Source organism: Musca autumnalis, unplaced genomic scaffold (genome assembly GCF_047663935.1).
Source record: "Musca autumnalis isolate F117 unplaced genomic scaffold, ASM4766393v1 scaffold_3, whole genome shotgun sequence".
NCBI classification, from domain to species: Eukaryota; Metazoa; Arthropoda; class Insecta; order Diptera; family Muscidae; genus Musca; species Musca autumnalis.
The window spans coordinates 31,197,394-31,774,109 of NW_027411866.1; the positions used below are offsets into that span (position 1 = coordinate 31,197,394).

Here is a 576,716-nt window from a genome sequence, read left to right on the forward strand (position 1 = left end):
AGACAGACAGACGGACGGACATTGCTAAATCGACTCCAAATTGTCGGAAACGGATTTCGTCCAAACATACTTGGGGTCTAAAACCATTACTTCGAGAGGCACATTTTGCCCGTATAAAAGTGTATATACCTTCGTTAGCATTAATGCTGAGGGCATAACAAGCTAAAATGGCATTAAGCTTGGCCGAGCTGAAGTATTTATGTTGCTTTAATTTATGAATATATTAATCTTCACCACCACGTCAAGGTTTATTCGTAGGTGGATGCCATATCCATATACGTTTAAAGATGAATAGCACTTTATTTTAAGCAATGCTTAATATCAATAAGACCCCGATATTTTCTACCCAATCAGAACCCGGAATATCAAATTACAGTCATTCCTGCATAAGTAAGTACCGTCGCATGGGGCATATACCAAAACATGTACCAAATGAGTCGTTTTTCATTCTATGCATGGGAACTAACTAACTAAAAAAACTAACATGTAACACCCACTTCAGTAAGAAAATATAGCAGAAAATATACGCGCCTCCACAGCTGACTGTATCGCTATACGATGTACCAACTAAAACTTAACTAGTAAAAGAGCGTTAAGTTCGGCCGGGCCGAACTTTTCATACCCTCTACCTCCACTGAACTAAAATGGAATAATTAGTTTTCATTCCTGTCCCCAACTTTACGTGGGTACGTTAAAATGTCAGATAAGGTACATAAAATGCTTCATTCGGGAGGCCCCTTTTTATGGTGCCTATATCTAACTATGTATGTTGACAATTTTTGGTGGGCTAAAAATTGGGAGGTACCGTTTTATAGGGGATATAATAAAACATGGACCTATGTTGACAGTTTTTGATGGGAGTCTTTAATGTCAAATAACTCCTAATTCGGTTAAAAATTGTAGCTAAAATCCTCAAAATACCGAAAATCGGTACATAACGTGGAAACTTCAAAATGCCATTAACAGCTAGTTTGGAGGTACCCTTATATGTGGGCAGCATTTTTGTTGGCTCTTACATTTCAAATTACAGAAAGTTCGTCCAAAAAATAAAGCTAAGGTACGGAAAATCGGGAGGTTTGTTTTGGGCCTATACCAAAACTACCTTCGGTTAAACATTTTAAGTAAAATCCCCAAAGTACCGAAAATCTGGAGGTATCGTTATTTTGGGGCTATGTTGAAAATTGTTGATGCAAATGTGTGGTGACCACTACAACCTTCAAATGTCAAATTACAGTTAGTTCGGTTAAAACTTGTAGCTAAAATTGCCAAATTACTGAAAATCGGAAGGTGCCGTTATATGGGAGCTATATCCAAACATGGACCTATGTTGACAATTTTTGATGGAGAGGTATTGTGACCACTATGAACTTCAAATGTCAAAATACTGCTAGTTCGGTTTAATATTGTAGCTAAAATCATCAAATTACTGAAAATCGGGAGGTACCGTTATAAGAGGCTTTATCCATACATGGACCTTTCTTGACAATTTTTGGTGGAGAGGTGTGGTGACCACTAAGAACTTCAAATGTCAAATCTTCAAATTACAGCTAATTCGGTTAGAACTTGCAGGTAAAATTCTCAAAATATCGAAAATCGGGAAGGTACCGTTATATGGGGCTATACCAAAACATGGACCTATGTTCATTATTTTTTCGAATATAAGTTTTTTGGTCGCTAAGAACCCTAAATATCAAATTATAGCTAATTCGGTCTAGAAATGTGACTTAAAACGTCAAAATACCTGAAATCGGGCGTTAACGTTATATGGGGGCAATACATGGACCCATGTCCACTAGTTTTGTTATAAAAGTTTATTGACACTTAAGAATCCTAAATGTCAATTTATAGTTAAATCGGTCTGAAAATGTAGCTAAAAATGTCAAAATACCGTAAATCGGGGGTACCGTTATATGGGGGCTATATCAAAACGTGGACCTATGTCCACAAGTTTTGTTATATAAGTTTATTGACACTTAAGAACCCAAAATGTCAAATTATAGCTAAATCGATCTGAAAATGTAGCTAAATGCGTCAAAATACCGTAAATCGGGGGGTACCGTTATATGGGGGCTATACCAAAACGTGGACCTATGTTCACAAGTTTTTGTTATATTAGTTTATTGACACTTAAGAACCCTAAATGTCAAATTATAGCTAAATCGGTCTGAAAATGTAGCTTAAAACGTCAAAATACCGTAAATCGGGGGGTACCGTTATATGGGGGCTATACCAAAACGTGGACCTATGTCCACAAGTTTTGTTATATAAGTTTACTGATACTTAAGAACCCTAAATGTCAAATTATAGCTAAATCGGTGTGAAAATGTAGCTTAAAACGTCAAAATACCGTAAATCGGGGGGTACCGTTATATGGGGGCTATACCAAAACGTGGACTGATATAGCCCATCATCGAACTTGACCTGCCTGCAAACAAAAGACGCATTTTCCCAAAATTTCAGCGTCCTATCTCCATTTTTGTGGATGCTAGAGTGATTACCACAGACGGACGGACGGACGTGTACAGATCGACTCAGAATTTAACCCTTATCAAGAATATATATACTTTATAGGGTCGCAAATGAGTATTTCAATGCGTTACAAACGGAAAAACAAACTTAATATACCCTCCATACTATGGTGGAGGGTATAAAAATATACATAATTATTATATTGCGAATTGAACTTTTGTACCCCATAACACCTGCAATACTAATTTAATTGTTTACAAACATCCCAGATGGGATAAGGGAGACTTCTCTTATATCAATGAGTGCACCACGATTCATATTAACTCAATGATATGGAACCTACTGTTTATCGTCAAGTCCGAACGGCGTGTCTTAAGATACCACTTGTAGAGAAGTTTTACATGGCTGAAATACTCAAGAAAATGTCGCCAACATTACTGAGGAGTATTTTGCCACCGTTGAATATTGAACCCGTCGACCTTCAGAGTGCATACCATAGCACCACGGTGACACCCCGCAATACTAAATAAACGCAATTTCGGCGCTTCTATTAGAAACCACTGTAACTCCTTTCGTCTTATTTTTGATTTTGTTTCTCAAAACAATTTCCACAACGTTTTTTAATTAATTTTCAACATAAACAAAATCCATACATAAAAAACAAAGTTCTTCACTTCCACTTTAATACTGTGAGAGTTTTAGTGTTGGTGGTGATTTGAATGTTGTCTGAATGTTCTCTTTACGTTCATGGGTTTATATAAAAATATTTGTGTCAAGCATGTGGCCCTGTCTGGTAATAAAGAAAAAAACTGTGTTTTCCTTTTCTGGTCTCCTTCTAGTTCATGTTTAGAGAACTGTGAACAAATAGGCTAAGAAGTTGTTGTACGTGCTTCGTAGATGAAGTGGTATTTGCCAGGCCACAACAATCTTTTATGAGTCTATTGTACTTCCCTAGTTCTGGCTTCTCTCCCTCAATTAGTAAAATAACTGTGTGTGTGTTACTCAGACAAAACAATGTGGCTGTAATGTTTCCCTATCCCCTTTGTCACTTGTTTTCAAACCCAAACCCCTAAACTTGTATTTGGTCTACTTATTTCCTCTCTGTCTACATGCCATTCCTTTGTTCTTGTAAAGAAATTTCTTGTAGTTACAAAATATCACCTTCTTCAGTTTCCAACTTAGGTAGAACTTGCCAAGAAAAAACAAAGTAAGAAACCACTTAGAAATCACTTGTTTGGTACAAGAAAAACCAGCAATCAAACTGGGTGAAGAAGATTAAGGACAGCGATAAAGTGCTAGTACAGAAAGAGATCTTTCAAGGATGCCTAATGATGGAAGGTATCACAAATGGTGTTAAAAGGTTGGTCGTGCTTCAATTAAACAATACCTTGTCTATGTGCCTGATAAGAGGAACATCTTATAGCTAATTATATCAATTTGTCTATAGATTAAAGGTGTGATGTATGTATGATGAAATAAAACAAACATTATAGTTCAAATAGTGGCATACTATCGATAAAATCATCCGATATCTGTATTTAATAACATGTTTCCTTAAATATTGTCAAGACGTGTATGTACATTGTAGTGTCCGTTTTGTTTGCAAAAAGGACTACACAATGTTGGCAATTAGACATCATTGATGGCAATGATGTGGAATTGCAGGCAAGTTGTGGCATAGAAAAGAAAACGAAGTGTTGTTATAATTTTTACGCTTAATTTTGTCAATCATTTTATGGCTCATTACACCAATCATTCTATAGAGAAGAGAATAGACGAGATTGAGGCATGATGAAATAATACAAACATCAATAGTTTCGTTAAACTTCTTTATATCATTCTCGTAGTTGTTGCCTTCTTCCTTTAATAGCTCATAAAGTGATATCATTCCGATACTATAATCTGATATAATAAACTTCCTGACATGTATATTGATAGTTTCATGGCTAAAATGTTCTTCACTGTTAGTTTAGTTGTGCAAATAAATAAGGTCACAGTCGACAACACTGAAGACAATGAAGTCTAAATTCTGGTGAATGATGGTATGGCAAGGAATATAAATGTTTAAGCCTCTATACAAAAGATAATGGCATTTTGGTTTAAGTCATTTATGATAAAATAATAAAGAACGGAAGAGCCATATTCAAAACATCTTGCCCTTTACTTTTATTCCTTTTCTAAAATCAAATTTAATTTTTGTCAATCCATCAAATACTTTCCACAATCTGACTACAACAGCCAATTGAAACGTTGTCAATGTAAATAGGACCACAGGGAGTATCTACATTAGAAAGTTCAAAACCATCCCCTAACTGTCCCTAAACTTCACCTAAGCGCATGTATTGAATTTTATGAGGGAGGTACCTCTAGATATGTTTGTTTCAGTCAAATCGGACACTCAAATCGTAAGTAATTGTCCTCATCAGTTGTACCTAATTTATTTTCACTAATTTACTGTATCTTACATCTGCAGCACTGACAATTCTATTTAGCCCATCAGATCTTCAGTTTATGCCAAGATATGTAAAAGTTCAATACTTATGATCTTTTTGGCCACTATGAACCTCTTTCGACAGCCCCGTACGTCCAACGGTGTTCTATGTCAAGCCTGAATTTGGTTTGACATTAACTGATACGAGTTTTTCAATTAAAATGGAAATTTTCCTCTCTTTCAAACAGAGTTTGTGAATTCAACATCCAGTAGCAGAATTTCAAACGAGAAGCATATTTGATTGAATGTCTTACCTATACATGAATCAACATATAAAAAATTAGTTAAAAGTAGTTGCGGTAACAGCCCCTATAAATAGCCAGATAGCACATCCTTGCTTAACTGTTAACAATTACTTGACAAATTGGCTTAAAAACTGTTTATGCACTTTTACACAACAACACACCGATTAAAAAAACATGATCACGTGCGTGAATCGTGTCCTGCATGATAAATACTTACGAAAGATAAAATCTTACACGGACATTGATTTCATGCACAAAATACAACTCATATCTCGACTTGAAATTTTCAATACAAATTCTTGTTAAATTACTTATTTGTTTTTTTTTTTTTAATTTAGTGGTAATCCTTTAAACGGGGCCTACCCCGGTCCCGTTATTAATAAATATAATTTCCTCGACAGCTGAACCTAATTTACTACCAGTTGCTTTATAATCGAAATCGCTGTATACCAGATATGTTGACAATGACATCGTTCGCCAACTAAGGTAATTTTGTCAGAATGGTTTAGGTTGCTCAAGGTTCTTGCAGAAAGGGAAAACAACCAAAGAATATTCATTTATTTTTTTCAAAATTTTTTTTTCAAGGAACATGTGTTTAATCAATTTGATAATAATGGTCTTTTATCTTTTTTAAGTAAATTAAGCAGAAATATTAAAATACATACTAACCAATCCGTTGCTTCAAATGCATTTACCCCTCATTTTGTCGACGTTTCCCCATAAAGTGTTAAAAAAATGGAAAAACAAAAAAAAAGAAGAAACCTTTTCCAAATATGGGGGAGACTGAGAATATGGTATGTTTATTCAATTTTATATTATTATACTGTAACATTGATATTTTCATAACAATTTAGTGACGTTTTTTTCCATTTTTATACCCTCGACCATATGGAGGGTATCATTAAATTTGTCATGCCGTTTGTAACGCATCGAAATATTCGTCGGAGACCCTATAAAATATATGGGGATTTCTGAGTGAAATCCTTACACTTTTTCAAGATGAGGTTTTTGATTTGCTTTATTTTTTGCTGCGGTGATGCTGCTCATTAGCAAAACATTTTCGTATATTTTCAGATTTTTTTGGACTAACAGTTCCAGAGATATTGCGCCTTGAAAAAGTCAAATTCTGTAAAAACTACATGCAAAGAAATACTCATAACTTCTTTAATATTGGTCCAATTTGAAAAAATCTTTTTTTGTATGTTTTGCTGTTTTATTAGCTATTTAATAAAAAATAGCAAAAAAATTTGCACAGTGGGCTTGGATGCTATTTTCGCGATTTAATATTTAAAATCAATTTTTAAAGATGTTCGACCCCTTCGATCTTCTTTAATTTTTTTTGTATTAAACTACGTTCAATTACAAAAATTTTAAGTCCTATGTGGTAATGGGATTCGGACGATTACTATTTTTTCTGAATTTTTTTAAGTTTTTCAATACAATTTTTTCTTTATATCCGAGTGAAACATTTGTTATTTTATCAAAACAATACGAAATAAAATTTTTTTACATTGGTTTTGTTGTTTTATTTAGGATTTTATCTTAAACATCTTAAAAAGTGCGTAACTTTTCTATTTTGAAAATGTATTAGCAATTAGTGTACCAGCCGGACAATAAGCTAAATAAATTGATAATAAAATAACTTCGGTTTGGGAATTACATGAATGGGCATCTGAGCCAAATAATCTACCAATTATTAAAGAGAGATTTTCTCAAGAAGATGATTATTTATATTCGAAAGAGGAGTTGAATTTGAGATATGAAGTGGCTAAACTTATCGCGGGCACAAAAAACGCCATTCAGTCATACAATAATTGTTAAATACAATAATTGCTAAACCATCTTCAAAATCGAAAAATGTCGCGGTTTTTAAGACTTTTAAGATAAATTCGTAAATAAAGCAACAAAACAAATGTTAAACAAATTTAATTTTGTATTTTTTGTTTAAAATAACAAATGTTTCACACTGGTATATAGGAAAAATTGTATTTTAAAAAATTCAGAAAAAATAGTAATCGTCCGAATCCCATTACCACATAGGACATAAAAGTTTTGTAATTGAACGTAGTTTAATACAAACAAATTTAAAGAAAATCGTAGGGGTCGAACATCTTTAAAAATTGATTTTAAATATTAAATCGCGAAAATAGCATCCAAGCCCACTGTGCAAATTATTTTGCTATTTTTTAGTTAATAGCTGATAAAATAACAAAACATACAAAAAAAGATTTTTTCAAATTGGACCGATATTAAAGAAGTTATGAGTATTTCTTTGCATGTAGTTTTTACAGAATTTGACTTTTTCAAGGCGCGATATCTCTGGAACCGTTAGTCCAAAAAAATCTGAAAATATACTAAAATGTTTTGCTAATGAACAGCTTCACCGCAGCAAAAAATAAAGGAAATCAAAAACCTCATCTTGAAAAAGTGTCCGATTTCACTCAGAAATCCCCATATATATTATTGATCAGCATAAAATTCTATGTCGATTTGACCATGTCCGTCTGTCCGTCCGTCTGTCCGTCCGTCTGTCCGTCCGTCCGTCTGTCTGTCTGTTGAAATCAAGATACAGCTCGCAATTTTAAAGATAGAGAGTCAAAATTTGGTACAGAAGTTTTTATTACTTGCAGGATAGTTGGTATTTAAAAGTGGTATATATCGGTCCACGTTTTGATATAGCCCCCATAGAACGGTACCTCCCGATTTTCGGTATTTTTAAGGTTTTAGTTTCATTATCCTACCAAAATGGCTGAAATTTAGTACGTAGTCTTCTTTAGGGGTACAAAACTTTCCCCCAGAATTTTGTCGGTATCGGTCCACACCTTCATATAGCCCCCATAGAACGGTACCTCCCGATTTTCGGTATTTTTAAGGTTTTAGCTTCATTATCCTACCAAAATGGCTGAAATTTGGTACGTAGTCTTCTTTAGGGGTACAAAACTTTCCCCCAGAATTTTGTCGGTATCGGTCCACACGTTCATATAGCCCCCATAGAACGGTACCGCCCGATTTTCGGTATTTTTAAGGTTTTAGCTTCATTATCCTACCAAAATGGCTGAAATTTGGTACGTAGTCTTCTTTAGGGGTATAAAATTTTCCCCCAGAATTTTGTCGGTATCGGTCCACACCTTCATATAGCCCCCATAGAAAGGTACCGCCTGAGTTTCGGTATTTTTAAGTTTTTAGCTTCATTATCTTACCAAAATGGCTGAAATTTGGTACGTAGTCTTCTTTAGGGGTACAAAACTTTCCCCCAGAATTTTGTCGGTATCGGTCCACACGTTCATATAGCCCCCATAGAACGGTACCGCCCGATTTTCGGTATTTTTAAGGTTTTAGCTTCATTATCCTACCAAAATGGCTGAAATTTGGTACGTAGTCTTCTTTAGGGGTGTACAACTTTTCCCCAGAATTTTGTCGGTATCGGTCCCCACCTTCATATAGCCCCCATAGAACGATACCTCCCGATTTTCGGTATTTTGAAGGTTTTAGCTTCATTATCACACCGAAATGTCGGAAATTTGGTACTTAGTCCAGGTTCGTGGTATAAAACTTTCCCCCAGAACTTTGTCGGTATCGGTCCATGCCTTCATATAGCCCCCATAGAGCGGTACCTCCCGATTTTCGGTATTTTGAAGGTTGTGGCCTCAATATTCCACCGAAATGGCTGAAATTTGGTATTTAGACTTCGTTAGGGGTACTCAAACTTCCCCCATGGAAAGGTACCTCCCGATTCTTCGTATTTTGAAGGTTGTGTCTTCAATATTCCACCAAAATGGCTGAAATTTGGTATTTAGTCTTCAATGTGATATAAAACTGTTCGCCAGAAATATGTCTGTACAGGTCCACGCTTTCATATTGCCCCATTTCTGACTAAAATTCGTCGGTATAGGTCCACGTTTCAATATAGCCCCCATCCGGATTTTCGTAATACTGAAGATTGTGACGTCAATATCCAACCGAAATGGCTGAAATTCGTTATTTCGTCTTGCAAGAGTTATAAAATATTCCAGAAGAGTATTATCAGTATAGGTACACGTTTTCCTATATCCTCAGAGAAGCTTACTTCTTGATTTTCGGTATTTTTTTGTTTTAGCCACATTCTCTTACCGAAATATAGGAAATTTGGTATTTAGTCTTCTTTGAGCCTAAAAACTTTTAGTCAGAAATTTGTCGGTATAGATCGACGTTTTGAAATAGCCCCAAATAATGGTGCCTCACATTGTTTTGCCGAAATTGCTGAAATTTAGTATTAAGTCTTCTTCATACACGAAAGGAAACTAATTATTCCATTTCACTTCAATACAACTTGTGGTGGAGGGTATAACAAATTCGGCCCGGCCGAACTTAATGCCGTTCTTATTTGTTTTTGGTGATATTTGAATTAATTCTCTTTCGAGTTGAACTATTTTGACCTAATACCCTAGACAGACGGCAGAGTTAATTTGCATTAACTGCATTAATTCAAATTAATTCGTGCATTATCCACATTCCTACTGCACAAAATCAAAGGGAACTTAAACTGAATTTAGGTATATCAATATGGCAATGCTATAAAAGAGAGCCTATATTCATGTAGGAGAGAGAGCGTATTTATTCTCTGAGCCACAATTTGCATTGCAAACAACAACAAAACAGTAGTTTACCAGCAATCAGCTGTTTCGTAAATGCAGAAACTGTCGTCTGCCAGGCAAAAATTAAATGCAGATCTTAATGCAAGTTAACGCTGCCGACTGTCTAGGGTATAAGAGGTACATTGAAAAATTAGAAATCCACCGAAGTTCCACACATTCAACCATTATGCTACGTTTCACGGGTGGTTAAGTCCGATCATCAGGCATATTAGAATGTTGTTTTAGTGGGTGCACGAAGGCTAAACTTGGAAACTAGCATTTATACCACAAATCATTCGAAAATTGTATTTTCGAATTATTTATTTATTTTAGTGTTAGTTATTTAATTCCTAACCTTTGCTATAGCCCGACTTGGCTGGTAACTAGAGTTGTGTAGTTCCAGAACGAACTAGTTCCAAGGAACTATTGGAACTATATTCGACTCTTGCATTTATATAATTCCTTTAGTTCATATAGTTCCAGCCGTGCATATAATCCCTTTCATTTGTATAATTAATTTTCTTCATATAGTTCCACACTCACTTCGATCTTTCACTATTTGAGACTATGGAACTATATTAAGGAACTAATCCTTTTGGGAAAAGGAACTAGAAAGATCGATCCTCCCCAGGAACTGGATTGCCCAACTCTACTGGTAACCCTATTTTTCAATGGTTTATTACAAATACAGCTTTTCTCCACCATTATTTGTATTTGTCATTCTGAATTAGAAGATTTGATCATCAATATTTGTCATCCGAAGCTTTGACATGTTGATGGTGTCTTAGAACGCTAAGAGAAAATACCAAAAAAATGTTAATTTTTCTGGATATTATATACAGTATAGTCTCGATAGTCCGGACAATGCGGTAATCCGGGCACAATAATATTTTACATTGTAGACTCTGTAATCCAGACACATATTTTTCTTAACTCGATAATCCGGACACCAATACTTCTTTCCTATCTTGGGCATTAGATTCTTATTTATTTCATTGGCGTTTTCGTTCTTAGCAATAGCAAATAAGTTTTTTTAAGTTTTCGACCTCTATACATACATCAAATTAACTATCTGAATCTGTCGAATGATTTTCCCATCGTTCAACCATTGATGCCTGGCAATGATAAGCAACAGTATATAAAAGCTAGTGGTGGGTAGCCTAGTTCCCTGAAAATTTGATGTTGACTATTCCTTTCCTGTAAAGGAATTAGTTCATTAGCCCTCAGATAAGTCCCTTGGAGGTGTAACGTGACAATATGATCACGTACATAACACAACAACCCCAGACACCATTTACAGTCATGTGTAAACAGCGCTTTGACAACACTCCACCATACATTGTCTCTACCTGACACTAGTGGTATAACAGGTTGCTAATGGGGAGCTGGCTACTGCAGGGAGTTAGCTACACGGGTTGGAACTAAAGACTGTTCTAAATCCGCCAACGTACACCTTGGTGTTACCGAGTTGGGAATACTTTTTGGAAGCTACCCATTAAATTGTGGTAGCTAATAAATTGCACTGGACCTTCGGGTTTTTCAGTTCTACTGGGCCTTCAGGTCATCTGTTCCATTCGGCACTGGACCTTCGGGTTTTTCAGTTCTACAGGGCCTTCGGGGCATATGTTCCATTCGGCACTGGACCTTCGGGTTTTTCAGTTCTACAGGACCTTCGGGTCATCTGTTCCATTCGGCACTGGTCCTTCGGGGTTTTCAGTTCTACAGGGCCTTCCGGTCATCTGTTCCACTGTTTGAGTAGTAGTACACTGTAGAAACTAGACCGTAGTCCTAGACTAGCACCCGAGCGACGAATTTATCGCGTCATTATCCGAACGCCGTACATATCGAACACAAACAACACCTTTTTCCCCGAAGAATAACCCGCTAATTCAACTTGAGCTCCTCAGCTGCCAAACCCCAGCGAGACTGCATAATACTTACGCAAATTATTAATCCAAATATATACCCATTGAATTCATTACTATCGCATTTAAACACAAGTAGATTGTAAATTAGTATTTAATCAATAAATCCCCGATTAAGCCCCCAGGAAAGGGAGAATACTAGTCTTTTCATTTCGTAAGGTTTAGTTGGTCCTTATGGAGACCCTGGACTGAAGTTACCCCAGCCGACTAGAAAACCACGTCACAGAGGCATGTAATGTATTCCTAGAACATTTTACCTAAAAATATTAAAATCATAAAGCGTTGGGATTAATAGCTTAGTTTTTCTTAGGATCTATACCTAAACGAGGAAAAGAGTAGAGGCCTAATATAGGAATTTCAATAAATTAAAAAAATCGTATGACCCCTTTTATTTTCTTTTTTCGACATTCAAAATCACCGGTAACTACGGCTTGTAATGTAATAATGAGATTAGTGCATTTGAATTCTGACGTTATATCTTAAGTTGTAAGAGGCTCATGCACATGGGCTACGAAGTTTATATCCTTAAAAAAAACTATGAATAAATTTACACCAATTGTAGAGAAGTTTGCACTACAAAAATACATAGGAAATTTCACCTAAATTACACTGGAAGAATAAAATTAAAAAGCAAATTTGGTAGCCAGGAAATCTGCTTAAAATGGTCGCAACCCGTAATACTTTCTTAATATGAATAAGTTGACTTTAGATGTCAGGTAATTATCTAGTAAACGTCCAATATATATGATTTTATTTAGTTGAGTTAATGGAGATATCATAACCTAAGGGGTTTCGTATTGAAAAATGATATCTAGCGAAGTCCACACATATCCGACCAATATACTACGATCGTTTCGCTGGTGGTTTAATTCAGCTCTTCAGGCATATTGATTGGATGTGTGCGGACGTCGCTAGATATCACTTTTTCAATACAAAACTCATTAGGTCGTGATAGCTCAATTAAATCAATTAAATAACTCTCACAAATAAATAACCTTCGTCCTAATAAGACAACTATTTAAGTTAGAATTGATTATTTCATTTAAATTGGCCTTATGAATTGCATAGGTGTATTCCTTGAAGTCTCCTCATACCCATTTATTACACACCTGTAACAGTATGAGAGACTTCAACGAATATTGATTTGACAACCGCCACCTTTAAACATCCATGCAGATGAAAACATAAACAAACAAACCAAGAACATCAGCTTGACTTGAAAACAACGCCCGCGCTCTATCGTAAATTTTTGTTACATATCGTTGTAATAATTCGAATGGTAATATTGTTTACCAATAATAAACACAAGGCAATTGAGCCAAACCTATTTACTAGGCGTTTATACACAGCAAAGTTACAAACCATTTTCACCAATACATTCATACTTTTCTCTATACATATTTAAAAATTTATATATTTATTTGTGAAAAAGGTTTGTACTTTTGCTATTGTCTTGCCAATACTGGCATTTATAAACGCAGGGTTACTAAAACTTTCATGTTTTATTTATTCTATTTATTAACATTGTAATACCGACGGCCACCCGCAGGGACGTACGCAGGATTTCATTTCGGGGGGGGGGGGGGGGGGGGGGGGGCCCAACTTGGCCAAAAATCTTGAAAAATTCAAATGTTGTGTAGCGTTACGTTAAGCTATTTTAAGGGGTTATGGCCACTTATAAGTATCAGAAAAGCCATCTTCATGAATTTTTTATAAGAAATCTATTAAACCTTGAGTTATCTTCTAACTTTTTTTTGTATAATCTTTCTGACAAATGCCCGCCTATAAAGCACTGTTTTTACTAAAGCAGTTTGCGGTACCCACTGTAGTTCGAAAAAGAATAAACCGATCAGCATATATTTTTGTGCGATCATTACGAACCTAATAATCGTGTCCATTATCGAAAAGGAATTAAAAAAATCAATTTTTGAAAAATTTGAACAGCTAAAATCAAAATTTCGATTGAAAAAAGGACTCCGTCAGCAGTTTTTTAAAGACTCTCTCGGCTAAGCACATGGTTTATGTGTATAATAGTCCCAAAAACATATAAAGACCGGAGCATCCGTTTTCGAGCTACAGTGGACACCGCTTTCAAAAGTGCCACTTCGAGGAAAACACGCTTTTAGATTCTATGCTACAAACAGAACACAATAAATGTTTCCCTTCGAAAGCTAATATCTCCGTAAATTTTTGTCCGATGGACAGGAACACTTTGACACATATTCCATTCTACATGTTCGATTTTTCGAATTTTATATGAAATATTGGTACAAAGTATATAAATTCAATAGAAAGAATTCATAATATTTAGGATCTTAGCCTAATTTTTAAGAATATCGGCTGCCGTTGTCGTTGCTATGTTTCCAAATGAAAACATTAAGAAAAAGTTAACAGTTTTGGAGATATGGTGCGAAATCTATACAAATTATATAATTTTTAGAAATATTATAAAATTTGAGGTAATAATTGTAGTTTTTCCAGTTCAATATTTGTCCAAGTATTTTATTCTGACTCTTATCTACAAATTTGCGTCAGAGGTCAGAAGAAGATTTGCATTGGTTTCAGGGACATATCCCCGTGTTGCTTTAAAAAGTCGATAATTAACAATGTTTATAGGGGGCCATAAAATCCAAGCTAGATCTGACTCAACAAAACGCAACTAGGGCTTTTGTACTTTGGGTCTGTACTTTCAAAAAACCCTCACTTCAAATTGTTTGCACAAGATTACCTTAAAAATGCTGCATAGTGTTATTTACCGGAAGAGACAGAGTCTGATACCCCGGTTACACTTAACCGGATTAACCAAGTGGGTTTGGATTTCAAATGTCAATTCCATTACGCAAACTTTTTAAAGAAGCATTATATTTTTTTTCTTAATTGTACGATTAGAAGTTTTTGGACTCGATGACAAACACTTTGATGGACTTATTTCTATATAGTTTTGACAAATAACAATCGATCCTTATTGAACCCCACTTAATTATTCGCTAATAATAAGCTAATTCATTTTAGAAATGTATCTTATTTTGAGAGACACTCCTCTCGATAGTTACCGCGCCCATAAGCTATTTTAGTTGGTCACCGTAGCATTGAGAGCTTTGTCAGGAAGCATGAACTTGTCCACGAAAAATAGGATATCGCTGTAAACAAGACTGCAGTCTTTAAACTGCAGTTATGTTGGACTTGTATGAGTGACCTGAAGATGTTGTCCAAACATATTCTCTTGGAACTTGATGTACTTTTGGAAGTAATATTGCAACTGGACCGAGATAGTCCATATTAGGTTCGATTTTAGACCGAATCGGTTAGTCCCTTTGACCATTTTATTGAAAATTGTTGAACTTTTATGGCGGAGGTACCGATATGACTTAAATTTAATTGGGACAAAACATTACGAGATCCATAACTTAGACTAAATCGGCTGATCCGTTCGAAGGTTATCATGAGTTCCAACCTGCCAGACAAACAAAGATACAGACATCCGGACGGTGGTAAGTGCTTCCATCATCTCCAAACATATTTATGTGGAGTCTAAAATCATTATTTTGATGAGACCTATTTGCTTCGTATTCTAGTGTATATAATCTCGTAACCTTAAAGTCTGAGGCTACAATTAAACAAGTCGCGCACAAAAATTCATTTGTCTTCATTATTTTCTCATACTGTTAGCAGCAAATTTGTCTAAAATACAATAACAAAATGTTGGCGATGGCAGTAAAACAAATTTCTTTCAAGATGTAGTTCATGAAGGCCCGACCCTTAGTGTTTCCAATAGACATTTTTTCATATACTTCCATTCCACAGTGGTCCCACTTGTATGGGAAGGTGCGACAAAAGTATTTATAATCGTCGGATCAATCTGATTTTTTTTAGTATATGCTAAAAATAAGTAAAAAAATACTTTAGCCAAAACATCATCAATATGGGTCCAGTTTTTCCTATAGCCCCCATGTTGCGGTATCACCCGATTTTCGGTATTTTGAAGCTTTTATCTACATTTTCGGCCCTAATTGGCTGTACTTTGGTATTTGGGGCTCCCAATGCTCAAAAACCTTCTGCGCCAAAAATTGTGGTCTTAGGTCCAGATTTCGGTATATTTCATATCACGATACCTCCCGTTTTTAGGTATCTTGAAGATATTATCAAAATTTTCGGCCCGAATTGGTTGTAATTTGCCATTTGGAGTTCTCAATGATCAAAAACCTTTTTTAGGACTTGGAAAAAAACCACAAGAAAGTATTATAAAAATGTGATTTCTAGCACATTTTATGCGAATAATGTGTACAATTTTTTATGTAAAAGTAATTAGAAAACCTTGTACTAAAACTTCCAATTCGAAAAAAATAATTTTATCCTTTCAATTTTGAGTTATTTCCCTTGTGAGAAGTCACAACCTTACTGATGTTTTTAAAGTTTCTAAGAGATTATACGCAAATGTCAACTTCTTCTGTATTGTTTTTGTTAAAAACAGTGCTGGAATACTAAAATATAATATGTTTAGAGAAAACTTGCTAAATTGTCGCAGATATTTGCTGATATCGATTTTTGTGGCAGGTTGGGACCAGTGTGCATTCCCACAAAACTGAACTCGTTATTTTTGTTGTTACAGGATGAGTTTTAAGCTTCGAGAGCTCTATATAGTTCGAATATGACATATACTTGGAGTATATTCATTAAGGAATTCGCATTTGATAGTGGATTTCATTGGAAGTTTCTCTCAAAAACAGCATACAAACAAATTTTTTTTAATATTTTCTTACAAAACTTGTTAATGATGTACATTTTCTGTTCAGAAACTTAAGAAAATATAAGTTTTAATTTGAAATCTTCAAATATACAAACATTTTTATGAGAAAAATATATAATAACTAGTTACAGTAGCTTAAAAAATTTTGTTCGACCAAACCATTTCGGGGGGGGGGGGGGGGCGGCCCCCCGTGCCCCCCCCCCTGCGTACGTCCCTGGCCACCCGTGCGTATTGGACGTACTGGCTCCATTGGGGACTCTTCATACACTTATTCCCTCCAAGTCCCTATAGCACGGAATAAACAACAACAATTAAATAATTAATGATTTTAACTTACAGTATTATGTATTCTTGTACCTACTCGGTAATTCGGACAACTCGATAATCTGGACATCGCCGAAACATGTGGTGTCCTGATTATCGAGACTATACCGTATAGTAATTAATTTAATTAATCGAGCCAAAATTCAGCGTTTTGTTGGAGATGGATCTTTTTATACATATTAATTAAGCAATTGCATTACATTACAATGTGACGGTTCGATAAATGACAAATTCCACTTTGAAAAATTTTCCCTAGCATTTAAAATTTTTTTCTTTAAAGCAATATTTCTGGTTGGCGAAACGTTAACCAATGTTCCACAATAAAAGGAACAATGTATGCTATCAATTCTGCCTTAACGAGCCATATGAAAAACTTATAACGAAAATAAGGACAAACAAGCCTGGAAGTATGAAACAATGATGTAAATAATAATAAAAGACAAAAAACCATGCTATAAAGCTTTAAAACGCAATTGAGGACATGTCGTTGCGGGCGTAAAATCATGGTTTTTTGGGTTAAATTATGACCCATATTGAAATATTAATAAGGATTGTTTGGGTAAAATGAAATAAATAATATTTTTTTTCAACCAAGTCATGAAAAAGAATCCTTTTTTGGAAACCCAAAAGAACAAGCAATGATTTCGGTAAACAGATGAGCTCAGGTGTAACTTTATTTTGTGGAATCTTTTCACTGGTTATTTAATTATTCATCATCTGCAAAAGTATGCCATAAATTAAATTAAAACAAAACCAGAAACACTCAAAAGATCTGAAATGTAATAATGGAAGGAGGTTCTTTTATAGTTATTTCCCAAAGCAATCTACTTGTAGAATGTGGCGGCGGAATTGTTCAGCAATTCAGCGGAGTTTTTTATGCTGGTTAGCGACGTCATCTCCCCCAAAAACTAGCAAACAATAGAAACCTTCAGTTTGGCCACAAATTTAAGTACTGAAACAAATTCTTTGTTTAAACGAAAAAGGATTTTTTTGTTTGCAAACATTTTTGCTTGGTTCTGCTACGCAGCAAAGTTTGTTGAGTTTGTAGCTTTAAAATCTTTTTGTTTTAGTCAGACAGAGTATAAATTAATTTGCTATGGTTTTGAAAGAACAATAAACGCCACACACAATAGAAGTATAATTTGTTTTAAATAGCAATAGAAATAAGTTTTCATCAAAGAGTTATAATTGTTTAAAACCAAAATAGAGGGAAACTTTGGTAGAAAATAACAGAATAATGCTATTTTCTCTCAAAAACCCATAAAGAGTTGCCTATATTAGTCGGAGAGGTTATCATTATTAATTGGAATAAAGCCGAAAAAACAAAATTTGTACATCTACAGAATTAGAATTCCTAAAGGATTAAGGAATTAAATAGATTTTACTGTTAATTTAAACGTTGCATTCCGTTTCCTTAGAAGTAGAACCTGGAATCCCATGCCTTCTTTTGCCATAAACACAATTTCTATTCTCCTTTATTAACCTTCTTTATGAGGATTTATCTGACGTTTGTGCTATGGAATTGGCATTTGAAACCCATTGGTTTTATTAAATCCGGTAAAGTGCTACAGGGGTATATTTATACCACACTAGCGAACCGGCGAACTTCGTCTCGCTATTAAGGAATAAAATTTCATACAAAAACTCAATTTTCCATTTTTCCAACTTTTCCAGAGAGATTTTCCAAAGTTTTCTTCCGTAAAGACCTTCTCCTCGAAAATACGAATAACTGACAAAAAATTTTACAGAAATCGGCCTAGCCGTTCTCATTTTATGAATTACTATACATTTTTTACACCATTTTTATATATATAAGAAGATACATAACAAGAACAAACATTGAGGTTTTGCTGCAAATTTTATGGAAATCCCTTCAGTAGTATTGGAGTTATGACATATTACAAAAACAGGCGTGGTCAGTAGGGCTATAACCAACAAAATACCATCACATAGCCGTGTAGAGCATGGAAAACTATTATGAAATACGGCGTCAATTTTTCTCTATCGCGAAAAAAGTTTCCGCACCAAATGCATTGAAGTTCAGTAATGCATTTTGCAATTTTAGCTGTTATGACAACATATTTGCTTCTAATTTAAATTTTTATTTTTTTGTAGTCTAATTTAAAATCATTATCAAAGCTTTCTGGACCAATTTGTTCTCAAATCGCGCCATTTGGAGCATATTAGGAAATTTTGATACTATTGCAATTTTTGCTTTTTCTTTATAAACTCGTGAATTTTAGGTTTCTATTTTTTGTACCTACCGGACAAAAGAATGTGGGGTCATTTGCAACGAAGTCGCGAAAGTTACAGGCTGTTTTTGTTGACTTTGCCTGTGAGAATCGTATATGTTTTTTACAAAAATACAACACCAGAGCACGTGGGGAATTTTGTTCTAATAATGAAAACGCGTTTCTAAGATCGATTCGGTGAAAAAAGTTTCCGCGCCGACTGTAATTACTAAAACCCTTTTGATATTTTTTCTACTTGTAATTTTAAATTTGCTTTGTTTGAATAAATATTCATAGAAAAAAATAAATTTCTCACAGGCATAGTCATTAAAAACTGTCTGTAACTTTCGCGAATTTGTTGCAAATGACACCATATTCTCTTGTCCAATAGGTACAATAAATATAAACATAAAATTCACGAATTTATAAAGAAAAACCAAAAATTGCAATAGTGTCAAAAACTCCTAAAATGCTCCGAAATGGCGCGATTTGAGAACAAATTGGTCCAGAACGCTTTGGTAATGATTTTGAATTAGATTACAAAAAAATAAAAAATTTAGTTAAAAGCAAATATGTTGTCATAACAGCTAAAATTAAAAAATGCATTACTGAACTTCAATGCATTTGGTGCGCAAACTTTTTTCGCGATAGAGAAAAATTGACGCCGTATTTCATAATAGTTTTCCATGCTCTACACGGCTATGTGGTGGTATTTTTGATATTTGCAAAAAAGTGCAAAAAGTTATATCCCTAGTGGTCAGGCCTATAGGTCCCAAAGAAGTACCTAGATTGTAGATTAATCCGTAAATTTTTAATCCGATACATATGTACATAATTTTTGCAAATATAGCGTTTTTTTTTAAATATCGCATTGGGAGGTACCCCGCCCCCTCTGGAATTCAATAAAATATGTAACGTGTTTTCGGGGGCGTGGTAAACTTTTCTTTCCAAAAAACCTAAGTTGGGTTTATTCATAAAGGTAAGGCGTTTTTTTCAATATGCCCCCTTAAAAATTCAAGAAAATATGATCGTACATTCCCTGACATTTTCAGGAAAATCGGTTCAGTAGTCAAGTATTTGGTTCCTAAAAAGTAGGTAAGGTCGGAGACACAACCACAATTGTCTAGCAAATTAACTTCCAAATAGATACATTCGTAAGTATTGTACATATAAAATTTTTAAAAAAGTAGGGTATAAGGGAAGTACCCCGCCCTTTCCGAATTTGTAGCCTATTTTAAGCGGGGCCATCCCTGTACATTCCCTGGCAATTTCAGGAAAATCAGTTCAGTAGTTTTGGTAGAAATGATAAAAATTTAAAAAAGTGGACGTAAAAGTGGGCATGGTAAATTTTCTTTGCATAAAGACCCAAGTCGGGTATGGTGCACATTTAACAGAAAAAATTATCGAAAGTTTCAGGAAAATCGATTCAGTAGTTTCGTAGATATAACATATTTAAAAAAGTGGGCGTTGTCCAGTCTTAATGCCTCAAATAAGCACGTAAGGTCGGAGACACAATTGCCATTGACTAGGAAATAAATTTTCAAAGCGATACATTTGTAATTGATGAAAATATTGCATTTTTACAAAAATAGGGCATAGGGGAGGTACCCCGCCCGATCCGAAATTCAACCAAATATGTAGCCTATTTCAACCGGGGGCCATCACTCTGCGTTCCCTGAAAATTTCAGGAAAATCTGTTGAGTAGTTTCGTAGATATAACATATTAGAAAAGTGGGCGGAAAAGTGGGCGTGGCCAATTTTTCTTTGCATAAAAACCTAAACTGGACTATGACTAAGATTTCCACAAAAAATTATCCAAATCGCTCCAGCCGTTTTCAACTGATTCAATTACCAACAAACGACAATTGAGTTTTATATATAAAGACTAGCAGACCCGGGTCCGCGTTGCTGGTCCATCGTTTTGTTTTTAATTACAACTTTGTATGGGCTTTGTTCTTAACAATTCAAAAAATATGAATATTCCTTCTCATTTTCCGATCCATTGTCAAACTGAGTTATTCATTGAGGATTTTATAATTATTAACCCATTTTATCTATCTTTCTCTAACGGACTTTATTGGATTTTCCCCCTAACGATGCTGTTTAGAATTTATAATCATCCATATGTTCATCCCAACGCGATCTCTTCAAAAAATAAAGTCGTATTCTTTCGCTTATTGAGGCCGTATAAGTTATTTAGTTTTTCGTTGCTAATATATAAATCTACGCTTTTTGTACCGTTGAATTTCACCATTTAATGTAGTTTCTAAATATATCGTATATAAGGGGATGTTCCGTGCAACCTTCGAAATTCATACCACTACGCCACATCTCAGAAAATTTTATAAAAATAGTTTCGTTACTTAAAAGTGGCTCGAACTAAGAACATTTGTTACGTTCATAGGTTTTGCAAGTATATCGACTCCACGGGAAACTTCATAATTATGTTCAGTAGGTTTGGAAGCATAATTATTGAAAAGTGGACGTGTTCATTACATTTCAAAATATACCTTATTGGAACATGTTTGGCGTGGTCGGGTTTTTTGCCCCAAATAAGTAACATTTTTCGGAAACACAACCCCAATTGTCTCCCAAAATTAATGCTCAAACTGGTATGGTCATAACTTTTACACATATAGCGTTTAAATGTATCTCTACCCCCTGTAACTCTACCCCCTCAGAAATTCATAAAAATATATATTACATTCGTATAAATATAAATTGCCCCGGCTAAAGGAAAATGTTCAACATTGTCTACAAATATCATAAAAATCCAGTATTTTTGTATATACTATTATATGTACATATATACTATTACATGTTAAGAAGTGGGCGTAGTTTGGTCTTTAGGCCCTTAAAGGAGTACGTAAGTAGTTCACACAACCATCATTGTCCCGCAAATTAATTTTCAAATCGATACACTCATATTTTTTGCAAATACTGCGTTTCGTATAAAATAGGCCTAGGGGAGGTACCACGCCCTCCGAAATTCAAAAAGTATGTAGCCTATTTTCCCGAGGCCCGACATTGTACATTCCCTGAAAATTTCAAGAAAATCGGTTTATCACATTTAAAAAATTAACGTGGTCGGGTCTTTGGGCTTCAAATAAGTAGACAAATTAATGTTGAAAGCAATACATTTGTATTTTTTGCAAATATTGCGTCTTTACAAAAATGGTGCAAAGGGGAGGTACCCCGACCCCTGCAAAATTCAAAAAAATATGTTGCCTATTTTCACCGGGGGCCCATCCCTGTACGTTCTCTGAAAATATGAGGAAAATATGTCAGTAGATTCGTAGATATCACATATTTTAAAAAGTGGGCGTGGTCAAATTTTCTTCGCATATAAACCTAGCTTAAGATTAACAAAATTAAATACTGTGATTGTATTGAATTTACCTTGAAAGTAGGCATAAAATTATCCTGAACAACATTTGTTGTGCCAAATGAAGTCATTTGGAAATAATTGTTGTACTTTTGGATTTGTGTCAGGAAATGTTTGGACTGTGCTCCTGTTCCAGTAAGCAATGAGCGCAATGGCTCTGGTGGTGGCATCAACGGTGCCTATTTCACCTTGCCACTTGCGTAACACATACCAGGAGTTTCATTCCTATATTTTAATGCGTTAAAATGTGGACATACAACGCTCATCGAACCAATAGCAACTAATTGGTCAGCTATGTAATCAATTGTCCTATTGTAATGGAATGCAGCTCGATGAGTATTGAACGCAACATTTGTTTGTCTTCTTGCACGAACATTTGAATTAATTAGCACTCGGATCGATTCTACTGAACTATCGTGGTTCATTTATTTCGCTCTTGGAGTTGCTCCGTATGAGTAGATCGAAAATATTGTTGGTTTAAAGCATTGCGAGTTCTGCGACCTAAATTGCTCCTTCTTATTGGTGTCATTACAACGCGAGTGAATTTATTCACTTTGTTCTTACCTTGCAACCGTTAATAAGTTCAAAACCCACAGGTTAATCTACATATTTTGTTGATATGAAACCATGTAACTTATTTCAATTCACGAAACGGTTGCAATGTATTGTAAGGAATTCTAATTACAAAAAACTTATCACCGTTAAAAAAATATTTTATTTTATTTTTTTGAAATTCACAATTGCATTCAATTTAAAATTAATCTTATTTTGCTTTTCGTCGCACGATTAAGTTAATCCACAATTTGATAGTTGAACAGTTTATGACTTTGTGTAATTGGTACAGGATCGTATCATTTGTTTGTGTTCATTGATAAAAAGTGCAAACAAAAATTAACAGTTTTGAAAACTGTCAAAATTCAAAACTTCTTTAAAACAATAAACATTTTTCTTTTAAACTCGAAAATGAATTTACCCAACAGTACAATAAAAGTGGATGTTGTTGTTGTAGCAGCATATAAAAGTGGATGTGGACAATTTTTCTGTATGTTAAACAGCTTTTGTATACTATTAAAACATTTAAAACTTTAGACAAATCGCGATTTTCTTAAAAAACCCTTCAGTAGTTTTGTAGATATAACCTAATTAGAAAGTGAGCTTCGGCGGATTTTAAGTCCCAAAATAAGTACGTAAGGTTGGAGACATAATCGCCATTAACTCGCAAATAAATTCTCAAACCGATACATTCGTATTTGTTGCAAATATTGCATTTTTACAAAAATAGGACAGGTCAAAAAATATGTAGCCTATTTTTATCTAGGACCAACCCTGTACATTTGCTGACAGTTTCAGCAAACCGATACATTCGTATTTGTTGCAAATATTGCATTTTTACAAAAATAGGGCAAGTCAAAAAATATGTAGCCTATTTTTATCTAGGACCAACCCTGTACATTTGCTGACAGTTTCAGGAAAATCGATTAAGTAGTTTCGTAGATATAACATATTTAAAAAAGTGGGCGTTGTCCAGTCTTAATGCCCCAAATACGCACGTAAGGTCAGAGACACAATCGCCATTGACTCGGAAATTAATTTTCAAAGCGATACATTTGTTATTATTGCAAATATTGCATTTTTACAAAAATGGGGCATAGGAGAGGTACCCCGCCCGATCCGAAACTCAACCAAATATCTAGCCTATTTCAACCGGGGGCCATCACTCTACGTTCCCTGAAAATTTCAGGAAAATCTGTTGAGTAGTTTCGTAGATATAACATATTTATAAAAGTGGGCGGAAAAGTAGGCGTGGCCAATTTTTCTTTGCATAAAAACCTAACCTGGACTATAACTAACATTTCCACAAAAAATTATCCAAATCGCTCCAGCCGTTTTCAACTGATTCAATTACCAACAAACGACAATTGAGTTTTATATATAAAGATTAATTGTTCAGTTATAGAAAAGTAAAACCCAAAAATAAGTCGTCAAATGGTGACATAAACATGGAGAAAACATTTATGGAAATAAAAGGAAAAGTGGACCATAGGATATGGTATGGTCTTAATATAGTTTTTTCCGTTAATTAAATACTACAAAAATGAATTTGCTGGAGTTTTTTTGTTTAATGAATGGTTGAATGTTGTTGTTTTAGTAAATATGGTAATGAAATAAATTGCTGTTTGTGGTGCGAACATCATTTTTGAAAAAAAAAAATAATGTTCCAAATCAATGTCTGGGTAACTGCCATTGTTAAAGTTTTTTTTTGTGTATTTTAGGGCATTTGAAGATATCCATAAGAGATCAATTGTAATTGGGTGGAAAATTGATGATTTTCTAGATTAATGAGTTATTATAATAATAGAAATCCAAGATTGTCAATTACTTTACTGGATAGACTGGAAGAACATTACTGCGACCAACGACTGACAAACCAACAACTACCTACATGTTAGAAATAAAAATAATTATTCAATGTCAGTTACATTCTTTACATTGTATGTAGTGAAATTTTTAGGTCACACGATAGCCTACCACCTTGTCTAAAACCTCGTTTGATATTACAAGGCTCATAGAGGATCTCAGATATTGCTGGGGACACTTTTTAATGTATTGGGCTGTCGAACCGACCTAATAGGCGACGAACAGGTGAAATTTGTCGATCTGTTGAATTGGCGTAGAGTGAAAATTTGGGTTGTAGTTTTCCCAGTTTTGAAAATGCATTGGTAAGACACGATTACTCCATTGGTCATAAATTTTAGCCATTCATTTGGGATTTGTTCTAGTGTATATTCATCGTCGCCTATATTTGATACCAAAAGTTTGATAAAATGATCCTTCCAGATCCTCAGTATACTATATGTATAAGTTACCAGGTTCCCTTCAGTATCATTACAGGAGAATGTGCCTGCACCACACCACTCAGTCGTTTTCGGACTTCCGTTTTCCCCACTCTTCCTTATGAAAATTCACTTCGCCTCTTCGCCTTTTCCTACATACACTCTTATTCAAAAATAATTTGTAACAACTGTCTGCAAACTTATCACGGAGCGCCTGAACTAAGTTTAAATGAAAGTTGGATGTAGAAGATGCTGAGAAAGAATTATGTAGGACAAAAATAGCAAATAGAATTAACAATTTCAAAAGGAACACAAAATATAATCAAAAGGAGCGCTTTATTTCAACAGTTTACGAAAAAACAAAGAGATTTCTCAATAACCATAAAGACGTAATAATACTGCAAGCAGATAAGGGCAACAAAACAGTTGCGATGTATAAAAAAGACTACAATGATAAAATGGAAGCACTTTTACAAGACAAAACCACATACAAAATACAAAGAAATGATCCAACAACAAGACTACAAAGAATGAACAACAGCCTAGTCTCAGAATTGTACAAAAGTGAACATATCACATATTTTGAAAAAATTAAACTACAGTGTTCCGCAGCTAATGCACCTCGTATTTATGGACTCCCGAAAATACACAAACCTGACATGCCACTAAGACCGATTGTTTCTTCGACCAGTGTTCCATGCTACCATTTATCGAAATATATAGGAAATATACTCAAGAATATCATATCTAAGGATTTCAACATTAAGAATTCTACACAACTCAAGCATAATTTAAAGAATATAAAACTAGATGACGATAACATTTTAGTCTCATTTGATGTAGTGTCACTATTCACCAACATACCAGTCCACACTGCAATCAATATAATAATGACAAAATGGGAGCAAGTTAATAAATACACTAACATTTCGAAAAAACTCTTTCTCAAAATGCTGCAATTCTGCTTAAAGGACAACAACTATTTCAATTTCGACGGGAAAATTTATACTCAAGTTTTTGGTATGCCTATGGGGAACCCATTGTCGCCCACCATAGCTGATATAGTTTTGGATCACCTACTTGACGACGCCATAGCTGAACTTCGACAAAAGGACATAAATATCAAATACATCAAAAAGTATGTAGATGATATTTTAGCTATTATTAAGAAGGACGATACAGATGAAATCTTAAATACCATGAATAAGTACCATAACAAGATCAAATTCACAATAGAAGTAGAAAAGGAGAACACAATAACATATCTAGATACAAAGTTACAAAGAGAAGGAGAAAAAATAGTCTTTGATTGGCACTCCAAAGAAACCTCATCTGGAAGATTAATCAATTTCAACGCAACACAACCAAAAATCCAAATACTCAACACTGCCAAGAATCTAATTTATCGCGTTTTATCTATTAGTGACAAACAATTTCACAGTAAGAATATCACAATAGTAGAAAACATCCTAAAAAACAACAGTTTTCCTATAAAAACTATAAATAATTTAATAGAAGATGCAAAAATAAAAATAAAAATTCAAGAAGAAGACAGTTTAGTGACGACAAAGAAAATCATATCACCTCAAAAAACTGATGAACGAAAACATTTTTACAGTGTTCCATTTATCCCCGGCCTGTTTGACAGCTATCACCTACGACAAATAATAAATAACAACAATGCTAGTTTTGCATATAAACCTAACGCCACATTACGCACATTATTTTCAAATACAAAAACACCTATTGACAAACAACAACAAAGTAATGTGGTTTACCAAATCGAATGCAAGGGAAAAGCAGAAGAGAATTGTAATAGGATATACATCGGTACAACAAAAAGAACGCTGAGTACGCGAATGACAGAACATAAGCTAGGCATAGAAAAACAAAAGGAAACAACAGCGCTAGCACAACATGTTCTCAACACAGGTCACTCTCCAGATTTTGCCAATGTAAAAATTATTGACAAAGAGAGAAATGAAAAGAAGAGACTGATGATAGAGAGCTTACATATTCAAAATAACATTGACAGAACTATAAACATGAAAGAAGATACAGACAACATTAGTTCCAGTTATGGGATAGCAATAAAGTAACCCGCTGTGATATTAGTTCCAAGTCGTGTGAATTGTCTATTATGTTTTAAACATTAGATTTAATGTAAACACGATTTAAATAATATTGTAAGTTAAAAAACTTATTGTAATTCCAAAAAAAATCTTGTACTGATGAAATTGTAAACATTTTATTTTATTTAATAGACGATTTCCCCTGAAGACGTCACCAAAAAAGTGACGAAACGTTGGGAATAAAAAGTAATAAATCTCATTGTTTTATTGCTAAAGTACGAAAGGTCAACAAGCTAATAAAAATATACAAAGTTGCTTATACCTGTGAAGCTTTTACGGATTCTGAAACTACAATGTTCATAGATGAGAAAAATCAAAAAACAAACAAAAATCTCCGGATCGCTTTTTAAATAAATCGCGGTCAAAGTTCACATTTTTAGGGTGTTTTTAGGTTTTCACGATTTTGCTTAAAAATCACAAGTGCCTATTGAAATAGAACTAAAGAAAATGTTGTAGCAGTGAAAATTCTTTACAAGATTGACATTTATTATATTTTCGTAGGTTTTACCAATTTTGAGATATAGAAGTTCAAATTGGGACAATACACTGGCTGTATTGCCTCCTTATAAAACAGTGCCATGCACGGTGCGCCTTAACTAACTTTAAATGAAAACCGCCTACACCTGGGAAGTTTTTGAGGATTCTGAAACAGCAATGTTCGTAGATGAGAAAAATCCAAAAAACAAGAAAAAAAGAAAGCAAATGCTATAGTCGGACGGGGCCGACCATGTTATACCCTACACCACTACCCCTGCAATTAGCTACTAGCACACAAAATTCCTTTATTTAACAAATAAAGTTATTATTAGAAATAACTTTGTGGATTCTGCCGTGTCCTAAGACTCCACTTGTTAAGAAGTTGTTCATGGCTAAAATACTCAATGTCACCAACATTACTGAGGGGTATTTTGCCACCATTAAAAATTCTATGTTTCCTGGCCGGAAAAATTCATATTCAATTCTACGCCAGGAGGCTGTGGGTGCCTTCGCCTTTACCAAAATCAATATTAAAAAAACTTTAACGACAGCTACACCAAGTACATTTTGAAAAAGTTGCTAAGCGACCCCATGCTGCAATATATGTATAAAATCCAATTGAACAATTTATACGCTGAGGCTCCACGTAATTTGCTATAATGCCAGAACTGGGAATAACTCTGTCATGTTAGAGATAATTTGTAGCACTGGAGGAAACTGTGGATCTCTATAAAAACCCCACTATATATTCGGGAGTAGACCCGTTGTCTAGTAGGCACATTATCGCAACTTGCATCAGTGGAAGAGTCAGTAGATCTTTTTTCATATGTTGGCTACTTTGCCGGTACTGGCCTAGGCAACACGCAGTGTCGCCAGGCGTAATTTGACATTTTTTGGAAAGTTTGACAGTTTTTAGCCTAAGCGTGCTCAGGACAGTTTGACATTCGACCTTGAAAAAATCACTTTGCAAAAAATGGAATTTACTTGTGAATGTTTTCATTTTATAATTTTTCACAAATTTCGAAAAAAAAAAAATTGATATTTCTGTTTACAATTTATAATGGACGGACGGACACACATCTGTTGATCGAGATAAAGCGATCGATATATGAAGATTTTTATACAAAAAGGTGGGGCCTAGGACGAATATTTCGCAGTGTTGCATGAATTTTTACCAAAACAAACTTATAAGACCCTTTTCACATTATAGTGTAGGGTATAAAAATCCAAAAACTGGGAATGATAGAGAAAATTTGTAGCATGGGAGGAAAATGTGGTTCTCTACACAGAACCCATTATATATTAGGCAGCAGGCCCGTTACGTAGTAGATACTTTATTGCAATTTGCATCAGGAAAAAGGTCAGTAGTTCTTTTCCCATATGCAGGCTACTTTGCCGATATATGACCAAAAATAAAATTTTTATATTTTTCATACAAAAGTAATGGTTCTTTTACCCGCTAAATAATGTCAGATGATCATCCAAAATTGTGGGCATCTTCTTCGACCTAAACTTATACCCGGTGGAAATTCTCGTGACTATTGATGTATAGTTGTGACCTCTCCAAACAAATAACTGAATATATTAGGCTGTAACTCAAATATCTGATCATGCACACCAACACAATTGGCATCAATAGCAAGGTCAAGAGTTCCTTTTTCCAGTATAGCTTACATGCCCGGAATGTGTCTTCCAGAAATAAAGATATAAGCTGTTACAAATTGTCACATTCTTCACACAAAATTTGGGTTCCATTTAACGCTCCAAATATTATCTGCTCACCATCTCAAATTGCAAGTTTCTTCTTTGCCATATACCCTTACCTTATATAAAATTTCGAGGCGATCGCACTATTTCTACGACCTACAGAGCAGCTACAAAATTGGGTAAAAATTATGTTTTTGGTCCATTTCACCAGCAAAATATTTCACGATCATCTGGTCTGAACCCGACCTCAATGCAAAATTTTGTGACGATCGGTACATAATTGCGGCCTAGAATTTGATTACAATTTATAATGGACAGACGGACGGACAAACATCTTAAACTCGCTTTATCTCGTCGAGATATGAAGATTGGTATACCACATTGGGGGTCTCCGAAGAATATTTCGCGGTGTTACATGAATTTTTACCAAAACAAACTTATAATACCCTTTCCACATAGTGGTGTAGGGTATAATGAAAAACATGGTAAACGAAAGCAAAGTTTTTCACTTCCACTGCAATACTGTGTGGATTTAAGTGTTGGTGTTTATTTGAACGTTCTCTTTTCTTTCATGAGCTTATATAAAATACTAGCAAAGTGCCCCCTACATCGTATGCGTTAAATATACAAAACAAATAAGCTATATATAATATAGAATAGTGGAAACATTTCGTGTACTAATACGTACCACTTTAGGTCGATTTTCGTCACGCCTACACATCAAGAGCAATTCACATTTTTTGAGATATTTTAATTGAGGTTCTCAGCGCAAATACGGCCTAACCCAACAACCGCCATCCTCATTTCCAGCTCTATCTCTTCCCCCAAAACCAATTATAGAACTACTAGCAAAGTGCCCGCTACTTCGTATGCGTTAAATATACAAAACAAATAAACAATATATAATATAGAATAGTGGAAACATTTTGTGTACTAATACGTACCACTATAGTTCGATTTTCGTCACGCCTACACATCAAGAGCAATTCACATTTTTTTAGATATTTTCATACGGCCTAACACAACAACCGCCATCCTCACTTCCAGCTCTATCTCTTCCCCCAAAACCAATTATAGAACTATTTAGTACTTTACATGTAAATACAAAAATACGAACCTCCTCCTATTATTTCAAAATTCCTTTTACACAATAACAAATTGTACCAAATCCTGTGCCATTTACAACTTTCCGTATAATTATGCACATATTTCTTAAATCGGACGTTATAAGCAAATGATAACTGTAATCTTAATTCCAAATCTCACGAATCCAGATCTATCCGTTCATCCAATACGAAATTGTACCATACATGGAACCATTTCGTACCCCTAAGTGTACCTAATTCCACATTTTAGGATTCGAGCTTACAAAAAGTACTACATTTTGTAAGCATAAGTACGCATTTCTAAAACTAAGTACGCATTTCCAAAACTAACCCCAACAGTAATATTAACTCCAAAATTCAAGATTCCAGCTCTAACCGATCGCTCAAATCCAAGTTGTACCAAATATAGTACCGTTTAGTACTTTTCGTACATATAAGTACGAATTTCCAAAACTTCCTCAATCCTACACCCCAACAGTAATCTTAATTCCAAACTTCAAGATTCCAGCTCTACCCGTTCGCTCAAATCCAAATTGAACCAAATTTAGTACTTTTCGTACTCATAATTACGAATTTCCAAAACTACTTCCATATCTCAATCCTACACTCCAACAGTATTATTAATTCCAAATTTCTTGATTCCAGCTCTACCCGTTTGCTCAAATCCAAGTTGTACCAAATTTAGTACCGTTTAGTAGTTTTCGTACATATAAGTACAAATTTTCAAAACTTCCTCAATCCTACACCCTAACAGTAATCTTAATTCCAAACTTCAAGATTCCAGCTCTAGCCGTTCGCTCAAATACAAACTGTACCAAATTTAGTACTTTTCGTGCTAATAAGTACGAATTTCAAAAACTACTTCCATATCTCAATCCTACACTCCAACAGTAATCTTAATTCCAAATTTCTTGATTCCAACTCTATCCGTTCGCTCAAATCCAAATTGTACCAAATTTAGTAGTATTTAGTACTTTTCATACCTATAACTAAAAATTTCCAAAATTGTATCAATCCTACAACTCAACAGGTATTTTAATTCCAAACTTGAGGATTTTTCGTACCCATAAGTGAACATTTTCAAAACTACCTCAGTGCTATGTTCAAACAATAAGATTAATTCCGAATGTCAGAATTCCAGATATATCCGATAACTCAAATCCAAATTTGGTACCATTTAGTACTATTCGTATCCATAGTACGAATTTCTAAACCTACCTCTATCAACACTCCAACATCAATTTTAATTCCGAATTTCACGATTCCAAATGTATCCTATCACTGAAATCCAATTTGTACCAAATTTAGTACTATTTAGTAATTTTCCTACCCATAACTACAATTTTCCAAAACTTTATCAATCCTACACTCCAATGAGTACGAATTCCTACAACTACCTCAATCCTACACGCCAACAGTAATCTTAATTCCAAATTTGAGGATTACAGCTGCATCCGATCACCGTAATCCAAATTGTACCAAATTTGATACCATTTAGTACTTTTCGTATCCAAAGTACGAATTTCCAAACCTACCTCTATCAAGCACTCCAAACCTACCTCTAAAAGTCCTCCAAAAATCATGGGTTTTGTAAGGGATTTTTGGCAGCCGTAACTACTCGCAAACCACCTTTCTTCCCCATTATTTTCACAAGGGAATGTCGCACTCAGTTTGTAGTTATTTTATGACCACTAGAATAACTAGTTATTCTGTGGCCACTAGAAGTTGAAAAGTAAGTTGAAAAAAATTCTATTTTTAGAACAGTTGATGTGGAGATTTTTTTTTATTTCAACACACTTCTTACTTTCATTTTACTTTATTTTAATTCGCTGTCTGCCCGAATTGAACCCACGTATCCTCTGATTTCTGGCCGAAGACACTACACACTGTGCCACGCACACGAACATTAAGGGTTGCTTAAGAACTTAAATGTGCATTGCACATGTGCACCACGAACTGTTATTTTTTAATTAAAAAAACTCGCGTGCCGACAGTGAGCATTGAACACACAACCCTAGGATTTATAGTCGGACACACACTCACTGTGCCCCCGTCCTCATTACTTAGTGAGGAGCAAAGTAAGTAGGTTTGCCTTGTAATTTTTTTAAGAAGTATCCCATTACTTTTCAGATTACTTGTAATGGGAAAAGAAGCTTGTTTACATTACTTTGTAATGGGTTACGTAATGACTACCGGATCCAAATTTTTCTGGGTGGTACCATTTAGTACTTTTCGTTGCCATAAGTACGAATTTCCAAGAGTATCCCAATCACACACTCCAATAGTAATCTTAATTCCAAATTTCACTATTCCAGCTCTATCCGATCACTTAAATTCATATTGTACCAAATTTTGTACCATTTAGTACTTTTCGTACCCAAAAGGACGAATTTCAAAAATACCTCTATCCTACACCCCGACTGTAATCCTAATTCGAAATTTCAGGATTCCAGCTCCATCGGTTCCACCAAATCAAAATTGTACCTTATTTGGTACTATTTAGTACCTTTCGTACCCATATGTACGAATTTCGAAAACTACCTCCATATCTCAAACCTACGTTCCAACAGTAATAGTAATTCGAAATTTCAGAATTCCAACTTCATCGGTTCGCCCAAATTCAAATTGTACCAAATTTAGTACCATTTAGTACTATTCGTACACATGAGTACACATTTTCAAAACCACTTCCTTATATCAACTCATCTTCTAAACCTTGATTTTCATCCAAAATTTCAAGATTTTAGCTCTATCCGTTCACGTAATACCAAATAGTACTAAATTTAGTAAATTTTAGTACTTTTCGTACACTTATAGTTCGAATTTCCAAAAATCATTTGGTGGTATACCTTTCTAACTCTCCATCAGTGAACCTCATTCTCAATTTCAGAATTCTAGCTCTTCGCGTTTGCCTAATACAAAGGGTACCATATTAAGTACCTCTTAGTACTTTTCGTACTGTTATAGTTCGAATTTCCAAAAATCCAGCCTTGGCGTTGATTATCAGTCAGTCAGTGAGTCAGTCAGTCATCATTACTGAACTCTTTTATAATATTAGATTTGTGTCAAGCATGTGGCCCTATCTTGTAATAAAGGACATTTCCTGTTCTTTGCTATTGTAACCAAAAACAAATGGGGTTTCCTTTCTTACTTCCTGCTAGTTCATGTCTTGAGACCTTTGAAAAAATAGGCTAACAAGTTGCTGTACGTGTTTCGTAGAAGAAGTGGTATTTGCCAGGCCACAACTATCTTTTATGAGTATATTGTTTTGAACCTCGTCCACATTTGTAAAAAATTATGTGTAACTCAACAAAACAATGTGGACATAACGTTATTCTTTTTCCTTTCCACAATTTTCACACAAAAGTTGTGATCCTTTTAACCCTCTAAATATTATCTGATCATCATCTCAATTTGCAGGCTTCTTCTTTGTCATATACCCTTACCTTATTTAAAATTTCGAGGCGATCGGACTATTATTGTGACCTACAGGGCCGCTATAAAATCACCTCAAAATCGCTTTATCTCGTCGAGATATGAAGATTGGTATACCACATTTGGGGTCTCCGATGAATATTTCGCGGTGTTACATGAATTTCTGCCAAAACAAACTTATAATACCCTTTCCACATAAAACAAGTAAGAACGGTGTTAAGTTCGGCCCGGCCGAACTTGTTATACCCTCCACCACAAGTTGTATTGAAGTAAAATGGAATAATTAGTTTCCTTTCGTGTATGAAGAAGACTTAATACTAAATTTCAGCAATTTCGGTAAAACAATGTGAGGCACCGTTCTATGGGGGTTATTTCAAAATGTCGATCTATACCGACAAATTTCTGACGGAAAGACTCAAAGAAGGCTAAATACCAAATTTCCTATATTTCGGTAAGAGAATGTGGCCAAAACTTAAAAAGTACCAAAAATCAAGAAGTACGCTTCTATGGGAATATATGACGACGTGGGCATATACTGATAATACTCTTCTGGAATAACTCTTGGAAGACTAAATAACGAATTTCAGCCATTTCGTGGGGATATGGACGTCATAATCTTCAGTATTACGAAAATCGGGAGGTACCGTTCTAATATCGAAGACTAAATACCGACGAATTTTAGACGGAAATCAGGAAATGGCGAACAGTTTTGTATCACATTGAAGACTAAATACCAAAGTTCAGCCATTTTGTGGAATATTGAAGTCAAAATACGGAAAATCGGAAGGTACCGCTCTATGGAGGCTATATGAAGGAGTGGACCTATACCGACAAATTTAAAGGGGAAGCTTGAGTACCCCCAACGAAGTCTAAATACAAAGTTTCAGCCATTTCGGTGAAATATTGAGGCCACAACTTTCAAGGAAGTACCGTTCTATGGGGGCTATATGAAGGCATGGACCGATACCGGCAAAGTTCTGGGGGGAAATTATATACCACCAACGTTGACTAAGTACCAAATTTCAGCCATTTCGGTGTGATAATGAAATTAAAACCTTAAAATTACCGATCGGGAGGTACCGTTCTATGGGGGCTATATCAAAACGTGGACCGATAATAAAAATATCGACTCTCTATCTTTAAAATTCCAAGCTGTATCTTGATTTTAGCAGACAGACAGACGGACGGACGGACAGACGAACATGGTTAAATCGACATAGAATTTTATGCTGATCAATAATATATACTTTATAGGGTCTCCGACGAATATTTCGATGTGTTACAAACGACAAATTTAATTATACCCTTATGGAGGGTATGAAGATGACAAATTCTGGAAAAATCTCATGAGAAACAGGTTCATACCTATCACCTTTTCGACTAGTACAGGGTCTCTCTTGGTAACAGCTGTATTCTTAAATAAACGTTTGTATCAGATAGTTGCAACTTACCGTTTTACTTTCAGTAAAACTTTCTTCTAGACGAAAACGAAAGCAATTACTTAGAGTCACATCACAAACCGTAAAATCTAAAAGTGAAATTGCGCTCATTATAGACATCAATAAATTCAATTAACTGTAATAAATACAAATTTTGTTTTTCTCTGTTGAGGCGGTTTATGCTGCTATAAAAGATAATTTTGATGACAGAAAGTTCAACAGTAAAACATGGTAATAAAGGACAAAGCAATTTAAGTGATACCAATTGGCAATATGATGAAATTAATTTTAATTACAAAATAAATCAAATAATGAAATTCTCTCGTTTCTTTGAACTTATTTCATTTAATATATTCTTCAATAATGATGTTAACCTGTACCTCAAATCATGTTTTCACTAGAGATTTCATTTCACCTAAAATAGACATCAACTAAATCCGCCTAACTATGGCAACATGATTTTCTGCTATGTGTATGTACATACATATGTACCTTCCTGCCTTCTTTCGCCAATTTGTGGCAAACCCGTAAGTAAACAAACATAAATGACTGGGAGAACCTGTTGTAATCACTGACTGCAACGCAATGCAACTTGTCGTGAAAAAACTAGGTGAACTATATTTATTATTGAAAATAAAAAGAAACCCCAACTTATACTGCGACCACTAAACAATTTATGGTAGGCCTTTCAGTAGGTTCACATGTGAATACAGTTATGAGACAAAAAATTTTGCATGTTCACAACAAATCTAGTTATTGGTCCATTCGTATGGATTTAAAAGTAAAGCAACACATAATTCGCACGTTTATGTTAAGTGTTGTGTAATGTAAATGTGTGAAATCTGAATGAGCCTTAAACATTTTAGCCTATGTATGTTTGAATTGCGGCGAAAATAGTAAATAACCTGTTTATGAGCAATTATTTACATATACAGAAGTTTCCTTCTATAAACATAAGGAAGGGGCAGTACCAAATATGTGGATCTGCAACGTGCTGACCTTCCACCACTGAGATTTTCTATTATCTGTGAGCCGCAAATGATCTGAAATTCAACGAAAAAAAACATTCATTTAAAAATCGATATTCATTATTTGCAAGCCATTGAGTATTATATTTAAAACAAGTAAGAGGGGGCTATAGTCGGGACGGGGCCGACTATATGATACCCTACACCTGGGCAATAATTTTCCAAGGAATTTATTTTATACGATTGCCTCATATTTTAACCGCTACTCTACACGTAAGTAGCTCTTTTTTCATATGTAGGCTACTTTGCTGGTATGCGAGGGGCACTAAAAAACCGCATTGTTGCCAGCCGTTATTTGAAATTTTTTTAAAAAGTTTGACAGTTGTTAGCCTAACCGTACTCAGGACAGTTAGACATACGACCATGTGTTGTGTTGCTTACAGTGACTTGAAAAAATCACTTTGTTATACCCTACACCACTATGTGGGGAGGGTATTATAAGTTGGTTTTGGCCAAAAAGTTTGTAACGCATCGAAATAAAGGTCGTAGACCCATACTTATATATACCAAAATGAATGTCTCGACGAGCTGAGTCGATCTGGCTATGTGTGTCCGTCCGTCAGTCCGTCCGTCCGTCCGTCTGTCCGTCTGTCCGTCTGTCCATCTAAACCTTGTAATCACGCTACAGGTCGCAATTTTGATCGGATCGTCACGAAATTTTGGATGTTAATGGGGGTCCCCGAGGGGAAGAAGCCTATTGATTTTGGTGATGTTCGGATAATATTTAGGGGTCGGAAAGGGCAAAAAACTTAGGTGGATAAAAAGACAACGTTTTTTCCAAAGCGAATATCTCAGCATCTACATGGGGTACACCAAAAGCAAAACCTGACAATGAAAGTAGAAAATATCACCTTTCTACTGATGTAAAGTAGGTGCTCGTAGGTGATCAAACAACGAAGATATCACATTAGTAGCAAATAAAACCCCAATTTTAATTTTTGCGATTTTAATTATATTGACGAATATCACAGCTTTGGTTGGAAACTTTCCAAAAGCAAAGCCTCACTATGAAAGTAGAAGATACCGTCTTTACAATGACGTAAACTAGGTCGGCGTAGGTAACCTAATAAGGGAGATATCGCAATAGTCGGTAATACATCCCATTTATCCATTTTTTGGAAATCACGCTACAGGTCCCAATTTTGATCGAATCGTCACGAAATTTTGAGGGTTAATGGGGGTCTCACAGAGGAAGAAGCCTATTGATTTTGGCGATGGTCGGATAATATTTTGCGGTCGGAATGGGCAAAAAACTTATTTGGAGAAAAGTCAACATTTTATTTCAAAGCCAATATCTCTGTTTCTTTAAGAGGTATATCAAAAGCAAAACCTGGCAAGGAAAGTAGAAAATATCACCTTTACAACGATGTAAAGTAGGTTGTCGTAGGTGGTCAAACAGCAGAGATATGGCAATAGTCGGTAATGCATCCCATTTTCCGATATTTTTGTAATCACGCTACAGGTCGCAATTTTGATCGGATCGTCACGAAATTTTAAGGTTTAATGGGGGTCCCAAAGAGAAAGAAGCCAATTGATTTTGATGATGGTCGGAAAATGTTCAGGGGTCAGAATGGGCAAACACTTATTTGGAGAAAGGTCAACGTTTTATTTCAAAGCCAATATCTCTGCTTCTTTAAGAGGTATATCAAAAGCAAAACCTGGCAAGGAAAGTAGAAAATATTACCTTTACAATGATGTAAAGTAGGTTGTCGTAGCTGCTCAAACAACAGATATATCGCAATAGTCGTTGATGCATCCCATTTTCCGATTTTTTGTAATCACGCCACAGGTCGCAATTTTGATCGGATCGTCACGAAGTTTTTGGAATTTTATGCGGGTCCCACAGAGGAAGAAGCCTATTTATTTTGGTGATGGTCGGATAATAGTCAGGAGTCGGAATAAGCGAAAAGCTTATGTGGAGAAAAGTCAACGTTTTTTTTATGAGAATATTTCCGCTTCTAGTAGGAGTATTCCAAAAGGAAAGCCCGCCAATGGAAGAGGAATATATGTCCTTTACATTGACGTAAAGTATGTTGGAGTAAGTGGGCAAACAACCGAGATATCGCGAAATATATTTTAAAATATAATATATCCAATTTTTCCATTTTTTGTAATCACGCTACAGTTTGGAATTTTGATTGTAGAGTCACGAATTTTTGGGGGTTGATGGGGGCCCCACAGAAGATGCCCTTGGTGATAGTCGGATAATATTTGAGGATCGGAATGGGGAAAACTCATGTGAAGACAAATTCAAATTTGTATTCTTTGTGAATATATCGATTTCTGGTAGGGTTATTTCAACGGAAGAAGAAGAAAATATTACCTGTACATTGGTGTAAAGTAGGTTGGCGAAGGTAGTCAAACAAGGGATATACCACAATAGTCGGTAATGCATCCAATTTTTCCATTCTACAGGTCGAAATTTTGATCGGATGGTCACAAAATTTTGGTTGCTTATGTGGGTCCCAGAGAGAAAGAGGCATATTTTTTTGATTAAAAACCAAAATATGTTTGGTGGTAGTCGGATTATGTTCCCTAAAATAAATGTTTACCAGTAAAAAGCTTATGCACAGGGGTAGTGGTGTAGGGTATCACATGGTCGGCCCCGTCCCGACTATAGCCTTTGCTCACTTGTTAAAAATGGAATTTACTTGTGAACATTTTCGCCCTATACTAAATCTGTATATATCGATAAAGGGCCATAGTTAATGAATTCAGTCGTGTCCCCACTTGCAAAAAAAAGGTCGTTAGGGTCGGCCAAAATCGGCCGTTGTGCCAAAAAAAAAAGCCGTGCGTGAACGGATAATGCAATATCGGCATGTTATATACCGTGAGAGAGAGAGAGGCACATTTGGGCATTTCTTCCACCAACTAACATTTGATATTGCATGAACACCTGGCCGCAAACGACATTTATAAGATCGTCACAGACGACTATTCTTGGTTCTATGCTTAGGGGCCCGACTAGACTAGAATTTGTTTGCCTGAAGTCTCCTGAGAAATTCGAAAAACGAACAAGAGAAATTGAATCGTTCTGCATCATAACAATGCGAGCTCCCACCCATGAATTCAATTTTCGTCGCTAGAAGATGCTGTAAAAGCGTTCCAAACCATGTTTTTGGGGTAGTTAAAATAAATAAAAGTAAATCAATTTTAACTACCCCACTTTAAAAACTTGTTGTTTTTAAAATTTGAAAACAACAAATCTGTGATTAAGCTGGGTCTTACTTTAAAAATAAAAAGTAAACACACATCACAACAAAACTGCCAAAGTGAATCTAAAATAGACACACAGCACGGTGGACGATTTGTTTGTTGTTATTTTCGACAAACTATCAACATAGTTATGATGATTCTCTGCATTGTGGAGACGCATAACAGTGGGAGTAGTTAATTTGGTTGGCATATGCGGCTACGAGAGTTTTTGAATGTTTCTGTTGAATTCGCATTTAAACGAATTCATCTGTCACATTTATTCTTGAGCTCGAGTAGTCATAAAATTGGGGAAGAGTTCTTTCCTTCAATCGAAAGAACTAAGAGAAGTGATGAGTCCAAGTGGCGTTGGACGAAACTAGTATTCTCTGCACTTCCCTAAAGTAAATCAATTTTAACTACCCCACTTTAAAAACTTCTTGTTTTTAAAATTTTAAAACAACAAATCTGTGATTAAGCTGGGTCTTACTTTAAAAATAAACAACTAATACTTTTGGGAATACTTTTTGAACTTTATGTCTATTAATCATAAATTCTGTAAATGCGGTTGAAAAAATATTCTTCAAAAAAAATTTAGCTTATTTGTCCCGTATCTTTACAAATTCCAAGATGTCGAAAAATATTAGCATTACTAGCATCTTGTGTGCCATTTGACATCTTCCACCAGCAACATTTCAATTTGTTGACAACATAAATGACAATATCAATACCCCATGCACGCACGCAAGCAACAACCACCTAGAGTAATCAGTAGCATGAGACTCAAAGATGTTTCAAAAGAAAAGAAAACTAACTTATCATGATTGCTTGAGTACATATTAGCTTTAGATGCTAGGAACGTTACAAAAAGCCAGACAGATTTAGCAAGCAATAGAACAAAACGAAGAAGATGAAAACGAAAATCAAATATAAGACTTACAACCACCGTAGTGGCAAAAAATCCAAACGCCCATGACACAAAAAGCCGGTTGGTTAGTTTGTTTTGCTAACATCTTTCGGATTTCATTACAAAACATGATAACACAGTAGTTGACGAAACTCAACAACCTCCCTCCCACACACTATTTATCGAAAATGCTCGTTGGGATGGGGTTGCAACATTTCTTATGCGTACATTCGACTTATCTGAACAAAAACTTTTCATGGAAGTGCTTGAATTTTATTGTTTTGAAAATAAAAGGAGAAGAGTAAATACTATCATTTAGCTTTGCCATTATGTGGATTTTTTACAAACAAATGACTGACATTTATGAGGATGCTAATTTTTAATTTCTAACCTATGTATGTTTCAATGGATATCGCATTGTACTCCGTCCACATTCCTTAAAAGATATTGTTATTAACGATTATTTAGTTTCTAATTTCTAAAAACTATATACATTTTTAAAATTGTATGGTTTGTAATTTTCAAAAGTGGCAACCCTTTCAGTTAAATTTAATTTCATACTATTTTTTCTATGATACCTCAATTCTTTACTATTGTCACAATACATGCCAAGTTGAGGTAGGACAAGTGTGTAAACTTTTGGCATGAAATCCGGCTGAGTGCAAGGGGAACATTCACAGTTCGGTGCTTTATTTAATGCATACATGCATATATACATACACATAAACCAATACTCATACTGTAGGGCACACTAATTCTTCGAGTTGTTGGTATGTCAAAAAATTTGTCGCGTTTCCACTTTGTAACAGCAACAATTTAGTAGCAAAAACAAAATTAACAACAAAGTCCTCTGCTTGAAAGGATAACGAAAGACAGAAAGAGGTAAAACGGCAACAAAAGGAAATAAACGAAAAATAGTTTGTTTGCTGACAGCTGTGTTAAAATATGTTGACACTGTAAAAAAAACAAACGGGAGAATGACAAAAGCAACTTGAATCCAGTAGGAAGTTTCGCTAATGCGCATGTCCCTATTATTGTTTATGTCTTTCTCAAAACACATTCATTCTGTTAAAAGTGAATCGACTGTTAAGTTATAGAAGCTGACATAGCAGACGTGAATAGTTAAGACACTGTAAAGATAGTCATTCACCTAAACCCTATGCTAAACCTCGTAAATATCGCATTTAGTTAAGCCTCTCGTAAACAAAGGCATAGCATTTGGTTAAGATTGAAAAAAAATCTGGGGTCAAGATTTACTAAAAAATTCTAAACTGATTGGCAAACTATGCAAGTTCACGACGACTACAACTGTCATCAAGTCGTCTGTATCAAGCAACAGAACAAAATGTAAAAGAAAAACAACAAGTAAAAAAGCGTTAAGTTCGGCCGGGCCGAACTTTTCATACCCTCCACCATAAAATATTATGATCCAAAATGGTTTAGTTTTCATTCCTGTCCCCAACTTTAAGTGGGTACGTTAAAATGTCAGACAATGTACATAAAATGCTTCATTCGGGAGGCCCTTTTTATGGTGCCTATATCTAACTATGTATGTTGACAATTTTTGGTGGACTAGAAATTGGGAGGTACCGTTATATAGGGGTTATAATAAAAAAACATGGACCTATGTTGACAGTTTTGATGGGAGCCTTTAATGTCAAATAACTCCTAATTCGGTTAAAAATTGCAGCTAGAATCCTCAAAATACCGAAAATCGGTTAATAACGTGGGAACTTCAAATGTCATTAACAGCTAGTGCGGAGGTATGTGGGCTATACGAAAATATGAACTTGAACAATTTTTGTTGCAGAATTTTTGTTGGCTTTTAAATTTCAAATTACAGAAAGTTCGTCCAAAAAATAAAGCTAAATGTCAAATGTGGTGACCACTAGGAATTTAAAATGTCAAATGTTCAAATTAGAGATAATTCGGTTAAAACTTGTAGGTGAAATTCTCAAAATACCGAAAATCGGGAGGTACTGTTATATGGGGCTATACCAAAACATGGACCTATGTTCATAATTTTTCGAATATAAGTTTTTTGGTCACTAAGAACCCTAAATATCAAATTATAGCTAATTCGGTCTAGAAATGTGACTTAAACCGTCAAAATACCTGAAATCGGGCGGTAACGTTATATGGGGGCTATTCCAAAAAATGGACCTATGTCCACTAGTTATATAAGTTTATTGACATTTAAGAACTCTAAATGTCAATTTATAGCTAAATCGGTCTGAAACACTTAAGAACCCTAAATGTCAAATTATAGGTAAATCGGTTTGAAAATGTGGCTAAAAACGTCAAAATACCGTAAATCGGGGGTACCGTTATATGGGCGCTATACCAAAACGTGGACCTATGTCCACAAGTCTTCTTATATAAGTTTATTGATACTTAAGCACCCTAAATGTCAAATTATAGCTAAATCGGTCTGAAAATGTAGTTAAAAACGTCAAAATACCGCAAATCGGGGGGTACCGTTATATGGGGGCTATACCAAAACGTGGAACTATGTCCACAACTTTTGTTATATAAGTTTATTGGCACTTAAGAACCCTAAATGTCAAATTATAACTAAATCGGTCTGAAAATGTAGCTAAAAACTTCAAAATACCGTAAATCGGGGGGTACCGTTATATGGGGGCTATACCAAAACGTGGACCTATATCCACAAGTTTTCTTATATAAGTTTATTGGCACTTAAGAACCCTAAATGTCAAATTATAGCTAAATCGGTCTGAAAATGTAGCTAAAAACGTCAAAATACCGTAAATCGGGGGGTACCGTTATATGGGGGCTATACCAAAACGTGGACCTATGTCCACAACTTTTGTTATATAAGTTTATTGACACTTAAGAACCTTAAATGTCATATTATAGCTACATCGGTCTGAAAATGTAGCTAAAAACGTCAAAATACCGTAAATCGGGGGGTACCGTTATATGGGGGCTATACCAAAACGTGGACCTATGTCCACAAGTTTTGTTATATAAGTTTATTTACACTTAAGAACCCTAAATGTCAAATTATAGCTAAATCGGTCTGAAAATGTAGCTAAAAACGTCAAAATACCGTAAATCGGGGGGTACCGTTATATGGGGGCTATACCAAAACGTGGACCGATATAGCCCATCATCGAACTTGACCTGCCTGCAAACAAAAGACACATTTTCCCAAATCCATTTTTGTGGATGCTAGAGTGATTACCACAGACGGACGGACGGACGGACGTGCACAGATCGACTCAGAATTTTACCCTGATCAAGAATATATATACTTTATAGGGTCGCAAATGAGTATTTCAATGCGTTACAAACGGAAAAACAAACTTAATATACCCTCCATACTATGGTGGAGGGTATAAAAAAAGTCATGCAATAGCAGTAGTAGCAAAAAATCTCAACGACCATGGCTGGCACAAAAAGCCGGTAGCTTAGTTTGTTTTGCTAACATTATTCGAATGCCTTTACAAAACATGATAACATAGTAACAAACAAACCTCAAAACCTTCCCACAAACCTATTTTTTTCACAAAAGCTAATTTGGGACGGGGTAACAACATTGCCTACGCGTTTCGTATGAACTCTCTGCAGAAAAACTATCTTCAGCAATCACATTTTTATGGAAGAGTTTAAATTTAATTTTTTACAAAAAAGCAGTAGGAGAGATAGTATATACCTATATTTGGCTTCGCTTTTATGTGGATTTCCTACGATAGCAGACTGGAAGCTGTGGGGGGATAAGTTGTGGCTTCTATCCTATGCTCCAAGAGATCTTCAACTGTTCTGTGTCCACGTTCCTTAAAAATCGTATAGAAAAGGTTTATTACTTTCAAATTTCTAAAAAATATATACAGGTTCGACTCTTTTCAACTCTTTAAATTATGTACATAGTTGGGATTTTTCACTAGTGGCAACCATTCATGTTAATACCATTTTCTTCTGTGAGATTATTATTTTTGACTATTGTCACAATACATGCCAAGTTAAGGTAGGACAAGTGTGTACACATTTGTACGAAACCGACTGGATGCTAGGACAACATTTACGGTTCGGTTCATATACCCAGCATTCTCCACAGGACACACAAATTCAACGGCTTTTAAATATATCAAACAATGTGTCGCGTAAAGAAACTTGGGGGTGTAACTGAATCCAGTAGGAATTTTCGCTAATGAGCAAATAACATCTTTAAAATTCATTTTTACAGCCTTTGATACATCTTTAGTCGAATATGTGGCAATCATTAGGATCCCAACAGTGTTTGTAGCGTGGTATGGTCTTTATCGATTTATTTAATTTTGGGACTACAAACACTTGACTATCTAAGGAAAATTCAATTCTCTCAGCTATTTATGAATTAGTTAACAATGAAATAGATTCGGATGAACTTTTAACACTCTACTTTGTTTGAACTATTTTTGCAGTCCATTAACGAGATTTTTTGTATCATCTGGTTTATACACTAGAGTTAGTCTGACCTGTGCTTTCTAACAACTGTCAAGATGGACGCATGACAATGGTTTTGTGTAATATTCCGACAATGACGGATTTCTTGCTAAAGGTATTGTATGGTGTTTTATTGAAGCTCCCGTTGAAATCTAAATACCAAGGTTGGGCTAAAAAACTGAGAAGCGGGAGGCCTATCCTTGTAAGAACTCCATTGGTAAAGTTGAAGGCTTAGACCGCATAGCATACACTGGTTGTATGTATATGTGGTACGTCTAGTGACAGACACTTTAAAAACTATTATGTACGCAAGCGGCTACAACAATACTGATCTACGGAGCAAGTTGCAAGTTGTTCTGAACTTGATTCTGTATCTCCTGGTTCAGTTTTAAGTAACTAACATCCAGTTTTTCTGAACTGTTTATACCCTACACCAATCTGTGAATGTCTTAGTGCAGTTGTATGTAACATGCCTAAGGGAACGATATAGAATCATAATTACATAATATACATAGAATCATTTTCTGAGTCGATTTAGAAGAAATAATTTGGCCAAATTATATTGAAAGCAGTCGAGATTTGGATATAGCTGCCATATATATTTTCGTCCATTTGACGAAATTTAAAAAAAATATGGAATTTTGAAAACGGATCAGATTTGGATATAGATAGCTCCCATGAAATTTGTTTTCCAAAAATCCATTTAACACCGCGAAGCATTCCACGTAGAACCCACATGTGGTATACCAAAATTCATATCTCGACGAAATTAAACGATTTTGAGATGTGGGTCCATTAAGAATTGTAATCAAACTCCAGGCCGCAATTATGGACCAATTGTCACGTAATGTTGTACGGAAGTCCGGTTCTCACCATAATTAAATCGATTTGTAGTTTGTGGTGATCGTGAAATAATTATTGTAGCGGTTCTGTAGGTCGCAATGATGGTCTGATAGACACAACATTGTAAGTAAGGTTTGGGTTTACGACAAAGAAGAAGCTTGCAATTTAACATGATGAACAGATAATATTTAGCGGGTGAAACGGACCATAATTTTTGTGGAAAAATAATCAAATTTAATTCTAGTTCCATATTCTGAATTCTGGGGGCATATTCGAAAAAATTTGGAATGCGAAACTTGAGAACTTTACCCCTGCATTTAGCCTTACGGGGGTTTATACACTTTGATACGACCAAATATGTGCCTAATCGAAATAACGGTGTTAGACCCCAAGTATGTTTGGAGGAAAGTTGTTTCAGACAACTTGGAGTCTATTTAGCCCGGTTCGTCCGCTTGGTAGGCCGATTTGAACCAAATTTTGAACTTCTTAATATTTTGCCCAAACATAGTCCCAGTTCGAAGATGGCTTACATCCTTCACTTATCTCCCCCACAAAAGATCAAAACTATGGTATCAAATAATATGGTATGAAGGATAACTCTCGAAGGGAGCAACAGATTTGGTCCCAAATTAGCACATCAAATTATTTCTTCTGGTTACAGATTGGGTTAGAATACCTGCTACGCAAAATTTGGAGAAAGTGAAGTTTAAGACCTTTCTTGGCAATTTTTGGTGGAGAGGTGTGGTGACAACTAAGTATTTCAAATGTCAAATGTTCAAATTACAGATAATTCGGTTAAAACTTGTAGGTAAAATTTTCAAAATACCGAAAATCGGGAGGTACCGTTATGTGGGGCTATACCTAAACATGGACCTATGTTCATAATTTTTTCGAATGTAAGTTTTTTTGGTCACTAAGAACCCTAAATATCAAATTATAGCTAATTCGGTCTAGAAATGTGACTTAAAACGTCAAAATACCTGAAATCGGGCGGTAACGTTATATGGGGCTATTCCAAAACATGGACCTATGTCCACTAGTTTTGTTATATAAGTTTATTGACACTTAAGAACCCTAAATGTCAATTTATAGCTAAATCGGTCTGAAATACCGTAAGTCGGGGGGTACCGTTATATGGGGCCTATACCAAAACGTGAACCTATGTCCACAAGTTTTGTTATATAAGTTTATTGACACTTAAGAACCCTAAATGTCAAATTATATCTACATCGGTCTGAAAATGTAGCTAAAGACGTCAAAATACCGTAAATCGGGGGGGGGGGGGGGGGCCGTTATATGGGGGCTACACCAAAACGTGGACCTATGTCCACAAGTTCTGTTGTATAAGTTTATTGACACTTAAGAACCCTAAATGTCAAAGTATAGCTAAATCGGTCTAAATGTAGCTAAAAACGTCAAAATACTGTAAATCGGGGTGTACCGTTATATGGGGGCTATACCCACACGTGGACCTATGTCCACAAGTTTTGTTATATAAGTTTATTGACACTTAAGAACCCTAAATGTCAAATTATAGCTAAATCGGTCAGAAAATGTAGCTAAAAACGTCAAAATACTGTAAATCGGGGGTACCGTTATATGGGGGCTATACCAAAACGTGGACCGATATAGCCCATCATCGAACTTGACCTGCCTGCAAACAAAAGACGCATTTTCCCAATTTCAGCGTCCTATCTCCATTTTTGTCGATGCTAGAGTGATTACCGCAGACGGGCGGACGGACATGCACAGATCGACTCAGAATTTTACCCTGATCAAGAATATATGTATATACTTTATAGGGTCGCAAATGAGTATTTCAATGCGTTACAAACGGAAAAACAAACTTAATATACCCTCCATACTATGGTCAAGGGTATAAAAATTCAGTTGAGCCCGGTTGGGATGTGGACCAGGGTCTAAGCATTCTGAACCTGAAAATTTATATTTTGGAATCTTAGTTTGTTTAGAAAATATAGATTTTTGACACAAAAAAACCTTTAGTGGACACACTGTGTACTGAGATGAAATAAGCATCTTAGAGCTTCAAGGTTATTCTGAAGAACTGATGAGAACATTATTTGGAAGATTTTTTCGAAAGTTTACTTGGTTCAACTCCCAGTAGTTTAGCTGAAATTTTCAATATTTGATAGATTTTGATGTCATTTCTTATGTGGTCTATCCAACAGATTTGTGCTACTAGCTTAGGGATACAAGGCTAAATTCCTATTCGTTGACGAGATAAAAGCCCGATTAATGCAAAAAAAAATAGTTTTAGCCAGGTTTAGATGAGGCCATAAAATTCGAACTGGATCTGCCTTTGTCCTATCAGATCCAGATCCCAACTTTCAGTGTTGAATAGTGTTATATTGAAATATTCGTTATAATATTCAATTACAATAAGATTCTTCTCAAAATAACGGCTTTAATAAAAAGAAAATTCACCACATAATTTGTATCAAATGTTAGCAATCGACAGTAAATGTTAGCAAACACAGCTCTGTTATTTGCGAACATTTGGCATTGCATAAAGCAAGCGAGGCGGATGCATGAGTTTTATGCAAACTTCATTGGTTTTACCCATAGACAAATTATCTTATAGACCAAGGAATTATCTCACTGAGTACGGTTAACTCACTTTAAAATGCCAATAATTATAAATTTATTAACTAATGATGCTGGTAAAAGATTATATCTGAATAGTCTATGTCGGAATAAACATTCTCAGCAAAATCTTGTAATATCTTCAAAAGCTGTTTCGAAACATTTTGAGTTTTTTGGTGTGAGTGAAACTGCTGCGCATAACATGAGTTTTTCCTCGTCTATACGATAATTTGTCTACTGTTACATTTCGAGTTTTCGTTCGATTTTACCAACAGCTAAAACAAATAGAGGCTCTGTTGGTAACAGACGACTAGGCGTAGCATAAAACAACAGAGTCTGGTGCATGGGTTTTATGTGAACTTCGATGTGGAAAATGGAAAATGTTACAACGAAAATTGCTTTAACAACATTAAAGGCAGCAGTATGAGAAAATGTTATGGCATGCAATCGTAGTTATGTTTTGTTGAGGCATCTCCTGCAACAACGTTAGTCAATGTTCGTTTGCTGAATATGTCCGTTGTGTTGTATCAAACGTTGCAATGTTGGCTCCAACACCAAAGAATTTAGAGTCTGTAAAACCGTTAATTTTTACAATTTAGTTGCAATTTGGCGCTTGATGTGTAAATAAGTTTGAAGCGGTTAAATAAGTTTTGTGCTTTTTGAACGTTTTACGGGAGTGAAGTGAAATAGATTTACGTTAGTACAAAAAAATTAAGTGTTGCAATATAAAACATCTTAGTGATGTCAAGAAAAAGATGGAAAATTTAAATAAAAAAAAACAGTAAATAAATAAAATTATTTGGTGGAGATTATGGAAGAAATAATTTGAAAATATATTTAACTAAACTAAAATAATAAAATAAAATAAAAAATTAAAGAAAAAATTTAATGAAATAAAAAATAAATTAAATTAACATAAAATAACACGTTGCGAGTTTAATAGTGATTTTTAAGCATAAGAAGATATACAGAATATTCAGAAATAAATAACCAATAAAACAATTTTTATAATGTGAAAAGAAATATTTTTAATTTGTCACTGTATCATATATGTATCTCTTGGGATAATTCCTTCTCATCGTTTAATCAGCCAATAAAAGTATTTTTGATGCCTCCAGCTACGAATGATTGACTAAAGCCTCTTGTTAAAAACGATCATATTTTTTACTGAATTTTAACAACGAAACTTATACGTGATCGCATGCATTTCTATATTTCTTGATTTTTCTTAAACGAAAGAAAATTAACAACAACATCAAAATAGTCTTAAAACAACAACAAATGCACATGTAATTGAACAACATCCTAAGCAATTAACCAACCAAATATAAACGGAATCAAAGTGTTGTGTTAAAATCAAGTCAAACCAAACGAAGAAAAAAAAACAACTAAAGCTCTACAAAACACGCACACCCAATATTACTACGATAGATTGTGTTAAGCGTTGGAAAAATTGTTTGAAAGCAGAAAGAAAAAAAATAGTGTAAGCATTTGGCCAAAAAGGAAAACAATCATCAGTGTTCATCATTGTTATCGTCAACATCATCATTGCCATAACCATCTCTTTCGCCTGCTTTTACTGCTGCTGCTCTAATATGGCTGGTATTTTTTTAAGTTATGGTCATAAACTTTACTGGATGGATGGCTAGTTGTCTGTGTTGTTTGTTTCTTTGTTAGTTTTCGCATTTTTCAGCAGAATAGAAAAAATTAAAACTGATTGATAAAAAATTTAATGGAAAGTTTGAAGTTGTTGTTTGCGTGTTATGAATTAAAATTTAGACAACATAGACGTTTCCCGGAGAAGTATGGTCTGGACGGATGTAGTGGAATTAAAAGAGATGGAATAAATATGTGAAAAAATTTGGGACGTTAATATAAGAATCGTATAGTGAATAACATCAATTGATAACCCAATCTCTGTGGAAGATTGTAGTAAAAAATTAAATTTTCGCTTTATCGCGTTTTTAGGGCACGAAGTGGAACAAATCGATATTAAACAAGTAAGCAAAGGCTATAGTCGGACAGGGCCGACCATACGATACCCTACACCACTACCCTGCGAGTTAGCTTTCAGCAAATCAAAGTTTCTTTTGGACAAATAAGCTAATTTTAAGAAATATGTTTTTGGAGTCTGCAGCCTTATCACATTAAGTTTAAATAACAATATAATAATTGTTCCACAAAGATCACAGAAGGGACAGGGCGTGCACCACGATTCATATTACAGCAATAGTATGGGGCCTACTGTTTATCGCCGAGTCCGAAAGGCATGTCTTAAAACACCACCTGTAGAGAAGTTGTACATGGTTGAAATACTCAGAAAATGTCGCCAAATTTACTGAGGGGTATTTTTCCATCGTTGGAAATTTGATGTTTGCTGGCCGGGAATCGAACGCCCGACCTTCAGCCTGCAAGGCGGGTGTGCAAACAATTGTACCATGGTGGCACCAATAAGTAATTTAAGAACGGACATTTAGTCTGGACCTAATTTTTGCCTATTTTGACATATTTGCTAAACCATATGCAAGACTTTGTGCCCTAAATATCCCATCGAATTGGCTGAAAGTTTGTATTAAGTATTCGTTCATCACAATTTTCGACCTGGAATTTATCGGTATAGGTCCAGGTCTTCATATAGCTCCCATAGAACCGTACCTCCCGATACCCGGTATTTTGAAGGATGTGGCCTCAATATCAAACTGAAGTGGCTGACATTTTGTATTCAGTCTTCGTTGGAGGTAAAAAAACTTTCCACCTGAAATTTGTCGTTATATGTCCACATCTTCATATACATAGCTCCTATAACCAGAACCTACCGATTTTCTGTACTTTGAAGGTTATGGTATTAAGTCTTCATTGTAGGTATTAAACTTTCCATCTGAAATTTGTCGGCATAGTTCTAGGCGTTCATATAGCTCCCATACAACGAAAGCTCCCCATTTTCGACATTTTGAAGATTGTGGCTCTGGTTACAGATTTCTCTATTTTATTGACTTGTCTGAAGTGAATTTCAAACAGAAAAATGTACACAAAACATTTTAGAAGATGTTATTGAAATATATGTAGCATACGAAAATATGTGAAATACAGAAATTTTCCATATGCAAAAATAATATTTGCATATGCATAATTTATACATTTCGCATATTTTTGCATATGTGATATATTTCGATTGGAATTTAATTAGAAGCCAAAAATATGCAAATTTTTCAAAAAATAGGTGTTGCATAAAATTCCGCTGTCTACATATCACTGAGCTGATATTAATCGGGGTGCTCTCATTGATATGAGAGAAGGCTCCATTGTCCCTACTGGAATGTTTGTGGAACAATTATATACAGTACATTTTAAGAATTATTCTTAAATTTGAAAATTGGCGTTGTTTAGCAATTTCTGCTACATCTTTAAATTTTGAACAATTGGACAAGTAATATGATAGGGTTCCACGCAATTTGTAAGAACTGGTAATTTGTCTGTCATGATAGAGAAAATTTGTAGCATGGGAGGAAGATATGGTTCTCTTCACAAAACTCATTATATCTTAGGTAGTAGGCCCGTTACCAAGCACACATATTATTGCAACTTTCATCAGAGGAAAGATCGGTAGTTAATTTTTCATATATAGGCGACTTTGACGGTATATGGCCTCCAGGGATTCAAATATGGACCAAAAATAAAATGTTTTTATTTAGCATACAAAAGTAATGGTCCATTGCACCCGCTAAATAATATCAGATCATCATCAAAACTTGTAGGCATCTTCTTCGACCTAAACCCTTCCTCGTTCAAAATTTCGTGACTATTGATCTATAATTGCGACCTCAAGTATGCTTTTGATTACATTACAAGCAAAACTCTCGATATATTAGGCTGTAACTCTGTTATCTGACCACGTAAATCAACATAATTGGCATTAATTGAAAGGTCAAGAGCTGTCCTTCCAAATATTATTTATGTGGACGGAATGTGTTGTCCAGGAATAAAGGTATTACCGGTATATTAAAAATTTTCACAATTTTCACACAAAAGTTGTGGTCCATTTAACCCTCTAAACATCATCCGATCACCATCACAAATTGCAAGCTTCTTCTTTGTCATATAATCTTACATTATTTAAAATTTCGAGGCGATCGATACAAAATCGAATAAAAATTTTGTTTTTGGTCTATTTCACCCGCTTAATATTTGTCGATCATCACCAATAAGAATAGGGATCTATTCTGATCTGAACCCGACCTCCATACAAAATTTCGTGGCGATCGGTCCATAATTGCAGCCTGGAGCGTGTTTACAATTTATAATGGACAGACGGACGGACGGACGGACGGACAGACACACATCTCAAAATCGCTTTATCTCGTCGAGATATGAAGATTGGTATACCACATTGGGGGTCTCCGACGAATATTTCGCGGTGTTACATGAATGTTTACCAAAACAAACTTATAATACCCTTTACCACATTGTGGTATAGGGTATAAATAGGAAAGTAAACTTTTTTGTGCTAATGGCAAAAGGTTTTTATACCCTACACCAGGAGGGTATTATAAGTTGGTTTTGGCCAAAAAGTTTGTAACGCATCGAAATAATGGTCGTAGACCATACATATATATATATATATATCAGGAACAATGTCTAAAATTGTCCTTTCCATTTCAAAAAAATCAACAAAAAAAATTTTGATATTACATCAATGATTTTTGGTACATAGATTAAGAAAAAAATCCGCATTCCAAATCTGTTTTCGTTACTAACATTGATCGTTGCGCGCCAAAGATATGACCGTTTTAATTATGATAATTAGAAAAAATTCTAAAAAAATCGCGGCTTAATATAGTTCGCTGTTATATCCTATTATCGTTAACTGAATTCGTAACGTTTGCGATGATGCAAAAAATAATCGCAAAGTCTCAATCGATTCGCGAAAAATCAAATTTGTTAAATAATTTCACGTATTTACAAACATATTTTTGAAACAATAGCGCTCATACTTACGAAAAATATATAAAAAAAATTATAACAGCATCCAGACATTTTGAGGAATAAAATGAAACCTAATTTGTGAAGGTTGGAGCTATAGTATTCGTGTTATTTGCAAAAATACGAAGAAAATATTACGAAAAAATTAAAATCATATTATTCTAATTTTATTTTTTTATGGTTTTATAGGAAAGGTTAGAGAAAAATGTTTGAGTTCTTCGGCATTTTCGTCAAAATTTCACGTAATATTGATGATATTCCGTTGTAACAAATTTGTCGCTTATAATTTTCCTATTGGATAATATTATTAGAACCTTATATTAAATCACAAGGAATTCCAATTGTGGCATAACGTTAAAATAACGTTGTATTGAATAATACAACATCCGATTTTACAACACAGCGAATCAATCCCTTTTATTTGATGTACAGTTTGTCAAATTCTATTTGGCGGCCACGATGTAGTATCTGCTGCATATTAGGGTGCAAAATACAGTAAAATGGTCATAATTTCCGCGAAGTTCATTTACATTTTATGCGCATCCGATTTCTATAATCACCATTAAAAAATACATCGTTCTATGCCGTTTCAATGTGATCCATCAAGAACCGTGGATGTAGCATCGAACTCAATTTTTAGAAAATATCTATTATATCTCTGGATTTACGAGAGTTTTTAAATATCTGTTTTCGCGCAGTTTAAACACGCGTATCGATCAATTTATTTAAGTAGAACTGACACATCCAAAACGCGTTTTAATATGCGATATTTTCAAAATAATTTTTTGCAAATTTTCGAAATTTGAGGGGTATCATATCCGCCGATCTAGTGGGTGGATTTGTACGCGTCGTGGCTTGTTAGATTCAGAACGTAAAAAACTAAATTTACGCTGGTTTCCACGATAATCGAATGACGTTTGTAAATTTTAAACCAAAAATATAGGTTTTTGAGAAAAATTTACGCACAAAAATTTCGTGTTTGGGCGCAGATTACTGTGATCCTGTGAGGGCTACACCTTCATGTTATACATTAAAAAATGCGAAATCGCGAGTACTACAATCAAATAATAAGCTTTTAAAAAAATTAAAATTCAAAAAACCCCATTTTTCAGGTTTCAAAATGTCAGCATCCGTTTGAGGTAGATACAGTGGATATATTAAAAAATCATACATTTGAAACTTCAACTCTGAAGTGTACTCTTTAACTTCTACTTTGAGCATTAAGCTCTTCATTGTGTTGTAAAATCACTAATTGGAAAATAACATAATGAAACTCGTTTATTTCAACGATTTTTTCCGATTTTTTTACATTAGTACGACCACAGCTTCCACTCAAATTATTATTTTAAGAAACCCCTCGGTGAATCGGGCTAAAACAGTTTATTTTACCGAAATGCGGTCAAAAGTTATGATATAGTAAAACTGATCGCGAGTTACAATACCGTTTCAACATAAGTTAATTTTCTACAAAAAGCTGGATATACCAAAATGAATGTCTCGACGAGCTGAGTCAATCTGGCTATGCGTGTCCGTTCGTCCTTCCGTCCGTCTGTCCATCTAAACCTTGTAGTCACGCTACAGGTCGCAATTTTCGTCCGATCGTCACCAAATTTTGTGTGTTGGTGAAGGTCCCCGAGGGGAAGAAGCCTATTGAGTTTGGTGATGGTCGGATAATATCCAGGTGTCGTAATGGGCAAAAAACTTATTTGGAGAAAAAGTCAACATTTTATTTCAAAGCAAATATCTCCACTTCTATAAGAGGTATATCAAAAGCAAAACCTGCAGCGCAGGTTGCCGTAGGTCGTCAAGCAACGAAGATATCGCAATAGCCGCTAATAGAACCCAAGTTTTTATTTTTGCGATTTTACCCAGCAAAATTTGAAGGAGTGTGTTCCATGTGATGACGTGATTTCATGGCATCTTTTGCATTGGTTCAAACGAAGTCGTGAAAGATCCGATCTTTGCATTAGCATTTGAACCAATGCAAAGGAAGTCGTGAAAGATCCGACCTTTTCATCAGCACTTGAATCCATTCCATCGATCCAATAGAGATGAATTTTGTGTTTTTATTTATACACATTTCTCTAAATATATAAGATTAATTATTTACAATAGGCTTGATGTTGTCGGTGTCTCGAAATCACAACCGACGTTGCTAAAACTCTCGTCGTAATGATAATGTCATTGCATAGGGTTGGTGGAAATGACATGCCAAAGCATTGGTGGAAATGACACGCTTTGGATCAAAAAATGAATAGCATCTTTTGGGGTCCACGCTCATATAAAATTCATCGATGAAGATGCTAAAAAGATGACATGCCAGATCACATTCTCCCATGATTGAATGGCATCTTTCGCATCGAACATTTTGCTGGGAAGTCATAACTCTATTATATACACTTTGATACGATCTAAAATGTGTTTCATCGAAATAATGGTTTTAGTCCCCAAATATATTTGGACGAAATTAGTTTCAGACAATTTCCGTTCGTCTGTGTGTGTGAAGCGCACGATAAATCTTGAACGGATTAGCCGACTTCGGTACCGTTACAAAAATCGACTCCGGAGTCGGACTTGTTTTATACTTTGATTGTTTTAATAACCAGAGTCTACCTCTATTGATATTTATTAATGACTGATGTTGTATTAGTGGGGTGACGTAGGGGATGGAAGATACCAAGGAACTGTCCTGACCGGTTTTAACATGGCAAAGCGCAGGATTTATCTTGGTCCCTCTTTCATCTCAAGTGGACCTCCCCGTGGTGTCACCTGGGGAACTGCCTTTAACACCCGCTAAAGGTAGTGAGCTAACATGTGCCGCGCGTTCACCCATAAGAACGTTAAAAACTTGGGTTTGGGCGTCGGGTTAGTAACCCTCCCCTAGAAAAAACATCCTACTATGAAAAAACGAAAGAAAAGAAAAACAAACCCCTCTAAAGTTGACGAACCCCGCAAACGTTTTAAGGACCATGATCTGCGAATCTGCACCTGGAATGTTCGCACTCTTTATAGAGAAGGTGCAGTCTTCGCATTGCCAGACGTACTTGAAAAGTACAAGGCCGATATTACTGCCATACAGGAAATACGATGGATTGGGAAAGGCGTCACAACAACACCTAAAGGTGACGCACTGTATTATAGCTGCCATGACGTAAAGCATGAGTTTGGTTGTGGATTCGTAGTTAGTCGGAGACTAAAACATCTGGTATCCAGCTTCATCCCAGTGAATGAAAGACTTGCTGCAATTCGAATAAAAGCTAAATTATTCAACATCAGCTTTATTTGTGTATTGTTCGGGAAATTCAGTCTCCACAGTGAAACATCTGACAATGGTATGAGGCTGATAGACTTTGCAGCTGCAAAAAACATGGTAGTTAGCAGTACCAGATTTAATCACCTCGATAATCATAAGGGCACCTGGCTGTCTCCAGATTAAAGAACAAGTAATCAAATTGATCATGTTGTGATAGATGGAAGACATTCATCCAGCGTGTTGGATGTACGATCGTTCCGAGGCGCAAACATTGATTCGGACCACTACCTTGTTGCAGCAAAGATACGTACCCGTCTAAACGTTGCAAATAAAGCACGAACAGACACAACGTGGAAGTTGGACATCGATAGGCTGCAAACACAACAGAAGCCACAGCATATTCCACTCAACTAGCAAAATTGCTAAACACGAGCACTCCTTGTCCCGATAACATAACAACACAATGGCAAAATATTGCCCACTCCATGCAAACAGCTGCAAAATCCATACTTGGATTCCAGAGACCTCCACAAAGGAATTCATGGTATGACCAGGAGTGTCGTGCTGCTACCGAAGAGAAAAATGCGGCTATAGAGCTACTTTACAATCAGTAGCAACGCGTAGCGCACGAGAGAGATATCGGGAGAAAAGGAGAGAAGAGAAACGACTTTTTCGCAAGAAAAAGAGAGAAGTGGAAAAGCGGTAGTGCGAAAAAATCGAGATGTACAGGAGCCAGAATCAAGTCCGAAAATTCTACCAAAGAGTGAAACATCAAACAGATGGCTTTGGTACAGGCACATCTTCCTGTACAGACCAGCAAGGTAATTTGGTAACAGATACAGATAGCGTGCTCAAGATATGGAAGGATCATTTCTCCAATCTGCTGGTATCCAATAGTAGCGAAGACGATGATACCACCGATCCAATCCCAGAAGATGGTATAGAATGTATACCGCCCGGCAAAGATGAGGTAAAAACAGCAATCAACCGGCTGAAGAATAATAATGCAGCAGGGGCAGATGGCTTACCAGCCGAGCTGTTTAAAACCGGAGGCGACGCGCTGATAAGGTGTATGCATTAGCTAGTTAGCACCATCTGGCAGGATGAACGCGTACCCGACGATTGGAACCTGAGCATCCTATGTCCCGTCCACAAGAAAGGAGATAAGACTGTATGCTCCAACTGTAGGGACATAAGTCTTCTCCCTATTGCCTATAAGATAGTGTCAGGGATATTGTGCGAACGACTAAAGCCAATGGTCAACGAAATAAGTGGACCATAGCAATGTGACTTTAGACCTGGCAAGTCCACCATTGACCAGATATTTACCCTGCGGCAAATCCTAGAGAAGACCCAAGAGATACAGATCGACACATATCACCTTTTTGTCGATTATAAAGCAGCATTCGACAGTCCCCTCCGATCAAAGGTATTCCATGCAATGTCTGAATTTGGTATCCCCGCAAAGCTCATCCGGCTTTGTAAGATGACTTTAACTGATACTAGGTCCTCAGTTAAAATTGGAAAGAACCTCTCCGAAGAATTTTGTACCAAAAGAGGTTTCAGACAAGGAGACAGCCTTTCGTGTGACCTATTCAACATTTTGTTGGAAAAGGTAATACGAGATGCAAATGTCAAAAGGAATGGCACAATTTACACCAATAGCCACATGTTGCTTGCTTATGCTGATGACATAGACATCATGGGACGATCAGTAAAGGAAGTAACTGATACCTTTAGGAAGGTCGAAGCAGAATCTGCAAAAGTGGGTCTGGCGGTAAACGTCGAAAAGACCAAATTGATGGTGTCGACGCGCAAAGCGTCCATAGAGCTCGAACCAACTGTGGAAGTTGGTACCTAAAATTTTGAGGTAGTTAAAGACTTCATCTACCTCGGCACTGCCATAAACACAACAAACAACATCAGTTGTGAAATAAGAAGAAGAATTGTATTGGCCAACAGATGCTACTATGGTTTAAGTAAGCAATTTTAAAACAAAGCCACATCTCGTCAAACAAAAATAACACTATATAAAACGCTGATACTACCCATGCTAATGAATGGCTCCAAAGCATGGGTACTTGCGCAAGCAGGTAATGCAGTGCTTGGTGTGTTTGAGAGGAAAATTCTTCGAAAGATCTACGGGCCGATTTGCGTTGACGGTGAATATCGACGTCGTATGAAGCACGAGCTATATAAGCTATACAAAGACATGCATATAGTTAAACGTATCGAGATGCAACGATTGCGTTGGCTAGGCCATATCATGAGAATGAGCGATGATGAACCCGCTAAAAAGGCGAAATCTGCAACAATCCTTCGAATATTCTCAACTCGAATATTTATTTGTATGGTTTCGCAATCAATTGACAAATAAAAACTTCTTATTGACTAACATATTTTCGAAGAAAATTTCTCGCTCAATTTTCATCATTTGCTTTCATTTTGTAGAAACTTTCAATTTATGATTTCAGTAATTGGACAATGTTTTTTATTAATGTAATTGCTGTTACACCAACTCTTATAATTTTTCCTACTACGATATTTTTACTTCTGTTGTATATTGCAGACGACACTTCTTCTTGTTTGCGTGTCTGTGTGTTTGTTATTGTTGTCAGTGGTCTTTGGCCTCTTTCCTTTTGCCTTAGGTGTTCCTGTCTATGTCTGTGCTATGAATTTCCGGTTGGTTGCATTTTATTTGATTTTCATAACTCTCTCCCAAATGCTAAGGGTTATACACAGTTTTTTCCTAGTTTCGTTGTGGGAGTTATGAATGATTTATGAGTTCTTAACCATTTGTCAAGATTCGTTTGGAGGAAATAAATGATGACATATGTTGGTATTAGTTTTGGGTTGTAAAGAAAGTCTGTCTCTCGGTCTCGCATCTTGTGTGGCCTACAAATAAAAACTGCATTTTGCCCAAAAGAAATGTAAGAAATTGAGGACAAAGTTGAATAACATTTCATGTCGAATCTTGAATGTTGGATAATTGAGTGTAGATTATGTCTGATAACAGTTCTGAGTGAGAAATGCAAATTGAAAACGAAAATAAGAATTTGACCAATGTCGGCTGATTGTGGTTTCTTTCTTTACAATTCACTTGTTTCATATTAGTTTGACTGCTGTGTGATATTAGGTAAAATCCTTTAGATGACAAGGAGATACTTCTCTCATATCAATGGCTGCATTCTGTATTTAGATCAATGATATGGAACACTCTTGTTTTACAAGACTAAAGAGTGCGAGTGTCCGTATTATCGAGACTATACTGTACTTATAAAATGCAAACCAACATGTTTTTTTATTTGTCTGAATCCATATTAATTTTATGAGGAAATGAAAACCTATATTATATAAAAAATTCAGTTAAATGAACATTTTCACATAAAACACCCACTTTTGACAGATGAAACCAAAAATCGTCTTATATTATTTGACAAATTCAATAAGGAGTTTTCAGTGAAATGTAATATAAGCTTTTATTGAAAAAAAAACCGGTATAAACATACACATTTACATACACATACTCGTACAACATCTAAGCAAAATTACGTTTTTGTTGCCATAAAAAAGTGAAGACGGAAGCAGAAGATGATACAAAAACTCATAGTTATTCTATTGAATTTCCGTTTCCATTTTTATTACAATCCTGGTTGGCAAGCACAGCAATTCATGGCAATATCCAAATGCTTCAATGTAAGGGTGGTGTACATGTGTATGTAGAAGTGTGTGTGTGTGTGTGTTTTTGGTACTAGTAACTGACCATATTTTCCACGTCGTTAAAAACGCCATAGACGTTAATTTTTTATAACGTAAAATTGAAGCATCTCAGTTTTTCGGAACTTTGACTTGATGTTTATACCCTACACCACCATGTGGAAAGGGTATTATAAGTTTGTTTTTCGAAAAATTAATTTAACACCGCGAAATATTCGTCGTAGACCTCCATTTCGAGATATGTGTCTGTCTGTCCATTAAAAATTATATGCACGCTACAGACCACAATTATGGACCAATTTTCACGAAATTTTGTATGGAGGTCGGGTTCAGACCAGAATAGACCCCTAGAGTATATGGCGATGATAGTGAAATATTTAGGGATTGAAATGGACCACTACAATTTTTTTTATCCAATTTTATAGCGGCTCTGTAGGTCACAATTGTAGACTGAAAGATCCGAAATTTTATGTAAGGTTTGGGTTTACGACAGAGAAGTAGCTTGCAATTTAATGTGATTATCACAAAATATTTAGCGGGTTAAATGGACCAGAACTTTTGTGTGAAAATGTGTAAAGTTTTTAGTGAAATAACTATATCTCTATTCCTGGAAACTATGTTAAACCCATGTAAGTTATATTTAGAAGAGGAACGCTTGACCTTTCCATTTATGCTATGTTGATGTACGTGGTCAGATAACAGAGTTACAGCCTAGTATATACATGGATCCCTCAGTTTAAATTGTGGGTAGTGTAACCTTAATTACGCTAGAGGTCGCTGTTACATTTCAACACTGACAAATATTTGCACGAGGTATTAGTTTTGGTCAAGGATAAGGCCAATAGTTGTTTATAATGATCGGATAGTAATTAGAGTGTAAAATTGACCATAACTTTTGTGGGAAAAATACTCAAATTTAATTTTTAATCAGTAATTTAAATTCTGGCGATCCTGAACCAACTTTAAATGGAAAGTGCTTACACCTAGGAAGTTTTTGCGGATTTTGAAACTACAATGTTCATAAATGAGAAAAATAATAAAAAAAAAAAAACAAAAAACCACCGGACCCAATTTTATTATCTTTCTTATTACTTTTTTTTAATTTTTTTCAAGAAATGTGTATGCATATGTAACCAAAATGGTCCATCTGTCCCTTACGAAATAACCAAAATAATATAAAACGTGTCGCAATCATACATACATATATTTCTACAACATCACCGAAGAAACATCATATAAATAAATTCCGCGGAATCATATAAATAAATTCCGGAATCATATAAATAAATTCCGCGGAAAAATAGTGTCCAGGGGAAGTGGTGTAGGGTATCACATTGTCGGCCCCGTCCGACTATAGCCCTCTGTTACTTGTTTCTTTGTAAAAATGTTAGCCTGTAAATCTTGAAAAAATATTGTTACAGTGTTATTTAATTTGCTTTGGTGTCCGTTTAGTTCAAATCTAGTAACTAATTTTTAACACAGTTGCAGTTTACCAATCGAAGTGAAAATTTGCACACTTTTCAGATTTGGATGACAATACATGAATGTGAAACCAAAACTAATATGAATCCATTTTTTCCTATAGCCCCCATATAGCGGTACCACCCGATTTCAGGTATTTGAAGTTACCAGTTGTGCAGAAACTCCCCCACCAAAAATTGTGGACATGGGTCGGATTTTGGTGTAGCCCCCATGTAACTCGATTTCAGGCAATTTAAATTTTTATCTACATTTTCGCCTAAGTTGACTGTAATTTGGTTATGGACTTCTCAGTGGTCAAAAATTTTATTTACTAAAATGTTAATAATAAAAAATAATTAAAAAATTAAATTCCAGTGTTTTACTTTTAAATTTACTTAAATCTAGAAAATAATTTATCGCTTAGCCTCAATAAGTTTATTCTTCCTCATGATGGAATCTCTCAAATAAAACGCTTGCATTTAAATTAAAAGAGGTGGCAAAATTAAAAGGCAAGCGTTTTATTTGAGAGATTCCATCATAAGGCAGAATAACTTATTGAGGCTAAGCGACGAATTATTTTTTAATTTTAAGTGCATTTAAAAATAAAATACTGAAAGTTATTTCTTTAATTATTTTTTAATTGAATTAATTACACTGTGCAACAAAATTAAATTTTTTTCAAAATGATGGGAAAAATCGATTAGATTATGAAAGTAGAGCTAAAAATATGAGACATGTGTATCGGCGTTTTAAAAGTTTACGTCGGAAAGTAACCAAAATAGGCGGGGCAAGTTCCGCACATTTTTAATTTTTTCGAAATATTCGAGTTAATATATCTTTGAATCCTTGCATTTCAGGTATATAGTGTCTTTAGCAACTATACGGAGGAGTATGTGGGCAATATTTTTGTTAAAAATTTTAACCCTCATGCGGTTCATCAAAGGGGTCTTTTTTGTCCTTTTTTTAAAAATCTTTCAAAAACTCCTTAAAAATGTGATCGCATCAAATCCAAATATTCTACAAAATTGTTCGCCATAAAATTTTACTATCAGGTCTCAGAATACACCAAATCTGTAACTCTTGTCTAATCGCCAGGAATCCTTAAAAATGAAAAACACGTTTTATGGTTAAAGTCGGACTTCATCTGAGAATTGTCCCACAAAACATAATTTTAGAGAGATGATGTCAGAAACAAAAATATTCTTCATCAAATTTCACTATGGGTCACCAAAGAAATCAAATGTCTATTTACATTTTATAGCATGAAAATATCAGTATTTTGCTGAATTTTGCTGAAAAAACATGAAAATATTTCCCAATTTTTTTGATGAAAATTTTTTCCTTCTTTTTTCTAGTTTATACATGGAAGTAATATAAAACTTGGTTATAGGTGAAAAGTGTCAAAGAATGAAAAATTCAACACAAAATTTCACTGTGAGTTTCAAAATAAACTATAAATCTATGTGCACTATTTCCTTAAAAAATTATATTAAAAATTTATATATATATTAGGATGAAATTATACGTTTTAATTTTGGGTTGTTAATTTTACATAATTCCATACTGGATCAAAATCTAGCAAAATCCTTTACTTTTTGGGAATATTGTTAAAGAAAGAAATGTTCCAAATGAAATTTCATTATGAGTATCTGAATAAAAGAAATCTGTAACCATAACATATAACATTCTTAGCAGCACTTGTTTTTGATATATAGGTTTTAGGGCCATATTTTCCAATTTTCATACAGATTGTCGTTGTGATTGAAAAATATAAATATCTTATTGATGGTTTTTCATTACAAATTCATACTGAAGATGTTGTGCGTTCAATTTAGACAGCTTTAAAAACATTTGTGGTAAATATATATTTGAAAAATATAAAAAACCCAGATCGGACCTGCCAAAATTGCGTATTTTTAATACTTTCAACTTAAATTCCGTAGTTAGGATAAGCCATTGGTTACTTATATTGCATGCGAAAATACATTAGGGGTCTACGGCTATGGTCCAGTGAAAATATAGGTGTCATATGGGCTCTCACATGCACAATTTGGTGTGGTCCAAAAAAACTACAATGATGTGACTTACTCCTACATTTACGGAATTAACCCTAGCAATTGACCTGAGACCTATTTTATGGCGAACAATTTTGTAGAATATTTGGATTTGATACGATCACATTTTTAAGGAGTTTTTGAAAGATTTTTGAAACAAGGACAAAAAAGACACCTTTGATGAACCGCATGAGGGTTAAAATTTTTAACAAAAATATTGCCCACATACTCCTCCGTGTAGTTGCCAAAGACACTATATACCTGAAATGCAAGGATTCAAAGATATCTTAACTCGAATATTTCGAAAAAATTAAAAATGTGCGGAACTTGCCCCGCCTATTTTGGTTACTTTCCGACGTAAACTTTTAAAACGCCGATACACGTGTCTCATATTTTTAGCTCTACTTTCATAATTTACTCGATTTTCCTCGTCATTTTTTTTTTGTTGTCGCACAGTGTTAATTGAATTTTTCCTATCATTAACAAAGTTGTAGCCGAGTCGTAAACGAAATTAACGCTATAACATTCCTTATATGGTGTTAAAATCTGCTGTAAATTGTATTTAAAATGTACCTCTCATCGAAATAATGATTTTAGACTTTTCATATGGTTTGAAGAAATCCGCTACAAACAATTTGTTGTCGATTTAGCTCGAACGGATCAACCGATTTGGTCCAAATTTTGGATCTCGCAATATTTTGTGCAACCTTTAAGTCATATCGGGCCACTCCTTCGGCACTTCCCACACATAACTTCAAAATGTTTCGCTAAAATAGTGCCCACAATAACTCTCGAAGTTCCAAATCTATTCCTTCGAGACTCTTTCAGGTACCTCCAACACAAAATTTCAAATATCCCATTTCACCGAAACTTTGAGCATCCTAAAATTACTTGCAGACGTACACATACCAAATACCATGAGGGTCTATATGGGACAACATCTTCAGATACCTCCCTCACAAAAGTTCAACATAAGTGCAATTCAAAAGATTTTCGAGGATTCATTGGGCATTTTAACCAATGGTACTCGTTGTGGTCTTGTTTACAGCGATATTATATTTTTCGTGGGTAAGTCCATGTTCCTGATATCCTGGTCCAAAAGTTTTAAATTTTACGGTGACCAACTAAAATGACGGCTTGCCACGATAACTATCAAAAGGAATGACTTCCAAAAGTGGTCTATATCGGTCCATTCTTTCAGGTATCGTCTTCACAAAAGTGCAAAACTTTTGCACTTTTATCGAAATTAAATTTATGAGCACAATAAAGCAACAATCGTGAAGTTGTACACCCCAAATGCTACGATATTTTTGTCGGAAAGTTTATTCGTCCAAAGAAATGCAATGAAATTCTAAACATTTTCAAGAAAAAGATTTTGGTTATGTTTCCCGATAAAAGTCTCAACTCTGATACAAAAAATACTAATGCTCTTTTACCTGTGTCGACAGAAGTGATTAATATTTGGGCATGGTCCTTGGAATGTTTTTAGTGTCATCGAGTCCATAAACATCTACTAGTACAATTAAGATAGAAATAAGCCGGAACAACAACCATTGGGTATCAGATGGAGTTTTTTCGACTTAACCTATTTTGCCAGGACTTAGCTAAAATTTTGCGAGCTTTTTTCAGAGATATTTTTCGACCATATTTTCTCAAGTCCCAAATATGGGTTTCGTACTGCTAGTTAGATTCGGAGACTATGAGTCGTGGTTTGTATAGCCCAACTCAAGATAACAATGATTGTTTTTCTTAATGTAATTTTCTGAATTTTGTAGTTGGCTTGCACGGACTCTTTCACTTCTGGTAAAATAGTTAAGTTCTGGTGTTTTTATGAGATAAAATAATATTATTTTCTTTCAATAACTGGATATAAAACTGGTTGTGAAAAAAGGAGCCGAAGACAATTTTTGATTGGAAATATTCGATACAAATATAATCTGCACTCGCGGATTCGAATTATTCTTCTTTTTCGAGGTATTTATTCCAATTAATTAGTTAATTAATTAATTACACTGGGAACCGAAATTTTGGGGGGTGGAAAATTCCTATTGAAGATGAAAGCCCTTGGTGAGTATATACAGAACCCCGAAGGACAGATTCGCCGTGAGTCGAACTTTCGCGATATTGCGTGATGAATATTTTGCTGGAGACCCTTTAAGCCATCTGGAATCAGCGTTATATCTTTGTTCGCTGTTGTTTAAGCTTATATTTAAGATGACATGTCTCCATTCAAATCGAATGAGGATTTTTTTCGTAGAACATTTCGACCTTCTAACTCGCTTCCTTCAATGTCCTTTTCGTCCTTTATTTCAAGAACCGTAATAAAAGTGGCACAAGATGACATTTTTCATCTTCGGAATATTCTACAAAAATGTCGCTCTGAAGATTTTAGGTACGGTTCCCAAAGACATAAAATCGATAAAATCTTGTTTAAGCGGTCGTTTTTTACTTATACCCGAATCTTGCTCAGACAGCCCTATATCTATTTATTTCAATACATTATTTTTTAACCTATTGATGACCTAGAATTCTCGGAGTCATTAAAACAGTTGGATCTCGTTTTGGAGCACGTTAGTTTCAATATTTTTTGGAATAAAGATCCGGATATCCGAATTATGGAACCGGTTATTCTGATATTATAACCGAATTTTTATCCGGTTTTTATGAACCGATTAACCGTATATGTATATCATTAGGAAGCTATTAAAATTGTCAATCAGATATGATTACTATGCATTAGACATTTTAAGCGGCTTTGTCGCTGGAACAAAAAACCGTATTTTTGAACCGTTTCTTAACGTTTGTGAGGATACATTTCTGTGAGTGAAAAAAAATATGATCATGACCTGGGGGGTGGAAAATTCTTTTTGGAGGTGAAAGCCCTTGGTGAGGACATACAGAACCCTGAAAGGCAGATCCGCCGTGAGTCGAACCTTTGAGTTATGGCGGGTTGAATTCTAGGATGGTGACCCATTATTGCAAGTGTAAAAAGTTACGTAACTGAATTTTAAGTGGGTTTAGGGTTCTACTGGGGCAATATGTGCTATGTCGGCGTAAGATTATTTTCGTGATTTGCCCTAGCCAAATCGGATGATTTTTTTTTTTTAATATTTTAACCCCGAAATTGCATCTTCCCTTTTCTTTAAAGTATATTTTATATATATATAAAAATTTTTATACCTTTATCAACAACAAGGCAGGACAAGAGTAAGACACTATATGTTCTACAGAAATCGTCTTAAATCGATTTGACTAAGCACATACTGTCCCAGTAGACCCCTAAACCCACTTAAAATTCAGTTACGTTACTTTTTACACTTGCAATAATGGGTCACCATGATAGAATTCAACCCGCCATAACTCAAAGATTCGACTCACGGCGGATTTGCCTTTCAGGGTTCTGTATGTCCTCACCAAGGGCTTTCACCTCAAAAAGAATTTTCCACCCCCCAGGTCATGATCATAATTTTTTTTAACTCAAAGAAATGTATCCTCACAAACGTTAAGAAACGGTTCAAAAACACGGTTTTTTTGTTCCAGCGACAAAGCCGCTTAAAATGTCTAATGCTTAGTAATCATATCTGATTGACAATTTTAATAGCTTTCTAATGATATACATATACGGTTAATCGGTTCATAAAAACCGAATAAAAATTCGGTTATAATATCAGAATAACCGGTTCCATAATTCGGATATCCGGATCTTTATTCCAAAAAATATTGAAATTAACGTGCTCCAAAACGAGATCCAACTGTTTTAATGACTCCGAGAATTCTAGGTCATCAATAGGTTAAAAAATAATGTATTGAAATAAATAGATATAGGGCTGTCTGAGCAAGATTCGGGTAAAAGTGAAAAACGACCGCTTAAACAAGATTTTATCGATTTTATGTCTTTGGGAACCGTACCTATAATCTTCCGAGCGACATTTTTGTAGAATATTCCGAAGCTGAAAAATGTCATCTTGTGCCACTTTTATTACGGTTCTTGAAATAAAGGACGAAAAGGACATTGAAGGAAGCGAGTTAGAAGGTCGAAATGTTCTACGAAAAAAATCCTCATTCGATTTGACTGAAGACATGTCATCTTAAATATAAGCTTAAACAACAGCGAACAAAGATATAACGCTGATTCCAGATGGCTTTAAGGGTCTCCAGCAAAATATTCATCACGCCATATCGCGAAAGTTCGACTCACGGCGAATCTGTCCTTCGGTGTTCTGTATATACTCACCAAGGGCTTTCATCTTCAATAGGAATTTTCCACCCCCCAGACTTTGAGCTCCATTTTGTTGCACAGTGTTATTGTTATACAAATAATATTAAAAGGTTTTTTAGATCTTCGATGTGTTCAATTGAAAACTTAATAAGGCAAAAATAATTCAAAACTTTTTTAATGGGCTGAATTTAGTATGTGTGATCTGGATATGTACTTTAAAGAAGAAGAAAAGGCGTGATGTTCGGCCAGAACATAACAGATTAATACACTGTATAACTCTATTCGACATATTCGAGAATGCAATCCCTGTATTCAAACCTAAAGGATTTCCGAATTCCATATTACAGACGATATTTTTAAAAATTAGGATAATAACTTCGAAATACTGAAAATCTTTCTACAGAGAAAACGTGGACCTATATTAGCAATTCTCTGCGGAAATTAGATTTCAAAATGCTAGATAAGAGCTATTGTGGTTGAAAATTCTGAGATACACCAAAACATAAACATTTGTGTGTAATATTCATTTGAAAGATTTTTTAGTTATTGAGTCAATTTTGTTGGAGAATTTGGTAAAAATCTTCAAAATACCGGGCGGATCTTTTGTATGGGTACTGCACCGAACGTGGTTTGATATTATGAACTCTCTCTATTGAATTAATATAATTTATGTCAATATTGTATATAAAATTAACTAAAAACCCTTTAAAATAGCTTTACGTAATGTTACACAACATTTTTAACTTTCATGATTTTTGGTCAACTTAAATTAAAAACAAATTCATAGAATATATTACAAGCGCCTACGATGTAGTGGTGGTTAATATTTACCACAGTTGTTGTTCTAAATTTGCGTACAAGATATTATAAAATTACCGATCCTGATCATGCTTGATCTTCCCTGAAGATTAAATTTAATAATTGCGAACTATTGGAATGATGAAAAAATAAATATAAACAACTTATGACCTTAAGATCAAATAACAACTTTATTTATCATTTCGTTTAAAAGGCCGAATAACTTCAAAACTTAATCATTTTTTAAGGATATGCAGACCAAAGCCCTTACGACAAATATTATTAAAAATCCATGTTTAGGTACTTGAAATTGTTAAAAAATATGTTTTTACATTTGTACATTTCTGAAAAATATTATTAAATGAACCAAATTAATTGAATTGTTAAGGATTTACGTTTATGGTCCTTAATAAAATGCTGGTAAAAAATCTACCATCATTGATATGTATGTCCTTGTAAAAATTTTAAAAAATAAAAAACATTCTTCGATCTTTAGGCCCATGTGAAAATATTGCTACAAGTTCACTAAGCAAATACTCTTAAAAAATCTACGGTTATTGTTGATATACACATGATTATTGGCCTGTAGTTCCCAGGTTTTTGATCTTTAGGCCCTTGAAGTAAATATAGTCTAAAGAACCAACTCTTATTTTATTGGTTGTTAAATCCACATTTATCGTCCCGTAGGCCTATAAAAAAATATTGCTTATAGGTCTAAAGTTCGTTAAAAAATATTGTAAACAAATCCACATTTATTCGTTGTTTGAAACTCTACAGTCTCACAAAAATTTATCAAAAACATATTTATTGGTTTGTTGTTTAAAAAATCCACATCATTTGGGTTTGTTGAGGTACTGTTGGTCTGCTATCATAGGAACTGCAAACATTAGCCACGAGTCTGGCCTCCTTTACTATTTGCTATACACTAAGAATATGTACATATGTATGTGTGGGTGTATATTCTTATCTTGTGTTCCATGAGTGATGCTTCTGTACGAAATATGAAAAACTGTGCATCTGCTATCCAAGTTACTTGTTGTTTAGTTTTTTATTTTTCTTGTACCAAGTTTAGCTTGTTCGTTGTTTTATCTAAACGCCTCCCTTGTATTTTCTGTTGGCTGTTGTGGCCTCTGCGTTTTCCAGAAAAAGAAAAACTAAACGAAATATAAAAACCCACGCTAGCTGTTGACGACGATGCTGCTGATGATATGTGCGGTGGTCCAACCCGTTAAGGCTAGAACAAAAATACTTTACGAGATTGCAATACATTGGAGAATTATGTCCCAAATTCCTGAAAAGGAGTGAGTTGCGTTAGTGTGCGCCATCCAAGCACTAGTAGTAGTTAGTACCTCAAAGTTCTCTGCCCAATTCTAAAACCATAATTTGAAGCTCAGTTTGGCATAAATTTTATTCATTCTTTATACTTGTATATATTTTTTCATTCAACTACAATTTCTTCGTCAGCATGAAGTTCTTTAAATTGCAATATTTTTCAATTATATGTAATATTTTTGCCTTGCTTTCATCCATTTAAAATAACAAAACCTTATGAAAAATTGGCATATGAAAGAAAATGATGGTAAGGTTTTAGAAAGATCAATTTAGTATGTTATGCTTAGGAGCATGACATTAACGAGGTTTGTTTTACAAAATCTGTAATGTGAACCGAATACACAGGCATTGCTTATAGGGGTGACCGAATTTATATAATATTTTTCCACCATTGAGATTACTCAGAAACAGATGCTTCCATGTTTATCTGGTTATTGAGATGTGTTGTTTTCTTATTGTATTTGGGATTTTGTTGAAATGTAGTCAACTAAATCCTTTACAAGAAATTACTGGATTTGTAGAAATTATTGAATAAACAACGAACAGACGTATCTTTCATACTTGGTGGTAATTAATTTAATAAGTGTGTCTGTGTATTCGATAATTTGTAATAAGTATGCCTGTCCGTGTACTCGATAATCTAGAAAGAAAATTTGACCACGTCCACTTTTACACACACTTTTTTCAATATTAATATATTCTACAAAACTACTGAACTGATTTTCCTGAAATTGTCATGGAATGTACAGCGACGGCCCACTGGTGAAAATAGGCTACATATTTTGTTGAATTTGGGAAGGGGCGGGTTACTTCCCCTATACCTAATTTCTTTAAAAACGCTATATCTTTATAAATAAAAATCAAATGTGGTTATATATTTGCTGACGAATTTTGGGGGCCTATTATTTTATAACGTAGGGGTGACGTAGGGGATGGAAGATACCAAGGAACGGTCCTGACCGGTTTTAACATGGCAAAGCCCAGGATTTATCTTGATCCCTCTTTCATCTCAAGTGGGCAATGACCTCCCCGTGGCGTCACCTGGGGAGCTGCCTTTAACAGCCGTTAAAGGTAGTGAGCAAACCCAAACTTGGGTTTGGGCGTCGGGTTAGTAACCCTCCCCTAGAAAAAAACAGCCTACTATGAAAAAACGAAAGAAAAGAAAAACAAACCCCTCTAAAGTTGACGAACCCCGCAAACGTTTTAAGGACCATGATCTGCGAATCTGCACCTGGAATGTTCGCACTCTTTATAGAGAAGGTGCAGTCTTCGCATTGGCAGACGTACTTAAAAAGTACAAGGCCAATATTACAGCCATACAGGAAATACGATGGATTGGGAAAGGCGTCACAACAACACCTAAGGTGACGCACTGTATTACAGCTGCCATGACGTAAAGCATGAGCTTGGTTGCGGATTCGTAGTTAGTCGGAGGCTAAAACATCTGGTATCAAGCTTCACCCAAGTGAATGAAAGACTTGCTGCAATTCGAATAAAACCTAAATTCTTCAACATCAGCTTTATTTGCGCTCATGCTCCCACTGAAGAAAAGGACGAACAGACCAAAGATATATTTTACGAGCGCTTAGAAGAATCATATGACCGTTGCCCTGCCCATGACATTAAAATCATTCTAGGCGATTTTAATGCCAAAATTGGAAAGGAGATTATCTTTGGCCCAACAGTCGGGACATTCAGTCTCCACAGTGAAACATCTGACAATGGTATGAGGCTGTCTGAATTTGGCATCCCGCAAAGCTCATCCGGCTTTGTAAAATGACTTTAACTGACACGAGGTCCTCAGTTAAAATAGGAAAGAACCTCAACGAAGAGTTTGGTACCAAAAGAGGTTTCAGACAAAGAGACAGCCTTTCGTGTGATCTCTTCAACATCCTGCTGGAGGCAAACGTCAAAAGAAATGTCACAATCTACACCAATAGTCACATGTTATTTGCTTATGCTGATGATATAGACATCATGGGCCGATCAGTAAAAGAAGTAACTGATACCTTTATGAAGGTCGAAGGAGAATCTGCTAAAGTGGGTCTGGCGGTAAACTGTGAGAAGACCAAGTTGATGGTGTCGACGCGCAATGCCTCCATTGAGCTCGGACCGACTGTGGAAGTTGGTTCCTATAATATTGAGGTAGTAGAAGACTTCGTCTACCTCGGCACCTCCGTAAACACAACAAACGACATCAGTTGTGAAATAAAAAGAAGATTTGTATTAGTCAACAGATGCTACTTTGGTTTAAGTAAGCAGTTTAAAAACAAAGCCACATCTCTTCAAACAAAAATAACGCTCTACAAAACACTGATACTACCCGTGCTGATGTATAGCTCCGAAGCCTGGGTACTTGCGCAAGCAGACATGGCAGTGCATGGAGTGTTTGAGAGAAAAATTCTTCGAAAGATCTACGGCCCAATCTGCTTTGACGGTGAATATCGACTTCGCATGAACCACGAGCTGTATCTGCTATACAACGACATCAATATTGTTAAACGTATCGAGATGCAGCGATTGCGTTGGCTAGGCCATATCATAAGAATGAGCGATGATGAACCCGCTAAAAAGGCGTATAAATACGGACCGCTTGGCGGTGCACGCAGAATTTGCAGGCCAAGGAATAGATGGCGCAAACATGTGGATGATGAGATAAAAAGGCGCGGTATTCCAGAGTGCGAAACAACAAATAGAGAGAAATGGAAATCTTTTCTTAGTTCGGCCTATGGAACAAATGTTCTGTAATGGGCCAGAATAATCGCTGTATTTGCTAAATAATCGCTCCACCATAATATGGAGGGTATAATTAAATTTGTCATTCCGTTTGTAACACATCGAAATATTCATCAGAGACCCTATTAAGTATATGGTAAATAACAAAAATGTTTTGCAATCGATGAATCCGAGTTTCACCCTTTCAGAATTCGCGAACTGTTAACATATTCTATAAAGTATGACTACAATTCTTTAAAATGAAGTGTTTTAGGAGGGATCCCATAATGTCGACCATTAAAATTAATTTTCGTGGAAGCTGTGTTGGCATCAATGTAGGAAAATGGGTAAAAATGGGTTGAAGCCAACAAGTTTTTTTATGTTCCCATGCGATTTCTGGCTTAACCTTACATTTTATAGACCTATTAACAAAGAATTAATCACAGAATACTCCATTGGCAATAAGATAGCAGTGTATGATTTTTCGATATATCCACTGCATCCACCTAAAATTGATGCTGACATTTTGAAGCCGGAATTTCGGGGTTTTTTGAATTTTTTTAATAATCCAGACACGCAAGAAGATAATATTCCAGACTCATAACACGATTATAGAACTCGTGATTTTACGTCGTTTGGTGCATATCTCTTGAGTGTGCTCCTTACAGCATCCTAGTAATTGGAATCGAAAGGCCAAAATTTCATGCGTGAATTTTCTTACAAAACATATTTTTTGCGTGTAAAATTTACAACTGTCATTCAATTTCCTTTGAAACCCCCGTGAATTTAGTTTTTTTACGCGACGGTTCTAATGACGCCTTCCGCGATCGAATTCATCTACTAAAACCGCGGATATAGATACCTTGAAAATCGGAAATTCACCAAAAATATATTTTGACAAATCCGAGTACTAAACCGCGATTTTCTTTAAATGTTGTTACATAAATATAATCTTTTACTCGCGATTATAATATTTGCGAAAACACGTGACATAAAAAAAACAGAGATACGCGAGTAATATGGGTATTTCGCCAAAAATTGAATGTGGAGGCACATCCGCGGTTTTTGAAGAATCTATTTGAAATAGGTGTATATTGACGTATTTTTGATGGAAACCGGAAATTCGCGAGTTACAGGCTTTTTAATTTTCATATGTTTTAAATGATAGTAATTTCAATATTACTCTTAATTTCCTATCCTTATAAGTTATCACAGTAAGCAGTTAGGCTTTCACGATGGTAAACCATATATTTTGATAAAGTTTTAGCAGAATACTTTAATTTATGTATTAGATTTTAGCGAAATACTTGGATAACTCTCAAATATTTTTTTCTAATTTTTCGAAACAAACCAAAAAATATATTTGTAACAATATTTTCCAACAATGAGTTGTTTCTCTTTTGTTGTTGTTATAATATGCAATTTATAAAGCCAATAATTTTGGTTTCACATTTTTTTACGCGTTGTCTAGTTTCTGTACGTATTTTTAATTTAGTTTTTAGAGGTTTATACGGACTCTGAGTTAGTATAATTTAAATTTATTGCCAGAATTTTTTAATTTTTTTGATTTTCCGCGAAAATAAAAATATATTTTGGAAATTTTGGTGCATCTACGGATGGATATCAAATGCTGTTACTGATATATGCTTACATTTTCTCAATACAAAAAATAAGAAATTTTAAAATATTTTTTTCTTTATAAGAGGATAAAAACCGCTATAACTTTTGCGCGCATCGGTCAATTTCGTGAACGCGAGCAGATTTGAAACCAGATTTTTTTCCTTTAACTCTATTCCAAAAATCGTAGATGTGCTCGGGAAAAATTTTTTTAATTTTTTTCAAATGGAATTGCAAAGGAATTTTGTTATTTGCCATATATTCTTGATCAGGGTAAATTTCCAAGTCGATATAACGATGTCCGTCTGTCCGTCCTGTTGAAATCAAGATCAGAGCTCCGAATACTCGCTCGAATTCCACTCTCGAATTCGAGCAACACCAAACAAAAACTTATCCCACCCCAAATAAACTAGCCCCACAACCACCAAAACTATTGGACCCCAAAAAATGACCACCTCCCCCCAATTTTCACTCGCGAGTGAATCGGAGCTCTGATCAAGATACAGTTTGCAATTTTTAAGATAGAGCTTTGTAATTTGGTATAGTAGTTTCTATTATTCCTAGGATGTTTGGTATTGGAAATGGACTACATCCGTCCACGTTTTGATATAGCCCTCATAAAACGGACCTACCCGATTTTCGGTTTTTTGAAGATTTAGCCTCATTACCACACAGAAATTGCTGAAATTTGGTACTTTGTCTTAGTTAGGGATATAAAACTTTCCCCATAGCCCCCATAGAACGTACCTCCCGATTGTCGGTGTTTTGAAGGTTGTGGCCTCAATATTCCTCAGAAATGACTGAAATTTGTATTTAGTCCTTATTGGGGTTATTAAACTTTCCTCCAGAAGTTGTCGGCACAGGTCCACGCCTCCATATAGCCCCCATAAAACGGACCTACCCGATTTTGTGTTTTTTTGAAGATTTTAGCCTCATTACCACACAGAAATTGCTGAAATTTGGTATTTGGTCTTCATTTGGGGTATTAAAAGTTCCAAATGAAATTTGTCGGTATAGGCCCACGCCTTCCTATAGCCCCCCTAGGACGGTACCACCCGATTTTCGGTATTTTTAAGGTTATAGCCTCATTATCACACCGAGACTACTTAGTCTTCGTTGGGGATATAAAATATTCCAGGAGAGAATTATCAGTATAGGCCCGCGGGTTATTACAAATGTTTCGGATTTTGGTAGTTGTGTAACTGAAAAGTTGTTAAAGAAAAGTGTTAAAGCAACATTAAGTAAAAATTAGGTCTGTTCTATAAATTCGCAAGAAAAAAGTACTTGCAAGTTCGGAACAACTCTAGTTTAGTAAAAACTCTCCGGTTTTTAAATGGTTTTATATAGCTCACCCCGTTTGTTTAAATGGTTTTATTTAGCTCACCCCGTTTGTTTTTTTTATTTATTATTTATTCTTGGGTCAAATTTAGTAATTCAAATTTCACCCTCTTCCTGTCAACCGATTAATCTGAAATTTTGTATACACTTTGGATTTTGGTGACAATACAATTATATTTATTCATTATAATTATAAATTCAAGATGGCGGCCGCTACAAAATGGCGGATAACGTGGGTTTTATCAATCTCATCAATATGGGTATCAAGCTCAACAACAATATACTATAAAAAATTGAAATTTAAGATGGCGGCCGCTACAAAATGGCGGATAACGTAGGTTTTATCAATCCCATCAATATGGGTGTCAAATGAAAGTGCTCAAGCAGTAGAATACAATGTACTATATAAAATTAAAATCTAAGATGGCGGCCTCTACAAAATGGCGGATAACTTAGGTTTTATCAATCCCCTCAAAATGGGTATCAAATGAAAGGTCTCAACAAGTAGAATACAATTTACTATGCAAAATTGAAATCTAAGATGGCCGCCGCTACCAAATGGCTGATAACAATTTTTTATCAATCCCACCAATATGGGTATCAAATAAAAGGGCTTGACAAGAAGAATACAGTGCACTATACAGTACATCTTATACACCCGAAAGCCATACAGTCTCCAGCTAAGTACAATTACGTGACGGCTGAAAGAAGAATGTTGCCTTTAATACTATTATGGGCTTCTACTATACATAAAATGCAGTGCAGCACTGTGGATAACGCAGTCGTATACTTAGGTGAGAAACTGTTTGAAGAAGGTCAAGCCTATGTGGCTCTTAGTAGAGTAAGATCTTTGCAGGGTCTACGTATAGAGGAGTTGGACTGCAATAAACTAACGGGCAAGAAACCTTGCAATAATGAAGCACTAAACGAATTAAACAGAATGCGAAATAAAAACTAAAAACTAGAAAATAAAAATAGGTAAAAAAACTTTTTAAGTTAAACGGTTTTATGTTAAACATACATTGCAATGTTTAAGATAAATGTACTAAAAACCAAAAAATAATAAAATAGATACAGTCGTGGGAATTATAAACATATGCATAGACTAGACTAAAATAAAACCGTGGGGCACGTCAATTGTCTACAAATTATCGACTTAATGTGCGATAGAAGAATCGTTTAATTCGTCGTTAGGCAGTTGGCCCGCAGACGGTTAGGAAATTACTTACAATTTCTTGCTCATGGAAATTCCAATAGTTATACACTCCATGTAAATAAAAGAGATGTTTCAACTAGTTTATCGTTGGTCATTCACACTGCTGCCTGGCGAGGAAGCGTTTCACTGCTCGTAGTTTGTCTTTAATCGACAAAGTACTACTCGCTCACCACTATGAAACCCTAAAACTCGCTTATAATCGAGCTTGCTAGCTTGTTTCCACATTCTAGCCCTACTTATCACACGTCCATCGTTGTCGGTTGAACAACTGCCTAATTATAGTGTAACATTACAAAACAAACATTTTAATCAACGATTGTAGACAACTGACGTGCCCCACGGTTTTATTTTAGTCTAGTCTATGCATATGTTTATAATTCCCACGACTGTATCTATTTTATTATTTTTTGGTTTTTAGTACATTTATCTTAAACATTGCAATGTATGTTTAACATAAAACCGTTTAACTTAAAAAGTTTTTTACCTATTTTTATTTTATTTATTATTTGTACTTGGGTCAAATTTAGTATTTCAAAGTTCACCCTCTTCCTGTCAACCGATTAATCTGAAATTTTGTATACACTTTGGATTTTGGTGACAATACAATTATATTTATTCATTATCATTATAAATTCAAGATGGCGGCCGCTACAAAATGGCGGATAACGTAGGTTTTATCAATCCCATCAATATGGGTATCAAATGAAAGGGCTCAACAAGCAGAATACAATATACTATAAAAAATTGAAATCCAAGATGGCGGCCGCTACAAAATGGCGGATAACGTAGGTTTTATCAATCCCATCAATATGGGTATCAAATGAAAGGGCTCAACAAGCAGAACACAATATACTATAAAAAATTGAAGTCCAAGATGGCGGATAACGTAGGTTTTATCAATTCCATCAATATGGGTATTAAATGAAAGGGCTCAACAAGCAGAACACAATATACTATAAAAAATTTAAATCCAAGATGGCGGATAACGTAGGTTTTATCAATCCCATCAATATGGGTATGAAAGGGCTCAACAAGCAGAATACAATATGCTATAAAAATTGAAATCCAAGATGGCGGCCGCTACAAAATGGCGGATAACGTAGGTTTTATCAATCCCATCAATATGGGTATCAAATGAAAGGGCTCAACAAGCAGAATACAATATACTATAAAAAATTGAAATCTAAGATGGCCGCCGCTACCAAATGGCTGATAACAATTTTTTATCAATCCCACCAATATGAGTATCAAATAAAAGGGCTTGACAAGAAGAATGCAGTGCACTATACAGTACATCTTATACACCCGAAAGCCATACAGTTTCCAGCTAAGTACAATTACGGGACGGCTGAAAGAAGAATGTTGCCTTTAATACTATCATGGGCTTCAACTATACATAAAATGCAGGGCAGCACTGTGGATCACGCAGTCGTATACTTAGGTGCGAAACTGTTTGAAGAAGGTCAAGCCTACGTGGCTCTTAGTAGAGTAAGATCTTTGCAGGGTCTACGTATAGAGGAGTTGGACTGCAATAAACTAACGGGCAAGAAAGCTTGCAATAATGAAGCACTAAACGAATTAAACAGAATGCGAAATAAAAACTAAGAACTAGAAAATAAAAATAGGTAAAAAAAACTTTTTAAGTTAAACGGTTTTATGTTAAACATACATTGCAATGTTTAAGATAAATGTACTAAAAACCAAAAAATAATAAAATAGATACAGTCGTGGGAATTATAAACATATGCATAGACTAGACTAAAATAAAACCGTGGGGCACGTCAATTGTCTACAAATTATCGACTTAACGTGCGATAGAAGAATCGTTTAATTCGTCGTTAGGCAGTTGGCCCGCAGACGTTGAGGAAATTACTTACTATTTCTTGCTCATGGAAATTCCAATAGTTATACACTCCATGGAAATAAAAGAGTTTATCGTTGGACATTCACACTGCTGCCTGGCGAGGAAGCGTTTCACTGCTCGTAGTTTGTCTTTAATCGACAAAGTACAACTCGCTCACCACTATGAAACCCTAAAACTCGCTTATAACCGAGTTTGCTAGCTTGTTTCCACATTCCAGCCCTACTTATCACACGTCCATCGTTGTCGGTTGAACAACTGCTTAATTATAGTGTAACATTACAAAACAAACATTTTAATCAACGATTGTAGACAATTGACGTGCCCCACGGTTTTATTTTAGTCTAGTCTATGCATATGTTTATAATTCCCACGACTGTATCTATTTTACTATTTTTTGGTTTTTAGTACATTTATCTTAAACATTGCAATGTATGTTTAACATAAAACCGTTTAACTTAAAAAGTTTTTTTTACCTATTTTTATTTTAAAATTTTTTTCCAGAGGTGGATAATGTGGCGCTGGTCACGGGAATGTATACTTTTCTTGGGGGAAGGACCCGGTTACCCGGTTATTGGACCCGAAAGTCCGGGTACAAAACCCCAGTTAGACCCGGCTCTACTGAACCGAATGCTAAATGGGTATCATTGGGAAGCATATGGAAATACCTATCCAACAGGATCATATGATGGTGTTATTTTCAGGTGTTCCGGATGGTATAGCCCAAAAACCGATTTTTGGACACGGGTTTTTCCAAAAAACCCTCAAAAAGTAAAAAAAGGGTCCATTATACATAGGTGACCGCTTAATGTATTCCAGATTATTGTTCACCCTTTAAACTTTCCAAAATGGTGATATATTTTGTAATACCTTCTATGGATCCAGAGGCATGGCCCTTAGCATCTTGACAACCCGGTTCTGTAGGGCTACGGAAAGTTTTAAAGTTCTAAATTGACCAAAATTATCTTTTAAATTATAAGTTTTTCCGTGTGCACATCTTGGGAACGGCAACAAAATTTTATTTTAAATCATAAATTTCTCTCTAAATAGAATATTTATACACTACATCACAATGTGGAAAGGGTATTATAAGTTTGTTTTGAGCAAAATGCATGTAAAACCGCGAAATATTCGTCGTAGACCCCCTATGTGGTATACCAAAATTCATATCTCGACGAGATAAAGCGATTTTGAAATGTGTGTCCGTCCGTCCATTAAAAATTGTGTGTACGTTACAGGCTGCAATTGTAGACCAATCTTTACGAAATTTTGTATGGAGGTCGGGTTCACACCAGAAAAAAACCCTTTCGTTTTTGACGATGATGGTGAAATATTTAAGGGATGAAATTGACCAAAAAAATGTTATCCAATTTTGTAGCGGCTGTGTGGGCAGCAGTAGTAGTCTGATCGACGCAAATTTTATATAAGGTTTGGGTTTACGACAAAGAAGTAGCTTGCAATTTAGCGTGATGATCAGATAATATTTAGCGTTTAAAATTTACCAAAACTTGTGTGTGGAAATTGGTAACATTTTACTATAATGACTGTAGCTTTACTCCTGGAAAATATGTTTCACATACGTAAATTATATTCAGAAGAGGAACTCTTGATATTTCCATAGAAGCTAATTATATTGATCTACATGGTCAGATAACTGAGTTACAGCCTAACATATACAGAGATCCCAAAGTCTTAATTGTGGGAAGTGTGAACATAATAAAGCAAGATGTCGCAGTTATAGTTCAATACTGACATATTTTTGCACGAGGTTAGAGGTATGGTCAGCGGAAATGCCAATAACTTTGTGTAATGATCGGATAGTATTTAGCGGGTGAAATTTACCAAAATTTATTGTCGGAAAAATATCTAAATATAATTTTTGGTGCATATTTTAAATACTGTGGGGCATATTCCGAAAAATTAGGAACGTGTTACTTGAAAACCAACTCTTGACCTCTCCATTGATGAAAATTATATCAATATAACGGTTAGATAACGGAAATACTGCCTAACATATACATAAGTAGGTTCGTTTATCGTGTTGGTTTGTGTGTGAAGAACTAGATAGAAGTTTTTGCTACAATGTGCATAGATGAGACAAATAAAAAAACAACAAGTAAGAACGGCATTAAGTTCGGCCGGGCCGAACTTGTTATACCCTCCACCATAAGTTGTATTGAAGTAAAATGGAATAATTAGTTTCCTTTCGTGTATGAAAATTTCAGCAATTTCGGTAAAACAATGTGAGGCACCATTCTATGGGGGCTATTTCAAAACGTCGATATATACCGACAAATTTCTGACGGACAGTTTTTAGGCTCAAAGAAGACTAAATACCAAATTTCCTATATTTGGGTAAGAGAATGTGGCTAATTGAAACGTGGACCTATACCGACGAATTTTAGTCAGAAATGGGGCAATATTAAAGCGTGGACCTGTACAGACATATTTCTGGCGAACAGTTTTATATCATATTGAAGACTAAATACCAAATTTCAGCCATTTTGGTGGAATATTGAAGACACAACCTTCAAAATACGAAAAATCGGGAGGTGCCTTTCCATGGGGGCTATATGAAGGCGTGGACCTATACCGACAAATTTAAAGGGGAAGTTTGAGTACCCCAACGAAGTCTAAATACCAAATTTCAGCCATTTCGGTTGAATATTGAGGCCACAACGTTCAAAATACCGAAAATCGAGAGGCACCGTTCTATGGGGGCTATATGAAGGCATGGACCGATACCGACAAAATTCTGGGGGAAAGTTTTATACCACCAACGTAGACTAAGTACCAAATTTCAGCCATTTCGGTGTGATAATGGATCTGAAACCTTCAAAATACCGAAAATCGGGAGGTACCGTTCTATGGGGGCTATATGAAGGTGTGGACCGATACCGACAAAATTCTGGGGGAAAGTTTTATACCCCTAAAGAAGACTACGTACCAAATTTCAGCCATTTTGGTAGGATAATGAGGCTAAAACCTTAAAAATACCGAAAATCGGGAGGTACCGTTCTATGGGGGCTATATGAAGGTGTGGACCGATACCGACAAAATTCTGGGGCAAAGTTTTATACCCCTAGTGAAGACTACGTACCAAATTTCAGCCATTTTGATAGGATAAAGAAGCTAAAACCTTCAAAATACCGAACATCGGGAGGTACCGTTCTATGGGTGCTATATGAAGGTGTGAACCGATACCGACAAAATGCTGGGAGAAAGTTTTATACCCCTAAAGAAGACTACGTACCAAATTTCAGACATTTTGGTAGGATAATGAGGCTAAAACCTTAATAATACCGAAAATCGGGAGGTATCGTTCTATGGGGGCTATATGAAGGTGTGGACCGATACCGACAAAATTCTGGAGGAAAGTTTTATACCCCTAAAGAAGACTACGTACCAAATTTCAGCCATTTTGGTAGGATAATGAAGCTAAAACCTTAAAAATACCGAAAATCGGGAGGTACCGTTCTATGGGGGCTATATCAAAACGTGGACCGATATATCCCATTTTCAATACCAACCATCCTGCAAGTAATAAAAACTTCTGTACCAAATTTTGACTCTCTATCTTTAAAATTGCGAGCTGTATCTTGATTTCAACAGACAGACGGACGGACTGACGGACGGACGAACGGACGGACAGACGGACATGGTCAAATCGACATAGAATTTTATGCTGATCAATAATATATATATACTTTATAGGGTCTCCGACGAATATTTCGATGTCTTACAAACGGAATGACAAATTTAATTATACCCTCCATATGGTGGAGGGTATAATAAATAGCGTTTTTATAAGAATTTTGTCTTAAAAGCAGAAGTAAAGTATGTAGGTACAACTAACTACTACTCGTGAGCAGATTTGTACTGGGGAATTTTTTCTTAATTATACCCTCAGCATTTATGATAACGAAGGTACTCGTATATACACTTTCATACGGGCAAAATGTGCCTCATCGAAATAATGGTTTTAGACCCCAAGTATGTTTGGACGAAATGTGTTTCAGACAATTTGGAGTTGATTTAGCCATGTCCGTCCGTCTGTCTGTCTGGCTGGCTGGAACGCACGATAACTCTCGAACGGATCAACCGCTTCGGTCCAAAATTTGGCTTTCGTAATATTTTGTCCAAACTTAGTTTAAGTTCGAAGATGGGTTATATCGGTCCACCTCCCCCACAAAAGTTCGGATATGTTCGGAAATTTTGTGCGCACTCTTAAAGGAAGTAATCGATTTCGTCCATACTTTGCACATCGTGAAATATAAAGGGGAAGTTTGAGTACCCCAACGAAGTCTAAATACCAAATTTCAGCCATTTCGGTTGAATATTGAGGCCACAACGTTCAAAATACCGAAAATCGAGAGGCACCGTTCTATGGGGGCTATATGAAGGCATGGACCGATACCGACAAAATTCTGGGGGAAAGTTTTATACCACCAACGTAGACTAAGTACCAAATTTCAGCCATTTCGGTGTGATAATGGATCTGAAACCTTCAAAATACCGAAAATCGGGAGGTACCGTTCTATGGGGGCTATATGAAGGTGTGGACCGATACCGACAAAATTCTGGGGGAAAGTTTTATACCCCTAAAGAAGACTACGTACCAAATTTCAGCCATTTTGGTAGGATAATGAGGCTAAAACCTTAAAAATACCGAAAATCGGGAGGTACCGTTCTATGGGGGCTATATGAAGGTGTGGACCGATACCGACAAAATTCTGGGGCAAAGTTTTATACCCCTAGTGAAGACTACGTACCAAATTTCAGCCATTTTGATAGGATAATAATAATAATAATTGTTCCACAAACATCCCAGGCGGGACAGGGGAGACTTCTCTCATATCAATGAGTGCACCCCGATTCATATTAGCTCAATGATATGGGACCTACTGTTTATCGCCGAGTCCGAACGGCGTGTCTAAGACACCACTTGTAGAGAAGTTTTACAAGGCTGAAATACTCAGGAAATGTCGCCAACATTACTGAGGGGTATTTTGCCACCGTTGAAAAGTGTTTGATGTTGACTGGCCGGGGAATCGAACCCACGACCTTTAGCGTGCAAGGCGGGTGTGCATACCATTGCACCACGGTGGCACCCTTTTTGATAGGATAAAGAAGCTAAAACCTTCAAAATACCGAACATCGGGAGGTACCGTTCTATGGGGGCTATATGAAGGTGTGAACCGATACCGACAAAATGCTGGGGGAAAGTTTTATACCCCTAAAGAAGACTACGTACCAAATTTCAGCCATTTTGGTAGGATAATGAGGCTAAAACCTTAATAATACCGAAAATCGGGAGGTACCGTTCTATGGGGGCTATATGAAGGTGTGGACCGATACCGACAAAATTCTGGAGGAAAGTTTTATACCCCTAAAGAAGACTACGTACCAAATTTCAGCCATTTTGGTAGGATAATGAAGCTAAAACCTTAAAAATACCGAAAATCGGGAGGTACCGTTCTATGGGGGCTATATCAAAACGTGGACCGATATATCCCATTTTCAATACCAACCATCCTGCAAGTAATAAAAACTTCTGTACCAAATTTTGACTCTCTATCTTTAAAATTGCGAGCTGTATCTTGATTTCAACAGACAGACAGACGGACGGACTGACGGACGGACGGACGGACAGACGGACATGGTCAAATCGACATAGAATTTTATGCTGATCAATAATATATATACTTTATAGGGTCTCCGACGAATATTTCGATGTGTTACAAACGGAATGACAAATTTAATTATACCCTTTATATGGTGGAGGGTATAAAAACATGATAAATCGCGGTCAAAGTTCACATTTCTGCGTTTTTTAGGGTTTCAGGATTTTGCTTGGAAATAGCAAGTCCTATCACAATGGAAATCTTGAGTCCCATGTTGAAGCAGTACCATTTCGAAAGGACTTGAACTTTGACCGCGATGTATTTAAAAAGCCCTCCGGCGATTGTTTTTTGTTTTTTTATACCCTCCACCATAGTATGGAGGGTATATTAAGTTTGTTTTTCCGTTTGTAACGCATTGAAATACTCATTTGCGACCCTATAAAGTATATATATTCTTGATCAGGGTAAAATTCTAAGTCGATCTGAGCACGTCCGTCCGTCCGTCCGTCCGTCCGTCCGTCCGTCCGTCTGTGGTAATCACTCTAGCATCCACAAAAATGGAGATAGGACGCTGAAATTTTGGGAAAATGCGTCTTTTGTTTGCAGGCAGGTCAAGTTCGATGATGGGCTATATCGGTCCACGTTTTGGTATAGCCCCCATATAACGGTACCCCCCGATTTACGGTATTTTGACGTTTTTAGCTACATTTTCAGACCGATTTGGCTATAATTTGACATTTAGGGTTCTTAAGTGTCAACAAACATATATAACAAAACTTGTGGACATAGGTCCACGTTTTGGTATAGCCCCCATATAACGGTACCCCCCGATTTGCGGTATTTTGACGTTTTTAGCTACATTTTCAGACCGATGTAGCTATAATTTGACATTTAGGGTTCTTAAGTGTTAATAAACTTATAAATTAGAAGTTGTGGACATAGGTCCACGTTTTGGTATAGCCCCCATATAACGGTACCCCCCGATTTGCGGTATTTTGACGTTTTTAGCTACATTTTCAGACCGATGTAGCTATTATTTGACATTTAGGGTTCTTAAAAGTCAATAAACTTATATATTAGAAGTTGTGGACATAGGTCCACGTTTTGGTATAGCCCCCATATAACGGTACCCCCCGATTTGCGGTATTTTGACGTTTTTAGCTACATTTTCAGACCGATGTAGCTATAATTTGACATTTAGGGTTCTTAAGTGTTAATAAACTTATAAATTAGAAGTTGTGGACATAGGTCCACGTTTTGGTATAGCCCCCATATAACGGTACCCCCCGATTTGCGGTATTTTGACTTTTTTAGCTACATTTTCAGACCGATTTAGCTATTATTTGACATTTAGGGTTCTTAAAAGTCAATAAACTTATATAACAAAAGTTGTGGACATAGGTCCACGTTTTGGTATAGCCCCCATATAACGGTACCCCCGATTTACGGCATTTTGACGTTTTTATCTACATTTTCATACCGATTTAGCTATCAATTGACATTTAGGGTTCTTAAATGTCGATAAACTTATATAACTAGTGGACATAGGTCCATGTTTTGGAATAGCCCCTATATAAAGTTACCGCTCGATTTCAGGTATTTTGAGAATTTTACCAACAAGTTTTAACCGAATTATCTGTAATTGGAACATTTGACATTTGAAATTCTTAGTGGTCACCACACCTCTCCACCAAAAATTGTCAAGAACGGTACCTCCCGATTTTCAGCAATTTGATGATTTTAGCTACAATATTAAACCGAACAAGCAGTAATTTGACATTTGAAGTTCTTAGTGGCCACAACACCTCTCCATCAAAAATTGTCAACATAGGTCCATGTTCGGATATAGCTCCCATGTAACGGTACCTCCCAATTTTCAGTAATTTGGCAATTTTAGCTACAATTTTTAACAGAACTAACTGTAATTTGACATTTGAAGGTTGTAGTGGTCACCACACATCTGCATCAACAATTTTCAACATAGCCCCAATATAACGATACTTCCCTATTTTCGACACTTTGAGGATTTTACTTAAAATGTTTAACCGAACGTAGGTCCATGTTTTTGTATAGCCCCAAAACAAACCTCCCGATTTTCCGTACCTTAGCTTTATTTTTTGGACGAACTTTCTGTAATTTGAAATTTAAAAGTCAACAAAAATTCTGCAACAAAAAATGTTTATTTAAGTTCATATTTTCGTATAGACCAGATACTTCCGAACTAGCTGTTAATGACATTTGAAGTTCCCACGTTATGTACCGATTTTCGATATTTTGAGGATTCTAGCTAAATTTTTTAACCGAATTAGGAGTTATTTGACATTAAAGGCTCCCATCAAAAACTGTCAACATAGGCCCATGTTTTATTATAACCCCTATATAACAGTACCTCCCAATTTCTAGCCCACCAAAAATTGTCAACAGTTAGATATAGGCACCATAAAAAAGGGCCTCCCGAATGAAGCATTTTATGTACATTATCTGACATTTTAACGTACTCACTTAAAGTTGGGGACAGGAATGAATATTTTATGGTGGAGGGTATGAAAAGTTCGGCCCGGCCGAACTTAATGCTTTTTTACTTGTTTATTTTTCTCATCCTTCATCTCAACTTCCTAGACACCGTGTTCGATAAAAATCACCGAAAGCAAGTTATAATGCATTTGGTAATGTTTTTTCTAATACAAATTTTTAATTTTTTAGGGAAACAGTCCGACTATCCATTTTAAAATAAAGAAAATAACACATAACGTGTCGTAATCACATAAAATAATCACATGGAAAAAAAGTGCCCAGAGGAAGTGTTGTAGGATACTACATAGTAGGCCCCGCCTGAAAATAGCCTTCTCTTACTTGTTATACCCTACACCACTATGTAGAAAGGGTATTATAAGTTTGTTTTGGTAAAAAATCATGTAACACCGCGAAATATTCGTCGGAGACCCCCAATGTGATATACCAATCTTCATATCTCGACGAGATAAAGCGATTTTGAGATGCGTGTCCGTCCGTCCCACCGCCCGTCTGTCCATTATAAATTGTAATCAAACTCCAGGCCGCAATTATGGACCGATCGTCACGAAATTTTGTATGGAGGTCGGGTTCAGACCAGAATAGATCCCTATTTCTGTTGGAGATGATCGTGAAATATTTAGCGGGTGAATGGACCAAAAACATAATTTTTATCCAATTTTGTAGCGGCTCTGTAGGTCGTAATAATAGTCCAATCAACGCGAAATTTAAATATGGTAAGAGTATATCTCAGAGAAGTAGCTTGCTATTTGAGATGCCGATCATAGAATATTTAGAGGGTCAAGAGATCGTCTTCCAAATATAACTCACGAGGGAAGAATGTGTCTTTCAGGTAGAAAGATATAAGCTGTATATTAAAATTTTTCACAATTTTCACATAAAAGTTCTGGTCTATACTTCTGGTCTATACTTTTATGTGAAAATTGTGAAAAATTTTAATATACAGCTTATATCTTTCTTCCTGAAAGACACATTCTTCCCTCGTGAGTTATACTTGGAAGAAGATCTCTTGACCTTTGCACTGATGTCGATTACGTTGATGTAGGTATTCAGATAACAGAGCTACAGCCTAATATATCCAGTTTTTTGTTTGTAGTGTAGTAATTAACACTCTAGTGGTCGCAATTATAGCTCAAATTTTCCACGATGTAAGAGTGTAGGTAGAAGAAAATGTCTATAATTTTGCATGATGATCTGATATTATTTAGCGGGTGACATAGACCATTACTTTTGTATGAAAAATATACAAATTTTATTTATGTTCCATATTTTAATTCCTGGAGGGCATGTACCGGCAAAGTAGTCTACATTTGGAATAATAACTACTGATCTTTCCCCTGATTTAAATTGCAATAATGTGTCTGCTAGAGGCAGTAGGCCCGCCTAATATATAATGGGTTTTGTGTAGAAAACCACAATTTCCTCCCATGCTACAAATTGTCTCTATCATGACAGAGAAATTTCAGTTCAGCTGTCAAATTGGTTTTTTTATACAAATGTTGCAACATGGGTTCGCCTCGCCACCTATTTTATACCTCAGGATTTAGGGTAAATGGGATACAAACAAAATACAACCAAATATGTGTCTCATCGAAATATTGGTTGTTTGGACGAAATTCGTTTCAAACAATTTGGAGTCGATTTAGCCCTGTCCGTTCATCTGTCTCTCTAAATGTCTAGCTGGCTGGTGCGCACGATAACTCTCGAACGGATCTACCGATTAGAACCAAATTTTATACTTCGTAATATTTTGCCCAAACTTAAGTTCGAATGTAAGCTGTCGGTCCACACCTCCCCCAAAAATATTCAAAATTTTTTCGAAAAATTGTGTGAACGAATACTGTCGAAGTGAGCAATCGATTTGCTCCAAACTTTCCATATATTATTATTCCTTTCAGATATAGATCGGATAAGACTATATCGGTCCACACCTTAGGGTACTTCCCACACAATATTCGGAAAAGAGAAATTTAAAAGTCCTCTCGAATCGTTTTGAATTTTTTCAGCAGATTGTACTTACGATGCAAATCCGCAAGATTACTCTCAAGGGGATTTTCTGATTGGCCGAAACTTTACACATCGTATTATTTCATCCAGTCATGTATCAGGTTGGAATATGGACTATATCAGTCCGTCCTTCGAGTAACTGAAACACAAAAACAGTTGTGATCTATTTGATTATTATTATTTTTTTCTTTGAAGAAGGTTCTTTTCACGGTCCCTATTATGGTCCTTTTTTCGGGGTTAGTCATACTTCCTGAGATAAAAGTCCAGAAGTTCTAAAAACCCCTGCCGGCTCCAACTAAAATTACAAATCTGAAAAAATAATTCTCAATCTTTTCCAAAACACAGAAGTTAGCTTACTAAAATTGATTTGATATAGCCCCATATTACGATACCTACAGATTCCACGTATTTTAAAGCAAACTCGTGTTACAAAATAAATATATTTTTATAGAGCAGAGCCTGAGGGTATATCAACGTTAGCGCATCTGACTTATACTATTTTCTTTGATGTGTAATTGAATATGAATAATTTTGGGATTTATAAATTTGTTTGCATGCAAAATTTTTGAATTTCTGTTCATTGTTAGTTATTTCTACCGGTATAAAATATATTTTAGATATCACAATATATGCTCACAATGAACTATTTTCGAAGCATATGTGAGGTACTGGTGCACAATTTTTGGACGATAGATCTTCAATAAACTTGCAATTTTCCTAATTATCAAATATACCAAATTGCATGGTGTATTCCAAAAAGGAACCTGATATTCAAAGACAATTTGAAGATGTAGCAGGAGGGGCTAATCAATTTGAATTTTCCAATTTTCGATTATTTTTTAGAAATGTATAATTTATAAATTTTCCACAAACATCCCAGTAAAGACAAGGGAGGCTTCTCTTATATCAATGAATTCATATTAAGTTATTATACCCTCCACCATAGTATGGAGGGTATATTAAGTTTGTCATTACGTTTGTAACACATCGAACTAATCATTTGCGACCCTATAAAGTATATATATTCTTGATCAGGATAAAATTCTAAGACGATCTAGCCATGTCCGTCTGTTGTAATCACTCTAGCGTCCGCAATAATTGAGATAGAGTGCTGAAATTTTGCACCCGTGGGTCTTTTTTCCATAGGCAGGTCAAGTTCGAAGATGGGCTAAATCGGTCCACTCTTTGGTATAGCCCCCATATAACGGTACCTCCGGATTTGAGGTATTTTGACGTTATTCGCCACATTTGCAGACCGAACTAGCTATAATTTGGCACTTGGGGTTCCTAGTGATCAACAAACTTATATCCCAAAGGATGGTCCATGTTTTGGTATAGTCCCCATATAACGGTACCTCCCGATTTTCGGTATTTTGAGAATTTTAGCCACAATTTTTAACCGAACTATCTGCAATTTGACATTTGAGGTTCTCAGTGGTAATGAAATATCTCCACCAAACATAGTGAACATAGGTCCATGTTTTGGTATAGCCCCCATATATCGGTACCTCCCGATTTTCGGTATTTTGAGAATTTTAGCTACAATTTTTAACCGAGCTAGCTGTAATTTGCCATTTGAGGTTCTCAGTGGTCATGAAATATCTCCACTGAACATCGTCAACATAGGTCCATGTTTTGGTATAGCCCCCATAGAACGGTACCTCCCGATTTTCGGTATTTTGAGAATTATAGCCACAATTTGAAACCGAACTATCTGCAAGTTGACATTTGAGGTTCTCAGTGGTCATGAAATATCTCTATGAAACATCGTCAACATAGGTCCATGTTTTGGTATGGCCCCCTTATAACCGTACCTCCCGATTTTCGGTATTTTGAGCATTTTAGTTACAATTTTTAACCGAACTAGCTGTAATTTGACATTTGAGGTTCTCAGTGGTCATGAAACATCTCCACGAAACATCGTCAACATAGGTCCATGTTTTGGTATAGCCCCCATATAGCGGTATCTCCCGATTTTCGGTATTTTGAGAATTTTAGCTGCAATTTTTAACCGAACTAGCTGTAATTTGACATTTGAAGTTCTCAGTGGTCATAAAACATCTCCAACGAAACATCGTCAATATAGGTCCATGTTTTGGTATAGCCCCCATATAACGGTATCTCCCGATTTTCGGTATTTTGAGAATTTTAGCTGCAATTTTTAACCGAACTAGCTGTAATGATCGGTATTTTGAGAATTTTAGCTACAATTTTGTCTATTCAAAAATAATCGTCAATATAGGTCCATGTTTTGGTATATCCCCCCATATAACTGTACCTCCCGATTTTCGGGAATTTTCAGTGGTCACGAAATTTCTTCACTAAAATTCGTCAACATGGGTCCATTTTTGATGGTCTACATTGTTTTGATGAAACTACCCTCAATGTGACTCTATAAGTTCCCTGCAGATATAAAACTTTTCCGCCTAAAAATTTAAAAATAGGTTGACTCTTTGATATAGCCCCGTAGGTGGTACCTTTCACCTAGCTGAACACATTTTTTTAGATTCGATTAGATAACACTGTGCAACAAAATGGAGGTGAAAGTCTGAGGCACGGAAAATTCCTCTTGGGGAAGAGAGGCCTTGGTGAGTATATTATGAACCTCGAAGGACAAATTTTTGTTAGAGACCCTGTGGGCCATCAGGAATTAGCGTTGTATATTTGTTCACTGTTGCTTAAGTGCTCTACAAAAACAACAAACAAAGATATAATGCTAATTAATGATGGCTTACAGGGTCTCTTGCAAAAAACTTCATCACGCCATAACGCGAAAGTTCGACTCACGGCGCATCTGTCCTTCGGGGTTTTTAATATACTCACCATTGTCGAAAAGTTGTTACACCTAAAATTGTGAAAGGACCCTAATTATTCCATTTTAATTAAGACTTTTTTATGGTGGAGGGTATAAAAAGTTCGGCCCGGTCGAACTTAACGACTTTTTACTTGTTTTTAATTTTTATCATTATACGGAGAAACCCCTTTCCGATAATGATTATCCATACACTGTTATTGTTAAAAATAATAATATAATCTAAATGAACTGCAGATATTTTCCTGACTCCACAACACAATAATGTGAAATGAAAAATCGACTTAAATATTGTTAAACCACGTAAATGAAGACAAACAAACAAGCGCGCATGAATACATAATATGCGGAAAATGTTTTGTTGCAATTTATTTTTATAGTTTTTAGTATGGAGGAAAAATAAATGAAGTGGAAAATGTAATTATTTTCATTACAACAATATTGTAACTTAAGGAGCTACGAAGGTGTTAGGGTCTTAAAAATTCATATCGATCTTCTGAACTTAATAAAAAATCCAAATTTTTTCAATGCATACAAAACAAGTAGTAATGGACTTAATAGTTTGCCTTTGAGCTAATACACTTTCATATCTAATTGTATGAAATTGCCAATGAAGATAATAACGAGTGTATACATTATTCATATATCCAAAAATATTAACACTTAGTACATTTTAAACATCTATACAAAATTTTTGTTGAAATTAATCACCATCAAACAGGCTTCTTGGCAATATGTCTTTGAATCTAATCTAGACTTCCACTGATACATAAGTTAATTCATTAAAAAAATTATTTACTTGTTCATAATTCCTCATTATAAATCATTTTCCTCTTATAGTTATAGCTAAGTAGATGCCTTGTGATTGCATACTTACGTCTGAACATATTAAATATACATACATATGTACATGGTTAAGTTGTGAACAACCACAATCTCTTGTTGCTTTTTATTTTCATCCAAATATAGTATTTCTATTCAATTTTTCCCATTACTGGTTGCATTTATAATTCGAATGTGCCCAGACGTCTCAACTCTTGCTAAACTAAAGCGTTGTTTATGTTGCTTCACATTCACCATAGACACTGAACAAGTGGTGCAGCAAGTAATTCTTTTATGTTGCATCTGACTGAGGGGCTAAATGGTAGAACAGTGGGACAAAATATTGTCTTCGCTTTAATTATACTACACGCATAACATTCCTTTGATTTTGAAGCACTTTCTGCAAGATTACGTTACGTTTCCCGGACCTAAACTAACGTATTAAAACGTTAGCCAAATGACGTTTTCTACAAGAAAACATCAATATTACTGGCGTCTCTAGAAGAATATATTCGAGGATTTCCCTATAGAAAATATTATCTAGATATCATATTCCAACAGAAAATATTATATAGTAGCATTTTCCTATAGAACATATTATTTAGATAACATTTTCCTTTAGAAAATATTATTCAGATAACATTTTTCTATAGGAAGTATTATTATTTATTAATATTTCTTAAAAATATTATACATATAACAACTTCCCATAGAACATATTACTCATATATAATTTTCTATAGAAAATATTTTCAGATAATATATTCCTATAAAGAATATTATCCAGATAATATTATCCTATAAAGATTATTATCCTGATCTCATTTTCCTATAGAAAATATTATCCAGATAACATTTTCCTATAGAAAATATTGTCAAGAAAAATTTTTCCTATAGAAAATATTATCCCGATAAAATTTTCCTATAGAAAAAATTGTCCAGATAACATTTTTCTATAGAAAATATTATCTAGATAACATTTTCCTATAGGCATTATGTAGATAACATTTTACTATAGAAAATATTAACCAGAAAACATTTTCCTATAGAAAATACCATCCAGATGAGATTTTCCTGAAGAAAATATTAACCTGATAACATTTTCCTATAGAAAAAATTATCCAGATAACATTTTTCTATAGAAAGTATTATCCAGATAACATTTTCCTATTAAAAATATTATCAAGAATACAATTTCCTGTAGAAAATAGTATCCAGATTACATTTTCATATAGAAAATATTATTCAGATAACAATTTTCTGAAGAAATATTATCCAGATAACATTTTTCTGTAGAACAAATTATCTAGATAACATGTTCCCATAGAAAAAATTATCCAGATAACATTTTCCTATAGGAAATAATATCAAGATAACATTTTCCTATAGAAAATATTATCAAGATAACATTTTTCTATAGGCAATATAAACATAACATTTTCCTATAGAAAAAATTATCCAGAAAACATTTTTCTATAGAAAGAATTATCCAGATAACATTTTCCTATGGAAAATAGAAAATATTATCTAGATAATGTTTGCCTATAGAAAATATTACCTAGATAATATTTGTCTACAGAAAATATTATCCTGATAAAATTTTCCTATTGAAAATATTATCAAGAATACAATTTCCTGTAGAAAATAGTATCCAGATAATATTTTATATAGAACATATTATCCAAATAACATCTTCCTATGGAAAATATTTTCCAGATAACATTTTCCTATAGAAAACATTATCCAGATAAAATTGTCCTATAAATAATATTATCCAAATAACATTTACCTATAGAATATATTATCCAGATAACATTTTCCTATAGAAAATATTATCACGGTTACATTTTCCTATAGAAAATATTATCACGGTTACATTTTCCTATAGAAAATATTATCACGGTTACATTTTCCTATAGAAAATATTATCACGGTTACATTTTCCTATAACAATATAGCAATTGCAGCAATTTCCCATAGAAAATATTATCCAGATAACATTTTCCTATAGAAAATATTATCCAGATAACATTTTCCTATAGAAAATATTATCCAGATAACATTTTCCTATAGAAAATATTATCCAGATAACATTTTCCTATAGAAAATATTATCCAGATAACATTTTCCTATAGAAAATATTATCCAGATAACATTTTCCTATAGAAAATATTATCCAGATAACATTTTCCTATAGAGAATATTATCCAGATAACATTTTCCTATAGAAAATATTATCCAGATAACATTTTCCTATAGAAAATATTATCCTGATAACATTTTCCTACAGAAAATATTATCCTGATAACATTTTTCTATACAAAATATTACCCTGATAACATTTTCCTATAGAAAATATTATCCTGATAACATTTTCCTATAGAAGACATATCCTGATAACATTTTCCTATAGAAAATATTATCCTGATAACATTTTCCTATAGAAAATATTATCCTGATAACATTTTTCTATAGAAAATATTATCCTGATAACATTTTTCTATTGAAAATATTATCGTGATAACATTTTCCTATAGAAAATATTATCCTGATAACATGTTCCTATAGAAAATATTATCCTGATAACATTTTCCTATAGAAAACATTATCCTGATAACATTTTCCTACAGAAAAAAATATCCTGATAACATTTTTTATAAAAAATATTGTCCAGTTAACATTTTCCTATAGAAAATATTATCCAGATAACATTTTCCTATAGAAAATATTATCCAGATAACATTTTCCTATAGAAAATATTATCCAGATAACATTTTCCTATAGAAAATATTATCCAGATAACATTTTCCTATAGAAAATATTATCCAGATAACATTTTCCTATAGAAAATATTATCCAGATAACAATTTCCTATAGAAAATATTATCCAGATAACAATTTCCTATAGAAAATATTATCCAGATAACATTTTCCTATAGAAAATATTATCCAGATAACATTTTCCTATAGAAAATATTGTCCTGATAAAATTTTCCTATAGAAAATATTATCCTGATAACATTTTCCTATAGACAATATTATCCGGATAACATTTTCCTTCAGAAAACATTATCCTGATAACATTTTCCTACAGACAAAAATATCCTGATAACATTTTTCTATAAAAAATATTGTCCAGTTAACATTTTCCTATAAAAAATATTATTCAGATTAGAATTGTCTATAGAAAATATTATCCAGATAACTTTTTCCAATAGAAAATATTATCCGGATAACATTTGTCTATAGAAAATATTGTCCGGATAACCTTTTGTGGATATTATATTTTCTTCTTGATTTGTTAGTTTGGCTTAAAGATAAATTATAAATTCCAGTGAGAAGATAAATTCCGAAGGACAACTATAATATAAAATAAAAAAAAAATATTGTATTTCCTATTAAAACATTTTTCCAAAGAAAATATTATTCAGGTATCATTTTCCTATAGATAATGTTATCCAGATTAAGTTTTCATATAAAAAATATTATAATGATAACGCTTTCCTATATATTAGATTATCCAGTTAACATTTTCCTATAGAAAATATTATACAGATAAGATTTTTCTATTGAAAATATTATCCAGATAACATTTTCCGATACAAAATATTATCCAGATAAGATTTTCCTATAGAAAATATACATTACCAATAGAAAATTATATCGTGATAACATTTTCCTATAGAAATATTATCCAGATAATAGTTTTCTGAAAAAATTTAATAAAATTTTCCTATAGAAAATATTATACAGACAACATTAATCTATAGAAATAATATCCAGGTATTATTTTCTTAAAGAAAATATTATACAGATAACATTTTCCTATAGAAAATATTATGCAGATAACATTTGCTTATAGAAAATATTATCCAGATAACATTTTCCTATAAAAAATATTATCTAAGTAACATTTTTTTGTAGAAAATATTATCCACATAATATTTTCATATAGAAAGAATTTTTCAGATAACATTTTCTTATAGAAACAAGTAAGAAAAGTCTATAGTCGGACGGAGCCGACCATGGGATACCCTATACCACTATCCCTGGACAATCGCTCTCCACGGAACTTCTTTTCAATGATTATGAAAATTTAATTATCAAATATCAGATATGTAATGTATAATACTTATGACCAAAACCAAAAAGTTATCTAGCATGGCAAAGACATTTTTGTAGCAGGAAAGGAAAATTTAGTTCACACAAACTAAAATGTAATGAAACCCACTTATGTAGTACTACTACTTCCGTTGTTTAACCGCTACGTTATTGAATTTTTTACCAATTTCACACAAAAATTTTAGTCCATTTAACCCGCTAAGTATTATCTGATCTTCACGTTGGTTTGTACGCTTCTTCTTCATCATAAACTCAAACTTTGTTTAAAATTTTGCGGGTTATTATTTTGACCTACAGAGCCGCTACAAAATTGGTTAACATGTTGTTTTTGGTCCATTTCATCCTCTGTACATTTCACGATCATCACCAAAAACTAATCACTTCTATTCTGGCCCGAACCCAACCACCTTAAAAAATTCGTTAGTATAGGTCCATAATTGCGGCCTTAAGCTTGTTTACAATTTTTAATTGTACGGACACACATTGCTAAATCGCTTTATCTCGTCGAGATATGAATTTCGGCATACCAAATAAGGGGTCTAGGACGAATATTTCGTGGTGTTACATTAACTTTTGGAGAGTAAATAAGTAGCATGGGATAAAAATGTGGTTCTCTACACAGAACCCATTATATATTAGGTAGTAGTCCCGTTATCTAGCAAACACTTTATTGCAATTTACATCAGAGGAAAGGTCAGTAGTTTTTTTCATATGTAGGCTACTTTGCGAAATATATATGTCCTCAAGGAATTAAAATATCGACCAAAAATAAAATTTATATATTTTTCATACAAAAGTAATGGTCCATTTCACCCGCTAAAGAATATCAGATCATCATTCAAAATTGTAGGCATCTTTTTTGACCTATACTATTACCCGGTGCAAAATTTCGTGACTATTGATGTATAATTGCGACTTCTAGCGAGTTTATTATTACACTACAAACACATAACGGAATATATTAGGCTGTCACTCTGTTATCTGATCATGCACACCAACATAATTGGCATCACTTGAAAGGTCAAGCGTTCCACTTTCAAGTATATCTCACTTGTCCGGAATGTCACTTCCAGGAATTAAGATATATGCTGTATATTAAAAATTTTCACAATTTTCACACAAAAGTTTTGGTCCATTTAACCCTCTAAATATTATCCGATCGCCATCTCAAATTGCAAGCATCTCCTTTGTGATATACTCTTACCTTATTTAAAATTACTCGTTGATCGGACTATTATTGAGACCTACAGAGCCGCTAGAAAATTGTATTAATATTATGTTTTTGGTCCATTTCACCCGCTACATGTATCATGATCATCACCAATAAGAATAGGGATCTATTCTGATCTGAACCCGACCTCCATACAAAATTTCGTGACGATCGGTCCATAATTGCGGCCTGGAGCGTGTTTACAATTTATAATGGACAGACGGACGGACTGACGGACGGACACACATCTCAAAATCGCTTTATCTCGTCGAGATGTGAAGATTGGTATACCACATTGGGGGTCTCCGACGAATATTTCGCGGTGTTACATGAATTTTTACCAAAATAAACTTATAATACCCTTTCCACATTGTGGTATAGGGTATAAATATTATCTTGCTAATGTATTTCTATAGAAAATATTGTCCGTATAACCTTTTCTGTGGGAATATTTTTCGATATTATATTTTCTATATGAGCATTTTATCCGTATAGGACATTTTATCCAGCTAATAGTTTGTACAGTATATATTTAATGTATGTATATCTGTAGAAATAAGTAACGGGCTAATTGTTCCGTGTCGACTTTTTTTCCATTTTCAAATTTTATCCGACCCACTGTGTATTCCGCTGCACCAAAATGAAAGAAATAAAACAATTTTAGCCTTCATTTGAAATTGAAGCTAGAGCTTGTTTGACTGATGTTTCATCATTCATTTTGCTCGCGTCTTTAACAAACACTGCCACCTCCAGACACACGCAATGACACTCGGTTTGCAAAAGTGAAATTTTGAATACGTTTTAAACGTTTCATGTTTATCTGCGCAGCATTGCTTAACAGTTTTACAGTGAATGTTTAATCATGATGGGTGTGTGTGGTGTGAGTCGTATATGTGATTGGTGGGTATTTGAGTTTTATCGTGTAATGCTCATAAAAGTGCAGCAAACAAATGGAAATCATACCATTGCCAATGTTTGCTGAAATATGAATGCTACGATGTATTGGGTTCTGTTTGGATTTGGCTTCTCACAGCGACACTGGAATTGACGGAATGTAGGCGAACATTTGTTCCTTTTCCTTGCCATATTTTCCGTATTAGTGTTTGTTTTGGCCATTTTTCTTGTCACTTCCCTCCGCCACAAACAGTGAACGTGAAGCAAAGGAATTGCTCTTTGTAAATGTTCAAAAAATCATTTTGAATTTTACATTACCATGTGGTTTTGTGCTCATTTACTGAATGTTGCTGGATGGTGGGAAGGCTGGATATTAAGATGTTATTGACAGTGAAAAATATTTTACACAGGGAAACAATGTAAAAATGATGGAAAACATGTAATGTTGAAGTAGATGACTTCAAACTATATGATATGTTGATGTTGGTATGCTTGAAATACGCTCAGTGTTTAATAATTTTTGGAGTCTTTGTTATAATTACACTATGCAACACCAACATTATTAACGATATTCTGACACCGCAGCGTGTTAGAAGACCAAAAATAGGAAGACATGTGTCATGTCTTAAAGAATAATAGTTGTGCACACATAAAATTAATTTAACCTCATCTTCAAGGTCAAAATCGTCAAGGTAAAATTTTCGCCTATGATTTTTTCTTGGATTTTAGGGTACAGATATCACACCGAGCGGAATTGAAGCAAACCTCCGTCTGCAAAAATGTACCGTAGGTCCCAATAAACAACTTTCTAAAACATATGAACTCTGTAGAAACGGTTCTTAATGGCCAAAATAGCAATACAATTGCGATTTCTCAAGAAAAGAATTAACAACATTAGTGTGGCAAAAATACCAGTAAACAACTTTCTGGAACATACCAACTGTCTATGAACGCTCCTTAATGGTGAAAATAGCGAAAAACTTCTAAAAATATTCGATTTTTGTACTTTTTTCCCCGATTCTGGTGCACAGATAGCGAACCGCCCAAAAATTAAGAGTACAATCAACTACAAAAATCAATCTCAATCAACAACTTACTGGAGCATATAAATATTCTAGGAACGATCCTTCCTTATTTGAAATTATTTCTAAACAAGTAAAGAAATATCAGTCGGCTTTGCCTACAGAGATATACCCTCAGGCTATCTGAATTGAAACTGTCATCTACGGATAGATCGAATCTATTTAGTGTCCTTTCAGAATTTTGTTGCCGTTTTGGACATTTGAATTTGCCGACAAAATGAGGATTAGGATTCCATTCCATATCTTAACGATAGACATTTGGACCAGTATGTCAGAAAAACAGGACCACAAGGAACAGCATCGGTATACATTTCTAAAGATCAGACCCTCAACTGCACTTAGACACAAAAGTTGGATTTTTGTGGGGGAGGTTTCCTAAGGAGATAGACTAAATTTGGACAAAATATTAGAAGATCCAAGATTGGAGATTGGGACCAAATGAACGGGTCCAAGGGACATCGTGCATAGCATGTTAGTGACATTTTTTAAATAGTGAGGGAAGTACCGAACTGAAATTAAGTTTGCAGAGAATATGACGAAGGCTAACATTTGGACCAAATCGGTTGATCAGTTCGAGAGCTAACGTGCTCTCCAACCACTACATATGGTGCCATAGCGGGACGGACCAATGGACGGACATTGTTAAAGCAACTCCAAAATGTCTGAAAGGGATTCTGCTCAAAAATACTTGGGTCCTAAAAGCATTATTTCGATGAGGCAAATTTTGGCCGTATGAAAGTGTATATACCCTCGTTAGCATAAATGCTGAGGGTATAAAAAGAAAGTTTATCTCCAGCAGACTCTGGATTACTGAAATATTGGTGTATAGTAGGTATTGAAAGAACTAATTTCGACGTTTTTAAATCCTTCATATCTCGAACGTAATACTTTTCTATTTATTATAGTGGTTTCTATTTACTTTCTTTATACCCTCCACCATATGGAGGGTATAATTAAATTTGTCATTCCGTTTGTAACACATCGAAATATTCGTCGGAGACCCTATAAAGTATATATATTATTGATCAGCATAAAATTCTATGTCGATTTGACCATGTCCGTCTGTCCGTCCGTCCGTCCGTCAGTCCGTCCGTCTGTCTGTTGAAATCAAGATACAGCTCGCAATTTTAAAGATAGAGAGTCAATATTTGGTACAGACGTTTTTATTACTTGCAGGATGGTTGGTATTGCAAATGGGATATATCGGTCCACGTTTTGATATAGCCCCCATAGAACGGTACCTCCCGATTTTCGGTATTTTTAAGATTTTAGCTTCATTATCCTACCAAAATGGCTGAAATTTGGTACGTAGTCTTCTTTAAGGGTATAAAACCTTCGCCCAGAATTTTGTCGGTATCGGTCCACACCTTCATATAGCCCCCATAGAACGGTACCTCCCGATTTTCGGTATTTTTAGGGCATTAGCTTCATTATCCTACCAAAATGGCTGAAATTTGGTACATAGTCTTCTTTAGGGGTATAAAACTTTCCCCCAGAATTTTGTCGGTATCGGTCCACACCTTCATATAGCCCCCATAGAACGGTACCTCCCGATTTTCGGTATTTTTAAGGTTTTAGCTTCATTATCCTACCAAAATGGCAGAACTTTGGTACGTAGTCTTCTTTAGGGGTATGAAACTTTCCCCCAGAATTTTGCCGGTATCGGTCTACACCTTCATATAGCCCCCATAGAACGGTACCTCCCGATTTTCGGTATTTTGAAGGTTTTAGATTCATTATCCTACCAAAATGGCTGAAATTTGGTACGTAGTCTTCTTTATGGGTATAAAACTTTCCCCCAGAATTTTGTCGGTATCGGTCCACACCTTCATATAGCTCCCATAGAACGGTACCTCCAGATTTTCGGTATTTTTAAGGTTTTAGCTTCATTATCGTACCAAAATGGCTGAAATTTGGTACGTAGTCTTCTTTAGGGGTATAAAACTTTCCCCTAGAATTTTGTCGGTATCTGTCAATACCTTCATATAGCCCCCATAGAACGGTACCTCCGATTTTCGGTATTTTGAATGTTTTAGATTCATTATCACACCGAAATGGCTGAAATTTGGTGCTTAGTCTACGTTGGTGGTATAAAACTTTCTCCAAGAACTTTGTCGGTATCGGTCCATGCCTCATATAGCCCCCATAGAACGGTACCTCCCGATTTTTGGTATTTTGAACGTTGTGGCCTCAATATTCCACCGAAATGGCTGAAATTTGGTGTTAAGACTTCGTTGGGCGTACTCAAACTTCCCCTTTAAATTTGTCGGTATAGTCTACGCCTTCATATAGCCCCCAAGGAAAGGTACCTCCCGGTTTTTCGTATTTTGAAGGTTGAGTCTTCAATATTCCACCAAAATGGCTGAAATTTGGTATTTAGTCTTCAATGTGATATAGAACTGTTCGCCAGAAATATGTCTGTACAGGTCCACGCTTTCATATTGCCCCATTTCTGACTAAAATTCGTCGGTATAGGTCCACGTTTCGATATAGCCCCCATCGAACGGTACCTCCGGATTTTCGTAATACTGAAGATTGTGACGTCAATATCCAACCGAAATGGCTGAAATTCGTTATTTCGTCTTCCAAGAGTTATAAAATATTCCAGAAGAGTATTATCAGTATAGGTCCACGTCTTCCTATATCCCCATAGAAGCTTACTTCTTGATTTTCGGTATTTTTTTAGTTTTAGCCACATTCTCTTACCGAAATATAGGAATTTTGGTATTTAGTCTTCTTTGAGCCTAAAAACTTTTCGTCAGAAATTTGTCGGTATAGATCGACGTTTTGAAATAGCCCCCATAGAATGGTTCCTCACATTGTTTTACCGAAATTGCTGAAATTTAGTATTAAGTCTTCTTCATACACGAAAGGAAACTAATTATTCCTTTTTACTTCAATACAACTTGTGGTGGAGGGTATAACAAGTTCGGCCCGGCCGAACTTAACGACTTTCTTACTTGTTTTCAATTATATCATTCCCTAGTAGTACCACCCTATTGTCTCAATGTGTGGTTCTTTTTAAAACTCATTTAAACATTAATCATTTTCAAGTTTAAAGTGTACTTTTGTTAACACACATTCTCACCAAATAACATCTTTATCCAACACAGTCCATGTATGTGACCAACAAACCCAGTGAACGACAACGCTCCACTTCTGCCAACCGGCATGCAAATACTCGTACACACACAAACATTGACACAATTATAGAAATGATACATATCGTACACACAAATACATCCTTAAATATTCATTCATTTATTATTTAACGTCAATTTACTACTACAATGAACTTCGTAGAGGATAAGATGTATTGTACACTTACAGTCTGTGAGTTTGTGGTGGCTTGTGCGCTAAAAATACATCATTAAGAATGTTATAAAGATGTATGAATATAAGTTTTCCAAAAGTTTTATAATTTGGTTGAAATGTTTTTTGTTTTTAATTTTCTGTATTCGTATGCCACAGGAATAAGGATTTTTTGTGTTGGGAATATGGCGAAATATTAATCTACAAAATAATATTCATGAGGAATTAAAAAAAAATTCCCAAGACTACTACAGGCTAGGTACATGTTTCTTTCGTAGGTATCATATACAGTCGGCCTAATTATTCCACTTACAGATCAAGTGAACACGATCATGAATGAACACGAATAAAATCCTTCATATTTTACACGACCGCCATTGAGCAGGCTTTTTGGACCCTTCGGGACATTATCGATGGAAGTATGAAGAATAAAATTAAAACGTTGAAATAGAGACCACAAAGACTTACTTACTTATCTGGCCCATTACAGAACATTTGTTCCATAGCCCGAACTAGGCGAGATGTGGCTTTGTTTTTTTAACTGCTTACTTAAACCAAAGTAGCATCTGTAGGCCAATACAATTCTTCTTTTTATTTTACAACTGATGTCGTTTGTTGTGTTTACGGAGGTGCCGAGGTAGACGAAGTCTTTTACTACCTCAAAATTATAGGAACCAACTTCCGCAATTGGTCCGAGCTCAATGGACGCATTGCACATCGACACCATCAACTTAGTCTTCTCACCGTTTACCGCCAGACCCACCTTAGCAGATTCTCCTTCGACCTTAATAAAGGTATCATTTATTTTTTTACTGATCATCCCATGATATCTATATCATCAGCATAAGCAAGTAACATGTGGCTATTGGTGTAGATTGGCCCACTTCATTTGACGTTTGCCTCTCGTATAACCTTTGTCTCCTTGCCTGAATCCTCTTTTGGTACAAAACTTTTCGGAGAGGTTCTTTCCTATTTTAACTGAGGATCTCGTGTCAGTTAAAGTGATTTTACAAAGCCGAATGAGCTTTACGTGGTACCAAATTCAGACATGGCTTGGAGTACCTTTGAACGCAAGTGTCGACCTGCATCTCTTGGGTCTTCTCCAGGATTTGCCGCAGAGTAAATATTTGGTCAATGGTGGACTTGTCAGGTCTAAAGCCGCACTGGAATGGCCCTATTATCTCGTTGACCGCAGGCTTTAGTCGTTTAGTCGTTCGCACAATATCCCTGACACGATCGTGTAGGGAATAGTGAGTAGACTTATGCCCCTATAGTTAGAGCATACAGTCTTATCTCCTGTCTTGTGGAGGGGGCAGAGACAACTCAGGTTCCAATCGTCGGGTACTCGTTCTTCCTGCCAGATGATGCTAACTAGCTGATGAATACACCTTATCAGCTTGCCGCCTCCGGTCTTGAACACTTCGGCTGGTAAGTCATCGGCTCCTGCTGCCTTATTATTCTTCAGCCGATTTATTACTGTCTTTACCTCATCTTGGCTGGGCGGTATACATTCAATACCATCTTCTTGGATTGGCTCTGTGGTATCTTCGTCGTCTTCGCTGCTATTGAATACCAACAGTTTTGAAAAATGTTGGTTCCATATCCTGAGCACACTATCTGTATCAGTTACCAAATTACCAGACCAGCAAATTATAGACCAGCAACTATACAGGAGGATGTGCCTGTACCAAAGCCATCAGTTTGATGCTTGACTCTTTGGTAGAATTTTCGGACTTCATTCTGGTTCCTGTACATCTCGATTTTTTCACACTCCCGCTTTTCCATCTCTCTCTTTTTCCTGCGGAAAAGACGTTTCTCCTCTCTCCTTTTCTCCCGATATCTCTCTCGTGCGCTACGCGCTGCTACGGATTGTAAGGTAGCTCTATATGCCGCATTTTTCCCTTCGGTATCAGCTCGACACTCCTGATCATGCCATAAATTCCTTGATGGAGGCCTCTGGTATCCAAGTATGGATTTTGCGGCTGTTTGCATGGAGTGGGCAATACTATGCCGTTGCTCTGATGTGTTATCGGGATGATGAGTGCTTTGATTAAGCAATTGGGCTAGTTGAGTGGAATATGCTATGGCTATGTATTGTGATTGCAGCTTACCGATGTCTAACTTTCGTCTTGTGTCTGTTCGTACTTTATATGCTACGTTTAACCGGGTGCGTACCTTTGCTGCAAGAAGGTAGTGGTCCGAGTCTATGTTTGCTCCTCGGAACGAACACACATCCAACACGCTCGATGAATGTCTTCCATCTATCACAACGTGATCAATTTGATTTCTTGTTTTCTGATTTGGAGACAGCGAGGTGCCCTTATGGATGTCGAGATGTTGAAATCTGGTGCTGCTAACTACCATATTTTTTGTCGCTGCGAAGTCTATCAGCCTCATACCATTGTCAGATGTTTCACTGTAGAGACTGAATTTCCCGACTGTTGGGCCAAAGATATTCTCCTGTCTAATTTTGGCATTAAAATCGCCTAGAATAATTTTAATGTCATGGGCAGGACAACGGCCATATGCTTCTTCTAAGCGCTCATAAAATATATCTTTGGTCAGTTCGTCCTTGTCTTAAGTGGGAGCATGAGCGCAATTAAGCTGATGTTCAAGAATGTTGCTATTATTGTTGCAAGTCTTTCATTCACCTGTGTGAAGCTAGAGACCAGGTGTTTTAACTTCCGACCAAGTACAAATCCGCACCCAAATACCATAGAACCGTACCTCCCGATTTTCGGTATTTTGAAGGTTGTGGCCACAATAATCCACCGAAGTGGCTGAAATTTGGTATTTGGTTTTCATTTGGGGTACTAAATGTTCCATATGGAACTTGTCGGTATAGATCCACGCCTTCGCATGGCTCCATAGAACGGTACCTCCCGATTTTCGGTATTTTGAAGGTTGTGGTCACAATAATCCACCGAAATGGCTGAAATTTGGTATTTGGTTTTCATTTGGGGTACTAAATGTTCCATATGGAACTTGTCGGTATAGGCCTACGCCCTCATATAGCCCCCATAGAACGTACCTCCCGATTTTCAGTATTTTGAAGGTTTTAGCCTCATTATCTCACCGACATGGCTGAAATTTGGTACTTCGTCTTCATTTGGGGTATTAAATTTTACGTATGAAATTTTTCAGTATAGGCCCAAGCCTTCATATAGCCACCATAGAACGGTACCACCCGATTTTTGGAGTTTTAAAGGTTGTGGCTTCAATATTCCTCAGAAATGGCTGAAATTTGGTATTTGGACTTCATTTGGGGTATTTATTAATCGTTTCACTTGAAATTTGTCGGTATAGGTCCACGCCTTCATATAGCCTCATAGAACGGTACCACCCGATTTTCACACCGAAATGGCTGAAATTTGGTACTTAGTCTTCATTGGAGGTGTAAGACTTTCTCCTAGAAATTTGTCGGTATAGGTCCACGCCTTCATATAGCCCTAAGAGAACGGTACCTCCCGATTTTCGGTATTTTGAAGGTTGTGGCCACAATAATCCATCGAAATGGCTGAAATTTTGTATTTGGTTTTCATTTGGGGTACTAAATGTTCCATATGGAACTTGTCGGTATAGGCCCACGCCCTCATATAGCCCCCATAGAACGTACCTCCCGATTTTCGGTATTTTGAAGGTTTTAGCCTCATTATCTCACCGACATGGGTGAAATTTGGTGCTTCGTCTCCATTTGGGGTATTAAATTTTCCGTATGAAATTTTTCAGTATAGGCCCAAGCCTTCATATAGCCACCATAGAACGGTAACACCCGATTTTTGGTGTTTTGAAGGTTGTGGCTTCAATATTCCTCAGAAATGGCTGAAATTTGGTATTTGGACTTCATTTGGGGTATTTATTAATCGTTCCACATGAAATTTGTCGGTATAGGTCCACGCCTTCATATAGCCTCATAGAACGGTACCAGCCGATTTTCGGTATTTTGAAGATTTTAGCCTCATTATTAGACCGAAATGCCTGAAATTTGCACTTAGTCTTAGTTTGGGGTATACAACTTTCTCCCAGAAATTTGTCGGTATAGGTCCACGCCTTTATATAGTCCCCATATAACGGTACCACCTGATTTTCGGTATTGTGAAGGTTTTAGCCTTATTATCACACCGAAATGCCTGAAATTTGGTACTTAGTCTTCGTTGGAGGTGTAAGACTTTCTCCTAGAAATTTGTCGGTATAGGTCCACGCCTTCATATAGCCCTCAGAGAACGGTACCTCCCGATTTTCGATATTTTGAAGTTTGTGGCCACAGCAACCCACCGAAATGACTGAATTTTGGTATATAGTCTTTGTTGGAGGTAAAAGCCTTTCTGACTGAAATTCGTCGGAATAGGTCCACGTTTCGATACAACCCCCATAGAACGGTACCTCCCGATTTTCGTTATTCTAAAGGTAGTGACGTCACTTGGTCTTCTTTGAGCCTAAAAATTTTCCGCCAGAAAAACGATACCTCCCGTTCGATTTTATTCGTGTGACCAATGTTTCATTACTTCTGATATTGTTTTTTTAGTAATAGGCTGAGGGTGTACATCCGTCTAAGTTCTTTACGAGTTCGCCTGTGCTTGTACCATTGTCCCCATATCATTGAATTGTATCTTTTAGTCTACATGCACTTATTCTCATGAGAGAAGCCTCCGTAGGAGTCTTATAAGAAACATAAGATCAATGTATGGATCTTCTCCAGAATAAAATACCACTGTAAGGAGTTTTCTTCAAACAGCTGTCTACCAAAGGGGTCTTTTATGAAATAAATGACAACCATAACCAAACAATTTTTCTTCTGACATGAATATTCTAGTAATAACATGAAAAATACGTTTGAAAAAGGACATTCGTCCATTCCAGATATTGGCAGATTTAAGTCTCTTATATAATTGAATATTCATTCACGATAAAATGTTTTCTTATGAAAAGTCTTTTAATTATTTTTTATTTACACTAAATTTAATACCATCTGAAACTTTATCAACCATTATTGCAAATTATAATTGATTTTGCTCAAAAGATTATAATAATTTCTGTGGTCTATTTCCTGATAAGTGATAAACTAGCAAAACAATTTCATTTTCCATAACTAACTTCCCAGCCAGAGGTACAACAATTAAAAAATAAGCACAAACTGCCAACAACAACATGTATGCTACAAATCTTCCGAGATATGCCACCGAATGTAATTAAACTTGGTACACTTCAACGATTATGATGGCACACGCTTTGTTTTTAGTTTCCCCCCTCCACTTTGTTGTTTTAATGCTCTTTGCAAACAATGGGTATCTGCTGCAACAACTTCTTCCTCTCCTTGAGTTCTGCTATTTCATGTGAAACAACTTCTTATTGTGAAATCAAGTTTTGCCAGAACTGAAGGCAAAGCACACACTAATTGAGATGAAGGCAGCAAAGTAACTAAAGATGTGGATGGTGATGGCGATGATAATGGTGATGAAAACTTTATAAGTCTTTAGACATGCAAAGACTCTACCGTAAAACCAACTTTCAGTTTTTATTAATTTTTTGCCCACAAATTTGCCAAGTTTGGTAATTTTTTCACTCATTTTCTTAGGCTAGCAGTTAACAGTAATTATGTTTTGCAACTCTTTTTAAGAAACTTATGTGAAAAAACAAGTAAACCAAGAAAAGAAACATTAGCTATCAAATAGACACTTGGTGCCAATGAGAAACAAAAATTTGGAACAAAATAAACATTAAAAACGCATAAAATAAAATTTCAAAACATATCTGCGAAAAATTCTTTAAAAACCTGTTTTGCCCAACTTTGTTGTCACCGCACAACACAACCTGCCACAATGATGACAACGAAAATCTACTTGATTCTGGTCATTGGCTTTTGTTGGCTGGCCATTGGTACTGTTGCAGTACATCTTACTAAACAACAACAACAGCTGCAATTACAAATGCAACAACAACACCAACAATCGCCTCAGCACAACAATTATAAACACCAATTACAATATCAAATGCAACAAAAGGATAAATTTGAATATCAACAACATATGAAACAACAACAGCAATACTATCATCAACATTACCAGCAGCAACAAAAATTGCATTTACAACAGCAGCAACAATCTCAGCTGTTGCATGAGATACCATCGCCAACGGCATTGGATTTATTGGCAACATCAACAGGAACAAGAACAACTGGAACAGCGACAACAGCAGACTTATTTATCCGTTGAACCCACACAGGTGAGTAAGAGCGTGTTTCAATAGATCTATTGAATAATATTCATATTAACAGCCTGTTTCACTATGTCGAACGAAAATGAAAACGAAAGAAAAACTACTAAACTCGTGTATGATTTTCAAATTTTGTAGCTGTTTCGAAGCAAAAAAGTCAATATTACCAAGAAAATCAAAGTTTAGGTGTTTTTCGTTCTCATTCGTTTTCTTTCGAAACAGTGAAACAGGCCCTAAGTTAACATACAAACATACATACACGCAGAGAAGAGATATTTTAGGAACAATTAAATTTTATGAACATAACAGTGTTTTTTTAAAAATCTCAAACTATGTATTGTTTTTTCAGGAAACATAATGGCACAAAATATATTGTTGCTACAACAATATATATTTTGTTTTTATTATACTCTCCACCATATGGAGGGTATAATTAAATTTGTCATTCCGTTTGTAACACATCGAAATATTCGTCGGAGACCCTATAAAGTATATATATTATTGATCAGCATAAAATTCTATGTCGATTTGACCATGTCCGTCTGTCCGTCCGTCCGTCTGTCTGTTGAAATCAAGATACAGCTCGCAATTTTAAAGATAGAGAGTCAAAATTTGGTACAGAAGTTTTTAATACTTGCAGAATGGTTGGTACTGAAAATGGGATATATCGGTCCACGTTTTGATATAGCCCCCATAGAACGGTACCTCCCGATTTTCGGTATTTTTAAGATTTTTGCTTCATTATCCTACCAAAATGCCTGAAATTTGGTATGTAGTCTTCTTTAGGGGTATAAAACTTTCCGCCAGAATTTTGTCGGCATCGGTCCACACCTTTATATAGCCCCCTATAGAACGGTACCTCCCGATTTTCGGTATTTTGAAGGTTTTAGCTTTATTCTCCTACCAACATGGCTGAAATTTGGTACGTAGTCTTCTTTAGGGATATAAAACTTTCCCCCAGAATTTTGTCGGTATCGGTCCACACCTTCATATAGCCCCCATAGAACGGTACCTCCCGATTTTCGGTATTTTGAAGGTTTAAGCTTCATTACCACACCGAAATGGCTGAAATTTGGTATGTAGTCTTCTTTAGGGGTATAAAACTTTTCCCCAGAATTTTGTCGGTATCGATCCACACCTTCATATAGCCCCCATAGAACGGTACCTCCCGATTTTCGGTATTTTGAAGGTTTTAGCTTTATTCTCCTACCAAATTGGCTGAAATTTGGTACGTAGTCTTCTTTATGGATATAAAACTTTCCCCCAGAATTTTGTCGGTATCGGTCCACACCTTCGTATAGCCCCCATAGAACGGTACCTCCCGATTTTCCGTATTTTGAAGGTTTAAGCTTCATTATCACACCGAAATGGCTGAAATTTGGTACTTAGTCTACGTTGGTGGAATAAAACTTTCCCCCAGACCTTTGTCGGTATCGGTCCATGCCTTCATATAGCCCCCATAGAACGGTACCTTCCGATTTTCGGTATTTCGAACGTTGTGGCCTCAATATTCCACCGAAATGGCTGAAATTGGGTATTTAGACTTCTTTGGGGGTACTCAAACTTCCCCTTTGAATTTGTCGGTATAGGTCCACGCCTTCATATAGCCCCCATGGAAAGGTACCTCCCGATTTTTCGTAGTTTGAAGGTTGTGTCTTCAATATTCCACCAAAATGGCTGAAATTTGGTATTTAGTCTTCAATGTGATATAAAACTGTTCGCCAGAAATATGTCTGCAAAGGTGCACGCTTTCATATTGCCCCATTTCTGACTAAAATTCGTCGGTATAGGTCCACGTTTCGATATAGCCCCCATAGAACGGTACCTCCCGATTTTCGTAATACTGAAGATTGTGACGTCAATATCCAACCGAAATGGCTGAAATTCGTTATGTGGTCTTCTAAGAGTTATAAGATATTCCAGAAGGGTATTTTCAGTATGTCCACGTCTTCCTAAATCCCCATAGAAGCGTACTTCTTGATTTTCGGTATTTTTAAGTTTTAGCCACATTCTCTTACCGAAATATAGGAAATTTGGTATTTAGTCTTCTATGAGCCTAAAGACTTTCCGTCAGAAATTTTTCGGTATAGATCAAAGTTTTGAAATAACCCCCATTGAATGGTGTCTCACATTGGTTTACCGAAATCGCTGAAATTTAGTGTATTAAGTCTTCTTGATATACGAAAGGAAACTAATTATTCCATTTTACTTCAACTTGTGGTGGAGGGTATAACAAGTTCGGCCAGGCCGAACTTAACACCGTTGTTACTTGTTATTAATTAGGATTCCAAGTGGTCTGTGGTCACCACAAATTTTGGACGTCGATCCTTTAGTTCAGAAGTATTAAATAGGGTGAGTGTAAAAAATCAACCCGGCCGAACTTAACGCTGTTTAGTATAGTTTAGTTTAAGGGCACAGTTTCTTCTTGAAACAACCACTATCTGGACAAAATTTGAATGTTTGCAATTGAAATGTAAGAAAAACGTATAAAAAACAAGTGAGCAAAGGCTATAGTCGGGATGGGGCCGACCATGTGATACCCTACACCACTACCCCTTTGCATAAGCTTTTCACTGCTAAACATTTCTTTTAGGGAATATAATCCGACTACCACCAAAAATAATATGCCTCTTTCTCTCGTGACCATCCGATCAAAATTACGACCTGTAGTTTGATTGCAAAAAATTTAAGAATTCGATGCATTATCGACTATTGTTGTATCTCCCTTGTTTGACCACCTTCGCCAACCTACTTTACACCAATGTAAACGTAATATTTTCTTCTTCCACTTTGCCGTTGGAATACCACTACTAGAAGCTGATATATTCACAAAGAATCCTTTAGTTCAGAATAAAACATTGAATTTGTCTCCAAATGAGTTTTTCCCCATTCCGACCCCTAAATATTATCCGACTATCGCCAAAATCAATAGGCTTCTTCCTCTGTGGGGCCCCCATCTACCCCCAAAATTTCGTCACCATCCGATCAAAATTCCAACTTGTAGCGTGATTACAAAAAATGGAAAAATTGGGTTTATTACTGAATTTTGCAATATCTCGGTTTGCTCACTTACGCCAACATACTTTGCATCAATATAAACGAGATCTTTTCTTCTTCCATTGACGGGTATTCCAACCAGAAGCGGAGATATTCGCATAAGAAAAAAACGTTGACTTTCCTCCACATAAACTTTTCGCTTATTCCGGCTCCTGAATATTATCCGACCATCACCAAACTAAATAGGCTTCTTCCTCTGTGGGACCCGCATCCACTCCCAAAAAACTCGTGACGATCCGATCAAAATTGCGACCTGTAGCGTGACTACAAGCAAATCAGAAAATGGGATGCATTACCGACTATTGCGATATCTCTGTTGTTTGAGCAGCTATGACAACCTACTTAAATCGTTGTAAAGGTGATATTTTCTACTTTCCTTGCCAGGTTTTGCTTTTGATATACCTCTTAAAAAACAGAGATATTGGATTTGAAATAAAACGTAGACCTTTTCTCTAAATAAGTTTTTGCCCATTCCGACCCCTGAATATTATCCGACCATCATTAAATTCAGTAGGCTTCTTTCTCTTTGGGACCTCCATTAACCCAAAAAATTTCGTGACGATCCGATCAAAATTGCGACCTGTAGCGTGATTACAAAAAAATCGGAAAATGGGATGCAATATCGGCTATTGCGATATCTCCGTCATTTGGTTACCTACGACGACCTAGTTTGCATCATTGTAAAGACGGGGTCTTCTACTTTCATAGTCAGGCTTTGCTTTTGGAAATTTTACAACTAAAGGTGTGATATTCGTCAATATAATTAAAATCGCAAAAATGAAAATTGGGGTTTTATTTGCTACTATTGTGATATCTTCGTTATTTGATCACCTACGAGCATCTACTTTACATCATTAGAAAGATGATATTTTCTGCTTTCATTGTCAGGTTTTGCTTTTGGTATACCTCATATAGAAGCTGAGATATTCGCTTTGGAAAAAAACGTTGTCTTTTTATCCACCTAAGTTTTTTGCCCTTTCCGACCCCTAAATATTATCCGACCATCACCAAAATCAATAGGCTTCTTCCCCTCCGGGACCCCCATCAACATGCAAAATTTCGTGAAGATCCGATCAAAATTGCGACCTGTAGCGTGATTACAAGGTTTAGATGGACAGACGGACAGACGGACGGACGGACTGACGGACGGACACACATAGCCAGATCGACTCAGCTCGTCGAGACATTCATTTTGGTATATATAAGTATGGGTCTACGACCATTATTTCGATGCGTTACAAACTTTTTGGCCAAAACCAACTTATAATACCCTCCCCACATAGTGGTGTAGGGTATAATTACCAGATCGGGGGTGATACGTCGCTGATATAAAACGAACGTAGAATATAATTCCAAGAGCATGTCTCTCAAATTTTGCAACACAACTACACATATCATCTTCAATTTGCTTTTTCTCACGTAATCCTTTATTTCCTAATTACGGAAACCGCCATTAGGTCCATAATATGAAAAAGTCAAGATAATCATGGTAAGTCGGTACCTCTTCCTTCTATAGTCGTGTTGGAAATAAACACCACAATTTTTAATAGATTTTACCGTCGTCATCCAAAATTTGTATTCATTTGAAACACGAATACTGTCAAAAGATCTCTTCATTTCCACTTCAAATATTCCGATAAAAGCAAAAAAAAAAAAAAAAAAAAAACAATAAACAAAATATCGCTTGAAATTTCAATCAATAAGGTTATCATCGTTATTGGTGTTGAGTGTCACATGTCAAAATGACACCGTAGAATTTGTTCACACACTCATACCTCTCAATTATTTTTTTCCAAAAGGCACCACAAAGGAAAATGTTTTTGGCAAACTTTTTTATGTTTTAATTTTTGTGGTATGTTGTTGGTTGTGTGTGTGCTGACTTTTCAGGCCATAACCCAAATAAAGCCCACATCAAAAGGCTCTTTCTTTTATTTCTTATTTTGTTGTTTGGTTTTTTATGCTAAGCAAACATTTCTCATGGGTTGCTGTTACACTTTGTGTTTCAATTGAATTCTTGGCATGACTGATTGGCAGGATAAAAAGTAGTGAAGCATTTTTCAAAAGATATTCAAATATATTGCCTGTGGTATTTACGACCTTGAACAGTATATTTGTACTCATGTACAAATCTGCGATTATCTTCAAATATAGGAATAAGCCACCCAAACTGTTCTTCTTGATATAATCTGTCTTTATTAGAGCCACTTGTATTAGATCTTTTAAGAAGCAATAAATCTAAAGGCTTAGGGAAAACAAAACAAAAGCTCTCATAAAGGATAACATTAGGGATAAAAGTATACAAGTGATAATTAGAAGATTCGGCTTCCCCATACAATTCCCTACAAGCTCTCACCTCCTTGTCAACCCCACTGTTTATCGATAGCAATTTTTGGCAAGCAAACTATGCCACGCCGCCATGAAGAGTGCAACAAGGAAATATGCCTTGTCAATATATTGTGACAACATCAAGAGAATTGCCAACAGAACCCTTGGAGTGTTTACATAGAGCCTTGTGCCGGGTAAATATCAAGAAATATGATGGCAAAATTTGCTAATCGACACAGCAATAATGGATGACATCAGCGGCATAAAACATTTTTCATTTTACCAAATAAATTAAATATTGTCCTTACTCTCTTCGCACGTTATACCTATTTTATGCGTGTGCCTACCAAACAATTGTACTGGTTGCCGAAGATAAGGACGCCATAATAAATAAAAGTCAAAGAATAAAATAAAAATTCTAATTAGAGAAATAAATTATGAATTTTCACTTTTAAAGAAAAACCACAAATTTGTGGGGGAGTGGTAATTAACTAAAGACTCCGGTTTATGAAGATTGTTTAAATAAGTGACAAAGTAGTAAATTAAAAAATTATGTTAATTAAATTTGGGGTAACTTGTTTAAAATTGTGTTGTAAATATTTTAAAGAAGAATGTTACGGCAAGTGACTTTCTTAGCTCATAAGTCAATTGCAGTCGATCAGACAATCCTACTGTTTATACCTAAAAAAACGTAGATTAAACATTAACAGATTGTTTCTGTATGTCGAAACGGAAATGTGCGAATGAAACACGCCCAAACTCATTCGAAATACAGAAACACAGGTTAGCGCTTGGCCTCATCCTCTAACTGAGTATAAAATAGTTGTTGTCTTCATGATTCCATAGTTTTCTAATAATATGAACAGAGAGGCCAAACATTTTTTGTTCATATATTTTCATATAAGTATAAAATAAACCGTGTATTAATAAATGTAGAAAAAATTTGGTTTCGGAGTCTGAGCAGGAATCGGAGTCTATGAGTCGGAATCGAGTAATTTTGCTGGAGTCGGAGTCTGAGTCGAAAAATATAACTCACTCCGAGTGGTCACAAAACTCCATCAGAATTTGTCAATATATGTTGGTTAATGTTTTGATATAGCCCCATATAAAGAACCCGATTTTCGGTATTTTTAGGGGTTTAGCTATATTTTCTTACAAACTAGACATTAGAAGTTCCCTGCAGTCATAAAACTTCTTCACCAAAAAGTTCCAACATATGTCCATGTTTTCGTATAGCCCCTTTATAACGGAACCTCCCGATTTTTGGTATTTATGTTTTAGCTACTTTTCCAGACTGAACTGAAATTCCCTGCAATCATGAAACTTCTCCACCAAAATGTGTAAATATAAGTTCATGTTTTGATTTAACTCCCATATAACGGTAGTGGTCACAAAACTTCTCCACGATAAATTGTCAGCATAAGACCATGCTTTAATATAACCTCATATTTTGAATACTTTAACTACATTTGTTGACCGATCTGTCTGTATTTTGACATTTGAGCTTCGCAGTGGTCACAACACTTCTACGCTAAAACGATCCACACTTTGATAAAGGCATTCGTGGCCGAAAACCCTTTAAACTACTTTAAATTGTGAACAGAAAAGGAAACTAAAATTATTCTATTTTAGTTCAGAATATTTTATTTGCTAAACTTAATTTTCCACAAATTAATATTTTGGATTTAGAGTAGATCCATCACCTCTGTTCAAAAAGTTTTGACATCGGCAAACCTAATGACATAGCCCCCATACAGCGGTGTCCTCCAATTTTATTTTTTGACATTTATTTTGCATCAGATGTGGAACACAGAAATGCAAATATATTTAGCTGAAACTAAATTTTTCAGAAGCTACAGATTTCCTTCTGGACTTCGAAAAAAAGAATGGCTACTTTAGTAGAAAACAATGTTTTGTAAACTTAAACTGCACAAAAGGCCAATGATAACACTGCTCAACAAAATTGAAAAAGTTGAATGTTTCAGACGAAGTTGTAGTTGTTTCTAGATGAAATCGGCGAGTTATTTTCAAATTCGGTCTCGGTTTTTCTCCATCAGCTCTTGTTTTTGAGATATAGCTCAAAATCGGTTTTTACGAGTTTAACCTAGACTTTCGTTATTTTCGGATACAAACAAATATTTTTTTGTGGGTTTTTCGACATTAAAATATTAAGGAGATGTTGTACGCTCGATACAAATCGTATTTGAAGTAGTTATGGTGAGTATATATCAAAAAAATATAGAAAATATACGACGGACCTTGTAAAAATTGCAAATTTTGAGTACTTTAAGCTGTAATTACGTCATCGGGGGAAGTCATAGGATCTCCATATGGCAATGCGGATATGCTTAGGGTGTCTACTATATAGTCCAGTATTCATATATATAATATAAAGTTCATAACGCCCATGATTCGACCATAACCTAAAAATCATCATGAAGACTGCCATTGAAAAGTAAATGGGTTATGTGGTAATGATATCACTGGTAAATTATTTCCCTTTAGCAGACTTCATGGCGATTTTTAGTTTATGGCCGAATCATGGGGGCTATGAACTTTATATTATACATTTGAATACTGGATTATATAGTAGACACCCTAAGCATATCCGGAGTACCATATGGAGATCCTATGACTTCCCCCGATGACGTAATTACAGCTTAAAGTACTCAAAATATGCAATTTTTACAAGGTCCGTCGTATATTTTCTATATATTTTTTTGATATATACTCACCATAACTATTTCAAATACGATTTGTATCGAGCGTACAACATCTCCTTAATAATTTAATGTCGAAAAAACCACAAAAAATATTTATTTGTATCCGTAAGTAACGAAAGTCTGGGTTAAACTCGTAAAAACCGATTTTGAGCTATATCTCAAAAACAAGAGCTGATGGAGAAAAACCGGGACCGGATTTGAAACTAACTCGCCGATTTCATCTAGAAACAACCGCAACTTCGGTTGAAACAAAAGTCCTGTTGACCAGTGTAATTGGAAAGAAGTGATTTTTACAGCAGCTGGTCTCAATAGACCAGGGAAATATCAAAAAAGATATTTCTTTACCTTAATTATTATCGGTGGTTAGCGCGACTAAAACCTTAGTTCCAACTGAAATATATGTGTTTGAAATAATATACCCAATGACTTCACAAAATAACAAGTAAAAAAGAGCCAGTCGGCTTTGCTGACAGATACATACCCTCAGCCAATGTGAAGTGAAACTTTCACCTACGAACAGATCGAATGTATTTAAGGTCTCTTTAGAATTTTGTGGCCCTTTTGCGACATTTGAACTTGCCGACAAAACTGTGGATTAGTAGTTAACTGCACTAAGACAGAAATGTTGAACCTTTGTGGGGGAGGTACGTTTAGGGAGAACCGATATGGGCCATTTTAGAAGTTAAATTAAATTTTGACAATATATTAGGAGATCCAAATTTTAGACCAAATTGGTTGCCCCATTCAAGTGATATCGTCCTAGAAGTTGTGGACCGGTATTGCCCCATGAAACTAAGTTTGGATATAATATGACGAAGACCAAATGTTGGACCAAATCGGTTGAACAGTTCGAGAGTTATAGGGATTTTTGTAACCTTTCGGGCTGTTTCCCTAAGAAATATGGACATGCCCCTGAAAAAAACTTTTACCGTCGTAATGGAGAAAGCGAATGCAAATCGCTTCAACAAAAATGAAAGTGAACTTATCCGAAATTGTGTGTGAGAGGTACCAGAAGGAATAGACAAATATAGTCCATATTCGAACCTTATCTATATCTGGTAGATACATTAAGATGTGCAAAGTATGGATTACATCGGTCACTCCCTTTAAGAGTTATCGTGCGCACAATTTTTCCGAACATTTTTGAACTTTTGTGGGGGAGGTACCTAAAGGAGTGGACCGATATGGCATATCTTCGAACTTAAACTATGATTGGACACAATATTAAGGAGGCCAAAATTTGGACCGAATCGGCACATCCGCTCGAGAGTTATCTTTCGCTCCATCCACTACACACGGTGTTATAGGTTTTTTTTGCATCTTTCAGGCTATTTTCTCAGAAAGAATGGACTTGCCCCTGATGAAACTTGTACCACCGTATGATGGACAACGAATACAAGTTGTTGCAACAAAAATCAAAGCGATTCGAGAGCAGGTCCTAATCTGAACTTATCTGAAATTTTGTGTGGGAGGTACCCGATGGAGTGGACCGATTGAGTCCATTTTGGAATTTCATCTAAGTTTAGTAGAAATTTCATGATGTGCAAAGTATGGATCAAATCGGTTACTTCCTTCTAGAGTTATCGTGCGCTCAAATTTTCCAAACATTTTTGAACTTTTGTGGGGGAGGTACCCGAAGGAGTGGACCGATATACCCCATCTTCGAACATAAAGTAAGTTTGGACAAAATATTACGAAAGCCAAATTTTTGACCGAATCGGCAGATCCGTTCGAGAGTTATCTTGCGCTCCAACCACTACACACGCTGAAATAGAATTTTTTTGTAACTTTCAGGCTATTTTCTTAGGAAGTATGGACTTGCCCCTAATGAAACTTACAGCGTCGTATAGAGGACAGCGAATACAACTTGCGTAAACAAAAATCAAAGCGATTAGAGACCAGGTCCTAAACTAAACTTTTCCGAAAATTTGTGTGGGAGGTACCCGAAGGAGTGGACCGATTGAGTCCATATTGGAACCTCATCTAAGTTTAATAGAAATTACACGATGTGTAAAGTATGGACCAAATCGGTTATTCCCTACAAGAGTTATCGTGCGCACAAGTTTTGCGACAATTTTTGAACATTTGTGGGGGAGGAACCTGAAGGAGTGGACCTATATGGCCCATCTTCGAACTTAAATCGAATGTGCACAAAATATTTCGATACCCAAAATTTGAAGCGAATCGATTGATCCGTTCGAGAGTTATCGTGCGCACCAGCCAGACAGACAGACGGACGGACATTGCTAGATATACTCAAAATTGTCTGAAACGGATATCGTACAAACATACTTGGGGTCTAAAACCATTATTTCGATGAGGCACATTTTTGGTCGTATCAAAGTGTAAATACCCTCTTTAGCCTAAAGGCTGAGGGTATAAAAACAATAAACAAAATATCGCTTGAAATTTCAATCAATAAGGTTATCATCGTTATTGGTGTTGAGTGTCACATGTCAAAATGACACCGTAGAATTTGTACACACACTCATGCCTCTCAATTATTTTATTTTTCCAAAAGGCACCACAAAGGAAAATGCTTTTGGCAAACTTTTTTTATGTTTTAATTTTTGAGGTATGTTGTTGGTTGTGTGTGCTGACTTTTCAGGCCATAGCCAAAATAAATCCCACCCAAAAGGCTTTTTCTTTTATTTCCTATTTTGCTGATTGTTTTTTATGCGAAGTAAACATTTCTCATGGGTTGCTGTTACACTTTGTGCTTCAATGGAATTCTTGGAATGTCTGATTGGCAGGATAAAAAGTAGCAACCAATTTTTCAAAAGATATTTAAATAATATATATTTGTACATATGTACAAATGTGCGATTATATTTATACAAGGTAAGCCACCCATAATGTTCTTCTTGATATTATCTGTCTTCATTAGTGTCACTTTTATTAGATCCTTTAAGTAGCAATAAATTTAAAGTATTAAGGAAAACAAAACTAAAGCGTTAATAAAGGACGACATTACGGATAAATGTAAACAATTGCAAATCGGGAGGTTAGCTTTTCTACACCATTCACTGTCGCCAATGAAATCCTTGCTTACGATTTTGTTTACCGCTAGCAATTTTTGGCAAGCAACCTATGTGTTGTGTGTCATGATGAGTGCAATACGAAAATAGACCTTGTAAAACTATTGTGACAACATCAAGAGAATTGCCAACAGAACTCTTAGAGTGTGTACAAAAAGTCTTGTGCGGGGTAAATATGAAGAAATATGGTGGCAAAATTTGTTAAACGTCGCAACAATGATGGCTGGCATCCGCAACATAAAGCATTTTTCATTTACCAGATAAATAAAATACTGTCCTTACTCTCTTCGTAAGCTCTTTCTATTCTATATGTGGCTATCAAACGATTTCCTTGGTAGCCGAATATAAGGGCACCAAAATAAATGAAAGCCAAATGAATTAAATTAAAATTCTAATTAAGGAAATAAATTGTGATTTTTCACTTGTAAAAGAAACCACAAATTTATGGGGGAGTGTTAATTAAATTAAGACTTCTTTGCAAGCTCTTTCTATTCTATATGCGGCTATCAACGATTTCCTTGGTAGCCGAATATAATGGAACAAAATAAATTAAAGTCAAATGAATTAAATTAAAATTCTAATTAAGGAAATAAATTGTAATTTTCACTTGTAAAAGAAACCACAAATTTATGGGGGAGTGTTAATTAAATTAAGACTTCTGTTTGTTAAGATTATTTAAAGAAGTGTAAGAGTAATAAATTAAGGAAAATTATGTTAAATTTGGGGTAATTTGTTTAAAATTGTGTTGTAAATACTTTAAAGAAGAATGTTACGGCAGATCACTTTATTAGCTCGTAAGTGAATTGCAGTCGATCAAACAATAATACTGTTTATACCTAAACAATAAATTGACCCCACAGGCACGGGCCTTGGCTTTGTTAGTGTCTTAAGGCTGGCTTCAGAATCACGAGTACTTGAGAACATCGACTGGATATCTGTCACATTCAGACTCTACTGTCAGTGGCTTATAAGATGGGCTCGATTCCCCGGCCAGTCAACATAAAAACTTTCAACGGTGGAAAACTACCCCTCAGTAATGTTGGCGGCATTTCATGAGTATTTCAGCCATGTAAAACTTCTCTACAAAGTGAGTCGAAAAAAATAACTCGACTCCGGGCAAATATTGTCCACGTTATAAAAATATAACGTTAAATTTGGAACAAGAACATTTTTTTAAAAATCATTATTTATTTTAAAAGAGGGGTATAAGAAAATATATATGCAAATTATATATTATACTAAGCTAAAGGACAATTAACAGGATATTTACTATTCTCTGAAGGGTAGTCTATTCATCCCATTTTGTTGATCCAATTGATTCTTTACATTTTTGCAAACAAAAGTTAAGTGCTATGACAATCGAATTAAGATTGGACCTTTAAGCTCTTTCGTCAGAAGTCTTACTGGTCTTCTCACAAAGGTCTATTGGTATTCTCATCCTGTTTTTATGAGAATTCATCCTTGTCTTCTATTAAAGACATTGTGGTCTCTATGGGAAATCTTACTGAATACCCTGTGACACAAAATGGAAGTTAAGATCTGGGGGAGGACAATTCCTTTAGGGAATGAAAGCCCCAATTGAGAATCCCAAAGGATCCCATAGCTGAAATTTCTAAGTCATGACATAATGATTTTTTTGATTGACCCCCATCAATCATTGATGTTTCCCATTTCCAAGAAATCGATATTGTCACGTTTTCATTGTCCTTTATCAGTTTTACCCGTTACTTTCTCAAAAAACCGTATGTTTATGTATTTCCGTAAATTTCGCATAATCTATTAACTATATATCAAATTCAGATGGTTACGCCTCTGAATTAGACACCATAAATTCGTTGTTGGTCAACGACAGATTCATCCCGCCATAACTCAGAAGTCTGACGGCGAATCTTTCTTCTAGAATTCATTATATACTCAATGAGGGCTTTAGATGTAGACATTCAAATAAACCATGTGTCCGCCAGGAGCAGATATAGTTCATATGTATCCGAGTTTTCTACACAATTAATTGCATATACGAAATTCAATGAAATACATAATCATAGACTTTTCATGAGAAAGGTTCGGATAAAAGGGAAAAAGGACCGACCCTACATAAAATTTTTCTAGCAACATTTTTGTAGAATATTTTCATGCCCGAAATCTCATCGTTTGCTAATTTTTCAGCCTATGTGCTGAGTGGTGTACACAATATATCTCAAAAATTTTAATAAAATATCTACTCCACACCAAAGTTCAAAATGTGATCGCTGAATTTTAGTTTAAGGGGTGATCCCTATTTATGAACTTCAGAAAAAAGTAGAAAGTATAAATGTGTGGTCAAATTTTTAAGTCGATCGGAACAATAATGCCTCCGAATGAGCGTTGGATGGGAAGAATTTATTTTATTTTGTGTTTTTTTTAAAAATCGGCCACAAAAATTTATGACAATTGGTTTATTAGTTTTCGAGATAGAGTTGGCACCGCAAAATGCTTTATTAAAAACAGGGTTTCGTAGACGGCCTCAAAACTTCGTAATAGTTTTCTCTTTTAGAAGAAGAAAAAAAATCTGCCATAAAGTTACGTAGTTTTCTCGAAAAAAAAAATTATGAAAAATGGCTTTTATTGAGCTTTACAACTGTTGGCTTACATCCAGTTTGAAACTTGGTAGTGAATTGCTTATAGTTTTTATTGCATCTAGTCCTTACGATTTGTATTGCCCAATCATTTTCACATATTTTCAAAGCTTAAATATTTTCTCACGCGGAAGAATTCCGCCCAGAATATACTAGTGCGAAAAAAGGAAAACCGACAAAAACTTTCTAACTTTGCTATTTTTCAATGTAAGATTAGGCAGAAACAGTACTGATATGTTCGAATGTATTCGAACGAATGCCCTTTCTAATGAATATGTAAGGAAAAACTAACACATTAGCCTATATAGGCCAATATATAGGAAAAAGTTAAAAATTTGTGCACATTTTATTCATTTTTAGTGGTGTAGGAATTCACTCTCGGAGTCGGAGCCGGAGTCGTGAAAAAAACTCGCCTGGAGTCGGTGTCGGAGTCGAGCCAAAAATACCTCGATTCCGAAACCCTGGTCTTAAGACACGCCGTTCGGACTCGGCGATAAATAGTAGGTCCCATATCATTGAGCTAATTTGAATCGGGGTGCACTCATTGATATGAGAGAAGTCTCCCTTGTCCCGTATGGGATGTTTGTGGAACAATTATTAAGGTCCTTTTTCTGATGTTTCTCTTTTGATCTAAACTGAATTTTATTATTTTAGTTGGTTTACTTACATATATAAAAAAGTCTATCACTCCGATTGGAGTTTTAGAAACAACAGTAAAATAGAAATTTTGCAATTTGAGTGGTCGCAGTTATTTATACGACTGCCACATTTAGAAAACTGATGGGTTAATAGTGATACATTTCGAATTCGATTTCGTCTCTTCTTTTACGGGTAAGAAGCTTAGATTCTTACTTCATAACTAAACAAGTAAGAACGGCTGGGCCGAACTTGTTATACCCCCCACCACAAGTTGTATTAAAGTAAAATGGATTAATTAGTTTCCTTTCGGGTATGAAGAAGACTTAATACTAAATTTCAGCAATTTCGGTAAAACAATGTGAGGCACCATTCTATGGGGGCTACTTCAAAACGTCGATCTATACCGACAAATTTCTGACGGAAAGTTTTTAGGCTCAAAGAAGGCTAAATACCAAATTTCCTATATTTCGGTAAGAGAATTTGGCTAAAACTTAAAAAATACCGAAAATCAAAAAGTATGCTTCTATGGGGTTATAGGAAGACGTGGATCTATACTTATAATACTCTTATATATTCAGTATTACGAAAATCGGGAGGTACCGTTCTATGGGGGCTATATCAAAACGTGGACCTATACCGATTTTAGTCAGAAAAGGGGCAATATGAAAGCGTGGACCTGTACAGACATATTTCTGGCGAACAGTTTTATATCACATTGAAGTTTAAATACCAAATTTCACCCATTTCGGTGGAATATTGCGGCCACAACTTTCAAAATACAGAAAATCGGGAGGTACCGTTCTGTGTGGGCTATATCAAAAGGTGGACCGATATCCCATTTTCAATATCAACCATCCTGCAAGTAATAAAAACTTCTGTACCAAATGTTGACTCTCTATCTTTAAAATTGCGAGCTATATCTTGATTTCAACAGACAGACGGACGGACGGACAGACGGACATGGTCAAATCGACATAGAATTTTATGCTGGTCAATAATATATATACTTTATAGGGTCTCCGACGAATATTTCGATGTGTTACAAACGGAATGACAAATTTAATTATACCCTCCATATTGTGGAGGGTACAAAAAATAGCAGAAAAAGTCATTTATAAAGAAATTATTTTTAATGAAGATAGAAAACGAATTATGAATTTGTTTTTCGTTAAAATATTGTCAATACCATAACCTATAAGTTGCATTTTGAAAATTGCGCATTTACCTCTCCGATTTCTTATAATTTTACTCATAACCTACTAATGCTTTGCAGATGTATTTTTCGTTTTTAAGGTCTCACATACAAATGCAATATCTTCGGCCTAGCTTCCCAGCAAAAATCCTCATTACAAACCTCCTTTCCCACCCATTATTTTAACAAGGGCATGTCGAGCGAAATATCTGGTTATATTGTAACCACTGAAATAGATAGATTGTAACCACTGAAATAAGTAGATTCTGAGTAGATTCTGACTACTTATTTCAGTGGTTACAAAATAACCAGATATTTCGCGCGACATGCCCTTGTTAAAATAATGGTTGGGAAACGAGGTTTGTAATGAGGATTTTTGCTTTTTTTCGATTTTTGTCCACTGGTGGAATCACCGTGCCGTGTGGCGACTGTAAAACTTGAGAACACTACAATTTGTTTGTCTGAAGTCTTCTGAGTAATTCGGAAAACGAACAAGAAAAGACGAATCATTCTCATGACAATGTGGGCTCTCACACATCGATTCATCGATTGACCGGACCAAACGTGGAATCGATGGGTCATCCGCCGTACAGTTCTGACTGGGGATCCAATGACTTCGTTTGATTCCAACAAATCAAGAAAAAAGTCTTGGTCAACGATTTTTGTCGCCTGAATAATATTCAGTGAATATGATGTAAACGCGTTCAAAAACATGTCAGTTTTGAGATTTGATAAAAAAATTAAGGAATTGAAATTTTCTTGATTTCCAATGTTTTTACCCGATCGATGTTTTAGAAATAATTAAAAGTGTTGTATTTATTTCTACACATACAATCAGATATTTACTTTTAGAATCATTGCAGCATACAATCATATATTTATTTGTTACAATTAGTATGTCAATCTGTAACATTGTTACCGAATCCCTTTACCTTATTGAATTCATGACTGGGATGGTGATGAAACACAGTGGGAGAATAAGCTAAAAAAATAATTATATAAGGTATGAAGGAAATGACATATTTCGGAAGTGTGCCATCCAATCCCATAAATTGATTTTGAGCTGATTTCATAATAATGCATAAAGATTTGTATCATCATTTAACCAGAAATTGATGCCATTGTTTATTATGTATTTATGTTTTGCAATTTCTTTTACTCTCTCTCTCTCTCCCTCTCTATTTTTCTCTCACTCTATCTTTGTATGTGCCTCCAACTCTATGGCTTTTTCAATTTTAAATTGTATGCAAATGAAGTAAAGTGCCACAGATTTACGATATTGAGTTCGTTATTGTTTTTCTTTTGTGTACAGTTACAAGGTTATTTCATTTCCTTAATGCAGGTGTGTCTGTTAATGTACGAGTATATGTATGTGTTTGTATGGATATTGGCAAAGATTTCACATAAAAGTATGTTTCTGTTGCAAAATGTCAGGATATTAATTGACATTTGTGCTACTTTTTTTAAGTTGATATGTGTACTTTTCTGTGGAGTTTCTCCGATATAAATTTTAGTTGACAGAAAAGACACAACGTTTTTTGTGTGGCATGAAGGCTTCAGAGTAAAGTGAGAGGTAAATCCCAACAGGGAAAGGAACAAATAGTAACAACATTCGTAGAAAATAAATACAACAACTTTCTGATGATAATGTCTCTATAACATGTCGAGATGTGTTATAATGCCTGCCAGTTTTACAAATTTCTTGGGTAACAATGTCAAACTTACGCTAATATACATACATATTGTTACGAAAATAACTGATAGATTTAAGTTAATTCAGACGAATTTCTATTAATTTAAGAATTTAAGATGTAACGTAATTTTTATTAAGCATTTAGTTCATTTAAATCAAATTTACAACAACAATTACTCTCTAAGAATTCCAATCACTACTTTTCTATGGTGCTTTGATCTTGTTGTACACTTTCAGTTCTCTCTCTCTCTCTCTCTCTCTCTCTTATTTATTCCTGCAACAACAATTATACTGTAATGATGAAATCGCTTAGTCTAAATTTACACTGTATACTTACCTATTGTTGTTGTACTCTTTCTTCCTATTTACTTTGACTATTCGATTATGCTTCTGCATTGTAACCCCTTCTCCTCTCCCTTATTTACTAAAACCACCCCTTCGTAACAAACACTCACCGACCAGTTTGTATGAGCGTACATGTGTGTATTTGCCAATTGGTTAGCGTTTCGTCTGAACATTGTAGAAACTCCCAGATCAAGGGGACTAGAACAGTCTATGTAGCAGCGGGCACATATAAATAGGGAAAAGAAGCTGATTGGGAGTTAGTTGTGAATTGAACGCGATCTTAATCCATAAGTGTAAGTAAAGAAGTAAAGTGAAAACCAACTGAAGTGAAGTCTTGTGTTAATAACTGATGTAAAGTCAAAAAAGCATTGTAGACTCGTAATCTAAAACGAACCCTGTTTTATTTGGTGCAAATCGTATCGGGGAATAAAACAACATCTACACAGGATTAAATTCAAACCCTAATTCCGTAACAATATATATTTTCCTCGAACTTCCTAGTAGGAGCAACGGTAAAACTGCTTTATATGACATTTTTCTTACATAATATTACCATCGACTTAAATTTTTGACAATTAATCTTTATATATAAAACTCAATTGTCCTTTGTTGGTAACACTGTGCAGCAGCATTTTTGGGGAGTGGAAAATTTCATTTGGAGATGAAAGCCCTTGATGAGTATACTAAGAACCCAAAAGGAAATTTTCGCCATAGGTCAAGTTTCTGAGATATCGCGCGATGAAGTTTTTGATTTTTTCCCTATAATATTTGGGAAAATAGCTCCATATCTCTGTTTGGCGTTGCTTTAACATCGTTTTTAGGTGACATGTCTTCAGTCAAATCGATTGGCGAATCTTTTTGTAGAACATTTCATTCTTCTAACTCGATGCCTTTAATGTCCTTTTCGGCCTTTATTTCTTGAACCGTAGTGACAGTACCACAAGATGAGATTTTTCAGCATCCAAATATTCTACAAAAATGTTGCTCAGAAGATTTTAGGTACGGTTCTCTTTGACAACTAATCGATTTTGTCCCGTTTTTATTGTCATTTTTGACATTTATTCGGACTTGGTTCAGAATTAAACTATGTTTTGTTTTTCTGTATATTCGTTATTGGTTATGCATAGGTATGTAGACATTACCAATGGGTATTGCTTATGTAGACATCTGGGGTTCTTCTGAAATATTTACCACAAATAGCTCTTGTATTGATAAACATGTTAATAAGAAATTTTCTTGGAGGCTAGATCCGGTTATCTCAGTTTTTGAACCGGATATTCCGACACTAAAACCGATCTTTGAACCGGTTTTAAGTAACCGATAAAACTTATATGTATACCTTTAAAAAGCTTATAGAGTTGTCAATCAAATTAAATTAATCCGCTTATGGAAACTTTGCTAGTTGCAGTTCTAGAACAAAAAAAAACGCTTTTTTAAACTGTTTTTAAGGAAAAATATCAGTACGCGCATATATCGAGATCAAAGGCTGGGGGGTAAAAAATTCTTTTTGGCGATGAATGTCGATGAAGGTAATATTATGAACCCGGAAGGACAGTTTTGCCATAGGTCAAACTTCTGAGTTATGGCATGATAAAATGTCGCAATGTTTTCTGTCATGTAGGTCTGTATAGTTTGTCAAGAAATAATTCATTTCGCTATAACTCAGAAGTTTGACCTATGGCAAAGCTGTCCTTCCGGGTTCATCATATTACCTTCATCGCCAAAAAGAATTTTTTACCCCCCCAGCCTTTGATCGAACTGATATTTTTCTTGAAAAAACAGTTTAAACAAGTAAAAAAGCATTAAGTTCGGCCGGGCCGCACTTTTCATACCCTCCACCATAAAATATTCATTCCTGTCCCCAACTTTAAGTGAGTACGTAAAAATGTCAGATAATGTACATAAAATGCTTCATTCGGGAGGCCCTTTTTTATGGTGCGTATATCTAACTGTTGACAATTTTTGGTGGGTTATATAGGGGTTATAATAAAACATGGGCCTATGTTGACAGTTTTTGATGGGAGGCTTTAATGTCAAATAACTCCTAATTCGGTTAAAACATTTAGCTAGAATCCTCAAAATATCGAAAATCGGTACATAACGTGGGAACTTCAAATGTCATTAACAGATAGTTCGGAGGTATCTGGGCTATACGAAAATATGAACTTAACTGAACCATTTTTGTTGACTTTTAAATTTCAAACTACAGAAAGTTCGTCCAAAAAATAAAGCTAAGGTACGGAAAATCGGGAGGTTTGTTTTGGGGCAATACAAAAACATGGACCTACGTTCGGTTAAACATTTTAAGTAAAATCCTCAAAGTACCGAAAATCGGGAAGTATCGTTATATTGGGGCTATGTTGAAAATTGTTGATGCAGATGTGTTGCTGACCACTACAACCTTCAAATGTCAAATTACAGTTAGTTCTGTTAAAAATTGTAGCTAAAATTGTTAAATTACTGAAAATTGGGAGGTACCGTTACATGGGAGCTATATCCGAACATGGACCTATGTTGACAATTTTTGATGGAGAGGTGTTGTGACCACTAAGAACTTCAAATGTCAAATTACTGCTAGTTCGGTTTAATATTGCAGCTAAAATAATCAAATTACTGAAAATCGGGAGGTACCGTTATATGGGGACTATACCAAAACGTGGACCTATGTCCACAACTTTCGATATATAAGTTTATTGAGATTTAAGAACCCTAAATGTCAAATTATAGCTACATCGGTCTGAAAATGTAGCTAAAAACGTCAAAATACCGTAAATCGGGGGCTACCGTTATATGGGGGCTATACCAAAACGTGGACCTATGTCCACAAATTTTGTTATATAAGTTTCTTGACGCTTAAGAACCCTAAATGTCAAATTATAGCTAATTCGGTCTGAAAATGTAGCTACAAACGTCAAAATACCGCAAATCGGGGGGTACCATTATATGGGGGCTATACCAAAACGTGGACCTATGTCCACAACTTTTGTTAAATAAGTTTAGTGACACGTAAGAACCCTAAATGTGAAATTATAGCTACATCGGTCTGAAAATGTAGCTAAAAACGTCAAAATACCGCAAATCGGGGGGTTCCGTTATGTGGGGGCTATACAAAAACGTGGACCTATGTCCACAACTTTTGTTATATAAGTTTATTGATACTTAAGAACCCTAAATATCAAATTATAGCTAAATCGGTGTAAAAATGTAGCTAAAAACGTCAAAATACCGCAAATCGGGGGTACCGTTATATGGGGGCTATACCAAAACGTGGACCTATGTCCACAAGTTTTGTTAGATATGTTTATTGACACTTAAGAACCCTAAATGTCAAATTATAGCCAAATCGGTCTGAAAATGTAGCTAAAAACGTCAAAATACCGTAAATCGGGGGTACCGTTATATGGGGGCTATACCAAAACGTGTACCGATATAGCCCATCATCGAACTTGACCTGCCTGCAAACAAAAGACGCAAAATTTCAGCGTCCTATCTCCATTTTTGTGGATGCTAGAGTGATTACCACAGACGGACGGACGGACGGACGGACGGACGTGCTCAGATCGACTTAGAATTTTACCCTGATCAAGAATATATATACTTTATAGGGTCGCAAATGAGTATTTCAATGCGTTACAAACGGAAAAACAAACTTAATATACCCTCCATACTATGGTGGAGGGTATAAAAAACGGTTTTTTTTTGTTCTAGAACTAGTTGCAGTTCTAGAACAAAAAAAGTTTTCATAAGCGAATTAATTTAATTTGATTGACAACCCTATAAGCTTTTTAATGGTATACATATAAGTTTTATCGGTTACTTAAAACCGGTTCAAAGATCGGTTTTAGTGTCGGAATATCCGGTTCAAAAACTGAGATAACGGGATCTATCCTCCAAGAAAATTTGTTATTAACATGTTTATCAATACAAGAGCTATTTGTAGTAAATATTTAAGAAGCACCCCAGATGTCTACATAAGCAATACCCATTGGTAATGTCTACATTAGGGTGGGGCGATTTGTGTGGAAGGAAAAAAACCTTAATGAGCCCTTCGCGTTTCTGATTCCTGGGATTGAACTGAGCAAAAAAAGTCCACTGGACCATATATCTACCGTGAAAATCGAGCCCCCGATTTTGACTTTAAGTTTTTTATTGACGTTTTTTGGATATTTTGGCATATAACAGCCAAACCATTGAGATTTTCGATTCAACACAAAGGCAAAAATTGTAGGCAAGACAGTAATTGAAAACTTTCTAATACATCGCAAAAACATTGGAAGAAGATATGTCCGTTTAAATTTGAAAATGTAAGAATCCCAGATTTTCACTACTTTTACCGTTATAAAAAAATAAAACGAAGTGAGCCCAACGAACTAAAGGCACTGTCGTTGTCCATGGATCCCAACACGATATAATTTTGCATCAGAACACTTGAATATTTTTCTGGTCAACTTTTGTAGCACAGTGTCATTTATCGACATTTTTCGAAAAGTTTGCACCTTCTCAAGGCCAAAACTGCCTGAAGGAGCGTTCCAATGCTTTCGCCATGTATTAGAAAGTTTTCAATTACTGTCTTGGCTACAATTTATGCCATTGTGTTGAATCGAAAATCTCAATGGTTTGGCTGTTATATGCCAAAATATCCAAACAACGTTAATAAAAAACTTAAAGTCAAAATCGGGAGGCTCGAATTTCACGGTAGATATATGTCCAGTGGACTTTTTTTTCTCAGTTCAATCCCAGGAATCAGAAACGCGAAGGGCTCATTAAGGTTTTCAAATCGCCCCGGCCTAGTCTACATACCTATGCATAACCAATAACGAATATAGAGAAAAACAAAACATAGTTTAATTCTTAACCAAGTCCGAATAAATGTCAAAAATGACAATGAAAACGGGACAAAATCGATTAGTTGTCAAAGAGAACCGTACCTAAAATCTTCTGAGCAACATTTTTGTAGAATATTTGGATGCTGAAAAATCTCATCTTGTGGTACTTTCACTACGGTTCAAGAAATAAAGGACGAAAAGGACATTAAAGACATCGAGTTAGAAGAATGAAATGTTCAACAAAAAGATTCGACAATCGATTTGACTGAAGACATGTCACCTCAAAACGATGCTACAGCAACGCCAAACAGAGATTTGAAGCTATTTTCCCAAGTATTATAGGGAAAAAATCAAAACTTCATTGCGCGATATCTCAGAAACTTGACCTATGGCGAAAATTTCCTTTTGGGTTCTTAGTATACTCATCAAGGGCTTTCATCTCCAAATGAAATTTTCCACCCCCCAGAATTTGAGTTCCATTTTGTGTCACAGTGTAATTGAAACAGTGGAAAACGGCTAGAGCGATTTGGATAATTTTTTGTGGAAATGTTAGTCATAGTCCAGTTTAGGTTTTTATATAAAGAGAAATTGGCCACGCCCACTTTTCCGCCCACTTTTATAAATATGTTATATCTACGGAACTACTCAATAGATTTTCCTGAAATTTTCAGGGAACGTAGAGTGATGGCCCCCGGTTGAAATAGGCTACATATCTGGTTGAATTTCGGATCGGGCGGGGTACCTCCCCTATGCCCTATTTTTGTAAAAATGCAATATTTGCAACAATTACAAATGTATCGCCTTGAAAATTAATTTCCGAGTCAATGGCGATTGTGTCTCCGACCTTACGTGCTTATTTGGGGCATTAAAACTGGACAGCGCCCACTTTTTTAAATATGTTATATCTACGAAACTACTAAATCGATTTTCCTGAAACTTTCAGCGAATGTACAGGGTTGGTCTCCGATCAAAATAGGCTGCTATTTTTTGACTTTCTGATGGGGCGGGTACCTCCCCTATGCCCTATTTTTGTAAAAATGCAATATTTGCAACAAATACAAATGTATCGGTTTGGGAATTTATTTGCGAGTCAATGGCGATTGTGTCTCTAACCTTACGTACTTATTTTGTGACTTAAGATCCGACCACGCTCACTTTCTAATTAGGTTATATCTACAGGGGATTTTCAATCGCGATTTGTCTAAACTCTTAAATCTTTATAAATAAAAATCAAATATCGTTCGTTGGTAATGGCATCAGTTAAGAATGACTTGACCGATTTTCGACTTAGGTTTTTATGCAAAGAAAATTTGACCATGCCCACTTTTACGCCCACTCTTTTCAATTTTTTATTTTTATCATTTCTACAAAAACTACTGAACCAATTTTCCTGAAATTGCCAGGGAATGTACAGAGATGGTCCCCGCTTAAAATAGGCTACAAATTCAGTTGAATTTTGGAAAGGGCGGGGAACTTCCCCTATACCCTACTTTTTTAAAAATGTTATATTTACAATAATTACGAATGTATCTATTTGAAAGTTAATTTGTGAGACAATTGTTAAAATATGTTACAATTAGAAAACTGAATCGATATTCGTGAAAATGTCAGGGAATGTACAGGCATATTTTCTTAAATTTTGAAGAGGACATATTTAAAAAAACGCCTTACCTTTATGAATAAAAATAAAATGCTGTCATAACCCAACTTAGGTTTTTCGGAAAGAAAAGTTTACCACGCCCCCGAAAACAGGTTACATATTTTATTGAATTCCAGAGGGGGCGGGGTACCTCCCCTATGCGTAATTTAAAAAAAAACGTTATATTTGCAACAATTATGTATGGATCGAAATAAAAATTTACGGATTAATCTACAATCTAGGTACTTCTTTGGGGCCTACCAAACCTGTTTTTTAGTATGTCATAACTCCAATACTACTGAAGGGATTTCCATAAAATTTGCAGTAAAAGTTCAATGTTTGCCGTTGTTATGTGGGGTACCTTCCCCATGCCTTTCTCTTAAACGCTATATGTATAAGCCAAACTTATGATTATATCGGTTTCAGCATACATTTTGGAAGGCAATGACGATGTGTGTACCCTAGGACCGGATAATATGTTATATCTTGAAAACTGATGACCACGCCCACTCTTTTCACAACATTATTTTTCCAAAACTACTGAACCTAATTTTCAGAAAATATTCGGGAATGTCCCGTGGTCCAAAATGCTATATATTTTTATACGAATTTCGGGGCCTATTATTTTATAATCGGTGTATTTGTTAAACTTATGAGTGCATCAGGTTGCAAATTAGTTTTCGATACAACGGTGGTTGTCCCCCGATCAAGAAAAACTATATATTTACAAATGTACTTAAATGGAGAGGTTCAACGGTCCATCAGCCATGAAAAGCTCAAACATATAGGTCTAAATAGCGGGAGAATTCGATTTAATCATTTTTTTTTTAACTTTTATTATTAGATCGCCAAAGCCCGTAAGAGAAAGGAAAGGTTATAGACAAAATCTGTTGATAAATTCAACATCCTTCTCGGTTTGACAATGGACCGAAGAAGTGAGGTAAAAAATACCTACTTTTGAATTAAAACTTATTACGACGGACCAGAAACGCGGACCGGGGTCTGCTAGTATTTTATAATTTTCAATTATCTAAAAAAATCCTTCGATTTGTTTACTTTGTCTACATATTAATCGTAACTCAATAAATAGAAATTGCACTACTTTTCCAATTTCTCTGATTGCTTGTCACTGCCGTTGTGTTCATTCATACTTCAAGGCATATCCATATGTTAATTACGTTGATAGTTTCATTTCAAACATATTATTATTTCATCATTCAAGTTTGCATTTCTTTTCAAAAACTGTCAGTTGCAACATCCCAGTGAGACTTAATTCATTAGCAATACACATTCTGCAAACCACAAATATGCCTTTAATGAAAACAAATAAAATGCATTAGATGAAATTAGTTAGCTAGCAATTGAATGTTCAGGGAATTGTTGGACGCAGAGGATATGGTGAAAATTTGTATGTATGTATGTGTATTTTTAAATGGCTTTGTTATTTATTGATGATACTTTTTTGGTCTCCCAATAAGTATGCAATATTTACGTTTGCATTATAATCTAGTATCCCTAAAATATGCTTTAATTAAGTATTTATTTATTTCAGCGTCAGGCAAGAGAGCGCACACGTGCTCTCAGTAAACGGTTCTCTCTCCACACACACAATTCAACTAATTGAAAAAGCATGCACGCACACAATGACACCCCCAGAAGTATGCAATAAAAATAGATGGTGCCTATCGCTGATTTATTTTATAAAATCCATAAAACTATCCAACATTTATGTGCCTTAGTGTTAGTTCAAATAACATCATTGTTCGAAGTCACAATAAAGCATTACCGAAGTATTAATAAGTATTAGGTCAGTAAATACCGAATATGTATAGATAATATTTGTTATATAACAGAAAAATAGGCGAGGGTAATGTTTTGAAAATATGTAATGTTTTAAATGCCTTGGTTTTCATTCTCCAAAAAGGTATGTCTTATTTTTGTATCCCTTAAGATATGCATTACCTATGTATATACATATGTATAAATACCTTAAAATTATGTAACATTTGAATGATTTACTATTAATTTAAATAACAATATTGCTTGAGGTCATTTTAAGAATTTCATTAGTATTATAGCATGTAATTACTTACACATTTCTTGGCATACATTCATACAAATAACCATGTACGTTATTGAGGATACTACAAACATCCTATCCATTCCTAGTTTACCACTAAATATTAAATTAATCTTTGAATATTATGGAGAATACATATTCTGTAATATACATACATATGCAACGTATTGATGAAATGCCCTGAAGGTATCCTATATGTAATTATAGTAATGACTTATATGTAAGGAAGCATATGGTTATATCATCAATTTAATAATAACCCACAAATGTATATCAATGTTCAAACATTAATTATATTGTATTCCTTTTGTAGTATGTATTACATCATTTCTCTATATATTCAACATTACTAAAATATTTATTCTGAAACTCATTGAAATAATCATTTGCGACCCTATAGAGTATATACATATATTCTTGATCACGATAAATTTGTAAGACTAGTTATGTCCGTCTGTCGGTCTTTAGCAATCACTATAGCGTCCCATAGGCAGGTCAAATTCGAAGATGGGTTATATCGGTCCACGTTTTGATTTTAAATATTTAGAGTGGACTTTTAACCGAACTAGCCGTAATTTGACATTTGAAGTTCTCAGTGGCCATGAAAAATCTCCACCAAAAATCGTCAACAAATCGTCTAGGTTTTGGTACAGCCCCATATTTTCGTTATTTTAAGAATTTTAGGTAAAATTGTTTACCGAACTAGCTGTAATTTGACATTTGAGCGGTCACGAAATTTCTCCATCAAAAATAGTCAACATAGGTCAATATATTGGTATAACCCCCACATGACGGTACCCCAGATTTTCGGTTTTTGGAGGAGCTTGGCTAACGTTCCTATTGGTCACAACACTTCTCCGCCAAAAGTTGTAAATATAGGTCCATGTTTTAGTATAGGCCATATATAACGATACCTACCGTTTTTCAGTATTTTGGGGATTTTAGCAACAATTTTGAACCGTATAGCCCCCATCTAACGGTACCTCTTGATTTTTAATATTTGGAGGATTTTAGCTAAAATTTATAAACTAACTACCCGTAATTTAATATTTGAAGTTCTCTGGAGTCTCGAAACTTCTTCGCGATAAATTGTCAGATTATGCCCATATTTTGGTCTAGGCCGCATAAACCAGCACCTCTCAATTTTAGACATTTTGAGGAATTTACATTTGTTGAGGGCAGTATGTGTAATTTGACATTTGATGTTCCCAGTGGTCACAAAACTTCTCTACCAACAATTTTCAACATAGATCAACGCTTTGATATGGCCTCCACATAAAGGTGTCACCTGATTGAAGATAAGTATTTATATCCTACACCACTATGTGGGGAGGGTGTTATAAGTTGGTTTTGCCCAAACAGTTTGTAACGGATCGAAATAATGGTCGTAGACCCATACTTATATATACCAAAATGAATGCCTCGACGAGCTGAGTCGATCTGGCTATGTGTGTCCGTCCGTCAGTCCGTCCGTGCGTCCGTCTGTCAGTCTGTCCATCTAAACCTTGTAATCACGCTACAGGCCGCAATTTTGATCGGATCGTCACGAAATTTTGGATGTTGATGGGGCTCCCGGAGGGGAAGAAGTCTATTGATTTTGGTGATGGTCGGATAATATTTAGGGGTCAGAAAGGGCATAAAACTTAGGTGGATAAAAAGACAACGTTTTTTTCCAAAGCCAATATCTCAGCTTCTGTATGGGCTATACCAAAGGCAAAACCTGACAATGAAAGCAGAAAATATCACCTTTCTAATGATGTAAAATAGGTGCTCGTAGGTGATCAAACAACGAAGATATCGCAATAGTAGCAAATAAAACCCCAATTTTAATTTTTGCGATTTTAATTATATTGACAAATATCACAGCTTTGGTTGAAAATTTTCCAAAAGCAAAGCCTGACTATGAAAGTAGAAGATCCCGTCTTTACAATGATGCAAACTAGGTCAGCGTAGGTAACCAAATAACGGAGATATCGCAATAGTCGGTAATACATTCCATTTTTCTTTTTTTTTGGAAATCACGCTACAGGTCGTAGTATTGATCGGATCCTCACGAAAATTTCAGGGTTAATGGGGGTCTCACAGGTGAAGAAGCATATTGATTTTGGTGATGGTCGGATAATATTTAGGGGTCGGAATGGGCAAACACTTTGGACAAATTCGCTGAATTTGCCATTATTTTAAATGAAATCTAATTTAAAAATCTATTTTGAAATTCTATTTATTTAATTTGAAATTTATATTTAATAATTGTGAATTATTACTATCGTGTATTATAGTATTAGTATTAGAATAAGTAAAATGAATTGTACTCATATTCTAATTAGTTTCGTTAAGTACCAATTACCGTCATCTATCTCAATATCTCTCTTTAACGAAAAAATGTAAATTGAATTTATAGCTTACCTAGTGCAAATCCTTTTGTATTGAATTCACTCTTTATATCGACTCGCACTGGTAAGCATCTCTCCTCAACTCTTCTAAATCAATAAAACCTTTTGTTGTACGTTTTATAACGTTTAAGAAAAGTACTAATTGGTTTTATTTTCCCTTCTCTTTCTTCTAAATTATTCCTCATTGGCTATGAGGAATAATTTCTAAAGCAACAAAAACCGCATTACAGTCCACTCCGCAGCGTTTCGTTGAAGTCTGGTTTTGTCTCCTCTTACTTACCCTCAGCGGAACTCCATCCGAACATACATAATAAAAGGCTACATTTATTCACACTTATTTGGAGAAAGGTCAACGTTTTATTTCAAAGCCAATATCTCTGTTCCTTTAAGAGGTATGTCAAAAGTAAAACCTGGAAAGGAAAGTAGAAAATATCACCTTTACAACGGTGTAAAGTAGGTTGTCGTAGGTGGTCACATAACAAAGATATGGCAATAGTCGATAATGCATCCCATTTTCCGATTTTTTTGTAATCACGCTAGAGGTCGCAATTTCGATCGGATGGTCACGAAATTTTGGGGGTTAATGGGGGTCCCAAAAAGAAAGAAGCCTATTGATTTTGATGATGGTCGGATAATATTCAGGGGTCGGAATGGGCAAACACTTATTTGGAGAAAGGTCAACGTTTTATTTCAAAGCCAATATCTCTGTTTCTTTAAGAGGTATATCAAAAACCTTTACAACGATGTAAAGTAGGTTGTCGTAGCTGCTCAAACAACAGAGATATCGCAATAGTCGGTAATGCATCCCATTTTCCGATTTGTTTGTAATCACGCTACAGGTCGCAATTTTAATCGGACCGTCATGAATTTTTTTGGAGTTGATGCGGGTCCCACATAGGAAGAAGCCTATTGAGTTTGGTGATAGCCGGATAATATTTAGGGGTCGGAATGGGGAAAACTCATTTGGAGACAAATTCAAAGTTTTATTCTTTGTGAATATATTGGCTTCTAGTAGGGGTATTCCAACGACAAAGCCTGTCAATGGAAGAAGAAAATATAACCTTTACATTGGTGTAAAGCAGGTTGGCGAAGGCGGTCAAACAAGGGAGATACCACAATAGTCGGTAATGCATCCAATTCTTCCATTTTTTGCAATCAAGCTACTGGTCGTAATTTTGATCGGATGATCAAGAAATTTTGGTTGCTTATGGGGGTCCCAGAGACAAAGAAAAAAAAAACATTGTTCCCAGAGACAAAGAGGCATATTATTTTTGGTGGTAGTCGGTTTATATTCCCTAAAAGAAATGTTTACCAGTGAAAAGCTTATGCACAGGGGTAGTGGTGTAGGGTATCACATGGTCGGCTCCGTCCCGACTATAGCCTTTGCTCACTTGTTATAATTATTTTCTGGCTTAACTTAGCATTCGGGGTATCCGTGATTTATAAATGCTTGCACCTAAAATTGTGGACAGGAAAGGAAACTAATTATTCTATTTCAGTTACCAGAATATTTTATGGTGGAAGGATTACAGCGTTCAGCCTGGCCGAACGTAATGACTCTTTAATTGTTTTCGTTAAAATCGAAATTTTGATTTTTACAGTTCACTATTCAAAAACAAGTAAGCAAAAGCTATAATCGGACGGGCTGACCATGTGATACCCTACATCACAACCTAAAGGAATTAGCCATGTTCAACCGCCTTGGACGCAGAATTTCCCAGCCCTGGCCACATCAAATCTTCATCGGTGGCAAAATACCCCTTAGTAATGTTGGCGATATTTCCTGAGTATTTCAACAATGAAAAACGTCTCTACAAGTGGCAACTTAGGACACGCCGTTCGGACTCGGCGAAAAAACTAGGTCACATATAAATAACTTAATATGAATCCATTGATATAAGAGAAGCGTCCCTTGTCCCTCCCTTGGACCATTTCAGGAAGTATGGACTTACCCCAGAAAAATTTTACTGTTGCAATAGGGACCGCAAAAATAACCTCCTCCAAAAAAATTTAAATAGATCCGATACGAGTCCTCAAAGTGAAATTTTCCTACATTTTTTGAGGGAAGTACTCGAAGAACGGACCGATATAGTCCATATTCCAAACTGATACATGACTGGATGAAATAATACGATGTGTAAAGTTTCGACCTATCAGAAAATCCCCTTGAGAGATATCTTGCAGATTTGCCATTTTATTTAGGTTTCTTGTTTGTTTTTCAGGGTTTCTTGGAGCTTTTCGGCCATATTCTCAGGATGTATGGCCTTGCTATTGCCATTGTACCATCTTAAAGGGGGCCGCAAGGACAATCTGCTGAAAAAAATTCAAAACGATTAGAGAGGACTCTTAAATTTCACTTTTTTGTGCGGAACGTACCCGAAGGTGTGGATCGATATAGTCTTACCCGATTTATCTATCGATTGCTCACTTCGCCAGTTATCGTTCACACAATTTTTCGAAAAAATTTTGTGGGGGAGATGTAGACCTATAAAGCCTATATTTAAACTTAAACTAAGTTTGGACAAACTTATATAATAATTGTTCCACAAACATCCCATACGGTACATGGGAGACTTCTCTCATCTTCCTTGGGCAAAATATTACGAAGTATAAAATATGGTTCGAATCGGTAGATCCGTTCGAGAGTTATCGTGCGCACCAGCCAGCTAGACAGTAAGAGAGACAGATGAACGGACAAGGCTAAATCGACTCCAAATTGTTTTAAACGAATTTCGTCCAAACCTACATGGGGCTTAAAACCATTATTTCGATGTTACACAAAATAGAATTCGAGGGTACCCCATGCAGCAATATTTGTATAAAACATCCAATTGCACAACTGAACTGAAAATTTCGCTGTCACGATAGATACAATTTGTAGCATGGGAGGAAATTGTGTTTTTGGTCTATTTCACCCGCTAAATATTTCTTGATCATCACCAATAAAAATAGGGATAATGAGGCACATTTTGTCTATTTGAAAATTTGTATGCCCTCGTTTATATATTCTCCATGTTTAGGTATAGTCCCCATATAACGGCATAGCTCGATTTTTGATATTTTGAGGATTTTAGCTAGATTTTTTAACCGAACTAGCTGTCATTGGACATTTGAGGTTCTTATTGTTCGCAACACTTCTCCACCAAAAATTTTCAAGATAGGTCCATGTTTTGTTATAAGCCCCATATAACGGCACCTGCCGTTTATGGGTATTTTGAAGGTTTGAACTTAATTTTTTGACGGAACTACCCGTAATTTGATATTTGAGGTTCGCAGGAGTCACGAAACTTCTGCGCAATAAATTGTCAGCATAGGTTCATGTTTTGGTATAAGCGATTTATACCTATAAATCCCAATTTTAGTAGCTTTTTGTATTTTTAATTTCGTTTCGCTTAAGACAAGAGCTACAAATTGCCTCAAAGAGTTTAACGGTTTAAAAGATATGAGCAACAAAATTTTCCTTTTGATATCAAGGCCTCAAGTCTTTGGGGCCCATACCAGCAAAAGTGCAAATGTTAGGGAAAAATGCAGGGACCCGTGGCTTCTTATTTTTTGTCTTCTATCACGCTGCCTTGTCAGAATAAGGTTAATTTGTTTCTTGTCGCACAGTGTAATTGATCGGCGGACGGATATAAATTGATATTTTTGGTTTACCACGCCGTTTATCGGTCCACAGTGCATGCAAGTATCTCCTAATAGTAAAAACACGAATTGCTATAAATATCGATACATTGCATAATTACGGGTTCCGGATCTACCGACTGTCCCTTCGTTTTATTTTCCAAGTTTTTTAAATAATTTTATTATACCCTCCACCATATGGAGGGTATAATTAAATTTGTCATTCCGTTTGTAACACATCGAAATATTCGTCGGAGACCCTATAAAGTATATATATTATTGATCAGCATAAAATTCTATGTCGATTTGACCATGTCCGTCTGTCCGTCAGTCCGTCCGTCTGTCTGTCTGTTGAAATCAAGATACAGCTCGCAATTTTAAAGATAGAGAGTCAAAATTTGGTACAGAAGTTGCTATTACTTACAGGATGGTTGGTATTGAAAATGGGATATATCGGCCCACGTTTTGATATAGCCACCATAGAACGGTACCTCCCGATTTTCGGTATTTTTAAGGTTTTAGCTTCATTATCACACCGAAATGGCTGAAATTTGGTACGTAGTCTTCTTTAGGGGTACAAAACTTTCTCCCAGAATTTTGTCGGTGTCGGTCCATACCTTCATATAGCCCCCATAGAACGGTACCTCCCGTTTTTCGATATTTTGCAGGTTTTCGCTTCATTATCACGCCGAAATGGCTGAAATTTGGTACGTAGTCTTCTTTAGGGGTATAAAACTTTCCCCTAGAATTTTGTCGGTATCGGTCCACACCTTCATATAGCCCCCATAGAACGGTACCTCCCAATTTGCGGTATTTTGAAGGTTTTAGCTTCATTATCCTACCAAAATGGCTGAAATTTGGTACGTAGTCTTCTTTAGGGGTACAAAACTTTCTCCCAGAATTTAGTCGGTGTCGGTCCATACCTTCATATAGCCCCCATAGAACGGTACCTCCCGTTTTTCGGTATTTTGAAGGTTTTCGCTTCATTATCACACCGAAATGGCTGAAATTTGGTATTTAGACTTCGTTGGGGGTACTCGAACTTCCCCTTTAAATTTGTCGGTATAGGTTCACGCCTTTATATAGCCCCCATGGAAAGGTACCTCCCGATTTTTCGTGTTTTGAAGGTTGTGTCTTCAATATTCCACCAAAATGGCTAAAATGGCTGGTATTTAGTCTTCAATGTGATATAAAACTGTTCGCCAGAAATATGTCTGTACAGGTCCACTCTTTCATATTGCCCCATTTCTGACTAAAATTCGTCGGTATAGGTCCACGTTTCGATATAGCCCCCATAGAACGGTACCTCCCGATTTTCGTAATACTGAAGACTGCGACGTCAATATCCAACCGAAATGGCTGAAATTCGTTATTTCGTCTTCCAAGAGTAATAAAATATTCCAGAAGAGTATTATCAGTATAGGTCCACGTCTTCCTATATCCCCATAGAAGCGTACTTCTTGATTTTCGGTATTTTTACAGTGTTTTATTTAACTTGCTTTGGTGTGTGTTTAGTTCAAATCTGGTAACTCATTTTTAACACGGTTGCATTTGACCAATCGAACTAAAACTTTGCACACTTTTCAGATTTGGATGACAATACACGAATATGAAATCAAAACCGATATTGTTCCATTTTTACACTGTTTTACAGTGTTTTATCTAATTTGCTTTTCAAATCTGGTAACTAATTTGTCACACAGTTGCAGTTGACCAATCGAACTTAAAATTTGCACACATTTCAGATTTGGATGACAATACATGAATATGAAATCAAAACCAATATTGGTCAATTCTAGCAGTGTTTTTACGGTGTCTATCTTAACCCCCTTTTCAAATCTGGTAACTGGTTTTTAAAACGGTCGCAGTTGACCAATCGAAGTAAAACTTTGCACACTTTTCAGATTTAGATGACAATACGTGAATATGAAACCAAAATCAATATGGGTCTTTTTTTTCCTATAGCCCCCATATAACGGTACCACCCGATTACCGGTATTTTGCTTTTCAAATCTGGTAACTCATTTTTCACACAGTTGCAGTTGACCAATCGAACTTAAAATTTGCACACATTTCAGATTTGGATGACAATACATGAGTATGAAATCAAAACCAATATTGGTCCATTTTTACAGTGTTTTTACGGTGTCTAACTTAACCCCCTTTTCAAATCTGGTAACTGGTTTTTGAAACGGTTGCAGTTGACCAATCGAACTTAAACTTTGCAAACTTTTCAGATTTGGATGACAATCCATGAATATGAAATCAAAACCAATATTGGTCCATTTCTACAGTGTACAATCTGGTAACTCATTTCCCACACAGTTGCAGTTGACCAATCGAACTGAAACTTTGCGCACTTTTCAGATTTGGATGACAATACATGAATAAAATATAGGATTTTATCTTCATGTTTGCCCGAATTAGCTGCCATTTGGCATTTCCAATGATACAGACATTTCCCCTCCAAAAATTGTGAACATAGATCCAGGTTTTGGTATAGCGGTACCACCCGATTTATGAGGATTTTATCTTCATTTTGAGACCGAATTGGCTGTAACTTGGCATTTGGAGTCCCCAATGGTACATAAACTTCTCCACCAAATATTGTTGACATAGGTCCAGGTTTTGATATAGCCCCCATATAGTGGTACCACCCGATTTCAAGTGTTTTAAGGATTTTATCTTCATTTTTAGACAAAATTGGATGTAACTTCGCATTTGGAGTCCCCAATGGTACAGAAACTTCCCACCAAAAATTATGGACATAAGTACAGGTTTTGGTAACGGTACTACACGATTTCAGGCATTTTAAAGTTTTTATCTAAAGTTTCGGCCTAAATTGACTGTAATTTTGTTCTAAGTGGTAAAAAAAATATATTTACTAAAAGGTTAAAAATAAAATATAATTTAAAAAAAAAATTAAGTTTCAGTGTTTTATTTAGAAATGCACTTAAAACAAGAAAATAATTTGTCGCGTAGCCTCAATAAATATATTCTTTCTCATGATGGAATGTCTCAAATAAAACGCTTGCTTGTGGCAAAATTAAACGGCAAGCGTTTTATTTGAGAGATTCCAACATGAGAAAGAATATATTTATTGAGGCTAAACGACAAATTATTTTCTTGTTTTAAGTGCATTTCTAAATAAAACACTGAAACTTAATTTTTTTTTAAATTATATTTTATTTAAGTTTTAGCCACATTCTCTTACCGAAATATAGAAAATTTGGTATTTAGTCTTCTTTGAGCCCAAAAACTTTCCGTAAGAAATTTGTCGGTATAGATCGACGTTTTGAAATAGCCCCCATAGAATGGTGCCTCACATTGTTTTACCGAAATTGCTGAAATTTAGTATTAAGTCTTCTTCATACACGAAAGGAAACAAATTATTCCATTTTACTTCAATACAACTTGTGGTGGAGGGTATAACAAGTTTGGCCCGGCCGAACTTAACGCCGTTCTTACTTGTTTACATTTCCGTTTATTTTATGTACAACATTTTACTTTTTAGTTCTCTTTTAGAACCCTTTATTAATTAAATCTTATTTCAAGATTTGTTTTTTACGCTTGAGCCATTTGGTAAAATCAGTTTCATTAGTTTTGCTGAAATGAATTGACCAAAATATTTCCAAAATTATAATGTGTTTTGAAATCACCAACAAAAAAGAAGAAAAGAATCAATTTGCCCTCAATTTCCTGTTTATCAGACTGTGATGATGGTGAAAATTTCCCTCGCAAAAATTATTTATTTAAAAGCCAAACCTCAAATAAAAGTTTGCGTTTGCAATTACCTACAAAAACAAAATAATTCCAAAGGTTTACTTGCTATATATGTTGGCTGCGTGGTAATAACATTTTAATTAAAAACGTAAAAGCGTATGCCTACAAACAAACGAATTTTTATGGTCAATAAGAGCGTTAATTGTGCGGAGGAATGTTGTTTTTGTAAAAACAAAATTTTGGTAAAATGGAAAATATTGTGGCTAACATTGTTCGAGGTTGCCAAATTATAAATTAATTAAATGTAAATTTTTGTTTTTTAATTTTAATAAGATATTAATTTAATAATTTAAGAAAAAGAGTTTTTTTTTTTGAGCTTGTGGTCATACTGGTTCTTTATTTATTTTCTATCCAATATTTCGCAATTTTTAAATTGCATCATCAGGGCAAATATTATACGTAAAACTAAATTGATCAATATTTAACCAATTTAGTTTTACGTATAATATTTGCCCTGATGATGCAATTTAAAAATTGCGAAATATTGGATAGAAAATAAATAAAGAACCAGTATGACATCAAGCTCAAAAAAACTATTTTTCTTAAATTGAATTCAAAAGGTCGAATAAAACCAAAAATTAAACAATTAATTTAATAAGCGAAAACATTTTAATATTTCTGGGGAAGAACCGATACCTCCCGGTTTTTTTGTATTTTGTATTTTTAATTGCGTATTCACAATCCACGCGAAAGAAATATTTACTAATGTGTTCATTGTTTTGTTTTCTTTTTTATAAAATTTCCCATTGTTATAAAGTATTTGCACAAATTACCAAGTGACAAGCGTGGAGTACTCCCAAAGCGCCTAAATATAGGCAACGAAATAAACATTAACCCCCAAAATGCATACACATGCAAAGTGAAATGCAACAAACACCTACAAATGGGCACTGCATAATTATTTTGTTGTTTTTATTTCGGTTGCTGTGGCTTTTAAGCATTTGGGACTAGGCGAAATCATAGTTTACATATTGTCGGTGTCATGCTTAAGTGTTCCATACGCTATTTTTGAGATAAAGATACCTTCATAGGTTTTAAACCATGCTCTTACCATAAAGCCTGACGTATGGAACAAAACAGCTTTGAACTTTTTACTTCCATATCCATGTCGTTTGGCGTATGGAACAAAAAGAGACAAAAACGAATTGTTCCACACCAAAATTGATGGCGTTTGGAACAAAATTGTGCCAAATTTTGTCAAGTTGTGAACAATGTGACGTATAGAGCAAATTGTTTTAAAGGATTAGGTTTTGAAGAATTTTATTGTTTTATGAAGCCAAAATTCATTTTCGCTTAAGTTAAACGCCCCCTTCTTAATGTAAAATGCTTTAAATTTCAGAAAATGAATTAAAAGTCAATTTGCTAGCCATTATCAATAATTAAAAAAATATTGTTTGGATTTTTCGAACATATTTATAGCCTTCTTAACATTATCACTTAATGTAAAACTTACATTTTAAAGCCTTCAATTTGGTTCATTTTGTTCATTTGTTAACCCAGTCGTCGCTCAGACCAACAAAAAATAATTCCTGATTAAAAAAAATCTAAAGAATCGTTTTGCAGTGCTTAATCTGGACTTTTACAATGCTATTTTGAGAAAAACACATTAATGTTTGTTTTGTATAACATATACACAAAAAACATATAATTTTTATTCAAAAATGTATATAAAACAGGATGATTTTTTTCCTTTCCAACGCTCATGTCTCAGTAAATTTTGTTCCCATCGAGTTTTTAACACATATTGAAAAAAATCTCGATTCTTGAAAATGATAAATAAATGCAAAGGAAACATATAACAATGGTATCTAATGTATTTCTATCTCCTACACACACAATTGGCAAAAAGTTGGTTTGCTAAAATGTGACATATAATATTCCATGTGAAGCAAACTGCCAAAAACATGAAAAAGAGCCCATGGAACAAATCAGCAACTTTTTGCAATTATAAAAATTGGCCATAACTTCTAGACTATAATAGATATTTGACTAAAATCACCTTCTGATATATTCTTTGAGTTTAGTTAATTAGAATTGTTCTCACAAAGTATTGGATTTTTGCACCACTTTTAGACTATGTGGACTCTAACATTAACTTGAGGTTTTCTCGAATCAGGCAAATTTCGTATGGAACACTTAAGCATGACACCGACGTTATGTTGGCGCTTATTTTTGTGCAACCATATTAAAATTGACCTTCAGCAATTTGGATGTTGACTGTAATCAACAAATTGCAAATTTTGTCGCATTAAATACCTACGTACAATAAATATTAAATAATCCGGCACATTATAATCGTTTTATTTGGTTACCGTGCGAGGGGAAATAAAATTTGGTTTAATTACGAATGCCCAGCTGAACAATATTATGGTGGTTGAATGAATGCGTGAAAGCTGGTATTGTGCTCTTTTAATATCAGGAATTATCAGGTACTCAATTGAGTAACATAAACATTGCATAACAGTATTTGCAAACAAGTAAACAATAATCAGTCTGCTTTTCCGATAACTTTTCTGTCGACTATAGAAGACCTCAGAAGAACTTCTGTCTGCTATAGAAGCCCTTATAAGACCTTCTGTCTACTAGATATCCTTAAAAGGTTCTCGTCTATTAGAGAAAACCCTAGAAGGTCTTCCATCGATTAGAGAATACCATAAAGGGTCTTCTGTCTACTAGAGAACACCTTAAAAAGACTTCTGTATATTAGAGAATACCTTAAAAGGCATTCTTTCTACCAGAGAAGCTCTTAAAAGATTTTGTGTCTACTGGAGAATACATTAAAAGCTGTTCTGTCTACTATAGAAAGCATTAAAAGGGCAACCGTCTAATGTAGAAGGACTTAAAATATTTCTGTCTTCTAGAGAAGACCTTAAAGTTCTTCTGCCTGCTACAGCTGTCTACGTGAGAAGACTTTAAAACGTTTTTAAAGTTCTTCTATCTACTAGAGAAACTCCTTAAAAGGTCTTCTGTCTACTGGGGAAGACCCTAAACGGGATTCTCTCTACTACAGAAGAACTTAAAAGGTTTTCTGTCTACTAAAGAATACCTTAAAAGGGGTTTTGTCTGCTAGAAAATATCTTAAAAACTCTATTGTCTGTAGGGACCACAAGGACGACTTTTTTGAAGATGTACCTGAAGGATTGGGGGCGACATTGTCTATCTTCGAACTGTAAAAATCGAAGCCGTTCTCGCTGCTTGAAACTGGACCATGACATCCAGGGGTAAAGATCCGGGATAACGTCCAATACCGCCTGAGTAGAGTTTGTGATTGCTCCGTATCTGATCAGAATTGACGCAGCCCTTGATGTATAGGTTGGACAGTCCTCTTTCACTCCAAGCCCATTAAACAGTTTATCAGTTGTATCAGACCACATTGCATAAGGTCAGACAAGGTTGGTAAAAATGTAGCACTTATCAGTACTACTACAACATCAGCATAAGCTACCACCTTAGTTTTCACGTAAGCATTTCGGTTATTACCAGAAGCCAATGTAAGGGGTGAGAGAACCCTCCACTCGTGCGAAGTACCTCTGTTAACAGTTCTCACAAGGAAACCCTATCCAATGTAAGGGTGAGAGAACCCTTCACTCGTGCGAAGTACCACTGTTAACAGTTTTCACAAGGGAACCCTATCCTATGCGCGAATTTATGATCCTGTTTTTCAGTATGTTATCAATTCATTCCATTGGGTTGGAGGAAGTCCCTGTATTGCTAAGGGCGTTACGGATGGATTCAAGCCCCCTCAATATCGATAAAGGCCGTCTAACTAAATTTTTAATTTTCCATATCCTTCTCAACGTGCCCAATAGGGTTATAACTTTTTTTGCAATTTTTGCAAATATCAAAAATACCATCGCATAGCCGTATAGATCATGAAAAAAAGTTTCCGCACCAAATGCATTTAAGTTCAGCAATGTATTATTTAATTTTATAATGATTTATATTTATAATGACACATACGCTTTACATAATAACTTATTAATAGCTTTAATCTAATTTAAAATCAATATCAAACCACTCTGGACCAATTTGTTATCAAATCGCGATATTTCAGAGCATTTATTGTACATTTAACAATATTGTGATTTTTTGTTTTTCTATATAAAATCGCGAATTTTATGCTCATATTTGTTGTACCTATCTGACAACAGAATATGTGGTCATTTGCAACGAATTCGCGAAAGTTACAGACTGTTTTTAATGACTTTGCCTGTGAGAATTGTATTTATACCCTATACCACAATGTGGAAAAGGGTATTATAAGTTTGTTTTGGTAAAAATTCATGTAACACCGCGAAATATTCGTCGGAGACCCCCAATGTGGTATACCATTCTTCATATCTCTACGAGATAAAGCGATTTTGAGATGTGTGTCCGTCCGTCAGTCCGTCCGTCCGTCCGTCTGTCCATTATAAATTGTAAACACGCTCCAGGCCGCAATTATGGACCGATCGTCACGAAATTTTGTATGGAGGTCGGGCTCAGATCAGAATAGATCCCTATTCTTATTGGTGATGATCGTGAAATATCTAGCGGGTGAAATGGACCAAAAACATAATATTTATCCAATTTTCTAGAAGCTCTGTAGGTCTCAATAATAGTCCGATCAACGCGTAATTTTAAATAAGGTAAGAGTATATCACAAAGGAGAAGCTTGCAATTTGAGATGGCGATCGGATAATATTCAGAGGGTTAAATGGACCAAAACTTTTGTGTGAAAATTGTGAAAAATTTTAATATACAGCTTATATCTTAATTCCTGGAAGTGACACTCCGGACAAGTGAGATATACTTGAAAGTGGAACGCTTGACCTTTCAATTGATGCCAATTATGTTGGTATGCATGATCAGATAACAGAGTTACAGCCTAATATATCCCGTTATTTGTTTGTAGTGCAATAACAAACTCGCTAGAAGTCGCAATTATACATCAATAGCCACGAAATTTTGCACCGGGTAAGAGTATAGGTCGATAAAGATGCCTACAATTTTGAATGATGATCTGATATTCTTTAGCGGGTGAAATGGACCATTACTTTAGTATGAAAAATATAAAAGTTTTATTTTTGGTCGATATTTTAATTCCTTGAGGACATATATATTTCGCAAAGTACCCCACATATGGAAAAAACAACTGACCTTTCCTCTGATGTAAATTGCAATAAAGTGTTTGCTAGATAACGGGCCTACTGCCTAATATATAATGGGTTCTGTGTAGAGAACCAAATTTTTATCCCATGCTACATATTGTCTCCCCAAAATGTATGTAACACCACGAAATATTCGTCCTAGACCCCTTACTTGGTATGCCAAAATTCATATCTCGACGAGATAAAGCGATTTAGCGATGTGTGTCCGTCCATTAAAAATTGTAAACAAGCTTAAGGCCGCAATTATGGACCGATTGTAACGAATTTTTTAAGGAGGTTGGGTTCGGGCAAGAATATAAATGATTAGTTTTTGGTGATGATCGTGAAATGTTCAGGGGATGAAATGGACCAAAAACAAAATTTTAACCAATTTTGTAGCGGCTCTGTAGGTCAAAATAATAACCCGCTAATTTTTAAACAAAGTTTGAGTTTATGATGACGAAGAAGCGTAGAAACCAACGTGAAGATCAGATAATACTTAGCGGGTTAAATGGACTGAAACTTGTGGGTGAAATTGGTAAAAATTTCAATAACGTAGCGGTTAAACAACGGACGTAGTACTACATAAGTGGGTTTCATTACATTTAACGTGAACTAAATTTTCCTTTCCTGCTACAAAAATGTCTTTGCTTTTGCTAGATAATTTTTGGTTTTGGTCATAAGTATTATACATTAAATCTCTGATATTTGATGATTAAATTTTCACAATCATTGAAAAGAAGTTCCGTGGAGAGCGATTGTCCAGGGATAGTGGTATAGGGTATCCCATGGTCGGCTCCGTCCGACTATAGACTTTTCTTACTTGTTTTTTTTTATAAATTTTTATTCAAACAAAGCAAATTTAAATTTTTAAATAGAAAAAATATCAAAAGGGCCTTAGTAATCGCTGTCGGCGCGGAAACTTTTTTCAGCGAATCGAACTAAAACACGCGTTTTCGTTATCAGGAGAATATTCCGCACATGGCACTGGCGCACACTGTTGCCGCTTCCATACAAATGTGGACAAAAATAGAAGGCGTTGACCTAGGTTGATGAATTTTTGCAAAAGTACTTATGAGGGCACAGTAATGAAAAATATCAACTTTGGTCCATATCGGTTCAGATTTGGATATAGCACCCATATATATCTTTCCCCTATATATCTCAGAAGGTTGCAGGGATGGGCAGAATGTTTTTACACATTTTGCTTTGGAAGAGATGTCCAATTAACGGAAAACAGGAGCCAAGGTGGCAATAGGTGGCAATCAAAAGATCTGCTCTACTAAATATAAGGAATTTTGATTTTTTTTATCATATTTAAATTTTGATTTCTTGATAACGGTACATTGCCCATGTGCAGATAATTTCAATTTTTTGTACTAAAACGTTATATTTATAGCCCAATCATCAAATCCCAATCCTAAACTTTTAGTATTATCAACAAATTTTTCAGAAATTATTATTTTAAATGTCGTCTAATTTTCATATGATTATCGCCTTAGATGAACTGGGAAATATTTTTCATATTTAAAGAGCTATAGCTTCATTATGGATGCACATATCGACAAAATTCTTTCAGATTCCTTGTATCGGATGTGTTTACTGCAAGAAAAAAACATAAACATATGTAAAAGTTAACATCACATTTTTTAATTTTTGTCCACGCGGCAACACTGTGTGGCGTGGTATTTTTATGGTTATAGCGCTAGTGCACAGCCACTTCATATACAGCTGTTTTTCCCGACTTGCCATTGATGGAAGCGTACTGAGATTTACTGGTTTTTAAGAAGATCCAGTAACCTTTATATTCTCTTTAACAGAGTGGAAGAATGACTAATTGGTCTATAGTCTTTAGGTAATACGTGCCTCGTTTTACACTCTTTGGGTATCTAGAACACCTGCGCCTCTTTCCAAAGATAAGAGATAGGCATAGTTGATACCATCCGGCCACAATCAAAATTAGAAGTAGTAAATCCAGAGTTTTCACGCAGTATTTAACGTGCTAAAAATCTGAATTTGTGCTAAATTCATTCTCCGGGGATTTGTATCTGTATTTTTGAGACTGTCAAAAGTAAAATCCTATGATGATACTGATTTTCAATTTCCGTACGTTAGTACCCTTCCTTACAAATTTTATTTATTCAATCCGTTAATTTCTTGATATTTCTGGTTCAATTATACTGATACGGATTTTATTTCTTACGCTAATATTTTTTTGACTGTTTATGCATGAGTGCCTGCATCGCTTCTATTAGAGTAGGATTCACTACAATGCTCTTGCATCAGCTTAAAATCGTTTTTAATTGATATTTATTTATTTAAATGCTGTTTTCTTTTGTCAACAAGTAAAAAAGTATCAGTCGGCTTTGCCGACAGAGATATACCCTCAGCCTGTGCAAATTGAAATACTTTTTTTTCACAAAAAAAACTTATGTATTTAGGGGCTCGTATGAACCGACAAAAATGTTGATTAGGAAATGTTGATAAGGGAATGGACCGACATAGACCATAGGGGTGCCATAGGGGGTTTTTACACCCTTCGGGCTGTTTTCTCAAGAAGTATGGACTTGCCCCTGAAAAAACTTTTACCATCGTAATTGAAGCAGTGAATATAAGCTGATTCGACAAAAATCAAAGTGATTCAATAGCAGGTCTTAAAGTAAACGTATCCAAAATTTTGTGTGGGAGGTACGGGATGGAGTGGACAAATATAGTCCATATTCGAACCTGATCTATATCTTGTAGATATTATGAGAATGTGTAAAGTATGGACCAAATCAGTCACTCCCATCAAGAGTTATCGCACAATTTTTCCGAATATTTTTGAACTTTTGTGGGGTAGGTACCTGAAGGAGTGGACCAATATGGCTTATATGCGAACTTAAAATAAGTTTGGACACAATATTACGAAGGCCAAATTTTGGCAGGAATCGGCGTTTCCGTTCGAGAATTATCTTGCGCTTCCACCCATAAACATGGTGTCATAGGGTTTGTTTTTCAACTTTCAGGCTATTTTTTCAGGAAGTATGGACTTGCCCCTGAGGAAACTTGTACCTTCGTATATGGGACAGTGAATACAAGATGTTACAACAAAAACCAAGGCGATTCGAGAGCAGGTCCTAAACAGAACTTTTCCGAAATTTTGTATGGGAGGTACTCGAAGGAGTTTACCGATTGAGTCCATATTGGAACCTCATCTAAGTCTGGTAGAAATTTCATAATGTGCAAAGTATGGACAAAATCGGTTACTCCCTTCAAGAGTTATCGTACGCACAAATTTTCCGAACATTTTTGGACTTTTGTGAGGGAGGTACCGGAAGGAGTGGACCGATATAATCCATCTTTGAACTTGAACTAAGTTTGGACAAAATATTACGAAAGCCAACTTTTGGACCGAATCGGCAGATCCGTTCAAGAGTTATCTTGCGCCCCAACCACTATACACGGTGTCATAGGGTTTTTTGTAACTTTCAGGCTATTTTCTCAGGAAGTATGGACTTGCCCCTAATGAAACTTACAACGTCGTATAGAGGACAGCGAATACAACGTGCGTAAACAAAAATCAAAGCGATTCGAGACCAGGTCCTAAACTGAACTTTTCCGAAATTTTGTGTGGGAAGTACCCGAAGGAGTGGACTGATTGAGTCCATATTGGAACTTCATCTAAGTTTGGTAGAAATGACACGATGTGCAAAGTATGGACCAAATTTTCGATACCCAAAATTTGAACCGAATCGATTGATCCGTTCGAGAGTTATCGTGCGCACCAGCCTGCCAGACAGACAGACGGACGGACATTGCTAGATCTACTCAAAATTGTCTGAAACGGATATCGTACAAACATACTTGGGGTCTAAAACCATTATTTCGATGAGGCACATTTTTGGTCGTATCAAAGTGTAAATACCCTCTTTAGCCTAAAGGCTGAGGGTATAACAAGCGAATGTTGCTCGCAGACTCAACTGCAGCTGAAAAACAAACTAGCGGAAAGCCACAGCTGCAATAATTCCAATGTTGGCATTGATATGAAAACTTGGTTATAAGAACAGATTTTCTATTTATGTAAATGGAATTTTCGATTCGGGTTGAGTAAAATTAGCAAGAGTTGAACCAAGGACTGTAGGCAATTTTTTTAAATAGATTTTTTTCGAGGACAAATTAACAAAAAAGTTAATTTTTTAGGAATATTTTCAACTCAGCTATAATAGTGAAATTTATAAAGAATTTATTTTTAAGATCGCACACAACTATAAACAGCAAAATTTGCAATTGTATTGGAATACTTCAACCTACTATATTGTCGTTCAAAAGTTGACATCAATATCTGCTTGCGTGCAAATGTCCATTACATCCTTTCGTTGTATGTGGGAACGCCAAAACATGTTTGTTTTATTCTACAAACAACGGTACCATAAATAATTCTCCACTTCGGATTCGGATAAAAAAATCGTTTGTATTTACACAATCTACTTTCACACGAAAAAATCTTGTTCACATTGCCATCATCTGAGGTCATTAACATACAAACAAACAAACATTGTTCCACAACATCCCATACGGAACAAGGGAGACTTCTCTCATATCAATGAGTGCACCCCGATTCATATTTAGCTCAATGATATGGGACCTACTGTTTATCGCCGAGTCCGAACGGCGTGTCTTAAGACACCACTTATGGAGAAGATTTTCAAGGCTGAAATACTCAGGAAATGCCGCCAACATTACTGAGGGGTATTTTGCCACCGTTGAAAAATGTTTGATGTTGCTTGTTTGATGTTGCTAACATAGTCATAACTTTAATGTCTTTCATGCAAAAGTGCGGAAATCTGCTTAATTAGTATGCTGATTTGGAAATAATATGTGTATACTTAGTTCAGCATTCAGTTTGAATAAATTTCTTGCTTTAGGTCTTCTTAAATAAGACCCATGGGCGAGCAAGGGACTTGAGGATTTCAACACTACTCCTCATATTATTGATAAGACCCAAAAAGATGAAAAACACCGAGAAAGATTCTACGTCCCTATAAGTAATTTTAAATTAATTCAGATCGGTATTACGAAATTACCGATTATTACATTATAATAGTTTATCATTTACACTGCCCACTTCGTAGTTAAAGCAGTCCTTGATTTAAAGACTTATTCCTTGTAGAGAAAAATACTAGGATCCGGTACACAGTGTTCGATTTTACTGATGAAAGCTGACATTTGGCTATAACCCATATCTAATAATAAATATCTTCTTTAGTGCACGGGTTGGAAATCCGTTTTTCTATACTGAATGCCTAGTTTCAACTCTCAGATTAGACAAAGTCAAAAATTGTTCAACGCTTGAGTATTCACGAGGCATGTAACACTTTTATACTGTAATTTTTGGTATAAGAGATGTCTCCCCTTGTACTTTCAGAAACGTTTGAGAGAAATAGTTTTCTCACCAGGTCAAATGCTTTTCCACAGCACTGTTCTCAGGATTTTGAACCGATCGATGTAATCTGTTTTGCTCAGCAACAAAAAACTGAGGTCTCGAATCATGAACTATGAATATAATCGAACAGCAACAATATATATTTTTATATATATATTTTTTTTTCAAAAATATTTTATGAAACCAACATACCTATAAACGCGATTTTTAGTATACTTATATACTAATAGGCATCTATTAGATCTTCTTAGGAAACAGTATCTCCCCCTTGGCTTTTATTTTTCTATAGGGTATAAATAATCCTCTTCTCCTGAACACAAGTTAAATCTGTTAGTTTTCCTCTGCATCATTCTTTCTCAATTCCATAATTAATTTTATGGATTTTCGTTGCGATGGCAACACCACAAAAACAAATTGTGTAAATGGAAATCTTCAGTTGTTGTTATTATTCATTTCACCGTAACTGATTGGTAAACGTGGATCATGACAAATTTACACGGAATTGTTTGCCCTCATTCAAGAGGTGGGTGGAAGTGGGGATTCCAATATAAGCGAATTTAATATTTACAGCCTCAAATACCTTAATGGATGGTGACTTAACAAAAATGTGTGGAAATTGAATATTGTCATGAGTTGAGTTAACCAATATTTAAAGTTGTTTTTGTTTTATGTATAAAATGTGAGAATTGATACGAGTGTGTATATACATACATATATGAAAATTCATTAAATAAAGCAGCAATTAAGATATTAATTTAATGTAAAATATGGCTTATTATTTGGACATGAATGACGATGTATAAAATAAAACTCAAAAACAATTGCAGGTGAAATTTTTTCAAATTTTAATGAATGTTTATTTAATTAATCGACGCGATATGAAAATTAAAGACTTAACATATATTTTTATATTGTAATTAATTAATGAAATAAAAATTGAAAAAAAAAAACAAAAAAAAAACAAAAAAAAAAAAACAACTCTGCCAAAGGCGAATCTTCGGCTTTCCTTTTTCACTTGCATCATTGGCCATTAAGCTCGATTCCAACGAGAAATTAATTAAAAACAAGTAAGAAAAGCGTTAAGTTCGGTCGGGCCGAACTTTTTATACCCTCCACCACAAATTTCAGCCATTTCGGTGGATTAATGTGGCCACTACCTTCAAAATGCCGAAATTCGGAAGGTACCGTTCTATGGGGGCTATATGATGGCGTGGACCTATACCTACAAATTTCTTGGGGAAAGTTTTGTACGCCTAAAGAAGACTAAATACCAAATTTCAGCCATATCGGTGTGATAATGAGGCTAAAACGTTCAAAGTATCGAAAATCGGGAGATATTGTATTATGGGCGCTATATCAACACGTGGACCTATATAAACATTTTATGGTAGAAATGTTTCTTAGCCTCTGCAAACACAAAATACAAAGTTACAACCGAGTCTTTGGTCAAATGGGTCTAATACATTCAAAATATATTAAAATGACGCGTACTTTATAAGGGGTCTTATGTGGGGACTATACCAAAACGTGGACCTATATAACCCAACTTTGGTAGGAATGTTTTCTGGCCTCTGAAGACACAAAATACCAAATTACAACCAATTCTGTGGTCAAATGGGTCTAATACATTCAAAATATATTAAAATGACGCGTACTTTTTATGGGGCCTTATATGGGGGCTATACCAAAACGTGCATCTATATAACCCAACTTTGGTAGGAATATTTTTTGGCCTCTGGAGACACAAAGTACCAAATTACAACCAATTCGGTGGTAAAATGGGCCAAATATCTTAAAAATTCCTTAAAACGACGACGCGTCACGCGTCATTTTGTATGGGGGCTATACGAAACCGTGGACCTACATAGCCCGCTTTCAATACCAAAAGTCCTACGTAAATATAACATATTTTCCCAAAATTTCATCAACCTACGTCAATCCGTTCGGACGCTAGAGTGATTTCCACAGACGGACAGACAGACAGACGGACGGACATGGCTATATCGATGTAGAATTGCACGCTGATCAAGAATATATGTATATAGTTTGTGGGGTCTACAATGATTATTTCGAGTAGTTACAAACGTAGTGACAAACTTAATATACCCCCATCCTATGGTGGAGGGTATAATTAATAATTAAAATGATCTTCGTCCTAAAAAGGCAACATTTTCAAACATTTTTTATTAGATAAAAAAAAAAGAAAAAGATTTTTTGTCCAACATTATATCGACGCCTCCAAACAGTAGTATGCTAAGTCGACTTAGCATGTTTTCAAGTTCTTTACATTTTTATACCCTCCACCATAGTATGGAGGGTATATTAAGTTTGTTTTTCCGTTTGTAACGCATTGAAATACTCATTTGCGACCCTATAAAGCAGCGTCGCCCATACTATTTCCATCAATACTACAGCATATGTGTATGCATGGGTGAAAAAAACAACAACCACATGATATTCATCGTTTGTTTATTTACACGTACACTGTACGTGAGAGAGAGAAGCAAATGCAAAAACAACTCAGTGGGCGCCCTCACTATACTTCTTTGCAAAGACAGCGCGACCCTGCTATAAAGTATATATATTCTTGATCAGTGTAAAATTGAGTCGATCTGTGCACGTCCGTCCGTCCGTCCGTCTGTGGCAATCACTCTAGCATCCACAAAGATGGAGATGGAACGCTGAAATTTTGGGAAAATGCGTCTTTTGTTTGCAGGCAGGTCAAGTTCGATGATGGGCTATATCGGTCCACGTTTTGGTATAGCCCCCATATAACGGTACCCCCCGATTTACGGTATTTTGACGTTTTTAGCTACATTTTCAGACCGATTTAGCTATAATTTGACATTTAGGGTTCTTAAGTGTCAATAAATTTATATAACAAAAGTTGTGGACATAGGTTCACGTTTTGGTATAGCCCCCATATAACGGTACCCCCCGATTTACGGTATTTTGCCGTTTTTAGCTACATTTTCAGACCGATTTAGCTATAATTTGACATTTCGGGTTTTTAAGTGTCAATAAACTTATATAACAAAAGTTGTGGACATAGGTTCACGTTTTGGTATAGCCCCCATATAACGGTACCCCCGATTTACGGTATTTTGCCGTTTTTAGCTACATTTTCAGACCCATTTAGCTATAATTTGATATTTAGGGTTCTTAAGTGTTAATAAACTTATATAACAAAAGTTGTGGACATAGGTCCACGTTTTGGCATAGCCCCCATATAACGGTACCCCCCGAGTTACGGTATTTTGACGTTTTTAGCTATATTTCAGACCGATTTATCTATAATGCGACATTTAGGGTTCTTAAGTGTCAATAAACTTATATAACAAAAGTTGTGGACATAGGTCCATGTTTTGGTATAGCCCCCATAAAACGGTACCCCCGATTTACGGTATTTTGACGTTTTTAGCTACATTTGAAGTTCTTAGTGGTCACCACACCTCTCCACCAAAATTGTCTGAAATTTTGGGAAAATGCGTCTTTTGTTTGCAGGCAGGTCAAGTTCGATGATGGGCTATATCGGTCCACGTTTTGGTATAGTCCCCACACCTCTCCACCAAAAATTGTCAAGAAAGGTCGATGTATTGATAAAGCTCCCATATAAAAGTACCTCCCGATTTTCAGTAATTTGATGATTTTAGCTACAATATTAAACCGAACTAGCAGTAATTTGACATTTGAAGTTCTTAGTGGTCACAACACCTCTCCATAAAGAATTGTCAACATAGGTCCATGTTCGGATATAGTTCCCATATAACGGTACCTCCCAATTTTCAGTAATTGGCAATTTTAGCTATAATTTTTAACCGAACTAACTGTAATTTGACACTTGAAGTTTGTAGTGGTCACCACACATCTGCATCAACAATTTTCAACATAGCCCCAATATAACGATACTTCCCGATTTTCTGTACTTTGAGGATTGTACTTAAAATGTTTAACCACATAAGTCCATGTTTTGGTATAGCCCCAAAACAAACCTCCCGATTTTCCGTACCTTAGCTTTATTTTTCGGACGAACTTTCTGTAATTTGAAATTTAAATGCCAACAAAAATTCTGCAACAAAAATTGTTCATTTAAGTTCATATTTTCGTATAGCCCACATACCTCCGAACTAGCTGTTAATGACATTTGAAGTTCCCACGTTATGTACCGATGTTAGGTATTTCGAGGATTCTAGCTACAATTTTTAACCGAATTAGGAGTTATTTGACATTAAAGGCTCCCATCAAAAACTGTCAACATAGGTCCATGTTTTATCCAGGTCCATGTTTATAACCCCTATATAACGGTACCTCCCAATTTCTCGCCCACCGAAAATTGTCAACATGCATAGTTAGATATAGGCACCATAAAAAAGGGCCTCCCAAATGAAGCATTTTATGTACATTATCTGACATTTTAACGTAGCCACTTACAATTGGGGACAGGAATGAAAACTAATTATTCCATTTTAGTTCAGAATATTTTATGGTGGAGGGTATGAAAAGTTCGGCCCGGCCGAACTTAACGCTTTTTTACTTGTTATATTTAACGTCCTTTAACTTAAATTCTGTCAAATTTTGGTAATAATCGGACAATCCGAACAGAAGTTATAAACAAATATTTACTTAGCATAGTACTGAAGGTCAAAGAAATTTCCAAACTTTTAGAGCTTGTCCAGCAAAACTCACTGTTCAGAATTAAAAAACTATTATTTGCAGGTGTCGAACGTCCTTTAACTTAAATTCTGTCAAATTTTGGCAATGATCGGTCACTCCGAACAGAAGTTATAAACAAATATTGACTTAGCATAGTACTGAAGTTCAAAAAAATTTCCACACTTTGAGAGCTTCTCCTGCAAAACTTACTTTTTAGACTTAGCATACTATTATTTGGAGGTGTCGATATGGTTTTTACAGAATTCGATGCTTTTAAGGCGCGATATCTCTGGAACCTTTAGTCAAAAAAAAAAATCTGAATATATACTGAAATGTTTTGCTGAGGAGCATCATCACCGAAGCAATAAACGAAGGTAATCAAAAACCTCATTTCGAAAAAGTATCTGAAGCTCTCTCTCTATGTGCAAGGTCATGATAACCATTGCCAAAAAATTAACAATTAATCTACAAAACATGTAAGAACAGCGTTAAATTTGAGGGGATCGTAATTTTTATACCCTCAGCCACGAGTTGTAGTGAAGAAACATAGAAAGTACTACGCCCTTCCTAACTAAAATATCACATTCTTGTAAACAAGATCTAATTCGAATGAGACACAGATGTTTCCTACCCGAAACACCACGTTCCATTTCGACGATGTGTTTATGACTTTGTGACCTTTTTTTCTCAAAAAAGATTTCCTGCAGCGAGAATGAATGAACTTTTGTCTACAAATGCCAAAAATAAAGTTCATTCCATTCAATTACTAAAAAAATTACACGCACAAACCACACTGATAAATATTTTGTTTGAAACAAGTAAGAAAAGTCTATAGTCGGACGGAGCCGACCATGGGATACCCTATACAACTATCCCTGGACAATCGCTCTCCACGGAACTTCTTTTCAATGATTGTGAAAATTTAATTATCAAATATTAGAGTCATGTAATGTATAATACTTATGACCAAAACCAAAAAGTTATCTAGCATGACAAAGACATTTTTGTAGCAGGAAAGGAAAATTTAGTTCACATAAACTAAAATGTAATGAAACCCACTTATGTAGTACTACTACTTCCGTTGTTTAACCGCTACGTTATTGAAATTTTTACCAATTTCACACAAAAGTTTCAGTCCATTTAACCCGCTAAGTATTGGATGATCTTCACGTTGGTTTGTACGCTTCTTCTTCATCATAAACTCAAACTTTGTTTAAAATTTTGCGGGTTATTATTTTGACCTACAGAGCCCCATACAAAATTGGTTAAAATTTTGTTTTTGGTCCATTTCATCCCCTGAACATTTCACGATCATCACCAAAAACTAATCATTTCTATTCTGGCCCGAACCCAACCCACTTAAAAAATTCGTTACGATAGGTCCATAATTGCGGCCTTAAGCTTGTTTAAAATTTTTAATGGACGGACACACATCGCTAAATCGCTTTATCTCGTCGAGATATAAATTTCGGCATACCAAATAAGGGGTCTAGGACGAATATTTCGTGGTGTTACATAAACTTTTGGAGAGACAATATGTAGCATGGGACAAAAATGTGGTTCTCTACACAGAACCCATTATATATTAGGCAGTAGGGCCGTTATCTAGCAAACACTTTATAGCAATTTACATCAGAGGAAAGGTCAGTAGTTTTTTTCCATATGCGAAATATATATGTCCTCAAGGAATTAAAATATCGACCAAAAATAACATTTTTATATTTTTCATACAAAAGTAATGGTCCATTTTCACCCGCTAAAGAATATCAGATAATCATTTAAAATTGTAGGCATCTTTTTCGACCTATACCCTTACCCGATGCAAAATTTCGTGACTATTGATGTATAATTGCGACTTCTAGCGAGTTTATTATTACACTACAAAGAAATAACGGAATATATTAGGCTGTAACTCTGTTATCTGATCATGCACACCAACATAATTGGCATCAATTGAAAGGTCGAGCGTTCCACTTTCAAGTATATCTCACTTGTCCGGAATGTCACTGCCAGGAATTAAGATATAAGCTGTATATTAAAAATTTATTTAACAATTTTCACACAAAAGTTTTGGTCCATTTAACCCTCTAAATATTATCCGATCGCCATCTCAAATTTCAAGCTTCTCCTTTGTGATATACTCTTACTTATTTAAAATTACGCGTTGATCGGACTATTATTGAGACCTACAGAGCCACTAGAAAATTGGATAAATATTATGTTTTTGGTCCATTTCACCCGCTAAATATTTCACGATCATCACCAATAATAATAGGGATCTATTCTGATCTGAACCCGACCTCCATACAAAATTTCGTGACGATCGGTCCATAATTGCGGCCTGGAGCGTGTTTACAATTTATAATGGACAGACGGACGGACGGACACACATCTCAAAATCGCTTTAACTCGTCGAGATATGAAGATTGGTATACCACATTGGGGGTCTCCGACGAATATTTCGCGGTGTTACATGAATTATTACCAAAACAAACTTATAATACCCTTTTCCACATTGTGGTATAGGGTATAAAAATGCACGACTGAATCACCCTTTGCCTATTAATAATTAAAATAATAAATAACTTTTATTCTATTTAAATATTGAAAAAGGTCACGCGCAAAAAACTTCCACTTGATATTGTATATGGAATAATGTTATATATTATATAAAATGATATATGTATATGTAAGAGATGGCAATAAAATTGGTGAGAAGCAAAAGCTCGTGTCATTTTGCTTTTAAAGTTTGTTTTGAGTTATAAATGAGCTTAAAGTGACTCAAAAAAAAAAAATCAAAAAAGCTCATATATGAAAACTTTAAAAGATTATGTGCGTGAGCTTTTTTTCATCGAATCACCTTATAATTAAGATTTTATTTAATGTAAGGTAAAAGCTCATCAAAATATGATACAGGGATACGGGTTCGTAAAAAAGACATAACCCTAGTGAACACTCTTTAAAATGCGTAAATTCGGGAGGTATCTTCATATGGGGTTTATACCAAATATGAATCTACAAATCAATATATGCGCGGAGTTTTCTACACATTTTCAATCCAAAATACCAAGTTATAGCCACTTCAGTAGAAAATCATTAAAACATGTGAGCAAAGGCTATTGTCGGGACGGGGCCGACCATGTGATACCCTACACCACTACGCCTGTACATTAGCTTTTCACTGGTAAACATTTTTTTTAGGAAAAATAATCCGACTACCACCAAACATAATATGCCTCATTATTAGACATCGGATTTTAGCATGTTTTTTATTTCTTATCCGATTGGACTCAAATTTTGGATCTAGGCGTTTTGAGGGTCAATTTTTCGATATTTGGGGTCATATCAAAAATATGCAAAAAATATGCAAAAAATATGCAAAAAATATGCAAAATATATGCAAAAAATATGCAAAATATGCAAAAAATATGCTAAATATGCAAGTGTTTTTTTGACAAAAATCGTCAATTAAATTTAGAAAATCATCAAAAAAGCATTCTAAATTAAGTTTTTTGACGTTTAACATAGTTTTTTTGCAGATTATTATGTTATTGAGACTCTTCAGATATTCCGCCACAGCAATAAATCTAGACTAACAAGACTTAAATCAGTTTTCACAAGGTGAGAAAATGTCAAATAACCCAGCATTCCTATTACAACATAATTTGCTTCCTATACAAATGTAGATAGATAATTGAAAAATTTCAAAAACTCAATCAGAAATTTCAAAATCAACGTATCCAAATATGGTGATAGTTTCTAATCGGCCAAAATTGTCCAGCAAAAAAACAAAGGAGCTAGAGTTAGTCATCGCTATCTTTCTTTAGATAAAAGCGCAATTTTTTCTAGTTTTTAGAAAAAGGGTTCGTTTTTTAACGCAAAATGGGAAAAAGTACTAAAGTACCATTTACGATTCCAGGTTCAGGAATATAATTATAATTAAAAATATACGTTTTGAATATTCACATATTAGATTTGAATATATTTTATAGTTTTTAGTCCTATAGCTTCTTTGGAAAAATGCTCTAACTGCCGCTTTAATATTGATGACATGGTTTTAGTTTAATGCACTAAAAATACATAATTTTATATGTATATTGTAAGCATACAACCGCTTAATGCAGAATTGGGAAATGTTCACTCCTCGGCGAAAAGTAATGCATTATTCTTACCAAAATAAACAGGGATCGCCCTAGGGCCAAAAAATCTCCAATTTTTATGCGAATTGGTCTATAAATGTGACCTGTACTTTGGTTTCAAAAATACCTGGCCAGATGGATAAGTGCGAATCTATGCAGATCATAAAAAGGAACTGTGGGTCTATTTCGTTTTCTTTTGCATGTTGCAAACTCATTCACTAAGACATAATACCCTTAGGGTATTAAAATATAGTTATCAGTGCAATCATAAATAAAAATTGCGTGCATAATTTGTTTCCTTTCCCAAATTTCACAATTTTTTCCATATTTATGCCCAAAAGGGAATATTTTTGTCGATTCGACTAGAATATGCCATCATGAAGCGAATCTAGTAGCTTTCAACTTTTAACAAATATTGATTTTAAAAGAGTTTCACTCTCTAAAATTATTTTCCGTTCGGAAAATTCGGAGGGAAATATTCATGATTGCCCCGTATATGTTTTTATATGTTATATGTTTTTAGTAAAATATGAAAGATTTTATGTAATATTCAATATTGTCTTAGTCTTAATTTATAGCTCATTTCTTATTCTGTCAGACAATTTGGCCGAGCAGAAACTATCAACATATTTGGATACGTACATTTTGATATTTCTGATTGAGTTTTTGAACAAATTTGTATTAGAAAGCAACTTATGTTGTAATAAGAAGGCTGGGTTATAGGAAATTTTCTAAGTCTTTTAGTCCAGATTTATTGCTGTGGCGGAATAATAATTAATAACATAATAATCTGCTAAGAAATCGACGTTTAACGACAATAAACTTAATTTAGAGCACTTTTTGATGACTTTCCAAATTTAATTTGACGATTTTCGTCAAAAAAATTAGTTGCATATTTTGCATATTTTTTGCGTATTTCGCATATATTTTGCATATTTTGTGCATATGCAAAATATGCAAATATGCAAAAAAATAAAAAAATATGAGCCTGTCATTGCATTCAGTTTTCTTCAAAACTAATTTTGGTCCAATCAGAATTTTCGTATCTTTTTTAATAAAAAATATGCAAATATGCAAAATCCGATGTCTACTCATTATATCTGGGACCCCCACAAGCAACCAACATTTCGGTGCCATCCGATCAAAATTGCGACCTGTAGCGTGATTGCAAAAAATGGAAGAATTGGATGCATTACCGACTTTTGTGGAATCTCCCTTGTTTGACCACCTTTCTCCAAATACATTTTTGCCCATTCTGACCCCTGAATATTATCCGACCATCATCAAAATCAATAGGATTCTTCCTCTGTGGGACCCCCATTAACCCCCAAAGTTTCGTGACGACCCGATAAAAAAAAGCGACCTGTAGCGCGATTTCGAAAAAAATTGCAATATCTCCTTATTTGGCCACCTACGCCAATCTACTTTGCATCATTGTAAAGGTGGAATATTTTGCATTCATAGTCAGGCTTTGCTTTTAGAAGCTCCCTATCCAAAGCTGTGATATTCGTCATTATAATTAAAGTCGCAAAAATGAAAATTTGGGTTGTATTAGCGATTATTGCGATATCATCGTTGTTTGACCACCTACGACAACCTACGGTGATACTTTCTACTTTCATTCTGTTTTTAATATACCCTTATAGATGCGGAGATATTCGCTTTAAAATAAAACGTTGTCTTTTTCTCCAAATAAGTTTTTTCACATTCCGACCCCTGAATGTTATCCGACCATCACCAAAATCAATAGGCTTCTTCCCCTCCGGGACGCTCATCAACACCCAAAATTTGGTGACCTCTAGCGTAGTTACAAGGTTTAGATGGACAGAAGGACAGACGTACGGACACACATAGCCAGATCGACTCAGCTCGTCGAGACATTCATTTTGTTTTTTATAAGTATGGTTTTACGACCATTATTTCGATGCGTTACAAACTTTTTGGCCAAAACCAACTTATAATACACTCCCCACATAGTGGTGTAGGGTATAAAAATTTCACATCGGGCGAAAACATTTACCTTCCACTTCCACTCTGAGAACACGCGGTACGAAATTACAGCAACATCGGTCGGGAAAAACCCTTATATGTGGACCTGTGTATGCAAACAATTTTTGTGGATAAGACTTTTATCCACTAGAAACATAACATTGCAAATTGAAACTATTTTAGTTGGAAAATGTAGCAAAAGACCTCAAAATAGCGAAAATCATGAGGTACCGTCATATCAATACCAAAATGTAGACATATGACGCCAATTTTTCGTAGATACATTTTCTAACCCCTTGGAACTTTAAATGACGAATTACGGCTATTTGTGTATGAAAAATTAGCTAAAACCATAGACTAATGAATTGTAAAGACAAAGAAATGCTCTCACCAATGTTGTTAACATTGAGTTTGTTGACAGAACAACTCAATTAAAATGCGAATAAACACGATTTTATAAACAATTTGTTCTAACAAAAACTGTATGGGGTTAGTTTTTGACGAAATCTACATCTTCAGATAGAAATATATAAGAAAATCTTTCCATTTTCCTCAAAAATTGCCTTCGAACAATTTTGAGTTTTTCTGTTTGAGTCGGTTGACAGAACATAACATGAGTATTTCTTTGTCTATACGATAATTAGTCTATGCTAAAACTCTCAAAATAGCAAAAGTCTTCTAAATAATACCCGAAATCATATGTAACTCTCCTTATCACTATGCATAGCATAGAACTAAAAACAAATTCCCTCTTCATTGAATGTTTGTAAGTAAATGGGGAATTGATATAAAAAATTTCATTTATTTTTCAATTAAATTTTCAATTTATTTTTTGTTCATGTTGTCTTATTTAATAAACAAATATCAATATCTAAGTGCTGATAAAGATGTTACTTATAAAAAAATCCTTTTACACAAAAAAAAGGATTCAATTCTTTGAAGTATATAATCGATTTAAGAAAAAAAGAATATATGTGTATGTTGAAAGATGAAACAATTTTTAAATAACATAAAGGGTGATCCATTTAGAGGTTCCTATTTCCTTAAAAAAACCAGAAAAATCTAATTGAATGGGGAATGTTTTTTATAATTTGAAAGAACATTCGGTGACATTTATTTTTTGCAGATTATGTCTAACAAATATTGGCAGAGGCTACGTCTCTGACGGTCCATCCGTTGAGTCCAATTTTCGATGACTCGTTCGAGCACTTCGACTGGTAACTGGCGAATGTTACGTCTGATATTTTTCCCCAAGATCGGAATCGAAGCGGCTTTATCCGCATACAATTTCGACTTTACATATTCCCACTGGAAAAAGTCTAACGGTGTGATATGGGACGATCTTGGTGGCCGAAGTGTTCTTTCAATAAATCCATTGATTGATGCCATGTGTGGAAAGTGGCGCCGTTTTATCGAAACCAAATGTCGCGAAGATTATGAGCTTCAATTTCAGACATCAAGTAGTCGGTTAGCACTGCGCAACAACGGTCGCCATTGAAGATAAGGTCATAACCAGCATCATTTTGAAGAAATAGGGTCCGACGATTCCACCGACCCACAAACCGTCATTTTTTCTGGATGAAGTGGCAGCTCTTGAAACTCTTTAAGTTGCTCTTCTTCCCAAATGTGGCAATTTTGTTTCATCACTGAACAAAATTAGGCTCAAAACAAACTCCCCACATAACGCGAATTTTCGTAGTAATGATTTAACAATTTGTAAACGTTGTAGAGGCGTAAGCTTCTTGAACACGTGACATGACTCACGCCTGATCTGCCAAAAAAAGGCTGTTGAAAAAAATAACTCTTGTTTGATCACCCGCGTTATGTTCGGTCGGGCCGAACTTTTTATATACTCCACCACAATGTTAAATTGAGATATTTTGTAACCACGGAAACCCAAATGCCTATATAAGGTCAGAAAATGTATCAAAAAATGTCTTCAATCGGGCACCACCTTCATATGCTGGCTACATCAATGTGTGAACATATGTTAACATTTTTTGGTGGAGAAGTTTTGTTACCACTGGGAATAGCAAAGGTCAAATAAAAAATAACCTACAATAGGAAAGTACCGTTATATGTGGGCAATACTAAAGCATGGACCAATGTTGAAAATTTTTGTTGGATACGTTATGTGACACTGAGAACCTCAAATGGCAAATCACAGCTAGTCCGGTTAGAAATTTTAGCTAAAATCCCCAAAAACAACGAAAATCGGGAGGTACCGTTATATGGGAGCTATGATGTTGAAACTTTTTGTTAGATTAGTTTTGTGACAGCTAGAAGCCTCAACCATGAAATTGCAGGTAACTGTGCCAAAAAGGCAGCTAAAATCCTCAAAATACCGAAAATCGGGATGCACCTTTATGTGGGGGCTATACCAAAACATGGACCCATGTTGACAATTTTTGGTGGAGATAGTTTGTAACCACTGGGAACCTTAAATGTTAAATTACAGGTTATACAGTAAAAAAATTGCTAAAACCCTCAAAATACCAAAAAATTGGGAGGTACCATTATATGGGGGCTATACCGAAACATGGATCTATATTATCAATTGTTTGTGGAGTTTGATAGAGTAGTTTTGCAACCACGTCCCAAACGTCAAATTGCAGGTATTTCTGTCAAAAAAGGTAGTTAAATTCCTCAAAATAACGAAAATCGGGAGGTGCCGTTATATGGGAGCTATGATGTTGAAATTTTTGTTAGATTAGTTTTGTGACAGCTAGAAGCCTCAACCATGAAATTGCAGGTAACTGTGCCAAAAAGGCAGCTAAAATTCTCAAAATACCGAAAATCGGGATGTACCTTTATGTGGGGGCTATGCCAAAACATGGACCCATGTTGACAATTTTTGGTGAAGATAGTTTGTAACCACTGGGAACCTTAAATGTTAAATTACAGGTTATACAGTAAAAAAAATTGCTAAAACCCTCAAAATACCAAAAAATTGGGAGGTACCATTATATGGGGGCTATACCGAAACATGGATCTATATTATCAATTGTTTGTGGAGTTTGATAGAGTAGTTTTGCAACCAAGTCCCAAACGTCAAATTGCAGGTATTTCTGTCAAAAAAGGTAGTTAAATTCCTCAAAATAACGAAAATCGGGAGGTACTGTTATATGGGGGCTATACCGACACATGGATCGATGTTGACAATTTTTGATGGACATATAGTTTGTGACCTCTGAGAACCTCAAACGTCAAATTGCAGGTAGTTCGGTCAAAAAATGTAGCCAAAGTACTCAAAATTCCGAAAATCGAGAGGTACCATTATGTGGGGGCTACACCGAAACATAGACCTATGTTAAAAATTTTTGGTAGTGATGTTGTGTGACCACTGGGAACCTCAAATGTTAAATTACAGGTAGTTTGGCAAAAAAATCGCAAACCACACGGTTAGAAAATATATAGCGTTCGAGCACAATTATTGCGGACTTAGCGTTTTTACAATAGACGGATATGGCTATATCGACTCAAAATTTTATCCTGATCAAGAATATATGGTCGCAAATGATTATTTCAATGCGTTACAAACGGAAAAACAAACTTAATATACTTAATATAATTAATATAAAAAGAAACAGGAGGAGAAATAAAATAATGAATTAAATTATGCAAAAAATATTAATTAACTAGCTGACCCGGTCCGCGTTGCTGGCCCGTTTTTTATTTTTCCGTGTAAACATTTATAACCCATCTACATATTTATATATCTACACCTTTTCAGATTCAATTCGAATCATTTTAGTTGTAATTCGAGAATTCCATTTTTAAATCGTTATATTTTATTTGTAATTCGAGAATTGCATTGGTAATTCGAAACATTTCAATTGTAATTCGAATTATTCCATTTGTTGTTCGACTTATTTTACTATTTTATTTGTAATCCGAATTATTCCATTTGTTTCTTTCCTTTTTATAAATGGTATAATTTGAATTACAAATGGAATAAGGGAATAATCGAATTACCTTGCGATTTTCGAACCGATTTGACGTAATTATCCATTCTTCTTGAAATTTGATAAAATAAAATTTTTAGCAAAACTCTCATGTAATTGTATCTGCAAATTTAAAATAGGAAATTAGTTTTTTTTTTGTTTCCGTTTGTAACACTTCGATTTTTTTTTTTTTGATCAGAATAAAAATGTATTAATGTAGCGATGTTCTTCAGCTGAAATCAAGATACAGTCCGCAATATTTAACATTGAACTTTGTAATGAATTTCTCCAAGGATGTTTGGTATTGCAAATGGGTTATACCGGTCCACGTTTTGTTATAATCCCCATGGAACCGTACCATCCGATTTTCGGCATTCGCCATTAAATGGGATTTAGTCTTCCTTGGGGTATAAGCATTCTGTGTCCAGTTTCTGATAAAGCACCCGATGTTGGGTATTTTCCAGAGTTTAGCCAAATTGTTAAACTGATATGGCTATTATTTGGTTTGTTGGTGTCCGTTGTTGTCGCTACAGGTCCACTTTTTGATAAAGCTCCCATAGAAAGGTACCTCATGATTTTCTATAGTAAAGAGGTTTTGCCTAATTTTCCAACCGAAATGGTTGTTGTTGGTCTCCGTCGGGGGGTCGTAAGCATACCTGCATAGATTTGTCGGTATAAGTCTACGTTCTGATATAGCTTCCATAGAATAGTTTGGAGGTTTCCCACCGTCATGTCTATAATTTATTATTTAGTCTTCGTTGTGGGTAGAAGACATTCCCACATAGACTATTCGGTACATGTTTAGGTTTTTATATAGACTACATAGAACGGTACCTCCCAATGTTCAGTATATGCAAGGTTTTAGCAGCATTATTCAACCGATATGGCTATATTTGGTATTTAGTCGCCCTTGGAGGTTTCAGCCACATAATCCAATAGAAATGGCTAAAATCTGGTTTCAATATAAATTGTCGCGAATAGTAAAAAAGTTTGGCGCGGTCGAACTTAACGCCGTTTTTACTGTTTGTTAACAAAGTGCTGATTCACTGAAGCTCCTAAACATGAAAATATCAATGATTCATGAAAAATGAATTCATAATGCTAGTTGAATTTATCTAGCCTTTGCTGTATAAAAAACGTGATCTTGATCGAGTTAATCCAAGCACTGAAGTCAACGTTCATGGCGTGTTTGCATTAAGAATAAAGTTGTCAAAAATTGGACGTAATCGCGGAATTCTGCTTCCAAAACATCCAACAATTCGGAAATTTAATTTACAACATCATGTCAGTCTTAAAAAGGGTTTTGGATAGGGAAATCCCGCACCGCATTTTTATATTTATCACAACTAATATTGAATTAATGAAAAAACTATGCCCGTCACATTTTTTAGATTTTACTTTAATCTACAAAAGTGTCTTCAGGGAAAAAGTTATAAGAGCCGCACCAAAAGCATGGTCTATATCGACGGATTTTTATTATATTTTATTTAAGTGCGAAAGAATATTTTCTATTTTAAAGTCCCATTTTTATACCCTCAGCCATTGGGCTAAAGAGGGTCCGGCTTGCTGGCTGGTGCGCACGATAACTTTCGAACGAAGCCACCGATCAGGTCAAAAATTTGGCATTCGAGATTTTTTGTTAAGCTTAGTTTAAGTTCGAAGATGGACCGTATCGATGGTCTACTACTTCCGGTACCTTCCCCACAAACGTTTAAATATTATCACCAAAATGGTGCGCACGATAACCGAATCGGTCATAATATTGCATTTGGTAATATTACTTCCAGGCATAGAACGGGTTCCACACAAAAAAGTGAAGTTTTAGATTTCCTCTCGGATCGATTTGAAATTTTGTCAGCAATTTGTCTTTACGGCCCCCTTTACTACGACACAAATTTTGTCGGGGGCAATTTCATACTTCTTAAAAGGGCAATTTCATACTTCTTAAAAGCTCCAAGAAACCTTGACGGCAACAATTAAAATGGAAAATTGGCAAGATAACTCCCGCAGGATGTTTCCTAACTTTGCATATCGTATTATTTCATCTAGTCACGTATTATGTTGTAATATGGACTATATCGGTCCAACAACATGGTTTATGTGCGGCCCTAGTTAAAACGGTACAATTTTTTCGGGGCAAATCCATACTTCCTAAAAATTGCCTCAAAAACTCAAAAAGCCCCTAGAAACGTCAGAAGTATTGTGTTTGCTTATTTTCTTTAGGTCCGAGGCTGAGGGTATATCCCAGTCGGCACAGCTGACTGATGTTTTCTTACTTGTTTGAAGCAATTTTAAGCATAAGAATAAAACATACCATTTTCGAGGTCCATAAAATTGGAATTTCTGATCAATAACTTCATTGTTTGAGCCAAATTAATTTCCATAGAGCGATTTCATTAGCTTTGAATAATTGAAATGGTCAGTGTGGGCAAAATCCAGGCAACATGGTGAATTTTTCCATATTTTTTCGTTTTTAATCGATAGAACGAAAACGTGTCATCCATTTTTCAGCCCGCCACTCTTTGAAAATATTGTATTTCATATAAGTTACTATGGGAAGATAAACAAATCACGGAAATATTGATCCACTTTCGTATTTTAAAATTTCCCGGGAAATCCCGTATTCCCGGGAATGGCGATTTTTTGATTCTCGTTTCCCGTGAATGATAAAAACCGGGAAACCCCAAAACCCTAGTCTTAAAGAACTTGACATACATTTAGATAGATTATAGATATACCGCATTGTTAGCGCGTCGTTTTAGTGGCCAATGCCAATTTTTTAGACGTTCTAGTTATTTAACCATCTTTAAAAAAATCAGGTTTTGCCTGATTTCTCAATCGATTTTTTGGAACTTCGGTCAAGCGACATTTAATATTATCGGGGTTGTACTGTACACAAACATGTGGGGTGATCGCACAGTCCCACTTATTGAAGCCAGTGTTTATAGCGTTTTTGTAGTCACGCTTACTAAAATTAAGTATAATATTTATAATTATACAATTTTGAAAAATTGGGCTGACCGCGATATTCCACTTCCGAGATGACCATTCAGGATGGAGACAATTATTACCATAGTATTGCAAGCAATTTTTAAACAATACGTTCAAAAATATCTTTGATTTCATGTTTTCTTAAAAAAAATTTGTGGGGAAGGTACCCTGGTCACTCAACTGACCAGTATAAAAAATAGCTAAAAACCTATTCTCAGACCTAAAAACTCCACATACAAAATTTCGTAGAATTAGGTCCAGCTGTTTCGGAGGAGTTTAATTTCGAACATCATGGCAGACTCGAAGAATTTTATATATATATATAGATTATATCGATAACATAAGTGTCTCAATCATATAAAATAAAAAATCTAATACTTGTTTTATTTTGTGACCAATGGCAGAGACCACCGTGCACTGCTACGCCACTTTCGTATCCTTTGGCGTTTTGTCATTTAACAGCCATGTCATTGTAACGCTCGTTAATTAATAAACTCGAAGTATACGAATGTCGCCTTTTGTACTGTATCACAGTCTCTCTCCCCTTTAGCCACTTTACAGAGGATGAAATTTACACAAAGGCTTTCATCAATCACCAACTGCCTATGGTCAGAGAAAAGAACACTTAGCAATATCTATGGGAGACAGAAATACACGGATTGCCACTACTTGTAAGTATTGGAGTAATCAGATATTGGGACAGTTGCAAGCAACACAAAGGAAGAGAAAGCGCAGCAAGTTAACAGATTAGTAGCAAACCGCAAATACCAAAATGAACAAGAGAGAGAGAGATCGAACAATACGGACGTGCTTTCAAATCGCTCCTAATAACAACCAAAATTTTTCGCCTTTCTGCACTATATTAACGAACAAAAACCGGAAATATTAACACATCACAAAGTTACCACATCAAAACATTCGAAAATTTATAAATATTGGTGCATTTATTGTGTTTTCGGCAAAACAAAAATAAGACAAAACTCTTTGTTTATATTTTGTTGTTCGTTTTGTGCTTTGTTTTCACCCGCAAATTGAGGGAAAGCTTTAATCCGTCGATGCTTGTCTCTAATCAAAACGTCAACCTGCGTTCCGTTTTTGTGCTTTCATACTAAAAACAAAAACAAAAAAACAAAAAGCTCTTTCCATAATAACTAGAGACTTTTTAAATATATTCCATCACCCTGTTGTGGTTGCTGAACCTGTGTATTGATCTGTTGCGGTTTGTGAATTGGCTAACGTGGTTTTATCACCCTGTTTACGTTACCCTGTGTTGCTGCTTATCGTTGTCCTCACTTTTTTTTACACCATTTACTTTGCCACTGAAGTTTAAATTAAAATATTATTTAAAATGAGCTGTCCTTTACGCAATTGTGCATTCGCGAAGTCTGATACGGAGAGAATGGTATCTTGTTGGCTTTGCCTGGATTCGTATCATATTAAATGTCTTGATTTAACGCCTCGTTCAGCGGACAACCTACAGGAGAATAAAGGGTTACGTTGGTGCTGTAAAAAATGTCGTGTCTATGATGCTGAATTTTTCAAGTTCTTCAAATCCACCTTTATGGAATTAAATCAAATGAGCATTGAATTCAATACTTTAATGGAAAGATTTATTAAATATAAAGAAATATTTAATAATACGTCTTCACTGGACCAATTTCTCCAATCTCCGAATGATTCCCTTCGTAAAAGAAAGAAGCCATCGGAAAACACTACAAACTTACTAAATAACGAATCTAATAATCTTGCAATTCCCTTAATTTCTATTCAAAATTCTCCATCAAAGATAGCATCACCACATCAAACAACTGAAAAGAATAATCTAACTGCAGATGTAACTCCATCGGGTTCATCAGAATTTCATTCACCGTTGCCATCACCTTCACCACCAAACGTTTTACGTAAAACTAATCCCCCCATTCCGAATTTAAGGGCAGTCACTCCCATGAAATCAATCTTCATAGCTCGTCTTGCTGCAGAAACTTCTGAAGAACATGTCTTATCGTACATAAAGAGCAAAATTAATGTTAACGCTGAAATTATGGTTTATAAATTTAAGTACACACAACAACGTAGCAAGGCCTCTTTTAGAATTACTATCCCTGCAGAATTCTTTGATACTGTTTTACATGAATCTTTTTGGCCAGAGTACACTATAGTTCGCGAATATATTTATAGAGATATTCAGAGATCTAATATAGCTTATTTACCAAATGTCCTGTTAGATAACACTCAATCAAAAAACTAATTTCTAATTCTTCTTCTTCTTCTGTGGATGATTTCAGCATAATATATCAAAATGTAAGAGGTTTAAACACTAAAATATCATCACTTTTTATTGATAGCTTTGCTTTTGAAACCGATATTATAGCATTTACTGAAACCTGGCTAAATAAAAATATATATGATGCTGAAATTCTTTGTCCAACGTTCCAAATTTTTAGGCGTGATCGAGTTAATAGTTCCAAAAGCAGAGGAGGTGGGGTTCTTATAGCTGTATCGTCTAAATACCCATCACATGAAATACCATTATCCCTATCGGATGATATTGAATTAATTGCCGTAAAAATTCGTCTAAACCATTTAGCTATACATATAACTTGTTCATATATACCCCCTGGATCAAGTATTAATATATATGAGAAACACACGTCATGCATTTCTGAAGCTTTTCAAACCGCGAAACCAAATGATATTTTAATAGTCCTTGGAGACTTTAACTTACCTAACATTAAATGGACCCATAATTTCGAATCTATGGATCTTTTACCTACTAACACAAACTATAACATTATCCAATCTATTGAACCATTATTTTGTCTTGGTTTATCACAAATAAATGGCATTCATAACTCCCTTGGTAAATTGCTTGACCTAATATTTGTGAACCATCCTTTTAATATTCAACCTGTTCGGTGTGATCCCTTGGTGCGCCCGGAAGATAAATTTCACCCAACCATAAAACTAATTCTTGAATTACCTCCCATTTCTATTCCTGTTATAAAGCAATTAACTAAACCTATATATTGTTTCTCTCGTACAAATTATACAAACTTAAATGCTCTTTTGAGCTTAACAAACTGGTATATACTCCAATCTTGTGACACACTTGATGATATGTTACAAAGTTTCTATACTACTCTTGAAAATGCCATGTCGAAAACTGTGCCAATATCTAAAATTATTAGACGTTCTGGTCCACCATGGAATACCGCAACTTTAAGTAAGTTAAAGAACAAGAAAAATAAACTTTATAAAAAATACAAGCGATGTGGTTCCCCTTCTGATTTTGCAGTTTATGTAGTTGCCAGATCGAAATTTACTATTCTAAATAATCGGCTGTATAGAAGTTATATTTCGGAAGTCAAACAAAAATTAGTTACAAATCCTAAATCCTTTTCTGGTTTTATAAATTCAAAGCGTCAATCGCATACTTTGCCAAAAATCTTAAAGTTTAAAACTATTGTTGCGGAAGATGACATCTCTATATCAAATACATTTGCATCATTCTTTGAAACAACTTATTCAAATAAATCGTACAACAATGCAACCGAATATCCATATCCCTTGCCAGAATTTCCGTCCATAAATCTTCCTTCATTAATAGTTTCTGATGTGCTAACAAAGTTAAAATCTCTAAAAAACATAACATCCCCAGGTCCAGATGGAATACCTGCCTGCATATTAAAGAACTGTGCTGAAAATCTTGCACTTCCTCTTAGTATAATGTTTAATGAATCTATTCGTGCCGATCATTTCCCTTTAAAATGGAAACAGTCGTTTATTGTTCCCTTATTTAAATCAGGTAGTAGAAATGAGGCTACCAATTATAGAGGTATTGCAAAATTGAATTCAATTCCAAAATTATTTGAGAAAATGGTTACTGAATTAGTATCCTTTCAAGTTTCTCCTATACTGTCCAATCATCAACACGGGTTTCGAAAAAGTCGATCTACCATTACAAATTTACTAGAACTAACTTCAAATGTTAATGAGGGCTTTCGAAATCGTTGCCAAACGGACTGTATTTACACTGATTTCAGCAAGGCTTTTGACAAAGTAAATCATGAACTATTATTACTCAAACTAAACGCTATTGGCTTCTCGCCAATATCTCAGCGATAGGGAGCAAACAGTTAAATTTGGCACTGCTATATCCGATAAAATATATGTTACATCTGGGGTTCCGCAGGGGAGCCATCTTGGACCGGTATTATTTACACTATTTATTAATGATCTGCCAAATGATTTACAAAACTCCAATATTCTCATGTTTGTCGATGATGTCAAAATATTCCAATCATTCAGTGACCCATCGAATCAACATCTTCTACAATCCGATTTAGACCGTTTCTGTCATTGGTGCAATATAAACATGTTGGAGCTAAATGTCCTTAAATGTAAGCACATGTCATTTTTTAGACTAAAGAAGATTGATACGTTTTATCATCTTAATGATCAGATTGTTGAAAATGTTGTATTCATTAACGATTTGGGAATATTCTTAGACAACCGTTTAAATTTCAAGGAACATATTTCTGCGATTACAAATAAGGCCTACAGAAATCTGGGATTTATCAAAAGATGGAGTAGAGAATTTTCAGACCCGTTGGTAACAAAACAACTGTATATATCATTTGTTCGTTCTACATTAGAGTATGGGTCAATTATCTGGGATCCAACTTATTTAATCCATATAAAAGCAATAGAATCTGTTCAAAAGCAATTTCTTTTGTTTTGTCTTAGGGGTCGCGGTTGGACAATACATACACTACCATCGTACAAATACAGGTTAAACCAAATAAAACTCCCCACTTTGAAAAGTCGAAGAACTATGTTGAATGTGACCTTCATACTAAACATTATGCAAGGAAAACTATTTTCTGATTTTATCCTAAAAAAACTTTGCTTTAACGTACCAATCAGACAAACACGTAACTATCAGTTATTATATGTAGATTACTATCGGTCAAACTATGAAAATAATGATCCCTTACGCCGTCTGCTTTTGGAATTTAATAAATTTTGTAGTATAATAGATGTTTGTGAATCACGAGAATCAGTAAAAAGAAAAATTATAATATCCCTTAATGAATAGCTTCTGTTTTTCTCTATTTTTACTTTTTGTAAATTTGATATTTTGTATATATGCATGTACTTAGTATGTATTATAGTCTGTAAGGATTGTATTAATCTATAGACTTAAGTAAATAAATAAAAAAAAAAAAAAAAAAAAAGTGGATGATGGAAGACGTATTTGGAATGTAGAAGAAATATAATGAAAGTAGGAAATCGATCCAATATTTTGTCACTATCAAAATAGTTGATGAAGGAGTTGAATTCTGTTAGGTGTGTAATTAAGGAATGAAATCTTTATAAAGTTGGAGGTATGCAGTGGAAAAAAAAAATAAAAAGCTAACGAAAGAAGTAGATGTAAGAAGAAACTATGTGGAACATTTTCCGACACAGAATAGCTCAATGGGACTTCCTTTTCATAATCGTCTAAATGCTGCTCGAATTTAGTACGATTTTATTTGAAGTGAAGACTTAATTACTGATATTTAGCCGCCAACGCATTTACCAACGCAAAAAATATAAAGTTCTTGTCAGATAGCAAACTATTAAATTGTTGTGTTCAAAGGAGGAATGAACCACTGTGATTGCACAGTTGTTCAAAGTTCAATCAAAAAGTTTATATTTTAAGAACATCCTATGATAAATAAATATACACTGTCGACTCAACAAAGCATAACTTTATAGCCTACTTTTAGACGGCATACAAGGTGTTAATGTTGTGTTAATGTTCTAATTCAGCGTCAGGCACCATACTTTTCTATTGCATACTTTACGGGGTGTCATTGTGTGCGTGCATGCTTTTTCAATGGGTTGAATTGTGTGTGTGGAGAGAGCAACGTTAAATGAGCGCACACGAAAAACTCTGGCAACACTGAAACAAATTGGACGTATTGTTTTTGAGCGGAAAGAAAATCAAATTTTAAATTAAAATTTCATTGGAAATTTCAAACTTGTGGGCATCAGAATTGCATCATTTTGCATGAATGATGCCTGCATCTTTACCGGATATGGAGTATGACGTGGCGGAAGAGGAGGCGTCAACTTCCACCAACACTGATTTTGTTGCTCAACCATATAAAGCAACAACAATTCCCAGCAACGCAAATGAACGCAAGAGACTGCGAATTGAAAGGAAGACTTCACCATTAAACATCGGCATTTCTGAACTTAAGGAAAAGCTTGCAAATCACGATCCACAGGATAATAACAGGTTTGGTATTCTCAGCGTATTAACTGACGTTAATATACAATGTCCAACTGCTGCTAATAAAACGCAAACACAACCTATCCAACCAAATGATAAAAAGCAACCACAACCAAAAACAAAATGGTGTCCGCCCATTTTTGTATTCAATGTCAACATCAAGACACTTGTTGATACCCTTAGGGAATCTGTCCCAGAATCTGGGATAAGAGTAAAAAATGTTAATAAAAACAAAAGCAAATTGTACTTTGCAGATCCCAATGTACATTCTTCTATGATGGCCCTTTTGAGAGAGAAAGGTATCCATTCATATTCTTTCACTCCAAAAGAATTGAAACAGGTTGGCGTAATATTAAGAGGCCTGTATTCTTACAAGAACGGTGATGAAATTAAAGCCGAGCTAGACTTATTGGTCCCAGAAACTGTGGCATCAGTCAAGAATTTCATTACTCCACATTCTATAAAGAAGGGAAATGACACTGGCTTATTCTTAGTCTCCTTGCTACCAGGCAAAAAGCTTGGTGATATCTCCCATATTAAGAGAATATGGTTGCAGGATGTTTATTGGGAAAAACCCAAAAGAAGGAATAGCGAAACTCAATGCCATAGGTGCCAACGGTGGGGACATACTTCTCGCAACTGTAATTCGGCGTATAAATGCATTAAATGTGACAAACTTCACGAACCAGGGAACTGCCAGAGAGTACAATCTGACACAGAAAAACCATATTGCATAAATTGCCAAGCATTTGGACACCCTGCGAATTTTAAAGGCTGTCCAGTTTATAAAAAATACATCGCAGCTAAAAGAAGCAAAATTAGCAAGATGCAGGAAGAAAAAGCCACCGCCATCAGAAATGTTAAGGCTGTTAGTATGGCCACAACACCACATATATCTTTTGCTAGTCATTTTAGACACACTGACAACCATTCAACAATCCAAAAACCATCAATGGTGGATGATTTCTTGAAACTAGCCAATTATTTCTTGGAACCAGAAGAACTGACGCTGGAGCAAGAAATTTCTATATTCTTAGATGAATTTAAAAACATGGAAAAATCCAAAGCCAAGATAGAATTTAAGCGAATTCTAAAAAAAGTTAAGCAGCAATATGATCCATAGAATGATTAATTTATTAACCTTCAATGTCAGATCTCTTAATGATAAAAGCAGGCAAATAGATCTGCAAAAAACCCTTTCTTCCAACAACATCGATGTGGCATTCGTCCAAGAGTGTCATCTACGAAGAAACAGGAAAGTTAGAATAGATGGATACGATATTATTAATGATCTCTCACCAATTGGTGTAGCCGTTATTATAAGGAAATCCATACAGTACTCAAAAATTGTCATCAGTGATGTCGGCATAAATACATGCTTAATCCAATATGAAACTTTACAGAACGCAATTCGGAAAAAAATCGTTTTGGGATCCTTATACGTTCCTTGCAATTATCCTGCACAGCAGCTGGAAGCTGACCTTGATAAAATCTTGCAAACATGTACTAGTTACGACGGCTTCATTTTCGGTGGAGATTTAAACTCAAGGAATCCGGAATGGGGTGATTTAGCAGAGAATTCCAACGGAAAATTATTGAAATCATGGTTGCAGTCCAATATTTTAGACGTAATTAGAGTATGCGATGCGTCACCGTAGGGGATGGAAGATACCAAGGAACGGTCCTGACCGGTTTTAACATGGCAAAGCCCAGGATTTATCTTGGTCCCTCTTTCATCCCAAGTGGACACTGACCTCCCCGTGGTGTCACCTGGGGAACTGCCTTTAACACCCGTTAAAGGTAGTGAGCTAACATGTGCCGCGCGTTCACCCATAAGAACGTTAAAAACTTGGGTTTGGGCGTCGGGTTAGTAACCCTCCCCTAGAAAAAACAGCCTACTATGAAAAAACGAAAGAAAAGAAAAACAAACCCCTCTAAAGTTGACGAACCCCGCAAACGTTTTAAGGACCATGATCTGCGAATCTGCACCTGGAATGTTCGCACTCTTTATAGAGAAGGTGCAGTCTTCGCATTGGCAGACGTACTTGAAAAGTACAAGACCGATATTACTGCCATACAGGAAATACGATGGATTGGGAAAGGCGTCACAACAACACCTAAAGGTGACGCACTGTATTATAGCTGCCATGACGTAAAGCATGAGTTTGGTTGTGGATTCGTAGTTAGTCGGAGACTAAAACATCTTGTATCCAGCTTCACTCCAGTGAATGAAAGACTTGCTGCAATTCGAATAAAAGCTAAATTCTTCAACATCAGCTTTATTTGCGCTCATGCTCCCACTGAAGAAAAGGATGAACAGACCAAAGATATATTTTACGAGCGCTTAGAAGAAACATATGACCGTTGCCCTGCCCATGACATTAAAATCATTCTAGGCGATTTTAATGCCAAAATTGGAAAGGAGAATATCTTTGGCCCAACAGTCGGGAAATTCAGTCTTCACAGTGAAACATCTGACAATGGTATGAGACTGATAGACTTTGCAGCTGCAAAAAACATGGTAGTTAGCAGTACCAGATTTAATCATCTCGATATTCATAAGGGCACCTGGCTGTCTCCAGATCAGAAAACAAGAAACCAAATTGATCATGTTGTGATAGATGGAAGACATTCATCGAGCGTGTTGGATGTACGATCGTTCCGAGGCGCAAACATTGATTCGGACCACTACCTTGTTGCAGCAAAGGTACGCACCCGCTTAAACGTAGCAAACAAAGTACGAACAGACACACGCAAAATCCATACTTGGATACCAGAGACCTCCACCAAGGAATCCATGGTATGATGAGGAGTGTCGTGCTGCCACCGAAGAGAAAAATGCGGCATATAAGGCTACTTTACAATCCGTAGCAACGCGTAGCGCACGAGAGAGATACAGGGAGAAAAGGAGAGAGGAGAAACGTCTTTTCCGCAGGAAAAAGAGAAAGATGGAAAAGCGGGAGTGTGAAAAAATCGAGATGTACAGGAGCCAGAATGAAGTCCGAAAATTCTACCAAAGAGTCAAGCATCAAACTGATGGCTTTGGTACAGGCACATCCTCCTGTAGAGACCAGCAAGGTAATTTGGTAACTGATACAGATAGTGTACTCAGGATATGGAAAGAACATTTTTCAAATCTGTTGGTATCCAATAGCAGCGAAGACGACGAAGATACCACAGTCCCAATCCCAGAAGATGGTATTGAATGTATACCGCCCAGCCAAGATGAGGTAAAGACAGCAATAAATCGGCTGAAGAATAATAAGGCAGCAGGGGCCGATGGCTTACCAGCCGAGCTGTTCAAAACCGGAGGCGACACGCTGATAAGGTGTATTCATCAGCTAGTTAGCACCATCTGGCAGGAAGAACGAGTACCCGACGATTGGAACCTGAGTATCCTGTGCCCCGTCCACAAGAAGGGAGATAAGACTGTATGCTCTAACTATAGGGGCATAAGTCTACTCCCTATTGCCTACAAGATCGTGTCAGGGATATTGTGCGAACGACTAAAGCCAATGGTCAACGAGATTATTGGACCATACCAATGCGGCTTTAGACCTGGCAAGTCCACCATTGACCAGATATTTACCCTGCGGCAAATCCTGGAGAAGACCCAAGAGATGCAGATCGACACCTACCACCTTTTTGTCGATTATAAAGCAGCCTTCGACAGTCCGCTGCGCTCAAAGGTATTCCAAGCCATGTCTGAATTTGGTATTCCCGCAAAGCTCATCCGGCTTTGTAAAATGACTTTAACTGACACGAGGTCCTCAGTTAAAATAGGAAAGAACCTCTCCGAAGAGTTTGGTACCAAAAGAGGTTTCAGACAAGGAGACAGCCTTTCGTGTGACCTCTTCAACATCCTGCTAGAAAAGGTTATACGAGAGGCAAACGTCAAAAGAAGTGGCACAATCTACACCAATAGTCACATGTTACTTGCTTATGCTGATGATATAGACATCATGGGTCGATCAGTAAAAGAAGTAACTGATACCTTTATAAAAGTCGAAGGAGAATCTGCTAAAGTGGGTCTGGCGGTAAACGGTGAGAAGACCAAGTTGATGGTGTCGACGCGCAATGCGTCCATTGAGCTCGGACCGACTGTGGAAGTTGGTTCCTATAATATTGAGGTAGTAAAAGACTTCGTCTACCTCGGCACCTCCGTCAACACAACAAACGACATCAGTTGTGAAATAAAAAGAAGAATTGTATTGGCCAACAGATGCTACTTTGGATTAAGTAAGCAGTTTAAAAACAAAGCCACATCTCGTCAAACAAAAATAACGCTCTACAAAACACTGATACTACCCGTGCTGATGTATGGCTCCGAAGTCTGGGTACTTGCGCAAGCAGACATGGCAGTGCTTGGTGTGTTTGAGAGAAAAATTCTTCGAAAGATCTACGGACCAATCTGCGTTGACGGTGAATATCGACGTCGCATGAACCACGAGCTGTATCTGCTATACAACGACATCAATATTGTTAAACGTATCGAGATGCAGCGATTGCGTTGGCTAGGCCATATCAAAAGAATGAGCGATGATGAACCCACTAAAAAGGCGTATGAATACATGCCACATGGCGGTGCACGCAGAATTGGCAGGCCAAGGAATAGATGGCGCAAACAAGTGGATGATGAGATGACAAGGCGCGGTATTCCAGAGAGCAAAGCAACAAATAGAGAGGAATGGAGATCTCTTCTTAGTTCGGCCTATAGAACAAATGTTCTGTAATGGGCCAGCTAAGTAAGTAAGTAAGTAAGTAAGATGCGTCACCATCTTATCCTAATGGACCATCTTATTTGGATCATTTCCTTATCAGCTCCAAGTTAATCGACAATACCACATCAAACTTTTCAATTTCGTCTTTACCTTCATTCTCCGATCATTTCCCGCTGAAGTTATCAATTAAAATGGATTGTTCTGATTTAATTTTGAATGCTCCTCCAACATATATCTCCTACAAAAATACAAACTGGGAGAACTTTTGCATTGATTTTGAAAACGCATCTCAGCATATATTACCTTTATCAGATACTAATCTCAATAACGACGAAATAGATGGTTTAATTGATTCTTTTAACAGCTGCTTCAACTCTATTCATGATGTACACTCGCAGAAAATCATCATCAACAATGGTCTGTTTCCTCTCTCGGAAAGGTCAAAACGACTATACAAAGTGAAATATCAATGGCAAAAAGAGTTAAAGAAGATATTTCATCGAACGGGAAATAGAATGAGCAGTGAGTATCGTATATTATCCAAACAAATACAGCTTCTAAAAGTTATTATAAAAGAATCCATTAATATTGAGCAAGCGAATATATTCAATAATCGTCTACAAAATATCAAACCAGGCCCGTCAGCTTTTAAGGAGATTTATAAGTTCAGTGGTAGAAAGAAATCCCCTTTCTGTCAGCAATTACAAGTCAATGATAGTATTGTTTCCAACAATTCCGAAATTGCTAACCATTTCCATCAATACTACTCAACTTCTTTTCAAGAAACCATTCCAGAATTTCCAGTTGATGTTCTACAATCTAGAATTTCGTCATGCCTCACATCCACAGCTCCATGCATCTATTCTTTCGACAGTCAATTCAATTCAATTTGTAATCCAGATGATTATCATTTCACTAATCCTGAAAAAATTAAAGAGATTATTCAAAAGGTCAACAATAAAAAATCAAGCGGCGTTGATGGAATCTCAAATTTTGATATACGCAAATTCCCTGAAACTGCTCTGCGAATTATAACATGCATTTGCAACAATTCCATCAACAATGGTTACTTTCCCAAAATATGGAAGCTAGCGAAAATAGTTCCAATTCAAAAGAAGTCCAATAGCGAAACCGTTGCCGACTATCGCCCGATTTCACTTTTATCAAATCTTGGCAAGATCCTGGAACATGTGCTGAAAGAAAAAATGGAAAATGATTTCATTACAAATCCAATATCTAACTTTCAATTTGGTTTCCAACGAAGGCATTCAACACATCACGCTCTTTTAAAGTTTCATAACGACATTACAACAAATTTGATGAATCAAATTTGCACTGTAGCCATATCGTTAGATATAGAAAAGGCATTTGACTCCGTCTGCCACAAAGGAATCGTATATAAACTGATTGATTTGGGCGTGTATCCCTTCTTAATTAAAATAATGTACAGTTACCTGTCCGATCGCAAATTCTTCGTTCAAATTAAAAACGAAAAATCAATTCAAGGAACAGTCAACAGCGGTGTTCCTCAAGGAAGCGTTTTAGCACCTTTTCTCTTCAACATCTTCTTAAACGACTTTCCTCACTCCACGATGTACTCAAAAGCAATTCTTTATGCCGACGATTGCCTTATTTATGCTCATAGTGGTTCCCCAGAGCAAGCCCTACGTTACGCTGAGGAGCATCTACACGTAATTCATCAATATTATAAAAAGTGGGGCATAAAAATTAATCCAGCTAAGTCTCAGGCCATCTGCATAAGGAACGCCTCGGGGAAGTGTCCAAAACAAGTGGTCCCTCAAAGCAAATTGCTACGATCAGCACTAGATGGGGTTGAAATTCCCTTTAATTCAACAATGAAATATCTCGGAGTCACTTTTAATAAGCTACTTAAATTTAACTCACACGCGAGATCTACAATAGAAAGAGCGAAAAAAATTGCTGGATCGTTTGCATATTTATTTAACAGCAAATACTTACCACAGAAGACAAAACTCCTTCTCTACAAGGTTGCCATTCGATCAGTACTGTTGTACGGATTTCCAATTTGGTTTTCCATCTCACCATCTGTCATGAAAGAGTTGGAGATCTTCGAACGGAAAATTCTACGAAAATGTGTAAATAGGAAATATGAAAATCCCACTAAAATGTTTTCTAATACTTACATCTACGACACCTCAGGAGTGGAACCACTGTGTCAATATGCTCTCAACCTCCAAAAGCGATTCGTTGAAAAACTTCCAACTCATGATAATGTGCTGATGAATGAAATTTATGACAAAGATAAAAACACTTCGTGGTCATCAACTCGGTATTTGTCCACAATTGGTATCTTGAATGAAATCATTGAGGCCGTTCCAGGCAACACAACACCACAGTTTTACACCAAAACAAGCCCGGGCACCCATAGAGGGTAAAATGCAATACTAGAATAAGTTAAATTTTTTTTTTACACTTATAATTGTCTCTGCAAAAGAGAATTCGATTCAACTGTGATATCTTATATAGTAATACAACTAGTTTAATTATTTATTATTTCATTTATTTGGAATATTCGTTTTTCCTGTGTTAAATAATTAATTCACATATTTATTATTTTATATGCACTTAGTCGTAATTGACCATTCACTGTTTTGATGTTACATGTACCTTTGTTTTGTTTATATTCGTAAACGCTCTGTTTGCCAATTCAAAACAGACACACTCGTATTGTTTTTGTTATTTAGTTTTAAGAGAATATTTATTTTGGCAGACGTCAAATGCTCTGTCAGCAACTGTCCAGGCCGTGAGCAAGCCTTCTCACTTTACCTTTTATGTTTTCATGCATATGTATCTTCATATTATTGTTTGCAAGTAGCATCTCACATTACAAACGTGTTAGAATAAGACAACCATAGTTCTAAATTAAGCTAATCATTCCCAGTACATTTCTTGTGTCATCGAAAAAAAATAAGTCTCAATAAACTGATTACTTACTTACTTACTATGAGCGCACACGGTCGCCTAATCGCCTGACGCTGTTCTAATTACAATAATGAACTGGAGATCTATAGGAGCATGTTATCAAACATGTACTTGGTAGCGGTTTTAGCCAATGTCATGGAGACAGGAATTTTGCCAGTTAGCCTGAAAATATGTATTTCATTTAATGAGTTGTGCTAAACCCAAAAACACCACTATGAGACAATAATGAAAATCCAGCCCCCCAGTTTGCAATTTGCGTAGCAAACTCCCAATTGAAATCGACACGACTACGAATTGTAAGAAGAGAAAAAAGCACAACAGTAGTCTGTCGCATAACCACGTTCCAACTGTCCCTGAAACAATGTAAACCCATTGTTTGTACATCTGTTATAAATAGATCCGGCATTTTCCGATTTAGTTTGCAAATATGTTTGAACAATGTTGAGCTCTTGTCAATTTAAATTCGTTGTTAAAAAATTTCCACAGAACTTTTGGAATACAAATGTGGTAAATTTGAAAAATGGACACTCATAATTTGTTGGTGTTTGCAAAATATGGCTGAATTTGAAATGTTGCATACTTTGCACGGTGCTCTTGAATCAAATTTAAATGGAAGGTGCTTACACCTGGGAAGTTTTTGCGGATTCTGAAACTACAATGTTCATAGATGAGAAAAATCAAAAAACTAAAAAAATCGCCGGAGCGCTTTTTAAATAAATCGCGATTCAAGTTGACATTTTTAAGGGTTGTTTAGGTTTTTGCGATTTTGCTTGGAAACCGCAAGCCCTATCAAAATGGGCATAAAGAAAATGTTGTAGCTATCAAAATTCTCTACAAGATTGACCTTAATGATATTTTCGTAGGTTTTACAACTTTTGAGATATAGAAGTTGATATTGGGACAATTCAAATTCAATTCAATTCTGTATCGTCTACTTTTAAAACAATGTCATGACTGCAATTTTCCAACTTAAACTTATATATCTAAAAAAATGGTACAACCTAGGAAAAACTACATAAGCCAGTCTTGTAGAGAATTTTCATAGCTGTGTGATTTTCTCAGGTCCCACGCCGATAAGACTTGCCGTATTCGAGCAAAATCGCGAAACCCTATCAAAAAAACCTTAAAATGTAAACTGAGGTTCTCTATCTTAAAAATGGTACAGCCTATGAACAAATCATAAACCTCAATCCTGTAGAGAATTTTCACAGCTACAACATTTTCTTTAGCTACATATCGATTGGACTTGCGGTTTCCAAGCAAAATCGTGAAAACCAAAAAAAAGCACCTAAAAATGTGAATTTTGACTGCGATTTATTTAAAAATCCCTACAGCGATTTTTTCTTGTTTTTGGATTTTTCTCATCTATGAACATTGCTGTTTCAGAATTCACAAAAACTTCCCCTGTGTAAGCGGTTTTCATTAAAAGGGGGCGATACAGTCAGTGCATTGTCCCAATTTGAACTTCAATATCTCAAAAATGGTAAAACCTAGGAAAATACCGTAAGGGTCAATCTTGTAGAGAATTTTCATAGCTACAACATTTTCTTCAATCTCATTTTGATAGGACTTGCGGTTTCTAAGAAAAATCTTGAAAACCTACACCAACCCTAAAAATGTCAACTTGAATCGCGATTTATTTAAAAAGCGCTCCGGCGATTTTTTTAGTTTTTTGATTTTTGTCATCTATGAACATTGTAGTTTCAGAATCCACAAAGAATTCCCAGGTGTAAGCACCTTCCTGATTCAAGAGCACCGTGTTTGTTGTTGTAGCTTTTAAATAAACCACGTACCAGCCAGAATCTAATGAAATAAGATCTCAAATGAAATGAAAGTATTTTTAAGCGTTAAATATATACTTTGGAATGGTCATATAAAAACATGTCCTATCTTAAACTTTTTCCGGTTTGTCCAAGCCCTCCAGGACAGAATAAGCTGCATTATAAACCTCTATAGCCGCTTTAAAGGAAGTGTTTTTTTTAAAGTCTAATTTAAAATCAATATCAAACCACTCTGAACCAATTTGTCATCAAATCGCGGCATTTCAGAGCATATTAGGAAATTTTGACAATATTGCAATTTTGTTCTTTTATAAACTCGCGAATTTTATGTTTATATTTATTGTACCTATCGGACAAGAGAATATGGTGTCATTTGCAACAAATTCGCAAAAGTTACAGACCGTTTTTAATGTATTTGCCTGTGAGAATTGTATTTATTTTCTATAAATATTTATTCAAACAAAGCGAATTTAAAATTTTAAGTAGAAAAAATATCAAAAGGGTTTTAGTAATAGCAGTCGGTGCGGAAACTTTTTTCGCCGAAACCATTTAGAAACGCGTTTTCGTTTTTAGAACAAAATTCACCACACGGTACTGGTGTGGTATTTTTTTGGATGTAGCCCTACTGTCCATGCGTCTTGAAAGAGAATTTATAGACGATTTATGGATTATATCGGATTATATCGGTCCACTCCTATGGGTACCTCCAACACAAAATTTAATTTTTTTACACAAGTCATAAAATTTTTTGCAACAAGTTGTGCTCGCGGCATTTTACGACGGCAAAGTTTTTCTTCCGGGGGCAAGTCCATACTTCCTAAAATACTGTCCCAAGAGCTTTTAACAGCCATGCCAAATCAAATGACTGCTGAGCACAAAAACTTACGAATGGAGTATCCGATTTCGCCGAAACTTGGTTCATTGTGAAATTTCTTCAAAACGTTCATCAAGTTCCATGAAAGTCTATATTGGAAAACATATATGGGTACACTTCCATAACAGAAGTTCACCATTTTTGCTTAATGCGGTTTAAGGACTGTTCGACTTTTTACCTATAGTAGTCTCGTGCCCCTGCTTACAATGATATAATGTGTTTCGTGGGCACGTCTATGCTCCCTGAAATAATAATCCAAAAACTCTAAAAAATCCACTCTAATCAACTCATCTGATGGGCACGATAACTATCGAAGAGAGTGAGTCCAACCATTTCGCATCGTATCACACTTAAATCTAGATATACAGGATTATTATATTTATATACCATTTCCGTCTGAAATGCCTTCGGAGATTCATAAATGTATATATGGGGATTTCTGAGTGAAATCGGACAATTTTTAAAAAGTGTTTTTTGATTTCTTTGTTTTTTGCTGTGGTGACGCTGCTCATCAGCAAGACATTTAAGTATATTTTCATATTTTTCTTACTTACGGGTCCAGAGATATCGCGACAAGAAAAAGTCGAATTTAATATTGCTTTAAATTAAAATTTACATTTTTTAACATTTGTTATTTTGCTTTATTAAGGAAATTATCTTAAACATCTTAAAAAATCGTAAAAACCGCGTCATTTTCGTAATTGTACCATTAATAGTGGGTATTCCTGAATGAACCTTTTTTGTGACCGCAATACGTTTAGCCATTGTATCTTTCAAATTTAATCCTCTTTTGTGGTAAGTAATAATCTTCTGAAGAAAATGTCACTTTAATATTTGGTAGATTATTCGACTCTGATGCCCAGTCATATAATTCTCGGGCTGTATTTATTTGATCACATATTTAGTTAGTTTATTATTCAGCTGGTACAATAATTGCTAATCCAATGTCAAAATCGAAAAATATCTCCGTTTTTAGGATGTTTAAGATAAATTCCTAAATAAAAAACAAAACAAATGGTAAAAATGCAATTATTTATTTTTTGTTAAAATAAGAAATATTTCACACTAGTATAAAGGATAAATTGTATTGACAAATTTAAAAAAAAAACAAGTAAGAAAAGTCTATAGTCGGACGGAGCCGACCATGGGATACCCTATACCACTATCCCTGGACAATCGCTCTTATCAAATATCAGAGATGTAATGTATAATACTTATGACCAAAACCAAAAAGTTATCTAGCATGACAAAGACATTTTTGTAGCAGGAAAGGACAATTTAGTTCACACAACAAAAATGTAATGAGACACACTTATGTAGTACTACTACATCCGTTGTTTAACCGCTACGTTATTGAAATTTTTACCAATTTCACACAAAAGTTTCAGTCCATTTAACCCGCTAAGTATTATCTGATCTTCACGTTGGTTTGTACGCTTCTTCTTCATCATAAACTCAAACTTTGTTTAAAATTATATATTATGCAGCAGGCCCGTTATCTAGCAAACACTCTATTGCAATTTACATCAGAGGAAAGGTCGGTAGTTTTTCCCATATGTAGGCTACTTTCGAAATATATATGTCCTCAAGGAATTAAAATATCGACCAAAAATAAAATTTTTATATTTTTCATACAAAAGTAATGTTCCATTTCACCCGCTTAAGAATATCAGATCATCATTCAAAATTGTAGGCATCTTTTTCGACCTATACTCTTACCCGATGCAAAATTTCGTGACTATTGATGTATAATTGCGACTTCTAGCGAGTTTATTATTACACTACAAACAAATAACGGAATATATTAGGCTGTAATTCTGTTATCTGATCATGCACACCAACATAATTGGCATCAATTGAAAGGTCAAGCGTTTCACTTTCAAGTATATCTCACTTGTCCGGAATGTCACTTCCAGGAATTAGGATATAAGCTGTATATTAAAAATTTTCACAATTTTCACACAAAAGTTTTGGTCCATTTAACCCTCTAAATATAATCCGATCGCCATCTCAAATTGCAAGCTTCTCCTTTGTGATATACTCTTACCTTATTTAAAATTACGCGTTGATCGGACTATTATTGAGACCTACAGAGCCGCTAGAAAATTGGATAAATATTATGTTTTTGGTCCATTTCACCCGCTAAATATTTCACTATCATCACCAATAAGAATAGGGATCTATTCTGATCTGAACCCGACCTCCATACAAAATTTGCTGACGATCGGTCTATAATTGCGGCCTGGAGCGTGTTTAAAATTTATAATGGACATACGGACGGACGGACGGACAGACACACATCTCAAAATCGCTTTATCTCGTCGAGATATAATGATTGATATACCACATTGGGGGTCTCCGACGAATATTTCGCGGTGTTACATGAATTTCTACCAAAACAAACTTATAATACCCTTTTCCACATTGTGGTATAGGGTATAATAAGAACAAAATAGTAATCATTCGAATCCCACAACCGAATAGGACTTAAAATTTTTGTAACTGATCGTTGTTTAATACTTCAAGAAAATCGAAGAGTAAAATCATTGTTAAAAATTGATTTTAAATATTAAATCGCGAAAATTTCATCCAAGCTCGCTGTGGAAATTTTTTCTGTTTTGTATTAAATAGCTGGTAAAACAACAAAAACAAAAAAAGGTTATTGCAAATTTGGCCAATATTAAAGAAATTAAAAGAAATTATAAAATATGAAAACATACTAAAGTTTTTTTGCTGATGACCATCATAACCACAGCAAAACATAAAGGAAATAAAAAAACACTTTTTGAAAAAGTATCCCATCTCACTCAAAAATCCCCATATACATATGTATTCTGGATCAGCATAAGATTCAAAGTCGAAATTGCCATGTCCGTCCGAGTGTCTGTTGAGGTCAAGATACAGCTCTAAATATTTTATATTACTGCGGGGACCTTTGTTTCGTCCCACGTTTCTTTTTTTGGGTCTACAACATTTTCACTACTGGTCCACATTTTGAAATGGCCCCCTCCCGATTTTCGGTACTTTAAAAGTGTTAGCCTCATTATCACACCGAAATGGCTGAAGCCTTTTTTGCGATCAAAAAACTTTCTAGCAGAAAACATCGATATTTCAGGCATTATCCTAAAAATTGTTTATATAGTCTTCCTTGGGAATATGAAACATTCTTGCTGAGAATTGTCGGTATAGGTCCATGTTTTGATATAGCCACCATAGAACCTGTCTCCCGATTTGTCGGTATTTTAAAGGTTTAAGCCACATTATCTAACCGAAATGGCTGGCATTTGATATTGAGTTTTCATTGGGGATAAAAATCATTCATGTTTTGAATGACCGTTACAGATCCACGATTTGATACAGGCCATATTGACTACTTCGTAGTCACGTTATTCAACCGAAATGGCTGACATTTTGTGTTTAGTTTCTGATAGCGGGTGCTCAGTTTGGAGGGAGACCGCCCAATTTGAAATCTATTAAAAGTTTTTTTCTACTGAAGTGACTATTTTTCGTATTGGTGAATCATATGTGGATGAGTTTTTACCTATGATTAGATACAATTTTAATTAACAAAAAAAAAAAAAAAAAAAAAAAACATTGTTCCACAACATCCCATACGGGGCAAGGGAGACTTCTCTCACATATATTAGCTCAATGATATGGGACCTACTGTTTATCGCCGAGTCCGAACGGCGTGTCTAAAGACACCACTTGTAGAGATGTTTTACAAGGCTGCAATACTCAGGAAATGTCGCCAACATTACTGAGGGGTATTTTGCCACCGTTGAAAAATGTTTGATGTTGCCTGGCCGGGGAATCGAACCACCGACCTTCGGCGTGCAAGGCGGGCGTGCATACCATTGCTCCACGGTGGCACCCACAATTTTAATTTTAAGGTGATTTAATAAAGAAAAACTCGCGCACAAAGTCATTTCGAAATTGTTTCTATGTGAGCCTTCTTGACAAATTTTGTCATTTTTTATCCTATATAATTTTATTTCATATACCATATCAATTAAAATTGGTTGGAATGGGACCTTTTGCAATATTTGAATGGAATAAAAGTTATTATAGTCAATAATAGGCAAAAGGAAATAAGTTTTTTCAATAAAAAATCATTTCTGTATTTTCTTAAAAGAAATCAAAATGGTTTGTGTGTGACCTTTTTTAATACTTAAATAGAATAAGCGGTATTTTAGCTATTTACATGCAAAATTTCCGCTACAATAAATAATTTTTTGAGAAATAAGGTCAAAAAATCATAACCCTAATTTATACCTCCATAATTAGCATATACCATCTTATTTTCTTTATTTTGAACGGGACATAGTAGTTGTAATGTTTATAGAGTTCAAGGCCGTTCCAATTCTACTTAGAAAAATGTAAAATCTCTTTTCGATATATCAAATTTTATTTCTCGATTACTATCAACTTCACGCAACAACATTATACCAAATGGAACCATAAGCGTATAATTATTATCTATTGTCGTTAGTAATACGACATCAATACGCGCTATGAACAATATTAGCAACTTTCTTTTTTTATTTGAAAATTTTGCCTATTAGGGCGAAGATCATTTTTATATTAATTTTAAAAATTTCTCGTTGGAATGGAGCTTAATGACCATTTATTTTTGCAAGTGAAAAAGGAAAGCCGAGTCTCTCGTTGGCAAAATAGAACTAAATTTTATTTAAATCTGCGTTTCTTCATCTTCCAAATTAACTTCTATTTATTTAAAAAAAAATTAATCTAAGCATGGCCTAACACACACTAAAATGCTCTTACATTTGTACCCAAATTTAAATTTTTTCTACTTCGAATTTTCTTTAAATTGCAAATTATCTGTTTTTGAGGTTAAAGTCACCAAGTTGGTTGTTTTTGTTCCCTTTTATGTGTGTGTGCGTATGTGCCCACCTTAGCACATAATCATCCTTTCCAAACACCTCTTCTATCTCATGGACAAGCTTTTATACGGCAAAGGCCAACAACATACAAAGCTGTGACAAAGGTATCACTTTGATGTCTAAGCTTTATCATCGCCAACGTCATCATCCGCTATGCCAAGTGATTCACCTTGTTGAGTTTTTCTATTTACATCGGATACGGTTTTTACAAATGCTACTCCACTTAAAAGAGGATTTTACACAGACATTGAATTAACATTGGCAGGTAAAGTGTGCCAGAGAATTGGAGAAAGTGGCAGCAACTAGAAAACAATGAAGTGGTAAACTTCAGCTAATGAAAATTGATTGACTTTAATGCAGTTGATTAAGTGATGGAATTTACATTTGTAGGTGAGGAAGTTGCTCCAGAGTTCGTTTATTAATTGGCATATTAGATAATTGTGATTTGCTGCCATAGACGATTGCTGCGTTTGATTGAGGATAATGACTTATTTCGAATAATAGATGATATAAGATTGATAGAAATAGAATTAAAATATGTTCATGACGCTCAGGTAAGTTTTTAATACTGACTTTGTGCCCAACACTTTTCACTTGAATGTATATTTCCTTTCTGTCTCAGTTCGTGTTATGGTGACACGAGAAACAAATGTGATTGTACACAAGATTTTCATATTTGTGTGTGTGGGTTTTTTTGCAAAAGGTTTTATCCTTCACTTCCCCCTGTTTCTCCTTGTAGGAAACATCAAGAAGTTCCTGAAATAAAAATTCTAGTCTAGTCGATCATACAGAATGTGGCTTTGGGTCTCATTTTTTCGGAAACCCGGATAAGAAACAAAGAAAACGGTACGTCATGTGACAAATATTAAAAAAAAGAACAACAACCTTAAACAAGTACCGATATTTTTTGTTGGTTGGAAAAAAAGTTGTTGTCCTCTTTCTTTCTGCCTAGAATTGTTCTACAAACAAATAGGGAAATGAATAATAAATTGTATAAAGGAGGATTTGAATGGTGGTTATGGCGCAACCAGAAGCAATAGAAATATTTGAGGCATAACATACAAGCGAATATTCTTGGGATAATCTGCCATATCACATTGCCTTCTCTCCTTCGTATGTTCTAAATACAAAAGGTCTGGCTAGAATATTCCAACAATATCTGCTTGAGTATGGTGTATTCGTAGACGAAACCTAAAAATTGTTTTGTTTTAGTTTATGTTAATCCTGTTGTTTGCTTTGTTTTTAAGTTCCATAAAATTTTTTTTAAGTTCCATAAAAATTTCAAAAAAGTAAGTGTTAAAAACAATAAACATTTTAGGTATAACATGTAGGTTATAAGGAAACAAAAACAAAAAACGACATTTTGACATGAATTCTATTGGTAACAAAGTTGGTAAATTATGTTGTGGAAATTGTTTTTATTTATGTTTTTGTATAATTGAAGAAAAAACAAGTAAGCAAAGGCTATAGTCGGACGGGGCCGACCATGTGATACCCTACACCACAACCTGTAGGAATTAGCTAAGTGCAACCGCCTTGCATGCTGAATGTCCGGGTTCGATTCCCATCAAATTGTCAACGGTGGCAAAATACCCCTTAGATATTTCCTGAGTATTTCAGCCATGAAAAACGTCTCTACGGCAACTTAGGACACGCCGTTCGGACTCGGCGATAAAAACTAGTTGACATAACAATAACTTACTATGAATCCATTGATATAAGAAAAGCCTCCCTTGTCCTTACTGGGATGTTTGTGGAAAATATATAAATTATACATTTCTAAAAATTATTCGAAAATTGGAAAATTCACATTGATTAGCCCCTCATGTTCAATTACTCACCAAAGAAGATAGTATAAGTCAGCAGCACTAACGGTGATATACCTTCAGCCTCTAAAAATATATTTATTTTGTAACACGAGTTTGTTTCAAAATACGTGGAATCTGTAGGTATCGTAATATGGGGCTATAGCAAATGAATTTTTGTAAGCTAAATTCTAAGTTTTGGAAATATTTGAGAATTATTTTTTCAGATTTGTAATTTTAGTTGGAGCCGGCAGTGGTTTTTGGAATTTCTGGACTATTATCTCAGGAAGTATGACTTACCCCGGCAAAGGGACCAGAATACGGACCGTAAAAAGAACCTTCTTCAAAAAAAAAAAAGAAAATAATCAAATAGATCCGATACGGGTCCTCAAACTGCACTTTTCCCAAATTTTGTGTGGGAGGTACTCGAAGGACGGACCGATATAGTCCATATTCCGACTGACACAAGACTGGATGAAGTAATACGATGTGTAAAGTCTCGACCAATCAGAAAATCCCCTTGAGAGTTAACATGCGGATTTGCAGCGCAAGTACAATCTGCTGAAAAAAATTCAAACCGATTCTATAGGACTCTTAAATTTTCCTTTTCCGAATTTTGTGTGGGAGGTACCCTAAGGACCGATATAGTCTTACCCGATCTATATCTGGAAGGAATAATAATATATGGAAAGTTTGGAGCAAATCGATTGCTCACTTCGCCAGTTATCGTTCACACAATTTTTCGAAATTTTGAACTTTTTTGGGGGAGGTGTGGACCGACATAGCCTACATTCGAACTTAAACAAAGTTTAGGCAAAATGTTACGTTGTATAAAATTTGTTTCTAATCGGTAGATCCATTCGAGAGTTATCGTGCGTACCAGCCAGCTAGACATTAAGAGAGACAGATGAACTGACAGCGCTAAATAGACTCCAAATTGTCTGAAACGAAATTTGTCCAAATATACTTGGGGTCTAAAACCAATATTGCGATGAGACTCATCTTTGGTCGTATTTTGTTTGTATCCCTTTTACCCTAAATCCGGAGGTATAAAATATGTGGCGAGGCGACCCCATGTTGCAATATTTGTATAAAAATCCAATTTGACAACTGAACTGAAAATTTCTCTGTCATGATAGAGACAATTTGTAGCATGAGAGGAAATTGTGGTTCTCTACACAAAACACATTATATATCAGGCAGTAGGTGCGTTTTCTACCAGACACATGATTGCAATTTGCATCAGGGGAATGATCATTAGTTATTTTTCCATCTGTAGGCTACTTTGCCGGTATATGCTCTCCAGGAATGAAAATATGGACCAAAAATAAAATTTGTATATTTTTCATACAAAAGTAATGGCCTAAGTCAACCGCTAAATAATATCAGATAATCATGCAAAATTATAGGCATTTTCTTCAACCTAAACTCTTACCTCGTGCAAAATTTCGTGATTATTGAGCTATAATTGCGACCTCTAGCGGGTTTATGATTACACTACAAACAAAAAACTGGATATATTAGGTTGTACCTTTGTTATCTGATCACGTACATCAACATAATTGACATCAATTGAAACGTCAATAGATCGTCTTCCAAATATAACTCACGAGTGGGGAAGTTGTCTTTCAGGAACAAAGATATAAGCTGTTTATTAAAAAAATTTCACAATTTTCACACAAAAGTTATGGTCCATTTAACCCTCTAAATATTATCTGATCGCCATCTCAAATTGCAAGCTTCCTCTTTGTCATATACTCTTACCTTATTTAAAATTTCGAAGCGATCGGACTATTATTGTGACCTACAGAGCAGCTGCAAAATCGGATAAAAATTATGTTTTTGGTCCATTTAACCCGCTAAATATTTCACGATCATCACCAATTAAAATAGCGATCTATTCTGATGTGAAACCGACCTCCATACCAAATTTCGTGACGATCGGTCCATAATTGCGGCCTGGAGTTTGATTACAATTTATAATGGACAGACGGACACACGGACGGACGGACGGACACACATCTCAAAATCGCTTTATCTCGCTGAGATATGAAGATTGGTATACCACATTGGGGGTCTCCGACGAATATTTCGCGGTGTTGCATGAATTTTTCCCTTTCCACATAGTGGTGTAGGGTATAAAAACAGAGGTTGTAGAGGAAAGAATCAACAACGTGCTACCCCGCATTATATTTAATGCAATTGAAATGCAAAAGCTTGCTGCAACTGGAAAATTATTCATAAGAGAATTCACGTTCATTCGTTTGTTATTCCTTCAAATAAATCCTCAAAGTAATTCCATGTTTCTTGGTCTATTGTTAATTGGAGTATTATTCTATGGAAAATATAGGTCTATTAACTTATAGATAGCATATCATAGGAAAGGGAATCTTTTTTACGCCATAGCGTATGAATAGTGACATCAACCCTACGCCTACTATGCAAGAAGTCACTAAATTGTATTTGATTAAAAATACATGTTTAAGAGGTGAGATCTAATATAGTTGGATAATGCGTACCTATCTGTTTTTGATCATGTTTGAAAAAAAAATGACATTTTTGCTGAATATCCTTAAAGCTATTAAATGGCATCAACGAAAAAAAAGATTCCCTTTCCTCATTTTACTATGATTTTACATAAATATCCTAATCCATCATTTCGGACATTGTCGTTTTCATTTAGGAAAAAGAACGATAACAAACGATTAATAATAGTTTCCATTCCAAAAATCTATGGAATATTCTATAGCAAAAGTTTGCTTAGAGCTGCAAAATAACTGGAAGTTTGTTTCTCTACAAAATGGGCAATACATGAATGACTACGGAAAGTCAGAAAAATGCAACGTTAGTTGACTTTGCTGATAGAAAAATTAAAAAATGTAAAAGAAATAAGGGCTTAACGAATTGAAGAAAAGATTAATGGCTTCCGATTGAATTGCATCATTGATAGCCAAAAAGAAGGGTAAGGATGCTTATTATGTGTTCTTTAGGATTTTTTGTTGATTTCTAGTGGTGATAATAGAATCAACCTAAATTCGATTTATAAAAAGTACAGAATGAAAAACGAAACTCTGTATTTTTAAATATTTAAATTCAAGTTTTTGGTAAGACAGACCGTATAATTATTGCCATTAATCATGCGTCACAGCTGCTTAACTAGTTAATATATTCAACTTGATTGTTTTTCCGTTTGTAATCCATCAAAATAAACTTTTGCGATCCAAAGATAGGATATCAAAAATTTTGCAGTCAGGTGAATTTTAATATGGGCTATATAGGCACATGATTTGACTACACCCATATAATGGTGCCTCCAATTTTAGGTATTTTAGTACTTTTAGATAAAATAAGCTTTAATGTGAAACTTATTACTTTCGTTAAAGAAAGGATTGTTTCATTGACGTTTATTAAACTTCATGGCTTGTGGTATAGAAAGTTCGACGCTGATGAACTTAACAGTTTTGACACCCTCCGCCATAGTAACGCATTGAAATAATCATATGCGACACTACGCAGCAAAAATTCGGATCCGTTAGCTATTAAGTAACTCATTACAAAGTAATGTAAACAAAAATCACTTATTATATTACTACTTACTATGTTATGAGTGCGGTGGCACAGAGCTTGTGTGTCCGACTACAAATCAGAGGGTTGTGTGTGTATAAGGAAGCAAAAACAAAAAACGACATTTTGACATGAATTCTATTGGTAACAAAGTTGGTAAATTATGTTGTGGAAATTGTTTTTATTTATGTTTTTGTATAATTGAGGCAAAAAAAACAGAGGTGGTAGAGGAAAGAATCAACAACGTGCTACCCCGCATTATATGTAATGCAATTGAAATGCAAACGCTTGCTGCAACTGGAAAATTATTCATAAGAGAATTCACGTTCATTCGTTTGTTATTCCTTCAAATAAATCCTCAAAGTAATTCCATGTATCTTGGTCTATTGTTAATTGGAGTAATATTCTATGGAAAATATAGGTCTATTAACTCATAGATAGCATATCATAGGTTTTGTACGCCATGGCGTATGAATAGTGACATCAACCCTACGCCTACTATGCAAGAAGTCACTAAATTGTATGGACTAACAATACATGTTTAAGAGGTGAGATCTAATATAGTTGGATAATGCGTATCTATCTGTTTTTGATCATGTTTGAAAAAAAATAAATAAATGACATTTTTGCTGAATATCCTTAAAGCTATTAAATGGCATCAACGAAAAAAAGATTCCCTTTTCTCATTTTACTATGATTTTACATAAATATCCTAATCCATCATTTCGGACATTGTGTTTTGCATTCAGGAAAAAGAACGATAACAAAACGAAATGCATATAACAAAAGTTAAGTCTTCTTTGACAATAAAATTCAACGTTAGTTGACTTTGCTAATGGAAAAATTAAAAAAAATGTAAACGAAATAAGGGCTAAACGAATTGAAGAAAAGATTAATGGCTTCAGATTGAATTGCATCATTGATAGCAAAAAAGAAGGATGAGGATGCTTATTATGTGTTCTATAGGAGTTTTTGTTATTTTCTTGTGGTGATAATAGAATTAACAAGAAATTCAACCTTCATTTGGATATCTCAACATCTCTATAAAATGTACAAAATAAAAAACGAAACTCTGTATTTTTATTTATTTAAATTCAAGTTTTTGGTAGGGCAGACCGTATAATTATTGCCATCAGTCATACGCCACAGCTGCTTAACTAGTTAATATAGTACCAATAAAGAGATCAGTACTAGACATTAAACTTGATTGTTTTTCCATTTGTAATCCATCAAAATAATCTTTTGCGATACCAAAGATAGGATACCAAAAATTTTTCACATTTGCGTCTTCTGTTTGCAGTCAGGTGCATTTTAATATGGGCTAAATAGGCACACGACTTGACTACACCCATATAATGATGCCTCCAATTTTAGGTATTTTAGTAATTTTAGATAAAATTTCTAAACAAATAAGCTTTAATGTGAAATTTATTACTTAAGTTAAAGAAATAATTGTTTCATTGAAGTGTATTAAACTTCATGGCTTGTGGTATAGAGAGTTCGACGCGGATGAACTTAACAGTTTTGATGCCCTCCGCAATAGTAGCGCATTGAAATAATCATGTGTGGCACTATAAAGCATATACTTTCTTGGTCAGGGTAAATTTCTGAGACCATTTAAGCATATCCGTCCGTCTGTGGTAATCACTTTAGCATCCAGAAAAATAAAATTATGACGCTGAATTAACAATAATTTAACATTTAGGATTCGAAGTGGTCAAAAAACGTCTCCAGCAAAAATTTTGGATATATGTATGTCTACGTTTTAGAATAGACCCAATATAACGGTACTACTCGATTTTACGTTGTTTTAAGTTTTTAGCTACATTTGCGGACCGAATTAGCTATAATTTGGCATTTTAGGTTCGAAGTGAACACAGGATCGCGTTTTGCCCCATATAATGTCTGCCAAAAAATGTACTGTGGACATAGATTCATGTTTTGGAATAGTCCCCATATAACGGTACCTTCAAATTTCATCTATTTCTGAAGTTGCTAGCAACATTATAGACCAAAATAGCTATAATTTAACATTTGTGGTACTTAGTGGTCGTAAAATTCCTACACTAAAAACTTTGGACATATGACCAGGTTTTTGTATAGGCCCCATGCAAAATTTTGTCTACATTATCTGTCCGAATTTGCTGTAATTAGGTTTCAAAGTAGTCAAAAAACGTTTAAGTACTTTGAACTTTTCATCAACGTTTTCTTTTCAATTTAGGGATAATTTAGTATTCAGAGTTTCCAGTGGCCATGGAATTTCTCCTCCGAAATCTGTGAACAATGGACCACGTTTTGAAATAACCCCATGTAACGGTACCGGTACAATACACATGTAATTTGGCTTCATAGTTTCTAGTGGTCTCCAACAAAAACGGTTTACATATGAAGGTCCACGTTTTGGAATAGTATCAATAATAATATCAATCTACCGAACATTTGAAGTATTTACATCGATATTGGATGCAATTTGGGATCGAAGCATTAACGCCCAATTTGAGGTATTTGGATATCATTTGGCATTTTAGACTCAAAGGGGTTTAAAAACCTTTTCCACAAAAAATTGCAGACATAACTCCTCGTTTTGGTATTTACATCTAAATTGAATGTAATCTGGCATTTTGTATTCGAAGTGGTCAAGAAACTTCTGCACCAAAAATTGTGGACATAGCCCCATGTAGTGGTATAACATCCATATAACGGTACCTATGGATTTCGGGTATTTTCGAGGTTTAGCTGATCAAATTAGCTGAAATTAGGTATTTGGGGTTCCCAGTGTTCAGAAAATGTAACCACCTAAAATTGTCGTTGTTGTTGTAACAGTGTTTGTTATCATGTTTGTATGTTCGTTCTTCTGTTCAATCTGTCTCTGGGTCTCTCTGCAGTCCCAGGAAAGTGGCTGCTTTGATGGGATGTAACCACAGATCCACTGGAGTTAGATTAGTAGGTTTGGCTGGGCAGTTGAAAAGGTGTTTTGTGTTGTGCGAGTCCATGCCACATACTGGGCATATGTCTTGCACAGCGCGGTCGATTTCCGCCCAATAAGAATTTAGGCAACTGTAATATCCCGAGCGTAGTTGAGCCAAAACTACTCTAGTTTGTCGTGGTAGCTGACGCTCCTCAGCTGCAATAGATGGGGATGTATTTCGAGGACTTTATACACACTATAATTGCTTAAGGCCTTGGCAACTGCATCTGTGTGAATACTATTTAAACCTGCTGGATATGCTTGTTGATCTAGGGGTTCTCTCCTGTATCGTTGGACCTCTCCCTCTGGAGCATTGATATCCTTCCTGATCTGCGTGAATGTGTCGGGCCTACCCACAAGATGGTGATTGGGAGGGCTCACACGGTAACATCGAAGCAGGTACTGCAACGAAAGCATCTCATTGTGTTGCTTTACTGGAAGAATCTTTGCCTTCTCATGTAGATTGTGTAGATGCTGTTCTCATTCTGGCATTCTGGCAGGTTTGAATCTTTTTCCAATTCGTATCACATAGTCTCGGGGACCAGACTGGCGCCGCATAGCCTACCACAGACGCGATAGGTCGCGCTATATGTGGTCAACAAGGTTTCTTTATCTGCACCCCAAGTGCTGCCGGCTAGGGACTTGAGGACCTTGTTTCTAGTTTTCAGTTTGTCGCAGATAGCTGTGGCGTGCGCGTGAAAGTAGTGTCGAATGTGACCCCTAAAATTTTGGTGCAGTTTGTGGTCGGAATTCTGCTTCCGTCGACCACGACATTCCATTCTCTTTCAAACTACGAGGTCCATGTGGTGAACAGAGTGGCTGTTGATTTTGTGGCGGAAATCTGCATATTCCTCGAATGGAAAAAGGTCGTAAGATCGGTTAAATAGTTGTTCAGTCTCTCACAGATGTCATCAGGATAGGTATACGACGCCAGGATCGTGCAATCATCCGCATACGTTACGATCTCGATGCCGTCCGGAGGAGGCGGAATACAGGAGAGGTAGAGCTTAAACAGTTCCGTAGGTATCACCCCACCTTGGGGAACTACCTGTTTCACTCTACGGGGTTTGGACTTCTTGTTCCTGAATTCCACGTACGACTGGCGTCCACACATATAATTGACTATCCAACGTTTCAAGCTTGGCCGGAGGGTTGTCTGCTCAATGTCCTCAAACAGCGTGGAGTGCCTGACTGTATCAAAGGCTTTTGATAAGTCAAGCGCCACAATCACTGTTCTATCGCACGGCCGTCTCTGGTTGAGTCCTTGACAAATATGTGTGGTAATGGCGTGCAGAGCAGTTGTCTTGCTGTGATGCTTATGGAATCCATGGTGATTCCATCAGGGCCCAACGCTTTGGATGATTTAGCGTTCCTGATGGCATTGGCAACATCATCCATTGTAAACTGCGGTGGTTCCTCCTCGGCAGGAAGAGATCTGATGCGACGTAATACTCTTCTCTTCGCCATGTCACTCTAGGGGTGCTCGACAAATTGTCGAATAAAATAATTTGCGCACCTCTTCGGGTCAGTCAACGTAACGTCGCCAAACGTGACTGAGGTCCTAACTTCCCTTCTTCCAGCGTTCGAGAGTGACTTAACCGTTACCCACAATTCACCTATACCGGCTCCAATGTTGCAACTCTTCAGATGATTTAACCACTTGTTCCGCTTATGCCCGCCGACCAGCCTGTTAACTTCCAGTGTCAGCTCCCTAACTCTGGGGTCATTGGGGTTGGTTCGGCGAAGCTCATAACGCTCATTTGCTAATCCCGTCGCCTCTGCTGGAAAGTTCGGTCTTACTTCTGCTATTCGACTAGTAGGTATATGGCTAGCGGCTGCAACAGTGATGATGTCTCGGAACGTCCTTTCCGCTACCCGAACATCGGAAGGATTGGGCAATTCTCTGAAGCGGTGACTGGCGAACTCTGTGAAACCCGGCCAATCAGCTTTCTTATGATTGACGAATGTGCTGCGTTCAGACCAAGTGACATGATGGTTATGTCTGGCGAGCTGTAACACTTTCCTCTATTTCTGGTAGGGGCGTCCTCATTGACAGTGAAAAACGTAGAGCTGTCAATCTGCTCAGCCAGCGCTGTACCTATCTGGTCGTTTCCTAGGGCCGAATGCTACATCTCATGATGCGCATTAAAGTACCACAAGACCAGACGAGTATGACCTTACAAAAGCGTGCTAATGTTAGGCACGTTATCTGAGATACAGCTATTTCTCAGCGGGATGTATACCTTCAGCAACTCTATCTCGGCAGTACCCCCTTGCATTTCATGTACGGGTCATTAGAGACAGGCTCAAACGAGATAGGTCTGTATTGGACAGACTGGTGCAATAGGAAAGCTAATTCCCCACCTCCACTTCTGGTGCGATCCTTCCTTAGCACGTTGTAACCATCGCAACGATGTAAGAAGCTACAGTTGTTGTTGAGCTTGATTTCTTGCACCGCAGCGACCTTAATATTCCTCCGACTCATGAAATATACTATTTCCTCGATCTTACCTCGGAGTCTATTGCAATTAAATTGCAAAATTGTTGCATTTTCCGGGATTGGGACAACAAAGGCTGTATGTGCGGTTGTTGTCGTGGAGACTGCGGGGGAGTCTCATAATCAGACGACGAGGGAGTTTCGTAATCCGATGACAAATCACTGTGGACTGTATTCACACAACATGCAGCAACATAGTCCCTGTCGTAGTCCCTCACGTGGACAAGTCCAGAGCAACCCCTTGTAGGTGAGGGTGAAGATGCGGATGTGACAAACCGAGCACAAGTATATTGGTCCTGGGTTTCCCTCCGTCCAGGCACGGACCAAAAAGATTCGGAGCAGGCATTCCGGGATATGCTGCTCCCAACACAGAAAAGCGAAACAAATACAAACATATGCACACTGAGGTGGCAGATTTGCAACAACAACTATTACTGTCATCATGAAATTATAGTTCAGCCTTCATTTACACTCTTCATTTACACTCTCTCTCGCATTTATTTTGACTACTCAATTATGCTTCCATATTGTGACGTCATTGTAACCCCTTTTACTGTGTACGAGTATGTGTATCTGGATCTCGTTTGAACATTGGAGAACCTCCCAGATGAAGGGTACTGGTTAAAGTTGTGCCAAATGAACTATATGGACATATCTAGTTCACTTCACAGTTCCAATGGCCCACATAATTTGTATGAACAAACTACGTATACTTAATATCACACGTTATACTTTATAACGTTGCTCATACGTTTTGGAACTAGCACAATGAAGTAAAGAACTAGATTACCCAACTCTAATGCTGGAACAGTCTATGCATATGCAAGCTGGTATAAATACAAGTGTGTAGCGGGTGGAAGAGTTAGTTATAAATCATAATGCTCCAGATAATTTTCATGCCATTTTATCATGAACCTTCTACCTTACTGAAAAGTTCCTGTAGTTAGTTATAGTCTTTTCTCTAGTTATACAGGTTCCTGTAGTTAGTTATAATCTTTTCTCTAGTTATACAGAAGAGAAAACGGCCACATATTAATTAACAAATATTTAAGAATGAAATTTTGAACAATATCCACTTATAAAGATTGGTTCTTTTTCAGTAATGAATAACCATTTTAGTTACCATCAATGTTGTATTTCTCATTCAATCCCACAACAAAATAAATTAACATCTTAATGATGTCCAATTTCATTTTTGTTTTGACTTTTTCCCTTTGAATACTTCATCAACCAATCTCAGTTTGGTTACAATGTATACAAACAGAAAAACACAAAAAGTTTTTGTTTTGTTTTATTTATTTTTTCTGGGGTTAATTGTGGTACTTAAAACATTTGGGAAAGGAAAATGAAAACTATGCAATTGAATGAAATCATTTAAGAATGAGAAGGAGATCTCTCTACAAGGACATCAATAGTTGAAATATAAAAACATGTTGAGGATTTATTTTATTTTGAAAAGGATCAAGCAACAGAAAGTACGAGTATTCATTAATATATAAATCTACATATGTATATCTGAGACAAAAATTTAATTCGAACGTCCAGACAAAACTTGCAGTTTGGTGAGATATACGACATTTATTAATTTTATCAGAAGGATTATACAGCCCTTTACACCTAACGAACGGTGAAACGTAGTATATTGATTTGAAGAATGTCTAATTTTTATAGCAAATATAAAACATTTGATCCCCACGCTCACTTAAATTAGAAATCATAAAAAAAAGTTTTTGTAACCACACTGAAGAACTATTTATATCAGTTAAAAATGTACCCAAGGGCGTATAAATATAAAACTTGCATATTGACCATATGCACTGAATCTCATTCGGCTTAACACCTTTAAACGTTCTTATGTTTGTCAAAATTAAAGTTTAAATAAAATATCCTATAGCAAATATAAATCAAAACATATACAAATATATTATTTTCCATTTTACATGAATATTTATGTTTGATTAATAATGTATACCTATTTGCATGAATAATTAATTGTCATTCATATGTCACAAGATGTGACGGTTGTTGTTCCACACATTGTACCTTAATAATTTAAATTTATTCAAATCGTTAAAACACCCACATGAAACTGTATTCAGAGCATTTAATTAAAATTTGACAAGTGACATGAATAGGAGATAGTTTTTTAAATAAAGAAAGAAAATATATTTTTGAATTATAATATTATAGAAAATGTAAATGAATTATAGTGAACCTAGGTTTTCCTGCTCCGAGACTTCTTTGGAGTTCTTTGAAGACTAAAATAACGTCAATTTTAGTGAATCTTATTTTCATCTGTTTTGCCGACCTGGAACTGCCAACAAGCAATAGGTCAACATTAGAAAAAATTAACCATGAAATTAGACATAAACCAAACAAATCAATTTAAAGCCTATGCTTTATAGGAAAAGAAAAAAGGCGTTTTTATACCCTCCACCATGAAATATTTTGAACTACTATGGAATAACTAGCTTCCTTCTGTTATGGAAGTGTCAATGTTCACAATTCGTGTCGTGGGGAAGTTTCCTGACCACTAGGAACCATAAATAACCGGCTATGTGATATCCTACACCACCACCCCAGTGCATAAGCTTTTGACTGGTAAAATTCAAAATATTAAAATTGGGATAGCTTAGCGTCTTTGCTCTGAATGTCTTCATTTATACAGGTGAATTTTGTTGAAAAGCATTTAAGTGCATCGTCAGTACAACTCAAAAAAAAAAAACAAGTAAAAAAGCTTTAACTTCGGCCGGGCCGAACTTTTCATACCCTCCGCCATAAAATATTCTGAATTAAAATGGAATAATTAGTTTTCCTTCTTGTCCCCAACTTTAAGTGGGTACGTTAAATTGTCAGATAATGTACATAAAATGCTTCATTCGGGAGGCCCTTTTTTATGGTGCCTACATCTAACTATGTACATATGTTGACAATTTTTGGTGGGCTAGAAATTGGGAGGTACCGTTATATAGGGGTTATAATAAAACATGGACCTATTTTGACAGTTTTTGCTGGGAGCCTTTAATGTCAAACAACTCCTAATTCGGTTAAAATTGTAGCTAGAATCCTCAAAATACCGAAAATCGGTACATAACGTGGGAACTTCAAATGTAATTAACAGCTAGTTCGGAGGTATGTGGGCTATACGAAAATGTGAACTTAAATGAACAATTTTTGTTGCATAATTTTTGTTGGCTTTTAAATTTCAAATTACGGAAAGTTCGTCCAAAAATAAAGCTAAGGTACGCAAAATCGGGAGGTTTGTTTTGGGGCTATACCAAAACATGGACCTACGTTCGGTTAAAAATTTTAAGTAAAATATTGGGGCTATGTTGAAGATTGTTGATGCAGATGTGTGGTGACCACTACAACCTTCAAATGTCAAATTACAGTTAGCTAAAATTGCCAAATTACTGAAAATTGGGAGGTACCGTTATATGGGAGCTATATCCGAACATGGACCTATGTTGACAATTTTTGGTGGAGAGGTGTTGTGACCACTAAGAACTTCAAATGTCAAATAACTGCTAGTTCGGTTTAATATTGTAGGTAAAATCGGGAGGTACTTTTATATGGGGGCTTTATCAATACATCGACCTTTCTGGACAATTTTTGGTGGAGAGTTGTGGTGACCACTAAGAACATCAAATGTCAAATGTTCAAATTACAGATAATTCGGTTAAAACTTGTAAACATGGACCTATGTTCATAATTTTTCGAATATAAGTTTTTTGGTCACTAAGAACCCTAAATATCAAATTATATCTAATTCGGTCTAGAAATGTGACTTAAATGGGATGGGGGCTATTCCAAAACATGGACCTATGTCCACTAGTTATATAAAATTATTGACATTTAAGAACCCTAAATGTCAATTTATAGCTAAATCGGTCTGAAAATGTAGCTAAAAACGTCAAAATGCCGTAAATCAGGGGTACCGTTATATGGGGGCTATACCAAAACGTGGACCTATGTCCACAACTTTTATTATATAAGTTTTCTGACATTTAAGAACCCTAAATGTTAAGTTATAGCTACGTCAGTCTGAAAATGTAGCAAAAAACGTCAGAATACCGTAAATCGTTGTCTATGCCAAAACGTGGACCGACATAGCCCATCATCGAACTTGACCTGCCTGCAAACAAAAGACGCATTTTCCCAAAATTTCAGACGATTTTGGTGGAGAGGTGTGGTGACCACTAAGAACTTCAAAAGTCAAATGTTCAAATTACAGCTAATTCGGTTAAAACTTGTACTTAAAAATCTCAAAATACCGAAAATCGGGAGGTACCGTTATATGGGGCTATACCAAAACATGTACCTATGTTCATAGTTTTTCCGCATATAGGTTTTTTGGTCACTTAGAACCCTAAGTATCAAATTATAGCTAATTCGGTCTAGAAATGTGACTTAAAACGTCAAAATACCTGAAATCGGGCGGTAACGTTATATGGGGGCTATTCCAAAACATGGACCTATGTCCACTAGTTATATAAGTTTATTGACATTTAAGAACCCTAAATGTCAATTGATAGCTAAATCGGCCTGAAAATGTAGATAAAAACGTCAAAATGCCGTAAATCGGGGGTACCGTTATATGGAGGCTATACCAAAACTTGGAGCTAGGTCCACAACTTTTGTTATATAAGTTTAGTTACACTTAAGAACCCTAAATGTCAAATTATAGCTACATCGGTCAGAAAATGTAGCTAAAAACGTCAAAATACCGTAAATCGGGGGTACCGTTATATGGGGGCTATACCAAAACGTGGACCTATGTCCACAACTTTTGTTATATAAGTTTATTGACACTTAAGAACCCTAAATGTCAAATTATAGCTACATCGGTCTGAAAGTGTAGCTAAAAACGTCAAAATACCGTAAATCGGGGGGTACCGTTATATGGGGGCTATACCAAAACGTGGACCGATATAGCCCATCATCGAACTTGACCTGCCTGTAAACAAAAGACGTATTTTCCCAAAATTTCAGCGACCTATCTCCATTTTTGTGGATGCTAGAGTGATTACCACAGACGGACGGACGGACGTGCACAGATCGACTCAGAATTTTACCCTGATCAAGAATATATATACTTTATAGGGTCGCAAATGAGTATTTCAAAGCGTTACAAACGGAAAAACAAACTTAATATACCCTCCATACTATGGTGGAGGGTATAAAAAACACCCTCTTTGGCTAATTCGCTGCGACGAATGGTCAGCCGACTGCTAAATATGTAGCGTGGTTGTCGATTATGCCTAACGAAAAAAAGATTAGGCGTAAAAAACTAAATAAGCAAAAATGTACAAAAATAAATATGCGTTCGGTTGCTTATTTAGCCGTGTGTGTGAATATTGTGTAGCAGTTGAAGTGTACAGCTAATGCTAATGTTTTTAGATGCTGGCTTTTAAACCCTGGAAATGTTTACTTTTTCCTGAAGGAGTGGACCGATATGGCTTATCTTCAAACTTAAACTATGTTTGGACAAAATACTAATAAGACCAAACTTTGGACCGAATCACCTCACACGGTAACATAGGAGTTTTTTGCAACTTTCATGCTATTTTCTCAGGAAGTATGGACTTGCCCCTGATAAAACTTGTATCGTCGTATGGGGGGGGGCAGTGAATACAAGATGCTAAAAAAAAACAAAACTGAACTTTTCCGAGATTTTGTGTGGGATGTGCCCGAAAGAGTGGACCGATTGGACCCATATTGAAACCTTATCCAAGTATGATGGTACACATTTCACGATGGTCAAAGTATGGACCAAATCGGTTACATCCTTGAAGAGTTATCGTTCGCACAAATTTTCCGAACTTTTGTGGGGGAGGTACCGGAAGGAGTGGACCGATATAGCCCGTCTTCGAACTTAAAAAAAGTTTGGGCAAAATATTACGAAAGCCAAAATTTGAACCGAATCGGTTTATCCGTTCGAGAGCTATCGTGCACTCCAGCCAGCCACACAGACAAACGGACGGACATTGCTCAATCGATTCCAAATTGTCTGAAACACATTTCGTCCAAACATACTTGGGGTCTAAAACCATTATTTCGATGAGGCACATTTTGCCCGTATGAAAGTGTATATACCCTCCTTAGCATAAATACTGAGGGTATAAAAATAATAATTATTAAAATTGTTGTAATTATTCTTCGTTTAATACAAAAAAACATATAACAAAATCCAAGAAAGCAAAAGGAAAGAAAGGAAATTTGTTTTTAATTATTAAATCGCGGAAATTACATCCAAGCCCACTGTGCAAATTTTTTTTATTTGGACCGATATTAAGGAAGTTATGAGCATTTATTTGCATATAGTTTTTACGGAATACAACTTTTTTTCAAGACGCGATATCTCTGAAAACGTTAGTAAAAAAACTGAATCAGCTTCATGATACTGGACATTTCTTTTTATAGCCAAGGACGCTACTTATCGAAATGTAATGAAAAGTTTTTTTTGCACATACGAAAGACGATGGGTAATATAAACAGCTATTCAGAATTGTTTTCTTCTAGGATACGACCACAGTCTATACAGTCGGACTCTTAACCCACCTGATTGTTATGTTTGTTGTTAAAAATATTATTGTGATTTAAAATGCAAATAAACTCAAATCACAATAAAGTAACATCTATTGTGTTTATTGTCAAAAGTTGTTAACAGTACTCTAAATGACCGACCTTCTGTAGGCCTTGGATACAACTATAAAGCTTAATAGGTCTGTTTTATTTTCGGATTGAGAATCGTCAAACTTAGCATGAGTTCATATACTAGTTTATTATGTCACTGAGAAATGTCAATCTTGGTAAGAGTAAACCTTATATCAACCTATTAAGTAAAGAAAAAATGTAGCGGGTATGTTCATGAGAAGCAATAAACTAAAAAAATCCAAATTGATTGAACTATCTAGTTCAACTATCAACTATCTCGTTCCAACGAATTAGATTTTAACAACTTTATAGTGAATCACTACGAAATAATTAAAATAAATCATACTCTTTTCTTTTTGTAACTCTTATTTTCTAAATATAGTTTTTTTTTTAATCAATTACAGCAGTCATTGACATGTATGTTATTTATTTTCTCGTTTTATTCATTTCTTATAACATCCTTCAGCACAAAAAAATAATGGTTCATTAAGACAACATGAATTGCTAAATAAATTGTAATTTACTCTAATGATTTTTCTATTGCTCTCTCTTTCTCACTCTAATGTATCACTTAAGAGTGAAGTTAAAAAAATAAATTAATTTCTCACATTAATGTTTATGAGCAAGAGTTGGTGGGCAAAGAAATCTAAAATAATTTAGCTTCGAGCTGTCTTTTAGTTCTTCTTCACTACGTCTCGGTTTTAAGGTAACGAACTGTTAAGTTGTTCTTTACAAAACGCATGTACCCAGAGACTATGTATACTGCACTTCTAACAAAGCAACCGCTTCAGGAATGGAAACGTAATGCAATACGAAAAAAATTGAAATATGTATGCCAAGATGTTTGCTGCAACAATAACAAAATGCCTTTGGTGGCATTGTTGCCGGCAATGAAGGCTAGAGAAAAGTCATTGCATTTGATGAAAGGGATTGGTGTATTTAACAAATTATATCCAAAGGGAAAGGTTTGTGTTTGCCATGAAAAGTTCTACCACCCAGCTATCAAAACATTTAAGAATTAAAGAAGGAAATAACTACAAAGATAGCCAGCTTATTCATTCTTAACTCTAAGGCAACAATTGTCCAGTTCTGTTGTTGTTTATGTTTCCCTTTCTGTTGTTTTTTTTTGTGTTTAGTAAAAGTTTTAAGTGCTTTTTCGGCTATCGCACAAAGGAACATCATGGATTGCACTGGACTGTATTTTGTGAAAAGTATTTTTGTAAAGCAAAAACAGGAAACGGAAATAACTTAAGCAAAGGGGAAATTACTTTAGCTACAGTATAAAGTATGTTGAAGTCATTATTGTATCAAAATGAGGTGGAGGTATTTGAGGTGCTAACTACAAGGGCTGTCGAAGGACAAGTGCGAATTTATAGTCGTAATTTTTAATGCTTAATGTGGATATGTATTAGATAACGCACATACTGTGCCGGTGAAAAAAATAGCACCGCCATGCATATTTCCAATAACATTTTTAATATATTTCTCTTATTATTACAATCATTTATGACTATTTTACAACCTCGTATCCCTGTATGATGATGAGTTTTTTTACCTAAGATTACATAAAATTGTTTGTTTGTATGTTTGTATGTTCCGAATAGAATCAAACACGGCTGAATAGATTTTCTTGAAAATTTCAGATAATGTACTGGGAACATCGGCGGTGGAAAAAGGCTATATATTTTTTTGAATGGTCGTCGCGGAAGTGAAATGTCGTGGTCATCCCAAATTAATCAAAAATGGATTATTTCAGATAATATACCTAATTTTAGTAAGCGTGACTACAAAACCGCTATAACACTGGCTTCAATATGTGGGATAACGCGGTCAACGCCATATTTTGGAATACAGTAAAATCCCGATAACTTGAAATGTCACTATATAGAAATTCCGAAAAATCGATTGGGAAATCTTATGAAATTTTGTATGTGGAGTTTTTAGGTCTGGGAAAAGGTCGTAATCTATTTTTTTATCTCGCTAAGTGTAGTGACCGGTGGTCCTCCCCACAATTTTTTTAAGAAAACCGCGAAATTCAAGATACGTTTTAATATATTGCTTACGAATTGTTTGCAATGCTATGGTAATTACAGTCTTGACCCTGAATGGTCGTCGCGGAAGTGAAATATCGCGGTCATCCCAAAAATGTCAAAAGCTGTTTTTATACGGCTAAGAGTAGCGACCAGTGGTCCTCCCCCACAATGTTTTTAAGAAAATCTGAAATCTTTGATATTTTTGAACGTATTGTTTTCAGATTGTTTTCCCTGAATGATCGCGGTCATCACAAAGTTTTCAAAAATGTATTATTTCAATTAATATACATAATTTTGGTAAGCGTGACACAAAAATGATATAAACACTAGCTTGAACAAGTGGGATATCGCGGTCGTGAGCTATTTTAATACGGCTAAGTGTAGTGACCGGAGGTTCTCCTTCAAATTTTTTTTTAAAAATAATCTGAAGTCCCTGATATTTTTGAACGTATTGTTTACAGATTGTTTGAAATACTACTGTAATTACTGCCTTGACCCTGAATGGTCTTCGCGGAAATGAAGTATCGCGGCCATCACAAAATTTGCAAACATTTATTATATTAGATAATATACATAATTTTGTAAGCGTGCCTATAAAACGCTATAAACGCTGAACACTAAACAATAAGTGGGATAGCGCGATAAACTCCACATTTTGGAATACAGTAAAATCCCGATAACTTGAGATGTCGCTAGATCGAAATTCCAGAAAGATCGATTGGAAATCAGACAAAGTTATTGATATACAATACAATATCCTCATTGGAATCAGAATACCGCGATCGTGTTCGATTATTAAAAATATTATAAATACGGATAAAATCTCAAAATGTGGGAAGTGTGGGAAGCATTGATTTCAATCCTTGGAATAGCTAGATAAAGATACATTTTTTAAATACAACAAAATCTCAATAATAACAACTACAATTTATAGAAGTAATTTTTTATGAATTATATAAATGTTGTCATACATATCCCGAAGGAACATACATTTCGCTGAGGGGTATTTTACCACTATTGCATATAGAGCGCGAAGAAAAAAGGCGTTACGTTCGATCGGGCTAAATGAGGTTAAATCCACCAAAAATAACGAAAATCAGGTGCCACCGTTCTATGGGAGCTATATCAAAACGAGGACTTATACTGAAAATTCTCTGCAAGACTGTTTACGACCCCTAACGGTGGCTATATCCCTGAACTATCGAAAATCGGGAGGTACTGTTTTATGGGAGCTATATCAAAACGTGAAGCTATAACTGTGACATACCGAGCGCAAATGAAAAGGCGTGTCTTTCGGTCGATCCGAATATTTATGCTCTCCTCTTTAAAATATATTAAAACCAGATTTCAGCCATTTCGGTGTGATAATGATGTTAAATCCTCAAAAATAGCGAAAATCAGCCGGTGCCGTGCTGTGAGAGCTATATCAAAACGTGGACCTATACTGACAATTCTCTGCAGTAATAATTACGACCCCAACCGAGACCAACAATCCAATGTATAGCAATGTTAATTGACGTGCACCGACCATTATATTTGGGTCACAAAGTGCTTTAAACTGTCGATTTTTGGTGAAGGGTATAATAAAAGTGATTTTATATCTTAAATTTGGGGGATACCATTACATGGAATTTATGTCAAAACATTGATTTAAATTATGAAGTTTCTAGAGAGATGCCTAATTATGGTTGTATCAATACTGGATAGATAACTAAAATTTACACGGAGAACCCAAACAACGGGCCAGCAACGCGGACCGGGTCAGCTAGTTTTATATATAACTTTATTTCATCTTTATATATAAAACTCAATTATCGTTTATTGGTAATTGAATCAGTTGAAAACGGCTGGAGCGATTCGGATAATTTTTTGTGGAAATGTTAGTCATAGTCCAGTTTAGGTTTTTATGAAAAAAAATTGGCACGCCCACTTTTCCGCCCACTTTTATAAATATGTTATATCTACGAAACTACTCAACAGATTTTAATGAAATTTTCAGGGAACGTAGAGTGACGGCCCCAGGTTGAAATAGGCTACATATTTGTTTGAATTTCGGATCGGGCGGGGTACCTCCCCTATGCCCTATTTTTGTAAAAATGCAATATTTGCAACAATTACAAATGTATCGCTTTGAAAATTCATTTCCGAGTCAATGGCGATTGTGTCTCCGACCTTACGTGCTTATTTGGGGCATTAAGACTGGACAACGCCCACTTTTTTAAATATGTTATATCTACGAAACTACTGATTCGATTTTCCTGAAACATTCAGCGAATGTACAGGGTTGGTCCCCGATAAAAATAGGCTACACATTTTTTGACTTTCGGATCGAGCGGGTACCTCCCCTATGCCCTATTTTTGTAAAAATGCAATATTTGCAACAAATAAAATTGTATAGGTTTCGGAAGTTATTTGCGAGTCAATGGCGACTGTGTCTCCAACCTTACGTACTTAGTTTGGGACTTAAGATCCGACCACGCTCACTTACTAATTAGGTTATATCTACAAAACTACTGTAGGGATTTTCAAGGAAATCGCGATTCGTCTAAACTTTTAAATCTTTAAAAATAAAAATCAAATGTCGGTCGTTGGTCATGGCATCAGTTGAGAACGGCTTGACCGATTTCGATATTTATACCCTATACCACATGTGGAAAAGGGTATTATAAGTTTGTTTTGGTAAAAATTCATGTAACACCGCGAAATATTCGTCGGAGACCCCCAATGTGGTATACCAATCTTAATATCTCGACGAGATAAAGCGATTTTGAGATGTGTGTCCGTCCGTCAGTCCGTCCGTCCGTCCGTCTGTCCATTATAAATTGTAAACACGCTCCAGGCCGCAATTATGGACCGATCGTCATGAAATTTTGTATGGAGGTCGGGTTCAGATCAGAATAGAACCCTATTCTTATTGGTGATGATCGTGAAATATTTAGCGGGTGAAATGGACCAAAAACATAATATTTGTCCAATTTTCTAGCGGCTCTGTAGGTCTTAATAATAGTCCGACCAACGCGTAATTTTGAATAAGGTAAGAGTATATCACAAAGGAGAAGCTTGCAATTTGAGATGGCGACCGGATAATATTAAGAGGGTTAAATGGACCAAAACTTTTGTGTGAAAATTGTGAAAATTTTTAATATACAGCTTATATCTTAATTCCTGGAAGTGACATTCCGGACAAGTGAGATATACTTGAAAGTGGAACGCTTGACCTTTCAATTGATGCCAATTATGTTGGTGTGCATGATCAAATAACAGAGTTACTGCCTAATATATTCTGTTATTTGTTTGTAGTGTAATAATAAACTCGCTAGAAGTCGCAATTATACATCAATAGTCACGAAATTTTGCACCGGGTAAGAGTATAGGTCGAAAAAGATGCCTACAATTTTGAATGATGATCTGATATTCTTTAGCGGGTGAAATGGACCATTACTTTTGTATGAAAAATATAAAAAATTTATTTTTGGTCGATATTTTAATTCCTTGAGGACATATATATTTCGCAAAGTAGCCTACATATGGAAAAAAACTACTGACCTTTCATCTGATGTAAATTGCAATAAAGTGTTTGCTAGATAACGGGCCTACTGCCTAATATATAATGGGTTCTGTGTAGAGAACCACAATTTTATCCCATGCTACATATTGTCTCTCCAAAAGTTTATGTAACACCACGAAATATTCGCCCTAGAGCCCTTATTTGGTATGCCAAAATTCATATCTCGACGAGATAAAGCGATTTAGCGATGTGTGTACGTCCATTAAAAATTGTTAACAAGCTTAAGGCCGCAATTATCGATTGTAACGAATTTTTTAAGGAGGTTGGGTTCGGGCCAGAATAGAAATGATTAGTTTTTGGTGATGATCGTGAAATGTTCAGGGGATGGAATGGACCAAAAACAAAATTTTAACCAATTTTGTACCGGCTCTGTAGGTCAAAATAATAACCCGCAAAATTTTAAACAAAGTTTGAATTTATGATGATGAAGAAGCGTACAAACCGACGTGAAGATCAGATAATACTTAGCGGGTTAAATGGGCTGAAACTTTTGTGTGAAATTGGTAAAAATTTCAATAACGTAGCGGTTAAACAACGGAAGTAGTAGTACTACATAAGTGGGTTTCATTACATTTTAGTTTTTGTGAACTAAATTTTCCTTTCCTGCTACAAAAATGCCTTTGTCATGCTAGATAACTTTTTGGTTTTGGCCATAAGTATTATACATTACATCTCTGATATTTGATAACACTATGCAACGCTGAAAATGCAAACAACTTTTGCTATCTATTTTTTGAAAGTACATATTTAGACTACAAAAACCCTAGTAGGGTTTTGTCCTGTCAGATCCAGTTCGGATTTTATGGCCTCATCTAAACCGGGCTAAATCTACACTTTTTTGCATTTATCAGGGCTTTATCTCAGAAACGAATAGAAATTTGGCCTTGCTGTCTTTAGCAATATTGTATCCCTAAACTAGTAGAACTAATTTTTTGAAAAAACTACATAAGAAAAACTCCATCTAGGGCATAAAAATCTATAAAATATAAAACATTTTACATAATTGATGAAATTCTCGTCAGTATCGGCTAAACTATTGGGAGTTGAACCAAGTAACCTTTTGCTAAAATCTTCCAAATGAAGTTCTCAACAATTCCTTAGAACATTTTGAAACTCTAAAATGCTTACTTTATGTTGTTTCAGCGGTATTTTGCATCATATCTTTTACAACATGTATTTCAAACACAGTTCACACCAACAGTTTATTCTCGTATTTCGGATTTCATTACATTATTGACATTTTTATTAAATCGTCGTTGAAAAATTTACAGAAAAAACGGCATAGAGGCATTTTACAACAATGACATGTTCTGAAGAGTTGTGTATTACATTCCCGGGTATATTTTACCAAAATAAAGTATTCAGAAAAACGGTTTTGGAGATACGGTGCGAAATGTATAAAAATTGTGGAAAAATTTGAAATTTGAGGCAATAAATGTAGTTTTTCGAGTTCATTATTTCTCCAAATATTTTATTCTTGTCCTTATCTACAAATTTGCTTCAGAAGTCAGAAGAAGATTCGCATTGGTTTCAGAGATATAGCCCGGATTTCTTTAAAAACTCAATATTTAACCATGCTTAGATGGGGCCATAAAATCCGAGCTGGTTCTGACACAACAAAATCCTACTAGGGTTTCTTGTCGTTTGGGCCTGTACTTTCAAAAAATACTCAGTTCGAATTGTTTGCACAAGATCACCTTAAAAATGTTTCACAGTGTAATTAAATTTTCACAATCATTGAAAAGAAGTTCCGTGGAAAGCGATTGTCCAGGGATAGTGGTATAGGGTATCCCATGGTCGGCTCCGTCCGACTATAGACTTTTCTTACTTGTTTTTTCTGTAAAATGTGCGCAATAACCCGACTTGGGTTTTTATGCAAAGAAAATGAACGCCCACTTTTTTCAATTTTCAATTTTTATCATTTCTGCAAAAACTACTGAACCGATTTTCCTGAAATTGCCAGGGAATGTACAAGGATGGCCCCCGCTTAAAATAGGTTACAAATTCAGTTGAATTTCGGAAGGTGCGGGGTACTTCCCCTATACCCTACTTTTTTTAAAATGTTATATTTACAATAATTACGAATGTATCTATTTCGAAAGACCTTACCCACTTTTTTAGGATCCAAAGACTTGACCACACCCACTTTTTAAAATATGTTACATCTACAAAACTACTGAACCGATTTTCCTGAAAATGTCAGGGAATGTACGGGCATATTTTCTTGAATTTTGAAGGGGGCATATATAAAAAACGCCTTACCTTTATGAATAAAAATCAAATGCTGTCATAACCTAACTTAGGTTTTTTGGAAAGAAAAGTTTACCACGCCCCCCGAAAACAGGCTACATATTTTATTAAATTCCAGAGGGAGCGGGGTACCTCCCCTATGCGATATTTTTAAAAAACATTATATTTGCAAAAATTATGCATGTATCGGATTAAAAATTTACGGATTAATCTACAATCTAGGTACTTCTTTAGGGCCTATAGGCCCGACCACGCCTGTTTCTTTTAATATGTCATAACTCCAATTCTACTGAAGGGATTTCCATAAAATTTGCGACAAAAGCTCAATGTTTGCCGTTGTTATGTATGCCCCATGCCTTTCTGTTAAACGCTATATATATAAGCCAAACGTATGATTATATCGGTTTCAGTATACATTTTGGTAGGCAATGAAGTTGTGTGCACCCTAGGTACATATTTGGAGCCAAAATACCGGACCAGGCCTACTTTAACATGTTATATCTTGAGAACTGATAACCACGCCCACTCTTTTCAAAACATTATTTTTCCAAAACTACTGAACCTAATATTCAGAAAATATTCAGGAATGTCCCGTGGTCCAAAATGCTATATATTTGTAGACGAATTTCGGGGCATATTATTTTATAATCGCTATATTTGCTAAACTTATGAGTGCATCGGGTTGCAAATTAGTTTTCGAGACAACGGTGGTTGCGCCCCCGATCAAGAAAAACTATATATTTACAAATTTACTTGAATGGTGAGGATCAACGGTCCATCAGCCATGAAAAGCTAAAACATATAAGTCTCAATAAGCGAGAGAATTCGATTTAACCATTTTTTAACTTTTATAATTAGATCGGTTTAGGATAAAGCCAGGGACATGGACGATAATAAATCCTAAAAAGCAAAAAATCCTTCTCGGTTTGACAATGGAGCGAAGAAGTGAGGTAGAAAATACCTATTTTTGAATTGTCAAGTATAAAGTCGATAAAAAGTTGTCATTAAAACTCATTACGACGGGCCAGCAACGCGGACCGGGGTCTGCTAGTATATCATACAAATTAAAAGTTGTTTGTGCGGGACCTTTGTTAATATTTAAATGGAATAAAAGTTATTTTAGTCATTAATAGGCAAAAGTCTATTCATTCGTGCAACAGTAAATAATTTTTTGAGAATTTTCTTTTTTCATTTCATAGAATGTTTTTTAAAAAAAATTTTTCAAAGCGATTTGTGCGGAATCTTTTTTTATAATAAAATGGAAAGAATGTTATTTTAGGCTTTAATAGGCAAAATTTCATTCATTCTCAGTACAGGAAATCATTATTGAGAAAAAAATGTCTAAAAGTAATAATCCTAATGGGCATTACAACAATTACATATTCTGAAAATTGTGCAATTTTTAGACATATTATAAAATTTTAGACAACAAATGTAGTTTTCAAGTTATGTACTTATCTATAAATTTGCTTAAGAGGTCCGTAGCAGATTCGCGTTGGTTTTATAGATATAGCCCTGTATTGCTTTAAAAAGTCAAAGTTGAACCATGTTTAGATGGGGCCATAAAATCCGAGCTGGGTCTGACACAACAAAACCAACTAGGGTTTTTGTCGTTTGGGTCTGTACTTTCAAAAAATTGTTTGCACAAGATTACCTTAAAAATGTTTCACAGTGTTATCCAATATCATCTTAAGATGATGGAGCGTATGGCTAATGTCGCAATTCATACGCACCACCCTTTTAAAAGGCAATGCAATCTGATTTAATTTCTAAGTTGGTTCATTGGAAATTTACCAGGTGTTTCCAGGATAATGAAAATGTTGTTGTTGCTTCTTAAAAAAAATATTCTCCAAAAATTCACGTTTGTTTGAATATTGGGTTTTCAAGAAATATTCAAAGAATCATTGTGTACTAGACTTTAATAATAATTCTAGATAATCCGTTCGATAATATCTTTTATAAAAAATACGTAAATAGAAAATCATTTCCATAGCACACATTACAGCTAACTTCCTTGAATTTGAATTGTTTGAACCTAAACTTTTTGAGATATTGTCCTTAATGATGAAATGTTTTTGTTGTTTATGACAAGAGCTACAAATTTGCCTCAGCGAGTAAATCAAAATTGCACTAAATTTTTATACCATTCCACCATAGTATGGAGGGTATATTAAGTTTGTTTTTCCATTTGTAACGCATTGAAATACTCATTTGCGACCCTATAAAGTATATATATTCTTGATCAGGGTAAAATTCTGAGTCGATTTGTGCACGTCCGTCCGTCCGTCTGTGGTAATCACTCTAGCATCCACAAAAATGGAGATATAACGATGAAATTTTGGGAAAATGCGTCTTTTGTTTGCAGGCAGGTCAAGTTCGATGATGGGCTATATCGGTCCACGTTTTGGTATAGCCCCCATATAACAGTACCCCAGATTTACGGTATTTTGACGTTTTTAGCTACATTTTCAGGCCGATTTAGCTATAATTTGACACTTTGGGTTCTTAAGTGTCAATAAATTTATATAACAAAAGTTGTGGACATAGGTCCACGTTTTGGTATAGCCCCCATATCACGGTACCCCCGATTTACGGTATTTTGACGTTTTTAGCTACATTTTCAGACCGATTTAGCTATAATTTGACATTTAGGGTTCTTAAGTGTCAATAAACATATATAACAAAACTTGTGGACATAGGTCCATGTTTTGGAATAGCCCCCATATAACGTTTGGTATTTTGACGTTTTAAGTCACATTTTTAGACCGAATTAGCTATAATTTGATATTTAGGGTTCTTAAGTGTCAATAAATTTATATAACAAAAGTTGTGGACATAGGTCCACGTTTTGGTATAGCCCCCATATCACGGTACCCCCGATTTACGGTATTTTGACGTTTTTAGCTACATTTTCAGGCCGATTTAGCTATAATTTGACACTTAGGGTTCTTAAGTGTCAATAAATTTATATAACAAAAGTTGTGGACATAGGTCCACGTTTTGGTATAGCCCCCATATCACGGTACCCCCGATTTACGGTATTTTGACGTTTTTAGCTACATTTTCAGACCGATTTAGCTATAATTTGACATTTAGGGTTCTTAAGTGTCAATAAACTTATATAACAAAAGTTGTGGACATAGGTCCACGTTTTGGTATAGCCCCCATATAACGGTACCCCCAATTTACGGTATTTTGACGTTTTTAGCTACATTTTCAGACCGATTTATCTATAATGTGACATTTAGGGTTATTAAGTGTCAATAAACTTATATAACAAAAGTTGTGGACATAGGTCCATGTTTTGGAATAGCCCCCATATAACGTTTGGTATTTTGACGTTTTAAGTCACATTTTTAGACCGAATTAGCTATAATTTGATATTTAGGGTTCTAAGTGACCAAAAAACTTATATTCGAAAAAAATATGAACATAGGTACATGTTTTGGTATAGCCCCATATAACGGTAGCTCCCGATTTTCGGTATTTTGAGATTTTTACGTACAAGTTTTAACCGAATTAGCTGTAATTTGAACATTTGACATTTGAAGTTCTTAGTGGTTACCACACCTCTCCACCAAAGTTGTCTGAAATTTTGGGAAAATTCGTCTTTTGTTTGCAGGCAGGTCAAGTTCGATGATGGGCTATATCGGTCCACCTTTTGGTATAGCCCACATATTACGGTACCCCCCCGATTTACGGTATTTGACGTTTTTTAGCTACATTTTCAGAGCGATTTAGCTATAATTTGACATTTATGGTTCTTAAATGTCAATAAACTTATATAACAAAAGTTGTGGACATAGGTCCACCTTTTGGTATAGCCCCCATATAACGGTACCCCCGATTTACGGCATTTTGACGTTTTTAGCTAAATTTTCAGACCGATTGAGCTATAAATTGACATTTAGGGTTCTTAAATGTCAATAAACTTATATAACTAGCGGACATAGGTCCATGTTTTGGAATAGCCCCCATCCCATTTAAGTCACATTGCTAGACCGAATTAGATATAATTTGATATTTAGGGTTCTTAGTGACCAAAAAACTTATATTCGAAAAAATTATGAACATAGGTCCATGTTTACAAGTTTTAAGCGAATTATCTGTAATTTGAACATTTGACATTTGAAATTCTTAGTGGTCACCACACCTTTCCACCAAAAATTGTCAAGAAAGGTAGATGTATTGATAAAGCCCCCATATAACGGTACCTCCCGATGTTCAGTAATTTGATAATTTTAGCTACAATACACTGTGCAACATTTTTAAGGTGATATTGTGCAAATAATTCGAACTGATGATTTTTTTGAAAGTACAGACCCAAACGACAAGAAACCCTAGTAGGGTTTTGTTGTGTCAGATTCAGCTCGGATCTTATGGCCCCATAAGAACATGGTTAAATATTGAGTTTTTAAAGAAATTCGGGGCTATATCTCTGAAACCAATGCAAATCTTCTTCTGACCTCTGAAGCAAATTTGTATATAAAGACAAGAATAAAATATTTGGGGAAATAATTAACTCGAAAAACTACATTAATTGCCTCAAATTTCAAAATATATGCAAAAATATCACAATTTTTAAACATTTCGCACCGTATCTCCAAAACCGTTAATTTTTTCTGAATATTTTGTTTTGGAAAAATTGTTGTAAAATGCCTCTATCCCGTTGTTTTCAGTACATTTTTCAACGACGATTTAATAAAAATGTCAATAAAGTAGTGAAATCCAAAATTCGAGAATAAACTGTTCGTGTGAACTGTGTTTAAAATACGTGTTGTAAAAGATATGATGCAAAATACCGCTGAAACAAAATGAGGTAAGCATTTTAGAGTTTCAGAATGTTCTAAAGAATTGTTGAGAAAGATTTTTGCAAAAGGTTACTTGGTTCAACTCCCAATAGTTTAGTCTATAATGACCAGAATTTCAGCAATTATGTAAAATTTTCTATATTTTATAGATTTTGATGCCCTAGATGAAGTTTTTCTTATGTGGTTTCTTCAAAAGATAACTTCTACTAGCTTAGGGCTAGAATATTGCTAAAGACAGCAAGGCAAAATTCCTATTCGTTTCTGAGATAAAGGCCTGATAAATGGTTTAGATAAGGCCATAAAATCCGAACTGGATCTGACAGGACAAAACCCAACTAGGGTTTTTGTAGTCTAAATATGTACTTTCAAAAAATCCATACTAGAAGTTGTTTGCATTTTCAGTGTTGCATAGTGATATTAAACCGAACTAGCAGTAATTTGACATTTGAAGTTCTTAGTGGTTTCAATACCTCTCCATCAAAAATTGTCAACATAGGTCCATGTTCGGATATAGCTCCCATATAACGGTACCTCCCAATTTTCAGTAATTTGGCAATTTTAGCTAACTGTAATTTGACATTTGGTTGTAGTGGTCAACACACATCTGCATCAACAATTTTCAACATACCACCAATATTTTACTTAAAATGTTTAACCGAACGTAGGTCCATGTTTTGGTATAGCCCCAAAACAAACCTCCCGATTTTCCGTACCTTAGCTTAATTTTTTGGACGAACTTTCTGTAATTTGAAATTTAAATGCCAACAAAAATTCTGCAACAAAAATTGTTCATTTAAGTTCATATTTTCGTATAACCCACATACCTCCGAACTAGCTGTTAATGACATTTGAAGTTCCCACGTTATGTACCGATTTTCGGTATTTCGAGGATTCTAGCTACAATTTTTAACCGAATTAGGAGTTATTTGACATTAAAGGCTCCCATCAAAAACTGTCAACATAGGTCTATGTTTATAACCCTTATAAAACGGTACCTCTAAATTTCTCGCACACCGAAAATTGTCAACATACATAGTTAGATATAGGCACCATAAAAAGGGTCTCCCAAATGAAGCATTTTATGTACATTATCTGACATTTTAACGTACCCACTTACAGTTGGGGACAGGAATGAAAAGCAATTATTCCATTTTAGTTCAGAATATTTTATGGTGGAGGGTATGAAAAGTTCGGCCCGGCCGAACTTAACGCTTTTTTACTTGTTAAGATTAGATTAGATAACACTGTGCAACAAAATTGAGGTGAAAGTCTGGGGCACGGAAAATTCCTCTTGGGGAAGAAAGGCCTTGGTGAGTATATTATGAACCCCGAAGGACAGATCCGCCGTGAGTCGAACTTCAGCGTTATGGCGTGACGAAATTTTTGCTAGAGACCCTGTGGGCCATCAGGAATTAGCGTTTTATCTTTGTTCACTGTTGTTTAAGTGCTCTACAAAAACAACAAACCAAGATATAATGCTTATTCATGACGGATTACACGGTCTCTTGCAAAAACTTCATCACGCCATAACGCGGAAGTTCGAATCACGGCGCATATGTCCTTCGGTGTTTTTAATATACACACACCAAGGGCTTTCATCTCCAAAAGGAAATATCTATGCCCCAACATTTGTGCTCACAGTGTAATTTAAGCAATAGTGTGAGGCAGTAGGCGTCTATCCATTGTCGAAAAGATGTTCCACCTAAAGTTGTGAAAGGACCCTAATTATTCCATTTTAATTAAGACTATTTTATGGTGGAGGTTATAAAAAGTTCGGCCCGGCCGAACTTAACGACTTTTTACTTGTTATTTAATATTTTGCCTTTCCCATTAAATTTTCTGGGTGCTTTTCAGCAATATATAGAATTGAAGACACATTGATATAAGAGAAAAGTTCAACTCTTGCCTCTCACAAAATATTTTTTGTAACATGATATTTAAAACCTTTAGTTATTAAACTTACACATTTCCAATAACTTTATTATCCTTTGGGATTGTTGATCCGTATGCACATAATGTTGTTGTTATACAACCTGCTCATTTAATGCACATTTCACAATATTATGATTCTATGATTCATGACATCCACGTCATTATCATAATCAAGAAAGCATATGGGAAGGACAGTTTTCGAATAGAAGGGTTATGAAAAAAATTCGTTATGAAGTCATGGTGCGTATAACTAATGAAATCGATCATGCGCCCTGATGAATGTGATACAAATTTAAGATTTTTAATAAGGTTTAATGTTAATGAACACAATACTCATTGTAATCAGCTGGAAGCTCTATTTGATCTAACGGCTTATTACAACTCATACTATTTATGATACCCACAGAAATGAATTATTGTCTAAAATAGTTTAAACTTAAAGTTTATGTAATACATATTAGGGAATAATTATTCATTAATTGGCCTTGTCATTCCTTCCTTCTATCTTTCCTCATATCTTAAACTATTCCTGCATTTGTCCTTGTTATTTGGCATCATAACTCTAATATGCTCCGTTCTTTTTCTGGCTTATTATAATTGTTGTTAAGGACCTTTTCATAACACTGTGAACCGAAATTTTGGGGGGTGGAAAATTCCTTTTGGGGGTGAAAGCCCTTGATAAGTATATACAGAACCCCAAAGGGCAGATCCGCCGTGAGTCGAACTTTTGAGTTATGGCGTGATGAATTTTTCAATGGAGACCCTATAAGCCATCAGAAATTAGCGTTATATCTTTGTTCGCTGTTGTTTTGACTTATTTTTGATATGACATGTCTTCAGTCAAATCTAATGAGGATATTTTTCGTAGAACATTTCGAACTTCTAACTCGCTTCCTTCCGTGTTCTTTTCGCCTTTTATGTCAAGAACCGTAATAAATGTACCACAAGATGACATTTTTCAGCTTCGAAACGTTTTGCAAAAATGTCGCTCATAAAATTTTAGGTAAGGCTTTCATTGACAACTAATTGATATTTTCGCGTTTTCATGGTCTTTTTGCATTCACCTAGTTTTTGTTAAGAAAAAAACTATATTTTGTTTTTCTGTATATTCGTTTTTTGTTTGTTGTTGGAATCTACAGAATATAGAAAAACACAAAACATAGTTTTTTCTGAACTAAAATAAGGTAAATGCACAAAGGACCATGAAAACGCGACAATATCAATTAGTTGCCAATAAGAGCCTTACCTAAAATTTTATGAGCGACATTTTTGCAGAACATTTCGGAGCTGAAAAATGTCATCTTGTGGTACTCTTTTTCGGTTCTTGAAATAAAGGACGAAAAGGACACTGAAGGAAGCGAGTTAAAAGCTCGAAATGTTCTACGAAAAATATCCTCATTAGATTTGACTGAAGACATTTCATATCAAAAATAAGTCAAAACAACAACGAACAAAGATATAACTCTAATTTCTGATGGCTTATAGGGTCTCCAGTGAAAAATTCATCACGCCATAACTCAAAAGTTCGACTCACGACGGATCTGCCCTTTGAGGTTCTGTATATACTCATCAAGGGCTTTCACCTCCAAAAGGAGTTTTCCACCCCCCAGACCTCGAGCTCCATTTTGTTGCACAGTGTAATTTATCATTTTATAGTTGTACCCAAATATGTGTAAACATGTGCAAATTCCTACACCACTACGCCACGGGTAGTCACTGTCTGACATTATTTGCTTTGGTAGTTGTGTGGGTTCGTGCATAATTTAAAATAAATAAATTTTTAATCATATTTCTGTCGACGCTGCCAGGATGTTGGCAGCAATGTTCAATGAGATTTACTAGAAAAGAAAGTTTAGATGCTCGTACATACTTTTAATTTAATAAATATTAAATATGTCAAGCGTACGTGAATAAATTTGTCTGGATATGAAAAATAAATTATTTGTTTAATTTGTATATAAATAGAAAATTAACTAACATGATGTGTTATAATAATAAAAATAATAATAATTGTTCCACAAACTTCCCATAAGGAACAAAGGATACTTCTCTCATAGCAATGAGTGCACCCCGATTCATATTAGCTCAATGATATTTGACCTACTGTTTTTCGGCGAGTCCGAACGGCGATCAATGAAAGAGATCAGTTTTTCGAGTTTTTACAATTCTTCTAACCAAAGGTAGCATAACAACTTTAAAACCCGGTACAGCATCGTAATTTGCATCATTAAAAAATTGGGAATTCTCGTCTGAACCCGACTTCCATACAACATTTCGTAAAGATTGGTCCATAATTTCTGTAACGAATCTCATATCTCATCGAGATATGAATTTTGGTATACCATATGGGGGGAGCATTTTTTCGAAAAACAAACTTATAATACCCTTTCCACATTGTGGTGTAGTTCTTCGCAGTTCATCAAACACTGTTCTATTTTCTATGACAATTCCATGCGAGCTCTGTGCCCTTTTGTTGAACCCTTCGTTATGTATTCATTTGTCATACAGTTCTTAGTTTACTTCTTCACTTTGTTTGTGATAATGTAGCACGGTGCTCTTTAACCAACTTCAAAAGGAAGGAGCTTACACCTGGGAAGTTTTTGCGAATATTGAAACTACAAAAAATCACCTGAACGCTTTTAAAATTAATCGCGGTCAAAGTTCACATTTTTAGGCTTATTTTAAGGTTCACGATTTGCTAGGCAATCTCAAGTTCTATTGAAATAGGGCTAAAAATGTTATAGCTGTAAAAATTCTCTAGAGGTTTGGCCGTTATGATTTGTTCCTATGTTTCACCAATTTTGGGACACACAACACCTAAAGGTGACGCACTGTATTATAGCTGCCATGACACAAAGCATGAGTTTAGTTGCGGATTTGTAGTTGGTCGGAGGTTAAAACATCTGGTCCCCAGCGTCAAATAGCAAAATTCTTCAACATCAGCTTTTTTACGCTCATGCTCCCACTGAAGACAAGGACGAACAGACCAAATATATATTTTACTAGCGCTTAGAAGAAACTTATGACCGTTGCCCTGCCCATGACATTAAAATGATACTAGGCAATTTTAATGCCAAAATTGGAGAGGAGAATATCTTGGGCCCACAGTCGGGAAATTCAGTCTCCACAGTGAAACATCTGACAATGGTATGAGGCTGATAGACTTTGCAGCTGCAAGAAACATGGCAGTTAGCAGTACCAGATTTAAGCAACTCGATATTCATAAGGGCACCTGCCTGTCGCCAGATCAAAGAACAATAAATCAAATTTATCACGTTGTGATAGATGGAAGACATGCATCAAGCGTGTTGGATGTACGATCGTTCCGAGGTGCAAACATAGGCTCGGGCCACTACCTTGTTGCAGCAAAGGTACGTACCAGATTAAACGTAGCAAACAAAGTGCGAACAGACACAACACGAAAGTTGGACATCGGTAAGCTGCAATCACAACAGATAGCCACAGCATATTCCAGTCAACTGGCCCAACTGCTTAATCAAAGCATTCCTCGTCCCGATAACATATCAGGGCAATGGCAAAACATTGCCCACTCCATGCAAATAGCCGCAAAATCAGTACTTGGATACCAGAGACCTCCGCCAAGGAATCCATGGTATGACCAGGAGTGTCGAAAAAGAGAGAGATGGAAAAGCGGGAGTGTGAACAAATCGAGATGTACAGGAGACAGAATGAAGTCCGAAAATTCGTCCAAAGAGTGAAACATCAAACTGATGGCTTTGGAACTGGCACATCCTTCTGTAGAGACCAGCAAGGTAATCTGGTAACTGATACAGATAGTGTCCTAAGGATATGGAAAGAGCATTTTTCCAAACTCTTGGTATCCAATAGTAGCGAAGTCGACAAAGATACCACAGATCCAATCCCAGAAGATGGTATTGAATGTATACCACCCGGCCAAGATGAGGTAAATGCAGCAATAAACCGGCTGAAGAATTATAAGGCACCAGGAGCTGATGGCCTACCAGCCGAGCTGTTTAAAACCGGAGGCGACAGGCTGATAAAGTGTATGCATCAGTTAGTTAGCTCCATCTGGCAGGAAGAACGGTTACCCGACGATTGGAAACTGAACATCATGTGTCCCGTCCATAAGAAATGAGATAAGGAGATAGGAGATGCTCCAACTATAGGGACATAAGTCTTCTCCCTATCGCCTACAAGATAGTGTCAGGGAATATTATGCGAACGATTAAATCCCATGGTCAACGAAATAATTGGACCATACAAATGCGGCCTTAGACCTGGAAAGTCCACCAATGACCAGTTATTTACCCTGCGGCAAATCTTGGAGAAGACCCAAGAGATGCAGATGGATACCTACCACGTTTTTGTCGATTACAAAGCAGCTTTTGACAGTCCGCTACGTTCAAAGGTATTCCAAGCCAAGTCTGAATTTGGTATCCCCGCAAAGCTCATTCGGCTTTGTAAAATGACTCTAACTGACACGAGATCCTCAGTTAAAATAGGAAAGAACCTCTCCGAAGAGTTTTGCACCAAAAGAGGTTTCAGGCAAGGAGACAGCCTTTCGTGTGATCTTTTTAAGATCCTGCTGGAAAAGGTTATACGAGAACCATACTTCAAAAGAAGTGGCACAATCTACTCCAATAGCCACATGTTACTTGCTTATGATGATTTTATAGAAATCATGGGACGATCAGTAAAAGAAATAACAGATACCTTTATGAAGGTCGAAGGAGAATCTGCTAAAGGGGGTCTGGCGGTAAACGGTGAGAAGACAAAGTTAATGGTGTCGACGCGCAATGCGTCCATTGAGATCGGACCAACTGTTGAAGTTGGTTCCTATAATTTTGAGGTAGTAAAAGACCTCGGGACCTCCGTAACCACAACAAACGACATCAGTTGTGAAATAAAAAGAATTGTATTGGCCAACAGATGCTACTTTGGCTTAAGTAAGCACTTCAAAAACAAAGCCACAACTTGTCAAACAAATATAACGCTTTACAAAACACTGATACTACCCGTGCTGATGTATGGTTCCAAAGCCGGAGCAGATATGGCAGTGTTTGGCGTGTTTGAGAGAAAAATTCTTCGAAAGATCTACTGACCAATCTGCTTTGACGGTGAATATCGACGTCGTATGAACCACGAGCTGTATCAGCTATACAACGACATCAATATAGTTAAACGTATCGAGATGCAGCGATTGCGTTGGCTAGGTCATATAATAAGAATGAGCAATGATGAACCCGCTAAAAAGGCGTATAAATTTGAGCCACATGGCGGTGCACGCAGAATTGGCAGGCCAAAGAATAGATGCGCAAACAAGTGGATGAAGAGATGACAAGGCGCGGTATTCTAGAAAGCGAAGCACTAAACAGAGATAATTGGAGATATTTTCTTAGTTCGGTCTATGGAACAAATATCCTGTAATGGGCCAGCTAAGTAAGTAAGTAAGTCTAGAGCACCGTGGTAGTGGTGGACACATCACACACTACAACCTCTGCCATTGTGTATGTGCACATGACTACTGGTCAAATTTGCATAAGGATTTTATTCATATTACATGTACCTACTACTCTCTGTTGCTCTTCTGTTGTTGTTTTTGTGTTTCTTTTTATCCATTTCCATTTATTGTCTCCTAGATGGCGTTCATAGAAATTCATATGTATTTATGTGTCACTATATTTTATATTCACAAGTATTGTTTTTTATACAATAGTTGTGTGATTTCTTCTCTATGATATGCAAATAAATCCTGACAATAGTGCAAACAGATATAAAAATGATATTCCCCTTTTTTATATGTATCTTGTCCGTGTTGTAATACCTTCAGCAGACGATTTGTTGTCGTTTTACATTTCATGCTTTTACTGATATTTGATATTATTTTAGATTTTAAGTTCCCAAACCTTTATCTTGTGGACTTTTCTAGATTGCAATATTTGCTCAAGCCATATCCATTACAAGAACAAAGAATATGGAATATGATGATAGCACTTCAATATTGTTTTGCTTTCAAGTATTTTGGAATACAAAATGAAATACTGTACCTTTATGGATTACTGTATACTAATGTCCTCCAATGGATTATAGAAACGCTTTTGTCACAGAGAGATATAGAAATTTGTGTCAACAATTTGATTTTTATTTGTAATGCTTTTGTTTCTAGACGGATTCTTAATGTCTTGCTCTTAAGTACATAGTACAAAACGATATATGACTTTATGAAACACAATGAATTATATTTGTTCATGGAGCGTATTATTATTTTCAGTACTCATACGGAGGTACGGTTTGTCACTAATAATTTAAAATATTTATTCACATACAACAAAGGAGAATTAAAATTAAATATAATCTTAAGTTCCATCTTCCATTTGAATCGTTAATTATTTCCAACCACTCACCATAAACCTCAATAAAATATATTGGCTTATGAAGCGTTATGATCAACTAGATATAATTAACTTTCGCGGTGAATCTGCTTAATATCATCCGCTTCCACGCTTATTGAGACGAACAGCAGATAGAAAACTTGGCAATGTAGCCAGTACTTGCATGGGCCGCAAATAAAAGTTTGTCCTACAAATCTAACACCAGCATTGCTGCACTGTGCCGCGGAGCCTGCATTAATAATCGATCACAAGAATCGGTTTTAGTTACATTTCACAGTTGCCAAATGTGGGAAAAACTTTTATCTGAGGCACACAGTAGAAAGATAAACTACACTGTGGCTTCTGCTTATAAATGCAGTTCTTATGAACATTGACAGCTCAAGACTAAGGTGGTGACTCAAACTGATGATGTCGTAGTCCTGATAAGTTGTAAATTCTTACCAGCTTTATATGAAAGTTGAGTGATACTTCTAAATAAGCCACTCCTATCCAACTATCAGGCATGCCAATGGCTACGTAAAAAAACTCCTCAGACTGCTATGAACGTGATTTCAGATATCTATCTTCTGGAGCTCCTGGAGCTCAATTCGAAGCATCTAGAACTGTTTTAGGCCTCGAGGGACACGGCCAAAGCGAACTCTCTATACTTCTGAAGCTGATGAAGTGCCAAAAGCATCCATTCATTCATATTATTACTATTCTTTAATTTGGTAATTTGGAAGTGTTGAAGGGCGCCACACAACCCCAAAATTGAAGTTGATTTTCATTGAAGGAGAAAAAACAGCTTTAAAATTCCACGCCTAAAGACCCATAGCTACTTGAAAAAAATATCCTTTGAAATGCACGCTTAAAGGTCCATAGCTACTTGAAAAAATATTCATTAATAAAAAATAATTTAAAAAATATTAAGTTTCAGTGTCTTATTTATAAATGCACTTAAAACTAGAAAATAATTTGTCGCTTAGCCTCAATAAATATATTCGTTCTTTTTTTATTATTGTCTTTTTAGGACGAAGGCCATTATTTATGAAAGTTTTTAATTAGTTAATTGGATTAATCGAGCTAATATGGCCTAAGGAGTTTTGTATTGAAAAATGTATATGTGTATGTATTGAGAAAATGATTCCTAGACAAGACACTAGGGTGACTTGATAAAGAAAAAGACTTCCATAAATACTTCATAATTACAAAATTGTAAAAATGTTTGTATAAATAGAAGTTATCAAAATCAGCCTTTGTCTTCTAGCCATTAGCATTCAAATACGCCTGATGAGCCTGGCTTAAACCACCAGGCGAAACGATCGTAGCGTAATGGTTGAGTGTGTGGTATTTCGCTAGAATTCATTTTTCAATACAAAACTCCTTAGGCCATATTAGCTCGATTAATCCAATTAACTAATTAAAAAATATTCTTTCTCATGATGGAATCTCTCAAATAAAACGCTTGCCGTTTAATTTTGCCACTATTTATAATTAAAATGCAAGCGTTTTATTTGAGAGATTCCCCCATGAGAAAGAATATATTTATTGAGGCTAAGCGACAAATTATTTTCTAGTTTTAAGTGCATTTCTAAATAAAACACTGAAACTTAATATTTTTTAAATTATTTTTTATTTTTAACTTTTTAGTAAATACTTTTTTGACCACTAAGAACAAAATTATATTCAATTTAGGCCGAACATTTAGATAAAAACTTTAAAATGCCTGAAATCGTATAGTACCGTTATATAAAGGCTATACCAAAACCTGGACTCATGTTCCTAATTTTTGGTGGGGAAGTTTCTGTACCATTGGGAACTCCAAATGCCAAGTTACAGCCAATTCTGGCTAAAAATGAAGATAAGATCCTTAAAACACTTGAAATCAGGTAGTACCACTATATGGGGGCTATACCAAACCCTGGACCTATGTCAACAATTTTTGGTGTGGAAGTTTCTGTACCATTGGGGACTGCCAAGTTACAGCTAATCCTGCCTAAAAATGAAGATAAAATCCCTAAAACACTTGAAATCGGGCCGTACCGCTATATAAGGGCTATACCAAAACCTGGACCTATATCCACAATTTTTAATGGGTACGTTTCTGTACCATTGGAAACCCTAGTTGTTAAAAGACAGCCAATACGGGCTTAAAATTACGATAAAATACCGCTGGATGGGAGCTACAGGAAAAAATGGACCCATATCGGTTTTGGTTTCATATTCATGTATTGTCATCCAAATCTGAAAAGTGTACAAAGTTTTAGTTCGATTGGTCAACTACTAGTTTGTGAAATGAGTTAGCAGATTTGAAAAGTAAATTAGATAAAAAACTGTAAAACAGTGTAAAAATTGACCAATATTGGTTTTGATTTCATATTCACGTATTGTCATCCATCTGAAAAGTGTGTGTTTGGTCAATTACAACTGTGTTAAAAATGAGTTACCAGATTTGAAAAGCATGTAAAATTGAACAGTTTACAACACTGTAAAAATGGACCAATATTGGTTTTGATTTCATATTCATGTATTGTCATCCAAAACTGAAAAGTTTGCAAAGTTTTAGTTCGATTGGTCAACTGCAGCTGTGTAAAAAATGAGTTACCAGATTTGAAAAGCAAAATACCGGAAATCGGGTGGTACCGTTATATGGGGGCTATAGAAAAAAATGAACCGATATTGATTTTGGTTTCATATTCACGTATTGTCATCTAAATCTGAAAAGTGTGCAAAGTTTTACTTCGATTGGTCAACTGCAACCGTTTTAAAAATCAGTTACCAGATTTGAAAAGGGGGTTGAGTTAGACACCGTAAAAACACTGTAAGAATGGACCAATATTGGTTTTGATTTCATATTCATGTATTGTCATCGAAATCTGAAATGTGTGAAAATTTTAAGTTTGATTGGTTAACTGCAACTGTGTGAAAAAATAGTTACCAGATTTGAAAAGCAAATTAGATAAAACACTGTAAAATAGTGTAAAAATGGACCAATATTGGTTTTGATTTCATATTCGTGTATTGTCATCCAAATCTGAAAAGTGCGCAAAGTTTTAGTTTGATTGGTCAACCGTGTTAAAAATGAGTTACCAGATTTGAACTAAACACACACCAAAACAAGTTAAATAAAACACTGTAAAAATCCGCCCCGCCGAACTTTTCATACTCTCCACCACAAAATACTCTGAACTAAGACGGCATAAATAGTTTCCTTCAACGTTTCGTTCGTCGTTATGTGGAGAAGTTTCTTGACCACGGATACCCCAATGCCTCAATTAGTTTAGAAAAAAATGTTGACAATTTTTGGTTGAGAAGTTTTGTAACCACGGGAACCTCAAATGACAAATCACAACTAGATCGGTTAAAAATTATAGCTAAAATCCTAGTTATACTGAAAATCGGGAGATACCGTTAAAATGGGGGCTTTTTTTGTCCATAATTTGAACGCACCTCTTTTTAAGTGAATGAACACATTTTTGTATTAATGTACCCAATACTATTTTTGGAAAAGTAGGAATCCTTTTCTAAAACAAAAAAAAAAATGACCATTATTTTTTATCTTGCAAACCCCGGTTTGTGTGCTTTGCCTATAAAAATGTTGTGGTTTTGCTTCTATTGTTTTTGTCTTTCCTCCCCTCCATCGTATCTACGCAATTTGGGGTTATACCAAATCATTGACATATACCATACATTTTTACTAAATAAACATCTTCATAAAAGACTCGAAATATTAAATTACGGTTAACAAAGTTTGGCAGATATTTTTGAAAAAGTTTTAGAGTTATCTTGCACAATAGCCATTTTAGTATGTACCGGCAGAGTTTTGCAGCTTTTGGGTCATCATCTTATGAAGTACTGACGTTCTCCGGAAAAAATTTACAGTTGTGAATGAGGCCGCTCGAACAACCTGCTGAAAAAAGAATCAAAACTATGCGAGAGGAGATCTTAAACTTCACTTTATCGGAATTTTGTGTGGAGATGCCCGAAGGAGTGGACCGATATAGTCCATATTCCAAACTGATACATGACTGGATGCAATAATGCGACGTGCAAAGTGTGCACCAATCAGAAACTGCCTTTGATTTGCGTATTTGCCATTTTGGTGGTGCCGTCAGGGTTTCTCGGAGCTTTTAGGCCAATATCTCAGGAAGTACGGCCTTGCGCAGGAACAAAATTATATAGTCGTAAAGTTAGCCACAGGAAAAACTTACTGAAAAAATGTCAAAACGATGCGAGAGGAGCTCTTAAACTTCACTTTATTTTGTGTGGGAAGTGCCCGAATACATGATACTCGTACATGACTGGATGAAATAATATGATGTGCAAAGTCTGCACCAATCAGAAACTCCCTGCAAGAATTATCTTGCGTTTAAAAAACGCACCTTTGTTGGTCTAATGGTTGATGAAAAATGTTTTATTTAAAAAATCTGTGTTTATTGATTGCAACTCTGACAACGGTACATCAAAATTCTATTAGAACGTAGTAGTATTTGTATCAATCATACCCCCAATTTGTAATATTTATACATTTTAGCAAAATCATTATTTGAAAATATTCCAATTTTGAAAAATACTTCTTTCTAAAGTTTTGGTCAGTCTGTTTCTATCTGCTCTAGTTTACTCGAAAGCTTACGGTTTTCTCGGGTATGGAATCAATATTTTTATATATTACAATTTTCAAAACACATTTAAAAAATCAGATCATTTATTTGCGATTAAGAAATTTTGAATTTGTTTGGTCACTTTGTTCCATGTGATTTACAAAATTTTTAATTTGTGTCATAAGTGTGGATATGGAACAAATCGACAAAAATTTTATTTTTAAAAAATTCTCTATAACTTTTACATTCTAATAATTACCTCTCTATATATTTGAAAATATGTTCTATATGCTATTCAGTCAGCCCCACGCGGTTATGAAGCAAACATTAAAATACGATTATCCCAAAACAAGTAAATGGAGTATGGAAGATATAGGCATGACACCGACGGTTTATCTATTGTCTGTACGATTATTTAACAGCTGTCATTTTCCATTTCTTCTCCATATACAATTCCTCCGCAAATAAATTATTTTTGCTGATGAATGTAAATTAATAAAATATTTAATATATTCCATTTATAAACAACTATATGTCATTCAATCTTTGTTTACAATCAACTCAAAAACTCGTCAATATGCTTCATTTTAGTATATTCGACTTTATACTGGAATCGATGGATAGACATATGGCTGATATTATTTTCACATTTATCCAATAACAAAAAAAAAGAGCAGCAATACATGATTTCCTCTATTAAACATGGGACTTATTTACTTACATTGCCAAATTTATTGGAGTGGAAAAAATGCTATTAAACATAGGTCATAACGAAAGCAACAAAAGTGTGTTAACAATTTGTTTATAACATATAGAAAATATTCCATGAATATGCAATACTTTGTGTGTGTTACATTGTCAATACGTAACGACATACATATGTACGAATGAACACGCTGTCAACAAACCACAAGTTTAAGCCATAAAATATTTAAATTTTTTGCTTCACATTTTGTAAAGAATATTTTTTCAAAGACCCCTGATTTTTTAAACACAGCAACAAACGTGGATTTTTTAAAGAATATTTTTTTCATCAGTCCAACAAACGTGAATTTTTTTAAAGAATATTTTTTCATCAGACCAACAAACGTGTATTTTTTAAAGAACATTTTTTCATCACAACAACAAACGTGGGTTTTTTCAAGATTATTTTTTCACGGACCAACAAACGTGGATTTTTTAAAGAATATTTTATCATTAGACCAACAAACGTGGATTTTTTAAAGAATATTTTCTCATTAGACCATTAAACGTGGATTTTTTAAAGAATATTTTATCATTAGACCAACAAACCTGGATTTTTTAAAGAATATTTTCTCATTAGACCAACAAACGTGGATTTTTTAAAGAATATTTTCTCATTAGACCAACAAACGTGGATTTTTTAAAGAATATTTTCTCATTAGACCAACAAACGTGGATTTTTTAAAGAATATTTTCTCATTAGACCAACAAACGTGGATTTTTTAAAGAATATTTTCTCATTAGACCAACAAACGTGGATTTTTTAAAGAATATTTTCTCATTAGACCAACAAACGTGGATTTTTTAAAGAATATTTTATCATTAGACCAACAAACGTGGATTTTTTAAAGAATATTTTATCATTAGACCAACAAACGTGGATTTTTTAAAGAATATTTTATCATTAGACCAACAAACGTGGATTTTTTAAAGAATATTTTCTCATTAGACCAACAAACGTGGATTTTTTAAAGAATATTTTCTCATTAGACCAACAAACGTGGATTTTTTAAAGAATATTTTCTCATTAGACCAACAAACCTGGATTTTTTAAAGAATATTTTCTCATTAGACCAACAAACGTGGATTTTTTAAAGAATATTTTCTCATTAGACCAACAAACGTGGATTTTTTAAAGAATATTTTCTCATTAGACCAACAAACGTGGATTTTTTAAAGAATATTTTCTCATTAGACCAACAAACGTGGATTTTTTAAAGAATATTTTCTCATTAGACCAACAAACGTGGATTTTTTAAAGAATATTTTCTCATTAGACCAACAAACGTGGATTTTTTAAAGAATATTTTCTCATTAGACCAACAAACGTGGATTTTTTAAAGAATATTTTCTCATTAGACCAACAAACGTGGATTTTTTAAAGAATATTTTCTCATTAGACCAACAAACGTGGATTTTTTAAAGAATATTTTCTCATTAGACCAACAAACGTGGATTTTTTAAGGAATATTTTCTCATTAGACCAACAAACGTGGATTTTTTAAAGAATATTTTCTCATTAGACCAACAAACGTGGATTTTTTAAAGAATATTTTCTCGTTAGACCAACAAACGTGGATTTTTTAAAAAATATTTTCTCATTAGACCAACAAACGTGGATTTTTTAAACAATGTTTTTTCATCAGACCAACAAACGTGGATTTTTTAGAGAATATTTTTTCATCAGACCAACAAACGTGGATTTTTTAAAGAATATTTTTTCATCAGACCAACACAAGTGGATTGGAAAATGATTTTAGAATTTGAATTTATCAGAATTATGGGCAATTTTTTTAAGTCAGTGTAAGCAGATTGTAGTTCTTCCTACAAATTTTAGGCGATTCCCAACAACAATTTAGCAGATGTGCCGGTGGAGCGCAGCTGAAACCAACAACAGCACGTAATGCAGGCAAATATGGTATTAGTCGCAATTGAAAACTCTCTTTTGTTGCTTCACTGTCCGAATCCTGAATAAAGGATCTTCCTTTTTAATAGTATTACGGTACGAATAAATTACAAGATTGGGTTTTCAGATTCAGTATGCTTTGACAAATTCTGGTTACTTTATTTCTGTGGACGTCTTTCTATTTTAATGGCTGACAACGAATGATAAATTCAATAGTTCATAATGCATTCATTTCACTCAATCTCTTCAACGAGTAGACCGTCTTACAAAATATCCCATGATCGAGCACAGTGTGGCCACCTTCCAATACCCATCCGGAGTTGCCATCAACACCCTAGCAGACCAATTCACGGCACGTCACGAAAGTGTACATCCCGGCCACCTTTCAGGACTAGGAAGTTCTGAAATTAGCTCCACAAGCATGAAAAACACAGATAAAAGAGAAACACAAAAAATTAGTATGAAATGTAAGTTGGTGCAAAATTAATATGCACGTAAATTGTAACTTTAATTCAATATCGAAACCTTCAAAATTCAACAAAAAAGAACGATATTTCCAACTAATTAAAATCCAATACAAAAAAAAAAAAATAGCTGTCATTTCTAAAAATGCAATATGAAATATGCTGTAAAAGAGTAAAAAACCAACAAACGTGGATTTTTTTAAAGAATATTTTCTCATTAGACCAACAAACGTGGATTTTTTAAAGAATATTTTCTCATTAGACCAACAAACGTGGATTTTTTAAAGAATATTTTCTCATTAGACCAACAAACGTGGATATTTTAAAGAATATTTTCTCATTAGACCAACAAACGTGGATTTTTTAAAGAATATTTTCTCATTAGACCAACAAACGTGGATTTTTTAAAGAATATTTTCTCATTAGACCAAAAAACGTGGATTTTTTAAAGAATATTTTCTCGTTAGACCAACAAACGTGGATTTTTTAAAGAATATTTTCTCATTAGAACAACAAACGTGGATTTTTTAAAGAATATTTTCTCATTAGACCAACAAACGTGGATTTTTTAAAGAATATTTTCTCATTAGACCAACAAACGCGGATTTTTTAAAGAATATTTTCTCATTAGACCAACAAACGTGGATTTTTTAAAGAATATTTTCTCATTAGACCAACAAACGTGGATTTTTCAAAGAATATTTTCTCATTAGACCAACAAACGTGGATTTTTTAAAGAATATTTTCTCATTAGACCAACAAACGTGGATTTTTTAAAGAATATTTTCTCATTAGACCAACAAACGTGGATTTTTTAAAGAATATTTTCTCATTAGACCAACAAACGCGGATTTTTTAAAGAATATTTTCTCATTAGACCAACAAACGTGGATTTTTCAAAGAATATTTTCTCATTAGACCAACAAACGTGGATTTTTTAAAGAATATTTTCTCATTAGACCAACAAACGTGGATTTTTTAAAGAATATTTTCTCATTAGACCAACAAACGTGGATTTTTTAAAGAATATTTTCTCATTAGACCAACAAACGTGGATTTTTTAAAGAATATTTTCTCATTAGACCAACAAACGTGGATTTTTTAAAGAATATTTTCTCATTAGAGAAGAATATTTTTTCATCAGACCAACACAAGTGGATTTTTTAAAGAATATTTTTTCATCAGACCAACAAAAGGGGATTTTTTAAAGAATATTTTTTTATCAGAATGCTTTTTTTTATAAAGAATGCTTTTTATCAGACCAAGAAGAGTGCATTTTTATAAGAATATTTATTCACCAGACTACCAAACGTGGATTTTTTAAAGAACTATTTTTCGTCAGACCTACAAACGTGGATTTTTTAATAAATATTTTATTTACCATCCTACCAATAAAGGGAATTATTAAAGTAAACCATCAGGCCAGCGAACTAAAATTTGAGAAACAATATTTTTTATAAGCATTCAAATCAGTAAACGTAGATATTTATTTTAAAATTTAAATTAACTACTCCAAAACATATTCTGCTCCTCTCAGTTAATGTTAATTCACTTCCCTCAACCAACAATTGGATACTGCGCTTGATTTGACCATTGCATTACTCGTTCTATTTATTTTAAATCAAATCGGAGCCATAAAAATTTGTGTTCTTTATTTATATTATATGCAGTTCTATGGTTCATCGATGTCATGTCAAGCCTGAAACTATAACTTTGTTCAATTAACGTCTGCATGTATGCCTGCATGTATGTGAATGCTAATGTCATTTAGCTGGAATAAAATGAATAAACAAACTGCAGGAAAAGCAATATTTAATAGTTTTTCCAAATACATATAAAAAAATAACAAAATAAAAAAAGGTAATATACATATTGGTTTAATCCAAGAACCTTGGACCATAAAAAACAAGGTTTCTAGACTTAACCAAATAAATTATCAACTGTTTTACGCAAATACGTGATCCCGACCGAGGACCTGCATTATATGCCACAAAAACTTATGTTTTCTTTTTTCTCCAGAGTTGTCATCGTCGGACGTCACAGTATTGAAGCAGGGGAATGGTAACATATACCTAGCATCATTATACCTGCCGTTCGACTCCCCGTCATTACCACCTTCGTCGGAATTGCAGCAACTGGTGAGAAGGATAAAGCAAACAGGTAACGAAGTACTAGTAGGTAGCGATGCTGACTCTCACCACATCTCGTGGGGTAGTACTAACATTAACAAAAGGGGTCAAGCCCTTATAGATTACTTAAATACTAACGACCTGATTACACTTAACACCGGGAATACGCCAACCTTTGTTAATAGAATTAGGGAGGAAGTACTAGATATAACGATATGTTCAGAAAATTTAATAAACGAGGTACACGAGTGGAGGGTCCTAGAGGAACACTCCTTCTCAGACCATAAGAATATTAGATTTAAAATAGCTAGGCCATCGCCTAACCCGATAACCTTCCGAAACAAATCCAAAACAAATTGGACAAAGTTCGGAAAACGAGTAAAAGAAAGACTTGGGCAACCTGATGAGGAATGCCTAAGTAAGAAGGACATATAGAGAGATGTCCTAAAGTTAACTGAGGCACTAGTAAAGTCTTTCGAGGAAAGTTGTCGCCTTCGAGAGAGGAAATCCGCCTACGAAAAACCCTGGATGACAGGGGAAATTCGAAATAAAGGCAAGGAGGTCCGCAGACTTTATAAAAGGCCAAACGTAAAAAAGCAGCTGTATTCTGGGACAACTATCAGGCAAAATTAAAGGAATACAACAAAATAACAAGAAACGCCAAACGAAACTCCTGAAAGCTTTTTTGCGAACAGGTGGATAGTGTAAATGACGTTTCAAAGATTAAAAAGTTTCTATCTAAAACCCATACACAGACCGAGCAATTGGTCGATGGAAATCGAAAAAGGATTGAAACAACAGAAGAAACACTAGGCCTTCTGATGAAAACGCACTTCCCGCAGAATACCATGGTTAACACTGAGGCATCGACGGAATGTATTAACTCATCGGAAGAGGCACCAAAGCTTTTCACCATATAAAGCAGCTGGACCAGATCAGATCTTCCCGGCTTTACTACAGAGGGAAGTGGACTTTATTGCGTCCAAACTGGTCGGGATCTTCAATGCATGCTTAAAATTTGCATACACTCCTATAGCCTGGCAGGAGGCAAGGGTAGTCTTTATACCCAAACCTGGCAAGGCAAGTTATGCAACACCAAAATCTTATCGACCGATAAGTTTAACTTCATTCTTACTCAAAACAATGGAACGGATAGTCGACACCATGATAAAGAGTAAGATCCCCAACGATATGCTTAAATTCAAACAACATGCATACGTTAAAGGCAGATCAGTGGAATCCGCATTGCATGAGGTAGTACACCACATAGAAAGAACCTTCGAAATGAAAATGTACACACTTGCTGTATGCATCGACATCGAAGGCGCTTTCAATAACGTAAGCACCGAGACACTTATCCACTCCTTAGACGAGTTTCATGTAGACAGGGCCTTAAGGAACTGGATAAACCACACGCTAAGGAATAGATGGATAAGGTGCGGGCTATACGACGTGAAAATAAGAGACAAAGTTGGACAAGGAACGCCACAGGGAGGGATACTTTCACCTCTGTTGTGTGTTACCACCATAAACAGTCTCTTGAGGACCCTAACCGAATAAGGATTTGACCCAGTCTGCTACGCAGACGACGTTATAATACTTCTGAGGGGAAATAATCCGAATCAACTCTGTCGAAGAGCAGAAACGGCTTTAAAAATTGCTTTTAACTGGGCCAGGCCGAGAGGTCTGAACGTCAACCCGGAAAAAAACAGAATTATGTCTATTCACTAGAAAAACGAAAATGGGACACTACGAGGAACCAGTTTTTCTAGATAAGACAATAAATATCTCCTGTACAGTTAAATATCTAGAAGTAATTCTGGATAGGAAACTTAAATGGAAAGACCATATACAAGAAAGGGCTAACAAGGCCCATATATGTTGGTCAACCTGCAAAAGGGCGATAGGCTCAAAATGGGGGTTCAATCCTAGGATGATACACTGGCTATACAGAAGCGTAATTAGACCAATTCTAACGTACGCGTCTGTGGTATGGTGGACAGCCATGGACAAAAAATGCAATGTGGAAATAGTGCAAAAGGTCCAAAGAACATGCTGCCTAAGCATTAGCGGAGCAATGAGGACCACACCGACTAGGGCTCTAGAAACAATTTTGTTTGTACACCCAATAGATATTCAGGTAAGGTATGAGGCAGCCATCGCAGCTGTAAGGCTAAAGTCGATGAGCGAGTGGATCAAAAAGAGCCACCAAACATACCACCAAAACATATTAAAGGTCACAACGGGTGAATCTATAAATCAGGTAGTATCGGACCGTATACCTGAAACTAGTGAAGTAGCCTTGTGTGAAGTGTCAATACCTGACAGAGACATGTGGATCGGGGGAGCTCTAGCACAGATTCCCGCTGGAAGCTGTGGGTTTACGGATGGGGCTGTGCTAGGGGGGAGAACCGGACTGGGTCTTTATATAATTGAACCGGAAACGGAAATCTCCCTCCGTCTGCCGGATCATAACACGATCCTGCAGGCGGAACTCCGGGCGATAACAGAGTGTCTGCTTTGGTTTGATACTCACACAAGGCCTACCACTGTAAATATCCTTACGGATAGCAAAGCAGCCATTAGAGCTATATCAACCAAGACAGTGAAATCTAGAACTGTCTTGGAATGTATTAAATCTATAAATAATTACTCCCAACACGGTAAGGTAAACATTATATGGGTACCAGGGCATACCGGGATTAGGGGTAATGAAATAGCAAACTCCTTGGCAAAACAAGCCAAGGAGCAACCCACGGTAAGTCTAGAAAACGCTAAGCCGTTTAAAGCTACGCGACTAGAACTAAAGACATGGGCAAAAAATGCACATGTATCCCTCTGGAGTAGTGAAGAGAAGGGAAAAAACACAAAAATCCTATGGGGAAACCCAGACGAGGACAAAACAAAAGAATTACTTTTACTAAGTAAAAAAGATATTAGTAGACTGACAGGAATCCTTACAGGTCACCTAGGTCTAAAAGCGCATCTGCACAAAATAGGTTGTGCAGAAAACAGTGAATGCAGAGCATGCGGAGAGGACGACGAAACGTTGGAACATTACCTCTGCCATTGTCAAGCCTTCACAAATCTGAGAACCCAGTTACTAGGGAATGACATTATACCAGGACTCGATCAAATTAGGACAATCGAGTTCAAAAAGATCAGAGACTATGTAAAAAAGATAATCCTCCATAACCCAAAACAAAAAAAAAAAAAAAAAAATAGAGCGCACAACAGGCCTACTTATGGCTTAAGTGTATGTCCACATGGGCATGTGGTGATCTAGGATCAACCCTCTTATCAACCTAACCTAACCTATAAAAAAGTAGAAGGAAACAATAAGCCGATGATTCTATACTTCATTTACACTGGACATTGGAGCGTATGATTGATATGTGAATAGATTGAATAAAAATTAAAACAAAATTATACGCCACAGGATACAACAAACACATTTTGTTAAGTCAAAGACATATGGTCTGTTCCTTTACTTTTGAAAGTGGTAAAACCGGCAAAAGAAGCAAAAGTTGTAAACTGCACCCATATGAATTGTATGGTTTCTGAAGTAAAGGAACGCTTTTCGAGTAAAAAGTGGTAAAACTTGAAGATTCTTACACGTAAAGGAACAGGGCTATAAATACAACTAAGACTAGACAAAATGCATGCAACGTAAAAATGTTTACAAAACTTTGTATAGAAACATTACCCTTAACAGGTTGCAGTTAATTCAAAATCGCAACCAAGAAGGAACATTTCATGTAATGGTATCAGAAACGAAATTTATGAATTCAAGAATATATTCAAGAATAATTCTATGTCAATTGGATCGGTAAATTCGGTTAAATAAGTAAAAATGTATAAAAGAAAAAAATGTTATATCACCATATCGTGATATAACATTATGTTAAATTCAAAAGCCATTCACTGAAGAATGATAGCAAAAAAAATGTCTTATCTTGTTGTATTTATGTCTTTGGTTAAGTGCTGAGAAACTTTACATTTGATATCTTTTGTTTATATTTTAAAATTTTAACTATTAGGAGGGTTGGCGTTATTTGTTTGGGATGACGACTTCTATTTTGTTTTTCAAAATAGTCAGGCTTAATCCCATAGTCGTTGTTTTAATATTTTATTAAAACAACTTTAATTTATTAGTGGCGATGTTTACCAATGGGTAAGGCAGGGAATACTATAGTTTCAGAACTCGCCAGAGATCATATAGTATTCCCTGCCTTACCCCTTGGTAAACATCGCCAATTTTTTCCCACTAATAAATTAAAGTTGTTTTATAAAATATTAAAGCAACGACTATGGGATTAAGCCTGACTATTTTGAAAAACAAAATAGAAGTCGTCATCCCAAACAAATAACGCCAACCCTCCTAATTGTGAGACCGGGCACCGTCAAAATGTTGTTTATTGTTGTAGTATGCAATACCAACAAATTAGTTATGTGCTTTTTCGTCGAGAATCGACGAACGCATAGCAGTGGGAAAAATTTGGTTTTGTTTGCAAGTGAAGTTGCTAGAGTTTAGGTAGTGCCAAAGAAATTCTCGATCAGAGTGTTTCTTTGCGCACGTATCTATTTGAGCTAGCAATTGACACTTGGGTATAAAAAGTTTCTTGTTGAAAAACAAGAAATAAGGGAACTGATGAGATCTGAAACTATAGTATTCCCTGCCTTACCCCTTGGTAAACATCGCCAATTTTCTCCCACTAATAAATTAAAGTTGTTTTAATAAAATATTAAAACAACGACTATGGGATTAAGCCAGACTATTTTGAAAAACAATTTTAACTATTTTTATCGTAAATCAAATTGTTTTGTATTCATATCAAAATCTTTCTTTATTTTCCAAAACCGCTTTTCGGCTGCCAGCTAGCTGTCCAACTGATTGAATGTTATGCAAATAGATTTTCTAACCATTCATTTTCAAATATGTATTTTGCAATGTTCCCACACAAACAATAGATACATTTTATTTTGTTCAACGAATTTGAGAATTTATGGTATCTATATTGGCGATTCTTTTAGCGTGTTTTATGTTCGCGATAAATGTCATTAATCAATGACATGTTATTCGACAAACAATCAATATAACGAAATTCGATGACAGGAAAATTGATTTGTAAATGCCAAATTCAATTTAGTGAATAAATAAATTATATTTAAAATCAACTAGCGCAAGGGAACATAATCTACCGCACCATGGGCCATTACAACAAGTGTCGTTTGCATTATTTAGTAAGATTTTAAAGATCAAACACTACTATACACTGGTGTCTTCTGACACTTAAACTTAACATTAGAAAAAAACAATTATAGTGATCAGCATATCAAATCATTTTTTTAATTTTAACTTTGACATAATCAGAAGATTAGAAAACTTCTTTAAAAATCTTCGGGTTTTTAAAGGAAAATTTTAAGAAGAGCATTTTAGTCTCTATATGAAGGAATCGTATATATCACAAAATATATTTTAAATGAAATGTTCTTAAGGATGAAAATGTAAATGTATGTACCTGCAGTGGTACTCTCTAACTCATTTTTTGGTTCTACCTATAGCAACAATGCTATCAGCTTTAATAGGTAATTAACTTTGTAATTTTGCGTTTTAATATTACCGATTTTTTTCGGCAATAAAAAAAAATGAGATACAAAATTCCACTGCTTGTTCGGAACACTCAAATCTATTAATTTTTATTCGATGGCATCATTTATGAATTGGAGTACATAAATACTTACTTACTTAGCTGGCCCATTACAGAACATTTGTTCCATAGGCCGAACGAAGAAAAGATCTCCATTTCTCTCTATTTGTTGCTTCGCACTCTGGGATACCACGCCTTTTCATCTCATCATCCACTTGTTTGCGCCATCTATTCCTTGGCCTGCCAATTTTGCGTGCACCGCCAAGCGGTCCGTGTTTATGCACCTTTTTAGCGGGGTCATCATCGCTCATTCTTATGATATGGCCTAGCCAACGCAATCGCTGTATCTCGATACGTTTAACAATATTGATGTCGTTGTATAGCAGATACAGCTCGTGGTTCATGCGACGTCGATATTCACCGTCACCGGTGTGTTTGAGAGAAAAATTCTTCGAAAGATCTTCGGACCAATTTTTTTTTTTTTTTTTTTTTTTTATTTCAAATTTATTACAACTGAGTTAAGACTCATCAAGCAATATTAAGTTAACAATGTATATGTATGTATATATAATTAGTGGTTGACTGTAAGTGTTGAGTAAGTAATTCATTAATTACACTCTAAAGAATTTACATTTAAAGTTTTATGTTAATAAATCCATCGGCGTTAACCTTCTCAGTCTTCTGCCGTCTCTCCTCGTGTGCTCATAATAAATGTTTTTTATTTCATCGTTTTTGTGAAGACGTATCTTATTAACATACGCCAGGGCTTGCTTTTTTATCTCGTCGGTGACAAAATTTACGCCAAGATCTCTATGTAGATCCGAGTTGCGTATGTAACATGGTGCGTTAACTATGGATCTTAGTATTTTATTTTGTAGTATTTGGAGTTTGTGGACTTCTAATTGCCTCGCGCAGCCCCACAAAGGAATGCCATATGTCCATATGGGTTTTACAATTTGACTATAAATAAGGAGTTTATTTTGTATGGATACATTTGATTTAGCTTTAAAAATCCATTTTAATTCGTTAATTTTTAGGTTTACTTCTTGAACTTTTTTCTTAACATGCTCTTTCAACTTTATTTTTGTATCGAGAGTCATGCCTAAATATTTAGCCGTGTTAGCGAATGGTACCTTAATATTGTTTATAAATATATGTGAAGGGCGTATATTGTTCTTATTTGTGAAAATCATATGAGTGGACTTGGTTTCGTTTAGTTGAATTCTCCAAATTTTAGTCCAGTTAACAACGCTGGTAAGTACATTCTGGAGCTTATTTGAAGCTGTTTCTTCTGATTTAGCGCAAGCAAGTATGGCAGTGTCATCTGCAAATGTTGCCATAGTTGTATCTGATGTTGTTGGCATATCGTGCGTGAAGATAAGGTATAATAGTGGCCCAAGTACACTTCCTTGGGGCACACCAGCTTTTATTAATTTAAGTGAAGAATATTCCGATTCAATTCTAACTCTGAAGTAGCGATCTTCCAAATAGGATCGTATGAATTCAGAAAATTGGAGTGGTAAATTTTTTTGCAGTTTGTAAAGGAGACCTTCATGCCAAACTTTGTCGAATGCTTGGCTTACATCCAAGAAAACTGCAGAGCAGATTTCTTTTTTCTCTATAGCTTTTTCGGCGGTGTTGATAATTCGGTGAACTTGTTCTATGGTAGAATGTTGTTCTCTAAAACCAAATTGGTGTGGAGGAATTAAATTTTTTCGTTCCGCGAGTTTTTTTAGTCTGGAAGAAAAAAGTTTTTCGAATATTTTTGACAGAATAGGAAGCAAAGATATTGGCCTATATGACTTCAGCTCATTTTGTGGTTTGCCAGGTTTTGGAACGACAATTATTTCTGCAAATTTCCATTGAAGAGGTACATATCTCAATTTGAAACACGCATTTATTATGAACAATAACATTCGCATAGCTTTTTCTGAAATTTTCTTGATGACTTTTCCTGTGATAAGATCATATCCAGGTGATTTTTTATTTGATATATCATTTTTAATTACATTTTTTAGTTCTCCAATGTTTACTTTTTCGATAATCAAAGAATCAGGGTTAGGAACATCTTCGATATTTTCATCTTCTGTTTGTCTATCCAGCGGTGAGAAAGTGTTTTCATAATATGTCGCAAAGAGCTCTGCTTTATCTTTATCGGTTCTGACCCATGTACCCTCATCGTTTCTTAAAGGTGGTATTTTTGGCTTCACTTTATTCATATGTTTAGTCGCTTTCCAAAGACTGTAGTTGTTTTCTTTAGTTGAAGATAAATTGCTTAAGTAATCTGCCATATTTCTATTTTCGATATCTTTTATTAAGCGCTTTAACTCGTTCGTTAATTTGTTAAGACGTCTTTTATTTTCTCTCGTTCTGGTTTTCTGCCATGTTTTTCTAGCATTGCGTTTGGTAGAAATGAGATCTCTGACAACTTTTGGGTAAGATTTGGAGCTTATCAGTTGTGATTGATTAGCTGGCGTGCTTTCCCAGCAAGACTGCTGTATAGCTTGAGTAAAGTCTTCTAGTTCTTGATCAATTTCAGTTTTAGACCTTAGAGAGACGTTCAGAGTAATTTTCTGATCTAGGAGATATCTGAATAAGTTCCAATTTGTTTTACTAGATGTCAATCTTGCTAGTGTAGGTTTTTCAATTATCCTGTCGCCTACTGTCATTATAAGTGGCGAATGATCTGATGATAGACCTATATAATTGTCAACATTTATGTAAGATGTAGATATGTTTTTGATTATAAAGAAGTCGATTAGATCAGGTATTAACTGTGGGTTTGACGGCCAGTAAGTAGGTTCATTGCCAGAAAGGACATGGCATGCGTTTTCCCTTACCGATTTGAATAGTTCATAGCCCTTTAGACTAGTGAGTCTAGATCCCCATAATTTGTTTTTTGCGTTGAAGTCGCCTCCTAATATAAAGTGATTACCTAGGCTTTTGAGCATTTCAGTATATTCATTTTCTTTAATTGAATGTCTGGGTGGAGAGTATATCGCAGCTATTTTGAAAGCATTATTAGTTTTAAATGTAATTTCGACTGCAGCAAGTTGAAAAATATCAGTTTCTATTTTAACATCTTCAGTATGTTGTAGAGTGTCTTTGATTACTACAGATGCTCCTCCACGAGCTCTTTGAGAAGGATGGACAGAGTTATAGATTTTGTAGCCTTTGATAACAGCAAAAGAAGAATTTGTAAAATGACTTTCAGAAAGTAATAAGATATCGATTTTTTCTGTGTTTAGAAAGACCTCAATATCATTGAGGTGTTTTAGGAGACCATTACAGTTCCATGTTGCAATCCGAATAAAGGGCATATTTTAGGAAATCTGATTTAGTTTATCAATTATTTTTATATTAAGTTCATTTTGCATATCAAGTCTTTGATTAATTTTCTCAATACTTTTTAGTAATTCTGAGAGTATATCGTTTTGTTGATTAGTAGATATAGACCAATGATCTTTCGAAGAATTTTTCTCTCAAACACACCAAGCACTGCCATGTCTGCTTGCGCAAGTACCCAGGCTTCTGAGCCATACATCAGCACGGGTAGTATCAGTGTTTTGTAGAGCGTTATTTTTGTTTGACGAGATGTGGCTTTGTTTTTAAACTGCTTACTTAAACCAAATTAGCATCTGTTGGCCAATACAATTATTCTTTTTATTTCACAACTTATGTCGTTTGTTGTGTTTACGGATGTTTAGAGGTAGACGTAGTCCTTTACTACCACAATATTATAGGAACCAACTTCCACAGTCGGTCCGAGCTCAATGGACACATTGCGCGTCGACACCATAAACTTGGACTTCTCAACGTTTACCGCCAGACCCACTTTAGCAGATTCTCCTTCGACCTTCATAAAGGTATCAGTTACTTCTTTTAGTGATCGGCCCATGATGTCTATATCATCAGCATAAGCAAGTAACATGTGACTATTGGTGTAGATTGTGCCACTTCTTTTGACGATTGTCTCTCGTATAACCTTTTCCAGCAGGATGTTGAAGAGATCACACGAAAGGCTGTCTCCTTGTCTGAAACCTCTTTTGGTACCAAACTCTTCGGAGAGGTTTTTTCCTATTTTAAGTGAGGACCTCGTGTCAGTTAAAGTAATTTTATAAAGCCGGATGAGCTTTGTGGGATACCAAATTCAGACATGGTTTGGAATACCTTTGAACGCAGCCGGCTGTCAAAGGCTGCTTTATAATCGACAAAAAGGTGGTAGGTGTCGAACTGCATCTCTTGGGTCTTCTCCAGTATTTGCGGCAGGGTAAATATCTGGTCAATGGTGGACTTGCCAGGTCTAAAGCCGCATTAGTATGGTGATATTATCTCGTTGACTATAGGCTTTAGTCGTTCGCGCAATATCCCTGACACGATCTTGTAGGCAATTGGGAGTAGACTTATGCCGCTATAGTTAGAGCATACAGTCTTATCTCTCTTCTTGTGGACGGGGCACAGGATACTCAGGTTCCAAACGTCGGGTACTCGTTCTTCCTGCCAGATGGCGCTAACTAGCTGATGAATACACCTTATCAGCGTGTCGCCTCCCGTTTTGAACAGCTCGGCTGGTAAGCCATCGGCTCCTGCTACCTTATTATTTTTTAGCCGATTTTTTGCTGTCTTTACCTCATCTTGGCTGGGCGGTGTACACTCAATACCATCTTCTGGGATTGTGACTGTGGTATCTTCGTCGTCTTCGCTGCTATTGGATACCAACAGTTTTGAAATATGTTCTTTCCATATCCTGAGTACACTATCTGTATCAGTTACCAAATTACCTTGCTGGTCTCTATAAGAGGATGTGCCTGTACCAAAGCCATCAGTTTGATGCTTGACTCTTTGGTAGAATTTTCGAACTTCATTCTGGCTCCTGTACATCTGGATTTTTTGACACTCCCGCTTTTCCCTCTCTCTTTTTCTTGCGGAAAAGACGTTTCTCTTCTCTCCCTGTATCTCTCTCGTGCGCTACGCGTTGCTACGGATGGTATAGTAGTCCTATATGCGGCATTTTTCTCTTCGGTGCCAGCACGACTCCCCTGATCATACCATGGATTCCTTGGTGGAAGTCTCTGGTATCCAAGTATGGATTTTGCGGCTGTTTGCATGGAGTGGGCAATGCTTTGCCATTGCGCTGATATGTTATCGAGATGAGGAGTGCTTTGATTAAGCAATTGGGCTAGTTGAGTGGAATATGCTGTAGCCATCTGTTGTGATTGCAGCTTACCGATGTCTAACTTTCGTGTTGTGTCTGTTCGTACTTTGTTTGCTACGTTTAAGCGGGTGCGTGCCTTTGCTGCAACAGGGTAGTTGTCCGAATCAATGTTTGCGCCTCGGAACGATCGTACATCCAACACGCTCGATGAATGTTTTCCATTTATCACAACATGATCAATTTAATTTCTTGTTTTCAGATCTGGAGACAGCCAGGTGCCCTTATGAATATCGAGATGATTAAATCTGGTACTGCTAACTACCATGTTTTTTGCAGCTGCAAAGTGAATCAGCCTCATACCATTTTCAGATGTTTCACTGTGGAGACTGAATTTCCCGACTGTTGGGCCAAAGATATTCTCCTTTCCATTTTTGGCATTAACATCGCCTAGAATGATTTTAATATCATGGGCAGGGCAACGGTCATATTTTTCATCTAAGCGCACGTAAAATATATCTTTGGTCTGTTCGTCCTTTTCTTCAGTGGGAGCATGAGCGCAAATAAAGCTGATGTTGAAGAATTTAGATTTTATTTGAATTGCAGCAAGCCATTCATTCACTGGGGTGAAGCTGGATATCAGATGTTTTAGCCTCCGACTAACTACGAATCCACAACCAAACTCATGCTTTACGTCATGACATCTATAATACAGTGCGTCAACTTTAGGTGTTGTTGTGACGCTTTCCCAATCCATCGTATTTCCTATATGGCAGTAATATCGGCCTTGTACTTTTCAAGTACGTCTGCCAATGCGAAGACTGCACCTTCTCTATAAAGAGTGCAAACATTCCAGGTGCAGATTCGCAGATCATGGTCCTTAAAACGTTTGCGGGGTTCGTCAACTTTAGAGCGGTTTCTGTTTCTTTTCTTTCGTTTTTTCATAGTAGGTTACTAACCCGACGCCCAATCCCAAGTTTTTAACGTTCTTATGGGTGAACGCGCGGCACATGTTAGCTCACTACCTTTAACGGGTGTTAAAGGCACTTCCCCAGGTGACACCACGGGGAGGTCAGTGTCCACTTGAGATGAAAGAGGGACCAAGATAAATCCTGGGCTTTGCCATGTTAAAACCGGTCAGGACCGTTCCTTGGTATCATCCATCCCCTACGTCACCCGGAGTACATAAATATGTATTAAAATATGTATTATAATTGACATAAATATGTATTATAATTGGCAACAATCATACGCTCTCTCTCTCTCTCTCTCTCTCAATAACTTATGATATGATTGCAGCAATCATTAAGTTGTAGAATTTCCAATGAATATCTTGATCACGTGTAAAATCGCCAACGTTTATAATTTATTAAGAAACAAAAACTATATCTCTCATTAATAATTGTTAAAAATTGTATGTACTAATAATTATTCACATATACTAATAACTTATTTTAATTGTTTTTCTATTTTCAGGTAAGGGTCCCAAAAAAGGCTCTTTAATAATAGGCAGGTACTAATAATAAGAACTATATTTACCATTATAATTTAGAAGGTATATTAAATTTATTGTTTAGGCTGTAACGCTAAGCAATATTTATATATTTATATTTACCATCTAATTAAGGGTTATTAAGAACTGGATATACCCTCCAAACGAGACAAAAAATTACCGACATACATACTTCCATGTTTTAATAAAGCATTCATATAAACTTTTTCATTCGACTGGACCATGATTCGACATTTCGAATAGGTTGATTTGTATCTCAAAGAAAATTAGCATGTTTTGGTTTAGCCTCAGATAATTGTATCGTCAGATTGATTACTATTCTTAGTAGAAATTGTCTGTATGGGCCGAAATTTTGCTATACCTACCTTATAAAGAGACGCCCAATTTTGAGTTCGAGCTATGATAGTCGGCTCAGTTTGCAGCAATCTGTTCAATCGAACGATGTGGAGTGAATTGATTCTCCACACGTAGAAAATATTTTTTTGGAAGAATGGCTGTTATAATTCTTGCTATATTTTCAGAATATTTCAGCCGTTTAAAGTTTTTCATAAATTGATGTCGTACCGTGTTTCCATATCATTGTGCTAAAAACACTCATCGCTACGACACTACAGTTCTGGGTAATATGTACATTAGGGTTAAGACTTTTTTACAACCTCATATCCCTGTATCATAGCGTGATGGGTTTCTACATAAGATTGCATAAATAAGGTGATTCGGTGGAAAAACCTCACGCACAAAATGATTTTAGAATTTGAATTTATCAGAATTATGGGCAATTTTCTGAAGTCAGTGTAAGCAGATATATAATTGAAAATTAACTTTAGACCCACATGAGATAACCAAACTGAAATAACATTTGTTTTTCACTAATTTTCTTTAATATAGAGTATTAAAAAATCATTTTTTTTTCAAAATGGTTTGTGCATGACCTTTTTCAACATTTTAATGGAATAAACATTGTTTTAGCTATTAGTAGGCTTCAGTTTATTCATTCAGAAAAAAAATTTAAATCGATTTGTGCGTGAACTTTGTTTATATTTCAATAAAATAAACGTTATTTTAGTACTTAATAGGCAGAAGTTCATTCATTCGTGCTACAGGAAACCATTTTTGAGAAAAGATGTCTAAAAGTCATAACCCTAATGTATACTATGGCTATAACCAAAAAAATACCACGCCAGTACCATGTGCGGAATATTGTCCTGATAACGAAAACGTCCTGATAACTAAACCTGTTTTAGTTCGAGTCGGTGAAAAAAGTTTCCGCGCAGACTGAGATTTCTAAACGCCATTAGAACATGTTTATAAAGAAAATTCGATTCAAGTTTATTCAACAAAAATTTATTTGTGTACAAATGTTTTATTTATGTAAAAAAAAAAAAAAACGTTTAAAATATCGCGATTTGACGAAATCGTTTTGCGGATTTCAGCTAAATTTTTTGACCGAAATAGCGGTAATTCGACATTTAATCAAAAATATAATTTAGTCAAAAAACTTACTCAACTAAAATTGTGGACACGAAGAGAAACTAGTTCTTCCATTTTAGTTCCGAATATTCCACCATGATATAATCGGAACTAAAATGTGTTTACTTATTTTTATTGAATAGTTGTTACAATTATTACACATTTTTGAATTGGCTGGCTTATCCTAAGGGACAGGGAAGTCTATTGTTTCGAACCTCGCTACAGTTTAACTTCTTAAAAAATCAAACATCAGTCGTTCGTTCCCAATGTAAGAATGACCCACCACGTAATGCGAAAGAATTTTCCATTTCTAAATTTGTCAACAACGTCAAAAAAGGGCACTTTTGCCGGTTATAGAACAGAACACGTTACTTTAAAGAAATAAACACACATATGTAAATTATATTAATGAATTTTTAAGCTTATTTCTCAAATATGATTTCCAGTAGTGGGAATGAATGAACTTTTAATTAAAATAACTTGTATTCCATTTAAATATTGAAAAAGTTCACGCACAAACCATTTTCAATTGATACGATTATGATGTAAAATGATATACATATATGTAGTGCTATGAAGATAAAATTAGCGAGAAAGAAACGGTTATGTCATTTTGGTTAAGTCGTGTGGCCTAAAACTTGTTTTCAGTGTTATATCTGCTTACAGTGACTTCAAGAAACTGACTAAAATTCCGACAAAATACTAATCTTATGTAAAAGCTCATAAAAATATGATACTGGGATATGCGGCTAATGTAGACCCACTTCTTTTTTAAGCCGTCTATCGACAAAAGATCCAATTTAAGCAAACAAACAGACTTTTACGCCCCGATATGTTCAGTAAGTAATTTATTTTTATACCCTCCACCATACACAGAAAAAACAAAAGTATGAATTTTTTTACTAATTCCGTTCATAATTTTTGTTGTCCATAATTTGAACGTACCTCTTTTAAAGTGAATGGACAAATTTTTTTACTCATGCACACAATACTATTTTTGCAAAAGTATGAATGCTTTTCTAAAATACAAAAATAAATTTCATAGTTTCTCCTACGTTAACCACTATTTTCTGGCAAACCCGGTTTTTTTGCTTTGCCTACAAAGATATGGTGGATTTGCTTCTATTGTTTTTGTCTTTCCTCCCCTCCATCGTATCTACACGCACATTGACTGTGTGTCAACAAAGCACAACAGCCTAAACAACCACCACTACTCACCGCTATCACACTAACTAACCACCATAGATTTCGTTTGTTTTCGGAAGACACTCACCATATCAATAGCATTAATTCGCAAATACAATTTTTGAATTACTTTAATATAAATGCAACATCTATAAATTCAAGCTAGTGCTGATGGACTCAGTATGTATGTACGTATGGTTCACATTGTTCTGATTTACAAGGTACATAATTAATTAGGAAAATCAATTAGAAGAGAACCCTTTAAAAGAACAGGAATTACAAAATTAAATAAAAAACAACTAATTTGAAAATAAAATAAAAAAATAGTTTCAAAATAAAATAAAAAAACAAAAATTTGTATAGAAAAAATAAATTTTTGAAAAATATAAAAAGAGTTTTGGAATATAAGCAATTTTTTTTTCTTTAAAGAAGATTATTTTGAAATAAATGAATTTGTTCATATTTTGCAAAATAGAATACATATATTACATGTTTATGATTCATTCAAAAAAGAAACCGGTATTTATTGCTTTATGAACTAGGTTCGTAAAATACAAAAATCTGAACATTGGAAATTTTTTTTGAACACTATTCATATATTGAATGAATTTTTTTTTTCTGTGTAGTATGGAGGGTATATTAAGTTTGTTTTTCCGTTTGTAACGCATTGAAATACTCATTTGCGACCCTATAAAGTATATATATTCTTGATCAGGGTAAAATTCTAAGTCGATCTGAGCACGTCCGTCCGTCCGTCCGTCCGTCCGTCTGTGGTAATCACTCTAGCATCCACAAAAATGGAGATAGGACGCTGAAATTTTGGGAAAATGCGTCTTTTGTTTGCAGGCAGGTCAAGTTCGATGATGGGCTATATCGGTCCACGTTTTGGTATAGCCCCCATATAACGGTACCCCCCGGTTTACGGTATTTTGACGTTTTTAGCTACATTTTCAGACCGATTTGGCTATAATTTGACATTTAGGGTTCTTAAGTGTCAATAAACATATATAACAAAACTTGTGGACTTAGGTCCACGTTTTGGTATAGCCCCCATATAACGGTACCCCCCGATTTGCGGTATTTTGAAGTTTTTCGCTACATTTTTAGACCGATTAAGCTATAATTTGAAATTTAGGGTTCTTAAGTATCAATAAACTTATATAACAAAAGTTGTGGACATAGGTCCACGTTTTGGTATAGCCCCCATATAACGGTACCCCCCGATTAACGGTATTTTGACGGTTTTAGCTACATTTTCAGACCGATTTGGCAATAATTTGACATTTAGGGTTCTTAAGTGTCAATAAACATATATAACAAAACTTGTGGACATAGGTCCACGTTTTGGTATAGCCCCCATATAACGGTACCCCCGATTTGCTTTATTTTGACGTTTTTAGCTACATTTTCAGACCGATTTAGCTATAATTTGACATTTAGGGTTCTTAGGTATCAATAAACTTATATAACAAAAGTTGTGGACATAGGTCCACGTTTTGGTATAGCCCCCATATAACGGTACCCCCCGATTTACGGTATCTTGACGTTTTTAGCTACATTTTCAGACCGATGAAGCTATAATTTGACATTTAGGGTTCTTAAGTGTCAATAAACATATATAACAAAACTTGTGGACATAGGTCCACGTTTTGGTATAGCCCCATATAACGGTACCCCCGATTTGCTTTATTTTGACGTTTTTAGCTACATTTTCAGACCGATTTAGCTATAATTTGACATTTAGGGTTCTTAGGTATCAATAAACTTATATAACAAAAGTTGTGGACATAGGTCCACGTTTTGGTATAGCCCCCATATAACGGTACCCCCCGATTTACGGTATTTTGACGTTTTTAGCTACATTTTCAGACCGATGAAGCTATAATTTGACATTTGAAGTTCTTAAATATCAATAAACTTATGTGACAAAATTTGTGGACATAGGTCCACGTTTTGGTATAGGCCCCATATAACGGTAGCCCCCGATTTACGGTATTTTGACGTTTTTAGCTACATTTTCAGACCGATGTAGCTATAATTTGACATTTAGGGTTCCTAAATGTCAATAAACTTATATAACAAAAGTTGTGGACCTAGGTCCACGTTTTGGTATAGCCCCCATATAACGGTACCCCCGATTTACGGCATTTTGACGTTTTCATCTACATTTTCAGACTTATTTAGCTATCAATTGACATTTAGGGTTCTTAAATGACAATAAACTTATATAACTAGTGGACATAGGTCCATGTTTTGGAATAGCCCCCATATAACGTTACCGCCCGATTTCAGGTATTTTGAGAATTTTACCAACAAGTTTTAACCGAATTATCTGTAATTTGAACATTTGACATTTGAAATTCTTAGTGGTCACCACACCTCTCCACCAAAAATTGTCAGAAAGCCCCATATAACGGTACCTCCCGATTTTCAGTAATTTGATGATTTTATTAAACCGAACTATTAAACCGAACTAGCAGTAATTTGATATTTGAAGTTCTTAGTGGTCACAACACCTCTCCATCAAAAATTGCCAACATAGGTCCATGTTCGGATATAGCTCCCATGTAACGGTACCTCCCAATTTTCAGTAATTTGGCAATTTTAGCTACAATTTTTAACAGAACTAACTGTAATTTGGCATTTGAAGGTTGTAGTGGTCACCACACATCTGCATCAACAATTTTCAACATAGCCCCAATATAACGATACTTTCCGATTTTCGGTACTTTGAGGATTTTACTTAAAATGTTCAACCGAACGTAGGTCCAAGTTATTGTATAGCCCCAAAACAAACATCCCGATTTTCTAAGGATTTTTTTGGACAAACTTTCTGTAATTTGAAATTTAAAAGTCAACAAAAATTCTGCAACAAAAATTGTTCGTTTAAGTTCATATTTTCGTATAGCCCAGATACTTTCGAACTAGCTGTTAGTGACATTTGAAGTTCCCACGTTATGTACCGATTTTCGATATTTTGAGGATTCTAGCTAAATTTTTTAACCAAATTAGGTGTTATTTGACATTAAAAGCTCCCATCAAAAACTGTCAACATAGGCCCATGTTTTATTATAACCCCTATATAACAGTACCTCCCAATTTCTAGCCCAGCAAAAATTGTCAACAGTTAGATATAGGCACCATAAAAAAGGGCCTCCCGAATGAAGCATTTTATCTACATTATCTGACATTTTAACGTACTCACTTAAAGTTGGGGACAGGAATGAATATTTTATGGTGGAGGGTATGAAAAGTTCGGCCCGGCCGAACTTAATGCTTTTTTACTTGTTAACATTGCATCAGATAATGGAGCTCATCATTCACTTAAAACTACAACAGATTGAACTGCCAAGCACAATGGTGCCAAAAATTGTTGAACAACTTTTCTTCCCCTTCCGCAAAATAATTCAAAAACATAATCATATTGAGCATGAGAGCAGAGTTTTTGCTTACATTTAACAAAAAATATTTTTTTAGATTAAAAATAACACATTTGTATGAATTTAAAATATAAATTTCCGCCGGATGCCAGGGTTAAGCTTTACGTAAATAAAGTTGAGTATTTACCAATAGGGAAGACAGTTTGAAGTGATAGATGTAAAAATATTTTTGTGGGTAAAAGATAGCGTATAACTAATGATGCTAATCATACGCCACATTGTACTCGAAACTAAACCAACGTAGTATTTTGGATCGAAAAGACTTGTAATGATGCCAGTAATAGTGCTGAATACAATGAATACATAAAATGGAAGATTTACAAGGAAATTACTTTCAAGAATACATAGTTCTAAATGGGAAAAACTAGTGCCCCTACATAGGCTACGACCCTAAGTAACAATTCAAAATGGCAATACACGTATTTTCTTGTAATTATAGAAAAAAATAATTTGTTTGGTCTCTGGCTTAAGGTCAAATGATACTGGCAAAAGGCCCTAATCATATAGCAAAGGACTGACATTCTATGAGAAAATTTATCGCCTTCTAATAAGACATTTTATTAACTTATATGAAAATAACAAAGTCCCTCACAAGACACTTCTTAGATCTTTTATGACATTACGTTTATATTTAACTGTTATGAGGTGTCCTTCTGGCCTTGTGTGTGACCTTTGGTCTCTTATAGGAAAACTCATATTTTAACTCATCTAATTTCTAAAAAAACTCCTATGTTGCCAAAATCTTATTACCCTGTGAAGGAATTGACCATCACACTCTTCAAACAAACAGTTATATAATTTTTTACTGGGAACAAATTTTATTATTCGATTGTGGACTTACGATTTGGGTAGGTGTTACGTTTTTTTCATTTAACATGTTCAGCAATATTGAGAAAAATACCTTCTGAGATAAAAACAAATATTTTTTTGGCAACCATAAGTACCAGGTTTTATGTGTTTGTACTAATAATGAGGAAGGAATGAAGTGGTTTTTGAAGGTATTACTACTCTGTGGTGAACATCAAACATTTTATTTAGTGTTATTTTGATAAGACTTGCAATATCGTGAAAACCTAAACAACCCCTAAAAATGTCAACTTAAATCGCGATTTATTTAAAAAGCGCTCAGGCGATTTTTTTGTTTTTGTTTTTTTTTTTTTTTTTTGATTTTTCTCATCTATAAACATTGTAGTTTCAGAATCCGCAAAAATGTCCGATGTGTAAGCACCTTCCATTTAAAATTGTTTCAAGAGCACTGTGATTAGGCTTTGGAAGTCGGAAGTTTTTGTTGAAACATTATTTTCGAATAATGAATTTAATTTCAATGCAGGTTTTTACAATAAAAAACAAAACCGCAGATAAGATTAAAGCGTTTATGAATTGTTAACACAATAATTGATAAATATTTAACCATTATTAATATTTTATTAATAATATTACTTCTTATTCAGTGACATACACACCTACAAACACATGTTCCGTTAGACTCTTCTATAAGATAAAGTGTCTCCATAAATGCATTTATACAATAAAATGCCTATATAGGAGGCTTCTATAAAATAGAAGGCCTCCATATGAGGCTACTATAGAATAGATGACCTCTATAAGAGATTACAAATCTCTTAAGGAAACATTAATCTTCTCCTGTTTATTAAATGTCACATCAAAACAAACATTCCAAAACCCTTTAGGTACCATGTTGAAATTCTTCACCTACAACTTTTACAAAGCATTGTGTACAGTTCTCAAATAAACAAGTAAACATTTTACTTGAGGATATTTTCACAAATTCGTGTACTTTGAGACTTTTTTCAATGTAAATCACTTTGTCCCGAAAACAACTTGTGGAAAATTGGTCTTGGAAAGGGAATAAAAAAAAAATCAAATTTCCCTTTTACGCTTATGTTGGTAATACCAATTGTAAACACGAGGAATGAGGGAATTTACAAGCAATATTAAAGCAATCATAAACAATTTGATACCCTCCAGCCCACGATGGGGCCAATGACAGGTTTTCGAGGCAACAAATCACTGGGGCAAGCTAGACCTTCCAAATTTTGTACAGATGTTTATAATGGGCTTAGAAACTAATATGCCAAATTTGGTTCATATCGGTTCATATATACATATAGCTGCCGTATATATGTTCGCCCGATTTCAAGCAATTGATGGACCAAACACCCAAATTCTGCCCGATTTTTATGCGATTTGGAAAATACCACGCAATTAGGACTACAAATAAGTTTGCCAAGTTATATTGAAATCGGTTCAGATTTTGATATTGCTCCCATATATATTTTCGCCCGATTTTAGGTATTTGGTGCACCAATCCCGCTATGTATGTCCAATCTTGATAAAATTTGAAATGTGTGACGGATTTTGGTCTAGAAACATTTTTGGCAAATCATATTGAAATCGGTTCAGAATTGGATATAGCTCCCATATATATGTTCGCCCGATTTCAGGAAAATGATTGACCAAGCATGCAAATTCCATCAAATTACAATAAAATTTGGAAAATGTTACGGAATTCGGACTACAAATAAGTTTGTCAAGTTATATTGAAATCGGTTCAGATATAGAAATAGCTCCCCTATATACATATGTTCAAATTTCGTGGTTTTGTCTGTGGTTTGTTATCTTTATATATAAAACTCAATTGTCATTTGTTGGTAATTGAATCAGTTGAAAACGGCTGGAGCGATTTGGATAATTTTTTGTGGAAATGTTAGTCATAGTCCAGTTTAGGTTTTTATGCAAAGAAAAATTGGCCACGCCCACTCCTCCGCCCACTTTTATAAATATGTTATATCTACGAAACTACTCAACAGATTTTCCTGAACGTAGAGTGATGGCCCCTGTTGAAATAGGCTACACATTTGGTTGAATTTCGGATCGGGCGGGGTACCTCCCATATGCCCTATTTTTGTAAAAATGCAATATTTGCAACAATTACAAATGTATAGCTTTGAAAATTAATTTCCGAGTCAATGGCGATTGTGTCTCCGACCTTACGTGCTTATTTGGGGCATTAAGACTGGACAACGCCCACTTTTTTAAATATGTTATATCTACGAAACTACTGAATCGATTTTCCTGAAACTTTCAGCGAATGTACTGGGTTGGTTCCCAATAAAAATAGACTACATATTGTTTGACTTTCGGATCGGGCGCGTACTTCCCCTATGCCCTATTTTTTTTTAAAATGCAATATTTGCAACTAATACGAATGTATCGGTTTCGGAATTTATTTGCAAGTCAATGGCGATTGTGTCTCCAAACTTACGTACTTATTTTGGGACTCAAGATCCGACCACGCTCATTTTCTAATTAGGTTATATCTACAAAACTACTGAAGGGATTTTCAAGGAAATCGCGATTTGTCTAAACTTTTAAATCTTTAAAAAAAATCAAATGTCGTTCGTTGGTCATGGCATCAGTTGAGATCGGCTGGACCGATTTCGATATTTTTTATGCAAAGAAAATGTACACCCACTTTTTTCAATTTTCAATTTTTATTATTTCTACAAAAACTGCTGAACCCATTTTCCTGAAATTGCCAGGGAATGTACAAGGATGGCCCCGCTTAAAATAGGCTACAAAATCAGTTGAATTTCGGAAGGGGCGGGGTACTTCCCCTGTGCCCTACTTTTTTAAAAATGTTATATTTACAATAATTACGAATGTATCTATTTCGGAAGACCTTACCCACTTTTTTAGGATCCAATGACTTGACCACACCCACTTTTTAAAATATGTTACATCTACAAAACTACTAAACCGATATTCCTGAAAATGTCAGGGAATGTACGGGGGGCATATTTGAAAAAAAAAACGCCTTACCTTTATGAATAAAAATCAAATGCTGTCATAACCCAACTTAGGTTTTGTGGAATGAAAAGTTTACCACGCCCCCCGAAAACAGGTTACATATTTTATTGAATTCCAGAGGGAGCGGGGTACCTCCCCTATGTGATATTTTTAAAAAACGTTATATATGCAAAAATTATGCATGTATCGGATTAAAAATTTACGGATTAATCTACAATCTAGTTACTTCTTTAGGGCCTATAGGCCCGACCACGCCTGTTTTTTAATATGTCCAATACTACTGAAGGGATTTAGATAAAATTTGCGACAAAAGCTCAATGTTTGCCGTTGTTATGTATATATTATGAATTTCGGTGGAGTACCTTCCCCATGCCTTTTTGTTAAACGCTATATATAACCAAATTTATGATTATATCGGTTTCAGCATACATTTTGGTAGGCACTGAAGTTGTGTGCACCCTAGGTACATATTTGGAGCCAAGATACCGGACCAGCCCTACTTTTTTTTAATATGTTATATCTTGAAAACTGATGACCACGCCCACTCTTTTCAAAACATTATTTTTCCAATACTACTGAACCTAATATTCAGAAAATGTTCAGGAATGTCCCGTGGTCCAAAATACTATATATTTGTAGACGAATTTCGGGGCCTATTATTTTATAATCGCTATATTTGCTAAACTTATGAGTGCATCGGGTTGCAAATTAGTTTTCGAGACAACGGTGGTTGCGCCCCCGATCAAGAAAAACTATATATTTACAAATTTACTAGGTTCAACAGTCCATCAGCCATGAAAAGCTAAAACATATAAGTCTCAATAAGCCGGGGAATTCGATTTAACCACTTTTTTAACCTTTAAAATTAGATCGCTTTAGGATAAAGACGGGGACATGGACGATAATAAATCCTAAAAAGCATAAATTGGCGAAAAAATCCGACAAAGTTCGTAAGAGAAAAGAAAGGTTACTGACAAAAAATCTTTCTCGGTTTGACAATAGACCGAAGAAGTGAGGTAGAAAATACCTATTTTTGAATTTTCAAGCATAAAGTCGATAAAAAGTTGTCATTAAAACTCATTACGACGGGCCAGCAACGCGGACCGGGTCAGCTAGTAAGTTAATAAAAAAAGGTTCCAAATTTAGTAAAAATCGGCTAAGATTCCGCCACAAAAGCCAAAGCTTGCAATATCTTTGAAATTATATATTATTATTATTATATACGTCTATTACATATTTCCGAAATCCAATTGGTAACATTAATGGGTTTCCGATTATTCGCCAACCAAAACATAAAAATGTCCATATTTTTAAGTATTACGACATATGAAATCAGATTTTTATGAAAAGGCGCAGATAGGCGCAGCTAATTTTTTCACAAAATGATAGTACACATTAATACCTTTCACAACATATATATAATATCCTAGATCTACCTAGATCTCAAAAGTTATACTCCAGAGAACACATGGATAACAAAGCAAAATACTCCAAAAAAGACATAACATCTTAACTCAAAAATACATTTACCACACATAACATTTTTATTATTTGTTAACATTATCTTATTTTACATACCCATTGAAGAGCTTTCCATGTTTAAAAAATATAAAAATGTTGAAATGTTCTTTTTGGCGCCTAAAATGCTTTCACTACTTAATTATAATGAATGTCGGAAAATGATGCATAAGAAAATATGTCACCATTGCCAGATCAGTATGTCGCTATGTGATGTTACCAGATTGATTTATTTTTTTATTTTTAGTGATTCAGAGTGTTGGCAATCGAAATCCGTTATTATTTTTTTCAAATTGTTCACTTCAAAAATTGACTTTTTGCCTCGAAAACCTGCTATTGGCCCCATCGTGCAGCCATTGCCATGACCCATAAATGAAGTCGTCATTTAAATATTTTTCCTCCTCACACTACCTCCGATATTTCACTAGATGTTTCGATTTTACGAAAATCATTTAAAGTTTTCCGACATGACTCGAGTTGAAACCACAAAATAAAAACAACACTGCGGTAGCTAAGTTTGGCCATAGGGAAGGAAGAGGAAAAAACGCATGCCTCTTTTCTTCTATCTACCGACCTGCTAAAATTTATATAATTTTCAAAACTACAAGTAAAACGCGCCAACACTTATTCATTTAACCCCCCTGAAACGCTCACAGCAATGGCATTTGGCCAACTGCCTTCACATGAAAATGCTTTTAAATCGTAATAAATTTTGAATGAAAATTTGACACATCATCGCTCATTGGCCTTTTTGTACTGAAAATGATAGCAGCACGGGAAAGAGTTCGTGTTTTTCGGAAGTAGCGAATCAAAATAATTTAGGGCAGTGAAAGGGAAAAGGGATTGAAGAAATTGACTAAGAAACTGTAAGATTTATCGATAGGAATAGTAAAACGAGGAACACACCATCAATTTTAATATTAGATTTTCCGGAAATATCAATTGCTGTTAAACTGTCCAACAACCACAAAATATTTTGTAGTTGCCTGATGACTGGCAAAAATGAACGACCGTGTTGGTAAGCTACCGATATTTGAGCAAAAATCGACAATCAAAACTGATAATGTGTACCCGCTTTACTATCAGAAAGTTGTTATCGTAAAGTTTTCTATAGAGAAAATTTGTCTATAAAGAAAAATTTTTATCGATAATTTTTTAAGAAGAAAAGTTGTTACCTTTAATTGTTCTATGTAGAAAATGTGTTTCCACAATTCTTCTAGGTTAATCTGACTTCAGTAGTAGTAGATTGGATAAACTCACTACTCCCTGGACAACTTAAAATATAATGTTCGAAAAGTTAGCATTGTATTTCGAAATAAACATTTTGTGATAAGTTTCTCTGAATATTCCACATCACACAATAGTTGGCCTCGACCATTAAGAACCGTGTTATAATCCAGAAGACGGCCAGGGATTTTATTTTCGGTTCTTTAGTAAAAAGCCCAGGTCTTTTTATACCCTCCACCATACTACGGAGGGTATATTAAGTTTGTCATTCCCTTTGTAACACATTGAACTAATCATTTGCGACCCTATAAAGTATATATATTCTTGATCAGGGTAAAATTCTAAGACGATCTAGCCATGTCCGTCTGTCCGTCTGTTGTAATCACTCTAGCGTCCCCAATAATTGAGATAGAGTGCTGAAATTTTGCACCAGAGGGTATTTTTTCCATAGGCAGGTCAAGTTCGAAGATGGGCTATATCGGTCCACTATTTGGTATAGCCCCCATATAACGGTACCTCCGGATATGAGGTATTTTGACGTTCTTCGCCACATTTGCAGACCGTATTAGCTAAAATTTGGCACTTAGGGTTCCTAGTGATCAACAAACTTATATCCCAAAGGATATGGGTAAAGGTCCATGTTTTTGTATAGTCCCCATATAACGGTATCTCCAGATTTTCGGTATTTTGAGAATTTTATCCACAATTTTTAACCGAACTATCTGCAATTGGACATTTGAGGTTCTCAGTGGTCATGAAACATCGTCAATATAGTCCACGTTTTGGTATAGCCCCCATATAACGGTACCTCCCGATTTTCGGTATTTTGAGAAGTTTAGCTACAATTTTTAACCGAACTAGCTGTAATTTGACATTTGAGGTTCTTAGTGGTCATGAAACATCTCCACGAAACATCGTCAATATGGGTCCATGTTTTGGTATAGACCCCATATATCGGTTCCTCCCGATTTTCGGTATTTTGAGAATTTTAGGTACAATTTTTAACCGAACTAGCTGTAATTTGCCATTTGAGGTTCTCAGTGGTCATAAACCATATCCAACGATACATCGTCAACATAGGTCCATGTTTTGGTATAGCCCCCATATAACGGTACCTCCCTATTTTCGGTATTTTGAGAATTTTAGCTACAGTTTTTAACCGAAATAGCTGTAATTTGCCATTTAAAGTTCTCAGTGGACATAAAACATCTCCAACGAAACATCGTCAACATAGGTCCATGTTTTGGTATAGCCCCCATATAACGGTATCTCCCGATTTTCGGTATTTTAAGAATTTTAGCTACAATTTTTAACCGAACTATCTGTAATGGTCGGTATTTTGAGAATTTTAGCTACAATTTTGTCTATTCAAAAATAATCGTCAATATACGTCCATGTTTTGGTATAGCCCCCATATAACGGTACCTCCCAATTTTCGGGATTTTTCAGTGGACACGAAATTTCTTCACTAAAATTCGTCAACATGAGTCCATTTTTAAGGGTCTACATTGTTTTGATGAAACTACCCTCAATTTGACTCTTGAAGTTCCCTGCAGCTATAAAACTTTTCCGTCAAAAAATGTAAAGATAGGTTGACTCTTTGATATAGCCCCGTAGGTGGTACCTTTCACCTAGCTGAGCACATTTTTTAGATTAGATAACACTGTGCAACAAAATGGAGGTGAAAGTCTGGTGCACGAAAAATTCCTCTTGGGGAAGAAAGGCCTTGGTGAGTACATTATGAACCCCGAAGGACGGATGCGCCGTGAGTCGAACTTCCGCGTTATGGCGCGATGAAATTTTTGTTAGAGATCCTGTGGGCCATCAGGAATTAGCGTTATATCTTTGTTCACTGTTGCTTAAGTGCTCTACAAAAACAACAAACAAAGATATAATGCTAATTCATGATGGCTTACAGGGTCTCTTGCAAGAATTTCATCACGCCATAACGCGGTAGTTCGACTCACGGCGCATCTGTTCTTCGGGGTTTTTAATATACACACACCAAGGGCTTTCATCTCCAAAAGGTATTATCTCTGCCCCAACATTTGTGTTCACAGTGTAATTTAAGCAATAGTGGGAGGCAGTAGGAGTCTATCCATTGTCGAAAAGTTATTCCACCTAAAATTGTGAAAGGACCCTAATTATTCCATTTTAATTAAGACTATTTTATGGTGGAGGGTATAAAAAGTTCGGCCCGGCCGAACTTAACGACTTTTTACTTGTTTTCTTTCACTTGTTTCAGGTATCAGTTCTGATGATTCATTGAATCTCCCTTTGTAACCCGTAATATATTTTCGTGTCATTATTTTGTAACTTATGGCTATAATGGCAACTTTATACCTTACCTAGAAATTGTTTCTATTGCCTGGTGTAGTTCTATTGACTTGTAGATGGCACCATTTTGATTTTTTGAATCAAAACATTGAATTCGACTCGTGGTTATGACGGACGTCCAAGGCTCGACTTTTCATTTTCCATTTTGGATATTCCTACCAAAGTTTCCATAAATCATTTTTGGAATTACCGTATCTTTTGAAAAAGGTGTTAAAAACCAAATTCGATCTTTGATTGATTTGGTAGCCCCCTAGATCGAAAGGAAAGCAAAAAATGTAATTTAGAAAAGTTAAAATGTGTGTCAAAAATATTCCAGCACGAAAAGTTCTATGAGCCATTTTTCAAATTGCATCCTTTTTTTAACAAAAAAAAGTGTCACTCGGCTCTTGCAATCTTCAATTGTGTTAACACATCCCTGCTTTACCAATTTTTTCTATAATCTGTAACTAAGTCATGTGAATTTAATCGATTTAGTGTGTAGCAAATATTGTAATATCTCACATGAGCCTCGCTGGGAGATGAATGAAAGCTGTGGCCAGAAACATGAATTTGGATTCCTAAAATAGCATTAACAACAACATCGACAAAATGCCACATACAAACAAATCCATATGTTTCTGTTTTTTTTCGTGGAATATTCTAATCCTACGGTTTTAAGTTTATCCTCCTGCTGGTGTCGACGACTTTTCACTGATGGGTCGAACATTCAGAAATTTCTCTTTATGGTGTTTACTTTGCTTCACTCCAGCGAATGTTGTTTGTCACGATGTTTTTCTTTCTACATTGTATTGTGAAAATGTGAATGACCATTAAATACATTTGGGTTACAAGTTCTTTTTCAAAATTTTCGGATATGTTTTTGCTAAAAATAGGGTGATTTGTTTCGAGTTTACAACAAAAATATTGCATACACCCAAATCTTTTTCATAATAATAATAATTGTTCCACAAACATCCCATAAGAGACAAGGGAGACTTCTCTCATATCAATGAGGGCACCCGATTCATATTAGCTCAATGATATGGGACCTACAGTTTATCGCCGAGTCCGAACGGCGTGTCTAAGACACCACTTTTGTAGAGAAGTTTTACATGGCTGAAATACCCAGGAAATGTCGCCAACAATACTGAGGGGTATTTTGCCACCGTTGAAAAGTGTTTTGATGTTGCCTGGCCGTGGAATCGAACCCACGACCTTATGTGTGCAAGGCGGGTGTGCATACCATTGCACCACGGGGGCACCCATCTTTTTCACATCAAATAATATATTACTTCTAAAACACGTGATCTAGGCATAGGCAAACAGTATCTCAACTTATGCCGGTGGAAGCACAATAAACTCAAAACCAATTATATAATGAGATGTCTTCCATTGCTTTCCAAGCTATTAAAAAGCTCCTCACAAATATGACTGACTTCTTTAATTTGCCTTCATAACAGAATTTTTACGTTTTAACACCCTTTCAAAAGTCACCCTTTAAAACACACAAGTGGGCATTTTGCCAATTCATATTGAAGTACATCCTTTAGAGGTGAGTTCGAAAGTTCAGCGCTGTTAAAACATTCACCGTTGTTTTCGTTTATGGCCACGAAATTTTTGCTCTACTACTTTTTATTGGATGTTTTGTCTCGCGGTGTAAAATTTTTCGAGTAAAAACTAATTTATTTTATGTGAATATTCCCAGCTGATGTTGTTATTTGCTATTTTTAGCCATAATCATTAAAAGCAAAACACCGACTTACGGTGTTGGAATATGGCGGACGTCTACATGATACGTATTTTTTTTTCTTTTTTTTTTTTTTTTGCAAAAATCCAAAACTTCACTTAACTATGATATTTAATAATAATCGTCTAAGTAACACTTATATGGTTATTATTTTTATTCGTATGAGATTGTTGTTGTTGTTCAGGTTGTAATCTTAAAGATTAAATTAAGGTTTTGATTGGAAAAGTTTTGCAAATTATACTAATACAACTAAAATACCCTCAGTCCAGTACACAAAAGAACAAGAGGGTGGTGGTCCAACATTTTTAGGCGTTTGTGCTATAGGTTTTACGAAAATTATCATGTCCGTCAGCAACTTAAATTTCAAAACGATCTTTGAATGGCTCTTAAACTCCACTTAAGCTACAATTTTGAACTTTTATAGTGGAGACTATTATCCGAGTCGAACTAAGGTACTCCGGTTGTTTACTAAATCACTGGAACACAACAATAGCAACACTTCTATGAAAGCCTTCCGGGGGCAGAGAAAAACACTTTGAACTAAGAACGGCAGTCGGGACAATTACGAGAAACTTTACTAAGCCTGATGTTTCAACCCCACTGGGATTGCTACTAACGAAATGACACTGTTTCGAATTTAAGATGATTTACTATATGCATTCAAACAAAAGCGAGCAGTTTGGCTAGATTCCACAGGCTATTTTGTTCCAATCAACTAAAACCACTGTTCCGATTAGTTTATATTAAAAGTTTTTTATTTATTCACTTCCGAGAATTTACAGCGTACAGGGATGTTGGAATCCAATAATTCACGAGAAAAAGGCAACTATGAAAAAACTAATTTGTCTGCACGTTTTCATCAACCGGCGCGATCACTTTCACTTTAAGAACTGAACTAGCAGTTGAGAATAAAACCAAGAAAAAATAATGTAAACAAACAGAGCGGAAGCTTGACATTTGCAGCCAGAGATGGCAATGTGGCTTAGAAGAAACATATGACCGTTGCCCTGCCCATGACATTAAAATCATTCTAGGCGATTTTAATGCCAAAATTGGAAAGGAGAATATCTTTGGCCCAACAGTCAGGAAATTCAGTCTCCACAGTGAAACATCTGACAATGGTATGAGGCTGATAGACTTTGCAGCTGCAAAAAACATGGTAGTTAGCAGTACTAGTTTTAATCATCTCGATATTCATAAGGCTGTCCCCAGATCAAAGAACAAGTAATCAAATTGATCATGTTGTGATAGATGGAAGACATTCATCCAGCGTGTTGGATGTACGATCGTTCCGAGGCGCAAACATAGATTCGGACCACTATCTTGTTGCAGCAAAGGTACGTACCCGTCTAAACGTTGCAAATAAAGCACGAACAGACACAACGCGGAAGTTGGACATCGATAGGCTGCAAACACAACAGATAGCCACAGCATATTCCACTCAACTAGCCCAATTGCTTAACGCGAGCACTCCTTGTCCCGATAACATAACAACACAATGGCAAAATATTGCCCACTCCATGCAAACAGCCGCAAAATCCATACTTGGATTCCAGAGACCTCCACAAAGGAATTCATGGTATGACCAGGAGTGTCGTGCTGCTACCGAAGATAAAAATGCGGCATATAGAGTTACTTTACAATCAGTAGCAACGCGTAGCGCACGAGAGAGATATCGGGAGAAAAGGAGAGAAGAGAAACGTCTTTTCCGCAAGAAAAAGAGAGAAATGGAAAAGCGGGAGTGTGAAAAAATCGAGATGTACAGGAGCCAGAATGAAGTCCGAAAATTCTACCAAAGAGTGAAACATCAAACAGATGGCTTTGGTACAGGCACATCCTCCTGTAGAGACCAGCAAGGTAATCTGGTAACAGATACAGATAGCGTGCTCAGGATATGGAAGGAACATTTCTCCAATCTGCTGGTATCCAATAGTGGCGAAGACGATGATACCGCAGATCCAATCCCAGAAGATGGTATAGAATGTATACCACCCGGCCAAGATGAGGTAAAAACAGCAATCAACCGGCTGAAGAATAATAAAGCAGCAGGAGCCGATGGCTTACCAGCCGAGCTGTTTAAAACCGGAGGCGACGCGCTGATAAGGTGTATGCATCAGCTAGTTAGCACCATCTGGCAGGAAGAACGCGTACCCGACGATTGGAACCTGAGCAACCTATGTCCCGTCCACAAAAAAGGAGATAAGACTGTATGCTCCAACTATAGGGGCATAAGTCTACTCCCTATTGCCTATAAGATAGTGTCAGGGATACTGTGCGAACGAATAACGCCTATGGTCAACGAGATAATTGGACCATACCAATGTGGCTTTAGACCTGGCAAGTCCACCATTGACCAGATATTTACCCTGCGGCAAATCCTAGAGAAGACCCAAGAGATGCAGATCGACACATTTCATCTTTTTGTCGATTATAAAGCAGCATTCGACAGTCCCCTCCGATCAAAGGTATTCCATGCAATGTCTGAATTTGGTATTCCCGCAAAGCTCATCCGGCTTTGTAAGATGACTCTAACTGATACTAGGTCCTCAGTTTAAATTGGAAAGAACCTCTCCGAAGAATTTTGTACCAAAAGAGGTTTCAGACAAGGAGACAGCCTTTCGTGTGACCTATTCAACATTTTGCTGGAAAAGGTAATACGAGATGCAAATGTCAAAAGAAATGGCACAATTTACACCAATAGCCACATGTTACTTGCCTATGCTGATGACATAGACATCATGGGACGATCAGTAAAGGAAGTAACTGATACCTTTAGGAAGGTCGAAGCAGAATCTGCAAAAGTGGGTCTGGCGGTAAACGGCGAAAAGACCAAATTGATGGTGTCGACGCGCAAAGCGTCCATAGAGCTCGGACCAACCGTAGAAGTTGGTACCTACAATTTTGAGGTAGTTAAAGACTTCGTCTACCTCGGCACTGCCATAAACACAACAAACAACATCAGTTGTGAAATAAGAAGAAGAATTGTATTGGCCAACAGATGCTACTATGGATTAAGTAAGCAATTTAAAAACAAAGCCACATCTCGTCAAACAAAAATAACACTATACAAAACGCTGATACTACCCGTGCTAATGTATGGCTCCGAAGCATGGGTACTTGCGCAAGCAGATAAGGCAGTGCTTGGTGTGTTTGATAGGAAAATTCTTCGAAAGATCTACGGGCCGATTTGCGTTGACGGTGAATATCGACGTCGTATGAACCACGAGCTATATAAGCTATACAAAGACATGCATATAGTTAAACGTATCGAGATGCAACGATTGCGTTGGCTAGGCCATATCATGAGAATGAGCGATGATGAACCCGCTAAAAAGGCGTATGAATACATGCCACATGGCGGTGCACGCAGAATCGGCAGGCCTAAGCTTCGATGGAGCACACAAGTGGATGAAGAAATGGAAAGGCGCGGTATTCCAAAAAATCAAGCGAAAAACAGAGAGGAATGGAGATCTTTTCTTAGTTCGGTCTATGGAACAAATGTTCTGTAATGGGCCAACTAAGTAAGTAAGTAAGATGGCAACGTGGAGTTAATGCACACAGAGATGGCCAATTAAAACATGTTTACATTGGATCTAATGAGCATCACTAAACTTAATGTCTGCGTGCATTAACAATCATTGTAGCATTTTTTGGAACCAGCAAGTATGGATTGCCCACGAAAGGAAAAAGTTTGAAATTCTGTAGGGGGAGACATTCGAAGCATATGTCCGATGTAGTCCATTTTCGAAATTGATTTATGTTTGAAATTGATTAATGTTATTACGAGGTTGATCCAATGACAATCACTCCTTCCATAGTTATCGTGCACACTAGCCATTTTTGTTGGCCACCGTATAATTTTCTTAGAAAAACGTTATATCCTTGCAAACAGGATCACCGAGGTTATTTTCGGAAAAAATTCAAACTGCTCTGAAGAGAAAATTGTCTCCTTCTGTGAGGGAGGTGGCCGAAGGACTTGTCCGCCATTGTTAATGTTTAAACTTGATTCAAGTTTTGAAAAAAAAAAAAACATTTTATTTTGTCCAATATAGGCCAACTCCAAGCATAATAGAAGTATAAAATATTAACCAAGAACTGTAGATAATTTGATATGATATCGGTCCATATACAATGAGCGTCAAAATAAAGTTTCCACCTCTCAAAATTGTTTAGATTGTATTATTACACCGACATAGAGATATTATACGTATAACATATAAATGTAACTTTTATAAGTATTTAGTGGTGAAAAATAGGGTCTTCCAACTTTTCATTCGGAAATAAATGAAAATTACCAAAATAACCCAAAATAAAATAAAGTTTACACTTTTGCCAAACGCAATTTTTTTTTATTTCTCTAACAAAATTAAAGGATATTTTGGTTTTTGAATTTCTTTTGATTACATTCGCGCCTCCAAACAATAAACCAACGAGTCTTTTTGTGTAATCAGGTGATATTTCCCCCACTGGATCCGTTGTACCGCTTTTGTGTACTTTTAGGCATAAAATAGGCCTCTATTAAACTTTTTGTCGATTTTTTTCGGAAAGTACTAAATGGATTTGTAGTCCAGAGACTTCAATGCGTGATCCGATATATGGTAAATAACAAAAATGTTTTGCAATCGATGAATCCGAGTTTCACCCTATCAGAATTCGCGAACTGTTAACATATTCTATAAAGTATGACTACAATTCTTTAAAATGAAGTGTTTTAGGAGGGATCCCATAATGTCGACCATTAAAATTAATTTTCGCGGATTCTGTGTTGGCATCAATGTAGAAAAATGAGTAAAAATGGGTTGAAGCCAACAAGTTTTTTTATGTTCCCATACGATTTCTGGCTTAACCTTACATTTTATGGACCTATCCCCAAAGAAAGAATCACAGAATACTTCATGGGCAACAAGAGTGTATTGTATGATTTTTCGATATATCCACTGCATCCACCTGAAATTGATGCTGGCATTTTGAAGCCGGAATTTCGGGGTTTTTTGAATTTTTTTAATAATCCGGACGCGCAAGAAGATAATATTCCAAACTCTTAACACGATTATAGAACTCGTGATTTTACGTCGTTTGATGCATATCCAGCGTTGCCGACAGTTTTTGATCGGAAATCGTCAAAAAATCGTCATCAAAATTCGGAAAATCGTCAAAAAATCGTCAATGGTCCAAAACCCGGTTTGGTTAACGTTTAATGCGATTGTTCGCTGATATTTTTGTGAATGAGACTGACAACATAAGATATACAAGCCACAGCAATAAATCTAACGCAATATCACTTAAATACCGTTATAAAAACAGCTCTCAGAAGATGATAGTTTGCTATGGTTAGCGAGTTTGCAGTAATGCAGCATGGTAAAGCTGGGTACACATTGTCACTTTGAATGACAGCTTATAGCTATATTACATTACGTGTATGTTTTGCATTTTTTTACATCTACATGTTGTACACATAGTGTGATCCATATAAAAAATTTCATCAATCAAAATGATGTGTGAACCCATGTGTAACTTTTTCGTTTTAGAGCCCTTCCTATTTTTGTATGTACAATATATAGAAAACAGCTGATTTGTTTGTTTTGATGAAAGCAGAAATTTGCAAAATTTGCTGAAAGAAATAATTTCTTAAAGAAACATAAATAAATCGATTTGATAAAGTATTTGTTTACATTTATAGGTTATGTCACACAAAAAAACATATACTGGTGTAATAGCAAACATTATAAATCATATGTAAAATGACATTTTTCGCACACACAAAGAATTACACGAGGACAAAAAAATTCAAAACATACACATGAAATACACGTAATGTAATATAGCTATTAGCTCAAATATCGCTTGCTTGACAGTGTGACCGTCCATGTTTGTTGGTACACGTACATTTTGGTTGTTGGGCAGTCGGAAATCGATAAAAATTGTCATTTAAAATTGGCTGACATCTTAAAGAGGGCATTAGTAGGAAGTTAATAAAGCTGGACTCATATTTTTTTACAACAAAATAGATATAATTAATATGAAGCATTCTGGCGTTTTTTTATTGGGATAGCGTTTGCAATTTTGTTTTTTCAAAATTGTCTGGCTTAATCCCATTGTTGTTGTTTTAATATTTTAAAACAACTATTTTATTAGTGGAAAAGATTTGGCATTGTTCGCCAAGGGGCAAGGCAGGGAATACTATAGATATACCAATAAAAAAACGCCCCAATGCTTCAAATTGAAGACACTGGCACGACGTGTGTTGTTTTTGCTGTAAAGCAGACCAACCAAATTTTGGTGTGTGCATTTGTCGAAATTCGACGACACACACAAGTGGAAGAGGTTTGAATTGTTTTCGCAGACACTTTCGTCGGAGTTGTATGAGGTTGCCAAGGAAAAACTTCTCATTGAACTTTTTTCTTTGCTTACCTTTATACTTCGAGCTGACGATTGATGTTTGGGTATAAAAAGTTTCTTGTTGAAGAAGTTATTGAAAAATAACTTCGGTGGAGAATATCCACAAACAAGAAACAAGGGAACTGATGAGATCCAGTGGCGTGGATCGAAACTATAGTATTCCCTGCCTTACCCCTTGGCGAACAATGCCAAATCTTTTCCACTAATAAAATAGTTGTTTTTAAATATTAAAACAACAACAATGGGATTAAGCCAGACTATTTTGAAAAAACAAGATATAATTAATATTTTATCTCGAAAACTTTTTAAGGAATATTTTCATCCATTAACAAATATAATGATTATTCCTTAAACATCACAGACGGGACAAGGGAGACTTCTCTCATATCAATGAGTGCACCCCGATTCATATTAGATCACTGATATGGGACCTACTGTTTATCGCGGAGTCCGAACCGCGTGTCTTAAGACACCACTTGTAGAGAAGTTTTACATGACTGAAATACTCAGGAAATGTCGCCAACATTACTGAGGGGTATTTTGCCACCGTTAGAAATGTTTGATGTTGCCTGACTGGGGATTCGAACCCACGACCTTCAGCGTGCATGGCGGGTGTGCATAACGTTGCACCACGGTGGCACCTATTAACAAAACTAAACAAAAATTTTCATCTGATGTAATTTGAATGTGGGGCAAAAACTATGAAAATACCTGTATTCCAGATATGTGCCTAAATATAGCCAATCCGTCTGCAAACATTAAAAAAGCTCAAAAATCGAGTTTGGAACATTGTTTTCCTTAAAATCTTTCGTGAAATTTTGGTAAAAATGTAGTTATAGTATTTTTTTCATGCATTTTTGGCTTAAGTGGAAAATCGTCATTTTGGACCATAAAATCGTCGAATCGTCATTTTTCAATTTTGAGCCAAAAAATCGTCAAAATGACGATAAATCGTCAAATTCGGCAACACTGTGCATATCTCATGAGTGTGATCCTTACAGCATCCTAGTAATTGGAGTCGAAAGGCCAAAATTTGATGCGTGAATTTTCTTACAAAACCTATTTTTTGCGTGTAAAATTTACAACTGTCATTCCATTTCCTTTGAAACCCGCGTGAATTTAGTTTTTTTACGCGACGGTTCTAATGAAACCTTCCGCGATCGAATCCATCTACTAAAACCGCGGATATAGATACCTTGAAAATCGGAAAATCAGCAAAAATATATTTTGACAAATCCGCGTACTAAACCGCGATTTTCTTCAAAATTTTTTACATAAATGGAATCATTTACTGGCGATTATAATATTTGCGAAAACGCGTGTCATAAAAAAAGAGATACGCGAGTAATATGGGCCTTTCACAAAAAATTGAGTGTGGAGGCACATCCGCGGTTCTTGACGAATCTAATTAAAATTGGTATATTTTGACGTATTTTTGATAGGAGCTGATGAAACCGGATGCGCATCAAAATCGTATGCACATTGCGCGACTTTTACCAACTTTAAGTTTTTTTGCAGTGTATGATGCAACTGGCGGCACACAATGGCCCCAGAGTGAAATATCGAAATATGCATAAATTTTGAAAGAGATTGATTCGCTGTATCCAAAAACGGATGCGCATCAACCGACTTTAACTAATTCGCGAATAACAGGCTTTTTAATTTCCACATTTTTTGAGTGTTGTAATTTCAATATTACTCTTAATTTCCTATCCTTATAAGTTATCACAGTAAGCAAATAAGCTTTCACGATGGTAAACCATATTTCTTGATGAAGTTTTAGCAGTACACATTAATTATTGTATGGGATTTTAGCGAAATAGTTGGAGAACTCGCAAATATTTTTTCTAATTTTTCGAATCAAACCAACAATTTTATTTGCAACAATATTTTCCAACAATAAGTTTTTCTCTTTTGTTGTTGCTATAATATGCAATTTATTTTGGTATCATATTTTTCTACGCATTGTCTAGATTCCGCATATATTTTTTTATTTATTTTTTGAGGGTTTGTACGGACTCTGGGACAGGATCATTTGGATTTTCTTAATTTTTTTTTGTATTATTTGTTGATTTTCCGCGAAAATAATATTAAATGTAATAACTATTTAAACATCTACGAATAGATATAGAATGCTGTTAACGAATTATGCATACATTTTCTCATAACAACGAATATGATATTTTTAAATATTTTTTCTTTATATGAGAATAAAAACCGCTATAACTTTTGCGCGCATTGGCTAATTTCGTGAACGCCAGCAGATTTGAAACCGGATTATTTTCCTTTACCTCTATACCAAAAATCGTAGATGTGCTCCCAAAAAAATTTTTTAATTTTTTCAAATGGAATTGTAAAGGAATTTTGTTATTCGCCATGTAGGAGTCAAATATAGCAGCATTTTATTTGTAAATATGAGCGAATGCTTCAGATCTCGGCTCATATGTTACGTAAACCTTTGGTACGAGGGATGCACGAAAACTACCTGGCCCAGGCAACATCACGTATTGCCTAGCTCCATTTGAATTTTTTTGGAAAGTTTGACAGTTTTTATACCCTACACCAATATGATCGTAAAATATTTAGCGGGTGAAATGGACCAAAAACATAATTTTTATCCAATTTTGTAGCGGCTCTGTAGGTCGCAATAGTAGACCGATCGCCTCGAAATTTTAAACAGGGTAAGAGTGTATGACTAAGCAGAAGCAAATTCAGACGATGATCAGATAATATTTAGATGGGTAAATGGACCACAACTTTTGTGTGAAAATTGCGAAAATTTTTAATATACAGCTTACATCTTTATTTCTGGAAGACACATTCCGGGTAAGTAAGCTATACTGGGAAAAGGAACTCTTCACATTTCTATTGATGTTAATTGTGTTGGTCTACATGGTCAGATAACAGAGTTACATGATAGAGATCGCAATGGTAGTCACGAAATTTTGCACCAGGTAAGAGTTTAGGTAGAAGAAGATGGCTACAATTTTGGATGATAATTTGATATTATTTAGCGGCTGAAATCGTAGACCATTACTTTTGTAAGAATAATATTTTTCGTCCATTTTTGAATTCTTGGAGGGCTTATACCGCCAAAGTAGCCTACATATGGAAAACGAACTACTGACTTTTCCCCTGATGCAAATTGCAATAATATGTCTGCTAGATAAGGGGCCAGCTGCCTAATATATAATGGGTTTTGTGTAGAGAACCACATTTTCCTCCCAAGCTGCAAATTGAAGACATCAGTTGGTATTATTGTATCACCTTCTTTCTTGCACCATGATACCAACTGATAATCTTCATTTGGTGTCAAAACATATTTTAATCAAAAATAAATAACGAATATTCGCTTATATAGAGAATATTTTTGTACAACATCTTTATTTAAGCTTCGCGAAGAATATTTTACCGTTTTCCTCCACCTTTTGGGGATATTTCGCGCAAAAAAATTTGACAGCAAATGAAGACTACGGCCTGAATTCGCCCGAATTCGGCTTTTGGATCACCTTATTAAATTTGCCTTTGGCGAAACAGTGACAATTTTCCAACTAGAAGGTAGCCGGTCGAGAAATATAGCTAAAATTTTTAGAATATCCAAAATCGAGAGGTACCGTTATATGGGCCCTTTACCAAAGAACTTTAAATGTCAAATTACAGCTAGTTTTATAAAAAGATTTTAGCTAAAATCCTAAAAATACAGAAATTTTGTAAGTGAACGTCATCTTATCTTCGAACCTGACCTGCCTATGGAAAAGAGACACTTGGGTGTAAATATATACCACTCTACCTCAAATATTGTGAACACTGGAGTGATTACAAGAGACATACAAACGGCCATGGCTATAACGACTCAAAATTTTATCCTGATCAAGAATATTAACTATAATAGAGGGTAAAAAATATTTTAAAATGTTTCAAGTTATACGAGTAAATGGTCTATAGGCAATGTGGCTAAATCTTTACTTGATATTAAAGTATTCGAGTTATTATTATTACTTTCATTTCTGGTAAGGTTTTAGTCGTATTGCCTATCAAAGCAAACAAGGTATTTGTTACACCACTTTGTTCAAAAATGTTTGTTGTATGAGGTTGCCAAGGAAAAACTTCTCATTGAACTTTTTTCTTTGCTTACCTTTATACTTCGAGCTGACGATTGATGTTTGGGTATAAAAAGTTTCTTGTTGAAGAAGTTATTGAAAAATAACTTCGGTGGAGAATATCCACAAACAAGAAACAAGGGAACTGATGAGATCCAGTGGCGTGGATCGAAACTATAGTATTCCCTGCCTTACCCCTTGGCGAACAATGCCAAATCTTTTCCACTAATAAAATAGTTGTTTTAAAATATTAAAACAACAACAATGGGATTAAGCCAGACTATTTTGAAAAAACAATGTTTTAAACTATAATTAACGAAGGTATTATTTTTTTGGCAATGGCAGAGACCAATGTGCACTGTTACGCTGATTTCGTACCCTTTGGCGTTTTGATATTTGTCATCCTATGTCAATGAAACGCTCGTTAATTAGGAAACTCGAAGTATACGAATGCCGTCTTTTGTGCTATATCACAGTCTCTGTCATTTTACCACTTAACAGAGGATGAAATTTACACAAAGACTTTCATCAATCCAAAACTGCCTATGGTCAGAGAAAAGAACAGATAGCAATATCTATGGCAGACCGAAGGGCACGGACTGTCACTTCTTGTAAGTTTTGAAGTAATCACATATTCAGACATTGTAAGCAACACAAAGAGAATCAATACGAACTGAGTTAGCAGATAAGTACCAAACCGCAAAAACCAAAATGCCATTTTAGATATGGAAGATGGAAGACGTAAATGAAATGTAGAAGATACTAATGAAACTAGGAAATCGATTCAATATTTGGTCAAAATAGCTGATGTAAGAATTAAATCCTGTTAGGCGTACAAGTAAGGAATGAAATCTTGAAACAGTTGAAGGTATGCAGAGAAAGAAACGATGTGGAACATCTCCAGAGACAAACGGGATCTTTTCTCATATTTATGAGAAATGTCAATGTAACATCATTTTTATAACCAAGTCTGAACGCTGCTCAATCTTAGTACGACTCCATTTGAGGCGAAGCCTTCATTACACAAACTGCTCTGTATATTTAACCATCATTCAACTCAGGCGTATTGCCAACGTGTAAAATGTAAAAAAATCCTGACAGGGAGCAAACCACTCAACCTCTGTGTTCAAGAAAGGAAAGAACCGTAGTTTTTCAAAGTTCAATCAAAAATGTCTCAAAGCTTATGTCATAAGAATTTCATTTGACAAACAAATGTACAATGTCGAACGCTCAAAGCATAACATAATAGCCTACTTTTAGGCGTGTGTTTGTGTCACTTTTTATACCCTCCTGGAGGGTATATTAAGTTTGTCATTCCGTTTGTAACACATCGAACTAATCATTTGCGACCATATAAAGTATATATATTCTTGATCAGGATAAAATTCTAAGACGATCTAGCCATGTCCGTCTGTCAGTCTGTCCGTCTGTTGTAATCACTCTAGCGTCCGCAAAAATTGAGATAGAGTGCTGACATTTTGCACCCGAGGGTCTTTTTTCCATAGGCAGGTCAAGTTCGAAGATGGGCTATATCGGTCCACTCTTTGATATAGCCCCCATATAACGGTACCTCCGGATTTGAGGTATTTTGACGTTCTTCGCCACATTTGCCGACCGTATTAGCTATAATTTGGCACTTAGGGTTCCTAGTGATCAACAAACTTATATCCCAAAGGATATGGGAATAGGTTCATGTTTTGGTATAGTCCCTATATAACGGTACCTCCCGATTTTCGGTATTTTGAGAATTTTAGCCACAATTTTTAACCGAACTATCTGCAATTTGACATTTGAGGTTCTCAGTGGTCATGAAACATCTCCACGAATCATCGTCAACGTAGGTCCATGTTTTGGTATAGCCCCCATATATCGGTACCTCCCGATTTTCGGTATTTTGAGAATTTTAGCCACAATTTGTAACCGAACTATCTGCAATTTGACATTTGAGGTTCTCAGTGGTCGTGAAACATCTCCAGCAAACATCGTCTACATAGGGCCATGTTTTGGTATGGCCCCCTTAAAACCGTACCTCCCGATTTTCGGTATTTTGAGCATTTTAGTTACAATTTTTAACTGAACTAGCTGTAATTTGACATTTGAGGATATCAGTGGTCATGAAACATCTCCAGCAAACATCGTCAACATAGGTCCATGTTTTGGTATAGCCTCCATGTAACGGTATCTCCCGATTTTCGGTATTTTGAGAATTTTAGCTGCAATTTTTAACCGAACTAGCTGTAATGATCGGCATTTTGAGAATTTTAGCTACAATTTTGTCGATTCAAAAATAATCGTCAATATAGGTCCATGTTTTGGTATAGCCCCCATATATCGGTACCTCCCGATTTTCGGTATTTTGAGAATTTTAGCTATAATTTGTAACCGAACTATCTGCAATTTGACATTTGAGGTTCTCAGTGGTCGTGAAACATCTCCAGCAAACATCGTCAACATAGGGCCATGTTTTGTTATGGCCCCCTTAAAACCGTACCTCCCGATTTTCGGTATTTTGAGCATTTTAGTTACAATTTTTAACCGAACTAGCTGTAATTTGACATTTGAGGTTCTCAGTGGTCATGAAACATCTCCACGAAACATCGTCAACATAGGTCCATGTTTTGGTATAGCCTCCATGTAACGGTATCTCCCGATTTTCGGTATTTTGAGAATTTTAGCTGCAATTTTTAACCGAACTAGCTGTAATGATCGGTATTTTGAGAATTTTAGCTACAATTTTGTCGATTCAAAAATAATCGTCAATATAGGTCCATGTTTTGGTATAGCCCCCATATATCGGTACCTCCCGATTTTCGGTATTTTGAGAATTTTAGCTATAATTTGTAACCGAACTATCTGCAATTTGACATTTGAGGTTCTCAGTGGTCATGAAACATCTCCAGCAAACATCGTCAACATAGGGCCATGTTTTGTTATGGCCCCCTTAAAACCATACCTCCCGAGTTTCGGTATTTTGAGCATTTTAGTTACGATTTTTAACCGAACTAGCTGTAATTTGACATTTGAGGTTCTCAGTGGTCATGAAACATCTCCACGAAACATAGTCAACATAGGTCCATGTTTTCGTATAGCCCCCATATAACGGTATCTCCCGATTTTCGGTATTTTGAGAATTTTAGCTACAATTTTTAACCGAACTAGCTGTAATGATCGGTATTTTGAGAATTTTAGCTACAATTTTGTCTATTCAAAAATTATCGTCAATATAGGTCCATGTTTTGGTATATCCCCCCATATAACTGTACCTCCCGATTTTCGGGAATTTTCAGTGGTCACGAAATTTCTCTAATAAAATTCGTCAACATGGGTCCATTTTTGAGGGTCTACATTGTTTTGATGAAACTACCCTCAATTTGACTCTTGAAGTTCCCTGCAGCTATAAAACTTTTCCGCCAAAAAATTCAAAGATAGGTTGACTCTTTGTTATAGCCCCGTAGGTGGTACCTTTCACCTAGCTGAACACATTTTTTAGATTAGATTAGATAACACTGTGCAACAAAATGGAGGTGAAAGTCTGGGGCACGGAAAATTCCTCTTAGGGAAGAAAGGCCTTGGTGACAGATCCGCCGTGAGTCGAACTTCCGCGTTATGGCGTGATGAAATTTTTGTTAGAGACACAGGGCCATCAGGAATTAGCGTTAAATCGTTGTTCACTGTTGCTTAAGTGCTCTACAAAAACAACAAACAAAGATATAAAGCTAATTCATGATGGCTTACAAGGTCTCTTGTCAAAACTTCATCTCGCCATAACGCGGAAGTTCGACTCACGGCGCATCTGTTCTTCGGTGTTTTTAATATACACACACCAAGGGCTTTCATCTCCAAAAGGAATTATCTCTGACCCAACATTTGTGTTCACAGTGAAATTTAAGCAATAGTGGGAGGCAGTAGGAGTCTATCCATTGTCTAAAAGTTGTTCCACCTAATGTTGTGAATGGACCCTAATTATTCCATTTTAATTAAGACTATTTTATGGTGGAGGGTATAAAAAGTTCGGCCCGGCCGAACTTAACGACTTTTTACTTGTTTAATATTATTGTCCCCAGCCGCCTCTCTGTAACATGCTAGGATTTGTGGTCGGCATAATTCTCAACACATTTTGTGTTGATGTTCTAATTATAATAATGACTTCCAGCTGTGGAACCTTCTATATGAGTATGTTATCAAATATTTACTTGGTGGCGGTCTTAGCCAATGCCATGTTGGTGGTTATGTCAATGATGAAGAAGGTATTTCTGCCAGCTGTCATGTTTGCTATGTTTTTAGTATCTCTTGATAATATGTCATTTAATGTGTTGTGCTCTTAGCGTTAGCCACTATTAGACAATAATGAAAAGCCAGCCCCAGTTTGAAATGTGCTTAACACACAGACAATTGAAATCAACACCACTACGAATTGTATGCAGAAAAAACATAGTCTGTCGCATAGCCATGTTCCAACTGCCCGTGAAGCAATGCAAACCCATAATTGGTACATCTGTTATAAATTGCTCTGGAATTTTCCGATGCAGTTTGCAAATATGTTTGAACAATGTTGCGCTCTTGTCAATTTGAATGCGGAGGTAAAAAATATTCACAGCTCTTATGGAATACAAATGTGATAAATTTGCAAAATGATATATGATATGATATGTATGTTTGCATAGTTTGTGCAGTCTTTACAAAGTAAAGATAAATATAAAATATTGCATCCCTTTGTGTGGAAGATTTCAAATAAAACAAGTAAGCAGATGCTATAGTCGGACGCGGCCGACCATGTGATACCCTACACCTCTATCCCGCTGTATTAGCTTTCAGCAAATAAAAATTCCTTTATGGAAGTAATAAACTTTTTGTAAGAAATAATTTTGTGGATTCTGTCACCTCATCACATCAAGCTTAAATACAGTCACTGAAGGTCGTGGGTTCGATTCCCAGGCTGGGTTATTTCAAATTTTCAACGGTGACAAAATACCCCTCAGTAATGTTGGCGACATGTAAAACTTTGCTTCAAGAGGTGTCAGATTCGGCGATATCCAATACGAATCGGGGTGCACTCATTTATATGAGAGAAGTCTCTCTTGTCCCTTCTTGGATGTTTGTGGAACATTATATACATTTCTAATAAATATTCTAAAATTGGAAAATTGCGATTGTTTAGCTCCTTCTGCTATATCTTTAAATTTTATTTATATATCAGTATCCTTTTTGGTATACACTTAATATAACTAAATATATAATCCCCTACGAATATTCCCAGTTACAATGCAATTTGCCATATCTCTGATATTTGACCGTGAACTTGCCGACCGACGGACTCTGCTCCAATTTATTCTAATAAATTACTAATAATCAATAGAGATCCAAATAATTTACATGCAAACTAATTTATAAATCCCAAAATTAATCATATTCAATTATACGCAAAGAGGGTGTTGGCTGGTGTTATCACCTTCACCTAAACAAATATTTCAAAAAAACGTTAACGGTAGCGACACCGAAGAGATTTTGAAAAAAAGGTGGCGATGCGACACATGGTGCAATGAATGGATAAAAAATGCAATTGGACAATTAATACGCAATGTAAAAACTGAGTATTTCTCTGTCATGATAGAGCCAATTTGTATCATGGGAGGACAATTTTGTTCTCGACTCCAAACCCATTATATATTAGGCAGTGGGCCCGTTATAGAGCACACATTATTGCAATTTGCATCAGGGGAAAGGTCAGTAGTTCTTTTTCCATATGTAGGCTACTTTATCGGCATATGTCCTCCAGGATTTAAATATGAACCAAAATTAAAATTTTCTATTTTTCATACAAAAGTAATGGTCCATTTACCCGCTAAATAATATCAGATCATCATCAAAAATTTTAGGCATCTTCTTCGACCTAAACTCTTCCCTTGCGCAAAATCCCGTGTCTATTGAGCTATAAGTGCGTCCTCTAGCGTGCTAATGACAACACTACAAACAAGTAACTGGATATACTAGGCTGTAACTCTGTTGTCTGACCACGTAAATCAACATAATTGGCATCAATGGAAAGGTCAAGAGTTGGCCTTCCAAATATTATTAAGAGAGGCGGAAAGTGTCTTAAGGGAATAAGGATATAAGCTGTATATTAAAAATAAAAAAACAAGTAAAACGTCGTTAAGTTCGGCCGGGCCGAACTTTTTATACCCTCCACCATAAAATAGTCTTAATTAAAATGGAATAATTAGGGTCCTTCCACAATTTTAGGTGGAACAATTTTTCGACAATGGATAGACACCTACTGCCTCCCACTATTGCTTAAATTACACTATGAACACAAATATTGGGGCAGAGATAATTCCTTTTGGAGATGAAAGCCCTTGGTGTGTGTATAATAAAAACCCCGAAGGTCAGATGCGCCGTGAGTCGAACTTCCGCGTTATGGCGTGATGAAGTTTTTGCAAGAGACCCTGTAAGCCATCATGAATTAGCATTATATCTTTGTTTGTTGTTTTTGTAGAGCACTTAAGCAACAGTGAACAAATATATAACGCTAATTCCTGATGGCCCACAGGGTCTCTAACAAAAATTTCATCACGCCATAACGCGGAAGTTCGACTCACGGCGGATCTGTCCTTCGAGGTTCATAATATACTCACCAAGGCATTTCTTCCCCAAAAGGAATTTTCTGTGCCCCAGACTTTCACCTTCCTTTTGTTGCACAGTGTTATCTAGTCTAATCTAAAAAAATGTGTTCAGCTACGTGAAAGGTACCACCTACGGGGTATATCAAAGAGTCAACCAATTTTTAAATTTTTTGGCGGAAAAGTTTTATAGCTACAGAGAACTTCAAGAGTCAAATTGAGGGTAGTCTCATCAAAACAATGTAGACCCTCAAAAAGGGACCCATGTTGGCGAATTTTAGTGAATAAATTTCATGACCACTGAAAATTCCCGAAAATCGGGAGGTACAGTATTGACGATTATTTTTGAATAGACAAAATTGTAGCTAAAATTCTTAAAATACCGATCGTTACATCTAGTTCGGTTAAAAATTGCAGCTAAAATTCTCAAAATACCGAAAATCGGGAGGTACCGTTATATGGGGGCTATACCAAAACATGGATCTATGTTGACGATGTTTTTTGGAGATGTTTCATGCCCACAGAGAACCTCAAATGGCAAATTACAGCAAGTTCGGTTAAAATTTGTAGCTAAAATTCTTAAAATACCGAAAATCGGGAGGTACCGAAATATGGGGGCTATACCAAAACATGGACCTATGTTGACGATGTTTCGTGGAGACGTTTCGTGACCACTGAGAACCTCAAATGTCAAATTGCAGATAGTTCGGTTAGAAATTGTGGCTAAAATTCTCAAAATACCGAAAATCGGGAGGTACCGTTATATGGGGACTATACCAAAACATGAACCTATGCTCATATCCTTAGGGATATAAGTTTGTTGATCACTAGGAACCCTAAGTGCCAAATTATAGCTAATTCGGTCTGCAAATGTGGCGAAGAACGTCAAAATACCTCAAATCCGGAGGTACCGTTATATGGGGGCTATACCATAGCGTGGACCGATATAGCCCATCTTCGAACTTGACCTGCCTATGGAAAAAAGACCCTAAGGTGCAAAATTTCAGCACTCTATCTCAATTATTGCGGACGCTAGAGTGATTACAACAGACGGACAGACGGACGGACGGACATGGCTAGATCGTCTTAGAATTTTATCCTGATCAAGAATATATATACTTTATAGGGTCGCAAATGATTAGTTCGATGTGTTACAAACGGAATGACAAACTTAATTTACCCTCCATACTATGGTGGAGGGTATAAAAACAAAAGTTGTGGTCCATTTAACCATCTAAATATTATCTGATCACCATCTCAAAAGGCTAGCTTCTTCTTTGTCATATACTCTTACCTTAATGAAAATTTCGGCAATCGGACTATTATTGCGACCTACAGAGCAGCTAGAAAATCGCTTAAAAATGTTTTTTTGGTCCATTTCACCCCCTAAATATTTCGCGATCATCACCAATAAAAATAGGGATCTAGTCTGGTCTTTATCTCGTCGAGATATGAATATTGGTATACCACATTGGGGGTCTACGACCGATATTTCGCGGTGTTACATGAATTTTTCCCAAAACAAACTTATAATACCCTTTCCACATAGTGGTGTAGGGTATAAAAATTTCAGCCAAAATATGATGAAAAGAGGAAACATTTGCGATACCCAGATTAAGAATAAGGTCTCAAAGGATAAAGTTGAAGAAGAAACGCCTCAGGAGTTACTTATCGTCTCTCCTTTAGGTTACTACCATACAAGTTCCAATCGTTTATGTAGAAAGGCCGAATAAATCCCTTAAGATTGGTTAAATATGTATTTTCACTAAGTAAAAATTTAATGAACTAATAACCAGATATTCAGTGTTTCCGACAAATATAAATAATTTGGACTAACCTGGGGTAGTTCACTCATATGAACAGCCTGTATTGAATAAAATGTACTTTTAACATACACATTTATTGTGTTGGTAATCCCTTGCGGAGCAATAAGAACTACACCAAAAGAGCACTAGAGGGACTTGGTTTTGTATCGAAGATACAGCTGAATAGATCATGATAGGTCATCATACAGCCTTAATCCCACGAAGGCCGGTTCTATGCATCGGATTGCTTAGAGTAATCTTCGATCTTCCAAATTTATTTTCCAAGCTCATTTGATAATTGGCTGGAGGGAGAAGAACCACGGGCTATGAATGCTGCCTTTGTCAGATCTGCATCCACCATACGCAATCTTTTACTTTTTGAGATATAGGTGGTTCCTAGGGTTTTCGCGTATGCTCTTTCTGAATTTCTGGCCGGCTTTTTCCTATCTGCTCAAGTTTCCGAGACATCAACGTATTTTGCATTTGTGTCATAAGTGTGGATATGGAACAACTCGACAAAAATTATATTTTTAAAAAATTCTCTATAACTATTTTATTTCAACAGATTTTCTTCTAACTTTTGACAAAGATGTTCTATATACTGCTACCTAAAAACTAGTCAAAAATATAAATATTTTCTTAAGTCAGCTTCAAGCAGTTGTGACGCAAATATTAAAATTTGATTATATCAAAACGAGAAAATGGCGTATGGAACATCTAAGCATGACACCGACGATATGTCAACTTCGTTGAGATCCAATGGATGTGAGGAAAGGGTGCACTTTCGAGACTGCTCTGGTCTCAGTCTCCTCCGGGGCTACTACGACAGGAGTTTTGTTGCTGCTGGCTGCGCCAGAACATCTTCCAGCGTTTCACCAACTTCGTCGTCAAAATCATCGTCGAAACACGAAACACCTACGCAGTCTTCCCAACACCAAAAAACGCTTCATCTAACACCACGTGATCTTTTTCAGAGTCCCGAAAATTCATCATTTCTGCAATTCAATTGTAACGGTGTCCGCAAGAAAATCAGCGAAATCGTAGACTCCGTGTGTCGGAGGAATACCATAGTCGCCCCGAAATAGACAAGAAAGCTCACTTACAAAGTTTTGCGGAAGAAGCGGTGGAGGAGTAATTGCCTTCCTTATACTTTTAGGTTGGTAGCAAGTGTGGGACTGCCAAGGTAGAGTTGCGTTATGTGTACATACTGCCGCTGAATAGGTGTGATTTGCGTTATATGCCCGACATTGGTTCTCTTTTGGTGTACAATAACCGTGTGATGCTAGGGGACTTCCACGCTTATGTTGAGTGTTGGCATTCAGCCCTTCGCAATGGCAACCCGTTATTTCTCTTGGCTCAGACCATCTTCCTATCATTGTCTCCCTAAACAGATCACCCGAAAAGCTAGCTCATTGGCAAGGATTCAAAGAATTTACCAATCACGGTCATTAATGTTGCAACAGCTTGTCATTGTTACAGCCGCTTGCAAATTTCCGTAGCGTCGTGCCCCCACGGAATCTCAATGGTAATGCTTAAGCAATTATATGAACTCGGTTTTAAGTATTTAATAAGTGTCCTCAATCTACTATTAGGCACCCACATCTGGAAAGTTGCCAAGGTTAACTGTCTACATAGCTGATTTAGTGCATTTCTTCCATCTGGGGAATATGAAAATATCTGCCGCTAAAACCACTGCCACAATGTTCACAACCTGAAACAAGGCCCACTTAATATATAGGTCGAAGGTCCAACCACTTACTACCCCAAGATGTTTGGTGTAACATGTGACAGCATGTTTAATCGTCCCCGCAGACAACAAGATAAGGGATATGATCAAGGTTCTCAAGTCGCTTGCCAGCAGCACTTCGGTTTCTGACAAAAAATCTTGTTGAACTCTTATAAAGCAAAAGGCCGGTCTGTAGTAAGCCATGCCGCGCCAGAGTGGTATGCAAATGTTAGCGTGCGCTACGCAGTGGACAAAATATTCAAACTTGCCAGAATCCCGCAAGGTGCCTTTTCATAACACTGGTGTACCATCTTCGTGAGTAGACAAAGATTTTTCCGGTACATCCACACAACAAGAAGTTGTCGATGCAGTACCAACTTGGGTCGATGCGTGTCGTTCCGCACGACACGCTGCATTTGTTTAGCTGACCCGCTAACCCAATTCCCCTGTCTCCTGATTCTTTATGGACGCAGCCAATCCCTCTGCGATCATCCTATAGCATATTTCATTGGCATTTCAAACTGCCTTAATCCATGAATTAAACAAAATTATTTTTTTCTTCACATTCTAACTCACCTCCTCTTTATTTTAAATCTAAATTAATCTATGTATGGCCTAAAATATACGTAAATGTCTTTACATCTGTACCTTAAATTATTTTTTTTCTACTTCGACTTTTCTTTGAATTGCAAATCAGCTGCTTTTGAGGTTAAAGTCACCAGGGTGGTTGTTTATGTTCCCTTTTATGTGTGTACGAATGTGTCCACCTTAGCATATAATCATCCTCTTCAAACACCTCTTCTATCACATGGACAAGCTTTTATACGGCAAAGGCCACCAACATACAAAGCTGTGACAAAGGCATCACTTTGATGTCTAAGCTTCATCACCGCCGACGTCAACATCCGCTATACCAACTTGAGTTGAGTTTTTCCATTTACAGCGGATACGGTTTTTACAAATGCTACGAGTACTCCACTTAAAAGAGGATTTCACATAGTCATTGAATTAACATTGACAGGTAAAGGATTACCAAGAAATGAAGAAAGAGGCAAAAACTAGAAAACAATGAAGTGGTAAACTTCAGCTAATGAAAATTGACTTTAATGTCGCTGATTAAGTGCTGAAAATTTCAACTGACGGTGAGAAAACTGATACAGGGTATGATTATTATTAATTGGTATTTAAGACAATTCCGATTTGATATCTTAGGAAATTTCTTATTTCGAAAAAGGTGACACATGATTGATAACAATTGTATTGAGATTGTTCGAGGCGCTCATGTAAATTTTTAATTCCGACTTTGCGCCCAACACCATTTCACGTTGAACAGTCTGCCAGTTTATGAGAAAATATTCAACTAATTTATGAAAGCAAATAAATTTGAGCTCTTCTAGAAGTATATTGACGACATTCTGGATTTTTGCTATAGGCAAAAGTAATTTTAAACTGTTTGTTTTCCTCGTTTCTGACTTTTAAAGAGCCTCTTTTGCAAAATCGTCTTGTGGTCATTATTATACCCTCCACCATAGTATGGAGGGTATATTAAGTTTGTCATTCCGTTTGTAACACATCGAACTAATCATTTGCGACCCTATAAAGTATATATATTCTTGATCAGGATAAAATTCTAAGACGATGTAGCCATGTCCGTCTGTCCGTCTGTTGTAATCACTCTAGCGTCCGCAATAATTGAGATAGAGTGCTGAAATTTTGCACCAGTGGGTCTTTTTTCCATAGGCAGGTCAAGTTCGAAGATGGGCTTTATCGGTCCACTCTTTGGTATAGCCCCCATATAACGGTACCTCCGGATTTGAGGTATTTTTACGTTATTCGCCACATTTGCAGACCGAACCAGCTATAATTTGGCACTTAGGGTTCCTAGTGATCAACAAACCTATATCCCAAAGGATGTGGGCATAGGTCCATGTTTTGGTATAGTCCCCATATAACGGTACCTCCCAATTTTCGGTATTTTGAGAATTTTAGCCACAATTTTTAACCGAACTATCTGCAATTTAACATTTGAGGTTCTCAGTGGTCATGAAATATCTCCACCAAGCATCGTCAACATAGGTTCATGTTTTGGTATAGCCCCCATAAATCGGTACCTCCCGATTTTCGGTATTTTGAGAATTTTAGCAACAACTTTTAACCGAGCTAGCTGTAATTTGCCATTTGAGGTTCTCAGTGGTCATGAAATATCTCCAACGAAACATCGTCAATATAGGTCCATGTTTTGGTATAGCCCCCATATAACGGTATCCCCCGATTTTCGGTATTTTGAGAATTTTAGCTGCAATTTTTAACCGAACTAGCTGTAATGATCGGTATTTTGAGAATGTTAGCTACAATTTTGTCTATTCAAAAATAATCGTTAATATACATAGGTCCATGTTTTGGTATATCCCCTCATATAACTGTACCTCCCGATTTTCGGGAATTTTCAGTGGTCACGAAATTTCTTCACTAAAATTCGTAAACATGGGTCCATTTTTGAGGGTCTACATTGTTTTGATGAAACTACCCTCAATTTGACTCTTGCAGTTCCCTGCAGCTATAAAACATTTCCGCCAAAAAATTTAAAGATCGGTTGACTCTATGATTTAGCCCCGTAGGTGGTACCTTTCACCTAGGTGAACCCATTTTTATACCCTCCACCATAGTATGGAGGGTATATTAAGTTTGTTTTTCCGTTTGTAACGCATTGAAATACTCATTTGCGACCCTATAAAGTATATATATTCTTGATCAGGGTAAAATTCTGGGTCGATCTGTGCACGTCCGTCCGTCCGTTTGTGGTAATCACTCTAGCATCCACAAAAATGCGTCTTTTGTTTGCAGGTAGGTCAAGCTCGATGATGGGCTATATCGGTCCACGTTTTGGAATAGCCCCCATATAATGGTACCCCCCGATTTACGGTATTTTGACGTTTTTACCTACATTTTCAGACCGATGTAGCTATAATTTGACATTTAGTGTTCTTAAGTGTCAATAAACTTATATAATAAAACTTGTGGACATAGGTCAACGTTTTGGTATAGCCCCCATATAATGGTACCCCCCGATTTAAGGTATTTTGACGTTTTTAGCTACATTTTCAGACCGATGTGGCTATAATCTGACATTTAGGGTTCTTAAGTGTATCAGACCGATGTGGCTATAAATTGACATTTAGGGTTTTTAAATGTCGTTAAACTTATATAACTAGTGGACATAGGTCCATGTTTTTTTCACGTTTTAAGTCACATTTCTAGACCGAATTAGCTATAATTTGATATTTAGGGTTCCTAGTGACAAAAAACTTATATTCGAAAAAATTATGAACATAGGTCCATGTTTTGCTATAGCCCCATATAACGGTACCTCCCGATTTTCGGTGTTTTGAAAATTTTACCTACAAGTTTTAACCGAATTATCTGCAATTTGAACATTTGACATTTGAAATTCCTAGTGGTCACCACACCTCTCCACCAAAAATTTTCAAGAAAGGTCGATGTATTGATAAAGCCCCCATATAACGGTACCTCCCGATTTTCAGTAATTTGATGATTTTAGCTACAGTATTAAACCGAACTAGCAGTAATTTGACATTTGAAGTTCTTAGTGGTCACAACACCTCTCTATCAAAAATTGTCAACATAGTTCCATGTTCGGATATAGCTCCCATATAACGGTACCTCCCAATTTTCAGTACTTTTGCAATTTAAGCTACACTTTTTAACTGAACTAACTGTAATTTTACATTTAAAGGTTGTAGTGGTCACCTCAAATCTGCATCAACAATTTTCAACATAGCCCCAATATAACGATACTTCCCGATTTTCGGTACTTTGAGGATTTTACTTAAAATGTTTAACCAACGTAAGTCCATGTTTTGGTATAGTCCCAAAACAAACCTACCGATTCTCCGCACCTTACCTTTATTTTTTGGGCGAACTTTCTCTAATTTGAAATTTAAAAGCCAACAAAAATTCTGCAACAAAAATTGTTATTTTAAGTTCATATTTTCGTATAGCCCACATACCTCCGAACTAGCTGTTAATGACATTTGAAGTTCCCACGTTATGTACCGATTTTCGGTATTTTGAGGATTCTAGCTACAATTTTTAAACGAATAAGAAGTTTTTGACATTAATTGCTCCCATCAAAAACTGTCAACATAGGTCCATGTTTTTTATTATAACCCCTATATAACGGTACCTCCCAATTTCTTAGATATAGGCACCATAAAAAAGGTCCTCCCGAATGATGCATTTTATGTACATTATCTGACATTTTAACGTACCCACTTAAAGTTGGGGACAGGAATGAAAACTAAACCATTTTAGTTTCGAATATTTTATGGTGGAGGGTATGAAAAGTTCGGCCCGGCCGAACTTAACGCTTTTTTACTTGTTTTTAATCTAGCATGAAGAACTCATAAATGCCTCAAAATTGAAGCCTCCTGAAACATTGTGCAATGATGAGCTCAATTTCCCTTCAGTTTAGCATGTATTCGTTTATAAGCAATGCAACTGGGGTTGTCAACTAATGTTGCACATGGAATTCATGTGGTCGCATCCGACAAGACTTTCACAAATAAACATCATAGTTTTAACAAGATTGTTCTAAATTCTCATTTGGAGCAAATACACTGACGTTTTGGGTTCAATGCATATCCTTCAGTGAGTGTAAATAGTTGTATAATTAATGTGAGGTTTAATATGTTCATCGTTATCACTATTGTGTTTGAATATGTCCCATAAGGTAGTAGTGTGATGTCAAATAAGCATAATAACAATCCATAGAATGTAAACACACATTTTAGTTGTTACGCTAAATACTGATGTAGATTTAGTGAATTTTTTGGGACGTATGACTTGTGACGTCAAACATACGCTATCATTATCAGTTTTAAGGACTTGTAGCCACATGAAAATTTTTAAACATCGAAATTTTAAAGTACAAATTGGAGTGATCGGACAAACAAATTGGAGTGATCGGACAAAAATTGGTTGGCATTCACGCCTAAATATTCTCGTTCAACCCCTATAACTATAGGTGTATATTCTGGGGCTGGGTTCTTGTTCTATAAACATTTGAAATGAAAAATATTGCCTTTATAATTGTTTTCATTTGACCGTTTTTTTCCTTTTTTCATTTCACTTTATTATCAATCCATCCATCTTAAAAAAGCAACTTGTACTATAACGTGTAACGTATGTAATTGATATTTTTTAAATCTAGCATCCAGGTTTGATTGGAGTATTTTATTCGATTTATGTCACGTCTAGCATTTCAAGAAACTTTCCTAAGCATTGCCATCATTAGGTGGCAATAATATCTTTAAAAGTTTGCACTTCCACTTGAATGTATTTTCCTTTTTCACTCAGTTCCGACTATATACGTCCTATGCTGACTGGAAAAACAAGTGTGTTTGTACACAAGATGTTTTTATTTGTGTGTGTTTTTTTTTTTTTTTTGGCAAAATGTGTTATTCCGCCTCCACATCCGTCACGGTTTCCTACAAGTAAATATCAAAGAGTTTTTGAAATAAGAATTGTTGTCTAGTCGACCATACAGAATGTGGCTTGAGGTTTCATTTTTTCTGAAACCCGGATAAGAACTAAGGAAGCGGATGTGTTGTTTTTCTTTTTTTTTTTTAAATATATAGTCATGAGACAAACATAAATAACAAAAGAGGAAAACTTCTTAAATAAGCACCAATTTTTGGTTACATGCAAAATATGTTGACCTTCTCTATCTGCTTTGAATTGTTCTACAAATAACCGCGAAAGTTGAAGTGATAGAGAAAAACGCCGGGACGAGTGTCTTCTTACGCGGTGTCAGAATGTGGTTAATAAACCATGACTCAAAAAATTGTACACAGTGTTATATTCTCTCTCTACTTGTTGTTGTTTATTTATCTATTTATTTGTAGAACAATTCAAAGCAGATAGAGAAGGTCAACATATTTTGCATGTAACCAAAAGTTGGTGCTTATTTAAGATGTTTTCCTTTTTTGTTATTTATGTTTTGTCACATGACTATATATTTTAAAAAATAGGTAAAAAAACTTTTTAAGTTAAACGGTTTTATGTTAAACATACATTGCAATGTTTAAGATAAATGTACTAAAAACCAAAAAATAATAAAATAGATACAGTCGTGGGAATTATAAACATATGCATAGACTAGACTAAAATAAAACCGTGGGGCACGTCAATTGTCTACAATCGTTGATTAAAATGTTTGTTTTGTAATGTTACACTATAATTAGGCAGTTGTTCAACCGACAAGATGGACGTGTGATAAGTAGGGCTAGAATGTGGAAACAAGCTAGCAAGCTCGATTATAAGCGAGTTTTAGGGTTTCATAGTGGTGAGCGAGTAGTACTTTGTCGATTAAAGACAAACTACGAGCAGTGAAACGCTTCCTCGCCAGGCAGCAGTGTGAATGTCCAATGATAAACTAGTTGAAACATCTCTTTTATTTACATGGAGTGTATAACTATTGGAATTTCCATGAGCAAGAAATAGTAAGTAATTTCCTCACCGTCTGCGGGCCAACTGCCTAACGACGAATTAAACGATTCTTCTATCGCACATTAAGTCGATAATTTGTAGACAATTGACGTGCCCCACGGTTTTATTTTAGTCTAGTCTATGCATATGTTTATAATTCCCACGACTGTATCTATTTTATTATTTTTTGGTTTTTAGTACATTTATCTTAAACATTGCAATGTATGTTTAACATAAAACCGTTTAACTGAAAAAGTTGTTTACCTATTTTTATTTTCTAGTTTTTAGTTTTTATTTCGCATTCTGTTTAATTCGTTTAGTGCTTCATTATTATTGCAAGGTTTCTTGCCCGTAAGTTTATTGCAGTCCAACTCCTCTATACGTAGTCCCTGTAAAGATCTTACTCTACTAAGAGCCACGTAGGCTTGACCTTCTTCAAACAGTTTCGCACCTAAGTATACGACTGCGTGATCCACAGTGCTGCCCTGCATTTTATGTATAGTAGAAGCCCATGATAGTATTAAAGGCAACATTCTTCTTTCAGCCGTCCCGTAATTGTACTTAGCTGGAAACTGTATGGCTTTCGGGTGTATAAGATGTACTATATAGTGCACTGTATTCTTCTTGTCAAGCCCTTTTATTTGATACCCATATTGGTGGGATTGATAAAAAATTGTTATCAGCCATTTGGTAGCGGCGGCCATCTTAGATTTCAATTTTGCATAGTAAATTGTATTCTACTTGTTGAGACTTTTCATTTGATACCCATTTTGAGGGGATTGATAAAACCTAAGTTATACGCCATTTTGTAGAGGCCGCCATCTTAGATTTTAACTTTATATAGTACATTGTATTCTACTGGTTGAGCACTTTCATTTGACACCCATATTGATGGGATTGATAAAACCTACGTTATCCGGCATTTTGTAGCGGCCGCCATCTTGGATTTCAATTTTTTATAGTATATTGTATTCTGCTTGTTGATCCCTTTCATTTGATACCCATATTGATGGGATTGATAAAACCTACGTTATCCGCCATTTTGTAGCGGCCGCCATCTTGGATTTCAATTTTTTATAGTATATTGTATTCTGCTTGTTGAGCCCTTTCATTTGATACCCATATTGATGGGATTGATAAAACCTACGTTATCAGCCATTTTGTAGCGGCCGCCATCTTGGATTTCAATTTTTTATAGTATATTGTATTCTGCTTGTTGAGCCCTTTCATTTGATACCCATATTGATGGGATTGATAAAACCTACGTTATCCGCCATTTTGTAGCGGCCGCCATCTTGGATTTCAATTTTTTATAGTATATTGTTGTTGAGCTTGTTGAGCCCTTTCATTTGATACCCATATTGATGGGATTGATAAAACCTACGTTATCCGCTATTTTGTAGCGGCCGCCATCTTGAATTTATAATGATAATGAATAAATATAATTGTATTGTCACCAAAATCCAAAGTGTATACAAAATTTCAGATTAATCGGTTGACAGGAAGAGGGTGAAATTTGAATTACTAAATTTGATCCAATAATAAATAATAAATAATAAAACAAACGGGGTGAGCTAAATAAAACCATTTAAAAAATAAACAAGTAAAAAAGTATCAGTCGGCTTGGCCGACAGAGATATACCCTCAGCCTGTGTATATTGAAACAATTTTTTCCCATAAAACGTAGGTATTTAGAGGGTTTTAAAAATTTTGAACGCATGAACCGACAAATATGTTGATTAGATTAAAGAGCAGAATTTTTCGGGGTAATTACTTAAAAGAATGGATCGACATTGACCATTATGGAAGTCGATCTCCAGCCACTACATACGTTGCCATAGGGGGGTTTTACTCCCTTTGGGCTGTCTGCTTAAGAAGTGTGGTTTTGCCCCTGAAAAAAACTTTTACCATCATAATTGAGGCAGCGAATGCAAGTTGCTTCAACAAAAATAAAAGTGATTCGATAGCAGGTCTTAAAGTGAACTTATCCGAAATTTTGTTTGGGAGGTACTGGATGAAGTGGACAAATATAGTCCATATTTGGACCTGATCTATATCTCGTAGATATATTAAGATGTGTTAAGTATGGACCAATTCGGCCACTCCATTCAAAAGTTACCGTACGAATAATTTTTCCGAACATTTTTGAAATTTTGTGGGGGAGGTACCTGAAGGAGTGGACATGGCTTATCTTCGAACTTAAACTATGTTTGGACAAAATATTACTAAGGCCAAAATTTGGTCCCAATCAGCAGATCCGTTGGAGAGTTATCTTGCGCTCCAACCACCCCACACGGTGTCATAGGCGTTTTGTGAAACTTTCAAGCTATTTTCTCAGGAAGTTTGGACTTGCCCCTGCTGAAACTTGTACCGTCGTATGGGGGGCAGTGAATACAAGTTGCTAAAACAAAAACGAAAGCGATTCGAGAGCAGGTCCTAAACTGAACTTATCCGAAATTTTGTGTGGGAGGTACCCGAAGGAGTATACCTATTGAGTCCATATTGGAACCTCATCTAAGTCTGGTACATATTTGACGATGAGCAAAGTATGAACCAAATCGGTTACCCCCTTAAAGAGTTATCGTGCGCACAAATTTTCCGAACTTTTTCGAACTTTTGTGGGGGAGGTACCGGAAGGAGTGGACCGATATAGCCCATCTTCGAACTTAAACTAAGTTTGGGCAAAATATTACGAAAGCCAAAATTTGAACCGAATCGGTTCATCGGTTCGAGAGTTATCGTGCGCTCCAGCCAGCAGGACAGACAGACAGACAGACAGACGGACGGACATGGCTAGATCGACTCCAAATTGTCTGAAACACATTTCGTCCAAACATACTTGGGGTCTAAAACCATTATTTCGATGAGGCACATTTTCATCGTATCAAAGTGTATATACCCTCCTTAGCCTAAAGGCTGAGGGTATAAAAAAAAGAAAAACAACACATCCGCTTCCTTAGTTCTTATCCGGGTTTCAGAAAAAATGAAACCTCAAACCACATTCTGTATGGTCGACTAGACAACATTTCTTATTTCAAAACTCTTTGATATTTACTTGTAGGAAACCGTGACGGATGTGGAGGCGGAATAACACATTTTGCCAAAAAAAAAAAAAAAACACACACAAATAAAAACATCTTGTGTACAAACACACTTGTTTTTCCAGTCAACATAGGACGTATATAGTCGGAACTGAGTGAAAAAGGAAAATACCTTTAAGTGGAAGTGCAAACTGTTAAAGATGTTATTGTCACCTAATGATGGCATTGCTTAGAAAAATTTCTTAAAATGCTAGACGTGACATAAATCGAATAAAATACTCGAATCAAACCTGGATGCTAGATTTAAAAAATATCAACTACATACGTTATAGTACAAGGTGCTTTTTTAAGATGGATGGATTGATAATAAAGTGAAATGAAAAAAGGAAAAAAACGGTCAAATGAAAACAATTATAAAGGCAATATTTTTCATTTCAAGTGTTTATAGAACAAGAACCCAGCCCCAGAATATACACCTATAGTTATAGGGGTTGAACGAGAATATTTAGGCGTGAATGCCAACCAATTTTTGTCCGATCACTCCAATTTGTTTGTCCGATCACTCCAATTTGTACTTTAAAATTTCGATGTTTAAAAATTTTCATGTGGCTACAAGTCCTTAAAACTGATAATGATAGCGTATGTTTGACGTCACAAGTCATACGTCCCAAAAAATTCACTAAATCTACATCAGTATTTAGCGTAACAACTAAAATGTGTGTTTACATTCTATGGATTGTTATTATGCTTATTTGACATCACACTACTACCTTATGGGACATATTCAAACACAATAGTGATAACGATGAACATATTAAACCTCACATTAATTATACAACTATTTACACTCACTGAAGGATATGCATTGAACCCAAAACGTCAGTGTATTTGCTCCAAATGAGAATTTAGAACAATCTTGTTAAAACTATGATGTTTATTTGTGAAAGTCTTGTCGGATGCGACCACATGAATTCCATGTGCAACATTAGTTGACAACCCCAGTTGCATTGCTTATAAACGAATACATGCTAAACTGAAGAGAAATTGAGCTCATCATTGCACAATGTTTCAGGAGGTTTCAATTTTGAGGCATTTATGAGTTCTTCATGCTAGATTAAAAAAATAATGACCACAAGACGACAATTTTGCAAAAGAGGCTCTTTAAAAGTCAGAAACGAGGAAAACAAATAGTTTAAAATTACTTTTGCCTATAGAAAAAAATCCAGAAAGTCGTCAATATACCTCTAGAAGAGCTCAAATTTGTTTGCTTTTATAAATTAGTTAAAAATTTTTTTGTCATAAACTGGCAGACTGTTCAAGGTGAAATGGTGTTGGGCGCAAAGTCGAAATTAAAAATTTACATGAGCGCCTCGAACAATCTTAATACAATTGTTATCAATCATGTGTCACCTTTTTCGAAATAAGTTACTATCATCAATCATACGCAGAAATTTCCTAAGATACCAAATCGCAATTGTCTTAAACACCAATTAATAATAATCATACCCTGTATCAGTTTTCTCACCGTCAGTTGATATTTTCAGCACTTAATCAGCTACATTAAAGCCAATTTTCATTAGCTGAAGTTTACCACTTCATTGTTTTCTAGTTGTTGCCTCTTTCTTCACTTCTCTCGCCAATGCCAATGTTAATTCAATGTCTGTGTGAAATCCTCTTTTAAGTGGAGTAGCATTTGTAAAAACCGTATCCGTTGTAAATGGAAAAACTCAACTCAAGTTGGTATAGCGGATGATAACGTTGGCGGTGATCAAGCTTAGACATCAAAGTGATGCCTTTGTCACAGCTTTATATGTTGGTGGTCTTTGCCGTATAAAAGCTTGTCCATGCGATAGTAGAGGTGTTTGAAGAGGATCATTATATGCTAAGGTGGACACATTCGTACACACATAAAAAGGAACATAAACAACCAACCTGGTGACTTTAACCTCAAAAGCAGCTGATTTGCAATTCAAAGAAAATTCGAAGTAGAAAAAAATAAGTTAAGGACAGATGTAAAGACATTTACGTATATTTTAGGCCATACATAGATTAATTTAGATTTAAAGTAAAGAGGAGGTGAGTTAGAATGTGAAGAAAAAAAATAATTTTGTTTACTTCATGGATTAAGGCAGTTTGAAATGCCAATGAAATATGCTATAGGATGATCGCAGAGGGATTGGCTACGTCCATAAAGAATCAGGAGACAGGGGAATTGGGTTAGCGGGTCAGCTAAACAAATGCAGCGTGTCGTGCGGAGCGGCACGCATCGACCCATGTAGGTACTGCATCGACAACTTCTTGTTGTGTGGATGTACCGGAAAAATCTTTGTCTACTCACGAAGGTGGTACACCAGTGTTATGAAAAGGCACCTTGCGGGATTCTGGCAGGTTTGAATATTTTGTCCACTGCGTAGAGCTAACATTTGCATACCACTCTGGCGCGGCATGGCTTACCACAGACCGGCCTTTTGCTTTAAAAGTGTTCAACAAGACAAGCAAGCGACTTGAGAACCTTGATCATACCCCTTTTCTTGTTGTCTGCGGGGACGATTAAACATGCAGTCAAATGTTACACCAAACATCTTGGGGTAGTAAGTGGTTGGACCTTCGACCAATATGTTAAGTGGCCTTGTCTCAGGTTGTGAACATTGTGGCAGTGGTTTTAGCGGCAGATATTTTCATATTCCCCAGATGGAAGAAATGCACTAAATCAGCTATGTAGACAGTTAACCTTGACAACTTTCCAGATGTGAGTGCCTAAGAGTAGATTGAGGACACTTATTAAATACTTAAAACCGCGTTCATATAATTGCTTAAGCATTACCATTGAGATTCCGTGTAGGCACGACGCTACGGAAATTTGCTGGGAAATTTGCAAGCGGCTGTAACAATGACAAGCGGTTGCAACATTAATGACCGTGATTGGTAAATTCTTTGAATCCTTGCCAATGAGCTTTTCGGGTGATCTGTTTAGGGAGACAATGATAGGAAGATGGTCTGAGCCAAGAGAAATAACGGGTTGCCATTGCGAAGGGCTGAATGCAAACACTCAAAATAAACATGGAAGTCCCCTAGCATTACACGGTTATTGTACACCAAAAGAGAACCAATGTCGGGCATATAACGCAAGTCACACCTATTCAGCGACAGTATATACACATAACGCAACTCTACCTTGGCAGTCCCACACTTGCTACCCACCTAAAAGTATAAGGAAGGCAATTACTCCTCCACCGCTTCTTCCGCAAAACTTTGTAAGTGAGCTTTCTTGTCTATTTCGGGGCGACTATGGTATTCCTCCGACACACGGAGTCTACGATTTCGCTGATTTTCTTGCGGACACCGTTACAATTGAATTGCAGAAATGATGAATTTTCGGGACTCTGAAAAAGATCACGTGGTGTTAGATGAAGCGTTTTTTGGTATTGGGAAGACTGCGTAGGTGTTTCGTGTTTCGACGATGATTTTGACGACGAAGTTGGTAAAACGCTGGAAGATGTTCTGGCACAGCCAGCAGCAACAAAACTCCTGTCGTAGTAGCCCCGGAGGAGACTAAGAGCAGAGCAGTCTGGAAAGTGCACCCTTTCTTCACATCTATTGCATCTCAACGAAGTTGACATATCGTCGGTGTCATGCTTAGGTGTTCCATACGCCATTTTCTCGTTTAGATATAATCAAATTTTAATGTTTGCGTCACAATTGCTTTAATCTGACTTAAGGAAATATTTATATATTTGACTAGTTTTATTGGTAGTAGTATATAGAACATCTTTGCCAAATGTAAGAAGAAAATCTGTTGAAATAAAATAGTTATAGAGAATTTTTTAAAAATATAATTTTTTCGAGTTGTTCCATATCCACACTTATGACACAAATGCAAAATATTGTAAATCACATGCAACAAAGTGACAAAAACATTTTCCCATGTTTGCCACAATAAATTCAAACCTTCTAAATCGGAAACTAAAGTTCTGAGTTTTGGAATGAGTTTTTAAATATGTAAGTTATTAAAATATTAATTTCATACCTGCAAAGAACTTATGCTTTCGCGTTGATATCTCGCAGATAGGAAAAAGCCGGCCAGAAATTCAGAAAGAGCATACGCGAAAACCCTAGAAACCACCTATATCTCAAAAAGTAAAAAATGGTTCTTCTCCCTCCAGCCAATTATCAAATTAGCTTGGAAAATAAATTTGGAAGGTCGAAGATTACTCTAAGCAATCCGATGCATAGAACCGGCCTTCTTGGGATTAAGGCTGTATGATGACCTATCATGATCTATTCAGCTGTACCTTCGATACAAAACCAAGTCCCTCTAGTGCTCTTTTGGTGTAGTTCTTATTGCTCCGCAAGGGATTACCAACACAATAAATGTGTATGTTAAAAGTACATTTTATTCAGTACTGACTGTTCATATGAGTGAACTACCCCAGGTTAGTCCAAATTATTTATATTTGTCGGAAACACTGAATATCTGGTTATTAGTTCATTAAATTTTTACTTAGTGAAAATACATATTTAACCAATCTTAAGGGATTTATTCGGCCTTTCTACATAAACGATTGGAACTTGTATGGTAGTAACCTAAAGGAGAGACGATAAGTACCTCCTGAGGCGTTTCTTGTTCAACTTTATCCTTTGAGACCTTTTTCTTATTCGTGGTATCGCAAATGTTTCCTCTTTTCATCATATTTTGGCTGAAATTTTTATACCCTACACCACTATGTGGAAAGTTTGTTTGGGAAAAATTCATGTAACACCTCGAAATATCGGTCGTAGACCCCCAATTTTGATTTTGTCCGTCCTTTCAAATTTCCTTAAGTAGGGGTAAACGTTAAATATAATTTTAATTTTTTGTTTAATTTTTGGGAGTTTCGGTATCTGCGGACCAGAATCAGAGAAAAAAGTATAAAAATCGAATATTTTTTGCTATTTTTGTTTTTAATAACCGTTCATAGACAGTTCGTATGTTCCAGGAAGTTTTTAACTGATTTCTTTGCTACATTATTGTGGTTGATTGTGTGTTGCCAGCGGATACAAAAGCTCAATCCGAAAAATTATAGTTATTGGTCCACGTTTTGGAAAGAACATGAAAGACGTCTCATGATGACTCTTTTAAAGGGAGCATTTATTAACAGTTTAGATATTTTGCTGCTTTTCTTTCATAACCCATAGTAAACTAATTGCTCCTATTTACTACAATACACCTTGTGGAGGAGGATATAAAGAGCTCGGCCAGGCCGAACTTAACGCCGTTCTTACTTGTTGTTAATTAGAATTCACAAATTTTTTTCATAGGTAATTTTGTAAAGGATATAAAACTCCTTACATATTTAATTTTAACTCATGATATCACATGGTGGGTGGTGCGGCCGGCCAAACTCAACGCTTCTTACGTGTTGTTGGTATAATGTTGCCTATTAGCATCGTCACCAATCATACTGCCCATTTATGCAATTCATACTTATGTTGCTCAAATTCCTGCATCCAGCTTTCATGCGAATACTCCAGTCAATTCTTGTCACGTTTAACATTTTAATAACATTTTGCTCTACTCACCAACAGGCTAGTCATCATTAGGTGATAATAATATCTTGACAAATTTTTCCTTTCACATGCTTTTTTTGTTATGTTCTTAGTGAAAAAAATAAAACACTGTGTTTGAATTTTTTAAATATTTTTTATTTTTAACTTTTTTGTAAACAAATTTCGGGTGGTACAGCTATACGGGGGCTATACCACACACTACCACATTTTTTGTTGGGGAAGTTTCTGTAGTTCCCACTACAACTTACAGCCAATTCGGACTAAAAATGAACATAAAATCCTCGAAATACCTGAAATGGTACCACTATATGGGGGCTATAGGAAAAATTAAACCCATATTGGTTTTGGTTTCATATGCTTGTATTGTCATCCGCATCTGAAAACTATGCAAAGTTTTAGTTCGATTGGTCACCTGCAACTGTGTGGAAATGAGTAATTCGATTTGAACTAAACAGACACCAAAGCAAGTTAAATAAAACACTGTAATAAAAACAAATGTGTTTTCTTTAGATTTTCTATTTGTGTTATTCCGTCTACCCTCCACCCTGTTTTTCGTCGTAAACTACCAGGAAATTTCGAAATGTCTTAAATAAAAACTCGTAGCCTAGTCCAGATGTGGAAGAAAGGAAAAGGATGTGAAAAGAGATATCTATTGTTGTTTTTTTACTATACATGTATATTTTGTGACTTTTTTAAGCCATGTGATAAATAATAAATCCACTATTTTTTATTGGTTAGAAAAAAAATTGGTGACCTCTTTCTTTCTGCCTTCAATTGTTCTATAAACAAATAAATAACAAGGTGTATAAGAGAGGATTGGAATGGTGGTTACGGTGCAAAAAGGAGGAATAGAAACATTTCAAGCAAAACATATAAGCTAACATTCTCCTTCTCCATTCTCCTTCGTAGGTTCCAAATACAAAAAGTCTGGCTAGAAATTTCCAACAACATCTTCATCATCATTCTCTAGTAGTAAAGGGTGTTTTTATGCCCGATAGAACTTGAAATTGTAAAAAATAACACAAAGAATTAAATTGTACTCAAATTTTTTTTATTCGAAAGATCAATACGTGACATTAACATTTGAAAATGATTTCGGGCATATGGGCACCGCGGCTGTTCTTGACGAAGTGCATTCTGGACGTCCAATTTTTAACACGAACAATGCTGGCCTCCAAGGCATCAATTGTTGCTGGTTTATCAGCATAAACCAGTGACTTCACGTAGCCCCACAGGAAATAATCGAGAGGTGTCAAATCGCACGACCTTGGAGGCCAATTGACAGGTCCACTTCTCGAAATCAACTTATCGCCAAATTTTGATTTCAATAAGTCGATGGTTGAGTTCGCCGTTTGGCACGTAGCGCCATCCTGTTGAAACCACATCTCCTCCGGATCAATGTCATCCATATTTTCAAACAAAAAATCATTGATCATGGTACGGTAACAATCTCCATTGACCGTAACGCGAGCTCCGGCCTCATTTTTGAAGAAATAAGGTCCGATGATGCCACCAACGTGAAAACCGCACCATACGGTGCATTTTTCTGGATGTAATGGAGTCTGTAGGGTCTCTTGTGGATTGGTCTCACTCCATATGCGGCAATTTGGTTTATTAAATCTATCCACAGTTCGATGAATGGCTTGTTCAGATGGACGATTATGTACGCCATACAAATGACAAAGTCGTCTATAAGTTGCGCGAATCGACGACTGATTTTCAAAGTAAATTTGGATAATTTCGTAGCGGTGTTCAAGGGTGAGTCTATTCATGATGATTTGTCAGAGTATACTGAAAGAAATAAAAAAAAGTTTCATCAAAATTTAATCTTTTGTGTTACTTTTTACAATTTAAAGTTCTATCTAGTTTAAAAAAACACTCCGTATGTATTGGTAGGGGAAACCCTAAAATTGGTTGGTTTTATGTTTGTCCTGTTGTTCGTTTTATTTTTAAATTCCAGCAAAAGGTAAGCAAAGTTAGTTTTAAAACGAACATAAATTTTGTGCAAAACATGTAGGATCTAAGAAAACAAAAACAACATTTTGACATGACTTCTATTGGGACCAAAGTTGCTAAATTATGATGTGAAAATTGTTATTTTTTTAAATTGAAGCAAAAAACCAGAGGTTGTTGTGAAAAGGATCAACAATGTGCTACCCCGCATCATATGTAACATAACGGAAATGCAAACGCTTGCTGCCGCTGGAAAATTATTCGTAAGAGAACTCACGTTCTTTCGTTTGTTATTCCATCAAAAAATCTTCAAAGATAGGCAAAAGAAGAATGATGATTTGTATGGACGAAAAAACACCTTATTGGGCCCTTCCCGTTTCTGATTCCAGAGATTATACGAGTAGAAAAGACCAATAGACCATATGTCTACGGTGAAAATCGAGCCTCCCGATTTTCAAGGTTTTTATCCACGTTTGTTAGATATTTTGACATATAACAGCCAAGCCATTTAGATTTTCGATCCAACACTTAGACAATAATTGTTACCAATAATTAAGAACTCTCTAATACATCGCAAAAGGATTGGAACGCTCCCTAAGACAGTTTTTGGCCTTGCAGATAAAAAACTTTATTCTCATTGAGGATGCTTATTATGTGTTGTTAAGGATTTTATGTTATATTCTTGAGGTGATAATAGAATCAACAATAAAGGCAACCTGTACTTGGTTATATCCATACCTCTATAACAAGTATAGGGCGAAACACAAAAATATCTCTGTACTCGTGCTTATTTAAATTTAAGTTTTTGGTAGTAGAGGCCGTATATGCCAATGAAGACACCCCTATTCATATTAGCATTATAAAATGCGATATCTGTTTAACAGGCTTATCCAAACGGTAGGAAACTTCTAGAAAAGTTGTAAGTAGCTGAAATACTCAAGAAATTGCGCCCACTTTTCTTTGAACAGTTTTTCAACAACCGCTGTAGAATGTGATGTTGTCTGCACTGAGAATCGCTTATCATTGTACCATTATGGCACCCAATTCTTACGTCTTCTTTAGGGCATTCGGCAAACAGCTATATAACAATTGACTGCAGCTGTCTAATGCTTCAGATAATTCTCGAGTACCCTTACCTTCTACCTTGCTGAAACCCTACAATTCGATCTTCATATGGTTCACTAAAAACCATGTGTATTGATAACTTCCTTCGCCAGTTATACACCAGGGAAAATCCCCACATATTATTAAACAAATATTTATGATTTGAATTTTGAACAATGTCCACTCATAATTTTAATTTATTACTTTAAACTTCGAAATAGAAACTACAATAACATTGTAGCCATTTTTGTCATACTTGCTATTTCTTTAAATGCTCCCAATTGTTGTAATGAATAACCATTTTTGTAACCATCTGTGTTGCCTTACTTCTCATATAATCCCACAGCAAAATAAATGAAGATCTTAATGATGTCCATTTTCATTTTTGTTTTGACTTTTTCCTTTTGAATATTTCATCAACCAGTCTCAGTTTGGTTACAATGTACTCGTATACGAAAAGAAAAACACAAAATTTTTTGTTTCGAATTTTTATTTTCTTTTCTGGGGTCAATTGTGGCATTTGAAACATTTGGTGAGTATAAAGGAAAAGGAATGCTATACAATTGAATGAAGCTACAAGGACATCAAATGTTGTAACTGAATTAAGAATAATAGAGAGAAAGTAATACTTATAAATATTTTAAATAACAGACAATATATATTTTAAAAAATACCAGAAAATAGTAAGTATTCATTAATTTTTAAATAAATATTTTAGGAAACAATTTAATTCAAATAAATTACTTCGCCCTCGCATTTATTTTATGAGAAGTAGTGACGTAGGGAATGGAAGATACCAAGCAACGGTCCTGACCGGTTTTAACATGGCAAAGCCCAGGATTTATCTTGGTCCCTCTTTCATCGCAAGTGGACGCTGACCTTCCCGTGGTGTCACCTGGAGAACTGCCTTTAACACCCGTTAAACGCAGTGCGCTAACATGTGCCGCGCGTTCACCCATAAGAACGTTAAAAACTTGGGTTTGGGCGTCGGGTTAGTAACCCTCCCCTAGAAAAAACAGCCCACTATGAAAAAAGGAAAGAAAAGAAAAACAAACCCCTCTAAAGTTGACGAACCCCGCAAACGTTTTAAGGACCATGATCTGCGAATCTGCACCTGGAATGTTCGCACTCTTTATAGAGAAGGTGCAGTCTTCGCATTGGCAGACGTACTTGAAAAGTACAAGACCGATATTACTGCCATACAGGAAATACGATGGATTGGGAAAGGCGTCACAACAACACCTAAAGGTGACGCACTGTATTATAGCTGCCATGACATAAAGCATGAGTTTAGTTGTGGATTCGTAGTTAGTCGGAGACTAAAACATCTGGTATCCAGCTTCACCCCAGTTAATGAAAGACTTGCTGCAATTCGAATAAAAGCTAAATTCTTCAACATCAGCTTTATTTGTGCTCATGCTCCCACTGAAGAAAAGGACGAACAGACCAAAGATATATTTTACGAGCGCTTAGAAGAAACATATGACCGTTGCCCTGCCCATGACATTAAAATCATTCTAGGCGATTTTAATGCCAAAATTGGAAAGGAGAATATCTTTGGCCCAACAGTCGGGAAATTCAGTCTCCACAGTGAAACATCTGACAATGGTATGAGGCTGATAGACTTTGCAGCTGCAAAAACATGGTAGTTAGCAGTACCAGATTTAATCATCTCGATATTCATAAGGGCGCCTGGCTGTCTCCAGATCAGAAATCAAATTGATCAAGTTGTGATAGATGGAAGACATTCATCGAGCGTGTTGGATATATGATCGTTCCGAGGCGCAAACATTGATTCGGACCACTACCTTGTTGCAGCAAAGGTACGTACCAGATTAAACGTGGCAAAGAAAGTACGAACAGACACAACACGAAAGTTAGACATCGATAAGCTTCAATCACAACAGATAGCCACAGCATATTCCACTCAACTAGCCCAATTGCTTAATCAAAGCACTCCTCATTCCGATAACATATCAGCGCAATGGCAAAGCATTGCCCACTCCATGCAAATAGCCGCAAAATCCATACTTGGATACCAGAGACCTCCACCAAGGAATCCATGGTATGATCAGGAGTGTCGTGCTGCCACCGAAGAGAAAAATGCGGCATATAGGGCTACTTTACAATCCGTAGCAACGCGTAGCGCACGAGAGAGATACAGGGAGAAAAGGAGAGAGGAGAAACGTCTTTTCCGCAGGAAAAAGAGAGAGATGGAAAAGCGGGAGTGTGAAAAAATCGAGATGTACAGGAGCCAGAATGAAGTCCGAAAATTCTACCAAAGAGTCAAGCATCAAACTGATGGCTGATGATAACTGATACAGATAGTGTACTCAGGATATGGAAGGAACATTTTTCAAATCTGTTGGTATCCAATAGCAGCGAAGACGACGAAGATACCACAGTCCCAATCCCAGAAGATGGTATTGAATGTATACCGCCCAGCCAAGATGGGGTAAAGACAGCAATAAATCGGCTGAAGAATAATAAGGCAGCAGAAGCCGATGGCTTACCAGCCGAGCTGTTCAAAACCGGAGGCGACACGCTGATAAGGTGTATTCATCAGCTAGTTAGCACCATCTGGCAGGAAGAACGAGTACCCGAGGATTGGAACCTGAGTATCCTGTGCCCCGTCCACAAGAAGGGAGATAAGACTGTATGCTCTAACTATAGGGGCATAAGTCTACTCCCTACTGCCTACAAGATCGTGTCCGGGATATTGTGCAAACGACTAAAGCCTATGGTCAACGAGATAATTGGACCATACCAATGCGGCTTTAGTAACTGATACCTTTATAAAGGTCGAAGGAGAATCTGCTAAAGTGGGTCTGGCGGTAAACGGTGAGAAGACCAAGTTGATGGTGTCGACGCGCAAAGCGTCCATTGAGCTCGGACCGACTGTGGAAGTTGGTTCCTATAATATTGAGGTAGTAAAAGACTTCGTCTACCTCGGCACCTCCGTAAACACAACAAACGACATCAGTTGTGAAATAAAAAGAAGAATTGTATTGGCCAACAGATGCTACTTTGGTTTAAGTAAGCAGTCTAAAAACAAAGCCACATCTCGTCAAACAAAAATAACGCTCTACAAAACACTGATACTACCCGTGCTGATGTATGGCTCCGAAGCCTGGGTACTTGCGCAAGCAGATATGGCAGTGCTTGGTCTGTTTGAGAGGTAAATTCTTCGAAAGATCTACGGACCAATCTGCGTTGACGGTGAATATCGACGTCGCATGAACCACGAGTTGTATCTGCTATACAACGACATCAATATTGTTAAACGTATCGAGATGGAGCGATTGCGTTGGCTAGGCCATATCATAAGAATGAGCGATGATGAACCCGCTAAAAAGGCGTATAAATACGGACCGCTTGGCGGTGCTCGCAGAATTGGCAGGCCAAAGAATAGATGGCGCAAACAAGTGGATGATGAGATGACAAGGCGCGGTATTCCAGAGTGCGAAGCAACAAATAGAGAGGAATGGAGATCTCTTCTTAGTTCAGCCTATAGAACAAATGTTCTGTAATGGGCCAGCTAAGTAAGTAAGTAAGATAATAGAATCAACATTAAAGGCAACCTGCATTTTGTTATCACGATATTTCTGTAAAATGTCTAGAATGAAAAACGAAACTTCCTAAGTACTCCTGTTTATTTCAATTCAAGTTTTTGGTAAGATAGGCCGTTAACTGTTAACATCAGTCATACGCCACTATAGACAGCTGGTAAGTAGTAAATATGGGTACCAAAAATGAATTTGGGGCTAGATATTTAACATGTTAAGATTGCTTTTCTATTTGTAATGCATCGAACAGATCATTTGCGACCCTGTTGTAATAGCTCTAGCATTCAAACAGATTGAGGTAGGATGTTGCGCATATGCGTTTTTTGTTTGCAGGCAGGTCAGATTCAAATATGGGCTATATAGGTTTACGTTAAGGTTCGAAGTGATCAAAAATTTTCCCCAACAAAAAGTGCGGGCATAGCTCGATTTCAAGTATTTTAAAGTTTTAATCCACATTTTCGACCCAAATTTGCTGTAATTATACCCTCCACCATAATATGGATGGAAATTTGTCATTCCGTTTGTAACACATCGAAATATTGCTCGGAGACCCTATAAAGTGTATACATTCTTGATCAGCATAAAATTCTAGGTCTGTATTGACTGAAATTGGTATTTAGTGTAAGTTGGGGGTACAAAACTTTCCACCTGAAATTCGACAGTATAGATCCACCTCTTCATACAGTCCCCATAGAACACACCAAAAATGGCTGAAATTTGATACGCGTTTAGTCTTTGTTGGGGGTGTAAAAATTTCCACCTGAAATTTGTCGGTATAGGAAATTTCGAAAAGTCTTAAATAAAAACTGGTAGTCTAGTCCAGATATGGAAGAAAGGAAACGAATGTGAGAATAGATAACTATTGTTGTTTTTATACCCTCCACCATAGTATGGAGGGTATATTAAGTTTGTTTTTCCGTTTGTAACGCATTGAAATACTCATTTGCGACCCTATAAAGTATATATATTCTTGATCAGGGTAAAATTCTAAGTCGATCTGAGCACGTCCGTCCGTCCGTCCGTCCGTCCGTCCGTCTGTGGTAATCACTCTAGCATCCACAAAAATGGAGATAGGACGCTGAAATTTTGGTAAAATGCGTCTTTTGTTTGCAGGCAGGTCAAGTTCGATGATGGGCTATATCGGTCCACGTTTTGGTATAGCCCCCATATAACGGTACCCCCCGATTTACGGTATTTTGACGTTTTTAGCTACATTTTCAGACCGATTTGGCTATAATTTGACATTTAGGGTTCTTAAGTGTCAATAAACATATATAACAAAACTTGTGGACATAGGTCCACGTTTTGGTATAGCCCCCATATAACGGTACGCCCCGATTTGCGGTATTTTGACGTTTTTAGCTACATTTTTAGACCGATTTAGCTATAACTTGACATTTAGGGTTCTTAAGTATCAATAAACTTATATAACAAAAGTTGTGGACATAGGTCCACGTTTTGGTATAGCCCCCATATAACGGTACCCCCCGATATACGGTATTTTGACGTTTTTAGCTACATTATCAGACCGATGTAGCTATAATTTGACATTTAGGGTTCTTAAGTGTTAATAAACTTATATATTAGAAGTTGTGGACATAGGTCCACGTTTTGGTATAGCCCCCATATAACGGTACCCCCCGATTTGCGGTATTTTGACGTTTTTAGCTACATTTTCAGACCGATGTAGCTATAATTTGACATTTAGGGTCCTTAAATGTCAATAAACTTATATAACAAAAGTTGTGGACATAGGTCCACGTTTTGGTATAGCCCACATATAACGGTACCCCCCGATTTACGGTATTTTGACGGTTTTAGCTACATTTTCAGACCGATTTAGCTATAATTTGACATTTAGGGTTCTTAAGTGTCAATAAAGTTATATAACAAAAGTTGTGCACATAGGTCCACGTTTTGGTATAGCCCCCATATAACGGTACCAGGCGATTTATGGTATTTTGACGTTTTTAGCTACATTTTCAAACCGATGAAGCTATAATTTGACATTTGAAGTTCTTAAATGTCAATAAACTTATATAACAAAAGTTGTGGACATAGGTCCACGTTTTGGTATAGCCCACATATAACGGTACCCCCCGATATACGGTATTTTGACGTTTTTAGCTACATTATCAGACCGATGTAGCTATAATTTGACATTTAGGGTTCTTAAGTGTTAATAAACTTATATATTAGAAGTTGTGGACATAGGTCCACGTTTTGGTATAGCCCCCATATAACTGTACCCCCCGATATACGGTATTTTGACGTTTTTAGCTACATTATCAGACCGATGTAGCTATAATTTGACATTTAGGGTTCTTAAGTGTTAAGAAACTTATATATTAGAAGTTGTGGACATAGGTCCACGTTTTGGTATAGCCCCCATATAACGGTACCCCCCGATTTGCGGTATTTTGACGTTTTTAGCTACATTTTCAGACCGATGTAGCTATAATTTGACATTTAGGGTTCTTAAATGTCAATAAACTTATATAACAAAAGTTGTGGACATAGGTCCACGTTTTGGTATAGCCCACATATAACGGTACCCCCCGATTTACGGTATTTTGACGGTTTTAGCTACATTTTCAGACCGATTTAGCTATAATTTGACATTTAGGGTTCTTAAGTGTCAATAAACTTATATAACAAAAGTTGTGGACATAGGTCCACGTTTTGGTATAGCCCCCATATAACGGTACCCCCCATTTACGGTATTTTGACGTTTTTAGCTACATTTTCAGACCGATATAGCTATAATATGACATTTAGGGTTCTTAAGTGTAACTAAACTTATATAACAAAAGTTGTGGACCTAGGTCCACGTTTTGGTATAGCCCCCATATAACGGTACCCCCGATTTACGGCATTTTGACGTTTTTATCTACATTTTCAGACCGATTTAGCTATCAATTGACATTTAGAGTTCTCAAATGTCAATAAACTTATATAACTAGTGGACATAGGTCCATGTTTTGGAATAGCCCCCATATAACGTTACCGCCCAATTTCAGGTATTTTGAGAATTTTACCAACAAGTTTTAACCGAATTATCTGTAATTTGAACATTTGACATTTGAAATTCTTAGTGGTCACCACACCTCTCCACCAAAAATTGTCAACATAGGTCCATGTTCGGATATAGCTCCCATGTAACGGTACCTCCCAATTTAGTAGTAATTTGGAAACTTTATCTACAATTTTTAACAGAACTAACTGTAATTTGACATTTGAAGGTTGTAGTAGTCACCACAAATCTGCATCAACAATTTTCAACATAGCCCCAATATAACGATACTTCCCGATTTTCGGTACTTTGAGGATTTTACTTAAAATGTTTAACCGAACGTAGGTCCATGTTTTTGTATAGCCCCATAGCAAACCTCCCGATTTTCCGTACCTTAGCTTTATTTTTTGGACGAACTTTCTGTAATTTGAAATTTAAAAGTCAACAAAAATTCTGCAGCGAAAATTGTTTATATAAGTTCATATTTTCGTATAGCCCAGATACCTCCGAACTAGCTGTTAATGACATTTGAAGTTCCCACGTTATGTACCGATTTTCGATATTTTGAGGATTCTAGCTAAATTTTTTAACCGAATTAGGAGTTATTTGACATTAAAGGCTCCCATCAAAAACTGTCAACATAGGCCCATGTTTTATTATAACCCCTATATAACAGTACCTCCCAATTTCTAGCCCACCAAAAATTGTCAACAGTCATATAGGCACCATAAAAAAGGACCTCCCGAACGAAGCATTTTATGTACATTATCTGACATTTTAACGTACTCACTTACAGTTAGGGACAGGAATGAATATTTTATGGTGGAGGGTATGAAAAGTTCGGCCCGGCCGAACTTAATGCTTTTTTACTTGTTTTTACTATACATGTATATTTTGTGACTTTTTTACGCCACGTGATAAATAATAAATTACAAAAAAGGAACACCACATTAAAAAAGCTCCACTATTTTTTATTGGTTAGAAACAAATGTTGTTGACCTCTTTCTTTCTACCTTCAATTGTTCTATAAAGAAATAAATAACAAAGTGTATAAAGGAGGATTGGAATGGTGGTTACGGTGCAAACAGGAGGAATAGAAACATTTCAAGCAAAATATATAAGCTAACATTCTTGCGATAATCTGCCATATCACCTTAGCTTTTCTCCTTCGTAGGTTCCAAATACAAAAAGTTTGGCTAGAAATTTCCAACAACATCTTCATCATCATTCTTCAGTACCATGTATTGGTAAGGGAAACCCCAAAATTGGTTGGTTTTATGTTTGTCCTGATGTTCGTTTTATTTTTAAATTCCAGCAAAAGGTAAGTCAAAGTTAGTTTTAAAATGAACATAAATTTTGTGCAAAACATTTAGGATCTAAGAAAACAAAAACAACATTTTGACATGACTTCTATTGGGACCAAAGTTGCTAAATTATGATGTGGAAATTGTTATTTTTTTTAATTGAAGCAAAAAACCAGATGTTGTTGTGAAAAGGATCAACAATGTGCTACCCCGCATCATATGTAACAAACGGAAATGCAAACGCTTGCTGCCGCTGGAAAATTATTCGTAAGAGAACATTCTTTCAAAAAATCTTCAAAGATAGGCAAAAGAAGAATGAGGATTTGTATGGACGAAAAACACCTTATTGGACCCTTCCCATTTCTGATTGCAGAGATTGTACTGAGTAGAAAAGACCAATAGACCATATGTCTACGGTGAAAATAGAGCCTCCCGATTTTCAAGTTTTTTATCCACGTCTGTTAGATATTTTGACATATAACAGCCAAGCCATTTAGATTTTCGATCCAACACTTAGACAATAATTGTTACCATTTATTAAGAACTCTCTAATACATCGCAAAAAGATTGGAACGCTCCCTAAGACAGTTTTTGGCCTTGCAGATAAAAAACTTAATTCTCATGGAGGATGCTTATTATGTGTTGTAAAGGATTTTATGTTATATTCTTGAGGTGATAATAGATTCAACAATAAAGGCATCCTGTACTTGATTATCTCGATACCTCTATAACAAGTGTAGGGCGAAACACAAAAATATCTCTGTACTCGTGCTTATTTAAATTTAAGTTTTTGGTAGTAGAGGCCGTATATGGCAATGGAGACACCCCTATTCATATTAGCTTTATAAAATGCGATATCTGTTTAACAGGCTTATCCAAACGGCAGGAAACTTCTAGAAAAGTTGTAAGTAGCTGAAATACTCAAGAAATTGCGCCTACTTTTCTTTGAGGAGTTTTTCAGCAACCGCTGGCATCCAATTCTTACGTCTTATTTAGGGCATTCGGCAAACAGCAATATAGCAATTGACTTCAGCTGTCTAATGCTCCAGATAATTCTCGAGTACCCCTTATTTTCTACTAAAAACCATGTGTATTGATAACATCTTTCGCCAGTTATACAGCAGGGAAAATCCCCACATATTATTAAACAAATATTTATGATTTGAATTTTGAACAATGTCCACTCATAAATTTAATTTATTACTTTAAACTTCGAAATAGAAACTACAATGACATTGTAGCCATTTTTGTCATACTTGCTATTTCTTTAAATGTCCCCAATTGTTGTAATGAATAACCATTTTTGTAACCATCTGTGTTGCCTTACTTCTCATATAATCCCACAGCAAAATAAATGAAGATCTTAATGATGTCCATTTTCATTTTTGTTTTGACTTTTTTCTTTTGAATATTTCATCAACCAAGAAAAACACAACATTTTTTGTTTCGAATTTTTATTTTCTTTTCTGGGGTCAATTGTGGCACTTGAAACATTTGGTGAGTATAAAGGAAAAGGAATGCTATGCAATTGAATGAAGCTACAAGGACATCAAATGTTATAACAGAATAAAGAATAATAGAGAGAAAGTAATACTTATAAATATTTTAAATAACAGACAATATATATTTTAAAAAAATAACAGAAAATAGTAAGTATTCATTAATTTTTAAATAATTTTTTTAGGAAACAACTTAATTCAAATAAATTACTTCGCCCACGCATTTATTTTATGAGAAGTAGCGACGTAGGGAATGGAAGATACCAACCAACGGTCCTGACCGGTTTTAACATGGCAAAGCCCAGGATTTATCTTGGTCCCTCTTTCATCCCAAGTGGACACTAACCTCCCCGTGGTGTCACCTGGGGAACTGCCTTTAACACCCGTTAAAGGCAGTGAGCTAACATGTGCCGCGCGTTTACCCATAAGAACGTTGAAAACTTGGGTTTGCGCGTCGGGTTAGTAACCCTCCCCTAGAAAAAACAGCCTACTATGAAAAAACGAAAGAAAAGAAAAACAAACCCCTCTAAAGTTGACGAACCCCGCAAACGACCATGATCTGCGAATCTGCACCTGGAATGTTCGCACTCTTTATAGAGAAGGTGCAGTCTTCGCATTGCCAGACGTACTTGAAAAGTACAAGGCCGATATTACTGCCATACAGGAAATACGATGGATTGGGAAAGGCGTCACAACAACACCTAAAGGTGACGCACTGTATTATAGCTGCCATGACATAAAGCATGAGTTTGGTTGTGGATTCGTAGTTAGTCGGAGACTAAAACATCTGTTATCCAGCTTCACCCCAGTGAATGAAAGACTTGCTGCAATTCGATTAAAAGCTAAATTCTTCAACATCAGCTTTATTTGCGCTCATGCTCCCACTGAAGAAAAGGACGAACAGACCAAAGATATATTTTACAAGCGCTTAGAAGAAACATATGACCGTTGCCCTGCCCATGACATTAAAATCATTCTAGGCGATTTTAATGCCAAAATTGGAAAGGAGAATATCTTTGGCCCAACAGTCGGGAAATTCAGTCTCCACAGCGAAACATCTGATAATGGTATGGTAACATGGTAGTTAGCAGTACCAGATTTAATCATCTCGATATTCATAAGGGCACCTGGCTGTCTCCAGATCAAAGTACAAGTAATCAAATTGATAATGTTGTGATATATGGAAGACATTCATCGAGCGTGTTGGATGTACGATCGTTCCGAGGCGCAAACATTGATTCGGACAACTACCTTGTTGCAGCATAGGTACGTACCCGTCTAAACGTTGCAAATAAAGCGCGAACAGACTCAACGCGGAAGTTGGACATCGATAGGCTGCAAACACAACAGATAGCCACAGCATATTCCACTCAACTAGCCCAATTGCTTAACGCGAGCACTCCTTGTCCCTATAACATAACAACACAATGGCAACATATTGCCCAGTCCATGCAAACAGCCGCAAAATCCATACTTGTATTCCAGAGCCCTCCACAAAGGAATTCATGGTATAATCAGGAGTGTCGTGCTGCCACCGAAGAGAAAAATGCGGCATATAGGGCTACTTTACAATCCGTAGCAACGCGTAGCGCACGAGAGAGATACAGGGAGAAAAGGAGAGAGGAGAAACGCCTTTTCGGCAGGAAAAAGAGAGAGATGGAAAAGCGGGAGTGTGAAAAAATCGAGATTTACAGGAGCCAGAATGAAGTCCGAAAATTCTACCAAAGAGTCAAGCATCAAACTGATGGCTTTGGTACAGGCACATCCTCCTGTAGAGACCAGCAAGGTAATTTGGTGACTGATACAGATAGTGTACTCAGGATACGGAAAGAACATTTTTCAAATCTGTTGGTATCCAATAGCAGCGAAGACGACGAAGATACCACAGCCCCAATCCCAGAAGATGGTATTGAATGTATACCGCCCAGGCAAGATGAGGTAAAGACAGCAAGAAATCGGCTGAAGAATAATAAAGCAGCAGGAGCCGATGGCTTACCAGCCGAGCTGTTTAAAACCGGAGGCGACGCGCTGATAAGGTATATGCATCAGCTAGTTAGCACCATCTGGCAGGAAGAACGCGTACCCGACGATTGGAACCTGAGTATCCTGTGTCCCGTCCACAAGAAGGGAGATAAGACTGTATGCTCTAACTATAGGGCCATAAGTCTACTCCCTATTGCCTACAAGATCGTGTCAGGGATATTGTGCGAACGACTAAAGCCTATGGTCAACGAGATAATTGGACCATACCAATGCGGCTATAGACCTGGCAAGTCCACCATTGATCAGATATTTACCCTGCGGCAAATCCTGGAGAAGACCCAAGAGATGCAGATCGACACCTACCACCTTTTGGTCGATTATAAAGCAGCCTGCGACAGCTCGCTGCGTTCAAAGGTATTCCAAGCCATGTCTGAATTTGGTATCCCCGCAAAGGTCATCCGGCTTTGTAAAATGATTTTAACTGACACGAGGTCCTCAGTTAAAATAGGAAAGAACCTCTCCGAAGAGTTTGGTACCAAAAGAGGTTTCAGACAAGGAGACAGCCTTTCGTGTGACCTCTTCAACATCCTGCTAGAAAAGGTTATACGAGAGGCAAACGTCAAAAGAAGTGGCACAATCTACACCAATAGTCACATGTTACTTGCTTATGCTGATGATATAGACATCATGGACCGATCAGTAAAAGAAGTAACTGATACCTTTATAAAGGTCGAAGGAGAATCTGCTAAAGTGGGTCTGGCGGTAAACGGTGAGAAGACCAAGTTGATGGTGTCGACGCGCAATGCGTCCATTGAGCTCGGACCGACTATGGAAGTTGGTTCCTATAATATTGAGGTAGTAAAAGACTTCGTCTACCTCGGCACCTCCGTAAACACAACAAACGACATCAGTTGTGAAATAAAAAGAAAAATTGTATTGGCCAACAGATGCTACTTTGGTTTAAGTAAGCAGTTTAAAAATAAAGCCACATCTCGTCAAACAAAAATAACGCTCTACAAAACACTGATACTACCCGTGCTGATGTATGGCTCCGAAGCCAGGGTACTTGCGCAAGCAGAAATGGCAGTGCTTGGTGTGTTTGAGATAAAAATTCTTCGAAAGATCTACGGACCAATCTGCGTTGACGGTGAATATCGACGTCGCATGAACCACGAGCTATATCTGCTATACAACGACATCAATATTGTTAAAAGCATCGAGATGCAGCGATTGCGTTGGCTAGGCCATATCATAAGAATGAGCGATGATGAATCCGCTAAAAAGGCGTATAAATACGGACCGCTTGGCGGTGCACGCAGAATTGGCAGGCCAAGGAATAGATGGCGCAAACAAGTGGATGATGAGATGAAAAGGCGAGGTATTCCAGAGTGCGAAGCAACAAATAGAGAGGAATGGGGATCTCTTCTTAGTTCGGCCTATAGAACTAACGTTTTGTAATGGGTCAGCTAAGTAAGTAAGTAAGTGTTATTTATCAGCCCTTTACATTTAACCACCACTGACAATTAGTATATGTATTCGTTTCACAAACGTCTAATTTTTCAATGCATATAACACATTTGATACTTATGATGTGGTTGAATATATTAGGCATGTATGTAATTATGGGAGTAAAATTATTATGTACATAATATTATGTTTCTTCTATTTGAAAATACTTGTATTGCCTTGGAAAGTCAAGAATTTGAATGCATTTTTTATAACAAATATCAATTGAAGTGCATAAAGATGTATTATTTTCATCTTTACATCAATACTTACATATGTTTTATTAATAATATGACTTCCTAGTTGCATATGTAATAAAATGTCACTCATATATCACGGCTGTTGTTTCCACATTATATATGTACTTTAATAATTGAAATTTATTCAAATGGTTTAAAACAGCAGCGTGACACTACATTCGGAGTATTTAATGAATATTCGACATATGACACGAATTGACAAAGGCAGACATGATGTTTTTAAACCACATTAAAATATGTTTCAATGAAAAGGTTTATGGTACAATTTAAGCGATGGATTATTATAAACTTAGATGTGGCTTTAACCAATGTAATTCCCAGTATATGTTCCATGGGAACTAAAGTATTGACAATAATTATGAAAATATCATATGGACACTTTTTTTCAAATTCCCGCTATCTCTACCTTAATTCTCGTTTTATGAAAATATGAAATGAAAATATGTATTTTCTGTATAATTTTTCATTTGACAATTTGTACTTTATAAAATTATTATTTAACATTTTCATAAAATGAAAATTGAGACCCTGTCCTAGATCCTGTAAAAATCGGTACAATCGGTACACTGTTTCTAAAAAAATTGCCTATAATATTATATCCAGGGTCCTCTGTGGAAACAGATGCACCAATGGTTAACATAGTATAACACCGTTTTATATCCTCCGCCAGATTTCAGCCACTCTGCAACTCTGAAAATGCAAACAATTTCTAGTATGTATTTTTTTGAAAGTACATATTAAGACTAAAAAACCCTAATTGCGTTTTGTGCTGTCAGATCCAGTTTGGATTATATGGTCTCGTTTAAACCGGGCTAAAACTACGTTTTTGCATCTATATGGCCTTTATCTCAGAAAAGAACAGGAATCTGGCCTTGCTTTCCTTGGCAATATTGTATCTTTGCCCTGTTGAGCCCTGTTGATAATAAGGTATGATAATGATGCTAAAACCTTCAAAATGTAGAAAATTGGGAGGTGCCGTTATATGGGGGTTATATCAAAACGAGGACCTGTACTGGTAAATTTCTGGGGGAAAGTTTTGTAATTCCAAGGAAGACAAAAAAAGGAAAAAATCGGGAGGTACAACGACAATCTGGATAAAAATTGTAAAATATTGCCCTAAACCCTATATCAAAAACAAGGGCTGCTAAGAATGTTATACGTTATGATTACAGATTTCCTTTATTCAGAGACTCATAATGAAATTTCATTGGGAATATTTCTTTTTTTAACAATATTCCAAAAAAGTAAAGGATTTTGAAAGATTTTGATCCAGTATGGAATTATTAACAGTCCAAAATTAAAACATATAATTTCATCCTAATATATATAAAATTGTTATCTAATTGTTTAAGGAAATAGTATACCTAGATATATGGTTTATTCTGAAACTCATAGTGAAATTTTGTGTAGAATTTTTCATCTTTTAACACTTTTCACCTTTAACCAAGTTTCATATTACTTTCATGCAGAAATTCGAAAAAAGAAGGAAAAAATTTTCTTCAAAAAAATTTTGAAATATTTGCATGTTTTTTCTGCAAAATTGATACTGATATTTTTATGATACGTAATGTAAATAGGCATTTCATTTCTTTGGTGGCCCATAGTGAAATTCGACGAAGAATATTTTTGTCTTTGACGTCATCTCTCTAAAATTATGGTTTGTTGGACAATTTTGAATAAACTCAGATAAAGTCCGACTTTAACCCTCAAACGTGTTTTTCATTTTTACAGATTTCTGGCAATTAGATAAGATTTACAGATTTGGTGTGTTCTGAGACCTATAATAAAATTTTATGACGAACAATTTTGTAGAATATTTGGATTTGATATGATCACATTTTCAATGAGTTTTTTATAGATTATCGAAAAAGGGACCAAAAAGACCCTTTTGATGAACCGCATGAGGGTTAAACTTTTTAACAAAACATCCTCCTCTGCCAAGTTGCCAAAGACACCATATACCTAAAATTCAAGGATTGCAAGATATCTTCACTCGAATATTTCGAAAATACTAGAAATGGGCGGAACTTGCCCTACTTTGGTTACTTTCCGATGTAAACGTGAAAAACGCCGATATACCTATCTCATATTTTTAACTCTACTTTTATAATCTACTCAGTTTTCCTTGTAATTTTTTTACAATAGTCACGAAATTTTGCACGAGGTAAAAGTTTAGGTAGAAGAAGATGCTTACAATTTTGGATGATGGTCTGATATTATTTAGCAGAGTTCGAAAATAAACAGTACACTAACATAGTGTACCGTAAAATACAGTATCACTAAAATATTTTTTAGTGTTTGTGTTCCGGAGCGGTACACTATCGTAGTGTACCTATCCACCTTGGTACGGTACAGAACGGTACGGTACGATACCATAGTGTTTATTTTCGAACACTGTTATTTAGTGGGTGAAATGGACCATTACTTTTGTATGAAAAATACAAAAAAAAATATTTTTGGTCTAAATTTTATTTCCTGGAGGGCATATACCGGCAAACTACATATGGAAATAGAACTACTGATCTTCCCCCTGATGCAAATAGCAATCACGTGTCTGCTTGATAACAGGCCTACTGCTTAATATATAACGTGTTTTGTGTAGGGAACCACATTTTCCTATTCCCAGTTTTTGCATTATTGCAAATAACGTTTTAATTATCGAATTGGATTTTTATACATACATTGCAGCCAGGCAATTTCAATGGTGGCAAAATATCCTCCAGTAAAATTTGCGATATTTTCTGAGTATTTCAGCCATATAAAACTTCTCTACAGGTGGTGCCTTAGGGCACGCCGTTCTGACTCGGAGATATCATTGAGGGAATATGAATCGGGGTGCACTCACTCATTGATATGAGAGAAGTCTCCCTTGTCCCGTCTGAGATGTTTGTGAAAAAATTATTATATTATTATTTAAGCTTGGTGTGATACGGTACCGGAATCCACAAAGTTATTTCTTACAATAAGTTATTTGTTCCATAAAGAAATTTTGATTTGTGAAAAGCTACTTCCCAGTGGTAAAGGTGTAGGGTATCACATGGTCGGCCCCGTCCGACTATAGCCTTGGCTTGCTTTTTTTTTTTTTTTTTTTTTTTTTTTCATTTCATTTATTTATTCTTTCATTATACAAAGGCCTCAGCGCCATTAGGCATTTTAGAGGCTTGTTTGTACATATATGGAAAACCAACGAATTAGGTAAAAATATTAGAAGGTTTTCCGTCCATTTAACAATTTTTTGAATTTATTGAAATTACATGGTGAAAAATGTGTGTTTTTTCTTACCGTTTTCCCACATGAATAACAGTTTTTTTTATTTTTATACCCTCAGCCTTTAGGCTAAAGAGGGTATTTACACTTTGATACGGCCAAAAATGTGCCTCATCGAAATAATGGTTTTAGACCCCAAGTATGTTTGTACGATATCCGTTTCAGACAATTTTGAGTAGATCTAGCAATGTCCGTCCGTCTGTCTGTCTGTCTGTCCGTCTGTCTGTCTGTCTGGCTGGCTGGTGCGCACGATAACTCTCGAACGGATCAATCATTTCGGTTCAAATTTTGGGTATCGAAATATTTTGTCCAGATGGGCCATATCGGTCCACTCCTTCAGGTACCTCCCCCACAAAAGTTCAAAAATGTTCGGAAAAATTGTCCGCACGATAACTCTTGAAGGAAGTATCCGATTTGGTCCATACTTTGCACATCGTGTAATTTCTACCAAACTTAGATTAGGTTCCGATATGGACTCCATCGGTCCACTCCTTCGGGTACCTCCCACACAAAATTTCGGAAATGTTCAGTTTAGGACCTGGTCTCTAATTGCTTTGATTTTTGTTTGCGCAAGTTGTATTCGCTGTCCTCTATACGACGCTGTAAGTTTCATTAGGGGCAAGTCCATACTTCCTGAGAAAATAGCCTGAAAGTTACACAAAACCGTATGACACCGTGTGTAGTGGTTGCAGCGCAAGATAACTCTCGAACGGATCTGCCGATTCGGTCCAAAATTTGGCTTTCGTAATATTTTGTCCAAACTTAGTTCAAGTTCAAAGATGGATTATATCGGTCCACTCCTTCCGGTACCTCCCCCACAGAAGTTCGAAAATGTTCGGAAAATTTGTGCGTACGATAACTCTTGAAGGGAGTAACCGATTTGGTCCATACTTTGCACATTATGAAATTTCTACCAGACTTAGATGAGGTTCCAATATGGACTCAATCGGTAAACTCCTTCGAGTACCTCCCACACAAAATTTCGGAAAAGTTCAGTTTAGGACCTGCTCTCGAATCGCCTTGGTTTTTGTTGTACCATCTTGTATTCACTGTCCCCTATACAAAGGTACAAGTTTCCTGAGGGGCAAGTCCATACTTCCTGAAAAAATAGCCTGAAAGTTGAAAAACAAACCCTATGACACCATCTTTATGGGTGGAAGCGCAAGATAATTCTCGAACGGAAATGCCGGTTCCGGCCAAAATTTGGCCTTCGTAATATTGTTTCCAAACTTAGTTTAAGTTCGTAGATAAGCCATATCGGTCCACTCCTCAAAAGTTCTAAACTATTCGGAAAAATTGTGGGCACGATAACTCTTGATGGGAGTGATCGATTTGGTCCATACTTTACACATTCTCATAATATCTACCAGATATAGATCAGGTTCGAATATGGACTATATTTGTCCACTCCATCCCGTACCTCCCACACAAAATTTTGGATAAGTTCACTTTAAGACCTGCTATTGAATCACTTTGATTTTTCTTGAAGCAACTTACATTCGCTGCCTCAATTACGATGGTAAAAGTTGTTTCAGGGGCAAGTCCATACTTCTTTAGAAAACAGCCCGAAGGGTGTAAAAACACCCTATGGCACCCCCATGGTCTATGTCGGTCCATTCCTTTAAGTACCTTTTCAGCAAAATTTTTGAACTTTAATCCTAATCAACATTTTTGTCGGTTCATACGAGACCAAAATTTTGAAACCCCCTAAATACATAAGTTTATTGTGAAAAAAAGTGTTCAATTTGCACAGGCTGAGGGTATATCTGTCGGCAAAGCCGACTGATACTTTTTTACTTGTTTTTAAATGGTTTTATTTAGCTCACCCCGTTTGTTTTATTATTTAATCTTGGGTCAAATTTAGTAATTCAAATTTCACCCTCTTCCTGTCAACCGATTAATCTGAAATTTTGTATACACTTTGGATTTTGGTGACAATACAATTATATTTATTCATTATCATTATAAATTCAAGATGGCGGCCGCTACAAAATAGCGGATAACGTAGGTTTTATCAATTCCATCAATATGGGTATCAAATGAAAGGGCTCAACAAGCTCAACAACAATATACTATAAAAAATTTAAATCCAAGATGGCGGCCGCTACAAAATGGCGGATAACGTAGGTTTTATCAATCCCATCAATATGGGTATCAAATGAAAGTGCTCAGCAAGCAGAATACAATATGCTATTAAAAATTGAAATCCAAGATGACGGCCGCTACAAATGGCGGATAACGTAGGTTTTATCAATCCCATCAATATGGGTATCAAATGAAAGGGCTCAACAAGCAGAATACAATATACTATAAAAAATTGAAATCCAAGATGGCGGCCACTACAAAATGGCGGATAACGTAGGTTTTATCAATCCCATCAATATGGGTATCAAATGAAAGGGCTCAACAAGCAGAACACAATATACTATAAAAATTTAAATCCAAGATGGCGGATAACGTAGGTTTTATCAATCCCATCAATATGGGTATCAAATGAAAGGGCTCAACAAGCAGAATACAATATACTATAAAAAATTGAAATCCAAGATGGCGGCCGCTACAAAATGGCGGATAACATAGGTTTAATCAATCCCATCAATATGGGTATCAAATGAAAGGGCTCAACAAGCAGAATACAATATACTATAAAAAATTGAAATACAATATGGCGGCCGCTACAAAATGCCGGATAACGTAGGTTTAATCAATCCCATCAATATGGGTATCAAATGAAAGGGCTCAACAAGCAGAATACAATATACTATAAAAAATTTAAATCCAAGATGGCGGCCGCTACAAAATGGCGGATACCCATCAATATGGGTATCAAATGAAAGGGCTCAACAAGCAGAATACAATATACTATAAAAAATTTAAATCCAAGATGGCGGCCGCTACAAAATGGCGGATAACGTAGGTTTAATCAATCCCATCAATATGGGTATCAAATGAAAGGGATCAACAAGCAGAATACAATATACTATAAAAATTGAAATACAAGATGGCGGCCGCTACAAAATGCCGGATAACGTAGGTTTTATCAATCCCATCAATATGGGTGTCAAATGAAAGTGCTCAACCAGTAGAATACAATGTACTATATAAAGTTAAAATCTAAGATGGCGGCCTCTACAAAATGGCGTATAACTTAGGTTTTATCAATCCCCTCAAAATGGGTATCAAATGAAAGGTCTCAACAAGTAGAATACAATTTACTATGCAAAATTGAAATCTAAGATGGCCGCCGCTACCAAATGGCTGATAACAATTTTTTATCGATCCCACCAATATGGGTATCAAATAAAAGGGCTTGACAAGAAGAATACAGTGCACTATACAGTACATCTTAAACACCCGAAAGCCATACAGTTTCCAGCTAAGTACAATTACGGGACGGCTGAAAGAAGAATGTTGCCTTTAATACTATCATGGGCTTCTACTATACATAAAATGCAGGGCAGCACTGTGGATCACGCAGTCGTATACTTAGGTGCGAAACCGTTTGAAGAAGGTCAAGCCTACGTGGCTCTTAGTAGAGTAAGATCTTTGCAGGGAGTACGTATAGAGGAGTTGGACTGCAATAAACTAACGGGCAAGAAACCTTGCAATAATAATGAAGCACTAAACGAATTAAACAGAATGCGAAATAAAAACTAAAAACTAGAAAATAAAAATAGGTAAAAAATTTTTTAAGTTAAACGGTTTTATGTTAAGCATACATTGCAATGTTTAAGATAAATGTACTAAAAACCAAAAAATAATAAAATAGATACATTCGTGGGAATTATAAACATATGCATAGACTAGACTAAAATAAAACCGTGGGGCACGGTTCAGAAAAGTTCAGTTATTGTAGCAACTTGTATTCACTGCCCCCCATATAACGGTATAGGTTTCACAGGAGCAAGTCCATACTTCCTGAGAAAATAGCCTGAAAGGTACAAAAAAGCCTTTTGATAATTCTCGAACGGATCTGCCGATTCGGTTCACAATTTGGTCTTCGTAATATTTTTTGCAAACTTAGTTGAAGTTCGAAGATAAGCCATATCGGTCCTTTCCTTCAGGTACCTCCCCCACAAAAGTTCAAAAATGTTCGGAAAAATTGTGCGCACGATAACTCTTGATGGGAGTGGCCGATTTGGTACATACTGTACACATCCTAAAATATCTACCAGATATAGATCAGGGTCGAATATGGACTATATTTGTCCACTCCTTCGGGTACCTCCCACACATAATTTTGGAAAAATTCACTTTAAGACCTGATCTCGAATCACTTTGATTTTTGTTTAAGCATCTTGCATTCGCTGTCTCAATTACAGCAGTAACAGTTTTTTCTGGGGCAAGTCCATACTTCTTGAAAAAACAGTCCGAAAGTTGTAAAAAACCCCTATGGCACCATATGTAGTGGCTGGAGGGCTCGGATATTGTAATATTTCTTCGACCACTCCTTTCGGCACCTCCCCTACAAAAGTTCGAAAATATGCGCTGAAATGGTAAGCGCGATTTCTCGTAGACGTAGCAACCGATTTGGTCCAAACTTTGGATCTCTAAATATTGTCGAAACTTAGTTTATGTTCAAATTTGGGCCATATCTGTCCAATCCTTGTGGTACAACCCACACAAATTTTCAACATTTTTGTGTGGTTCGAAGATACTTTGGACATTTTTACCGAAGGTTTTCCTAGTGGCCCTGTTTACAGTGATATTGTGTTTTTCGCAGGCTAATGTGATAAAAAAGCCCTATTTTGAAAACCCCCCTAAAAGCGTAAGTTTTTTTTTTTTTTTTGAAAAAAGTATTTCAATCCACACAGGCTGAGGGTATATCTCTGTCAGCAAAGCTGACTGATACTTTTTTACTTTTTTTTTTTATTTTTATAGTTTATTTTCAATAGTAAAAAACTGAAAAGTTTAACTTTGACCTTGAATTCCTCTGCCACTCTAGACTAAATTTGATCGTTTTTGATACATCGGAAAGCTGATTGTGTTATCTGTCAAACAAAAAAATTAAAATATCTCTACCCCTACAAAAGTTACAGAATCTTGGACAAGGAAAAAAAACGATTCTGAACCACAGTGCGCCGCGGTGTTTGGGAATGACTGGTCTGGGAACCCAACACGGGCATTTAGGCTGGGGGGCGAGCTTAACATTGCACCACGGTGTCTTTAGTACTTCTACAAAGCTTATACAGTTTTGTAAGATGTTGTTAAACTATACTCTATCTTCTGTAAAAATTGACCAGCTGTGAAAGATTATACAAGATGTAAAAATAAATAAAGATACACAATATACGGTACATTTTACCATCTTATGACGACGAGAATAGCATAATGCTTCAATTTTGGTCATATTGATGTTTATAACCAAAAACAGCTAAAACTTAAACTAAAACGCGTCATGACAATAAATAAAGATGCTCCAGAGAGAACTGGATGATAAGATGTTGGAGCGTATTACTGATGTCGATATTCATACGCACCATCCTTTTCGAAGAGACTGTCTGATCTAATTTCTAAATTGGTAAATTCTTAATATTATATGTAACCCTTTTACTGGAAAATGTTGTTACCACGTGTTTCCAGGATAATGCACGTTTGTTGGAATATTGGACCTTCCAGAACTACTCAAAGAATCATTGTGTGCTAGACTTAAACAATAATCCTAGAAAATTCTTTTGATAATAATTTGTATAAAAATACGTAAATAAAAAATAGTTTTTTCCAAAACATTACAGCCTAAAAAGGGATTACTTCTTTGAATTTTGAGCTGTTTTCTACTTCTGGACCGTTTTTTTTTTTAGTATTTTTGCGATTTTGTCCTTAAAGACGACGGAGAACAGTGGTCTTTATACCATACATCGCAATGTGGAAAGGGTATTATAAGTTTTTTTTCGTAAAAATTCATGTAACACCGCGAAATATTCGTCGGAGACCCCCAATGTGGTATACCAATCTTCATATCTCGACGAGATAAAGCGATTTTGAGATGTGTGTCCGTCCGTCCGTCTGTAAACACGCTCCAGGCCGCAACTATGGACCGATCGTCACGAAATCTTGTATGGAGGTCGGGTTCAGGCAAAAATAGATCTCTATTCTTATTGGTGATGATCGAGAAATATTTAGCGGGTGAAATGGACCAAAAACATAATATTTATTCAATTTTCTAGCGGCTCTGTAGGTTGCAATAATAGTCCGATCAACGCGAAATTTTATATAAGGTAAGAGTATATGACAGAGATGAAGCTTGCAATTTGAGATGGCGATCAGATAATATTTAGAGGGTTAAATGGACCACAACTTTTGTGTGAAAATTGTTAAAAAATTTAATATACAGCTTATATCTTCGTTACTGAAAGACGCATTCTTCCCTCGTGAGTTATATTTGGAAGACGATCTCCTGACCTTTGCACTGATGTCGATTACGTTGATGTACGTGATCAGATAAAAGAGCTACAACCTAATGTATCCAGTTTTTGGTTTGTAGTGTAGTAATTAACACTCTAGAGATCGCAATTATAGCTCAATAGTCACGAAATTTTGCACGAGATAAGAGTTAATGTAGAAGAAAATTCCTATAATTCTGCATGATGATCTGATATTATTTAACGGGTGAAATAGACCATTACTTTTGTAAGAAAAATATACAAATTTTATTTTTGGTCCATATTTTAAATCCTGGAGGGCATATACCGGCAAAGTAGCCTACATGTGGAAAAATAACTATTGACCTTCCCCCTGATGCAAATTGTAATAAAGTGTCTTCTAGATAACGGGCCTACTGCCTAATATACATATAATGGGTTTTGTGTAAAGAACCACAATTTCCTCCCATGCTACATGGGTCTCTATGATGACAGAGAAATTTTCAGTTCAGTTGTAAACCTAACTAAAATGGCAAAATAACAATCAAGGGAATTTTTTGATTGGTCGAAACTTTCCACATCGTATTATTTCATCCGGTCATGTATCATTGGAATATGGACTATATCGGTCCCGTCCTTCGAATACCTCCCACAAAAAATTTGGGAAAAGTGCTGTTTGCGGACTCATATTGGATTTATTGGAATTTTTTTGAAAATGGTTCTTTTCACGGTCCCTATTGCAACGGTACAATTTTTCCGCGATAAGTCCATACTTCCTGAGATAATGATCCAAAAGTTCCAGAAACCCCTGCCGGCTCCAACAAAAATTACAAATCCGAATAATAATTCTCAAACTTTTCAAAAATCAGAAGTTAGCTTACTAAAATTGATTTGGTATAGCCCCACATTACGATACCTACAGATTCTACGTATTTTGAAGCAAACCCGTTATACAAAATCAATATATTTTTATACGGCATAATTATTGTGTTTGTTTCTTTTTTTTTGGTCAGAGGCTGAGGGCATAGCTGACTTATACTATCTTCTTTGGTATGTAATTGAATATGAATAATTTTGGGATTTATAAATTTGTTTGCATGAAAATTATTTTAATTTTTATTCATTATTAGTTATTTCTACCGGTATAAAATATATTTTTGATATCACATTAGAACGGTGTGTCCTAAGATGCTGTAGAGACGTTTTTCATGGCTGAAATACTCAGCAAATATCGCCAACATTACTAAGGGTTATTTTGCACAGTTGAAAATTTGATGTGGCCAGGCATGGGAATCGAATATTTTTTGGTCATGGCCATCCCTTAAATGTATTTGGTTAATTAAATTCATATATTCTGTGTAATTCATTGCTGTCTAGTCTCATAATTCCAACAGCTATTGTTTTCGTTCTTTTACGATAATTGAATCACTTTTTCACCTAAAACAAACAAAAACACAAAAGCTTCTTGTCATTGCACAGTATCCGATTTTACGAAAAACCTGGCCAAAACTCTAAAAATGAATAGATTTTGACATAACCTTTGGTTCTTATGTTTTTCCGGCCGCTGATTACATTTTTGGTATTATTTAACCCTCAGGCGGTCATTTAAGGGGTCTTTTTGGTCCCTCCTCCTATAAAATGTGATCTTATCGGATCAAAATATTCTACAAATTTATTCGCCATTAATTTTTACTATTGGTCCTAGAATACACCAAAACTCTATACCTTACCTAAACTCCAGAAATATGCAAATTAGAACAACATTTTAGGGTTAAAGTCGCAAAATTGACATACAAAGCATCATTTCAGAAGAATGGCGTCAAAGACAAAAATGTTCTCAGCTAAATTTCACTATAAGTCACCAAAAAAATGAAATCTCTATTTGCATTACATACCAAGGATCGGTATCAATTTTGCCAAAAAACCAAGAAACTAAAATAGGGGTGCAAGCTTCCACAATTTCTACAGTTTTAAAAATATTTGAGTTAAGATCACTTGGAATCCTTGCAATTTAGGTGTATAATGTCTTTGGCAGCTTTACTGACAAGAATGCAAGGAATATTTGTTATAAAAAAAATAACCCTCGTGCGAGTCATAAAAGGGGTCCTTTTGGTCCCTTTTTCAACAAATCTTTAAAATCTCCTATAAAATGTGGTCGGATCAGACCAAAATATTCTAGAAATTTGTTCGCCATAAAATTTTACTATAGGTCTTAAAATATATCAAAACTCTAAATTATGCCCAAACGCCAGAAAGTGACCCTACACTATATTCTGACATTCTGAATAAAAGAAAATCTGTATATACCTGCAAGACAAAATATCACATAAAAACGAGAAGTGCAAATATGTGCAGGATGTTTCGATAAAAATTGGTTAAAAAACCCTTCCTTTTTCATGAAATGATAAATTACACGGCCCAACTCGATCTTACTCACAACTATTTTCAAAATTTATTGTGAAAATTGATCTTGAAAAAATTTACAAGTACGGACATCAATTATTAAAGAACGCACAATTCATTGGCGACACTGAACATCTTAAATACGTTTCACATACCTTTCATTACAATTACAAAAAGAAAATATTTAATAACCGTTGTTTATTTTGCATATTATCATAGATTTATAAACAACTTAAATATTAAAAAAAAATAAAATTCCAATTAGGGTCTCTTCGACCTGCTTTTATACCCACTTATTAAACAAGAAATGTATATATTTTTTCATAACTAAACGCACTGGGATCCTATAAACAATATCTGACCCTTTTTAGTGTAAATTGACAATTTTTTTTTTCGATTTTTGGCCATGAAAGGATCCAGCAAACGTACGCACAGAACAATTTTATCCCTATTTGAGAACAACATTTTCACATTTATGTAGACAAACAGTTCCGCAAAATGTTTGTTTGCCATTTTTAAATAAATGCTGGTACAATTTGGTGTGTATTGTTCCTCTAAACAAAATTTAATGATTGTTAGTTGCAGGCAGTCTATCAAAATCCTAACAATTCATTGAACCGGAAAAAGTCATTAAATTCTGTTGTCAGTTTATGATGTGTTGTAATTTTGAATGTTTCTGACTTTCCGGTTGTCATTTAACGCTTAAGTGAGCATTTAAAAGGGAGACAATTAGATTTTATTGTTAATTTTTGGCTGACATAAAACAATGAATGAAGTTTTGAAAGGCTTATGTAAAAATAATGCAGTGTAAGGAAATGACGCAACTTACATGAGCATCCATGAAATTATAGGATATGATTTATTATTGTTTGGAAATTAACTAAAGATTGCGGTTTAACTATCTTTTGTGTGTGTGTATCGAAGCCAAATAATATTGTAGAGTCACCATAAAGAACATGTTTTTTAAGGTCCAACAAAGATATTCTACAGGTTATCGTAAAAAATGTAAAAAGAATATAAAGAGAAAAATTTTGTATATTTAAATGGTTTTATTTAGCTCACCCCGTTTGTTTTTTTATTTATTATTATTTATTCTTGGGTCAAATTTAGTAATTCAAATTTCACCCTCTTCCTGTCAACCGATTAATCTGAAATTTTGTATACACTTTGGATTTTGGTGACAATACAAGTATGTTTATTCATTATCATTATAAATTCAAGATGGCGGCCGCTACAAAATAGCGGATAACGTTGGTTTTATCAATCCCATCAATATGGGTATCAAATGAAAGGGCTCAACAAGCTCAACAACAATATACTATAAAAAATTTAAATCCAAGATGGCGGCCGCTACAAAATGGCGGATAACGTAGGTTTTATCAATCCCATCAATATGGGTATTAAATGAAAGGGCTCAACAAGCTCAACAACAATATACTATAAATATTCTAAATCCAAGATGGCGGCCGCTACAAAATGGCGGATAACGTAGGTTTTATCAATCCCATCAATATGGATATCAAATGAAAGGGCTCAACAAGCAGAATACAATATACTATAAAAAATTGAAATCCAAGATGGCGGCCGCTACAAAATGGCGGATAACGTAGGTTTTATCAATCCCATCAATATGGGTATCAACTGAAAGGGCTCAACAAGCAGAACACAATATACTATCAAAAATTGAAATCCAAGATGGCGGATAACGTAGGTTTTATCAATCTCATCAATATGGGTATCAAATGAAAGGGCTCAACAAGCAGAATACAATGTACTATATAAAGTTAAAATCTAAGATGGCCGCCGCTACCAAATGGCTGATAACAATTTTTTATCAATCCCACCAATATGGGTATCAAACAAAAGGGCTTGACAAAAAGAATACAGTGCACTATACAGTACAACTTATACACCCGAAAGCCATACAGTTTCCAGCTAAGTACAATTACGGGACGGCTGAAAGAAGAATGTTGCCTTTAATACTATCATGGGCTTCTACTATACATAAAATGCAGGGCAGCACTGTGGATCACGCAGTCGTATACTTAGGTGCGAAACTGTTTGAAGAAGGTCAAGCCTACGTGGCTCTTAGTAGAGTAAGATCTTTGCAGGGACTACGTATAGAGGAGTTGGACTGCAATAAACTAACGGGCAAGAAAACTTGCAATAATGAAGCACTAAACGAATTAAACAGAATGCGAAATAAAAACCAAAAACTAGAAAATAAAAATAGGTAAAAAAACTTTTTAAGTTAAACAGTTTTATGTTAAACATACATTGCAATGTTTAAGATAAATGTACTAAAAACCAAAAAATAATAAAATAGATACAGTCGTGGGAATTATAAACATATGCATAGACTAGACTAAAATAAAACCGTGGGGCACGTCAATTGTCTACAAATTATCGACTTAATGTGCGATAGAAGAATCGTTTTATTCGTCGCAGACGGTGAGGAAATTACTTACTATTTCTTGCTCATGGAAATTCCAATAGTTATACACTCCATGTAAATAAAAGAGATGTTTCAACTAGTTTATCGTTGGACATTCACACTGCTGCCTGGCGAGGAAGCGTTTCACTGATCGTAGTTTGTCTTTAATCGACAAAGTACTACTCGCTCACCACTATGAAACCCTAAAACTCGCTTATAATCGAGCTTGCTAACTTGTTTCCACATTCTAGCCCTACTTATCACACGTCCATCGTTGTCGGTCGAACAACTGCCTAATTATAGTGTAACATTACAAAACAAACATGTTAATCAACGATTGTAGACAATTTTCTAACTGCTTTTCAGCAAAATAAAGGAGGTCACGTATTATTTACAACAGATTTGGGCACTCATTGCTATGAGAAAAGTCCGCCTCCTGCCTCTTACAACATATTTTTTGTAACATTTGAGATTCTCTCCGTCCCATGAACTCTTCGAAATTATACCTCATTACAAGTTTATTATTGATATTTAAAACTTTAATTATTACACGTAAACATTTACCATTACCTTATTATCCTTTGGGAGTGTTGCTCATTTAATGCACATTTCACAATATTATGATTCTATGATTAATTGCCAAAAGCTGTATTTCGTTGAGGGGATAATACTGTGAAAGTATCCACATCATTATCATAATCATGTTAACATATGGTACAGACAGTTTTCGAATAAAAGGGTTATGAGAAAATTCCAAATTGAAATCAGATAATGGACCAAAAAGTTGTTTTGAGATTGTGGTGCATATCACCAATGACATCAAATCATGAATTAAAATTTACGAAATTAATATTAAAACAAAAATAATTGATCATTAATTGACTTTGTCATTTACTCCTTCTATATTTCCTCATATCTGAATCTATTAATTACCCTCCTGCGTCTGTTTTTGCTATTTGACAGAATAACTCTGACATGTTCCTTTTGTGTTTTCTGGCTTATTATAATTGTTGTTTAGGGCCTTTACATAATTAAACATGTTATAGTTGTACCCAAATATGTTTACCCATGTGCAAATTCCTATTCCACTACAATACTTCGAGACAGTGACATTATTTGTTTTGGTACATGTGTGAGTTCGTGCATAATTTAAAATAAATAAGTTGTTATTAATATTTATATGGCTACGCTGCCATGATGTTAGCAGTAATGTTTAATGAGATTTACTACGGCAGTATGTTTTGACGCTGATACAGACTTTTAAATTAATAAATATTTAATTATGTCAAGTGTAGGTGAATAAATTTGTCTCGATATTAAATATAAATTATTGGTTTAATTTTTATACAAATAGATAATGAACCATTATGGCGTATTATTAATTATAACAAGTAAAAAAGCGTTAAGTTCGGCCGGGCCGAACTTTTCTTACCCTCCACCATAAAATATTCTGAACTAAAATGGAATAATTAGTTTTCATTCTTGTCCCCAACTTTAAGTGGGTACGTTAAAATGTCAGATAATGTACATAAAATGCTTCATTCGGGAGGCCCTTTTTATGGTGCCTATATCTAACTATGTACATATGTTGACAATTTTTGGTGGGCTAGAAATTGGGAGGTACCGTTATATAGGGGTTATAATAAAACATGGACCTATTTTGACAGTTTTTGATGGGAGCCTTTAATGTCAAATAACTCCTAATTCGATTAAAAATTGTAGCTAGAATCCTCAAAATACCGAAAATCGGTACATAACGTGGGAACTTCAAATGACATTAACAGCTAGTTCGGAGGTATGTGGGCTATACGAAAATATGAATTTAAATGAACAACTTTTGTTGCAGAATTTTTGTTTGCTTTTAAATTTCAAATTACGGAAAGTTCGTCCAAAAATAAAGCTAAGGTACGGAAAATAGAGAGGTTTGTTTTGGGGCTATACCAAAACATGGACCTACGTTCGGTTAAAAATTTTAAGTAAAATATTGGGGCTATGTTGAAAATTTTTGATGCAGATGTGTGGTGACCACTACAACCTTCAAATGTCAAATTACAGTTAGCTAAAATTGCCAAATTACTGAAAATTGGAAGGTACCGTTATATGGGAGCTATATCCGAACATGGACCTATAATGACAAGTTTTGATGGAGAGGTGTTGTGACCACTAAGAACTTCAAACGTCAAATAACTGCTAGTTCGGTTTAATAGTGTAGCTAAAATTATCAAATTATTGAAAATCGGGAGGTACTTTTATATGGGGGCTTTATTAATACATCGACATTCCTTAACAATTTTTGGTGGAGAGGTGTGGTGACCACTAAGAATTTCAAATGTCAAATGTTCAAATTACAGATAATTCGGTTAAAACTTGTAAACATGGACCTATGTTCATAATTTTTTCGAATATAAGTTTTTTGGTCACTAAGAACCCTAAATATCAAATTATATCTAATTCGGTATAGAAATGTGACTTAAATTTGATGGGGGCTATTCCCAAACATGGACCTATGTCCACTAGTTATATATGTTTATTGACATTTAAGAACCCTAAATGTCAAATTCTAGCTAAATCGGTCTGAAAATTTATGTAGCTAAAAACGTCAAAATACCGTAAATCGGGGCCACCGTTATATGGGGGATATACCAAAACGTGGACCTATGTCCACAAGTTTTGTTATATAAGTTTATTGATATTTAAGAACCATTAATGTCAAATTATAGCTACAACAGTCTGAAAATGTAGCTAAAAACGTCAAAATACCGTAAATCGGGGGATACCGTTATATGTGGGCTATACCAAAACGTGGACCGATATAGCCCATCATCGAACTTGACCTGCCTACAAGCAAAAGACGCATTTTCCCAAAATTTCAGACAATTTTGGTGGAGAGGTGTGGTGACCACTAAGAACTTCAAATGTCATATGCTCAAATTACAGCTAATTCGGTTAAAACTTATAGGTAAAAATCTCAAAATAGCGAAAATCGGGAGGTACCGTTATATGGGGCTATACCAAAACATGTACCTATGTTCATAATATTTTCGAATATAAGTTTTTTGGTCACTTAGAATCCTAAATATCAAATTATAGCTAATTCGGTCTAGAAAAATACCTGAAATCGGGCGGTAACGTTATATGGGGGCTATTCCAAAACTTGGACCTATGTCCACTAGTTTCGTTATATATGTTTATTGACACTTAAGAACCCTAAATGTCAATTTATAGCTAAATCGGTCTGAAAATGTAGCTAAAAACGTCAAAATACCGTAAATTGGGGGTACCGTTATATGGGGGCTATTCCAAAACATGGACCTATGTCCACTAGTTTTGTTATATAAGTTTATTGACACTTAAGAACTCTAAATGTCAATTTATAGCTAAATCGGTCTGAAAATGTAGCTAAAAACGTCAAAATACCGTAAATCGGGGGTACCGTTATATGGGGGCTATACCAAAACGTGGACCTATGTCCACAACTGTTGTTATAAAAATTTATTGACACTTAAGAACCCTAAATGTCAAATTATATCTAAATCGGTCTGAAAATGTAGCTAAAAACGTCAAAATACCGTAAATCGGGGGTACCGTTATATGGGGGCTATACCAAAACGTGGACCTATGTCCACAACTGTTGTTATATAAGTTTATTGAAACTTAAGAACCCTAAATGTCAAATTATAGCTAAATCGGTCTGAAAATGTAGCTAAAAACGTCAAAATACCGTAAATCGGGGGTACCGTTATATGGGGGCTATACCAAAACTTGGACCTATGTCAAAAACTTTTGTTATATAAGAGTATTGACACTTAAGAACCCTAAATGTCAAATTATAGCTAAATCGGTCTGAAAATGTAGCTAAAAACGGAAAAATACCGTAAATCGGGGGGTACCGTTATATGGGGGCTATACCAAAACGTGGACCGATATAGCCCATCATCGAACTTGACCTGCCTGCAAACAAAAGACGCATTTTCCCAAAATTTCAGCGTTCTATCTCCATTTTTGTGGATGCTAGAATGATTACCACAGACGGACAGATCGACTCAGAATTTTACCCTGCTCAAGAATATATATACTTTATAGGGTCGCAAATGAGTATTTCAATGCGTTACAAACGGAAAAAACAAACTTAATATACCCTCCATACTATGGTGGAGGGTATAAAGATGCAGTTTGAAACATCTTTTGAGAAACATCAAATGGAACAAGTTGTAGTTCGGTTAAAAATTGTTGCCAAAATACGTAAAATCCTGCGGTATCGAAAAAAGGAATAAGGAACCTCAGTCACGTTTGGCGACGTTACGCTTACTGATCCGAAAAGGAGAGCAAGTTATTTTAATCGACAATTGGTTTAGCACCCCGGGAGGAGAAGAATACCATTTAAGGAAAACCACCACAATTTACAATGAATAATATTGCGAATCTCATCAGGAACGCTAAATCATCCCAACCGCAGTCCCTGTCCTGGTAGAATATCCAAGGCAGCTGGCTGATCCGGGACCGGAAATCACCAAAGTTCTCAAGATGTCGTTTTCCACCCCCATCGTTCCCGGAGTCTGTAAAATAAGCTACTGAAGCCAGGAAAGATGTCAGCAATAGTGAATCATACAGACCGATTTCGCTGTTGTCGCCCGTAGCAAGACTCTTAGGGCTTTACTGCTCTCCACCGTCAGAAGTAGTTATCCTGTTGCCAATTATCAGCATGGATTTTGTAAGCAGCCAGTGTGGAAGACAGTCGTACATAGAATTCAGAAACGTGAAGTCTAAAGCCCGTAGGGAGAGTGAAGCATTTAAATTCAAATGCCTAAAAAAGTCAGAAAATGTATCTAAAAATGGGCGGCACCTATATGTATATGGAGACAATATCAAAATGTAGATCTATGTTGACAATTTTTGATGGAGAAGTTTTGTGGCCACTGGGAACATAAAATGTTAAATTAAATGTTAATAAACTCCTCAGAACACCTGAAATCGGGAGATACCGATATATGGGGCCTACTAAAACATTGACCTATGTTGTTGTGTTGTTGTAACAGTGTTTTTGTTATGTTTATTTGTTCGTTCCTCTGTTCAATCTGGCTCTGGGTCTATCTCCAGTTCCAGAAAAGTGGCTGCTTCGATGGGATGTAGCCACAGATCCACTGGAGTTAGATGGGTAGGTTTGGCGGGGCAGTTAAAAAGGTGTTGTATGTCGTGCGGGACCATGCCACATACTGGGCAGATGTCTTGCACGGCGCGATCGATTTCCGCCCAATAAGAATTTAGGCGACTGCAATATCCCGAGCTTAGTTGAGCCAAAACTACTGTAGTTTGTCGTGGCAGCTGACGCTCCTCAGCTGCGATAGATGGAATGATGTACTCCGAGTACTTTATTCACACTATAATTGCTTAAGGCCTTGGCAACTGCGTCCGTGTGAATGCTATTCAATCCTGCTTGATATGCTTGTTGATCTAGGGGTTCTCTCCTGTATCGTTGGACCTCTCCCTCTAGAGCATGTATATCCTTCCTGATCTCCCTGAATGGGCCGGGCCTAGCCACAAGATGGTGATTGGGATGGCTCACACGATAACATCCAAGCAGGTACTACAACGAAAGCATCTCATTGTGTTGCTTTACAGGAAGGATTTTTGCCTCCTCATGTAGATGGTCCACTGAAGATTTTAGGAGGCACCCTGTCGCTGTTCTCAGGGCGGCATTCTGGCAAGTTTGAATCTTTTTCCAGTTCGAATCACACAATCTCGGGGACCAGACTGGAGCCGCATAGCTTACCACAGACCGACCTATCGCGTTATATGTGGTCAACAAGGTTTCTTTATCTGCACCCTAAGTGCTGCCGGCCAGGGACTTGAGGTCCTTGTTCCTACTTTTCAACTTGTCGCAGATAGCTGTTGCGTGTGCGCACGATGTGAATGTAGTGTCGAATGTGACCCCTAAAATTTTAGGGCAGTTTGTGGTCGGAATTCTGCTACCGTCGACCACGACATTCAACTCACGTCCAAACTGCGCTGTCCATGTGGTGAACAGAGTGGCTGTAGATTTTGTGGGGGAAATCTGCATATTCCTCGAATGGAAAAAGGTGGTAAGATCAGTTAAATAGTTGTTCAGTCTCTCACAGATGTCATCAGGATAGGTACCCGACGCCAATATCGTGCAATCATCCGCATACGTCACGATCTCAATGCCGTATGGAGGGGGTGGAATACAGGAGAAGTAGAGGTTATCAGCCCACCTTGGGGAACTCCCTGTTTCACTCTACGGGGTTTGGACTTCTTATTCCTGAATTCCACGGACGACTGGCGTCCACACATATAGTTGACTATCCAACGTTTCAAGCTTGGCCGGAGGGTTGTCTGCTCATTGTCCTCAAACAGCGTGGAGTGCCTGACTGTATCAAAGGTTTTTGATAAGTCAAGAGCCACCATCACTGTTCTATCGCACGGCCGTCTCTGGTTGAGTCCTTTACAGATATATGTGGTAATGGCGTGCCGCGCTGTTTTCGTGCTGTGCTGCTTACGGAATCCATGTTGATGATCGGCAACTTGATAGCTATTTCTGATACTGGGGAGGATCAAGGCCTCAAGTGTCTTTGCTACGGGCGACAAAAGCGAAATCGGTCTGTACGATTCACTTTTGCTGGCGTCCTTGCCTGGCTTCCGTAGTGGGACCACCCTGCCCATTTTCCAGACTTTGGGAACAACGAGGGTGGCTAGTGACAAGTTGAAGACTTTGGTGAGATACTCGACTCCCGGCTCATCCAGCTGCTTCAACATTACCATGGAGATTCCATCAGGGCCCAACGCTTTGGATGATTTAGCGTTCCTGATGGCATTGGTAACATCATCCATTGTAAATTGTGGTGGTTCATCCTCGGCAGGAAGAGATCTGATGCGACGTAATACTCTTCTCTTCGCCCTGTCACTCTCGAGATGCTCGACAAACTGTCGATTGAAATTACTTGCGCACCTCTTCGGGTCAGTCAACGTAACGTCGCCAAACGTGACTGAGGTCCTATCTTCCCTTCTTCCAGGGTTCGAGAGTGACTTAACCGTTGCCCACAATTCACCTGTACCGGCTCCAATGTTGCAGCTCTTCAGATGATTTAACCATTTGTTCCGCTTATGCTCGCCGACCAGGCTGTTAACTTCCAGTGTCAGCTCCCTGACTCTGGGGTCATTGGGGTTGATACGACGAAGCTCATCACGCTCGTTTGCTAATCCCGTCGCCTCTGCTGGGAAATTTGGTCTTACTTCGGGTATCCGACCAGCAGGGATATGGCCGGCTGCAGCAGTGATGATGTCCCGGAACGTCCTTTCCGCTACCCGAACATCAGAAGGATTGGGCAATTCTCTGAAGCGGTGATTGGTGAACTCTCTGAAACTCGGCCAATCTGCTTTTTTATGATTGACAAACGTGCGGCGTTCAGATGTGATGAAGTCGGGTGGTCTGCTAATGGAGACAATTATGGGGAGATGGTCTGATCCAAGGGAAATGACGGGTTGCCAGGTAACGTCATTTGTCAGACCAGGTAACACTATGGTTATGTCAGGCGAACTGTGACACTCTCCTCTAATTCTGGTAGGGGCGTCCTCATTGACCGTGCAAAACGTAGAGCTATCAATCTGCTCAGCCAGCGCTGTACCTCTCTGGTCGTTTCCGAGGGCCGAATGCCACATCTCATGCTGCGCATTAAAATCCCCCAGGACCAGACGGTTATGACCTTGCAAGAGCGGGCTAATGTCAGGCCTATAATCAGGGATACAGCTATTTCTCGGCTTGGTTTCCTGCACCGCCGCGACCTTGATGTTCTTCCGACTCATAAAATCTACTATGTCCTCGATCTTACCTCGGAGTCCATTGCAATTCAATTGCAAAAAGGCTGCATTTTCGGGGATTGGGACAACAACGGCTGGTGTTAAAGGCTGCGTGTGCGGTTGTTGTCGAGGAAACTGCGGGGTAGTTTCGTAATCAGACGACGAGGGAGTCTCGTAATCCGACGACGACTCACTGGGAGCTGTGTTCACACAGCATGCAGCAACATAGTCCCTGTCGTAGTCCCTCACGTGGACGAGTCCAGAGCAACCCCTTAGATGCACCCACTCCTGACATCTATTGCATCTCACCGAAGGTTGGATGTGGGTGAAGATGCGAGCACAGATATATTGGTCCTGGGTTTTCTTCCGTCCCGGCTCGGACCAATAGAATTCGGAGAAGGCATTCCGGGATATGCTGCTCCCAACACAGAAAAACGAAACAAATACGAACATGTACACACTGAGGTGGCAGCCGCCTGCCGGAACATTGGTTTTGTGTTGTTCCGGTTCAATCCGGTACGAAAGAACCCGCTGCGATGGGATTGCTGATTGACCTATGTTGACAAGTTTTGGTGAATAAGTTTTGTGACCACTGGGAATTTCAAATGTCAGATTGTTGATAGTTTGTTCACAAATAGAGTTAAATCCGCAAAATATGTACTTAAAATCCTGAAATCCATACTATGGTGGAGGGTATAAAATCATTTGGGGTCTAAAACCATTGTTTAAATGAGGCATATTTTTGATTGTGACAAAGTATGTAACTCCGTAACCATAATGTTGAGGGTATAAAACGACCTTCTGTAACCATTTCAGAGGGCCCGCCGTTCTTCGAAAAGTGACAACTCTGTGCGAGCTCCGTGCCCTTTTGTGATGATGTACTGTTAGTGACATAACACCACCACAACCTCTGCCATTGTGCATGTGCACATGACAACTGGTCAAATTTGCATAAGGATTTTATTCATATTTTATGTACATTCCACTCTTTATTGCTCTTCTGTTGTTGTTTTTGTGTGTTTCTTCATATCCACTTCCATTTGTTGTCTCATTGATGGGGTTCATAGAAATTCATTTGTATTCATGTGTCACTATATTATATTCAAAGGTATTCTTTTTTCACTTCACACAATTGTTGTGTGATTTCTTCTCTATGATATGCAAATAAATCATGACAATAATGTAAACAGATATGTGAAAATTATATTCCCTTTTTACAACTTGTCCGTGTTGTAATGCCTTCAGCAGACGATTTGTTGTCGTCTTATATTTGATGTTTTATTGATATTTGATATTATTTTAGATTTAAAGTTCCCAGGCCTTTATCTTGAGTCATTTTCTTGATTGCAATATTTGTTCAAGCCATATTCATTATTTTTTCCTTTTAAAAACAACAAAGAATATAGAATATGATATAGTACTTCAATATTGTTTTGCTTTCAAGTACTTTGGAATATAAATGAAATATTTTACCTTCATGGATTACTGTATACTAATGACCTCCAATGAATTATAGAAATGCATTGTTACAGAGAGAGAGAGAGAGAGAGAGAGAGAGAGATTGTTATTTGTTATGCTTTTGTTTCTAGCCTTATTTTAATGACTATCTCTTAAGAAGAAAGATGTATAGATTTATTGGGATTATGGCTGTTTCGGCACTCATACGTAAGTAAATTTTTCTTCTAATCGCTAAAACACTTAATATTTCCACAAAAAATTAGCAGTAGGTATAACCTTAATTTTTATACCCTACACCACTATGTGGTAAGGGGTATTATGTGTTAGTGCATTTGTATGTAACATACAAAAGGAAGCGAGATAGACCCATAGTTCCTTCTAGGGATATACATAGAATCACTTTCTGAGTCGATTTATGCATGTCCGTCCGTCCGTCCGTTCGCAACATACAGGTCGCATTTGTTGACCGATTTCGCTGAAAATTGGTGAATACCATTTTTTTAGCCGTCGGAAGATCAAGTTCGAAGATGGGCCATATCGGTCCAAGTTTTGGTATAGCCCCCATATAACGGTACCTCCCGATTTAAGGTATTTTAAGGATCTTAGCCGCATTTGTTGCCCAAACCAGCTGAAATTTTACATTTGAGGTTCCCAATGGCCGCGAAATTGCTTCACTAAAAATTGTCAAGATAGGTCCACGGTTCGGTATAGTCCCCATATAACGATACCTCCCGATTAAAGGTATTTTATGGATCTTATCCACATTTTTTGCCCAAACTAGCAGAAATTTTACATTTGAGGTTCTCATATTCATGTTAGCTGAATGATATGGGACCTACAGTTTATCGCCGAGTCCGAACGGCGTGTCTATGACACTGTAATTTAATTGTTTCTTAATTTTAACTTTTTAGTAATTATTTATTTTTATACCCTCCACCATAGTATGGAGGGTATATTAAGTTTGTTTTTCCGTTTGTAACACATTGAAATACTCATTTGCGACCCTATAAAGTATATATATTCTTGATCAGGGTAAAATTTTAAGAAAATGCGTCTTTTGTTTGCAGGCAGGTCAAGTTCGATGATGGGCTATATCGGTCCACGTTTTGGTATAGCCCCCATATAACGGTACCCCCCGATTTACGGTATTTTGACGTTTTTAGCTACATTTTCAAACCGATTTGGCTATAATTTGACATTTAGGGTTCTTAAGTGTCAATAAACATATATAACAAAACTTGTGGACATAGGTCCACGTTTTGGTATAGCCCCCATATAACGGTACCCCCCGATTTACGGTATTTTGACGGGTTTAGCTACATTTTCAGACCGATTTAGCTATAATTTGACATTTAGGGTTCTTAAGTGTAACTAAACTTATATAACAAATGTTGTGGACCTAGGTCCAAGTTTTGGTATAGCCCCCATATAACGGAACCCCCGATTTGCGGTATTTTGACGTTTTTATCTACATTTTCAGACCGATTTGGCTATAATTTGACATTTAGGGTTCTTAAGTGTCAATAAGCTTATATAACAAAAGTGGTGGACATAGGTCCACGTATTGGTATAGCCCCCATATAACGGTACCCCCCGATTTACGGTATTTTGAAGTTTTTAGCTACATTTTCAGACCGATATAGCTATAATTTGACATTTAGGGTTTTTAAGTGTAACTAAACTTATATAACAAAAGTTGTGGACCTAGGTCCACGTTTTGGTATAGCCCCCATATAACATTTAGGGTTCTTAAATGTCAATAAACTTATATAACTAGTTGACATAGGTCCATGTTTTGGAATAGCCCCAATATAACGTTACCGCCCGATTTCAGGTATTTTGAAAATTTTACCAACAAGTTTTAACCGAATTATCTGTAATTTGAACATTTGCATTTGAAATTCTTAGTGGTCACCACACCTCTCCACCAAAAATTGTCAAGAAAGCCCCCATATAACGGTACCTCCCGATTTTCAGTAATTTGATGATTTTAGCTACAATATTAAACCGAACAAGCATTCATTTGACATTTGAAGTTCTTAGTGGTCACAACACCTCTCCATCAAAAATTGTCAACATAGGTCCATGTTCGGATATAGCTCCCATGTAACGGTACCTCCCAATTTTCAGTAATTTGGCAATTTTAGCTACAATTTTTAACAGAACTAACTGTAATTTGACATTTGAAGGTTGTAGTGGTCACCACACATCTGCATCAACAATTTTCAACATAGCCCCAATATAACGATACTTCCCTATTTTCGGTACTTTGAGGATTTTACTTAAAATGTTTAACCGAACGTATTTCCATGTTTTTGTATAGCCCCAAAACAAACCTCCCGATTTTCCGTACCTAAGCTTAATTTTTTGACGGACTTTCTGTAATTTTTAATTTAAAATTCAACAAAAATTCTGCAACAAAAACTGTTCATTTAAGTTCGTATTTTCGTATAGTCCAGATACCTCCCAACTAGCTGTTAATGACATTTGAAGTTCCCACGTTATGTACCGATTTTCGATATTTTGAGGATTCTAGCTAAATTTTTTAACCGAATTAGGAGTTATTTGACATTAAAGGCTCCCATAAAAACTGTCAACATAGGCCCATGTTTTATTACTTACTTACTTACTTAGCTGGCCCATTACAGAACATTTGTTCTATAGGCCGAACTAAGAAGAGATCTCCATTCCTCTCTATTTGTTGCTTTGCTCTCTGGAATACCGCGCCTTGTCATCTCATCATCCACTTGTTTGCGCCATCTATTCCTTGGCCTGCCAATTCTGCGTGCACCGCCATGTGGCATGTATTCAAACGCCTTTTTAGTGGGTTCATCATCGCTCATTCTTTTGATATGGCCTAGCCAACGCAATCGCTGCATCTCGATACGTTTAACAATATTGATGTCGTTGTATAGCAGATACAGCTCGTGGTTCATGCGACGTCGATATTCACCGTCAACGCAGATTGGTCCGTAGATCTTTCGAAGAATTTTTCTCTCAAACACACCAAGCACTGCCATGTCTGCTTGCGCAAGTACCCAGGCTTCGGAGCCATACATCAGCACGGGTAGTATCAGTGTTTTGTAGAGCGTTATTTTTGTTTGACGAGATGTGGCTTTGTTTTTAAACTGCTTACTTAATCCAAAGTAGCATCTGTTGGCCAATACAATTCTTCTTTTTATTTCACAACTGATGTCGTTTGTTGTGTTGACGGAGGTGCCGAGGTAGACGAAGTCTTTTACTACCTCAATATTATAGGAACCAACTTCCACAGTCGGTCCGAGCTCAATGGACGCATTGCGCGTCGACACCATCAACTTGGTCTTCTCACCGTTTACCGCCAGACCCACTTTAGCAGATTCTCCTTCGACTTTTATAAAGGTATCAGTTACTTCTTTTACTGATCGACCCATGATGTCTATATCATCAGCATAAGCAAGTAACATGTGACTATTGGTGTAGATTGTGCCACTTCTTTTGACGTTTGCCTCTCGTATAACCTTTTCTAGCAGGATGTTGAAGAGGTCACACGAAAGGCTGTCTCCTTGTCTGAAACCTCTTTTGGTACCAAACTCTTCGGAGAGGTTCTTTCCTATTTTAACTGAGGACCTCGTGTCAGTTAAAGTCATTTTACAAAGCCGGATGAGCTTTGCGGGAATACCAAATTCAGACATGGCTTGGAATACCTTTGAGCGCAGCGGACTGTCGAAGGCTGCTTTATAATCGACAAAAAGGTGGTAGGTGTCGATCTGCATCTCTTGGGTCTTCTCCAGGATTTGCCGCAGGGTAAATATCTGGTCAATGGTGGACTTGCCAGGTCTAAAGCCGCATTGGTATGGTCCAATAATCTCGTTGACCATTGGCTTTAGTCGTTCGCACAATATCCCTGACACGATCTTGTAGGCAATAGGGAGTAGACTTATGCCCCTATAGTTAGAGCATACAGTCTTATCTCCCTTCTTGTGGACGGGGCACAGGATACTCAGGTTCCAATCGTCGGGTACTCGTTCTTCCTGCCAGATGGTGCTAACTAGCTGATGAATACACCTTATCAGCGTGTCGCCTCCGGTTTTGAACAGCTCGGCAGGTAAGCCATCGGCCCCTGCTGCCTTATTATTCTTCAGCCGATTTATTGCTGTCTTTACCTCATCTTGGCTGGGCGGTATACATTCAATACCATCTTCTGGGATTGGGACTGTGGTATCTTCGTCGTCTTCGCTGCTATTGGATACCAACAGATTTGAAAAATGTTCTTTCCATATCCTGAGTACACTATCTGTATCAGTTACCAAATTACCTTGCTGGTCTCTACAGGAGGATGTGCCTGTACCAAAGCCATCAGTTTGATGCTTGACTCTTTGGTAGAATTTTCGGACTTCATTCTGGCTCCTGTACATCTCGATTTTTTCACACTCCCGCTTTTCCATCTCTCTCTTTTTCCTGCGGAAAAGACGTTTCTCCTCTCTCCTTTTCTCCCTGTATCTCTCTCGTGCGCTACGCGTTGCTACGGATTGTAAAGTAGCCTTATATGCCGCATTTTTCTCTTCGGTGGCAGCACGACACTCCTCATCATACCATGGATTCCTTGGTGGAGGTCTCTGGTATCCAAGTATGGATTTTGCGGCTGTTTGCATGGAGTGGGCAATGCTTTGCCATTGCGCTGATATGTTATCGGGATGAGGAGGGCTTTGATTAAGCAATTGGGCTAGTTGAGTGGAATATGCTGTGGCTATCTGTTGTGATTGCAGCTTACCGATGTCTAACTTTCGTGTTGTGTCTGTTCGTACTTTGTTTGCTACGTTTAAGCGGGTGCGTACCTTTGCTGCAACAAGGTAGTGGTCCGAATCAATGTTTGCGCCTCGGAACGATCGTACATCCAACACGCTCGATGAATGTCTTCCATCTATCACAACATGATCAATTTGGTTTCTTGTTTTCTGATCTGGAGACAGCCAGGTGCCCTTATGAATATCGAGATGATTAAATCTGGTACTGCTAACTACCATGTTTTTTGCAGCTGCAAAGTCTATCAGTCTCATACCATTGTCAGATGTTTCACTGTGGAGACTGAATTTCCCGACTGTTGGGCCAAAGATATTCTCCTTTCCAATTTTGGCATTAAAATCGCCTAGAATGATTTTAATGTCATGGGCAGGGCAACGGTCATATGTTTCTTCTAAGCGCTCGTAAAATATATCTTTGGTCTGTTCATCCTTTTCTTCAGTGGGAGCATGAGCGCAAATAAAGCTGATGTTGAAGAATTTAGCTTTTATTCGAATTGCAGCAAGTCTTTCATTCACTGGAGTGAAGCTGGATACAAGATGTTTTAGTCTCCGACTAACTACGAATCCACAACCAAACTCATGCTTTACGTCATGGCAGCTATAATACAGTGCGTCACCTTTAGGTGTTGTTTTATTATAACCCCTATATAACAGTACCTCCCAATTTCTAGCCCACCAAAAATTGTCAACAGTTAGATATAGACACCATAAAAAAGGGTCTCCCGAATGAAGCATTTTATGTACATTATCTGATATTTTAACGTACTCACTTAAAGTTGTGGACAGGAATGAATATTTTATGGTGGATGGTATGAAAAGTTCGGCCCGGCCGAACTTAATGCTTTTTTACTTGTTTTTTTTTTACCACTGTTCTCGAAACCAAATTACAGCCAATTTATATAATATACACTCCATGCTATGGTGGAGAGTATAAAAAATTTGACACTGAAGGACTTAGGTTTGCAGTACTCAATGGCGAATATATGTCACGCTCTTACTTGGCGATGAGATGCTAGTTGAAGACAAAAAGACACAGACTATTTGGTAGATTCTAAGTGGATTCCCTACCTATTGCAACTTTACAAATACCTCTTGAGTTTGGAAATTTCCAATACATACCTCTGTTCTATATTTCGAGTATTCTACGCCATAAACTGAAAATCTTTTTATTTTCAATCACTAACATAATCCATCACAATATCCACTATGAGTACAATAAATCAGAGGATCCAATTAAAGACTCTGCGCTGATCAGTCGTTATATAAACGCACCTCTATTTGTTGATTGATTGCACTTCTGACAACGGCATCGCCCAATTTGTAATATTTATACTTCTTCTTCTTTATTTGCCTATTCGTTTTACGAATTTATGGTGATCAATGCAGTTACATAAAATGTATTACAGTATGTTCGGTACATATATGTATTTATAAGTTGTTGATTATTTCAGCAAAAGATTGTCGATTTCTGCACTCGCAGAGTAGAGTTGCAACATCATTTATACCGGTCCTTTCCTGAATATTGTTTATCCAAGACTTCTCTTTTCTTCCCCTGGACTGTCTTCCCCCTATTTTGCATCGGATAATGTTTTGGAGTAGTTTGTATTTGTTGTTTGCATGATGTGTCCAAGATATGCTGTTTTTCGTTTCTTTATTGTACGTATAAGCTCTTTTTCTTGATGTATTCATTGCAGCACTTCATTGTTCGTTACAAACTTGGTCCATGGTATTTTTAGAATTCGTCTGTAGGTCCTCATCTCGAAAGCTTCAAGCTTCTTCATGTCGGCTGACTTCAGGGTCCACATTTCGACTCCATATAGCAAAACTGACCATACATATGCTTTCAGATATCTTAATTTTGACTTTATATTGATATCATGACTCACAAAAATGTTCTTGTATTTTATGAAAGCTTCTCTCGCCATTTCAATTCTGCTTCTTATTTCGTTTGAAATGCTCCACTTGTCATTTTTTGTGGCACCAAGGTATTTAAAACTATGTACTCTTTCCACGTCGATAGTGTTTATTTTTAAAGGCGTTTGATTGCCCATACTCTCTTTGGAAATAACCATGTACTTAGTCTTTTTAATGTTTATCTTTAAACCGTAGCTTTCACTGCGTGCTGCCAGTCTATGTAGTAGGTATTGAAATCCTGCAAAGCTATCAGCTAGTATGGTTGCATTTCTAATATTGTTGAGAAAAGTACCATTTATAAGAATTCCTTTTTTGATATCGTTGATTGATGCTTGGAATATTCGTTCGGAGTAGACATTGAACAATAGGGGGGATAATATGCATCCTTGTCTCACACCTATAGATATTACTATGTCTTCTGTACATTCTCCATTTACATCCACATGTGCAGTCCGGTGACCATACAAGCTTTTTATGCATCGAATTTCATTCTGTCCAATACCAATGGACGTTAGAACCTCTATCAATTTATCATGTTGTACTGTGTCAAAAGCCTTTTCGTAATCGATAAAGCATATGTATACATCTTTTTGACCAGTTTTACATTTTTGGACTAGGATTTGTAGGGATGAAAGAGCTTCACAAGATCCCATGCCTTCTTTAAAACCAAATTGGGATGCACCCATAACTTTCTCACACTTCTCTTATATTCGCCCATGAATTATTTTTAGAAAAATCTTCAAAGCATGGCTCATTAAGCTGATAAGTCTATAGTCACTGCAGTGTTTCGGTGGGTTTTTCTTTGGAATCGTTTTAAACGTTGATCTCAGCCAATCATTTGGGTATTCTCCGGTCTCATATATGTAGTTGAATAGCTTGATCAGGATATTAATGTTATCTCCCTCTATTAACTTTAGTACTTTCGATGGAATCTCGTCAGGACCACACGCTCTTTTAACTTTTAAGGATTTTATCGCCGACTCAATTTCTTGCTTGGTTATAGATGTTCCTTCTGGCGGTTCATTTCTCATCATATCATAGGTAGATCGGTTCTTGTCGGTAAACAGGAGCTTTATGTAATCTTTCCATATTGTCATCTTTTCCGATATATCAAAAATAGGTTCATTTTCATTATTGTATAGAATTTTTGGTATTGCTTTGTGGTATACGCCTGCTATTTCTTTGATTTTCTTGTGAAGATTGAAATCGTCATTTAACTGTTGCAATCTTTCAATCTCCTGGCATTGTCTGTTTATGAGATTATTTTTCGCGTCTCTGATTGCAGATTGTATTTCTCTATTTAATTCGTAGTATATTTCGTAGTTTCGATTTTTATTTTTTCGACGTTCCTCCATCAGATCCAGTATCTCCTTTGTCATCCATTCATTCTTTTGTGGTTTTTTATGATTCCTAGATTATTGTCCGCTATGGATTTTAGCGTATTTTTAACAGAATTCCACATCTGCTCACTATCTGTAGCTTCAATTCTTCGAAATTCTTGATCAATGATATCTTTCATTCTGGTCTTAACTCTTGGTTCCTCCAGTTTTCCAGTATTGAGTTTTACACATATTGTTCTCTTTGGGTTTCTCTTTAATTTTGCTCGTATTTTTATCATTAACAGGATATGGTCCGATGGAACATCTGCCCCTGGATATATGGATGTCTTCATTACAAACGAAGGAAAGCGTTTATTTATTATAATCTATTTGGTTTCTTATTATATTTGTTGGTTTGTCTAGAGGGGATTTCCAGGTATACAATCTTCTTTTTGGCAGGCAGAACATTGTATTTGTAATTTTAAACCCATATTCCTGACAGAATTGAATAAGTCTGTCACCCCTATCATTTCTCCCGCCTAGTCCAAATTTGCCTGTTATGCCTGGTACAATATCTTGTCCAACTTTGGCATTAAAGTCTCCTTGGATGATATTTATATCATGGGGTTTTGTCATATTTATTAAGTATTTTACATCTTCGTAAAAATCTTCGACTTCTTCTTTACCCTTGTCTGCAGTGGGCGCATATTTTTGTATAATATTTAGTTTTAAGGGTTTTGTTTCTAACTTTATAAGCATTGCTCTATCAGATTTTGGTATGAATCCTGTTACGCATTGCGCTATGTGGCTTTTCAAACTGACACCTACTCCGTTTCTATTTAGGTTTCCTGAGTGAAATACTTTGACATTTTGAGATACAAATTTTCCATTATCAGGCCACCATGTTTCGCAAACTCCAAGTATGTCTATATTCATTCTATTCATCTCGTTAATGATGTTAGCTAATTTTCCAGATTCATATAGACTTCGCACATTCCAAGTACCAATATTCAGATTATTTTTTGTTTTACCTCCGGGGATTCTTAGCACCCTCGTTTGGCCGGAGACTGAGGGCCGTTCATTATTTATGTTCATAAATTGCATGATTATCATGGGATAATACTCTAGGAGTTTCCCGTTGCCATCTGAAGGGTTTATAGTTTCCGTCTACATATTAAGCCGCTCCTCCTGGAATTCAGACGCTGTTTGCTGCCGCCAACTGTTGATCAGACGCTGCCTTTGTTTTCCTTTTTTTCTTTGGTTCGCTCCGCATATTTTATTTTTGCTGTACCCGCCATATCTAGTGAGCGTTCCCCTATCCACCACCTGGGGAGGCGTCCGATGGGAGAAAAAAATGGAAAAAAATAACTTCGCACGAATATTTATACATTTTAGCAAAATTATTATTTGCAAACATTTGTATTTTGAAAAATACTGTCATAACAGAACATATACATCTGACATACAGTAGACACACGTTTATATAACTGCTGTCAATTTCCACTTCTTCTCCATATACGATTCCTCCCCAAATAAATTGTGTTTGTTGACTGTAAATTAATAATAAACATATTTAATATTTTCCGTTTGTAAACAACTGTATATCATTCAATCTTTGTCTGCGATCAAAGCAAAAACTCGTCAATATGCTTCATTTTAGCATATTCGACTTTATACTGGAATCGATGAATGGACATATGACTGATATTATTTTTATATTTATCCAATAACAACAAAAAAGAGCAGCAATACATGATTTCCTCTATTAAGCATGGGACTTATTTACTTACACTGCGAAATTTATTGGAGTGGAAAAAAGCTATTAAACATGGGTTATAACGAAAGCAGCAAAAGTGTGTTAACAATTTGTTTATAACATATAGAAAATATCCCATGAATATGCAATGAAAAATGCTTAAAGTGTGTCATATTGTCAATAGATTACGACATACATATGTATGAGTGGACATATATAATATTGATATCAAACCACAAGTTTCTGCTATAAAATATTGAAATTTTTTGCTTCACCTACCTGACTTTGCGGTATTAAAAGGATTTAAGTTTTATTTACTTGGATATAACAAAAATAATATTGATTTAATTAAACTATTGGTAAATTATTGTAATTTTTGTATAGATGCCCAAAAGTATTTAACTGGAAAAGAATATTAAGACTGGATAAAAACTGAAAATGTTTTTCTTGCAAATTATAAAATAATATCTTTGAAATATTGTGACGTGTATTCTATCCGCATCCTCCCAACCCTTCAGCGTATACATTATTTTAATTTAAATATAGTAAAGAATGTAAACCCTTAATTGAGATTATCAAACTATTTCCGCACTTAATTATTTTTTTATCAGTCATCAGATCAACAAACGTGGATTTTTTAAAGAATATTTTTTCATTAGACCAACAAACGTGGATTTTTTAAAGAATATTTTTTCATTAGACCAAGAAACGTGGATTTTTTAAAGAATACTTTTTCTTTAGACCAACAAACGTGGATTTTTTAAACAATATTTTTTTTTCATTAGACCAACAAACGTGGATTTTTTAAAGAATATTTTTTCTTTAGACCAACAAACGTGGATTGTTTAAAGAATATTTTTTCATCAGACCAACAAACATGGATTTCTTTAAAGAATTTTTTCATCAGACCGACAAACGTGGATTTTTTAAAGAATAGTTTTTCATCAGACCAACAAACGTGGATTTTTTAAAGAATATTTTTTCATCAGACCAACAAACGTGGATTTTTTAAAGAATAGTTTTTCATCAGACCAACAAACGTGGATTTTTTAAAGAATAGTTTTTCATCAGACCAACAAACGTGGATTGTTTAAAGAATATTTTTTCATCAGATCAACAAACGTGGATTTTTTAAAGAATATTTTTTCATCAGATCAACAAACGTGGATTTTTTAAGGAATATTTGTTCATCAGATCAACAAACGTGAATTTTTTAAGGAATATTTTTTAATCAGATCAACAAACATGGATTTTTTAAAGATTATTTTTTCAGCGGACCACAAAACGTGGATTTTTTAAAGATTACTTTTTCAGCGGACCACAAAACGTGGATTTTTTAAAGATTATTTTTTCAGCGGACCACAAAACGTGGATTTTTTAAAGATTATTTTTTCAGCGGACCACAAAACGTGGATTTTTTAAAGATTATTTTTTCAGCGGACCACAAAACGTGGATTTTTTAAAGATTATTTTTTCTCAGATCAAGAAACGTGGATTTTTTAAAGAATATTTTTTTCTCAGACCAACAAACGTGGATTTTTTAAAGGATATTTTTTCCTCAGACCAACAAACGTGGATTTTTAAAGGATATTTTTTCCTCAGACCAACAAACGTGGATTTTTTTAAAGAATATTTTTTCTCCAGACCAACAAACGTGGATTTTTTAAAGAATATTTTTTCCTCAGACCAACAAACTTGGATTTTTTAAAGAATATTTTTTTATCAGACCAACAAACGTGGATTTTTTAAAAGAATATTTTTTTTCATCATACCAACAAACGTGGCTTGTTTAAAAAATATTTTTTTATCAGGCCAACAAACGTGGATTTTTTTTTAAAGAATATTTTTTTTTTTCATCAGGCCACCAAACGTGTATTTTTTTAAAGAATATTTTTTTTTTCATCAGACCAACAAATGTGGATTTTCTAAAAGAATATTTTTTTCATCAGACCAACAAATGTGGATTCTTTAAAGAATATTTTTTCCTCAGACCAACAAACGTGGATTTTTTAAAAGAATATTTTTTTTTTCATCAGACCAACAAATGTGGATTTTTTAAAAAATATTTTTTCCTCAGACCAACAAACGTGGATTTTTTAAAAGAATATTTTTTTTTTTCATCATACCAACAAACGTGGCTTGTTTAAAAAATATTTTTTCATCAGGCCAACAAACGTAGATTTTTTTTAAAGAATATTTTTTTTTTTTCATCAGGCCAACAAACGTGGATTTTTTTAAAGAATATTTTTTTCATCAGACCAACAAGGAATATATTTTTTTTTTTCATCAGACCAACAAATGTGGATTTTCTAAAAGAATATTTTTTTCATCAGACCAACAAAGGATATTTTTTTTTCATCAGACCAACAAATGTGGATTTTCTAAAAGAATATATATTCAGACCAACAAACGTGGATTTGTTTAAAAAATATTTTTCATCAGACCAACAAACGTGCATTTGTTCACACACAAGTTTTTCTTCGCTCAATTAATGTCAATTCAATGTGCACTTCTATCGCCCTGCCTAACTCCACCTGCAATTGATTATTTGTTTTATTTGTTCTAAATAAAATACGCAGCAATTATTTTGTTTTCTATTATTTGTAATTCTATGGCCCATCGATATCCTGTCAACCCCGAAACTATACATTTTTTCAAATAACGTCTGCATGTATTCATGTGCATGCTAATGTTATTTAGTTGGAATAAAATGAATAAAATAACTGAATAGAAATAACTGCAGGAAAACCGGTATTTAATAGTTTTTCCAAATACATACAAAACAAAAAATAGAAGGAAACAATAAGCCGATTATTCTACACTTCATTTATACTGAACACTGAAGCGTATGATTGTTATGTCAATAGATTGAGTAAAACATTAAAATAAATTATACGCCACAGGATACAATATATTTTGTTAAATGCGGAGAAACTAAACATTTGAAATCTTTTGTTTACATGTTAAAATTTTAGCTATTTTTATTCTAAATAAAATTTTTTGTACTCATACCTAAATGTATTAATATTGATTTTAGTTTACTAAACCGCATTTCGGCTGTCAGCTGTCTAGCTGATTGAATGACACGCAAACCAAAACTGAATTTCTAACCATTAATTTTCATATATGTATTTTGCAAATATTCAACACAAGCAATAGATACATTTGATTTTTTCAACGAATTTGAGAACCGTCATCTATTATCCCGATTTTTATAGCCTGTTTGATGTTCGCGATAAATGTCATTAATCAATGACATGTTAGTCGAGAAACAATCGATATAATGAGATACAATGTCATGAAAATTGATTTGAATGTGCCAAATTCAATTAAGTGAAGAAATAAATTATGACTAAACAAATATTTTTAAAAAGCGAACAGCGGCAGGGGTTGTAATCTACACCACTATGTGTCATTATTACAAGTTATCTATTGTAATTAGTTAGATTTTAAAGAACAAACATTAGTACACTTGTGTCTTCCAACATTTAAAATTAACATTAGAAAAAACAAGCATGGTGATCCCCATTTCAATTTGATTTTTACTTTTGAATTTAACATAATCTGAAAATAATCTCGAAGAATCTTAGATTCTTCTGGAGGAACACTTTAAGAACAGAATTTTAGTGTCTTCAAGAAGGGTATAGGGAATTTGTATATCATAATAGAAATTAATGTTTTTAAAGCACAGAGAGGATATTTTTTGTAGAGAAATATATTTGAAGTGAGAAATTCTTAACGATAAAAATGTATGTACATATCTGTAGTGGTACTCTGTATTCTATTTTTTTTTTTTGTTTTGGTTTCCGGCAAAAATCGGTAAAATAAAGTTGTCGTTATGTCCTACCGATAATAAAATGTATACATTAATTATTATTATTTTTTGTAGAGAAATATATTTGAAGTGCGAAATTCTTAACTATAAAAATGTACATATCTATAGTGGTACTCTGTACTCTATATTTTTTTTTTGTTTCCGGCAAAAATCGGTAAAATAAAGTTGTCGTTATGTCCTACCAATAATAAATTTTATACATTAATTATTATTATTATTATTATTATTATTATTATTATTATTATTATTATTATTATTATTATTATTATTATTATTATTATTATTATTATTATTATTATTATTATTATTATTATTATTATTATTATTATTATTATTATTATTATTATTATTATTATTATTATTATTATTATTATTATTATTATTATTATTATTATTATTATTATTATTATTATTATTATTATTATTATTATTATTATTATTATTATTTATATTATTATTATTATTATTAATATCCAGGGTCCTAGGTGGAACATAGGGCCACAACAAAATTTTTCCAATTATTTCTATTTAAAGCTAAAATTTTAATTTCATTCCATGATTTATTCGCCACGTTAGCAAAGCTCTACCTCTACGGCGGCTTCTTTGGCAATATTTCCTTCTTGTTTCCTCAGTGTATGACCGATCCATCTCCATTTTCTTAGATTGGTTTCCTTGACTATTGGATTTTGGTTGCACCTTTCATAAAGAGATTGGTTTGTAATCACATTAGGCCAATGTATTCTCAAAATTCTTCTTAAGCATCTATTGACGAATGCCTGGAGTGAGTTCGCTATTCTTGAGGACATGTTCCATGTTTCGCATCCGTACAATAGGACAGATTTTACATTTGAGTTGAATAGTCGTATTTTTGTACTACGTCTGATTTGCGATGATTTCCATATATTCTTGAGTGCTCCGAAATTCTTCTACTTCTTCCAAAGGGGTGTTGTCCAAGGTTAAGGGTGTTGCGTTTCCAGCATTGATGCGCATGCATTTAGTCTTGGATAAATTTATATGAAGGCCAGCTCTCTGCGCATACCCCTGAACTTGGTTGATTAGATGTTGCATGTTTGAGTTCTGATGCGACAAAAGGCATATATCATCAGCGTAGTCTAAATCAGTCAATCTGCCGTTTAAACCCCAAATAATGCCGCCAAGCTCACTCGTCGCAGCAACCATCACCGTATCTAGAACAATGTTAAAAAGGAGCGGCGATAATACGCATCCTTGTCTTACTCCTGCACATATTTTAATTCTCTGGCTAGTTAAGCCGTCGTGCAAAACTCTGCAGTGTGAGTCATCATATAGAGCTTTAACAAGGTCGATTATTTTTGTTGGAACACCCTTGCATACTAGGGACGCCCATATGGCATTGTGGGATATAGTGTCGAATGATTTTTGAAAGTCTATGAACGTTAGATACAATGATGATCTTAGTTCTATAGATTGCTCTATGATGATTCTTAGAGTATTTATGTGATCCACAGTTTTGTCGAAAGCCAGCTTGCTGCTTTCTTAGCTCGGGTGCAATCGCTGATGAAATTCGGTCGTTTAAAATATATGTAATTGTTTTATTTGCCATGCTCAAAAGAGTTATGCCCCTGTAGTTTGAGCATTGAGAAAGATTGCCTTTTTTTGGCACATTTATTACCAGTCCTTCCTTTAGGTCGGATGGCAATTCCCCAGTACTCCAAAAGTTGTTGACGACTGGATGTAAGATCAATGCACTTGTGAATGGGTTTGCTTTTAACATTTCAGATCCGATTTCGTCAATGCTTTAAAGATGATATGGCATGATTATGGAAGGAGGTGCTGTGCTTATGTCGTCTCTTGTCTCGTGATGCTCACAGTTGCAGATATTTGAATTCCAAACTGTTTGGTTTAAGGACAGAATGTTGGCATAGTGATGTATTGCGATTGTCTGTTTGTGTGTGATGTTCCAACTGGGCCAACTAAAGGTTTACCTTTTGAAAATTTTGTCTTTTTTCCACTGAGCTTCTTTATTGTTTGGTACATTTCTTTTGTTTTGTTGGATGATGCTGCAGTTTCCGCTTGTACTGCCATATTTTCTGCCCAATGTCTTTTGTCGTTTCTGGCACTTTTTTTAACTTTCTTATCCAACTCATTGTAGTGTGTGTTTAAGGTAAGTTTTATCGATTTGTTCTGGCTGCATTTAGTTGAGACTTTATGTTTTTTCCGATGTTCGATGAGCATCCACGTATCGCCTGACATCCAGCATTTCCTGGGTGCTCTCGTGGCAGTTAGATATTCGGCAGCTGTTTCTAAAATTGTGGACTTAGCCTTTTCCCAGTAATCATTTACGTTAGAACTTTCGACGGCTTGTAATTCGGCATATTTTGCATCGAGTTTCCTTGAGTATCTGTTTCGCACGGTCTCCTCTTGTAGTTTGGCAACATCATATCGTGGTCTATGTTTTTTTGTCCTTTCTGTTCTAATTACAGCTACCTTAAACCTGAGTGTTCCTAACAGTAGATGGTGGTCGCTACCTACATCTGTTCCTCTTTTTACACACACATCCAGAAGTGACCCTCTCCATGTTTTACTGATTGCGATGTGGTTTATCTGATTTTTCGTTAAACAATCCGAAGATATCCATGTGGCTTTGTGAATTCTCTTGTGAGGGAATAGTGTACCACCTATCACAAGAGCGTTGCTGGCGCATGTTTCTGCTAAAAGTGTACCATTTTCGTTCATTCTTCCTATGCCGTGTTTACCCATTACACATTCCAAATTTCCATTATCTGGTCCTACTTGGGCGTTGAAATCGCCCATTAAAATCTTTATATCTCCTCTGTGGGTTGCATCTAAAACATTTGTGAGCTGGCTGTAAAAAGCACTCTTGTCGGAATATTCAGCGTTCTCAGTTGGGGCAAAGCACTGTATCACGGCAAGGTATCTAGCGCGCGTACGAAATCTTGCTGATATTATACGATCCGTATGAGGTTTCCACTCAGCAAGTGCTTCCTTGGCATTTTTGGAAAGGAGAAGCCCAACTCCACTAGATCTTGGCTGTCTACCTGGATTGCCGGAGTATAAAAAGGTTACATTAGTAATAAGTTTTCATAAATAATTTTGCGTTTTAATTATACCGAGTTTTTCGGCAACCAAAAAATGAGTTATAGAATTCCTCTACTGGAGCGGTTGGTGAAAGGGAACATATGATTACTAACAACAATTATACGCATTGGGGAACAATAGAATAGTTCCATTATGCACAAAGTTGTAAAAATTCCAATGAATAATTAGATAAATTGAAAAAATCGTTAATGGCTATTAGTATATTATGTTATACATTATAAACAAAAACTAGTTCCTTCATATTTTAGCATATACATACAACTATTGCCATATTATAATAAATTATTTTATTTGTTTATATATTTTCAGGTAAGGCTTCCCTCAAATTATCCGTAAATATGAAAAGGTATTAATAATAAGAAGAATATTAACAACAATAATATTATCTTTAATAATCAATTCAATTAAGATTGTCGATCGAATACTCATCTCCACCGCATTTTCCAATTTAATCGGAAAAATACCACACTTTAGCAGTTGTATGATTAGCGGATTTGTTTGATTCTTAGTAGTACACAACCAACTTCTTTTTATATAATTGTCAACATAGCACCAGGATTCGGTATACCTCTTTATTACAGTACGCCCAATTTTTAGTATTTTGAATAAGTCATTTTATCCCACCCGAATTTAACTCCATGTAGCAAAAATTAAATAGTTTTTTTTATATACTCATGGTGTTCATATTACAATTATAATTTGGATGTTTTTTTCTCCATATCACGTATGGTCTTATTCTTTGAAAGTTGGTAGAATCTAAACAACTTTCGAAGAATAACATAATACTGTTTGCTCGTCGGCAAATGTGTTCCAGAAGAACTAGACCTGTCGGCTAAATTGAGTTTTAATGTAAAGTGAATTAATTTCCCGCTCTTTGAAAATATTTTTTATTAACCCATTTATCAACACGATCCTTTTAGAAGTTACAAACACTCTAGTGTCCACAATGATTGAACCAGATCGCTATATTTTTGCACCCGACTGTTTTTTTGCTAAGGTTTGGTATAGCCCCCATATAACGGTATATCCCGATTCTAATTATTTTGAGGATATAAGCTAATTTATTAATCATAGTAGCTGTAATTTAACATATAAAATTTCCAGAAATTACAAAAGCGCCCCACCAAAAATTGTCAACAGAGGTCCATGTTTCGGTATAGGCCCCATATAACATAATCTCCCGATTTTAGGTATTTTGAGGGTTTACAGTAAATTTTTCATCAGACAAACAAACGTGGATTTTTTAAAGAATATTTTTTCATCAGATTAACAAACGTGGATTCTTAAAAGAATATTTTTTCACCAGTCCAACAAACGTAAATTTTTTCAAAAATATTTTTTCATTAGACCAACAATCGTAGATTTTTTAAAGAATATTTTTTTCAATAGACCAACAAACGTGGATTTTTAAAGAATATTTTTTCATTAGAGCAACAAACGTGGATTTTTTCAAGAATTTTTTTTTCACCAGACCAATAAACTTGGTTTTTCAAGAATATTTTTTTCACCAGACCAATAAACTTGATTTTTAAAGAATATTTTTTATCATTCTTAATTATTATTATCTATCAGTAACTTGACATTTGAGTTTCCCAACGGTTACAAATATTATCCAACATAAAAGACCAGCATTGGGCCATGTTTTGGTATAGTCCCCACTGTCGGTACTGATAGATTTCAGGTATTTTGAAGTTTTTACCTACCTTTTCTGACCCTATTATCTTTAATTTAGCATTTAGGGGTCCAAGTGGTCAAAACACCTTATCTGCTAAAAATTCGGCCAGGTTTTTAGACAAAAAGTCGATTTTCGAACTTTTAATAGTTCGAGTTTTCTAATTTGATTTGAAGAAAAACATGCCAAACTATATGGATATGCAATTTATTTTCAAAAACATTCAAAACTCTCGGCATAGTTCGAAGTCAAAACCAAAATTTCGAAGGTAAAATAAACTAGTATAAAAGTATCAGTCGGCATTGCCGACAGAGATATACCCTCAGCCTTTGTGAATTTAAACTTTCATCTACATACAGATCGAATGTATTCAGGGCCTTTTTGTCATTGTATAAATTTTGGACCAGTATGCCAAGAAACATGGCCTTATCCAAGGAAAACATAATATGGCTGTAAACAGGTCCACAACGAACAGCATCGGTAACATTTCCAAAGGATCTTCGAACAGACCCTAAACTGCACTTAGAGACAAATGTTGAACCTTTTTTGGGAGACACCTTAAGGAGAGGGCCAATATGGGTCATTTTAGTTAAACAAACTTGAAAAAAGTAGGAGATCCAAAGTTTGGGCCAAATTGGTTGCCCCGTTCAAGAGATATCGTGCATACCATTTTAGAGCAATTTTTAAATATTAGAGGAAAGTACCGGAATTTGTGGAACGGTATTATCCATCTTCGAACTGAAACTAAGTTTGGACAAAATATGACGAAGGCCAAATTTTAGACCAAATCCGTATCAGTTGATCAGTTCGAAATTTTAGTGCTTTTCAACCACTACATATTATGCCATATGGTTTTTTTTACATCTTTCGGGCTGTTTTCTCAAGAAGTATGAACTTGTCCCTGAAAAAGCTTTTACCGTCGTAATTGAGGCAGCGAATGCTAGTTGCTTCAAAAAAAAAAAAACCAAAAATTCAAAAACTTAAAAATAAAACTTCAGCTGGGCCCGGCTGGGATTCGAACCTGGGTCGTCACCATCTAACAGACAATGTTGATGACGTCTTAGCGTTCTAAACCACAATCCACTTAAAAAATCTTTCGATGTGAAAGACATATACAGTCAACGATGAAAAAACCATTGGCTGTAATATGAATGTAATATTGAATAAGTATGTAATTAAAAAAAATTAAGTAACAGTGTTTTATTTATAAATGCACTTAAAAGTAGAAAATAATTTTGATGATGGAATCTCTCAAATAAAACGCTTGCATTTAAATTAAAACTTGTGATAATATTGAACGGCAAGCGTTTTATTTGAGAGATTCCATCATCAAAATTATTTTCTACTTTTAAGTGCATTTATAAATAAAACACTGTTACTTAATTTTTTTTAATTACATACTTATTTTCTAGTTTTTAGTGCATTTAAAAATAGAACACTGAAACTTATTAATTTTATAATTATTTTTAATTTTTTTGTAAATACATTTTTTTAAGATTTTCAATTTTATTTGTATACTAGCTGAACCCGGTGCGCTTTGCTGCCCGACTACGATAAAATATAATGGAATCCATAATTATATTAACGTTTTTAATATTTTAACGAATAAATATAGGAGATATGAAGGCGTTATATACCTATTCAGGGTTGTTATGGAGCTACTATGGTATTTTTGTATGTTTCAGGAGGTAACACTCCTCCGAAAGCATTTCTGCCTATAAGTATTACAAATGATTTAGATATATCATCATAAAACATATATCTTAAGAAGTCTCTCGAAGATATGATATTTAATAGCTGTAGCCTTGGTCAATTCCTTCCAAACTATAAGTACTGCTGTAAATAATGATGACTTCTACTGACTGCTAAGTCTTCAAATTTTCATTAAAATTGAACATACGTAACAAAAACATGAAATCGACCGAAAATATATACATATGGGAGCTATATTCCTATATGAACCGATCTCGATATAATTTGTCATATTTATTTTTAGACCAAATCCCGTCTCACAATCCAAATTTCATTGAATTTGAATATACATTTGAATATACGTGTTTTGTGCATAAAATACAGGAAATCGTCCGAAAATATATATGAGAGCTATATGCATATCTTAACCGATTTAGATATAATTTCGCACATTTATGTCTAGACCAAATTCCGTTACACATTCCAAATTTCGAATTTGGACATATATTGCGCGTTTGGTTAATCAAATACGCGAAATCGTCCGAAAATATATGTATACAGAAAATCTGCCGAAAATATATATGGGAGCTATATTCAAATCTGCACCGATTCCGATATAATTTGTCCCATTTATTTCTAGAACGAATTCCGTCACGCTTTCCAAATTTCAGTGAAATTGGTAATATTAGTGTGTTCAAATCTAAACCGGCCTCGATATAATTTATTTTTGGAACAAATTCCGTCAGACATCTCAAATTTTAGCGACATTGGACACATATGGCGTGTTTGAAGCATCAGATATAGAAAATCGGCCGAAGGCCAAATCTGAACCCATTTCGATATGATTTGGCACATTTATGTCTAGACCAAATTCCGTTACGCATTCCAAATTTCACCAAAATTGGACATATATAGCGACTTTGGTGCATAAAATACAGGAAATCGGCCGAAAATATATAAGGAGCTGTATCCAAATCTGAACCGATTTCGATATAATTTGGCACATTTATTCCTAGACCGAGTTCTGCATATATAGCGAGCTTGGTGCATAAAATACAGGAAATCGGCCGAAAATATATATGGGAGCTATATTCAAATCTGAACCAATCTCAGTATAATTTGGCACATTTATTTCTAGAACAAATTCCGTCAGAAATTCAAAATTTCTGCGAAATTGGACATATATAGCGTGTTTGGTGCATACAATAAGGAAGTCGGCCGAAAATATATGTGTATGGGAGCTATATCCAAATCTGAACCGATTTTGATATAATTTGGCAAATTTAATTTGGAAATTTAAAATTTCAGCGAAATTGGTTATATATGTATATCGTGTTTGGTACATAAATAAGGAAATCTGCCGAAAATATATGTATGTGGGAGCTATATCCAAATCTGAACCGATTTGAATATTATTTGGTAAATTTATTTTGCATCAAATTCCGTCACACAAACAATATTTGGAGATTGTATCTGTAACACTTCTAAAGATATTTGCATACAAAATCTAAATGTTTTGGAGGTACCTCCGGTTTTGATTTTATATCTCCAGATCAATGCGAAATTTCAAAATATGATATAGCCTATTTTCATTCCAGGCCATGTAGCAATGTACGCTAAAAATTTCAGTAAGATCTGTTCAGCGGTTTTCGAGTCTATAAGGCACAAACAAACAAACCAACAAACGTATAAACAAATTTCAATTTTATATATATAGATATATAGATTCCGTCACACATTCCAAATTTCACTGAAATCGGGCTCATATAGCGTGTTTGTGCATCAAATACCTTAAATCGGTCAAAAATATATATGGAAGCTAAATTCAAATCTTAACCGATTTCTATATATTTTGGACCATTTATTTATAGGCCAAATTCCGTCACACATTTCAAATTTCATTGAATTCGGGCACGTATAACGTGTTTGGTGCATTAAATACCTCAAATCGGTCAAATCTATATATGGGAGCTATATCCAAATATGAACCGATTTCGATATATTTTGGCACATTTATTTATTGTTCAAATTTCGTCACACATTATAAATTTCATTGAAATCGGACAGGTATAGTGTTTTTGATGCATCAAATACTTGAAATCCGACGAAAATATATATGGGAGCTATATCCAATTCGATATATTTGGCACATTTAGTGATAGGCCGAATTCCGTCACACATTCCAAATTTCGTTGGAATCGGGCATATATAGCGTGTTTAGTACATCAAATACTTAAAATCGTACGAAAATCCATATGGGAGTTATATCCAAAACTGAACCGATTTCGATATATTTTGGCGCATTTAGTTATAGGCCAATTCTATGACACATTCCAAATGTCATTGAAATCGGACATATATAGCGTGTTTGGTACATCAAAAACTTGAAATCAGACGAAAATATATGTGGGAGCTATATCCAAATCTGAACCGATTTCGATGTATAATGGAACATATAGTTATAGACCAAATTCCGTCACACATTCCAAATTTCATTGAAATTGGACATGTATGTATAGCGTGTTTGGTACACCAATACTTGAAATCGGACGAAAATATATATGGGAGCTATTTCCAAATCTGAACCGATTTCGATATAGTTTGGTACATTTACTTATAGGCCAAATTCCGTCACACATTCCAAATTTCATTAGAATCGGAAATATATAGCGTGTTTGGTACATCAAATACTTGAAATCGGACGAAAATATATATGGGAGCTATAGCCAAATCAGAACCGATTTCGATATTGTTTGGTACATTTTGTTATAAGCCACGTTCCGTCACGCATTCCAAATTTCATGGAAATCGGACATATATAGTGTGTTTGGTACATCAAATACTTGAAATCGGACGAAAATATATATGGGAGTTATAGCCAAATCTGAACCGATTTCGATATTGTTTGGTACATTTTGTTATAAGCCACGTTCCGTCACGCATTCCAAATTTCATGGAAATCGGACATATATAGTGTGTTTGGTACATCAAATACTTGAAATCGGACGAAAATATATATGGGAGCTATATCCAAATCTGGACCGATTTCGATATATTTTGGCACATTTATTTTTAGGCTAAAATCCATCACACATTTTAAATTTGGAGTCTGTATCTGTAACCGTTCTATAGATATTTGCATACAAAGTTTAGATTTAAATTGGAGGTACCTCCGATTCTGGTGCTATATCTCCGGATCAGAGCGGAATTTCGAAATTTTTTATAGCCTATGTTACTTTCAGGCGATGTAGTAATATACCCTGAAAGTTTCAGCAAGATCGGTTCAACGGTTTTTGAGTCTATAAATTTCAAACAAACAAACAAACAAACAAACAAACATACAAACATTTTTCTATTTTATATCAATTTTATTTGTATATACTTGAGATTATAAATGATATTTAATGATGGTGCCCATATAGCGGTACCACCCGATTTAAGTTGTTTTGAGGATTTTGTCTTCGAGTTCCCAGTTGTACAGAAACGTCCCCACCAAAATTGTGTACATGGGTCAGATTTTGAAATAAGTATTTATTTTTTGACCGATTGTGTGCATGTGTGTGTGGATGTGTGTAGTAGTGAACCAGTTAGACTTAATGTGGAAAAGGCAAGTTGAGAAGGGGAAGTTCGGAGAAGGTTGTTTGGAAGTTCGGAGGGGGGTGGAAGTTCCTAACATCCACCTTCATAACACCACCCCACCATCGAACAACCTCCACCGATCTTCCGAACAACCTCATTCAAACTTCCGCAAAATCTCCTCCGGACAACCTCATCCGAACTTTCAAACAAACTCCTCGGAACTTCCGAACAACATTCACTTTAACTCCTAACAACTTACACCGAACCACCGAAAAACCACCGCCGAACTACCTCCTCCGAACTTTCCCCTCTCAACATGCTCTTTCAATTTTCAACGGAACCCCATAACCAATTTAGGCCGAAAATGTAGATACAAACTTTAAAATGCCTGAAATTGGGTGGTACCATTTATAGGGGCTATATCAAAACCTGGACCTATGTCCACAATTTTTAGTGGAGAAGTTGGGAACTCGAAATCAAAGTTACAGCTATTTCGGCCCAAAAATTAAGACAAAAACACTTGAAATCGGGTGGAGCCGTAATATGGGAGCTATACCAACACCTGGACCTATGTCACAATTTTTGGTGGAGAAATTTCTGTACCACTGGGATCTCCAAATGGCAAGTTACACGCAATTCGGTATAAAAATTAAGATAAAATCTATAAAACACTTGAAATCGGGCGGTACCGCTATATGGGGGCTATACCAAAACCTGGACTTATGTCCATAATTTTTAATAGGTACGTTTCTGTACCTAGTTGTCAAAAAGCAGCCAATACGGGCTTAAAATGACGATAAAATACCTTAAATCGAGTGGTACCGCTGGATGGGAGCTACAGGAATATTGATTTTGGTTTCACATTCATGTATTGTCATCCAAATCTGAAAAGTGTACAAAGTTTTAGTTCGATTGGTCAACTACAACTGTGTGAAAAATGAGTTACCAGATTTGAAAAGCAAATTAGATAAAAAACTGTAAAACAATGTAAAAATGGACCAATATTGGTTTTGATTTCATATTCATGTATTGTCATTCATATCTGAAAAGTGTGCAAAGTTTTAGTTCGCTTGGTCAATTACAACTGTCTTAAAAATGAGTTACCCGATTTGAAAAGCATGTAAAATTGAACACTGTACAACACTGTAAAAATGGACCAATATTGGTTTTGATTTCATATTCATGTATTGTCATCCAAATCTAAAAAGTTTGCAAAGTTTTAGTTCGATTGGTCAACTGCAACTGGTTGGGAAATGAGTTACCAGATTTGAAAAGCAAAATACCGGAAATCGGGTGGTACCATTATATGGGAGCTATAGGAAAAAATGAACCCATATTGATTTTGGTTTCATATTCACGTATTGTCATCTAAATCTGAAAAGTGTGCAAAGTTTTACTTCGATTGGTCAACTGCAACCGCGTTAAAAATCAGTTACCAGATTTGAAAAGGGGGTTAAGTTAGACACCGTAAAAACACTGTAAGAATGGTCCAATATTGGTTTTGATTTCATATTCATGTATTGTCATCCAATTCTGAAATGTGTGCAAATTTTAAGTTCGATTGGTCAACTGCAACTGTGTGAAAAATTAGTTACCAGATTTGAAAAGCAAATTAGATAAAACACTGTAAAACAGTGTAAAAATGGACCAATATTGGTTTCTGATTTCATATTCGTGTATTGTCTTCCAAATCTGAGAAGTGTGCAAAGTTTTAGTTCGATTGGTCAACTGCAACCGTGTTAAAAATGAGTTACCAGATTTGAACTAAACACACACCAAAGCAAGTTAAATAAAACACTGTAATAATAATAATAATAATAATAATAATAATAATAATAATAATAATAATAATAATAATAATAATAATAATAATAATAATAATAATAATAATAAAAATAAAATTAGAACAACATGATTTTTATTTTTTCGTCATATTTTCTTTGTATTTTTGCAAATAACATGAATACTATAGCTCCAAACTTCACGACCTATGTTTCATTTTATTCCTCACAATGTCTGGATGCTGCTTTAATTTTTTTATATATATTTTTTGTAAGTATAAGCGCTATTGTTTCAAAAATATGTTTGTAAATACGTGAAATTATTTAACAAATTTTATTTTTCGTGAATCCATTGAAGCTTTTCGTTTTTTTTGCATCATCGCAAAGGGTGCGAATTCAGTTAACGATAATAGGATATAACTGCTTACTATATTAAGCCGCGATTTTTTTAGAATTTTTTCTAATTAGCATAATTAAAATGGTCATATCTTCTGCGCGCAACGATCAAAGTTGGTAAAGAAAACAGATTTGGAATGACGATTTTTTTCTTCATCTATGTACCAAAAATCATAGATGTAGTATCAACATTTTTTTTTGATTTTTTTGAAATGGAAAAGACGATTTTAGACATTTTTGCTGATATACACTCGTTAGCATAAATGCTGAGGTTATAATTAACTTTAAAATAATTTTCGGCCGAACAGGCAAAATATCAAAGATAAATTAAGGTTTAATATACCCGATAGTAATTGGCCTGAAGTAATTAACGCGTGCTCATAATCTTAGTTGGCAATGGTTTCAGCAATCGGTTCGATGGTGCTTGGGCTGAAGTAGTCACAAAGCCGTTCCACCAAAAACTCTTAACATAGTGTCCCCTTATAACAGTACCTCCCGATTTTAGGTATGTATTTTGAGGAGTTTAATTAAGATTTGTGACTGATCTACCCGTAATTTGACATTTAGTGTTCCCAGTGAACACAAAACCATTTCATCAAAGATTGGGAACATAGTCTCATATAACGGTACAGCCCCCATATAACGGTACCTCCTGATTTTCGTTATTTTGTGAATTTTAGCTAATTTTATAATTGTTATTTGATTTATTTAATTAATTGTTATTTGACACTTGAGGTTCCCAGTGGTCACAAAATTTCTCCATCAAAGATTGTCAACACGGGTCCATGTTTTGGTACAGCTCCCACATAACGGAACTTCGCGACTTATTTTGAGGATATAAACTACATATTTGACCGAACTATCTGTAATTTCATATTTAAGGTTCCAAGTAGTCACAAAACCACTCCACTAAAACTTGTCAACATAGGTCCTTGTTTTGGTGTAGACCCCATATAACGGTGCCTGCCGATTTTAGGTATTTTGAAGATTTTGGCTACATTTTTCACCAAAATCATGTTTTAATTGAAGAAATTATCGGGGTTATACGAGGTCAAAAACATCGAAAGGAAACTAGTTATTCCATTTTGGTTAAGAATATTTCATAAAAAGTTCGACGCGACCGAACCTAATGATTCAATATCTCTTAAAATGTCCTGTTTTTATTTTTTCTTCGACGCGACCGAACCTAATGATTTAATATCCCTTAAAATGTTCTGTTTTTATTTTTTCCTCTTTCAAAATTGTCTGTCTCAATCCCATTTTTATACCCTCCACCATAGTATGGAGGGTATATTAAGTTTGTTTTTCCGTTTGTAACGCATTGAAATACTCATTTGCGACCCTATAAAGTATATATTCTTTATCAGGGTAAAATTCTGAGTCGATCTGTGCACGTCCGTCCGTCTGTGGTAATAGGACGCAAGTTCGATGATGGGCTATATCGGTCCACGTTTTGGTATAGCCCCCATATAAAGGTACCCCCCGATTTACGGTATTTTGACGTTTTTAGCTACATTTTCAGACCGATTTAGCTATAATTTGACATTTAGGGTTCTTAAGTGTCAATAAACTTATATCACAAAACTTGTGGACATAGGTCCACGTTTTGGTATAGCCCCCATATAACGGTACCCCCCGATTTACGGTATTTTCACGTTTTTAGCCACAATTTCAGACCGATTTAGCTATAATTTGGCATTTAGGGTTCTTAACTATAAATAAACTTATATAACAAAAGATGTGGACATAAGTCCACGTTTTGGTATAGCCCCCATGTAACGGTACCCCCTATTTACGGTATTTTGACGTGTTTAGCTACAGTTTCAGACCGATTTAGCTATAATTTGCCATTTAGGGTTCTTAAGTGCCAATAAACTTATATAACAAAAGATGTGGACATAGTTCCATGTTTCGGTATAGCCCCCATATAACGGTACCCCCCGATTTATGGTATTTTGACGTTTTTAGCTAAATTTTCAGACCGATTTAGCTATAATTTGACATTTAGGGTTCTTAAGTGTCGCTAAACTTATATAACAAAAGTTGTGGACATAGGTCCACGTTTTGGTATAGCCCCCATATAACGGTACCCCCGATTTACGGAATTTTGACGTTTTTAGCTACATTTTAAGACCGATTTACCTATAAATTGACATATAGGGTTCTAAAGTATCAATAAACTTATATAACAAAACTAGTGGACATAGATCAATGTTTTGGAATAGCCCCCATATAACGTTACCGCCCGATTTCAGTTATTTTGACGTTTAAATTTACATTTCTAGACCGAATTAGCTATAATTTGATATTAAGGGTTCTTCGTGACCAAAAAACTTAGATTCGAAATAATTATGAACGTAGGTCCATGTTTTGGTATAGCCCCATATAACGGTACCTCGGTATAACGGATTTCGGTATCCCCATATGACGGATTTTCGGTATTTTGAGAATTTTACCTACAAGTTTTAACCGAATTATCTGTAATTAGAACATTTGACATTTGAAATTCTTAGTGGTCACCACACCTCTCCACCAAAAATTGTCAAGAAAGGTCGATGTATTGATAAAGCTCCCATATAAAAGTACCTCCCGATTTTCAGTAATTTGATGATTTTAACTACAATATTAAACCGAACTAGCAGTAATTTGACATTTGAAGTTCTTAGTGGCCACAACACCTCTCCATCAAAAATTGTCAACATAGGTCAATGTTCGGATATAGCTCCCATATAACGGTACCTCCCAATTTTCAGTAATTGGCAATTTTAGCTAAAATTTTTAGCCGAACTAACTGTAATTTGACATTTGAAGGTTGTAGTGGTCACCACACATCTGCATCAACAATTTTCAACATAGCCCCAATATAACGATACTTCCCGATTTTCGGTACTTTGAGGAATTTACTTAAAATGTTTAACCGAACATAGGTCCATGTTTTATAGCCCCAAAACAAACATCCCTCGGTATCTTAGCTTTATTTTTTGGACGAACTTTCTGTAATTTGATATTTAAAAGCCAACAAAAATTGTTCATTTAAGTTCATATTTTCGTATAGCCCACATACCTCCGAAGTAGCTGTTAATGACATTTGAAGTTCCCACGTTATATATATTTTGAGGATTCTAGCTACAATTTTTAACCGAATTAGAAGTTATTTGACATTAAAGGTTCCCATCAAAAACTGTCAACATAGGTCCATGTTTTATTATAACCCCTATATAATGGTACCTCCCAATTTCTAGCCCACCAAAAATTGTTAACATACGTACATAGTTAGCTATAGGCACCATAAAAAAGGGCCTACCGAATGACACATTTTATGTACATTATCTGACATTTTAACGTACCCACTTAAAGTTGGGGACAGGAATGAAAACTAATTATTCCATTTTAGTTCAGAATATTTTATGGTGGAGGGTATGAAAAGTTCGGCCCGGCCGAACTTAACGCTTTTTTACTTGTTTTTCTTTGCTTTATTATTTTACTAAAATAACTATTTTATTAATGGAGAAAATTTGACATTGTTCGCCAATGGGTAAGACAGGGAAGACGGTAGTTTCGAACCTCGCTACAGTTTCTCATCATTTCCCTACCTTTTTGCGGATATTCTCCGCCGAAGTTAAGTTATGTTTCAAAATCTTCTTCAACAAAACATATTTTTTGAACATCAATCGTTCGATCGAAATGAAAGAGTGACCAAAGAAACATTTTCATTGAGTAGTTTCTTTGACATCCCCATACAACCCGAGCAACCGTGTTTGCAAAACAAGGCCAACATTGTGCTCTGTTGTGTGTCGTTGATTTACAAAAATTTTTGGTTTGCTTATACACCAATGAACCAAACATATGCAATATATTCATATTTCGAATACCTTTTCCAATATATTACAAATTTACTTTAAAGCAATATACAAACATATGTACCTTCACTTCTTTTTTAAGCGTCCATCAACAAAAGATCCACTTTAAGTAAACAAATATACTCGTACACCCCAATATGTTCAATAATTTACTTATTTATAACATCGCAACAGAGAATGAAGCTCATCATTCACTTAAAACGACAACAGATTGAACTGACAAACACAATGGTGCCAAAAATTTTTGAAAAACTGTTTTTCCCTTTGGCAACAGAATTCAAAAAACATACTCAATATTGAGCATGATGGCAGAATTTTTTTGCTTACATTTAACAAAGAATTTCATGGGCATGTTTTTTTAGTGTAAAAATAACACATTTTTATGTACATATTTAAAATGTACATTTCCGCCGGATACCAGGATTAAGCCTTATGTAAATAAAGTTTAGTATTTACTAATAGGGAATACGTATTGTAGTGAAGGGAATTAAAATAATGAAATATTTTTGTGGGTAAAAGATGACGTATAACTAATGTTACTAATTATACGCAACGTTGTACGCGAAACTATACCAAAGTATTATTTTGTACCTTTATTGAGACTTTAGAGTGTTAATATTTTTCACAAAAATGTACCTTGTAAGTAGTATTGCTGAATTTTTAAGTAATTTTCGCTTACAAGACTCTCCTTATATCTTCTATGAGAATATGTTATATTTTTAACTGCTATGAGGTGTCTTTCTGGTCGTACGTGTGACCTTAAGTTTCTTATGAAAAACTGTTTTTTAAACTTGTCCTTAAAAAACTCCTCCTCTAAGTCATGAAAACACCTCCTCTGTTTCCAAAATCCTATTACCCTTTTTCATGCAACATATGATTGTTAAAGCTTTACTTTTTTAAAATTCGGACAATAAAGGGCTTGTTTTATTTTTATTTGAAGCAGATGGTCACTGCGAATAAAATGAAAGAAGAAAAAAACACAACAAAACTTAAATCCTGGACTTTTGACCATCACACTCTTCAAACAAACAGTTACATACTTTTTTATTGGGAACCAATTTTATTGTTCGACTGTCGATTTACGATTTGGGGAGGTTCTCCGTTTTTTTTTTCATTCAACCTGTTCAACAATATTGAGAAAAATACCACTCCAGAAAAAAACACAAATATTTTTTTTGGCAAACTTTAAGCACAAGATTTTATGTGTTTGTAATAACAATGAGGAAGGCATGAAGAGGTGTATGAAGGTATTACTATTCCACAGGTTTTGTGGTAAACATCAATGTTTTTTTAAAGCTTTAAAGTGGACAGGGTTGTTGTGACATTTGGCTTTGGATTTTGGTGGGCTTTGGATATGTATGCGAAGTCAGAGGTTTTTGTTGAAAAAATATTTTCGAGTAATGAATTTCATTTCAATATACACTTTTACAATAAATTGAAAATACACGGAGGAGATTTAATTGTTTATGAATTGTTAATAAATTAATTGGATTTTAAATAAACCATTTAACCACGATTAATATTTTATGAAATGTTGAAAAAATGTTGAACTTTTGTGAGATAGATACCCAAAAGAGTGGACCGATGTGGCCCATTTTCGAACTTAAGCTATGTTTAGAAAAAATATTATGAAAACAATATTCGGACCTTTGGCGCGATAATAATCTTCCATGGAATAGGCGACTTCCATGAAATAGAAGGCCCCCAAAGGATAAAAAGAAAGCCCCCATAGGAGACTTCCAACGAGTAGAAGGCCTCCATAGGAGGCTTCTATTAAATAGGAGGCCTTCATTGGAGACTTCTATAGAATAGAAGGGCTTTATATGAACCGCTTCTATAGAACAGAAGGCCTCCATAGGAGGCTTCTATAGAATAGAAGGCCTCCATAGGAGGTTTCTGTAGAACAGAAGGCCTCCATAGGAGGCTTCTATATAATAGAAGGCCTCCATAGGAGGCTTCTATATAATAGAAGGCCTCCATAGGAGACTTCTATAGAATAGAAGGCCTCCATAGGAGGTTTCTATAAAATAGAATGCCTCCATATGAGGCTTCTATATAATAGAAGGCCTCCATAGGAGGTTTCTATAGAATAGAAAGCCTCCATAGGAAGCTTTTATATAATAGAAAGCCTCCATAGGAGACTTCTGTAGAATAGAAGGACTCCATAGGAAGCTTCTATAAAAAAGACAGCCTCCATAGGAGGATTCTATATAATAGAAGGCCTCCATAGGAGACTTCTATAGAATAGAAGGCCTCCATAGGAGGCTTTTATATAATAGAAGGCCTCCATATGAGACTTCTGTAGAAAAGAATGCCTCTATAGGAGGCTTCTATATAATAGAAGACCTCCACAGGAGACTTCTATAGAATAAAAGGTCTCCATAGGAGGTTTCTATAGAATAGAAGGCCTCCATAAGAAGCTTCTATATAATAGAAAGCCTCCATAGGAGACTTCTATAGAACAGAAGGCCTCCATAAGAGGCTTCTATAGAAAAGAAAGCCTCCATAGGAAGATTCTATATAATGGAAGGCCTCCATAGGAGGTTTCTATAGAATAGAAGGCCAACATAGGAAGCTTCTATATAATATAAAGCCTCCATAGGAGACTTCTATAGAATAGAAGGCCTCCATAGAAGGCCTTGTCACGACCCAAGCAGGCGAACTGATAATCCACAGCTCACCTTTAGGTGAGTGACATATATATACACTTTTAAGATCAAGGTGATGGAGTTGTGCCGAGGATCTGAATGGCCGGCAAGTGTCTAAAGAAGTCTGGTCGCTAGCAAATCCCCCTCGACGCCAGGGCACGGGTCGGGGGTACTTATAATTAGCCTAGTCTGCGCAAGCCGTCACTGCGTACGATGGTCCATCCCCTTACGGCACACTCGTGGGAACAATCTATGGAAAAAAATACTAAAAAAACAAACAAAAACCAAAACAAAACTACCCCTCGGCTGCAGTGTGGCAACTCATCCGAGGATGAACTTTTAGCCTCCAGCCAGGAGCTGACAGCTAGCCAACCAAGTGTAGTCAGCACTGCAAACAGCTCTGACTCACTTCAGCAACATAAAACTAATACACAAACTCTAACCGTCACTGAAGATGGTCAGTCTAACAAAAAGAAAAAAAGCCCGTCCGACGTTCGTAAGGCCCTGTACCAGAAGGCAAAGTATATTCTCAGCAAAATTGCTAAGAATGCTGCAGAAGGTACAGTCCATGAACGGGATGAAGAAGACAAGATTACCTACACTAAAATCGTAGAGGAATACGAAAAAGCTAACGCCTCTAAAAATGATCAACCAACATCCTTCAAGCGTGAACGCTCTCGCACAGAGGACAATAAGCCCGCAAAGAGGAAAAAGTTAAAGCATAACACCACTGCCTCTTCAACAATAAAACGCCCATTCAACGAAGTCGTTAAGGATAACCTGATGGTTGCCGTGGCCAACGACAAGAATAACAAGCTGTCCCCTATCACCACAGCGGAATGGGGCATGGTAGAAACAAAGTTGTCAGAACAAGTTAAGGAACATGTTTCCGCAAACGACGATTCTCCTGTGCCCCATTTCGACTCTAGCGAGGTACACCGTGGTTATAGGGTAATCAAATGCATGGACGAGTTCTCAAAAGGATTCTTGGAGAAATGTATCGCAAAGATCAGCGATGCTTGGGAAGACATCAGCCTGCGGCTGACACCAGCCCAAGATATCCCTATGAGACCTCGAGCCAGAGTTTGGTTGCCCAAGATAGACTGCGACGGCCCCAAATTACTGCAAGGTCTGGCGAAAATGAACAAAGACGTTCCAATGGACGAATGGTCTGTAATCGCCATGGAATCACCCAATAATAATAGTATGAGCTTGGTTCTCTCGATAACAGAGGCCGGAGTAGAGGCACTGGAGAGACTAGGCAACAAACTGTTCTTTGGCGTAAGGGAAGCCAAAGTAAAGATACTACGACCACTTGGCCCGAACGGAGAAGACGATGGTGTTGACGTCGACGATGCCGAAAAGCTGCTCGATAATATGCAGCTAGAGGGGCCATCCACATCATCCCCCCATTAAAACTATGCTTAAGGTCGTTCAGATCAATCTGAAGCACTCTAGGGTAGCTTCAGATAACCTGAGGATCCTTCTGGTGGAGGAGGATCTAGACATAGGCATTATACAAGAACCATACGTCTTTGAGAATGAAGTAAAGGGACTTGATAGCAGAGAATACAATACATTATACATGAAGGATAAAGGTAAGCCAAGATCATGTCTAATTGTTAAAAGAAACATAAATGCATTTCTGTGTCCTCAGTATAGTACAGCGGACTTCACCGTGGCAAGAGTGGAACTGAAAAATGGTAAACAGTTCTTTATCGCATCCTGTTATATGGCTCACTCAAGGGAAGCACCACCAAGCGAGGTCTTGGACACCTTGGGAGCCATACACACACACAACACCGTTATCATTGGCTGCGACGCAAACGCAAGACATACCCTGTGGGGTAGCTCTGAAATCAACGACAGAGGTGAGTCAGTTTTAGATTTCATTAATACTAACAATCTCACTATATGCAATAGAGGTACTAACCCAACATTTGTATTTCCAAGCTCGGATTACTTTAGGGGATGGCAAGATGTCATTGATCTAACCTTAGTATCCGATAAACGACATATTGAAATTGCTAATTGGATGGTATCCGATAAGAATTCTTTCTCAGATCACAATTGGATACTATTTAATATATCTGAAAAAGAAACGCCAACAAATTGCTTTCGCAACCCCAAAAGAACAAACTGGGAGAAATTTAATAGGGTTTTAAAAGATAAACTTCCCAGCTCTCCTCAAAAAGGCGACACTACAACATGTATTGACAAAGCTGTATCTATTCTGGAGAAATCACTAGACACAGCCTTTAAAGTATCCTGTCCAATGACACGATCGAAAAAACACTATCCACCATGGTGGACATCCGAACTCTCTAAACTGCGTAAAGAGTCACGGAAAGCTTTCAACCCCAGCTACCAAAGCGGATCCTGGCAGTCATACAAGGATAAGCTAAAGGAGTACAAACAAGCCATAGCCAAAGCAAAAAAGCAATCATGGGTTGATTTTTGCGGATCGCTAGAAAATACCAAAGATACAGCCAGACTAAGTAAAGTTATGGCAAAAGGTCATTCGAATCCTACCTATATAAAGAGAAACAACGGTACCTGGTCCGAAAACTCAGCCGAATCTCTTGAAATCCTTCTTACCACGCACTTCCCCGGCTGCTCGGACAGTACCGAAGTACAGTGAAGTTGATAAGATAATAAGTCCGAATAAAGTCACGTGGGCTATAAACAGCTTCTCTCCCTACAAATCTCCAGGACCAGATGGAATCATACCAAAAATGCTACAATGTGCAGAGGAAATAATAAATCCCTGGCTAGTATACATCTATAGTAGATGTATATCCCTTAACTACGTTGCAACGAGTTGGAGACAGGTAAAGGTTGTCTTCTTACCCAAAGCAGGAAAACGTAGTCACGAAAATGCTAAAGACTTCAGACCAATAAGCCTTTCATCATTTCTACTTAAGACGCTCGAAAGACTCATCGACGTGTATATTCGAGAAAAGATGGACAACTCAAACATCATATCTTCTAGCCAACATGCTTATATTAAAGGTCGCTCGACGGATACAGCCCTACATGAAGTCGTTAGTACTATAGAGAAGTCCTTAGAACACAAACAATTTACTTTAGCTGCTTTCCTAGACATAGAAGGTGCCTTTAACAACGTCAGTACATCAGCTATAAAACAAGCACTAGATAACTTCGGCGTGGAACCACTCATCAGTAGTTGGATTACCACCATGCTGCAAAGCAGAGTTATTAATGCCACACTGGGAAACAGTACCCTGTCAAAGCACGTGAACAGAGGAACTCCACAGGGAGGAGTTATCTCGCCATTACTTTGACTCCTTGTCATCAATGAAATTCTCAATAAACTTGACCACATGGGGATTAAGGTGGTTGCCTATGCGGACGATGTGGTAATACTCGTCTCTGGTTTGTTTCCGACCGTAATAAGTGACATTATGAGCGGAGCCCTGAGATCGCTAGATACTTGTGCCACAAGATGTGGTGTGGGAGTGAATCCAGGGAAAACTGAGATGGTGCTATTCACCACAAAGACCAAATATGCAATACCTAATCTACCAAGACTGCGAGGTCAGGAAATACCCCTATCAGATCATGCCAAGTACCTAGGAATCATCCTAGATTCAAAGCTATCATGGAAACGTAACGTGGAACACCGTGCTCACAAAGCAACTGTTGCATATTACGCATGTCGCAAATTGTTTGGAAGCCGATGGGGCCTCAAACCTAAAATGGTGTTATGGATGTACACCAGCATAATCAGACCAATTCTCACATAGGGAGCACTAGTGTGGTGGCCAGCAGTTGACAAGAAAACAACACAGAAAAAACTATACAGCATACAAAGATCTGCATGCATCGGGGCAACAGGGGCGATGCGAACGTGTCCGGCCGAAGCCCTCAATATAATGATGCACATTTTGCCAATTGATTTACACATCAAAGCAACAGCAACATGTAATGCGGTAAGACTCCGAGCTCTAGGAATGTGGAGAGACAGAGCTTACGGACATGCGTGCATGCTTCCAAAAACTTCCGAAAGAAATAACAACCACTGCTGATTACTGCGTACCTACATTGGATTTTGATCAGCCTTTTGTAATCAAATTTCCAAGCAGAAGAGAATGGAGTAATGGATCACCATTGATAGCATATGACACTAAGGTATACACGGACGGCTCCAAGATGAAATGTGGAGTCGGATCCGGTGTGTTTTCGGAAGAAGCAAACATATACACATCTACAAAGCTACCTGAGTACTGTAGTGTCTTTCAAGCGGAGATACTGGCAATAAAGGAGGCCTTTACTGAACTTTTACAGCATCACACAGCAAACTCAATAGGAATCTTCGTCGACAGTCAAGCGGCGCTCCTAGCACTAAAATCCAACGCTGTCACATCAAAGCTAGTGAATGATTGTAAAGAAGAAATTGCCAAACTAGTGCGTCTGTCAAGAGTAGTTCTCACTTGGATCCCGGGCCACAAGGGACTTGCTGGGAACGAAAAAGCAGACGAGTTAGCTAGAGCAGGATCCGCCTCTAACGAACTCCCAAAGGCGTCAGTCGCAATTCCAATGGGAGTAGTTAAAGGGGATATCTTCAAACACTATCTATCACTGGCTGAAAGTAGATGGGACAAAACGGCAACATGCAAGATATCAAAATTAACGTGGCCTCAATACAACGCCAAACGAACTAAGTTCCTAATCAATCAAACGCGACGGAACCTTGCAAGACTTATTGCAGTGTTAACCGGTCACTGGGCAATTGGTAACCATGCAAAACGTTTAAATCTACCGCACAATGACCACTGCCGTAGCTGCGGGAATGAAGAAGAGGAGGAAACTGTTGAGCACCTCCTCTGTTCCTGCCCTGCACAAATGCAACGACGATTCAAAGCTCAAAGACAGCCGTTCCTTCGTGATATCACAGAGATAACAGAAGTAGGTCTGGGAGACCTTCTGCGATTCCTTAACTCATCAGGCTGGATTTAACTGCCAACATGCAACAACGAAATAGCAATCTCTGAACGAGTGGTGTGGTTTTTCAAAACGGTATCTCTTACATACTAATTGAGGCTATAAAGTACAGCCACCACGTAAACCAACCAACCATAGAAGGCTTCTATAGAAAAGAAAGCCTCCATAAGAAGATTCTATATAATAGAAGGCCTCCATAGGAGACTTCTATAGAATAGAAGGCCTCCATAGGAGGCTTCTATAGAATAGAAGGCCTCCATAGGAGGCTTCTATATAATAGAATGCCTCCATAGGAGACTTCTATATAATATAAGGCCTCCACAGGAGGCTTCTATATAATAGAAGGCCTCCATATTAGACTTCTATAATTACAGAAGGCCTCCATAGGAGACTTTTCTATAATAGAAGGCCTCCATATTAGACTTCTATAAAACAGGTCTCCATAGGATTCTTCTATAAAATAGAATGCCTCCATAGGAGGATTCTATATTACAGAAGGCCTCCATAGGAGACTTCTATATAATAGAAGGCCTCCATAGGAGACTTCTATATAATAGAAGGCCTCCATACGAGACTTCTATAGAAAAGAAGGCCTCCATAGGAGGCTTCTATATAAAATAGAAGGCTTCTATAGAATAGAAGGCCTCCATAGGAGGCTTCTATAGAATAGAAGGCCTCCGTAGGAAACTTCTATAGAATAGAAAGCCTCCGTAGGAAGCTTCTATAGATTAGAATGCCTCCATATGAGGCTTCTATAGCATAGAAGGCCACCATAGGAGGCTGCTACAGAATAGGAGGCCTCCATAGGAGGCTTTTATAGAATAAAAGGCTTTCATAGGAGGCTTCTTTAGAATAGAAGGCCTCCGTAGGAAGCTTCTATAGAATAGAATGCCTCTATAAGAGGCTTCTATAGAATAGAATGCCTCTATAAGAGGCTTCTATAGAATAGAATGCCTCCATATGAGGCTTCTATAGCATAGAAGGCCTCCATAGGAGGCTGCTACAGAACAGGAGGCCTCCTTAGAAGGCTTTTATAGAATAGAAGGTCTCCATAGGAGGCTTCTATAGAATGAAGGCTTCCATGGGAAACTTCTAAAGAATAGAAGGCCCATATAGGAAGCTTCTAAAGAATATAAGGCTTTCATAGGAGGTTTCTAAACAATAGGATGCCTTATAGTAGGCTTCTATATAACGGGATCCCTTCGTACAAGGCCTTTATAGAATAAGAGGCCTCTATGGAATATAGGAGGCTTCTATTGAATAGAAGGCACCCCATAAGAGGCTTATATAGAATAGAAGCCATTCATAGGAGGCTTCTATGGAATAGAAGGCCTCTATAGGAGGCTTCTATGGATTAGAAGGCCTCAATAAGAGGCATCTATGGAATAGAAGTCATCCATAGGAGGCTTCTATGGAATATAAGGACTCCTTAAGAGGCTTCTAAAGAATAGGAGGCCTCCATAGTAGGCTACTATATAATTGGAGCCCTCCTTATAAGGCCTTTATAGAAAAAATGCCTCTGTAGGAGAAGAAGGCTCCATAGGAAGCTTATATAGAATAGAAGCCATCCATAGGAGGCTTCTATAGAATAGAACACCTCTATAGGAAGCTTCTATAGAATAGAAGGCCTCCATAGGAGGTTTCTATAGAATAGAAGGCCCCCATAGGAGCCTTCTATAGAATAGAAGGCCTCCATAGGAGCCTTCTATAGAATAGAAGGCCTCCATAGGAGCCTTCTATAGAATAGAAGGCCTCCATAGGAGCCTTCTATAGAATAGAAGGCCTCCATAGGAGCCTTCTATAGAATAGAAGGCCCCCATAGGAGCCTTCTATAGAATAGAAGGCCTCCGTACGAAGCTTCTTCCCTTATATGGGGCCTATGCCAAATCGTGGACCTATGTTCACAATTTTTAGAAGTTGTGAGACCACTGGGCTCTCGAAGTCAAATTACAGATGCATAGTTCTGTCAAAAATTTATCTAAATTCTATGGGTACATTCTAAAAAAAAGGACCTACATTAACAATCAAAAGGTTACAACACTTCCAACCTTAAATTATTTTGGTAAAAAAATGTAGCTATAATTCTCAAAATATCGCAAATTGAGAGGTACCCGTTGTATGGGGGCTATACCAACACATGGCTCTATATTGACAATTTTTGGTGGAGATCAGCTCTGACCACTAAGAACCTCAAATGTCAAACTACAGCTAGTTCGGTTAAAAATTTTAGCTAATATTCTGAAAATACCTAAAATCGGAAGGTACCCGTTATATGCGAGATATACCAAAACACGGTCCCATATTGAAAAATTTTGGTGGAGAAATTTGTTTACTACTGGGTACCTTGAATGACAAATTACAGGTAATTCAGTCAAAAAATATACTTAAAACCTCCATAATACCGAAAATCGAGAGGTGCCATTATATAGGGACTCTACCAGAGAAGTTTCATAACAACAGGCAACCTTGAATGCCAAATCAAGAACGTATCAATAGGAGGCTTCGGTAGAATAGAAAAAAGTTACTATAAGAGGCTTCTGTCTAGTCGTCATTTTAAAAATCTTGACTCAATATTCTCGTTTATACAATCCCTACCGCTTCGTATTTCCTCATTTTTGTGTGGTTTTTAATGAGCTCGACAGTAAGATGGCTTGCGGTTGATTGTTCATATCTGACTGACGGCGTACGCGAATCTTTATTGCTTTTATTTAGGGATTCAAAAAAAAAAAAAAACAATTAATTAATTAGCAGAGGGAGAGGACTGTATTCAGTCGTTAGAAAATCGGGAAGAGCAAGAAAATGCTAGAATTAATTTAGTTAATCTCATAAATGAACAAATGAGAAATATGAAATTGGGAAAAAGAGATCGGTTTGTGTTGGACACAGTACGCCAAACAACAACATTTTTAAAAGCAAATAATCATATTTTAATACTAAACGCAGATAAAGGGGGTAAGACGGTGGCAATGTTAAAATCTGACTATGAAACAAAAATGAACAGAATACTGATGGATATTTGCACATATAAACGACTGCGAAGAGATCCGACTACTGGTCTACAGGAAAAAAACAACAAGTTAGTTATGAAGATGTTTGATTTGAAATTAATCAATGAAGTGGATAAAAACAGATTGATAAATAAAACAGCGGTAGCGCCTAGAATATACGGCCTGCCAAAGATCCACAAGGAGGGAACTCCTCTACGTCCAATTTGTTCTAGCTTAAAGTCGCCAACGTATGAACTATCCAAGTATTTATCTTCCATTTTAAAATCTTTAACCCAAGAATCTGTATATAATATCAAAGATGCAGAAGAATTCAAAGGCAAAGTTAACAAGCAGCACATAGATGAGGATGAAATATTGATATCCTTCGATGTAATATCATTATTTCCAAGCGTACCGGTCAACTTGGCATTAAATATAATTAAAAGCAAATGGATACACATTGAAAAACATACTAATATTCCTTTGAACCTTTTTATCGAAAGTTTAACACTCTGCATTAAAGATTCGAGGTACTTCATATACAAAGACAAAGTTTATGAACAGCAAAAGGGAATGCCTATGGGGTCGCCGATTTCACCAATTGTAGCGGACATTGTAATGGAAGAACTTCTCAATGAAACAATGGAAACATTAAAGGAAAAGCCAAGATTATTAACAAAATACGTTGATGATATTTTCTGTATTATTAAGAAAGACCAGGTGGAAAATACATTAGCAGCCTTAAATAACTTCAACAAGCAAATCAAATTCACAATAGAATGTGAAACAAACAAACAGTTGCCATACCTAGACGCAGTAGTACAGAGACATGGAAAACGTCTTCTTGTAGATTGGTATCAAAAACCTACGTCCTCGGGAAGAATCATTAATTTTAACTCAAAACATCCAAGAAGAATAAGGATAAATACGGCCACAAACTTTATAAACAGAGTTTTCAATATTAGTGATCATAAATTTCATGCCAAAAATGAGAAAAAGATTCGGAAAATTCTACAAATGAATGATTTCCCAATACATACCATTAATCAACTAATAAAACAATCAAAAACAAAAAAGCCTGACAAAAAGAGAGGCAAAAACATACAAAAGAGCCACATATGTATGTGGATTTTCAGAACGTTTTTCCAGGTCCAATTTGTACAACAAAGAACAGTACCAAATAGCTTTAAAAAGTACTAACACAAACAATAAGTTTTTTAGCAACACAAAATCAAAAATATCAAACGATGAAAAATCTAATTTAGTGTACAAGATAGAATGTGATGGAGACAAGTCCAACATATGCCAAATGGTATATGTTGGCACAACAAAATCTAAATTAAAAACCAGACTCAGTGGCCACAAGTCTGATCAAAAGGCCAAAAACAAACCACTTGAACAAAAAACTGCTTTGGCAGCACATTGTTCCAAAACAGGGCACACTCCAAATTTTAAGGACGTCAAAATCTTGACTCAGGAGGACAATTATAAACGTCGATATATATTGGAAATGCTCCATATAATAAATACGCCCACAGAAAAAAGAATAAACTATAAGTCAGACACAGAACACTGTGCACAAATTTATCGAAACGTCATCCAAAAACATCAAAAAAATGAGAAAAACTTCAGTTCAACACCACCAGTCACATAGGATGAAAGTTGTTGTTAGTTGAATAAAAACCAAAAAGTAAATATTGTTTTGTAATTTTGTTATTAATTTATATAATTAATATTCTTGTTTTTATGTTAATCAAAAAAGATCCCTGATGATGGTCGTCGAAGACGTCCGAAATATTGGAAATAAACAGAGTAAATAAAAGCAAATAGAATTTTGTTTTATTGAAAAGAGGACCTAAAGCCGAACAAAAAGTACAAAAAAAAAAAAAAAAAAAAAAAAAAAAAAAAACAATTAACTAAAACCATCTTCACTTTAACTACCGATTATGAAAAACACGCAACCTTTAGATTTCAAATATCTTAAGGAAACATTTAGCTTTTCCTGTTTAAAAAATGTCACACCTCATTATAAGAAAACAAAAAAAAATCTTTCCAAAACCCCATCACATTGGCTCGTGAAGAAAGCGTATCCTGTTTGATTTCAAATCTCTTATGCAAACATTCAACATTTTCTTTTTAACAAATGTGGTGTGAAAACAAACTTTCTTCTTACAATGTCCTTAAGGTACGATGTTGAAATTATCCCCCTACAAATATCACACATCAATGTGTTTAGTTCTCAAACAAACAAAAAGTAAATTTTTTTTTATTTTTGCCTTATTAAGGCGAAGGCCATTTATAGTGATATTTAATTAATTCTCTTTCGAGTTGAGCTGTTAGGCCTTTAGAGATACATTGAAAAATTAGGAGTCTACCGAAGTCCCACGCATCCAACCATTACACTACGTTTCACGGGTGGTAAATCCGATCTTCAGGTGTATTAGGATGTTGTTTTTGTGGCAGACGAAGGCAAAGCTTGGTAACTGGTATATATATCGAACTTCATTAGATAAATGTATATGCGAAATTATGTCAGTTAATTGAAACTCCAAACTTTTCCTATAGTCCTGCTTTGGTAATCCCATTTTTCAATGTTCACAAATACTATGGTAAGTTTTATTCCTACATCATTAGTAATTGCTCTTCTATATCAGAAGACTAGCAAATTGCCCGCTACTTCGTATGCGGAAAGGATATAAAAAACAAATAAACAATATATAATATGGAAATGGCGAATACTCAAAATTAACAGCGAGACCAACATTGCACACCAATACCCACACTATATCCAAAAAATACAGATTCCAGCACTTTCCCTACACCCAATAGTACGATTTTCCAAAACTACCTCAATCCTTCACTTCACCAGTAATCTTAATTTCAAAAACAGGTTTCCAGCGCTATCGGTGCACTCAAATTCAAATTGTACCATTTGGTATATTTCGTGCCCATAAGTAAGAATTTCAAAAACTACCTCCATGTCTCAATCGTACACTCCAACCGTAGTCTTACCAAATTCCAGTATTCCAGCTCTATCCGTCCCCACTGTACCAAATTTAGCACCATTTAGCACTTTTCGTACCCATAAGTACGAATTTCCAAAACTACCACAATCCTATACTCCAACAGTAATCTCAACTCCAAATTTCAGGATTCCAAATCAAAATTGTACCAAATTTAGTACTTTTCGTTCCATAAGTACGAATTTCCAAAACTACCACAATCCTGCACTCCAACAGAAATTTCAATTCCACATTTCAGGATTCTAGGTCTATCAGTTGACCCAAATCCAAATTATACCAAATTTAGTGATTTTCGTATCCCTAAGTACGAATTTCCAAAACTACCTCAACATTAATCTCAATTACGAATTTTAGGTTTCCAGCTCTATTCGTTCACCCAAATCCAAACTATACGAAATTTAGTATTTTTCTTACCCGTAAGTAAGAATTTGCAAAACTAACTCCATCTTACACCCCAACAGCAAGCTTAATTTTAAATTTCATTATTCCAGCTCTGTTCGTTCACCCAAATTCAAATTTGGTACTTTTTGTACCCATAAGTACGAATTTTCAAAACTACTTCCATTTTACTCTCCAAATGTAGTCAACGAAGTACGAATTTCAAAATTATCTCAATCCCATACTCTAACATCAATGTTAATTCGAAATTTCAGGGCTACAGCTCTATCCGTTCACCCTAAATCCAAATTTAGTACCACTTGGTACTTTTCGTAACCTTAAGTACGAATTTTCAAAACAACTTCCATTATACAATCCAACAGTAGCCAATCTTATACTTCAGCAGCAATTTTTATTCCAAATTTCAGAAATTCATCTCTATCCGATAAATGTAATACCATTTAGTACTTTTCGTACCCATAAGTACGAATTTTCAAAACTACTTCCATTCTACCTTCCAACTGCAGCCTTAATTCAAAAATTTCAGGATTCCAGCTCTATCCACTCAACCTAGATCCAAAATGTACAAAATTTAGTACCATTTAGTTATTGTCGTGCCCATAAGTAGAAATTTTCAAAACTGCTTCCATTCTACTCTCTAACAGCAGCCTTAACTCAAATTTCAGGATTCCAGCTCTATCCGTTCGCCCAAATCGTAATTGTACCAAATTTAGTACCATTTAGTACTTTCCGTATCCATAAGTACCAATTTTCAAAACTCCTTCCATTCCACTCTCCAACATCAGCCTTAATACAAATTTCAGGATTCCAGCTCTATCCGTTCGCCTAAATCATTATTGTACCAAATTTACTATAATTTAGTACTTTTCGTACCCATAAGTACGAATTTTCAACACTACTTCCGTTATACTATCCAACAGTAGCCTTAGTTCAAAATTTCAGGATTCCAGCTCTATCCGCTCAACCTAAGTCCAAATTGTACAAAATTTAGTACCATTTAGTACTTTTCGTACCCATAAGTACGAATTTTCAAAACTGCTTCCCTTCTACTCTCTAATTCAAATTTCAGGATCCCAGCTCTATCCGTTCGCCCAAATCTTAATTGTACCTAATTTAGTGCCATTTAGTACTTATCATACCCATAAGCACGAATTTTCAAAACTACTTCCATTCTACCCTCCAACTGTAGCCTTAATTCAAAATTTCAGGATTCCAGCTCTATCCGTTGAACCTAAATCTAAATTGTACCAAATTTAGTACCATTTAGTACTTTCCGTACTCATAAGTATGAAATTTTAAAACTACGTTCATTCTATTCTCCAACAGTAGCCTTAATTAAAAATTTCAGGATTCCAGCTGTATCCGTTCGCCCAAATCCTAATTGTACCAAATTTAGTACCATTTAGTACTTTTGCTACCCATAAGTACGAATTTTCAAAACTACTTCCATTCTACCCTCCAACTGCAGCCTTAATTCAAAATTTCAGGATTCCAGCTCTATCCGTTCAACCTAAATCCAAATTGTAAAAAATGTAGTACCATTTAATACTTGTCGTACCCATCAGTACGAATTTTTAAAACTGCTTCCATTCTACTCTCTAATTAAAATTTCAGGATTCCAGCTCTATCCGTTCGCCCAAATCGTAATTGTACCAAATTTAGTATCATTTAGTACTTGTTGTACCCTTAAGTACGAATTTTCAAAACTACTTCCAATCTACTCTCTAACATCAGCCTTAATTTAAATTTCAGGATTCCAACTCTATCCGTTCGCCGAAATCGTAGTTGTACCAAATTTAGTATCATTTAGTACTTTTCGTACCCATATGTACGAATTTTCAAAACTACTTCCGTTTTACTCTCCAACAGCAGCCTTAGTTCAAAATTTCAGGGTTCCAGCTCCATCCGTTCGCCCAAATCTAAATTGTACCAAATTTAGTACCATTTAATACTTTTCGTACCCATAAGTACGAATTTTCAAAACTACTTCCATTCTACTCTCTAACAGCAGCCTTAATTCAAAACTTCAGGATTCCAGGTCTATCCGTTCAACATAAATCCAAATTGTACCAAATTTAGTACCATTTAGTACTATTCGTACCCATAGGTACGAATTTGTAAAACTACATCCATTTTACTATCCAACAGTAGCCTTAGTTCAAAATTTCAGGATTCCAGCTCTATCCGTTCGCCCAAATCATAATTGTACCAAATTTAGTACAATTTAGTACTTTTCGTACCCATAAGTACGAATTTTCAAAATTGCTTCCATTCACTCTTCAACAGTAGCCTTAATTCAAAATTTCAGGATTCCACCTCTATCCGTTCTCCCAAATCGTAATTGTACCAAATTTAGTACCATTTAGTACTTTTCGTACCCATAAGTACGAATTTTCAATACTACTTCCATTCTGCCCTCCAACTGTAGTCCTTATTCAAAATTTCAGGATTCCAGCTCTATCCGTTCAACCTAAATCCAAATTGTACCAAATTTAGTACCATTTAGTACTTTTCGTACACATGTGTACACTTTTCCTAAAACACCTCCTTATGTCAACCGTACCTTTTAACCTTGATTCTCACACCAAATTTCAACCTTTAACCTTTATCCGTTCACAAAATACGAATTGGTACCAAAGTTAGTACACTTTAGTACTTTTCGTACACTTATAGTTCGAATTTCTAAAAACCCTTTAGCACATCTTTCCTACACTCCATCAGTGACCTTCATTCCAAATTTAAAAGTTCTAGCTCTACCGGTTCGCCAAATACAAACGGTACCATATTTAGTACCTTTTAGTACTTTTAGTACCCTTCCAGTTCGAATTTCAAAAAACCCAGCCTTATCTGACCCCTTCGGACCAAGAGTGATCCACACCCAAAATTTCAGGATTCTAGCTTCAGCCGTTTCGTCTGGGCGTTGATGAATCAATCAGTCAGTCAGTGAATCAGTCACTCTACTCTTTTATTAATATAGACTAGCAAATGCCCGCTACTTCGTATGCGGAAAGGAAACGAAATATATATAAACAATGTTTAATACGGGAATGGTGAATACTGGAGATTCTGTTGTACTAATACCTATTTTTATTACCAATATTTTTTCGATTGTAGTCAGAATTTAAAAAAAAAATCTGCCGTATCTCATCCCTACACAGCTACCATATTTTTTATTGCGAATTCCCACAACTACGTATCATATTGCAAATTTCAGATTCGACTCCTTGTTTTACCCCTTCACTAACACCCTTCCCTTCCAGTACGAATTTCCAAACACTTAACTTTATCTCACCCCTTCACAACAACAATCACGCACATTCACAATTCAAGGTTCTAGCTTTAGCGGTTTCGCCCAGAACCCGAATACTCAGTACCATTTAGGACTTTTCGACCTTTGGTACATCTTTCTTACTCTTCGTCAGTGACCCCCATTCCAAATTTCAGGATTCCGGCCCTATTCGTTAACCCATATCCAAATTGTACTATATTTAGTACCATTAGTATTTTTCGTATACTTTTAATTCGAATTTCCAAAAACCTTTCTTTTTACTCTCCATCAGTGACCTTCTTTCCAAATTTCAGGATTCCAGCTCTATTCGTTCACCCAAATCCAAATTTTACTAAATGTAGTACCATTTAGTACTTTTCGTGCACTTATAGTTCAAATTTCTAAAAACCTTTCTTTGTTACTCTCCATCAGTGACCCTCATTACAAATTTCAGGATTCCAGCTCCATCCGTTCACCCAAATTCAAATTGTACTAAATTTAGTACCATTTAGTACTTTTCGTATTTACAAAAACCTTTCATTGTTACTCTTCATTAGTGACCCTCATTCCAAATGTCTGTATTCCAGCTCAATCCGTTCACCCAAATCCAAATTGTACTAAATTTAGTACCATTTAGTACTTTTCGTACCCTTGTAAGTCGAATTTCCAAAATCCTTTCTTTTTTACTCTCCATCAGTGACCTTCATTCCAAATTTCAGGATTCCAGCTCTATTCGTTCACCCAAACCCAAATTGTACTAAATTTAGTACCATTTATTACTTTTCGTATATTATAGTTCGAATTTCAAAAACCTTTCATTTTTACCCTTCATCAGTGATCCTCATTCCAAATTTCAGGATTCCAGCTCTATCCGTTCACCCAAATCCGAATTGTACTAAATTTAGTACTTTTCGTGCACTTATGGTTCGAATTTCTAAAAACCTTTCTTTGCTACTCTCCATCAGTGACCCTCATTACAAATTTCAGGATTCCAGCTCCATTCGTTCACCCAAATCCAAATTGTACTAAATTTAGTACCATTTAGTACTTTTCGTATTTACAAAAACCTTTCATTGTTATTCTTCATTAGTGAACATTCCAAATGTCTGTATTCCAGCTCAATCCGTTTACCCAAATCCAAATTGTACTAAATGTAGTACCATTTAGTACTTTTCGTGCACTTATAGTTCAAATTTCTAAAAACCTTTCTTTGTTACTCTCCATCAGTGACCTTCATTCCAAATTTCAGGATTCCAGCTCTATTCGTTCACCCAAACCCAAATTGTACTAAATTTAGTACCATTTATTACTTTTCATATATTATAGTTCGAATTTCAAAAACCTTTCATTTTTACCCTTCATCAGTGATCCTCATTCCAAATTTCAGGATTCCAGCTCTATCCGTTCACCCAAATCCGAATTGTACTAAATTTAGTACTTTTCGTGCACTTATGGTTCGAATTTCTAAAAACCTTTCTTTGCTACTCTCCATCAGTGACCCTCATTACAAATTTCAGGATTCCAGCTCAATCCGTTCACCCAAATCCAAATTGTACTAAATTTAGTACCATTTAGTACTTTTCGTACCCTTGTAATTCGAATTTCCAAAAACCTTTCTATTTTACTCTCCATCAGTGACCTTCATTCCAAATTTCAGGATTCCAGCTCTATTTGTTCACCCAAACCCAAATTGTACTAAATTTAGTACCATTTAGAATTTTCCGTGCACTTATTGTTCAAGTTTCCAAAAATCTTTCTTTGTTACTCTCCACCAGTGACCCTAATTTCAAATTTCAGGATTCTAGTGCCATCCGTTCACCCAAATCCAAATTGTACTAAATTTAGTACCATTTAGTACTTTTCGTACTCTTATAGTTCGAATTTACAAAAACCTTTCATTGTTACTCTTCATCAGTGACCCTCATTCCAAATGTCTGCATTCCAGCTCAATCCGTTCACCCAAATCAAAATTGTACTAAATTTAGTACCATTTAATACTTTTCGTACCCTTACAGTTCGAATTTCCAAAAACATTTCATTGTTACTCTTCATCAGTGACCCTCATTCCAAATGCCTGTATTCCAGGTCTATCCGTTCACCCAAATCCAAATTGTACTAAATTTGGTACCATTTAGTACTATTCATACCCTTATAGTTCGAATTTACAAAAACCTTTCATTGTTACTCTTCATCAGTGACCCTCATTCCAAATGTCTGTATTCCAGCTCAATCCGTTCACCCAAATCAAAATTGTACTAAATTTAGTACCATTTAGTACTTTTCGTACCCTTACAGTTCGAATTTCCAAAAACCTTTCATTGTTACTCTTCATCAGTGACCCTCATTCCAAATGCCTGTATTCCAGCTCTATCCGTTCACCCAAATCCGAATTGTACTAAATTTAGTACCATTTAGTACTTTTCGTGCACTTGTGGTTCGAATTTCTAAAAACCTTTCTTTGCTACTCTCCATCAGTGACCCTCATTACAAATTTCAGGATTCCAGCTCAATCCGTTCACCCAAATCCAAATTGTACTAAATTTAGTACCATTTAGTACTTTTCGTACCCTTGTAATTCGAATTTTCAAAAACCATTCTTTTTTACTCTCCATCAGTGACCTTCATTCCAAATTTCAGGATTCCAGCTCTATTTGTTCACCCAAACCCAAATTGTACTAAATTTAGTACAATTTATTACTTTTCGTGCACTTATGGTTCGAATTTCTAAAAACCTTTCTTTGTTACTCTCCATCAGTTACCCTCATTACAAATTTCAGGATTCCAGCTCAATCCGTTCACCCAAATCCAATTTGTACTAAATTTAGTACCATTTAGTACTTTTTGTATCCTTGTAATTCGAATTTCCAAAAACCTTTCATTTTTACTCTTCATCAGAGATCCTCATTCCAAATTTCAGGATTCCAGCTCTATCCGTTCACCCAAATCCGAATTGTACTAAATTTAGTACGATTTAGTACTTTTCGTGCACTTATGGTTCGAATTTCCAAAAACCTTTCTTTGTTACTCTCCACCAGTGACCCTAATTTCAAATTTCAGGATTCTAGCTCATTCGTTCACCCATATCCGAGTTGTACTAAATTTAGTACCATTTAGTACATTTCGTACCCTTATAGTTCGAATTTACAAAAACCTTTCATTGTTACTCTTCATCAGTGACCCTCGTTCCAAATGTCATTATTCCAGCTCAATCTGTTCACCCAAATCAATATTGTACTAAATTTAGTACCATTTAGTACTTTTCGTACCCTTGTGGTTCGAATTTCCAAAAACCCGTTGGTACATCTTTCTAGCTCTCCATCAGTTACCCTCATTCCAAATTTCAGAATTCTAGCTCTTACCGTTTGCCTAATACAAAGGGTACCATATTTAGTACCTTTTAGTACTTTTCGTACACTTCTAGGTCGAATTTCCAAAAACCCAGCCTTATCTCACCCCTTAACACCAACAGCAACCTACACCCAAAATTTCAACTTTCTAGCTTCAGCGGTTTCGTCTGGGCGCTGATGAATCAGTCAGTCAATCAGTCAGTCAGTCAGTCAGTCACTCACCTCACTACTCTTTTATATATATAGATTTTATTTTTTGATCATCAATTATTGTCTACTAAAGTTTTGACAAGTTGATGGTGGCTTAGAACGCTAAGACGCCGGCAACCTTGACACTCAGTTGTCGGAGACCCAGGTTCGAATCCCAGCCTGGCTCATGCTGAAATTATTTTTTATTTTTGCCTTATTAAGGCGAAGGCCATTTATAGTGATATTTAATTAATTCTCTTTCGAGTTGAGCTGTTAGGCCTTTAGAGATACATTGAAAAATTAGGAGTCTACCGAAGTCCCACGCATCCAACCATTACACTACTTGTCAAAACTTTAGTAGACAATAATTGATGATCAAAAAATAAAATCTTCTGATATAGAAGAGCAATTACTAATGATGTAGGAATAAAACTTACCATAGTATTTGTGAACATTGAAAAATGGGATTACCAAAGCAGGACTATAGGAAAAGTTTGGAGTTTCAATTAACTGACATAATTTCGCATATACATTTATCTAATGAAGTTCGATATATATACCAGTTACCAAGCTTTGCCTTCGTCTGCCACAAAAACAACATCCTAATACACCTGAAGATCGGATTTACCACCCGTGAAACGTAGTGTAATGGTTGGATGCGTGGGACTTCGGTAGACTCCTAATTTTTCAATGTATCTCTAAAGGCCTAACAGCTCAACTCGAAAGAGAATTAATTAAATAAAATTTTTACTTGAGGATATATCCACAAATTCGGATACTTAAGACACAACATTGTTTGTGGCCTTACTTTGGGATTTTTTTCAATGTAAATCACTTTCTCCCGGAAATAAATTGTGGAAAATTCGTCTTGGCAAGGGAATAAAAAAATCAATTTTCTTTCAATGCTTGTGCGGAACAGTGAACATAAAATACAAAACAAATAACACTTGTAATAACACAAAGAATGAGAAGAATTTACAAGCAATATCAAAGCAGTCATAAAATATGTTGATACCCTCCACTGAATTCCATGACCCATAAACCCATAAATCAAATCATCATTTAAATATTTTTCCTCCTCCAACTACCTCCCTAGATTCCACTTGATGTTTCGATTTTGCCAAAATCATTTAAAAATTTCCGGCACGATTCAAATTGTAACCACAAAACAAAAATAATTTTGCTTTTTTTGCGTTAGCTAATTCTGGCCATACGGGAGGAAGAGAGAAAACACATATTGCCTATTTTCTTCTTCCCACCGACCTGCTAAATTTTTATAGGACATCTTTCAAAGCTACAAACTTTGTGAAGTAAAACGCTCCAACACTTATTCACTTAACCCCGCTCAAACACTCACAGCAATGAAATATAGTATGGAGGGTATATTAAGTTTGTTTTTCCGTTTGTAACGCATTGAAATACTCATTTGCGACCCTATAAAGTATATATATTCTTGATCAGGGTAAAATTCTAAGTCGATCTGAGCACGTCCGTCCGTCCGTCCGTCCGTCCGTCTGTGGTAATCACTCTAGCATCCACAAAAATGGAGATAGGACGCTGAAATTTTGGGAAAGTGCGTCTTTTGTTTGCAGGCAGGTCAAGTTCGATGATGGGCTATATCGGTCCACGTTTTGGTATAGCCCCCATATAACGGTACCCCCCGATTTACGGTATTTTGACGTTTTTAGCTACATTTTCAGACCGATTTAGCTCTAATTTGACACTTAGGGCTCTTAAGCGTCTCTAAACTTATATAACAAAACTTGTGGACATAGGTCCACGTTTTGGTATAGCTCCCATATAACGGTACCCCTGATTTACGGTATTTTGCCGTTTTTAGCTACATTTTCAGACCGATTTAGCTATCATTTGACATTTAAGGTTCTTACGTGTCAATAAACTTATATAAAAAAAATTGTGGACATAGGTCCACGTTTTGGTATAGCCCCCATATAACGGTACCCCCCGATTTACGGTATTTTGACGTTTTTAGCTACATTTTCAGACCGATGTAGCTATAATTTGAAATGTAGGGTTCTTAAGTGTCAATAAACTTATATAACAAAACTAGTGGACATAGATCAATGTTTTTGAATAGCCCCCATATAACGTTACCGCCCGAGGGTTCTTAAATGTCAATAAACTTATATAACTAGTGGACATAGGTCCATGTTTTGGAATAGCCCCCATATAACGTTAACGCCCGATTTTAGGTATTTTTAAATTCAGATTTCTACACCGAATTAGCTATAATTTGATATTTAGGGTTCTTAGTGACCAAAAAACTAATATTCGCAATAGGTCCATGTTTTGGTATAGCCCCATATAACGGTACCTTGGTATAACGGATTTCGGTATCCCCATGTAACGGATTTTCGGTATTTTGAGAATTTTACCTACAAGTTTTAACCGAATTATCTGTAATTTGAACATTTGACATTTGAAATTCTTAGTGGTCACCACACCTCCCCACCAAAAATTGTCAAGAAAGGTCGATGTATTGATAAAGCCCCCATATAAAAGTACCTCCCGATTTTCAGTAATTTGATGTTTTTATCTACAATATTAAACCGAACTAGCAGTAATTTGACATTTGAAGTTCTTAGTGGTCACAACACCTCTCCATAAAATATTGTTAACATAGGTCCATGTTCGGATATAGCTCCCATATAACGGTACCTCCCAATTTTCAGTAATTGGCAAATTTAGCTACAATTTTTAACCGAACCAACTGTAACATTGAAGGTTGTAGTGGTAACCGCACATCTGCATCAACAATTTTCAACATAGCCCCAATATAACGATACTTCCCGATTTTCGGTACTTTGAGTATTTTACTTAAAATGTTTAACCGAACGTAGGTCCATGTTTTGGTATAGCCCCAAAACAAACCTCCCGATTTTCCGTACCTTAGCTTTATTTTTTGGACGAACTTTCTGTAATTTAAAATTTAAAAGCCAACAAAAATTTTTCATTTATGTTCATATTTTCGTATAGCCCACATACCTCCGAACTAGCTGTAAATGACATTTGAAGTTCCCACGTTATGTACCGATTTTCGGTATTTTGAGGATTCTAGCTACAATTTTTAACCGAATTAGGAGTTATTTGTAATTAAAGGCTCCCATCAAAAACTGCCAACATAGGTCCATGTTTTATTATAACCTCTATATAACGGTACCTCCCAATTTCTAGCCCACCAAAAATTGTCAACATTCATAGTTAGATATAGGCACCATAAAAAAGGGCCTTCCGAATGAAACATTTTATGTACATTATCTGACATTTTAACGTACCCACTTAAAGTTAGGGACAGGAATGAAAACTAATTATTCCATTTTAGTTCAGAATATTTTATGGTGGAGGGTATGAAAAGTTCGGCCCGGCCGAACTTAACGCTTTTTTACTTGTTTATCTTCATACGACTTCTCTATTCGCAGTCTGAGACGAGTCGTGGCTGGAATATAATATATAATTGTTCTACAAACATCCCAGATAGGACAAGAGAGACTTCTCTCATATCAATGAGTGCACGCCGATTCATATTTGCTCAATGATATGGGACCTACTTTTTATTGCCGAGTCCGAACGGCGAGTCTTACGACACCACTTGTAGAGAAGTTTTTCATGGCTTAAATACTCAGGAAATGACGCCAGCATTACTGAGGGGGAATTTTGCCACAGTTGAAAATTTGATGTTGCTTGGCCTGGGATTCGAACCGCAGACCTTCTGAGTGCAAGGCGGACGTGCTAACCATTGCACCACGGTGGCCCCCAACTCCCTGTAATACTTAAAATATAATTTTCGCAAAAGTTTTTGTGATAAATATCCTTTATTCTTCCACATTCTTCATTTACCATACGCCTTCATACACTTTATATAAATGAACATATTTCACAGAACCCTTAGCCCGCAGTTTTTTTTTGCTTTGCGATGTTGTTACACAACTTTTATTTCGTTTTCAAAGTGTGCAACATGTTAAAATAGGAAAACTTGTTGGAATATCTTTCCTTAAAATTACCTTAATAAAAACAATGCAAAAACGTGGAAAATAATTTTTAAGTGAAACAGTAATTTGTACTTTGACAGACATGCTGTTAATTGGCACTTTTACTTGTAACTGAGGAAGGAGTTATCAAGAAGTTTATATATTTAAAACAACACAGAAAAGTAGAGCATGGAAAAATTTGGCCGGGCTACCACCACGAAATATTCTAAACTTATATTGAATAATTAATTTTATTTTTGTTACGAAAGTACCAATGCCGGCAATTTTTGGTGGAGAAGTTTTTTAACCACTGGGAACCCCATATATCTAATTCTAGCTAATTCGGTCAGCTATAAACTTAAAAATACCTGAAATTGGGTGGCACCTTTATATGGGGGCTATTCCACAATGTGCGCCTATGTCCACAATTTTTGATGGAGAAATATTTAGCAACTGGGAACCATAAATGCCAACGGACATCCAATCTTACCCAAACATGTAGATAAAAACTAAAATCGGTTCTATAGGGTCATATCAAAACGTGATCCTAAAATTCGGCGGCACCATTATATGGGGGCTATACCAGAACATGGACCTATGTTGACAATTTTTTGTGGGGAACTTTTTTGACCACAGGGAACCTAAAATGTAAAATTACAATTACAAAAACTGTGTCTAATATCTTCAAAATACCTACATTCAGGAGGTACGGTTGTATATTGACAATTTTTGTTAGAGAAGTATTGCGATTACTGGGAACCTCAAGTGTCAACAAATGTGGCTAATATCTTTCAAATACCCAACAAACATAGCTCAGAACATGAAACTATGTTGACAATTTTTGGTGGAGAACTTTTTTGACCAACTGGGATCCTCAAATGTAAAATTACAGGTAGTTCGGTCAACAAATGTGGTTAATAACTTCAAAATACCTAATCGGGTGATACCGTTATATGGTTTCTATACAAAAATATGCGCCTATGTTGACTTTTCTGTTGGAGAAGTTTCCTGACCACTAGGAACATCAAATATCAAATTACATAGAGAGGTACCATTATATGGGAGCAATATCAAACCATGGACCTATGTTGACAATTTGTTGGAAAAGTTTTGTGACCAATGGGAAACTCAAATGTCAAATCACAGTTATTTCGGTCAAAAAATGTGAGTAATATCTTCGAAATATCCAAAATCAAAACATTAACATCCCAGCAAAATGTTCGATGCCAAGGATGCTATTGAATCATGGGTGCAAGTGATCTGGCATGTCATCTTTTTAGCATTTTCACTCATGAGCGTGACTACCATAAGATGACATTCATTTTCGGATCTTAAGATGACATTCATTGTCGAATCCTAAGTATGTCATTTTGACCAATGCTTTGACATGTCATTTTCACCAACCCTTTGGCATGACATTTTCATGTCTTGTTTGGAAAATGGAAAATTCTGTATTGAAATATGATTTTCATGACAAACCAAACTCTTTATTAATTCAAACTAATTCATGAAATAACTAGAACTAATTTATCAGCATAAAGTTTACACCATGGATAGGCAATGTGCGCTTACTGAGAGCAAGTGAGCGAAAACTCCAATGTAAAATGCATTGAAATGTATGCTCACTTGCTCTCAGTAAGTGCCTATCCATGGTTTACACCCAAAATTTCAATTTAATCAACGCCGCTGCACCGCAACGGTGTTTACTTCGTCCACACTCAGCCACTAATTTTGTTTCATCTTACTTACTTACTTACTTAGTTGGCCCATTACAGAACATTTGTTCCATAGACCGAACTAAGAAAAGATCTCCATTCCTCTCTGTTTTTCGCTTGACTTTTTGGAATACCGCGCCTTTCGATTTCTTCATCCACTTGTGTGCTCCATCGAAGCTTAGGCCTGCCGATTCTGCGTGCACCGCCATGTGGCATGTATTCATACGCTTTTTTAGCGGGTTCATCATCGCTCATTCTCATGATATGGCCTAGCCAACGCAATCGTTGCATCTCGATACGTTTAACTATATGCATGTCTTTATAGCTTATATAGCTCGTGGTTCATACGACGTCGATATTCACCGTCAACGCAAATCGGCCCGTAGATCTTTCGAAGAATTTTCCTCTCAAACACACCAAGCACTGCCTTATCTGCTTGCGCAAGTACCCATGCTTCGGAGCCATACATTAACACGGGTAGTATCAGCGTTTTGTATAGTGTTATTTTTGTTTGACGAGATGTGGCTTTGTTTTTAAATTGCTTACTTAATCCATAGTAGCATCTGTTGGCCAATACAATTCTTCTTCTTATTTCACAACTGATGTTGTTTGTTGTGTTTATGGCAGTGCCGAGGTAGACGAAGTCTTTAACTACCTCAAAATTGTAGGTACCAACTTCTACGGTTGGTCCGAGCTCTATGGACGCTTTGCGCGTCGACACCATCAATTTGGTCTTTTCGCCGTTTACCGCCAGACCCACTTTCGCAGATTCTGCTTCGACCTTCCTAAAGGTATCAGTTACTTCCTTTACTGATCGTCCCATGATGTCTATGTCATCAGCATAGGCAAGTAACATGTGGCTATTGGTGTAAATTGTGCCATTTCTTTTGACATTTGCATCTCGTATTACTTTTTCCAGCAAAATGTTGAATAGGTCACACGAAAGGCTGTCTCCTTGTCTGAAACCTCTTTTGGTACAAAATTCTTCGGAGAGGTTCTTTCCAATTTTAACTGAGGACCTAGTATCAGTTAGAGTCATCTTACAAAGCCGGATGAGCTTTGCGGGAATACCAAATTCAGACATTGCATGGAATACCTTTGATCGGAGGGGACTGTCGAATGCTGCTTTATAATCGACAAAAAGGTGATATGTGTCGATCTGCATCTCTTGGGTCTTCTCTAGGATTTGCCGCAGGGTAAATATCTGGTCAATGGTGGACTTGCCAGGTCTAAAGCCACATTGGTATGGTCCAATTATCTCGTTGACCATAGGCTTTATTCGTTCGCACAGTATCCCTGACACTATCTTATAGGCAATAGGGAGTAGACTTATGCCCCTATAGTTGGAGCATACAGTCTTATCTCCTTTTTTGTGGACGGGACATAGGATGCTCAGGTTCCAATCGTCGGGTACGCGTTCTTCCTGCCAGATGGTGCTAACTAGCTGATGCATACACCTTATCAGCGCGTCGCCTCCGGTTTTAACAGCTCGGCTGGTAAGCCATCGGCTCCTGCTGCTTTATTATTCTTCAGCCGGTTGATTGCTGTTTTTACCTCATCTTGGCCGGGTGGTATACATTCTATACCATCTTCTGTGATTGGATCTGCGGTATCATCGTCTTCGCCACCATTGGATACCAGCAGATTGGAGAAATGTTCCTTCCATATCCTGAGCACGCTATCTGTATCTGTTACCAGATTACCTTGCTGGTCTCTACAGGAGGATGTGCCTGTACCAAAGCCATCTGTTTGATGTTTCACTCTTTGGTAGAATTTTCGGACTTCATTCTGGCTCCTGTACATCTCAATTTTTTCACACTCCCGCTTTTCCATTTCTCTCTTTTTCTTGCGGAAAAGACGTTTCTCTTCTCTCCTTTTCTCCCGATATCTCTCTCGTGCGCTACGCGTTGCTACTGATTGTAAAGTAGCTCTATATGCCGCATTTTTATCTTCGGTAGCAGCACGACACTCCTGGTCATACCATGAATTCCTTTGTGGAGGTCTCTGGAATCCAAGTATGGATTTTGCGGCTGTTTGCATGGAGTGGGCAATATTTTGCCATTGTGTTGTTATGATATCGGGACAAGGAGTGCTCGCGTTAAGCAATTGGGCTAGTTGAGTGGAATATGCTGTGGCTATCTGTTGTGTTTGCAGCCTATCGATGTCCAACTTCCGCGTTGTGTCTGTTCGTGCTTTATTTGCAACGTTTAGACGGGTACGTACCTTTGCTGCAACAAGATAGTGGTCCGAATCAATGTTTGCGCCTCGGAACGATCGTACATCCAACACGCTGGATGAATGTCTTCCATCTATCACAGCATGATCAATTTGATTACTTGTTCTTTGATCTGGGGACAGCCAGGTGCCCTTATGAATATCGAGATGATTAAATCTGGTACTGCTAACTACCATGTTTTTTGCAGCTGCAAAGTCTATCAGCCTCATACCATTGTCAGATGTTTCACTGTGGAGACTGAATTTCCCGACTGTTGGGCCAAAGATATTCTCCTTTCCAATTTTGGCATTAAAATCGCCTAGAATGATTTTAATGTCATGGGCAGGGCAACGGTCATATGTTTCTTCTAAGCGCTCGTAAAATATATCTTTGGTCTGTTCGTCCTTTTCTTCAGTGGGAGCATGAGCGCAAATAAAGCTGATGTTGAAGAATTTAGCTTTTATTCGAATTGCAGCAAGTCTTTCATTCACTGGGGTGAAGCTGGATACCAGATGTTTTAGTCTCCGACTAACTACGAATCCGCAACCAAACTCATGCTTTACGTCATGGCAGCTATAATACAGTGCGTCACCTTTAGGTGTTGTTGTGACGCCTTTCCCAATCCATCGTATTTCCTGTATGGCAGTAATATCGGCCTTGTACTTTTCAAGTACGTCTGCCAATGTGAAGACTGCACCTTCTCTATAAAGAGTGCGAACATTCCAGGTGCAGATTCGCAGATCATGGTCCTTAAAACGTTTGCGGGGTTCGTCAACTTTAGAGGGGTTTGTTTTTCTTTTCTTTCGTTTTTTCATAGTAGGCTGTTTTTTTCTAGGGGAGGGTTACTAACCCGACGCCCAAACCCAAGTTTTTAACGTTCTTATGGGTGAACGCGCGGCACATGTTAGCTCACTACCTTTAACGGGTGTTAAAGGCAGTTCCCCAGGTGACACCACGGGGAGGTCAGTGTCCACTTGAGATGAAAGAGGGACCAATATAAATCCTGGGCTTTGCCATGTTAAAACCGGTCAGGACCGTTCCTTGGTATCTTCCATCCCCTACGTCACCCTGTTTCATCTTACAAAAGCTTTTCTATTATCTTCTCATCACCAGTTCAGATTCGACATGGACTCCAACAGCACTCCTTTAAGAATTTCTAGTTCGTGAACCTACATTTAATTTGTAATTTTGTAATTTTATAACAAAAATTTTGGAAATTTGGAAATGTTTGCCAGGGTTATTCCAACACACCAATTTCTTGGCAGATCACTATTCCATAAAACATTTTTCAATATAAATCATTTTTATCTAAAAACAGTTTGGCATTCGACTCCTGAAATCGTCACTTTTTGTTAGCACATCCCGGCTTCACCCATTTCATCTAAAATCTGAAACTAAACCATACCCAGCAAAATTTTATAGAAGTGGTTCCATGAGATGCCATGATTTCACTGGATCTTTTGCATTGGTTCAAATGAAGTCGTGAAAGATCCGATCTTTTCATCAGCATTTGAACCCATTCGAAGGAAGTCGTGAAAGATCCGATCGTTTCATCAGCATTTGAACCAATTCAAAGGAAGTCGTGATAGATCCGATATTTTCCTTAGCATTTGAACCCATTCCATCGATCCAATAGAGATGAATTTTGTGTTTTTATTTTTACACATGTATATATTCTTTTATTTATCTAAATATGTACGTTTAAAGCAATGTAAGATTTATTATGCTAGGAAGTCCCAATCATTGAGCTAAAAGTAGAGTCCGACTGCACTCTTTGGTATTAGTCTTGTTCCTTTACGTGCCGGAGGTCACCAGTTTTTATCCGCAAAGTGTTTCCTTACTTTTAAAAGCATACAATTTATATGAGAGCAGTTCACCACTTTTACCATTTTTGCAACAATTACCATTTTTAAAAGTAAAGGAACAGACCAATTATAAAAGTTTCCTTGCCTGCTCTGGAGAACCCTGCTCAACAAGTCGATTTGTAAATCCCTACAAAACAACAAACATTTCCAAAACGTTGTAAAATAAAATTCACGAAATAGTAATCTGCAGTTGGAGTCAATGTCGAAATCTGCACTGCACTGATGGGAAGTAAAATCCTTTTGTAAGATTAATCAAAACCTGTTGCGGAGAAAGTAAACTCTGTTGCGTGAAGCGGCGGTGTTCAGACTGCAACAGCTGGGACGGCCGGAAGTCAAGTTTCTCACTTAAATTTACAACCTGTCGCTTGCCAAACACATCGTTCCCGAAGTCTGGAAAATAGGCCAGCTACTGAAGCCCGAAAAGGATGCCAGCAAAGGTGAATCTTACAAACCGATTTCGCTTTTGTCGCCCGTAGCAAGGACCCTTGTGGCTTTAGTTCTTCCAGCATCAGAAATAACTTTCCAGTTGCCGATCAATAGCATAGGATCCGTAAGCAGCACACCAACTGCGCTGAAGTCCATTTCCATATTAGCCGAGGACTCACTCAGAGCAAGCCGTGCGATAGAACAGTGATAGTGACACTTGATTTAGCAAATCCCTTTGATATTGTCAAGCGCCCTCGTTGTTTGATGTCATCGAGCAGACGTTGGATAATAAATTTTAAGTCTGGACGACAGTAGTACGTAGAATTTAGGATCAAGAAGTCCAAGACCCGTAGAGTGAAGAAAACCTCTTCTGAATTCCAAACGCTGCAGAAAGCATTGAGATCGTAACGTATGAGAATGATTGTACTATCTTGGCGTCAGGTGCCTTCCCTGACGATATTTGTGAAAGACTGAACTCCTTTTTGTCTGATCTTACCATTTTTTCCACGCGAGGAGTATGCAAATACCAGCCAATAATTCTACGGCCACTCTGTTCACTACCTGGGCGGCAGAGTTGGGAATAATAGAGTTGAATGTCATGGTCGATGATAGCAGAATTCAGACCACAGACCCAGGCAGCCAGGGGATATTCATAATCTATAAAGAGAAGTCTAACGTTACAAGAGAGGACCTCTAGATCAACAAGCCTTTCAACCAGGTTTAAGTAGCATTCACACGAATGCAGTCGCAGATGCAGTAAACAGTTATCGTGTGAATGCGGTCCTTGGAGAACGTCCACCATCTATCGCAGCTGAGAAGCGCCAACTGTCAGGACAAACCAGAGTAGTTTTGGGTCAATACGCTCGGGATGGTGCAGCAGTCAAAATTCCTATAGGTACTGATAACACCGTGGAAAACATCTGCCCAACATACAGCACAGGCCCCCACGACACACTGCTTCTCTCAATTGCCCTACCAATCCTGCTAAGAAACTTAAGTTTGCAGCTTTGTGGTTACAAACCATATAAATAGCGAAATAACCACATTCTTACGACTGATAGACCCAGAGTCAGATTAAGCAGAAAAATGAGAATACAAGCATATTAACTACTGTTACAACAACGAGAACAAACTGCAATTATAGATGTAAACTTTATGATGATAAATAAATTATAGTTATTTCATTAATTCCTTTCAATTAATAAAATAAAAAAAAATGAAAATAATTTTTCAATACAGCATTTTCCATTTTCCGAACAAGACGTGAAAATTACATGCCAAAGGGTTGGTGAAAATGACATGCCAAAGATTAGTGAAAATGCTATTCTTGGGAATTGGCTAAGATGGCATGCCAAAGGATTGGTATAGATGCCATGCCAAAGAATTGTTGAAGATGCCATTCCATCGAGTTAGTAAAGATGACATGCTTAGGATCTGAAAATGAATTGCATCTTTTGGGGGTCACGCTCTTGTAAAAAGAATGAGTGAAGATGCTGAAAAAATGGCATTCCATTTCACTTGTACCCATTCTTGAATAGCATCTTTGGCATCGAACATTTTGCTGGGTATGAATTTAATCGATTTAATGTGTGGCAAATATGTTGCTGATTCACACATCCTGCAACTTTGTTGGAGCCTCAACAACAGACCACATACAAAAATAATTTTTTGAATATTTTAATCCTAACATTTTTAAGGTTTTCCTCCTTTTTAACTGATGGTTCGAACATTCAGCAATTGCTCTTTATGGTGTTTACTTTGCCTCATTCTAGCAAATGTTGTTTGTCATTCTGTTTCTTTTTTTATTCTTCCACATTGTGTTGTCGTGAAAATGTGAATGACCATTAAACACATTTCGGGATATATTTTTTGCTAAAAATAGGGTGATTTTGTTTTAATTTACAAAAATGTATTGCATGCCAAAGAAGACATTCATTTGTAATTGTGTACTCTAAAAATATATTCAAATAATTTAAAATAATGCATTACTTCTAGCACAAAGTGGTACAGTGTCTCCGCGAGTAAATTCAATCAACACAAATTCAGAAATGATAAGCAACGCCGACCTTCCGTGAATTTACTTCTGCTTTTATTAAATTAACTAGGGGACCCGGCGAACTTCGTCTCGCAGTTTGTTAGGTACAGAACTTTATGGCTTTGGTTCAAACCTATAATACTATTATTGCTATCACCTTGCTCAATGGCAAATATTTCTTTGTTTTGAACTGTTTAGGACGATCTTTGAAGCAGATGCACATTAGACAATTGTACTTTCGACAATTGTCAGTTTGACGAAGAGAGAGGCAAAGTGTTTCTATTTTCCTCGACTCTCTCTTCAATAACCCGACAATAGTCGGGAAAAAAATTAGGTAACTCTAAATCGGGACTAAGATATATTTTTTAAGCAAATAACACGTTTTGTTATCTAAATAAATATATTTGGTGGGGCAGTTGAAGCAAAATAATATGATAACGACCTACTCGTTTCATAATCGATGGTTTTCTGCAATTCTTGTTTCCAACACTGAACACCATATTTCACAATTGAATATGAATTTGAATTTAATGCTGAATATAGTGCTTATTTAAATTTGCGTTTTAATCAATTAACCCATTTTAACCTATTTACCCATTTTGATCCGATCGTTATCAGGTAACCACCTTCGTCTGTTTTTATACCCTCCACCATAGTATGGAGGGTATATTTAGTTTATTTTTTGTTTGTAACACATCGAACTAATCATTTGCACATATATTCTTGATCAGGATAAAATTCTAAGACGATCTAGCCATGACCGTCTGCCTGTCTGTCCACCTGTTGTAATCACTCTAGCGTTCGCAATAATTGAGCTAGAGCGCTATATTTTTGCACCCGAGCGTCTTTTTTCCATAGGCAGGTCAAGTTCGAAGATGGGTTATATCGGAACACTTGTTGGTATAGCCCCCTATATAACGCTACCTCCCGATTTTCGGTATTTTGGGGATTTTAACTACATTTTTTGACGAACTACCTGTAATTTGACGTTTGGGGTTCCCAGTGGTCACAAAACATCTCAACCAAAAACCGTCAACATAGGTCCATGTTTTGGTATAGCCTCCATATAGCGGTGCCTCCCGATTATCGGTATTTTAAGGATATTAGCTAAAAATTGTAACCGAACTACCTGTAATTTGACAGTTGAGGTTCCTAGTAATCACAAAACATCTCCACTAAAAACTATCAACATAGGTCCATGTTTTGGTAGAGCCCCTATATAACGGTACCTCCTGATTTTCTGTATTTTGTGGATTTTAATTACATTTCTTGACCAACTATCAGGTTTGGGGTTCCCAGTGGTTCCCAAAGTATATCCACTAAAAACAGTCAAGGTCCATGTTTTGGTATAGCCCCCATATAGCGGTACCTCCCGATTTTTGGTATTTCGAGTATTTTAGCTAAAATTTTTGATCGAACTACCTGTAATTTGAGCGCTGAGGTTTCTAGTAATCACAAAATATATCCACCAAAAACTGTGAACATAGGTCCATGTTTAGGTATAGCCCCCTATATAATTGTACCTCCCGATTTTCTCTTTGATATAGCCCCATATAAGGTTCCTTACCGATTGAATACATTTTTATGTTTTTACCTTATTTAGGTATCAGAGGTCACAAAATATCTTCGTCTAAAATTGTGGACAGGAAAGAATATAATTATTCCGTTTTAGTTCAGAATATTTTATGGTGGAGGGTATAAAAAGAACTTAACGCTTGTTTACTTATTTTTTCTGACTTCTCTATTTAATGTGATCTCCCGAATTCTACTTGCACTGCAAATTCGGTATTAGATGCAATGGCTCTGGTAACATGGACAGAGCTATTCTCTTAGTTGCCGTTCTTTGTGTTTTTCTGATGCTTCAAGTCTTGTCACACTAACACGTGACTGTTGTGGATTTATTAATTTAATTTCGACGTAAATAACAGTCAAATTAATATCACAAACTAATTAGCGATTAATAAGTATTTACCTACTTATGTCGCCGATAAAGAATATTTGTCAGATAATTCGACCAAAAAATCTCCAGTACCTCCGATTTCTTGTTTTTTCCAATTTTGAATATCATCCTTTTTTCGAATGACATACATACAGTGTACCAACAGTACCAATGTACATATGTATGTTTGTATGTATGTATGTATTTGGCCGTTTGTAATTGCCTTCCAGCTCTGCGGGAATTAAATTGATTGAATTCATACTCCTTTTACAGTGGGGGCACCATTTTTTTTGTATCATGACAGAATCTAAGCAGTATCAAAATATATCTGGTACAGCTTAAATATTATACCGCATACATCGGAAGTTTATCCTTCGAAGATGTTTTTACCTACGGTTTAAAAGTATACATATATGCCACAACTTCACTTCCAATGAAATTACCTCGGAGCCCTTGATGTTTCAATTAACCCACCAATTTTGTGGATTTGTACCTTTTTCCTCAAAACCTTGGAAACCACTTTTGGCATTATCATCTTAGTCTTTTCAATCGGTGTCTGACCGAAACCACCACTAATCTTTACAAACTCTAAACTAAGCCCTTTTAACCATTTTTCGCTGTTAATTTCCTAAAAAGACGCTTGAAAATAAATGAAAATCGATTTGATTGTGAATAAAAAATTCTATACAACTTTCAAAAATTGACAAAACAGAGGCGTACAATGGACCCTCACAGTAGGTGCAAATGCAATTTTCACCAAAAAATGTCCAAATAAGTGCCAAGATTTACTCCAAACGCGAAGCTCGATAGAAATTTGTGGAAAAATTGACTTTATTGAAAAAATATTTTTGCAAATTTTTCGCAAATTTTCGCGATTTTTTTAGGTTTTATCCTTTTCTGCCATGAGACCATTCCGAATTGGTGCGAATTGTCAAAATCTGTTCAGCCGTTCTTGAGTTATAAGCGTAGTAACTAACATCATCCTTTTTTATATATATAGATACTTGTTTTATGCACTTAGTTACAATAGAATCCTTTTATGCACTTAGTTACAATAGAATCCTTTGGGCAACTAAGGCCAAAAATACAAAAATAAATTTGTAGCTACTGGAAAGCTAATAGTTAAAGTTATGTCTGACTACTATTGGCAGTTTGTCAAAATAAATCCTCTTCAAAACTGCTGTACAAAATCATTTGTGCAACAACTCTTTGTAGATACAACTCTATCACACAACTACAATAATGACAAAACTTAAAACACTGTAACTCCATTTGACATTGGTTTAGGAAGACCTTGTTGGGTTCTGCCGATGGAAATACAAAAACTCAAAATCAATTGTCTACAGAGAGGTCTTCTATTGCCATATTTTTGGATTTTATTTTTATACCCTACACCACAATGTGGAAATTGTATTATAAGTTTGTTTTGGTAAAAATTCATGTAACACCGCGAAATATTCGTCGGAGACCCCCAATGTGGTATACCAATCTTCATATCTCGACGAGATAAAGCGATTTTGAGATCCGTCCGTCCGTCTGTCCATTATAAATTGTAAACACGCTCCAGACCGCAATTATGGACCGATCGTCACGAAATTTTGTATGGAGGTCGGGTTCAGACCAGAATAGATCCCTATTCTTATTGGTGATGATCGAGAAATATTGAAATGGACCAAAAACATAATTTTTATCCGATTTTGTAGCTGCTCTGTTGGTCGTAATAATAGCCCGATCGCCGCAAAAATTCGAACAAGGTAGCAGCATATGACAAGGAAGATACTTGCAATTTGAGATGGTGATAGAATGATGTTTAGAGGGTCAAATGGACCAAAACTTTTGTGTGAAAATTGTGAAAATTTGTAATATACCGGTTGTATCTTTATTCCTGCAAGACACATTCCGCCCACTTAAAGATATATTTGGAAGGCCACCTCTTGCCGTTTCCATAACAGAGTTACAGCCTAATATATCCAATTTTTTGATTGTGTAAGCACACTAGAGGTCGCAATTATAGCTCAATAGTCACGATATTTTGCTCAAGGTAGGGGCTTAGGTCGAAGAAGATGCCTACAAATTTGGATGATGATCTGATGTTATTTAGCGGGTGTAATGGACCATTACTTTTGTATGCAAAATAAAAACATTTTATTTTTGGTCCATATTTGAATTCCTGGAGGGCATATACCGGCAAAGTCGCCTATATATGGAAAAATAACAACTAACCTTTCCTCTGATGAGAATTGCAATAATATGTGTGCTTGATAACGGGCCTACTACCTAGTATATAATGAGTTTTGTGAAGAGAACCACATCTTCCTCCGATGCTACAAATTGTTCCTATCATGACTGAGAAATTCCCAGTTTTTGCAAATTGCGTGGAGCCCTAGCGTATTACTTGTCCATTTGTCCAAAATTTAAACATGTAGCTGAAGGGGCTAAACAACGCCAATTTTCCAAGTTAAGAATATTTATTAAAAATGTATAACATACAAAAATTTTCTATCCCAGTAGGGACAAGGCACCCTTCTCTCATATGAATGAGTGCACCCCGATTAATATTAGCTCAATGATATGTAGACCGCGGAATTTTATGCAACGCCTATTTTTGTCAAATTTTGAGACTGGGCATATTTTTGGCTTCTGAATAAATTCAAATCGAAATATATCACATACATTCCGGTTCATCTGAATAGAACCAACCAATATTTGTCTACAGATACCGTTATATCAGACGAAAGGAGAGGAATTGTAAATTATAATTTTGTGGACATGTAGAGTATATATTAGCCGATAAATTTAATACCTAACATGTTTCACATATGAGTCATAACGGTACTTTTTACTCGCTTTATGAAAAAATGTCAAAATATTAGCATTTTTAATGGTTCACCAGGATAGAACCACCCTAAGAATTTACACAAATCCTTTGTTAGATGTGGTAAACTTTAACAAAAAGCTATTTATAATTATAAATAAATGCCGTGAGTGTTAATTGCTATCAGATATTGTGCAAAAATTTGTATTAGGGTCTTGAAATTTGATGAAAATCGATGCTTAGAGCTGCAAAAAATATTTTTATGAAGAAATCCGTAGAAACAATTTATAAAGACAAAATTTTATACTGAATTATGTTCAAAATTTTCTATACTACAATAAAATTACAAAAAAGTCACATTTGATAGGTTTATGAGTCCGAAACAGAGGAAATATGGTAAAAATAACTCAAATTTCTACCTTTCCAATCCAAAATTTGATATTATATCTCAGGAAAGTGAATGCAAATCGATGGGTTCCACCCAGTTTCGTTGGCTGTGGACATCTACAGGTCCAAAAAATAAAGAATATTCCACCGCCGAACGCTCCATGTCACCATCAAGTCCTTGGAATTTCAAAAGGTTCTAAGACATTTGATGTGAAGAAACAGCTTAGCGATAGGGGAAGGCAGACGTTAATTTTTTCGAAAGAAAAGGGTTAAATTTTGATGGTTATGATGTTCACACATATTTCCTCATAGTATAAGTACCGAAAAAATATTTCTGATCCGTTATTATACAAAAAAGAGCGCCTATGTTTCCGTGCTTTCCATGTCATGCGATTTCTTCTAAATCAAAGCCCTTGATGTTGACATGGAGCGTTCGGCGGTGGAATTTTCTTTATTTTTTGGACCTGTAGATGTCCACAGCCAACGCAACTAGGTGGAACCCATCGATTTGCATTCACTTTCCTAAGATAAAATATCAAAATTTGGATTGGAAAGGTAGAAATTTGAGTTATTTTTACCATATTTCCTCTGTTTCGGACTCATAAACCTATCAAATGTGACTTTTTTGTAATTTTATTGTAGTATAGAAAATTTTGAACATAATTCAGTATAAAATTTTGTCTTTATAAATTGTTTCTACCGATTTCTTCATAAAAATATTTTTTGCAGCTCTAAGCATCGATTTTCATCAAATTTCAAGACCCCAATACAAATTTTTGCACAATATCTGATAGCAATTAACACTCACGGCATTTATTTATAATTATAAATAGTTTTTTGTTAAAGTTTACCACATCTAACAAAGGATTTGTGTAAATTCTTAGGGTGGTTCTATCCTGGTGAACCATTAAAACTTGCTAATATTTTGAAATTTTTTCATAAAGCGAGTAAAAAGTACCGTTATAACGCATATGTAAAACGTGTTAGGTATTGCAAATATCGGCTACTATATACTCTACATGTCCACAAAATTATAATTTACAATTCCTCTCCTTTCGTCTGATATAACGGTATCTGTAGACAAATATTGGTTGGTTCTATTCAGATGAACCGGAGTGTATGTAAAAATAAGCAAAATGTATAAATTATGCATATGCAAATATTATTTTTTGCATATGGAAAATGTATGTATTTTACATAATTTCGTAAGCAACATATATTTCAATAATATCTTCGAAAATGTTTGTGTACATTTTTTTTCTGTTTGAAATTCACTTCAGATAAGTCAATAAAATAGAGAATCTGTAACCAGAGCCACTATCTTCAAAACGTCGAAAATGGGGAGCTATCATTCTATGGGAGCTATATGAACGCCAAGACCTATACCGACAAATTTCAGGTGGAAAGTTTAATACCCCCAACGAAGAATTATATGCACACCCGCCTTGCACGCTGAAGGCAGCAAACATCAAATTTCCAACGATGGCGAAATACCCCTCACTAAAGTTTGCGAAATTTTCTGAGCATTTCAGCCACGTAAAACTTCTCTACAGGTGGTGTCTTCAGACGTGCCTTTCGGACTCGGCGATAAACAGTAGGACCCATATCATTGATGTAATATGAATCGTGGTGCACTCCCTGTCTCTTCTGGGATGTTTGTGGAACTATTATTATATTATTATTTAAACTTAATATGATAAGGTTGCAGACTCAAAAAAGTTATTTCTTACAATGAGTTTAATTGTCCAAAAGGAATTTTGATTTACTGAAAGCTAATTCGCAGGGTAGTGGTGTAGGGTATCGTATGGCGGCCCTGTCCGACTATAGCCTTTGCTTACTTGTTTCCTTTTAAATCTTTCAAGCTATTAAAATCGAACTCCTCACAAATATAACTTCTTAATCTTGCACTCACAACATAATTCTTTACATTTAACCATCCCATGAAAGGTCACCCTGTAATACACACAACTGGGAATTTTGCCAATCCATATTGAAGTACATCGTTTAGAGATGAGTTCGAAAGTTTAGCGCTGTTAAAACATTCACCGTTGTTTTTGTTTATGGTCACGAAATTTTACTCTACTACTTTTTATTGGATGTTGTGTCCCTAAGTTTAGAGTCGCGGTGTAAAAACTAATTTATTTTATGTGAATATTCCCATATGATATTGTTGTTATTTGCCATTTTTAGCCATACTCGTAATCATTAAAATCTGAACACTGCCTTTCGCTGTTGGAACATGGCAAGCGACTACATAATACGTAGACAATTTTGAAAAAACCCAAAACTTTACTTAATTATCATATTAAATAATAATCGTCTAAGTACCGCTAATATGGTTATTATTTTTATTTGTGTGAGATTGTTGTTGTCGTTCAGGTTTTCTACTCGTAAAGATTGCATTAAGTTTTGATTGGAAAAGTTTTGCAAGTGTAAATTTTTGGGCGTTTGTGATATAGATATTACGAACATTATCGTCAGCCTCTTATGATGTTAAACATAGCATTTTTAGGGCTTTCGGGCTACAATCTCAGGACATTGTTATATCTCAAAGAGCGAGCGTTACTCGTGCGATTTAAAATATGCAGAAAATACAATCTTATGTTTTATATATTTTATTAACAAACATTATTTCTTGGTTAACTTTTTGTAATTAATTTAGTAGATAATCATTGCCTTAATAAATAAGTCCTCCAGATCTTCTATAAGATGGCCTCCAAGTCTTTTACAAGATGACCTCCAGGCCTTCTATAGGAAACTTTCAGGTGTACTATAAGAAGTCCTTCAGATCTGTTATAAGAAGACATTCAGATCTTCCATAAGAAGTCCTACAGTTTTTCATTAAGAAGGCCTCAGATGTTCTATATGACGATTCTAGGTCGTCTATAAGAATCTTTCAATATTCTAAAAGAAGACCTCCAGATATTCTAAAAAATCCTTCATGTCTTCTATAACTAGACCTCCTGGTCTTCAATGAGAAGACCCTATGTCTTTCTATAAGAATGGCTCCTGCTCTTCTATGGGGAGGGTATTATAAGTTGGTTTTGGCCAAAAAGTTTGTAACGCATCGAAATAATTGTCATAGATCCATACTTATATATACCAAATTTAATGTCTCGACGGGATGAGTCGATCTGGCTATGTGTCCGTCCGTCTGTCCATCTAAACCTTGTAATCACGCTACAGGTCGCAATTTTGATCGGATCGTCACCAAATTTTGGGTGTTGATGAGGATCCAGGAGGGAAAGAAGCCTATTGATTTTGGTGATGGATGCATAATATTCAGGGGTCGGAATGGGCAAAAAACCTATTTTTAGAAAAAGTCAAAGTTTTATTTCAAAGCGAATATCTCTGCATCTATAAGGGATATATCAAAAGCAAAACCTGCTAATGAAAGTAGAAAATATCACCTTTGCGATGTAACGTAGGTTGTCGTAGGTGGTCAAAACGAAGATATCGCAATAGTCGCTAATACAACCCTTTTTTGCGGTTTTAATTATAATGACGAATATCACAGCTTTGGTTGTGGAGCTTCCAAAAGCAAAGCCTGAGTATGAAAGTAGAATATCTCGCATTTACAATGACGCAAAGTAGGTTGGCGTAGGTGGCCAAATAACGGAGATATAGCAATAATCGGTAATAAATCCCATTTTGATCGGATCGTCAGGAAATTTTGAGTGTTAATGGGAGTCCCTCAGAGGAAGAAGCATATTGGGGTTGGAAAGGGCAAAAACTTATTTGGAGAAAAGCTCAACGTTTTACTTTAAAGCCAATATCTCTGTTTCTTTAAGACGTATATCGAAAGTTAGGAAAGCAGAAAATATCACCTTTAAAACGATGTAAAGTAGGTTGTCGTAGGTGGTCAAACAACAGAGATATCGAAATAGTAAATAATGCATTCCATTATCCGATTTTTTTGTAATCACGCTACAGGTCGCAATTTTGATCGGATCGTCACGAATTTTTTGGGAGTTGATGCGGGTCCCACATGGGAAGCAGCCTATTAAGTTTGTGATGGTCGGATAATATTCAGGAGTCGGAATAAGCAAAAAAGCTTGCATGGAGAAAAGTCAACGTTTTTTTCTTATGCGAATATCTCCGCTTCTGGTAGGAGTATTCCAAAAGGAAAGCACGTTAATGGAAGAAGAAAAAATCTCCTTTATATTGATGTAAAATATGTTGGCGTAAGTGGGCAAACAACCGAGATATCGCAAAAGTCAGTAATATATCCATTTTTCCATTTTTTGTAATCAAGCCAAAGGTTGGAATTTTGATCGAATAGTCACGAAATTTTGGGTGTTGATGGGGGCCCCACAGAAGAAAAAGCCTATTGGTTTTGGTGATAGTCGGATAATATTTAGGGGTCGGAATAGGGAAAAACTCATGTGGAGACAAATTCAAAGTTTTATTCTTTGTGAATATATCGGCCTACTATTCCAACGGCAAAGCCTGTTATTGGAAGAAGAAAATATTACCTTTACATTGGTGTAATTTAGTTTGGCGAAGGTGGTCAAGCAAGGGGACACCACAATAGTTGGTAATACATCCAATTCTTCCATTTTTTTCAATCACGCTACAGGTCGCAATTTTGATCGGATGGTCACAAAATTTTGGTTGCTTATGGGGGTCCCAGAGAGAAAGAGGCATATAATGTCTGGTGTTAGTCGGATTATATTCCCTAAAAGAAATGTTTACCAGTTTAAAGCTTATGCACAGGGGTAGTGGTGTAGGGTATCACATGGTCGGCCCCGTCCCGACCATAGCCTTTCCTCCTCCTCCTCTCCTCTAATAAATAGGCTAAAGAGTGTTAGGACCACCCAAATCGAGGGGGATTATCCTACATCACGATTACGTAGTTTGATTAACTTAACAAATGGCAGGCCACAAAAATTGTCTAGCCAGCCACACATTATGTGTCTGTACCGGCAGTTTTCATGTCCATGCCTTTCTTTACAGAAAACGAATTTCGGTACCAAAAAGGCAACGACAACTTTCTACATTTAAAATAAAACTTCATCATATATATTATTTCAAATAAATTATAAATGTTTATTAAGTTTCTTTTCTTACTAACAAATAAAATTCAATTTTGTTTCCATTTCTTGGTTAGTACAAAATATTTTCATAAAAATATTAATTAATTTTTAACTTCCATATTATTTGTTAACAGAACAATTTTTGTTAGCACTGGGGCGAAAACACAACTATTTCAAAGTTAGGAATGAAAACAAAAACAACACATAACTGTTAATATACGGTAATAGCTGGTCATAAGGACCCAGGAAGTAACGGAAAGCTTAAATAATAAGTAATTATACCAAAAGAAGCAGCAGGGGTGCAGTAACAACTGCAGCGGCAAATGGTATAAGAAATATCATCTATCTATATATATGAAAGAGCTTAGTGATGACTGAGTGAGTGAGTGAGTGAGTGACATGTATATCATCGCCCAGACGAAACCGCTGAAGCTAGAAAGCTGAAATTTTGACTGTGGGTTGCTGTCGGTGTGTAGGGGTGAGATAAGGCTGGGTTTTTGGAAATTCAACCTAGAAGGGTACGAAAAGTACTATAAGGTACTAAATATGGTACCCTTTGTATTAGGCAAACGGGAAGAGCTAGAATTCTGAAATTTGGATTGAGGGTAACTGATGGAGGGTTAGAAAGATGTACCAAAGGGTTTTGGGAAATTCGACCTATAAGTGTACGAAAAGTACTAAATTTATTACCAATTGTATATTTTGAACGGGTTTAGCTAGAAACTTGGAATTTGGTATGGAAATGAAGGTTGGGAAGTGGTGTTTATAAAAGGAAATGGTTTGTGAAATTCGTACTCATGTGTACGAAAAGTACTAAATGGTAATAAATTTAGTACAATTTGGATTTGGGTGAAAGGATAGAGCTGGAAATCTGAAATTTGGAATTAAGATTACTGACGGAGTATAGGATTGAGGTATAGGAGTAGTTTTGGAAATTCGTACTTATGTGTACGAAAAGTACTAAATTTAGTACAGCTTGGATTTGGATGAACGCATAGAGCTAGAAACCTGAAATTTAGAATTAAGATTACTGACGGAGTATAGGATTGCGATATGGAGGTATTTTTCGAAATTTGTACTTATGTGTACGACAAGTTCTAAATGGTACTAAATTTTGTACAACTTGGATTTGGGTTAACGGATAGGGCTGGAAACTTGAAATTTCGAATTAAGATAACTGTGTAAGTGTACGATTGATATATGGGGTAGTTTCAGTACTTATGTTTACGAAAAGTACTAAATTCGGTATAATTTGGATTTAGTTGAACGAATAGAGCTGGAACCCAGCAATTTCGTACTTATTTCGTACAAAATATGCTATCCATGGTATTAGGCAAACGGGAAGAGCTAGAATTCTGAAATTTGGAACGAGGGTCACTGATAGAGAGTTTAGAGAGAACCCTTTGGTATGGTTTTTGGAAATTCTACCTATAAGTGTACGAAAAGTACTAAAAGTTACTAAATTTGGTACCAATTGTATATTTTGATCGGATATAGCTACAATCTTCATATTTGGTATGGGAATCAGGGTTGGGAAGTGGTGTTGATATAAGGAAATGATTTCGGAAGTTCGTACTTATGTGTACGAGAAGTAATAAATGGTACTAAATTTGGTACAATTTGGATTTGGGTGATCGGATAGAGCTGAAAACCTGAAATTTGGAATTTAGATTACAGTCGAAGTGAAATATGGGAATAGTTTTGGAAATTCATACTTATGTGTACGAAAAGTACTTAATGGTACTAAATTTGGTAAAATTTGGATTTGGATAGACCTGGAAATCTGAAACTTGGAAATAAGATTACTGATGGAGTGAAAGACTGAAGTAGTTTTGGAAATTCGTAGTTTATGGGCACGAAAAGTACTAAACGGTACTAAATTTGGTACAAATTGGATTTGGGTGAACGGATAGAGCTGGAATCCTGAAATTTTGAATTTATTTCCTTGTGGAGTGTAGGATTGGCGTAGTTTTGGAAATTCGTACTTATGTGTACGAAAAGTTGTAAATGGTACTAAATTTGGTACAATTTGGATTTGGGTGAACGGATAGAGCTGGAATCCTGAAATTTGGAATTAAGATTACTTTTGGAGTGTAGTTCTGGAAATTCGTACTTATGGGTACGGAAAGTACTAAATTATACTAAATTTGGTAAAATTTGGATTTGGATTGACCTGGAAACCTGAAATTTGGAATTAAGATTACTGATGGAGTGAAGGAATGAGGTAGTTTTGAAAGTTCGTACTTATGGGTACGGAAAGTACTAAATTGTACTAAGTTTGGTACATTTTGGATTTGGGTAAACAGATAGAGCTGGAATTCTGACATTTATAATTAAGATTACTTATGGAGTGAAGGATTGAGGTAGTTTTGGAAATTCGTACTTATGGGTACGGATTGTACTAAATGGTACTAAATTTGGTACAATTTATATTTAGGTGAACGAGTAGAGCAGGAATCCTGAAATTTCGAGTTAAGGTTATTGTTGGAGTGTAGGGTTAAGGAAGTTTTGGAAATTCGTACTTATGGGTGCGAAAAGTACTAATGGTACTAAATTTGGTTCAATTTGGATTTGAGTGAACGGAGAGAGGTATCCTGAAATTTAGATTACTGTTGGAGTGTAGGACTGAGATAGTTTTGGAAGTTCGTATATGTGGTCACGAAAAGTACTAAATTTGGTACAATTTAGTTTTGGGTGGATAGTTATTGAAATTCGTACTTTCATACGAAAAGTATTAATGGTATTATGAATAGAGATGGAATTCGGAAATTTGGTATTATAGACCCTCTTGATGTGTAGGGTTGAGATATGGATGTGATTGTGGATATGCGTACAATAAGTGTACGAAAATTACAAAATAGCACAGAATTTGGTTCAAATTGTTATTGTGTAAATTAGTAGAGCTGAAAGTGTGAAATTCGGTATGTATACGAAAAATACTAAATTGCGGTTGGGATTTAGTTTTGGATAATAGGCGGTAGTTTTTTTTATTATAAGTACTGAATTTGGACCAGTTTGGCGTTGCTTGAAGGGATAAAGGTGGAATTTCGAATTGTTGTATGAGAGATGGTGTTGGTGTTTAGATAAGGATTTTTTGAAATGCATACAAATTCTGAAATTAGGCTGAGGGCTGGCTGACTTATTGAGAAATACGAAATGTACTAAATGGTATTAAATTTGACGTTGGTGTAGCAATGAAGCTGGGTTTATATAATTAGTGTGTGAAAAGTACAAAATTGCAATAAATTTGGTATTGGGCTAAGGAATAGAAGTGGAATTCTGGTATGTTATTTATTTGTCAGGTTCATTGTTAGAAGTGGTCGTACAATAAATGTACTAGATGTATTAACTTATTCCAAATATTGAAGCACTGGTATTGAGTGAATCGATAAATGAAATTTGTTGTGAGGCTCACTGTTGAGATTGGATCAGTATGTTTATTAAAATCCACCTTTTAATGTATGAAAGGTTTCTACATGTAATACCATTGGAATTGGGTGAACAAGTAGAGCTAAAACTGTAACATATGAGCTAAGGTTCTGGATTCTAAAAATTGTACTGAATAATGTACTATTGTTTCTATGTTAACACAAATTCGGTTTCTAAATAATGTAATAAATTTTCCACAAACATCCTAGACGGGACAAGGGAGACTTCTCTCATATCAATGAGTGCACCCTGTTTCATATTAGCTCAATGATATGGGACCTACTGTTTATTGCCGAGTCCGAACGGCGAGCCTTACGACACCACTTGTAGAGAAGTTTTAAATGGCTGAAATACTCAGGAAATGTCGCCAACATTACTGAGGGGTATTTTGCCACCGTTGAAAATTTGATGTTGCCTGACCGGGGAATCGATCGGTTTTCTACATTTTGATATCACAAATTCCAAAATTCGGTGGAAAATGTGGATAAAATTTTCAAAATACCCATACCGTTCTAATAAAACATGGACTGAAATTTAAAATGAAGGCCGCTCTTAAAGTGTAGAGGTCTTTTTTTTGAGATTGGAACAAAACGCGTACGAACAGTACCTGAAAAAAATTAAATGTCAATTCAAATAGGTATTAGTACATAAAAGTTTTCAGTGTTCACCATATTAAATATTTTTTATTTGAATATTATTCCTTTTCCGCATACGAAGTAGCGGGCATTTTGCTAGTAATTATATAAAAACATAAAGAATATTTAACGATGACACAAAAACCCTCTTTTAAGATGATGGGAAAAACAGAGTTAAACCGAATGATTTTGACTCCTTGAACTGTGTAATGCGGTAAAAGTTTTCAACTTTAAATATGAGCAATGAAAAGGGAAAGAGTGACTAAGGACAAACTGTGGGAGAGAAATCCCAAAAATAGAAAAGAAACTTTGGTCAAGTGTCCTTTGGTTGGTTTGTTATTTGGTCTGTCATTTGCTGGACATCTTCTTGTTCACTTCTACAATGTCCTCTGGCAAACTATAAATAATACCAAGAAAATTAAATAATAAAGAATTATTTTAACATGGAAAAAGAAAGAAAAACACAGCTGAAACTGAAACCGTTATTATGATTACTTTACCTGGTTGTTGTATGGCTTTTTTCTCAGGGTTCTTTAACACAAAAAAACCAAAAACAAAATACAGCAAAGGTTGAATACAAAAACACTTAAAAAATAACAAAATTTTTTAGGTCTCTGGCACGCACAGACGGACAAAACTGCAAGCTCAAGTTTAAGGACTTTCACTTTGTTAAAGATAACTATCACAACGAACACAGGAAAAAGTTGATAGTTGTTTTTCGAGCCCTCAAAACTCGGCCTGCATACTTAGGTTACTTTGCTGTCCTTGAGCGTACGTTTCGTTTTTCCTCTCTTCTTTTTAAGGCTTTTGTCCTTTGTTTGGCATAGTCAAAGGGCCGCTGCCAGTATACCTTTCTCGAGCACACGATACTCCAGTAACATTGCTACTCATTGTCAATTTTTTTCTTTTATGGGGGCTAATTGTTGTTCATTTTGTTCCAGTGTTTGGGGTAAGACACGCAAAAACAAAATCAAACGTGTTTCCAGATATTGCCATGTTTTCGTTTCCAACGTTGTTTCCAAAGCGCAATCAATACGCAATAAATCCATAGCTCGTTCTGATGTTATCCTATGATCCAATTGCTCCTCATTCATATTGAAAACATGTACAAATGCCAATAGTTCAGGTGAAATGAAATCTGGCGCTGGGTGTACTTTCAATTCGCTATTCTTTAGTAACTTTAGGAGTTCCAAAAGTTTGGCACGTTTTTCGAATGAAACATCTGAAGGACTTAAGCCGTGTTTAATCGATACCTTGTCTTTGGATTGGAGGGATTAATAAAACTGTAATAAAGAGAAAAATAACAATTAAAAAAGCATTAACTTCGGCCGGGCCGAACTTTTCATACCCTCCACCATAAAATGTTCATTCCTGTCCCCAACTTTAAGTGAGTACGTTAAAATGTCAGATAATGTACACAAAATGCTTCATTCGGGCCCTTTTTATGGTGCCTATATCTAACTGTTGACAATTTTTGGTGGGCTAGAAATTGGGAGGTACTGTTATATAGGAGTTATAATAAAACATGGGCCTATGTTGACAGTTTTTGATGGGAGCCTTTAATATCAAATAACTCCTAATTCGGTTAAAAATCCTCAAAATATCGAAAATCGGTACATAACGTGGGAACTTCAAATGTCATTAACAGCTAGTTCGGAGGTATCTTTTCTATACGAAAATATGAACTTAAATGAACAATTTTTGTTGCAGAATTTTTGTTAACTTTTAAATTTCAAGTTACAGAAAGTTCGTCCAAAAAATAAAGCAAAGGTACGGAAAATCGGGAGGTTTGTTTTGGGGCTATACAAAAACATGGACCTACGTTCGGTTAAACATTTTAAGTAAAATCCTCAAAGTACCGAAAATCGGGAAGTATCGTTATATTAGGGCTATGTTGAAAATTGTTGATGCAGATGTGTGGTGACCACTACAACCTTCAAATGTCAAATTACAGTTAGTTCTGTTAAAAATTGTAGCTAAAATTGCCAAATTACTGAAAATTGGGAGGTACCGTTACATGGGAGCTATATCCGAACATGGACCTATGTTGACAATTTTTGATAGAGAGGTGTTGTGACCACTAAGAACTTCAAATGTCAAATTACTGCTTGTTCGGTTTAATATTGTAGCTAAAATCATCAAATTACTGAAAATCGGGAGGTACCGTTATATTGGGGCTTTCTTGACAATTTTTGGTGGAGAGGTGCGGTGACCACTAAGAATTTCAAATGTCAAATGTTCAAATTACGGATAATTCGGTTAAAACTTGTTGGTAAAATTCTCAAAATACCTGAAATCGGGCGGTAACTTTATATGGGGACTATTTCAAAACATGGACCTATGTCCACTAGTTATATAAGTTTATTGACATTTAAGAACTCTAAATGTCAATTGATAGCTAAATCGGTCTGAAAATGTAGATAAAAACGTCAAAATGCCGTAAATCGGGGGTACCGTTATATGGGGGCTATAATAAAACGTGGACCTAGGTCCACAACTTTTGTTATATAAGTTTAGTTACACTTAAGAACCCTAAATGTCAAAATATAGCCAAATCGGTCTCAAAATATAGCTAAAACCGTCAAAATACTGTAAATCGGGGGGTACCGTTATATGGGGGCTATACCAAAACGTGGACCTATGTCCACAACTTTTGTTATATAAGTTTATTGACATTTAAGAACCCTAAAAGTCAAATTATAGCTACATCGGTCTGAAAATGTAGCTAAAAACGTCAAAATACCGCAAATCGGGGGGTACCGTTATATGGGGGCTATACCAAAACGTGGACCTATGTCCACAACTTCAAATATATAAGTTTATTAACACTTAAGAACCCTAAATGTCAAATTATAGCTACATCGGTCTGATAATGTAGCTAAAAACGTCAAAATACCGTATATCGGGGGGTACCGTTATATGGGGGCTATACCAAAACGTTGACCTATGTCCACAACTTTTGTTATATAAGTTTATTGATACTTAAGAACCTTAAATGTCAAATTATAGCTAAATCGGTCTAAAAATTTAGCTAAAAACGTCAAAATACGGCAAATCGGGGGGTACCGTTATATGGGGGCTATACCAAAACGTGGACCGATACAGCCCATCATCGAACTTGACCTTCCTGCAAACAAAAGACGCATTTTCCCAAAATTTCAGCGTCCTATCTCCATTTTTGTGGATGCTAGAGTGATTACCACAGACGGACGGACGGACGGACGTGCTCAGATCGACTTAGAATTTTACCCTGATCAAGAATATATATACTTTATAGGGTCGCAAATGAGTATTTCAATGCGTTACAAACGGAAAAACAAACTTAATATACCCTCCATACTATGGTGGAGGGTATAAAAAAGAAAACAAAAATAATGTATGTATATTATTAAAAAGAGATAAAGAAGTTATCGATAACAACTCAACTGATATAAAAGTGGTCGATAACAACAATTTTATAAACAACAGTTATCGTATAAAAGTCGTCGAGAAAAACTATTCTATATAGAAAAGTTTTCGATTACAACATTTCTATATAGAGTTGTTGATAACATTATTTTCCTATTGAAAAGTTGTTGATCACAACTATTTTATGTAGAAAAGTTTTCGATAACAACTATTCTTTGTAGAAAAATTGACGATGACAACCGTTCTATACAAAATAGTTGTTATCGACAAAAGCCGATAACGAATATTCTAAATACAAAACTTATCGATTACAACTATACTATATTGACAATTTATCGATAACAACTATTCTGTATAGAAAATTTATTGATAACAATTATTCCATATATAGAAGTTGTCAATAAAAACTATTATATATAGAAAATTTGTTGCTAACTACTATTCAATATAGAAAAACTGCCGATAACAACTTTCCCACAGAGAATACTTCGATAACAACTATAGAAAAGTTGCAGGTAACATCTAGTTTACATAGAAAAGTAGTCGAGCGCTACTATTCTATAAAGACAAGTAGTTGAGAAATTATATTCTATATAGAACAATTTTCGATAGCACCTTTTCTATACAGAAAAGTTGTCGATAACAACTATCCTATGAAGAAAAGTTGTCGATAACAACTATTCTATATAGAAAAGTTGTCGGTAACAGCTATTCTATCTACAAAATTGTCGACTACAACTATCCTATATGGAAAAGTGGCCGAGAGCAACTATTCTATATAGAAAAATTGTCGATTACAATAATTCTTTATAGAAAAGTTTTTGATAACAGCTATTCTATGCAGAAAAGTTGTCGATAACGAATAACTCAAAAAATTTATAGGTAACAACCATTCTATATGTAAAATTTATCGATAACTATTCGATGTATAAAATTCGTCGATAAAAACTATTCTATATAGAAAAGTTGTCGATAGTACCTATTCTATGTAAAAAAAATTGTCGATAACAACTATTCTTTGTAGAAAAATTGTCGATAACAACCGTTCTATATAAAAGATAATAAGTATTCTATATAGAAAAGTTATCGTTAACTAGGAAAATGGTATCCATTGCAATTTTCCCATAAGAAAAAATTATCGATAGGAAAAGTGTTATCGATAGTTTCTTGTTTTGACATCAGTTTCTCTAAAAAAAATTATTTCGATTAAACCTTACTCATACCTTATGAATCATCAGATCCGAGTTTGTGAGATCACCATAGTAAATGAATATCTGCTCCCCCATATTATAGTCCACCTGGGCACTACTCTTCACCTGCTCAGTTTTCGTATTGAAGAAAGTTGTAATTGTGCCATCACGATGATTGGCCATATCCCAGAAGGGTATCAAGGCGGCTATTGTATCCGATAAGTCACCCTCACGCTTGGGTTTGGTGCGAGGTATTAAATTTTCACGGGTCATGACGGTTTAAACTGCCCATCTGAAAGGAAACAACAAACGAAAACAAATCAGAAACTTATTCAGCCAATAATAATTAATTACTGTAAATTCCTTTGCCAAGGGAGGACATACTTCGTTACCCAATTTAAAATTAATTACCCCATCTAAAATTCGCTTAAGACCAAAACAATTTGTTTTTTGGTCGTTATCCTCTTGCTCTCGCTGAAAGACGAGCAAACTTTATCGGTCTTACTTGAAAGTTAAAACCATGAAAGTGTTGTGTTTGTTGTTGTTGAGTTCATAAAAATACCTAAAACTATGCTGTAATTTTTGAACTTTTTTACACTTGAACAATTTTTTTTTAATAACCATACTTTTGAGGTCACAAAAACAAGAGCGAGCGCATAGCTCTAAGATACAACCACAATATTCGACGTACAAATTTCAAAAGGATGAGACGTTGTAAGTTGAAGACCAACAAAACATCGTAATAAAATAAACAACAACAAGAACTTGAGTGTTAACAGTCATCAAAAGACTGCCTAGTGATGATGTTACAAGGGGAGAAAACGGGGTGAAAAAGTTGCCATCAACAAAAATTTGTAACAGCAACGACATCGCCGCCATTTTCATCCTTTCATGAACACTCAAACGATGAATAAAAGTTTTAAACTCGTCATCAACATGCTAAACAATGATGGGTTAGCATGATGATGATGAAGAGTTCATAGTCACGAATTTATAGTTTTAGTACTGCAATGCCCACTCTTATCAGCAGCCAAAAAGTCGTTATCCACCTCCTGGCCACAGCCCTCCGTAGTGTCATTACAAATGAGCTTAAAAAATTCAACTAATCCTTAAACCACAAACAAAAGCTGCTAAATAACATCATGATGCTCATAATTAAGATCAGTATCCTTCTGCGGAACATGGAACGAACTTTTTGTAAGAAAAGGTTGTTATCGACAAATTTCATTTATAGAAAAATTGTTATCTACAACTTTTTCATTATAGAAAAGTGAAGATATCGATTATTGGCAAATGTTTGCTATATAAAAGTTGTTACCGATAACTTTTCGTTATAGAAAAGTTGTTATCGACAACTTTTAGTTATAGAAAAGTTGTTATCGACAACTTTTCGTTATAAAAAAGTTGTTATCGACAACTTTTCGTTATAGAAAAGTTGTTATCGACATCTTTTCGTTATAGAAAAGTTGTTATCGACAACTTTTCGTTATAGAAAAGTTTTTACCGACTCTTTTCAGATACAACTTTTAGCTGTTGAAAATGTAGTTGTCGACAAATTTTTCTTATAGAAAAGTGGTTATCGGCATCCTTTTGCTATAAAAAATTCTTATTGATAACCTTTCGTTATAGAAATTTTGTTACCTTTGTCAACTTTACCAGTAATCAACAATACTTGGTTATAGAAAAGTTGTTATCGACAACTTTTCGTTATAGAAAAGTTGTTATCGGCAACTTTCCGTTATACAAAAGTTGTTATTGACAATATTTTGTCATAGAAAAGTTGTTATCGACAACTATTCGTTATAGAAAAGTTGTTATCGAGAACTTTTCGTTATAGAAAAGTTATTATCGACAACTTTTCGTTATAGAAAAGTTGTTACCGGCAACTTTTCGTTATAGAAAAGCTGTTACCGAAAACTTTTCGTTATAGAAAAGTTGTTATCGACAACTTTTCGTTACAGAAAAGTTGTTACCGACATCTTCTCGTTCTAGAAAAGTTTTTACCGACTCTTTTCAGATGTTATAAACAACTTTTAGCTGTTGAAAATGTAGTTGTCGACAAATTTTTCTTATAGAAAAGTGGTTATCGGCATCCTTTTGCTATAAAAAAATTCTTATTGATAACCTTTCGTTATAGAAATTTTGTTACCTTTGTCAAATTTACCAGTAATCAACAACTCTTGGTTATAGAAAAGTTGTTATCGACAACTTTTCGTTATAGAAAATTTGTTATCGGCAACTTTCCGTTATAAAAAAGTTGTTATTGACAATATTTTGTCATAGAAAAGCTGTTATCGACAACTATTCGTTATAGAAAAGTTGTTATCGAGAACTTTTCGTTATAGAAAAGTTATTATCGACAACTTTTCGTTATAGAAAAGTTGTTACCGGCAACTTTTCGTTATAGAAAAGTTGTTACCGGTAACTTTTCGTTATATAAAAGTTGTTATCGACAACTTTTCGTTATAGAAAAGTTGTTATCGACAACTTTTCGTTATAGAAAAGTTATTATCGACAACTTTTCGTTATAGAAAAGTTACTATCGACAACTATTCTTTATAGAAAAATTGTTATCGACAGCTTGTCTTTATAAAAAAGTTGTTTTCAACAACATTTCGTTATAAAATAGTTGTTTCGACAACGTTTCGTTATAGAAAATTGTTGTCATCATTTTTTGATATAGAACTGTTGTTATAGTCGACAACTTTTCGTTATAGAAAAGTTGTTACAGACAACTTTTCGTTATAGAAAAGTTGTTACAGACAACTTTTCGTTATAGAAAAGTTGTTACAGCCAACTTTTCGTTATAGAAAAGTTATTATCGACAACTTTTCGTTATAGAAAAATTGTTATCGACATCTTTTCGCTATAAAAAATTCTTATTAATAACTTTTCGTTATAGAAATTTTGTTACCTTTGTCAAAATTACCACAGTTAAACTACATTTCACATCCCTTACTTTGCTAAACATTTAAATAAACACCCAATTGAATGCAACGTTAAACAAACAAACAAACAAACAAAAGAAGGCCAATGTCTGCCACCACCTAACCTACTCTTTTCATGACGAGAGGGCACCACAGCTTTTTCCTGTTGCAAAGAAGCACACAACAAAACATGCCTTAAACTATGCAACAATTATGTACACGCAGAGAAAAAATATTGTTGGAACAATCATATTCTAAGAGGAAAATAGTGTATTTTAAAATTCTTAAAATATGTATTGTTGGCGCAACAATATATTTTGTATCATCATGTTTGCTAATAAAAAATATATGGTTGAAACAATAATATATATTTTCAGATTTTTAAAATACACTATTTTGCTCTTAGAATATGATTGTTCCAACAATATCTCTTCTCTGTGTGTACATAACAACATAAGTAAAATGTATGCCACATTCTCATTCTCGCCAATTTTACAACACCACAAAATGTCAGTTGGGGATCGCAGTTACCGGTTATACGTGGTGGGTAAGTGAAAGTGGCTTGTAGCAGTTTTCGCGTAGTCATTTTTCGAGTGACCCACATTAAAAAATTTATCAAGTTTTTCTACAACAAAAAAATACAAATTTAATAACCTCTTCCCCCTAATAGTTTCGAAAGACTAACAATCAAATTTCTATTTGACCTGAGTAAAAGGAGATTTGAAAAAACGAGACCGCAAAAGTGACAATGGAGTTGTCGCAAAAGCATGTCATGGGGGGGGGGGGTCGAAAAGAAGTAAAAGTTTTGCAAAATTGAATTTTGACTCCCTTTTCGGCGTGGCGAAATTTAATTATGGAGAAAATCTAAAAGTAAATAAAAAAGACAAACACAAAGTGGGACAAATGTGCTCGGGGGAGGGAGAGAGAGGGAAAATAATTCTTAGACATAAAAAGAAAGATTAACATTTGGGACTTTTGGTTGGTTGGTTTTCCTTTACAAAGTCTTTAAAAATTTAAATCAAACCAGATAGCAAAAGAGAAGTAAATGAAAAGAGAATACTTTTCTTTTACATTTTAAAGCTTAGCTAAATTATTATGTTATGTTTCATCCACAATCACCCTGCCTTTACTTTCACCAAATTCTGGCTAAAGACTTTCGAGGAAATATTTAATCAAACCTGACTTATGTGGACTTATGCTTGGCAACTATCTCAATAACAGACATAGCAACCGAGTCACTACATTGCAAGGAATTATGTAAACGGATGCTTGCATACTCAGGTTGTCATAACTGGTTCACATTTCCAGTTGCCTAAATGTGACGTTAACATAATTAAATCTTAAATAAAATTAAAAACGGTAAGGCTTTTAATGGCATGGCATTTGCTGGAAGCATTGAATAACGAGAGGTAGGTTAATAATTAAAGCAACAACATTGTATCGACATCTTTCCTATATAGAATGCCTGCTATCGACAACATTTCAATATACTTACTACTTAATTAGCTGGCCCATTACAGAACATTTGTTCTATAGGCCGAACTAAGAAAAGATCTCCAATTATCTCTACTTGTTGCTTCGCTTTCTGGAATACCGCGCCTTTTCATCTCATCATCCACTTGTTTGCGCCATCTATTCCTTGGCCTGCCAATTCTGCGGGCACAGCCAAGCGGTCCGTGTTTCTACACCTTTTTAGCGGGGTCATCATCGCTCATTCTTATGATATGGCCTAGCCAACGCAATCGCTGCATCTCGATACGTTTAACAATATTGATGTCGTTGTACAGCAGATACAGCTCGTGGTTCATGCGACATCGATACTCACCGTCAACGCAGATTGGTCCGTAGATCTTTCGAAGAATTTTTCTCTCAAACACACCAAGCACTGCCATGTCTGCATGCGCAAGTACCCAGGCTTCGGAGCCATACATCAGCACGGGTAGTATCAGTGTTTTGTAGAGCGTTATTTTTGTTTGACGAGATGTGGCTTTGTTTTTAAACTGCTTACTTAAACCAAAGTAGCATCTGTTGGCCAATAAAATTCTTTTTTTTTATTTCACAACTGATGTCGTTTGTTGTGTTTACGGAGGTGCCGAGGTAGACGAAGTCTTTTACTACCTCAATATTATAGGAACCAACATCCACAGTCGGTCCGAGCTCAATGGACGCATTGCGCGTCGACACCATCAACTTGGTCTTCTCACCGTTTACCGCCAGACCCACTTTAGCAGATCCTTCTTCGACCTTCATAAAGGTTTCAGATACTTCTTTTACTGATCGGCCTATGATGTCTATAACATCAGCATAAGCAAGTAACATGTGACTATTGGTGTAGATTGTGCCACTTCTTTTGACGTCTGCCTCTCGTATAACCTTTTCCAGCAGGATGTTAAAGAGATCACACGAAAGGCTGTCTCCTTGTCTGAAACCTCTTTTGGTACCAAACTCTTCGGAAAGGTTCTTTCCTATTTTAACTGAGGACCTCGTGTCAGTAAATGTCATTTTGCAAAGCCGGATGAGCTTTGCGGGGATTCCAAATTCAGACATGGCTTGGAATACCTTTGAAAGCAGCGGGCTGTCGAAGGCTGCTTTATAATCGACAAAAAGGTGGTAGGTGTCGATCTGCATCTCTTGGGTCTTCTCCAGGATTTGCCGCAGGGTAAATATCTGGTCAATGGTGGACTTGCCAGGTCTAAAGCCGCATTGGTATGGTCCAATTATCTCGTTGACCATAGGCTTTAGTCGTTCGCACAATATCCCTGACACGATCTTGTAGGCAATAGGGAGTAGACTTATGCCCCTATAGTTAGAGCATACAGTCTTATCTCCCATCTTGTGGACGGGGCACAGGATACTCAGGTTCCAATCGTCGGGTACTCGTTCTTCCTGCCAGATGGTGCTAACTAGCTGATGAATACACCTTATCAGCGTGTCGTCTCCGGTTGTGAACAGCTCGGCTGGTAAGCCATCGGTTCCTGCTGCCTTATTATTCTTCAGCCGATTTATTGCTGTCTTTACCTCATCTTGGCTGGGCGGTATACATTCAATACCATCTTCTGGGATTGAGACTGTGGTATCTTCGTCGTCTTCGCTGCTATTGGATACCAGCAGATTTGAAAAATGTTCTTTCCATATCCTGAGTACACTATCTGTATCAGTTACCAAATTACCTTGCTGGTCTCTACAGAAGGATGTGCCTGTACCAAAGCCATCAGTTTGATGCTTGACTCTTTGGTAGAATTTTCGGTTTTCATTCTGGCTCCTGTATATCTCGATTTTTTCACACTCCCGCTTTTCCATCTCTCTCCTTTTCTCCCTGTATCTCCTCTCGTGCGCTACGCGTTGCTACGGATTGTAAAGTAGCCCTATATGCCGCATTTTTCGCTTAGGTAGCAACACGACACTCCTGATCATACCATGGATTCCTTGGTGGAGGCCTCTGGTATCCAAGTATGGATTTTGCGGCTGTTTGCATGGAGTGGGCAATGCTTTGTCATTGCGCTGATATGTTATCGGAATGAGGAGTGCTTTGATTAAGCAATTGGGCTAGTTGAGTGGAATATGCTGTGGCTATCTGTTGTGATTGCAGCTTACCGATGTCTAACTTTCGTGTTGTGTCTGTTCGTACATTGTTTGCTACGTTTAAGCGGGTGTGTACCTTTGCTGCAACAGGGTAGTGGTCCGAATCAATGTTTGCGCCTCGGAACGATCGTACATCCAACACGTTCGATGAATGTCTTCCATCTTTCACAACATGATCAATTTGATTTCTTGTTTTCTGATCTTGGGACAGCCAGGTGCCCTTATGAATATCGAGATGATTAAATCTGGTGCTGCTAACTACCATGTTTTTTGCAGCTGCAAAGTCTATCAGCCTCATACCATTGTCAAATGTTTCACTGTGGCTGAATTTCCTGACTGTTGGGCCAAAGATATTCTCCTTTCCAATTTTGGCATTAAAATCGCCTAGAATGATTTTAATGTCATGTGCTGGCCAACTGTCATATGTTTCTTCTAAGCGCTCGTAAAATATATCTTTTGTCTGTTCGTAATACAGTGCGTCACCTATAGGTGTTGTTGTGACGTCTTTCCCAATCCATCGTATTTCCTGTATGGCAGTAATATCGGCCTTGTACTTTTCAAGTACGTCTGCCAATGCGAAGACTGCACCTTCTCTGTTGTTTTTCTTTTCTTTCGTTTTTTCATAGTATGCTGTTTTTTCTAGGGGAGGGTTACTAACCCGACGCCCAAACCCAAGTTTTTAACGTTCTTATGGGAGAACACATGGCACATGTTAGCTCACTACCTTTAACGGGTGTTAAAGGCAGTTCCCCAGGTGACACCACGGGGAGGTCAGTGTCCACTTGAGATAAAAGAGGGACCAAGATAAATCCTGGGCTTTGCCATGTTAAAACCGGTAAGACCTTTGCTTGGTATCTTCCATCCCCTACGTCACCCAACATTTCAATATAGAATAGCTATTTTTGACAACTTTTCAATATAGAATAGTTGTTATCGACAACTTTTCTATATAGAATATAATCACTCTTTTATGTAAAATAGTTATTATCGGAAACTTTTCTAAATATAATAGTAGTTATTGACAACTTTTGTGTATAGAATAGTAGGTACCGAAAACTTTTCTATATAAAATAGTTGTTATCAACAACATTTTTATTTAAAATAGTTTTTTATCGACAACTTTTTATATAGAACGGTTTTATCGGCAACTTTTCTTTATAGAATAGTTTTATGGACATATTTTCTATATCGACAACCTTCCTATATAGAATATTGTCACCTACAATATTTCTATATATAATAGTTGTTATCGACAGCTTTCCCATATATAGAAGAATTGTTATCGCCAACTTCTGTACAAAAATGATCTGCTATTGGACTCGTTTCTGTAGAAAATTTGTTACGGAAAACATTTCTATATAGAAAACTTGTTATCGAGGATTTTTTGAGCAAAATGTTGTTGTCGATGTCTATTCTCCGTAAAAATGTATTTAAAAACTGTTATCGTGGTCACTAAAAACCTTCTGACCTAGGCTACACGCAGTGCATCTATGCATGGATAATCACGGCAAGAGTGCATCGATCAAATTAAATCTGTATATGTCGATAAAGGGCCTTCCTATAGCACTATAAAAACTGGTTTAATGAATGCAATCGTGGCCAACACTCGACAAAAAAAAGAAGTTCGTGAGGGTCGTCCAAAAACGGCCGTTGTGTCAGAAAAACTTAAGCCATTTGTGAACGGATAATGCAAGAACGCAGTGCTATATACCGTGAGATAGAGGCGTCCTTGGTCATTTATTCCACCAACTAACATTTGATATTGCACAAACACTTGGCGGCAAAAATGCGGTTTTTCTCGTTGGATCTCCCGTCGATCGGTGCTTCAAAAGACGTTTGTAAGATGGATCCAGATGACGAATCATGGAACGATGCGTATAAACCCGAAAAACAGTAGCACTCGCCAGAAGATGCTGTAAAAGCGGTCAAAAACCATGTTTTGGAGTTGTCTCAATCAAGCCACTGTAAACAACCCAATACACGGTCGTAAGTCAATCTGCCCCAAGTACTCTTAGGTTAAAGACTGCCAATATTTCCAAAAAAAAAAAAAAAAAAAAACAAAACAAAATGTCAAATGACGCCTGGCGACTCTGCGTGTTGCCAAGCGAGAAGGTTTTTAGTGACCCTCGTATCCTTGGCTTTTCAATATACAAAAGTTCGACAAATCGACAAATTGTTGATACAGAAAATTTGTTATCTGCAATATTTCGTTATGTTACAGTCATTATCGACAAATTTTCCTTAGGACAATGCTGTAATCGACAGCTTCGTCATTGCAAAACTTTTGCGTTTCAATTTTGTGGCACACCGTACAACATAATCTAAATGGCCGTTAACTTCGCCACTTGGAAACTATGATGCAAACTTTATTAAAATACTGATTATTCTATTACAACAACTTGCACTCACTTACTTGCTTTGGCCCACACACTTAGACAAACATGATGTAAATTAAAATCTACCATGAAGATGAGCTGAACTGGAGAATGGAATGCCGAAGCCGAAAATTCCAAAAGAAAAGCAGAGCAAAAAAATCCGCAGACACGAGGAAAAACAAGTGTTTGTAAGGAAGCGAAAAAATTCTAATATTAAAACAGTATCGTATCCCACAGATTCACTTGAACTTACTTCATCAAATAGTAATGTCGTGTTGGTACAAAATTTGGATAGTTTGGCTTGAGTGCTTTAAAAATCTTCTCTCTTCTAAGAACAAGAATATCTGTTACGCATACCGAAGGATACATTACTACGTGACTCCCAAACATAACTGCATTTCATAGCTCATAACAGTAAAGCATTAATGCGTAAAGCGGGGTATACACGATCAATTTTGACTGTAGATTTTTCGGAAATATCGACAAGTGTCAAACTGTCCATCAACCACAATATATTTTGTGATTGCCTGATGACTAGACAGCGGAATTCTATGCAACCCCTATTTTTGGTCCGACTCATGTCAAATTTTGGGACTGGCCATATTTTTGGCTTCTGATTACATTGCAATCGGAACATATGACATATGCAAAATTATGCAAAATTTATGCATTTTACATATTTTCTTATGCAACAAATATTTCAATAATAGGTGTACAATTTTGTCTGTTTAAAATTCTCTTCAGACAAGTCAATAAAATAGAGAAATGTATAACCACAGCCACAACCTTCAAAATACCGAAAATCGGGAAGTACCATTCTATGGGGGCTATATGACGTCGTGGACCTATACCGACAAATTTCAAGTGAAAACTTTTATACCCACAACGAAGACAAAATGCCAAATTTCAGCCATTTTGGTGGGATATTGAGGCCACAACCTTCAAAATAACGAAAATCGGGAGGTATATGAAGACGTGGACCTATGCCGACAAATTTAAGATGGAATATTTTATACCCCCAACGAAGAATAGATATCGATCTTCAGTCTTTTCGGTGGGATATTAAGGCTACAACTTTCAAAATACCGAATATCGGTAGGTACTGTTCTATGGGGGCTATATGAAGACGTGGACCTATACTGACAAATTTCAGGTGGAAAGTTTTATACCCACAACGAAGACAAAATTTATCCATTTTGGTGGGATATTTAGACCACAAATCCTTGAATAAATTTTTGCATATGGTTTTGCAGTATGCTCATTTTATGCAGATACATATATACAAATAAGTCAAAATATGCACGATATGCAAAAATTTCTGGGCCTATTTCCTTTTATTTTGTAATAAAACGAGTTTCTGTCTTATCAGATTTTCTCTACAACCATCCTAACCATATATGCATTTGCATAGGATTCCGCTGTCTACTGGTGACTGACAAAATTGAACGGCCACACTGGCAAGCTACCGATTATTTGAGCAAAACTGACAGTCAAAACTGATCGTGTGTACCCCAATTAACATAGCTGCCTTGTGGTTAGAAATAAGTTAAGTGTAGCGAAAGTTCAATTTACAAATCTCCCAGGTGGTATATAAAAAAACTTAGAACACAGCTGGTTGTGAAGAAAAAGGCCCATCTTGATTTTTTAACCGCATAGATCCGTATCTCCACCATTTGCGGTGCACTTTGGATGTGTCAATTATGTGCGTAGTCCTCTCAATAAGTTATTGTTATGACGGCAATAATTTACCCATACCACTAATCCAATTTACCACCCACTAAAATTTACTTGCTCAACATTAGTGTTATTAACTTGATTACCGTCACTTGCCATTTGCGTTAAGTTGACTGTTGTGGTAAACATATACGACTTTACCTCTTTTGAATAAGGTATCGTATACATGTGAGTAGTGTTGTGTAGATGATTTACCATTCTGTCATGACAGCCAATCGATTGTGATGGAGTTGTCAACCAAACTCATAAGTGAGTCAAATTATTGACTTTTTATATGATTTTTATACGATACGTGTTATTGACAACGTTTCAGTTCAGAGAACTTGTTATCGGCGACTTTTCTATAAAGAAAAAAACTGATATCGACAATTTTTCTATATAGAATTAATGTTGTCGAAAAAATTTTTATATAAAATTGTTATTATCGACAACGTTTCTATATAGAAATGCTATTATCGACGACTTTTCTATATGGAATTGTTGTTATCGGCAACTTTTCTCTAAAGAATAATTCCGATCGACCACTTTTCTGTATAGAATAGTTATTATCGACAACTTTTCTATATGGAATACTTGCTACCGACAACTTTATTATACATATTTTGTAGTTGCTATCGACCACTTTTCTATATCGAATGGTTGCATTCGAACATTTTTCTATATCAAATAGTTTTATGTGACTAATTTCGTATATAGAATAATTTTTATCGACATATTTTCTATAAAGAAATGTTGTAATCGAAAATTTTTCTATATAGAATAGTTGTTATCGACAGCTTTTCGATATAGAGATGTTTTATCGACAAAGTTTCTATATAGAAATGTAGTTATGGACAACTTTTCTATAGAATGGTTGTTATCGACAATTTTGTAAACATAACTAGCTGAACCCGCTTCCCCGCCTAAGATAAAAAATAAAAGAATGACTATAATTATATTATCTTTAATAGTTAGCATTATTTAAATATTTTAATGGATAAGTATATGAATGCGTTCTCAGACCGTTCCGTGCTGTGTATGGTATATTTGTATCTTTCAGGAGTTGGCACTTTTTTTTCGTTCGTTCCCACGCCACTTACACCCGCCCCTGCCGACCGAGGGGGCCACCTCCCCTTACGTAGGGAGCACGTACACACCATGGACCGGTCAATGGCGGGTTAGTTGGGGATAAAACTACCGGCTACAAATTATATCAGCCGATATAAAAATTTAATTACAAACTAGAACAACAACATAATTTAATTAGGGAAATTAATATGTATTTACATTAAAGGCTCTTTAGGCTGAATACTACTGGTTCCGCTGAGGGAGATGTAGTTTGCCGTTAAACAGAGCTCAATTTTTTTAGAATGAACGAGGGTGATAGATATAAATTAAAAATAGTTTCTGCTCATTAGCTGTGTTCTACTGTTCCGCAGAGGGAGTTGTAGATATACATATGCTGAGCTGAAGGGTTCTTAACAGGCACAAGTAGTTTACAGAGCAATAGATTCTAAACTAAGTTACTAAAAATTTTAATACTACATTAAAGAGGATTGGCAACCTGCTTGTTTATACATTATGAATGCAATATTAATTTTTTTAAAGTATGTAATGGTTCAGTTAAAGGTATCGTATTATATATGTTATTCTATATATCACACAATGAACGTAATGGGTTATTATCTTCATAATTAGTTTTCACAGTAGGCAAATTAATTGGCAAGAAATTACGGGTTATACGTGAAGGAATATTAAATCTTATTTCTCTTATCTTATTTCTCCTATCAAGTACGGACAGTCAATTAAGCCGCGTAATAGTTTAATAAAAAATAGCGCTCTTAGTGTAAATCTTCTTTTTTCAAGGGTAGGAAGATCAATTAACATTAAACGGCTTTCATAAGGTGGGAGTAGCGCGGTCGTGTCCCAGTGCAGACCACGCAAGGCAAACAGTAGGAATTGGATTTGAACCGACTTAATCTTATCAGAGTATGATTTGTAATAAGGGCTCCATAGAATGCAACCATATTCCAGAACTGGGCGGACGAGGCTAACAAACAAACGTTTCGTATCGTATGGGTCATCAAATTCTTTAGACCAACGTTTTATAAAACCCAATAACGATTTAGCTTTATTAACACAAGAATCAATGTGCAAATTGAAGCGCAATTTATGATCTAATAAAACACCTAGATCTAGGAAAGAGTCAACATTTTCCAATTGATGTGAACCAATATAATAATTGGAGAAAAACGGAAGAGATCTAGATAAGGAAAATTTTTTACACTTTTTAAGGTTCAAAGTCATCCCATTTGCGTAACACCAATTAGTAAGAGAGTGCAGATCATATTGTAGATATATTGAATTACTTAATGAATTCAGTTGAAAGAATAGCTTTACATCATCAGCATACATTAAAATTTTGCAGTAACGTATAGCTGACGGAAGATCGTTAATATATAGTACAAATAAAAATGTGCCCAGGTGGCTACCTTGCGGCACACCGGAAGAAACGAACAGGTCCTTGGAAAATGACTCGTTAAATAAAACTTTTTGGGTGCGTCCTCTTAAATAAGAGGAAATCCAATTCAACAAAGATTGTGGAAATTCCATGATATCAAGTTTATAAAGCAAATGTTTATGCACTACGGTATCAAGGGCTTTACTAAAATCGGTATAAATAACGTCTGTCTGTTGTTTATAAGAAAACCCTTTATAGACATGAGTTACAAACTCCATGAGATTAGTAATTGTAGATCTGCCTTTCATAAATCCATGCTGAAAAGGTGAATTTATAGATTTAACAAAGTGAGATAGTCTTCGAGAAACTAAAAGTTCAAAAAGTTTTGGAATAGCACTAAGTTTTGCTATACACCTATAATTTTCAACAAAGCATCTCTTACCAGATTTGTGTAGTGGAATAATGAAGCTAGATCTCCAGAAAGTTGGAAAGTAACCATTATTTAAGGAATAATTAAAGATTTTAATAAGAGGTCGATAAATTTCATTGGCGCAAGATTTAAGAATATAAGTAGAAACACCATCTGGACCGGGTATGTTTGAAGAACGAAGCGACTTTAAGCCTACAAGGACTTCATCTTCAGACAATACAATATGAGGTAGATGATTCAGCTTGTCAATACTATAGTTATATTGTTCATTTAGAATTTTAGAAGAGTAGGAAGACTGAAAGAAGTCGGCAAACATATTAGAGATTTCGGATTCATCCGAAGATTCTCTGCTACCAAATTTCATACAGCTTGGGAAATTATTAGCCTTTCTTTTAGAATTAACATATTTAAAGAAGCTTTTCGGGTTATTTTTGAAATTCCTACTCATTTTATCAAGATAATGCCGATAAAAATAAGAATTGGCAGAATTATATTTATTTCGGGCTACAATGTAGCTAGAGTAATTCACTGCGGAGTTAATTTTTTTAAATTTTTATGTTACGCAACCTCCTTAACGTCGATGTGAACCAAGGAGGGCCATGATCAGAAACTTTTGTTATATATGGAGTTGTTTTAGCAAAGGCAGAGTTAAGTTGATTATAGAAATTAGAAACGCTTAAATCTATCGTATCATTAATAACAAATCTTTTTCAAAATTTAATTTAGGATTAATATTTTTCTTAGACCTAGGGGTCGGTCTAGAAATTTGTAGTTGAAGGTTAACTGAAAGTGTAGGATGGTAAACATCTTCTGGCAATACGATAGGTACCCAGCAAAATAAATTGGAAGTAGTGCAATGTAGACTAGTTCTTTCACGGCATGTTTTTATGCAGTTCAAACGGAGTCGTGAAAAAGGCACTCCATTCCTCACATTTTAACCGCATTTGGATGCAATCCAAAGAATCACATCCATTCGTCACATTTTAACAACATGCGGAGGCAGTTCAACGGAGTCGTGAAAAAGGCACTCCAATTCCTCACAATTTAACAGCATCCGGATGCAGTGCAAACGGAGTCGTGAAAAAGGCACTACATTTTATTAGCAGTTGTTAGAGATCCCTACATGTACATAAATCAGTTTATACATCTCTAAAGGCAGCGGAATAAAAGAGTAATCGCGTTAACATTTCGAAACATTTGTTAATACAAACTAAATAATATTTATTATTATAATATTTATTTGTGAACATTTTTCCGGTAACTCACGAGAAGAAAATTTCCCAATGGGGTGCTGTTGGAGTACATGTCGAAATCTTAACTGGTGATGGGAAGACAATATCAAACTCATTTAGCAGAAGAAGCAAAAGCACTTAAGCTTGGATTAAATAAAGAGCGAAGGTTATTAATATTTTTGTTTTACACAAATAATAAATGCATTTTATTTTGTTATTCAAAACATGTGCTCTGGACTGCCTCCTATTCTACCCCAAAGGGTCAGTTAAAATGCAATGCCAAAGGGTCAGTTAAAATGCAGTGCCAAAGGTTCAGTTAAAATGCAATGCCAAAGGGTCAGTTAAAATGCGGTGAAATGGAGTGCCTCTTTCCGGGGTCACTCCCTTGTAAAAATCATGAGTGAAAATGCATAATTTGATGCACTTCCAAATCACTTGTACATATCATTTAACTGCCTCTTTGGAGGCAAACTTTTCGCTGGGTAGACATCTATTCAATGCAACATTGAGTGTAGATGAAAAGACTAGATCTAAAGCCCGATCCTTTATGTTTAAAACATTGTTAACTTGGTAAAGACATTGACTAAAAATTAAATCCCAAAAATCGTCAATTCCAGTGCTAGTTGCAGGTATAAAATCTATTCTATTGTCCCCAGGGACCCATGAGATATGAGGAAGATTAAAATCACCCATACAAATTAATTCGGAGGTAGTAGACATTAAAGAAGAAACACTTTGAATTAAATTGGCATGTCTTAGATAAATGTCATTGCCCGAGTTTGGTGCAATATAAGAAACAGTTACAAAGATTATATTCCCAAGGTAATTCAGTTTTACACAAAGAAACTCATCATAAGATGTCACTGGTATTACAACTAATTCAGATGAATTAGAATTGTGAACTGCAATTAAAACACCACCACCAACCTTGTTTAATCTATCTTTCCTATAAACTTGAAAATTTTCGCAAAAGATTTCAGTATCGGTTATTTCAGGCTTTAACCATGTTTCAGTAAACACTACGACTTTATAATCACAATAAAAACTTTTTAAATATAAGCTACTGAGTTTAGTTTTCAAACCTCTAACATTTTGATATAAAAATGGCAATGACTCTAGTTTTTTTGAAGAACAATCGGATTTATCGGAGTAGATCTTTCTACACTTTCACTGTAAGTCCCTCGGGCCAAAACTCGCTATCAACTATGGTATGGAATAAATCATTTGGAACGACGATCCTAAAAGATGAAATATCTCTTGGTTGAGGCGGATTAAATTTAAATACCTTTAAATCATTTTAAATATTAATTCTATATTTGACATAATTACGAATATGATCAGTTGAAGTATCAGGATGTGGTCAGGATACAAAAACAGTTTTCCGCGGCGCAACTACAATTAGTTGATTTAAGGGTAACGATGGAGGTTCCGGAGCTGAAGGCTCATGGATAACAACAGAAGGTATAGGTGATTACTTTGCGGAACCGAAGGTGAAGGACTCTCAGCTGGAGTAGGTAAATTGGTTATAGGTTTATTGATGACAGGAATAATGGTATTTGTTTTATTGGTAGGAATAAGAGCCAAGGATGAAGAAGACTCAGGAAGAGTGCTAGATACTGATGAGTTTTCAGAGGACTGGGCAATTGGAGTGATAGAAGGAGCTGAAGTAGCAATCGGGGAATTTAAAGCAATCAGATTTTCAGAGGTGGAAATGGTATTACTGGCTGATGATTTTTTTGCTTTTCGGAGAATCAACCGAGTAATCAAAACTATTTAACATTTTTTTCTATTTTTTTCCAAATTGTTAAAAAGGGGATTGAATTTCTTTTTTAATTTAGAGACTTCTAATTTAGTTTCTTTAAAAAGACGAACGAAATTTATTTCTTTATCTCTACAGTCAGGGCACGACCAACGTAATCCCATGGATCTATCAGTAATATAATCAGTATTTAGTATTTATTTAAAATGGGCATGGTTATCACATATCCAACAGGTAATCAATCTCTCCGAAAAATTTATAATACTGCATTCCCTATATAAAAAAGCCATGGTGATAATTAATAATATGCCTGAAAGTATGCTACGGTATATATAGGTTAAATACTTATAGTTTGAAAAGCACTGAAAATTAATATTACGGCCTAAAAGTATGCTATGAATGGTTTCAATAAAGAAAATCTATCAAAAAGAAGGACAAATAAAACAAAAGAATGAAATGTCAGAACGACAGAAGTAAACACAAAGCACTACAAAGATAGAGTAATGAAAATTCACAACTTTATTTCAAGCACTAGTGTTTTAAAAAGCACTGATTTTAAAATATTTCACTGAAATTCGATGAAGTAACAAATGATTAGTATAATTATCACTATTAACACTTTATTAAACACCGAAAAACTATTGAAATTAATTATTTTTTTAAATCGATATAAGAGCTCGCCAAAAACACTTGCACACAAGCAGAGATGCCAGACTGATTTCGACATAATTCGTAAGTCCTTATTACAAATTCCAAATTTCATTGAAATCGGACAAATATAGCGTATTTGGTTGCATCAAATATATTAAATCGCCCGAAAATATAAATTTGAGCTATATCCAAATCCGAACCGATTTCGATATAAATTGGTACATCTCCTTCTAGGTCAATATCCATCACATACCCAAAATTTCATTGAAATCGGACGTATATAGCGTGTTTGGTGCAGCAAATAGGTGAAATCAGCTGAAAATATATATGGGAGCTATAGCCAAATCTGAACCGATTTCGATATAATTTGGCACATTTATTTCTAGGCTAAATTCAGTCACACATTCTTTATTTCATTGAAATCGGACTTATAAAGCGTGTTTGGTGCAGCAAATAGGTGAAATCGGCCGAAAATATATATGGGAGCTATATCCAAATCTGAACCGATTTCGATATAATTTAGCACATTTATTTCTAGGCCGAATTCAGTCACACACTCCTGTTTTCATTGAAATCGGACATATAAAGCGTGTTTGGTGCAGCAAATATGTGAAATCGGCTGAAAATATATATGGGAGCTATATCCAAATCTGAGCCGATTTCGATATAAATTGGCACATCTATTTCTGTGCCAACATCCATCACACATTCCAAATTTCATTGAAATCGGACTTATATAGCGTGTTTGGTGCAGCAAATAATTGAAATCAGCCGAAAATATGTATGGGAGCTATATTCAAATCTCAGCCGATTTCGACATAATTCGGTACATATATTGTTAGACCAGTTCCGTCACACCTTCCTATTTTTATTGAAATTGGACGTTAATAGCGTGTTTGGTGCATAAAATAAGGAAATCGGACGAAAATATACACATGTATGAGGGAGCTATACCCAAAACTGAACCGATTTGAATAATATCTGGCAAATTTTTTTCTACATCAAATTCCGTCACACATACAAAATTTGGAGATTGTATTTGTAACAGTTCTAAAGATATTGGCATACAAAATCTAAATTTTCTGGAGGTACCCCCGTTTGTGATGCTATCACAACGTGGAATGATATAGCCTATTTTCATTCCAGGCCATGTAGCACGGTACCCTAAAAATTTCAGTATGATCTGTTCAGCGGTGTTTGAGTCTATAAGGCACATACAAACAAACAAACAAACGTACAAACAAATTTCAATTTTATATATATACTAGCTTAACCCGGTGCGCTTCGCTCCCCGACTAAGTGAAAAATAAATGAATGAGTCCTACGTAGGTCACATTTACAAATTCTATATACTCTAACACTTCTAAGTACACTCTCTCCTTTAAAGAAGATAATTAAATTAGGAACAACACTACAATTGAGTACCTTAAGTTTGAGGATACTTGTAATTTATTCAGCCTATTGGGACATCTTAAATTACTCTTAGGATAACTGCTTCTGTTATTGATAATTTTTACTCCAATATTGATAGAGATATGTCAATAATGATAAAAATTTCATTGAAATGTGACGTATATATCAAATCAAATACATGAAATCGGCCGAAAATATAATGGGAGCTATATCTAAATCTGAACCGATTTCAAAATATTTTGGCACAATTATTTCTAGGCCAAATTCCGTCGCACATTACGAATGTCATTGAAATCGGACATATACAGCGTGATTGAACATCTTTGAACATCTATTTCCAGGCCAATATTCGTCATAAATTCCAAATGTCATTGAAATCGTACATATACAGCGTTTCATCAAATCGGACGAAAATATATATGGGAGCTATACCTAAATCTAAACCGATTTCGATATCATTCGGCACATATATTTCTAGGCTAATATCCGTCACACGTTAAAAATTTCATTAAAATCAGCCTGTTTGGAGCATCAAATACATGAAATCGGCCGAAAATATATATGAGCGCTATATCCAAATCTGAACCGATTTCGATATAATTTGGAACATCTATTTCTAGGCCAATATCCGTCACATATTCCAAATTTCAACAAAATTGGACATAATAGCGTGTTTTTTGCATAAAATACAGGAAATCGGCCGATAATATATATGGGAGCTATATTCAAATCTAAACCGATCTCGATATAATTTAGCACATTTATTTCTAGAACAAATTCCGTCAGACCCTCCAAATTTCAGCGAAATTGGACATACATAGCATGTTGGGTGCATCAAATGTGGAAAATCGGCCGAAAATTTATATTGGAGTTATATCCAAATCTTAACCGATTTCGATATAGTTCGGCACATTTATTTCTAGACCAAGTTCTGTAACACATTCCAAATTTCAGCGAATTTGGATATATATAGCGTGTATGGTGGATCAAATGCGGAAAATCGGCCGAAAATATATATGGAAGCTATATCCATATCTGAACCGATTTCGATATAATTTGGCACATTTATTTCTAGACCAAGTTCTGTAACACATTCCAAATTTCAGCGAATTTGGATATATATAGCGTGTTTGGTGCATCAAATGCGGAAAATCGCCCGAAAATATATATGGGAGCTACATCCAAATCTGAACCGATTTCGATATAATTTGGCACATGTATTTCTAGACCAAGTTCTAAAACACATTCCAAATTTCAGCGAAATTGGACATATATAGCGTGTTTGGTGCATCAAATGAGGAAAATCGGCCGAAAATATATATGCAAGCTATATCCATATCTGAACCGATTTCGATATAATTTGGCACATTTATTTCTAGACCAAACCCCGTTACGCATTCCAAATTTCAGAGAAATTGGACATATATAGCGAGTTTGGTGCATAAAATACAGGAAATCGGCCGAAAATATATAAAGGAGCTATATCCAAATCTGAACCGATTTCGATATAATTTGGCACATTTATTTCTACAACAAATTCCAACACATATTCTAAATTTGAAATTGGACATAAATAGCATGTTTGGTACATAAAATAAGGAAATCGGCCGAAAATATATATAGGAGCAATATCCAAATCTGAACCGATTTCGATATAATTTGGCACATGTATTTCTAGACAATGTTCAGTCACACGATCCAATTTTATTGAAAATGGATATATATGGGAGCTATATTCAAATCTAAACCGATCTCGATATAATTTAGCACATTTATTTCTAGAACAAATTCCGTCAGACCCTCCAAATTTCAGCGAAATTGGACATACATAGCATGTTGGGTGCATCAAATGTGGAAAATCGGCCGAAAATATATATTGGAGCTATATCCAAATCTGAACCGATTTCGATATAATTCGGCACATTTATGTCTAGACCAAATTCCGTTACAAATTCCAAATTTCAGCGAAATTGGACATATATAGCGTGTTTGGTGCATCAAATGCAGAAAATCTGCCGAAAATATATATGGGAGTTATATCCAAATCTGAACCGATTTCAATATAATTTGGCACAAAATATATGTATGTGGGAGCTATATCCAAATCTGAACCGATTTGAATAAAATTTAGTAAATTTATTTCTACACCTAATTCCGTCACACATACAAAATTTGGAGATTGTGTCTGTAATAGTTCTAAAGATATTTGTATACAAAATCTAAATTTTTTGGAGGTACCTCCGGTTTTGATCGACGCGAAATTTCAAAAAATGATATAGCCTATTTTCATTCCAGGCGATGTAGCAATGTACCCTTAACATGTCAGTAAGATCTGTTCAGCGGTTTTCGAGTCTATAATGCACAAACAAACAAACAATCAAACAGACAAACAAATTTCAATTTTATATATATAGATAGATAGTTATTATCGACAACTTGTGTATACAAAACAGTTGTTTTTTACAACCTATCTATGTAGAATATTCTATGTAAAATATATGTTATCGATAACTTTTTTATATAGAATAGTTGTTATCGGCAACTTTTCTATATAGAATAGTTGTTATCGGCAACTTTTCTGAATCGATTAGTTGTTATCGGCAGCTTTTCTTTATAAAATACTTGCTGTCGACATATTTTCTATATGGAATAGTTTTTATCGACAGTTTTTCTACATAAGATATTTGTTATCGACAACTTTCCTATATAGAATAACTATTATCGACAACATTTCAATATAGGATAGCTGTTATCGACAGCAATTTAATATAGAATTGTTGTTATCGATAACTTTTCTTTATAAAAAAAGTTGTTGTCGACAACTGTTCTATATAGAATATTTGTTGTTGACAAATTTTTATATAGAAATGTTACTAAAATCAAGTTTTTTGTATAGAATATTTGTTATCATTAAAATATCATTAAACATATGCTGTTATCGATAGCTTTTCTATTTCGAAATGTTGCTATCGACAACATTTCTCTATAGAAATATTTTCATTAACAACTTTTATATGTAAAACCAATCTTCTTTTTAAGTTTGTATATTCTATAGTAAAAGTTCACAAAGCAAATTGCATTGCATATGAAACATAACTAATTTCCTTTCTGTGCGAATAAATGAATATGAACGAGTACTCTCTGTGCGTAATGTATACGCGTGTATTTGTACACATTACGAAAATAGTTTAAAATTTTTCACAACAGAATGATATGAATAATCAAGAGTAGTTTTTGATAGTTTCTATTGCTACTACTACCACCACTACCATACTTGTCGAGTTGCGAAGTAATAGCAACAAATTGAAATAACACCAAGTTCATTGAAAAAGCAACGCATTTCCTGTGCATATAAAATGAGTGATACATTGTGAATGGGAGTGTTTGAATACATACATACTTACATAGTGTGTACATTAAGCCCGACGTTGTTTGATTACATATGTATATACACTGCCGCTCACTTTCTTCATCTTTTTTCAACCTACTTTTTTCAGCATTATAAAAGATATGAAGTGTTTAATTTTTATTATATATTGCTTCATGTGTTTGGAGTAAACATTCATTTCCATTTAAATCTAAATTACTTAAGAATTATACAAGGAAAACAAAATAAAGTAAAAAATGTGGCTCATTTGAACAGAACCTTAAATCTTGGGAATAAAGAGAGATTGCATAAGAATATCGATGCATATTCACTCTATATTGAAAACGAAGTTCTTTTAGTAATATTCAGTAAAAGTACATCCCTCCTGATTAACGATAAACCGGTATATCGTGCTTTGGCAAGGATTCTTTTAATAATCAAGTGTAATGCCTAACAAAGCTTGCTTTTTTCTTTCGACGGGTCTATTTTGGAAACGTAATGTCTTCTAGAATCGTATACTTATATCTTGTATAAAGCGGAAAAAATGGAGGTTGAAAAATTTTTGCAGGGGGTTCTATTCAAGTGAACGGCAGTGTACTAGTGTATGTATGAACATTAGGGTTATGACTTTTTTACAATCTCATATCCCTGTATCATAAATAAATTATAAATTACTTATTAACCAGTTTGGATTAGTCATTAGATTGAAAATCCTATTTGAAGGATGAGTTATGAGGCATTTTTAAGTCAACAAAATATGATAATCTGGTCATTAGCATGCCGACATAATGTAGAAAAAATATTTTGCCCCTACCTATAAAAATTAGCAAAATTTAGATGAGGGATCATGTACATACAAAATTTTTACAAAGCCTGAAAAACACCCAACATTGATGGAAGCAACAAGGATCCTTGTGTTAGCTTTTGTATGGAACGAAGTACATTTTCACATCCAAACCAATCGATATTACTCATTTTTGAGGGAAAAGAAGTTTATATTGCTGGAAAAATTTTTAGATGCATATAAACAAAAAGTTGTTTTAATTGTATTCTTTTAAAATTGCACACACAAATTGTAGTCCATGCTGAAAAACTCCTGTTGTTGAAATAAGTAAAAACATATTTTTAACACATTATGGCCCATTATTACATCCTTTCTGTAGTTAAATTTTGGTCGGTATCGGACAGATAACCCATTTTTTGTTCTTACATGTTTCTTTTAATAATAAGTGTTAGATAAATTAAAAGGAGGTTTGTGTTTATTTTAAAAATTATTTTAAATGGCTGATGTAATAATAAATCTCTGGCAATGCTAACTTTATTCCCTAATTCTCTTAAAGTAAGGTATAACAAAAATGGACTTTAAACACAAGATGTAAGAACGGGCCTATGTCAGCATGGTAATGATCAGATTTCTATACTTTTTATTACCTATACCACAATGTGGAAAAGGGTATAATAAGTTTGTTTTGGTAAAAATTCAAGTAACACCGCGAAATATTCGTCGGAGACCCCCAATGTGGTATACCAATCTTCATATCTCGACAAGATAAAACGATTTTGAGATGTGTGTCCGTCCGTCCGTCCGTCTGTCCATTATAAATTGTAAACACGCTCCTGGTCGCAATTATGGACCGATCGTCACGAAATTTTGTATGGAGGTCGGGTTCAGATCAGAATAGATCCCTGTTCTTATTGGTGATGATCGTGAAATATTTAGCGGGTGAAATGGAACAAAAATATAATATTTATCCAATTTTCTGGCGGCTCTGTAGGTCTCAATAATAGTCCGATCAACGCGTAATTTTAAATAAGGTGGCGATCGGATAATATTTAGAGGGTTAAATGGACCAAAACTTTTGTGTGAAAAATGTGAAAATTTTTAATATACAGCTTATATCTTAATTCCTAGAAGTGACATTCCATTTTAGGTGATGATCGTGAAATGTTCAGGGGATGAAATGGACCAAAAACAAAATTTTAACCAATTTTGTAGCGGCTCTGTAGGTCAAAATAATAACCCGCAAAATTTTAAACAAACTTTGAGTTTATGATATTGATTTTCACAATCATTGAAAAGAAGTTGCGTGGAGAGCGATTGTCCAGGGATAGTGGTATAGGGTATTCCATAGTCGGCTCCGTCCGACTATAGACTTTTCTTACTTTTTCATTTAAAAAGCCTCAAATATCATCCTTAAAATAGGATTTTCACCCTAATAACTGATCCAAACTGGTTAAAAAGTAATTTAAATATACACCCAGTATGGAGCGGTAATTGAAGTGCATGGTTCGGAATGATGTCTGGGGTTACTAGAAATATGATTTTTGTGCATTAATCAAAAATAAGGCCAAACACTATTAACTTAATAAATACAAACAATTCTGGTATAAAAGTGTGTTCCAATTAACGTTAAGTTGATTTAACTATTAATATCCCTAATTAGCTGGCCAGGCTAATATGGACCATTTTTAGAAAAGTGGTATGTCATTCCCCCACATGTTGAGAATCTCAGAATGTTTTGACATCTCTCGATAGAGCTTATATCAATACCTTATATAAAAAATTTATTTCATAAAACTTTTCACATTTTTTAATGAAATCGAGTAATCTATTAAACTGAAGTTATTGTCCCTAATTAGTTTGCCGCCACTGTATGCATGTATGTATATCCTGCCGCTTGTTTGTCTAAAGTTTATCTTTATAAAGTGGTTGCTTTGTTGTTGATTTTATTTTGTTTTTTTGTTGTTGTCGTTTTGTTAAGTCAATAGATGAAGTGTAAAAGCGGTAACTCATTGAAGAGAATGGCAACAATTATAGCAGTGATTTTATCAACTAACAGCCAACCATCAAACAATCCTGGATGGGGGAAAACAGACAGCAATTTAACAGTTAATACAACGAGGAATTACATTGTTTCAGTTAGAAAAATACTTGGAAATATGCATATTTTAAATAGCTATGTTCTTTTTATTTAAAATAAACTTTTTTCGACAACTTCTCCATGAGGAAATTCGATATCAACAAGCAAGTTCCCAAGCTGCCACCGAAGGTCGTTGTCGCCAGTGTGTAGAGGCATTTATTAAAAATAAAGCAAGCCCTTTTAATCATCGAAGCCATTTATTGACTGCTTGAAGGTAATAATGATGCTCAAAGGTTTTTTATTATGGAAAACATATATCCAAAGCCTTTGGCTCTGTTTGACTATTCCCCGCTCATTGATTTATAGTTATTAGAAATTCACAGAAGCAAAGCTCCCAATTTTATTATTAAAAGTGATTATTCGATAGTTTCCCAGCAAAATGTTCAATGCCAAAGATGACATTCAATCATGGGTGCAAGTGATCTAGCATGTCATCTTTTTAGCATCTTCATCGATGAATTTTATATGAACGTGGACCCCAAAAGATGACGTTCTTTTCTGGATCCTAAGCCTGTCATTTTAACCAATGCGTTGACATGTCATTTCCACCAATGCTTTGGCATTTCATTTCCACCAATGATTTGACATGTCATTTTCACCAATGCTTTGACACGTCATTTTCACCCATGATTTGACATGTCATTTTAACCAATGCTTTGGCACGTCATTTTCACCAACCCCTTGGCATGAAATTTTCATATTGTTTGGAAAATGGAAATGCTGTATTGAAATATGGTTTTCATGAAAAACAAAATTCTTTATTAATTCAAACGAATTCATTAAATAACTACAATTAATTTATCAGTTTAGTTTTTCAAAAGTTTACATCCAAAATTGCAATGTAATCACCACCGCTGCAACGCAAAAGATTACTTTCTCCGTTCTCCGCAACTGATATCCTTTCATCTTACAAAAGGTTTTTTCAATTATCTTCCCATCACCAGTTCAGATTTCGACATGGACTCCAAATGCACTCCTTTAAGTATTTTTATTTCGTAAATTACTTTTATTTTATAATTTTGTTATTTTATAAGAACATTTTGGTAATTTATACTCTTTTGTTTAGTGACGGAAATATGTAGGAATCTACAACCCGGCTTGCTTTAGGGGAAAGACTTTTTATGGAAAATACAATTTATGCTTAATTAATTTATTTGTAATTGTTTCTTTCCAAAAGTAGTTTCTTCTTTATTTTCAGATTCTTGTTCCTTTTCGTTTCGGACTTTTTTTCAAATTCCAAGAAGCGAGATTTGATTGATTTCATTCTTTGTCTTTTAAAACAGCAATGTGTGCAGTCCGATTCTATTTTTAGCTCGATGGTTGGGACTTCATATAATACCAATTGTTTAGAAGTTTTAGTTGTTTGATATGCAGGAAATGTAAGACAACATCACGACGACAGTTCTAACAACTTTGGTCTGTTCCAGAAACTGCAAGAATCTACTTATTTTTACTACGATAACAATTTTTCCTTTATGTTATCGGAAAAAATAGTAAAAATTAGTAGATTTTTGCATTACTGGAACATAACAAAATAAAAATAAACAGGTGTGTAAATAAAAACACAAACATCATCTCTATTGGATCGATGGAATGGGTACAAATGCTGATGAAAAGATCGGATCTTTCACGACTTCCTTTGCATTGGTTCAAATCCTAATGAAAAGATCGGATCTTCCACGACTTCCTTTGAACCAATGCAAAAGATGACATGAAATCACGTCATCGCAAAGAACCCCTTTCGTCAAATTTTGCTGGGTTATTATGGTCTCTATAATCATCAACGTGACACAAAAATAAAAAATAATTTAAAAAAATTAAGTTTCAGTGTTTTATTTAGAAATGCACTTAAAACTAGAAAATAATTTGTCGCTTAGCCTCAATAAATATATTCTTTCTCATGATGGAATCTCTCAAATACAACGCTTGCATTTGAATTAAAAATTGTGACAATATTGAACGGCAAGCGTTTTATTTGAGAGATTCCATCATGAGAAAGAATATATTTATTGAGGCTAAGCGACAAATTATTTTCTAGTTTTAAGTGCATTTCTAAATAAAACACTGAAACTTAATTTTTTTAAATTATTTTTTATTTTTAACTTTTTAGTAAATACATTTTTTGACCACTGAGAACAAAATTATAGTCAATTTGGGCCGTAAATTTAGATAAAAACTTTAAAATGCCTGAAATCGTGTAGTACCGTTATATAAAGGATATACCAAAACTAGGACTTATGTCCATAATTTTTTATGGGGAAGTTTCTGTACCATTGGGGACTCCAAACGCCATGTTACAGCCAATTCGGCCTAAAAATGAAGATAAAATCCCTAAAAAACTTGAAATCGGGTAGTACCGCTATATGGGGGCTATACCAAAACCTGGACCCATGTTCACAATTTTTGGTGGGGAAATGCCTGTATCATTGGAAATCCCAAATGCCAAATGACAGATAATTCGGGCAAAAATGAAGATAAAATCCTCAAAATACCTGAAATCTGGTGGTACCGCTATATGGCGGCTGTAGGGAAAATTGGTCCCATATTTATGTATTGTCTTCCAAATCTGAAAAGTGTGCAAAGTATCAGTTCTATTGGTCAACTGCAACCGTGTCAAAATTGAGTTAACAGATTTGAAATGCAATTTAAATAAAACACTATAAATATTCTAAAAATGGACCAATATTGGTTTTGATTTCATATACATACATTGTCATCCAAATCTGAAATGTGTGCAAATATTATTCGATTGGTCAACTGCAACTGTCCTAAAAATGAGTTACCAAATTTGAAAAGCATGTAAAATTGAGCACTGTGCAGCACTGTAAAAATTGACCAATATTGGTTTTTATTTCATATTCATGTATTGTCATCCAAATCTGAAAAGTTTGCAAAGTTTTAGTTCGATTGGTCAACTGCAACTGTGTGAAGAATGAGTTACCAGATTTGAAAAGCAAAAAACCGGAAATCGGGTGGTACCGTTATATGGGGGCTATAGGAAAAAATGGGCCCATATTGATTTCGGTTTCATATTCACGTATTGTCATCTAAATCTGAAAAGTGTGCAAAGTTTTACTTCGATTGGTCAACTGCAACCGTCTTAAAAATCAGTTACCATATTTGAAAAGGGGGTTAAGTTAGACACCGTAAAAACACTGTAAGAATGGACCAATATCGGTTTTGATTTCATATTCATGTATTGTCATCCAAATATGAAATGTGTGCAAATTTTAAGTTCGATTGGTCAACTGCAACTGTGTGAAAAATTAGTTACCAAATTTGAAAAGCAAATTAGATAAAACACTGTAAAACAGTGTAAAAATGGACCAATATTGGTTTTGATTTCATATTCCTGTATTGTCATCCAAATCTGAAAAGTGTGCAAAGTTTTAGTTCGATTGGTCAACTGCAACCGTGTTAAAAATGAGTTACCAGATTTGAACTAAACACACACCGAAGCAAGTTAAATAAAACACTGTAAAAATAAAACAAACGGGGTGAGCTAAATAAAGCCATTTAAAAATAAGTCACTTTATTGGTTTATTTGCAGTACAAAGTACCCAAGCTGCCACCCAAGGTCCTTGTCGCCAGTATGCAGAGTAGAGCTGGCAAACCATCGATATTCCCAACATTAGATATTTTCGATATAATGTTTTAAAATATCGATTGCTATCGATATTATCGTTAAGTTGTCATCACCATTAATTTGGAGATGAAAATGGCGGAAATGTCAATGATTTTCTTGAAATTATGCAAAAGTAGTTCACAGAAAAGTAAAGGAGAATAAACAATTGCTTTTATTATATAAAAATATTAAAAACATGCATTTTACATTTCCAAAAAATGTGTACGTGTGACTACAGACTTACATTCTCACACACACAAAACCAAAAAGCAGCGAAATTTCTATTTATTTCAATGAATTTTAGGTTGGGGATTTTTGTTCCGATAATATCGATAGGCAAAACTATCTATCGATATTTAATTTTTAAATAATAATCGATATTATCGATAGTGCCATCGATTTTTAGCCAGCTATAATGCAGAGACATATATTAGAAATAAAGCCAGCCTTTTTTTTATTATCAAAGCCGTTTATTGGCTGCATGGAGGGAATAATGCCGCTCAAAGGTTTTATTATAAAAAACATATATCTAATGCCTTTGCCTCTGTTTGACTATTCCCCGCTCATTGATTTATGGTTATAAGAAATTCACAGAAGCATAGCTCCCAATTTAAATATTAAAAATGATTATTCGATAGTTGATTATGGTCTCTATAATCATCAACGTGAAAAACAATATGTTGGTTATTGCAAACCTGGCAAAAAATACCATTCAACTGTTTTTATATTCCGAAGAGGAAAAGAAATTTATACAAGTGTTTGCATGTTAAGGAGGACGCACAGTGGTGCCGCTTCCTTGCAAACGTGGACAAAAATAGAAGGAGTTGACGCAGGATTATGAATTTTTGTACAAGTACTTATGATGGCATAGGAATGAAAACTACCACCTTTGGTTAATTTGTTTTCAATTTTGCCGATTTAAACAAAAATTTGTTCAGATTTACATGTCGTCCCTGCATATAATGATACTTTTGTTTTTAATATCCCCTCTTTAATAACCTCTCTAGAGTTGCCATATAGTTGGTTTAAATTTTAAATAAAATTAATTGAAACTATACTAACGGTTTTCATTATCGATTTATTTGACGTGAAATGTAGGAAAACACATGCCAACTAAATCAAGATAGAGCCATTATCATGAATGTATGTATAAGTTTGATACGTTCCAACTCAACTTCCCGAGCTCAGTCGATCACGGACGCTGATTGACGTCATCAAGCATCTCCTCTTCACGTTCTCTCTGCGGACACCGTAGAGCGCAGATGCCAACGAGCGGTGGTTTTTAAGTTTTCTCTCATTGGAATATGTAAGTGTAGTTGTATAAATCGACTCAGATCCTCTGCGATCGCTGCAATCCTCTGCGATTGCAAGAACCTCTGCGTTCACTAGTCGACCAACCCTTGAATAGTTAACTTCTCGCGCATTAACCAACCGTCTCGCGTTAATACTAACCGGCCTCCGTCGCCACTCCAGATTACAATTGGTAATCTTCGTTGTTACTAACAGGCCTCTGTCGCCACCCCAGATTACAAGGTAATTTTTGTTGTTTGAAAAGAAATACACCAATAAACGGCAATAATTTATTATATTTGTTGTTTTATTTTATTCTTTTCACCCCCACTGCTCATCATTCCTTTACTGAGTTATCGAAGCCTATGAATTTCCCCTCCCTTACCTAAACAATGACAATGTAAACTTTTTTATAGTCTATGACCAGTCTTTAATTCCCATCCCAAAAGTTGTAATATACTCTATGTCTATGTAGGTAGAATTTATCATACATATAACAATGATATCCCACTCCTATAAAAATAGTGGCATTAACTATCGGCAAAATTATTTCAGGATTCGAGCTCTCTTCATTCATTTGCCATTCAATGAAAAACTAAAAACACCACGTTCCCAGGTTCTTATGAGAATTACGTCACGATTTTTGTAGAACAGTTGAATTTCTCAAGAGTAATGAAAATAAATTAGCACGATCGAAGGGAAGAGAAATAGGGAGGAATGGTAATCGGGAGGCTTGTTTTCCTACACAGGGAATAGAAAAGTTGCCGATAACAACTATTCTATTTAGCACAGCTATCGGTATCAACGGTTACACATAGAAAAGTTGTCGATAACAACTACTATATATACAAAAGTAGTCGATAGCAATTATTCTACAGAGAAGAGTTGTCGATATCAACTATTCTACATAGAAAATTTTTCTACTTTATTGTTGTTTTTTCGATCTTTTTTGTTCACCATAAAAATAACTATTTTTCAAGCTCGAGGTCAATATATCAATTATCTTTTTTAATAAATATAATTGATATAATGACCTCAAGCTTGAAAAATACTTATTTTTATAGAAAATTTTTCGATAACAACTCTTTCGCATAGAAAAGCTGCCGATACCAACTATTCTATATATAAAAGTTGTCAATAACAACCATTCTATATAGAAAAAATCTAGATAACAATTATTATACATAGAAAAAGTGTCGGTATGTACTATCCTATATAGATAAGTTGTCTATAACTACTATTCTAAACCGGACATTTGTCGATAACAACTATCCTATATAGAACAAAATATGGATAATATTATATCCATGTAGAAAAATTACCGATAACGTTTTTTTACACAAAAACAAATAAGCAAAGGCTATAGTTGGGACGGGGCCGACTAAGTGATACCTACACCGCTACCCCTTTGCATAGTCTTTTCACTGCTAAACATTTATTTTAGGGAGATACGAAAGTTGGGGGTAACTGAATAAAAATAAGTTCCAATTTTTATATATTTAAATACGATCGCTAACTAATTTTCGATATGGATAAATCATCGGCAACAATTTTTGTATTTATATTCTTTAATATTTTCAATTTTCATTGAGGAAAATTCATCGATTCATCGTTCATATGTTGTGCCAGCTTCGTAATCCCAATTATGCAATTTATATTTCATTTACATTGAACTTAAGCAAATGGTGTACAATCATTATCACAACAAACAAAGGTGTAAGTTATCTGCATTATTAATTTGATTTCATTACGAATATTGACAGATATTGCATTAAGATTAAGTTAATGGGCAAAACGAAACATTTCGATAAAATTTCAATTAATATGTAAATTTGTATTGATTAAGAAAATTGAATGTTTATCTTATGGAAATGCATCCATTAACACCTCATTTGAAAATGTTTACTTTCTCAACACCAAAGGTTTGCAAAGTTTTTAAATGTACCCAGCAAAATAAATTGGAAGTAGTGCAATGTAGACTAGTTCTTTCACGGCATGTTTTGATGCAGTTCAAACGGAGTCGTGAAAGAGGCACTTCATTCGTTACATTTTAACCGCATTCGGATGCGATCCAATGAATGACATCCTTTCCTCACATTTTAACAGCATCTGGATGCAGTTCAATCGGAGACATGAAAAAGGCACTCCAACTCCTTATATTTTAAAAGCATTTTGGATGCGAAATTTCCTGATGAAGTGCTCTTGGAGTACTTGTCGAAATCTCAACTGGTGATGGGAAGACAATACAAGAACCCCTTTAGCAGATGAAGCAAAAACATTTCAGCTTGGATTAAATGGAGAGCGAACGAAACAAACTCAGTTGCGATTGAATTTAATGAAGAAATTTCATGATCTGTGTTAATGTAATAAAGTTCTTATTATTCTTGTTTTACACAAACAATAAATTATTTTTATTATTTTGGGATAGTTTACAATGGCTTGCATTTTTATTGCATCTTTGAACTGCATAAAAGCACATTCCGAAGAGTGCCTTTAAATTCAATCCAAAGCACTGCATCAAAACAAGTGCTTTGGATGCAAATTGTAGTGCATCCTGTTCTACCCTAAAGGGTTAGTTAAAATGCGATTCCAAAGTGATAGTTAAAATGAAGTGCAGAAGGGTTAGTTAAAATGCAGTGCTAATGGAGTGATTCTTTCAGTAGTCACGCTCTTGTAAAAATCATGCATAATTTGATGCACTTCCAGATCACTTGTACATATGATTTAACTGCATCTTTGGAAGCAAACATTTTGCTGGGTATATTTAGTTTGATTATGCGGATGATAATGGTAGTAGTGTGTAGCAGTTACTTTACATCTAGAGAAGGAGGTTGTTAAGTAAATATCAAGACTTCTCCATTCTGTACACTTATCTTGAAACAGAAGCACAATTTTGTAATTGATAACATAAAGTGGTAATTAATTTTATAGCTAAAGCAGATGGACAATGGATACGAAGTCATTAGCATGGGACATACAGCAACAAATATACCTTAATTATTTTAATAGAATGTTGACGATAGCAACGATTCAGCATCAAATATTGTTGAAAATATTATATTCTAAATAGAAACATAATCGATAAGATGAATTATTTATAGAAAAGTTGCAATATTCTTCTTTTATAAAATTAATATCATGGTTTAAAATAGTCCAGTATTTTTCAAAATTAATTATACCCTACACCACAATGTAGAAAGGGTATAATAAATTTGTTTTTCCGAAAATTCATGTAACACCACGAAATATTCGTCGTAAACGCCACATGTGGTATACCAAAATTGATATGTCGACGAAAATTGTAATCAATGGACCAATCGTCACGAAATTTTGTCAGGAGGTCGGGTTTCCACCAGAATAGAAACGATTTTGGTGAAATATTTTTAGGGTAAAATGGACCAAAAAACAAAATGTTTATTCGATTTTGTAGCAGCTCTGTAAGTTGCAATGACAAGGAGGAAGCTTGCAATTTAACATGATTATCAGAAAATCATTAGAGGGTGAAATGGACCAAAAGTTTTGTGTGAAAATTTGTAAAATTTTTAGTATAATGACTATATAAATATTCCTGGAAGATATGTTTCACGCCCGTAGGTTATATTAAGATAAAGAACTCTTGACCTTTCCATTGATGCCATTTAGGCTGATGCATGTGGTCAGATAACATAGTAACAGCCTAGCATAAACAGACATCCAACAGGTTTAAATTGTGTGTAGTATAACCATAATCACGCTGGAGGTCGCAGTTATATTTTAATACTGAGAAAGCCAAAAATTTTGAAAAATGATCGAATAGTATTTAGCGGATGATGAAATTGACCATTGTTCATTGTGGGAAAAATATCCAAATTTAATTTGTGGTCCAAATTTAAAATTTTAGGGGTATATTCCGACAAATTGTAATGACGAGACTTGATTAATGACACAAGAACATCAATTAATTATATCAATAATATAAAATAAAATAAATTCCGTGGAAAACAGTGTCCAGAGAAAGTGATGTCGAGTATCACATGGTCGGACCGTCCGACTATAGCCCACTTTACTTTACTTTTTTTTCTGATGGCGTTTTTTTTTTCATCTTTATATTCTTCTTGCTTCCATCTTGTCCTTCCTTCTGTTTTAATCTGCTTACAAGTGTCCATTACCTTGATTTTTTATTGTAAGAGACTATCAAAATTATTGCAGTTCTTCTTCAAACAGGACCATTGAAAATGTCATTTTATGTAATGCCAATACCGTTGTGTCCAACACAGTCATAAATATGGTATAATTAGTGTTGTTTACATTAATAATTTTACAGTTTCTTGTGTGTTTCAAATTCTTTGTTGAATAATAGTAAAGGGAATTATTTATAATATGATTTATGCTTCACTAGCTAAACAATATTTTTTTGTGAAGCGTTTGTATGTCCTATATTTTTATCAACTCTTCTAGCTAGATAGTAATGTAAATAGCATAGCTGCTCTAGAAAAATTGCAAATAACAATTTTTCTTAAGACAAGTAAGAATGGCGTTAAGTTCAGTCGGGCCGAACTTGTTATACCCTCCACCACGAGTTGTGTTGATTTAAAGTGCAACAATTCCCTCAGTTTATGAAGAAGACTAAATTCCAAATTTCAGCAATTTCGGTAAAACAATGTGGCTAACATTCAAAATAAAGAAATTCGGAAGGTAACGCTCTATGGGGGGCTATATGAAGACATGGACCTGCACAGACAAATTTCTGGGGGAAAGTTTTATACCACTAACGAAGACTAAATACCAAATTTCAGCCATTTCGGTGGATTATTGAGGCCACAACCTTCAAAATACCGGAAATCGAGAGGTAACGCTCTATGGGGGCTATATTAAGATATGGACCTGTACCGACAAATTTCTGGGGGAAAGTTTTATACCACTAACGAAGACTAAGTACCAAATTTCAGCCATTTCGGTGGATTATTGTGGCCACAACCTTCAAAATACCGAAAATCGGGAGGTACCTTTCTATTGGGGCTATATAAAGGCGTGGACCTATACCGACAAATTTCTGGGGGAACGTTTTGTACCCCCAACGATGACTAGGTACCAAATTTCAGCCATTTCGGTGGATTATTGTGGACACAACCTTCAAAATACCGAAAATCGGGAGGTACCTTTCTATTGGGGCTATATGAAGGCAATGACATATATCGACAAATTTCTATCTAAGAGTTTTATACCCCCAACTTAGACTACGTAGGGGATGGAAGATACCAAGGAACGGTCCTGACCGGTTTTAACATGGCAAAGCCCAGGATTTATCTTGGTCCCTCTTTCATCTCAAGTGGACACTGACCTCCCCGTGGTGTCACCTGGGGAACTGCCTTTAACACCCGTTAAAGGTAGTGAGCTAACATGTGCCGCGCGTTCACCCATAAGAACGTTAACAAGTAAAAAAGCATTAAGTTCGGCCGGGCCGAACTTTTCATACCCTCCACCATAAAATATTCATTCCTGTCCCCAACTTTAAGTGAGTACGTGAAAATGTCAGATAATGTACATAAAATGCTTCATTTGGGCTAGAAATTGGGAGGTACTGTTATATAGGGTTTATAATAAAACATGGGCCGATGTTGACTGTTTTTGATGGGAGCCTTTAATGTCAAATAACTCCTAATTCGGTTAAAAAATTTAGCTAGAATCCTCAAAATACCGAAAATCGGTACATAACGTGGGAACTTCAAATGTCATTAACAGTTAGTTCGGAGGTATCTGGGCTATACGAAAATATGAACTTAAATGAACAATTTTTGTTGCAGAATTTTTGTTGACTTTTAAATTTCAAATTACAGAAAGTTCGTCCAAAAAATAAAGCTAAGGTACGGAAAATCGGGAGGTTTGTTTTGGGGCTATACAAAAACATGGACCTACGTTCGGTTAAACATTTTAAGTAAAATCTTCAAATTACCGAAAATAGGGAAGTATAGTTATATTGGGGCTATGTTGAAAATTGTTGATGCAGATGTGTGGTGACCACTACAACCTTCAAATGTCAAATTACAGTTAGTTCTGTTAAAAATTGTAGCTAAAATTGCCAAATTACTGAAAATTGGGAGGTACCGTTACATGGGAGCTATATCCGAACATGGACCTATGTTGACAATTTTTGATGGAGAGGTGTTGCGACCACTAAGAACTTCAAATGTCAAATTACTGCTAGTTCGGTTTAATATTGTAGCTAAAATCATCAAATTACTGAAAATCGGGAGGTACCGTTATATGGGGGCTTTCTTGACAATTTTTGGTGGAGAGGTGTGGTGACCACTAAGAATTTCAAATATCAAATGTTCAAATTACAGATAATTCGGTTAAAACTTGTTGGTAAAATACCTGAAATCGGGCTGTATCGTTATATGGGGGCTATTCCAAAACATGGACCTATGTCCACTAGTTATATAAGATTACTGACATTTAAGAAACCTAAATGTCAATTGATAGCTAAATCGGTCTGAAAATTTAGATAAAAACGTCAAAATGCGGTAAATCGGGGGGTACCGTTATATAGGGGTATACCAAAACGTGGGCCTATGTCCACAAGTTTTGTTAAATAAGTTTAATGACTCTTAAGAACCATAAATGTCAAAATATAGCTAAGTCGGTCTGAAAATGTAGCTAAAACCGTTAAAATACCGTAAATCGGGGGGTACCGTTACATGGGGGCTATACCAAAACTTGGACCTAGGTCCACAACATTTGTTATATAAGTTTAGTTACACTTAAGAACCCTAAATGTCAAATTATAGCTATATCGGTATGAAAATATAGCTAAAAACGTCAAAATACCGTAAATCGGGGGGTACCGTTATATGGGGGCTATACCAATACGTGGACCTATGTCCACAAGTTTTGTCACATAAGTTTATTGACTTTTAAAAACCCTATATGTCAAATTATAGCTAAATCGGTCTGAAAATGTAGCGAAACCCGTCAAAATACCGCAAATCGGGGGGGTACCGTTATATGGGGGCTATACCAATACGTGGACCTATGTACACAACTTTTGTTATATAAGTTTATTGACTTTTAAGAACCCCAAATGTCAAATTATAGCTAAATCGGTCTAAAAATGTAGCTAAAAACGTCGAAATACCACAAATCGGGGGGTACCGTTATATGGGGGCTATACCAAAACGTGGACCTATGTCCACCAGTTTTGTTATGTATATTTGTTGACACTTAAGAACCCTAAATGTCAAATTATAGCCAAATCGGTCTGAAAATGTAGCTAAAAACGTCAAAATACCGTAAATCGGGGGGTACCGTTATATGGGGGCTATACCAAAACGTGGACCGATATAGCCCATCATCGAACTTGACCTGCCTGCAAACAAAAGACGCATTTTCCCAAAATTTCAGCGTCCTATCTCTATTTTTGTGGATGCTAGAGTGATTACCACAGACGGACGGACGGACGGACGGACGGACGGACGGACGGACGGTCGTGCTCAGATCGACTTAGAATTTTACCCTGATCAAGAATATATATACTTTATAGGGTCGCAAATGAGTATTTCAATGCGTTACAAACGGAAAAACAAACTTAATATACCCTAAATACTATGGTGGAGGGTATAAAAACTTGGGTTTGGGCGTCGGGTTAGTAACCCTCTCCTAGAAAAAAAACAGCATACTATGAAAAAACAAACCCCTCTAAAGTTGACGAACCCCGCAAACGTTTTAAGGACCATGATCTGCGAATCTGCACCTGGAATGTTCGCACTCTTTATAGAGAAGGTGCAGTCTTCGCATTGGCAGACGTACTTGGAAAGTACAAAGCCGATATTACTGCCATACAGGAAATACGATGGACTGGGAAATATGTCACAACAACACCTAAAGGTGACGCACTGTATTATAGCTGCCATGACACAAAGCATGAGTTTGGGTGCGGTTTTGTAGTTGGTCGGTGGTTAAAACATCTGGTCTCCAGCTTCACCCCAGTGAATGAAAGACTTGCTACAATTCGATTTAAAGCAAAATTCTTCAACATCAGCTTTATCTGCGCTCATGCCCCAACCGAAGACAAGGACGAACAGACCAAAGATATATTCTACGAGAGCTTAGAAGAAACATACGACCGTTGTCCTGCCCATGACATTAAAATTATTCTAGGCGATTTTAATGCCAAAATTGGAAAGGAGAATATCTTTGGACAAACAGTTGGGAAATTCAGTCTACATAGTGAAACATCAGACAATGGAATGAGGCTGATAGACTTCGCAGCGGCAAAAAACATGGTAGTTAGCAGTACCAGATTTAAGCATCTCGATATTCATAAGGGCACTTGGCTGTCTCCAGACCAAAGAACAATAAATCAAATTGATCACGTTGTGATAGATGGAAGACATTCATCGAGCGTGTTGGATGTACGATCGTTCCGAGGAGCAAACATAGATTCGGACCATTACCTCGTTGCAGCAAAGGTACGTACCCGTCTAAACGTTGCAAATAAAGCACGGACAGACACAACACGAAAGTTGGACATCGCCAAGCTGCAAACCCAACAGATAGCCACAGCATGTTCCACTCAACTGACCCAATTGCTTAATGATAGCGCTTCTCGTCCCGATAACATATCAGCACAATAGCAAAATATTGCCCACTCCATGCAAACAGCCGCAAAACCAGTACTTGGATACCAGAGACCTCCACCAAAGAATCCGTGGTATGACCAGGAGTGCCGTGCTGCTACCGAAGAAAAAAATGCGGCATATAGGGCTACTTTACAATCAGTAGCAACGCGTAGCGCACGAGAGTGGTATCGGGAGAAAAGGAGAGAGGAGAAACGTCTTTTCCGCAGGAAAAAGAGAGAAATGGAAAAGAGGGAGTGTGAACAAATGGAGATGTACAGGAGACAGAACGAAGTCCGAAAATTCTATCAAAGAGTGAAGCATCAAACTGATGGCTTTGGTACAGGAATATCCTCCTGTAGAGATCAACAAGGTAATTTGGTAACTGATACAGATAGTGTGCTCAGGATATGGAAAGAACATTTTTCCAAACTGTTGGTATCCGATAGCAGTGAAGACGGCGAAGATACCACAGATGCAATCCCAGATGATGGTATTGAATGTATACCGCCCAGCCAAGATGAGGTAAGGACAGCAATAAACCGGCTGAAGAATAATAAGGCGGCAGGAGCAGATGGCCTACCAGCCGAGCTGTTCAAAACCGGAGGCGACACGCTGATAAGGTGTATGCATCAGCTAGTTAGCACCATCTGGCAGGAAGAACGCGTACCCGACGATTGGAACGTGAGCATCCTATGTCCAGTCCACAAGAAGGGTGATAAGACTGTGTGCTCCAATTATAGGGGCATAAGTCTGCTCCCTATTGCATATAAGATAGTATCTGGCATATTGTGTGAGAGACTAAAGCCTATGGTCAATGAAATTATTGGACCCTATCAGTGCGGCTTTAGACCTGGCAAATCCACCATTGACCAGATATTTACCTTGAGACAAATTCTGGAAAAGACCCAAGAAATGCAGATCGACACCTTCCATCTTTTCGTCGTTATAAAGCAGCATTCGACAGCCCTATACGTTCAAAGGTGTTCCAAGCCATGTCTGATTTTGGTATTCCTGCAAAGCTCATTCGACTTTGTAGAATGACATTAACTGAGACGAGATCCTCAGTTAAAATTGGAAAGAACCTCTCCGAAGAGTTTACTACCAAAAGAGGTTTCAGACAAGGAGACGGCCTGTCGTGTGATCTATTCAACATCCTGCTGGAAAAGGTCATACGAGACCCGAAGGTCAAAAGAAATGGAACGATATACACGAACAGCCATATGTTACTGGCTTATGCCGACGACATTGACATCATGGGTCGATCGGTAAAGGAAGTAACTGACACCTTTACAAAAGTCGAAAGAGAATCTGCTAAAGTTGGTCTGGCAGTAAACGGCGAAAAAACCAAGTTGATGGTATCGACGCGTAATATTACCACAAACCCCGCACCATTTGTGAATGTTGGTACCTACAATTTTGAGGTAGTAAAGGACTTCGTCTACCTCGGCACCGCCATAAACACAACAAATAACATCAGTTGTGAAATACGAAGAAGAATAGTGTTGGCAAACAGATGCTACTTTGGGCTGAGTAAGCAGTTTAGGAATAAAGCCACCTCTCGTCAAACAAAAGTAACACTTTACAAAACACTGATACTACCCGTGATAATGTATGGTTCCGAAGCATGGTACTTGCTCAAGCAGATAAGGCAGTGCTTGGTGTGTTCGAGAGAAAAATTCTTCGAAAGATCTACGGACCAATCTGTGTTGACGGCGAATATCGGCGTCGTATGAACAACGAGCTGTACCAACTATACAATGACATCAATGTAGTTGAACAAATCGAGATACAACGATTGCGATGGCTAGACCATGTTATAAGAATGAGTGATGATGAACCCGCTAAAAAGGCGTATAAATACCGGCCGCATGGAGGTTCTCGCAGATCTGGAAGGCCAAAGCTTCGTTGGAGCGAACAAGTGAAACGAGATATCAGTAAGCTACATATCCCAGATTGGGAAAATACAGCAGCAAACAGAGAGGATTGGAGATTTTTTCTTAGTTCGGCTTATGGAACAAATGTTCTGTAAAAGGCCAGCTAAGTAAGTAAGTACAAAGTACCCAGCTGCCACCCAAGGTCCTTGTCGCCAGTATGTAGAGGCATATATTACAAATAAAGCCAGCCTTTTTTATTATCAAAGCCATTTATTGACTGCGTGGAGGGAATAATGCCGCTCAAAGGTTTTATTATGAAAAACATGTATCTAATGCCTTTGCCTCTGTTTGACTATTCCCCGCTCAGTTTGACTATTCCCCGGATCCGCAACCGTTGAAAATTATACATTTCCGTAATCAGCGCAACAAACCCTACCTTCGGACAAAACTTGAAAAAAATCGGAGAGTTTTCGTAGGGGTCGTTCCCGTTGGGCTTTCGATTATACATGTGGGTTAAATGGGCTATTTTTGCATAAAATGAATCTAACATTGAATAACTCTACTAAACACGCTCCGATTTTGTTGGAATTTTTTTAGAAGATAGCTATAATTTCGCTCTTCAAGGAAATATATATTTTTTGGGGGGACAGACCCGATTACTTCGCTTGTTAAACCGGTTCGTCTGAATATGTGCATATTTCTCTTATAAGTGCATAAAAATCATGTGTTTTTTAGAACAGCTATATCTCAAGAATGGTTCCTTCTAGGAAAAAAAATGTAAAGGTGAAACTTGTAGATAATTTTTCTGTCTAAAATATTTACTTTAGTCACTTTTTGATTAGATCAACCGTTATCAAAAAATAAATCCGAAAACCTAAAAACCCTTAAAATTTGACCTTTGACCCCGAATATTTTTTTTTTGCACACATGGGATCGATGGGGACTTTTAGGACGTTGCTTCTAATGGCAAACTCTAGCTCTCCACCAAAATTCAGATCTGTGGGAATTTTTGCTATTTCAATGTCTATTTTGACCGGACTATTATGGTTATAAGAAATTCACAGAAGCATAGCTCCCAATTTAAATATTAAAAGTGATTATTCGATAGTTGATTATGGTCTCTATAATCATCAACGTGAAAAAATATGTTGGTTATTGCAAACCTGGCAAAAAATACCATTCAACTGTTTTCATATTCCGAAGAGGAGAAGAAATTTATACAAGTGTTTGCATGTTAAGGAGGACTCACAGTGGTGCCGCTTCCTTGCAAACGTGGACAAAAATAGAAGGTGTTGACGCAGGATAATGCATTTTTGTACAAGTACTTATGATGGCATAGGATATATCTTTCCCCGATTTTGCTATAACTCAGACAAGTTTCATTTAATAGTCTTCAAATTTATAATGCGATATCTTAATTTTTTTCAATTTTGCCGATTTAAACAAAAATTTGTTCAGATTTACATGTCGTCCCTGCATATAATGATACTTTTGTTTTTAATATCCACTCTTTAATAACCTCTCTAGAGTTGCCATATAGTTGGTTTAAATTTGAAATAAAATTAATTGAAACTATACTAACGGTTTTCATTATCGATTTATTTGACGTGAAATGTAGGAAAACACATGCCAACTAAATCAAGATAGAGCCATTATCATGAATGTATGTATAAGTTTAATAGGTTCCAACTCAACTTCCCGAGCTCAGTCGATCACGGACGCTGATTGACGTCATCAAGCATCTCCTCTTCACGTTCCCTCTGCGGACACCGTAGAGCGCAGATGCCAACGAGCGGTGGTTATTAAGTTTTCTCTCATTGGAATATGTAAGTGTAGTTGTATAAATCGACTCAGATCTTCTGCGATCGCTGCAATCCTCTGCGATTGCAAGAACCTCTGCGTTCACTAGTCGACCAACCCTTGAATAGTTAACTTGTCGCGCATTAACCAACCGTCTCGCGTTAATACTAACCGGCCTCCGTCGCCACTCCAGATTACAATTGGTAATCTTCGTTGTTACTAACAGGCCTCTGTCGCCACCCCAGATTACAAGGTAATTTTTGTTGTTTGAAAAGAAATACACCAATAAACGGCAATCATTTATTAAATTTGTTGTTTTATTTTATTCTTTTCACCCCCACTGCTCATCATTCCTTTACTGAGTTATCGAAGCCTATGGATTTCCCCTCCCTTACCTAAACAATGACAATGTAAACTTTTTTATAGCCTATGATCAGTCTTTAATTCCCATCCCAAAAGTTGTAATATACTCTATGTCTATGTAGGTAGAATTTATCAAACATATAACAATAATATCCCACTCCTATAAAAATAGTGGCATTAACTATCGGCAAAATTATTTCAGGATTCGAGCTCTCTTAATTCATTTCATTTGCCATTCAATGAAAAACTAAAAACACCACGTTCCCATGTTCTTATGAGAATTACGTCACGATTTTTGTAGAACAGTTGAATTTCTCAAGAGTAATGAAAATAAATTAGCACGATCGAAGGGAAGAGAAATAGGGAGGAATGGTAATCGGGAGGCTTGTTTTCCTACTCAGGGAATAGAAAAGTTGTCGTTAACAACTATTTATTTAAAACAGCTATCGATATTAACGATTACACATAGAAAAGTTGACGATAACAACTACTATACATAAAAAAGTAGTCGATAGCAACTATTCTACAGAGAAAAGGTGTCGATATCAACTATTCTAATAAAGATAATTGATATATTGACCTGGAGCTTGAATAAATACTTATTTTTATAGAAAATTTTTCGATAACAACTCTTTCGTATAGAAAAGCTGCCGATAGCAACTATTCTTTATTTAAAAGCTGTCAATAAAAACCATTCTATATAGAAACAAGTAAAAAAGCATTAAGTTCGGCCGGGCCAAATTATAGCTAAATCGGTCTGAAAATGTAGCTAAAACCGTCAACATACCGTAAATCGGGGGGTACCGTTATATGGAGGCTATACCAAAACGTGGAACTATGTCCACAACTTTTGTTATATAAGTTTACTGACATTTAAGAACCCTAAATGTCAAATTATAGCTACATCGGTCTGAAAATGTAGCTAAAAACGTCAAACTACCGTAAATCAGGGGCTACCGTTATATGGGGGCTATACCAAAACGTGGACCTATGTCCACAAATTTTGTTATTGACACTTAAGAACCCTAAATGTCAAATTATAGCTAAATCGGTCTGAAAATGTAGCTACAAACGTCAGAATACCGCAAATCGGGGGGTACCGTTATATGGGGGCTATACCAAAACGTGGACCTAGGTCCACAACTGTTGTTATATAAGTTTAGTTACATTTAAGAACCCTAAATGTCAAATAATAGCTATATCGGTCTGACAATGTAGCTAAAAACGTCAAAATACCGTATATCGGGGGGTACCATTATATGGGGGCTTTACCAAAACGTGGACCTATGTCCACAACTTCTAATATATAAGTTTATTAACACTTAAGAACCCTAAATGTCAAATTATAGCTACATCGGTCTGATAATGTAGCTAAAAACGTCAAAATACCGTATATCGGGGGGTACCATTATATGGGGGCTATACCAAAACGTGGACCTATGTCCACAACTTTCGTTATATATGTTTATTGATACCTAAGAACCCTAAATGTTAAATTATAGCTAAATCGGTCTAAAAATGTAGCTAAAATCGTCAAAATACCGCAAATCGGGGGGTACCGTTATATGGGGGCTATACCAAAACGTGGACCGATATAGCCCATCATCGAACTTGACCTGCCTGCAAACAAAAGACGCATTTTCCCAAAATTTCAGCGTCCTATCTCCATTCTTGTGGATGCTAGAGTGACGGACGGACGGACGGACGGACGTGCTCAGATCGACTTAGAATTTTACCCTGATCAAGAATATATATACTTTATAGGGTCGCAAATGAGTATTTCAATGCGTTACAAACGGAAAAACAAACTTAATATACCCTCCATACTATGGTGGAGGGTATAAAAAATCTCGATAAAAATTATTATACATAGAAAAAGTGTCGGTGTCTACTATCCTATACAGAAAAGTTGTCTATAACTACTATTCTAAACTGGAAATTTGTCGATAACAACTATCCTATGTAGAACAAAATATGGATAATATTATGTCCATGCAGAAAAATTACCGATAACATTTTCAATTTTCATTGAGGAAAATTCATCGATTCATCGTTCATATGTTGTGCCAGCTTCGTAATCCCAATTATGCAATTTATATTTCATTTACATTAAACTTAAGCAAATGGTGTACAATCCTTATCACAACAAACAATCAGAATCGATTTTGTAAATTATCTGCATTATTAATTTGATTTCATTACGAATATTGACAGAGATTGCATTAAGATTAAGTTAATGGGCAAAACGAAACATTTCGATAAAATTTCAATTAATATGTAAATTTGTATTGATTAAGAAAATTGAATGTTTATATTATGGAAATGCATTCATTAACACCTCATTTGAAAATGTTTACTCTCAACACCAAAGGTTTGCCAAATTATTAAAAGTATATTTAGTTTCATGATTCGTATGACAATGGTAGTAATGTGTAGCTATTACTTTACGAGTACATCTAGAGAAGGAGGTTGTTAAGTAAATATCGTCGTCTTGAAACAGAAACACAATTGTATAATTGATAAGAGAAAGTGGTAATTAATTTCATGGCTAAAGCAGAGGGACAATGGCTACGAAGTCATTAGCATAAGACATACAGCAACAAATAAACTATTGTAATGCTAGTATAAATTTACATACCAAATAATTAATTAATTAATTTACCTATCAATGAAACAAATTATCGATAACGATTTTTTTATTATTATTACAGTGTTTTTTACAGTGTTTTATTTAACTTGCTTCGGTGTGTGTTTAGTTCAAATCTGGTAACTCATTTTTAACACGGTTGCAGTTGACCAATCGAACTAAAACTTTGCACACTTTTTAGATTTGGATGACAATACACGAATATGAAATCAAAACCAATATTGGTCCATTTTTGCACTGTTTTACAGTGTTTTATCCAATTTGCTTTTCAAATCTGGTAACTAATTTTTCACACAGTTGCAGATGACCAATCGAACTTAAAATTTGCACACGTTTCAGATTTGGATGACAATACATGAATATGAAATCAAAACCGATATTGGTCCATTCTTACAGTGTTTTTACGGTGTCTAACTTAACCCCCTTTTCAAATGTGGTAACTGATTTTTAAGACGGTTGCAGTTGACCAATCGAAGTAAAACTTTGCACACTTTTCAGATTTAGATGACAATACGTGAATATGAAACCGAAATCAATATGGGTCCGTTTTTTCCTATAGCCCCCATATTACGGTACCACCCGATTTCCGGTATTTTGCTTTTCAAATCTGGTAACTCATTTTTCACACAGTTGCAGTTGACCAATCGAACTAAAACTTTGCAAACTTTTCAGATTTGGATGACAATACATGAATATGAAATCAAAACCAATACTGGTCCATTTTTAGCATTTTTACAGTGTTTTATTTAAATTGCATTTCAAATCTGTTAACTCAATTTTGACACGGTTGCAGTTGACCAATCGGACTAAAACTGTGCACACTTTTCAGATTTGGATGACAATACATGAATATAAAATTAAAACAAAGATTGGTCCATTTTACAGCGTTTTAATGGTGTTTTATTTAACTTGGATTTCAAATCTGGTAACTCAATTTTGACACAGTTGCAGTTGAGCAATAGAACTGAAACTTTGCACACTTTTCAGATTTTAGGACAATACATGAATGTGAAACCAAATCCAATATGGGTCGGTCTTTTCCTATAGCCCCCATATAGCGATACCACCCGATTTAGTTCAAATTTAGCAACTCATTTTTAACGCTGTTGCAGTTGACCAATCGAACTGAAACTTTGCACACTTTTTTAGATTTGGAAGACAATACATAAATATGGGCCCAATTTCTCCTACAGCCCCCATATAGCGGTACCACCCGATTTCAGGCATTTTGAGGATTTTATCTTCATTTTTGCCCGAATTAGCTGTCATTTGGCATTAGGGATTTCCAATGATACAGGCATTTCCCCACCAAAAATTGTGAACATGGGTCCAGGTTTTGGTATAGCCGCCATATAGCGGTATGGTCTGATTTCAAGTGTTTTAAGGATTTTATCTTCATTTTTAGACCGAATTGGCTGTAACTTGGCGTTTGTAGTCCCCAATGGTACAGAAACTTCTCCACCAAAAATTGTTGACATAGGTCCAGGTTTTGGTATAGCCCCCATATAATGGTACTACCCGATTTCAAGTTTTTTAGGGATTTTATCTTCATTTTTAGCCAGAATTGACTGTAACTTGGCGTTTGGAGTCCCAATGGTACAGAAACTTCCCCATAAAAAATTATGGACATAAGTCCTGGTTTTGGTATAGCCTTTATATAACGGTACTACACGATTTCAGGCATTTTAAAGTTTTTATCTAAATTTACGGCCAAAATTGACTATAATTTTGTTCTCAGTGGTCAAAAAATGTATTTACTAAAAAGTTAAAAATAAAAAATAATTAAAAAAAATTAAGTTTCAGTGTTTTATTTAGAAATGCACTTAAAACTAGAAAATAATTTGTCGCTTAGCCTCAATAAATATATTCTTTCTCATGATAGAATCTCTCAAATAAAACGCTTGCCGTTCAATATTGTCACAAATTCAAATGCAAGCGTTTTATTTGAGAGATTCCATCATGAGAAAGAATATAGTTATTGAGGCTAAGCGACAAATTATTTTCTAGTTTTAAGTGCATTTCTAAATAAAACACTGAAACTTAATTTTTTTAAATTATTTTTTATTATACTTAAAACAAGTTGTCTATAAAAACATTTTTAATAGGAATGTCGATAACGACATTTTTGTATAGCTATTCGACTTGAAGTTCAGTCGATCTTAATTATTTTAATAGAATGTTGACGATAGCAACGATTTTGCATTAAATATTGTTGAAAATTACATCTTTGTGTTTATTTCAGCTTAAGTCCATATTTTATTGTAATTCAATTGTTTGAATAACAACAAAATATTTTAAAGTGGATATGAAATTGATTAGTTGCGGGCGAAGGGTAGGGAATACTATAGTTTCAGTTGTCACCAAACAACTTCATCAGTTCCCTTTTTCGCCGACTCTGTATCGATAAACAGGTCAATAAAGCCATCTAGCAAATTAAACAAAATGAGAAATTTGCTGTATGGCCCTAAAGCTGTTTACCCTACAATTTGAGTCGAACTAAAGATTTTTATATCCACCACTGTTTTTATGTCGTCTTTGCTTCGCAAAGAATACGAACATAGGAATGTTGCTTCAATAAGCGGGGGTAAAAACAACAAGAAAGTTGTTTTTGCATTACGCATTAATCAATTGTTGAAAATATTATATTCTAAGTAGAAACATAATCGATAAGATGAATTATATAAAGAAAAGTTGCAATATTCTTCTTTTATAAAATTAATATCATGATTTAAAATAGTCCAGTATTTTTCAAAATTAATTATACCCTACACCACAATGTAGAAAGGGTATAATAAATTTGTTTTTCCGCAAATTCATGTAACACCACGAAATATCATAGACGCCACATGTGGTATACCAAAATTGATATGTCGACGAGATAAAGCGATTTTGGGATGTGTGTCCGTCCAACAAAAATTGTAATCATACTCCAAGCCGCAATTATGGACCAATCGTCACGAAATTTTGTCAGGAGGTCGGGTTTCCACCAGAATAGAAACGATTTTGGTGGTGATCGTGAAATATTTTTAGGGTAAAATGGACCAAAAAACAAAATGTTTATTCGATTTTGTGGCAGCTCTGTAAGCTGCAATGACAAGGAGAAAGCTTGCAATTTAACATGATGATCAGAAAATCTTTAGAGGGTGAAATGGACCAAAAGTTTTGTGTGAAAATTTGTAAAATTTTTAGTATAATGACTATATAATTATTCCTGGAAGATATGTTTCACGCCCGTAGGTTATATTAAGATAAAGAACTCTTGACATTGATGCCAATTAGGCTGATGCATGTGGTCAGATAACATAGTAACAGCCTAGCATAAACAGACATCCCACAGGTTTAAATTGTGTGTAGTATAACCATAATCACGCTGGAGGTCGCAGTTATATTTTAATACTGAGAAAGCCAATAATTTTGAAAAATGATCGAATAGTATTTAGCGGCTGATGAAATTGACCATTGTTCATTGTGGGAAAAATATCCAAATTTAATTTGTGGTCCAAATTTAAAATTTTAGGGGTATATTCCGACAAATTGTAATGACGAGACTTGAAAACGAACTCTTGATCTCTCCTTTGATGCAAATAATATACATAATTAATGACACAAGAACATCAATTAATTATATCAATAATATAAAATAAAATAAATTCCGTGGAAAACAGTGTCCAGAGGAAGTGATGTAGAGTATCACATGGTCGGACCGTCCGACTATAGCCCACTTTACTTTACTTTTTTTTTTTGATGGCGTTTTTTTTTTCATCTTTATATTCTTCTTGCTTCCATCTTGTCCTTCCTTCTGTTTGAATCTGCTTACAAGTGTCCATTACCTTGAATTTTTATTGTAAGAGACTATCAAAATTATTGCAGTTCTTCTTCAAACAGGACCATTGAAAATGTCATTTTATGTAATGCCAATACCGTTGTGTCCAACACAGTCATAAATATGGTATAATTAGTGTTGTTTACATTAATAATTTTACAGATTCTTGTGTGTTGCAACTTCTTTGTTGAATAATAGCAAAGGGAATTATTTGTAATATGATTTATGCCTCACTAGCTAAACAATATTTTTTTGTGAAGCGTTTGTATGTCCTATATTTTTATCAACTCTTCTAGCTAGATAGTAATGTAAATAGCATAGCTGCTCTAGAAAAATTGCAAATAACAAGTTTTCTTAAAACAAGTAAAAATGGCGTTAAGTTCAGTCGGGCCGAACTTGTTATACCCTCCACCACGAGTTGTGTTGATTTAAAGTGCAACAATTCCCTTCGTTTATGAAGAAGACTAAATTCCAAATTTCAGCAATTTCGGTAAAACAATGTGGCTAACTTTCAAAATAGCGAAATTCGGGAGGTACCGCTCTATGGGGGCTATATTAAGACATAGACCTGTACCGACAAATTTCTGGGGGAAAGTTTTATACCACTAACGAAGAATAAATACCAAATTTCAGCCATTTCGCTGGATTATTGAGGCCACAACTTTCAAAATACCGAAAGTCGGAAGGGTACCGTTCTATTGGGGCTATATAAAGGCGTGGACCTATATCGACAAATTTCTGGGGGAAAGTTTTATACCCTCAACGAAGACTAAGTACCAAAGTTCAGCCATTTCGGTGGATTATTGTGGCCACAACCTTCAAAATACCGAAAATCGGGAGATACCGTTCTATTGGGGCTATATGAAGGCAACGACCTATACCGACAAATAACAAACGTTTTTATAAGGAAGTTCTCTATAACAAATGTTTTTTTTATAGAGAAGTTGTTGATGTTAGTTTGCTACATAAACTGTGCCTTTCTTCATAGAAAAAATTCTGTCGATTACAATCTTCTTCTATAGAAAGATTTTGCCGACAACCTTCTACTGTAGAAACGATGTTAATTAAAACTTTTTTCTATTGGAAAGATGCTGATGACAACATTTTATAGAAAAAGTTACTTTTATACGTATTAAAATGTTCATCATCCAGTTAGCTCCCCCTCCTTTGCAATTCTGTTTGCTCTTCTCCCATTGTATCTCTTTAAACTGAAATTAAATGCAATCATTTAATACAAAAGCAAATAGAATGTTCGATCATTGTTTAATATGATGAAAAATTATACAGTATGACGAATTCATAGACTGGTATAAGCCAAAGTCTATTCCGTTCTATTCTTCTCCTTTCATCTATCATAATAGCATTTTTTCAAGTATGCTGGCTGGCTTTCAACTGTTCCTAACGATGATAGTCTTTACAATGCTTCTGGGATATAATTGCTTTAATATTTCAAAGCTCAATTGGAAATTGTTTTGAATAATGGAAATTTATGCAAAGGATAATGGTCACATAGAAAGTAGAGATCGTGAATATTTTTGACTAAGTACGCGCTATCAATTTTAAATGACAGTTTTCTGGCAAATAAAAACTTTAGTTTAGCAAACAAATTTTGAAATACAATAGGTAAAGTATTATTTAAATGTTGGAAAAGTAATTATATTAGATTTTGATATTAACCAAATAACCCTCGATAACTGTCATTCATGTTGTATAATGTGTACTATGCTTTAATCGTAAATTTAATTCATGCAATGCATAGGTTGAACATTTCTATGAAGAAATAAGTCAATTATTAAACATGACGAAATCACATGAAATAACAATAGTTCAAGGCGACTTCAATGCCAAAGTGGGGAATGTTGAAGTAAATGGTATAACTGGAAGATATGGACTTGGCGAAAGAAATGAGAGAGGAGACAGGTTAATTCAATTCTGTCAAGAGTTTAAGATGACCATCACCAATACAACATTTCGATTACCTCCCAGAAGGCTTTATACATGGAGATCACCATTAGATAGCAGAAGGAATATCATTCGAAATCAAATTGACTACATTTTGATTAACAGCCGATTTAGATCTTGTGTGACCAAATGCTCAATTTACCCAGGAGCTGATGTACCATCCGACCACAATCTGTTGATGCTGAATATACGGTTGAAAATTGCACGAATTAAAAAAGGGAAGAAAAAATATAACAAGATAAATACTGAGATACTCAATAACCCATCAACCAGGAACGAAGTGAAGGTGCAAATGAATAATAAACTCGAAGCTATCGATGCAAACAATGTAGAAAATATATGGAATAATATCAAGGACACGATGTACGAAATAACAAAAAATTATTTTGGAAAATGTACGAGAAGAACACAGCAAGAAAGGATGAACGACGAAATTATGGAGCTTCGTGTGGAATGAAGGAAATAAAAAAACGTTAACTACGTACCGCTACACCGAGCAGCAAAAAATGCACTACAAATCAAAAATGTAGAGAAATTGAATATCTGCAAAACATTCATGACGATTATAACCTACATAAAAAACTAAAAGATTCCGCAGGAGTGTATAGGAAGGCATCACCAGCAGTACTAACGGATGACAACAACCAGCCCATTTTCGAGACATCACACATAAAGGATCAATGGAAAAACTATATTGAACAATTATTCACTGACGACCAACGATCACGATATGACCAGGACATAAATATTTTATAACAGGAAATCCAATCACTAAATCCGAAGTGGAATATGCGATTCAATCACTAAAGGACAAGAAATCAACCGGACCTGATGAAATTCCTTCTGAAATCTTAAAACTTATAGATGAGAACAACATATCACTCATTGTACAACTTTTCAATCATGTGTATGATACTGGTCAATATCCAAACGATTGGTTGAACTCAACTTTCATTGCGATACCGAAGAAATCGAACGCAAAAAAGTGTTCTGACTACAGGCTTATTAGCCTTATGTGCTACATATTAAAAATGTTTTTGAGAATAATGCACAAAAGAATATACGCAAAATGTGAAAGCGCTATGGGAGAGTCACAGTTCGGCTTCAAGGTATGGGTACCAGAGAAGCCCTATTATCCCTTCAAGTACTGGTACAGAAGTCCAAAAAGATGTTTATATATGTTTCATCGATTATGCAAAGGCATTTGATACCGTCCAACACGACAAATTAATCGATATACTGAGGGGAATAGAAATACCGGAAAAAGAGATCAGATGCATACGAAATTTATACTGGCACCAAAAGGCAAGAATTGAAGTAAATGGAGATCTGACAGACGAAATTCCCATATCAAAAGGAGTCAGGCAAGGGTGCATATTATCCCCGCTCCTCTTTAATATATACTCCCATAAAATATTTCAAGAGTCAATTGAAGGAGAACGGATCGGGATAAGAGTTCAGGGTAAAATTATAAATAACATACGTTACGCTGATGATACCACAATTATTGCTAGCAGTATAACTGGACTACAACAGCTCCTAGACAAGCTCACTCTCGTAAGCGAAAAATATGGCATCAGAATAAATATAAAAAAGACAAAATACATGGTTGTAAGTCGAAAAGATGTAAGTTGTGAAACGCCACTAATTATTAAGAACGAAAATATCGAACGTGTAAAATCTTTTATATACCTTGGCGTTTTAATTCACGATCAATGGAACATATCAAACGAAATTAGGCGTCGAGTGGATATGGCCAGAAACGCCTTTTTTAAATACAAAAACACACTTACCAACCACGAAATAAGTCTCGCAACCAAGATTAGATTTGTAAAATGCTATATTTGGTCTATATTACTATATGCTGTAGAAACTTGGACCATCAAAAGTGCAGATCAAAAAAAAAAAAAAAAATTGAAGCATTTGAAATATGGGTCTATCGAAGAATTCTAAACGTGCCCTATACATCGCACACTTCAAACCAAGAAATTCTAAGACGAATGCATCTCGACAGACAACTCTTGCACACTGTCAAATCAAGAAAAACCGCATACCTTGGACACTTGATGAGGAATGATAAATACAAGTTTATGCAATGTATTATTAAATGTACCATAGAAGGGCAACGACCAAGAGTCAGAAGAGAGATATACTGGCTAAGTAACATCCAAGAGTGGACAGGATACAGATGTGAAACAAATCTGCTACATGCTGCTAAAAACCGAGAGCTCTCAATAATTTCATAATATAAAATATAAAACATATTCAGATGTAATACTATAACATTGTATGGTCGCTTAATATCCGAAAAACGGATCCGCAAATAAAGAAGAAGAATGCATAGTTTGAACAACAATTGTTACAAAATATATTCTTCTTCATTGACAGATCAATTTTGAACAATTATGTTACAAATGTTTTATTCTGACCGATAATAATCTACTTAAAGCCACTGGTCGTTTAAACGCCACAACAAATGGTTGCAAAAATTGACGTAAAACTCGGGTATTTTCGCATATTTTTGTGTGGTTTTTTGCATTTTGTCATAGTATTCACAACTTCATTTGGCCCATGCATTTCCACGTGGGAAAACGATACGTTTTAGAGGAAAAAAATATTTATTAAAAAATGCTTAAAAAGCCTCAAAATATCATTTTCATATAAAATCAACAGAAATCAAAGTTAGTCAAAAGCAGGTCTTAAAGTGAACTTATTCGAAATTTTGTGTTGGAGGTACCCTAAGGAATGGACAAATATAGTCCATATTCAAACCTGATCTATATCTGGTAGATACATTAAGATGCGTAAAGTATGGACCAAATCGGTCCTTACCTTGATGAATTATCGTGCTCACAATTTTTCCGAACATTTTTGAACTTTTGTTGGGGAGGTACCTGAAGGAGTGAACCGATAAGGCTTATCTTCGGACTTAAACTAAGTTTGGACAAAATATTATGAAGGCCAAATTTTGGATCGAATCGGCAGATCCGTTCGAGAATTATCTTGCGCTCCAACCACTACACACAGTGTCATAGGGGTTTTTTTGAACCTTTCAGGCTATTTTCTCAGTATGGTTTTGCCCTGATGAAACTTGTACCACCGTATGGGGGGCCGTGAATACAAGTTGTTACAACAAAAATCAAAACGATTCAAGAGCAGGTCCTAAACTGAACTTTTCCGAAATTTTGTGTGGGAGCTACCCGAAGGCGTGGACCGATTGAGTCCATATTGGAACCTCATCTAAGTTTGGTAGAAATTTCACGATGTGCAAAGTATAGACCAAATCGGTTACTCCGTTCAAGAGTTATCGTGCGCACAAAATTTCCAAACATTTTCGATCTTTTGTGGGGGAGGTACTGGAAGGAGTGGACCGATATAACCCATCTTCGAACTTAAACTAAGTTGGACAAAATATTGCGAATGCCAAATTTTGGACCAAATCGGTTCATCCGTTCTAGAGTTATCGTGCGCACCAGCCAGACAGACGGACGGACATTGCTAAATCAACTCCAAATTGTCTGAAGCACATTTCGTCCAAACATACTTGGGGTCTAAAACCATTATTTCGATGAGGCACAATTTTCCCGTATGAAAGTGTATATACCCTAGTTAGCATAAATGCTGAGGGTATAACAAGCAATTAGGGAATGTGTTGGCAAAGATCTTTTAGTAGTTTGAAGTAATATTTTAAGCAAATTTTTCTTTATGTTTTATTTATACTTTCCACAGATTATATAAAAATTGTAACATTCTGTTTTAATTTTTCATTTCTTTCAGCCACAATACCCCAGCTTGGAAGTGTTATTCAGAAAAGGATTCATCTTGAGGGCTCGTGGCAATAATTTGGCAACTCTCATTGAAACTTGTGGCATAAAAATCACATCTTTTGGAAGAACGATCCTGCTCTCAAGAATCTAAGAAGGCGTAGCGTATCGTCTTGGAAAGGAGAGCACACATTTTTGTCATATAATAATAATTTGACGCATAATAATGGTAAATTGTGGACGCAATCCCATGCAGTATTGGACATATGATGTCAGTTGGAGATTATATATTTTGATTGTAGATTGTATTCTTGGAGATGGTAGTTTATTGTGCCGCAGTTGGAAGAAGTTTGTGGACCAAAATAAGAAAAATTTAAATTTCTAAATTAAATATAGAATACATTTTTAATGGAATCAATATTTTAAAATATCAAAAATATAATAAAATGCCAAATCAATTCAAACAAATATCGAACACAATCCATTAAGGAAAGAATAAATAAAAAGTTTTTTTCCCTTTTAAGTTTTTATTTAAATGTTCTTATTTTAACTTAAAAAGTTAAGGGAAAAGAAACACTAGAGCGAAGAGGTTCGTATGGAACAATAATATCAAGGTTAATATGATTTAAAATGTTTACAGGTAGGCAGATGGTATTTGATGGTATATTATGTAAAATTAAATAGAAATTAGTATTCATATTCTAAATGGAAACAACCATTGTGTTTTGACTGAATTAACTTCATTCTGCAGGGAATTCCGGGTATCCAGACCCTTAGTGCATTTCTCCCACTTTTACTCATAATGCTGAAAAAGTATATACTTTTTGTGAAGACTGGACGAGTATGGCGAAATCTTTCAAAATCTTTACATCAACGGAGTACTCACTAGCTGGTCAGACATACAGTCAAACGGGCGGATATGGTTAGATCGACTACAAAATTTTGCGATCACTATTGTTATTTCGGAACACAATATTGACTTTGAAGAATTATGCTTTGTTCTAATAGTCAATAAATGATCCCACTTCAACAACCCACAGCCACAAACATTTCTTATTCCATCAAAGCTGCAGTTGACAACACGGCATGGAAGTTATGCCCTTAAGTCAGGGACGCGCTTCTTTGCAAAGACAGTATAGTGAGGGTGCCCACTGAGTTGTTTTTGCATTTGCTTCTCTCTCTCTCTCACGTACAGTGTACGTGTACATAAACTAACGATGAACATCATGTGGTTGTTGTTTTTTTTTTACCCATGCATACACACATGCTTTAGTATTGATGGAAATATTATGGGCGACGCTGCCTTAAGTTGAGAAAAGGACTTTCATTTGTTTAAGCCGGTCTCAACCATTCCTTCGTAAATAAATCCCCTCTGTCTTGTGTGGATGGAAAGATGTTCTGAGTATTAAAGACCCCAAAAGAGTCTTCTATTAACAGAAGGACACTAAAACAAGTAAGAACGGCGTTAAGTTCTGCCGGACCGAACTTATTATACCCTCCACCATGAGTTGTATTGAAGTAAAATGGAAAAAATAGTTTCAATTCGTGTATGAAGAGGACTGTATACAAAATTTTAGCAAAAACAATGTGAGGCACCGTTCTATCGGGGGTATTTCAGAACGTCGATCTATATCTGACGGAAAGTTTTTAGACTCAAAGAAAATTCAATACCAAATTTCAGCCATTTCGGATGAAAATTGAGACCACAATCTTCAAAATACCGAAAATCGGGAGGTGCCGTTCTATGGGGACTATATGAAGGCGTGGACCTATACCGACAAATTTATAGGGGGAAGTTGTATACCCCCAAAAAAGGCATTCCGGTGGAATATTGCGGCCACAACGTTCAAAATACCGAAAATCGGGTGGTACCGTTCTATGGGGGCTATATGAAGGCATTGACCGATACCGACAAAAAGGAGAAGGTTTTACACCTCTAACGTAGAATAAGTACCAAATTTCAGCAATTTCGGTGTGATAATGAAGCTAGTACCTTCAAAATACCGGAAATCGGGAGGTACCGTTCTATGGGGGACCGATATAGCCCATTTTCAATACCAACCATCCTGCAAGTAATAAAAACTTCTGTACCAAATATTGACTCTCTATCTTTAAAATTGCGAGCTGTATCTTGATTTCAACAGACAGACGGACTGACTGACGGACGGTCGGACGGACAGATGGATATGGTTAAATCGACATAGAATTTTATGCTGATCAATAATATATATGAAGAAAAGACAAAATTTTTTAGTTTTCCATAAAAAAAAAAATTAAAAATTTTTTTTTAAGCTACATGAAAGATTTTTGGTACATAGATTGGGAAAAAAATGTCATTCTTAAATCTGTTCGTGATATTAATTTTGGTTGTTGCGCGCAAAAGTTATGGCGGTTTCAATTCTGATAAAAAGAGAAAAAACTTTAAAAGACTCTAATCATTATATTGAGAAACTCTCTTTATTAGGGGCTCCCTACATACTATATGTTTACTGAGGTCCCATAACTTTAGTGAAAAAGTTGTGCATTTTCGCGGAAATTAGAAAGAATTCCAAACAATTGGTAGTTTGCAACTTGTTTTAATAAAATTCAACCTGCTTATGCCTCTGAAAAATATATAAAAAAATATGTACGTAATCTATACATCGCGAAGATTCAAATGAAACCAAAACTTTACAAATCCGTTTAGCGGTTTTCATATTATAGCGAAAACAAAAAAATATATTGAGGAAATTTATAAAATTTTTGTAAGAGAAAATATTTATTAAAATTTATTTTGTGAGTTAGTTGAACAAAATGTAAGAAAAATAGGTCGGAGTTTTTCGTCTATTTTAGTTAAATTTCACGCAATAAATCGCATTTTTTATTCTAATCACTTCTCGAAAACACGCTAACATCTAGTAGAAGATATGGATATCTTTCAAATAAATGTTGGGTTCCTTTAAATGGGGTATAATCTTGAAATAAAATTGTATCGGGTAATGTTCATTTTGAAATGCGTGTTCGTTCCCACGCCACTCACACCCGCCCCTGCCGACCGAGGGGGCCACCTCCCCTTACGTAGGGAGCACGTACACACCATGGACCGGTCAATGGTGGGTTAGTTGGGAATAAAACTACCGGCTACAAATTATATCAGCCGATATAAAAATTTAATTACAAACAAAATTACAACAACATAATTTAATTAGGGAAATTTATATGTATTTACATTAAAGGCTCTTTAGGCTGAATACTACTGGTTCCGCTGAGGGAGATGTAGTTTGCCGTTAAACAGAGCTCAATTTTTTAGAATGAACGACGGTGATAGATATAAATTAAAAATAGTTTCTGCTCATTAGCTGTGTTCTACTGTTCCGCAAAGGGAGTTGTAGATATACATATGCTGAGCTGAAGGGTTCCTAACAGGCACAAGTAGTTTACAGAGCAATAGATTCTAAACTAAGTTACTAAAAATGTTAATACTACATTAAAGAGGATTGGCAACCTGCTTGTTTATACATTATGAATGCAATATTAATTTTTTTAAAGTATGTAATGGTTTAGTTAAAGGTATCGTATTATAGATGTTATTGTATATATCACACAATGAACGTAATGGGTTATTATCTTCATAATTAGTTTTCACAGTAGGCAAATTAATTGGCAAGAAATTACGGGTTATACGTGAAGGAACATTAAATCTTTTTTCTCCTATCAAGTACGGACAGTCAATTAAGCCGCGTAACAGTTTAATAAAAAATAGCGCTTTTAGTGTAAATCTTCTTTTTTCAAGAGTAGGAAGATCAATTAACATTAAACGGCTTTCATAAGGTGGGAGTAGCGCGGTCGTGTCCCAGTGCAGACCACGCAAGGCAAACAGTAGGAATTGGATTTGAACCGACTCAATCTTATCAGAGTATGATTTGTAATAAGGGCTCCATAGAATGCAACCATATTCCAGAACTGGGCGGACGAGGCTAACAAACAAACGTTTCGTAACGTATGGGTCATCAAATTCTTTAGACCAACGTTTTATAAAACCCAATAACGATTTAGCTTTATTAACACAAGAATCAATGTGCAAATTGAAGCGCAATTTATGATCTAATAAAACACCTAGATCTAGGAAAGAGACAACATTTTCCAATTGATGTGAACCAATATAGTAATTGGAGAAAAACGGAAGTGATCTAGATAAGGAAATTTTTTTACACTTTTTGAGGTTCAAAGTCATCCCATTTGCGTAACACCAATTAGTAAGAGAGTGCAGATCATATTGTAGATATAATGAATTACTTAATGAATTCAGTTGAAAGAATAGCTTTACATCATCAGCATACATTAAAATTTGCAGTAACGTATAGCTGAAGGAAGATCGTTAATATATAGTACAAATAAAAGTGGGCCCAGGTGGCTACCTTGCGGCACACCGGAAGAAACGAACAGGTCCTTGGAAAATGACTCGTTAAATAAAACTTTTTGGGTGCGTCCTCTTAAATAAGAGGAAATCCAATTCAATAAAGATTGTGGAAATCCCATGATATCAAGTTTATAAAGCAAATGTTTATGCACTACGGTATCAAAGGCTTTACTAAAATCGGTATAAATAACGTTTGTCTGTTGTTTATAAGAAAACCCTTTATAGACATGAGTTACAAACTCCATGAGATTTGTAATTGTAGATCTGCTTTTCATAAATCCATGCTGAAAAGGTGAAATTATAGATTTAACAAAGTGAGATAGTCTTCGAGAAACTAAAAGTTCAAAAAGTTTTGGGATAGCACTAAGTTTTGCTATACACCTATAATTTTCAACAAAGCATATATTACCAGATTTGTGTAGTGGTATAATGAAGCTAGATCTCCAGAAAGTTGGAAAGTAACCATTATTTAAGGAATAATTAAAGATTTTTGTAAGAGGTTGATAAATTTCATTAGCGCAAGATTTAAGAATATAAGTAGGAACACCATCTGGACCGGGTATGTTTGAAGAACGAAGCGACTTTAAGCCAACAAGGACTTCATCTTCAGACAATACAATATGAGGTAGATGATTCAGCTTGTCAATACTATAGTTATATTGTTCATTTAGAATTTTAGAAGAGTAGGAAGACTGAAAGAAATCGGCAAACATATTAGAGATTACGGATTCATCCGAAGATTCTCTGCTACCAAATTTCATACAGCTTGGGAAATTATTAGCCTTTCTTTTAGAATTAACAAATTTAAAGAAGCTTTTCGGGTTATTTTTGAAATTCCTACTCATTTTATCAGGATAATGCCGATAAAAATAAGAATTGGCAGAATTATATTTATTTCGGGCTACAATATAGCTAGAGTAATTCACTGCGAAGTTAATTTTTTTAAATTTTTTGAAGCATCTACTTTTTATGTTACGCAACCTCCTTAACGTTGATGTGAACCAAGGAGGGCCATGATCAGAAACTTTTGTCATATATGGAGTTGTTTTAGCGAAGGCAGAGTTAAGTTGATTATAGAAATTAGAAACGCTTAAATCAATCGTATCATTAATAACAAATCTTGTACTTAATAAAATTGATTTTAGCCGATTAATATCTGTTTTTCCAAAATTAAATTTAGGATTAATATTTTTTTTAGACCTAGGGGTCGGTCTAGAAATTTGTAGTTGAAGGTTAACTGAAAGTGTAGGATGGTAAACATCTTCTGGCAATACGATAGGTAGATATCTATTCAATGCAACATTGAGTGTAGATGAAAAGACTAGATCTAAAGCCCGATCCTTTATGTTTAAAACATTGTTAACTTGGTAAAGACATTGACTAAAAATTAAATCCCAAAAATCGTCAATTCCTTTGCTAGTTGCAGGTATAAAATCTATTCTATTGTCCCCAGAGACCCATGAGATATGAGGAAGATTAAAATCACCCATACAAATTAATTCGGAGGTAGTAGACATTAAAGAAGAAACACTTTGAATTAAATTGGCATGTCTTAGATAAATGTCATTGCCCGAGTTTGGTGCAATATAAGAAACAGTTACAAAGATTACATTCCCAAGGTAATTCAGTTTTACACAAAGAAACTCATCATAAGTTGTCACTGGTATTACAACTAATTCAGATGAAATAGAATTGTGAACTGCAATTAAAACACCACCACCAACCTTGTTTAATCTATCTTTCCTATAAACTTGAAAATTTTCGCAAAAGATTTCAGTATCACTTATTTCAGGCTTTAACCATGTTTCAGTAAACACTACGACTTTATAATCACAATAAAAACTTTTTAAATATAAGCTACTAAGTTTAGTTTTCAAACCTCTAACATTTTGATATAAAAATGGCAATGACTCTAGTTTTTTGGAAGAACAATCGGATTTATCGGAGTAGGTCTTTCCTTGTAGATGAATTCTTTCACTGTAAGTCCCTCGGGCCAAAACTCGCTATCAACTATGGTAAGGAATAAATCATTTGGAACCCCGATCCTAAAAGATGAGATATCTCTTGGTTGAGGCGGATTAAATTTAAATACCTTTAAACCATTATCGTTTGAAATATTAATTCTAGATTTGACATAATTACGAATATGATCAGTTGAATTATTAGGATGTAGTCGGGATACAAAAACAGTTTTCCGCGGCGCAACTACAATTAGTTGATCTAAGGGTAACGATGGAGGTTCTGGAGCTGAAGGCTCATGGATAACAACAGAAGGTATAGGTGGATTACTTTGCAGAACCGAAGGTGAAGGACTCTCAGCTGGAGTAGGTAAATTGGTTATAGGTTTATTGATGACCGGAATAATGGTATTTGTTTTATTGGTAGGAATAAGAGCCAAGGATGAAGAAGACTCAGGAAGAGTGCTAGCTACTGATGAGTTTTCAGATGACTGGGCAATTGGAGTGATAGGAGGAGCTGAAGTAGCAATCGGGGAATTTAAAGCAATCAGATTTTCAGAGGTGGAAATGGTATTACTGGCTGATGATTTTTTCCTTTTCGGAGAATCAACCGAGTAATCAAAACTATTTAACATTTTTTCTATTTTTTTCCAAATTGTTAAAAAGGGGATTGAATTTCCTTTTTAATTTAGAGACTTCTAATTTAGTTTCTTTAAAAAGACGAACGAAATTTATTTCTTTATCTCTACAGTCAGGGCACGACCAACGTAATCCCATGGATCTATCAGTAATATAATCAAATTGTTTACCATTAAACCCAGCACATTTAAAATGGGCATGGTTATCACATATCCAACAGGTAATCAATCTCTCAGAAAAATTTCTAATACTGCATTCCCTATATAAACAAGCCATGGTGATAATTAATAATATGCCTGAAAGTATGCTACGGTATAATAGGTTAAATAATTATAGTTTGAAAATTACTGAAAATTAATATTACGGCCTAAAAGTATGCTATGAATGGTTTCAATAAAGAAAATCTATCAAAAAGAAGGAAAAATAAAACAAAAGAATGAAATGTCAGAACGACAGAAGTAAACACAAAGCACTACAAAGATAGAGTAATGAAAATTCACAACTTTATTTCAAGCACTAGTGTTTTAAAAAGCACTGATTTTAAAATATTTCACTGAAATTCGATGAAGTAACAAATGATTAGTATAATTATCACTATTAACACTTTATTAAACAACGAAAAACTATTGAAATTAATTATTTTTTTAAATCGATATAAGAGCTCGCCAAAAACACTTGCACACAAGCAGAGATGCCAGAATCGCGAAATCCTCAAAATCACTTGATGCGCATGCGGTTTACCAATACCGCGAATTCTTCTCTTTTAATTTGTACACATTTGCCAGGATTTACTTTGGCCGCTAAGATGTAGCATCGTCTGCAGTTTAGTGTGCAACAAACTGTATAACGCTTATATTTTGCACAAAGTGCATACACTTTTTATGCGCATCCGATTTCACTATCAACCGTGAAAAAATACATCGATCTAAACATATTTCCATAAAATCCATCAAGAACCGTGGATGTAGCATCACACAGTATTTTTTGGATAAATCGGATACAGCTCCCACGCCACTAAATTTTTCAAACCGCTGTTTTCGCACAAACGCGAGTGATGATTCACTTTCTTCATTGAAATGGAAACGATCCACATAAAACGCGAATTAGTCAGCGATATTTTGAAAAACATTTTTCGCAAATTTTTCAATTTTTGCAGTAGCCATTTCCGCCGTTCTAGTAGATGGATTTTTATGATCTGTGATTCATATGATCCGGATCGTCGAAAAACTAAAATATCGCGGGGTACCAGCACACTCAAAACGATATTGTAAATACTGTACCCAAAAAATAGGTTTTTTAGAAAAAGTATCACACTAAATTTTGGCCTTTGGCAGTAGATTACTCTGCTGCTGTGTGGGCTACATACTCAATATACATATCAGATTATGCGAAATCGTGAGTTCTTTAGTCCTATAATTGGTTTTTCGAAATATCCGAATGCGCGTCCCAGTCACATAAAAAATACAAAAAACACCTGAAATCCGGCTTCCGAATGTCAGCATCCATAAAAGGTGGATGCAGTGGAAATTTTGGAAAGTGATACATTAGAAGTGTAATCCTCATTTTGTATTCTCCTACTTTTACTTTGGACAGATGTCCGTCATTTGAATGGTTTAATCAGAAATCGAATAGCAATGTAAAAAACCTGTTTAGCTTGAACGTGTTTTTACCTATGTTTTTTCCTTTACGCGGTCGTAACTACCACGTAAATTAAATTTTTTTGCTAAATTTTTGAGCTTTGTACAAAAACATCTAAAATAATTCAGCAATAGTCATAGTTACTGGTAAACTACAATAGTTCGCATATTATAATAGTGCAAACCTTGGCTTCATAGAAACTAAAAAATTTTGACTTTTCCTCATATACTTTATAGGGTCTCCGACGAATATTTCGATGTGTTACAAACGGAATGACAAATTTAATTATGCCCTCCATATGGTGGAGGGTATAATTACACTGTGCAACATTTTTAAGGTAATCTTGTGCAAACAATTTGAGCTGAGGTTTTTATGAAAGTACAGACCCAAACGACAAAAATCCTAGTTGGGTTTTATTGTGTCAGATCCAGCTTGGATTTTATGGCCCCATCTAAACATGGTTTAATATTGACATTTTAAAGCAATTCTGGGCTATATCTCTGAAACCTATGTGAATCTTTATCTCACCTCTGAAGCAAATTTTTAGATAAGGGCAAGAAAAAAATATTTGTAGAAACAATGAACTTGAAAAACTACATTTATTGCATAAAATATCGAACATTTCCACAATTTGTATACATTTCGCACCATATCTCCAAAACCGTTAATTTTTCTTAATGTTTTCCAAAATTGCATACTAGAAGTTGTTTGCATTTTCAGTGTTGCATAGTGTTATCATAGAAAATCGTTCCGTTGACCACAATCTTTTATTCTCCACTTATCAAAATTGCAACCGGATATGATAACAACTTAACACATTTATTTTACATATTCATGTCAAACCTCTTCCCCTTTCCTTTTTTACAACAAAATTCAAACAGTTATAATATGGTGTTCCTTCGCAAAGATGTCATCCCTGAGTATGAAACCAGTGTATTGTCTGCTACATTTACTTTTCCAAATCATGAAGTCATATCTGAATATTAAACTGGTTTAATTGTGTGAAAACATGTTATTGTGGTTACTGGAGCAACACAATTTTGCAGAGTTGTTTTATATCAAGAAGGATATAAATGTCTTAACTATAGCCTGTACAGATAATCAGTAAGCAGTGTATCTTGTTTTTAGAGCAGACAATTGAGTCTGTTGAAATAAACTGTTTAAAATATATTTGTGCGAACATAACATGCAGGCCATGAGAATTGTATTTGTTTGTTTACATTTTTATTCTTCGAAACCTCTGTCAATAAATATGAATTATCTTTTAATTTCAAATCGTTGAACTGAATAGACCAGGCCATAACTGAATCGGGAAACATACAGATTGTTAGCGGATAATATAATTCGGAATATAGAATATCCAGAAATGTGTGACGCAATGAATTCGCTTGGTGCAATTCAACAAATGGAGAAGCTGGTTGGCTCCGAAAACTGGTCGACTTGGAGTTTCGCCATGAAGACGCAGCTCGAACTGGAGGATGCATGGTCATGCATAGAGCCTGTAAGTAATGCAGCTGCAGTGAATGCCGGATAGGATCGAAAAGCAAGATGCAAGATTATTTTGGTAATTGACAAGAATCTGTATGTACATGACCGTGTTTGCAAGACAGCAGCAGAAGTTTGGAAGGCACTCAAGAATCTATTTCAAGACACTGGATTGGACAGACGAATTGGTTTGTTGCAAAAATTGTGTTCTGTTCAATTGGTGGAATGTTCTTCAGTGGAAGACTACGTGAACCAGATTATAACGACAGCGCAAAAGTTGAACGATATTGGATTCAGCGTTAATGACGAATGGATTGGAAGTTTGTTATTAAAAGGACTTCTCAGTGAATACCAGCCAATGATTATGACAATTGGAAGTACAGGTAAACCACTAACAACAAATAGTGTAAAGATGAAGCTCCTGCAGGATGTCATATTCGAACCTTCATAGTGAGCTGCTTTCCAAGGAAGGAAAATTTTGCAGGAAACAAATATGTGAAGAAAAATCTTTCAAAACAAGACAAGAAAGGAAAGTCGCGATGCTTCAATTGTGATGGGATTAGCCATTTTGCGTCGGAGTGCCCGTCGAAACCGAAGGAAAAGAAATCCACAGGTAAAGAAAGTACAATGTTTGCAGCATTTAAAGTGGAATCTTCAACGGAGAAATGGTATATTGATAGTGGTGCTACCAATCACATGACAGCAAAACAAGAACATTTCAAAAATTTTTGTATGTATCCTGGTGAAATAAAAGCGGCGAATAACAACACAATGCAAGCTGTTGGAAAGGGTGATATAGAGATGAAACTTGCAACGCATAGAGGTAATGAAATCGTCACCGTTAAAGACGTTCTATACCTTTCGGATTTAGAAGTTAATCTCTTGTCTATAAGGAAGATTGTGGATCATCAAAATAGTGTGGTATTTGATCGATCTGGTTCCCGTATTATAAATTCCTCCCAAGAAGTAATTGAAATGGCAAAACAGGTGAATGGCTTATACAAATTGAATGTACATTCAACTGAAAGCGCATACGTGGCAAGTGAAAACTCAACGGAACTTGGCATTGTAGATTAGAAAATCTAGGATTAGAAAATTTGAAGCTTCTAGCCAATAGTCCGGTCAAAATAGACATGCGTATAAGGGGGAAAAAGCAAAAATTCCCACAAAGCTGAATTTTGGTGGAGAGCTAGAATTGGCCATTAGAAGCAACGTCCTAAAAGTCCCCATCGATCCCATGTGTGCAAAACAAGTTATTCGGGGTCAAAAGTCATTTTTGGAGGCATTATTCAGTTTTTTTATTTTTTCTCAAAAACGGTAAGACTTAGCAAAAGCCGCCTAAAGTAAAAGTTGTAGATTCAATAATTGTCTACAAGAGTGGTCTTTATGATTCTTAAAAAAGACTTACCATTTTCGAGATATCGCAATCTAAAGGTCAAATAAAAAATTAGCTGCGTAAGTACATTGTGAGGCGAACCGGTTAAAGTAACGACACTATGTGTTAGATACTTCCGTAAGCTTTCAAACCATATCCCCTTTGCAGTAATCGGTTCAGTAGAACCGGGCCTAACCCGGCTTTTAAATTTGGCCTTTCTGGTCGTATAACCGGCGAACCGGATCCGCAACCGTTGAAAATTATACATTTCCGTAATCAGCGCAACAATCCCTACCTTTGGACAGAACTTGAAAAAAATCGAAGAGTTTTTGTTGGGGTCGTTCCCGTTGGGCTTTCGATTATACATGTGGGTTAAATGGACTATTTTTGCATAAAATGACTCTAACATTGAATAACTCTACTAAACACGCTCCGATTTTGTTGGAATTTTTTTTAAAAGATAGCTATAATTTCGCTCTTCAAGAAAATTTATATTTTTTGGGGGACAGACCCGATTACTTCGCTTATTTTAGGCGGTTCGTCTGAATATGTGCATATTTCCCTTATAAGTGCATAAAAATCATATGTTTTTTAGAACAGCTATATCTCAAAAATGGTTCCTTCTAGGAAAAAGTTGTAAAGGTCAAACTTGTAGATAATTTTTCTGTCTACAATATTTATTTTAGTTATTTTTTGATTAGATCAACCGTTTTCAAAAAATAAATCCGAAAACCTAAAAACCCTTAAAATTTGACCTTTGACCCCGAATAATTTTTTTTTGCACACATGGGATCGATGGGGACTTTTAGGACATTGCTTCTAATGGCAAACCCTAGCTCTCCACCAAAATTCAGCTCTGTGGAATTTTTTGCTATTTCAATGTTTATTTTGACCGGACTACAACGGGTATGTGAAGGGTGTAAATTTGAGCAAGAATTTTGTGGAGGCGTGTATATCATGTGCAGAAGGCAAACAACATCGTCTCAGTTTTCCCTCAGAAGACTCCAGAGTATCTAATGTGTTAGATATTATATATTCTGACGTATGCGGTCCAATGGAAGTGAAGTCAGTAGGAGGAAATCTTTACTTTGTGACGTTTGTGGATGATTATGCTCGTAAGGTAAGAGTATACTTCATGAAAAGCAAAGATGAAGTTGTGGATCGTTTTCTGGAATATAAAGCCGAAGTGGAAAATCAAACGGAAAAATCAATTAAAGTATTGAGAACTGACAACGGTAAGGAATACGTAAATAAAAAGCTGGCTGCTGAATTAAGTAAAAGTGGCATAATTCATCAGACCACGATTCCCTATACCCCAGAGCACAACGGTCTTGCTGAGAGGATGAACCGAAATTTAATGGAAAAAGCACGTGCAATGTTATGTGATGCATGTATGCCGAAAAATTTCTGGGCGGAAGCTGTATATTGCGCAAGTCATGTCATAAATAGATCACCACATAAAATCTTGAAGAAGACTCCGGAAGAAATGTGGTCTGGACACAAGTCTAACGTAAGTTATTTTAAAATATTTGGATGTACCGCTATGTGTCAAGTCCTAAACAAAAGCGACGTAAACTTGATTCTAAATCGAAAAAGTGTGTATTTGTCGGCTATTCTAATACTTCAAAAGGATACCGTGTCTACAGTTTGAATCGAAAACAAGTTTTTGTATGCCGAGACGTAATATTTCACGAGACCGACTTCCATTATTCAAGAACAGATGATAAAATGGATAACAACAGTGGAGTTCGGCTTTATACGATTCAAGTGGGGGAACAAGATGTAAATATCCCCGATAGTCAAAGCGTGTTTGGGTCATGTTCATCAGTATTAGAAGATGCACATGAAGTGGGGGATTCTGGAGAAGCTCAATGCGATCAACATGATTTTTCTGCTCCAACTGATAGAGTAGATAACACAGACTATTCATCGGTTCCACGCAGAAGTGAAAGAATTGCAGCAAAGAAGAAAGCTCTAACTGTTAAACCGGAAAACCTGAAATGGATTGAAGCTATGAAAAGCGAAATAAAGTCCCTGGAAGAAAACCATACTTGGAATTCTGTAGAAAAGCCGCCTGGAGTGAATGTGATAAAAAGCAAGTGGGTATTTAAAAAGAAGAAATAACCAGGTAACAATATCCGATATAAGGCCAGATCAGTAGCACGGGGCTACACACAGAAAAAGGGAATTGATTACGATGAAACGTATTCACCTATAGTAAAGTATACTTCAATTCGTTTTCTTATGGCCTTAGCAGCGAAATATGATCTGCAGATAGAACAAATGGATGCAGTCCCAGCTTTTCTGCAAGGTGAGTTAAAAGAAGATATCTATGTTGAAAAACCTGAAGGTATTCCAATGAAGTGTAATGGCCATGTTTTGAAGCTCAATAAAGCAGTGTATGGGCTTAAGCAGTCGAGTTTAGTTTGGAATACGAAACTGGATAAAGCGCTTATCAATTTGGGACTGATAAGATCTAAGGTTGATCCTTGCATTTATATGCATAGAGATGGATCGAAGATGACTTTTTTGGCCATATATGTCGACGACATATTGTTGTTCAGCAATGAGATATCATACCGGAAAAAACTGAAGGCTCAATTAATGAAGGATTTCAAAATGAAGTTTTTTGGGTAAAGCAAAGCAGTGTTTAGGAATCCGAATTTCACGAAAAGATGAAATGCTAAAGAAATTTAATACGGAAAACTGTAATCCTGTGTCAACACCTGGAAAAGCACATTGGTGTGCAGTAAAGCGAGTATTCAGATATCTGATGGGAACAAAGGATGCAAAATTAACCTTCTCTAAAAATGGTAATCGAGGTATTATTGCATATTCTGATTCCGATTGGGCAAGCGATTCCGATGAAAGGCGTTCAGTGACAGGGTATGTAAATATTCTTCAAGGAGGATCTGTATCTTTGGCTTCCAAACATCAAGCAACCATAGCATTATCATCAACAGAAGCCGAATACATGGCACTTTCTGATACATTGCAAGAAATTTTGTGGCTTAGAAGTTTTGAAGCGGAACTCGACCCAAAACCAAATGAAAATCCAACTAAAATATACTCCGACAATCAAAGGGCAATGCATTTGGCATCAACCAGCAAATATTTGGCACGATCGAAACACATTGATGTTCGCCATCATTTTATACGGGAAAAGAAAGAGTCAAACATTGTTCAATTCGTTGGAGTCAAAACTCAAGTTATGGTAGCAGACAATTTAACTAAAGCAGTACCTGCATATAAACATACATTTTGTTCAATTCAAATGGGTTTACATTTTAAGTAAGTTTTGTTCGAGTGGGGGTGTTGAAAAAAACTGTTTAAAAATATACTTGTGCGAACAAAACATGTAGGCCATGAGAATTGTATTAGTTTGTTTACATTTTTTATTCTTCGAAACCTCTGTTAATAAATATGACTTATCTTTTACTTTCAAATCGTTCAACTGAATAGACGTGTTTTATTTTTGCTCTGCTAAAAATATCACGACTTTTTTATAGGAGTACTTTTAATGATCTATCTCTTCTAGTTTCGGAGATATCACGACTTTTTATAGGTTTACTTTTAATGTTCTATCTCTTCTACTTTCGGAGATATCACGATTTTTTTATAGGTGTACTTTTATTGCTCTATCTCTTCTACTTTCGGAGATATCACGATTTTTTTTATAGTTTTACTTTTAATGCTCTATCTCTTCTAGTTTCGGAGATTTCACGACTTTTCTATAAGTGTACTGTCTCTTCCCGTTTCGGAGATATCACGACTTTTTATAGGTGTACTTTTAACGCTCTATCTCTTCTAGTTTCGGAGATATCACGACTTTTCTATAAGTGTACTTTTATTGCTCTATCTCTTCTAGTTTCGGAGATATCACGACTTTTTATGGGTGTACTTTCAATGTTCTATCGCTTCGAGTTTTGTTGATATCACGACTTTTCTATAAGTGTACTTTTAGTGCTCTACCCCTTCTAGTTTCGGAGATATCACGACTATTTTATAGGTGTACTTTTAACGCTCTATCTCTTCTAGTTTCGGAGATATCACGACTTTTCTATAAGTGTACTTTTAATGCTCTATCTCTTCTAGTTTCGGAGATATCACGACTTTTCTATGAGTGTACGTTTAATGATTTATCTCTTCTAGTTTCGGATATATCACGACTTTTCTATAAGTGTACTTTTAATGTTCTATCTTTTCTAGTTTCGGAGATATCACGACTTTTCTATAGGAGTACTATTAATGCTCTATCTCTTCTAGTTTCGGAGATATCACGACTTTTCTATGAGTGTACGTTTAATGCTTTATCTCTTCTAGTTTCGGATATATCACGACTTTTCTATAAGTGTACTATTAATGCTCTATCTCTTCTAGTTTCGGAGATATCACGATTTTTAAAGGTATACTTTTAATGCTCTATCTCTTCTAGTTTCAGAGATATCACGACTTTTTATAGGTTTACTTGTAATGCTCTATCTCTTCTAGTTTCGGAGATATCACGACTTTTTTATAGGTGTACTTTTAATGCTCTATCTCTTCTAGTTTCGGAGATATAACGACTTTTTTATAGGTTTACTTTTTTAATTCTCTATCTCTTCTAGTTTCGGAGATATCACGACTTTTCTATAAGTGCACTTTCAATGCTCTATCTTTTCTAGATCCGGAGATATCACGACTTTTTTATAGGTGTATTTTAATGCTCTATCTCTTCTGGTTTCGGAGATATCACGATTTTTCTATAAGTGTACTTTTATGCTCTATCTCTTCTAGTTTTGGAGATATCACGACTTTTCTATAAGTGTACTTTTAATGCTGAATCTATTATAGTTTTGGAGATATCACGACTTTTCTATAAGTGTACTTTTAATGCTCTATCTCTTCTAGTTTCGGAGATATCACGACTTTTCCATAAGTGTACTTTTAATGCTCTATCTCTTCTAGTTTCGGAGATATCAAGACTTTTCTATAAGTGTACTTTTTATGCTCTATCTCTTCTAGTTTCGGAGATATCACGACTTTTTTATAAGTGTACGTTTAATGCTCTATCTCTTCTAGTTTCGGAGTGTACTTTTAATGTTCTATATCTTCTAGTTTCGGAGATATCACGACTTTTCCATAAGTGTACTTTTAATGCTCTATCTCTTCTAGTTTCGGAGATATCAAGACTTTTCCATAAGTGTGCTTTTAATGCTCTATCTCTTCTAGTTTCGGAGATATCAAGACTTTTCCATAAGTGTGCTTTTAATGCTCTATCTCTTCTAGTTTCGGAGATATCACGACTTTTTTTATAGGTGTACTTTTAATGCTCTATCTCTTCTAGTTTCGGAGATATCACGACTTTTTTATAGGTGTACTTTTAATGCTCTATCTCTTCTAGTTTCGGAGATATCACGACTTTTTTATAGGTGTACTTTCAATGTTCTATCGCTTCGAGTTTTGTTGATATCACGACTTTTCTATAAGTGTACTTTTAGTGCTCTACCCCTTCTAGTTTCGGAGATATCACGACTATTTTATAGGTGTACTTTTAACGCTCTATCTCTTCTAGTTTCGGAGATATCACGACTTTTCCATAAGTGTACTTTTAATGCTTTATCTCTGCTAGTTTCGGAGATATCACGACTTTTTTATTGGTGTACTTTTAATGCTCTATTTCTTCTAGTTTCGGAGATATCACGACTTTTCCATAAGTGTACTTTTAGTGCTTTATCTCTTCTAGTTTCGGAGATATCACGACTTTTCCATAAGTGTACTTTTAATGCTTTATCTCTGCTAGTTTCGGAGATATCACGACTTTTTTATTGGTGTACTTTTAATGCTCTATTTCCTCTAGTTTCGGAGATATCACGACTTTTTTATAGGTGTACTTTTAATGCTCTATCTCTTTTAGTTTCGGAGATAGCACGACTTTTTATAGGTTTTCTTTTAATGCTCTATCTCTTCTTGTTTCGGAGATATCACGACTTTTCCATAAGTGTACTTTTATTGCTCTATCTCTTCTAGTTTCGGAGATATCACGACTTTTTTATTGGTGTACTTTTAATGCTCTATTTCCTCTAGTTTCGGAGATATCACGACTTTTTTATAGGTGTACTTTTAATGCTCTATCTCTTTTAGTTTCGGAGATAGCACGACTTTTTATAGGTTTTCTTTTAATGCTCTATCTCTTCTTGTTTCGGAGATATCACGACTTTTCCATAAGTGTACTTTTAATGCTCTATCTCTTCTTGTTTCGGAGATATCACGACTTTTCTATAAGTGTACTTTAATGCTCTATCTCTTCTAGTTTCGGAGATATCACGACTTTTTTATTGGTGTACTTTTAATGCTCTATTTCCTCTAGTTTCGGAGATATCACGACTTTTCCATAAGTGTACTTTTAATGCTCTATCTCTTCTAGTTTCGGAGATATCACGACTTTTTTATTGGTGTACTTTTAATGCTCTATTTCCTCTAGTTTCGGAGATATCACGACTTTTCCATAAGTGTACTTTTAATGCTTTATCTCTTCTAGTTTCGGAGATATCACGACTTTTCCATAAGTGTACTTTTAATGCTTTATCTCTGCTAGTTTCGGAGATATCACGACTTTTTTATTGGTGTACTTTTAATGCTCTATTTCCTCTAGTTTCGGAGATATCACGACTTTTTTATAGGTGTACTTTTAATGCTCTATCTCTTTTAGTTTCGGAGATAGCACGACTTCTTATAGGTTTTCTTTTAATGCTCTATCTCTTCTTGTTTCGGAGATATCACGACTTTTCCATAAGTGTACTTTTAATGCTCTATCTCTTCTTGTTTCGGAGATATCACGACTTTTCTATAAGTGTACTTTAATGCTCTATCTCTTCTAGTTTCGGAGATATCACGACTTTTTTATAGGTGTACTTTTAATGCTCTATCTCTCCTAGTTTCGGAGATATCACGACTTTTCCATAAGTGTACTTTTAATGCTCTATCTCTTCTAGTTTCGGAGATATCACGACTTTTCCATAAGTGTACTTTTAATGCTTTATCTCTGCTATTTTCGGAGATATCACGACTTTTTTATAGGTGTACTTTTAATGTTCTATCTCTTCTAGTTTCGGAGATATCACGACTTTTCTATAAGTGTACTTTTAATGCTCTATCTCTTCTAGTTTCGGAGATATCACGACTTTTTTATAGGTGTACTTTAATGCTCTATCTCTTCTAGTTTCGGAGATATCACGACTTTTTTATTGGTGTACTTTTAATGCTCTATTTCCTCTAGTTTCGGAGATATCACGACTTTTCCATAAGTGTACTTTTAATGCTTTATCTCTTCTAGTTTCGGAGATATCACGACTTTTCCATAAGTGTACTTTTAATGCTTTATCTCTGCTAGTTTCGGAGATATCACGACTTTTTTATTGGTGTACTTTTAATGCTCTATTTCCTCTAGTTTCGGAGATATCACGACTTTTTTATAGGTGTACTTTTAATGCTCTATCTCTTTTAGTTTCGGAGATATCACGACTTTTCCATAAGTGTACTTTTAATGCTTTATCTCTGCTAGTTTCGGAGATATCACGACTTTTTTATTGGTGTACTTTTAATGCTCTATTTCCTCTAGTTTCGGAGATATCACGACTTTTCCATAAGTGTACTTTTAATGCTTTATCTCTTCTAGTTTCGGAGATATCACGACTTTTCCATAAGTGTACTTTTAATGCTTTATCTCTGCTAGTTTCGGAGATATCACGACTTTTTTATTGGTGTACTTTTAATGCTCTATTTCCTCTAGTTTCGGAGATATCACGACTTTTTTATAGGTGTACTTTTAATGCTCTATCTCTTTTAGTTTCGGAGATAGCACGACTTTTTATAGGTTTTCTTTTAATGCTCTATCTCTTCTTGTTTCGGAGATATCACGACTTTTCCATAAGTGTACTTTTAATGCTCTATCTCTTTTAGTTTCGGAGATAGCACGACTTTTTATAGGTTTTCTTTTAATGCTCTATCTCTTCTTGTTTCGGAGATATCACGACTTTTCTATAAGTGTACTTTAATGCTCTATCTCTTCTAGTTTCGGAGATATCACGACTTTTTTATAGGTGTACTTTTAATACTCTATCTCTCCTAGTTTCGGAGATATCACGACTTTTCCATAAGTGTACTTTTAATGCTCTATCTCTTCTAGTTTCGGAGATATCACGACTTTTTTATAGGTGTACTTTTAATGTTCTATCTCTTCTAGTTTCGGAGATATCACGACTTTTCTATAAGTGTACTTTTAATGCTCTATCTCTTCTAGTTTCGGAGATATCACGACTTTTTTATAGGTGTACTTTTAATGCTCTATCTCTCCTAGTTTCGGAGATATCACGACTTTTCCATAAGTGTACTTTTAATGCTCTATCTCTTCTAGTTTCGGAGATATCACGACTTTTTATAGGTGTACTTTTAATGTTCTATCTCTTCTAGTTTCGGAGATATCACGACTTTTCTATAAGTGTACTTTAATGCTCTATCTCTTCTAGTTTCGGAGATATCACGACTTTTTTATAGGTGTACTTTTAATGCTCTATCTCTTCTAGTTTCGGAGATATCACGACTTTTCCATAAGTGTACTTTTAATGCTCTATCTCTTCTAGTTTCGGAGATATCACGACTTTTCCATAAGAGTACTTTTAATGCTCTATCTGTTCTAGTTTCAGAGATATCACGACTTTTTTATAGGTGTACTTTTAATGCTCTATCTCTCCTAGTTTCGGAGATATCACGACTTTTCCATAAGTGTACTTTTAATGCTCTATCTCTTCTAGTTTCGGAGATATCACGACTTTTTATAGGTGTACTTTTAATATTCTATCTCTTCTAGTTTCGGAGATATCACGACTTTTCTATAAGTGTACTTTAATGCTCTATCTCTTCTAGTTTCGGAGATATCACGACTTTTTTATAGGTGTACTTTTAATGCTCTATCTCTTCTAGTTTCGGAGATATCACGACTTTTCCATAAGTGTACTTTTAATGCTCTATCTCTTCTAGTTTCGGAGATATCACGACTTTTCCATAAGAGTACTTTTAATGCTCTATCTCTTCTAGTTTCGGAGATATCACGACTTTTTTATAGGTGTACTTTTAATGCTCTATCTCTCCTAGTTTCGGAGATATCACGACTTTTCCATAAGTGTACTTTTAATGCTCTATCTCTTCTAGTTTCGGAGATATCACGACTTTTTATAGGTGTACTTTTAATGTTCTATCTCTTCTAGTTTCGGAGATATCACGACTTTTCTATAAGTGTACTTTAATGCTCTATCTCTTCTAGTTTCGGAGATATCACGACTTTTTTATAGGTGTACTTTTAATGCTCTATCTCTTCTAGTCTCGGAGATATCACGACTTTTCCATAAGTGTACTTTTAATGCTCTATCTCTTCTAGTTTCGGAGATATCACGACTTTTCCATAAGTGTACTTTTAATGCTCTATCTCTTCTAGTTTCGGAGATATCACGACTTTTCCATAAGTGTACTTTTAATGCTCTATCTCTTCTAGTTTCGTAGATATCACGACTTTTCTATAAGTGTACTTTTAAACCTCTATCTCTTCTAGTTTCGGAGATAGCACGACTTTTTATAGGTTTACTTTTAATGCTCTATCTCTTCTTGTTTCGGAGATATCACGACTTTTCCATAAGTGTACTTTTAATGCTCTATCTCTTCTAGTGTCTGAGATATCACGACTTTTCTATAAGTGTACTTTTAATGCTCTATCTCTTCTAGTTTCGGAGATATCACGACTTTTCCATAAGTGTACTTTTAATGCTTTATCTCTTCTAGTTTCGGAGATATCACGACTTTTCCATAAGTGTACTTTTAATGCTTTATCTCTGCTAGTTTCGGAGATATCACGACTTTTTTATTGGTGTAATTTTAATGCTCTATTTCTTCTAGTTTCGGAGAAATCACGACTTTTTATTGGTGTACTTTTAATGCTCTATCTCTTCTAGTTTCGGAGATATCACGACTTTTCCATAAGTGTACTTTTAATGCTTTATCTCTTCTAGTTTCGGAGATATCACGACTTTTCCATAAGTGTACTTTTAATGCTTTATCTCTGCTAGTTTCGGAGATATCACGACTTTTCTATAAGTGTACTTTTAATGCTCTATCTCTTCTAGTTTCGGAGATTTCACGACTTTTCTATAAGTGTACTCTTAATGCTTTATCTCTGTTAGTTTCGGAGATATCACGACTTTATTATTGGTGTACTTTTAATGCTATTTCTTCTAGTTTCGGAGATATCACGACTTTTTATTGGTGTACTTTTAATGCTCTATCTCTTCTAGTTTCGGAGATATCACGACTTTTCCATAAGTGTACTTTTAATGCTTTATCTCTTCTAGTTTCGGAGATATCACGACTTTTCCATAAGTGTACTTTTAATGCTTTATCTCTGCTAGTTTCGGAGATATCACGACTTTTCTATAAGTGTACTTTTAATGCTCTATCTCTTCTAGTTTCGGAGATTTCACGACTTTTCTATAAGTGTACTTTTAATGCTCTATCTCTTCTAGTTTCGGAGATATCACGACTTTTCTATAAGTGTACTTTTAATGCTCTATTTCTTCTAGTTTCGGAGATATCACGACTTTTCTATAAATGTTCTTTTAATGCTCCATCTCTTTTAGTTTCGGAGATATCACGACTTTTCTGTAAGTGTACTTTTAGTGATCTATCTCTTCTAGTTTCGGAGATATCACGACTTTTTTATAGGTGTACTTTTAATGCTCTAACTCTTCTAGTTTCGGAGATTGGGAGACTTTTCTATAAGTGTACTTTTAATGCTCTATCTCTTCTAGTTTCGGCGATATCATGACATTTTATAGGTGTACTTTTAATGCTCTATCTCTTCTAGTTTCGGAGATATCACTACTTTTCTATAAGTGTACTTTTAACGCTCTGTTTCTTCTAGTTTCGGAGATATCACGACTTTTCTGTAAGTGTACTTTTAATGCTCTATCTCTTCTAGTTTCGTAGATATCACGACTTTTTCTATAAGTGTACTTTTAATGATCTATCTCTTCTAGTTTCGGAGATATCACGACTTTTTTATAGGTGTACTTTTAATGCTCTAACTCTTCTAGTTTCGGAGATTCTTCTAGTTTTCGGAGATTGGGAGACTTTTCTATAAGTGTACTTTTAATGCTCTATCTCTTCTATTTTCGAAGATATCACGATTTTTCTATAAATGTACTTTTAATGCTCTATCTCTTCTAGTTCCGGCGATATCATGATATTTTATAGGTGTACTTTTAATGCTCTATCTCTAGATATCACGACTTTTTATAGGTGTACTTTTAATGCTCTATCGCTTCTAGTTTCGGAGATATCATGACTTTTCTATAAGTGTACTTTTAATGCTCTATCTCTTCTAGTTTCGTAGATATCACGACTTTTCTATAAGTGTACTTTTAATCCTCTATCTCTTCTAGTTTCGGAGATAGCACGACTTTTTTATAGGTGTACTTTTAATTCTCTATCTCTTCTAGTTTCGGAGATATCACGACTTTTCCATAAGTGTACTTTTAATGCTCTATCTCTTCTAGTTTCGGAGATATCACGACTTTTCTATAAGTGTACTTTTAATGCTCTATCTCTTCTAGTTTCGGAGATATCACGACTTTTCTATAAGTGTACTTTTAATGCTCTATCTCTTCTAGTTTCGGAGATATCACGACTTCTTATAGGTGTACTTTTAATGCTCTATCTCTTCTAGTTTCGGAGATATCACGACTTTTTATAGGTGTACTTTTAATGCTCTATCTTCTAGTTTCGGAGATATCACGACTTTTTTGTAAGTGTACTTTTAATGCTCTATCTTCTAGTTTCGGAGATATCACGACTTCTTATAGGTGTACTTTTAATGCTCTATCTCTTCTAGTTTCGGAGATATCACGACTTTTTTATAGGTGTACTTTTAATGCTCTATCTCTTCTAGTTTCGGAGATATCACGACTTTTTTATAGGTGTACTTTTAATGCTCTATCTCTTCTAGTTTCGGAGATATCACGACTTTTCCATAAGTGTACTTTTAATGCTCTATCTCTTCTAGTTTCGGAGATATCACGACTTTTCCATAAGTGTACTTTTAATGCTCTCTCTCTTCTAGTTTCGGAGATATCGCGACTTTTTATAGGTGTACTTTTAATGCTCTATCTCTTCTATTTTCGGAGATATCACGACTTTTCTATAAGTGTACTTTTAATGCTCTATCTCTTCTAGTTTCGTAGATATCACGACTTTTCCATAAATGTACTTTTAATGCTCTATCTCTTCTAGTTTCGGAGATATCACGACTTTTCCATAAGTGTACTTTTAATGCTCTATCTCTTCTAGTTTCGAAGATATAACGACTTTTCCATAAGTGTACTTTTAATGCTCTATCTCTTCTAGTTTCGGAGATATCACGACTTTTTTATAGGTATACTTTTAATGCTCTATCTCTTCTAGTTTCGGAGATATCACGACTTTTCTATAAGTGTACTTTTAATGCGCTATATCTTCTAGTTTCGGAGATATCACGACTTTTCCATATGTGTACTTTTAATGCTTTATCTGTTCTAGTTTCGGAGATATCACGACTTTTTTGTAAGTGTACTTTTAATGCTCTATCTCTTCTAGTTTCGGAGATATCACGACTTTTCTATAAGTGTACTTTTAATGCTCTATCTCTTCTAGTTTCGGAGATATCACGACTTTTCTATAAGTGTACTTTTAATGCTCTATCTCTTCTAGTTTCGGAGATATCACGACTTTTCTATAAGTGTACTTTTAATGCTCTATCTCTTCTAGTTTCCGAGATATCACGACTTTTCCATAAGTGTACTTTTAATGCTCTATCTCTTCTAGTTTCGGAGATATCACGACTTTTCTATAAGTGTACTTTTAATGCGCTATATCTTCTAGTTTCGGAGATATCACGACTTTTCCATAAGTGTACTTTTAATGCTTTATCTGTTCTAGTTTCGGAGATATCACGACTTTTTTGTAAGTGTACTTTTAATGCTCTATCTTCTAGTTTCGGAGATATCACGACTTCTTATAGGTGCACTTTTAATGCTCTATCTCTTCTAGTTTCGGAGATATCACGACTTTTTTATAGGTGTACTTTTAATGCTCTATCTCTTCTAGTTTCGGAGATATCACGACTTTTTTATAGGTGTACTTTTAATGCTCTATCTCTTCTAGTTTCGTAGATATCACGACTTTTCCATAAGTGTACTTTTAATGCTCTATCTCTTCTAGTTTCGGATATATCACGACTTTTCTATAAGTGTACTTTTAATGCTCTAACTCTTCTAGATTCGGAGATATCACGACTTTTCTATAAGTGTACTTTTAATGCTCTATCTCTTCTAGATTCGGAGATATCACGACTTTTCTATAAGTGTACTTTTAATGCTCTATCTCTTCCAGATTCGAAAATATCACGACTTTTCTATAAGTGTACTTTTAATGCTCTATCTCTTCTAGTTTCGGATATATCACGACTTTTCTATAAGTGTACTTTTAATGCTCTAACTCTTCTAGATTCGGAGATATCACGACTTTTCTATAAGTGTACTTTTAATGCTCTATCTCTTCTAGATTCGGAGATATCACGACTTTTTTATAGGTGTACTTTTAATGCTCTATCTCTTCTAGTTTCGGAGATATCACGACTTCTTTATAGTTGTACTTTTAATGCTCTATCTCTTCTAGTTTCGGACATATCACGACTTTTCTATAAGTGTACTTTTAATGCTCTATCTCTTCTAGTTTCGGAGATATCACGACTTTTTTATAGGTGTACTTTTAATGCTCTATCTCTTCTAGTTTCGGATATATCACGACTTTTCTATAAGTGTACTTTTAATACTCTATCTCTTCTAGTTTCGGAGATATCACGACTTTTCTATAAGTGTACTTTTAATGCTCTATCTCTTCTAGTTTCGGGGATATCACGACTTTTTTATAGGTGTACTTTTAATGCTCTATCTCTTCTAGTTTCGGACATATCACGACTTGTCTATAAGTGTAGTTTTAATGTTCTATCTCTTCTAGTTTCGGAGATATCACGACTTTTCTATAAGTGCACTTTTAATGCTCTATCTCTTCTAGTTTCGAAGATATCACGACTATTTAAAGGAGTACTTTTAATGCTCTATCTCTTCTAGTTTCGGAGATATCACGGCTTTTCTATAGATGTACTTTTAATGCTCTATCTCTTTTAGTTTCGGAGATATCATGAATTTTCTATGAGTGTACTTTTAATGCTCTATGTCTTCTAGTTTCGGACATATCACGACTTTTCTATAAGTGTACTTTTAATGTTCTATCTCTTCTAGTTTCGGAGATATCACGACTTTTCTATAAGTGCACTTTTAATGCTCTATCTCTTCTAGTTTCGGAGATATCACGACTTTTTTATAGGTGTACTTTTAATGCTCTATCTCTTCTAGTTTCGGAGATATCACGATTTTTATAGGTGTACTTTTAATGCTCTATCTCTTCTAGTTTCGGAGATATCACGACTTTTTTATAGGTATACTTTTAATGCTCTATCTCTTCTAGTTTCGGAGATATCACGATTTTTTATAGGTGTACTTTTAATGCTCTATCTCTTCTAGTTTCGGAGATATCACGACTTTTTTATAGGTGTACTTTTAATGCTCTATCTCTTCTAGTTTCGGAGATATTACGACATTTCTATAAGTGTACTTTTAATGCTCTATCTCTTCTAGTTTCGGAGATATCACGACTTTTCTATAAGTGTACTTTTAATGCTCTTTTAATGCTCTATCTCTTCTAGTTTCGGAGATATTACGACTTTTCTATAAGTGTACTTTTAATGCTCTTTTAATGCTCTATCTCTTCTAGTTTCGGAGATATCACGACTTTTTTATAGGTGTACTTTTAATGCTCTATCTCTTCTAGTTTCGGAGATATCACGACTTTTCTATAAGTGTACTTTTAATGCTCTTTTAATGCTCTATCTCTTCTAGTTTCGGAGATATTACGACTCTTCTATAAGTGTACTTTTAATGCTCTATCTCTCCTAGTTTCGGAGATATCACGACTTTTTTATAGGTGTACTTTTAATGCTCTATCTCTTCTAGTTTCGGAGATATCACGATTTTTTATAGGTGTACTTTTAATGCTATATCTCTTCTAGTTTCGGAGATATCACGACTTTTTTATAGGTGTACTATTAATGCTCTATCTCTTCTAGTTTCGGAGATATTACGACTTTTCTATAAGTGTACTTTTAATGCTCTATCTCTTCTAGTTTCGGAGATATTACGACTTTTCTATAAGTGTACTTCTAATGCTCTTTTAATGCTCTATCTCTTCTAGTTTCGGAGATATCACGAATTTTTTATAGGTTAACTTTTAATGCTCTATCTCTTCTAGTTTCGGAGATATTACGACTTTTCTATAAGTGTTTTTTAATGCTCTATCTCTTCTAGTTTCGGAGATATCACGACTTTTCTATAAGTGTTTTTTAATGCTCTATATCTTCTAGTTTCGGAAATATCACGACTTTTTTTATAGGTGTACTTTTAATGCTCTATCTCTTCTAGTTTCGCAGATATCACGACTTTTTATAGGTGTATTTTTAATGCTCTATCTCTTCTAGTTTCGGAGATATCACGACTTTTCTATAAGTGTTTTTAATGCTCTATCTCTTCTAGTTTCGGAGATATTACGACTTTTCTATAAGTGTACTTTTAATGCTCTATCTCTTCTAGTTTCGGAGATATCACGACTTTTCCATAAGTTTACTTTTAATGCTCTATCTCTTCTAGTTTCGGAGATATCACGACTTCTTTATAGTTGTACTTTTAATGCTCTATCTCTTCTAGTTTCGGAGATATCACGACTTTTTTATAGGTGTACTTTTAATGCTCTGTCTCTTCTAGTTTCGGAGATATCACGACTTTTTTATAGGTGTACTTTTAATGCTCTAACTCTTCTAGATTCGGAGATATCACGACTTTTCTATAAGTGTACTTTTAATGCTCTATCTTTTCCAGATTCGGAGATATCACGACTTTTCTATAAGTGTACTTTTAATGCTCTATCTCTTCTAGTTTCGGAGATATCACGACTTCTTTATAGTTGTACTTTTAATGCTCTAACTCTTCTAGTTTCGCAGATATCACGACTTTTTTATAGGTGTACTTTTAATGCTCTATCTCTTCTAGTTTCGGATATATCACGACTTTTCTATAAGTGTACTTTTAATGCTCTATCTCTTCTAGTTTCGGAGATATCACGACTTTTCTATAAGTGTACTTTTAATGCTCTATCTCTTCTAGTTTCGGAGATATCACGACTTTTCTATAAGTGTACTTTTAATGTTCTATCTCTTCTACTTTCGGAGATATCACGACTTTTTTATAGGTGTACTTTTAATGCTCTATCTCTTCTAGTTTGGGACATATCACGACTTTTCTATAAGTTTACTTTTAATGCTCTATCTCTTCTAGTTTCGGAGATATCACGACTTTTTTATAGGTGTCCTTTTAATGCTCTATCTCTTCTAGTTTTGGACATATCACGACTTTTCTATAAGTGTACTTTTAATGCTCTATCTCTTCTAGTTTCGGAGATATCACGACTTTTTTATAGGTGTACTTTTAATGCTCTATCTCTTCTAGTTTTGGACATATCACGACTTTTCTATAAGTGTACTTTTAATGCTCTATCTCTTCTAGTTTCGGAGATATCACGATTTTTTTATAGGTGTACTTTTAATGCTCTATCTCTTCTAGTTTCGGATATATCACGACTTTTCTATAAGTGTACTTTTAATGTTCTATCTCTTCTAGTTTCGGAGATATCACGACTTTTCTATAAGTGTACTTTTAATGCTCTATCTCTTCTAGTTTCGGAGATATCACGACTTTTTTATAGGTGTACTTTTAATGCTCTATCTCTTCTAGTTTTGGACATATCACGACTTTTCTATCAGTGTACTTTTAATGCTCTATCTCTTCTAGTTTCGGAGATATCACGACTTTTTTATAGGTGTACTTTTAATGCTCTATCTCTTCTAGTTTTGGACATATCACGACTTTTTTATAAGTGTACTTTTAATGCTCTATCTCTTCTAGTTTCGGAGATATCACGATTTTTTTATAGGTGTACTTTTAATGCTCTATCTCTTCTAGTTTCGGATATATCACGACTTTTCTATAAGTGTACTTTTAATGCTATATCTCTTCTAGTTTCGGAGATATCACGACTTTTCTATAAGTGTACTTTTAATGCTCTATCTCTTCTAGTTTCGGAGATATCACGACTTTTTTATATGTGTACTTTTAATGCTCTATCTCTTCTAGTTTCGGACATATCACGACTTTTCTATAAGTGTAGTTTTAATGTTCTATCTCTTCTAGTTTCGGAGATATCACGTCTTTCTTTAAGTGCACTTTTAATGCTCTATCTCTTCTAGTTTCAAAGATATCACGACTATTTATAGGAGTACTTTTAATGCTCTATCTCTTCTAGTTTCGGAGATATCACGGCTTTTCTATAGATGTACTTTTAATGCTCTATCTCTTTTAGTTTCGGAGATATCATGACTTTTCTATGAGTGTACTTTTAATGCTCTATCTCTTCTAGTTTCGGACATATCACAACTTTTCTATAAGTGTACTTTTAATGTTCTATCTCTTCTAGTTTCGGAGATATCACGACTTTTCTATAAGTGCACTTTTAATGCTCTATCTCTTCTAGTTTCGGAGATATCACGACTTTTTTATAGAATGTTTGTGAACGTTTTGTTTAGCTCGTCCACATCTACATGACATGTCTGAAGAGTATTAGATTTTCCTACACCAATGTCTTAAATGACTTTCCATTTGGTTTTTGCGTTTTCTGCTGAATTAAAACGTGTGTAATAATATTCTGTTTTGGCTGTGTTAATTGCATTGTTTACCATTCTTCGTGCAGACCGATATTCTTCGTGAAGTTCCGGAGTTTTGTATCGCTTCCAACTTGAGTACGCTCTATCTCTTTCGGTTATACATGATTTAATGGTGAAGGTAAACCAGGGCTTGGTGTTTGATTTATTATTCCTGCTTCTAATCGGAACAGAGACATTATATAGGGAAAGAATATTTTCTTGAAGAAACTCTAATTGATCATCAACGGAAATACGTCCATAAATATCGTTCCAGTTTATGTGGAAGAAATTTTCCTCTAGAATACCATTATTTAAATTTCGGTAGTCCTGAAAAGTGTATGTCTGAATGTATTCCCTTATATTAAAGACATAAGGCAGAAAGATCATATCATGCTTGGAAAAACATGGCGCTGAACACTGATCGTACATAAGAACCTGAGAAGGGTCATTGACGAAAAATAAGTCAAGTAGAGTACTGGCTGTCATTGAGAAGTGCGTGGGGCATGTTATATTTGTAGCATGTAAAGCAAACGATCACATAAGGGTTGTTAAAGAATAGTTAATAAGAATATTACAATTAAAATCACAAGTTATAATAACTTTATTATATCCCTTTGTAACATTCTCCAGAATATCATCAAGATGATAGAGTCCGATGGTGTTGTTGGGTCGATATATGCAACCAGTCAACATTTTCTGATTTTTAGACTTTAGTTCAATGAAAATGTGTTCGATTTCATCACCTTCGTTTGATTTAATTCGTAACCGAGAATATAAAGTAGTTTTAACAAAAATGGCAACGCCGCCCCCACGTCGTTCTCTGTCCGACCTATATACGGTATATCCTTGCAAAATAATTAACCTATCGGGGATCGACCAGTGAAGCCAAGTTTCAGAGAGACATATAATATCTACACCTGAATTTTCAAAAATATATCTAAATTCATCTGTTTTATTCGCAATATTTTGAGAATTTATATGACCTATTTTTATCTCTTTTCTTTCTTTGGCTAAGATTTTTACTATACTCTTAGTTACACCTATAGAATCTCTATCTTTGTTATTTACTGAAACCATAATAACTGCCCAGCAAAATAAATTGGAAGTAGTGCAATGTGGACTAGTTCTGTCACGGCATGTTTTGATGCAGTTCAACCTGAGTCGTGAAAAAGGCACTCCAGTCCTCACATTTTAACCGCATTTGGATGCAATCCAAAGAATCACATCCACTTGTCACATTTTAACAACATCCGGATGCAGTTCAGCGGAGTCGTGAAAAAGGCACTCCAATTCCTCACAATTTAACAGCATCCGGATGCAGTCCCAACGGAGTCGTGAAAAAGGCACTCCGTTCGCTACATATTATTAGCAGTTGTTAGAGATCCCTACATGTACATAAATTAGTTTGTACATCTCTACAGACAGCGGCATACATTTTCCAATAAGAGATAAGCGTGTTAACATTTTCAAACATTTGTTAATACAAACTAAATAATATTTCATTTGTGAACATTTTTCCGGTAACTCAAGAGAAGAAAATTTCCGAATGGAGTACTGTTGGAGTACATGTCGAAATCTTATCTGGTGATGGAAAGACAACCCATTTAGCAAATGAATCAAAAACAGTTCAGCTTGGAACAAATGGAGAGCGGATGAAACACGCATATTTGCGATTGAATTCAATAGAGAATTTTCATAATTTGTGTTAATGTAATAAAGTTCTTAATATTTTTGTTTTACACAAATAATGCATTTTATTTGTTCTGGCATATTTTGTAATGGCTTGCTCAATTTCCGCGGAATGCCTGTATCAAGACACGTGCTTTGGACTGCCTCCTATTCTACCCCAAAGTGTTAGTTAAAATGCAATGCCAAAGGGTCAGTTAAAATGCAGTGCCAGAGGGTCAGTTAAAATGCAGTGCAATGGAGTGCCTTTTTCCGTAGTCACGCTCTTGTAAAAATCATGAGTGAAAATGCATAATTTGATGCACTTCCAAATCACTTGTACATATCATTTAACTGCCTCTTTGGAGGCAAACATTTTGCTGGGTGGTAATCGAGGCATCAGCATTTGGTATCTGTAAAAATTGTATTTTCCAAAGGAGGAACATTGTAGAATTTGTTATGAAATTTAAGCATGTTGAAATCAGAAGTAAATTACACTGTGAACCGAAATTTTGGGGGGTGGAAAATTCCTATTGGAGATGAAAGCCCTTGGTGAGTATATACAGAACCCCGAAGGACAGATTCGCCGTGAGTCGATCTTTCGCGATATGGCGTGATGAAGTTTTTGCTAGAGACCCTGTAAGCCATCAGGAATTAGCGTTATATCTTTGGCCACTGTTGCTTTAGCTTATTTTTGATATGACATATCTTCAGTCAAATCGAATGAAGATTATTTTGGTAGAGCACTTCGACCTTCTAACTCGTTTCCTTCAATGTCCTTTTCGTCCTTTATTTTAAGAGCCGCTATAAAAGTACCACAAGATGACGTTTTTCAGCTTCGAAATGTTCTGCAAAAATGTCGGCCAACAAATTTTAGGTACGGCTCTCATTGACAACAAATCGATGTTGTCGCGTTTTCGTGGTCGTTTTGTGCATTTACCCCTGTTTGCTCAGAAAAAACTGTGTTTTGTGTTTTTGTATGTTCTGTAACGAATATACAAAAAACAAAATATAGTATTTTTTGTAACAAAAACAGGGTAAATGCACAAAACGACCATGAAACCTCGACATAATCGATTTGTTGTCAAGGAGAGCCGTAACTAAAATTTGCTGGCCGACATTTTTGCAGAACATTTCGAAGCTGAAAAACGTCATCTTGTGGTACTTTTATAGCGGCTCTTAAAATAAAGGACGAAAAGGACATTGAAGGAAGCGAGTTAGAAGGTCGAAGTGCTCTACGAAAATAATCCTCATTCGATTTGACTGAAGATATGTCATATCAAAAATAAGCTAAAGCAACAGTGGCCAAAGATATAACGCTAATTCCTGATGGCTTACAGGGTCTCTAGCAAAAACTTCATCACGCTATATCGCGAAAGATCGACTCACGGCGAATCTGTCCTTCGGGGTTCTGTATATACTCACCAAGGGGTTTCATCTCCAATAGGAATTTTCCACCCCCCAGACTTTGAGCTCCATTTTGTTGCACAGTGTTATAAAAGGTAATATTGTTATTTAAATCAAATTGTAAAATACAAAGTAATGACAAAAAATGATAAAGAATAACGAACAAATTGTAAAATTATGATGACTGTTGTTGGCCCATAGCACGGCATTCATCGATGATTTTTGGGTGATAAATGCATTTTGGTTCGTTGCTGTTGTGTCGCTTAACGTACACAAGACCTCGAAAGGTATACGCTGATTGTGTCAGGCGCCTTTTCTTCAGAGTTATAGCGTCGTGCAAAAGTTGGTAATTCATATTTGATATGTTTTCGTTTATATAGTACTGCGAGTTAGATCTAAAACCAATCAAACTAAGGTACAGCTTGTTGTTATTGGCCTTTTTACGGCCTGCAAAGGACTTTAGAAAAAAGTTTTTGTCCTAAGGGGACAAACATTTTGTAATTATGACAGGATCCGGCGAATTTACTTTCTTCGTATTATTTCTATTTTGCAGGCGGTATATAGATTTTAAGTGTGGGATGTTTATATTCATTGAGTTGCAGATACTTGTAAAAACTTCTCTGAGGTTCTCATCTCTATGATATGGGATACCATTAAGTCGTATTTCAGAAGCGACGTGGGCGTTCTCTTGCCTTAACAACTGAATTCTGAGTTCATCTATGTCTGATTTTAAAGGCGCCAATTCATCGGTGACTTTTTCTAGATCTGATACTCGGTCAACTACATTATTCAACTCAGTTCTGATTTCTGTATATTTCCTCTCAAACTCGCTTAAAATACGATACCATCAACATTGTCTAGAACTCTCCCATAAAGCGATCGGACAACTTATTGAAACGGTCTTCTAGTATTTGCAGCATGTGGAAAGGGGAATCAGATGAACGAGGTGTTTTCGATAAATTCCCAAGTGAACTTTGAAAGAGACTGTCCCTGAGGCGTTTGGGTGGGTAATATCCTCACGCATCATTTCCTAATTGCGTTTGTAACCTAAAAAAAAACTTATACATTTTATAGTTTTATGTAAAATGCCTTTAGGTATGCAACAAACCAAAAACTATTATTTCCTTATCGAAAAATGCAACTAGTATAAACAATGTAACCTAAATCCTCCACAAAATAGGCAACAATTATTTATTATATTTAAATCCTAATGCTATGCTGCACAAAAGTTATGCATTTTTAATAGTTCATTGAATGCATTTGCAAAACACTTATCTTGGAAATATTTGGAATGAAAGAAAAAATAACATTAAGTATGTATTAGTTCAAATGAATAGTTTTGTTCATTCCACTTAAATAATGGGCAGTTCGAATTTTGTGTGCATATCCAAAAGTTTGCTTAAAGGGTTGCTACATATGTATGTTTCTTCGTTTTTATTTAAAATATATATGCGAATTTGCAATATGTTATATTTTACTTTAATGAAAATCTAATATAATAAAGTATACACATTTTAATATCAATGAGAAAATTTGTAAAAACAAAATCGTTCGGAATAAAATTTGCGTTATTATAGAGGCTTCTTGGAGCGAATATTTTATCCTATTCAAATCAAGATGATTTTCATCAAGTCACCTACAAAAATTGCTGTTTCTCTCACTTAAGAAGGTTCGTTCCTCTTCAAGAGGTAAGAAAACTCTTTTAAAGTCTTATATGGATCTTTTTGTCCCTATGAGTAGCATCTTCAAGTCGCTTTTACATACATATGTATGTAGGCTTTTCCAATGTTTTGTTTTTATAAAAAAATCTTCATGTGGTGTTTATTGCACTGTATTATGTCATTAGAGGCACATTTTCAAGTTTGTTATAGAGGCTCCATTTCACTCAATTATCGAAGATAGTTTATATACAGAAGCTCGTATTTAGGCTACGCTCGTTGGAGAAACCACATTTAGTTGCTTCAGAGATCAGACATACTTCAAACAGTGGATCTCAAAACTAATATTAAACATAACCTGGCCAGCTAAAATCGTATAAACTACATTGTACATTCCGAGTAAATAAAAAGAAAAACAAGTAAAAAAGCGTTAAGTTCGGCCGGCCATAAAATATAAAATATTCTGAACTTAAATGGAATAATTAGTTTTCATTCCTGTCCCCAACTTTAAGTGGGTACGTTAAAATGTCAGATAATGTACATAAAATGCTTCATTCGGGAGGCCCTTTTTATGGTGCCTATATATAACTATGTATGTTGACAATTTTTGGTGGGCTAGAAATTGGGAGGTGCCGTTATATAGAGGTTATTATAAAACATGGACCTATGTTGACAGTTTTTGATGGGAGCCTTTAATGTCAAATAACTCCTAATTTGGTTAAAAATAAAATCGGGAGGTTTGTTTTAGGGCTATACCAAAACATGGACGTACGTTCGGTTAAACATTTTAAGTAAAATCCTTAAAGTACCGAAAATCGGGAAGTATCGTTATATTGGGGCTATGTTGAAAATTGTTGATGCAGATGTGTGGTGACCACTACAACCTTCAAATGTCAAATTACAGTTAGTTCGGTTAAAAATTGTAGCTAAAATTGACACATTATTAAAAATTGGGAGGTACCGTTATATGGGAGCTATATCCGAACATGGAGTTATGTTGACAATTTTTGATTGAAAGGTGTTGTGACCACTAAGAACTTCAAATGTCAAATTACTGCTAGTTCGGTTTAGTATTGTAGCTAAAATCATCAAATTACTGAAAATCGGGAGGTACCGTTATATCGGGGCTTTATCAATACATCGACCTTTCTTGACAATTTTTGGTGGAGAGGTGTGGTGACCACTAAGAATTTCAACTGTCAAATGTTCCAATTACAGATATTTCGGTAAAACTTATAGGTAAAATTCTCAAAATACCGAAAATCGGGAGGTACCGTTGTATGGGGCTATACCAAAACATGGACCTACGTTCATAATTACTTCGAATATAAGTTTTTTCACTAAGAACCCTAAGTATGAAATTATAGCTAATTCGGTCTAGAAATGTGAATTTAAACGTCAAAATACCTAAAATCGTGCGGTAGCGTTATATGGGGGCTATTCCAAAACATGGACCTATGTCTACTAGTTATTTAAGTTTATTGACATTTAAGAATCCTAAATGTCAATTTATATCTAAATCGGTCTGAAATTTAACTAAAAATGTCAAAATGCCATAAATCGGGGGTGCCGTTATATGGTGGACCTATGTCCACAACTTTTGTTATATAAGTTTACTAGCTGAACCCGGTGCGCTTCGCTACCCCTTTAGATTGATATGCATTTGAAATTTTACGGATTTTTTGAGATCAGAAAGAAATCAAATTCAAAAATTTAAAGTAAAGTATTGATTGTAATACTTTAAGATATACAATGTTTTTTGTTTTTCCTTCAGGAGCGTAAACAAACAAATCGGCCGGTCTACCAACACGTGAACATGCAACGTAGAGCTGACCATGAAAAAAGCTAGAACATGCTAAATTTAGGCCGCATACACGAAGAGTCTGTCCTTGGGATTTATTTATAGTCATTGCAAATGCCAAACGTACAGGAAACTGCAATCTTTTAAAATTGAAGGGCGTTTCTATTAGAGGGATTCGAGGTAGAAGTACATCTGAACCTATATACTTCCCAGTAATAATCGTTGCCTCAATTAAATAGTTATGTAGTTTTTTTACTGTTAACCTTGGACCATTGCAAAGGCGAGGTGGGTCTATGTTTCTTAATAAAATAATAGGAACACCTTTTAGTACTAAATTATGTGGTGGAAAGCCTGAAGATCCAACGAACTTAGGAATTCAACTGGATAGTTAACCGCGTCGTCTTCAGTTGCCACAGTATCAATGGATTTGTTTTCGTGCATTTCCTGAAATTCTATTGACTGAAATTCTTTCAATATAATTTACCAATTTGTTTTGTAGACCAATTCCCGCCACATATTCCAAATTTCATTGAAATTGAGCTTACATAGCGTGTTAGGTGCATCAAATACATGAAATCGGCCGAAAATATATATAGGAGGTATATGTAAATCTGAACCGATTTCAATATAATTTGACAAATTTTTTTGTAGATCAATTTCCGCCACATATTTCAAATTGAAATTGGACAAACATAAGGTGTTTATTGCATAAAATACATAAAATCGGCCAAAAATATATATTTAAGGTATATCCAAATCTGATCCGATTTCAATATAATTTGGCAAACTAATTTCTAGGATCAATTCCGTCAAAGATTTCAAATTTCGTCAAAATTGAACATACATGGCGTGTTTGGTGTAGAAAATACATGAAATATGCCGAAAATATATATGAGAGCTATATCCCAATCTGAACCGATTTCAAAATAGTTTGGAACATTTATTTCTGCAATAAATTCCGTCACACATTCCAAATTTCATTGGAATTGGGCATACAAAACGTGTTTTATGCATTAAATGTATTAAATCGGCCGAAAATATATATCCAAATCTGAGCCGATTTCGAATTACTTTGGCAAATTTATTTTTAGACCAAATTCCGTCACACGTACCAAATTTGAAGACTGTATCGATAATCGTTCGTTAGATATCAGCATACAAAGTCTACAGTTTCTGGATGTACTTCCGATCCTGAGGCCATATCTCCAGATCGATGCGGAATTTTTAAGATTTATATAGCCTGTGACACTTTCAGGCCATGTGGTAATATATTCTGAAAGTTTCAGGAAGATCGGTTCAGCGGTTTTTGAGTCCATAAACTTCAAACAAACAAACGTACAAACATTTTCCTCCGTTATAGATATACTCGTAGATACCGCACAAATTTCGTTGAAATAAATATGGGAGCTATAGCCAAATCAACACCGATTTCAATACTTATTTCTACTCCAAATTTAGTTACACATTGGACATACATAGCGTGTTTGGGGCATCAAATACATGAAATCGGCCGAAAATATATATAGCAGCTATATCCAAATCTGAACCGATTTCAATATAATTCGGCATACTCATTTCTACAACAAATTTAGTCACACATTCCAAATTTCATTGAAAGTGGACATACACAGTGGGTTGGGTGCATCAAATACATGAAATCGGCCGAAAATATATATAGGAGCTATATTCAAATCTGAACCGATTTCAATATAATTTTGCATACTCATTTCTAAAACAAATTTAGTTACACATTTCAAATTTCATTGAAATTGGACATAAATAGTGGTTTGGGTGCATCAAATACATAAAATCGGCTGAAAATATATAAGGAGCTATATCCAAATCTGAACCGATTTCAATATAATTCGGCATACTCATTTCTACAACAAATTTAGTCACACATTCCAAATTTCATTGAAATTGGACATACATAGTGGGTTGGGTGCATCAAATACATGAAATCGGCCGAAAATATATATAGGAGCTATATCCAAATCTGAACCGATTTCAATATAATTCGGCATACTCATTTCTACAACAAATTTAGTCACACATTTCTAATTACAAAATACCGTAAGTCGGAGGGTACCGTTATATGGGGGCTATACCAAAACGTGAACCTATGTCCACAGCTTTTGTTATATACATTAATTGACACTTAAAAACCCTAAATGTCAAATTATAGCAAAATCGGTCTGAAAATGTAGCTAAAAACAGCAAAATACCGTAAATCGGGGGGTACCGTTATATGGGGGCTATACCAAAACGTGGACCGATGTCCACAACTTTTGTTATATAAATTTATTGACACTTAAGAACCTAAATGTCAAATTAAAAATTCAAGTTGGCAACCCTGAAGTGTAAACGTCATTTTCGGCAGTGTTAAAATCGCTCTTATAAAACATAAAAATTTGCCTATAACAACCACCCAATAAACAATAGAAAGGTTTAATTGTGTAAAACAAAGCATTTGTTAGCAGAAGAGAATAAAACAAATATGCCAAAAGCTTCATCTCGCCGCAGTGTTTGTAACAAACAAATTCTTTGCAAGCATTGCAAGAATGAGATAAAAGAAGGATGTGAAGATTTTATACAGTGTGATGAGTGCAAAAACAACTATCACGTTCGTTGTACGAGTTTAACGAAAAGAGAATTTGAGAGACTGGTGAAAAATGAGAGCGAACTATACAACTGTCACGATTGTTGCGAAGAAAGTGGAAATGAAATAAAGAAAGAACTAAACACAATAAAAACAGAACTAAAAAAATTAGAAAAACTAGAAAAACTCGATCAGCTGACCGAGTCTATCAATTTTATGTCAGCGAAATTTGAAGAAGTTTTTAAGGATGTAGCAGAAAATAAAAAAAAGATAACTGCTATTGAGAAAGAGAATAGAAAATTAAAAACAGAAGTGAATTCTCTTAAATATTCAATGAAAATATTGCATGATGACCGCGTAAAAAATGATTGCATTATAAATGGATTGAAAGTTGAAGATGATGTCAATGCCGTCGATGCTGTGTTGTCATTCTCGAAGAGTATCGGTGTGAATTTGGAAGATAATGCGGTTGATACAGCTTACTTTGTTGGAAATAGAAACAAAGATAAGAAGAACAAAAACAAAACTATTGTTGTGAAATTTGCATCGAAGAAACAAAAGGAAGAACTAATGAAATCGAAGACAAAGTTAAAGGAGAAAGAAGAGACCAAAAATGTTTTTGTTAACGATTTCTTAAGCAAAGATACGTTGCATCTGTTGCATTATGCAAAATCGTTGAAATCTCTTGGCTATCAATATGTTTTTGCCAGAGATGGGAGAGTTTTTTGTAAGAAAAGCGATATATCGAGAAGCATTTTCATAAAGTGTGAAGAAGATGTGGATAAGATATTGATGGAAGCAACAACAAACAAGCATTATAATAGAAGATCTATGGTACGGAATAGGGAAATGGAAGTTGAGGAATCCAGTGATGATTGCGATGGAGCTGCTTACGAATCCCCTTCATAAATATTGATCCATATATGTAAAGTAAATTTGTTTTATGGTTAATCTAATATTTTCTAATGGTTAATAATCAGTATTTCAAACAATTTTCTAAATTTTTAAAATACACTCATGAATTAAATGATGAATATTTTCATATAATAAACATTAACATCAGAAGTGTTTCCTCAATTGAAAAATTTAATAAGTTTAAAGGTTTGTTATCAAGTTTTGTGAAATTGCCAGATATTATATCAATCCAAGAAACATGGTTTCATGAAAGTATTGCGCAGATATATTCTATCCCAGGGTTTAAAAGTGTACATTGTTGCAGAGCAGATAATTATGGAGGTACAACCATATATCTCAATAATCGCTTACAATACACTGTTGATGTTTGCATAAGTCATAATTTCTTGGATCTTATAGCTGTCACATTAAATAATTTCAAAATTGATAGGAAACCAATGAAAGTGGTTTCGTTTTATCGTTCCCAGAAATGCAATTTGACTAACTTTATTAATGGTATGGAGAACGTTTTAAATGCTCATGCTCATAATTCCATAATACTACTTGGTGATTCAAATATTGATTTGTTAAAAAATGGTAACTTTATGGACATAGAAACATTGATGCTAAATTATGGTTGTCACAATAGCCACAGTTTAATAACTAGACCTGGTAGTGGAACATGTATTGATCATGTATTTAGTAACATCTCTGTTGATTTGTTAGTGGATTCTGTGGAATGCGATCTTTCTGATCATAATTTACTTTCATGCAAATTTAAAGCAAGAAGCGTTGGTTCTGAAATTGAAGAGACTTTAAGAAAGTACTGTGATTACCAAAAGGCGAAATCAATCTTACAAAATACATTGGCCAATAACTTTGGGTGTTCAGATGTGTCTATTTTGACTGAAAGGTTGATATCATGTATTCAGACTTCAATGGAAGGATCTACGACAGAAGAAAAAATTAAAACTCGATTACAAACGAAGATATCTCCCTGGATAAATAGAAATCTTGAGAAACTAATTATGCTAAAGAAACGCTTATTAAAAGAACGACGTAGGTCAAAAAATAGAAATGATGTACTTGAGGATACATTAAAACGTATTAGTCGAATAATAAAAATTTCGTCCAATGTATGCCGAGAGAACTATTACGAGGATAGTTTAAAGAAGATAGGGAATAATCAGAAAAAATGCTGGGATTTTATCAATAAATCGCTTGGAAAGTCCAGTAAAGTTGATATTGAGTTGAATGATGCACAAGGAAATAGTGTTACTAGTGATATTGATAAAGCAAATCTATTCAATAACTATTTTTTAACCATTTCATCCGAATTACGATCACAAATTCAAACATTTACAACTGACACAGTTAATTCTTTACAAACATTATCTAGAGTTCGTACTCGATTTGCAATAGACAACATAAGATTACAAGATATTTTGCCAGTTATATCCCAAATGGAGAGTGCTAAAAGTCCAGGATTTGATAATATATCACCAAAATTTGTTAAAAACTGTGCACAAGAATTATCACCAGTATTCGTTACTGTTTTCAATATGATGAATTCTTCATCCATTTATCCGGAGGCTCTGAAAATACACAAAGTCATACCAATCTTGAAGGAAACAAATGCAAAATCGGTGGATAAATATAGGCCTGTTGCCGTTTTGTCGTCAATTGACAAAATTATGGAAAAAATTCTATTTGATAAACTGCAAACGTATTTAGAACGAAATAATTTAATTTATAAGTTTCAGTTTGGGTTTAGAAAAGGTTGCGGAACAGTGGATGCAGTTATAAATCTTACGCATACAGTTTGTAATGGTCTGGATAGTGGATTTAGTGGAGTAGCGGCAATATTTTTTGATCTAACAAAAGCTTTTGATCTTGTTGATCATGACATATTGACGGAAAAAATGAGGTATTATGGCATTCAAGGTAAAGAAGTTATGTTGTTTAAAAGCTATTTATCGAACAGGAAACAATATGTGCAAATTAATGATGAGAAAAGTTACATGGGTACAATTAATTTTGGAATTCCGCAGGGCAGTGGATTAGGTCCTTTATTGTTTTCAATTTACGTTAATGACTTGGCAAATCTTTGCCTGTTTGGGAAACTTATAATGTTTGCCGATGACATATGTTTGTTATATCCATATAAAAGTGAAGTTGAGTTGAGAGTTCGTATGGAACGAGATACCGCTTTAGTAGTTGAGTTTGCACGACTAAATCGTTTAGTGTTAAATCCTAACAAAACACAACTCATTAGATTTCGACCACAAACACCTAGGCGAAATACGGACACATTTTGCATACATGTTGATGGTAGAGTTATATGTGAGGTAAACTCCATTAAGTATTTAGGTGTGATACTTCAAAGTAATCTATCATGGGATTTGCATATCAATAGTTTAAAAAGCAAAATAGCTCCGGCAGTTGGTATTTTATACAAACTGCAGAATAAGTTGAATCAAGCAACAAAACTAATGATATACAACTCATTAATTCAATCACATTTTAACTACTTGGCTATTATGTATGCTTATAATAAATCGAATACGTCTCTGAAATCGTTACAACGCATGCAAAACAAAGCATTAAAGATAATCTACAAATTGCCACAGAGATATTCTACCCTTTCATTGTTCAGAGATGTTGCATCAAATATATTACCAATACATGGTTTACAGATATATCAAATGGTAACATATGTTTTTAAGACTATTAATAAAATTGGTCATCAGACAATTATACTAGAACAGAACCAGAACAATTTTCACACACGAAATAGTAGCAATTTGAGAATTGCACTTTGCAAATTTGAGAAAACTAAACAGAGATTAGACTATATGGGAACTAAGAAATTTAACGAATTGCCCTCAGATATAAAGTCCCTTCAAACCGTTTCTAGTTTTAAATCTGCCACTAAAAGGTATTTATGTAATAGGATGGAAACACTTTTGATGTAAATGACCTAATTGTGTACATTTGTAAAAAATATATATTTTTAATATTACTTTTCTGTAGTTTATAAATTTAAAAAATTTTTATTGTAAAAAACTTTGTAATAATTGAACATTTGCCAACTGCCTCTACAATGCCATCAGGGCGCTGAGGCTTTATGTATATTAATGTACAAAATACAATAAATATGAATAAAGGAAAAAAAAAAAATTATAGCTAAATCGGTCTGAAAATGTAGCTAAAAACGGCAAAATACCGTAATTCGGGGGTACCGTTATATGGGGGCTATACCAGAACGTGGACCTATGTCCACAACTTTTGTTATATAAGTTTATTGACACTTAAGAACCCTAAATGTCAAATTATAGCTAAATCGGTCTGAAAATGTAGCTAAAAACAGTGAAATACCGTAAATCGGGGGGTACCGTTATATGGGGGCTATACCAAAACGTGGACCGATGTCCACAACTTTTGTTATATAAGTTTATTGACACTTAAGAACCCTAAATGTCAAATTATAGCTAAATCAGTCTGAAAATGTAGCTAAAAACAGCAAAATACCGTAAATCGGGGGTACCGTTATATGGGGGCTATACCAAAACGTGGACCGATATCCACAACTTTTGTTATATAAATTTATTGACACTTAAGAACTCGAAATGTCACATTATAGCTAAATCGGTCTCAAAATGTAGCTAAAAACGGCAAAATACCGTAATTCGGGGGTACCGTTATATGGCGGCTATACCAGAACGTAAACCTATGTCCACAACTTTTGTTATATAAATTTATTGACACTTAAGAACCCTAAATGTCAAATTATAGCTACATCGGTCTGAAAATGTAGCTAAAAACGTCAAAATACCGCAAATCGGAGGGTACCGTTATATGGGGGCTATACCAAAACGTGGACCTATGTCCACAACTTTTGTTATATAAGTTTATTGACACTTAAGAACCCTAAGTGTCCAAATATAGCTAAATCGGTCTGAAAATGTAGCCAAAAACGTCAAAATACCGTAAATTGGGGGGTACCGTTATATGGGGGCTATACCAAAACGTGGACCTAGGTCCACAACTTTCGTTATATAAGTTTATTGATACTTGAGAACCCTAAATGTCAAGTTATAGCTAAATCGGTCTGAAAATGTAGCTAAAAACGTCAAAATACCGTAAATCGGGGGGTACCGTTATATGGGGGCTATACCAAAACGTGGACCTAGGTCCACAACTTTCGTTATATAAGTTTATTGATACTTAAGAACCCTAAATGTCAAGTTATAGCTAAATCGGTCTGAAAATGTAGCTAAAAACAGCAAAATACCGTAAATCGGGGGGTACCGTTATATGGGGGCTATACCAAAACGTGGACCGATAAATCCCATCTTCGAACTTGATCTTCCGACGGCTAAAAAAATGGTATTCCCCAATTTTCAGCGAAATCGGTCAACAAATGCGACCTGTATGTTGCGAACGGACATGCATAAATCGACTCAGAAAGTGATTCTATGTATATCCCTAGAAGGAACTATGGGTCTATCTCGCTTCCTTTTGTATGTTACATACAAATGCACTAACACATAATACCCCTTACCACATAGTGATGTAGGGTATAAAAAAAAAGGAGACAAGACTGTTTATTTCATCACTTTTTGTATGGTAAGTCAAGACAACACAGCCTACAGCCTTGATGGTGTCCTACTTTTGTCAGTTTCCAAAATAAGACATATTATCCTGTCAATTGTTGCCCATTAAAAATAAACTCGTAATGAAATCAAAACGAAAGACTTAACATTAAAAATTAAGTGTACACGCAGAGAAAAAATATTTTTCGCTTTTGTTGGAACAAAAGTATCAATTTTTGTTCCAAAATTGTATTTGTTTTGTTCAACCATTGCATTGCAAATCCAAAAATACAATCTTTTGCTCCAAACATAAAAAACAAAAACAACTTTCGGAATTCCGCGATATTGTAAAAATCATTAACAATACCGATTGGTAGGCACTATCATAATCTAAAATTTTTACAAAAAATATTGTCTTTCAAAAAAATCGCTTTTGTTGTAGTTTTAAATACGTATTGTTATTTTGTTTTTTCAGTAGATACACAATTTTGGATTGAAAATGTCTATTATTAGTTCAAAAATACATATTTTTGACTATACTCTCACCCGTTAACTTGTTGAGTATTTGCTCTCGATTCTAGTCGCTGCATTCTTGTTTTGCTATCTTTAGTTTATGTGTGGCTGCCGGTGAAGTTATTTGTGTCATAGACTAATAAAAAGATAGACGAAGGAATGCTCTCACCGAGTATGTTCGAATTGAGTATGCTTACAGAGGTACTCAAAATAAAATGCCAAAAAATACAAGTTAATAAATATTTTGTTCTGGCAAAAGGCAACTTGGGGTTAGTTTTTGATGGGAACAATATCCTCAGACAAAAATATCCATGAAAATATTGTCATTTTCCCCAAAAGACGTCTTCGAACTTTTTTGAGTTTTCTTGCTTGAGTAGGTTTATGGCGCAAAATTGAGTATTCCTTCGTCTATCTTTTTATTAGTCTATGTTTGTGTTTGCGCGTTCTTTGTCCCTAATTAGTTTTTTTGACACCACCTCTTTTGAATCTCTTCTTCTACTATCGTATGTAAGTTGTTATGTGTGTGTGTTTTGTGGAGAGCTAAAAACAAAAAAGGTGGTTGAAACTTATTATACGAAGAGAAAATAGAATTAGTTTTTTTTCCTAAATTTGAGTTTTTGTGAACGAATAGTCAGAATTCTATTTTAATTTAAAATATAAAGAGCGAGTTGCAACAGTCTAATTAACTAACTTCATGATGCTATTTTTTTTTTATTTAGCGGATTAAGGAGTGTTTTGCTGCAGACTTTTTAAATTTAGTTAAGAAAACATAAAACTAATCAACGACAGCTGAAGTGGACATTTTTAATAAGAATACTCTCTAAACCAGTTATATTCAGTAATTTGGTGCAACAATACATTTCTTCAACCGATTTTGTTTTGGGCATAAAATTAATTAGTAAGTATCTTCTTTTTGTACTTTTACCAAGCGGCATTTCTAACATATTTTCTTTTTTTATTTAGCTTCAAATTGTACTAACGACTTGGATTCACAATTTTCCTGACCGAATAAATCACAATAAATAGTTTACCAACATGCTTTATTTGCACATCGATCTTTGTTAAACTAAATAAAATTAGCGTCAATTGAAATTAAAATTATCTTATATCAGGTTCATTTAAAATTTTTAAAAATCATATATGAAATAAATAATAAAATGAAACTTTTTATATTTTTTAAATGTAACACATTAAAAAGGTAGGTATGCAATTTTTATTCCAACCATTTCGCATTGCAACAATAAGTATTGTTACTTCTGACCAAAACTATTGTGAACTGCAAAAATAAATATTGTTACTTCTGACCAAAACTATTGTGAATTGCAAAAATAAATATTGTTACTTCTGACCGAAACTATTGTAACTTCTAACAATATTTATTGTCTATTCTGACCAAAACTATTGTAAATTGCAACAATAAATATTGTTAATTCTGACCAAAACTATTGTAACTTCTAACAATATTTATTGTCTATTCTGACCAAAACTATTGTAAATTGCAACAATAAATATTGTTAATTCTGACCAAAACAAATGTAAGTTCTAACAATATTTATTGTCCACTTGGACCAAAACTATTGTGAATTGTAACAACATATATTGTTACCTCTAACCAAAACTATCGTACTTACATGTTTGGTCCAAAGCGTTATAGTGTCAAAGTGACAATACATATGTATATTTAGGACACATAATATAATCCAGTGTGACAATAACGATTGTTGGATTGACAATACTACATAAGGAATCCAACAATATGTTAACAATATATATTTTGCTCTTGGAATATTGTTGGATCAAACATATTTTTTTCTCTGCGGACTCTATTTTTGGAAATGAATTGCATTATTTCCTCGAATAGTTTTCATTCCTTTTTCACATATCTGACATACATTGTTGTAGTATTGCATTACTGATATTATTCTCATTTTATTTCGTATAGTGTTTAACATTTAAATTGCATTGTCGCGTAAAGAGACAATTAAATTTTCTTGTCAGTCCCTTTATTTTCCGGTAGCATTCTCTGTCAAAAATATAACACGAAGAGGAGCAGGAAGAAAGAAAAAGCGCAATAAAATACTGTAATATGGAAAGGGAGGAGGTTAATAAGCTAAATAAAAAGTAAAACTAAAGCAATAAAGCCATTGTAAAAATATATACGTATACTCTTTAATGTCTATTAATAGCTAATTTAGGTTGTATTTTGTGCTCCTGTCGAATATATGTTCGACACTGTCCATTCCCTGTCAACATATGGTGGTTCACTTGGACATTTAGCTATGTTATTTTAAGTCTTATTAAAAGAAAAATAAGGTATAACATTAAACAAACGTACGTTTGTATTTATGGTGGAAAAATACATGGTTTTCATTGAAGGAAATGAATTCAAGAAAAAAACAAGTAAGCAAAGGCTATAGTCGGACGGGCCGACCATTTGATACCCTACACCACAACATCTAGGAATTAGCTATGTGCAACCACTTTGCACGCCGAATGTCCGGGTATGATTCCCACGCCTGGCCGCATCAAATTTTCAACGGAGGCATAATACACCTTTGTAATGCTGCCGATATTTCCTGAGTATTTCAGCCATGAAAAACATCTCTACAAGTGGCAACTTAGGACATGCCTTTCGGATTCGGTGATAGAAAATACGTCACATATCAATGACATAACATGAATCCATTGGTTAAGATAAGCCTCCCTTGTCCCTACTGGGATATTAGTGAAACAATTATATAAATTATACATTTCTAAACAATATACCAAAATTGGAAAATTCTCATTGATTGTGGGTTTATTGAAGGTCTATCGTCCTCACATATGCTTGGTAATGCACGCAGTTTTGTGATTTTCAGGCCATTTCGAAAATAGTTCATTGTGGTTATATACATACATACATATTTTATACCGATAGAACATATACCGATGCAAACAAATTTTTAAATACCAAGATTATTCATATTGAATCACACACCAAGTAAGATAGTATAAGTCAGCTCCGCTAACGGTGATATACCCTCAGCATCTGACCAAGAAAGAAACAAACACAAACATTATGCCGTATAAAAAATTTATATATTTCGTAGGTATCGTAACACGGTGCTCTTAAATCAAATTTAAATGGAAGGTGCTTACACCTGGGAAGTTTTTGCTGATTCTGAAACCAGAATGTTCATAGATGAGAAAAATCAAAAAACAAAAAAAAATCGCCGGAGCGCTTTTTAAATAAATCGCGATTCAAGTTGACATTTTTAGGAGTTGTTTAGGTTTCTGCGATTTTTCTTGGAAACCGCAAGTCCTATCAAAATAAGAATTGTTGTAGGTAACAAAATTCTCTACAATATTGACCTTAATGATATTATCGTAGGTTGTATAACTTTTGAGATATAGAAGTTGAAATTGGGACAGTTCAAATTCAATTCAATTCTGTATCGTCTCCTTATAAAACAATGTCATGACTGCAATTTCCCAACTTAAAATTATATATCTAAAAAAATGTTACAACCTAGGAAAAATTACATAAGCCAGTCTTGTAGAGAATTTTCACAGCAATAAAATTTTCTCAAGTCCCATGTCGATAGGACTTGCCGTATTCAAGCAAAATCGCGAAACCCTAACAAAAAAACCTAAAAATGTAAACTGAGCTTCTTTATCTCAAAAATGGTACAGCCTGAGAACAAATCATAAACGTCAGTCCTGCAGAGAATTTTCACAGCTACGACATTTTCTTTACCTCCATTTCGATTGGACTTGTGGTTTCGAAGCAAAATCGTGAGAACCTAAAAAACACATAAAAATTTACATTTTGACCGCGATTTATTTAAAAATCCTTACAGCGATTTTTTCTTGTTTTTGGATTTTTCTCATCTATGAACATTGCTGTTTAAGAATTCAAAAAACTTCCCCTGTGTAAGTGGTTTTCATTAGAAGTTAGTTAAGGCGCATCCTTCATGACATTGTTTTATAAAGGGGCGATACAGTCAGTGCATTGTCCCAATTTGAACTTCAATATCTCAAAAATGGTAAAACCTACGAAAATAACGTAAAGGTCAGTCTAGTACAGAATTTTCATAGCTACAACATTTTCTTTGGTCTCATTTTCATAGGACATCCGGTTTCTAAGCAAAATTGTGAAAACCTAAACAACCCCTAAAAATGTCAACTTGAATCGCGATTTATTTAAAAAGCGCTCCGGCGATTTTTTTAGTTTTTTGATTTTTCTCATCCATGAACATTGTAGTTTCAGAATCCGCCAAAACTTTCCAGGTGTAAGCACCTTCCATTTAAATTTGATTCAAGAGCACCGTGTAATGTAAGGCTATACCAAATCAATTGTAATAAGCAAACTTCTGATTTTTGAAAAAGTTTGAGAAATATTTTTTTTGGAAATTTTGGACCATTATCTCAGGATGTATGGACTGACTCCGGAAAAATTGTACCGTTGCAATAGGTACCGTGAAAAGAACCTTCTTCAAAAAATTCAAATGGATCCGAGACTGGTCCCCAAACTGCACTTTTCCCAAATTTTGTGTAGGAGGTACTCGAAGGACGGGACCGTTATAGTCTATATTCCAAACTGGATTATTGGATGAAATAATAGGATGTGCAAAGTTTGGACCAAACAGAAAATCTCCTTGAGAGTTATCTTGCGGATTCGCCAATTTAGTTAGTTTTCTTGTCTGATTTTCAGGGTTTCAGCCATAATCTCTGGAGGTATGGACTTGCCATTGCAATTGTACCATCGTAAAGAGGGCCAGGGAGGACAATCTGCTGAAAGAATCAAAACGATTCGATAGGACTCTTCAATTTCATTTTCCCAAACTTTTTGTGGGGGGTACTCGAAGGTGTGGACCGATATAGTCTTACCCGATCTATATCTGGAAGGAATAATAATAAATGGAAAGTTTGGACCAAATCGATTTCGCGCTTCGAGAGTTATCGTTCACACAAATTTTCAGAAAAATTTTGCACTTTTGTGGGGATGTGCCCAAAGGAGTGAACCGATGTAGCCCAAACTCGAAATTAAACTAAATTTGGTTTAAATCGGTAGATCCGTTTGATAGTTATCGTGTGCACCAGCCAGCTAGACGGTAAGAGAGACAGATGAACGGACATACTTGGGGTCTAAAACCATCTTTTCGATGGGCTTATCGTTGGTCGTATTTTGTATTAACCTAAAGGCTGAGGGTATAAAATATGTGGCGAAGCGACCATGCTGCAATGTTTGTATAAAAGTTCAATTGGACAGCTGAACTGAAAATTTCTCTGTCATGATTGAAACAATTTGTAGCATGGGAGGAAATGGTGGTTCTCTACACAAAACCCATTATATATTAGGCAGTAGGCCCGTTATCTAGCAGACACATTATTGCAATTTGCATCAGGGGAACTATCAGTATTTATTTTTCCATATGTAGGCTACTTTGCCGGTATATGCCATCCAGGAATAAAAATATGGACCAAAAATAAAATTTGTATATTTTTCATACAAAAGTAATGGTCCATTTCACCCGCTAAATAATATCGGATCATCATCTAAAATTGTAGGCGTCTTCTTTGACCTAAACCCCTTACTTCGTGCGAAATTTCGTGACTATTGAGCTGTAATTGCGACCTCTAGTGGGCTTATGGTTACAGTTCAAGCAAAAAACTGGATATATTAGGCCGTAACTATGTTATCTGACCGCGTAAATCAATGTAAATGGCATCAATGGAAAGGGCAAGAGTTGGTCTTCCAAATATTATTTACGTGGGCGGAATGTGTCTTCCAGGAATAAAGATATAACCGGTATATACAAATTTATCACAGTTTTCACACAAAAGTTATGGTCCATTAACCCTTTAAACATCATCCGATCACCATCTCAAACTGCAAGCATCTTTTTTTTGTCATATACTGTTACCTTGTTCGAATTTTCGAGGCCATCGGGCTATTATTGCGACCTACAGAGCAGCTACAGCAGGATACAAATGATGTTTTTGGTACATTTCACCCGCTAAATATTACACGATCATCACAAATTAAAATAGCGATATATTCTGATGTGAAACCGACCTCCATACCAAATTTCGTGACGATCGGTCCATAATTGCGGCCTAGAGTTTGATTACAATTTATAATGGACAGACGGACACACGGACGGACGGACACACATCTCAAAATCGCTTTATTTCGTCGAGATATGAAGATTGGTATACCACATTGGGGGTCTCCGACGAATATTTCGCGGTATTACATGAATTTTTTCCAAAACAAACTTATAATACCCTTTCCACATAGTGGTGTAGGGTATAAATACAAATTCTCAGTTCTCAACCCTAAGCTGCCGTTTATAGAGCTGGGAGATAAAGTCGAGGGTCGCCTTGATTTTGGTAATTAACGATAATTTAGCTATCAAAAATGTTTGTCACTAAGACTTACCAAAAGTATTGTGATTTTTTATTTAAACTTTTCATTCAATAGTTGTACCCTACACCACTATGTGCAAAGGCTATTATAAGATTGTTTTGGTAAAATTTCATGTAACATCGCGAAATATTCGTCGGAGACCCCCAATGTGGTATACCAGGTTTCATATCTCGACGGGATAAAGCGATTTTGAGATGTGTGTCCGTCCGTCCGTCTGTCCATTATAAATTGTAATCAAACTCCAGGCCGCAATTATAGACCGATCATCACGAAATTTTGCATGGAGGTCGGGTTCAGACCAGAATAGATCCCTATTATTTAGCGGGTGAAATGGACCAAAAACATAATTTTTATCCAATTTTGTAGCGGCTCTGTAGGCCGCAATAATAGTCCGATCAACGCGAAATTTTAAATATGGTAAGAGTATATGGCAAAGAAGTAGCTTGCAATTTGAGATGCCGATCAGATGATATTTAGAGGGTTAAATGGAACAGAACTTTTGTGTGAAAATTGTGAAACATTTTAATAAACAGCTTATATCTTTGTTCCCGAAAGACACGAGGGAAAACCCTCGTGAGTTCTATTTGGAAGACCTTTGCACTGATGTCGATTACGTTGATGTACGTGATCAGATAACAGAGCTACCGCCTAAGATATTCAGTTTTTTATTTGTAGTGTAGTAATTAACATTCTAGAGGTCGCAGTTATAGCTCAATAGTCACGAAATATTGCACGAGGTAAGAGTTTAGGTAGAAGAAAATGCCTATAATTTTGCATGATGACCTGATATTATTTAGGGATGGCATATACCCACAAAGTAGCCTACATATGGAATAAGAACTACTGACATTTTCCCTGATGCAAATTGCAATAATGTTTCTGATAGATAACGGGCCTACAGCCTAATATATAATGGGTTTTGTGTAGAGAACCACAAGTTCCTCCCATACTACAAATTGTCTCTATCATGACAGAGAATTTTTTAGTTCAGTTGTCTAATTGCATTTTTTCTACAAATATTGCAGCATGGTGCCGCTTAGCCAACTATTTTATACCCTCAGCCTTTGAAGTAAGGGTATATATTCAAAATACGACGAAAGATGTGCCTCATCGAAATAATGGTTTTAGACCCCAAGTATGTTTGGACGAAATTTGTTTCAGACAATTTGTAGTCTATTTAACCTTTCCGTTCATCTGATTCTCTTAATGTCTAGCTGGCTGGTGAGCCCGATAACTCTCAAACGGATCTACCGATTAGAACCAAATTTTATACTTCGTAATATTTTGTCGAAATTTTTTTTAAGTTCGAATGTAGACTATGTCGGTCCACACCCAAAAAAGTTCATAATTGTTTTCGAAAAATTCTGTGAACGATAACTGGCGAAGTGAGCAATCGATTTGCTCCAAACTTTCAATACAATATTATTCCTTCCAGTTATAGATCGGATAAGACTATATCGGTCCACACCTTAGGGTACCTCGCGCACAAAATTTGGAGAGTCCTCTGAATCGTTTTGAATTTTTTTCAGCAGACTGTATGTACTTGCACCGCAAATCCGCAAGATAACTCTCAAGGGGATTTTCTGCAGTTTAAGAACCCGTATCGGATATATTTGATTTTTTTTTTGAAGAAGGTTCTTTTCACGGTCCCTATTCTGGTCCCTTTTCCGGGGTAAGTCATACTTCCTGAGATAATAGTCCAGAAGTTCCAAAAACCCCTGCCGGCTCCAACTTAAATTACAAATCTAAAAAGATAATTCTCAAACTTTTTCAAAACTCAGAAGTTAGTTTACTGAAATTGATTTGGTATAGCCCCATATTACGATATCTACAGATTCCACGTATTTTGAAGCAAAATGGTGTTACAAAATAAATATATTTTTATACGGCAGAGGCTGAGATTATATCACCGTTAGCACAGCTGACTTATACTATCTTCTTTGGTGTGTAATTGAATATGAATTATTTTGGGATTGATAAATTTGTTTGAATACAAAATTGTTGAATTTCTATTCACTGTTAGTTATTTCTACTGGTATTAAATATATTTTTGATATCACAATATATGCCCACAATGAATTATTTTCGAAGCATATGTGAGGTACAAGTGCACAATTTTTGGAGGATAGATCGCAATTTTCCAAATTATCAAATATACCAAATTGCATGGTATATGTATATATTTATTTATTTTAGGTGTATTTCAAAAAAGGATCCTGATATTCAAAGTAAAGAGAAGGGAGGCTTCTCTTATATTAATGGATTCATATCAAGTTATTGATATGTGACCAAGTTTTTATCGCCGAGTCCGAATGGCGTGTCCTAAGTTGCCACTTGAAGAGACGTTTTTCATGGCTGAAATACTCAGGGGTATTTTGCCAACGTTGACAATTTGATGGCAATCGAACCCGGACATTCAGCGTGCAAGGCGGTTGTACATAGCTAATTCCTACAGGTTGTTGTGTAGGGTATCACATGGTCGGCCCGTCCGACTATAGCCTTTGCTTGCTTGTTTTCGTTTTAATTTTTACCAATTTTTATGATAGGGAAAAAATTATTGATTTCCACCACTGGTGCAGATACTTCTAACAAGCTGTAAATAATGTGAGATTTAATATGGTAACGATGGAAATGAGTACTCCGGTGTCGAGTGTTAGAAGGTACATTTAGCTTTCACAATTTACATAAATGCTAACTCTTTTACCTGACGTAAATTGTCTTGAAAAGCTGTTGAGTTTATGGGTACGAAGAGAAAATAGGAGCTCCTTCACCTCCGCACTCTAATAAAAGCTAAAAAAATTGCATGTGATATTTTTAAAATATGACCCTATGGAAAATTTTTATTTGTAAAAAAAAATTTCAACATTTCTGAAAACTTTTTCCTTTTACTCCAACTGTGTCATCTGCCAACCAGTCTCTGGCACAATCCACATTTGCATTCTTAAGTGTAAACAAATATTTTGGCCAGATGGTAGAAACAATTGCCTACATTCTGCAGTAGCATTACTCTGGTGTTAGCAAAACATGCGGTTTTTATCGAATGTTCAAACCATGGCTTATGGCGGGCCATAAACTGGACATTTGCAGAGTAAGGGTGGACAATTCCGTAAATTCTTGCTTTGTAAATGTAAAATGATTTTGACGTTGAAATATGGTGGGTTTCCTCTACGTTAAAAGTCCTAAGCTCGTTTTAGGTTTCGTATTGATCGGGTTGTAAAATTAAACACCACAATGTCGAAACGAATCTGTGGAAAGTCATGCCAATCTTTTATTCTTTTATACCCTCCACCATATGGAGGGTATAATTAAATTTGTCATTCCGTTTGTAACACATCGAAATATTCGTCGGAGACCCTATAAAGTATATATATTATTGATCAGCATAAAATTCTATGTCGATTTGACCATGTCCGTCTGTCCGTCCGTCCGTCCGTCCGTCAGTCCGTCCGTCTGTCTGTCTGTTGAAATCAAGATACAGCTCGCAATTTTAAAGATAGAGAGTCAAAATTTGGTACAGAAGTGTTTATTACTTGCAGGATGGTTGGTATTGAAAATGGGATATATCGGTCCACGTTTTGATATAGCCCCCATAGAACGGTACCTCCCGATTTTCGGTATTTTTAAGGTTTTAGCTTCATTATCCTACCAAACTGGCTGAAATTTGGTACGTAGTCTTCTTTAGGGGTATAAAACTTTCCCCCAGAATTTTGTTGGTATAGGTCCACGCCTTCATATAGCCCCCATGGAAAGGTACCTCCCGATTTTTCATATTTTGAAGGTTGTGTCTTCAATATTCCACCAAAATGGCTGAAATTTGGTATTTAGTCTTCAATGTGATATAAAACTGTTCGCCAGAAATATGTCTGTACAGGTCCACGCATTCATATTGCCCCATTTCTGACTAACATTCGTCGGTATAGGTCCACGTTTCGGTATAGCCCCCATAGAACGGTACCTCCCGATTTTCGTAATACTGAAGATTGTGACGTCAATATCCAACCGAAATGGCTGAAATTCGTTATTTCGTCTTCCAAGAGTTATAAAATATTCCAGAAGAGTACTAGAAGCGTACTTCTTGATTTTCGGTATTTTTTAAGTTTTAGTTACATTCTCTTACCGAAATATAGGAAATTTGGTATTAAATCTTCTTTGAGCCTAAAAACTTTCCGCCAGAAATTTGTCGGTATAGATCGACGTTTTGAAATAGCCCATATAGAATGGTGCCTAACATTGTTTCACCGAAATTGCTGAAATTTAGTATTAAGTCTTCCTCATACACGAAAGGAAACTAATTATTCCATTTTACTTCAATACAACTTGTGGTGGAGGGTATAACAAGTTCGGCCCGGCCGAACTTAACACCCTTTTTACTTGTTAATTTTAAAATTGTATTCAATTCAAAACATTCCTTTTTCGTCGTGTATGGCCATCCTGAATTACTTGGAATCTACTTTTTCTTTTGTATGTCGAAGATATGCAACGCGTATTGCCAGAAAGCCAATGATATCTATGAAGAGATTTTATTGTGTTAGCCAAAAATGTAATGGGACGTGCACGATTTCCTAAAAGTTGTTATGCCAATAGCTTCATTCTCAATAACAAATTGCTGAGAGACTACTGACTGAATATAGATTATGAATAAGACAAAAGGAAAACAATTTAAAGCATATGGGGAAAGCAACACATTGGCGTAGCTAAACTAAGTTTGTGGTGAATATTCACCGATGTGCAAAGGTAAACATTTCAGCGTTGTCCACAGAAGAACTGTGATTTAATTCTTGACCATAACATCACATTTTCCGCAGAGGTAAAACCTCTAGTAAAAAGTATTTCGACTGTGAAAAACGTTTCTATAAATGGTTTAGTCACGTCACGCCATTCGGAGTCGGCCATGGAAAAGACACCATTGAGTTAAGCATAGAATCGAGCTGCATTTATTGATTGAGATAAGTCTTAAGAAATTTACCGACAACAAAAAGTTATACTTACGACTATACAGAAACTGAAAATAAAAATGTGTTGTTCTTTTTGGGAACTGTGTGTGCGAAGAATATCTTAAAGAACTAAATTTATTTCAAGTCAACGAGAAAGAATTTCTGAATACAGACATTTTGTTAAGCAACAAGTTTGCCTTGGATTCTCAAAAAGAGAGATACAAATATAAGTAATTTTGTGGAAATAGATAAAGTTTTCTAGATGTTAACGATAAACATTTTTAGCCGTAAAAAAAGACAACCAATTTTGGATTTAGAAAAATGTTAAGATAACAAATTTTCATTATAAAAAAGACATTGTTAACAGGTGTTATTCAGAAATGCTTATATTTTCAAGTTCATCAACGATGGTTTTCTCAGGCACACTAATTCTATATTTAGGTCAGCGATCTCATATTTATCGCCGAATCGGAAAGACATGTCTACGGCAACACGTGCATATATAGAAGTCTTAAATGAAATTCTAAGGAAATGTCGTCTTGTATGGGAACAGAACCACGGTGACATGTATCTAATGGAGAAAAAGTATCGATATATAATATTCTATGTGGAAAAAATAGTTTTTCGTTATGAAACACCTGTGTATAATAACTTTTCATGAACAAAGTTTTCGTCAGTAACTTCATCCGTGCTATATATGTATTAGGTACATTTTAAAAGAGACATTTATCGTAACATACAAGCATTTTCAGCACTAACAACATTTGACCGTTGACGTTGTTTGCGTTTCATGACCGGTGTTTATGTTAAGTTTAAAGCTGAGTACACATTGTCAGTTTTGAATGACAGCTTTGTTGTTGCTTGCTAGTGTGGCCGTTCATTTTTGTCATTCATCATTCAACCACAAAATATTTTGTGGTTGCTGGACGGTTGGACAGTTATCGATATTTGCAAAAAATCGTCATTCAAAACTGACAATGTGTACTGTACTTAAAGCGCTTTTCGCTATCAACAAACAAACACGAGGCACTGTCGCACAGGAAAACGTTTGAATGTCAGGAATATCCACGGGAAATGAAAATAGGATAAACTGTGACAGTCATGGTGAGAGTACATAAATAAGTACCAGAGTTCCTGTACGAAAATGTTGGAAGTGAAAAAGCGTTTACCAGTTAATGTATGTGGACTAAGGGCATTAGTTCAAAGTTGGAATTTCAATTATGTGTTAAAGCAAGGAGAGATAAAGTAATGGAACGGTTAAGAAAGTTGTGTTTAACATTACTTTGCCAGGAAGATAAACTGTTTGTTAACAACATAGGTGTATTAGGGCTATAACCAAAATAAATACAACGCCAGTACCAAGTGCGTAATATTGTCCTGATAACGAAAACACGTGTTTTAGTTCGATACGGTGAAAACAGTTTCGCATCGACTTTTGAAAAAATGTTAAAAAGAAAATTTTACACGCAGAAAAATTTATGTTAGAAATATGTTTGGATCCAAACAAATATATGTTTGGGACCGGTTGCAAACAAATATATGTTTGGATCCAAACATAATATGTTTGGGTCCAAACAAATATATGTTTGCAACATTTTGTAACATATCTCAAATTGATATGTTTGGGTAAAACATATTTTTTATGTTAGAACATTTTTTTCATGGGTGGAGAGAGGATGTTTGTCAACGAGAGTAATAACAGTGCTCTCGCGGCTGTGGAATGTTGCTTTATAATAAAGAGTTGTGTGTATTGTATAATAGAGGAAGACGTAGAAGCGAAGAAGGGGGCTTTGGTGGCATGTATGCGTCAAACTCGTGTGTTTCTTGTTTTGTTGTTGTTAACCAACGAAGAAAAAAAGAAGAAATGATATGAATTATATTTTTTTTCTTTCTTCAGTGTTTTAGTTGCCTTTGTAGAGTCAATACGGTAAAGTGAGTGAATAAATCAGTGTTTTGTGTTTTCTTAAAGAAATTGTGTTCTTAGTAAATTAAATGCCCAATACATTTTATAATTGAATCGGAAAGTTGAATGGAATTATTTTATTGGACAAGGAAGAAATCGCATTTAATATTGGTAATTACATACATACTTATGTATATTTGAAATATGGCATATCCATATTTATTTATTACATTACATAATCATTTGATTCTAGATGCCGATTCGCCGCTGATGATTTCAACTAAGAGGACAATTTGTTTTATTTCACAACTAATGAAAAGCGTTCAACTACGTTTCTATATATTTTTCCTTTTTAAAAGTGTGACTACAAATTATTTCAATCAGTTTTTCTTTTATTAAAGTGTGTTATGTATTTCTTTGGAATTTTGTATGTACCTATGTGTTTATTGTTCTTTTGCCTTTTAATAAAAAACCACAACATTTGTGTGTATACTATAGAGATAGACAGTGAGCTCTTACTGAGAGCAAGTGAGAACACATTTTAAAGTGTTTTACATTAAATTTTACGCTCCCTTGCTCTCAGTAAGCGCCCACTGGTTCATGTGTTTGTTTTTTTTGTGCCTTTTGGGTTTGTATTTTTTTGCACCCAAATATATAAAATGTTTGCACCCAAACATAAAATTGTTTCCACCCAAACATATCTTTGTTTGCACCCAAACATATATATCTTTGCACCCAAACATAAATATCTTTGCACCCAAACATATATATGTTTGCACCCAAACATATATTTGTTTCCACCCAAACATATATTTGTTTCCACCCAAACATATATTATGTTTGGGACTGTTGCAAACATATACATGCTTACTGCAAAATATGTTTGGGACATATGTTAGAGAGGCCGATTTTTTTTTGCGTGTAGATTTTAGTTTTTTTTAACAAACACTTATTTATTTTTATACCCTCCACCATAGTATGGAGGGTATATTAAGTTTGTCATTCCGTTTGTAACACATCGAAGTAATCATTTGCGACCCTATAAAGTATATATATTCTTGATCAGGATAAAATTCTAAGACGATCTAGCCATGTCCGTCTCTCCGTCCGTCTCTCCGTCTGTTGTAATCACTCTACCGTCCGCAATAATTGAGATAGAGTGGGTATTTTTTCCATAGGCAGGTCAAGTTCGAAGATGGGCTATATCGGTCCACTATTTGGTATAGCCCCCATATAACGGTACCTCCGGATTTGAGGTATTTTGACGTTCTTCGCTACATTTGCACACCGAATTAGCAATAATTTGGCACTTAGGGTTCCTTGTGATCAACAAACTTATATCCCAAAGGATATGGGCATAGGTCAATGTTTTGGTATAGTCCCCATATAACGGTACCTCCCGATTTTCGGTATTTTGAGAATTTTAGCCACAATTTTTAACCGAACTATCTGCAATTGGACATTTGATGTTCTCAGTGGTCATGACACATCTCCACGAAACATCGTCAACATAGGTCCATGTTTTGGTATAGCCCCCATATATCGGTACCTCCCGATTTTCGGTATTTTGAGAATTTTAGCTAAAAATTTTAACCGAACTAGCTGTAATTTGATATTTGAGGTTCTCAGTAGTCATGAAACATCTCCACCAAACATCGTCAACATAGGTCCATGTTTCGGTATGGCCCCCTTATAACCGTACCTCCCGATTTTTGGTATTTTGACCATTTTAGTTACAATTGTCAACCGAACTAGCTGTAATTTGTCATTTGAAGTTCTCAGTGGCCATGAAGCATCTCCACGAAACATCTTAAACATAGTTCCATGTTTTGGTATAGCCCCCATATATCGGTACCTCCCGATTTTGGTATTTTGAGAATTTTAGCTACAATTTTTAACCGAACAAGCTGTAATTTGCCATTTGAGGTTCTCAGTGGTCATGCAAGATCTCCACCAAACATCGTCAACATAGGTCCATGTTTCGGTATGGCCCCCTTATAACCGTACCTCCAGATTTTTGGTATTTTGACCATTTTAGTTACAATTTTCAACCGAACTAGCTGTAATTTGACATTTGAGGTTCTCAGTGACCATGAAGCATTTCCACGAAACATCTTAAACATAGGTCCATGTTTTGGTATAGCCCCCATATGTCGGTACCTCCCGATTTTCGGTATTTTGAGAATTTTAGCTACAATTCTTAACCGAACTATCTGTAATTTGCCATTTGAGGTTCTCAGTGGTCATGAAATATCTCCATCAAACATCGTCAACATAGGTCCATGTTTTGGTATAGCCCCCATCTAACGATATCTCCCGATTTTCGGTATTTTGAGAATTTTAGCTGCAATTTTTAACCGAACTAGCTGTAATGATCGGTATTTTGAGAATTTTAGCTACAATTTTGTCTATTCAAAAATAATTGTCAATAAAGGTCCATGCTTTGGTTTATCCCCCATATAACTGTACCTCCCGATTTTCGGGAATTTTCAGTGGTCACGAAATTTTTTCACTAAAATTCGTCAACATTGGTCCATTTTTGAGGGTCTACATTATTTTGATGAAACTACCCTCAATTTGACTCTTGAAGTTCCCTGAAGGTATAAAAATTTTCCGCCAAAAAATTTAAAGACAGGTTGACTCTTTGATATAGCCCTGTTAGTGGTACCTTTCACCTAGCTGAACACATTTTTTTATACCCTCCACCATAGTATGGAGGGTATATTAAGTTTGTTTTTCCGTTTGTAACGCATTGAAATACTTGCGACCCTATAAAGTATAAATATTCTTGATCAGGGTAAAATTCTGAGTCGATCTGTGCACGTCCGTCCGTCCGTCCGTCCGTCTGTGGCAATCACTCTAGCATCCACAAAAATGGAGATAGGACGCTGAAATTTTGGGAAAATGCGTCTTTTGTTTGCAGGCAGGTCAAGTTCGATGATGGGCTATATCGGTCCACGTTTTGGTATAGCCCCCATATAACGGTACCCACGATTTACGGTATTTTGCCGTTTTTAGCTACATTTTCAGGCCGATTTAGCTATAATTTGACATTTAGGGTTCTTAAGTGTCAATTAACTTATATAACAAATGTTGTGGACATAGGTCCACGTTTTGGTATAGCCCCCATATAACGGTACCCCCCGATTTACGGTATTTTGACGTTTTTAGCTACATTTTCAGACCGATTTATCTAATGTGACATTTAGGATTATTAAGTGTTAATAAACTGATCTAACAAAAGTTGTGGACATAGGTCCACGTTTTGGTATAGCCCCCATATAACGGTACCCCCGATTTACGGTATTTTGACGTGTTTAGCTACATTTTCAGACCGATTTAGCTATAAATTGACATTTAGGGTTCTTAATTGTCAGTGAACTTATATAACAAAACTATTGGACATAGATCAATGTTTTGGAATAGCCCCCATATAACGTTACCACCCGATTTCAGGTATTTTGACGATTTAAGTCGCATTTCTAGATCGAATTAGCTATAATTTGATATTTAGGGTTCTTAGTGACCAAAAAACTTATATTCGAAATAATTATGAACGTAGGTCCAATTGTCAACATACATAGTTAGATATAGGCACCATAAAAAAGGGCTTACCGAATAAAACATTTATAAATAAAATAAACATTTATAAATAAAACATTATGGTGGAGGGTATGAAAAGTTTGGCCCGGCCGAACTTAACGCTTTTTTACTTGTTTAGATTAGATTAGATAACACTGTGCAACAGAACGAAGGTGAATGTCTGGGGCACGGAAAAATCCTTCGACTCACGGCGCATCTGTCCTTCGGGGTTTTATATACACACACCAAGGCCTTTCATCTCCAAAAGGAAATATCTCTGCCCCAACATTTGTGCTCACAGTGTAATTTAAGCAATAGTGGGAGGCAGTAGGATAGACATCCATTGTCGAAAAGTTGTTCCACCTATAATTGTGAAAGGACCCTAATAATTCCATTTTAATTAAGACTATTTTATGGTGGAGGGAATAAAAAGGTCGGCCAGGCCGAACTTAACGACTTTTTACTTGTTATTTTTTAATTGTGTTAAAATAAATGCTTAAAATATAGCGATTTGACAAAATGTATGCACTTGACGTATGTAGAATTTTCCGATATTGAAGATTATATTTAATTTGTATAATAAATAGTTTATTTAATAACGAGATGCTATTATAATGGAAAACATATAAGAAACAAGTAAGCAAATTCTATAGACGGACGGGGCCGACCATGTGATACCCTACACCACTACCCCTGCAATTAGCTACTAGCACATCAAAATTCCTTTAACAAATAAAGTTATTATAAGAAATAACTTTGTGGATTCTACCGTGTGGTAAGACTTCAATTGTAAAGAAGTTTTTCATGGCTGAAATACTCAGGAAATGTCGCCAACATTACTGAGGGGTATTTTGCCACCATTAAACATTTTATGTTGCCTGCCCGGAAAAATGCATATTCAATTATAAGTCAGGAGGCTGTGGGTGTCTGACAGTTTTTAGCCTAATCGTAGTTAGGACAGTATGACATACGACCATGCCCTTCAGGAATTAAAATAACAAAAAAAAACATTGTTCCACAACATCCCATACGGGACAAGGAATTAAAATGTGTCCCAATATTAAATTTATATATCTTTCTACAAAAGTAACTGTCAATCTCACGCGCTAAATAATATCAGATCATAGTCCAAAATTGTAGGCATCTTCTTCGACCTAAACTCTTACCTCGTACAAAATTTCGTGACTATTGACCTATAACTGCGACCTCTAGCGTCTTTATGATTACACTACAAACAAATGACCTTCATGCAAAATTTCGTGACGATCGGTCCATAATTGCTGCCCGGAGTTTGATTACAATTTATAATGGACAGACGGACGGACACACATCTCAAAATCGCTTTATCTCGTCGAGGTATGAAGATTGGTATACCACATTGGGGGTCTCCGATGAATATTTCGCGGTGTTACATGAATTTTTACCAAAACAAACTTATTATACCCTTTCCAAATAGTGTAATTATACCACACTATGCGACAACAAAAAAAAAAAATGACGAGGAAAATCGAGTAGATTATGAAAGTAGAGCTAAAAATATGAGAAACGTGTATCGGCGTTTTAAAAGTTTACGTCGGAAAGTAACCAAAATAGGCGGGGCAAGTTCCGCCCATTTTTAATTTTTTCGAAATATTCGAGTTAAGATATCTTTGAATCCTTGCATTTTAGGTATATAGTGTCTTTAGGTATTTACAGAGGAATATGTCGGCAATATTTTTGTTAAAAATTTTAACGCTCATGCGGTTCATCAAAGGGGTCTTTTTTGTCCTTTTTTCAAAAATCTTTCAAAAACTCCTTAAAATGTGATTGTATCAAATCCAAATATTCTACAAAATTGTTCGCCATAAAATTTTACTATAGGTCTCAGAATACACCAAATCTGTAACTCTTGTCTAATCGCCAGGAATCTCTAAAAATGAAAAACACGTTTTAGGGTTAAGGTCGGACTTCATCTGAGTTTATTCAAAATTGTCCCACAAAACATAAATTTAGAGAGATGATGTCAGAGACAAAAATATTCTTCGCCAAATTTCACTATGGGTCACCAAAGAAATGAAATGTCTATTTACATTTTATAGCATGAAAATCTATATCTATATATATATATAAAAATGGTGTAAAAAATGTATAGTAATTCATAAAATGAGAACGGCTAGGCCGATTTCTGTAAAATTTTTTGTCAGTTATTCGTATTTTCGAGGAGAAGGTCTTTACGGAAGAAAATTTTGGAAAATCCCTCTGGAAAAGTCGGAAAATTGGAAAAATCGAAAATTGAGTTTTTGTGTGAAATTTTATTCCTTAATAGCGAGGCGAAGTTCGCCGGGTCCGCTAGTATCAGTATAAATTTTGCTGAAAAAACATGAAAATATTTCCCAATTTTATTGATGAAAAATTTGTGCTTCTTTTTTCGAGTTGGTACATGGAAGTAATATGAAACTTGGTTATAGGTGAAAAGTGTCAAAGGATGAAAAATTCTACACAAAATTTCATTATGAGTTTCAAAAAAAACTATATATCTATGTATACTATTTCCTTAAAAAAATAGATTACAAATTTATATATATTATTTTAATTTTGGACTGTTAATTTTACATAATTCCATACTGTATCAAAATCTAGCAAAATCCGTTACTTTTTGGGAATATTGTTAAAGAAAGAAATGTTCCAAATGAAATTTCATTATGGGTCTCTGAATAAAAGAAATCTGTAACCATAGCATATAACATTCTTAGCAGCACTTGTTTTTGATATATATGTTTTAGGGCCATATTTCCCAATTTTCATACAGATTGTCGTTGTGATTGGATACTGTAAATATCATATTGATGGTTTTTCGTTGTGAATTCATACAGAAGATGTTGTACGTTACATTCATAATGCTCTTGAAATATTTGTGGTGCATATATATTTGGAATATAAAAAAACCCACATTGGACCTGCGCAAATTGCGTATTTCTAGTACTTTCAACTTAAATTCCATAGTTTGGATAAGCCATTGGTTGCTTATATTGTAACTGAAAATACATTAGAGGTCTACGGCTATGGTCAAGTGAAAATATAGGTGTCATATCGACGCCTCCAAACAATAGTATGCTAAGTCGACTTAGCATGTTTTCAAGTTCTTTACATTTTTATATTTAACGTCCTGTAACTTAAATTCTGTCAAATTTTGGTAATAATCGGACAATCCGAACAGAAGTTATAAACAAATATTTACTTAGAACAGTACTGAAGGTCAAAGAAATTTCCAAACTTTTAGAGCTTGCCCGGCAAAACTCACTGTTCAGAATTAACAAACTATTATTTGGAGGTGTCGAACGTCCTTTAACTTAAATTCTGTCAAATTTTGGTAATGATCGGTCAATCCGAACAGAAGTTATAAACAAATGTTGACTTAGCATAGTACTGAAGTTCAAAAAAATTTCCACACTTTGAGAGCTTCTCCTGCAAAACTCACTTTTTAGACTTAGCATACTATTATTTGGAGGTGTCGATATATGCTCTCACATGCACAATTTGGTGTGGTCCAAAAAACTACAATGATGGGACTAACTCCTACTTTGGTGGCATTTACGGAATTAACACTAGCATTTGACATAAATAGCTGTATCATGAATGACCATAATGAACCCAGTTACGATATAGTCATTTATGTCAATTTCTAAGGTTTATTCCGTAAAAGTTTATTGTTTCAAGAATGTGTTGCATAAATTTGTTCTAAGATTTTCGGTGTTATTCGCGAGTTTACGTTCTACTCGGCAGCTACAAAGCAAGTGAGTGATTTTGACATTCTCTTTCTGTAAGAGACAGTCCTTTCGAAATACATAAACCCAATTTGAATGGAAAAGTGTACGTTTACGTGTTATTTCGTATGGCTTGTCGGTGGCATAGATTTTCGTTTCGATGGCGTTTACATGAACAGAAAATGATTTTTTTCCACTTCCGAAGCGCAAAAAACCTTTCGGTCGACATACATGAACAGGCTGTTAATTACTCTATTGGAAAAATTTTTTATCAAAAAGTTTCCTATGTTTCAAACTGTTCTAGGTACAAAACTTGTAATTTATATTTCTACTAGCTAAACCCGGTGCGCTTCGCTACCCCGACTAAGATAAAATATAGTGGAATGCTATAATTATATTAACTTTTTTATATTTTAACGTAGAAATATAAGAGGCTGTCATGGAGCTACTATGGTAGTTTTGTATGTTTCAGTGGGTAACACTCCTTCTAAAGCCTTATAATCTTACACTATTCATTTCTCTTTATTTCTACGTATTGGATTTAGATCTACCTGACTGAATGTATTTAAGAATAGAACCAGGTTTGAAAACCTTAAGTTTGAGGATAGTTTTAATTTCTTTTATTTGTAGGATAACTCCCACTTTTATGTATAATAGCTGAACCCGTTGCGCTTTGCTACCCCGACTAAAATAAAATATAATGGAATGATATAATAATATTAACTTTTTAATATTTTAGCGTATAAATATAGACTATATGAAGGCGGTCTCTACCCATTCAGGGCTATTATGAAGCTACTATGGTATTTTTGTATGTTTCAGGAGGTAACACTCCTCCTAAAGCTTTTTCGTATAAGTATCCCTACGTAGGATAAATACTCTTACACTATTAATTTTTCTTTAATTCGACAGATTGGATTTAGATCTACCAAATTAAATAAAAGTAAGAATAGAACCAGTTTTGAGAACCTTAAAGTTGAGGATAGTTGTAATTTATTTTATACACGGAACTTATTTTTTCCAATCCATATACATATTAACCTATTGTGATACCTTAAATTACACTTGTATTTACAATTTTTAATCCAATAATGCTTTAGATATATCATAATAAAATATCCCTCATAAGAAATCTCTCAAAGATTTGATATTTCATAGCAGTAGCCCTGGTCAATTCCTTCCCAAATATAAGTACTTATGTATATAATGATGACTTCTACTGACTACTTCAAAATTTCATTGAAATTGGACATACGTAACAAAAATATGAAATCAACCGAAAATATATATATGGGAGCTATATTCCGATATGAACCGATCTCAATATAATTGGGCACATATATTTGTAAACCAAATTCCGTTACACATATCAGATGTCATTGAAATTGGACATACATGGCGTGTTTGGTGCATAAAATACAGGAAATCGGCCGAAAATATATATGGGAGCTATATCCAAATCTGAACCGATTTCGATATAATTTGGCACATTTATTTCTAGACCAAGTTTTGTAACACATTCCAAATTTCAGCGAAAGTGGACATATATACAGGGTTTGGTGCCTCAAATGCGGAAAATCGGCCGAAAATATATATGGGAGCTATATCCAAATCTGAACCGATTTCGATATAATTTATCACATTTATTTCTAGACCAAGTTTTGTAACACATTCCAAATTTCGGCGAAATTGGACATATATAGCGTGTTTGGTGCATAAAATAATGAAATCGGCCGAAAATATATGTGTATGGGAGCTATATCCAAATCTGAACCGATTTTGATATAATTTGGCACGTTTATTTCTAGACCAAGTTTTGTAACACATTCCAAATTTCAGCGAAATTGGATATATATAGCGTGATTGGTGCATAAAATACAGGAAATCGGCCGAAAATATATATGGGAGCTATATTCAAATCTGAACCGATCTCTATATAATTTAGCACATCTATTTCTAGAACAAATTCCGCCAGACCCTCCAAATTTCAGCGTAATTGGACATATATAGCGTGTTTGGTGCATAAAATAAGGAAGTCGGCCGAAAATATAAGTGTATGGGAGCTATATCCAAATCTGAACCGATTTTGATATAAATTGGCACGTTTATTTCCAGACCAAGTTTCGTCATACATTCCAAATTTCATCGAAATTGGACATATGTAGCGTGTTTGGTGCATAAAATAAGGAAATCGGCCGAAAATATATGTATGTGGGAGCTATATCCAAATCTGAACCGATTTGAATATAATTTGGTAAATTTATTTTTACATGAAATTCCGTCACGCATACAAAATTTGGAGATTGTATCAGCAACAGTTCTAAAGATATTTGCATACAAAATCTATATTTTTTGTAGGTACCTCCGGTTTTGATGCTATATCTCCAGATCAACGCGAAATTTCAAAAAATGATATAGCCTATTTTCATTCCAGGCCATGTCGCATTGTACCCTTAACATTTCAGTAAGATCTGTTCAGCGGATTTCGAGTCTATAAGGCACAAACAAACAGACAGACAAACAAATTTCAATTTTATATATATATAGATAGATAACAAATGGTTATCTATTACGAGTACTTTTTCTATTTATAGATATTGTCATCAAGAAATTCTATGTGAAATGTTTTATCGACTAATATCTTAGTTGATTTGTACACATTTTCGGTTTTGTTCATTAGTTAGCCTTTGACCCATTCCAAAAAAAAAAAACAAAAACAAGTAAAAAGTAATTAAGTTCGGCCGGTCCAAACTTTTTATACCCTCAACCATAAAATATTCTTAATTAAAATGGAATAATTAGTTTCCCTTCCTGTTCGCAATTTTATGTGCAACAATTTTTATATCAAAGCGTAAAGCTATCATGACAATTTTTGATGGGGGGCTATACCAAAGCGTTGACCGATATATGGTGGAGGGTGTAAAAAAACTAACAACATATTCAAAAGTCTAAAAAACTACAAACATGACATGCAGAATAACAAATGGACACAATTGCCAACAAAAGTCCTGGAATATGAAAAGATAAACAGCATGAAGTTAAGTCTAGAAGTCCTCAACATACTATGCAGAAACATTATATATTTCAGTTTCAGGGAAAATTTAGTAAAGTTAGTTTTTGTTAATTTTATAGTAATTTAAGTTTGTACTGTTGCCCTACGGATGCTTTGGACAGTTAACTATACACACTATGAAATTGAACTGAGGATATATATGGTAACATGGGGCGCCTTCGCCACGTTTTTGTTCAAAATGTTCTCATATCGACATCATTAAAGTTTTTCCAAATATTATTTTTGCTAAGAATATTAGCATATCTTGACTATAAGTTTTGATATATAAATGATTATAATTTTGTTTTTAAAATATTAGTTTTGAGAATTTACCAAATGTCTAAAAAGTGGCGAAGCCTCCCCACCCATGGGGTAGCTTCGCCATCGACATAGGACATATATCAACGGACTCTAAAACAGTCATTTACCATACTTCCTCCTCAAATATCAACATTATGCATAAATAGAACATGTTTTCTATTTAATAATGAAAAATGATTCTAAAATTTACAAAAAGAAACATATTTTAGCCGTTAATTGAAGTAGGTACCTTGAATTTAGGCATAAAAACGAAATTTTTGCTAAATTAGATAGGTTTACCACAATATTTTATTTCAACTTCACATTATAGCGTGGTATATCAATAGCATAAATAATTTAAGTTAAACCTGGCATATTTCTCACTTTAACCCACTACACCCTTATCATGGCGTAGCCGCCCCACCCCCTACATAGTTCATAGTATGGATATATTGACATGTACAAATACTTTTATCATGCAATTTATTTGGATTTATATTCTTCAGTAGTTGTCTATTAACGGCATAAAATATAATTTTGATATCACAAAAGGTATACAAGATATCACAAAATATGCCTACCATGAATATTTTTCGCAATACCCCAAAAACATGAAACCGCATGCATCAGCAGTCATATATTTGATAGAAATGTAAATTTTTGGGAGATGAAAGATCTTCGTTAAACTCACAATTTTCCCTTTAACGGCATTTCTCTAGCAGTTATAGTTATCAAGAAAATCGGCGCTGGCGAAGCCGCCCCAGTGGTAAATTTCAAATCTCCTTTACAATTCCATAGAAAAACAAGTAAGCAAAGATTAGCTATGTGCAACCGTGTTGCACGCTGAATTGTCAACGGTGGCAAAATACCCCTTAGTAATGTTGGCGATATTTCCTGAGTATTTCAGCCATGAAAAACTTCTCTACAAGTGGCAACTTAGGACACGCCGTTCGGACTCGTCCATAAAAACTAGGTCACATATTAATAACATAATATGAATCCATTTATATAAGAGAAGCCTCCCTTGTCTTTACTGGGATGTTTGTGGAAAAATATATAAATTATAAATTTCTAAATAATATTCGAAAATTGAAAAATTTACATTGATTAGTCCCTCCTTCTACATCTTCAAATTGTCTTTGAATATCAGATCCCTCTTTGGAATACACCTAAAATAAATAAATATATATGTATACCATGCAATTGGGTATATTTAATAATTGGGAAAATTGCGAGTTTATTGAAGATCTATCGTCCAAATATTGTGAACTTGTACCTCACATATGCTTCGAAAATAGTTCATTGTGGGCATATATTGTGATATCAAAAATATATTTTATACCGGTAGAAATAACTAACAATGAATAGAAATTCAAAAATGTTCAATGCAAACAAATTTACAAATCCCATAATTATTCATATTCAATTATACAGCAAAGAAGATAGTATAAGTCAGCTGCTCTAACGGTGATATACCTTCAGCCTCTAAAAATATATTTATTTTGTAACACGAGCGAGTTTTTGGAACTTCTGGACTATTATCTCAGGAAGTATGAATTACCTCGGGAAAGGGACCAGAATAGAACCTTCTTCAAAAAAAAAAAAAAAAAAACAGAAAATAATAATCAAATAGATCCGATACGGCTCCCCAAGCTGCACTTTTCCCAAATTTTGTGTGGGAGGTACTCGAAGGACGGACCGATATAGTCCATATTCTGACCTGACACATGACTGGATGAAATATTACGATGTGTAAAGTTTCGACCAATCAGAAAATCTCCTTGAGAGTTAACTTGCGGATTTGCGGCGCAAGTACAATCAGCTGAAAAAAAAATCAAAACGATTCGAGAGGACTCTTGGGCAAAATATTACTTTGTATAAAATTTGGTTCTAATCGGTAGATCCGTTCGAGAGTTATCGTGCGCATCCGCCAGTTAGACATTAAGAGAGACAGATGAACGGACAGCGCTAAATAGACTCCAAATTGTCTGAAACTAATTTCGTCCAAATATACTTGGGGTCTAAAACAAATATTTCGATGAGACACATCTTTGGTCGTATTTTGTTTGTATCCCCTTTACCCTAAATCCTAAGGTACAAAATAGGTGGCGAGTCGACCCCATGTTGCCATATTTGTATAAAAATCCAATTTGACAACTGAACTGAAAATTTCTCTGTCATGATAGAGACAATTTGTAGCATGGGAGGAAATTGTGGTTATCTACACAAAACACATTATATATCAGGCAATAGGTGCGTTTTCTAGCAAACACGTTATTGCAATTTGCATCAGGGGAAAGGTCAGTATTATTCCATATATAGGCTACTTTGCCGGTATATGCCCTCCAGGAATGAAAATATGGACCAAAAATAGAATTTGTATATTTTTCATACAAAAGTAATGGTGTATGTCAACCGCTAAATAATATCAGATCATCATGCAAAATTATAGGCATTTTCTTCATTTTAAACTCTAACCTTGTGCACAATTTCGTGACTATTGAGCTATAACTGCGACCTCTAGCGGGTTTATAATTACACTACAAACAAAAAACAGGATATATTAGGATATAACTCTGTTATCTGATCACGTACATCAACATAATTAAAATCAATTGAAAGGTGAAGAGATAGTCTTCCAAATATAACTCACGAGTGGGGAATGTGTTTTTCAGGAACAAAGATATATGCTGTTTCTTAAAAATTTTCACAATTTTCACACAAAAGTTGTGGTCCATTTAAATATTATCCGATCGCCATCTCAAATTGCAAACTTCTTCTTTGTCATATATTCTTACCTTATTTAAAATTTCGAGGCGATCGGACTATTATTGCAACCTACAGACCAGCTACAAAATCGGATAAAAATTATGTTTTTGGTCCATTTCACCCGCTAAATATTTCACGATAATCACCAATTAAAATAGCGATCTATTCTGATGTGAAACCGGCCTCCATACCAAATTTCGTGACGATCGGTCCATAATTGCGGACTGGAGTTTGATTACAATTTATAATGGACAAAACAAATTAAAATTTTTGTAAGACCAAAATTATAAAGATCGCGTTTATAACTTGCATATTACAGCAACAACAAAGAACGGAAACTTATTGTTTCAAAAATATATTTTTTGGTTATATACGAAAAATGCGAAAAAAAAATTTGGGAGTTATTCTATTACTTCGCTAAATTTCCATACAAATCCTAAAGTATTTTGCTTAAAAAGTAATTAGTCATCGTGGAAGTATATTTGCTTTCTGTGATAAGCAATAGAAATAAGAAGTAGAGAGTACTATTGAAATTACAATTAAAGGAAAAACATAGAAGTTAAAAACCGTATAAATCGCTAATCCGTTTAAATCAGTTGAGGTGCATGTGCTTTTCGGATAGAGGGAGTCCATGTCTATCAATATGCATGGATTTTCCCATGTTTCATTCAGCGGCCAAAGTGTGCCATCAGTTGCATCTTACTATTCAAAAAACCTTCAAGCGGGCAAAAATTAAGCGATGTGCATATGATTATAAGGTGCATCCGATTTCAATGGCCGCCTATTAAAAATACGTCAATATAAATTATTTTAGACAGAGTCGTCAAGAACTGCGGATGTTCCATCACATTCTATTTTGGGATAAATAGGGATATTACTCCCGAATCTTTGTAATTTGTGACACACCTTTTTGGCGAATATTATAATCGCGTATAAAGGATTACATTTATGTAAAAATAATCAAAGAAAATCGCGGTTCAATTCGCGGAATTGTCAAAATATATTTTTGCAGATTTTCCTACTTTCAAGGTACCTATATCCGGCGTTTTAGTGGATGGATTCGAACGCGGAAGGGCTTATTAGATCTGGCACGTAAAAAAAACTAAAATCGCGCGGGGTTCAGGTGTACCTGTACGACAGTTGTAAATGTTAATGCCAAAAAATAGGTTTTTTTCGCCTTTGGACTCCTATTACTAGGAAGCTGTACGGAGCACACTCATGAAATGTACATCGAACGACGTGGAATCGCGAGTTCTACATTCCTATAACTAGTTTGTAGTTATTATCTAGTTACACCATCTAATTATAAGAAAAATTCGAAAAACACTGAAATCAAAACTTCAAAATGTTAGCATCGATTTTAGTGGGATGCAGTGTATATATCGAAAAGTCATACACTAGAACCATGTTGCCCAAGGGGTATTCTTTAGTTTATTTTTTGAGCACAGGTTTGAATTTTACGTGGTTTGGCCAGAAATCAAGAAAGAACACAAAAAAACTTGTTTACTTTAACACATTATTTCCATTTTTTTATATTACCACCAACGCAGCTTCCACGAAAATTATTTGTTGTGGTCCATATTATGAGATCGTGGCTAAAACACTTCAATTAATATAAATATATTTATATTTTATAAAATATATTAACAGTTCGCGACTTATTAAATGGTGAATCTCAACTTCAACGATTGTAAAACATTTTTGAATATTACCATATACAGGAAAGCGAGTGTTTCGAAAATCAAAGAATGCAACACAATTGTGAATTCACCAAAATCACATAACGATTTGTCGTCGGTTTGCACAAACTTATGTACGCACATAAATGAATGAATATGTTTGTCGACATTACCAACTAGCTTGTTAAGAATGGTGTTTAAGGTCAAAAAAGTTATGACTTTTTGCCGTTATGTTGTGGTAATAATCATTTGACCCAAACGTGCAATAAAAATACCACAAAAAGTTATAAACTTTGTTACGGTTACTTTGTGGATTTTTTTCAGAAAATATTGAAACATTTTTTAGTTGAAGCGGATACAAATTTAGTGTAACATTTGAAATTATTTGCTAAAATTAAAAAAAAAAAAAATCCACAGGCCACCTGCCTCTATCTCCACCGCTCTACCTACAGCAGTGATTCCAGCAACATCTATTTATTTGAAGTTGTTCTATGTGAAGTAGTGTGTGAATAGATTGTTTAGAAGCAGTCCATGCAGAGTCATGAAAAATACATTCCGTTTTTCACATTTTGACAATGTCCGATTTCACATTTTGACAATGTCCATTTTATAAAATTTTCACATTTTAGCAATGTTTACAAGCATAATAACTTTTTGCATATAAAATTCTTAAGAATACAAAAAACAATTTATTTTATGTTATTTTAATTACTCAGCAAAATGTTTGAAACCAAAAAGATAATCATGAGAGCAAGAAATGTCAGACTACGTCTTTGTTTGTAGCCAAAAAAGTAGTTGAATTATGAGTGCAAGTGACTATGTCTTTTTACGTGAAAGAAGTCATGATTTTTATAAGGGCTTGGTGCAGCCAGGATGCAGTCAATTTTAGATCTTAATCACCATTTTTTTCCAATTCCCTTCTCTTACTTGTCTCTCCAGCGAACAGAGACTTGCCGCAAGTAAACTTGCCCAATGTAGATTGGGACTTAGGGAAATGACATTGGAAAAAAATTATTTGATTGTACTGGCAATTTTCAGGCAATTCCTTTTATATTTTTAATATTTGAATTCCGTGTGTAGACGCAGGAGGTAATTTTAAAAGGGAACAAGAAAAATTGCAGCAGGACAAACAAAAATGTACTACAAAAACATGAGTTTCGTAGTAATTTGAACGAGTTTTAATTCGAATCATCATAAAGAAACAGGCCACGGTTGCCAGTAATTTGCAAAAGAAAGTGATAGCATGCGTTCGATTTATAGACAAATACAAGCGATAAAAAGAGAAAACTAGACGCCATTTGGCAAAAAAAAAAAACGCCAGCAATTGGCAGACAAGAAACAGGCCATAAATATTAATTAAAAGTTACCACAACTCTTTTAAATAATTTTTTCAAATGACCCTGACGTCTTCAAATCAGTGAAAATCCTCCTTCTTCCATATCGTCAAAATGCTTGCTTGCGAATCAATTTTTAAATGAACCGAAAAATCGATTCAAAATACTTTCCATGAAATGTTTACTTATTCACTTCAAAAAACTAATCTCTGTGCTCTTGAAACAATTTTAAATGGAAGGTGCTTACACCTCGGAAGTTTTTGCGGATTCTGAAACTACAATGTTTATGGATGAGAAAAATCAAAAAACAAAAAAAAATCGCCGGAGCCCTTTTTGTTGCTGTAGCTATGAAAATTCTCTACAAGATTGGACTTTATGGTATTCTCGTCGGCTTTACCATTTTTGAGATATAGAAGTTCAAATTCAATTCTGTATCGCCCCCTTATAAAACAATGTCATGACTGCAAATTCCCAACTTAAACTTATATACCTAAAAAAATGTTACGACTTAGGATAAGTTACTTAAGCCAGTCTTGTAGAGAATTTTCACAGCTTTAAGATTTTCTCAGGTCCCATATCGATAAGACTAACAAACAAAACCTAAATTTGTAAACTGAGCTTCTTTATCTCAAAAATGGTACAGGCTGGGAACAAATGATAAACGTCAATCCTCTAGAGAATTTTCACAGCTACAACATTCTCCTTAGCTACATTTCGATTGGACTTGCGGTTTCCAAGCAAAATCGTGAAAACCTAAAAAATACCTAAAAATGTGAAATTTGACCGCGATTTATTTAAAAATCACTACAGCGATTTTTTCTTGTTTTTGGATTTTTCTCATCTATGAACACTGCTGTTTCAGAATTCACAAAAACTTTCCCTGTGTAAGCGGTTTTCATCAAAAGTTAGTTAAGGCGCACCCTTCATGACATTGTTTTATAAGGGGGCGATACAGTCAGTGCATTGTCCCAATTTGAACTTCTATATCTCAAAAATGGTAAAAACTACGAAAATACCACAAAAGTCGATCTTGTACAGAATTTTCATAGCTACAACTTTTTTTTTAGTCCCATTTTGATAGGACTTGCGGTTTCTAAGCAAAATCGTGAAAATCTAAACAACCCCTAAAAATGTCAACTTAAATCGCGATTTATTTTAAAAGCGCTCCGGCGATTTTTTTTTGTTTTTTGATTTTTCTCATCTATGAACATTGCAGTTTTAGAATCCGCAAAAACTTCCAAGGTGTAAGCACCTTCCATTTAAAATTGTTTCAAGAGCACCGTGTAATGTAACAAGTATGCTTAAGATGCAAATTAGACAGTATCCTCACTGCACCAAGCCCTTGTAAATATCATGACTTCTTTCACGTAAAAAGATGTAGTCCGAAATCACTTGCACTCATGATTCAACTACTTCTTTGGCTACAAACATTTTGCTGGGTTAATTTATTAAACTCATCAACAAAACTTTATTATAAACAAATATCTCAACTGCACCAAAACGCCTTTGGGCATGTAGCACATTTTCTATAATTGAAAAAGTAAAAGAAAAGAATTTGGAATTCCGATTATAAGTAAAAACAAGTAAAAAAGCATTAAGTTCGGCCGGGCCGAACTTTTCATACCCTCCACCATAAAATATTCATTCCTGTCCCCAACTTTAAATTAGTACGTTAAAATGTCAGATAATGTACATAAAATGCTTCATTCGGGAGGCCCTTTTTTATGGTGCCTATATCTAACTGTTGACAATTTTTGGTGGGCTAGAAATTGGGAGGTACTGTTATATAGGGGTTATAATAAAACATGGGCCTATGTTGACAGTTTTTGATGGGAGCCTTTAATGTCAAATAACTCCTAATTTGGTTAAAAAATTTAGCTAGAATCCTCAAAATATCGAAAATCGGTACATAACGTGGGAACTTCAAATGTCATTAACAGCTAGTTCGGAGGTATCTGGGCTATACGAAAATATGAACTTAAATGAACAATTTTTGTTGCAGAATTTTTGTTGACTTTTAAATTTCAAATTACAGAAAGTTCGTCCAAAAAATAAAGCCAAGGTACGGAAAATCGGGAGGTTTTTTGTGGGGCTATACAAAAACATGGACCTACGTTCGGTTAAACATTTTAAGTAAAATCCTCAAAGTACCGAAAATCGGGAAGTATCGTTATATTGGGGCTATGTTGAAAATTGTTGATGCAGATGTGTGGTGACCACTACAACCTTCAAATGTCAAATTACAGTTAGTTCTTTTAAAAATTGTAGCTAAAATTGCCAAATTACTGAAAATTGGGAGGTACCGTTACATGGGAGCTATATCCGAACATGGACCTATGTTGACAATTTTTGATGGAGAGGTGTTGTGACCACTAAGAACTTCAAATGTCAAATTACTGCTAGTTCGGTTTAATATTGTAGCTAAAATCATCAAATTACTGAAAATCGGGAGGTACCGTTATATGGGGGCTTTCTTGACAATTTTTGGTGGAGAGATGTGGTGACCACTAAGAATTTCAAGATAACTGAAATCGGGCGGTAACGTTATATGGGGGCTAAACCAAAATGTGGACCTATGTCCATAACTTTTGTTATATAAGTTTATTGACATTTAAGAACCCTAAAAGTCAAATTATAGCTACATCGGTCTGAAAATGTAGCTAAAAACGTAAAAATACCGTAAATCGGGGGGTACCGTTATATGGGGGCTATACCAAAACGTGGACCTATGTCCACAAGTTTTGTTAAATAAGTTTAATGACACTTAAGAACCCTAAATATCAAAATATTGCTAAGTCGGTCTGAAAATGTAGCTAAAACCGTCAAAATACCGTAAATCGGGGGTACCGTTATATGGGGGCTATACCAAAACGTGGACCTATGTCCACAACTTTTGTTATATAAGTTTATTGACATTTAAGAACCCTAAATGTCAAATTATGGCTACATCGGTCTGAAAATGTAGCTAAAACCTTCAAATTACCGCAAATCGGGGGTACCGTTATATGGGGGCTATACCAAAACGTGGACCTATGTCCACAACTTTTGTTATATAAGTTTATTGACATTTAAGAACCCTAAATGTCAAATTATAGCTACATCGGTCTGAAAATGTAGCTAAAAACGTCAAAATACCGCAAATCGGGGGGTACCGTTATATGGGGGCTATACCAAAACGTGGACCTATGTCCACAACTTCTAATATATAAGTTTATTAACATTTAAGAACCCTAAATGTCAAATTATAGCTACATCGGTCTGATAATGTAGCTAAAAACGACAAAATACCGTATATCGGGGGGTACCGTTATATGGGGGCTATACCAAAACGTGGACCTATGTCCACAACTTTTGTTATATAAGTTTATTGATACTTAAGAACCCTAAATGTCAAATTATAGCTAAATCGGTCTAAAAATGTAGCTAAAAACCTCAAAATACCGCAAATCGGGGGGTACCGTTATATGGGGGCTATACCAAAACGTGGACCTATGTCCACAAGTTTTGTTATATATGTTTATTGACACTTAAGAGCTCTAAATGTCAAATTATAGCCAAATCGGTCTGAAAATGTAGCTAAAAACGTCAAAATACGGTAAATCGGGGGGTACCGTTATATGAGGGCTATACCAAAACGTGGACCGATATAGCCCATCATCGAACTTGACCTGCCTGCAAACAAAAGACGCATTTTCCCAAAATTTCAGCGTCCTATCTCCAATTTTGTGGATGCTAGAGTGATTACCACAGACGGACGGACGTGCTCAGATCGACTTAGAATTTTACCCTGATCAAGAATATATATACTTTATAGGGTCGCAAATGAGTATTTCAATGCGTTACAAACGGAAAACAAACTTAATATACCCTCCATACTATGGTGGAGGGTATAATAAACACATTAACTGGCATTCATGAAGTTATCAGTAACTGGATATAAATAAGAATTTACTTTTACATGGAATTTATTTGCTGGTAATGTTTGTAGTATATAATTTATAGAATTTTAAAAATGTTCAAAAGAATTACAGCCTGTTTCACTATGTCGAACGAAATTGAAAACGAAAAAAAAACTAAACTCGTGTATGATTTTTAAATTTTGTTTTTGTTTTAAAGCAAACACAAAGTCAATATTGCCATGAAAACAAAAGTTTAGGTGTTTTTCGTTCGCAATCATTTTCTTTTGACATAGTGAAACAGGCCTTTAGTTGATTTTTATTTTGCAACAAAATAAAGTCACACAAATTTGTATTATGTAAAACTATGCAAGTTCGTTTTGTTATTGTTGAAGTTCTAAAAAAGTTAGTCGACCTTATAGATAGATTATCAGACATCACTATACATATACATTAAGGTGTGTCGATTAGCTTGGAAGGAACAAATTTTAATTGGCGCTTTACGTTTCGAATTTTTGGGATTGTACTGAGCAAAAAGTTCACAAGAATATACGCCTACGCCAAAAAATCCAGGAACCACATTTTTACTTAAAGTTTTATTATCATTTTTTTTTTTAATTTTTGGGAAAATTTCCAAATCTTTGCAATATATTTTATAAATTATTTGAAATTTTGTCTTATTTTCAAAAGTACAGTTGTAGCTATTGTCTCTGGCAACAATTACACTGAACATATTATTACTTAGAAAAAACTACGTTTTCACGGTCAAATAGTCGAACGTTCCTTCAGGCAGTGTTGGCGTTTTCATACCCTCCACTAGAGTTGGGCAATCTAGTTCATGGAGCGGATCGATCTTTCTAGTTCCTTTTCCCAAAAGGAACTAGTTCCTTAATATAGTTCCATAGTTCCGAGAGGGATATAGTTCAATGAATCTTTCTCTTCCGTCGTTCTTTTTATTTCCATCGTTCCAAATAGTTCCGAGAGTGAAGTAGTTTAACGAATCTTTCTCTCTCTTTTTGTTTTCATCTTATGGTGGATGTGTTGACATACATATAAATAAATTGCAGCGACGTAACGAGGATGTTATTTACGTTTATTTTACAATGTGAGCGCACCTGAATGATGAACAAACCGAACGAGAAAGATCGAAGTGAGTGTGGAATTAAAGGAAGAAAATGATCTATACAAATGAAAAGAATTATATGCTCGACTGGAACTATATGAACTATATAAATGCAAGAGCCGGATATAGTTCCAATAGTTCCTTGGAACTAGTTCGTTCCGGAACTACACAACTCTACCCTCTACCATAATATGGAGTTTATAATAAAATTTATCATTCTGTCTGTAACACATAGAAGTGTTTATCGGAGACCTTATAAAGTATATATATTCTTGATCAGTAGTGCGATTCTCTTACACATTTTTTTGAGTTACCTACAAAAATCAAGATACAGCTCGCAATTTTTAAGATAGAGCTTTGTAATTTTGTATGAAAACGATGGTTTTTGTAACTAATATGTTTGGAGAAAATGCAGCCCAATCATTTCAAATAGTTTACAAAATATGTGTCGAAGAAAATTAGCAAATTTTCAAAAAAAAAACTTTATTTCTAAATGTGGAAGTTCGATGTTCACCGTAGACGTATAGTTAAGTTGACTTTTTTATTTAAGAATCAGAATCAAAACGCCCCACTCTAATTTTCATTTATGTTATTAGTATTGAGTGAGCATCATGTGTAGCAATATACAAATTGAAAACAAAATTAATTTTGCATTTAAAATGTATTTAAATGCATGCAAAGATATGATGTATGTAAATTTTTCAAAGTACTTACATAAATGCATTGCGATATGCTTTATTATTCATTTATGTCCATAACCCCAAAATTACGTAAAATCAGTTGTCATTCTTAAAATTATATATGGGGATTTCGGAGTGAAATCGGACATCTTTTCAAAATGAGATTTTTGATTGTGGTGATGCTACTCATTAGCAAAATATTTCAGTAGATTTTCATATTTTTTTACTAACGGTTCCAGTGATATCGCGAATTGTGTAAAAACTATATGCAAAGAAATACTCATAACTTCTTTAATATTTGTCCAATTTGAAAAATCTTTCTTTATATGGTTTGCTGTTTTATCAGCTATTTAACAAAAAAGAGAAAACGTTTGCACAGGAGGCTTGGATGCCATATGTATGTAAAGGTAAACAGTAAAAAAAATCTTTGAGGTCCTATAACAAAATTCTGAAGCAATATGGTCCATCTGGATTTATGTGCAAATTTTGTACCAATCGACACACAGCGATAAAGCCCGGCCACTTTAAAACCACATTTTAATATCTGCAAGAAAAGTTTAATATTCAATAAAAGTATTTTATTAGGAAAATATGACCTTTTAACTTAAAAATGTACAAAAGTAATTTAAGCACAATTTGAATTCAATAAATGTTTTTTAACATCTAAAATTTTTCTATTTTTACAGAAATATTGTAGTTAAAATTATTTAAAATTTTCTATGCTATTTGGTGGAATAAATTTCATGCTGAAAATATTCCTGTTTTTGTGTTGAATAGTAATATAAACTGAAGGTGAATCAACTTTTTTCTCTCTCATATTTCTGTCGAAAATGTTGCAGCAAGTTGAAGTCAACATTGTTTTATACGTGCTTCGATTCGTACATAGAATGTTAACCAAAAATCAATTTAATGGGAAAGAAATAATCACAGATTGACAAATGGAAATTAAACATACATAATTTATACTTGCGTTTTTTAAGGGTTTGTAAGTTTAATGAATAAGCCACAGAATACTCTTACTTAAAATTATAATAAAAAAATGTCAAAACTAAAAATTATCATAGCATTTTTATGATATTCATAATTGAATAACTTTATGCAAAATAACACATATACGAGTATATAGAAATTGAGAAACTAATTGTATTTCAACTATGTACTTACAAACAAATGTATACACATACTGCCTACATAACAAAATGCCTTAAGATATAAAAAGAATTTCTATAATTGAAAATTTAAAAGCAAATATTTTGAATTCCAGTAAAACCATTAAGAACAACACACAGATATGAACACGAATGAAGTTATTTTTAGATTATTAATGGAAGTGAATACTTTAATTTAATAAATAAAGAATATACAAAATAAATGGGGCGGTTTCGATACTGGGGCGCATAAGCCATCGACGATTATCATGAAAACTACTAACTCTAGAAAAGACCGTTAAGGGGAAAATTTTGAGTTTATTGAAACAACATCTCCCAAAAGATTGACAATTGTGCCAAAGATATAATTGAGGATACACGATGTTTTCTGTATTCCAGGGTATTTCAAAAATAGTTCATGGTCGGTATATTTTTGATGTCTTGTTTACCTTTTAAAATATCAAAAGACAATTCAAATATTTTGTATGAAAAAAAAAAAAATAAACAGAAATGCCAAAATTATTCATATTATTATATATGATGGGGGTGTGACGGAATTTGGGCTAAAAATAAATTTGCCAAAATATATCGAAATCGGATCAAATTTGGATATAGCTCACATATATATTTTCGGCCGATTTAATGTATTTGATGCAACATACACCCTATATGTGCCCGATTGAATTTGGTCTAAGAAAATACATTTGCCTAATTATATTGAAATCGTTCCTTTACATTTTGTCTTAGTGTGTAGCGAAGAACAGTCAGTATTTTATAAAATTTGAGGCATTAAATGTAGTTTTTCGAGTTCATTATTTCTACAAATACTTAATTCCTGCCCTTATCTACTAATTTGTTTCGGAGGTGAGATGAAGATTCACATAGGTTTCAGAGATCTAGCCCAGAATTGCTTTGAAAAGTCAGTATTTAACCATGTTTAGATGGGGCCATGTTTAGATGGGGCTGGAACTGACACAACAAAACCCAACTAGAGTTTTTGTCGTTCGTATGTACTTTCAAAAATCATCAGATCAAATTGTTTGCACAAGATTACCTTAAAAATTGTGCACAGTGTAGTTAAACCATACAACTCTTTTAATTAAATCTTATATTATATAGCCTATGGTTGTATTTTTATGTTCTTTATTATTGAATAACTTTATGCAAGATAACTAATCCATATACAAAACTAATTGTATTTCAGCTACTAACAAATAAATTTGTTATATTTTTATTATTTTATACATACAAATATGTTTCCAACATAACAAAAAGACTTGGTATAAAAAGAATTTCTGTAATTGAGAAGTAAAAAGCAAAATGTGTAGGATTCCAGTAAAACTATTAAAAACAACACACACAATGAAACCGAATGATGTTATCTGTTGCGTTTTTAAGAAAATTTATATTGTAATTTAATAAGTAAATAAAATTGGTTATGCAATTCTGCAACAGAAGTTAACTTGAAATATTTGAGCTGTTCAAATATACAATAATATCTGAATTAAATATTTTATTTTCTATAAAGAATAAAAACATTAAGGTGGCCTCCTGAAATCAAATGGTTAGATCATATACACTCCACGTCAGTAGAATAGAACACCTAAATTTCTGTTAATGCTAGCTTATTTATCCCGAAGAGAATGACTCTACGTTTTTATTCTTGTAGGGATCTAAAGCCTATGATTTTCCGTATCAAACACAGAAAAAATTATGTTTCTAGCTTTTCGCGAAATGATTTTCTGATCATTTTTCCGATAGTACTATGAAAAATAGGCATTTATTTTTGGTCATCAGGATAGAACAGTCATTTTATTTTCGCGAATAGTGGAGATATTAGCGCCGAATTTTCTTTCAGTCGATAAAGCGGGGCTTTCTAATCATTTTTCACCAATAAAACCATATAAATAATTCCGCGGACGCCGAAATAACAGCGTAAACGGGTTTAAATTGACAGATAATAGAAACATCTCGGAATATCAATAAGAGTCGCGCAGCTATGTCATATTTCTTCACAATAAGATAGAATATGACACAGACATCCTCGATGGTTACAATCGAGTGCTTCGGATGCTGAAAAGATGGAACATTTTCAAAATAAGTATGAAAAACGTCAAAATTTATTATAAAAACCTTGATTTTTTCATCAATAAAATGATTTTTCCGCGAACAAGTCTGCCGTTTAAAGGTTTGGACATGTGCTCCACATTTAGAGGAAGATAATCTGATATGAAAACATCCGCTATTTTAATACATTGAGGGAAATTTTAGCACATTTTTCAAATTGAAAACACACCCTTTGTACTTTGCATTTTATATGTGTTCTTATTTCGACGTCCGCGACTGTTGTCAATAGTGTTATGTTCCAATAATAATGGACCAGGTTATTCTCTCCATACCGAACTGAACTCGCATATGTAAAAGCCTCGTTTTCGCGGGAGAGCACAGTCATGGAAATTGAGGTTTTAGGTTGCGTAAGTTGCTTTTAAAAAGTACTAAAATTTCCCTCAGTGTATTAAAATAGCGGATGTTTTCTTACCAGATTATCTTCCTCTAAATGTGGAGCACATGTCCAAACCTTTAAACGACAGACTTGTTCGCGGAAAAATCATTTTATTGATGAAAAAATCAAGGTTTTTATAATAAATTTTGACGTTTTTTATACTTATTTTGAAAATGTTCCATCTTTTCTGCATTCGAAGCACTCGATTGTAACCGTCGAGGATGTCTGTGTCATATTCTATCTTATTGTGAAGAAATATGACATAGCTGCGCGACTCTTACTGATATTCCGAGATGTTTCTATTATTTGTCAATTTTAACCCGTTTACGCTGTTATTTCGGCGTCCGCGAAATTATTTATATGCTTTTATTGGTGAAAAATGATCAGAAAGCCCCGCTTTATCGACTGAAATTCGCGAAAATAAAATGACTGTTCTATCCTGATGACCGAAAATAAATGCCAATTTTTCACAGTACTATGGGAAAAATGATCAGAAAATCATTTCGCGAAAAGCTAGAAACTTATTTTTTTCTGTGTTTGATACGGAACATCATATGCTTTAAATCCCTACAAGATTAAAAACGTAGAGTCATTCGCTTCGGGATAAATAAGCTAACATTAACAGAAAAATAGGTGTTTTATTCTACTGACGTGGAGTGTATGTTAGATTTACATCCTGCAATCCAAATTGTAATATATGAAAATTGATTGCGTCATTTATGCACACAACTTCCTCGATCGAGAAAAATAAGGAATATTCATGCGCTCATAAAAATAACGAATAAACTATAAATGTACCGAAATTACATTATTTAAATACAATTTGGAAAGGATAGACATTTGGGAACAAGTAAAAGAACAAGTAAAAAAGTAAAAGAGATATACCCTCAGCTTATGTGAATTGAAATGTTCATCTATCTGTCCACACAATTGTTGAACTTTTGTGGGGGAGGAAACGATCGACATCGGCCATTTTAGAAGTTAAACTAAATTTGGACAAAATATTAGGAGTTTCAACGTTGGGCCAATTTGGTTGCCCAGTTCAAAGGAAATCGTGCATACCATTTTAGTGACATTTTTTAAATATTGGAGGGAAGTACAGGAATTTGATGCCAATCTTCGAACTGAAACTAAGTTTGGAGAAATCAAAGTGATTGGAGAGCAGGTCTTAAAGTGAACTTATCCGAAATTTTGTATGGGAGGTACCCGAAGAAGCGGACAAATATAGTCCATATTCGAACCTGATATACATGTGGTAGATATATTAGGGTGTGTAAAGTATGGACCAAATCGGTCGCTCTGTTCAAGAGTTATCGTGCGCACAATTTTTCCGAACATTTCTTAACTTTTGTAGGGGAGGTTACTGAAGAAGTGGACCGATATGGCTTATCTACGAACTTAAACTTAGTTTGAACAAAATATTACGAAGGCCAAATTTTGGGCCCAATCAGCAGATCCGTTCAAGAGTTATCTTGCGCTCCAACCACCACGCACGGTGTTATGTGGTTTTTTTTAACTTTCAGGCTATTTGCTCAGGAAGTATGGACTTGTCCCAGATGAAACTTTTACCGTCGTATGAGGGGCGGTGAATTTAAGTTGTTACAACAAAAGTCAAAGCGATTCGAGAGCGAGTCCTAAACTGAATTTTTCCGAACTTTTGTGTGGGAGATACCCGAAGGAGTGGACGGCTATGACCCATCTTCGAACTTAAACTAATTTTGGACAAAATATTACGAAAGCCAAACTTTGGACCGAATCGGTTAATCCGTTCGAGAGTTATTGTGCGCTCCAGCCAGGCAGACAGACATACAGACGAACGGACATGGCTAAATCAACTCCAAATTGCCTGAAACGGAATTCGTCCAAACATACATGGGGTGTAAAAGCATTATTTCGATGAGGCACATTTTGTCCGTGTGAAAGTGTATATACCCTCGTTAGCATAAATGCTGAGGGTATAAAAACAGAAGAAGTAAGCAAGGGAACGCGCTCTGCCCCGGCCAAATTTGTATGCCCTCCACCATGAATTGTGTAACATCAAAAAAAAAATAATAATCATAATTTCCCTTTCATTATGAATGTATTAAGCTCTTCCAATAGGTCAAAGCTTAACCCTAGGCGGCCGCCGTTCGAACTCGGCGTCAAAAAAGTAAGTCGCTTACCATTGAAGTAATATGAATCCGCCCACGCTTATTGATATTAGAGAAGTCTGCCTTGACCAGTCAATTCATTAGGACAAATTACAGATAATTTAGTTTCTGAGGGGGCTTTATCAAAATGTGGACCTGTGTCAACAAAACATGCACCAATATAATACATTTTCAATGCCAAATATACTGTCCTAATCTGTTCCAAATTTTATGCCTCTATCATAAATGTTGGGAGCTCTGTCTTCATTTTAGTAGGCAGACGGATGGACGAAGGTAGAATAGTATCCAACATGTGACGGAGGGTGAGATGTGAATCCGTCTTATTTGTCTACACCTAAACACCTAAATTTATAAAGCAATATCATTTTCTTCGGTAGACTTTTAAAGGATAGGTAACAAAAACGTGGGTCCAATTATTACACTGCCTGATTTTGTGGAGGAGGTACCTGAAGTGGGCCGACGTACTTCATGTTGCAACTTGACCAAAGTTGGCCACCGCAGAATTTTTAAAGCTTATGTCAAGAGATTTTGTCCTGCACCTGAACTTTTGATAAAAAAAATCACATCGTCACACATTTCCTAAAATGTTGAATTTTTTGTGGCGGAAATATTCCTTCTTCTAAATCGATTTAAGTCTGTACACAGTTTTCGGGAAATTATGTCAGGAAGTATGTTCTGATGAAAACGTTTTTTCATTGTAATGAGAACTACATTCGGCAAAAGATTCCGAAACGTTTCTCAAACTGCCCATAATCAAACATGTTTGAACTCCTTTGGGAGAAGTATCCGAAGGAATGGACCGAACTATATCCAAATTTGGAGCAAGTTCTACAAAAAACAATTGCTAAGTCGACTTCAAATTCAACGAAACGGAATTCAAATGTACCGTATTTTGTCTTAACATACGTGGGGTAATAAATTCGTTGAGTTAAGTGTTTTCAACTTTATTGAATGAATGTCATTTTAAGACTAAATTACATTAATGTGATTTGAAATCTTGGTCAAAAATGCTTATTATGCATTTTGGTCTTCTCTTTTTCGATTGATCTTTTGTCTTTGATTGATTCGTTTCTTATTATTTTGGTCTGCAATATTGTTGCAGGTTTGTTACTTTGGTTTATTACATTAGTGTGGCTAAAAACACCCCGATTACACCGGCTACTGTAACCTTAATTTCAATGTGACGAATTTCTGAACTTGACAAAGTACATACAACATCTGCTGCCATAAGGCTAATAGCTATCCGTATACAAATTTCCAATAAACTCTTGATTTATATTGGGCAATTATAACATGTAACAAAAATCAAAAATGAGTGGCAAATCCTAGAAATGAGAAGCATCCCTAATCCAGACAGATGTACAGATTGAGTTCAAAGATTTTCATACATCTTCGAAGTTCCTCTGATAAACCAGTACAGCCATGTAAGATGAAAATCAATACATTCATATAAATATCCTAAATAAAATTCAATAAGAATTAACTTGTCGATCGTTGAAGAAATTTACACAAACCTAAGGAGGACTATTAAAGACTGGCCATAATTTTATTGTGTTTAAAGGCTAATTACAAATAAAAAAATAAAAAAAAAATTAGGAATATGTTCCTCTTAATAATCACCAGAACATTTCTTATTAATATTTCCATACAAATTCTTTATAACACAACCTTCACACGAAATAGTTTACATTCCACAGGAATTGATTTCAACTTTGTACATGAAGTAAATTCCTATAGTTTGTTGAAAAACGTTATAATTTTTATGACATAACAATCTGTAAATGTTCATGACAGGCAAGGAAGACACGCCTGCAATGACCACACTTTAATTTGAACTTTGTAAAGAAGAATGTCACGTTTTGTTACGATTTAATTACTGTACATATATTATGCTAAATATGCAGTATTCACCTTAACATTCGTTGCCCTGAGAGGTCAAAATGCGTTTAAACTGATAAACATGAAATATGTAACCGGTATTCCAATTTACGTTACCATTTCAAAACGAAAGTATGCAAAGGAGTTTGACCTTAAATGTGTGTGCAATGTTTTCTTTAGGGAAAATACGTTACAATTTCATGAAATAATTAATTATTTTGTTATACATGTAATTAAAAACAAGTAAAAAAGTATCAGTCGGCTTTGCCGACAGAGATATACCCTCAGCCTATGTGAATTGAAACCTTCATCTACGGTCAGATCGAATGTCTTTATGGTCATTTCATTATTTTGTGGCCTTTTTTTGGATTTTTGAACTTGGTGACGAAAATATGGATTAGGATTAATGTTCAAAAGTGTTGCAGAGGAGATACTTAAAGGAATGGACCGACACAGTTCATTGTGGAAGTGGATCTTATTTTGGAAGTTATATCTTTTCGACAGATATCGCGCCCACTAGTCATTTCAGTGGGTCATCGTACAACTTATGGACCAGTATGCCAGGAAACATGGACTTGTCCACGGAAAACATAATACCGCTGTAAGCAGGACAACAAGAACATCATCGGCATACATTTCTAAAGGATCTTCGAACAGAACTTAAACTGCACTTAGACACAAATGTTGAACTTTTGTGGATGAGGTACCCTAAGTTACCTCCATTTTAGAAGTTAAACTAAATTTTGACATAATATTAGGAGATCCAAAGTTTGGAACAAATTTGTTCAAGAGGTATCGTGCATACCATTTAAGTGACATTTTTTAAATATTCGGGGGAAGTACCGGAAGTTGTGAACCGGTATTGCCTATCTTCGAACTGAAAATATGACAAAATATGAGGAAGGCAAAATCTTGGACCAAATCGGTTAGTTCGAGAGTTATCGTGCTCTGCAGCCACTACATATGGGGCCATAGGGGCTTTTTACACCTTTCGGGCTGTTTTCTTAAGAAGTATGGACTTGCCTCTGAAAAAAACTTTTACCGTCGTAATTGAGACAGCGAATGCAAGTTGCTCCAACAAAAATCAAAGTGATTCGAGAGCAGGTCTTAAAGTGAACTTATCCATAATTTTGTGTGATAGGTACCCGAAGGAGTGGACAATTATAGTCCATATTCGAACCTGATCTATATCTGGTAAAGTATTGACCAAATCGATCACTCCCTTCAAGAGTTATCGGGCGAACAATATTTACGAACATTTTTGAACTTTTGTGGGGGAGGTACCTGAAGGAGTGAACCGATATGGCTTATGTTCGAACTTAAACTATGTTTCGACAAAATATTACGAAGGCCAAATTTTGGATCGAATTCGTAGATCCGTTCGAGAGTTGTCTTGCGCTCCAACCAATACACACGGTGTCATCGGGGGTTTTTGCACCTTTTACGCTACAACAAAAATCAAAGGGATTCGAGAACAGGTCCGAAACTGAACTTTTCCGAAATTTTGTGTGGGAGGTACCAGAAGGAGTGGACCGATTGAGTCCATACTGGAACCTCATCTAAGTCTGGTAGAAACTTCACGATGTGCAAAGTGCGGACCTAATCGGTTACTTCCTTCAAGAGTTATAGTGCGCACAAATTTGCCGAACTTTTGTGGGGAAGGTACCGGAAGCAGTGGACCGATATAACCCATCTTCGAACTTGAACTAAGTTTGCACAAAATATTACGAAAGCCAAGTTTTGGACCAAATCAGTTCATCCGTTCGAGAGTTATCGTGCGCACCAGCCAGCCAGCCAGACAGACGGACGGACATTGCTAAATCGACTAAATCGTCTGAAACACATTTCGTCCAAACATACTTGGGGGTCTAAAACCATTATTTCGATGAGACACATTTTGCCCGTATGAAAGTGTACATACCCTCGTTAGCATAAATGCTGAGGGTATAATAATTATTATACCCTCCACCATAGTATGGAGGGTATATTAAGTTTGTTTTTCCGTTTGTAACGCATTGAAATACTCATTTGCGACCCTATAAAGTATATATATTCTTGATCAGGGTAAAATTCTAAGTCGATCTGAGCACGTCCGTCCGTCCGTCCGTCCGTCCGTCCGTCCGTCTGTGGTAATCACTGTAGCATCCACAAAAATGGAGATAGGGCGCTGAAATTTTGGGAAAATGCGTCTTTTGTTTGCAGGCAGGTCAAGATCGATGATGGGCCATATCGGTCCACGTTTTGGTATAGCCCCCATATAACGGTACCCCCCGATTTACGGTATTTTGACGTTTTTTGCTACATTTTCAGACCGATTTGGCTGTAATTTGACATTTAGGGTTCCTAAGTGCCAATTAACATATATAACAAAACTTGTGGACATAGGTCCACGTTTTGGTATAGCCCCCATATAACGGTACCCTCCGATTTGCGGTATTTTGACGATTTTAGCTACATTTTTAGACCGATTTAGCTACAATTTGACATTTACGGTTCTTAAGTGTCAATAAACTTATATAACAAAAGTTATGGACATAGGTCCACGTTTTGGTATAGCCCCCATATAACGGTACCCCCCGATTTACGGTATTTTGACGGTTTTAGCTACATTTTCAGACCGATTTGGCTATAATTTGACATTTAGGGTTCTTAAGTGTCAATAAACATATATAACAAAACTTGTGGACATAGGTCCACGTTTTGGTATAGCCCCCATATAACGGTACCCCCCGATTTGCGGAATTTGGACGTTTTTAGCTACATTTTTAGACAGATTTAGCTATAATTTGACATTTAGGGTTCTTAACTATCAATAAACATATATAACAAAAGTTGTGGACATAGGTCCACGTTTTGGTATAGCCCCCATGTAACGGTACCCCCGATACACGGTATTTTGACGTTTTTAGCTACATTATCAGACCGATGTAGCTATAATTTGACATTTAGGGTTCTCAAATGTGAGTAAACTTATATAACGAAAGTTGTGGATATAGGTCCACGTTTTGGTATAGCCCCCATATAACGGTACCCCCCGATTTACGGTATTTTGACGGTTTTAGCTACGTTTTCAGACCGATTTAGCTATAATTTGACATTTAGGGTTCTTAAGTATCAATAAACTTATATAACAAAAGTTGTGGACATAGGTCCACGTTTTGGTATAGCCCCCATATAACGGTACCCCCGATTTACGGTATTTGGACGTTTTTAGCTACATTTTCAGACCGATGAAGCTATAATTTGGCATTTGAAATTCTTAAATGTCAATAAACTTATGCGACAAAACTTGTGGGCATAGGTCCACGTTTTGGTATAGCCCCCATATAACGGTACCCCCGATTTACTGTATTTTATATAACTAGTGGACATAGGACCATGTTTTGGAATAGCCCCCATATAACGTTACCGCCCGATTTCAGGTATTTTGAGAATTTTACCAACAAGTTTTAACCGAATTATCTGTAATTTGAACATTTGACATTTGAAATTCTTAGTGGTCACCACACCTCTCCACCAAAAATTGTCAAGAAAGCCCCCATATAACGATACCTCCCAATTTTCAGTAATTTGATGATTTTAGCTACAATATTAAACCGAACTAGCAGTAATTTGACATTTGAAGTTCTTAGTGGTCACAACACCTCTCCATCAAAAATTGTACCTCCCAATTTTCAGTAATTTGGCAATTTTAGCTACAATTTTTAACAGAACTAACTGTAATTTGACATTTGAATGTTGTAGTGGTCCCCACACATCTGCATCAACAATTTTCGACATAGCCCCAATATAACGATACTTCCCGATTTTCGGTACTTTGAGGATTTTACTTAAAATGTTTAACCGAACGTAGGTCCATGTTTTTGTATAGCCCCATAACAAACCTCCCGATTTTCCGTACCTTAGCTTTATTTTTTGGACGAACTTTCCGTAATTTGAAATTTAAAAGTCAACAAAAATTGTTCATTTAAGTTCATATTTTCGTATAGCCAAGATACCTCCGAACTAGCTGTTAATGACATTTGAAGTTCCCACGTTATGTACCGATTTTCGATATTTTGAGGATTCTAGCTAAATTTTTTAACCGAATTAGGAGTTATTTGACATTAAAGGCTCCTATCAAAAACTGTCAACATAGGCCCATGTTTTATTATAACCCCTATATAACAGTACCTCACAATTTCTAGCCCACCAAAAATTGTCAACAGTTAGATATAGGCACCATAAAAATGGGCCTCCCGAATGAAGCATTTTATGTACATTATCTGACATTTTAACGTACTCACTTAAAGTTGGGGACAGGAATGAATATTTTATGGTGGAGGGTATGAAAAGTTCGGCCCGGCCGAACTTAATGCTTTTTTACT

At 35.4% G+C, this 576,716-nt stretch overlaps 3 protein-coding genes and 1 long non-coding RNA gene across 7 annotated transcripts; 2 read left to right on the forward strand and 2 right to left on the reverse strand.

The window, feature by feature from the left end:
* Positions 1–49,180: 49,180 nt before the first annotated feature.
* LOC141397630 (uncharacterized) lies at positions 49,181–485,228 on the forward strand. Of its 2 annotated transcripts, none has more exons than XM_073974184.1 (3): positions 49,181–50,066; positions 109,137–109,783; positions 484,722–485,228. In XM_073974184.1, exon 2 carries the CDS (start codon positions 109,381–109,383, stop codon positions 109,771–109,773), a length of 393 nt encoding a protein of 130 aa, XP_073830285.1. In that variant the 5' UTR covers positions 49,181–50,066; positions 109,137–109,380; the 3' UTR covers positions 109,774–109,783; positions 484,722–485,228. The 2 variants fall into 2 exon arrangements, with proteins under 2 accessions (XP_073830285.1, XP_073830286.1); XM_073974185.1 differs by having other exon boundaries at positions 49,235–50,066; positions 109,179–109,783; positions 484,722–485,178.
* On the reverse strand, positions 185,065–187,841 carry LOC141396458 (uncharacterized). Of its 3 annotated transcripts, none has more exons than XR_012411164.1 (3): positions 186,469–187,841; positions 185,648–186,207; positions 185,065–185,571 (listed from the first exon to the last, which is right to left on the reverse strand). It is a non-coding gene; the product is annotated as an uncharacterized lncRNA (long non-coding RNA). The 3 variants fall into 3 exon arrangements; XR_012411165.1 differs by having other exon boundaries at positions 185,065–185,252; positions 185,318–186,207; XR_012411163.1 differs by having other exon boundaries at positions 185,065–185,267; positions 185,318–186,207.
* LOC141396747 (actin-histidine N-methyltransferase-like) lies at positions 426,694–430,800 on the reverse strand. Its single transcript, XM_073972385.1, has 3 exons — positions 430,544–430,800; positions 430,166–430,424; positions 426,694–426,817 (listed from the first exon to the last, which is right to left on the reverse strand). The coding sequence occupies exons 2-3, from the start codon at positions 430,403–430,405 to the stop codon at positions 426,809–426,811; spliced, it is 249 nt and encodes an 82-aa protein (XP_073828486.1). The 5' UTR covers positions 430,406–430,424; positions 430,544–430,800; the 3' UTR covers positions 426,694–426,808.
* A 10,226-nt stretch (positions 485,229–495,454) lies between the features above and the next one.
* Positions 495,455–495,904, forward strand: LOC141398121 (uncharacterized). Its single transcript, XM_073975351.1, has one exon. The coding sequence runs from the start codon at positions 495,455–495,457 to the stop codon at positions 495,902–495,904; it is 450 nt and encodes a 149-aa protein (XP_073831452.1).
* The last annotated feature ends 80,812 nt before the right edge of the window (positions 495,905–576,716 follow it).

Excerpts from the sequence above, each read along its gene's own strand:
- LOC141398121 (XM_073975351.1), top strand. The coding sequence starts at position 495,455 with ATGTTTGCAGCATTTAAAGTGGAATCTTCAACGGAGAAATGGTATATT.
- LOC141396747 (XM_073972385.1), bottom strand. The coding sequence starts at position 430,405 with ATGACCCGTGAAAATTTAATACCTCGCACCAAACCCAAGCGTGAGGGT.
- LOC141397630 (XM_073974184.1), top strand. The coding sequence starts at position 109,381 with ATGATGACAACGAAAATCTACTTGATTCTGGTCATTGGCTTTTGTTGG.